The 464,477-nt window shown below is 37.7% G+C and overlaps 61 protein-coding genes, 1 long non-coding RNA gene, 4 other non-coding genes and 2 pseudogenes across 110 annotated transcripts in view; 38 read left to right on the forward strand and 30 right to left on the reverse strand.

Moving 5' to 3' along the window:
- The window catches only part of LOC135644821 (protein disulfide-isomerase-like), an 11,450-nt gene extending 2,142 nt beyond the window's left edge, over positions 1–9,308 (forward strand). The window contains exons 6-11 of the mRNA XM_065162768.1: positions 1,202–1,339; positions 1,434–1,553; positions 2,207–2,324; positions 4,561–4,673; positions 7,365–7,564; positions 9,038–9,308. Coding sequence (XP_065018840.1) covers positions 1,202–1,339; positions 1,434–1,553; positions 2,207–2,324; positions 4,561–4,673; positions 7,365–7,559 — 684 coding nt within the window. The 3' untranslated portion in view covers positions 7,560–7,564; positions 9,038–9,308. The remainder of the gene's footprint in view (positions 1–1,201; positions 1,340–1,433; positions 1,554–2,206; positions 2,325–4,560; positions 4,674–7,364; positions 7,565–9,037) is intronic.
- A 463-nt stretch (positions 9,309–9,771) lies between these two features.
- LOC135644886 (photosystem II 22 kDa protein, chloroplastic-like) lies at positions 9,772–11,004 on the reverse strand. Of its 2 annotated transcripts, XM_065162917.1 has the most exons (4): positions 10,741–11,003; positions 10,533–10,646; positions 10,223–10,466; positions 9,772–10,112 (listed from the first exon to the last, which is right to left on the reverse strand). In XM_065162917.1, exons 1-4 carry the CDS (start codon positions 10,957–10,959, stop codon positions 9,868–9,870), a joined length of 822 nt encoding a protein of 273 aa, XP_065018989.1. In that variant the 5' UTR covers positions 10,960–11,003; the 3' UTR covers positions 9,772–9,867. The 2 variants fall into 2 exon arrangements, with proteins under 2 accessions (XP_065018989.1, XP_065018932.1); XM_065162860.1 differs by having other exon boundaries at positions 10,223–10,646; positions 10,741–11,004.
- A 3,415-nt stretch (positions 11,005–14,419) lies between these two features.
- On the reverse strand, positions 14,420–17,260 carry LOC135644973 (small ribosomal subunit protein eS10z-like). Its single transcript, XM_065163007.1, has 5 exons — positions 17,166–17,260; positions 17,017–17,065; positions 16,650–16,932; positions 16,422–16,560; positions 14,420–14,687 (listed from the first exon to the last, which is right to left on the reverse strand). Exons 1-5 carry the CDS (start codon positions 17,166–17,168, stop codon positions 14,610–14,612), a joined length of 552 nt encoding a protein of 183 aa, XP_065019079.1. The 5' UTR covers positions 17,169–17,260; the 3' UTR covers positions 14,420–14,609.
- A 522-nt stretch (positions 17,261–17,782) lies between these two features.
- On the reverse strand, positions 17,783–18,785 carry LOC103989162 (uncharacterized). The gene has a single exon (XM_018818495.2). The coding sequence runs from the start codon at positions 18,580–18,582 to the stop codon at positions 17,938–17,940; it is 645 nt and encodes a 214-aa protein (XP_018674040.2). The 5' UTR covers positions 18,583–18,785; the 3' UTR covers positions 17,783–17,937.
- A 152-nt stretch (positions 18,786–18,937) lies between these two features.
- LOC103983641 (fructose-1,6-bisphosphatase, cytosolic-like) lies at positions 18,938–21,465 on the reverse strand. The gene is made up of 12 exons (XM_009400897.3): positions 21,241–21,465; positions 21,112–21,159; positions 20,955–21,029; positions 20,813–20,874; positions 20,667–20,733; positions 20,455–20,568; positions 20,283–20,369; positions 20,136–20,206; positions 19,990–20,055; positions 19,832–19,918; positions 19,478–19,553; positions 18,938–19,364 (listed from the first exon to the last, which is right to left on the reverse strand). The coding sequence occupies exons 1-12, from the start codon at positions 21,397–21,399 to the stop codon at positions 19,251–19,253; spliced, it is 1,026 nt and encodes a 341-aa protein (XP_009399172.2). The 5' UTR covers positions 21,400–21,465; the 3' UTR covers positions 18,938–19,250.
- Positions 21,466–31,935: 10,470 nt separating this feature from the next.
- On the forward strand, positions 31,936–33,128 carry LOC135680372 (momilactone A synthase-like). The gene is made up of 2 exons (XM_065194255.1): positions 31,936–32,090; positions 32,165–33,128. The coding sequence occupies exons 1-2, from the start codon at positions 32,053–32,055 to the stop codon at positions 32,922–32,924; spliced, it is 798 nt and encodes a 265-aa protein (XP_065050327.1). The 5' UTR covers positions 31,936–32,052; the 3' UTR covers positions 32,925–33,128.
- A 14,708-nt stretch (positions 33,129–47,836) lies between these two features.
- LOC135645127 (nuclear pore complex protein NUP50B-like) lies at positions 47,837–51,544 on the reverse strand. 3 transcript variants are annotated; one of them, XM_065163367.1, is made up of 2 exons: positions 51,383–51,544; positions 47,837–49,437 (listed from the first exon to the last, which is right to left on the reverse strand). In XM_065163367.1, the coding sequence occupies exon 2, from the start codon at positions 49,411–49,413 to the stop codon at positions 48,037–48,039; it is 1,377 nt and encodes a 458-aa protein (XP_065019439.1). In that variant the 5' UTR covers positions 49,414–49,437; positions 51,383–51,544; the 3' UTR covers positions 47,837–48,036. The 3 variants fall into 3 exon arrangements, with proteins under 3 accessions (XP_065019439.1, XP_065019313.1, XP_065019376.1); XM_065163241.1 differs by having other exon boundaries at positions 47,837–49,455; XM_065163304.1 differs by having other exon boundaries at positions 47,837–49,462.
- A 694-nt stretch (positions 51,545–52,238) lies between these two features.
- Positions 52,239–58,353, reverse strand: LOC103983599 (monodehydroascorbate reductase 3, cytosolic). The gene is made up of 10 exons (XM_009400842.3): positions 58,224–58,353; positions 57,853–57,924; positions 55,305–55,356; positions 54,864–54,944; positions 54,257–54,375; positions 53,935–54,154; positions 53,597–53,715; positions 53,377–53,502; positions 52,868–53,008; positions 52,239–52,728 (listed from the first exon to the last, which is right to left on the reverse strand). Exons 1-10 carry the CDS (start codon positions 58,272–58,274, stop codon positions 52,405–52,407), a joined length of 1,305 nt encoding a protein of 434 aa, XP_009399117.2. The 5' UTR covers positions 58,275–58,353; the 3' UTR covers positions 52,239–52,404.
- A 921-nt stretch (positions 58,354–59,274) lies between these two features.
- LOC103983568 (peptidyl-prolyl cis-trans isomerase CYP71) lies at positions 59,275–68,399 on the reverse strand. Of its 2 annotated transcripts, XM_009400804.3 has the most exons (14): positions 68,151–68,399; positions 67,961–68,046; positions 66,064–66,152; positions 65,582–65,821; positions 65,359–65,480; positions 65,064–65,139; positions 64,614–64,721; positions 64,357–64,533; positions 63,685–63,902; positions 63,244–63,376; positions 62,783–63,006; positions 60,114–60,267; positions 59,924–60,033; positions 59,275–59,608 (listed from the first exon to the last, which is right to left on the reverse strand). In XM_009400804.3, exons 1-13 carry the CDS (start codon positions 68,318–68,320, stop codon positions 59,950–59,952), a joined length of 1,881 nt encoding a protein of 626 aa, XP_009399079.1. In that variant the 5' UTR covers positions 68,321–68,399; the 3' UTR covers positions 59,275–59,608; positions 59,924–59,949. The 2 variants fall into 2 exon arrangements, with proteins under 2 accessions (XP_009399079.1, XP_009399087.1); XM_009400812.3 differs by lacking the exon at positions 68,151–68,399 and having other exon boundaries at positions 59,397–59,608; positions 65,582–65,829; positions 67,961–67,987.
- Positions 68,400–69,136: 737 nt separating this feature from the next.
- Positions 69,137–70,012, reverse strand: LOC103989043 (uncharacterized). The gene has a single exon (XM_009407782.2). The coding sequence runs from the start codon at positions 70,010–70,012 to the stop codon at positions 69,137–69,139; it is 876 nt and encodes a 291-aa protein (XP_009406057.2).
- Positions 70,013–73,136: 3,124 nt separating this feature from the next.
- On the forward strand, positions 73,137–77,189 carry LOC135645405 (protein VERNALIZATION 3-like). 6 transcript variants are annotated; one of them, XR_010498783.1, is made up of 5 exons: positions 73,144–73,516; positions 73,903–73,964; positions 74,337–74,377; positions 75,494–75,645; positions 75,735–75,987. XR_010498783.1 is itself a non-coding variant. In XM_065163875.1 (4 exons), exons 1-4 carry the CDS (start codon positions 73,319–73,321, stop codon positions 75,045–75,047), a joined length of 318 nt encoding a protein of 105 aa, XP_065019947.1. In that variant the 5' UTR covers positions 73,137–73,318; the 3' UTR covers positions 75,048–75,987. The 6 variants fall into 6 exon arrangements, 2 of the variants coding, with proteins under 2 accessions (XP_065019947.1, XP_065019847.1); XM_065163875.1 differs by having other exon boundaries at positions 73,137–73,516; positions 75,031–75,987; XM_065163775.1 differs by having other exon boundaries at positions 73,158–73,516; positions 75,494–75,987.
- An 82-nt stretch (positions 77,190–77,271) lies between these two features.
- Positions 77,272–78,198, reverse strand: LOC135645354 (small heat shock protein, chloroplastic-like). Its single transcript, XM_065163690.1, has 2 exons — positions 77,941–78,198; positions 77,272–77,856 (listed from the first exon to the last, which is right to left on the reverse strand). The coding sequence occupies exons 1-2, from the start codon at positions 78,137–78,139 to the stop codon at positions 77,396–77,398; spliced, it is 660 nt and encodes a 219-aa protein (XP_065019762.1). The 5' UTR covers positions 78,140–78,198; the 3' UTR covers positions 77,272–77,395.
- A 2,624-nt stretch (positions 78,199–80,822) lies between these two features.
- Positions 80,823–81,353, forward strand: LOC135645586 (putative lipid-transfer protein DIR1). The gene has a single exon (XM_065164147.1). The coding sequence runs from the start codon at positions 80,879–80,881 to the stop codon at positions 81,188–81,190; it is 312 nt and encodes a 103-aa protein (XP_065020219.1). The 5' UTR covers positions 80,823–80,878; the 3' UTR covers positions 81,191–81,353.
- A 1,159-nt stretch (positions 81,354–82,512) lies between these two features.
- LOC135645538 (probable UDP-N-acetylglucosamine--peptide N-acetylglucosaminyltransferase SEC) lies at positions 82,513–98,397 on the reverse strand. The gene is made up of 28 exons (XM_065164055.1): positions 97,944–98,397; positions 97,533–97,678; positions 97,308–97,406; positions 97,104–97,154; positions 95,634–95,750; positions 95,499–95,555; positions 91,886–92,005; positions 91,317–91,379; positions 91,147–91,225; positions 89,727–89,836; positions 89,569–89,622; positions 89,417–89,484; positions 89,228–89,330; positions 88,875–89,077; positions 88,676–88,772; positions 87,661–87,732; positions 87,491–87,567; positions 87,262–87,378; positions 87,104–87,188; positions 86,862–87,029; positions 85,206–85,316; positions 85,021–85,107; positions 84,812–84,939; positions 84,556–84,638; positions 83,687–83,792; positions 83,449–83,595; positions 83,244–83,364; positions 82,513–83,036 (listed from the first exon to the last, which is right to left on the reverse strand). Exons 1-28 carry the CDS (start codon positions 98,158–98,160, stop codon positions 82,923–82,925), a joined length of 3,000 nt encoding a protein of 999 aa, XP_065020127.1. The 5' UTR covers positions 98,161–98,397; the 3' UTR covers positions 82,513–82,922.
- A 1,943-nt stretch (positions 98,398–100,340) lies between these two features.
- On the reverse strand, positions 100,341–102,929 carry LOC135645629 (wound-induced basic protein). Its single transcript, XM_065164251.1, has 2 exons — positions 102,801–102,929; positions 100,341–100,663 (listed from the first exon to the last, which is right to left on the reverse strand). Exons 1-2 carry the CDS (start codon positions 102,872–102,874, stop codon positions 100,591–100,593), a joined length of 147 nt encoding a protein of 48 aa, XP_065020323.1. The 5' UTR covers positions 102,875–102,929; the 3' UTR covers positions 100,341–100,590.
- Positions 102,930–103,463: 534 nt separating this feature from the next.
- On the forward strand, positions 103,464–114,850 carry LOC135645682 (probable magnesium transporter NIPA6). The gene is made up of 9 exons (XM_065164348.1): positions 103,464–103,823; positions 103,915–103,971; positions 104,323–104,413; positions 104,516–104,676; positions 104,785–104,912; positions 105,028–105,165; positions 112,647–112,739; positions 114,398–114,515; positions 114,621–114,850. The coding sequence occupies exons 1-9, from the start codon at positions 103,694–103,696 to the stop codon at positions 114,749–114,751; spliced, it is 1,047 nt and encodes a 348-aa protein (XP_065020420.1). The 5' UTR covers positions 103,464–103,693; the 3' UTR covers positions 114,752–114,850.
- A 1,867-nt stretch (positions 114,851–116,717) lies between these two features.
- On the forward strand, positions 116,718–124,624 carry LOC135645743 (protein LNK2-like). Of its 2 annotated transcripts, none has more exons than XM_065164425.1 (11): positions 116,718–116,948; positions 120,030–120,414; positions 120,496–120,616; positions 120,687–120,792; positions 120,919–121,014; positions 121,096–121,161; positions 121,271–121,999; positions 122,093–122,250; positions 123,842–123,981; positions 124,128–124,205; positions 124,313–124,624. In XM_065164425.1, exons 1-10 carry the CDS (start codon positions 116,922–116,924, stop codon positions 124,202–124,204), a joined length of 1,905 nt encoding a protein of 634 aa, XP_065020497.1. In that variant the 5' UTR covers positions 116,718–116,921; the 3' UTR covers position 124,205; positions 124,313–124,624. The 2 variants fall into 2 exon arrangements, with proteins under 2 accessions (XP_065020497.1, XP_065020564.1); XM_065164492.1 differs by having other exon boundaries at positions 121,280–121,999.
- Positions 124,625–126,247: 1,623 nt separating this feature from the next.
- LOC135645799 (pentatricopeptide repeat-containing protein At4g02820, mitochondrial-like) lies at positions 126,248–130,546 on the reverse strand. 2 transcript variants are annotated; one of them, XM_065164574.1, is made up of 2 exons: positions 130,147–130,546; positions 126,248–127,623 (listed from the first exon to the last, which is right to left on the reverse strand). In XM_065164574.1, exons 1-2 carry the CDS (start codon positions 130,456–130,458, stop codon positions 126,367–126,369), a joined length of 1,569 nt encoding a protein of 522 aa, XP_065020646.1. In that variant the 5' UTR covers positions 130,459–130,546; the 3' UTR covers positions 126,248–126,366. The 2 variants fall into 2 exon arrangements, with proteins under 2 accessions (XP_065020646.1, XP_065020711.1); XM_065164639.1 differs by lacking the exon at positions 130,147–130,546 and adding an exon at positions 127,736–128,340.
- A 3,934-nt stretch (positions 130,547–134,480) lies between these two features.
- On the forward strand, positions 134,481–143,168 carry LOC135645864 (protein ALTERED PHOSPHATE STARVATION RESPONSE 1-like). The gene is made up of 4 exons (XM_065164741.1): positions 134,481–135,529; positions 137,779–137,951; positions 139,635–139,858; positions 142,226–143,168. Exons 1-4 carry the CDS (start codon positions 134,551–134,553, stop codon positions 143,028–143,030), a joined length of 2,181 nt encoding a protein of 726 aa, XP_065020813.1. The 5' UTR covers positions 134,481–134,550; the 3' UTR covers positions 143,031–143,168.
- An 825-nt stretch (positions 143,169–143,993) lies between these two features.
- Positions 143,994–144,404, reverse strand: LOC135607180 (E3 ubiquitin-protein ligase RHA2A-like). The gene has a single exon (XM_065099078.1). The coding sequence runs from the start codon at positions 144,402–144,404 to the stop codon at positions 143,994–143,996; it is 411 nt and encodes a 136-aa protein (XP_064955150.1).
- Positions 144,405–148,674: 4,270 nt separating this feature from the next.
- On the forward strand, positions 148,675–154,902 carry LOC135645911 (transcription factor GAMYB-like). 2 transcript variants are annotated; one of them, XM_065164833.1, is made up of 4 exons: positions 148,675–148,855; positions 149,573–149,948; positions 153,242–154,244; positions 154,376–154,902. In XM_065164833.1, exons 2-4 carry the CDS (start codon positions 149,583–149,585, stop codon positions 154,675–154,677), a joined length of 1,671 nt encoding a protein of 556 aa, XP_065020905.1. In that variant the 5' UTR covers positions 148,675–148,855; positions 149,573–149,582; the 3' UTR covers positions 154,678–154,902. The 2 variants fall into 2 exon arrangements, with proteins under 2 accessions (XP_065020905.1, XP_065020976.1); XM_065164904.1 differs by having other exon boundaries at positions 154,385–154,902.
- Positions 154,903–155,688: 786 nt separating this feature from the next.
- Positions 155,689–158,338, reverse strand: LOC103983452 (probable WRKY transcription factor 3). Of its 2 annotated transcripts, none has more exons than XM_009400667.3 (6): positions 157,795–158,338; positions 157,349–157,660; positions 157,160–157,264; positions 156,508–157,079; positions 156,271–156,435; positions 155,689–156,176 (listed from the first exon to the last, which is right to left on the reverse strand). In XM_009400667.3, exons 2-6 carry the CDS (start codon positions 157,553–157,555, stop codon positions 155,990–155,992), a joined length of 1,236 nt encoding a protein of 411 aa, XP_009398942.2. In that variant the 5' UTR covers positions 157,556–157,660; positions 157,795–158,338; the 3' UTR covers positions 155,689–155,989. The 2 variants fall into 2 exon arrangements, with proteins under 2 accessions (XP_009398942.2, XP_018679159.2); XM_018823614.2 differs by having other exon boundaries at positions 157,349–157,663.
- A 1,988-nt stretch (positions 158,339–160,326) lies between these two features.
- On the forward strand, positions 160,327–164,632 carry LOC135646042 (small ribosomal subunit protein uS8-like; annotated as a pseudogene).
- Positions 164,633–165,408: 776 nt separating this feature from the next.
- On the forward strand, positions 165,409–166,198 carry LOC135646082 (metallothionein-like protein 2A). The gene is made up of 3 exons (XM_065165244.1): positions 165,409–165,562; positions 165,718–165,795; positions 165,884–166,198. The coding sequence occupies exons 1-3, from the start codon at positions 165,507–165,509 to the stop codon at positions 165,972–165,974; spliced, it is 225 nt and encodes a 74-aa protein (XP_065021316.1). The 5' UTR covers positions 165,409–165,506; the 3' UTR covers positions 165,975–166,198.
- Positions 166,199–167,727: 1,529 nt separating this feature from the next.
- LOC135680382 (metallothionein-like protein 2A) lies at positions 167,728–168,521 on the reverse strand. Its single transcript, XM_065194266.1, has 3 exons — positions 168,373–168,521; positions 168,147–168,224; positions 167,728–168,025 (listed from the first exon to the last, which is right to left on the reverse strand). The coding sequence occupies exons 1-3, from the start codon at positions 168,423–168,425 to the stop codon at positions 167,932–167,934; spliced, it is 225 nt and encodes a 74-aa protein (XP_065050338.1). The 5' UTR covers positions 168,426–168,521; the 3' UTR covers positions 167,728–167,931.
- A 1,325-nt stretch (positions 168,522–169,846) lies between these two features.
- Positions 169,847–180,132, forward strand: LOC103983391 (U-box domain-containing protein 62). 5 transcript variants are annotated; one of them, XR_671570.3, is made up of 10 exons: positions 169,847–170,456; positions 170,549–170,825; positions 172,443–172,524; positions 173,926–173,983; positions 178,094–178,182; positions 178,294–178,389; positions 178,471–178,541; positions 179,353–179,490; positions 179,570–179,614; positions 179,709–180,132. XR_671570.3 is itself a non-coding variant. In XM_009400610.3 (9 exons), the coding sequence occupies exons 1-8, from the start codon at positions 170,015–170,017 to the stop codon at positions 179,477–179,479; spliced, it is 1,242 nt and encodes a 413-aa protein (XP_009398885.2). In that variant the 5' UTR covers positions 169,847–170,014; the 3' UTR covers positions 179,480–179,490; positions 179,570–180,132. The 5 variants fall into 5 exon arrangements, 3 of the variants coding, with proteins under 3 accessions (XP_009398885.2, XP_009398901.2, XP_065021507.1); XR_671571.3 differs by having other exon boundaries at positions 179,340–179,490; positions 179,570–180,132; XM_009400610.3 differs by having other exon boundaries at positions 179,570–180,132.
- A 7,184-nt stretch (positions 180,133–187,316) lies between these two features.
- On the forward strand, positions 187,317–188,564 carry LOC135646235 (non-specific lipid-transfer protein 1-like). The gene is made up of 2 exons (XM_065165598.1): positions 187,317–187,731; positions 188,335–188,564. Exons 1-2 carry the CDS (start codon positions 187,388–187,390, stop codon positions 188,342–188,344), a joined length of 354 nt encoding a protein of 117 aa, XP_065021670.1. The 5' UTR covers positions 187,317–187,387; the 3' UTR covers positions 188,345–188,564.
- A 2,886-nt stretch (positions 188,565–191,450) lies between these two features.
- LOC135607660 (alanine--glyoxylate aminotransferase 2 homolog 2, mitochondrial-like) lies at positions 191,451–192,665 on the forward strand (annotated as a pseudogene).
- A 416-nt stretch (positions 192,666–193,081) lies between these two features.
- Positions 193,082–193,730, forward strand: LOC103983369 (uncharacterized). Its single transcript, XM_009400593.3, has one exon. The coding sequence runs from the start codon at positions 193,193–193,195 to the stop codon at positions 193,487–193,489; it is 297 nt and encodes a 98-aa protein (XP_009398868.2). The 5' UTR covers positions 193,082–193,192; the 3' UTR covers positions 193,490–193,730.
- Positions 193,731–198,190: 4,460 nt separating this feature from the next.
- LOC135646318 (uncharacterized) lies at positions 198,191–205,166 on the forward strand. Its single transcript, XM_065165640.1, has 5 exons — positions 198,191–198,655; positions 199,063–199,178; positions 202,886–203,129; positions 203,431–204,600; positions 204,703–205,166. Exons 1-5 carry the CDS (start codon positions 198,329–198,331, stop codon positions 204,910–204,912), a joined length of 2,067 nt encoding a protein of 688 aa, XP_065021712.1. The 5' UTR covers positions 198,191–198,328; the 3' UTR covers positions 204,913–205,166.
- Positions 205,167–206,760: 1,594 nt separating this feature from the next.
- LOC135646476 (protein OCTOPUS-like) lies at positions 206,761–211,605 on the forward strand. Of its 6 annotated transcripts, none has more exons than XM_065165657.1 (4): positions 206,761–208,764; positions 210,048–210,128; positions 210,553–210,939; positions 211,019–211,605. In XM_065165657.1, exon 1 carries the CDS (start codon positions 206,947–206,949, stop codon positions 208,741–208,743), a length of 1,797 nt encoding a protein of 598 aa, XP_065021729.1. In that variant the 5' UTR covers positions 206,761–206,946; the 3' UTR covers positions 208,744–208,764; positions 210,048–210,128; positions 210,553–210,939; positions 211,019–211,605. The 6 variants fall into 6 exon arrangements, with proteins under 6 accessions (XP_065021729.1, XP_065021749.1, XP_065021726.1 ...); XM_065165677.1 differs by having other exon boundaries at positions 206,761–208,690; XM_065165654.1 differs by having other exon boundaries at positions 210,048–210,939.
- Positions 211,606–211,759: 154 nt separating this feature from the next.
- Positions 211,760–214,516, reverse strand: LOC103983330 (sedoheptulose-1,7-bisphosphatase, chloroplastic). Its single transcript, XM_009400556.3, has 8 exons — positions 214,320–214,516; positions 214,110–214,229; positions 213,844–214,029; positions 213,650–213,731; positions 212,643–212,864; positions 212,466–212,566; positions 212,324–212,395; positions 211,760–212,240 (listed from the first exon to the last, which is right to left on the reverse strand). Exons 1-8 carry the CDS (start codon positions 214,434–214,436, stop codon positions 211,956–211,958), a joined length of 1,185 nt encoding a protein of 394 aa, XP_009398831.1. The 5' UTR covers positions 214,437–214,516; the 3' UTR covers positions 211,760–211,955.
- Positions 214,517–215,425: 909 nt separating this feature from the next.
- On the reverse strand, positions 215,426–216,186 carry LOC135647559 (uncharacterized). The gene is made up of 2 exons (XR_010500345.1): positions 216,049–216,186; positions 215,426–215,966 (listed from the first exon to the last, which is right to left on the reverse strand). It is a non-coding gene; the product is annotated as an uncharacterized LOC135647559 (long non-coding RNA).
- A 241-nt stretch (positions 216,187–216,427) lies between these two features.
- LOC135647150 (calmodulin-binding receptor-like cytoplasmic kinase 1) lies at positions 216,428–219,836 on the forward strand. Of its 2 annotated transcripts, none has more exons than XM_065165687.1 (6): positions 216,428–216,731; positions 217,608–217,840; positions 218,020–218,188; positions 218,340–218,429; positions 219,221–219,519; positions 219,612–219,836. In XM_065165687.1, the coding sequence occupies exons 1-6, from the start codon at positions 216,428–216,430 to the stop codon at positions 219,834–219,836; spliced, it is 1,320 nt and encodes a 439-aa protein (XP_065021759.1). The 2 variants fall into 2 exon arrangements, with proteins under 2 accessions (XP_065021759.1, XP_065021765.1); XM_065165693.1 differs by having other exon boundaries at positions 217,611–217,840.
- A 2,946-nt stretch (positions 219,837–222,782) lies between these two features.
- LOC135592727 (small nucleolar RNA snoR27) lies at positions 222,783–222,876 on the forward strand. Its single transcript, XR_010479212.1, has one exon. It is a non-coding gene; the product is annotated as a small nucleolar RNA snoR27 (small nucleolar RNA).
- A 240-nt stretch (positions 222,877–223,116) lies between these two features.
- On the forward strand, positions 223,117–223,208 carry LOC135592720 (small nucleolar RNA snoR26). The gene has a single exon (XR_010479206.1). It is a non-coding gene; the product is annotated as a small nucleolar RNA snoR26 (small nucleolar RNA).
- Positions 223,209–223,617: 409 nt separating this feature from the next.
- LOC135592723 (small nucleolar RNA snoR27) lies at positions 223,618–223,711 on the forward strand. Its single transcript, XR_010479207.1, has one exon. It is a non-coding gene; the product is annotated as a small nucleolar RNA snoR27 (small nucleolar RNA).
- Positions 223,712–226,038: 2,327 nt separating this feature from the next.
- Positions 226,039–227,883, forward strand: LOC135647662 (tubulin beta chain-like). The gene is made up of 3 exons (XM_065165717.1): positions 226,039–226,518; positions 226,604–226,873; positions 226,968–227,883. Exons 1-3 carry the CDS (start codon positions 226,125–226,127, stop codon positions 227,645–227,647), a joined length of 1,344 nt encoding a protein of 447 aa, XP_065021789.1. The 5' UTR covers positions 226,039–226,124; the 3' UTR covers positions 227,648–227,883.
- A 3,577-nt stretch (positions 227,884–231,460) lies between these two features.
- On the reverse strand, positions 231,461–231,580 carry LOC135592644 (U5 spliceosomal RNA). The gene has a single exon (XR_010479171.1). It is a non-coding gene; the product is annotated as a U5 spliceosomal RNA (small nuclear RNA).
- Positions 231,581–234,349: 2,769 nt separating this feature from the next.
- LOC135584060 (PRA1 family protein A1-like) lies at positions 234,350–239,548 on the forward strand. 2 transcript variants are annotated; one of them, XM_065165727.1, is made up of 8 exons: positions 234,350–234,746; positions 235,046–235,086; positions 235,206–235,284; positions 237,367–237,453; positions 237,544–237,632; positions 237,727–237,798; positions 237,892–238,019; positions 238,930–239,259. In XM_065165727.1, the coding sequence occupies exons 1-7, from the start codon at positions 234,589–234,591 to the stop codon at positions 237,993–237,995; spliced, it is 630 nt and encodes a 209-aa protein (XP_065021799.1). In that variant the 5' UTR covers positions 234,350–234,588; the 3' UTR covers positions 237,996–238,019; positions 238,930–239,259. The 2 variants fall into 2 exon arrangements, with proteins under 2 accessions (XP_065021799.1, XP_065021795.1); XM_065165723.1 differs by lacking the exon at positions 238,930–239,259 and adding an exon at positions 239,337–239,548 and having other exon boundaries at positions 234,351–234,746.
- A 1,406-nt stretch (positions 239,549–240,954) lies between these two features.
- Positions 240,955–245,443, forward strand: LOC103983285 (CASP-like protein 5B3). The gene is made up of 3 exons (XM_009400518.3): positions 240,955–241,404; positions 243,244–243,376; positions 245,133–245,443. Exons 1-3 carry the CDS (start codon positions 241,274–241,276, stop codon positions 245,331–245,333), a joined length of 465 nt encoding a protein of 154 aa, XP_009398793.1. The 5' UTR covers positions 240,955–241,273; the 3' UTR covers positions 245,334–245,443.
- Positions 245,444–252,320: 6,877 nt separating this feature from the next.
- LOC135648227 (oxysterol-binding protein-related protein 3A-like) lies at positions 252,321–262,318 on the forward strand. The gene is made up of 11 exons (XM_065165752.1): positions 252,321–252,528; positions 252,615–252,737; positions 254,532–254,625; positions 256,394–256,510; positions 258,336–258,408; positions 258,492–258,610; positions 258,824–258,945; positions 259,145–259,321; positions 259,724–259,868; positions 261,513–261,691; positions 261,897–262,318. The coding sequence occupies exons 2-11, from the start codon at positions 252,625–252,627 to the stop codon at positions 262,141–262,143; spliced, it is 1,386 nt and encodes a 461-aa protein (XP_065021824.1). The 5' UTR covers positions 252,321–252,528; positions 252,615–252,624; the 3' UTR covers positions 262,144–262,318.
- Positions 262,319–262,947: 629 nt separating this feature from the next.
- LOC135648296 (serine/arginine-rich SC35-like splicing factor SCL30) lies at positions 262,948–270,290 on the forward strand. Of its 3 annotated transcripts, XM_065165848.1 has the most exons (10): positions 262,953–263,084; positions 263,542–263,781; positions 265,958–266,107; positions 266,257–266,334; positions 267,218–267,382; positions 267,478–267,518; positions 269,150–269,222; positions 269,292–269,474; positions 269,917–270,043; positions 270,113–270,290. In XM_065165848.1, exons 3-9 carry the CDS (start codon positions 265,965–265,967, stop codon positions 270,038–270,040), a joined length of 807 nt encoding a protein of 268 aa, XP_065021920.1. In that variant the 5' UTR covers positions 262,953–263,084; positions 263,542–263,781; positions 265,958–265,964; the 3' UTR covers positions 270,041–270,043; positions 270,113–270,290. The 3 variants fall into 3 exon arrangements, with proteins under 3 accessions (XP_065022051.1, XP_065021920.1, XP_065021986.1); XM_065165979.1 differs by having other exon boundaries at positions 262,948–263,084; positions 269,920–270,290; XM_065165914.1 differs by lacking the exons at positions 262,953–263,084; positions 263,542–263,781 and adding an exon at positions 263,977–264,136 and having other exon boundaries at positions 269,917–270,290.
- A 261-nt stretch (positions 270,291–270,551) lies between these two features.
- LOC135648384 (uncharacterized) lies at positions 270,552–271,416 on the reverse strand. The gene has a single exon (XM_065166063.1). The coding sequence runs from the start codon at positions 271,309–271,311 to the stop codon at positions 270,634–270,636; it is 678 nt and encodes a 225-aa protein (XP_065022135.1). The 5' UTR covers positions 271,312–271,416; the 3' UTR covers positions 270,552–270,633.
- A 1,212-nt stretch (positions 271,417–272,628) lies between these two features.
- LOC135608089 (cyclin-dependent protein kinase inhibitor SMR1-like) lies at positions 272,629–272,967 on the reverse strand. The gene has a single exon (XM_065100860.1). The coding sequence runs from the start codon at positions 272,965–272,967 to the stop codon at positions 272,629–272,631; it is 339 nt and encodes a 112-aa protein (XP_064956932.1).
- A 959-nt stretch (positions 272,968–273,926) lies between these two features.
- LOC103983224 (RING-H2 finger protein ATL1-like) lies at positions 273,927–275,160 on the forward strand. Its single transcript, XM_065101752.1, has 2 exons — positions 273,927–274,861; positions 274,974–275,160. The coding sequence occupies exon 1, from the start codon at positions 273,927–273,929 to the stop codon at positions 274,824–274,826; it is 900 nt and encodes a 299-aa protein (XP_064957824.1). The 3' UTR covers positions 274,827–274,861; positions 274,974–275,160.
- LOC135584066 (uncharacterized) lies at positions 275,093–282,405 on the reverse strand. Of its 3 annotated transcripts, XM_065166222.1 has the most exons (10): positions 281,208–282,405; positions 279,468–279,592; positions 277,540–278,169; positions 277,139–277,442; positions 276,523–276,691; positions 276,179–276,281; positions 275,833–276,083; positions 275,525–275,722; positions 275,373–275,424; positions 275,093–275,240 (listed from the first exon to the last, which is right to left on the reverse strand). In XM_065166222.1, exons 1-7 carry the CDS (start codon positions 282,207–282,209, stop codon positions 275,966–275,968), a joined length of 2,451 nt encoding a protein of 816 aa, XP_065022294.1. In that variant the 5' UTR covers positions 282,210–282,405; the 3' UTR covers positions 275,093–275,240; positions 275,373–275,424; positions 275,525–275,722; positions 275,833–275,965. The 3 variants fall into 3 exon arrangements, with proteins under 3 accessions (XP_065022294.1, XP_065022229.1, XP_065022353.1); XM_065166157.1 differs by having other exon boundaries at positions 275,093–275,424; XM_065166281.1 differs by having other exon boundaries at positions 275,093–275,424; positions 276,523–276,688; positions 281,208–282,404.
- A 1,141-nt stretch (positions 282,406–283,546) lies between these two features.
- Positions 283,547–288,887, reverse strand: LOC135648561 (V-type proton ATPase subunit D-like). Its single transcript, XM_065166378.1, has 3 exons — positions 288,729–288,887; positions 287,768–288,640; positions 283,547–283,881 (listed from the first exon to the last, which is right to left on the reverse strand). The coding sequence occupies exon 2, from the start codon at positions 288,583–288,585 to the stop codon at positions 287,794–287,796; it is 792 nt and encodes a 263-aa protein (XP_065022450.1). The 5' UTR covers positions 288,586–288,640; positions 288,729–288,887; the 3' UTR covers positions 283,547–283,881; positions 287,768–287,793.
- Positions 288,888–289,730: 843 nt separating this feature from the next.
- Positions 289,731–297,037, reverse strand: LOC135648604 (U-box domain-containing protein 33-like). Of its 2 annotated transcripts, XM_065166459.1 has the most exons (10): positions 296,617–297,035; positions 295,893–296,017; positions 295,553–295,674; positions 295,319–295,423; positions 294,156–294,265; positions 293,818–294,068; positions 293,120–293,260; positions 291,206–291,736; positions 290,346–291,086; positions 289,731–289,866 (listed from the first exon to the last, which is right to left on the reverse strand). In XM_065166459.1, exons 1-9 carry the CDS (start codon positions 296,897–296,899, stop codon positions 290,379–290,381), a joined length of 2,376 nt encoding a protein of 791 aa, XP_065022531.1. In that variant the 5' UTR covers positions 296,900–297,035; the 3' UTR covers positions 289,731–289,866; positions 290,346–290,378. The 2 variants fall into 2 exon arrangements, with proteins under 2 accessions (XP_065022531.1, XP_065022589.1); XM_065166517.1 differs by having other exon boundaries at positions 293,818–294,265; positions 296,617–297,037.
- A 10,404-nt stretch (positions 297,038–307,441) lies between these two features.
- Positions 307,442–312,221, forward strand: LOC103983183 (signal peptide peptidase-like 1). 5 transcript variants are annotated; one of them, XM_065166752.1, is made up of 5 exons: positions 307,454–307,745; positions 307,909–307,976; positions 308,080–308,924; positions 311,605–311,805; positions 311,950–312,221. In XM_065166752.1, the coding sequence occupies exons 3-5, from the start codon at positions 308,124–308,126 to the stop codon at positions 312,064–312,066; spliced, it is 1,119 nt and encodes a 372-aa protein (XP_065022824.1). In that variant the 5' UTR covers positions 307,454–307,745; positions 307,909–307,976; positions 308,080–308,123; the 3' UTR covers positions 312,067–312,221. The 5 variants fall into 5 exon arrangements, with proteins under 5 accessions (XP_065022720.1, XP_009398668.1, XP_009398653.1 ...); XM_065166648.1 differs by having other exon boundaries at positions 307,442–307,745; positions 307,909–308,924; XM_009400393.3 differs by having other exon boundaries at positions 307,442–307,745; positions 307,937–308,924.
- A 2,749-nt stretch (positions 312,222–314,970) lies between these two features.
- Positions 314,971–321,028, forward strand: LOC135648954 (uncharacterized). Its single transcript, XM_065167023.1, has 5 exons — positions 314,971–315,921; positions 318,395–318,453; positions 319,008–319,136; positions 320,222–320,357; positions 320,471–321,028. Exons 1-5 carry the CDS (start codon positions 315,217–315,219, stop codon positions 320,786–320,788), a joined length of 1,347 nt encoding a protein of 448 aa, XP_065023095.1. The 5' UTR covers positions 314,971–315,216; the 3' UTR covers positions 320,789–321,028.
- Positions 321,029–321,489: 461 nt separating this feature from the next.
- On the reverse strand, positions 321,490–331,098 carry LOC135648866 (beta-amylase 2, chloroplastic-like). 2 transcript variants are annotated; one of them, XM_065166880.1, is made up of 10 exons: positions 330,061–331,098; positions 329,200–329,490; positions 329,037–329,114; positions 328,720–328,923; positions 327,385–327,579; positions 326,588–326,752; positions 326,109–326,369; positions 325,346–325,564; positions 323,235–323,454; positions 321,490–321,912 (listed from the first exon to the last, which is right to left on the reverse strand). In XM_065166880.1, the coding sequence occupies exons 1-10, from the start codon at positions 330,508–330,510 to the stop codon at positions 321,887–321,889; spliced, it is 2,109 nt and encodes a 702-aa protein (XP_065022952.1). In that variant the 5' UTR covers positions 330,511–331,098; the 3' UTR covers positions 321,490–321,886. The 2 variants fall into 2 exon arrangements, with proteins under 2 accessions (XP_065022952.1, XP_065023007.1); XM_065166935.1 differs by lacking the exon at positions 330,061–331,098 and adding an exon at positions 329,587–330,001.
- A 5,510-nt stretch (positions 331,099–336,608) lies between these two features.
- On the reverse strand, positions 336,609–339,123 carry LOC103983152 (5-amino-6-(5-phospho-D-ribitylamino)uracil phosphatase, chloroplastic). 2 transcript variants are annotated; one of them, XM_018828115.2, is made up of 3 exons: positions 338,968–339,123; positions 338,461–338,764; positions 336,609–338,112 (listed from the first exon to the last, which is right to left on the reverse strand). In XM_018828115.2, the coding sequence occupies exon 3, from the start codon at positions 337,975–337,977 to the stop codon at positions 336,820–336,822; it is 1,158 nt and encodes a 385-aa protein (XP_018683660.2). In that variant the 5' UTR covers positions 337,978–338,112; positions 338,461–338,764; positions 338,968–339,123; the 3' UTR covers positions 336,609–336,819. The 2 variants fall into 2 exon arrangements, with proteins under 2 accessions (XP_018683660.2, XP_009398610.2); XM_009400335.3 differs by having other exon boundaries at positions 336,609–337,993; positions 338,968–339,122.
- A 5,248-nt stretch (positions 339,124–344,371) lies between these two features.
- On the forward strand, positions 344,372–352,601 carry LOC135649122 (protein REPRESSOR OF VERNALIZATION 1-like). The gene is made up of 8 exons (XM_065167259.1): positions 344,372–344,833; positions 344,922–344,984; positions 346,751–347,506; positions 348,121–348,255; positions 350,535–350,618; positions 351,056–351,115; positions 351,367–351,456; positions 352,117–352,601. Exons 1-8 carry the CDS (start codon positions 344,465–344,467, stop codon positions 352,402–352,404), a joined length of 1,845 nt encoding a protein of 614 aa, XP_065023331.1. The 5' UTR covers positions 344,372–344,464; the 3' UTR covers positions 352,405–352,601.
- A 441-nt stretch (positions 352,602–353,042) lies between these two features.
- Positions 353,043–354,161, reverse strand: LOC135680403 (uncharacterized). Its single transcript, XM_065194286.1, has 2 exons — positions 353,884–354,161; positions 353,043–353,815 (listed from the first exon to the last, which is right to left on the reverse strand). Exons 1-2 carry the CDS (start codon positions 354,136–354,138, stop codon positions 353,423–353,425), a joined length of 648 nt encoding a protein of 215 aa, XP_065050358.1. The 5' UTR covers positions 354,139–354,161; the 3' UTR covers positions 353,043–353,422.
- Positions 354,162–354,823: 662 nt separating this feature from the next.
- On the reverse strand, positions 354,824–356,403 carry LOC135680411 (transcription factor LAF1-like). Of its 2 annotated transcripts, XM_065194302.1 has the most exons (4): positions 356,042–356,403; positions 355,838–355,967; positions 355,329–355,546; positions 355,021–355,233 (listed from the first exon to the last, which is right to left on the reverse strand). In XM_065194302.1, the coding sequence occupies exons 1-4, from the start codon at positions 356,343–356,345 to the stop codon at positions 355,166–355,168; spliced, it is 720 nt and encodes a 239-aa protein (XP_065050374.1). In that variant the 5' UTR covers positions 356,346–356,403; the 3' UTR covers positions 355,021–355,165. The 2 variants fall into 2 exon arrangements, with proteins under 2 accessions (XP_065050366.1, XP_065050374.1); XM_065194294.1 differs by having other exon boundaries at positions 354,824–355,546; positions 356,042–356,402.
- Positions 356,404–361,184: 4,781 nt separating this feature from the next.
- Positions 361,185–365,553, forward strand: LOC103983126 (pre-mRNA cleavage factor Im 25 kDa subunit 2). Its single transcript, XM_009400298.3, has 7 exons — positions 361,185–361,463; positions 362,273–362,318; positions 363,485–363,578; positions 363,652–363,725; positions 364,331–364,417; positions 364,511–364,621; positions 365,005–365,553. Exons 1-7 carry the CDS (start codon positions 361,345–361,347, stop codon positions 365,074–365,076), a joined length of 603 nt encoding a protein of 200 aa, XP_009398573.1. The 5' UTR covers positions 361,185–361,344; the 3' UTR covers positions 365,077–365,553.
- A 400-nt stretch (positions 365,554–365,953) lies between these two features.
- Positions 365,954–371,203, forward strand: LOC103983116 (V-type proton ATPase subunit F). Its single transcript, XM_009400288.3, has 6 exons — positions 365,954–366,076; positions 366,230–366,395; positions 367,689–367,774; positions 368,628–368,709; positions 370,501–370,583; positions 370,801–371,203. The coding sequence occupies exons 3-6, from the start codon at positions 367,760–367,762 to the stop codon at positions 370,963–370,965; spliced, it is 345 nt and encodes a 114-aa protein (XP_009398563.2). The 5' UTR covers positions 365,954–366,076; positions 366,230–366,395; positions 367,689–367,759; the 3' UTR covers positions 370,966–371,203.
- A 314-nt stretch (positions 371,204–371,517) lies between these two features.
- On the forward strand, positions 371,518–384,144 carry LOC135649282 (uncharacterized). The gene is made up of 14 exons (XM_065167518.1): positions 371,518–371,937; positions 372,472–373,246; positions 373,321–373,444; positions 373,833–373,950; positions 374,143–374,241; positions 374,327–374,620; positions 374,713–374,820; positions 376,158–376,229; positions 376,323–376,409; positions 380,834–380,905; positions 380,996–381,085; positions 382,110–382,217; positions 382,363–382,431; positions 383,878–384,144. The coding sequence occupies exons 1-14, from the start codon at positions 371,722–371,724 to the stop codon at positions 383,947–383,949; spliced, it is 2,304 nt and encodes a 767-aa protein (XP_065023590.1). The 5' UTR covers positions 371,518–371,721; the 3' UTR covers positions 383,950–384,144.
- A 168-nt stretch (positions 384,145–384,312) lies between these two features.
- On the reverse strand, positions 384,313–395,049 carry LOC135649435 (putative threonine aspartase). 2 transcript variants are annotated; one of them, XM_065167800.1, is made up of 11 exons: positions 394,836–395,049; positions 394,151–394,201; positions 393,065–393,182; positions 392,839–392,923; positions 391,743–391,824; positions 391,456–391,594; positions 389,786–389,955; positions 388,069–388,232; positions 386,878–386,998; positions 386,704–386,808; positions 384,313–384,716 (listed from the first exon to the last, which is right to left on the reverse strand). In XM_065167800.1, exons 1-11 carry the CDS (start codon positions 394,977–394,979, stop codon positions 384,633–384,635), a joined length of 1,263 nt encoding a protein of 420 aa, XP_065023872.1. In that variant the 5' UTR covers positions 394,980–395,049; the 3' UTR covers positions 384,313–384,632. The 2 variants fall into 2 exon arrangements, with proteins under 2 accessions (XP_065023872.1, XP_065023943.1); XM_065167871.1 differs by having other exon boundaries at positions 393,065–393,160; positions 394,836–394,975.
- Positions 395,050–395,154: 105 nt separating this feature from the next.
- LOC135649331 (splicing factor-like protein 1) lies at positions 395,155–399,058 on the forward strand. The gene is made up of 2 exons (XM_065167620.1): positions 395,155–395,476; positions 396,550–399,058. Exon 2 carries the CDS (start codon positions 396,605–396,607, stop codon positions 398,840–398,842), a length of 2,238 nt encoding a protein of 745 aa, XP_065023692.1. The 5' UTR covers positions 395,155–395,476; positions 396,550–396,604; the 3' UTR covers positions 398,843–399,058.
- A 438-nt stretch (positions 399,059–399,496) lies between these two features.
- Positions 399,497–402,208, reverse strand: LOC135649389 (catalase isozyme A-like). Its single transcript, XM_065167713.1, has 8 exons — positions 402,055–402,208; positions 401,556–401,652; positions 401,206–401,483; positions 400,349–401,125; positions 400,168–400,257; positions 400,015–400,082; positions 399,830–399,923; positions 399,497–399,745 (listed from the first exon to the last, which is right to left on the reverse strand). Exons 1-8 carry the CDS (start codon positions 402,067–402,069, stop codon positions 399,686–399,688), a joined length of 1,479 nt encoding a protein of 492 aa, XP_065023785.1. The 5' UTR covers positions 402,070–402,208; the 3' UTR covers positions 399,497–399,685.
- Positions 402,209–411,262: 9,054 nt separating this feature from the next.
- On the forward strand, positions 411,263–412,126 carry LOC135609176 (F-box/LRR-repeat protein At3g48880-like). The gene is made up of 2 exons (XM_065102516.1): positions 411,263–411,465; positions 411,550–412,126. The coding sequence occupies exons 1-2, from the start codon at positions 411,263–411,265 to the stop codon at positions 412,124–412,126; spliced, it is 780 nt and encodes a 259-aa protein (XP_064958588.1).
- Positions 412,127–421,961: 9,835 nt separating this feature from the next.
- LOC103983066 (ABC transporter F family member 3) lies at positions 421,962–440,036 on the reverse strand. Its single transcript, XM_009400221.2, has 18 exons — positions 439,758–440,036; positions 437,803–438,018; positions 437,344–437,536; positions 435,416–435,624; positions 435,152–435,310; positions 434,157–434,285; positions 433,984–434,085; positions 433,712–433,858; positions 432,935–432,997; positions 432,650–432,696; positions 432,478–432,537; positions 427,413–427,495; positions 426,372–426,466; positions 424,147–424,233; positions 423,120–423,207; positions 422,827–422,912; positions 422,330–422,392; positions 421,962–422,246 (listed from the first exon to the last, which is right to left on the reverse strand). Exons 1-18 carry the CDS (start codon positions 439,959–439,961, stop codon positions 422,118–422,120), a joined length of 2,160 nt encoding a protein of 719 aa, XP_009398496.2. The 5' UTR covers positions 439,962–440,036; the 3' UTR covers positions 421,962–422,117.
- Positions 440,037–443,854: 3,818 nt separating this feature from the next.
- On the forward strand, positions 443,855–450,420 carry LOC135649548 (cysteine protease ATG4B-like). Of its 2 annotated transcripts, XM_065168049.1 has the most exons (9): positions 443,855–444,151; positions 444,816–445,281; positions 445,430–445,515; positions 445,613–445,663; positions 445,801–446,186; positions 447,541–447,679; positions 449,653–449,708; positions 449,828–449,898; positions 449,994–450,420. In XM_065168049.1, exons 2-9 carry the CDS (start codon positions 444,819–444,821, stop codon positions 450,218–450,220), a joined length of 1,479 nt encoding a protein of 492 aa, XP_065024121.1. In that variant the 5' UTR covers positions 443,855–444,151; positions 444,816–444,818; the 3' UTR covers positions 450,221–450,420. The 2 variants fall into 2 exon arrangements, 1 of the variants encoding a protein (XP_065024121.1); XR_010501341.1 differs by lacking the exons at positions 449,828–449,898; positions 449,994–450,420 and having other exon boundaries at positions 444,019–444,151; positions 447,560–447,679.
- A 1,342-nt stretch (positions 450,421–451,762) lies between these two features.
- On the forward strand, positions 451,763–458,775 carry LOC135649610 (uncharacterized). Of its 7 annotated transcripts, none has more exons than XM_065168566.1 (10): positions 451,763–452,536; positions 452,619–452,712; positions 452,802–452,910; positions 452,987–453,068; positions 454,598–454,659; positions 455,133–455,277; positions 455,542–455,716; positions 456,968–457,303; positions 457,391–457,565; positions 457,652–458,775. In XM_065168566.1, the coding sequence occupies exon 10, from the start codon at positions 457,659–457,661 to the stop codon at positions 458,556–458,558; it is 900 nt and encodes a 299-aa protein (XP_065024638.1). In that variant the 5' UTR covers positions 451,763–452,536; positions 452,619–452,712; positions 452,802–452,910; positions 452,987–453,068; positions 454,598–454,659; positions 455,133–455,277; positions 455,542–455,716; positions 456,968–457,303; positions 457,391–457,565; positions 457,652–457,658; the 3' UTR covers positions 458,559–458,775. The 7 variants fall into 7 exon arrangements, with proteins under 7 accessions (XP_065024638.1, XP_065024374.1, XP_065024310.1 ...); XM_065168302.1 differs by having other exon boundaries at positions 451,764–452,219; positions 452,443–452,536; positions 457,391–458,775; XM_065168238.1 differs by having other exon boundaries at positions 451,764–452,536; positions 455,133–455,302; positions 457,391–458,775.
- On the forward strand, positions 452,668–455,641 carry LOC135610058 (uncharacterized). The gene is made up of 6 exons (XM_065104329.1): positions 452,668–452,712; positions 452,802–452,910; positions 452,987–453,068; positions 453,277–453,331; positions 454,598–454,659; positions 455,542–455,641. The coding sequence occupies exons 1-6, from the start codon at positions 452,668–452,670 to the stop codon at positions 455,639–455,641; spliced, it is 453 nt and encodes a 150-aa protein (XP_064960401.1).
- Positions 458,776–461,294: 2,519 nt separating the features above from the next.
- Positions 461,295–462,364, forward strand: LOC135610423 (F-box/LRR-repeat protein At3g48880-like). The gene is made up of 2 exons (XM_065105193.1): positions 461,295–461,464; positions 461,566–462,364. The coding sequence occupies exons 1-2, from the start codon at positions 461,295–461,297 to the stop codon at positions 462,362–462,364; spliced, it is 969 nt and encodes a 322-aa protein (XP_064961265.1).
- Positions 462,365–464,477: the final 2,113 nt, after the last annotated feature.

A 464,477-nucleotide genomic window follows, 5' to 3' on the forward strand; every position in this document is an offset into this window, starting at 1 on the left:
TTTACTCCATTTTTACTACCTGTATTCATACCAAGGATTCAAGTTCCTGTCTCAGACCATACCTGTCTTTGGTCGCATAGGTATGGGACTGGTAAATACCAACACAGTGGCACATGGTACACTAGCATACCAATCAGCACGGACCAAAGAGAGAGGGAGAAAAGGAGTGGAGGAGAGAAGAAGGTCAGGGGCAGTGGAGAGGAGAGGACTATTGTTGACAGTCAATAGTCCTCTTGGAAGCTGTTTTGGCTGTCAACAGCAGCACTTCTGACAGGCTGTCCAGCTTAAAAATAGTTAAAAGAATTTGACAAAAACCAGTTTGACAGCCAGGAGATGTCAATAGGCTATCTAGATTTTTTAAAAAAAATAAAAAAGACCAGTTTTGAACTGTGTGAAATTGTCTGGTCCGCGTATCAATTCTTAGTCGGAATGGTAAATACTGGTTGGTATGTACCGATCCAACTAGTTTTTTGAAGCTTGATTCAAGAAACATTCAAAATGATACTTTGAACAACCATATTCCTGCCCTATGCAAGCAATAAACATATTATATTGATGAAGAAAAATTAAAAGCATTAGGATGATAATGGTATATTAAATATTGCATATCATGTTCTTTTTTCCTAATTCATTTTGGTTCTTGATTTTCTTGGCATCTTTGTCATTTTAGATGTATAAAAATAGTGTTGAATATTTGTGTATTGTGAAATTTTACATCCATAAGTCCTATGGGCATGCTACTGCAGTTAAATTGTTCCCGCATGCATGTGGAAATTGCAGCCAACTCCACGTGTGTTTCTTGGTTTTTCTGTTTGGAAGGACAGGGCTTTTTTTCTATTTGCCTATGTTGAAGTTGTGATAACTATGATCCCTATGCTGCATAACATGCTTATTTAGTATTTGTTATTTTTCTTCAATATGACAGCAGTGTTCCATCAAATTCTCTCTGATAATTAGAGGTAGCTGCTTATAATTCTCTATAATAGTTGTCACCATTAACCATCTAGATGCAGTTGGAGAATTCACATTTTCTGACTGAGGGGGTGGTTTTACAATGTTCTTTTAGAAAGCACTTAACTGTAGTATGTTGCTTTATTCATGTATTCAGATTCCTTCTTTGTTGGATATTGTAGCTCAAAAATTTTAACATTATTTTCTCCTTTGGATATTTTCTTACTTCTATTGGTATATCACAATCCAGGCTATGCTTTTTATGAACTTCAGTGGTGAAAATTTTGATGCATTCAAGTCTAAGTTACATGAGACTGCTGAGAATTGCAAGGGGAAAAACATAAACTTCTTAATTGGTGACCTTGATGCCAGTCAAGGTGCCTTCCAGGTTTGTTCTGGTGGACATTTTTGTCTTTATCTTCTTTTGGCATCTCCTTATTATTCCTATTAATTATGTCTTCCACATGATATAAACTCAACAGTATTTCGGCCTAAAGGAAGAACAGGTGCCTCTCATTATCATTCAAGAAAATGATGGCAAGAAGTATCTTCAACCAAAAGTCAGCCCTGATCAGATTGCTACATGGGTGAAGGACTACATAGTATGTTACAGATTGTCCTTTTGCTTGATATTTGCAATGATACATGGGTGAACTAAGCATCTTCTGATATCATTTTATCATTGTAGATCTCGTCTTATCTAGGTTGTCTATGCTCGTAGAGGTTGACATCTTTATGTGTAGTAGTGTCATAACCATGATGCAAGTATGCAGTTATATGTTTGGTTCATGCACCTTGGAATTAGAGCTGAAATGACAATATGTCTGTTTCATAAACCCTAGTGCTGATCAAGATTAAAATAGGGTACAACAAGAATATTGAATTTTCCCATGAGAGTATTTTTTTTTAATATTATAGTTACTTTTAAACATATGATATATCTGAAGGTAATAATGAACAAATCCCCTCAAAAGAGAATTTATAATCCTTCAAAATGAAATTTCAAATCCCATTTGTTCAAACAAAAACTAGGAATGATAATCACTCACTACCATTCCTTTCCGGTTTCCAAATCCAAGAACCAAACTTCATGTAAGTTGATAACAAGGTAGGGGATTTTGGTTATACGATAAGTTATGATTCTGTTTCTGGATACAATAACAAAATTGCCACCTGAATGAAATTTTAGGGACTAGACTATTTGAAATGTTTTGACTATCCAATGATGGCATTTGATTTTGCTGCATGTATGCAGGATGGTAACTTAAAGCCTTACAGAAAATCAGAGCCAATACCTGAAGTTAACAATGAGCCTGTCAAAATTGTGGTGGCTGATACTCTCCAAGAAGTAGTTTTTGGCTCTGGAAAGAATGGTTCGTTCTTATCCTAAACTCACACCTTTAATTAGCTTGAATTGTTGGACTTGTTGATTTATAATTTAGTTGGCCTAGCTATTTGATGTTAAAAATTCTTTTGTTGTTGCATATTTTCTAACTGATTCTAGAATCATAGAACCATTGGTGAAGCTTCTATTTTCCTTGCAAAAGTAGTTGCAATAATTTGTGGTGGATGATTTTGGGAAAGTGACTGAGGTCAGAAGGTTGTCATATTAGATTACCAAGGAACATATTATGGTTGTAATTATTTATGACCTGCAGAACTGGTAACTTATTAAGTTTGAATTTGTTGTCTTAATTGGCTGGCCTCAAGATTTAGATACTTCTTAGATCGATGTTGGGCACAGTTATTAGTAAGGAAAATTAGTGAATTGATTGAAGATTTTTGAAGTTGTAATTATGGAGTATAGTCCTTGAAAAATTTTCACATAGTATAATAATTTTACCATAAGGTGCTTGCTTCAAATCTTAACATAGTCATAATAATTTTACCACAAGATGCTTCATGGTCTAGCATAGATTGGCAAAAAATGTAGCTTAGATTCATGCAGACCTAGCTTAGATCTGCAAGGAACAATTAGATATGTGAAAATCTAGCCTAGATCCATGCATATCTAGCCTACTTTGGTAAAAGTCAAGCATAGGTCCATTTATATATAGCCTAGATTCATTCAGATCTAGCATAGATATTCATGGATCATGACTTGAATCTTGCAGATTTAGGCTTCACTTTTGTATATCTAAGTTAGATCCTCCAAAATCAAGGCTTAATCCATGTGGATTTGGAGTCTGGACTAGGTCTAAATGGACATAGGCTAGATTTTCATGGATTGAAGTTAGCTCCACATGGATGCTGCTTAGATTTTTGCTGATCTAATCTAGATCCGCGAAGATCTGATCCTTGTAGATCTAGGCTCAAGTCATGATCCTCATGGATCTAGCGTAGATTTGCATGATTCAAGTCTTGATTCTTTCAGATCTTGTTTCGATCTGCAAGTTTCAAGATGATCCTTATGGATCTAGTCTCAATCCATTAAAGAAAACACCTAGATCCTAATCGAGATTCGTGAAATAATCGTTTTACGAGATAAGAAATCTATTCCTAACAAACTAGGAAGTTATTAAATTTGAAAGATAAGGTTCGGGTACAAGATAAGAAATCTATTCCTGTACTTCTTGCAACGAACTAAAAAGTGATTAAATTGAAAGATAAGGTTCGGGTTTACCTATTTTTGGAGAAACCTTGGTTCGGACCTCAAGATTGAGGCTTTAATTTGTTGAGATTGACTAATTTTGAGAAATCTGCTATTTGGGTGGATACTGTAATTTGGGTGGGAATTTGAGAGGGATTGAAGAGGAATGAAAGAGGAGAGGATAGAGGGGAAATGGCAGGTTAAAAAGGTTACATTATTCAAAAAATATTTTTATTGACAAAATTATCGCACTCACAAGGGCAACAAAATGAACACTTGGAGGCCTTTGCTTTTTATGTCCTTTGATTTGTAGATGTCCTTTTCATAGAATGAATAATATATTTGATTACAATAAGGCATCTTATTGCTATATAAGGTCATGATTTTGCACACCTGGATATGATTTCTAGATGTATTATAACCTTTCTTCATAAAAGACCTTTAAATTTGATCAGGTTTCATTTCCCTGAAGAACATGTCCGATTTAAGTCCATATCTTTAGGGAATAATTTCTTTTGGTGTGACCGATACACATACATGATTTGTTTTGTGGAAGAAGAATAAGACACACACACACACGCGCGCACACACACACACACACACACACTATATATATATATATATATATATATATATATATATATCAGTCCCAAACATTTTAATTCACTATGCTAGAATATATATCTAAGCCATTGGATCATGTTTTTAGATTAAGCAAACATAGAGCTACTTGAAGTGTGTTATATAGCCTTGTGTCTTTCAATTAGACAAATTTTGTTGAAGCTGCTATTTACAGAGTATCATATGCAATAGTTGTTTAGGAAGATGCTATTCTATAAAATAAACTTTATTTTTATCAAAAGATATGTCACAAAAAATGTTTGCCTCTACAACGCCCACCCTTGAACTGAACAATATGATTTATAATTAATTCATAAACTCTTTAAATCAGATGTTTATTATGATTCTTTGCACAATTTCTGATGTTTTCTTAATCCCTGATATTATTTGTCTTGCAGTTCTGCTTGAATTTTATGCACCTTGGTGTGGGCATTGCAAGAAATTAGCACCTATTTTAGATGAAGTGGCCATCTCATTTGAAAATAATGCAGATGTGATCATTGCAAAGATGGTAACCTTATTTATATTATGCTTCTGATTTGGGATGTTGTGCTTTCTTTTAAAGATATTGTTTTGATAGTTGGTGCAATGCCTACTTCTTAAGTTCCTTCCAATTATTTGTGATATGACAACTACTTACAAATCTTCATTATTTATATATTTTTCTTATCCTTATTTTTGTTTCTCATATGAAACATCATAGACAGTGTTACGATCCACAATCAATAAGGTTACATTGTCATAATGAATTAGAATTTGAACTAACTTCATTGTGGTAGCCTAACCAAGGTTTTCAATAAACAGTCTTACCCCGGTAAGCATTAGGATATGTTTCATTGCATGAGGGGCAACAAATATATGACAAGGATATTAATATATTATTGACATATATCTGAATGGATTTTAGGATAAAAAGATCTAGAATTGCGAGGATAATGCAGTGTAAAGTTTCAAGGCATATTATTGTGCTAAGGTCTCTTGGAGTTGAAGTGTTGGGTGCTAGACTGATTGCATGCACTGTTGAAGCAAGGGACAAAAGCTTAGTAACATATTAAATAATTTTAAAATTAGCAAATCTACAATTAGATATAATATCATTACTAATATCTAAACAGTCAAAAAATATTTGGCTCATTAGCTTAAGCTTCATACGGTAACATGGATGGTGAAAAAAGAAGAAGAAAATAGCAGTGAGACAACATATTAGTAAATTACGAAACAGATGCAAATAAGAAAGAAATGAAGAATGGAAAAGATGAAGACAATGAATTAATATTTCAAAACTTGATAATTTGATCTATCTTACCTTTTTCAATAAAGTAAGGAATTCTTTATTGCGTAGCCTTCTTTTTTCAAAGAGCTGATTTTTTTCTCTGTGCTGAACTTTTAGTCATTTAAGAAATAGAAAAACTGATATGATATCCAGCATCGCATAGATAATATAGCAGTGAGACAACATATTAGTAAATTACGAAACAGATGCAAATAAGAAAGAAATGAAGAATGGAAAAGATGAGGACAATGAATTAATATTTCAAAACTTGATAATTTGATCTATCTTACCTTTTTCAATAAAGTAAGGAATTCTTTATTGCGTAGCCTTCTTTTTTCAAAGAGCTGATTTTTTTTCTCTGTGCTGAACTTTTAGTCATTTAAGAAATAGAAAAACTGATATGATATCCAGCATCGCATAGATAATATAGCATGAGTTTTGGGGTTTTGACTTTTGTAGCTGGTGGCTGCCGAATTTTGACTTTTCCACACTTCCAATACTTCCCCACATTCCAACAAGTCCTAGACTTCCTCGTGACATCATCCATAAATGTGGAAACCTACCTTTTCTGCACATCTCAGTTAATTGGATTCACAACCTGGGTAGCTCGAACTTGTTATTGTTTTTCTAATATAAATCAGATTTCTTTAACAGGTATTGTGGTATAGAATCAGAATATAATCCACTGGATTAGGAGGGATTTTTTGAAATAAAAATCAATTGGTGATGTTTTGATCGTGTATATGGGTTGCTTGTTAATTCATATATACTAAATTACTTTGCAATTCCATGCAGCCATAAATATGAAACGTTTTTCTGTAGCGCCACTGTATTTTTTATGTTGAAACCTCCCAACACCCTTGCATTTTTCACTCACCTGGTATGAAGGACTTGGGCCATCCATGTTTGCACCAACTTTTTGTTGATGGAACCATGGTCCTTCCCTCACCTCGTCTCCGGCCTCTGGTCTATTGTCTTGAAATTATTTTTTAACTTAAATGATATGTAGGAAACAGACAATTAAAAATTCGAGACAATAGACCAGAGGCCGGAGACGAGGTGAGGGAAGGAACATGGTTCCATCAAGAAAAAGACAACTTGGTAATCTTATGAGCATTTTGTGTCTTCAAGCTCCCGCAAAAATTAACACCATCAAAAGCTACCTTGTCTAGTGTTACGAATGTAGGAATATGGGTCAGTTACACCATCAAAAGTTGATCCAGTCGTCTAGATTTTGGAAATATAATGGCCATGAATAATAGCATATGGGGCATTGCTGAGGGCACAAGCTTAAGAAAAAGACAACATGGTAATCTTATGAGCATTTTGTGTCTTCAAGATCCCGCAAAAATTAACACCATCAAAAGCTACCTTGGCTAGTGTTACGAATGTAGGAATATGGGTCAGTTAACACCATCAAAAGCTGATCCAGTCATCTAGATTTTGGAAATATAATGGCCATGAATAATAGCATACCAAATCCCGAAAAAAAAAATATTTTCAACAAGTATTTTGAGAAAAACAACCTAAATTCACCAAATGAATCATTAACAAAGATGGTCAGTTACACCACAAAAAGGGGTCTTGCAATGGGGCATTGCTGAGGGCATAAGCTTAAGAAAAAGACAACTTGGTAATCTTATGAGCATTTTATGTCTTCAAGATCCCGCAAAAATTAACACCATCAAAAGCTACCTTGAAATTATTTTTTAACTTCAACGATATGTAGGAAACAGACAATTAAAAATTCAAGTTGGGATATTCTGCTCCTAGTGTTTATGCTTACATAATGCTATTGTTTCCACTTATCAGATTCTTTACATGTAGTTCTGTTTGCCTATTCTTATTTCTCACTGTGATGTGTTTCTGATAAGTGCAGTAACTGAAACATTTTTAACTCCTTTCTTTCTCTTTGTCATCGACATGTAGGACGCAACAGCAAACGATGTTACAAATGAATTTGATGTTCAGGGTTACCCAACACTCTACTTTTCATCTGCAAGTGGCAAGCTTTCACAGTATGATGGAGACAGGACAGCAGAGGCTATCATTAACTTTGTGAAAACAAATAGTGATGCAACCAGTCAGCCTGACTCACCTCATTCTGCAAAAGATGAACTTTAATCACGGTGTGTTCTGGGACCTAATTTTCCATCATATTTGGCATGATATTACTGAAATTGGTTGACTTGTGTTTTCTTATTGTAAGACACTTTAGCTTTTCTAACTTTGGATCTACCATTATACTTTATGCCGCATAAAAGCCAGATATATTTCTTTCTGCTATGATATCTTGATTTCTAGCTAAAGCTGTGGAATTTTCTGGGCATTCAGGATTTTGTTTCTTCAATAAAGGTCATTGAATTATAAGGTTGAGGTTGTGGAATAAATTAGAATCAGGTCACACCATTTTGTCTTGTTAAGGTTATAGCTTGGAAATTGGCAGAAGAAAAAGCCCGTAGCTTGTAGGTCAACTCATCGACAAAAATAAGCCATGCCTTTGTTCAAAAATCATATGCAGTTCTGCATCAACCCATGGAGACTGGTGTAGAGTGTGTATTGACCTGCATAGTCAGCATGATTTCATGCTTTCCTGGCCTTGTAATGATTTGCCAGTACCATGACATCAGGACAGGTATGCTTGACTGATTCTCTTAATCATTGAATATAGGTGATGTTAACAAAAGTTTTTGCTACTTAGTACCTTTTCAGATACCAAAGTTTGGTATTAAGTTTTGGATAAGTTGTAGTGGGATTAGGCTAGAGGGTGAATCAGTCATCAATGTTTATGATGATGAAAATATCTAATGTCGGGGGTGAAACAGCTGTTGGAAATTTATACAGAGTTGATGATGGGCTTCTTGGAATATTGCCAACACCCTATCATGAAATATCAGTGTACTTTGAAATTCTCATTTTAATCATATAACATACACATACAATCTGATTTTTGCAGATCATGATTTAACATATCAGTCTGATAACTTGACTAATGACCGGATTGGATGAATTAGAATGTATCATCAGCCTTCATTTGTTCCATTTTTTGGCCTGATCAGATTAAATATATAATATATTACCACTCTTTAAATTTTGTTTAATTTTGTATCTATGATTATATATGAATTCAGAATTTGTTTCAATGGTGGGTTAGATGGGAAGCAAATGAATAATTCTGAGCTATAGTTGAATGGGGGCTCCAATTCTTAATCCAAACACGGATTCTTGGACTGGTCAAAATTTTTAGGACTTGGATAGACACATTAGAATTTGACACATTTACTCCACTAAAGCTGCAGGAATCACCTCACGGGAATAGGGATACATGAAATGACTTGTGGTTTAGATAAATGAAAAAAAAAAAGACCTGGTTGGCAAACTTTTATTTCTGTAATGCTCTCTTAGAACATTCGTCGTTCTGTACTCTGATTTTGTTAGTGGTTTGAATTGTTGGTAGTGGTTTTGTATGAATTCAACCTCCCCTTTGCATGAACCAAAGAAACGTAACCAAGTGCTATGATATTGTATTTGCTAGATTAGTTGCTTGGCTATTATTGACAATGCCATCGGGAACCGCCTGCTGATGGTTCTTCTAACTGCAGGAGTCATCTTGTTAGCCGTAGAGGGAGAGGAAGACAACTGTTTCATGGAGCTACAAGATCAGCAGAAACTATGCTACTATGCCTTAATCCAAATAGCCTAGTAATAAAAGGCATTTCTTTATGCCTGATTTTGGGTTTTATGGCAGTAAGTATGGTTAGAGAACTGTTCTATATTTAGAGGATGATGTAATTTCATGTTTTATGGCAGTAAGCATCAAACTTGTTGAGAATTTCTCGTCGCTTAACTTACCAATCTATCATTTTGCTGACACATCTACTGTTGCTTTCTTGCTAGCCTGTTGTTTCCGAGATCTTGGTGGTGTTGTGTTGCGATTGCCTACTGTGGGACATGACTACATTAATTTACATTGAAGGGCTTCAAGTTTTACGTTTTTACTGCATGCATGCCACTTTGATCCATTTTTTGGCGTAAAAAGTTATTTTTATCGAATATTTAAAATGGCCATCAAAAGAAAGGTTTTATTATTATTATTATTATTATCTTTATCTGAACACCTTGATTGAATTTAATATCAGAAGTAGATAAAATTTTGGATTGATTTATAGGGTTTGATGAGTTTATTATCATCCAACTTGATTTAAATAATTTTGATGAATAGGTCTAGTTCATTAAATCAATAGATGTGTTATTCTGTCGGATCGTGATTGTGGCCATCTTCCTCTTCTTTCTCATTGAATGAGATGTCAAGTGGAGTGGAGCCTGGACAAGAGTGTTGACCATCCCAAGCATTTCGGATCACTGAACTACAATAACTATTGACTACACAAATGAACAAGAAGAATTCGCGCTGCATCCTAATTTGCTTTCCTCATTCTTCGACTTCGTCGGTCACAAATTTCCCAGTTCCTGGATTCAATGCAGCGAAGAAGAAGAAGGCAACGTTGAATAGTACCAGCGGTTCGAGTTCACTGACCGGCACTCCGGTCTCGATGTTTAGCTGCGCCAACGCACCCTTTCCTGTGATTATTTCCCCGATAATGGAGAACGCAATGCCCAGCTGCGCTAATCTTCCAACAAAGAGCTCGTTCGCTTTCGTGAATCCGAAGAGGGGCCCTTCGAGATAGGACACGGATCACAAATCAGTAGCTGAATCCAAGTGTTGTCTTGACAACGGAAGAAGAAGATGGAAGAAGGCGCAGCTGAGAGCTTGTGGTTTACTTTACCTCCTTCCTCGAGTCCCAGAGCAGCTCGGAAGCCCTTCCCCGGGGGGATGACAGCCTTCCCGAGCCCGGTGGGAGAATCATCAACAAACTGTCCTCGGTCACCGAGCGCTCCTATTGCTCCGAGGAGGGTGAAGAGGATGAAGAAGAGGAGGAGCGGCTCGGCCTCGTAGATCGGTATGCCGGTTTCCAAGTTCAATTGTGCTAGGATTCCTTTCCCTGTGATGCCTTCTCCTAGCAGAGAAGCCTGCGGATATGATCGAGTTGAGTACGAGAGGTTGGAATGAGAAGGGAAAGGACGCAGAATACTCACTGCAAACCCCAGCATGGCGACGCGGCCAACGAAGAGCTCGTTCTGCTTGGTGAACCCAATCCCCCCGGAGGTGCCAAAGATGCCATCCTCAACCTTCGGCTTCTTCGTCTCCACCTGCGGCAACAGCATCAACAACCGTGATCAGTGCGGATATCCTCCTCAACAACTAGTCCCATTAAAAGGTCTAATGTGACGTCAAGTCGCAGACCTTCGCTGGAGGAGCTTTGGTTTTAGCCTTGAACAAAGCAAGAGTTGGGAAGAAGGAAGAAGAAGAAGTGGAAGGCAGGTGTCTGCGAGGAGTCCGAGGAAGGAGGAGGTCGGAGAACCGCGTCGGCCGGAGCCGGTGAATCTGTCCCTGGAGCAATGGCTCCATGGTGGAGCTCAACGATCGGCCTCCAGTGCTGGCCAATAGCACGGATTGAGCCATGGCTCTGTCTCGTACGGTGCACTTGGTTTCTGCTTGCCTTCAAACTCAGAGTGAGTGCCATATATATAGATCAAGTAGAGACGATATTTCACGTGAGATCTCAAGGCAACGAAGAGACCACGTCGTCGCTCCTCTTTCTGTGGCTTTGGAGCTCCTCAAGCTCACCCCTCAAAGCTTGTGATCTGAGACAACTCCACGCGTACAGGGGAGTCCACGGCAGCATGAAGAAGACGACATTTTGTGGCGATCTTTCGTTGTCCAGTTTGATAGTAGCAATGAAGAGCCCGTCATGTTCATTTCATTTCATGGCAGCAGTCACTCGGATTCTTTGGCTCAAATAAATTTTAATTTTTTATATTATAATATAACTATTTACATATGTAATAAAAGAAAACGCAACCAACTCTTCGCTCCGTCCTCCTCCGTCGCCTCCCAAGAAATCAGGGATTTCAAATTGTAGGGTTTACTGAACTCAGCCGGCCATGTCAACCTTCTGCGGATTCTTCGGGGCCGCCGTGGCCTTCGTCTTCTCCTGTAATCCCCCCTTCGATCGAATCCCAGGCCTCCCGCGATCCGGAATATGGCTTTGATGGTTCGTTTTCGTCTCCTTGTGGGGGCATCGGGGGCGGCGTGCGGGTCGAACTTGATTGGCGTGATACGACGACCGGAGCTCGGGAGAAGTCGATCGTGTGCGTCGTCTTGGCCGGAGTGCTCGGGATGCGGGCGGTGGCCATCGCCGTTATGTTCAGCAATAATATTATAGACCCTAAGGCCACCTCGTACTACCTTCTCGAAGGCTGCACCCACCTCTCGTTAGGGCTGGCATGTGGCCTCGGTGGGCTCTCTGCGGGGGTGGCGAGAGGGCTCGATCGGGATGCCGGTGTCAGGTATCTCTTCTCCGTCCTGATCTGCTTTCCCTGTTCGTTGGAATGCTTTACATTGGCGTTTTTGATTTGACTTCGCTGAATGGCACTTCTTTCATATTTATAACCCATGGCTGATGACCTGCCAATAATGAGGATGATTAAATGTTTGGCTTCTGCTTTTAAGCTTATTGTGATTCAGCTGTCGGAATGTGTTAGCAGGAGATGTGCTTAACTAGTACTAATCACAGCTTATGTGCTTGAACGACTTTGATAGATTCCATTGTTCCAAATCTTAAATATTGTTTGCGGTTTTTAATCTTGAATTGTATATGCTTTGGTTCTTTTTCCTAAGGATGATTTGTACTTGGTTATCTTCCAGCACCACTAAGCTTTGACCTTGTATCTTGAAATCGTTGTTGTCTTCTAAAATTTCTAACTTGTTTTCTTTTTCCCGACAGAGTATCTCCTTTTTTTTTTTTTTCCCATAGAATATCCCTTATTTTTTTCAAAAAAAATGATATCACTCTTGACTTTTATTCTTTGGATTGCTACCACCACCCTTTGTCTGTCGTTTCGATCGCTCCCTCTCATCTGTCACCTCCACCCCTCGGTTGTCGCGTTCGTCATGCCCTCATCTATTGCCTCCACTTTTGTCCTATCGTCTCTTGTTCGTCATTGTTATCGCGATGGTTGAGGTGGACGATCTCTTAAGAGGGTGACTAGCATCAATGAAGCTTTTACCATTGGTGAGGGATGCAGCGTCAACTACAACAGAGGAAGAGATGGGAAGTCGATGAACTACTAGGGTTTTAGGAAGTGGTCGTGGGAGTGGTACGTTGTGGGGATTCGAGACCCAACCAAGTGGGCGTAACATCCTCCAATCCTAATGTCAGCATTAGGGGTATTCGAATTGGTTCAAACCAAACTGTGAAGGGTCGAGTCGAACCAGATTATTATTTTGATTCGGTTTGATTAAAATAAGATAGTTTGAATTGGAACCGATTTTGATTTACCTAAATGAATCGATTCAAGTCCAATTAATCGATTAATTGATTTATAATTTTAAGTAATATAAAAATATTTTTTTAAAAATAAATCGATTCAATTTAATTGAATTGAACTAGAATCTTGATCTAATTGGATGATATGATAATATCTATAAAATTGAGCCCACTAAAATTAAGCATTTTGGTCCGTTTGATTAATCAATTTGAATCAGGGGTAGTGAATTCAATAAGATTGATATCTTTTAAATTAAAATCGATTCGAATCAATTAACTGAAGCATCGGTGAGTCGGTTTGGATCAGGTTCGATGTAATTTTTTAGTTTAATTTGAACATCCCTAGTCAGCACTATCAAGTGTTCCACCCCACCTAAGAGGCTTGTCGAGAGATCGCTTAAGGCGATGAGGTGAGGGTGAGGATGGCGATGTACGAAGCTAAGGGTTGAGGCAGTGGGCGAGGGTTGACGTAACGGAGGAGGGGTAAAGGCAATTATGGACGAGGTAAAGGCTATGCTAAGATAAATAAATAAGGATCGTCCTATTAGAAAAAGTGTGTCTAACATTCCTCTTTAATTGGGTCGGGATAGTTAGCAAGAATATATTATCCCGAACACAGCCCTGGGGAGTTCATTCTGTCTATAACCACTTAAATGTTTCTTGCACCTAATCAACTAGCTATAGCTAGCAGTAAAGATCTTGATAACTAGCACCTAATTTAGCGTTCACTTATCGTTTGCATCAAAGAAAAAAATCTCCATAATAATTATTTTCTTCCTACTTATATGGATAAAGCTGAAACCAATCACGAATCATGCTTGCGCTGAATGAATTATCGCTCGGGAAAAAGCTTTATTCAAATCATAGGGCACCCATTTTTCACCGCCCAGAAACTCTCCACCTCGGTGAACCTTCTTTTTTCTCGCTTCTAAAGGCATGATTTATGAAGTTCCAAGTCTGTAGCTGTGTCGTATTCAAGAGCTTGGTTGCTCGATGATGAGCCAGGATTCATATCAAAAGGACGCGGATTAAATTGCTTGTTTAATCCGCAGACGAATACGACACTTATAGCTCGTCCTTATTTGATGGCTACCTGAAACTACCACAGGTTAACGAACTAAAAACATACCACACTATGATGCTTATCTTGTTTATTTATAATTCAGATTGAGATGTCCACTAATAAACTCATAAAATGTCGATAGACAACAGGACAAACATAGGTTAAGGATAAGCCAAAACAAAATTAAAAAAAAATACTGAAAACATCAAATTTCCAATTTCCATACCTCTCTACGTTGTCCATTGGTGACAGCTTCAAACCCACCCATCTAATCACTTCGACATGTCACACATCTACAAAATAATATATCTACATTTTTTCACGCAATGTATGAAAACTGAACAAAGCTATCCATTGTTTGAAAGAAAGGGGGCCGAGAATGTAAAAAACCTAATTCTGCATGCCTAAAGTTAGATTTTAAATTTCAAATGAACATAGATCTAGAAAATCCTTAGTAAAAAATTATAACATTAACATTGATATATCATAAAATGGAAAATAATGCTGCTATAATTGGAGAACAAAGAAGCTTCAACCCAAAGCAAACAAACCATGGAATTTAAAGACATGTCCCGGTTTCTATAAGAATTATGCATCTAATCAGCAAGTTTTACAAATTCTAACAAAGCCAACAATGAATCTGATTCAAAAGCAAAAAATGATTCATCTAAATGCTTAATTTCATATAATAGGGAAGCTTCTGAAGGGTAGAGCCACAATCTACTGAAAAGAAGCAGACGCAGGGCCAGCTCCATATCCTCCACCTCCGCGGCCAAATCCAGGTCTACCACCAGTGCCCTGCACGATTTCAAAAGTTAGGATGGATATACCACTCCATGCAGATTTAATTGCAGAACCACAATCAGGAAAACCATGAAAATACTCTCATTTCAAATAACCTTTATAAGGCACAGAAGAACATCACTGAATTGGGTCATAACTAAACATTGCAAAAATACTCTCATTTCAGATAACCTTTACAAGACACATGAGAACATCATTGAATTTAGGGGATAACTAAACATTACAACAAACACATTAAAAATATTAAAATATTTCATTCCTATGGTCACATGGAAAAAAATATAATGAGTACCTAATTAAGAATTATAAGCAACAGCATGCTTGATAATTTGTCTAAGATAGTACAGACAAAAATATGACACAAAATAATATCAAACACCATCAAATGAAAAGCCTCCTGAATAAGTTTAACCAGCTCAATGTGTCTCAAATGACTGTTATGAGATACAAAAGGACTGTATTGATTACTTTTCCTTTGGGTCTGAAAAAGTAATGGATGCAAGTTCTTCTAATATATATATATATACATATATACATATATACATATATATACTATACATATATACATATATACATATATATACTATACATATATATACATATATACATATATATATATACATATATATACATATATATACATATATATATATACATATATATACATATATATATATATATATATATATATGCATACATACATACACATATATATACATACATATATATAGGGTTCGCTGTACTGCAACAGACCACTCGATACAGGTGGTACATACCAATCCAATAGGGAATTGGTATGGATGGAATATACCAATATATTGGTACGCCCCGTTGTATCATGTGTCGGTATAGCTCGGTGCATACCGAGCCAACAATCAACTAGTACATCCGTATAGACCGATAAACAAACCATGTACATAAATATACATAAATATACATATATATATATACACACACACACACATATATATATATATATATATATATGGTTGTGTATGTTATTGTTGTATATTTTGAGATAGAAGTCAAAATCCATGGCACATAAAAAGAAGCAAAAATTATTGAACAGGACTATTTGCAGTAAGAATATGGCTTATCTTTCTGCACAGCAATCAACTCCAACTTAAAAACTCACTTATAGTACCAATAACTTTCTTTTTGAAAAATGTAAATAAACCATACGACATTCCACAGTTGAAATTTATGAATTAACAATGAAGGCAGGAAAAACCTGCAAATTGGCATTATGATTATAATCATGGATATACTTATGAACCTTCTGGCGCCCCATATGAAATTCCAACTGAGCAAGAATTAAGACTTATAAAATTTTAAAATCTTAAACATTTACATATCTTCCTTCACTTGCCCATTTTGGAGACCAGATAGTTCCACCATCTGTCATATGGATGTCTATGATAGTATGATACTACTGAAATATTTAACACTAAATAATTTTTTCTTTCAACTCTAGCAATCCACCCTACAGAATAAAATTAGTCAGTATGGCCAAAGAATGCTTATATCTAACTAAGAAATAAAGTAACAATTCTCTGTGACCAGATCACACAATTCTCAAAAGCAGTCTCTGCCATCAATGCATTAGCAACAAGAAAGTGCCCCAAAATTGATCTCTATCAAGTTTCGCCATAAATGCTTTCTTTACTAATTTTGATAAGAAAAATAAAGGCTAATGGATATGGATATCAAAACTGAGCTGATGCATACCCTGAAAGATGGCTGGAATTCAGGTGGTGCACCGCCCTTGTCACCAGCATCACCTGGAGGACCCCCAGGACGAGGACCTCCCCTATATCCATCCCTATCCCCAAATCTCGGTCTATCTCCCTCGAATCGGGGTGGCCCCCTGCCAAAACAACACACCAAAGTGAATCCAATCTCTTCACGAGGGAAGAGCAGAAATGGAGCAACGGATCGGAGAAACTATAGCCGCACCTGGGGCGGTCACCAGGAGGGCCGGAGCCAAACGGGCGAGCCGGTGGCCTCGCGGACTTCTTCAGGGTTGCGGGGACTATCTCCGAAGGAAGGTTAAGGTAAGTTCTAAGGTACTCAATCCCATCGTTGGTCAGGTACCAGTAGTAGTGCTGCCACGCGAAGGTCTCCCTCACGTACTCCCTCGACTTGAAGCTCTGCATCAGCTTGATCACCTGCAGATTGGGCACGTCGATCTCTGGGTGCTTGGCGAGGTTGTAATCCTTCTTCGCGTAGAGCACCCCCTCTGCACCCACAAAGAAAAGCATCAACTCAAATCCAAGAGAGTAAAAGAAAATCCCATTAAGCATTAGAAACCCTAGAGGCGCACCCTGAAAGAGGTACTTGCAGATCTCATGGCGGTTCTTCTTGGGGATGATCTGAGATAGAAGCGCAAGGGAGATTAGGGAAGAAGCAATTGAGAGCGAGGGAAGACGAACGCGAACAGCATAAGAGGTTCGAGATCGTAGGGTTTCTCACCATGGTAATGAGGGAGAGATCGCAGCCTTCGCAGGAGACTCGTGGGAGAGCCGACCAAGGGAAGCGCAAAGCAAACCCTAGTTTTTTCCCTCTTCTTATAGTGGCGTTGATGGGGTGGGTTGGGCCGAACGATGGCCCATCTAACGGCCCAAATTGATTTGTTAAGGCTATAGAAATGTCGAAAATATTAGGTTTTATTATTATACACACATATATTATATATATATATATATAATAGTTTCACTCTTTCGAATATTTTGAATAATAATTTTTATCTAAATATAAATTGGATAAATTTTTTTTTTAAGTATTATATCAAGTGGCATAGATTATGCTCACATGTGGGTTTAGAACATGAGAATTACCACTTATACAAATAATTTACTAACCAACTGAAATAAATTCCATGATTTGTTAAGAAAAAATCCTTAATTTTTAGGAAAAAAAAATAATTTAAGAATATTTGAACCTCACCTTATAATTATTGGACAAAAGTACACCTCAAAAAATTTGAAGTTATATGATTATGGACTAACAAACGAAATATTTTTATTTAATGAAAAATATACATAATCTTTTTTTTTCTTCCAAAATAATTCCTTATTTTTGCACAAATTTACATGTCTCTACAGCATGATAAAATAAAGAACAAATGAAATTAAAAGTGCTGAAATATTTATGCCTAGAAAAGAAATAGAGAAAAATTTTAATCCATAAACTAGGAGATCCCATCTAGAGCCTTTCAGAAGCTTCTCGAAGAGTAGAACCTATTCTAGAAGCAGAGGACGACTACGGTACAGGAGACCATGAAGCCGAAGGTACATATCAGGAAGCCGACGTGTACAGCCCAGCTCCTGTTGAACTTGCGCTGGTAACTCTCCGGCGGCTTCTGGTAGTGGATCTCCAACTCCCCCGGAAGCAGCGCCGGCGCAGGGCCCGCGGCGGCGGAGCAGCGGGTCGTGAGGAGCTTGAGGCGGTCGGTGGCGAGGGCGAGGGTGAGCTTGTGGCAGCGGCGCTGGTACTTGCTGCCGTGGATGCAGCGAAGGGTCTGGGCGGCGGCGGCGGAGAAGGCGAGGTGGCCGAGGGCGAGGAGGGCGATGGGGACCCAGCAGTGGCGGCACTGGAGGCGGTCCTGCGACGCCCCCAGCTGGGCCGCGAACAACACCGCCAGGAAGAGGAAGAAGAGCTGGAAGAGGCGCCACATCTCCTTTTTCTGCGCGTCCACCGCCCGTTTCTTCTCCATGGTCTTCTCCAAGTGGAGCTCCACGGCGGTGTTCAGAGCCCGAATTGCGGCCGCCTCTCCAACCACCGCCCTCGCCTCCTCCTCTTCCGTTTCCCCTGCGCAGGCGCACGCCACCTCTGCCGCCATCCCCTCCCGCTCTCCTCGATGCCAGCGATGACATGCTAAATACTTCATGTAGTGCTTACCTCGTCCGTCGTATAACGATGGTTGATCATTGAACGTCGGATCAACATCCAATGGCAGGATGAAGAAACAAGTTGGAGATGCGAGAAACACATGTTCACAGTAGAAGACAGCGGCCACGTGAATGGCTGCAGAAGCTGTCTTAAGGTAGACAAGTTTCCTTCGTCTTCTTCCAGCGGTGAGAACTCTCGCAACTCTCCCGAGCGCAGTTAAAGTGAAGACCACAAGGCGCAAGAAACTGTAAAGGAATCAACACTTCGAGTGTTGACGAAGAACTCCCAGCCAAACGTAGCAATGTGGTCATCACCAGGAGCAGCAGCAGCAGCTTCTGTGAGAATCATAGAAGTCATGTAATGCTTCTTTATCTTCTGGTCCTTGAAATATACCTCAGCTACACGTACATTTACAGCGAGAAGTTTCAGATATCTGTGCGCCCTCTCAATCATCACGTTGAAAGCAGGGATGCTGCCCAGGTGAGGCAACCGATACACGCTTCTAAGCACATACACATCCTTAGCATCTCAGGATCAATAGTGGAGACACCATTTTTGTGGGAGAAGAGCATCTTGTATACAGGGAATACAAGTTCAACACCATAGTTCTGTGTGAGAGGACTATGAGCAGGGAATACAAGCATGATGGAGTTTGATGTGTGTTGATCATGCTTTCTTCTCTTCGGCAGCATAGAGAGCTTTAATTTCCTCAACATCATCATAGCTGCCAAGAAATACTGGAGACCTCTGATGAATCTTGGTGGGAACCAAATCAAGGGCCTGCAAAGTAAATGATTCATGGATCATATCACGTTTGCCAATCATGATAAATCTGCAAGGTTTCCTCTGCAGCTTGTGTTGAAGCATAGAGAACAGGGATTGATGCAGTATACCCGTTGTTCTCCTGTGAATGCTTGACCTCCTGCTTGTTCCATCAAGAATGACATTGGAAAGACCTCATACAGAACACTGTTGTACAAAGCAGAAGAACCTCTGTTAACATATAGGGAACCGGAAAATCATAATTTAAAATAAAATAAAATCATTAAGTGTTTTTCTAAATCATGAACTGTCAATTCTGGATTCTAAAAATCAGGAATCGTAATCGAACCATCCAAGTCCATTTGCAGTTCGATTTGAAATTGGCAAACCGCTAGGCTGGTTCGGTTTCGATTCCGACCCGGTTTGATTCCGATTCACATCGAACCGTGAAATTGATTTTACTCGAATAATGAGGTTGTGTATACCGTAGTTTTCCATTAGGACTTTGCTTATCTGCAGGGTACAAAAAGATGCCTCCATACAGCAGTGTTCGATGGACATCAGCAACCATACTGTCAGATGAGCAATACACTAATCAAAGCCTAAGAACACAGGAAAACTGAGAGGTTTAAGCAGTACGTACCTTCCAATGTATCTCAGAGATTTTGGTGATGAACCATCCTTTGGGAACTTGCATTTCTCCACAAACCTAAGGACCAATGAGTGATGAAGAGAATTCAGCTCGGAAAACCTAACAAGGGAATTCAGCTCAGGTTGGATCATACACACTTTGCTGTAGGAGTATCCCAGTTCTTGGCATTTCCTTCATTCACTGAGTACAATTTGCCTCTCTTGGGTATCTGCAATGAAGGGCACAATGCTGCATAAGGACAGCCCATCCCACTGAGCTTTTAGAGGATCAACTTCAAGCACAACCTTAATGTCCGGATGGGTGAGTATGAACTCTCCAAGAGATGGATCGAGAGTGAAACCATTGACACCGTTCCCGGTGCTTAACACAAGCTGCATGCATCATGCAGAGATCGAGATGAGTATCTTCTGAGCAGGAGAAAGAAATGATAATAGAGAGGAACTTAACTGAACTCACAGTGCAAGGACTGCCGTACATGCAGTAGCCAGCTGCTACCATATGCTTCCCTGGTTGCAACACATCATCAAGGCTCACATTATCCTTATCTTTAACCATGTAAATGCCAAAAATCTGTCCAAAAATAGGTCTAAATGTCCGAATCGGTACGAAGGCAAACAGAGAATAGAGTTTTGAGGGCGATAAAATTCATGGAAACAGAGGACCCATACCGTTCCAATGGAGACGCCACAGTCAATGTTAGAGGAACCGTCCAGGGGATCGAAGACGACGCAGTACCTGCACGTCCGATTGGGGGAAACGCTGCACATCATTAAGATTTGAGGATGAGATTTAGCATGTCGCAAAATTTACGAACTTTCCACGCAATGATGGATCCACGAAGGTGGCTTCCTCATCCTCTTCTGACACAAGAACACACTGTGGGAGAAGATGATTAGCCGAACATGCTTTAAGATCGGTGCTATACGTACACAGAATCAGATGCCGTGAGGACTTACTGTGCGACCGCTGCTGATCAAAGCCTTGACGAAGACTTGGTTGGAGAGCACGTCTAGCTTCTTCTGTTCTTCACCCTGAATCAACGAAAGCAGAGTGAACGGACGTCTCTTCAGGTCAGGAAGTTTGATTTTTTGCCATGGGGAGAGGAATGCTTGCCTGGACGTTCGTCTCTCCTGCGAGTCCTATGAGTTTGGCGAGGCCAGCCTGTGAGAACAAACAAGGTGGAATCGAAGTTGAGATAGCAATAGGAGACGCAATGGTGGAGGGGAAGAGGAAGAGGAGGACCTTGTTGACGGCGGAGCAGACGAACTTGCAGCCGAGGACGATGTGGGAGAGGAGGATGGTGAAGTCGCCCTTCGACTCGGGGTGCTTCGACTGTTCGTTCAGCACGTGCCTGGTGATCGTCATCAAGTCCGTCCGGTGCGCGTCGGCCGCGTGATCCATCGTCCTAAGCTCGTAGAGAGAGAAGAGGGACGAGGCTTGATGTGTTGGAACCTCAGCTACTGCTGCAGCTTACACTGTAACAGTATATATATAGAGAGAGAGGAGGGGAAAGAGAGGCGGAGGAAGAGATGGTGGCATCTGCGGATGACAAAACGTTGCATGTCCACATGCGGCACGCAAGTGAATTTAGTGGAGAGAGTGAAATGCTTTACAAGTGGGCCACTTACTGCAAGTAGATGTATAGATGGTCCATTTATACGCAACACTTGTTTTACTGGTGATGGAATCAGATACCAGCATTGAAACGATCTTAATTGGGTTGCAAGCATCAGATGCCACGACAACTCTTTCGATTGGTTGGAAATCAGAATCACTTTACGCCAACACTTGATGATCCACAACCCACATGGTGTGATGCATGTCGATCCTGTTGGAAGCTATCGAACCTTTTTATATGAATGATCGAGTCTGGAGTCAAATTTGCTACGAGTAACATACAACATGTTACATAGTCAAATTTGTTGATGTCTAATCCTGATCATCGTCTAATTTATAATTCTTAATATGGTATGTAAACAAACATTTTAAAAATAAACGAGTCAAAAAAAATTATAAAAACATTAGTAGTTTATGGGGAAAGATATCAATTATGTCTAAATCGAGTTAATTCGGTTTTATATACATGAAAAGTTTGATAGGGTTGGTCGAGAGTCATAGACGTAAGTTGGATAGTTGATTTGCATGAAGATTGAAGTTAAGTGTGGTGTTTAACAATGTCCCTTCAATACTCTTGTTAATTTCAAGGTAAAAAATTTGAAATTCAAGTAAAAAATAATTAACTTTTATTATGATGGTTTAATATACATTTATGATAGGCTTAGCCAACGAGGGTATGAGCAAAATATTCTTGTTAAATTTTACAATGTATCAATACTTATGTTGCTACATTGATGATCAGGGTTCACTCTGTGTGTGACCATATGTTGAATCGTAATAATATTATCTTCATTATTAATCAATTAAAATAAAATATATATATGTCAAATTATACTATGATATACCCTTCCAAATAAAAATGAAAATTATTAAGTGAGATGAATATTAAAAGAGAGCTAAGAGGATACATATTATTAAGTATTGAAATGAAAGAGTTAGATGACCTACATCTTATTAAACTTGAGATTTTATGTTGAATTGATGTTTATGTGTACTAAGCTTGACCAATTTGAATTAAACTTATGATTATCTAATTTATAATTCTCAACCCTAAGATTATCTCTTTCAATATATTTTTATTTTTTTAGTATTATGTTGTCCTTGTATATGTTTATCTTATTTAAATGCCAATCTTAGACCACTTAATATTTAGTTTTAGTTTTATATAGTAATTTATGTTGTCAATGTATTTCTTTTATATATATATATATATATATATATATATATATATATATAAAATCAACATTTATATAGTATCACACTTCTACAACAAGTCTGATCCAACTTATGTGAGAAATGTTGAGAAGAAACCTGTTAAAGCGGAATATTCTTTTCCCTCTTTGTGTATCAAAATGGGTTCCTCATCAAAATACTAACTTAGTATTCAAATGAAAATATTAACCAGCACAGCATAAATAGTAGAGCAAAAATCAATCACACAGTGAGACTAAATCTTTTAACGTGAAAAACCTAATGTGGGAAAAACCACGGGACCGTAGTCCACCTCAAACTTCCACTATCAATAATACTGATAACAGGTTTACAGTATGTCTTCTCTAGAATAACTAGAGGATCAGAATAACATCAAGAATATAGATCTTGGCTCAAAAATAACATATCTTCATCACATAGGTGGATCTCTAGAGAGTTAAACTGTAGATCAACACCGTTAGGATTATAGAGTTTACTGCAAGGATTCTCCACATAAAATTTGGGCCAAAACTGATAACGTTTGACCACCGATCATCAAGCAGAAAACTCAGAAAACCTTACTTTCTCTCTCTATTTCTCTCTCCTCTTTTCTCTGCAAGCCGCCGCACGTTGCACGCTGCAATCTCTGATCTATTTTCCTCACCTTCTCTCTCCTCTTTTTAATTTCTTTCATTTGCTGATTTGGGCTCAATAGGCCCAATTGTCCAAGCCCACATATGGGCTGGACCCAATAATTCTCCCCCTCCAGCTCATTTGGTGGGTTGTTCCAAGCCCGCTTTTCGCCTACATGCTTCAAGCTTCTCCTTAGGCAAATACTTTGTCGAACATATATGAACCATTCTCATTGGTATGCACCTTTTCCAACTATAATTCTTTCAACTCAAGCATATCACGAATTCAGATATCTCACATCATTATGCTTGGATTTAGAATGGTATGTTGAATTCTTGGAGAGGTGAATGGCGCTCTGACTGTCACAGTAAACAGTATACACTTCCTGTTTCAAGCCCAATTCCTATAGAAACTTTTTCATCCATAAAGTTTCCTTACAGGCTTCAGTAACTGTTATGTATTCTGCTTCTGTGGTTGATAGAGCAACACACTTCTGTAACTTAGACTGCCAAGAGACTGCTCCCCCTGCAAATGTCATCAAGAATCCCGAAGTGGACTTCCTGGAATCAGTATCACCTGCCATGTCTGCATTTGTGTAACCTTCTAACACAGGTTCATCACTACCAAAACATAAACACAACCAGGAAGTACCTCTTAGATATCTTAATATCCATTTCACTGCTGCCCAATGATCCTTTCCAGGATTTGAGAGAAATCGACTAACAACTCCAACTGCCTACTGTAGATGAGTAAGGCACTCTGGACATTTCTTCTTTTTCTTTCTCACTTGTAGGACATTGTTTCGAACTCAGCTTAAAATGACCTGCAAGTGGGGAACAAACTGTTTTGGCTTTACTCATGTTGAATCTTTCAAGAACCTTTTCAATATAAGTCTCCTGAGATAACCAAATCTTCTTTTTCTTCCTATCACGAAGAATCTTCATGCCAAGTATTTGTTTCACCGATCCCAAGTCTTTCATGGCAAAAGACTTACTTAGCTCTCTTTTAAGCTTTCCAATTTTTCCAACATCATGGCCAACAATCAGTATATCATCAACATATTTCAGTAAAATAATAAAATCATCATCTGAAAATTTCTTCATAAACACACAATGATCAGATGTGGTTCTATCATACCCTTGGCTCATCATAAAGGAATCAAACTTCTTGTACCATTGTCTAGGTGTCTGTTTGAGTCCATATAAGCTTTTCTTAAGCTTACACACCATATTTTCTTTTCCCTTGACTTTGAAACCTTCTGGTTGCTCCATGTAAATTTCTTCTTCTAAGTCACCATGAAGAAATACTGTTTTTACATTAAGTTGTTTAACTTCTAAATTCAAGCGGACAGCCAAACCAAGAACAACTCGGATAGAGGACATTTTTATAACCGGAGAAAATATTTCTTCAAAGTCAATACCTTTCTTCTGACTGAATCCTTTCACAACTAGTCGTGCCTTGTATCTCTGTTGTGAGCTATTGCTTTCAGTCTTCAATTTGTAAACTCACTTATTCTTGAGAGCTTTATTCTCTTTAGGCAACTTTACCAAGTCATAGGTGTAGTTCTCAAGCAAGGATCTCATCTCTTCTTGCATGGCTTTAACCCACTCACTCATATTCTCATGTAGAATAGCTTCTTGGTAAGTTTCTGGCTCTCCCCCGTCAGTAAGCATAACATACTCATGTGGAGGATATCCGGTAGAGGGTTGTCGCTCTCTAGTGGATCTTCTAAATGGAATATCAACTGATGGTGGAGGTACCTGTTCAGTTAGTTCAGCATCATCAACTGTAGATGTATCATCACTAGTATTCTCACCACAATCTTCTTGTTCATCTCCCCCATGATCATCATAAACTACAGGTGAAGGAACTGGACCCAAACTCCAAGGAATATAAACAGAGGTTTCTGGCTTCTCAACATTATCACCATCATCAAACAATTGGTCTTCAAGAAACACAACATCTCTGCTTCTAACAATCTTCTTGTTCACTGGATCTCATAATCTGTACCCAAACTATTCATGACAATATCCCAAGAAGATACATGCTTTTGTTTTACTATCAAGCTTGGACCTCTCATCTTTAGGAATATGAACAAATGTTTTACACCCAAAGACTCTTAAATGATTATAAGATATATCTTTTCCTCTCCATACTCTCTTTGGAACATCACCTTGCAGAGGAACTGATGGAGAAAGATTTATTAGGTCAATTGTAGTTCTCATAGCCTCCCCCCAAAATGACTTCGGTAACTTGGCGTGAGAAAGCATACACCTAATCCTTTCTTCAATGGTTCTGTTCATCCTTTCTGCCACACCGTTCTGCTGAGGAGTTTTAGGAACTGTTTTCTCAAGCCTGATACCATGAAACCTGCAATAATTCTCAAAAGGACCCATGTACTCGCCACCATTATCTGATCGAACACAATTTAGCTTCCTACCAGTTTCTCTTTCAACACTAACATGAAACTCCTTGAAAGCATCGAGTACCTGGTCTTTATATTTCAAAGCAAAAGCCCACACTTTTCTAGAATGGTCATCAATAAAAGTAACAAAATAAAGAGCACCTCCAAGAGTTCTAGTTTACATAGTACAAACATCAGTATGAACTAAATCAATAACATCTGATCTTCTAGATGATGGATATGTCTGAAATGCAACTCTATGTGTTTTTTCAGCTAAGCAATGATCACAAGATTTAAGAGATGTACCTTGCAACTCTGGTAAGAACTGCTTTCTAGCAAGAGTTTGAAGTCCCTTCTCGCTGATATGTCCAAGCCTCTTATGCCAAAGATCTATACTTTCATCTTTTCGAATTGCATTAATCTCTCCTTTGTGTAGCTTAGCTTCCATGACATAAAAAGAATTAATCTTCTTTACTTTTGCCACAATTAGAGAACCTTTAGTGAGTTTCCATTTATTTTCACCAAAATAATGTGCAAAGCCCTCATCATCAAGTCTACTTGTAGATATCAAGTTAAGACGAATATCTAGAACATGTCTTACATCTTTGAGTATCAATTTGCTCCCAATACTGGTCTCCAAGCAAATATCTCTAATACCCACAATCTTAGATGTACCATTGTTTCCCATTCTGACATTACCAAAATCACCAGCAATGTAAGATCTAAAGAAATCACCATGAGAAGTGACATGAAATGAAGCACCAGAGTCAATTACCCAGCTACTGTCCTGAGCTACAAGGCTAACACAACCTTCATCACAAACAATAGTGATATTACCTTCAGCAGCAACTGTATTGGTCTCTTTCTCATTTTTCTTCATTTCATTTTGTTCTCGCTTCCAAAACCTACACTCTTTCTTCATGTGACCTGGCCTATTACAATGAAAATATTTGATATCTCTTCTAGACTTGGATCTTCCTCTATAACCATATGGATTTCTGCTATGACTTCTTCCACGTCTTTCTTGTTTTTCAGTAACAAATGCACCAGAAGAAGATTCACCCTGTTCTTTCCTTCTGGCATCTTCATTTAGCAAACTGTCTTTAACCATATCTATGGTTATAGTCCCCTCTGGCATGGAGTTACAAATAGTCACCACATACGTTTCCCAACTTTCTGGTAAAGAGCTGAGAAATAATAATCCCTGCATCTCATCATCTATATTCATTTTCATAGCAACCAACTTGTTTGCAAGACTCTGAAATAGGCTTATGTGCTCAACAATGTTACTACCATCTTTATACTTCAAATTTACAAGCCTTCTGAGGAGAGAAATTCTATTTCCCACTGTCTTTTTCGCAAAGAGGTTTTCTAACCTTTGCCAAACAACATCAGCTCTGGTTTCATCTGAAATATGCTCATGCAAGTTTATATCCATCCATCTTCTAATATAGGCAATAGCTTTTCTATGTTGAACTTCCCATTCTTCATCGTCCATAGTAAAAGGTTTATTTTTAACCTTGATAGGCTTATACAAATCTTTGTAATAGAGCAAATCTTCAATCAGACACCTCTAAGTGGAATAATTTGATGAGTTCAATTTAAACATACCATCTGAATGCTCCATTTCAATCACACAAGAAAACTAGCACCAAACAACCTGACGCTCTGATACCACTTGTTGGGAAGAAACCTGTTAAAGCGGAATATTCTTTTCCCTCTTTGTGTATCAAAATAGGTTCCTCATCAAAATACTAACTTGGTATTCAAATGAAAATATTAACTAGCACAGCATAAATAGCAGAGCAAAAATCAATCACACAGTGAGACCAAATCTTTTAACGTGGAAAACCCAATGTGGGAAAAACCACGATCTTGACCGTAGTCCACCTCAAACTTCCACTATTAATAATACTGATAACAGGTTTACAGTAGGTCTTCTTTAGAATAACTAGAGGATCAGAATAACATCAAGAACATAGATCTTGACTCAAGAATAACATATCTTCATCACATAGGTGGATCTCTAAAGAGGGTAAACTATAGATCAACACCGTTAGGATTATAGAGTTTGCTGCAAGGATTCTTCACATAAAATTTGGGCCAAAACTGACAATATTTGGCCACCGATCGTCAAGTAGAAAACTCAGAAAACTTTACTTTCTTTCTCTATTTCTCTCTCCTCTTTTCTCTGCAAGCCGCCGCACGCTGCACGCTGCAATTTCTGATCTAGTTTCCTCACCTTCTCTCTCCTTTTTTTAATTTCTTTCATTTACTGATTTGAGCTCAATAGGCCCAATTGTCCAAGCCCACATATGGGCTGGAGCCAACAAGAAATTATGTTAGACTTTAAATATAATGATTTTTTTGTTATAAATAACTTAATTTTAAGATTTATGATAATCTGATCAAAATATTTATCATCATATCAAATTATGTCCAAAACCTATAAATAGCCCTCTTCATCTCATATGATATTTAATTAATATTTATATAATATTTTTTCTCTATTCAACTTGCACCATACATTTAGCTTTGGGTTCCACTGTCAAATCTAATCTAGTTTTTAGGATTAATGGACATCCAATTCAATATCTTTGTCACAAAATATGAATAACCTAAATTATAACCAGTGAGATGCGCCCATGGCCGACTTATATTCCACATGCCAATTAATTGCACATTGTGGAAGGTGTCTTCTTCCCAATCACCAAATTTGCCATCATTTGCTTCATTATAGTGTGTCGTTAATGTGGTTTTTACTGAGACATTCGATTGATTAGTGTGTTAGGGTATGAATGATAGCGGTCCACATGTGAGTGTGATATACATTATTTAGTGTAATAATTCTTTTATTATTTTAAATATTTGCTTAATGTCGTACAGATCCAAACTGTATCAAACTCGTGAATGTCCAAATCTGATTTAAATTGGTTGACTCAAGAATCATAATAGACAATACGATAATTTGATTGGATCTAAGTCTTCCAACGTGTGCTCTACTCCCACCGCGTTCCAAATTGGACTTAGAATTATTATTAGAATAATAAAACATTGATGATGTCTCTGTATTTAGTTTTTACTAAGGATATTACTATTTACAACCCTTATTTTACTATTTATAATCTCATTTTAATAATTTTTAATATATCTAAATTGATTATCTGTTTGTAAATGTACAAAAATATCATCCTCTTATTCCTCGTCCTTTTCTTTTCAATCTTCCTCCTCATCATCATCTTCTTCTTCTCGTAGGCAACAAAGTTGGTGATAGTGATGTCATAGAAGATCCACGATAGATAAGCAGTTTAGGGCCAACGATCAACGATAGCGATTCCCTTCTTTTTTATAGCTAGTAGAGCAGACGACGTTGTTAGCAAAAGATTAGTGACAAGTGAGCATGCTATGGCTGGTGATCCATGATGATGGCTTCCTCCTCTTCTGCAGCTAGCAGAGTCAACGATAGCGTCAATGGAAGATTGACGATAAGCAGGCAAGCTAGGGTCATTGATCGACGATAACGAATTCTTCCTCTTCCGTAGCCAACAAAACTTACGATGATAACGTCAATGGAAGATCAACGACATGTCGTAAGCTGAGGCTAGAAATCGATAGCAACGAGTAGTGGATAGCCATAGCAACAACTGTGGGGGTTAGTAGGATACGCGGAGTGGGAGGAGGAGGAAGCTCTTTGGTTTCTTTATGATAAATTATATTAACTTTTTATTTATGATAAATTTAAAATAAATTTATGTAAAAATAAATATATTTTTAATAGATGTCGTGAGTATAATTTGAATATAACTTGAGTGTCGGTTGAATATAAGAGATTCGATCCTATCCGAAAGGATTTGATCCGATTCTATACTAAGACATCGATTGAGTCGAATCGGCCCACGGGTTGATTGGGTTTAAAATAATTTAATTTCAAGATATTATTAAGATTTTTTTAAAAAATATTTCTCGATAAAAATAAAATATAGAGGTCGCATTCCAAAAAAACCCATTAAAGACCTTTTTTTTCGATAAATTGCCCGATCCGATTTTTGTGGGTCAAATGCTTCAAGACATCGTCACTGTTACGATAAGTGGAGAGGACTGCAACCGATGTTTGACTTCGAGTCCTTTTCTAATGGCCACATCTATTTGACTTGTCTCCCATCAGACAAACTCGTCCACATGATCACTTCTCAGCCACCAAAGCAAGGCGACGCGCTGATATATGACTGGGAGCCCGAGGGTAGGACCCGTGGGTCCCACAGATGCTCGCCAATTGGACTCATGCAATAACTCTCCTGATCGCTGACGAAGACGGTCGATTGCGGTCAATTCATGCAGCGGTGGCACCCGATACTGAGCCAGCTACTGTCGGGGCCCGCCGAGAGAAGTATATATATATATATATATATATATATATATATATATATATATATATATATATATATATATATCCATCCATGGGCGATTTTTCCTCAAAATATTTTTTTATTTTTTTACAAAAGACATCTCCTATTTTGATTTTTTTTTTCAAATGGTGGTATCTAATTCGCATAATACCCAAAATATCCTTTACTAACCTCAATAATACTTTTTTTAATCAATTTTTCATAAGTTTGTGATCGTTATAGTATTTTTATTTTACTCATTTATAGTTTTTTAATAATATTATAATATTTTATTAAATATTTAATAGTATAAAATTATTTAAAAAATATTATAAGAGATAACATGTTATGTTTTTTTTTGTTGTGATTGCTTGTAAACCATTATAATAGAGGTGTTCAAATTGAATCGTAAAATCAAACTATGGTTTTGATTAGGGGTAGTCTTTTTTTTGTTTGGTTAACAATCGAATTGAACTGATTTTAATTTAAAAAATATCAATTTGACTGAATTTATTATCCTAAGTCATTAACCAATTCAAACTGATTATTTTAACTAGTCTAAAGACTCAATTTTACAAAGGATACGGGCACAATTTCATAAATCTTATCGTATCGACCCAATTGTACTAAGATTATGATCCAGTCCAATTGAATTGAACCGATTTTATTTAATATATATTTAAATTACTTAAAATTATAATTTGATTAATCAGTTAATTGAACCGTATTAACTAGTTTTGAATCGATTTGGTTAGGTAGGTTTAAATTGATTCTTATTTGAACTATCTTATTGATTGAATAAAAAAAAATCAAAGTTCGATTTGAACACCCATATATTATAATATTAAATTATTTATTTTTCTAATTGGTTTAGTTGAAGTTATGAGTTTGTTTAGGTCATTTATAATGTTTTCAAGTAGGTTTTATAATATTTTTATTATAATGACCAAAACACTATAATAGCATAACTTTTTATCCCTATGTGAGTGATGTTGTTCTTAAACTATTATATATTATAGATATCTGTCCTGGTATAATATATTAAATAGTTTATAATCTGTTTTGATTTATTTGACTCACTTATAATATTTTCCAATAACATTCTATTGTTTTGATTAAAATATTAAAAACATTATATAAGTGATATATTTGGTTATCATAGACCATTACAAAATCAAATTTTTAGGTTTTGAGTTGGTTGGATTGAATTTAAGTTCATTTATTAATGATTTCAAGTAAGCTTTATAATTTTTTCTTTACGATGGCTATAAATGATGAAAAAAAAAACCAATGGGATTAGTGAGAGGTATTTTAGATATTATCGAAACAGGAGAACTATTTGAAAAAAAGGAAAACATGGGACACTTTTTGGGGAAAAAAATAAAAAATGGAGTTTTTTTTTTAATGGAAATCTCTCTATATCCATATAAATATCTAAATCTTATATATACATATATATATATATATATATTCCAATTTGGAGGGATATATATACATATAATACCAGTATTATTGTTAAAGAATTTTCAACGTGACAGAAATTAAATAACATAAAATATCAATATGTTCCCAAAGTTTTGCAGTATATTATATTATTATATATATATATATATATATATATATATATATATATGTTATAAACCTCATTTTATAATGGTAAATATGGAAGAAATGTGCCAAACGAAACGAACAACCAAAAAAAGAGGAGCGTCGACGTTTTTAAGGGAGGAGACCAAACGATTAATATATGCAAACTTCTCCTTATGCTCATTTGCGTCGATCACAACTAAACTTGGGTCAAACGGCAAGCCGAAATCTGAGGACATGGGAAGCGCTTCCATTCTCTCATCGGTGGCACGAAGGTGTTTGTTTGTGATGGGATCTTTTCATTGGAATTAGCAGCATAATACATCTGCTTCTTGTTATTGTTCCTCAGGCTTGAAGGCAAAGTGGCGTTGATCACCGGCGGGGCCAGCGGCATCGGCGAGTGCACGGCCAAGCTGTTCGCACGGCACGGCGCCCGAGTCATCGTCGCAGACATCCAGGACGACAAGGGCCGCGCCCTCTGTGCCGCCCTCGGCCCCGCCTCCTACGTCCACTGCGACGTCACAGACGAGGCCGACGTGGAGCGCGCGGTCGACACCGCCGTCGCCCTCCACGGGAAGCTGGACGTCATGTTCAACAACGCGGGCGTCATGGACCCGCCCGTCAACGGCTTCCTCGCCAGCGACAGGGCGGCATTCGAGCGGGTGATGGCCACCAACGCGCTGGGGGCATTCCTGGGGACGAAGCACGCGGCGCGGGTCATGGTGCCGGCGCGCGCCGGCAGCATCGTGTCGACGGCGAGCCTGGTGTCAGCGGTGGGCGGGGTGGCGTCGGCGGCGTACACGTGCTCGAAGCACGCGGTGGTGGGGCTGATGCGGAGCGCCGCGGCGGAGCTGGGGCGGTTCGGGGTGCGGGCCAATTGCGTGTCGCCGTACGGGGTGGCGACGCCGCTGGCGATGGCGGGGATGCAGTTGACCACGGAGGAGATGGAGGCGGCGATGGAGGCGATGGGCAACCTCAAGGGGGTGAGGCTGAAGGCGGCGGACGTGGCGGAGGCGGTGCTCTACCTGGCCAGCGACGAGTCCAGGTACGTGAGCGGCCTCAACCTGACGGTGGACGGAGGCCTCAGCGTCACCAAATCCCTGCAGTAGCACTCATCCACCGCATAACGATGGGACCTTTTCTATCGCAGTAACCATACTATTGCCTATCACACAATGATTTCAGCATATCATGAAAAGTATTTTTGATTAGATCTATTGCAGTAATAACCCACATCGCATCTGTGTTTCTTATCAGACAGTGATTTGAGCATATCATAATGCATCAAAAATAAAATATTTTGATTAGGTGATAATAATTCCAAGGATGTCGTATGAGTATCGACTAAACGTATCAGACATTTTACCTACGGGTTGCAAAGCACAAGAACACCCCATGTTCCATGTTCCATCTGGGGCCGCCGCAGCAGCACGCTGCTTCAAGCGGAGTCTTGGCTATGCTCATCCACTCCTCTTCTTCGCCGGCCTATTGCTCGCTCTCCTCCTCTCCATCGGCGAACAGTAGATGCAACGGCGGTGTCTTCCTTGCTTAACAGCTGCTGCTACGTCTTCCTCATTTGTCGTCGCAGCCTCTAAAATCCCAAGGACACTGCGACATCTTCCCGCTTCCCGCCCTGCAGCAGTCGTCGCTTCCTGAAGAAATGATTGCCTCATGGAGTTGAGGAAATCTCATTTGCTATGCAGTTGAGGAAATCTCTCTATTATCATGCCCCCGCAAGATCGAGCTTCTGTCAAGTATACCGATCTTGGACCAATGCAACAAAAATAGTTTGCGGGCTAGAGGCTTCGTGAGTGAGTCTGCTAGTTGATTAGTCGTATGGACATGAGAGACACGAAGTTGATGTCTGACAACTTGATCTCGCACGAAGTGAAAGTCGATGGCAATGTGTTTCACGCGTGAGTGGAACACTGGATTGACACATAAGTAGGTAGATTCAACATTGTCACAATATATTGTAGGAGTATGGGTAGAGCTGACTTTGAGTTCCTTGAGGAGATTTATGACCCAATTGAGTTCAGCAGCGGCGGTAGTAATAGCACGATATTCAGCTTCAGTTGTAGACTGGGCCACTGTCTTTTACTTTTTAGAACCCCAACTGATTGGATTAGACCCAACAAAGACGACATACCCTGACGCGGAGGTTCTATCATCAAAGTTTCCCGCCCAATCAGCATCAGCAATGGTATGGAGATGAAATTGAGTGGTTTTGCAGAGAAAGAGATCATGATTAAGGGTTCCTTTAAGATACCGTAAAATTTGTTTAACCGCAGACCAATGCATAGCAGAAGGCTGGTGCATGTATTGAGATAATTTATTGACTGCAAATGAGATATCTGGACGGGTGAGAGCCAAGTACTGTAAGGAGCCAAGTACTTATCGGTATTGAGTTGAGTCCGTGGTAGGGCTGCCATCATATAATTTTGAGTGATTCACTAGTAGAGAGAGGAGTATCAACTTCTTTCGCATCCTGCATATTTGTCTTTGATAATAAGTCTTGAATATACTTTCTCTGTGAGAGGAGGAGACCTGAGGATGTAAATGTTGCTTCCATTCCCAGAAAGTAGCTCAAGGGTCCTAAATCTTTTAGGGAGAATCGAGCAGCCAATTGCTTTAAAAATATCTGAATCTCCAAGGGATCATTACTTGTAACAATAATATCATCTACATATACTAGAAGATAGATATATTGTATTTCTATGTTGCTGTCGTAGGAATAAAGAGGTATCAGACTTGGAGTTGATGAAGCCAATTGATATCACAAACGATCCAAGTTCAGTATACCAAGCTCTTGAAGCTTGACGGAGTCCATAAATAACTTTTTGTAATTTGCAGACATGTCTCGGATACTGGTGATGAACAAAGCCAAGGGGTTGTTGCATAAAGACATCTTCAGTTAGAGTCCCCTGTAAAAAGGCATTGTTAACGTCCAGTTGTCGTAAGTGCCAGCCTCTAGAGATAGCCAAACTTAGAATAAGCCGAATTATTATGGGTTTAACTACAGGACAAAAAGTCTCTGTGAAGTTAACTCCAGGTCGTTGATGAAACCATTTGGCTACTAATTGTGCTTTATATCGAGCAACAGACCCGTCGAGGTTCCGCTTAATTCGGAAGACCCATTTACACCCGATGATGTTTTGTGTAGGATGAAAAGGTACAAGAGTCTATGTGGAGTTATGGAGAAGAGCATCATATTCTTCACACATGGCTTTACGCCAGTGAGGAGATTTTTGGGTTTGAGTAATTGTGGTGGGTTCACTAGTCTCGGAAGAGGATTTGGTGATAGCATGCAGGTCGAGAACCTGACATAGTTTAAAGATACCTCTTTTTGAGCATGTTGTCATTGGATGTCTAGGAACTGGAAGTTGTGTTATTGGTATGAGTGGTGGAGAGGCATCGACAGGGGTCGGGATAGGTTAAGATACATCAGTGGTACTAAGTAAAGAAGGTTGTTGTGATTCTAAGGATATTACGTTAGTAGTAGGGGAGGCTTGTGAAGAAGGAAGATGAGAAGGAATGGAGGGAGTGGGAAGCTGTTGAACCGGGAGAACAAAGGAGTGTGGATCTTTAAGAAAAGGACTGGATGGTGTGGGAAGAGTTTCGTTTGAGGGGATCGATGGTATACTCCAGTTATGTATATTTGTTAGAGTGGCCGGCATGATAGGAGACTCGTGGTTTTGAAATGGAAAGGCAGACTCCACAAAAACAACATGACGTGAAATAAAGACTTTTTGAGTTTTTGGTTCGTAGCATCGAAAGACATTATGTTCAAGAGAATATTCTATGAAGATGCAAGGTTTAGATCTTGGCGCTATCTTATGTGGGGCATAGGGACATAGCCATAGATAATATAAACAACCAAATATTTTGAGTTTTTGAAGGTTTGGGGATTTAGAAAATAGTTTTTCAAATGGAGACTATTATTGGAGAATTGGAGTGGGCAGACAATTAATAAGATAGACAGCAGTTTGAAAGGCTACGTACCAAAAGGTTGCTGGCATGGAGGCTTGATGTAGAAGCATGAGACTAGTTTCTACAATATGTCGATGTTTGCGTTCAGTAGAGCCAACTAGTTGAGTGTGTGAGGGTGACTTAAGGTGTTGGATACCACAGGTTGAAAGGTAGGATGTGAGAGCTTGATATTCATCCCCACCATCAGAGTAGACTGTTTTAATTGTAGACTGAAAGAAGTTTTCGACCAGCTTTTTAAAGTTGGTAAAAACTATTGAAACTTCTGACTTATGACAGAGAGGATAAATCCATGTGTACTTAGTAAAATAGTCTACAAAAATGACATAAAATCTAAACTTGTCAAAGGAAGTGACGGGAGCAGGACCCCAAATATCAGTATAAATAATTTCAAATAGTGTAGAACATAATATGGAGGAAGAACCAAAAGGGAGTCTATGACTTTTATTATTGAGACAAGCATCACAATAAAAGCTATTATTTGTAGGAGTAGAAAGAGAACAATGAGAAAGTAATTTATTTTAGATAGAGAGGGAGGGTTGACCGAGACGACGTTGCCACACATCGATTGGAGTTGCCACTGAGGAGTAAACAGTGGGCTGTTTGAGTTGTGGAACAGACGATCATTCATAAACATTGTCCTTACTCTGACCTTGGACAAAGGATGCCCCCGTGTTCAAATCCTTGACAAGAAAAGAGTTAGGAAAGAATTCAATAGAGGTATTATTTTGTTTGCAAAATTGAGAAACAAAAATAAGATTGTGTTTAATGTGAGGTGCACACAAAACATCATCGAGTGCAGAAGTTGTGATAGGTGAATTAAGCATTGTGGAACTAGTATGAGTAATAAGAAGTCCTTTACCATCACCGATGATGATGTCATCATGTCCATTATAGTTGTTGTGGATCGACAAGTTCTGTAGATCAGAGGTAATGTGGTGGGATGCGCCAGAGTCCACGATCCAATTATGATCAGTAGTGTTTGGAGTAGTCGTGAGATTTGCCTGAAGCCAATGTGATTGTGCAGGAAGTCGGGGTCGAGATCGACAGACCTTTGCAGAGTGACCAACTTTATCACATAATTGGCAGACAACTCTTCGTTGATTTGTGTGTTGAGGGCGCCATGACTGCATAGCAGATGAGATTTCCTCTGATAACAGAGAGATTTCCTCAACTGCATAGCAAATGAGATTTCCTCAACTGCATGACACAATCTCTCTGCTCGGTTAAAGAAATCTTATCTTTCATCATGTATAAATAGACTTCATATGATACTAATTGCAAATGCTTTTCTTCATTATCTCATTTCTTCATGGTATCAGAGCAGAAATTGTGAGGAGCCATCGGTGCTATTGCAGCACCCCTATCACACCACTGCCAAATTTCTCCTCGTCTGTGGCAGTCCCCCCTTTCCAGATCTTAGGCTGATCTGCACCCCCCCCCCCCCAGCACTTCTCCGACGGCCACCGACACCCAGACAGCCTTGCCCTACGTCTGCTCCATCGCGGCCCGCGCAGGATTCGCTGTCGACATCGCTGCTTCTGATCTGAAGCCCATTGCCGAGGAGACAACGCTTTCGATTTCTGCCGCAGAATCGATCGAAGGTCCTGTCAGCTCTGATACCATGAAGAAAAATGAGATAGTAAAGAAAAGCACTTGCAATTAGTATCATATGAAGTCTATTTATACATGGTGAAAGATAATATTTCTTTAACTGAGCAAAGAGATTGCCTCATGCAGTTGAGGAAATCTCTCTGTTATCAGAGGAAATCTCTCTGTTATCTCTTCCCTCTACAGAAGCAGCAGTAGCCGCTTCCCTCTACCGCAGCCGCTGCATCTTGCTTCCTCTATCGCAGCAGGTTTCATTGCCGCTTCCCTCTGCATTGAGGCCGACAGAGCTCTTCCACTATATGCCTAATCGCTGCATATTTCTTTAGAATCGATGCAGCATCATTGCAGCTTCCTCATCTACAGCAGCTTCCGCCGCAACCATAGTCATAGCCGTAGCCGCAGCCACAACATCGCTGCAGCTTCCTCCTGTGCTTCCTCATCTGCAGCAGTCTTCAGTAGCTACAGCAGCTTTTGCAGTTGTAGCAACCACAACAACTGTAGTTGTAGCAATCTGTAGTAGCTGTAGCAGCAGCAGTGATCTGCAGCAGCTTCAGCTGCCACAGAGATCTGTAGCAGCTGTAGTAGCAGCTACTCTTCTCACTCATTTCCTCCATCTTCCGTGAAGTTCTATTGTAAAAAAAAAAAAGAAAAAAAAGAAAGAAAGAAAGACACGCTAATCCCTTTCAAGTTATCAAAGGGTGGCAAATATGCGTCCTAGCGAGCTTAATTTTCTAATCTCTTATTTGGATACGACTTGCTAGGCTACATTGACGGATCTTTCAGTTTTCTGCCAACCATGCTCAACATCCCCGGAGAACCTAATCCAGTACCTAATCCAGCTCACAAATTGTGGCTACATCAAGATCATCTCATCCTTCAAGCTATTCAAGCCTCAATTGCTGGATCTATCGGTCCATTGATTTATGCATGTGTGACTATTGCCGATATGTGGTCTAAATTGCAAACAACCTTGGTGAATCATTCGCATACTCGCAAGCTCAGTCTTCTATCCAAGCTGATGATGACTAAACAAGAGGGAAGTACTTATCACTGATTATCTACAAAATATCAAAGTTATCATTGATGACTTGGCTTTGATATGTCATTCCCTATGTGACAAGGAGATCATCATCCATATCCTAAATGGTCTTGGAGATGACTACAAGGAATTGACGACTGCAATTTGGGCATGTGACTCGCTAGTCTCCTTTGAAGAATTCTATGACAAGTTGATTGACTATGAGATGTATTTGAAGCGTGCGGACAAACTGCCCGGACCATCTATCACAGCTCAAGTCAGTCATAAGTCTAAGAGGAAGAACACTCGATACCCTCCAAACATCACCAAAGGTATTCTTGATACTATGGGTCCCATGCAACACCCCCCTTATCCTCCTAATCATAACTTCTCGCAAAGTAGCAACTCTAATACTCATCCGCCTTGGCATCCTACCCCTTCAAGCTAACAACGACGGGTCGTCTGCCGGCTGTGTGATAAAATCAGACACTCCGCTAAAGTTTGTCGGTCTTGATCCCGCCTTCCTGCTCCGTCACACTGGCCTCAGACAAATATCCTCACTACTCCGACGACTAGCCAGCCCAACTAGATTGTGGACTCTAGCGCCTCCCATCACATCACCTCTGATCTTCAGAATTTATCTCTCCACAATCCCTATGGTGGCGATGAAGATATCATCATCGGTGACGGTAAAGGCCTTCCTATAACTTATACTGGTTCCACAACGCTTACTTATGATACTATCACATTTACACTCGATGATGTTTTATGTGCCCCTAATATTAAACACAACCTCATTTCTGTTTCTCAATTTTGCAAAAATAACAATACTTCAATTGAATTCTTTCCTGATTCCTTTCTTGTTAAGGACTTGAGCATAGGGGCATCCTTGGTCCAGAGCCCAAATAGAGGCAACATTTACGAATGACCGTCAGTTCCACAAATAACCCAGCCCGCTGTTCATTCTTCCGTTGCGGCTCCAGTCAATATGTGGCATCATCGTCTTGGTCATCCCTCATCTCTTATTCTGCAGAAATTACTTTCTTGTTTCTCTCTTCCTATTTTTAAATCGCATAGTTCTATAACACATTGTGATGCATGTCTTAGTAATAAAATTCATCGATAACCCTTTGACTTATCTTTCATTTCTACCTCTAAACCATTTGAAATTATTTATACAGATGTTTGGGGCCTTGCCCCAATCCTGTATTTTGATAAATTCAGATTTTATATCATTTTTGTAGATCACTTCACTAGGTACACATGATTATATCCTCTTCACCATAAATTTGACGTTTCGATCATCTTTCCCACTTTTCGAAAGTTGGTCAAAAACCACTTTCAGTCTACCATCAAAACGGTTTACTTTGATGGTGGCGGTGAATATCAAGCCCTGGCATCTTATCTCTCAGTTTGTGGTATCCAACATCTCAAGTCTCCCCCGCATACTCCTCAACTTGTTATCTCCGCCGAATGCAAACATTGACATATAATAGAAACTGGGTTTACACTTCTCCATCAGGCCTCCATGCCTTTAAACTTTTGGACAACAACCTTTCAAACTGCCGTCTACCTTATTAATAGAATGCTTACGCCAGTCCTACAATACCAATCCCCCTTTAACACACTATGTTATCCATGGTTGCATCCCTATGCCTCTCATAAGTTAACATCACGATCTAATCCTTGCATTTTTATAGGTTACTCTCTTGAACATAGTGCTTTCCGCTATTATAATCTCTACACTCACAAAATTTTTATATCACGTCACGTTATTTTTGTTGAGTTTGTCTTTCCTTTTCAAAACCATACCTCTCCTACCATGCAAAACACTTCATTAACCATTCTTCATTGGAGTATATCTCTGATCCAACCGGATGAGCCTCCCATGACATCGTCTAGTTCCTCCTCTCGTGATCCGCACTATTCCACTTCTCCGGTTTAGCAATTGCCCATTCCCTCCATTCCTACTCCACTTCTTTCTTCTCCGACTATTGGGGTACTTGGTTCAGGATCACAATCGTTATCTTTATCTCCTTGGCTAAGTGACCCTAACGACCTCCACCTGACCCGACTTTTGTCAATGATTCTCAACCGCTTCTTCCAACAACACAACCTCACGGTCCCATAGTCTCCAACCATTTTATGACCACATGCTCTAAGAGTGGTATTTTCAAATTGTGTCAGGTCCTTGATCTTCATGCTATCATGGATTCCTCATCCACCACCGTTGAACCCACTACCTTCACTCAAGCCCAAAAATCTCTACATTGGCGTATCGCCATGTGTGAGGAATATAATGCCCTCCTCCATAACTCAATATGGGATCTAGTACCCTTTCATCATACACAAAATATTATCGGGTGTAAGTGGGTTTTTCGAGTTAAGCGGAACCCCGATGGCTCTATTGCCCATTATAAGGCATGCCTCGTCGCCAAAGGGTTTCATCAAAGATTTATAGTTGATTTCACTGAAATATTTAGTCATGTTGTTAATCCCACTACATTCAAACTTATCCTGAGTCTGACCACCACTAAGGGTTGGCATTTACGCCAATTGGATGTTAATAATGCCTTTTTATATGGGACTCTAACTGAAGATATTTTTATGCAACAACCTCCTGGTTTCACTCTTCCTCAGTATCCAAGGCATGTCTACAAACTTCGAAAAGCTATTTATGGACTTCGTCAGGCTCCAAGAGCTTGGTACACTGAACTTGGCTCTTTTTTTACTTCAGTTGGCTTTCTTAACTCCAAATATGATTCCTCGTTATTTTTATGACAACACCATAGCGACACAATATATATTCTGGTATATGTGGATGACATTATTGTCACAAGCAACAACCCCGTAAAAATTCAAGCGTTCATCAAACAGTTAGCAGATCGATTCTCGCTCAAAGATCTAGGACCCCTGAACTACTTTCTGGGTGTATAGGCTACATTCACATCTTCCGATCTCTTTCTGTCACAATGAAAGTACATTCAAGATTTATTATCCAAAGCAAACATGCAGGATACAAATGTGGTTACAACTCCTCTATCTGCTAGTGGCTCTCTCAAATTATCTGATTGAAGTCATACTACGGAACCCACTCAATACCAATAAGTCATTGGTTCCCTATAGTACTTAGTTCTTACCCATCCTGACATCTCATTTGCAATCAACAAATTATCACAGTTTATGCAGAGGCCGTCTACTATGCATTGGTCTGCGATCAAACAAATCTTACGATATCTTAAGGGGACCCTCAATCATGGTCTCTTTCTTCGTAAACACTCTCCACTTTAGCTTCATGCCTTTACCGATGCTGATTGGGCAGGCAACTTTGATGATAGAACATCCACATCGGGGTATATTGTCTTCCTTGGTGCTAATCCAATCAATTGGAGTTCTAAGAAGCAAAAGACAATTGCACGATCTACAACTGAAGTTGAATACCGTGCTATCGCCATTGCCACTGCTGAACTCAATTGAGTCACAAATCTGCTAAAGGAACTCAACATCAACTCCACTCCTATAATATATTGTGATAATGTCGGAGCTACCTATCTGTGCGCTAATCCGGTGTTCCACTCTCATATGAAACATATTGCTATCAACTTCCATTTTGTGCGAGATCAAGTTGTATGCTGTCAACTACGAGTTTTTCATGTCCATTCGGCTGATCAGTTAGCCGACTCACTCACGAAGCCTCTCGCTCGTCAATTTTTTTTGCATTATATCGATCCAAGATTGATATCCTTGATAGGAGCATCATCTTGCGGAGCATGACAGCAGATAAGATTTTCCTAACTATATGAGGAAATCTAGAAATCCTCTAATCTGTTGAAAAAAAATTTTCCTCCTAACCTATATATAAATAGAAGAAGGATATATTAATGTAAATCAACTTATTATGTAATTTCTTTCTCTATCCTTCTTCTGACATAGATGACAAAACGGAGATGAGAAGGTGACCTTAAAACTCGAGAGTGCATGAAAGGAAGTAGTGGGAGGGAGATGACGGGACCAAGGAAATAAAGTGGGTGTCGAGGATGAGGGAAGAAGAGAGAGGAGCACTGTGTATCGGCATGACACCAATGTCCTCTGTTAGGATGTACACAGTGATTTCAACGTCACCTTTTAGGATGTACACATCAGACTAGAGAAAATTCTTTCAAATGCCTTTTGACCGTCCGTCGTCGAATCCAAGTTTTCATGTTGGGGAGGCGGAAACCTCGAAGCATGAGTGCGAGAGATAGAGAGAGAGAGAGAGAGCGAGAGAGAGAGAGAGCTTCACATAGGAGTCGACGTTCTTGGCTTGTTTTGTATCTTTGAGGCCTCCCGAGTCATGCAAGCTGTAGTTGAAGTTCTCAATGCTAGAAAAAGCAGTGCAGAGTGATTGGGGTTTCCCGACCTCAATCCAAATGTTTGAGCTTTGTGTCAATGGTGCAAGATCCACATCATTCGTTCTCTTACGACGGTATAGTATTATAATATTAAAATAGATTATGACGGATAATTTGAGTTTCAACATGTTATAAGTTTGGTTTCGGGAGATGATTAGATTCAGTAGAGGATTCTGTATAATCTAAATTGAGGAGCGTGTGTGAGAAAAGCTACTCCGATACTTACGAGTCTGGAAAATAATTATGAAATTATAGTTTTCCAATCAAATCTTTTATTAGGATACTCTAATAACTATCATGATTGAATCATGAGAATGGTTGAATAGTCTCATCGGATGTTACTACGAGGAAAAGAGTTGTCTAAACCATCAAACATTATAGTTCATTGAAATTAATGATTGATGAGTCCAATTAATGAGACATTGAATATGTGTTGGAATGATAACGACATGATATTTGGATTTCGACATGTCAAATCTTTTATCGGTACATATTCTTGTAAAACTCAACAACTTGTAATTTATCATTGAAATTAATCTTCATCATTAGTATCATAACATTTGAAACCACAGTTGAAAATTTATATATCTTCACAAATATTACATATATATATTGAAAATTTACATACCTTCACAAACATTACATATTTATATTCTCTTAAATCAGTATTTTTCATATTTGTCTCTATATACTCAAATAATAGACTCTACTTTACCGATATCGCAAAAAGATATCAAATAACAAAAGATAATTACATATTACTCCTTATAGTTAAATATCCTGCTCTCTATACTTTAAAAAATTAATATTATAATTTTTATAGTTATAAAAATAAAATAATTAACCCTATTTACCCTAACACTATTGGTTTTACCAACGGAAGATGCAGCAACACATGACAACATGTGTAAGAATGACAAGAATATGATGGAAAAAAAGATAATTTTAATATCCTAGTTACATTTTCATTCTTCTTAGTACTAGTGGTACGCGACATCATTGTTGGGGTCGTAGGTGGTTGTTGTTGTTATGATCATTGAGAACGATGCAACGATTAGTGAGAATGATATGGGGATGTCCTTAGAGACAAGCAAGGTGGAATCCTAGAAGTGGAGTTAAGGAACTTCTATGGCTTCTTATGAGGAGAGGAGGAGAAAAATAAAGATGAGAGGAAGCGATGACGAGAGGTAAGGTAAAGAGAGAGGAGGAAGAAGACAACGCAGATGTCGATACATTGCATCGACATCGCTCGGTATCTGCGTTAGTATCGACGTAGATCCAGAGCATTGAAACAGCCGCTCGACATCTGCATCAGTGTTGACACAAATGTAGAGCGACAAAAAGGAGAAGAAGGATGAGGGATCGAGGAAGGGGAGAAGAAGAGGGAGGAAGAGAAAAAGGAGGGAGAGTGATGATGAGAGGTAAGACAAAAGGAGAGACAAAAGAGGATAACGCAGTTGCCGACACTTTGTGTTTGTGTCGAAGCCGACACAGATGTAGAGCATCGATATATATGTCGTCCTCTTCCTCCTCACATTACAAGAAGTCATAAAGTCTCTCAGCTTCACCTCTAGAACTATGCTCGACTTGTCTCTACGAACATTCCCACATCGCTCTTGTCGGCCATTGCATCGTTCTTACTAATCACAACTACAATAGCTACCCATGGCCTCCAGCGATGCCATCGTTCGCTACCATCACTAAGAAAAAAATATATAATTAACATATTAAAATTACCTTCTTGCCCATCATTTTCTTATCAATTTTACATATGTTATCGCATACTGCATCATCCATCAATAAAATCGATAATATTATGATAAATAAGATTAATTATTTTATTTTTATAATTATAGAAATCTCAATATAAATTTTTTTAGTTTACCAATCGGAATGATCTAACTACTAATGATAATATGTAATTAGTCCCAAATAACAATAAATAAGACTAGTTGGGACATTAAACAATATAAAATGGGCTTCTACTTCAGCATTTTATCAAAACAAAAGTCTAAATAATAACTTTTTATTGTAAAAGAATCTTGAAAGCATATTTGAAAAAAATAAAAATGGCAAACTCATCTCTCTCTCTCTCTCTCTCTTTCTTGCACTTAATAACAAAGAAATATATATCATTATATAATTAATTTAAGCCATGGTCACATCATACTTTTTTTATAAATTTCATATATATATATATATATATATATATATATATATATAAAGCCTTTGTTTTTTTATGAGAGTGGTGGAGGAAACGAGGAAGTCCGACTGTTTCGTTCTTCCGTTCATTACGCCGTTGTCTGCGGTCTCTCTCTCTCTCTCTCTCTTCCCCCACTTGGTAGGAGAAAGCGAGGAGCAATCTCAGAACGCAACCCAAGCGCAATACCACTCGCGGAAGGTGGAGAGAGAGAGAGAAGACCGATGGCAAGCACGAAGGCGAAGGCCGGCGACGATCGAGCTTTCCCTCCGGCCAACCCCGCACAGGAGCTGAACCGCGAGAAGCCTGACGAGTTCCCCGTCGATCCCATCTCCACCGACGTCTCAACCGCCAAGCAGTGCAAGGTGGTACTGTTACGTACTCTAATACACTCGAATCCTTGTTCTTCTTCTTCTCTGACATAGTGTATGTGGGAAGGAGGAGGCTGAGGCGAGGCCGAGATCAGGAGCAGCAGCGGAGGCTGAGAAGAGCGATCTCGGCAGCAGACTAATGTCCGTTCTCATGATATCGGGCGTGGTCATCGCTGCCGCAGGGGTGGCATTCTTGGTTACCAAGAAGCTAAAGCAAACATAGAGAGACAGACAGACATCAGCTGAGGATCCTTGTGATGGAGATGGAAAATGAGGCTACAGTGTTTTCTCTGCTCCTGTATTTGTTTTTGTTTCTGGTTTGGAAGCCAAGTATTACCTGCTGATGAAGATTTTACCTTTTTCATGTACTGTTTCAGTGATAAGTTTGCATTCTACATCCGATATGTAACTTATTTGGCTGCTGGTACGAGTTCAGTATGAACATTAGTCTTCCATTACGTACCTGAGATCTGTGGCATGGGATTCATGGAACCTGATAGGGGAAATAATGACGACATGACGTGTCACGACGACGGCCCCACCTGGGCGCCACTCTGCCCGATGAGGAAAGCAATAACGCTGACTCGACTCGCGCTAACGTCACCCGCTATCAGGCAACGACTTCCAACCCCGCACGCCTGACCATGGTAGGGCAGGACGACTACCGACCCTCGCCCATACCCTGCGACGATCCGGTTCTCCACACAACGTCAATAACGGTGTCAGACGCCATCAGAGGTACGACCCTGCCTCACACAGGCGGGAACATCAGGTAACGGTAAGCTTCCCTATAAATACCCTTGCACTCTAAACAGACAGGGGGGAAAGAGGACAGTTCCCTACCACTTCTCCTAACTTGATCGTCGGAGGGGTCGGGTCGAGCTCCCGACCCGACCTGTGTGCAGGAACAAGGGCAAGGTCATACCTTCCCGACGCCACGCCAAGGCTTCACCTCCCACGCCACGTCCCCTCCGGACTGTCGCGACCGGTCACCCCAGCTGTCCCAAGGAGCACCGTGCCAGATCCCCCAACATTCGGACCCGAACCAAGCCGCGTCGGTCCCAAGGCCACGGCTAAAAAAGTTGTTTACACCAACGGAACCAACTCTTCCGATGCTAATCACGTAAGAGAAGGGGTGTGTACCAATTGAGCGATCTTGAGGGCGTCGTCTTCTTCTTCTTCTTCTTGTGCAGTTATTACCTTCCATCTTTTTACATACTTATTAAGGTCACGAGTTCCAATCATGCATCTGTCCCTCTTTATTTCACCTAATATTTAATTAATAAATAATTATGCAATACCAGAATAGAATAGAATAGAATCTCTATCGGTATCTCATCTTCGTATATCTATGTCATGGTTACTGTGGTGCTCTTATGTTTAGGCAGCAGCATCTAATACACACGTCACGAAATCTATTCTAAAGGTAATTAATTTACTGAAATCTGCCTAACCCATTTAATAACGTAAAAATCACCTTTAATTTATTGATTTTTATTTTTAATCTCCTAATTACTTCAGATGACACTTGCTACAACATCTCGTTCGTTGATATTGAAAGCTAGACATCGACTTTGCTTCTTCTTATCTCTATAATGTTCTTTGATCAAATTATGCGTTTGATTATTTTCTGCTTAGTGATGCTCACATACTTATTTTTTTCAAGTGCGTTTGATTGAGGAAAATTCCAGGGGAAATTGTTTCCCATGGAAAACTTTTCCCATAATTGTTTGTTAGAAAAACCAGAAAAAAAAAGTTTTTAACTGTTCTTTTCCGATTTTTTTTCAAATAAAAAAAAGACACTCCTTAAGAATTTTATTTCACCAGCCATGATAGGGCGATTAACATTAACAGGCAAAAAAAAGTGCTTTTTTTTATGATGATAATGATGATGATTAGCTTATTCATGACGGATTAGCAAGCGGGGTGGGAGGTCAATACACAGTTGGGGGCATCAGAAGGTTAAGAAGGATTCTAGTTGACATTATAAAAAAAGATAAAAGAAATCTGATCACTGATTGTTATAGAAGACACCCCTATATCAAAGTCTAAACATTGAGATCATTTGTTCATTTTATGTCAATGCCTACCTAAAGCCTACAAAGAATTGTTTCTCTCAGACATCTGACTCATATTCTGTATATTAAGAAATAAATCCTACAGAGAATTCCTAATCTTTACCATATATGCAATCTTGGCTGTTTAAAAAGCCAACAAATCAATTCCTAGACAAGGCAACTCCAGGAAGACTCAAACCTGTTTCTCTATGTTAAAGAAGCAAGCTGAGCTCTTAAATTGATAACAAAGTATTTCAGAAGAGGAATCATGTTCTGATGTTATGCAACAACCAGTGGAAAACGGCATGGCATAACATTCGAATGAACCAGCAGATAACTTGCGGATATGATGTAATCGAAATTGTGAGTTTGTGTGTCTCGTAAAGTTCGTAAAACGTTGAGGTGTTTGCTCATAATACTAAAATTAACAAAACAAGTTGACACTTGTGAATGGCCAAAAGTTTACAACTCAAACAGCTTAAGAAATCATGTTTAAGCGAGACCATTAACGGAAATATCAAAAGAGAGATTGAGCCGTTACCATGTTCATTCAGAAAGTTTGAACCAATATGGCAGATTTACCAAATCAATCATCAGACTCCTTGGATGATTCGTTAGGTTCCGAAATAGGCGCTTTCTGGCCTTTATGTGCCACAACTGATTCACGAAACTCTTGCACAATGCTGCTGTCCTTGAACTTGAGAGCAACAGTAGTCAGGCCATCCTTTCCTTCTCCGGTGCTATTAATGCAAGCAAAAGTAATGCCTCTCTTGTCCATGTCGGTGAGGGACATGTCTGGGTAAAGGTTTGCATTCAAGATCAGCCTATAATTACCCTTAGATCGCATAACAAGCCTTGCCTTTTCCACATCTGATGCTGAGATATTTATCTTAAGCTCTCCCTTGCCCCTCTCCTTCCACCCTCCATCCAAATACTCATACATTATGGCATCAGCAGTAAAAACTGCTCTCTCGTTCTCTTCGCCTGTCTCAACAGGCACCTCCGAGAGTTTCACACTCTTAGAGGCATCTGGTGCAGCCCCCAGCGATGGCAAGGAAGAGTCCCCATTATTAGCACTCCCGGTACCGAAGGAAAATAATGAACTTTCACTCTTGAATGCAAAAGGAGATGCAAAACTTGTTCCAAACTTGGATCCTTCCTTGGCAAAGCTTCCAAAGGCAAAAGAAGAAGTTGAGAATCCAGTTCCTGCAAGCCCTGAAAAGGCATTTTGGCTACTTGATAATTGCTGAAATGAATTCAGAGGTGCATCAGGTTCAGCAGGATCTTTTTGATCATTTTCCTCCACTTCTTTCTCACTTTCCTTTTCTTCATTCTCAGTTTTATCTCCAGCTTCTTCTGTCGTTTCTTTAGCTTCCTTCTCAGTTTCTTTGAGGTCAACCCCATTTGTTTCATCTATACCTCCACTATCAGTTTTTACCCCACCTTCTTTGGCATCTTTACTGGCGTCCACAGGTTGGGGTTTCTCTTCGATTTCATCATTTTTCACCTTATCATCACCCGGTGCTGATGATGGTTTAGGTTTCACATCCAATTTCTCGCTACTCTCTTTCCTTTTCTCAATTTCGTTAATAGAATCACTAATTTCACTTCCTTTACCCGCATCAGTAATTAAGCTGTCCTCATTAGTATCATTTTGTTCTCCTACAGGTTTTGTACAACCACCAGTTTCAGGTTGCTCAACTGCATTAGTTGCTTCCGCACTGGAGTCCACTGGAGCCACTAAACGAATTCCAGCAAAAGGATTTGAAGCAGCAGCTGCTGGTGGCTGATTGCGCCGAACCTTCAGTATTCTTCTAGTAGCCATTACTTCCTCACTGGCTTTTTTGAAAGTACCCATCTCTGCCTCAGGAGCATCTTCATCAAGATCAGGGTCATCCTTTGATAGTTGTCTTCCAGCGACCCTCTTCTTGGATGCAGGTAAGGCACTTTCTGCATCCCCCATTTGAACAAACCTAAGCTTGACACTCTGACTTCCCAACGAAACCTGAAAACTTAAATTAGTAACAAAGGAAAATATTATTGTTCCTGAAGTGATATAACAACAGAACATTTTCTACAATTTTTGGCAAATGATGATTAAATGCAGCAGCTAAAAAAGCAAAAGACATAGTGCACATATACCATCATATTAGAAATAAATTCTAGCGATGACTATATGAAAGAATGAAAACGTAGTAGTCTCTCATGAAATCAAAAAAGACATACCTGATTACCATTATCAGGAAACGAACTAGAAGGCTAGAATTTAGGTTTCACTCAACTGAATAGGAAGGCAATCTTCATGAACAGTATGATGCATGAGACCCAATAAACAGACTTGTATTGAAAACTTTCTGAAATGTCTAGGGGCTTAGAAGATGATGTAATTTCAAGACATTTTATTTCTAAACCATGTAATAGCAAGATGATCAGTAAGTGTTTTATCCCAACATCATCCTCCTCTAAAAGGCTAATGCAATAACAGAGAAGATGATGAAGCAAACTCTTCTTTGTTCATAAGGTCTTGTAATCTGTTCTTCCTCACTAGTTGTTTCAAACTTCATAATGAATCCCAGAATCTTAACACCACACAAGTCATTTTCTTCAATTGGGGAAAAGCAAAAGAAGATATTTCAGTCCCTGCCTTCGAATAAATAAATGCCCACTATCCTATTCCAGCAAACGTAGCAATTTGCAAATGGTCTATCCAGAAATGCAACCAAAGATGCATATGGTCGCTAATCACTAACTAGATTAACAACATATGAACAATATAACTTCCAAACTACTTTGAAAAAGTTATTATGTAAGCCTTCATGGAGAAATGAAAAACGGAAACAGAAGAACATCAACTGGATTCATAACTTAAAACAACTAAAATTGTGCACAAATTTTAATTCGATTTCAATACCTTAATCATACTCTACTAAGATTCCACGAAACAAGAAATCTTGCTACAGCAGTCATATAGGCAAATAATGCATGTCATAAAGCATAATTGACAGACAAAAAATTCATTCCTTTTATGAGAAAACAGATAATAGGTTACTCACAGGTCTAACATAACTCATTCAGAGTGGAAAAAAAGTGCCAAGAGAGCAGTATCACACAAATAATCCTCAAGTGGCCTTTCTTATGTCTATGCAGTGATCAAGTAAAATACAGTGGCTTAGCACGAAAGCTGGGATGTCCAACATGTGCAGTCTTGTGCTACGCGGCCATTTAGGTCGCAAAATAACAACCCTCCCATGGAACAAAAGTTTGCCCTCTCTTATGCATTAATATTTAATCATGCCAACAAAAATAAGAAAACTAAAAACGACTACTCTAGATCATAGATTCAAGTATCAATCAGTCTTCATATCCCTTCAACTACTATTTCCATTGGCCTCCATGTCTAATCAAAATCATTCGTTCATGGTAAAAGGAGTGACGAGAATATCACACATATAATCCTAAAATGGCCTTTCTCTGGTCTAATATACAGCGGCTTAGCAGACAAATCCCCTACTGAAGTGCGCACAAAAGATAAAAATATTCTTCAGATGATAAACATGTATCCATTATAACCGCAAGGCAGCACACAGCCACTAGCCACCATCCGTCAACAAGCGAACAAGCCAGCAGTACAACATCGACTCTTTATGTGAACATCTACACAACTATGCAAGTGGAGAAAAGACCTAACTACGGAAATGCGATCTTTGCTCGTGGAATCGATCAAAAGTAAAATCCTATATATCAAACCTCAATATTACAAGCTAAAGCCCTAAAGAAAGTGCCTCATGTAAGATCCCAATCCAGATCGTGAGTTCGCCCCTCGACACATCAAGACTAGGGTTCGCTTCCGAGATCAGGGAAAGAAAACAAGGGGAAATTAATCACAAGACCGAGAAATCAGGAAGACGAGAGAAAGGAGGAAGGCATAGTACCCTCGAGAATCGCAACTGAGTTGGGTGGATGACGGATTTCGCGTTCTTCCCCCCTCCCGGAGCGACTGAGACGAGGGCAGGTGATGCCCTCCTCCCCAAATCAGCGATGAACACGGATACGCGTGGTTTTGCCCTAGCTTATCCTGACCGTCGATGATTACCTAACGGCGCATGGGAGCTTATAAAGAGTTCTCCTACTGTCCCCTATGTAATTTGGGCCGGCCTGCTCACGCGCACACACACAACCCAAAAACCTAATGGTTTCGTCTTATCTCTGTTTATGGGTTCGGCTAACTATGTAGTATTGGAAGATAAATCCAAAAAATAGATACCTTCTTACCCGATGATGACATATGTGACATTTGGTGGTTGGTTTTACTTGGCTTCTTGCAGTTGTTATAGGACTCGAGGAAAACGGATGCATGAACGTACCGTGTTATCGTAACACACAAACACCGGAATCGCACAAGCCAAATAGAACAACAAACAATTTATTGGGGCTATAGAAAGATTCCTCCCAATTATCTGATTTCAATGGAAAATTATGATTTACTATCATGTCATATAATATTTGAATGGTAACAAATAAGGTATATCACATGTACTTTGTTTGAACTTTGCCAAATTTTTTTTTATTGATCCAATGATTGTTTGTACAGTTTGATGATCGAGAAGTAATCGTTAAGAGGGTTTTCTACGAAATGTTGGGACAATTTGGAAGATCCTGAATTATGGTCAGGTCAGGACCCATATGATCTTCTCACGCTCAAACCTTGGTCGAGTCCTAATGAGTAATCCAATAATTAAGTCTTGCCAGTTATGTTGTCATAACGTAGCATAATTATCTGCAGACGAATAAAGAAAATCTAATGCCATGGTCATAACATTCATACATAAATGTAATGCAATCGAGTGCGTCAGACCAATCGAGTTCATTAATATTCAACCTCATGAAGGAAACATCAGTTACCTTCTGAGGTTAACAAAGACCATCTATAAGCCGATGGAACAATTTTATCAACTCAAATCTTGGAAGCAAATGAGAGGCCTTCCTTTGCAAGTTGTTCGAGGTCTGTGACTTGGGGTTGCAGCCTTGCTAACTTGGCTATTGTCTTGGTCTCATCTGGTGATCCACCTTCCAGGAAAGCCCCCAGCAGCTTTCCATCTTTGATCCAGTAGGAGCCAAATTTTGGTTTAGCTGATGCAGGGTCGTTGTCACCGAACATAACTGTTTCTCCCACATTGTCTCCATAGAATTGCCATGACAGATCAAAAGAGCGGGAATAGAAGTAAGGAAGATAATCATATTCATCGATTACTTTACCTTCCTCACTTGCCTTGATTGCCTGATTCAAGTTAAAAGAAAAGGCTCAAAGACCATCCAGCTTATGACCGATAGATACTAAGTGCAGGCGTGTAAAACATTCTCTAAAGAGAAAAGGAGAAAACAAAAAAAAAAGTGGAATTGACAAGATTACTAGTAACCTTGACAGCCTGCTCTGCTGATTTTCTGGCATGATCGACGTGCTCGACTCTCCTTATATCATTGTATAGCTTCATGGGGAAGGTAGCTACGTCGCCCACAGCATACACCCCAGGAACACTTGTTTGGAAGAACCCGTCAGTCTGCAACACAAAGAATATTGTAGAACTTTTTGAATAAAATATATCATAAATACAAAGACAAATAAACATGCAGGTAGATTACAATTGAAATTTAGAGGCACAAAGCGCAAACAATATCTTAAACTCAGGATATGAAGAAAAATGCAAAAATAACATCTTTTCCAATGCACAACCGGAAGATGAAAAGGGCATGATAAAGATACTCAGAAAGTATCAAGTTGTAAGTATTCAGTTGCAAATTGAAACTGGTAGGTGAATATTCAGTATGCTAAATAGTCAGAACAAAGCTAGATGGTTAAGGTCAATTGCAAATAATGACTAACACCTATTCCTGTGATATTTAAAGGGGACAACAAAGTTGACTTAACCTTGATTCCACCTTTCTCCTCTTCGACTTGGGCTTTGAACAGTTTTGTAAGGGGTCTACCACCAACACCAACTACTACAATGTCTGCTTCAAGTACTCTTCCATCTTTCAACTTCACTGATGTTACCTGATAATTGAAACTACTAATCAACTACTGCCTGAGAAGAAAAAAGTAACCTTGAATGTTGTCTGTACGGTATCAATAGTGCTTTAAAACTTACATCTCCATTGGCATCAGAATCAAATCCAACAACAAGCGTCCCTTTATCTATTTTTACTCCCTTATTTGCATAATAACCTTCATAGAAAGCAGCAATGTCTGAAGTAAAAAGCCGAGGCACTGCAAGAAAAAATAAACTATGTTAGGACTTTATTGTATTCAAGAATCTAACTCCATGTATATGAAATGGATCTCTCAGGATTAACAGTCAGAAATTTGATGAGAAGGTAAGCCTAAGTTGATCAAATATTACTACCTTTAAGCATATACTTAGTTTCTATAAATCTTATTTTGGTCAAATAACAAAAAAATATATGATGTAGGTTATAAGGAACATACTGCACCAGGGCTCAGGGTACACCATAGTGACATCGAAGTTGTTCATTTTCATAACAGCACTAAGTTCAAGACCAATGTATCCTCCTCCAACAATGACAACTTTTCCATTCTTCTTCGTCTCTATTGCTGCCACAAGCTTATCAGCATCATCAATTTCCCTTAGATAAAATATGTTGTTAGCATTTGCTCCAGGAGTACCAAAATCAGAGAGATTTATAACCTGCATATAAGGCATGTGAAAAACAATATTAAGTTGGATCACTTTTAAACTCAATGTGATCCAGATATTGTAAGATTGGCTAAGTTCATCCAACTGACTTACAGTAGAACCAGTGGCAATAATCAGAATATCATATGTGAAGGTTGCACCAGCTGCACTGGTTAGAGTCTTGGAAGCCAAATCTGCTTTTACGATTTCAGTGCTGAGAATCAGTTCTATTCCTGTAGCCACAAACAGATGTGTAAAGCATGTAAAATAACATTTAAATATATGAAATAATATAAAGGATAACACAGATTAATACATAAAAAAACAAGAATACAATTTAATGTATATATAAAAGTATAATATAAAAAGTAGATACACAGTAAAAATGATATGAGCACCATTTACATTATAAAATATGAAATAAAGAAAAAGAAAAAATACATACTATATAAATAAAATTACAGCAAATTAATATATATAGTTATTGTAACCAGTTTAAATTTTGATTCTAATTCTGAAATTTGTAAACCAACAATGTAAAAGACTCAAGTCATTCCAATTCCAATCTCACAGTATGCAAAACAATCAATGTGAGAGGATAGTCTTATTCTGATTTCACAAAAGTTTCCATTTTAATGCCAATTCTGATTCCAATGTGACACATGTTTCCTTGTGCTGCACACCAAAATACCACAAAAAAGTATTTAATATGAATACTGACCGTTTTCTGAATACCACTCTGGAAGTAGTCTTTCTCCCCCACTCCCTACACAAACATGAAAGCCTGGGAGCCTTGCAGCGCCTGTGAATTCAGAATATATAATTTAAATAAATACATCGATGAAGAAAGCATTTCAATGGATCAATTAAAGATGCATGCAACTTGTCATGTGTGCAACATACAGGGATTATGACTCAGGTTGCACGAGTCTACTGAAGCAAATACAGCTTTTTGCAGATACACCAATTAAATAATGGAAAAGTCAATTGGTACATTACCCAGTTGAGGAGGTATTGATTCACAAAAACTGATTAAAATAAGGCATCAGGTTTTGAATATTAGAAAAACTTAATAGGAGATACCATAAGGAAACACACATCCATTGGAAAACCAATAAAAAACAACAACATAATCAACTAATAATGACAACTTTTGACCTACCCTGAGGGAAGAGGTATCCCTTGCTAAGTGCTGGTCGTTCATAAGGAGCCACCTGAAAGATACTATCTTGTTAAAAGTCAATGTGCCAAAGAAATGTGCTTCAAGGAATGTGATAAAAATAGTAGATATAAGAAATAATCAACAATGCCATGGTTATAACAGAAATGATTTACTAGCAGTGACATTCACGATATTTAACAACGACGTATGTTGGCTGCTTTTCAGCAATAAGATAACTTACAGGTTCTATTTCTTGGTGTGCTAAGATATGCTGAGATAAGGAATAGCATCAATATGACGAGAATCTTAAAAAAATTCATGATTCATAGACCTCTAGAGATTATAACCTTTCGATGACCAGTAGATCATGATAGAGTCCTTACAAAAGATAATTTGGTCAAGAGAAGATTTGGTAGAAGGGTTGCTAATTATTCAAGAGGTGTATCTACTAATTATATTGATGTGGTGGAATTACTAGGAAAGATAGGAAAAATAATAATTTTATTCATGAATAACTGTATATCGTTTTGCTAGAGGATAAGATGAGAGAAAATCATTTAGGATAATATGAGCATGTCATTAGGAGATCTCTGGATGCGATAATCAAAAGAGATAAAATCATAATGATAGTGGTATGAGAAGAGAAAAAGGAAGACCTAAAAGGATTTTGATATAATCTATAAATAAAGATTTAAGTATCTTGACTTACAATTTCTAAATCTCAATGGTGACAAAAGATCAATGTAACCAACCCCAAAGAACTGAGACTTACAGTTTTGTTGTTGTTATTATTGTTGTTGCTGAATATTTTAGATAATCTATCTTTTGGGGAGAACTTCACAAAAAGGCAGAATTTCTAGGAAACAAAGGATTGTGATGAATTAGTGCAACTGCTCTTCAAAATTTGAAAAGAAAGAACAAGCTTATTTCTATGGTAAATATTAAACATTGTTTTCGATCTCAAGCAAGGGCTTCTTTTCAGAATCCACTTAGTTTTTCTCAGATAGATGTTGTTTTTCAGTCGCTGGCTCAGTGACTATAGTTCAAAATCTAGGGAAAAAACCTTCTTTAAGAAACCTTTCAATATACAATCTCAAAACAATTAGATTGTGGTCAATTACCACCATACCACAAACTTTGTTCTATAAAAAGCACAATATCTCATTTGAATTATAAAATTTTCAACAATATCTGAACCCACAACAACACCATTATGACTAGGAAGACAAATGGAATACCTCATATGTTCAACAAAATGCTACTATATATGTGAAGTAAAGCAAAATAAGATATGCCAAAGGCTCAGCATAATTATTAGAACCGAAGCAATCAATGACCTGGTCAAGTTTCCATTCACTGATCACTGGTTGGACTGGTGGTTCAATTGGTTCACCCACAAATTCAGTAGAACACACTATAAACATGCTGCTTATCAATGCAAATAGCTAGAGATATCCAAAGAATTAAGTGTGAACTTCAGTCGTAACTGGGGCAATTGCTTAAAAACTCAGCTGAGTCAGGCTCAAAAATGCAGAACTCAGGTTAGAATGAAGAGAACTCATTGAACCCAAGCAAGTTGCTTATTACTTGGACTGATCTCAATGACAATCAGATTGGGATGCCAAAATGATCACTAGTCTTGAAAGTTCTACGCTAGTTATAACTTAAGATACTCATGAAAATAATAGTAAGAGAAAAAAAAGGGTGTAGTTATCAAGTAACATATGAAACAGGAAAATCATAGGGTTGTTTAATTCCTGACCCTCTTAAATTCCATGAGGCAGATGAAGGATTTGAGGCACTCCTCCTAAAAAGAAATAGCCTTATCTCCATCGTGCCAGAAAAGATCACCTTTTCCTCCCTTCAAATCACCATTAGTGTTGACCATCCCCAACTGCATCACACCCCGATTCCTGCTCCTATAATAATATTTTACACCCAAATCTCGAAAGAAAGGATAAATTCCAAACCATAGCAACTCACCATCTACACATTCTCCTCTCTTCATCTCTACCTTCTCTAGGGCTCAAAAGGTTGAGACCACAACCAGACTCGGTCTCTGTTTGTGATAAAAGGCAAGATTGAGATATGCTATCCACTCCCAGTGATTCTGATCAGTCATTTTCCCTTTAGTGGGGAAGAATATGTTTAATTCATGTCTATGACGACTGACATTTAGGTTGTAGAAGATTTCAATTTTCTAATGATTTTGTTCAGAATTGGGAGTTTGATTTGCTTTTCACCCCTTGGAGATATATCAATAAAAGATCTAGATATCAGAAGCAAAGAAAGCAACAGGCATCAATGTCATGCATATGTATCTTTTTTTGTTTCTGAACAAATTTACGTTGAGTCAGTGAGACCACACATAGTAGTGTTATCCACTCCGTCCGTAAAAATTTACCACGACTATAAGTCTACAACCTAGAAAGAAGGAGTGCTAGTATGGATACAACAACATCTCAATTTGTCGACTGTAACACCAAAAAAGCCAATAATTTATTGAAAAAGTGTGAAGAGAAATTTATCAAAAGGTAGAGCACAACACCGCCTCTTTTGATATGATTGCCAATTCTCCTGGATTGAGGCCATGCTTCGCAAACTCTCTAGCCGCATATCCCTGCAAAATCAAAGTGAAAAACCCTGATATTGTTGCAACAACTGCAATTGGGGAAAATGAAAAAGGAAGAAGAATGCAATGACAGCAGCTATCATCACACACTGAATCGTTAGTATCTCTGATAATGGAAGATTATTGTAGTACCCGATCATATATTTAGAGTACGTGGAGAGAAACTTAAACGAAAAACATCACTATTCCCAGCCAGATCAAAAGGATCTGGGAAATTCTACGGACCCAAACTGGAAAAGGAGTGTGAAGACGAGGGAAGACCAGGGAAAAGGCGATCAGAGACTCACCGCTGCGACGCCGCCGCCGAGGATCACGTACTTGAAGTGCTTCTCCGCCATGATCTCTGTAAGGGGTGAAGAACTAGCTGTTGACACAGGCTGCTGCCGATTAATTGGCTTCAATTTATAGGGGAGGGGCCGCAAGGATTGGTCGGGGAACGCCGCAGTTGCTTCGAGACACGTGGCGGATCCTGGTACGCTTATCGCTAACAAACCACGCCCTCGCCACGACAGCCTGCCCCAATATGGACTGTCGTTGCGACGGTCGCGGCCCGCAATCACGGACGCCCTCTGATTAGTGAAGGATTTCGCGATCACAGATCGCACCCGTTCATTCAGAGGTCCCTGTGTGAACGCTCCGAGATTCTTTCGTTAGAAATAACATATGGGCTTGCCGGTGCGAAATACTAAAATGACAGACTTGCTATCCAGGCCTCGATGGCTTTACTAAATGTGAGCCACAGGCCCAACCGATGCAACGAAAATTATTCACTTCGCATGCGTTCCAAGATTTAGATCCACCTTGATAAATCCAGAGGGATCCAGAGAGTGGTGTCTGATAGATAATAATGCTAGCCGAGACAGTGGGTCAAACTTGTCAAATCACTAGAAATTATGTCATTTACTTTTGGACACGGTTCGGTTCAGTGCAGTGCATGGCAACTCTTTAAGTGTTTAAGAGTAACAAACCGAGGTTATTGGGGGCAATTAAAAAATTCCTCTCTTTCATGTTAAACCGAGAGTATACTTGTGTTTCCAAGGAAAAGACATCTCACATTTAGCACGATCAATTCTTTGAAATCTAAATTATGTTGTGTCAACACACATTGGCACTAAGATATCAACATGCAACGGTAACAGGTCTTAAATATCAACATGTTCATCAATTGCTTTGAGAATTGAGGAGAGACTGAATCACTAAGATGAAAATATAAGAGGGCGATGATCACCTTGATGGGTAGGTTCCTTTCTAAAGAACAGACACGTTAATTACCAAACAGTGGCATGAAAGTCACAAATTAACATGTTAATCACAAGCAGCATAACTTACGACTTCAAGTTGCAGAAACAACAGACGTTAAATTATCAACAACAGAAACCAGCACTAAGCCTTTACATCCACAGCAACCAAATAGTTTTACTATTCGTCAGCGGAATCTTTTGTACCTAAAACCAGTGGAGTAACAAAAATGGGTAGCACTCACTGCATTTCACGAGCTTGAGAGCTTTAATAAGGCTCTCCACTTGTACAGTTAAAGAAAGCCAATTTAATTCCAACTTAATAAACAACATCAAATATAAATGACATCCAGATTTTCTGATCGTCCAAGCGGACCAACAGGACAGCAGTAGAATCTTTCCTTTAGTGCGTCGTCCACTTTATCACCGATTTCCTACAATCAAGATAAAAACATGATACACAATATATATATACAGTACTTTTATTTAAGTTTGTAGTAAGGCTTTCTAAATTTGTAAGAATTCTAAAGAAGGTTAATACAAAATGCCAGTCTGGCTTGGATTTTATGCCATATGGGTATGCTATAGTAACATGGCATACTTCATTGAGTCATAATTTAAGGTGTAGGAATTACTAAAAGTGTAGTCAGGACACAAGGTACAGGCATATATTGGGATCAGGCCAACAAATAACAGTTGGTAAAGGTTTGATATTTTAGGTCGTGATTTCATGCATCAAATGAACATACCCTTGCTACAATGAACAGTTCAAAATCTACAATTTAGGAACTGTAACATTCAATATCTTCACGTCCTGATAAGGCTTGTCACTCTTATCTGTCTTAACCTTCTCTATTCCCTGCTCAAATACCATCAGAGGGAAGAAAGTCAATATGTAACTAATAACCTGATAACAACAAAGTTTGCAAGCTATTGTACCTGAACAACGTCCATCCCCTTGACAACTCTGCCAAAAACAGTATGCTTATTATCCAGCCATGGGGTAGCCACTGTGGTAATAAAGAACTGAGAACCATTGGTATTTGGCCCAGCATTTGCCATTGATAATGTGAAAGGTCTGTCATGTCGTAAGCTGCAAGCATGCAGATAACAATAATTCCAATCAGATGCATTATAATAGTCAAGAATTTATTGTAAGAACTAATTTAAGTGTATTGTCCAAATCGGAGGCACTGGATTTTTTTTTAACAACTCTAATAATATATATATATATATATATATATATATATATATATATATATATATATATATATATATATATATATATATATATATATATATCAAGCTCTTGATTGCATTTCTTCAATGAAACAATATAAGCCTACATCAACTCCTGTCCAAAGTTCACTCCTATTGAATGGAGACAATGATGCCCTCAGATTAACAATTCCTCAATCGTCAATATAGTAAAGTCAGAATTATCTTCAGAGTTGAAATTTTGCTTGATGTGCAAGTATATACGACTCCAACAAGAACAATGTCCTTTGGCATATTCAGGCTCTAAAATTTAAAACTATGATTAATCAGTACCCTAATGCTGAAAAATGTCTTCCAATGGTTGTCAAAACTTATTCTCAATTCTATGCATAATAATTATTTGAAAATAGAATTTTTACTACCTAGCTTGGTAACATGCAAGTTAATTTTCCGAACTGATTTTATCAAAGAAAATCACATACACATTGTAACAAGAAAAACTTTTTTTTGGAGAAAAAAAGATAACCATGAGTTAACCCTAAGTTGAATCAGCACTCGATCACTAAATTAAAACATCTTTTTCATTGTGTAAAGTAAATACTCCCTAGAATCTAATTTTTGTCTCATTTACAGGTCATATTTGTAAAACTGATGAATTCCATATGGTGACCCTTCATGGTACTACAGTGTGCAATAAGATAACTTAGGACTACTAAACCAGAAACTTGAGTTTTCTACTGCAAAGTGCTTTCTAACACCTTGATGTTTCCTAATTCTAGATTCATACCAGGTCTTGTTTTTACAACAGAAAATTTTTTCTCTAGGCACATTTTAAACTGCACAATTTTGAATTGAACAACACAGAATGACCAATATGAAATGTTGACACAAAAAAAGTATATCAACTAACTGTCCCAAACTCAGTGATATCTTGTTTTGCGTAGATTGTGATGATTCTTTCTTATCTAATGTATCTGTACTCTATGCTCATCAATCAAATGCCATCCTTTGTATAAAGAAAATAAGGTAGCCCAGTGCATGAGACTCCAACCACTGTAGGTCTTGGGAAGATTAATGTAACATGGTCTTTCCCCTACAAGCAAAGAATATTTCTGTGACTCTAATTCTAGTCACCCAAGTTCACAAACCTTACCATAAGCCTACAGTAGCCTTTCATCAACCAAGAGTACTGTTAAAGAAGCGCAGTTCTCTTTTGAGTTGGTAAAGATTATCACTGGTTAAAGTATAGTTAGTTTGGGATACCTAGAGAAAGTACCTTCACTGCCTAAAACATGCCGACGGCCGACCTCTATTTTTTCAAACTGAGACCCAAAGGACTCAAAACTACACGGGAAAAAGTGGCCTTGCTAGAAAGCAATGAGGCTATATTCTAATATAATAGTTACTTTAGGAAAATGATTAATTTAATTATGTAGGAGCTTATAAGGTTAAGAAAGCTGGTCTTTACATAATTTTAGTGAAGTAATATTCTATCCTTCTTGAGGATTCCTCTACCTCTCTCCGACTAACTCTATTCTTCTCTTGCTTTCTGCTTTCTGTAAATGATTTTTGCAGTAGAGTACTCACAGTATATCATTCCACACTCATGTAATTTTTGCATTAACTACTGAAAATGAAAACAAGAAGAACTGTGCTAAGCAGTTGAAAACTAGCACAGAACATCGTCATATCTTATGAGAATGGATCCATCTGGCGACCTCAAGTGGTTGTAATTACAGCTTCTTGTAGGAGCAGTAAAACTAAAACCAGAAGAGAAACTTTAGAAGATATCAAAACACCTAAATTGAATATAAAAAGTGCAACCTCACAAATACCAGGGGAAGAAATGAATAAATTGTCAAAAACTGCAGACCAAGAAACTTCTATCACATAGATCTCCTATGCAACCAGGAAAGCTTAAAGAAGATACATTGCAAGTGATTGCCCACATGAGGAACTAATGCCCTGTAACTGTTTAGATTAGAAGTGATACCATACAGATTAGATGTAAGGTCAAAAATGAAATTATTGGATTCTGAAGAAAGAAGGCAAAACCAAGCAAGGTGAATCATCCAAAGATGGTTTAAGCATGTCCAGATAGATATGTACATACATTTTCAAGCAGGATAATCAATTGTGATTGAAGCTGCAAAGTGCGCAAGCGGGCACAAGAGAGAGAGAGAAGTTATTATTAGGAAGCATATATCGACTGCAGGGTTATCTAGTACCATTGCACCGGATTTTGAAATAGCAAGTTAGTAGATACTACAGTATAAGGGAACAATAAAGCTTAAATGACATATCTATTGCACTGGAAACTAAAATAGAAAGTCCATACAAAAACAAATTTTATGAAACAAATTTGTCAGTAGGTTTGGATGGAAGTGCACCTTTTATGAAACTCATCTTCAAATTCCCTTCCCCATATAGATTGTCCACCAGTGCCATCACCCAAGGGATCCCCTGTCTGTATCATGAATCCTTTTATTACACGATGGAAGATGAGATTATCATAATAACCATTTTTACAATGAGTTGTGAAATTCTCCACAGTTTTTGGGCACTCTTCAGGATACAATCTCAAGTGAATATCACCAAGTGATGTGTGCAGCACCTGACAATACAATGAACCCATTCAGGAGATTAATTCAGGTCATTAATCATTTCTTCATCATATTCATGCAAACCAAATTAATATTGTTTCCTACCTAAATTCAGCAACAAATTAAAACACTAAATGAAAGCAAACAACTGAAATATGAAAATCAAATGAACCAATGACAAATGGTACAAAGAGGTTTTATGGCATAATAAAATACAAAGCATTCTATTGGAAAACAAAAAACACTACCACATTATCAGGAAGGGATGATGTAACAGCTTTTCCTAGGTCCGATACAGCTAAAAGCTCTTCAGGAGGTGGTTTTTCATTAAAAACATCCCGTCCCTTTGTTGCATCTTCAGGTTCTTCAGGTTCTCTACGGCTATTCACAGCAAAACAAGAATGTTCAATACAATGCAAAAGCAACTTAAACCAGGTGATTACACCGTTGATAATGACAAATTGTATGCTCAACATATGCAATGTGATATAATGTTATAATCAACACAAGCAACACTCTAATACAGAGAATATTATGACAAAAAATTGCATCATAACTAGTTGTCAACAACCATTTAGTTGCAAAGCACACGATTAGATAAGGTTAATTCATGATCAATTCCAGTTCAACCTACCATGATCTATGAGTGATATGAGGCAAGAAAATTGACTGCATATTGAACCATATACCTGAACAAATAAATTCTATGTTTCTTAAAAGCACAGCAAAGAAGTGTAGGATCCGTCAAGGGCTCTTTGCTCTCATTAGCATTTGCAGCTGCTGCAGGAATCTTCCTAACCTTTTTGTTACTCTTGTCACCTTGGTACAAAGCAATTCTTAAAAATCTATCATTGTTCTCCACTTTTCCAAGTATCCGTGCAACTTTATTTGTATGCAAATTGACAATCTGTAGTAGGAAAGAAAATTAAAAAAATTAAATTAGAGTGATATGGAACAAACTATTGTGGGAATTTCGCTATTTATGTCTTTCCACAGCATTTAATATAGATTTGCAACCAGTACATTGAATGTTTGCATAGTTTAAACTACAAAGAGAATACAATCAAGACAGTCACCACAACTTCTAAGCTACTACTACTTCATAGGTAATGTGAAATGCAAAAATATAGCCAGTAAATATGCAATTTAAAGATATGCAACAAATTAACTTGAACATACAGGTTCATGTATCAAAGAAAAGAAATGAGAAAAAAAGAAGGATGGGACTTCCAAAGTAACTTTAGAATGCAATCCATGTATAAAATGCTAGACGAACTATGAGTGCAAGTTTCACAAAAATAGAAATCAAAGCATGGTAGAATTGTTCAAGTTGTCAGCACAGGCAAAAAAGCAAGGCTTACTTTTATTCCCAAGAGAGTAGCATAAATAAGAAAGTTAGAGCTCTCGTCAAAGATAGCATTTGGTTGTGGAGCATTTTCTGTCTTCTCTATTTCCTTCTCAACAGCCATTCTTCGCCCAAAATCAATAGCCTCAAGGCGATATAAAGGAGCATCACTTCTTTGCAGATCTTGGGCCACCTGATCAGCAATTATAACAAATTCCAGGATCCTGACAATGAATCATATTCAATGACAGCTTTCAGATAGGAATGTGTTACCTCAAGAGACTCATCATATACACGTCTTAGTTTACCCGTTTTGAACCAAAAAACACGGATCCGGCGATCTGGAGATGTTATAGCAAACTGACTACCATTTGGGCTTACCTAAACAAACAAAAACCATCAAAAAATTGAACAATTTACTAAAAATCATTTTGTTTGTTGTCCCCTTTGGAATTTAAACAGTATGAACTGCCAAAATATTGAGGTAACAGGCATTAGAAAAGAAAACACACAACGCAACAAAGTTATCTTCAAAATTGGACAAATTATCAACCATTATTTTTTTCTGCTATACAGTGAACTTACATAAAAAGACATGCATGACAGTACACCTGGTAATAACTAGAGATAAAAGTCCTAAGTTGCTACACAAAATGAACTTAACAAAAGCCGAAGAGAAGGATAAAAAGAAAGAGAAAAGCATGATGTAAATGAGTACAGTACCTCAATTGCTGATACAGTTGTCTTGCACTTAGCAATGTCAAATAGGTTCGTGTCAGTTTTGTATTTGAAACTCACACTGCACAAAAACAAGGAAAACATATAATTATTCAATACTCATTTTCTAATGTATGAATTCCTCAAATCAGCCTGCTCATTAGAAAATTAGCTCATGAAGTTTGATCATTCATATTTATGTGGATAAACATTTGCAATCAAATAACAATGACTATTTATCTAAGGTAAGAATTATCTAATTTTTTTATAATGCTACAATAGTACAAGAAATAGTACCAACCCATTTTCTGGAAACTGGAGATTATCCGGACACCAGTATTCAATGACACCTTTGGCATCAGCTGATATCACAACATCATGTATGTGGTTGTACTTCATTACTCGTATGGGGCCCATGTGAATCTGCAGAAGAAAGAAAATTAGACAATATATGCAACAACAAGTGTCGAAAACAGACTGATTTTGCTTTAAGGCTTCAAATAAAAAAGGATAACCACATCAACCTCCTTGGAGATGATTGGTTCATTTGAACCAGCGCGCACATCATATATGCCAACAAAAGCTGAATGTCGGTCACTAATTGCAAGCTTAGCTTTGACATCCCCCTGCCTGTAGACCCATTCAACCGCACCGGGAACAAATGGGAGACGCATCATAAACATCATGTCATAGTTAACAACATCATAAATCTTTACAGACCGGTCATTAGAGATTGTACAACACAATAAGCCATCAACACTGACCTGCATTACTGAACAACACCATGATCAACAGCAGCTAAACTAACACATTTTTTTAACTTTGAAACATTTAGCAAGGACAAGAACATCAACATATTCAAAAAACAACTACTACTCCTGGCAAACACCTATCATATAATGAACTACTCCTGGCAAGTTATCTTAGCTAAGCATAAGATCAAACACCTATCATATAATGAACTGGTCCTGGCAAGGAAGATTATAATCACTAGGAAAGTACTCACAGCCAAGTCTTCTATAGGGCCAAGGTGAGATCTGAAATGTTTAGCAAACTCAATTCCTAGAGGTTTCTTCTTCCAAAATTTTAAGTGCCCTGCAAGAAATGAACATCATGGAAGAAGATGACATCAATAAACTGCAACGAAGGCACAAAACTAGAGCATAAAGATAAATAAAGCGACCAAAAACTCCCCATTTAATCTGATTTCGGAAGATTTTTTACATGGAAAAGTCATGTTATCTAAAATATAATATAACATTATACTCAATCACCATATATGTTGAAGCACACGTTGGTCATCAGCTCAGACTTGCAATGTATTATCCCCTTCAGGTCATGGCCCACACAGTTATGTCCTTCAATATTAGGCCCACAATGTGCCTCAAGGAGAGGAAGCTTGGAGGCTCTTATTAAGGCCTTGGCGCTCCAACTATATAAACAATGTGGGACTAATATGGCATCATCAAGACCCCCAATTGATAAGCCACAAGTCTTTCTAGACCTACCCTTATGATGCCACATTATTCCCACATTGGTTAGGAAGTTGGAGAGCCAATATCTTATAAGAGCCTCTCCAAGCCTCCTCTCTTTAAGGTGCCCTTTGGGGATCATCTCAGAAGGATAAAAACATGCTGGGTCCTTCCAGAGCAAACAATACCTCAGGGACCACTGAGTCTGAGGCAATGACCGACATGTGCTTCATCAAATGGCAGCCTGCTAATTGACCTCATTACCCCACAAATTGTTAAAAGTGTTAAATTTGGAACCCTAGCTAGAATAGCCTAATGTATAGATAATTGAGTTAAATTGATATACAAAACTAAACTAGTATACAACTAATAACTTGGGCTGAAGCATTCTTGGCTGCATGGTTTAAGGTCTGCTTTCTCCATGTTGTTGGGCCAAATGAACCTATCTAATCGATCCGTACCAATTGGTTATAGAGCAAATCTATGGGTCCTACAGAATGGGCTAATACATGTTAAGATGGGAGTTACCTGATACACACCAATATGGGGCTTCCTAGGTTCAGATCCACAAAGAAACCACAGAAAAGACATTTTGGTCATACATATTGGCCTCGACAAAGACATCAAAGGAAAACAGGGAAGAACTACGACTAAACTGGCCTGCTACTTTAAGCATTTTGGGGCATGTACTTTAAGTTCCATTTCATTTAAGTTAATGGGCCAATGAGTCTATTGGGTCTGCTTGTGACATCAAAACAAGTGCAGTTAGCTGATGGCTACTAATTAGTTCAATAGTATTGTTTAATAGGTTAGTCTAAATTCAAAACTACAATATCTGTCAGCATGTTCTAACTCCTACAACTGCTCAATGTCATTGTCAGCAATAAAGCAGTGGGAAGAGAATCAAAGCACAGTCCAATAAGCATCATTATATCTCCAAGGAGCAAGAACATACAGGCATTAGAAATAGGAGCAGCTATATGTGCATCAGCATTGCCTTAATTCATATTTTAAAAAAATAGAGAAACCATAGGAAAGCAAACTGCAATGGAGATGCCCAACAAGAAGCACGGTTTTCATATATGATCATGGCACAGCTATCTAATACATTTAGAAGTGAATTCTTCTAATCAGGTTAAACATGATAAAGAATACAAAATTTGATGCATAATGCAGCCTTTCAAATATACCTCAACCATTGTCTAGTGCCAAAAGAGAACAATTACCATCATGAACAAGATAGTGATGCAAAATTAACCAACAGTATGCAACTAGTAAACAGCGTAAGATTTAGTTTCATTTAACAACCTTGACGGAACATGATCAAAAGCCTAGAATAAACAGATTCCTCGCAAACCGCACTAAGCTAAAAAGAAAAATCAAACGCAAGAACAAGTCACACAGAAAGGAACAGTGAGAGAGAGGGAACACCATCAACGCTTCCAGTGATAAAGAAATCGGCAGTCGACACGGCCACGTGCGTGACGACATCTCTGTGCATGTAACTTTTCTCGTACCTGCAGAATGCCATGCCTCGCGTCAGGGGAAGACCACAGGCAGAGAGCGATGACGCTATGAACTGAAGCTAAAACTAAGATCTCGTAAGAGAACCGATTATTACATGTGGGCGCAAGGAAGGACGTCGAGATAGGCATGCTCGAACTGGAGAGGGCGCTTGGATCGCGCGCGAAGGGCGGGCCCGGGCCCTATCATCGTCTCCTCCTCTCCGTCCTCCGCCGGCGTTGGTGGTGGCGGGTCGGACGAGGGATTCCCGTTCCCGCGCTCCTCCATCGTCCAGAGCGAGATCAATAGAGAAGGCGGGTGTGAGGGAAGAGACGCAGAGAAAACCAAGATTTAGGGTTCCGGTTATGGGGTTTCGGCTTTAGAGGAGAGTCGAGATTTATAACGGGCCGGGCTGGACCGTTAATTCTCCATATAAAGGCCCGTTGCGACCACAAAAGTCCACGTGTACGCCGTGATGAGATTAAATATTTCATTCAATAAAGATGTTTATTCATTATTAAATAATATTAAAGATGGAAATATATTATTTAGAGGATTATTTTATTAAAGTAAATATATTACGTAATCTGCTTCGAAGACTGAACTAATACTTTTTTTCCTTCGTATACTTAGGGAGCCTATGGAAATGAGAGAATATATTGTAATTGGATTATTAATCAAAGAATGAATTAAATAAAAGTTGCACTCTATACTCTTAAATATATATTTCATGCCAGCTAAAGAGGGATTCTGACATCATCCATCTAATATTGTAACAGTTTGGGCAGTCCAATAATCACAAAATTGATCACCAAAACTCCAAGACAAATAAAGAATTAATCATGACAAGAGGGTAAAAATAGCTAGTTAATCGTCACATTAATATATATATATATATATACATATATATATATATAGAGAGAGAGAGAGAGAGAGAGAGAGAGAGAGAGAGAGAGAGAGAGAATGGGTCTTGTCACCAGTTTTGTGACAGGCTTCAATGATTACTTTGTCCAGAATCGAACACTTGCCTGCAATTAGAACTCCGCACTAGGTTGGATGTCGATGAAACAAGGAAGAAGCCAGTGATCAAAACAGTCGCCAGCTTCACTTTCTCTTGAAAGCTTGGATCAACAGAGTGAACTGAGACGCCCTCTTCGCCAACTCCTCCTCCGACCACGGCCTGCTCGCGAGCGCGCTCCTCGCCCGGAACATGAAGGTGGCGCTGCTTGGTGACCCGCGGAACCACCAGTCGTGCACGTCCCACAGCACGTCGATCGCTGATCCGTCCACCAATATGGTCTGATTCCCGCGGAAGTTCCACATCACGCGCTTCACATGGAGCAGCCTCTTCCTGTCGACGCAGACGTAGAGCTCGGCGTCCTTGGCGTCGGTCTCGTCTCCCTTGCATCTTACCATGATCCCGTGATCCTTGCCGCCGTCGCGAAACTGAGCCTTGGTGGAGTAGAGCGTGGCGCCGAACACTTGCTCCCTCCTGCTGTACATGGAGGACGCGGCGACCAACACCTTGTCTTCGAACTTCTTGATGAATTCTCTCCACATATCACCTAGCAATAGCACGAACACCTTGTCGGCCATCATGACGAGGTAGAAGTCCCGCGTGGGCTCAGCTCCTGCGCCATACGTCGCGGCGGAGATGTCCCAGTGGAGAGCAGACTCGGAGTTCCCGATGGCGAAGGACTGGCTTCCCTTCTTCCTCATCAAGAGCTGGCAGGTGGTTCCGCGGGGATCCGAGACACCAGAACCGGGGTTCTCTTCGATCACGACCAAGACCGACGTATCGCGGTTGTTCTTGTGCCAGGTGACCTTGATGAGCAACTCATTATGGGTGGACAGAGCGGCTCTGTAGCAGCAGGAGACGGTGCTCTGTGGCGGCCGTTCCGAGGAGATGCTGCTCCCGGAGCATGCGGATCCGGCGACCCTGACGGCGTGATGGCCGAGGCATGGGACGAAGTCTCTCATCGTCGGAGGAAGAAGCAGCAAAGAGTTGGCGATATGACTCCTCCCAGAAGTATATTATCATGCAGTTGTTTCCTATATCCTTCACTATGAAGGATTATGGTGGAATTAGTTTTTGTATTCTATTTATTTATATTGTATAGAATTTATAGCAGGATTGGTTTGAGGGATTTAGTAGAAGAAAGTAAGATGATAACTTCTTTAGCATTCTACCTTTCAAAATATTGAATATATTAAAAATTAAAAAGACTAGTAAATGTAAATACAACCTTTACATCCAAAAATAATCAAGTGACGAATCGATCCAATAATTGTTTAAGAAAGTGATTGATATCAATAAAGTTATTGCCTATAACCATAATTTCATCCACACAAACTAATAAATATATAAAATAATTTTTTTATTACTGTATATATAAAAAGTTATCAGATTTGAAATTAACATTGACATCAAGAGCCAAGTTCATTGTACCATGCTCGTGGAGCTTAGTGAAATTATATATAAGTTTTCAGAATTTACATACAAAGTTAGGATGTTAAGGATAAAAAAAACACTATATTAAGACATCATTAATTTAAGTCTCCTAGAAAAAAGATATTGTTAATATTCGATTATCACAGTTGTCAAACGTTGAGTGATAGTCAAATTCAGGATAAATCGAATTATCATATATTTGATAACAAGATTGAATGCTTCTATAAAGTCAATGATCTTTGCTAAAATCTTTTAGCTACCAAATATGCTTTGTATCTTATAATGGATCCATTCAATGTCATTCAAAAAATTCATTTACATAAAGCTTTTTGTACGAGATTAGATATAGGGTCCATATGGCATTACAAAGAGTGTTATCGATCGCTAGCTCCGTTGTAAACTAAATAAAGCTTATATTGTATTCTTTTATGACTCATTTATTATAAAAATTTAAACGCGGAAGCATCCTTAGTTCGAGATCGGAAGGTCGGAATAAATACATTAGGGAAAGAAAAGGGTGATCAGGGTTCTCGCAAGAGTGCCACCAAGAAAATGGTGCCAATAATTGAATGATGGCATGGTTTTAGTCTTAAGACATAGAGCTGAATGGGGAATTAACTTTTCTTCTGGTAGTTTCATGCCTGAAGCAAGTTTGAAGAAATCAGTTGGGTTTTAGCAAAAGCTGCTTTACCAAGCAGTAAGAAAAAGTTAATGTTCCAGTTGAGGCAAGACATGAACATTTACTTGGAAATCAAAAGAAAGAATTTGTTTGACATGGAAATGGTAAATATTCTTTTACACCATAAGTATTAATTGCTTCATACATCCAAAAGAAATGCTTTTTGTTTTGATTTGCCCCATCATTCAATTAGTTGGTCGTAGTGTCAATCCACTCTGCTGTTTACTTCAAATTTCTCTTTACAGCACGAGAGAACTTTCAACTTGTTGATTCATTGAAGATTGGTGCTATTCAGGCTGAGAAGAATGAGCTTCACGATGAGAAACAGAGGCTAAAGGCAGACAAGGAAAGTCTGGAGCAGCAGATAGAACCTCTGAATGCTAGATCCAGCTACTTGCCGCACCCACCTGTTATACAGGCTCCCTTCACAGTCCAAAGTCAAGCTGCTGGGAACAAGCTAATGATAAATGCCCTCCTGTTGCATAAGCCTATTGTTGATCAAGCCAAATCACAGTCAGCTCGAGCTTATTCTAGCCTGATTTCATCATTAGTCTCTAAAGACAACACCGCTTATCTTTTTCCGTCTACAGCCGAAGGCTGTTTTGAGAAACAGAATTAAGATTCTCATGGATGTGTACCTTCCTGGTAAATGCCTCTTGTATTTGAAATTATTGGTAATGCATAAATAATTTAATAACCAATATAATATTATATATGTCTCCAACACTCTCAACTCTATTATTTTTGTTTTTTTTTTTTTTTTCTGTTGACATCCTCTCTTATTCTCCATCATCGACTCACTTACCTTTTACTTTTTCTCGTAATTTGGCTATTGTCCTCTTCACACTTTTAGGATCATTCTTTTTCTTCCCCTTCTTTTATTACAATATTTGTAATTTATTTTTCTTTTACTACGAAAAAGACCCTTTATTCCCTTGGCATAAAAAAGGACAAGAAGAAAACAGTGGCTGTTCCATGCAACAAAGTGAGAAAGAAGTAGCACTTTTATCTCGAGAAGATAAAGCAAAAGATGGAAGAAAGGAACCGTCACATTCATATGGAGGAGGGCATGCAGGTTAGAACAAAGTCATGCGTTGGACGTAGAAATGGCGGCATCCTCACCTCACATTTGTTTGTGATAAAAGGATTCGCGACAGATATTCTTCCTGCACTTTGTCTTCGCGTGTATGGATTTCTCTCCCAATTATTTTGGTGCCACCTCTTCGCCATCGTCACTCCCCTCGTCACTTCCCTCTTGTGTTCCCTTGCTTTACTGGCACCGATATGCTTCTGTAGCTTGGAAGCTATCCCATGTCCAAATGCTTCGATAGGTGCAGAGGATCCTAACCCTAATGGTGAGAGTGATTATCGACGATGCTTCTATCAATCCGATTCCATTCCGGATCATATGTGCAGAAGTTCGAAATTGATTGAGAGGGTGACTCAGGTGCTCGCCTGATGACTGACCTACCAAGAAGCTCAGAATCGGATGAGATGTCCGATCTGATCCCTTCGACACTCTATAAAGTTAGGATTGATGGCCGTGCATCATGTACAAGCAAGTGCAGTGCATACTGATCGCTCTCCTCCACACCTCTTTTCCGTGATGTTGATGAGCGTGGAATCTTCGTCCCACATAGTGCTCGCCAGCCCGGGCTGGCCGTGACTTGGCACCTCCGATTCGCGGCGGCAGATGAGCAACGTCGGCCCGTGTCTCTACCTGGCCGGGCGCCATTCAGGGAAGGTGATGGCTCAAAGCTCTCTGTGCATGCTCTCCCTGCAAGTTATATATATATATATATATATATATATATATATATATATATATATATATATATATATATATATATATATATATATATATTCATTAATCAGAAATCTGTCACCAGCTTTGGCTGTGTGTTGACTGAAAGGCTGAAAGGTGGGGGGATGCTGCACCTATCTAGAAAGAAGAACAAGATAAAGTAGATTCCAACAATCGTGCAGATAAAGTGGATGCCTCGAGCTGCAGTATAAATGATTGTGCTCCCTCGTCTTTGAATTCCCACCACAACACCTAATTTGAATTGCCATTTCTTCCTGTTCCTGTTCTTTGTTTGTGTGCATCCATCCATACATAGTTTCTTCTCTTTTACAGCGCACTAGCAGGCAGCCAATGTCACGAGGAAGGGATCCTTTGGTGTTAGGGCAGATTGTTGGGGATGTGTTGGATCCTTTCACTAGATCTGCTACTATGAGAATTATGTACAACAATAGGGAAATCTCGAATGGGAGTAGGCTAAGGCAATCGGCTGTGGCGGATAAGCCACAGGTTCAAATTGAAGGGAATGATCCAAGGAAGCTCTATACACTTGTAAGTTCGATGTCATAGCTAGACGAGTGTTTTCATGGTCTTGTTGCTGTGTCAACTTGGAACACATGCCTGCAGCCTCTTAACCACATATCAAAGCCTGCATACATAAACCAGTAAATCGATTAATGAATAGGATTATCGATATCGGCTGTAAATTATAAGATATATTGTTAAAAATGATTACTTAAGCAGGTTTACTACTAATTTGGTAAAGCTATTTTCGTATTAGATATTAAGTTGAAAAAGAAATAATACTTTAATCTGCAATTAACCATATAGATATCAACTGACTAATTGTTATTATTTTGGATCTTTATGATTCTACTATCATACTTTTGACTTGATAAGGTTTTTGACACTGGACAATCTTAATTTGTTGACATAAGGTGATGGTGGATCCTGATGCACCAAGTCCAAACAATCCAACTGATAGAGAGTATCTGCACTGGTAAGCTAAAAATTATTTATCCAAAAATAATATCATATATATATATATATATATATATATATATATATATGATTTTTGTTTGATTTATTCTTTTCAAGAAAAATGTACTGATAAATGATGTTTATATATTGAAACAGAGAAATATAATCCCCACAAAATATTTTTACCAAGACTACCTTCTTTATTTCATCTCTCTGGTTTAAGAAGCTAGCGGACATGAAATCTAGTTTTATATTAAATTACTAAAATCTTATGCACCATATATTGACACTCTTTAACCCATTCTTATTATCTTAGGCATGTCTATCAATCCACCAAAACAAAGTTCTTCTCAATCAAGTAACTCATTGGTCTCTTGGTAATACTTTTTAGGTTGGTGACAGACATCCCAGAAACTCTTGATGCAAGTCATGGTGGGTAAAACTTACTCTACTAATCTCTTCCTAAATGCATAGTACTATGACATTCTCAAATGACATAAATTTGGTTTTTGATGTGTTTTTTATATGTATAGTCCTCCACTCTTATTTTCTAATCACCCCAAAATAATGATAAGGACAGTAACATATAAACTATACAAAATTCTGTAAGTAAATTGGAACCAAACACTATTTGAGTCATTAAGTTACTTTGGCAATAAGACCAAACTGGCATAATTGCTAACATCTAGAATTTGTCATGTCATTGTTGATTCTGCACAGGTTTCTTCAGACTAAAGGGAAAAATAAAAGAAACATAATACATGAATTGACCATACCAGAATTCTCTTAGCTAATATCAACTATTTCTTTTCTAATCCTAATTAATTATTGGAGAAATATAACTCATCGATTTTACCTAGAATGTGGAGTTCTACCACAATTTCTTATGACAACATGTATGCTTCAGTTATTCAGAAATTTGAACTATCTAGAAAGTGGTTTCTATGTTCCATTTGCTTTTATGTTCGAGCAAATTAAATAATATGCTTATGTGAATCCAAGAAAAAAAAACATTTGGCCTACACAAATATTCTCATTCTTGTTCAGGAACAAGTGGATAATACTGTCCTGTGTTATTTATGTAGGCCAGAAGAACACATGATGTTTGAAGTAAATGGGTTTTTGTTTACCCCTTTCAGTGCTCCATAGTTCTGCAGGAGGAGATGCATATGTCATGTGTGTTCAATCCATTTGCAGCAAACATGATGTGCAATATATATATGAATATATTGGATACTTGGAGCATATATACATGCATAACTGGAGAAAGAAATGAGGTTGCCATGCTCCTTTACAAAGAGGAGATTGCACCTCATTCTTCTTCCTACAAGTGGTAGCACAAATACGTATGCTGCACACGTACTCGTGTACTGTTGTGCAAGCTACAGTGCTTCTTAGAAAGCCTGGTCAAGCTCTCTGCACGCATGCACGAGTACGTCGACTCAAATGGCATCGATATACTGCTGCTGCTACTACTACGTAGTGGACAAGAGAGAAGGGCGGGTGATGGCCCCACCTCCAACAAGTGTTCTTTCTTTTCTCCTGCAGGCCCCACTTCCCTGCGTCAGTCGGCGTGGCAAGGCTCCGACCGGAAATCGAGCTCGATGGACGGCTGTTATCCTCCCCCCCCCACCAGCTCCCGGTGATCAACGCTTGACTTGACGCCTTTGTGGTTTGTGCGGGCCCACAAGAGAACCATGGTCGGCCTCTATTTTCATGATCTTTCCATCAAGCACTCACACACCTAAATGTTCTTTTGACTAAGATGAAGCAGCAATATTATATACAGGCAGGCATGCAGGCACGTCGAGGAGACACTTCAAATGCACTTGAGATGGCTGTTGATACATATATATATATATGCGAATGTTCTCTCTTCTCATGCAAACTAGATCATAGTGATGTTAGGAAACTTAGTCACTCATGTTATCTGCAAATTGAATTTTTCTATATTTTGCCTCTCATAGCAACATATATACACAATTGCATCACCAAATTCTTCCATGCATGGAAATATATGACTGTGTTAACTTTCTCTATCATATTAGTGAAGCTACTGTATACTATTGGAAATGAAATTTTGGTCCTCTCAGTAGCTAACATCTGAGATATACACATATATATACATCTGATACTGGGAGGGGGATTCCCAGGATCAGTTCACTGGGTCATGATGCCTGTATAATTGTAATCATCCTTTGACGCATGTCATTTAATATTGTGATATAGTATATGAAATCTTGGTTCTCTGCCATGTGCTACTGGGAGAAGGATTCCCAGGATTGAATTGACTGTGGAGAACTCAGAAGTGGATCAACATCCTCCTCCATCAATGGATTCAATTCCCTAAAGGTGCATGTGAAGTTGAATGCATAAAATCTGACAAGAAACCGGGAACGTTGTTTCAGGAAACGAGATAGTGAGCTATGAAAGCCCACGGCCACAAGCCGGAATTCACCGTATCGCACTTGTCCTCTTCCGTCAGCAAGTCCAGCAGACTGTGCATGCGCCTGGGTGGCGTCAAAACTTCAGCACGAGAGACTTCTCTGCCTTCCATAACCTTGGACTCCCTGCTGCTGCTACCTTCTTTAATTGCCAACGAGAGACTGGTTGTGGAGGAAGAAGGTAGTAAATAACACACTAAGAACTCCATCATCTAGGTCATGATTCATGCATCCATCCATATTTAGTGTCAGGTGAAGGCGATCAACGAGGTGTTGGATCCATGTGAAGAGTGTCTTTTAGGTTTGTCCATGAAGCAATTAAGAGTTTCGTTAAGTAAATAAAGAACAATATGTTGCATGTGATGTGATACTTTATAGCTGGGTTTTGACACTACTAAGATGTATGTAGATGAGATTAGCTTATTTTGAATTTAAGATTCAAGCAAGAATAATATATATATATATATATATATATATATATATATATATATATATATTCCATGTATAAAATGTTTTGAGTGATTTTTAAAGGACTCATGTAATTTTTCTTCTGATGAAAGGTTCTAAGGAAGGGGTTAACAATTTCTTGAGCAAAGGGAGTTCTCAACTATGCATGCAGGCTATCATAGATGGAAGCTTGAAGACTCTCCAATCTACATCTAATTGAACTTTTGTTAGATAAATTTGTCATAGTTTCTTTTACCTTATTTATGATGCCTCAATCTTGAAGATTCCATTTGGGGTCTTTAGTATGTTTTTCTTTGCTATATAATAAATAATTAAACTATATGGTTTCAATGTATCCAATCTTATGTCCTCTTAATATGAGAGGGTAATTTATGAGAGAGTGAGAGGTTTGGCCGTATGGGGTTGAGAGGAGAGTTGACAATGTGTTGTGTGTTATGTCACAAAGTTACTGCATGGTGTAGTCACATTACATTTAGTCTCAATTTCTATCATTTACAGAGCAGAGGAGACACCTTTCAGCTCTCAGCTTGACATATGATTACCGCACATCAATATCCAAAACCTTTGTGGAAGTCGAAGCCTTTGGTATGGTAATATACAGCACGCCATCCTTCACCTCTGCCTTGATCTGCTCCACCAGCACATTGTCCGGCAATGCAATCCTACTGCTGTATCTCCCATAGCTCGTGGCTGACCAATCCTCGGCTTCTCCTTCCTTCGCCGGTAGCTTCTCGGCCTCGATGACCAGCATCCTCTCCTCCACCCACACCTTGACGTCCTTCTTGGTCGTGCCCGGCATATCGAACCTCATCCTGTACTCCCCCGCTCCTTCCTTGATCTCCCACGGCGTCCTCCGCCTTCTGTAGCTTCCCACGCTGTCCTCGCCGCTCAGGGAAGGCAGGGAAGCACCGCCGTAAGCGAGAGGATCCTCCATAACTCTCTCCATCGTGTCCATCATCTGCTGGATTGTCCTCGCCGTGGGGAACCTGTCCCAAAGCCCTGAAGAAACAGCTCACAAATAAGTGATTGCTTAGCAGCCGTACATGCAGTGGTGTCTCAGACTAATTGGCTTTGCGAGCTTACCGATGGGGGAAGATGGAGCTGCTCTCCTTTTGAGCAGGGGTTGGCTTTGTTGTGGCTTGCTGGCTCTCTGCATGTGATCCAAGTTGTCTCTGCTCTGAGCACCCATGGCCGTGATGTGCCACCTCCCGCAGTTGATCGTACCTCTCCTGGTCGAGAGGAGGACTGAGGAGGGGCCGAAGCTGGAGAGAGCCAGTGACATCTTCTTGCCACTGTTGGTGACTCGATCGGGAGATGGGATTCGGAGAACACACGAAACAGGTTGAGGATGACGGGCACTTAAAAAGGAGTGGAGGACTGCTCCGGATGTTTCCGGAGATGTGCTCGCTTTGATTCCCGTGTCTTCTGACGCTTTCTAGATCACGCCGGAACCTGGACCCACAGTGAGTTGGGTCCACTGTCGATTTGAGATGTGGGACGCATCGTTGTCAGCGGTCGATAGAGCCACCCGTTCCTGAACCGGATCAAACAGTTAGCGGTCGATCTAGCCCTGAACCGGTTGCTTCCCTTCCTTCGAATTTTGAATCGGAATCGTTTTTTATTCCGATTTTGAACTGATACGGTCTATTTTAATTTATTATTATTATTTTTTAGAAAAAAATATCTCTCTTAGTTGTCGTTTCTGTGAGTTATTGAAAGAGACATATTAAGGGAATTTAATCATTTATGTTTTTTTTTTATTTTTTTTACATGTTTGGAATCGAATTGAAATCCTCAATTTTAGTTGTGGTTCTGGAAGATTCTAAGAACCGAACCGCTAGAACTTCATTGTGGTTCAACTAGTATCCACCGAACCGTTGACCTTCTTCGATTTTGATTCAAATCGAATTATGATCAAATCCATATATATAGTATTTATCGTTGCATGAAAATAAATAAATTATTAAATAAGTAATTTGCTCCTACTATCTTTTTGAAAGATGCTTCACTTTCAAGTAATAATTAATAAAGTAACTATTACTTTTTCTTTTTTTTGTATAATACTATCTTTTTTGTCTTTTCTCTATAGGTACCTTTTCAAGTTTCTCATTGGAGATTATTATTTATAACTCTATTTTTATTATTTATAATCCAGCATAGGATGAGATCGACGATGATAGAGGGGGAGAATCGACAACAAAAAGTGTAGGCTAGGGGCGACAAGTGATAGAGAGAGTTTGCATGGTACGTATGAGGGCAAGCTGGGAGTAATAATTGACGACAAAAAATAGTGTCGAGCACTTTGTGGACAATAATCAATGCAAGCGAGCTATGAGAGTCGGTAGCAATGATATAGGCAAGTAGTAAAAGTGACGAGGAACAAGCTAGGGGCAACAATCGATGACAAGGAGTGGTGGGGGTAGGACGTAAGCAATAATCAGTAACAACAAGCCATAGGGACAATCTACGATAATAATGTAAACAATAGCATGAGACAATAGAGGACGGATTAGGATAGTGATCAACGACAATTAACGGTGGGGGCAGTCGATGGTAAGAAACAATGGGGGATATGCTAGGGGTGACGATCGACAACATAGAACTATGGGGGCAAGCTAGGGGTGATGATCAATAGTAATGACTGATGGGAAGAGTCGATAGTAGTAAGGTGCGCAGGCCAGCGCTACACAGAATATAAAAAAAAGATAAAAGTATAATTAGAGGGGCTATGAATATAATAACATTATTTTACTAATTTTTTAAGAGGTTGTAAATAATAAGAAGGGGCTCTGAATAGTAAGCTTGTTCTCATTTGGTGTCTATATTTTTTTCTAAAAACTTAAACGTCCATTGTCGTCATTCGCTACCCGTCGCCTTCATCCCATCCCATTGTCTTTCCCTACTACGAGGCCCCACCTCTTTCACACTACTATTTCTACCCTCACACTGTCACCTTTGTGTGTTTGCCTCCACCCTATCGCGAGACGTCATCACCACCGTTGCCTTCTCCTCTTCACTCTTAGATTGTTCTTCCCTTCTTTTCTTTTTACACTGATCATATAGAAGCGATGAGACCTTGCAACATAGCAGATGTAGTTATGATGGGACAAAGGTGACGAGCGACAACGACAGATATTTCGAATATTAGGAGAAAGAGACAATAAATAAAAAAATAAAAACTAACGGCACCTTATGAGAAAAACATAAACAGAACTTTTTAAAAAAAGCATCCCTTTTTATCCATTGTGTGTGTCTCTTTTGGGTACATATTTGTTAAGAAATTATTCAAATTAATTTACCTAATGAGTTTGTATTGTTTTGGTTAGTTAACACATGTTAAATTATCAAAATACAGTAATTCATTAATGACAAGCCATATGATAAAAATAAAAATTATTAGTGGCTATGTTTAAGCTTGAGAACACTTGTAGATATATTTGAGATTTGGTGACTTAAAACTTGATGTTATTTATTATTTTATTCTTTTTAGTTCTATCATTTGTCTTTCAAATTGCTCATGAATTCCATTTTTGTATAGATATAACGTCCAATGAGCATGGTCTACAGGGGATGAGCTTATGGAATATACTAAGCATATGTCACTTGGAATCTTTTAAACCACAATGTAGATCCAATGGCATGCAACCTAAGCGTTCACTGTGTATACAATAGTCGGAAGCTTTGTTCATATTTGGCAGACATCACAAACCAAACCATTTGCTTTCTTCTTTCTGCCGTCTTCTTCACGTGGATTCCTCTACACATGCAGTCTGTTGGTTATACTCAACACAAATCTGCAAGCAAACAAAGCAGCGATAAGTTTATCCACTAAGGGAACACCAGTACGAAGCACCCCACCATTATCTCGTGGCCTTCAAAGCGTCCCCGTGACCGTCCAATCCGGACAACCCCGGGTCACGGGCTCCGTATCCCACCGCTATATGTATGGGCACCGATGCCTCTCCCAGTGAGCTAACAGAACCAGAGAGAGAGAGAGAGAGAGAGAGAGAGAGTGACAGCGATGGAGTGGAAGCTTAGGAGCGTGGCGTTGGCCATGGCGGTGGTCCTGGCGGTGGCGTGCACCATGGAGGTGGCGGCCCAGAGCTTGTGCAAGATGAGCCAGGAGGGGCTGGATGCATGCAGGCCGTGCATCAGCACGGTGAAGCCGGCGGAGCAGCCCAGCGACGCCTGCTGCGCGGCGCTCAAGCAAGCCGACCTGCCCTGCCTCTGCTCCTACAAGAACTCCGTCCTGCTGCCGTACATCGGCATCGACCCCAAGCGCGCCATGCAACTCCCGGCCAAGTGCAGCATGGCTGCTCCCCAGCAGTGCTGATGAGATGCTGCAGCCCCATTGCTTTGCTCGGTGCTTCTTTTAGGTCTGTGGTGTTTAGGGTTATTGTCTTCAGGGCTTGGAATGTGTTCGTCTTGTGTACCATGTCACCGTCGTAGAAGTGCATCGTTTCTTCCTTCGGCTGAGAACTACATGTTGCTGATCAGGTTATGAGTACGTACCGGTCGAACAAATGCATAAAATGAATCATAACCAAACGACTAATTTAAAGAAGTTGCTCAGTCATAAAACGAAATAGCTTTGCAACCATTCGTGTTGATGTAATCACTCAAAGTATGGTAAAATGAATGTGAAACTGGATGGCCAAAAAAGATAGTGTAACAAAACCAACTCTTTTTAGAGTGTAATCTAATGTTAAAGAGTATAAGCTTTGATACCATAAACGGGTTATAAATTGACTCACACTAAGCTTATTTCTAGACTCATGACAAAATCTGACTTGTAGACTTATGGCTTATTTTGAGACTATTTTTAAAATACATATTTTTAAATGATTCAAATTTGTTTTTTTAATTAAATAATGTTAATTTGTTTTGGCATTAAAGATTGGTAATTTTGTTCTCACATTTGGCAAAAACATGAAAGAGTTCATATCACCCACCTCAAGCACTTTGGATAGATTGGACGCTACTTGGCACTGATCACTGATGCGAGTCTCATAAACCCCCTCACTTTTGCTAGGAATATGACATAGTAGGGGGTGGTGGAGAAGAAGAAGGCCCATTAAAGAGTAGTACTTTTTTGAGCTGAGATCCGTCCATGCACCTCCACAGTTATTGCCGCCTCCTGGAAAGCCCTACCAGAAGACAATTAAGCATGAGCAGAAATAAGACGTTTGACACAATGCCCGTACCTGCTTGCTAGCCCCCCACGGATCCCTAATTCTGTCAGATGAGCTTCCAGGACAGGTGATTTCCGGGGTGGATGGAACACGGGGATAGGAGGTTAATCTCCACTGTCCTGGATTTTTTCTTTTTGAGCAGATCAAGATGATGTGAGATACTAAGCATGTAAACACCGAACTCATAATCCAACAAGAAAAGTCGATCATATCATACCACATCTACTTTAGAGATTCCAATAGCTTCAGTATACATTGCCATAAAGTCACAATGGTCACCTGGGTTGGGTTGCAGGCTCTTCATACATCTGACAATAAACCTGCCCATTGGAGGAAGGGGAAGCTCCAGCTCCAGCTACAGCCCCAGCATTATGTTTTCAAGTTCAGGTTTGACGATTTCAACCAGGTGGTAATGCAACTAAATGAAGATAGATCACCCCAAGCACAACTGAACAGCATCATGTGCAGTATCAATAAAGGATCTCGATTAATTGTTTCGTCGTGAAACTCAGGAGGGGGCTATTTGCCTAATCTCAGGATACATTGCGTACACATCTTTAAGTTACGGTCAGATTGTAGACTAAATACATACATACACACACACACACACACACACACATATATATATATATATATATGGTTCACTAAAACCACAGCAAGAAATCTAGGTCTACAAACACACCAGGATATCTTTTCACGAAATATAATGGGCCTCCCCAAATAGCAAACCTGCCTCTTCATAATGCAATCTGCTAGCTGTATCACCATGGGGTATATTAATAAATTCTAGAGCATGATTTGTTGAATCAATGCCTTGTGTATATTGTGGCGGCATTATGAAACTCTTCAACTATCAAGGTAGCCTCCTGTTCCTCATGTGTCATATGGAAACTCGTTATCATTTTCCATCACTTTGAATGGCTGCGGATGATTACCAGAGCAGTACAAGTACCACATCTTGAAGTATGCCCTCTCCAGATTAAGAACCTGCAACAGTTTTGATTAGTAGAACTTACAAATAACAACCCTTCAGCAAGATGTGTGCACTTAAAATGCATGTATCTCTGTTATATACGGCCGTCACTGTGGTTGAGCATAAACATAGACCACTGGAAGTAGAAAGATTCTTCCTGGCAGAAGGAAAAATAATGAAAATGGAAAGAAAAAAAGAAGATTGACTGGCATTTAACTTACCCATCTCTTGGTGTCAAACAGTGGGCAGGTCATCCTTACAGCCTTTAGCCTATTCGTAAGTGCCTGAAGCTTTGAAGGATTTTCTGCCAAAGCTACGGCCCTTTCTTCATATTCTTTCAAGCTAATAAGAAAAAAAAACCAAATAATGATATTATAATCAATTGTTATCTTTAAAAACAAGCAAGCTAGGACTAAGAATAATCACCTATTTACAATCATCTCATCACCAAGTCCAGTGGCTAGACACAGGGAACCAGCCACCCTGGTAGCCATTTTCTCTAAAGGAAGTGTTATTATTGGCAAACCAGCCCATAACACATCTGTGCCAGTTGTGTGACCATTACAAAGAGGCCTGCACAATTAGAAATGTATCTTAAAAACAATGGCAAAACTACACTTAAAAGTGGACGTAAAGCAGAAAAATATAAAAGAAGAATACAGACGTGTCAAGGAACAGGTCAGCTAAAGCACTGCGCCTTATGTGCTCATTCTTCACAGCAACATCTGTGAATATGATTTGATCAGGCTTCACTCCCTGAGCAGCAGCATCTGCACATGCAAATCTGTGTAACAACTAGAAGTACATATACATAGGCATATGCATGTGTGTGAAAGGGTGTACTTGCATAAATGTCAATGTCTTTCGTCTGTATCTCAAATAAAGATCTATCAAGAGATCATCTAGGCTTCGATGTCAGTAAAACTGATCATTATATTAGCCCAAGATGAATAACAAGATGGATTGGCTAGGTAGTATACCCACCTGACAAGTCCTCATTAAGCATATTACCAACCAAAGGTAACCTGGGTATATATATATATATATACTTAATCATTCCTTTTAGCTCAAACAGCAAGGCATCCAAGACCATTGATGCCTCCAGCTCTTTAAATTCCTCTGTGGCTTCTTACAGGTGTATATGTCACAGGAAATGACAAATAGGCCCAATGATTCAAGTAAACCAAACTTAATAAGAGTGAAAGATTGATATTTCATTCAATTATTTCATTTAGTCGATATAACTCCCATTACGGAATAAAGATGTCTAGGATCAAAATCTATATTCTTCAAATTGCATTGACACAGAAAAAATGACCATATCTGAGGCAACATGACTGATTAACAGTCATCGACATGAGTTCACAAAATTCAGGTTGGTGGATCTAAAAGTTGAAAGGTATTAGGTTGATCTGTATAGGGTTGGGGTGAACAATTTCAGAACTTATGCTGGAGTTAGTGAAAATAGTTATAATCTAATCTAATCTACAGGAGATGCACCCTTACAACAAACTATATAATGAAGATACTCACATGCACGCAGCCTTGTCTCACCAGCTGCCGGAAATCTCAGCAGCCACAGTGCGCTATTTGGAACACGCTTGAGAATATTGCACCTATTCAATTAAATGGTCAGCAGGAAACACAACCTTGGAGCATAAATAGAAAGAATATTGTGCAGTGCAAAGATGCAAACAAGAAGACACCATGATAGATTAATGACAATCAAACACAACTTTAATCCTAAAGAACCAACAAACGGAAGATTAACCACATGTGATAAAAGTACCAGGTATTGAATATATCTGGGTCCATCTTGTACAGTTGGTTGAAACATGCGAAAATAAATTTATCTTCTGGTAAACCATAATCTGCTCGCTTATGCCGACATACAGGATTCAGAACATCACGATTTTTCTGTTATGTAAGATTTATACAGAGCATAATTAACAGGCTTAACTAACATAAAGCATTAGACAGATGGATTTGAAACTTAACCTGTTTATAGTCATTCACAAAATAACAATGAGGAAGATGGACTAGCTTCTCCGAGTAGATTTGTGACAAATGTGTAGGAGAAACAAACTGCAAGAAAAAAGAAATAAGGATATAACATAGTAACACATCATGAAGTAGAATAAGTAGTTAGATTAGGAAAGGTTGGAAGAAAGTATCTGTTGTACCTCATCAGTGACTAAGTAGTCAATGTAACTTGCACCTGTGGTCCCTGGAAAACCCATGTAAGAAACCTGGATCGGTGCTGGTTGCATTGCGAAAATTTCATTCCTTGCACCCTAAATAATCACATTATGTTAACACAAATCAGATGACATAATGCACTTAATCGTAAGACTAAAAATGATGTTGAGTGATCCATAAGTGCAGATGGGTTGCTTGATGAATTAGCTGGATTAGACTCTAGCATATTCCCTTCATACAAATTGCCCTTCTAAAATTTAGATATAAGCTTGTATGAACTAACATTTGAAGACCTGTTCCCCATTCTTTTATGTGCCCTATTCATGACTAACTTTCCTCTCGCAGCACTGAAAGCCTCTCTGCTCTCTCATTCCACTGATTGTCAGCTGTCTACAACAGCATCAACCACAATGAAAGCAACAACCAAGTCATTTTCCATCCACCATCATATCCACAGCAACAACCTGACATCACCACCGTCTTTACTGCTTCCCAGCCCAGATGGGGGTCAACCTCCATGTGATGTCCCTTTCCACACCCAAGATGACTATTTTGGACCTCAACTGCTCCCTATTTGCCATCACTCAAGAATTGCAACAAATTTATCCTTTCTTTTTTATTTTCTAGTGGGGGTTTTTGATAAAAATTCATTTAATTACCATCATGTTTACTATATTGTATTTGTCTTTTTGACTAGGGACAATCTCAACACTATTCAGCCCTGTTCGAACAAGCAAAGCCCAAGCCCAAGAAACAACAGCCTTCTCACCACAATCCAATTCCTAATAGGACACGGATAAGGGCAGCCCTCATACAAATAGGGGCAGCCACCAAGCAAGAAGGGTACAACAACCCGACAAGAGAATTCTAAGTGCTGCATCCCAAAAAGAAGACCCTAAAAAAGAGAATCCTAATTGTTGTGCCCCACAAGGAAAGTCCTTAAGCCTTAAGGACTTAGGGCACCCCTCACCCTATAAAACAAGGGGTGCGCCCCCATAAAGAAGAAACCAAGGAAGCCCTCAGCAAGGAGCCAGTTGGCCCTAATTTTGCAATCTCAAAGCAATGAAGAGCAACAAAGAGAAGAGAGGGAAGAATTCTGCGCCGCAACAGCCAACTTCTTTCGGCCGCAGCCTTCCTCCTCGCGTTCCAGCAGCCCAAAGCTTCGCCCCAAAGCTTTGTCTAGCTGCTGCAAGAATTCCTCAATGCCTACTGCCTGCTGTCCAACCCTCAAGAGGAGTTCCAACAGTGAAGAGAGGAGACCGAGGACCAACAACAACCACAACTTGCCGAGAACACCGACGTGCTACCCAAAGACAACCTGCATTTTCACACACCCATAAGCTTTCTATCACGCTTGTAATTCCGTTGTTTTAAATATTGTTGTTAGCATTTTAACTTTACTAGTAATAAAGGTTATTTTCTTTTGGTTTTATGCTTGGTATTTCTGCAATAGTTCTCCCCTCCGTCAAAACTTCCATCCGATATGGTATCGTTGACGGATCGTTGAACCTGACCCCCAAGCAGATCACTTTTGTAGGCTTTGTAGCAAATTTACAATATATAATTTTTTTTGTGAATGCCCAATGATAACATACATGAGTAATGTCCAAAGCCATTAACCAAAATGTATAAGCATATACCTTGGTGTAGCCATTAAGATTAACTAGGATGTGTATCTTATCTTCATTGATCTTTCGAGCAATCATGTCAGATGACATTGAACAGACATCAATGAAATGTTCTGCTTCAGACTGGATCCGCTGCCTCCACTCAGTCCCATCGTTTTGACTCAATGCATAACAAAATACCTGGACAAAGCATGTTTAGTAAGGAGATACAAAATGAAGAAAAATACCAGAAAAGTTCAAAAAGGCAAATGAACCTCCACAGTCTCTCGATTGTGCATCCCAAACACTGAGCCCATAAGATGCGACAGTGGGTGATTACCGAAATCACTGCTCACATATCTGCAAAGTTGTCAAGACTTGATGAGTAAATAAACATGGGTACTGCATGCACAGATGATACGGTGGTACCTACCCCAACCTTAGTCTCCCATTTTTACCCTCAGACTTGACAGGTACACGAGGTGGATGAGTGAATGCTGGAAGCACATAACGTGAAGCAATTAAAGAGCAGTGTGCTGCATACTTTCGGCTACAAGGAAATAAAAAAAATAAGAATCAACTTCAGGAAATATGTTATTTGAAGAACAGCACCTTAAGCGAAGAAGGTAGAAAAGTTATTATTACATTCAATTGATAGTCACCTTATCTCTAGTGCAAGCATAGGATCAATTGGGTATGCAATAGCATGAAATGGTTGCACACTTGGAAGAACTGACATCTGAATGTATAAATAGTATTAGAGCCTTTCCAACTCTTACAGATTTGCAATTAACAGATAAATAAATAAAATAAAACTATTCTAATTGGATACCTTTATCTGCCTTCTAATGATGGCCTCAACTTCCGCAAACCTCTTCTCCCTGTCATCCCAGTCACACACACACTGTAAAATGAAAATAAGAGAAAAAAATTAAGGAGCAACAAAAGATGAGGATAAAAAAATTCACCTTAACAAAATATATTTGCTCCATAATATCTGTGTATACTTTAAACCAATGTTTTTAAAACCGTACCGCCCGGTCCACTAGCAGATCGGTACGTGGACCGTCTGCTACTGGGCGGTATCAATGATATAGCCCCACATTGGACGATACGAGATTGTATCGGATGATAACAGTCGAAACCAACCGTTACCAGCTGTAACAGTACTTGAACGGTCAATTTGACCGTTGGAGCTCTCCTCAAGAGTTTTTAAACCCTTTCCTCTCTCCTATTTCAATCCATTTCACTGTCTCACTCTCTTGAACTCTCTCACTCTCTTGCACAAGGCTACTCTTTAAAGCCCAAAAAAGATGTGACACTATTCTTACGTAATTTACATTAGGCTTGCTAAAACTATAGTAAATGTATATTTGTTTCTAACTTAAAAACCCTATCCTAACTTTTTCTTTTTCTGTTTTTCAAGTATTTTCGAAGGGTTTGATATGTATTTTAACCATACCACTCAGTACGCCATATCGAGCAAAACTTGGTACAACGGTACGATACAGTATTCAGAACCTTGATTTAAACTGAACTAACAACATAGAAGTTGCACAAGAAAAGTTGCATAGTTTCAACTGAAGCTGGGTTGGAGCAAGATGGACCACTGATGACATACTATGACAAACAATAGCATATACTTAATTTCAATATGCTACATGTATACAGACGAATATTTTCAACTAAATCATTTTCCAGGGATAATACAGACAAATTAGAAAGAAAATGATAAACGAGTAAAAAAAAGTCACCAAAATATTTTCTCAGGAACAAAACAAACAGACAAAACAAGGCACAAATAAGCACAGAAAGATATATGATGCTTAAAAGCCTGCAGTTTTTACCTGTAAAGTATGTAGAAGATTACAAGTTGCTTCAGGAAAATCTGGACGTAGCATCAATGCCTGTCTATAACTTTTAATAGCTAATTCCACAAGTCCACTGCAAATATTTCATTCCCAAGAGAATCAGTACGTGTAGATAATGTAAGGATGCAACATAATCAAACATGAGGATAAATTCAAAGATTAAAAATAAATAAACCTGTCTTTATAAGCTGAAGCCAAATTTGCATGGGCTTCGGCCATATTTGGTCTGATACTCACAGCTCGTACATAATCCTGAATTGCTTCAGTAACTCTACCAATCTCCTTAAATGTATTTCCCCTATTAACAAGCCCATCAGCAGCTGAAGGATCAATGCGAAGAACTTCGTTGTAGCAGGCTATAGCATCTGCATAATTTCCCTGTAGTACACAGAGATGCATCATTAATTTGAGAACTAGCAGGGAAGCTAATATTTAAAATGAGAAGGTGAGAGACTTTTGAGTCCTTCCATTAGAAAGCATCAGAAAATATGAAGTAATTGAAAACAGGAAGAACATAAATGTAGCAACCTGTTGCTTGTAAATTATAGCTAAATTGCTGAAAGGAGCAGATAGCCCTGTTGTAACTGATAAAGTTGCCTTATAGCACGAAGCAGCATAGCTCATCATGTTGCTGATATGACAAGAGAGATATCTTTTAGGGAAGAATAATATAATTATCCAAATAACAATATTAATCAAACATTTCGTCGAGCTTACCACTCCATGTAAATATTGCCAAGGTTTGTCAAAGCTTGTGGGTGATTAGGTTGGAAAGCAAGGCATGACTTTGAACATGATACAGACAATCTCAGATGATAAGGAAAAAACAATACTAAAATAAAAATCAAGCATTTAAAAATAATAGTTACCCTGTAGCAGCTGATAGCCTCTTCCACTCGTCCAGCATCTTTGAGAGCATTTCCCTTTGAGTTGCAGTGACAAAGTTAAGCACATCATATTACTTTGGAAAATATATAATTTTTTTATAATAAAAATAGCATCATAACACAAAAGACCGTCACTATACCAGATTATTATAAGCTTCAATGAAAGTCGAATCACAATTGATAGCTTCCTTATAATGTAGAATTGCCAAATCAAGGTGACCTTGTTCATAATAGATGCCAGCAAGACTCCCTGCACCCAGTATATCCACTTAAATTTAGAAGAGATCTAGTCCCACACCATACAAATTGAGGAAATATTATACAACATACTATGATATCATCATCATATTTCAATGGACCTCTGTGTGATGCATCTGTGTCTGGCATCAATAAAAAACAGTTTTCTGTTGCACAGAATGCCCTAGTGTAATAATATGTATGGTCAGCTAAAACTACAACTAAAACGAACTCTATCTAGCTTATTGCTAAGTTGCCATGCTCTTGGCACATTATTACATAAAGTGCTAAGTGCCTGTATGAGGAATAGCTTGGCCTAACTCTAGATGAGTAAAACATAAAGTCTTTATCCAAATCACCACAAGTTGAAAAAAATAAGTACCATCAGGAGAGAAATCACTCATTAAATTTTCCAATAACAAAAAGTTCTAGAAAAAGTGAAGCAGGGATGAGAAGTTCACCCCATAAAAAAGTTCAAGTAAAAGATCAGTGGCCAAAATCATCCAAAATCCCCTTGCCAAAACAAGGATTGAAGAAGCTCTCATGTAGCAATACTAGGAACACACAAAGCTATTATTATATCTCCTTGTTGATGCACACCCCCAGCAGATCAGATCACCTTGATAACAAGCATAACCTCAACTTGAACCATATAGTTCAGATATTAATTAAGAGATTACCAACTGATGAACAAAAGAATAACTTACCAGAAATCTCAAGGACTACTATTTATTTTTCCCATGAAGAATATTTCTTCAATTGTTTGTTCCACAGTGAAAACAATTTTTCCATCACATAAGATTTGGAAAAAAAGGAAAAGATCGATTGGCAATATTCTCTCTTCAAGATTCAAATAATGTCAGAACCATACATACCAACTGGTATTTACTGGTCCAACCAAGGGCAAATACTGAACCATATAGGTTGGTGCTGGCTGATACTTAAGTTATTATTCTTTTTTAAAGATACCAGACGTCATAGATTGGCATACCACCTGGTATGTTCTTAACATACCAGTCCAATCGATTACTCAGACCACTAATGGACTGGTATTTGAAAACTTCTCAATTCAACATGAGAAATGGCTTTTAATCTTCTTTCATCCTAATAAACTGAAAATTATCCACAAATCCCTTTGCAACAAACATAAGAATCTACTTTTCCTTTCTAATCTCTTATCTCAGTGAAAATATATTTTCCTAATTTCCACTGCAAACAATCATGCCACAAGCAAATGAACAGAAGAATAAAGTACTAAATGACAGCAAATAAACAAAACATAACGCAACCAAATATATTTTGGAGCTTAAGAACAATACTAACCATACGCCATTGTGCAACTTGGACGTGCCTGTATAGCATGCTGATAGCACATGATGGCCTCTTGCGGCATTCGCAGTGCCTGGAAAAAGCCAAAAGAAGGATCCATTTTGCACCAGAAACTAGCTCCAACAGTTGCATAGATATTTTGTAGACAATTTAGGAAATCTTACCTTGTACACATTCCCTAAATTCAAGTAAGCATCTGCAAATGCTGGCTTAAGTTTAACTGCTTCCTGAAAATGAACAGAACTATAAGAAGTCTAGATATATACAACAATCTGTCAGTATTGCTTTCAATCACATAATACAAGAATAAAATCATAAAACAAATTAGCAAGTTGTCAGCATAGATTTAAGATAAACAGGAAAACTTCAAAGGTCAAGGAAAGTTTGATGTTTCTCATACACCACTGAGTGCTACTGTATTACTGAAGTCAAATTACCAATTACAGGTTCACATCTCTAAAAATATGTATTATGAGCTTTCATTATTCAGCACATCACAAATTGGTATGTGTTGGTTGGTGTTTATCTGTGCAAATGTGATCCAGACAGAGACCGCCCTTTGTCCAGGTGCAGTACAGGACTCACCATACAGTAAGCCTCGACTGGGCCTACCATCTGGTCCAAGGCTATTACTGGTTCCTTTAGTTGTTGTTTTTTATTGTTGTAAATCCATACTAGGTAGAATTTAAAAAAATTTAAATGACATCAATTGAAAACTGGATAGGTTATCCACCTTGTAGTACAGAAGCGCCCTGTTAAGATCTCCCGACTCCATAAAAAGCCCAGCAAGGTTGGACCAAGCAATTGCAAATGTAGGTTGTATTCGTAAGGCCTCCACATAGCAATTATAAGCCTGTAGCAAGAAAAAAGAAATATGCATCATGTAAAAACCGCAGGAACAAAGATGATTTAACATCATAATACAACAAAGAAAAAGTTTAATTAATCAAGAACTTTTAGATTTTTATTTTCATAACTAGTATATGGATGGGATTATAGCATAGATATCATGGTCTTTGAATCTTACATCCACAAAGATACCAGTGTGACATGACTTCTGCCCATTAAGCTGACAAACAATCTATGCAGCTGCATATGCCTATGTTGGTGGCCATACAATTATGCAGTGAACAATGTCACTTCCTTGTTGCAATCAATTCTACTAGTATATTATTTATAAAATTATGAACATGTCAACGATAAGACAATTTTAGTTGATTACAGATTTCTAAATTTCTTACAATGTATCACTTGCAGAACATCTTAGAGTTGAAATATCATTCCATAAGTATAAGATTCAGCCATCACATGCATTTATCTTTTTTAATTTATTTTGCATTTCTATATTATAAGAATCTTTTATATGCTTTAATATGAACCATTATGCACCCAAATATAAATCATGAAGGTACCAGGAGCACACAAACATGAACATACCAATTGTTTTTAGCCTCCACCATTAAAGATTTGTGTTCATAGAAAGTTCCATATAGCATTAATTTGTTTCTATAGAATGTCAATGTTTCCTCTATATTTTCAGAATCATAGTCCCATGCAAATGTTCCACAGCCACATTGGAATCTAACATTCAAGCATATGAGGTTTAGAGGTTCTAGTTTAGTTATGTTATCTTCAGGTGTTCTTATATAAATATTGCTTTATTGGTTATGTTGTCTAAATGGCCCAATAAGAACCCTATTGCGGGTTTTATTCTAAGTGTAGTTTAGCAAAAGAAAGCCACCATCTATTAGGTCGTTCGGATTTGTTGTTTCATAAATTTAATGCCTTTTTCAAGAGAGCATTTGAAAGGATTTCAAGTTTACAGGAAATAAAGACTTGTTGCATAAGTTTTAATTAGGAAACTGCCTTTTTACCTGTTTTGTGCCTCACTAAACGTGATTAAAGCAAGCAACTGAAAAGTAAAGGAAGAAGAGAGGGAGCCACTAATTTGTCTAGCAGAAGCCTCTCCATTCAAATTACCTGCCTCACCCATGGGCAAAGCAAGGAAAGTTCAAAGAATACGTTTAACTTGGTGTTGTTAGAAATCATAGATGGATCAGTAAGGAACCTCATCAAATTAGTTACAAGGAATATAAAAAACGAATTTTTATTTTCAAAAAACCACAGCCAAATCCTTATATATAACCTGATGACTTGTATCAAGGAACATAAACCAAATCCTTTATAATTGACAGATATAGTGACAAGGGATATTCTTTGAATATTTACTCTTCTTTTGGAGGTTGAAGGTACATTAAAATTGTAATGGCTAAAATACCACCATTTTATGAAGCAGGCAGCACTATAGATCAATCAAGAAACTAATTTAGTTCAGTAACCATCATGAGTATTTTAGTTGTTGCAATCAACTAAATCCACTATGGCTTAAATGGATTCAATCAATTAGACACAATTCAATCGAAAATCACTGATCTTATTGGATCCAGGTCAAGCACGGACCAAAGTTATCAAGGGCTTGAGATGCATTAAAGGGCTAAAGTCTCTTAAAGCTGGAGCCCATGTCTATGGCAAGAACCTTTTTAATGGAAAACTCACTGGGAATAATAATTAATAAGAATATGATCCAAAAATGACACGCAAGTAACCAAATCATAATTTTTGCTTATGAGCTCAAATGCAATAACTTGTTTTCATTGCAAAATGCATGAAACTGAAGATAATATTCACATCTTGAAAGAAGAATGCACCAATACAGTCACCAATACATAAAAAGATAACAGCAGTACTGCAACAACAAAAAAAGCATAACTAAAAATACAGATAATTAAAACAACAAAACAGTCCCTATAAATAACACAAAGTCAGCGGGTTGGGTAAACAAATTAAAATTTAGCATAATATAATACAAAAGAGTAAAAAAAAACAGAAGATAGAAAAAGGGACAACAAAGAAGCAATGTCACGAGATCAGTTTATTCTTACCTTCTCATTGATACACGGGGAACGATAATTGTCCATTTGTTAGTTACTCGTATTCCCAATCATGAAAATCGTGGTAGAATATATGATACAGTGACTTATCTGATTGTCTTGGTTTGTGAATGAAATCCAATCGTGACATAAGGTGTGTCTTCCGTGAAAATCACCAAGGCAACTAGGCACATGTCGAAGGAACACTTAACTGAAGTCACCCTATCTTACCAATCAAATGACCGCTATTGAGTGACTTCTGAATATTTATGATTCTTTTTGACATGCCAACTTTTTCTCATAATAGGACAAGATGTCACACAAGTCAAACTACTTAGAGAAACACAAATCAAATATTTGCAATTAGGGTCAAGATGGCTCTTCATCCTTGAATAGTTAGCTCAGAAATGGTACTTAATTTACGTACTTAATTTACCCCATAAACCAATGTTCTCATCAGTAATAAATGGGCTTCCTAGGTACATGGCCCAAGCCATTTAGCCATCTCCGCCGCCTAGAAGTCTAGAGCTTTCAGGTTTCAGGCCAAATAATAACATGAACACCTAGATGGAGCTTGCCAAGCTACAAAGTCCCCAATCGCCAGCTTTACAACTGGTTTCTTTCACAAATAATCATGGATAAAGAGTAATAGGAGAATACTAAAAAATGAAATTAAGAATACATTTTTTTTCCAAAAGTTACAAGAAAATGTAAATTGTTTTATGTACTTATATAATAAACAATAAGAATAATACATACGTTTGCTTGTTAAATATTTTTTTGTTATGCTGTTTTTTGTCATTGTATCTTAAATGTTACAATATGCCTTTTCTTTTGTTTTCTTCTTCTATTTATATTAGCATTTTAAGTAGTATCTTCCATCAAAACACATGTAAAAGAGATATAGAAACAAACACTCAACAGGTCTTAGGACTATCATTGGCATATCCACCATGCAACAGTGGATGTTAAAAAGTCCATCTTATGTGATCTCTGTTAAATCAGGAGAACTGCGTATCTGTCATCAAATTTTTTGAGAGCTTTAGAATTATTAGAAATGTTTCCAATTATTTAATGTACACATATGTGAAAATTTTATGCTATGATTTCCTAAGCACTCGCCTAGCGCATAAGCCTTTAAACTAATATCATCACTCATTATTTGAGCATTCCTAAATGAATTCAGAAAACAGATGTTCTTCCTTTGAACAACTAGCACTAGGACCAATAGACAAAAAAACTGCCCATAGCCAGCATATGGTGCAATGCAAAATACATGAAAGTTTGGTTGCCATCTCCAAAAAACTATTCGGGAAATTTGCTACTTCATAAGCATAATATAATTTCTAAAAGAGCAAGAAAACACTTAGAGGAGAAATAAGTAAAACATGTTATTTATATTTTATAGTAACTTACATCTTGGATTAAGCCTTGTGCCTTCATCAGATTCCCAAGATTGCTATGAGCATCAACCTAACTTTTAAAAATTAGTACATGTCCACATTATTTAATGTAAGATTAAAAAAACAGAAACTTAGAAATATCATTTACCAAACGAGGATTTAGTGCAAGGGCGTTCCGACAACATTGAGCTGCATCGGTCAGTCTACCTATTCTGGTGTATGCACTAGCTAAATTTGACCATGCATCAGAAAAGTTCGGCCGGAGCTGCAAATGAAAATTCAGAGTAAAAGAGTAAAAAAGCAAGTTTAACTAAAGAAACATGAACAAAAGACGATCAATTAATGGACCAAAGAACAATAAGTTTTTAAATCTTTGTAGTTGAAAAGTTTTTTCAAGTTGTTGGAAGATAGCCAATCGCCTATAGCATAGACCTTTAGTGTGTTGAAATAACTAAGATTATATCATTCTGCAATAAACCTTCAAGTACAGCAGTAAAAAACTGAAATTGCTTAACATAAATATGAACCATCGGTCTGACAGGTTCAAAATAGCAACAAATACGTTTTCATAGCAGACTCAGAAAACTTATACAATTAGGAATATGACAGGAAAAGAAGTAGACAACCATTCGATACTACAAAAGATATAGATAGGCCAGCTGCCAAATGGAATTCTGTGCCTAATTTTCACTACAAAAATTTGACTATGTTAGTTATTCCCCTTTCACAACATATGCACTTAACTATCCCTAAAAGGGACTCTTATGCCATATCAAGGAATGAATATCTCTTGATCGGTAGCTGCATATAATCTATCTAACAATAGCCATAGAGATTGGAACTTAAGATAACAAAAAACCAGATATAGACATATTATTGAAAGATTTAAAGGTAGTTAATTTGGTTTCCAGATAGAATGAGTTGACTTCGAATCGGAAAAGGAATCAAATCCTTTCATTATGCCTGACATAGCCATGGATCCAATCAGACAGGTAGATGACCATACATGAAGATTAAATAAAGCAGTTTTATGTCCAGCAAGCTTTTAAGTCATAGTGTGTTAGAATTACTTATGCAACCATTTCAAAAGATAGCCACCTATAAACATGTTCATGGACTTTGCTTCATAGGAAATAAAGAGTGATAAATAGGTACATAGGGTCAATGACAGTAGACTATCATATAATGGCTACTTAAACCAAGCATCTTCAGTAACAAAGTCTAAGTTTGAGTGACAAAGATCATAGTCTAATCACTGACGGTAAGGTGTCGTTAACACCACCTGCCAAGGAAACTATGTAATCTCCTTTATAAACCAAGTGAAATGAAAATTGCATAGAAAAGAAAGCAGAAGAAATAAAAACCTAACAAGTAGAAGCAAGAGGAAGAATCACTAAGAAATCCTAAGTTTACCATCAGAATCTGTTACAATGTCAATATTGCAACGGTAGCCTCTCGAAGAAGAAAATTTGCAACCTAATGAATCCCCAACTTACATTTTAAAGTAGAAAATATTAGGAATAGAGTATCGTAGGTAAAACAAGCATAGAATGAGAAAACAAATAGATAAGTACAAAGGTAGAAGTCTGTTAGACAGATGCACAGTAAGTATAACTACCTTGATGGCAGCTTGATAAAGTTGTATAGCAAGATCAATGTCACCCTTTTCCTGTACCAAGAACATCTGAGTTATAATTATTTGGAAATAATTTACCATGTCATAGATTAGGATCAACAAAGTTCATATAGCTACTGCAACATAGACAAACAAACCTCACTAAACGTCAAGAATGTGTCTTCTTAACCAATACCGATTTCTTACCTTCCAAGCATTTGCCATGTTACCATAACACTCTGCAAAATGTGGATCAATTGCAAGAGCCTCTTGGTTCTTTGCAATACACATGTCAAAATCATGTAACTGAAATGCCAGAAACATAAATAGAAGTCAGAGACTGCAATGTTCAAAGATAAGGTAATAACTCCAAAACAAATTAGATCATGATGTAAAAGGTATAGGAACATATAAAGTAAAACAATGTATGACCTGATAGTAAATAGCACCAAGGAGGAGGAGATTGTCTGTTCTTTTGGGGTTTTTCCTATAAATGGCATTGCTGTGATCCAATGCTTGATTATAGTTTCCAGCTTTGTAATTCTGGTGAGCAAGGGCCAAGTGCATGTCTTCATCACCTAAACCATTCGAATGTATCATCACAAAAAGAACCAATTCGGTAAGAGACAATAATCCAACACCCCAGAAGGAAACCTTTAAAAAAAAGAAAGATCTTTTCTTAAACAAGAATTCAAACTCTTCTGCTAGTTCCACTTAGAAAAGAACCCTCACTTATCCAAATAAAAGGCCATTCTTTTGGCATCATACATCACGTATTCCCACAGCAAGAAACAGCACGAAACATGGAATCCACAAAACAAACACAAAAGAACGCAAAGGAACCTTCAGTCGGCTTCGCAATCAAGGGCTTGATGTCTGCGGAGCCATCAAGCAACTGCAGGGCGAAGGGTATTTCCTCCACATCGGCCCCCGCTGGGTGTAATCCTAACCCGCCGGCCACGTTCGCCCCGAACAGCGGCTGCTGCTGCTGCTGCAGCAGCTGCGGCGGCTGCGGCTGCTGGGGCTGGTGCTGCCGCGCGTCGGCCTGCAGCGAGAGCATGATCGGCGCCGGCACGAACCCTAGAATCCACCGTAAGATCGAGGGAGGGAGACGCCCAGCGACGGGATCCGCGATCGATCGGATCCCTGGGAGGATCGAAGAAGGGAAAGTTCGATCGGATTCCGGCAGATTTGGACCACCCGAGCGCCAGATTCTTCGCTCTCGTGTTCCGCTGTGGCTTCGGTTTTACCGCTGCTTTCCCCTTCCTCGTTCCTTCCCCTCGCCTTCAATTCCCGTCGGCAGCTAAAAAGGGTGAACACCGAGGCGTTCTAAGCTTCAGGTTGATCGCATTAGCAATGTTATGCGCGTACATGATCTGCCGTCCATTTGGGCCGCTGTGATTCACCGGAGCGTAAATGAAGAAGGGTTGAGATCGCCTGTGGAGATGGACGAGTTTGCCCTTGACTCACCGTATTTATTTATATATTTATTTATTTATTTTATTTTAGTAAGTGGATCCTTTAAAGCTAAAAGATTATGGCTGACTTATGTTAAATTTCAAATTGATATTAATACCCAATAAATGATATTTGATATTTTTTATTTAATAACAAAAAGGATTAACAGTTATTAAGTTGAGTTTATTATATATATATATATATGAAAGATTTAAATATTTGGGAATATATATTTTAAGTTTGAGGAGCAAATATGCTATTTTCTAAATTTAAAATAATATATGTTAATACCCCCTGTCAAAATTTATGTGTGCTAATATAATCTCAAGCTCTTGCACTGTTTTCAATATCAGAAAAAAATGTTTCCTCATGTTTTGTAATATAAATTTTGGTTGGTGAATTATGCTAATTAAGATAAATGTTGGTGATACGTCTTATCAAACATAATTCGACAAAAAATATGATCACCAAAGACTGATGTAATGTGGCCTTTAATGACAATAACTCGTATTGATTGCCCAATTCAAAAGTTCATTTTTCTTTAAGATTTAGACAAATGTTGGATGTTGAGTTCTCTTAACGTGAATCAACACTTGTCGATGAGCAAACACCAAAATAGGTGTTGCTATTATTGCTTTCAATGATAACTAAGACCTTTCTTTCTTAATTGCCAATTAACATACATCTATGATTAGTATTACAAAGCCCTATGGAGAACAAGCTGAAGTAAATGCTAATAAAGTCCATATACAATGAGAATTATGCATTGGTAATATGATTCATTTACCTTCAATCAGGAAGATGAGCATTGTTGTGTTTATCACTGATCCCATATGTGAAAAAGAATCTGTCAGGAATGTAATAAATATATAGATAATGTCTAATAAATTGGTTTAAAGATATAAAAAAAGAAAATCATAGATCCTGTTAAAGATTTATAAAAGTAAAATATTATCGATCAATTTCACATTTTATGCTATCATCCTATGTAAGATGGATGGATGATCTTAAACCTCGAATAATAGATCCATTATGGCAAATTTTTTGTTGAGCACAAACACTTTGAGTAAGTTTGGGCACTTGAATTAATTATTATTGATGAATGCATCACATGTAGGGTTAGACTAAATAGTTATACAAGTGAAATAAAACAGTTTAGAAGTTTCATTAGACCCCCTCACATTCTTTATTTAGTCCTTCAAACAGAATGTAAATTAACTTTCATTAGTCATCAAATATGACTTGTGATCCGCTATACGACTGGTATCGCCTTGTTCTTCAAATTAACTAACTTGAGAAGCAACGACAAGACCATTGTTGTCACCTTGTTCTTCAAAGAAGTGTGCTTGCTTCTCTGCACAAGAAGATAGACATTTAGCAAAGAGAGCCTTAATTTAGACATGATCTCGATGGACTCCAAAAGAGGATTTTGAATTGGGTTCCATGTTTTTCTAATATTTTCTAGATAATCATATATGGATTTCTATTTCTACTTTTGAGATTAATAAGGGTATACCAAAGGCATGTCTTTCACTTGAAACAATTCAACAAACCCTAATTAAGTTGTAAATCTTCTAGTTATTTTTCTAGTCACTCCAAAAATGTCTTGGGTATACCAAAGACATGCCATTTACTTGAACCAATTAAACAAACCCTAATTTACTTCTAAATCTTCTATATATTTTTCTAATTACTCCAAAAATGTCTTTGTTTGAGAGAAAAAAAACAACACAGAGGCAACAAAACACTAGCAAATAATATCCAAATAAATATACCCATACATCAGCTACAACCACCACAAAGCGATAACAATTTTAATTAATCTTTCACAAATATAAGGAAAAGCACCCAAAGCTAAGCTTTGATGCATATGTATCATTTAACAAAGGTTCAGTCATTCAGCAAAACAAGCATTCAATCAAGAGTTCAAACTTTTTAAGATCATCAAACCATCTGAGGTGATGTAACTTGTTACGTATCACAATTTCAGTGAGCATTCCAAAATGTATCCTCATGATGAACTGCTATCTGATCATTCTGTCATCACGGGCTTGTTCTCATTTGCCTTAGGTTTGTGCTCCTTTGGTTTCTGCTCTTCAGATTTCCTATTTTAGGCAAAACAAATGTATTCCATCATTTGAAAGGAAACAAGAAAATTTGACATGCAGAAAACTTACAGTAATAGGAACAGAAGACTAGTCGTTTGGGTAAATTTATAAACCTAAATCAACATGCAACAACCTTTATGAGGCGAGGCCTACTTAGAATGATCTTTGAAGATCAGATGGTTACAGTCTCTGTACCTTAGTATGCAATTATTAATATATATAAAAAACACAAAGTACTTCTAGCATTTTTTTCATTTACAAGAACTTACAAGCAGCGGTATTACAATGAGATCTCATACAATCCAGAGTGCTGTTTAAGTCAGTGGTACTTTGATGCAGATCTACCAGATCATAAAAAGGACAAAAAAAAGAAAAGAACACTTCTATTCTATATTCTACACTGCTAGAGAATCATCCCAAACAACCACTTGCAAGTCCTTAGAATTGAATCACAACATCAAGCAAGACACTAGGAATCTGTAAGTTCCCCTTTGTAAGTTCCATTTCCTATCTAGGATCACCAAGTGTAAGCTACCACAACGTAAGACTTTTATTAAAGCTTAACTGCAATTCAGTATAGTAACCATTTTTATGAAAGAAATATAATGAAAAGACATACTAATTTTCTAGCAGGGAAGGCGGCATTCTACATGAACTTGCCAACCTCCTTATCTCTAATTGCACTTAAAACCGTTTTCCCATACTGACTTCCCAATGAACATTTGATTGTATTAAATGTATGTAGCATTTTTTTTTTGTCCTCTGGCTGAGAAAATGTAAATAGTTTAGATGACATTTCCCCACTCAAACAGTAAAGCTCTTAATAAAATATAATCATTTTTCCTCAAAGAGAAATAAAAAAGCAAAAAAGGACTAACCAAGCTCATAACCACGTAGTGTCATTGTCAATTGTATTACTCATGAGAAGAAAACTATCACAGAAGAGAGGCATCTTTACTATTTTATGTTCTTATTACTTCACATGTTATCTATGATAGTCTTAGAATAGCTTCCACATACAGCACACCGATTCATTAACAGACACTATGCCCAATTTTTTTTTATTAGCAAAACTGGTTGATTCTCTAACCCTGTGTACCCAGAATGCATTTGCCAATTTAACCATTTTATGCTAAATATAAGAGGATATCTAAATCAAATATTATTGTTCCACAGTCTATTCACACTATAATTGTATGCCAATGATGATACGAAAATTTAATGCAACTTAGTCATTTCTTTTAATTCTGTCATAGCCCAAGAAATCTCATTGGGTTGATTGATAATCAATTCATCGAATAGTGAATATAACAAGTCTCACAACTACCGAGCAGTTTTCTGATTCCTAAATTGTGAACATTTGGCTCAAAGTCACGTAGATCAAGGTTCACACAAGAAACCACAAAGTTTCACACTAGACTGATAACAGACTGATGGATAATACAACACAAACCCAGTCCCACATAATTTTTTATTCGATGCTTCAAGCTCCTTTTCGATTACCTTCTCCACGGAAGGGAAAAAAAAAAAACGAAGAGGTTTCTATAGTTTAATTGATCTTGAGACTTAACCTATTATCAAGCTATGACGCAAAGGTTCTCTTGAACTAACTGTTTGAACTTTGCCTTTATCGTTGTCTTCTATTCGCTATTGCTAACTGTTTCTTTTACCTTTTCTTTGGAAAAAAGAAGGCAAATTTCTCACTTATGTTAATTCCAACTATTTGACAAGAAACCTCCATCTCGAAATTGAGACACATCAGGAGTGAATCTGTTGTCTTAGTTCTGCTTTAGGAGAACATAAACCACTTCTTCAGAAGCATAAAGTCCATGAATTACTATAGAATAACACTTTATTCCCTTAAATAGTCACAAACCTAATCAAGACAAGATTCTAAAGTTCTCGACTACCCTGTCATCGCTGCAACAAATCCAAGATTGCTCAAGCAGCAAAAGATCAAAACTTTTCACATCAAAAATACAAGCTTTCACCCATCGATCGACGAAACCGTGTTCAAACAAGAACCATGACGATACATGGAAGAATCGGAAGTCAACCCAACAGGGCTCATTGACAACCAAAGAACAAGTAGGGAACCGAGCAGAGGTACCGACAGGGAAGGGAAGAATCGTACCGCTTGTCGCCGGAGCTTCCGCCCTTCTGGCTGAGGAAGGAACGGAAAAGAGGTGAATTGACGTCGTAGATCATGTCGCTAGGGTTAGGGTTTCTTTCCTGCCGGCCCGCCGTTACAGAGACGAGAAGAAACTCTGCAAGGGCGGTGTCTAAAAACAAATGTATACTGCTGTAAACCACGTGAATTGCACGTGAGAAAGTCAGTTTGGGATAATTGGGCCTCCATGGGCCTACACAAATCGTTGCTGAATTAAGATCGTCATTTCATTCTTATCAATATAAATTATACTCTCAACATCAATAATATTTCTTGCTGGGAATACAATCGCATAATTAGCTGGATTACAAGAGACTAATTGGGATATGGATCGATCCTGTTCTCTATAAAAGCCTGACACGGGAAGAGACTCGTCCAATTTTGGGCTGTAGGGATTCGGTACACATGAGACATAACTGTACAGGTGAGACTTCAGTGCGGGGGACGCGATGAACAACCAGTTTCTTAAACAAATTGGTAATACGAGGCCCACTTCTGCACCGCGATTGTGATTTGATTTCATATTTGGGTCCCGCAACTGTAAGCGGGAGAGAACTTTGAGGTCGTAGAGGAACCGAGAGGCTCCAACTGCAATAATTGCTTGGAGTTTTCTCCGAACAAAATGGCGATTTTGGCCCTGCGTCTTATTCTCGTCTCTTCCGTTCTTGTTGTCTGCTGATTGGATCCAAATCTTCCGTCTGACTGGTAAAACCCCATCGATCAATTCCTCTTTCTTTCTCCAATCCGTTTGAGGAACATGTCAGCCGGAAACGAGGCGTGTAAATAGAGAAAAAAAAGGCAATCTTTGAGATTTTGGTTTCCGGTATATAGAGCGAGAGGGTAGATTTTGTGGTAAGATGGGATCCTCCACGGACAATCTGAAGGGATTCGTGCTGGCTCTGCTATCCAGCAGATTCGTCGGAGCCAGTTTCATCATCAAGAAGAAGGGCCTCAGAAGGGCGGCTGCTGCTTCTGGAGTCCGAGCAGGTCAGCTCATCATCAACTCTTCTTCCTCTTGTTGATAATTGTTTCTTTCAACACTGATACTAGTAGATGGTATTCGACCCATAAAACGTAGGGGTTGGTGGATACTCCTACCTCTTGGAGCCCCTCTGGTGGACTGGTATGATCACAAGTAAGCCCCTTTTTGCCTTCCTCTCTGTCTATGCAATTCTTAGTTGGTCTATCTTTATTCTAAATGAAAATACAGGGATTCAATTCTTTTGTTTTGGTATTGGCTTGTTGGTGGATGCCAAGTTGTGTGTTCGGCTTGGGGTTTCACTATGGTTATCTATCTTTTCTCATGAGATAAAGCAATCTCACATGAAGAAGTTAGATGTAGGTTATATTCCTTCTTGTGACTTGTGACTAATTACTAAAGCATATTATGCTGTTTAAAGATAAGATTTTTATTTCTCTGTGATTGTTCTTATGAGTTATTACTGTAGCATGTTATGTTGTTAAAGGTACGATTTCTAATTCTCAGTGATTGTTGGAGAGGTGGCCAATTTTGTAGCTTATGCATTCGCCCCTGCAGTCCTTGTCACTCCATTGGGTGCTCTAAGCATAATTGTTAGGTAACTCTCTGTTTGTATCTATTGAATTTACTTGACCTATGGAGAGAGGATCATCTTTCCATATCTTCTTTGGTCCTGATAGCATGTCAAATATATTTGTAGTGCTGTTCTAGCTCACTTTATTTTACAAGAGAAATTGCATGCTCTTGGGATTTTGGGCTGTGTTATGTGCATTGCTGGTTCAGTTGTAATTGTCATTCATGCACCACAAGAGAGAGCAATTACCTCGGTCCAAGAGATATGGAATATGGCAACTCAAACTGGTATGCCTGAGTTTATATATATTTTTGCTTCTTCCCTTCCCTCTTGGTGTACATCTATTAGAATGACCACCTACTTATCATGTTACTGTTGACTTGGTTATTCTTCAGCATTCTTACTGTACGTGGCTTCAGTTATTGTCATAGTCTTCGTTCTTGTTTTCCATTTTGCTCCACTATATGGAAACTCAAATGTCTTGATCTTCACTGGCATTTGCTCTTTGATGGGCTCCCTCTCGGTAATGTTTCTTTCATCTATCATGCTTCAGCTCATGCTAGCAATGATAAAATTTGAATGGACTGTGTTGATAGAGTTTTCTGTTATTTGGAACTCAATACTTAGCTAAATTACAGGTAATGAGTGTTAAAGCACTAGGGACATCTTTGAAGTTGACTTTTGAGGGCACGAATCAGTTAATTTATCCACAGACATGGTATTTTATGCTGGTAGTGGTCACATGTGTGATAACGCAAATGAATTATCTTAACAAGGTTAGCATGGTTTTCTTTGCATCTCATTTGTTGATATTACAGCTCAAGAATGATGTTGAATGTTTGTTTATCAGAATTTTGTTTTGTTCCTAAAGATCATATGTGGGTGCAATAGTCTACATATTACCTAAAATATTCATCATCTATTTGCTGAACCATTTAGTTGAGGAACAGCCTTCATATCTCATTTTGTTAATTTTACAGCTCAAAAGAATGTTTGTTTATAAAAAAATATTTTGGTTAAATCCTAAATATCATATATGTAGGCATATTACTCTACATATCACATAAAGTATTCATAATCTTTTTGCTGAACTGTTTAATTGAGGCATAGGTTCCATTTGTTAATTAAATGAATGTTCTGGCCTTCTGGGAATAGACAGCACAAGCAATGTGCTGAATCCTACTGTAGTTTTACACAAGGTTCGCAATACCGTATCGTACCGGAGTTTCGACCTGGGCTCGGTACCGGTACAGTACGGTATACCGCTCTGTCACGACCTTAGCTGGTTTTGCCTAAGGCGTGCGGCACCCTCGCGCGTCCGTCCGCAAAGGTCAGCCTCCCCGAAGCCTCCCATCGTCCCTTAGGACCAACAAAAGAGAGAACGGGTTAAAGAGAACGCCTCAATCGGGATCCACAAGCAAACATGTCCGAAAAACACTTCATAGACAATGCAAATTACAAACAGACTTTACAAGCTCTGAATAGTTGCACAACAAAGGGTAAAATGGTCCATTACAGACCGAAAAGCTCTCGCACGTGTCCACATGACACAACCTTTATTTACAAGCCTAAAGAGGCTACCAACCCAACTAAAATGGGACTTATAAGCCTTCGGCCGCCCCTCTACCTGCTGTACAAGGCATGAACATGCCAAAAGACAACGGACAGACATAAGCATTACATCCAACATCTTGTTTAGAAGTTTGTCCGTTACATTCTCCCCCACTTATCCCTTCGACGTCCTCGTCGAAGCCTTTGTGAACACTGCAACTCTTCGCCTTTGCTGAGTCTTCAATCTTCCACTCCAGCTGCAATGCGCCTCCTGGCTCCCAGCTGCTCTATGCTGCTGTTTTTGAGTAGTCGACCCTTTAATCCGCCATGCTGCTACAACTCACCAATGACTCTGACTCTGTTGGGGGGGTTGGCCGAGTTGTGTTGATCCTTGTTGATTCCTGCGGATCCGCCAGATGAAGGAAAAGACCATCCTTACTGCGCCAGTCTCTTAAAAATTCAACATGCTGCTTGAACTGGGTGGATGCTTGTTGGAGCTTTAACGAGCATCGTCTCGCAAACTTCTGAAGTTTTGGGTCCTTCCTCCACAAAATCTGCTCATTGACTCTTCTTTCAGTTAGTTGTCACATCCAAGTAGGTTCGCATCACTTCCGCTTTCGATTGGCATTTCGTTGGGAAATGAAGCGGACAATCTACTCTCAGTAGCACTGATCACCGTTGGTGAGGATTTGACAACTATTGTCTTCCATTATCTTCGAAGGGTCTTTGAACTTGTGCAGAGCTCCTCTGTTTGATAGATAAGAGAACTGGGGTACTCGATTTCGCCCATTCTCTTAAGAGTTGAGAAGGCAAAGGTTACTTTGACTTCGCCCGCCTCCTCGAGGTTGTACTTCATGCATCGAGCTGGTTACTAGTCTTCGCCTGCTCTTTGCTCACACTTCTGAAGCACTTGAAGTGTTTGCACTCCTTGCGTTGAGTTGGCTACTGTGATTCACCTTCTCAATGCCATCGAACTTCTGGAATGCGGGAAGTTTTCACCCCAACTTGGAGTAATTCTCTGATAGATGAGGTCGCCTTTGGGATTGTACCATCTTCTCCATCAACCCTGCCGCCTACTCCACTGAGTAGCAAAGGTACAGCACCGCGTACTGCCTGCTTCGTTCCTTGGTCGTGCACTCTTGCATGACCCGAAGTCCTTCACTTACGGCTATCTTGATGAGAAACTTGTTGACACCGGTCTTACGAAGTTTCTTGGCCTCTGCCCTTCAGCCTTGTCTCGGTACTTGGAGATTGCCTCTGCATGCTCCACCTCCTCGGCCCCTTTCACGACCAAGCGCTCTCCCTCCATGAGAGCAAGGGATCAATGACTTGCACGGAAGTCCCGCCTCTGCGGTACCATGGCGCTGGCATGCCCATGGCCCTACTATCCGTCGCCTCGCTTCTGTATCCCTTTTCTGCATGATCAGTAGAAATGTCTCTGTGGCACTCCTCTGAGTCCACCTCCATTCTGACTGATGCTTGATTTTGGGTAGCTAAGTCCCTCTGGACTCGTCGTCGCTTCCTCGCCCCTTTCGACCCCCTGCTTCAACACCACTGTGTTCTCCAAGCAGTCCGTTTGGTCGATGGAAAGACAAACTGCAACTCCCAAGCATGGCCTCTGCCATCACGTTGTAGAGTTAGCACCGATTCTGTTCTCCTTAGCTTCCTTGGTAGCAACGTTCGCTTACTCGACCTTGTCCTCTGACTTGTCGGGCTCCCTTAAGCGAATATGAGCTCTGGAGCAGTCCAACTCTCCAGCTGCTTCGATCATACTTCTGTATGATCAAGTCCCTCCCATGGAACTCACTGGTACTTGCATTCGAACTTTTCCCTTGGTGGAACACAGCCCCCATATGCTGATGACCAAGGTTTTCATCCGATGCAAAATTCGGTGCACGCCGGGAAGACCCGCCTTTGCGGTACCATGGCCTTCACTCCTTGAATCCATAGCCCTTCTTGTCGTCGTGTTGTTCACCAAAGCGGAGCTCCCAGTAGCTCCCGATCATACCTCCATATGATCTCATCCCTCACGGGACAATGCCGTGTGTGTCGCATTGCCACGAACTGTTCCACCACGATCCGCTGCACCATGTCATCTCCTGGTGACATCTCCATTGCATTCTGATCCTTGTGGAATAAACTCGAATTGTGAACCCTCCATGTGTGGCCTCTGCCAATACATCGCAGGGTCCCTTCCACCTTCGATTTTGTTCGCTCCTCTGGCAATCGATCTTCATCCACCCACTCCTGGGTCACACCTAGATGAAGCACCACTCTAGGACAGTCCGTCGCCTAGTAGCTCCCGAAGTCCTCCGACTTCACTATAACTTGTGCACAATTGTCTGGATCCTGGGCCTCTGCCCCTACCAGCACAATCTCCGCTGCGCACTGCTTCCTTCATGGCAACTTGAATGGCAACACCGTGGCATATTCTTCGAGAGTACCCGCCTCTGCGTCCTCTTGCCCCGTGCTAAGGCCTTCTGAACCCAACTTCGCCTCCGCAAATTGAGTCGCCTTAGTTCCTCTATCAAATGCTCCTCCGAGATAAGGTGCATGTGCCCAAAAGCTCCCTTCGTCTTTGGCACCATGCAAGATGAGTCCGCTCCGTCAGAATGAAGGACCCATGGAACAACATGATCCTACCCTTGCCTCTGCAAGAGTTCATGTCTTTGACCTCTGTCTAAGGAAAGCACTGTGCTTCTGCTCCATGTTCCAACTTCACTGCTGGCTCCCTTCATGCGGCTTGGGTACTTCGCCAAGTTACACCCAAGTTGATCCGCTCCTCGTTTTTGCATTGAGTCGATGGTGGCCCTCGCGCCCACCATTCCACGGGTCAGCCCTCCCTTGAGTCCGATCTCCATATCGACTCTAAGTGTGCCTTCATTTAAGTTGCTTCAGGTCGCTCCCCCCCACTTGATCTCGCAATGCATCCACCAATGCATTCTCTCGAGCGAGATCAAGCGACAACTCCTCGCCGCTTGCTCGGTCCATCGAGCTTCGTGAAGTTGTTGTTTGTGAGGTACTCCTCCTCAACATGTGAAGTCCGTCTCACATGATTCTCCCTCTGGAGTGCCGAGACTTATCCCTCCTGAATAACTGTCCCGTTGGAGCAACATCTCTCTTCGTTTTGGAGACCACCATCCCCTTGGACTACTCCGATCTGCTGAACAAACTGTGCATTGTTCTGCCTCCAGCAGACGCACTTGCTAGATTGCGCCTCCACGTCAATACAACCACCGCTGCACCCCTCAAGGTCTAGCAACATGCTGAACTCGTTGCACACTTCAGCCTCCTCCGAACGTATCCTTCGCATGCCGAAGAGAAAGTTTCAATGCTCCATGGCGCCGAGTCTCGGTCGCCTTGGGATGGCCACGAACATTCCATCGTCCGCATACAAGCCCATGCATGAGTACCAAATTCTTCGAGTTAGCAATTCCCCTCACCTCTGTGAGCTTTGCATAACTCTTTTGGTCGTTGAGCAACTAATTCCACCTTGGATGGTCTCATTCTTGCCAAGCGCCTCGCTTGCCTAGAGCACCATCAAGTATAGTTGTCAACGTTGAGCCGTAGCTCAAACTCAGCCATCCCAACCTTTGTGCGCTCCGAATTCTTCCAAGCTTACCTGTTCTCGTGGTGCCTCTTGCGCGAAGGGTTGGTCATTCCACTGAATGCCAATGTTAGATGCCCGCTCCTCTGAGCGACTCTTTTCCCTACATCTCAATGCCCGTTTTTCCCTCAAACGGTCGCGCGTTGCTGATTGCCCTCAACGCAGCCCCGCTAGGTCCCCCACGTTTGCATGTCAAGTGTTTCTATGAGTGCTTGTCCCGCTCTGATACCATAATGTCACGAACTTAGCTGGTTTTGCCTAAGGCGTGCGGCACCCTCGCGCGTCCGTCCGCAAAGGTCAGCCTCCCCGAAGCCTCCCATCGTCCCTTAGGACCAACAAAAGAGAGAACGGGTTAAAGAGAACGCCTCAATCGGGATCCACAAGCAAACATGTCCGAAAAACACTTCATAGACAATGCAAATTACAAACAGACTTTACAAGCTCTGAATAGTTGCACAACAAAGGGTAAAATGGTCCATTACAGACCGAAAAGCTCTCGCACGTGTCCACGTGACACAACCTTTATTTACAAGCCTAAAGAGGCCACCAACCCAACTAAAATGGGACTTATAAGCTTTCGGCCGCCCCTCTACCTGCTGTACAAGGCATGAACATGCCAAAAGACAACGGACAGACATAAGCATTACATCCAACATCTTGTTTAGAAGTTTGTCCGTTACAGCTCGGTACACCCAGGTGTACCGAGCGGTATATTCAGGCGTGCCGAGCACTGTAGCAATGCTACAGTCCTACTACAGTACCGGACCGGTAATAGGCGGTCCGCATACCAGAAGCCTGTCGGACCGGTACTGCAAACCATGGTTTTACATGACTAGATAGCATATTGTTCCTATTATTGATTTGCAGCACTGGCCTTCTGGGAATAGACAGTACAAGCAATGTGCTGAATCCTACTGTAGTTTTACATGACTAGATAGCATATTGTTCCTACTATTGATTTACAGCACTGTTGCGCAGAATGAATTCATTGTTGTGTTTCTAAGATTTTTTTATGTTGACAATCTTATGCTTATGACAGTCAGAATGATCGTTAATCCATTGCTTCTCTCTTCATGTATATCTAAAGATGGAAAAAGGATTGGCCTTATGAAGTTCATGGATATATTATTTAATTCTGTATCCTTTGGCTCTCTTTTGAAGAGGTTCCTAATGAATTTCTTGCCATTGCAACCATCCATACCATTGTATTTGGATGACATATTGATGATTATGTGTGGTAGATTTTGTTGATTTAGTTGGAAGTATGTTGTTAACCAAATTTACCTCTGATAAAATCATATCAGCAGTAAGAAGTTTTATGTTGGTTGTTGAGGAAATTGGAGGTATTAGGATTCAAGAGTATGTTCTTTCAAAGAAGGGTGATTTCTTTAGAAAACACCCACATTTTGGGTATGTCCCAATCGGTACCCCCCATTTTGTTTTTCCCCCTAATTTGAAAAATACACAAACTGCCTCTTCAAATTTTTTTTGCCTGTTATAGTTTCTTAACCTGTTACAGTGTTTTTTGGCCTATTATAGTGTTTTAACCACCACAACAAAAACACTGTAAACGTACTTGAAAACACTATAAATAAACCAAATGGAATCAAAATACACTAGAAATCATTTGATATATCATTATCATACTATTATTCAAATAGGTATTTGTAATAGTTTAGAAATAACATCACCAAAAATAAAAATCAAAAATTGATTTGTTATAGTGTTTTAGCCACCACAATAAAAACATTGTAAAATCTACTCAAAAATACTGTAAATGATTCAAATGGACTCCCAACCTCAACCAAACCAGCTACAAGCCTAAATATATGGTGCCATAATGGTCTATGAGCAATACCAACAAGAGAGACACAATATAATGTCACTTACAGTTTTTTTCAAGAGCATTTACAGTGTTTTCAATACCTTAATAAAAACACTATAAATATTAAATACTATTGAAAAACCCTGTAAACGAGCCAAATGAAAACACTATAACAGTCTACAATTGGTGAAAAAATGGGTGAGAATATTTGCCAAGAAAATTTCGAGGGGTATACTAAAGAATTTTCAAATTAGGGTATTGTTTGGGAAAAAACAAAAGAGGGGTACCGATTGCGAAATACCCTAAATGTGGGTATTTTCTAGAGAAATCCCCCTAGAAAGAAAGACACTGAGGCATAAGCAACATGCAAATGACAATATCCAACATACGAACTTTGACTTTATTCGAGGGATTATTTCTACTTTGTAACGTTGTTACAACTTACTGGTAATGGGAATATTCTACTGGGAGAAACTAAACTATTCTGGATTTGTTAAAAACTGAGATGAGTCTCTTAATGTCTTGCTATGGATTCATTACACTAGAAGTGATATGCGTGTTTATTTTCATGTTAACTACTGTTTAATGAGAAAACACTTAGCTATTGTCAGAGTGATTGGTATTAACTACTGTAACGATTTATAAAAGAAAATTACAGGAATATTTTGACAAAGATACAATGGCCGAGGAGAAGATATGTCTAAGATATGCTTAAAAAGTTAAAATAGTATTGATTGACAATGACAAATAGAGATGTAAAGTGCCTTATGATTTATTTGAACCATTTGTTCATTTTGTCCAAGATTTTAATTTTTAAGAATCTACAACCTGCATCATCTTATATTATGGAAAAGCATTCATTCTTAAGCCTAAAAGAGATAGATGAGATACAAAAAAATCAAAATTGTTAATGGTATGAATATTATTGTCTAAGCATTGTGTTTTTAACTGTATATGTTGCTTATGCTGCAAAATGGCTACTTACCACTTTGAAAGATCTGCAAAGAACAAAAAAAATCTACAGAACACCATGTTCATATCTTCATGACTTGACTGAGATTCTGATGCCCCTACATTTTCTTGGAATTTTCTCCTCTTTTCTTGTCTCTTCTTTCATAAAAATAGGCAGTGGTTATCTCATTGTTCTATTATGTAGATGATATCTCACTTGTGGAACCTAACACTACTACTATTTCTTTCAAGTATATTATACTTAACATTTTCAAATTTTATGTGCTGTTCATGTTGAGCTGGTTTTCTTTTATATTTTTCAGGCTCTTGATACCTTCAATACAGCCATTGTGTCTCCAATATACTATGTGATGTTTACTACACTTACAATTGTAGCAAGTGTTATAATGTTCAAGGTATGCTTATAACTAGACAGTGAATATCTCTCTTCTTATAACAGTAATTATTCTATTAGGTCTTGACAGTAGCCAAACCAAATAGTAGCTAGCTTGTGTTGGTTTCACCTTTGGAATCTGCAGATCTTTGTTGTTAGCCTTTTGTTTCACAATAACTTTGCACCAGCAACTTGACGCTTGTAATACACATTAAAAAATGTGATTGTTCAAGTAAGCTTATTGACTATGAATGATTGCTCTAAATTTTAACAAATAATTATATTTGAAAGAAAAAGATATTGGCCAGCAGATAACAAATAATTGGGACATCATTATGAAAAGAATGGAAAGAAGTTTGAAAGACTTATTGGAGGCAGATCAGTTACGGCATTAATTATGTTTATAAAAAAGATACCATAAACTATCTTTAAAATTGATAGGAGGATATAGCCGATTTTTTCATACTACAAATTATTTTTTGAAGAACAAATGGAGAATATGATGTAAATTATTAATAAAATCCAAATCAAGTTCTCTCTGACTCTGAACTTGTACATTTGCTTCTTTTTTTTTTCCATCAAAGCAACAATTCTGCTATTTTGTTTCATTAAGAAGATGAAACAAGTACAGATATAGAAAGCAAACATAAAAAGGAAAAAAAATGAAATGGAAATAACTACAATTCTCCGATCTACGAGTGACAATAATCAGATATGTACCATTTAAGGCTGATGAACATCATTAAAATTTGTTTGAAATTAAACCATCGGCAAAACTTTGCCATTTTGGAGGAAGCAATCCACCTTCCATGAGTTCCAAATTTTACCAATGGAAGAGGGTAGGGGAACAATAGTCTAATAGCGCCTAAGAGGTTTCCATATGGCTATGGTTAACAAGGAATCCAAGAGGAGGTAAGAGGCAATACTGGATCAAATTTAAAACATAGTTTTAAGGTTGATTCTATTTTTTGAGGAAAGACATACACATTATTTTGCTTTTGGAATGCATGTGGAGCTCAAGATATGCATGGAGATGAGATAGAAAATGACTCCCAAGATGAGGAATCTATAAAGGAAGAAACAAAACTACATGACAAGATCAAACTATCAAGTTCTCTTCAATTTGAAGAGGAGAAAGAGCCTTCCAGTAGAGAACAAGAGGAAAGAAGGGAAACGTTTAACAAACAAAATTACATAATAAGCTTCCAAGCGTGTTCTTCAGGCCTTTAAAGTTTTTGTATGTATATGCCAAGAAAAGCTAATCTTGTTAACTTATAGAATTCTTACAAAAGAGGATTCTAGAGCTCTCAAAATTTATATTCTAATAATAAGGTAACCTACCTAAGCTATATGATTATCTGGTCAAAAGGATTCCTAGTCAAAGCTGACCCTTTTGGGCCTCACCAGGCCAGTACACTGTGTATAGGTTAAAATTTCAGTTGCCAAAATGGCTACTAGGGCACCGTTTGGTAGCTAAGATTTCTACCCTTGTCTTGCTGCTAAGTAGTGTGTGTCAATATTTGCTGAAACTTAAAAGCAAAAATTTTTGAAGCCAGCTCAAACCTAAGCTTTCTGAATATAAAAACTTGCCAGAACTTTTGGTTTGTCTAAGCAGTATTTTCCTTGAGTGGGTCAAATTTGGTGTTAAAAGCATCTCATGAAATTAATGAATATTTGCAGGATTGGGACGGACAAGGTCTTGGAAGCATCATATCTGAGATTTGTGGCTTCGTTGTTGTTCTCTCAGGGACTATTTTATTGCACGTGACAAAAGATTTTGATAGGAATGCCTCAAGAAGTGCGCAATATAGTTTACTTGTCTCGCAAATATTTATCTTTCTATGATTTTTGCTATGAAACCATTGTTTGCTGCAAAATTCAAATAACTTGAGAGTTCATGCAGGTCTATATGCTCCATTATCCCCAACCTTAACCACTCGACTTTGTTCTGGAAATGGGGAAATGCTGAAGCATGTTGTGGAGGATGCGGCATATCCAGAAGATGCATGCTTAAGAAGGCAGGGGCTCTACTAGCAAATAAGGAGATGAGTCTGTCCGAACATTATTTGGAATGTCAAGATCCCTCTGCTGAAATCATAATATAAATTATTTTTAACACAAATCGACATCCCACTGCAGAGTGTCCGACCTTGGTGCTATCTGTGAGTGCCGTTTTGAGGCTTTTAAACACCTTTTGTGTTCATTACTGGTGCTAGAAGAAATCATGGATCTGGAATGCAGCTGCACTTTCTAATGAGTTCTAAAAAACGGCCCAGAGCTTGCCAGATTGATGGTGATCCTGCCCAGCCACCATGCACATGTTTGATATAAGTATAGATTCTTTCTGTGAATACAGGGATTTGTGATGACTGTGAAAATGTGAGTGCAAAAATAATCTGTCTGCAGAATTTGTGAAGAACAATGTAGCTCATCACGCATGCTTATGCATTGTTAAATTTGTACAAAAATCAAGAAGTAATTCTGTCTGCAAGTTAAGGTGATACCTTAACTGAATGCGACAATTTCAGATGGTCTCTTAGCTATGAACTATTAAAACAATTGTAATGGAAATTTGTGTTGCAGTACAAGGTTAATTAATAATTCTTGTTTGTGAATTGGCAATCCTTTAGGTCTGTTGGCTGCTATTTAGAAGTGCTCCAGTAGTATGAATGTAACACTACTAGATTGAGCTGATAAGCCATATTCCTATTCTGCTCAGTCTTCAAGCTTCTATTTGTCTAAGTAGAACAATTTGCAGATCAAACAGTCTCTTTGTTGTTGAATGGGGTTTTTCATCGACTCAAATCTTCCATCACTTATATCTTTAACTTGTTATGCCATCAAAATTCGCACTCATATAGCATAATTAATTTGATTAACATAAAATTTCTCTGATGTTTGACATTTTATGAATATTGGAAGGCGTCAATATACAAATTATTTAAAAATGAATAACACTTTTATCAAGCACAAAATAAAATAGTTGTATTTGTATGTAAATCCTTCGTTTTAGGTCGTTTATAGATCAAACTGTGTCCTATCAACATCTACATCTGATATCACTATTTATTATTATCACAATGCAAATATTTGATGAAACTGATCTTTTCTCTATAATTTTACAATATGAAAAATATATTAAAAGATTGGAAAAATTGATCTATGAGATGATATATGTTTTAAAATTTAGTAGTAATGTGAATTCACAAGTTCGATTAGAATCCAAGAATTAGCCAGTGAATGTAAATGGTCTAATCCGAAATATAATATCACATAAAATTATATATATATATATATATATATAATATTTATATTATATTATATTATATTATAAGAAGATGAGAACGCAGCTCGTGAGGCCAAACCGCGATATAGACAGCCCATCCGATTCCCACCACAACTAGAAAGCTTAGCCAATTGATAACCATATTGCCCCATAGCCAGTAGATAATAATACTTTCCTTCAGAAACAAATGCATATAAATATACAATTAGTATTTGTTATATTTATCCCACTAAATTTAAGTTTAGCATATACTTTCCTACAAAATCCAAAATATTATTTAAATATCACTAGTTATAGTTTATTTTCGTTTATTGACGAAACTTCAAATATTTTTTTTGCCCTTCGAAACTATTATTGCATATATTTCCATAAATTAATTTCTTTATTTTCCCTCTTTATACTTAATATTTTAATAACAGGATATTTTAAGTATTTTTAAAGCCAACGGCAGTGACATATATGAGGGTTAAAATATTTTATATGATATATATTATTTAGGAGGGGTTGGGTATATATATATATATGCGTGTGTGTGTGTGTGTGGTGTGTGTGTGTGTGTAGCCTCCGTGAAATGAAACCCAAATCCGGTAGGAAATGATGATCAAACACGGCGCTGGCCAATGGGGAGGGAGCATTTGATCGACGCCGCTCAGCCACAAGCGGAGATGCGGAGGGACACGTGGCGCTGCACCAACCCAACACTAAGCTACCCGTGGTCGGTCAGAACAAACAGACCGCCGTGAGTCCTACAGCACCCTGCTCACCGTGGGAAGTCGAAAGAAGAGGAGTAGAACGGCGGCGGCGGCCCTTTGGTTCGGTTCCTCGGCGACGGATCCGGTGGATCTGCGATGTTAGCGTCGGATTTCGAGCTATCGGAAGGTTTGGGTTTGGGGTTCGAGATTTCTTGCTTCTCGGAGGATGTTTGATTGGGACGACCAGCATCAGGTCCCTCACGACTTTCCCCTTTCCTTTTATCTTCCCTTTTGTGCTAGCTTGATTTTTTGTTCTAATTTTGAATATGGCTTCTTGAAATTGGATCGTGGAGCGAAATCGACTCGTTTAATAATCCACTTCAAATCGAACATATTGCTGGATTGATAACTTTTTTCTTCTGGAAACGAGAAAAACATCAACTTTTAGCATTTCTTGAACTCTTAATGTAGTATGTGCTTGTAGATGAGTTTTGCAGCTGTTCTTAGGGTTTTAAATAACTCTAGATCTGCTTCTTGTAGTTGGAAACCGGGTCATGGTTAGATGATTATGTGGCAGCCAGAAGCAGATAAAATGTGAAGACGAAGTGAAAAAAACATGCTTGGGTAAACAAATAAACATATATATATATATATATATATATATATATATATATATATATATTCAGTTATACGCTTTGAAAACATAGTCAATTAACCAACAATACATCCATAGCATATTCAATAAATTCCATTACATCTTCAAGGTTTCATAACATTTCAATACAAGTAACATTTATGCAGAACAAATCTCATTTGGAAAAATCCTAAACATATATAATTGTTTTCCCAAATATATTCATATTAGGAGTTATTCTTTGAATTGAAAAATCAAGACATGAACATATGAACAAACCACGACTTATTAAACATCAAGGCTTGCTACTAGCAAAATTAGATCCAAAATCAAAATTTTGCTCAAAACTTTTAATATTTTATTTTTTGCATTCAGTGCCTTTCTTTGGAATACACAAGAACATCTAATCTTTCTTAGTGTTTTTTAACAAAAAGATCATAACATAGACTTTATATACTCTATAGATTATAAACTTGTTAAATAATACATATGGCAAAAATATTTTTTCAAAGGAACGGAAAATCTGAATATATGTTCACAAATATAAAAATAATTAAGATTACATATCATAATTTTCAAATATACGTAAGTGTAGTAAGAATATACATCTAGTAGAAGTATAGTAGTACTAACGGGTACAACCATGCTATATCATCACGACAAGTAACGTAACCATGTCTAACCCTTATGCTATTATGGTATATCAAGTAGAACCTTTTGTTGAATTTTTAAGTTTTGTTTTGGCATGTAAAATCACTAACCTAACTTCTATTGATAGGCAAAATTATATTCCATGAAAATTCCAAATTGTCTAATTTTGGAGGAGCATCCCCTGAACAAAGATGTGCCTTTTCTATGGACTGAGATGAGGAGACTGAGATTTATTATTTTTCAGTCTTCTTCTTGGATGTCTAGGACATAACTTTATCTGACTATTTCATCATTTTATTTGAATTAACTCTGGGACAATGCTACATTGATCTGCTCGGCTATATGTTCATGTATTGGATGTTTGTTGGAGTAGATGCTAGATGTTTTGACCAGTAATCTTGCTATATTATGTTCTAGGTTGATCTTATTACACCTCATGTAATCAACATTCTTGAAATGAAAAAGTGTCTCACATTGGTTTGTAAAAGCATATAAAGCTATTAGTTGTTTCAAATAACTAAGCTGAGCTTATGATCATCAAGCTAAGCTTCAATAATAACTTTGGATGTGGTTAGCTATTATTGATATTTTTAATTTGTTAATTAGGTTCTACAAAGTGGTTTTTATCCACAAATTGTTTTGCAAGGGGAGACATGCTCCCTTCTTCCATGGCAAATCTTCCAGTTGAAATACTTACTATGGTTATCATGATTGTAAAAAATCCTGAGATAGGACTATTATGGTAAACAGAATTTGCTGCATCTGAGAATCGTATTATTTTTGTCTTAAATAATTATGATCAAGTTATTGTGTAAAAATTGTTTCTCTACTACTCTGAACATATTTTGTCCTTTAAATTTGCATCTTCAATTCGGAGACATGTCTCTCTTGGTAATGGGCCAGTAATTTGGTTTTCCATGCTTCAAAGTTCAAGGTTCAAACTATATCTGATGTTGTCCTTCGACACTCATGGGTCTATATCTTAATCCAGCATGCATGCTTTAGTGAATGTATAACCTTTGACAAAGCATCATGTCAGGGGATTATGGCCTATCAAAATCATTTCATCTTTTAGAGTCCACCTCCTGGACCTATTGAATCTACAACTTATTGATAATGATAATCAAGCCAAAGATACACTCAGTGGAAGGTACCACTAAATTAAGGCCAAACCTATCCTCCTAAGAATGGAAACTTAGTATCATTGAAGTTTTGAACATAGAAAGACTGAAACCAAGAAAAAGAAAATAGAAAATAATAAGAAAAAAATATACTCTAGGACGGAAAAGAAATACTATATCACTGAACACTCGGTCCAATAAGAATATCAGCCAGGACATTTTTGTATCATATGCAACCTCACTGAGAATTTTGTTGTTCCCCCCTTCCTCCCACTGCCGTCTCCCACCCACCTCCCCCCAAAAATAAAATTCTGTGGAAGAGGAGAATTATTAGGCCATCTCTAAAATGATCACCTTCACCAGGGCCATGAGTAAGAGTGAAAGACTTACATTTGTAATAGGCAAAATAATTATCCATATTTTGTTTAAAAATCTGAAGAATTCAAGCTTATGGGCTTTCGTCCTTAAAGATGTTTCATTTTCTTTCTTCTTTGTATGTATTATGTTTCTGATGCCTTATATGTAATATTTTTCCTTAACCTAGTGCTACTTATCTAGTTTCACTATTATCTTTTATGTCATAAGCAGAGACTCTTGTTACAGTCCAAATAATTTGTCAAACCTCATCTCTGTACTTTTGGATAGTTTAATATGATTTAATGTTCCCTTTATAATCTAGTGTTGTCAGCAAAACTTTTGGATGTATCACTTCTAAATTGAGGCAAGAATTGCATCTTAGCCTACAATCTCCAAACAAAGCAGTCAGATCTATGTGCATGTCATTTTAACTATATAAGAAGAAATTCATTTGCTTGACTTCTGTTAAATTTAAACTGAAAAAAATATTCATGTGTTTCAGTATCCATTTCTTTTTTAATCTAACAACATCTGTATGCTGACTTTTGCTATTCTTATTGGGAATTTTTAGGTAGGGGAGTCTATATGGGCTGAATTTCCTGAGAATGAGAATGATATTGTCCCTTTTCCTAAGGGTGCCGAAGAGAGTACATTATCTATTTTGGGGAATTATGGCAGGAAACAGAGAAATGAAGAAGCAAGCATTGGCTTAAGGTCCAATGAACAGAGTTCAGGATCCAAAAATAATTTTCTGGAGAGTAATCAGGACAATAATTCTACTTTTATTACAAATGAAGAACTTTCTGCTGCACAACTTGATGCAGATTCATGGCCTGATTTGCCTTCTTTAAGCACTGCACTTGATAGAGAATACAATGATCCTCGTAATAGAGGGTCTTTGGGAACACATCTGATGCTTGATATCAGTGAAGCAACAAACCTTGACAAAATGAGAGGTAAATCCGTGTCACTCTAGTGGTGTTCTGTCACATGAATGTGACATGATGAAATAAAATTTATTTTTTGAGCATGTACAGTGCAGCTAGATGGTCCATCTGAAATGTTTGGTAATGACAAAGATGAGAAAGATAATGAGAGTTACCTTGATTGTGACTGGGCTCATATTGGAGATATTGAAGATCTTGACAAAATATTCAGGTATCTCCTTTAACCATGTTTACTCATTTAGTTTATCAACAAAAAATGTCATTCTTATCCTTGCGTGCAGTGGAAATGACTCCATATTTGGACATGAAATGGTTGGCAATGCAGCAGAGTTTCTGTCAGCATCTTCTGATGTGGTTAATAGCACTATACAGTCAATTCCTCTGCCCGTAAGTTTGTCTCTTGTTTTAACAAATCACTAAAGCAAACTTATCAATAGCTTACAATTTGTGTTTTTGTTATGGCTTCTTACTTTAGAAAGATGGAAAATTGACCCTGATTTATTATGACAACAGGATATGCCATTAAGCAAGGACCAACATTTTGGCCTGGATCCTTCCTCTTTGCATCTTGATGAACTTTCTTCTGGGAAAGAAATTCCAGAAGATAAGGTACATATATGAAGATTTGATTGTTCTTTAAATTCCTTAGCAGGTATTCCAGTTGGCTACATATCTTATTTACTTCAACAGACAGCAGATAATACTCTCAGAACTGGAAGCAAATACTGTGAAGCACAAAATCTGTTTTCAGATAAGGTAAATTTTTCTTGACTTCCTCTAAGAATATTTTCCATTTTACATCTGTAGTTCAACATTTCATGTGGACATGGTTAGTGCTTTCAACATGACATGTTCTCACTATTAGCATTTGCAGTCTAATAGCCAAAAGAGACCTCTGATGTCAGATAAAAAAGCTGAAGAAAAAGAGAAGACTAAACACTTAAAAAACATTAGTGCCACATGGTCCTGCAACACAAACGAAAGCCAGCAACTTCCAAGCTCTACCATGAGTACTTGCTCTGAAACTCCAACAAAAACTTTTCAGACAACAGTACAAAGGCAAGTCAGAGCTCCTGCTAACAATGGACAGCTAGACTCCCCAAATCTGTTTATGTTTTGTGGCGATGGATATGCAGCATATCCTTTCCAACATGTTTATATGAAAAGGAACCAAGAAAAACCACTTTCTTTTGGTCATAAGCCTTTAATGTATTTCTCAAAGAGTTCAAATGCATTAGATAGCCCATCTGATATGGCTTCAAGACAACCGAAAATGACGCCCCAAGAAAAGATAGAAAAGCTGAGAAGGCGTCAGCAAATACAGGCAATGCTTGCCATTCAGCAGCAACAGCAACAATTTGCTCATCCAAATACCACTATTGATTCATTGGTTCCCCAAGCGTGCTCATCTAGGAAACAGACTCAGGAATCTATGACTACCTCATCTGCAGTCGATGGTAGTGCAAATAAGCTTACATCACCAGAACAGAACATACTATTTGATCAAGAAGAGTCCTGGAGGGTCTCCACCATAAATGAGGATCACTCTCTAGAAGAAATGATATATTATCAGCTTCAAGATGCTCTCGAGCAGGCAGGATTCTCTTTCATGTAGTATTTTTTTCTCATTTGCTTTAAGATCCAAGCAATTTGATCTAATGCAAAAATAGTTGTCTTCTTTACCCAGTTGGACATTAGAATCCGGCTTTGTATTCGAGATAGTTTGTTTCGTCTAGCACGAAGTGCTATGGAAAGACAAAGTGCTAGTGACACAAGTAGTTCGAACAAAAATAGTAGGGATGAAGAAGAGCTTCCGGCATATGATGAGACAAAGAGGCTATGTAGGTGAGTTTACCTAAATAGGGCTTAGTCTAATGTTTTTTCATGATTGGTAATCTGTATTTGCATTAGCTTTCTTGAAAGTCAGTTCTTTTTAGCCATTAATATACAAGTTAACACTTCTTTATCAAACTTTAAATACTTTTACTTGTTCCTTCAAAGAAATTACCATCTACTAACTTATAATCTCATGGATGTTCACAACCTAGGTTTATTCTTTATATGTTTTTTTAATCCTATTCTAAGTATCTTCTCTAATTGGTAGTTCCTTCTCAAAGTTTGATTGCTTTACAATGATATTGTAATTTTCCATGAGTAATCTTACGCCTTTTTTCTCCTAAATCAATTACGGTAAAACCTCCTTCTCAAGCTTTGTAGTTTCTTTACTTTGTTAGACAAGTTTAGTGCCTCTTATTCTCTGGCCCAGTTAGGTATGTATTTTATATCTCATTCTCTAAATGCCTTAAAAAATTTTGTTGTGGATTTCCGCGCTTTATATCCTATAGCCAATGGCAATTTAGCCATTGTAGCATATCAAAGCACAATTGTGTTTATACCCTTCATTTTCTTCAAATCTGTATTGCTTGTGCTTAACCTCTCTATAAGTCTTATATTAATCCATCAAATTTATAAAGATTTAATGTGCAAGATAACCTTTTCTCCATCCCCTTGTATTTTCTAAAATTGAGTTACAAGGAGAATGGTTGGACATGCTAAGAAAAAGAACATGCCTACTATCTTGAATTAAGTAATAGTATTGATAGTACACGTTTACCATCATCTCATCTTTAAAAACAAATAGAAAGGTCCAAATTTTGCTTTTTGGATATCCACCTTTAAAAAAAAAAACATATTTTCTTTATTAATTCATTGTGATGATGTTTGTCAATTGGCCAAACACCAACTTGCTTCCCTTTCATTGGGCAACAAAAAATTACCTCATTCTTTTACATTTATTCATATTGATGTTCGGGTTCTCGCATGAATCTCATACATTGCTTGAGTTCATTAGTTTGTTTCTTCCATTGATGATTGTTCTCGAGTGACATGGATTGATCTTTAAAAATAAAAATGATATCAATCTTGTGTTCATTACATTTAATAAAATGATATGGACCTGGATTGGTGTTCATATTAGAAGTCGTGGATTACATAATAGAAGAGAGTACACAAACGTAGTAAATGGATACTCAATGATAGAATTGTGTTATAGCAAGAATCATCATCATCTTGAGGTAACACATGCCTTATTGTTAAAAAAGAGGTCCTAAAGCATACTGGGGAGAAGCATTATGGCTGCTACTTGTTTAATAAATCAGGTACCCTCTAGATTTTCCAAAAATAAAGTTCCAACCATTGTTCACTCTTGGTTTTTTTTTCTCAACTTTCATAGATTTAGTCACTTCCTGCCTAGGATTTCTGTTGTATGGTGCTCTTATGCTTATCATTTCCTCATCTTAACTTATGGTAAATTTTGGTCAAATGTGTTGAGCTTCATTCTTGCACGTTTATTGCATTGATCGCATTAGTTGCAAATCTCTCTCTCATGCGCATGCACAAATATAACTCATGCTAATTCAGTTTCTATTCTTAGCAGAAGATCAGTGTTGTCGGAGGCAGAAACACATACAAATCCCATCGACCGGACTGTGGCTCACCTGCTTTTTAAGCCTTCAGAACTATTCACAAGACCTGTCAAAGAGGAACTACCACAGTCACCTGTTGCATATGACCCTGGTAATGTGTTATTCTAACTCGGCACAGAAGGATGGTTACTCCTTCCATATTTTCTTTTTGATGCTTTTCTTAGAGAGAGATAAACTTCTTTCTTCTTAGAAACACAGAAAATGATTAACTACTACATGCTGTGATTTTTGGCTCAGTTCCAAACGCATCTATACACGCTCAAGAAGATTATCCTGAGAACACTGGAGAAATGGAAATGCAACCTTCAGCCTAAAGTAAGATTCATTAAGTTGAAGTTCTTACCAATTACATTCGCAATCGTCGCCTTTTCTTGCCTGTGGAACTTGTTTCTGATAATGAGCACCTTTTTCTCTTTCCGTAGTGAATCAGTAGAATGGCGGCGGATGAATGGTCAGAACCATTCAAACATATCAGGATGTGCTTTTGGAGTTCCTAGTTTAATTGTGAACTACTTCAATGAATTTGGTTTCTCGATCTCCATTGTGTTGTTTCCAGATAACTAAAATGGAGCATCAAAGTCCAACCTTGAATGTTCGTCGCAAATTGTCGTGTCAGATTGCTACTAATGTACTTGTGTATCTAATCTGTCATCTTCAATAATGGCTGCTGCTGGTAGATGATTCCTTCTAAACTAATAACTTAAATCTGACTTCTCGTGAGACGTTATTGATAACCTTTTCCTTCTCCTGGAATATGTTAATCACACTAAATGATCGAGATGGTGTTTCTTTTTCTCATAGATCCGCTTTACATATATCTAGGGCTGTTCATCGTTTAATTCAAATTAAAACTGAATTGGTCCAACACTAGATTCTTATAATTATGAATCTAGTGTTTCGATCTCCTTAGTATTTCGATCTTTACATTTAAAAAATTTATTTTAAAATTTTTATAATTATGAAAATAAAATATTTAATCATATTTATTCTAACGTTATCAGTTTTGCCAATGAAAGATATAGTACGTAATATCAGGTGCATGAGTGGCATAAAAATAATGGGCAAAAAGATAATTTTAACGATGGCAGTAAGTTAATTATAGATTATCACTTATAATTAGATTTCTTTAGTATCTCGGTCTTTAGACTTCAAAATTTTATATTGAAATTTCTATAGTTATGAAAAGGAAACTCTTAGTCTTAGTTATCCTAACGTCGTTAGTTTTACTAGCAGAAGATATAGCACATGAAAGCACATACATGAATGACGTCGTATCGTTCTACCACACTTGGCTCCTTTTCCTCCTCCATTCTTATCATCGGTGATATAGATGCTTCACTTGTCTCCTCTTCCTCCTCTCGCGTCGATACAGATGCAGAGCGACGTCAAAGGAAGAAGATGAGGCAAAGCGGTGCGACGCCAACGTAGATGACTCACCTCCCTTCACTTCCTCTTCTAGTATCAACGTACATGCCTCACCACTCTGTCTCATCTTTCTCCTCGTCGTCGATATTCAAATCGACATCGACAAGACTGAGCACCATCATAACAACCACTCATGATACCATCATCCGCCACCATCATTGAAATTACCTTTTTACCTATTATTTTTATGCCATTCATGCACGTACTATCACGTGCTATATCTTCCATCGGTAGGATCGACGTTAGGGTAAACGAGGTTAAATGTTTCACTTTCATAACTATGATGATTTTAGTATAAATTCTTTAAGTTTAAGGATTGGGATGTTAAAGAGATTTTACTACAATGAGTAATATGTAATTAGCCTACCACCACCACCATTGAAATTATCTTCTTGTCGATCGTTTTCGTCTTATTCACACAGGTGCTATCACATGTTATCACATGTTATATCTTCCATAAAAAAAATCGATAATATTACAAAAAATAAAACTAAATATTTCACTTTAATAATTATAAATATTTTAATATAATTTTTTTAAATATAGATACCAAGATACTAAAGATGTCTAACTATGAAGAATAGCTTTAACGTAGCATGCATTTCCCTTTTCACTTATTCTTCCTAGAGCAAATATCTAGGGCTGATCACCATTTAATTGAGTTAGAATCGAATTGGTCCAAAACTGAAATCAAACAGGGTCAGCATATTGACAGTTCCAAATCGATCGAACCAGATACGAGACCACACGATTTGGTTCCAAAATCAATTGTTACAAATCAATTAAATATAAAAAGAGTAAAAAAAACTTAGAAAAATAATAATCTAGATTCAAATCTTAATGAAATATTTTAATTTTTTGTTAATAAAAACCGATGGATTGAATCAGAATCAAAATCCAATGGTTTCAATTCTGGTATCGGAGCCCAAGGGTTCGACGGTTCTGAAATGATGATCACTCTTGCACATATTACAGTATGTCACAGATGATTTGCAATGCCTGTCATAATCATATACTTGGTGCTACAATTTTTTCCGAATTAAAGAACTTATCAAGAAATCAATGGTGAAACTTCACTTATGCAAAATTTACGCGTAACCGTCAGCAAATGAAGAGTCTCCTCGTCCATTTTGACATTATCTTTCTTCATGCGTTCCGCAACTATCAAAGGCATCTTACCAGCTTTCACATACGTTCTAAGCAACAAATTGTAGATCTCGGTTGTCACGTACCCTGCGTCACGAAGAATTACCAAGAAATTCTCCGCGTCTTCCACATTACCCATTGCTTCAAGCTCGGTAAACACTGCTTTAACTAGTCCAACATTGGGGTCCCATTTCTCCAAGGTTGATAAAGCTTTCTTCAAGCAATCCAACACTTTGTCCATCCTGTTCTTGTGCAAGTTACCCGAGGCTAACAGCTCCCATGTAGTGTAGCTAGGCTTTACTCCTGTTTCAACTATATGCATAAGAAACTTCTCTGCCTTCTCCAACATATCATTCTTGACATAGAAAGCAAGGAGGATGTTTGGAAGCCTCGAATCTTGTGTGCCGGATACCGACTCCCACTCTTTGTAGATGCTCTCAGCTTCTTCAATATCACCCAATTTTGTTAAAGATGAGAGCATGCACTTAAATTCCATGTCGCTCATCTTCCTGAATGTGGCTTTCAGTTTATTCCACGTTCTGTAAACATTGTCTTTGTCCAATAGGCCTGCATGAAGACTGATGAGAGAGCAATATGCAACTCGGTCTTTTTTGAAGACCCTTCTCTCCATCTCGACCAAGGCTTCTTTTGCTTTATCATGACATGCTGCTTTGATGTACATGTTGGCTAATATGCTGTAAGTGACCCAATCAGCAGTCACATTATCCTTCCCCATCTGATGGAGAACCTTTTCTGCTCCAATCACATCATTTTTCTTGGCAAAAACACTTAACCATAGGTTATAGGTGATTTCATCAGGCGATGCATTCCTTTTCAGGTCTCTCAACAAATCTGGAATCTTATTCAGCTCCCCGTTTGATATGTACAGTGTCAGCATATGGTTATATGGAAGAGAGCATCTGAGCAAACCTTGAGCTGACATTTCTTCCATCAGAGACTCAGCCTTATCAGTCAACTTGCACTGCACATAAGTATGAAGAAGGGCAGTGCAGGTAGATGGGCCCTTCATCCTAACTGGTAGGTCTTCAAAGAACTTCTGTGCGCTAGCCAGACCACAAACCTTTGCAACTAAGTCTAAGTGGACAGCATAATCTCCAGGAAGCAGCTTGATGTGTGATTGAGTGGTCATCCATTCACATATCTGCATTAGTCAATGAAAAGCAATGTCCGCAAAGCAATATGTCACGTAACCAACATGCAAATAATTGATCAACTAGTAAAAAAAGAAACATAATTGAAGCCAGAAGACCTACAGGTTTCCAGGTCACAGACAAGTGAATATGACTGACGATCTTAAAAGAAGCTAAATCTCCAACTGACGATAGCATTAGATATCAAAAATAATATGATGGCAGATTGGTACTCTGGAAATAAAGTACAAGAAAAAGTCAATAAAAGAGCATGTGATAAAAGCAAACAAATGCTGAGGTATTAAATATTGAAGATGTTCAAGTTGTGATACATCTGTGAACATATAGTTCATGAAAGCAAGGACCAAGGTTTGCAATACCGAATAATACTGCCCAAACCAGGCAGTACATACAGGTCTGCCAGTTGATCGGCACGCGGACCGCCTGCTACCGAGCGGTATCAGACCGATTGCAGCGAGGCGAGGCGAGGAAGAAGAGGCGTTCGAAGAAGAGGGAGAAAGAGGGAGAAGCTTCGAGAAATAATACCCAACGTCGCCTCCTCCTCCTCCTCCTCCTTCTTTGTCGTCTTCTTCTTTGCTGCGGCACTCGTTGCCATCGCTCCCTCGACGCTGCAGCACTTCTACGCCCACTGCCATCGTTCTCTCGACACTGAAGAAGATTGTTCTTCTTCCACTCCTTCGCTGCGGTGCTCACTGTCATCCCTCGACGCCGCAGCTATTCGCCTAGGGTTCAGGCGCTGCTAAGTTATATATTTTTTATATATTTAATATTGTTTTAAGCGCACCATCGTTAGCTATTTTATATTTCTGCGATTATATATATATATATATATATATATATATATATATATATATATATATATATATATATATATATTAAAATTAATTTTAATATTTTTTAAGCATACCGTTCAGTACACTCTAGCGTACCGCTCGATATACCCATACCATACCATATCGAACAAAGCACGAAACTCCGGTATGATACAAAATTTCAATCCTTGACAAGGACTAAGGTTTCTGTTAGACCAGTCCATATTGGTCATGAAAGCAAGAAAAGGCCCGACTTCTCTATATTGCACGTTTCCATAACTTGAAATCTGAATATTGTTATACATAAGTATATCAGTTTCAATATGATTACTACTTGCCTCAACAAGTTTTCTTTAATAATGGCATAAATGGTTAGAAGACTGCAATTTAAGCTTAACATGATTACTCAAGCTAAAATATACCTTAGGGAAAAAAAAATGTGAAAACCAATCTTGTCTTCAAATACGTTCTACTCTGTCACCTTCTCTGTATCATATTTATAGGATGACACTAAACAATTTCTCATAATATACATGATTAAGGTACATAGGTTCACAAAAAAGATAAACAAATCTCAGCATAATAATACGATTTCTCAATTAAGGATCATTTATTCATAAAAAAAAGCCTAACAACAACTACAATTGCAAAAGGGCATTATGTACTAAGCTGAGGCTAAAGTTATCCATAACCAACATGAGAGTTCTCTTTAGTTAGAGATTCCAAACAGTCATTTAAATTTCCCATCTTCACATAATATCTTTATGGATATCATACCATAAGGGCACCAAGATACGATAACAACAAAAAACCATAATGTCCCAACTATTAGGGCTAAATGGAATTCTTTCCCCTTCATTGTGCATTCTGTAAGGAATTACCCTTATTTAAATTAAGAGAATTCAGATATCTTTTATCATTAATCCTAATTAGTTCACTTTATCTAACCACGACACTTGTGAGTCTTCTTTAAATATGTCCAAACCATCTTAGACAGTCTCTTCATTTTATCATCGATCGGGGATACACCAAACTGTTTGTAAATGAAAATTTGCTTTAAATATCTTTTCTAGTAACCTCATGCATCAGCCACAACATTCTCATCTCATGTACACTAATCTTTTATGTATATATTTTTAAATGGTCCAAAATTCTGGTCCATAAGACATAGCTGGCCCTATAACCATATTATTAAAATTTCTCTTTGATCTAAGGGGCAGAGGATGGCGACAAAAAAAGCTTCAATGCGCCCCTTCTCTTCAATCAACCTGTTTGCTACTATGTGAACAATGTTCTCATCAATCTTTCCATCCTATTAAATAGTAAATCCATGATACTTAAAACTTTTACTTACAAAATCTATTTGTTTATCCATCTTAAGTAAACCCTCAATTATTCCCAAGCATCTATCACGCACCAATTACACAAAAGATCACCACCACTCCAAAAAGGTCCAGATAATGGTTAAATATTTTATTACGGTAGAAGTTAGCATAGGTCAAATTGTCATTAGCCTTAAACTACCTGTAAGCTCCTCTTAGATGTGAGGGAGACCTTATGAAACTCTCAATCCTATTCAATGTGCATGATCATACAATTGACAGGGTTCTAAACGATCTAAACACGAGCATAGCATTACCAGTGGGAATCGATGGTGAAGAAGCAATTGAGGAGGAGGGGTAAAGGTGGGACGGGACATACCTCGAGGGCGTGCTTGTAGCGCTTGTACTTGCGTAGCTCTCGGACGACGCGGTTGAGTTGGTACTTCTGGATGGGCTTGTCCTCCTCCGCCCACTTGCGGAGGACCACCACGGCGCTGCGCTTCGGGTAGATAAGGCTGAGGAGCCGCCTTCCGAGAGTGTCCCGGCAGCCGCCGCTGCCGCCTCTCCTTCCCGTCGTCGTCCCCGCGCCGGCTGCCGCTCGGGGGACGAGGGCGTCGGGCAGCGAAGAGGTGGGCCGCACCGGCGCGTAAGCGGAGCCCAGAAGGAGACGCAACCGTCGGGCCGACAGCATGTCGCGAGGACTCGACCTTTCGTTCGACGATGCCGGAGTGGGCGGTTACCTGAAAAGCTAAACCCTCGCAATGTTTGCACGAAGATTGGCGTTGATCGAACCGTCAATTGTCGAGCCTTGTGGTCTGCCTTGACGACAGAGCTGGATGAATGGGTCCCTGCTGCCGTATTACCCTAAAGTTAAACCCGGGCAATGTTTGCACGAAGATTGGCGTCGATCGAACCGTTAATTGTCGAGCCTTGTGGTCTGGGTTGACGACCGAGCTGGATGTATGGGTCCCTGCTGCGGTATTACCTACCCTAAAGCTAAAACCCCGGCAATGTTTGCACGAAGATTGGCGCCGATCGAACCGTCAATTGTCGAGTCTTGTGGTCTGGGTTGACTCATCGCTGAGTCAACCCAGACCACATGGCATTCTCGAGTCACATATCTACATGGAAATAACTTAATTGAGTCAGAACAATACAATCAATGATATCTAACAGAGTCAAATTTACACTGTAATCCAGCGTGTATTAAGGATCGAAGATTCAATATATTTACACTGTAATTCAACTTGTAAAGATATCAAGTAATTAATGAAGAGATCGATAAATTTAGAAAATATCAGATAAATAACAGGCAAAAATCTCCAATGGTGATGGGGTGATGGTGGAATTGGTTTTAAATGATGGAGGTAGTGGAAAAGGTAATTTAAAATTTAAGAATAATAATAATAATAATATTTTATTTAAAAAATAATATTTTGATGGCTTGTATTGTTTTCTCTTTGTGGGGGCACATCCCAAGACATGGCACCAAAAGGCCTCCGACTTCCAACAATACATGGCTTATATTTCTCCCATCCCAACATTAACCTCTTAATTGCATTATATAGGTGATACTTTTGATATCACATGATTTATGTTTTGATATCATATGATCGATATTTTGATACTATAGGATCAATATATCACCACGTTGTGTCATCTCTCGGATGTTACAATCGCGTGTATGATAATATCATATCCTTTCTATTCAAAATCAATCATCTTTTAAAACCCCAATCATGGAGGAGGAGAATGAATTAGAAGATGAGAGAAGAAAATAAAGGGTTTTTCGAAAAAATCTAGAATGTTGAATACTCCAAAAGCATGAAGCAAGCGAATGAGTCTAGTTTGCTATATATAAGGGCTAAATGACCCTTGGGCTGCACCCAACAAACTGTTTAGTTTCTTGTTAATTTGATTGGATCGATGAGGTGGCAACATCGAGAATTATGCAGGGCTATTATTATGATATTTCTTAATCTCAGATGGTTGAATGTATCAACACATGGAGCTCATTGAGATAATCACATGAGTTTCAAATAATAATTGATGTAACTATGAAAATGATAGCTTTAAGAAAGTTAAGATAAAACTCATCAAACGATCTATCATGTGGCCCAAACTACCCTGACAATAAAGAGAATCCTCGAATGACATACCATAGTCTAATACCTTAAACTGACGATGCTCGTTTTGATGATTGAAACGATATGAAACGTTACTTTTGACGATAGTATGATTGAAATAGTTAAAAACACTCCATTCGATAATAGTGTAATCAAAATTATCTAAAGTACTCCTTTCGATGACATTATAATTGAAATAAGCCGAAACACTTCATTTGATGACAACGCTATGGAAATGACCTGAATCACTCATTTCGATGATATCACGATCAAAAATAACTTGAAGTGCTTCTTTCAATAACAATGCGATTGACAACGACCTAAAGTGCTACACTTGACAACAATGTGATCAAAATGACTTAAAGTATCATTCGATGACAGTGCGGATAAAATGACTTAATTCGCTCATCTTGACATCAACGTGACTGAAAAAATTCGAAAGCATTTCTTCGACGATAACATAGTTGTAACAACTTAACATACTCCTTATAATGACGATTGTTGAATAATCATTTTTTATATTAACACTCTAAGCAGAAATTCCATCATTCTATTACACTGATCGAGACACAAAGTAGGGGGCAAATGATATAGGAATAATTACATGATCAAATCTCAACACCATGTGACTAATGCCTTAATGTGGCTGACACATTAGCATCTCATCTCATGTTATCTCTCATATGTTAGAACTTGACGACGCAATTATATCTGATACTGAGAAATATGCATAATTGCCTTCAACACAAGTCACATTCTCACAGTATAGTGGCCCTATAACCCAAATTTAAAAGATCCTTTGGGTGCATTCCTCCTCCTCCTCTCTCTCTCTCTCTCTCTCTCTCTCTCTTTCTCTCTCTCAAGCTTTGAGAGTACGAGAGAGAGATAACCACAGAACAAGTTGTCCATTGATTCCATGCTGACACGGAGTCAGACAACGAGAATCTGCTTTAAACATTTAACCTCTTAGTTGCTCACACTTTATGGTCATTCATTCATAATTTCCTTTTATTTATATGGTATTCACTTACGTGTTTGGATTCGGTTGCACGTATAAACCAGCTTAAATATCTCAAATTGGATCAAATCTCCAAACTTTATCATCGATTAAATTTCTTTAAAGAATTGTGAGTTTGAATCATGTGATTTGTCTTTCTCACTAGTTGATTACACCGTGATTCGAGATCAGATTCACATATCGAGCTTAATCTAATTTTCACGTGAGATCGAATATTAATTTCCATCAATCCCTTTCTAAAAGCTTCAAACTTTTGGGATCACTTACGATCTAAGCAAAATCTTTATCATTTTTCACACGTTTAACCGACAAAACTTTTGGGATTACCAACAATTAAAGTTTTATACTGTTAATTTTGCTATCGATCTTTACCAATTAAATTAATTGACATCAAAAAAAATTTAAATCATTAACCTTTGTATATGACAGATTCGTAGTGAGTTCATGTTGTTAAGAATGAGTTGGCATTAGAGGGGTAAATTAGTACAATAGTAAAAATATCGATTTCATAAAATCTTTATACGATAAAACCGATTTCATAAATGTAAAACAATTAATGAGAAAAAAGTTTGTAGTTAAAGTAAATTACTCAAAAGAAATACAAATCAGATTTTTATAGCGGTTCGATCGTTATGACCTACATCCACTCCTGATTCCTTCTCCGTTGAAGCCACCGACATCCACTATCAGTTTTCATTTTGCTTTATGTCTTGCTATCATAATTAATCCTGCATACAAAATCTATTTTAATTTAGACAATTAATACTAAGCTTATTAGATGTTATCCGACACGTCATTGGTTCATCAATGTTTCGTCCAATTGTTTGACGCATCGTCCTCTCTTGTGGCTTATTGTCCGATCGACCAGTTGACCTCTGCAACTTCGATTTCCTTGACGTAATATCCGCTTTTCTTGGCCTAATGTCCGAACTCATGACCCGAAGCTTTCTGTCAATACGTGTCGACCGATCATTCGGCTTGACATCCAATCTTCTAATATATTTTTATCCGGCTTAGTATAATTTTTCATGCTTTAATTATCTCTCCCGAAGCATCGTACGTCATCCAAAATACAATTAAATCATAAATATTATCAATTGATTTTATCATCAAAATTCGAGATTCAACATAATATTTAATAGTAAAAAAATGAAGATATTATAAAATCAATATAAAATCATTTAGTGTATATATATATATTATTTAATAATTATAAATATATATAAATAAATTAGGAAACGCACTTCGATCGATCAGATGATCAAATCACGTTATATTTAATTGCTTGTTCCAATTACAGCAGTATGCGTACGTGGAATGACCACCTACTTCGTTGGACTGTACATATCTTCCGGGCTTTCTATTCCCCAGTCGCCCTCTTCCAACTGACCGTCCGTGGATCCTCTCCAACCATACTAGTATCAGTAATTTCCAGTCCAACATTCTCTGACCGTTTACGTGATCTCACATCGGAGCGCTGACAGGAACGACGAATGATGAGTCTTGTAAATAGAATGGTTGGAGAGGATCCGATTTCGTAAGGGCAGAAGAAAAGATTTATATATCTCTCTCTTAATCGTGAAGGAAAAGCCAACCCAACCACCGCGTTGGGGCGCTCGGCAGCGGCGGAGAGACCGCGATGGGGTGCGCGCAGTCGAAGATCGAGAACGAGGAGTCGGTGGTGCGGTGTAAGAATCGGAAGCTGTTCATGCGGGACGCCGTCGCATCCCGCAACGCCTTCGCAGCCGCCCAGGCCGCCTACGCTGTCGCCCTCAAGAACACCGGCGCTGCACTCTCCGAGTTCGGCCAGAGCGAGCTCCATGACCACGGTCAGTCTCATGCCTCCGCCGCAGCCGCTTCTTCCTCCTCGTCCTCCTCCTCCGTCGCCGTTGGGATGAAGCCATCACTCCCTCCGCCTCCCCCTCCTCCCCCTTCCGACTCATCCACCTCCCCTGCCGCCCCCATCCAGCGCTCCGCCAGCATGCCTGCTGACTTCGCGATCTCCAAATCCAAGAAGAAATCCCTCGGCAAAATCCCCGCCGATGCCTCGATCCGAGAGGAGGATGAAGCGGAACACGCCGATGACGATCATTCCGCTGCCAGGAGCTCCTCCCCTGCTCCGCCGCCTCAGCCTCAGCCTCAACCTCAACCTCAACCCGCTCCGCCGCCCTCCTCCGAAACCTGGGCCTATTTTTTTGGGTCAAACGATCACATGATACCGCCCAACCTTAGCCAGCCGGAAGAGACCACATGGAGGGAGACGATAGAGAAAGAGCAGGAGAAAAGGGCGCCTCCATCTCCTGTGAGAACCGATGGAGCTCCTGGTGATGAAACACAAGCGACGCCTACAAAGGTTGTCGATGAACCTTCTCCTCCGCCACCGTCAAAGCAAGTCAAGAAGGTTAAGCATGGCGGTTCAGCGGACCACCAGCATGCTGCGTCTGCTGGAGCATCTGAAACGAAGAGGAGCAAAACTCCGGCTCCTAGTGTCAATCTGATTCAGATTTTGAATGAGCTGGATGACCATTTCCTGAAGGCATCGGAGAGCGCTCACGAGGTTTCGAAGATGCTCGAGGCCACTCGGATGCATTATCACTCGAATTTTGCCGACAACAGAGGCAAGCCTCTCTGACCTTTTGAATTTTGCTATTTTTAATTTATTGATATCTGCCTGGTGAGATTGATCCTGTTTCTTCTCTTTGAGGTTACTTTGACAAAAAAATGAATTCTCTAACATGAGCTTGTAGAACTTTATCATCCACACAATTTTGCAATTTACTCCAAACCTCTATCTTTCTCATATATGATTAAGTATGTCTTAAACGTTCATCGTTGTGCCCCATTTTCAGGATAGTTGCTTACTGTTGAACATTTTTAGACATTTAAAAAATATATCGCAGAAAGTCAAAACATTGGACGAAATTAATCCTTGGCAACTAACTGTCTTGAATTATTGTTTCTTGCTTCTGTCTGTGCCATTTTTCTACTTTGCCTTTCAACAAGAACACATTTTGGTCTTTCTTCTCACTTTGAATGTACTTATAGAGTAACTACGTTTTGAAGCCTGGTTATCGTGTACCATGAATCATTGTCATTTGCTATTCACCCTTTTGCTTAAGAATCACAAATCCTTGTATAATAAGAAAGGAGAAATGGAAGATCATATAAAGGAAGCCTCAATAATAGTTAGTTGTGTTGATAACTCGGATGCAACCTATTGAATATTTAATTTTTTTTCTCCTCAAGTTGCTTACTTGTATATTATAATAATGCATAATCTGTGTTGATGTCTAAACCGTCATTGTTTTAAGGTAGGAAGCTTTTGTAGGTTGTTTGGTTTTATAATGCAGCTAAAATAAATTTGCATGCATTTTTAAGAACATTAAGAAGTTTTATGGTGATTCTCATAGTTTTTTGAGTCTTATAATTTAAATTAGGAGTTTAACTAGGGTTTTCTAGGATGCCAAAATAACTTGGGCTATTCTATCAAAATAACAGCTGCTAATGTCCTTCTTACAAAGACCCTAGGAAGAAGGGAACCAAAATGAATTCTGGTGATGGAGTTCAAAAAACTTCCTGTGTCTATCCTACCTGTAAAAAGAAGACAGGCCACCCAAAATCCTTTTGGGTTCATGGTCAATCTGGATTGGACTTTAATTGAATAAGTTTATTTAATTTACTCTAGTTAATTTTTTCTTTTCATGGGAATCTTTTTAATATTTTAGACGAGGTTTTTTGTAAAAAAAAAAAAAACATAAGTTGCCACATGACAATACCTCTTACCCTTTTTTTTAACTTTAGCTTTGTGGATTGCTCAAAGAGAATATAAAAGAAGACAATGAGGAAAAATGGCAGAAACTAAAATTTCATTTGATTGAAGATCACAAATCTTAATTGAGAATTCCATCACAGGAATATTACATCATTCTATTAATATGGAAGCCAAGATATATTATTACAAAGGAAGATTATCTTTCAAAAGAATCTGAAAAATTATCTTCCCTGAAGAAGGAAAGAATAAACGGTTGATTTGTATTGATGCATTTTTTAAATTATATTCTTTCCAAAATTTTGTTCTTTTCCTTTTTGCTTGTACTTAAGGGTCTACAAAAAAAAAATGGAAAGGGAGTGTAACTGGGACTTCAATAAATAAATGAATTTTTCTTCAATAGTATACACGGCCGTTGAAACTAGTACAGGACATATAATCAAATCTTGTTATGATGAACTAATAAGAATATAAGTATGCATCATCATCACCCATTTTTCTTTCCTTGGTCCTCAATAATCATCAAGAAATGGAAGATTAATCATTGGGAACTAGATGATGGTAGATGGTAGTGCATTTGTGATGTAAACATATACTCCAGCCAATTGCAGAGGATGTCCTTGAAGAGGTGCCATTTGACAGCATGGTGTTTTTGAGGAGGCTGTAGAAGAGAGCCTTGTCATAGATAAACTTCTCCTGCATGTTGGGTGGGATCATTGCCGGACACATACCATATTTCTCATGCTGCATGTATCTTAAACATGAGTAATGACTAATGACAATACTTGATGATTCTAGAATATTATAATTGGAATTGTTTGTGTTGCACACAGCCAATTATCATGCTAGTGTTAATTTTTGTTTGCAGTTCTTATGGAGTTCATGTTCCCTTTAGCTACACTTAGTGCATTATATTCCTCTTGTACATTTCTTTGTTCATAATGCTTTATGTTGACTTCACATATGAAATGAGTTGTTTTAGTCAGCCCATTCCAAATATCTGGTCATTGATGGCACTTGTTCCTGAGTAGGCATTGAGTCATTTACCATTTAGCATTCGTGTGATAATTTTTACTCATTCAGTCATTCTATATTCAGGACACATTGATCATTCAGCAATACTCATGCGAGTTATTACATGGAATCGTTCAATAAAAGGCCTGTCTCAAGATGTTGTTAAGGATGATTTTGATAATGATGAATGGGAAACTCATGCAGCCATTCTGGATAAGATGCTTGCATGGGAGAAAAAGCTTTATGATGAAGTTAAGGTAAACCTGCTGTACATATTTGCTTCTTTTTAAAGTTTTTTTTTTGGATTTTGTTGGATGCTATTGCTCTTGCAGCTTGTGCTGGATGATTTCCAGCTTTACAATAGACCTTCACTTTTCTAGTTGAAGTTAACAACAAATCTTTATTAAATGTAGCTAGCAAGGACATTCCCTTTTGTTTGGCTTTTATTCTTCATTTCTCGCCTTAATTTAAAGCATTAAACTAGTTCATTAAAGTATATAAGCCAATTCTTGATGCGTAGGATTGTGAACTTAGATTCTCTAACCATGATAGTCAATTTTATGCATTTTATTGATTAATTTTGGTTAATCATAATATAATTATCATAATATTATAACAAAATTTCATAATAAGAAACCTTTTTATATTTGCTTTTATAAATTAAATAAGCTGACATTAGACTGTTGCTTGACTTATAGCCTTGTAGGATTAACACACGTGTCAGTGTTATGTGATAACACAAAAGTTACAAAATTGAATTTTCGCACTATAATTGATCATTGGGATTGAAATTGTTGTTTTCCTCTGTCAGAAAACGTCATCCAGAACCTGACAAAGACTATTCTGTGACAACACAGAAGTTAAAAGTTGAGCTTCCGCACCATGGATTAAAATCTAAGTCAAGTGTACTGGCAGGTGGCCAGATTACTCGCACTAGAGAGGAAGAGAGAGAAAGAGAAATGAGGGAAGGAAGAAGAAGAGGATGTTAAGGCGGAAGATGAGGTGGAGGTGGAGGCATAGTGGTAGGAGAAGATAGTAGCACCAGTGGAGTGGGGAGAAGGTGATGGCTAGGCAGTGCAGTGGAGGAGGCAGAGGAGGGGAGAGAGATACTAATAGAAAGGGAGTGAGTAGAAGAAAGAGAAAACAAAACACAACAATTGTGACATCTATCAAAAATGAAAAAAATCATCTTATTGACATAAAAGAACCACCGTAAGAAACTTCACTTAGCCTATTACTGCCTCCAACTTGCAATGATTCCTTTATCTTATCTTTCAAGTGACATTTCTGATGATTTTATTATAGTTTTTCTAGGTATACCAGCGTTTTAGATTTGCTATTTCCTTCATGTTTGATTTTCCAAGTGACAAAGAATGCTAGTCTTTGATTGCATTTTAACACTCATAATATGGATTGCCACTTATTGACTCGACTTTAAAATTTCTATTTATGTTTATAAACTCGTGATTGATGGAATTATCATTGTAATACTTTTATAAAATCCCAAATAAGATTTTGTTTTGGCTTGTAACATTATATTCTGATGATTCTTATGTTTCAGCTTGTTAATGACATATGCTTGTTTGCATCATCAAGATAGACAAGTTACCAATTTATTTTTAGTTTTGAGAGTGTGCTTCAGGATTCATTAACACCATTTTCCTTTTTTTGAAAAAGAAAACTTCTATATTAGCTCAAAATGCAAGTACAACTGGCACCAAGCTCCTCGGAGCTCAAAACTGAAATAAAAAAATGGAGGCCCGTTGGTCCTCTGAACCTGTTGTACACCATTTTCCTTCTGACCTGTTCCTATGTTACTTAAGTTTTTATAAAGAAACAATTTCCAAACCACATTTATAGAAAGTAATATAATTTGCTGTAAATCCTTTTTTAGTTTTGTTTATTGTTGAATCTCATAATCAATTGAACTCTTGATACAGGCTGGTGAACTTATGAAAATTGATTATCAAAAAAAGCTAGCTTTGCTGAATAAGCAAAAGAAACATGGGGCAAATTCGATGGCATTGGAAAAAATCAAATCAGTTGTAAGCCATCTGCATACGAGATACATAGTTGATATGCAGTCCATGGATTCAACAGTTTCAGAAATTAACCGTCTTCGTGATGATCAACTATATCCAAGGCTAAAAGAACTTGTTAATGGGTAAGTTGCTCTCCCATGGGACATGCTCATCATGTAATGTTTTGTGGTCTGCTTGATTGTGTGTTGTTCTGTAATCTGCTTGATGTATAGGATTTTTCCAGTAATTATTATGATCTTATTATCCTAAGCATGATGAACAATTTTTATCCCTTACCCATCACATGCTTATTTGTGATCTTTCTTCCCTGTTTTGTTTTGTTAAGCTGGACACCCATTAGTATGACAACCATATTTAGATCTAGTCTCAATTATACATGAAGCAGTCCCCATTTTCTTTGGGATCATTCCAGATAAAATTTCAAAATCCCATTAATGAAAGTAATATTGTATATCTCATTTTGTAGTGTTCACCTCCCTGGTATCTAAATCAGCTGTAGACATAATCTGCTCCATTCATGTTTATGCCTTTGATGTACTTATTTTTTGTCCTTTGTTCATTTTGCAACATATTTATTCTTCAACCATTTGTTCTGCAATATGTTTACTTTGTGTCTTGCTATATAAATAGACTCGGTCACTAATCCGGCAAGGTGAGCTTATATTTGTTTCACCAATTCTCTCACTAAGCCCAAAGAGACACAAACTTGCAATAGGGAATCACGTTGATAATGGATGAACTTCCTATATAGAAAATAGAGGTATTTTATTAGAGATAATATTATTTTAGTTGATAAAAGTTCAAATAAAATTAATTCTAAAGTTGAGTTATGGAGACAAATAATTGAAAATTAAATATTTTAAATTAAGTAGAGCTAAGACTAGATATATGAGATGCAATCTTAGTAATACAATATAGTTAAGTTTGATTGGAAAAAATATCAATAAGTCAAAATTTTAGATATCTTGATTCTTGGATCAAATTTTCAATATGATGAAGATATTGATGAAAATATTATTCATGAAGGAAATCTATCAAAGTACGTATAATTTCTGGAAGCTTAAATAATAAGAGAAACTTCTCTTGCTCCCATAATAAGAATATTTCTTCATAATTGGTCCTAAGCATGTTTATCATGTGTTCTTATTGTTCTTCTCCATGACTTACATATTGGACCATGCAAGTCGAATGTTATTTACATTTCTCCCATTATTAGGTAATAATCACATGTTGTTCTCAAGGTACTTATGAGATCCCTACCATTTCTTAGTACTATGCAATTCAATTTTTAGTGTGTTCCATACAAGCAACACATTGGTGTTGTTTTCCATCAGATTAAGAGCTTTTGAATCATTTTGGTGTATATATGTTAAATTAGCCATAGCATCTTAGAAAATTGCCTGCTTCATACCACTTCTTTCATTCTGCAGTTACCAATAAAATTTCTGAGGTTGTAGTATTCTAGTTAAATATGTTTAAATTGGATTACTATAGACGTAACTGATCTTGACAACTTAGAAAACACTTATTCAAATTCACCGTTAGAACTAGCCATATAAGATTCTTAAGTTTCTCCCTTTGGTAGCTAACACAAGTAAAATGTTATGATTTTGCTGGTTGTCAATGCTTCCTTCCCTCTTGACTGTTGGAGGTCAATGGGCTCTTTGTTTATCTATCTCCATGCTTTATTCCTTATGTATCTTCTCCTGCTTTAAAGTTACTTGTAATATACAAAGATATTGGCTGCTAGAATTTTTTTTTCTATATCTGTCGGTTAAAATCATATTCCTGTTTTCATTCACATCATATAACTGGAAGTAATTGAGCTATCTAGTATCTTCACTTTATTTTCTTCTTTTGATATGGCATTATTTCATAGAAAGGAAAAATATGAATAATTTCATATACAACAAATACGAAGTTTCCTTTACACTTCCAATGGCTGACCCTGCTATGTTATCCTAAGTTCAGAGTCATATGATGTAGATGTTCAAAGATGGGTAATTCATGAAGAAGCCTACACTGGGAGCCTGGCAAAGTTTCTGGCTTAAGCATGAGTTATGTTTTGACCATGGTTTTAGCTACAACAATAGTAACATTTTGGGTTCATATGTTTGACTAGGTCATGACATGGCATTGCCGCTGGCATATTTTGGTTTAAAAAAATGAGAAAAGGACTTTATACCATATTATCTGTTGTTTTTGAGATGTGATATTTTGTTCATCTTTGTCGTTTCAATAAAGAGAAAATACACACGGTTTTGGGTCTGGTGATTTTGGGTCATTTAATGCTGCATAGACTACTTTAGTTGCATCACAATGTTCTCACAGAAACACAGCGAGATATCATCTTTTTTGTGAAAAGTGCTGCCTCGTAGTCATGTTAGATTGATGTACACAAAGCATGACATGTTTCTTTAGTCGTATCTGGAGCTTGACTTCAAATGTTTCTCATGTGCCAAATCAATATAATGTTGCCTCTTTGTCAGGATGGCTAAGATGTGGGAGACCATGCGCTTCCATCATGGCAGCCAGCTTAAGATAATAAAGGAAATCAGAGGTCTTGACATTCCACTTGCTCCCAGGGAGACAAGTAAACAACATCATAATCGAACTGTTCAGCTTTGGAAAATGGTTGGAGAGTGGGATTCACAGTTCGACAAACTCATGAGTAATCAGAAAGACTATATCAAAGCCCTAAACAGGTGGTTGAATTTGAACGTTGTTCCAATTGAGCGCAGCAGCAGGAAGGACGCATCATCTCCACCGGAGCAAGCCGATCCTCTGATCAAGACCCTGCTGCATGCATGGCATGACCAGTTAGAGAATCTTCCAGTTGATCGGGCCAAGAGCAGCCTAAGTACCTTCTCAGGAGCAGTGCAGGCCATCATGCTGTGTCAAGTCGAAGAGCTAAACTTGAAGTTGAAGTGGGACGATGCCCACAGGGATTGTGAGCGGAAGAAACATGAGTTTGACGTGTGGCATCACAAGTACACGGAGAGGATCACGGCAACATCCTCTGATGAGGTTAATCCCGAGACAGTCGAAGGAGCAACACAACAGGATCTAGTGTCAGAGAAGAAGGCAGTTGTGGACAATGCAGAGAGTAAGCTGAGGGCGTCGGAAGAATCATATAGGAAGCAATGCAAGATCGTGAGGGACAAGTCACTAACCAGCCTCAAAACACACCTACCGGAGCTCTTCCGGGCCATGTTAGATTTTGCCAGCTCGGGTGCAGAGATGTACAAGAGACTGAGTTCCATCAGAGAATCACAAAGCCTGGTGAACGATTAGGGAGTTGTGTATTGCGATTTTTTTTTTACTTGTTTTGTTTTTTGTTTATATCCATTTCATCAGAGATATGTATTGTGATATTTTGTGTTCAATTCTTGTTTGTAAGTAACCGTGAGCGTGACATTAAATTCTTGTTCATTTCTTGTTTGTGGATGGGTGATTAGAGAGTAACTGCGGCAGCTGTCTACCTTCTTCGGTTAAAGCAGAAACGATGTCCAAAGTCATCGAAATCGAGGGGTGGTCTACAGGTGTTCGTATTTTTGTACAAATTGAATGGTATATATATATATATATATATATATGATCTGTAATCTTCTCTCTGCTGATTGTTGTGTTACTCTTTTCTCATGATTGAAGAACTGTATTGGAACTTTGTCCAAGAAACTTGTAATCGTGGCAATAACAATAGCAATAATTGCAACAACAGTAATTGTTTGTCTTCATTCAAATAATTGTCGATGAAAAAAAACAGAAAAAAGAGGTAGAAGACAAGAGGATAATAGTACGAAGAAGAGATGAAGGAGATGAGATCTGATGAGCTCAAATTATAATTCCAACAACACAAACAACAATTCCAAGGCAATGATTCTGAAGAAGAAAAAGAAGAAACAAAGTCTCAAGGAGTAGAAGAGGAAGAAGAATCTAAAGTAGCAGTCGATGAAGAAGAATCTGAAGAAGGCATCATATACTCGTGAGCTCAAGCCTTCATGACTGATTACAACACCATGAGCTTCGTAAGTATCACAAGCAAGAAGATGAAGAAGAAGTCATAACAGCTTCGTAAGCTTCATAATTCCCACACGTTAACATGATGAAGTAGGCTACAGATTCCAAGGCTAAGTACCTGAAATAACTCTGAGGAATCTGAATCCGTCACGTCAAGTTCCACAACTGCTCAGCAACCCATAATTCTAAGATACACACACACACACTGCTCGTACCCAAACGGACTCCGACCACACCCTACCTTATCCACCACGCATCACTGCGGAAGTCCTCCTCCTCCCAGGGAAAGAAGACGATGACGCCACCATCCCGCAGCTCAGCTCTTTTCCTGCTCTCTGACGCCTTCTCACCTGCACCAGCATCCTCCCGACAAACCGGACAACACCTCCCCGGTTGCTCCAGCCACTTGTCGAGGCAGGACTTGTGGAACGGATGTCGGCATCTGAGCTCTCGCGTCTCCTCACCACGCTCCATCCTGCAAAGGCAAATCGCACAGTCCGAGGAGCCGATCGAAGCTGTGCCGCCGGAGAAGGGCAACAGCCATCGGGCGAAGAGCTTGATGGGGAGGGCCAGGCGAGCCATCCTGTTCGACGAAATGCCGGGCTCATGAAACTTTATAGAGCTTGATCCGGGAAGGCTTCTTCCCATTTCGCGGATGCGATTTGGCGTTCCCACGAAGTTCTCATGGCGATGTGGTATGCTTCTATGAAACAGCGTTCCTGTGGCATCACATCATACGACAATGACGGGCTTGTTTTCTCCCATGGAAATGAGGACAACATATGCGTTTACACGTTGTAGAAATGCTCCAAGGGCAATGGAGGTTAGCTTCTTAACCATCGTTATCTTTTTCTTCCAAGGAAATGAGGAGACAATATATGTTTTGCACGTTGAAGAGATGTTGAAAAGACGATGATAATTATTATTGATCTTCGACGAGCAATTATTTGGTTTGGACGAATCTTTGAGGATGGATATGACTCTGACGCTTATTATAAGACATTGATTTTTTTTTTGTTCTGACTAATTTGGATTAGTTTTGAGGGTATAAATATTTTTGTGCTTACAGGACTAATTTCCTTAATTAAATTTAGACTAAATACATCTCAATCTTATCTTTAAGATAAAAAAAAATAATTAAAGAATATTCAATATTATGTATCACGAGATTTACATAAATCAATGGATATAAAATCTCTCTTTATATTGCAAGATTAAGATTATCTTCAATATCATTATTGTAATAAGTCAAACGATCATAACTGTAAGCAGAGACGTGTGGAGAAATAAAAGGAACGGAGGGAGAGAGAGAAGCAAAAAACCTAAATGATAAGAGATATATATATATATATATATATATATATATATATATATATCATCACAAAAAACCTAAATGATAAGAGAAGAGGTCATGTCACTGATGGTGATGGGAGCCTCACTGGGTTGGGGGTGATATTGACATTTCACATGTAAATTTTATTTTTTTAAAGGATAAATATTGAAGACAGGATTTAATCTCAAATCGATTAATATTTATATTATTTTAGTTGTTTCGTGAATAATATTTAAATTATGAAGATAATTCACATGGTCGATCAAGTGATTGAAGTACCAAGTTGTTGTTCTTCCGAGACATAACTATTCTTGAGATCATAATCGAAGTAAAGAGAAAGAGAAAGCTTAACCGAGGAATATACCTAACAAGAGAGCATGTAGCGGCCACACTTCTTTTTTGCCTAGTGATGATCGATGTGGCTTGCTCGCATTAGCGAGTCGCTTTAGATGGGATGACTTCAAGATGTTGAAGTGCACCACAAGTGGTGTTATTGGGTAGAACATGAAAGGGCGATGCATTTAGAAGACAATTTGAGGGTTTCATGGTGGCCCCTAACTTGTGATGGGTGAAGAAAGAGAGAGATTCTAGTATCGGAAGAATAATTATGATAGTTCCTATTTAATAAAAGCAAAAAAAAATCAAATTAGTTGGGATCGACATATATGAGGTTGAATATTAATAAAATTTTAAAAAATAAAATTATTAAATTATGATCAATATTTATATTTGACTCTCGATTCTTATCTCGTATAACTGGGATAACTGGGATTGCTTAAGATGTGTGACACCCAAGCAATATCCGTATGTCAACCTAGATTTTGACTTGCATAGTAAGAAAAATATTAGAAATACGAACATTCAAAATGTCATTGTTAGAAAAAAAAAATAAGATAACTTAAATCATAAATAACATAAAATAATCACGGAAGACTCTCGAAAATACTCTGCACATAAATGGAGGTTCCAAGATGCACATCTAATATTCACATAATACTTTCGTTGAATAAAAAAAGGCACACCGAAGATATTCCTATGCCACCCAATGGGTTCCAAAGTGCTAAACGTTTTGTAAGATAAGATTGTCAACCCAAAATTAACATGTGATACACGAGAACAGGGTTGTTTTAGGTTACTTTTCCCTTTATGAAATAATGTATAACCAAAAATATTTTTTAAATTTTATATGATGAAAATATAAAATAAAAAAACTATCAACAAATAAAAATGGGGTAAATTCTGCACCATACATACTACCCATGAGAAAAATACTCAAAAATATTAAAAAAAATAACAAAATATAATAATAATAAACCATCATGGACAACCATTTCCTTTCTCTTTTCATTGAAATGTATGTCCAAGATATATATAGAACTCGATCGGGATTACATCAGATCGTAATATGTTTATGTATTTATGAGTATCATATCAATTTACATTATATTAAAAACAACAAGAGAAGATATCTTTTTGGATTCACCTTTAGATGATCCAAAGGAGACTAGAAAATTGCCTTCTACACACATTTTCTCATCTTAGAAGAAAGATTATTCACTATTTTTAATATGATAATATCAACATATGTATCCTACATGCATTTACTCACTCTTTCAAATGAAGAGTATACTAATTGAAATGGTCATAGAAAAAAAAGAAGGTGAGTTAAAAATAAGCATGTAGACATTTTATTTCCCCCCATAAGTTTGACAATGTCTTAGGTTACATTTAGCTTGTATCTAGATAGTATTAGGTGTTGGAATACACCCACCATCACTCACTCTAATGATACAAGAATAGGAAGTAGTTTCCTTTCTTGTGAGGCTTAAGATACAAAAATAAGAAATAGTTTCTTCTTTTTTTGACCCACAAAGGGAGAGTAGACCATATTATTCTAATACAAGCTTAGTCCTCGTAAAAAAACCATTGGACATCTTGTTCGATTGCTACATTTTTGGCACATCAAATTGGAATTAGTTCTTTAACACCACAGTGAAAATTTAGTTTATTTTCTACGGTGAAGATAAAAAGAGTTTACTTATTCAATTAGAATAAAAAGAAAAGTCTTGAAATATCCGAGTTGATTAATGTATTGTTGGACAACTAATATATCTCATGTATGTATGTAATAAAAATTTCTTTACAAATCTGAAGAAGAAGTCCTCTGTGTGCAAATTATTAGTCAAGTTTTCAATGGAATTGTGCATGTATTATTTAACAGGGATATAAATGTAAAAAATCAATACAATACTAATGTTTAAAGGGGTAAATATGGTATTTAAAAATTATTAGCCATAACATAAGGATATTACTATTTTATAACTTTTTTTACTGTTTACAATCTTATTTTTTTAAAAAATATTTTTAAACTATTATCTTATTTTTCTCCTCTTCTTTTTTTTTTTTTTCCAAAATGACATAAAGGAGGTGACGAGTAGGGTAAGATAGTGTCGAGCGATGACGACGATGAGCAACAAGTGACAATAATATTATAATTATAAATAATAAAATAATATTTTATTACTCATAAAAAAGGTTATCAATAATAAGGAGGTTGTCAATAATAAAATACATACTATGAATAGTAAGCTTCAACTTAATAAAGCTTGCTATTGGCATCCCCATTTTATTATTGATAATTTTTTTTATTATTGATAACCCCTAAATCACTAATAAAACATAATTTTATTATTTACAATCCCTTATTATCTATCTTCCCTTTTCTTTTTTTTTTTTCTCTTATGGTCCACAACCTCAATCCCCTTCCATCCCCCTCCTCTTCTATTCTCTCTCTCTTCTGCCTTCCCAAGAGAACAAAAATGTTTCTATAACACAGCTAATGACGGGATTGAAAGAGACTAAACCATGACTATCAACCTACCTTAGGTCTTTTTTAGAATTGTCGTCCCATAGCAAATCATCTTGAATGAGCAATAAGTATCGATTTGATAGGAGATTGGTACGAATGATACATACCAATATATCTGTATGTCTCACTGTATCGTAGTACATCGATATGTCTCGACACGTACATACCGACGATCAATTTATATATTAGTACAAATCATTGAGTCAATCGAGGGCTATTGTTGAACGATGAAAAATTAAAACAAAAAATATTTTTATTTATTTACATAAATTTTTAAAATATTAAAAGTTTTTAAAATAATATTATAAATATAAAAAAATTATTATTTATAATATATTTTTATTTATTTTATTTTATTTTTTTTAAAAAATTAATATGTATAAATTATCTCTTTTTTTTTTTTTCGTTCTTCCCCCTTTTCTCCTTTTTTTTTCTCGACCTCTACGTCAAAGGATTATGTTAGATGAAATGATGAGTGCGGGGGAGCATCGACATCAACACGAAGTAAGGGACATGATTGACAATGATATCAGGAATACGACTATGATAAAAAAAAAAAGAAATTATTGGAATTATAAATAATAAAATAATATATATTATTTTATTTTATTTTTTAAAAAATATTAATAAGAAAAAGAGACAGTGAATAGTAAACTGAGAGGGATGCCAATACAAATATCCTAACATAATTTGTCTCAACCCCAATTACATATCCTAACACCCCAAGCCAGCGAGTGTGAGCTGAGTGAGCTTTGATCGGGTCCAATCCCATGCCCCCGTGACCCTCTTTTTCGTCTTCCCAGAAGAGACGCTGGGTGCGCGTCGGAGAGAGAGAGAGAGAGAGAGATCAGATCTGTTCGATTGCATCTCTCACTCACACATCTCGGGCGGATTTGGGTGAGTCGCCACTCCTTCTCTCCTCCTCCTCGGCGCGAATTCTTCGGATCCCTGGAGAATTGGGGTTCCGAGTTTGGAATTCGGAGTGCTCCTCCGGCTCCCTCTCTTTCTCACGCATTTGACGGAGCTTTTTGGCCGATTTCTTCTTCTTCTTCTTCTTCTTCTTTTTTAGGTGAATGTTCTGTAAGGGTTTTCCGATCTGCTTGCTGTCAGGTTGAATTTCCGTTTCCCAAATTTTCTTGGGGAGGCGCACTGTCTTTCTGAATTCTGTGCCATTGGGGAGTCGATTAGGTCGGGTTTCAGCTTGTTTTCTTTCTGTCGATAGGCGCAACTTCGTGAGTGATTAGTAATTAGCGATGCAGCTCAGTCTGAGATGTTTTGGTTGAGGATAGGTTATTTGTACTAACCCCCCTTTTTGATGGTTATGCTTGCTAGGATCTAAATCTTGTTGTCATTTCTATAAGGTTTGATTCTAGAATATTCGCATGTTAATTTAATAATCTGTGTGGTTCCGTCTACTTTTCTACTCTTCTGATTTCTGAGATGCCAATTAGGTTTCAGTTAGCAGTTAAATAAGCGCTCTCTTTGATGGTTTTGATTCACCGTGTTTGAATTTATCATGGGGATTTTGAGTTTTTTTGTTTTTTTTTTATTGTTCACCCTTTGTGTCCTTTTATTTATATTGTTGCTGATTTTATAAGATTTTTGTGAATTTAGGTTCTGGGTAATGAATGGTATGCCACATGAGAGTGACAGGAGAATGGTACCCAAGGACGAGATTGACTCCACATCGATTGAAGAAGATAGCAGCGGGGGATCATTGAATGGAGGAAATCAGGTTTTGAAGAAGGGACCCTGGACGTCCGCAGAGGATGCAATTCTGATTGATTATGTCAAGAAACATGGAGAGGGAAACTGGAATGCTGTTCAGAAGCACACGGGGCTCTCTCGATGTGGCAAAAGCTGTCGTCTACGGTGGGCAAATCACCTCAGGCCGAATTTGAAAAAAGGTGCTTTTACACCAGAAGAGGAGCAGTTGATCATCGAACTCCATGCTAAGATGGGTAACAAGTGGGCTCGGATGGCTGCACATGTAAGTCTATAGATTCTTTTTGATATGACATGGTCTCTTCACAGTTTATGCTTTGGCTGAGGAAAACCTTTTTCTTAAATGTTCTCCTGATAAATTCCCTTCCCATAACCTTATTTTAATGCAGTTCTACTTTTTTCTTGCTGAAACAGGCACTATATGAAACACTAACATTGGGAAAAACATAGCAAAGACCAAATATAATCTTAGTTTTCTTTATGTTGTTTCAATTGCCATCTTGCTTGCTATTTAACATCATCTCTGAGAAATTTCTAGCTTGTTATATTTTGCAGATGATTTTCTTGACCCACAGCATCTGACCATATACGACTCATGCTTTCAATAGGCGATAAAATTTAATGTCCATGTAAAGCCATATTGCATTCTCATTCCTACTTTCTGCTCTTGCTACGGAGTTCTTTTGGTCTTTTGCAAGGTAAACTGATCAGTAGAGCAGCATAACATTTGCTTCAATCATGGATTTAGTCATGGAACTAGTCATGTTAATTTCTTGCTGACATATATGTAATTTATGAATAACCCTTATATGGAAATGCTTCAAACTATTAACGGCAGTAGAGTTGGTTCCATGGGTAATCCTTTAGCTAAAACTGGAAATGTTCCACCGAACACAATCATTTTTGAGGTTTAGAATAGCAAATATTCTGGTTTTTCTTGGAATTAAAGGATCCACAATTATGCAAATCGCTACAAGACCATCTCTAAGAATAAAGTATATTATATTTATTATGCAAAGTTAGTAAAGCATGTCTTGTTCTTCTATCATTGGCATTAGTGGGTATAGGTTGATGGCTATATGTTACATAGTGTCCCATGAAGTCGATGATAAACCTGTCATGTGACGGTGCTTCCCTGTTCCAGCTACTGTGCGACACCTTTTCAGGGGTGTGCCAAAGTCTGGCAATTGTACTAGGCACATGCTCATTAGTACAGTTGTGCCCTGAGATATTCTACAGCACATAAATTGCCAGTATGAGACTAGCATGGATACTCTCACTACAAGTAGAACTTTGGTACATTACACTATTTCTTCAAAATCATATGTGATGATCCAACACATCTTGTTCACATACATATGGTAATCTTGTACTTATGGGACTTTAATATCAGAAATCATGCTCTTGATTGTGATAGTCATGGATATGATGTGTATGCTAGCTGCAGTGATTGATAATAAGTGATTAAATCCTACTTAATCCAAATATAAGCTTGCCAGTCTTGACTTTCAACTTTCTCATACACTGATTTTGAGGTGTTCTATATATTAGTTTCTGAAAACAAGAGGATTCATGTGTCTGTAACATAAACTCCTGCTCTGTCCTTTGTGATTGTATTGAACACCCAGTCAAGTTAGTTTCAAAGAATGGTCTACCTATTTCCCTGCCACCTATATACTTGTGACCGCATTTCTTAGAGTTGCGAGCTAAATATGCTACATGTCGGTTAGTATGTCCTTTCTTGTATCAATCTGTAGGTAGCATCAGTTTTGTCGGTCATAGATCTACTTGGTGTCTTAGTATTGTTGTCCAGGTCTGCTTGTCTTTGTATATTGATGGTACTTTATAATCAATTAATCAAATATTGTATACTAGCCTTTCCTTCTCTTCTTTCAACACTAGAGGTGTTTATGATATGATTAATTGACCTTTCACCCATAGTGTTACATTGAGTGGTTGGTAGAAGTTGCTTCATAGGAGCACTCATATTTTTTGATATCAATAAATATGACATTGCAAGCACATAAACTAAAACATAGATGATGATTATATGAAGAAGAATCACAACAATTGACATGATTCTACCAAATTTTTTAAATTGGTAACTCACTTTTAGAATTATGTGAACAAGGATCGCAATAGTCAACAAGATTCCAAATGTCAACTCTAACTTGGGCTGCTTTTTTCAGTTATAATGTAAAATTTAGTAATTCCCTTTTTGTAAATGAAGTTTATGCACAAAGCAAAGAAAAATGTCGTAAGAACAAAATAAAAGAATGCTAAAAATTAGAGATTGAGAAGAAAAATGGTAAAAGAATTGTGAAAAGAGGGATTGGACAAAGAAAGATTCAAGGAGAAATAGACCGATTATGATGGAAGAGACGAGAGTAATTAGCATATGAAAAGGGTACAAATATGAGTCCTTAGTACAATATACTTCCAAAAGAATTGCAGTAGGGATGTACGAATTAGCAACCATGTATTGTCACTTTTTTTAATCATTCTAGTCCTAGATAACTAAGGTGGTCGCTATGGTTCATTGGATCACTGATCTCTGTCCAATCCAGTAAATGCAACTACTCTGGGAGTCTGGGTTTGGAACACTAAGTCCTGATAGATTTCTTACCCATATTAGATTTTGGTGGATTTTTTAATATTCTAGTTGGATGAGGATAGACTGGATAGAGTCATCTGGTTTTGACGAAATATCTCTGTTGGGATCTTTTCAGTCATTGGATAAATTTTGGTTTCACAGTTTCAACTAGATTGACTATAATGTCTCCAAGTGTAGCCCATTGAGATCTGTGGTAAGTTCTCTAGCAATTGACCAAGTTAATAGGCCACTGTTATTTTTTTAAAAGACAAAACGATGGTATCATACTCAAGACAATAACAAATGGTCCCAAAACTTTCTATGTCTGCAATGATTGCTTGACAGCCAGCTAAAGCTGAAGGATCCTGCAGATGCTAGTATATTGTTGCATTTTTCAAGAACTCAATCCACTCTCTTGCTATGGTACATGACCAATCATGTTTTGAATGCATATGTACCACACCATATTTTGAGTTAGCTTCACTTGTGTCCCACCACATGGGATCCCCTAGGTGCTGGACAGATGATCCTTCCACGTAGTGGTCGGGCATGGACAAGAATAATAAAGAGGGTTGCTTCGCATGTGGATTTCTTGATGACCATTAATCCGTTCCCCCCTTTTGTTGGGCTTCATTTATTGGTTTTTTTACAAGTATGTGTCCACCATGGGGATGTTGAGTTGGATTGTCGTAAGAGCAGATTAATTTGGTAACCTGGTCATAATTGTTTTTACATAAGATGCATAATCTTTTGTCTACATGTTGGGTTTCTTTTAAATAGGATTCTCTAACAACTAATTTATAACTAAATTCTACATATTGCTACTTTGAATACTTGTTCTAGTTTAACCAATATACCGTACATTGTTTTCGGCATTTTTATTTTTCCTATAATAGTTTTTGCGATCAAGTTTACCTTTTTTTTGTTCCTTTTATGATTCTGTAATTCATTTCAATTTATTTCAGTTACCTGGGCGCACTGACAATGAGATAAAGAACTATTGGAATACACGAATAAAAAGGCGCCAGCGTGCTGGTTTGCCTCTTTACCCTCCTAATATAAACTTTCAAGTTTCTGATGAAAATCAGCAAAGCAAGAATGTGAATGAGTACAGTTACAGCGATAAACAGCCTAATGAGCTTATGCAGGGAAGCAACTTCGACATTCCTGATATTACATTTGAGAACTTTAATGCTAATTATGGGTCTTTATCCTATGCACCACCATTTCCGGATATAGCAGCTAGTAACATGCTAAATCAAAGGATTGGATCCCTTCACTATCCCTTCACAAATCCAATGAGTTGTGTCAAGCGTCTTAGAGACTCCGAAAATTTAATTCCAGACTTACATGGCACTGACTCGGATGGGCTTCCCACGTACGAACATTTTTTGTTCAAGCCTTCAGGAAAGATAAAACAGACTTTTGGACTAGGTTATCCATACGACCCTGATCCCAGTGGCGAGAGCCTGACACCTTTGGAAAGTGCAGTTCCTGGCAGCCATGCCCTTCTAAATGGCACCTTCTCTGCTTCTAGTCCCATTGATGGGACTGTGAAGTTGGAGCTCCCTTCACTCCAATATACAGAAACTGATGGTAATAGTTGGCTTGCATGTTCATCAACACCTCTTGAGGCAGCTGATACATATATTGAGTCTCCCCCAACAACAGTTTCGTTGCAATCTGAATGCATTTCACCACGAAATAGTGGTCTCTTAGAAGCATTGCTTCATGAGGCACAGACACTAGGCTCTGCAAAGAAAAAACCATCTGACAAGAGCTCCAGTTCTACTATTACACCCGGTAATGTGGCAGAATGTTCAGGGGTAAGTATCTCTGAGAAGTTGGAAGAATACAATGATCCAATATCTCCCTTGGGTCGTTCTGCTTCTTCTGTCTTCAACGAGTACACCCCTCCCATCAGTGGCAGTTCATTAGACGAGTTTCCACATTCAATGGCTCCTTCAAGTAAGTATACTTCACAACGTCATTAATCTTCTCTTTACTCTTTTCTTTTCCATATTCTTGTTGTATTAGTAAAGAAAGTTATTGCTCATGTTTTTCTTTCTTTGATCATCTAGAAAATTTATTTTCATCAGTCTCTGCAGCTTCAGACAATATCTTGGTGACTGCCGAACATGTTTCCAGCCCTAATGTTGTGGATAAAGGCATATCACCCTGCAGGCCTGATGCTTTACTTGGATCAGTTTGGCTTGACGATGGTTCTCAAAGTGCAAAAGATCAGTCTGTCTTCAATGATGCGATAGCAATACTTTTGGGTCAAGATTTGTGCAACGAGTATAAACATCTACCTTCTGAACCACCATCTATGCTTGTGCAAGGATTTGGGCTCGACTCTGATCCATGGAATAATATGCCGAGTGCATGTCAAATGCCTTAACTTCCTTGAGGTATTCTGCAGCACATGTTTCGGACTTTGTTTATGATTATTCACATTTAGGAGTCTTTCTTCCTGGAAGAATCGCCAGGGAGGAGATTTACAGAATTGAAACTTGTTAGCATGACTGATCAAGGAACACGTTGCTTGTTAGATCAGATGATTTGTTGCTGCAAGAAAGCCTTTTGTTATAATTTAATGAAGACATGGTCTGTGATTTGGTAGTCATTAGGGTGTCTCGTTGATGGTTTAGGTTTCATGTTGTCTTTCTTTGCTGAGGATTATTGGGTCATGAGAATTCTGGTTTGTTTCAAATTGGCTTGCATTCTGTTTCTTATGACTTGTCGGTCTAAATTTTGCCCTAGTTTTCATGTTGCTTAAATTTATCGATATGTTGGTAATATTTTGATACTACGATATGACTTGTAAGCAGTTTATTTAGGTTGTGGCTTTTTGTACAATGGGTTCGACAATATCGTAAACCCGTGAATTTGTCTTTCGTTAATTATACATCACAAATAACTGCAACAGAGTTATAACCTATTCATTATATTGTACGTGATACAAAGACAGATGATGATCATTCAATTTGTGCTACTCTCCTTGGGATCACTGTCATTCGCATATTGAGGTTTGTTTATTCATCCTTTCATGTTTTTATTACATCTTGTCATCAAGGATGTTTTTCATCTTCCTTGGGTCACATTGAATTATTTCTTCTATAAATTATTGTCGTAAAAATTGAAAAAATATGTTACATGCTGAATATGTAATCGAATCTTTGGTTTCTAATACTATCTTGTAGAGATGTGAAGACTTGAATTTTTTGATAGCGCCATCACCGTATCATGGGAGTCAGACTCGTAAGTAGTTTATTGCGGTTGTGGTTTTTCTTACAATGGTGGTTTTTTTGACAATCTTCTAAATGGTGAATTTGCGAGTTTTTGTCTCGCCAACAACGGAATTATTGTCGGTAATATTATAATATCTTATGTGATACAAAGATGAATGACCTTTATACAAATGACCCAAAATTTGTAATCAGAATCCATCACAAATAAATATTCAAGCAACATTAAGGGACATATCCCCACAGAATCTGAACAATGAACTACATACATTGAGCAAGACACCTATGTGAGCCCTATTTGGATCCTATAAAGATCTTCTAACTCTGTAAACCAGTCATGGATTGCAGGAGTGAAATGAACAATTGAAGAGGACCGAAGGTAATCGATTGAAGTGCCTGTGACCATGTAAGTGATCCCAAGATTTGAATCGTACTCGGTTCTTCCTTTCCCTTCAGGTGTTGAAGTTACAATTGGAGGCCATCAGGAGCTGCTGCTGTCTCAGGGTCAGAAGCAGCACGGCTCGCTCTTCTTACTGGCATCTCATGGTTGTGCCTTCCCTCGTACGTTGTGACGAGATGTGCCGAATCCTCTGACGCCCTCTCCACATACTTGCGCACGGGACACTTCGGGTTGGTGCATCTGTAGTAGCTTCTGCAACAACAGGTTCGTTATTCCATCGGGCCATGTTCCAGAGAGAAGATGTTCTGACAATGTTCATGGCATTGTCAGAGAGAGACAGAGGTACCTTGGAAAAGTATTGCCCTTCACCACCTTTTGTCCATACTTTCTCCAGTGATAGCCATCCCCAGAGATGTCAGATCCCACGGAGGAGGAGGCTTGCATCACGGAGTGGGGCTCTGCAGCACCTTCTCCAACACTGTTCCCTCCACTCGCTCGGTCGTCGTTCTTCCTGAGACGCTTAAAGAGTTCATGCATCACAACAGTTTTCCACAGTACTTTCGTGAAGGTTATGAATTCGTACCTTCTCTTGCAATCAAGCTTGTCATGATCCACAGCAGCTGCTCTGCCTCCAACCTTGACAACTCGAGTGCTTGAATCATCAGCGGTAGCGAGAACATGATCGTGGGAAAAATGATAGGTGGGAATCACTCCATCGTGGTTATCCAGAGAATTACTCCATGGGGGATTACCAGTCTCTCTTCCATGCTCATCGGCGACCTGTGAACCTGACGAGGGCCGCTTGGGAGGCTGAGGCTTGGGGTGGTTGTGCTCGCCCTTGTACACGATCTCAGCTATCTGCCCGTCAAGTGATCTCTCCACCTTCTTCTTTACAGGGCAAGTGGGATGTGTGCACTTGTAGTAGCTTCTCGGGTACTCACTTCCTTTTACTTGCTTCTGTCCATATTTTCTCCAGTTGTAGCCGTCATAAGACGGCCGATCTGCCGATTGCTGGTTCCTCGTATCAAGCTCGCCGGCCGTCACTGACTTGGAAGGATCATATGCCTGGTTCGGTTCAGATTGTGAAGCTGATGCTGAATTCTGAGGTCGGCTGTTTGATGTTTTTACTTGGTCAAGAACTTGATCGAAGTTTCCCTGTTCGAAATAAGCAGAATGGAGTTAATATCTAAGGAGATCGCACCATTTGACTCATAGGCAAGGAAAAGCACGCTGACCAGATTAAGGGTTCTTGAAACAAGCTTTGCAGTAGGTTTGTAGATGAAGCTTGACACGGAATCCGATCCCATGGTTGCCACGGATCTCTTCTCGGATGCATCATCCTGCAGGAGATTTCACTGATCACAGAGGGAGAAAAGGCATGCACACAGAAACCATGGAAACTACATAATCTTGATTGAACTCACAGGCGGTGGAACAGCTTCAGCTGCAGAATCGTACGACGAGGATTTGAATCTCATAGTCCTCGGCTTGATGGCGACTGTTCTCTCAGCAGAAGAAGGCGTCGGAGAGGAACTGGTCGCTCTCGCGAGGAGCTCAGGAAGTGGCCTGAAACTGGCGAAAGGTCTCGACGCCACAGGTTTGGCAATCTCAATCTTCTTTGCATCTTGCATCTTCCGCCGATCAACTAATCGACAACGCCGAACACCATTTAGCTTCGGTAAGCCAGTGGAATCCGTCCACCAACAGACTTCCGCAACGCGAGAGCTGATGGCGTACTGCTGCATGTATGGGAAAGCCAACATCAGAAGGAACAGATACATATCTAACTTATGTTGCTCCAGCAAGAAAGGAAGGAGAATGGAACGTCAAGCAGATAAAACAAGAGTGATCTGCAAAGCGGTTCTCAGACCTTTTCCTCGGAGAGCTTAAGAGACAGCAGCCTCAGAGCTTTAAGACGACAAAGAGAACTGAGGAGTTGCAGAAAGGGTCGGAGAGCAGGAGACGACCAAAACACATGTCGACTGCTTTGCAATGGAGAAAAGGGACGCAGAAAAGGAGTGAAGAGGGAGGAGTGAGGGGGTATAAAGTGGGAGGGGGAGGGGGCGGAGACTGGTAGTGGTGGCGGGGGTGGAAGACCGCCGACGAGAGAAACAGGCGGAGAAAGAGACAAGCGACGAGTCCTGTAGATCTCTCTGCATGAAAGACTTTGGGACGATCAAGCGAGGAAGAAGACCGTTAGGTTTGAAACAAGAGAAGTAACATTGAATGTAGCAGATTGGGCACGACATCATTTCTGATAGGAGCGTCAGGCCGGCCATCCATGTTCCCCGTCATCTTTCTCCGTAGAACTTCTACACGTACTGGTCGCAGTTAAAAGGAGCTTTTTGACGCCATCTTTTAGAGAGAGAGAGAGAGAGAGAGAGAGAGTAAAAAGAGATGGTGGCCCGAGGGACTAGATCGAGCTTGGATTCTCCATGGGGACAGACGGGGACATCGATGTAATTGGACCACGGCCGCCACGGAGTTAGGTGAGAAAGTTTGGTGGAGGAAGCAGCTCGTGACAGGCGAGGAAGAAGAAGAAGGCGCAGAGGAGCAGCGGCAGCTGGCCTACACCTAAAGGTGGGGCCCATATTCGCGTACGCGAAGGACGAGTGACTGCGTTGCGCCCGGGGGTAAAGTAGGACACCGTATTTCTCGGTCGCGTGGACTGGCAGGTGGATGGCGGGGTCTGCTGGCACGTGCCACTCGAGATTCGAATTCTGGATCATAAAGCAAATGATAAAAGGGAAGGCTAAACTATATGATATTACTCCTACTACAACTCTACCTGAAAGTTCAAATTAAAACTCAAATTTAAATTATTTTATATCAAACTTGAATAATGTCCATATCATTAATAGATCCAAGTCATTCGATGAATCCTTTACGATTTTATACTTTCGACATAATAATCAAAATACTTTCTACTATTAAACATTGATTTTTTTAACTTTCAATCTATGTCGATCTTATTACTTATTTATTGGCTTGAATCTATTGTGTTATGTATCGATCAATCTTTATTGGCCAATGAGACTTTGATGTATAATAATAAAAAAAAATTATTTACTTGTCAAATTAACAAAAGAAATATATAAATAAAATTTTGTATCCTACTAAACCTGCAATTATATATATATATATATATATATATATATATATATATATTAATTATATGTGTTGTTAGGATCAAATCAACGAAAAGAAAAGAAAGAGCTGAACTGATAATGGGATTTGCCATCATTCCGTCGTCAATAATAGTGAATGATTAAAGTGTACGATTGTCATGACAAGTTTTGTTTTGTGTATTTCTTTTGTTACTGAAATCATGGAACTATTTTGAAGTAATTGCTTCCCCTCCACTTTGGCCCTTCCTATTCTTTTGTTCTGCTCCGTACAGTCCAAGTATTAAATGATTAAACAATGGAAACACAGCGAATATTAGATGATCAAAGAAAGCTTGGTTCGTGCATCCATCCATCCATCCATCATAATTAACGAGCATATGGTTGTCATTGATTCCAAACATTATCACCTAAAATATTCGTCTTCCTCGGGAGTCATTCTGCACCTCGGCATGCCTTCCCAAGACTGCATGCACCGATAGTAAGATAATTTCACTTGCGAAGAGTAAAACGATCAAAGAAGAGAGAAAAGTTATATTAAACATATCTAACATAATTTTCAGATCACTTATGTTTTATTGGACTATTAGGAACAGTATATAGAGAAAAGTTTATGTTGTTAAGATAATCAATTTTAGATGGAAAGATTAAAAAACATATATTTTGTTTTTATAAAAAATTTAGATTTAATCTCAATAAAAAATCATCTAAAATGGTATAAACATGTTCTAAAGAGATATTATCGTTGGAAGAACTGAGATGTTTAGCATTAATAGTAGGAGAGATATAGGGATTTAATATAATTTTATTTAAAAATATGGATGAATAATATATAATCCAAACATCACCACTGATTAAGTTTGATAGTAATTGTCCTTAAGAATGTTGAGGATGAATGAGTTTATTTCACGTAAAACAAAGCATTTACAGGGTTTAATATTTGCTGTAATAGTTAAAGTTTATTTTTATTCTATGGAAAAGAAAATAGTTAATTTTAAAGAATAAAAATTATTTATTGGCTTTTGTAAAACATAATTGGGCATTATATATATATATATATATATATATATATATATATATATATATATATATATATATATATATATATATATATATATATATATAAGAAATGAAAGTAAATATAACAAACAAAACGGAGATACGTGTCCTTATTGGAATTGTGGATTCACGCTGTATCCTGTTTCGAAGACCATTGGAGAACAAAGGCTAGGGCAAGAACGAAGGCTCATTCTCCTCACGCCCGTACCGTCGTTTGATCGGAATCTGACGGCCTTAGAAACTCCAGATCTGGTCTCTTGGAATCGATCCCGAAGCCTTTTCAAGTCGCGTCCGTCTCCTCTCTCAGAGATTTAGGGTTTTCCCGCCTCGTCGACTCAGGTGCGATCTCTTTCCCTCCGCCTCTTCCGTGCGATCTCTATCGGTCGGCTATGTTGGTTTGACCTGTTTTTAATTCGTTAACGAAAATTTACCAGTTCTTACTGTTGATGAAAGAAGTTGTTTGCTCCTTCCTTGTTATCTAACGTTGTGGATCAACTGACTTGTACGAGCTTGTAATGTGCTAATGTGATACCGTAACCAAAGCTTTGATGCTCATAAATGCGTTTTCTGTCGTCTTGGCATATTTGTCTTTTAATTGCTTCAGTGTGATTGTGGTCTCACTTGTCCATTAAATATTGATGTGTATGTTTGCTTATATTGTTTGCTATTAATTCAGTGTCTATCGAATTTTATTTTTGTGTGTCATTAGCTTGGTGCTTAATGGAAATATTCCCTCTGTATATGGGGTAATACTGCATATATCAACCCTCCAGAGGAGACTCTGCATTGATGGGAGCCTCGTGCACTGGCTTCTTCCTTTTCTAATGTAGCTTGGTGCTGTCAGTATGCACATGAATTGTTACGGGAATTCAATGCTAACACGCATGTTGTTAGGAATGAATACATCCTTGGGTGCGGTTTCTTTGTAACAAAAAGATGTTGAAATCTAACAAAATGCTTTCGCAGCTTGTGATGTGCATATTCCTCGGCGTTTCTTGATTTATGTTATTGTGCTGTGTCATGAGTTTCATATTGTCTAAGGTTTGATTCGTTGATCGTCTGCCGTACAGCAAATAAATGTGTCCCCTGAAAGTGAATCTTCAGTCGGAAACCATGAGGTCAGTCATGTTTACAGGTTGAAAGTTCTTGTTTGCAAACAATATGTTATACCAAGTGTGTGATGTAAGTGGTGGAATAACCTTATTATAAAATTTTAGTTTAATTTGATTTTAAAATTAAATCAATCGTAGCCTTTCTATAGAGGAGGAGATGATCTGTTTCACTTTATATTTTGCAAGATTGGTATCAAAATTGGGATTAGCTATGGATGACAAAATCAAGATTGGCAGGACACGAATCTGTACGAGAGAAAAAGATAATAAATCACAAAAATGTAAGAAAATAATATAAATAAATCCTTTTATATGTAAATTAATTGATTTTCTAACAGAAATAAAATCAAACTGTAAAATATCAAAAACTTTATAAAAAGATAACAGTAAAAGTAATCAAAAATATTTTATAGTTAAAATTATTCATTTTATTAAAATAATTATTCACCATACTGAACAAGAATATTAATGTGATGAATGACTATTCAGATGCCAAAAATAAAAAATTTTAAATTATTAATTATTTTTCCTTTTATTTATAAATGATTTGATGTGTTTTTAAATCAAAGAAATAACATTCTGTAGGTCCTTTGGCCTATCTGCCTTCCTTTTTTCTATGTGATGATGCTTCTTTGTCTTCTTACTCCGATCTACACTCTCTGAAATCCATCTTATTTCATTCTCTTTTTGGCTTAATATCTATATTTATAGTCTTGATTTAGTTACTTGTTGTTTTAGTTTATTATTTTAGACTGGTGAGGTTTGCTATATTAGATTATAGCATGAGTTGCACTTCCACTTCTCTCCAACTTTGCTTTTTTTCCTTGATTTTTCATGATTATTATGCTAATGTTATTGACACAAGGATTGGAAGAAACTCAATTATTTAGGTGCGATGTATCAAGTATGAAATGTAGAATTATTGAACAATATCAACAAGAAAACATCAATTGATAGCAACTCTTGCATCATATTTTTAGCTGGTAGGTTTCACTGAACATCTGCAATTTTTCCTCTAGGATTTTGCATTATTTCTCTTGTTATTTTTATAAAAAAAAAGCAAATGTTCATTAGGATTAATGTGCAGTAATTGATAGCTATTCTTGGACTCTGTAAGAAGCTTTCATAGTGATAATAATTATCGAAATTTCGTTGATATTTATTTATTTATCATAATGCCATCTGAATTGGATGATGTACCATCATCTTCTTTTGCAGCCACACTGTAACACTTCTAGGGTAACATGTAACATTCTTAGCTTTTGTCTTTTTTGTTGGCTATTCTTAACCAATAATTGACAAAAGCGTTGGGTGGCATTTAGAACCTGTTGTATAGAACTAATATGGGAATGTGCAGTACTTTATTTTTGAAGCTCCCCAGTTTGTAATAATTAGCCTGGACAAAGATCAGCCTTTGCTAGTGTGAAGTTGGAATTTGACTTGTGGAACTAGCTTTCATGTCCTTCATGAATCTTTAATCTTTCTACTTGTGTTTGTTTCCATTTGACTTTGATTTTTGAGCTGCCTGTCTTTGTTAAATATCTGGTTAGGTAAGTGTCATTTTGTATCAAGGATTAAATATCGGTCTGATATCGGTTTAGGTAATCTATTGGACCAACATGGCATTGGTATATCAAATGAAATGCTGACTTGTACCACCCATTGTCATTAACTGAAAACTACAAAAATAAAAATAAAACATATGAAACATTGTCGATCTATGCATTTCAAGAGCAGCATTTGGTTGGACTAGTAAATACCTGGTTGGTAGGTATTTAAATCTTTGTGCTGAAATATGTTTCTTCATAATGTCTCATCAGTTATGAGAGCTGCTAACTAGAATTTGTGCTATCGACATGCTATTCACTTCACATGCCACACTTTTTTTCCCTCGTCCTAGATTGTTAGCAAGTTTGGTGGAATTTTGAAGGTCTGCTTGTTTTTACTTGAGCTTAAAATACAGTCAGTTAGAGCTCTCTATCTGCTAACTAGCCTTTTATGTTAGTTTCCGAGTGATTTCTTGCCTGATTTTTACATTGTTGATGATTAATTATTACCTCTGGAGGGAGTTTTTGGTCAGGCTGACAGTTCGAGGGTTATGGTCAAATCTTCACTATGATGTAGTTGTCTGTCTTAGACGGTCAATCCTTTATGATTAATTTGATGATCATTATTAGCTTGCTAGTATGAGTAATCTTTGAAAGGTGAAGTTGCTTTTGCATGATGTTTGGGCACAGCGTCATTTGACTTTACAGCTACTATTGAGATATATTTAGGACTAAAAGCTACTGTCTTTTTTTAAACCTGGTGTTCTTTGTAATATTTGTCTGGATTACATTGCATATTTTAATTGACTAAATTTTTTAATTGCATATTTGTTCTGATTTTTTTTTAAGTTCCTCATAACCAGTTTTGATCAATATCATCTTTAGGGTCTTCATGCACTGTGATATACTTTTTAACCACAAGCTTTAAGTTACTCTGTGACTCTCCATATTTGAATTTATATCTCTGCTGCTTCTGTAGTTTTAGCTGAATGATAATAGCAAACTACAACAGCTCACCTTATTGTGTTTGGTCATTGGAGATTTTGTAGCTGTATTGTGAGTTTCAAACTCAATTATCTACTGTCGTTTTGCTTTTTTGCAGGCTTGATAAGGATGGTGAGAGTCAGTGTCTTGAATGATGCTCTCAAGAGCATGTACAATGCTGACAAGCATGGGAAGCAGCAGGTCATGATTCGGCCATCATCGAAAGTTATAATCAAGTTCCTTCTTGTCATGCAGAAGCATGGTTAATTCACAATCTGTTTGTCTTTTATATGACAAGGTTTAGGTCTTGCTAATTTGTCCAAATGTGATGTTTTATAGGTTATATCGGTGCATTTGAATACGTGGATGATCACAGAGCTGGTAAGATTGTGGTCTAGTTGAACGGGAGATTGAACAAATGTGGTGTTATTAGCCCACGCTCCGATGTTGGCATCAAAGAAATTCAGCCTTGGACCGCCAGACTGCTCCCATCACGTCAGGTAAGTTGGTTTTTGTTTCTAACACTCAACCAGCTGAGAATTTTGCTACAATTGGCTCTTTAGTGTTCTGCCATATCAGATGAAGAATAACAGTGCTTCTTTCTGCAGTTTGGTTATATTGTTCTGACCACATCTGCTGGCATAATGGACCACGAAGAAGCAAGGAGAAAGAATGTTGGTGGTAAAGTGCTTGGTTTTTTCTACTAAACGTGATTTTTTTCCCCCTTGGAGGGATGTTTTTGAGTAACATTTGAGAAATTTTGGTAGAACATTATTATTATTTTTTTGGAGTCACCAGTGGTATCTGTTAAATTTAGTGATCGACTTGTAATGTGGAACTTTGTATACTGCAGTTAAAATCTTCAGTATCTTTTTATTTTATTGATTGCATCGTCTTTTCTTAACCTCTAGAAATATAAATGATGTTACGTTTTGCCGGCTTCACGATTTAATTTACTGTTAGAATGAATGAGACATGATCCATTTCGTTACTTAAGCATCCACTCCCGAGGCTCTCTCAGCTGCAGGGTTTCCTCTGCCTTGTTATTGGCAACCAAGGCATCTTAGTTAACCCGGCGTTTTGGTCCCATCAGCTTAAGAAACAAGAGCTCAACTTATGCTGCGCGTATAGTTGAATCTAATAGAAATGTGTTATAGTCATTTGTCTGAACATTAGGTTTTAACGCTAGAGAAGAGTAGGCATCATCGATAGTCACATAATAATAATTAACGTCAAATCGGATGCATTTATTTATATTTGGAGCTGGCGACTGCCATATAAGAAAACAATTGATCAAAAAAAACAATGTTATCCTATCGTACCAAATCAAAAGTCGACAACCAAACCACAAAACACAAAGGATTCCCACCAACATATACAAAGTCGATGGCGTGCTTATCCAGATAGCTATTGTGATGCGGGCTTGCATCACAAAATATATAAATAAAATGGGAGACATTATTTGGTCTCACACATCACCTAAATACGTGCACTATAAAATTATAATTCTAGACATGGCTGATGAGAAGACTGCGATGTTATTATTATTATTATTATTATTATTATGATTACGTGGGGGAGAGGAAGTTGACAATCACAATGGCAGGTTTCGTGAGGACGGTGGATACTGCATCATTCTTGGCCGAGCCTTCTTTCTCTTTCTCTATATATAGTGGCATTTGACACGATGGATGGTGTGCAATACATCTTCGCAGTTAATATTCTTAGTAGCATCTCAAGAGGAGGAGAAGAAAGATGTCTTCCTGTGGAGGAAACTGCAATTGTGGATCCGGCTGCAGCTGCGGCGGGGGGTATTACAACTCTCTATCTCCGCGTCACTGAATTCCTGTTCTTGCTCACCATGTTCTTCCTCTTCTTTCGAAGATCTTACTGTGTTTTACAGTCGGTATGATTCAAAGGGTTTTCACAAGGAGCATCTCATCTTTTGTGTCTTCCTTTGGTGTAGGTGCAAGAAGTACGCTGATTTGGACGAGAAGATGGTCAACTCTGAGACCATGATCCTTGGGGTTGCACCTGAGAAGGAGTATGTTGGCATAACATGATTGTTTCTTTTGGATACATCTTGTTTGTTTCATTTGCCATGAGATAGTGAGATCGGTTGAACATTGCAGACACGTCGAAGGACCAGAGATGGCTGCTGCATCAGAGAATGAAGGTTGCAAGTGTGGATCTAGCTGCTCCTGCAACCCCTGCAACTGCTAAGTGTGATGTCTCATCAAAGAATAAAACCCTAGGTGGACTGTGATGTGTGGGTGTGGTGTTTTACCTGTGTGATGTCTTCTTAGGTCTGAGTGCAATAAAACAAAGGCCATAGTGGCATATATTACATGAAATGATCTCCCTGTATCAGTTGCTCCCATGGCTGTTGAATGTTCTACCTGTACTTATATGTGATGGTTATGAACTATGTTGATTGCTTGTGTGAAGGTTCCAATACCATTACTATTTTTAATAATTCGATTTCAATGTTGACTTAACAATCGAACTTTTTTGCTGTTGGTCTGAGATGATCTATAAAAGAAACAAATAAATAAATCTAAATTCATGTAGAAAAGCTACAACAAAATGAATTGGATTTCCAGTAGAGTCACCCAAAAAACAAAGGTATCTGAATTGATTAATTTACTGAGGGTTTAAATTCTTATATTGATTTTTTAGAGGTTAATATTAATTTAGTTGGTAGAAATCTTGGGTTTGAAAACCCTCTTTCATGCCTTCACCACTTTTTTTTTTTTTTGTGTGTGATTCTGAATAACAAAATAAAAAGAATAATAAAGATAATCAGTTCATTCGAAAAAGAAGCCCAATTATAAATACATGACTTTTGAATCATCAAAAGAGAAGAACCACCAAACAAATATGATAATAATTTGGTACCAAATCAAGGCTGATACAATTAAAAAATCTTAGTATATCAAAATGTCAATGAAGATGGAAGCTTAAATGGAGGACTTGAAAAGGGACAATGATGAAAATGATGGTGCAGCTAACAACTGAATAATTAATGAGATTTATTTTGAGTGTGATTTAACAGCAGCTTCAACTATCAGAATTTTCACCTAAAGAAATAAAAGAGAAATTCAAATGAATTCGATCGAATCAAAGAACGAATGATCCAACCTTGTCGTTCCGATGACTAGGTTAGTCCTATGGCTCTGCTGGGGGCTTTCCACCCTAGAGGTGGATGGATTAAAACCAGTCGAAGATCAAAAGCAGTAGCTAAATCTATCTGATCAATCTAATTATTTTGTTCCACCATGTGCTTGAAAGACCACTGATGCATCAGTTCATGTATGACAAGTCAACTGAGCTGAGTTTAACATCATTGTCTCTCCACCACTCAATTAATCTACATAGTGCATGCACTTACTGATCAAAGAAGCACTAACCATGAAAAAGATCTTTCCATATGGCTTTTACAGCCAAAATTGGAACCAATAAAGACAGGATGGTGGTCCTAATCCTCTTCCATCTTAAAGTGGAAGCATCAAATAAGTAGATCTAATTAACCAACATTTTGACCTAAAAAGTCCTGGTTTCACATTAATGAAAATAAAATGGTGAATAGCTTTGTCCAATATTGTTTACTCGAGGAGTCCGAATTTATCGAAATTTGATTTTAACGGGAAAGAAAATTATATATAGAAATTTTCAAGCTCGCCCTTGATTTACAAATTTATTTTCATGTGGATATAAACATAAACAAGAGATGATTGTGATACATGTTTCATTTGTGATCTTGCCTTAGCCTTACTAGAGTATATGCATTATTATTTGAATTGTTCTGATGTATGTTACTTCCTATGCTGCTTATTGCAAGGTATATCATATATCTGATACAAAACCATGTCTTCTCAACTTTCCAAGAAGAATGTTCATTGATCTGAGCCCATAAGAAGATTATTTTGGATGTGTTAGGATCTAATTCCAAGTAAGATTGAGAGGAAGACATGTCTAGTAATAACCTGCAAAGATAAACACCATATATAGTAGGAATGCAGGTACAAGAAGACCTTCCAAATGGCCACACATAGAAGTCACCATGGCCTTTATTTGTAGCACTCAGACACATCACACAGGTAACACTCCATGCATACCCACACACTGTCCTTGTAGGACTTCGTTATTGTTTGACAAGCCATCCCCTTCCTTGGATCACTTAGCAGTTGCAGGGATCACAGTTGCAGCCACCACCACACTTGCATCCTCCATTCTCAGTACTCCCAGTAGCCATCTGAAACCCTTCAAAGTGGCTGCACAGTTCAGACAATCTTGGTGAATGGTTCCTTATAGGGGGAGCTTTGCCTTTGTCTTCTTTTCTCAAGCTCATCTACGAGTAAAGAGTACTGATAGAGTACAAGTCAGTTAACATACCCGTTCTCAGGTGCAACCCCAAGGATCACGGTCGCCATAGTGGTCTTCTTCTCTTCCAGGTCAGGATACATCTTGCATCTACTCCCAGAACAAGAAACAATAGTAGTCATTTACACATAAGAAATTATCAAGACCACAATCTTCTGCTACTTGTCATGGCTGAAATGAACCAAAGAAAGAGCCAAGAAAAAGAGAACATATATAGCAAGTTCCAGTCGACGAGTACCCTCCACCGCAGTTGCAGCTGGAACCACAGGTGCAGTTTCCTCCGCAAGACATCTTTCTCCTTCTCTTCTTGACTGTGAAGAACGTGTTGGATCGACTAAGATATGAGCACGGAGAATGTCTCGGCCAACGCTGCTATTTATAGAGCTCTCGGCGAACAACGACATGGTCTCCACAGAATAATGATCTCATCATGTCCATGGCAAACATGTTGTGGAAATGCCACAAGATTCAGGATGTAAAGTCTTAGTTTTCTACCTCAAACTCGATCCCGGAATAAGCAATCCAGTTGACTTTACATAATCTGTGGCAATTGCTCGTTAGATAATGTTAGAAAATCTTGTGGCTTTGCATACGAATTGTGTTGAATATAATGGGATAACATTGTTTTCTTGGATTAGTTTTCTTACACGACAAGTGGAATATATGAAATCAGTATTGAATGGACCCTTACAAGTGATGTGTATGCATTAGCGGTCTAAGTTATTAGGACACATATAGCATCTCTATTTAATTGGGAATCTTCAGGATGTCATTCCCTTCCCATCTGCTGTTTCATTATCATCATCACCAACCTCAAAACCCAAAGTTTTCCACCAAATCAATATATACAGATATATGTATACATCACCAAACTTAATCATCTTCTTCTTGTGTCAAAACTATAGAGCTTTTGCATACCAAATTGGATGTGGCATCCACGTCTGCTGAGGATATTTATACCTATAACATTTATTCCATGTCATCCAGCTTATGATACTTGAAAAATAATTTAGAAATCAATATTACATCTAAGTATAAATTGTCTCAAATGACGGCATCAACTAGTTTAGCTGATAAAGATCTTAACGTATTCGTCACTTACCCTTTAAAAAAAAAGAAAAAAATCTCAAATTACATAAAGTCAACTAAATTATTTATAAAAATAAGATTAGTCGAGTATTTTTAGAAATCTAATTAGATTCAGACTACTTGACATTAAGAAATCAACTATAACAAGAATATTTTAAAAATTATGATTTATTTATTCTATAAATATTGCGTCCTATCGAGTTTTATTTTATAGAGTGAAAAATTATATAACAAATATTAACCTCTAGTTAAGGTTAGGGTTATATGTAAATGAATAATTCGATCTTCTTGATTGACGAAGGTAAAAATATCAAATCTCTTAAATCTTATATCCACTTTGCGATTTATATTTGATTGTTGATCTTTTTGACATGGAGATCTTCTCCTCTCTACAATAGTTTAATATTCTCTTCTTAGTTTTGGAAGAAAGAATCGTGAGTTTTTCCAATTAAATCGGTTCGAATTAGGTTTATGGGATGAACCGGTTCAAAATGCGTGTTTACGCACTCCCTGAACCGGCCATTTACCTATCGAAATACCGTAAAATAAGTGTAAATGATTCTCCCTCATAAACGGTCATGATCTTTTTGTGCGAATATTAAGGCACCTATGACGACGACTGCCGCCGCTTTCGATCCCCAACAGTGGAACAACCCTTCATCCAATCCGCTGCAATGTTCGGTTCTTCCCCTAAACGCTCGTTCCCGATCCCAAATCCTCTCCCAGGGCGCGATTTTTCGATGGATTCTTGATGGGATCCGATGTGCTGTAGCTAGGGTTTCCCACCCCCCATGGCGTCTGAGAACGGCATCGCCTCCGGGATGGTCTTCCAGGGCGAGTCCTTCCCTTTCTCCCGCGGCGACGGGGAGCCGTCGGGTCAGCGGACCGTGAGGCCTGCCGGTTTCCCCGGCGTAGACGGCGATGAGATTTTCTCCGGCGAGCGCGACGCTCGATTTTACCGTGACCTACACCGCCCCCCTCCGCCGGGTCAGAGCTGGGGCGGCTTGGTGGACGGCGGGTCGCATAGCGGCGACGGGCCCCACGGCGAGGATGAAGAGGACGACGAGGAAGATGGCGATGATGACGACGAGGATGTTGATGACGGAGATGGCTTGGTGTCCTTGGAAGAAGGTAACAATAAGGTTAACTACAATAGTAGCGGTAGTGTACAGAGTAGCTCGGAGAAGATCTGCGATGAGCGGGCCATTTCGCAGGAGCATCACTCGTCTTTTGGTAAAGCGCAAAAGAAAATCCCCACTTTTTTTTTTTTAATCAAATCTTCGTGTTATGTTCCCATTCTTAATTGTGGATGAGTTGGTGTCTAGGATCTAGTAGAGGAGTCTTGCTTAAGGATGGACTTGGAGGGAGAGGGGGCTTGGTGGAGCAACAATACCAGGAGGGCCGGATGGATGGCTGCGAGAATGCTGTTGTGGTCATGGAACCTGAGCCATATTTCACTCATGTTTTACATGGGGCAGATGAATCCTCTCATCATAAGGAGGTCAGAGGGGAGAATGGTTGTGGGTTCAATGGAAGAAGGGAGGTCGGGTTAGCTGCTGGGTACTGGGAGACTTTGAGGACACAGCTATCAGATCCTATAACGTGAGTCTATAGTTTCTTTCTCTTTTTGTCAAATCTCAATTTTCCATTAGTTTCTTGGTTTTGTTCCTAATGCCTCTGTTCTTCAAAGTGCTTTTATTGTTCTGCTACGATAATCAGCTAGTCTATGGGCTTACTCCCAAATCGTGATTTTTGCACTTTTTCAAATTGTTTGTTGCTTTTTGGTTTATGTAAACTTGCTGACCAAAGGTTACACTGGACAAACTTATTAAAACTTGTTTATAACTCACTGGCCAACGAAACCAAGAAACTAATGGAAAATTGAGCCTCACAATGAGCAAATCACCATATTTTTTTAATTCATTAATTTAAGCTCCTTATTGGCCATTAAACCCTTAACAAACAATCATAGAAAATTATCAAAAAAAATTTGACATTGACACAAGGCCGTTTTTATTTAGGAGTTGAAACATAAAGCTAAATTAACTATTTTGATTGTGGCAGTGCTTAAATTTGACTCTTTTTTTTTCGAGGATGGACTATGCTATATAGGTGGACCAGACTACCCCTGAAAATTGTTAAGGTTGATGTCATCTTTCATAGATTGGGTGAGTGGGGCCTATGTATGTAGACAGACAAATAAGGTATGTGAGAGACCGCATCAATCTTGAAAAATTCAGAGTGATTCGGCCCATCTAAGTAGCGCTTTTATACATTATAGTTAACTGAAGACCCTGCCATTGCTTTTGTAATAAATCTAAGTGACCCCACATTGCAATATGAGAGATACTTTAGATTCCATCAATGGAACAATCATGTATTAATTACGATAAAATGAGTTCAGTTTGGTTCTTGAACTGCATACTGTGCAGTCTAGCCATAATTTGATTGTTAGTTAATTCAGTAATTTGCGTGATTAATTGGTGAAATAGACTAGATCATGTATTCACTTCCCAACATGTTATATGCCTGGCACCTCCTGCAACATGGGGCTTTGCCGGCCAGTATATCTTGGACATTGTCACCTATATATGCTGCCTTTGTAACGTGGTGTGGGGCAGCATGGTTGGCATGGTAGATATGTTATCTAGACAACACTCCTTTTTTTGTTTCTTCTCTCTATTCTATTAAAAGGCATAACAGATGAATAGAACTTCACCAGCCAATGATTCATTTTTTCTTCTCAGATCTCACTAGAATTCTTTTACCAGACTTATCAAAAAGAATAAAAGCTTATTAAAACTTCACTCGCCAACAGTTCACTTTGCCTCCTTAAATTCAACTAGAACTCACCAGCCTTATCAGATCCATTTGGGTTTCTGCTGTGAATTTTTCTCGTGTTCACTGCATGATTCGATAAAGTTGGTGGTCTATATTAATATCTTTTGGCAATTTGACTAACATATCTAGATATTAAGAAAAATATAGGCATGGTTTTTTGTGTTTTCACCCTTACACAGAAGAAGTGTTACTTTATTTCTAGATGTACTGTACCAAAGGACTTTTTAGAAAACCTTCTGTTTAAGTATTTAGACATATGCTAAAAATATTGTAATGTTGTCATGAGTAATTTATTGTGCATCAGCTAGCAAATGTGTACGCTACCAAGAATGGTTGCTACCTTTTGTTTTATTCATTTATTTTTTCTGCTGCCTGTAGGGGAACTCTCATGGATGATGCAATGATACTGTCATGTGGGCATTCTTTTGGAAGTAGTGGAATGCAACATGTTTATAAAATGGTAAGTTCAGGATCACTTTATCGTTGTATATACTACCACCATAACTGTTTGTTTGTGGAGAAAATGTGAATTTTTTTCCATTTTTCAGCAAGCTGGTTTCTTTTCGTATTTGTCTTAATGGTTGGGCCTAGATAATTTGACCAAATTTAGGTTGTGATCCATACATTTGTTACTAGAAGGACATTCCTTCAATATTCATGAAGGCCTAGATGTTTACTCATTCACAAAACTTATATTTCTCAATGCTCCCTTGGGCCATCCCAAGCTTGAATGGTTTGATGCAAGCTCCGTCATCCATGCATAGGCCTCAATGGTCGGGCTCATCCCTGATTCGATGCACATGTGAACCTAATGCCCACTTGCACGCTCGAGCCTAGCCCAACTTGCCGCTTGCTAAACCTACTAAAACTCAAAATACACCTTAGCACACGGTCAGACTTGATGCGCGAACAAACCCTAATGTGCCTAAGAACCTGATGCGTGCACCTTGCGTTTGGCCTGAAACACACCTAGGCACGTTGTCAGGCTCGATTTTGATGTGCCTGTGAGCCTAATGTATCAACCATGATGGTATGGACATGTGTTAATGTGTTACGGAGGTCAATAGATGTGGTAGTTAGAAGAGGTGACACATTAGTACTAGTGGTGTTGCGAGAGGTAAGAGGGAGACTTAAGAAGACTTTATTAGAAACTATAAAATATAAATAAAGATTTAAGAGCTCTTAATTTAATTATTGATATTGCCTTTTGCAAAACTAAATGGCACCATTATGGCATGATGTTGTTGGTAGTTCTTTCTGTGAATTGTAAGCAGCTGGAAAACATTTTGATATAACTCCATTTCTGAGAAATTTGCACAAAAAACTGAATCCTGCCATTAAACTAAATCATTACTATTTTTTAAAATTATGTTCCTGAATTCTTGAAGACTTGAACTATTGGTGTCTTGAGAATTTTGTACTTAAAATACTGAATTCTACTCGTAATCTAGAGTAACTATTATCCTTCCTAAACTATCTTAATAGTATAGGAATACAAATACTTTCTTTGTGGATCTTTTGATATTTCAACTTTTGAGTCTGAGTTGGCAATGGCAAGAAATTGGGCATTCATGTGCATAGAGAATCTTAAATTATTTTATGCTGTACCATAGGTTTTTGAAACTGTTAAAGACAATTTTTGGCAATTTATTTTTTTTAAAATTATCTAATTAGTTGAGCACCACAATTTGATACTTTACCTAGCTACTTTTGCAGATTTTTGTGTAATGTTTAATGTGATAATAAGAGAGTACTCTGCATCATTTTGGTCCTATTATAAGCTAATACTATAAAGTTCATGTTAGTTGTTTGTGAAAAATGATTATTATTTTAAAAGCTTTTTCCTTGATTCTATATGCAGAAAGCTTGTTACACATGTACTCAGCCTATATCAGAATACTCTGTCCGACCAAACTTGAGTAAGATTCTAATTGATGCTTTATATTAAGAAATATTAACCAAAGGAAATGCTGATTCTTATGCTTTTGTCACATTTATTGTGTTCATGTTTTTTTATTTTGAGCTATACTTACATGTCATATATTTCCTTTATATGTTGTTGCAATATGCATGGGGCGTTACAATTTGTCAATCATTACTTGCATCTATGACAATATATGACATTGTTTCCTGTTTCTGTTTCCATTGGTAGTGCAACTTTTCTATATCATATATTTATTAAATTTAATATGAAGCCGGAATTAGTTATGGCCATAGTTACAATTCGAATGTTAGAATTCGGTCGGTACAACCCACCTTGATAAGCCATTAATGCACAAGTTTCAGCTCAATTGAACTTTATTAAATGTAACCAACAATAGATGGAACATGGAACCTGGGACCAGTGATTTCAATAGGCGCTTGGACGCTTGCCTAGGCGCTCGGACGAGGCGAGGCGAGGCCCGAGTGCCTCGCTTCATTTCTAGGCAGTGCGCTTCAAAGAGGCGTTGTGCGCTTCGGGCGAGCGCCTGGGTTAAACCAGGTGATCGAACCAGCGTTTTAGGTCTGGTTTGGTCTTCGGTGCTTTAGTTGGTTCAATCGAACCAACTAAAGCACCGATATCAGCCTTCCTCTTGCGACTTCCCAACCCTAACCCCGCTCGTCGCTGCCACTGTCGTCGTCGCCGTTGCTCGTTGCTACCGTTGTCGCCACTCCCGTTGCTCCTTGCTACCGCTGTCACCGCTCCCGCTGCTACCGTTGCCACTATTGTCGCTCGCTGCTTCCGCTCCCGCTGTCGCTGCTGCAGCCACTATCATCGCTCGTCACTCCCACTGCTCGCTGCTGCCGCTGTCATTGTCGTCGCTCGCCGCTCTCGTTGTTGCTGCCGTTGCCACTTCTCGCTGCTACCGCTGCCACTGTCGCCCTCGCCTCTCCCGCTCCCACTCCTGTTGCCGTTGCTCGTTGCTACCTCTTCTCACATCGACTCGATAGTATACTATTAACAGTATATTAACAGTATACTGTTAACTGTATACTAATAACAATATTTTTTATTTATTAGATTAATAATATATTATTTTGATTTTAATATTACTAATTTTTATTTAACTAATTATATTTATTAATTATATTATATACTTTTATATTTTAGCGCCTCGCTTCGCTCGAGCGAGCGCCTAGCGCCTCAGGCGTTTTTGGACCTTGGTGCCTTTTGGCGCCTAACGTTTTTTAAATCACTGTCTGGGACTAGTATTTTGAGCTAGCTTTAGTATCATATCTGGTTTTGACATTATCAATTTAAGGATAATAGTTTTATCACTAATTCATAGGATTTTCCTCCTATGGACGATCTTTTTTCGTCAAGGGAAGAAAGATCCCTTCAAGCGAAATTAGAGAAGGATGGATGAGAGACAGAGAAGGTCTCTTAAGAAATATAGAGAGGTAGCATTGAAATATCAACTGTCATTGATTCTAGGGACTAACGATGTCATGTATAAACACTTCCTTGTCCCTCTCCTATTTTAAACCAACTAGGATTATTTCTTTAAAACAACTAGAGCTAGTTTTAGTATATGTTGGATTAGTTTTGCTAATTACACTAGGAAAAGTGTAAGCTCCTTCTCCTACTATGATTCCAAAGGTCTCTTAATGGTACTAGGAAATCCCCAGGCAGGTAGGCTAACAGGGACTTGATTGGGTCTTCACTCATCTAGTTTGATCTTTGTTTCACGTGGTCTACACAGTGGGACCTATAAACGGATCCATTCAAGTGCTCTGTGGCCTGGAAAAGTGACTAGTGTAAATTTGTGCAGGATGTTCTAAACTATGGCTGGAACTAGAGAAGATGATTTCTGACCAAAGGAAGGGTCTTTTGTCAGCTGAATTTTTGCATTGTAACTCCTGTATGTTTCATTATTTCTTCACTTGATTCATGCACAAGGAAACTTCGTATGACTGAACTTTGGCTTTCAATCTTATTTTCTTTTGTATTTGTAACTTGAGCAATTTCCTTCCTGACAAGGGAGTACTTTTAAGCTATGTGGAAGATTACTTGAGAATAAAACTGAAGAGTTAACTTTCTTTAGGCCCTAGATTATTTGGCTAATTTTTGTAGAAGGCACCATGATGTCACATATCTATTGACCTTTTCAATATGAACAATTGGTGGCTGAAAATTAGGCTTATAATAGCAAATATTATTAATTTTCATAAGCATATCTTTTACCGAGCTTACCATTTTCTGGGGCTTGTTTGAGTGTAATTTCATACGGCTGCTATAACTTGGCTAATTTCATCCTGCAAAAGAGTAATTGGATTTTTCGAATACCTACAGAAATTGATCCACAAATTTTTGTTTTTTTATGCTGTGTTTTTCAATACCACAAGATATCAATCATATCCTACCACTCTGTTATAGTACCAGTGTACCATCTGACCATCTGGACCAATATATATGAAACACTTTTTGAGTATATTTCCTATTGGTGTACGGAGGAGGCATCTTGTACCATCAGTGTGAATTGGTCCAATAAGGTTCCAGTAAGTATACCATTTCTGATATTAAAAACCTTAGTTGATATACATTAACAGAAGATAGAGCTCTGATACACATTGTCTTTAAATGAAAATTAAACAAACAATTCATGCCAAATTGTCGGTGGACCATACCAGGAAATTTCATGGTCAACTTATGCAGCACTTCATTTATTTTCCATTATTCTTAAATGGAAATAAGACAAATAATTTATGCTGTAATGCAGGTGGACCATATGCCTTGTTGAACATTTGTTCCACAAAATTTCATGGGCAACTTATGCGACACTTCATTTTTTTTATTGGGAAACCTATGCAATTGATACCATACTTGGTGAGATTGTTGGAAAGTTGTATTCCACTCAGTCTGTACCCACAAAATCTTGTCCAACCCGTCTAAATTTGAACATGTATCTTTAAAAGTGAGTAGGTGGTCAGAAAGGATTTGTGTACCCAACCCTCAACAGTGCAGCTTAAAGTTTTCTTGTTCTTTCTATTGTGTTTATGAAACACTTTGTCATACTTACCTTTCCTTTTAATAACAATAAAATGTTTCGCATTTTCTAGGACAAATATAAGCTATTGGCACCACTGTGGTTATCTAATAACTATTTGTGCCCCTTTGTTCATGCCAGACATCTGCTTTAACGAGTAACATATTATGGATGGCAGAAATTAATGAAATTATTTATTAGAAAAGAGTAAGCCAATGCTAGTGCAGAGGGGGAACTTTTAAAAGTGGTAAATTTTGTTTGTTTACTGCAGTATATTTGCATTTGTAACCACTTTCTCTTTGTATTAGAACACAACTAAGCAAACATTACAATAACAAGTGTAGCATGAAGAAACTGTTGAGTTACTATGGAAAAGAGTAGTTAGGAACTAAAATGAAACTAAGGTGGTAAGTTATTTTTTCTAAAATTTTATTCACTGTAATGTACTTTCTTCTTGTGATAACGTAATGAAGAAATCAGTATAATCCAAAGTCCAACTTTCTACATACCTAGGGATGAGTGTTTTTTTATCTCTCTTGAAAGATAGAAAACCTTCCAACCTGCTAGTGTTCATCGCTGATATGGGCTTAACAGATGAGCTACATTAGGATTAATACATAGAAAACAATAAGCCAAGAAGTTATTTGATAATTCAGTGCATTCACACCAGATATGGCAGGTTCACTTGATCTTAAATCTCATGGGTACTTGTTTCAGCTACAGAACTTTCCATTGTAAATATGAACAGATATTGGTGATCCACTGCTTATGTGATTGTTTCTTTTTCCCAAAATTGAGGTCTTGGATGTTTCCTGCTTTTGTGTGCATTCCAACCAAAATATTTATTGCATACAGATTTATATTATGTGCTAGAATTGTTGGTGAGCTCACTGAACAATTACAAGGGTATCTGTAACATTTTTCCTGACAGAGTACTGCCAGTAATTTCTTCATATTGGTGTTCGTTTCTAGATTTGATTAGATGCAGTTCGATATGTGCACATTGTGTTTGCTTCTTGCTAATTCGTGCAACATTCTCTCATTTCTTATTTCACTTCTCAGCTCTTCGTGCCACTGTTCAGGCATTCCGCAGGGAAGATGAATTGCATTTGTTTAAAGCAACCAAGAGAAAAAGAGAGAGGTTTGAGCAGGTGGGCATTTTTGTTTGGTACAGTGGTGCATCTTATATGATTTAGATTGTATTTCACATAGCGTGATGTTCTGTCCTCCTTTTAAGATATTTTCTTCTATTGATTATGAAGGAAAAGTGCAATCACAATGATTCTTTTTCCATGGATCTTTCTCGTGGTAAAGGTGTTCAATTTCCATTTGCTGTATCTGACAAGGTTATTATCAAGGTGAGATGATGAGGAGTTTCATGAGTTGGTTTGTCGGGCTCCATTATTTTCATATTTTTGACGTAAAAGGAATTTCTTCAGGGGAACAAGAGGACTCCACAAAGGTTTGTTGGTCGTGTAGCAGTTGTGACAACGCAGTGCTTGAATGGATGGTCAGTTATCTTAGAAGTTATCTTTGTTTTTGTAGATCATAATATATTATTTGTGATCTATGATTATCTTTCTGGTGACTATCAATGATAATGATCTATACTTTTAACTGTTTTTCATGCTGATCAAAACCATGTTGCTGATAGAGGGAGAGAGGAGGATACTCAGAAGACGACCTACACATAGGTGTTAGGCTTTTCTTTGTTGCTATTCTTAGTTTTAGAAATTTTAGGATTTGTCACATATTTTGAAACCTTTCCTAGGAAGCAAGACTAATCATGAGTTTCTGGTGAAAACTGGTTTACACTAGCTACACAGATGTGAAAGCTAAGCCTTTTGCTCTTCTCATGTTTTCCTTTGTTAGAATACATAAAATTCTGATCTGAGTTAATCTTCATCCTTTTTATAGTGTGTATTATGTTGATTGGTGGTGAACATGTAGTTCATCTAGAAGGATATGAACGAAATAATTTACATATAATATGAATTGTAACTCTTCAATGGACATGCTTATCATAGACTTGAACAAATTGATTAGACTCTTCAAATGCTTGATAATAATTGAAGTGACTATATTTATTAACTTTAATTGTAGAGTGCTAGTATAGTCCCTTCCGGGGAGTATTAATTCTGACTTAGAAAATAAAAGGTACAATAATCAATTCATGGCACAAGCCTTTTTTACAAATGATCCAAGGATCTTTTTTCTTTATCTTCAGTTACTGCTTGGTACGGGTGAGAGTGCCTACTTCAAATAATGAAGTGCTTATAATGATGGGTGAAATTGATACCCATTTAAGTTGTCATATACAGGTATGTCGTGAAGACATTGGACAATGCTGAGAGTGTCAAATTGCAGTATCGGTCGTTAGAAAAGCTTGTGGATGATCAAGGTCCCCATATTATCTCGGACAAAGCTCAGACCCCAAACTGGCTGTAAAAGGCTATAAGGTGCTTCAGAGAGAAGTATTTTTCTGATTTTGCTGGTCAACTCTATTGAATATAAAATATTTTGTATGGTGTACTCCAGTACACTGGATAAGCTTTCTTGCAGGCTTAGCAAGTGTTTTCTGAGGTTGGGCTCCATAACTCAAGTAATTATTTCTGCCAGAGGAATCCCACAGGAAGCCTTTACAACAAGCTCACATATTATGTATCTGACTGATTAGGTGATTGAGTTCTGCAATTGGGTAGACATCATCCAATTTGGTCAGAAGCATCTCTATGATGGGTTTTACTGCATCGCTGCTCATGAATCTTTTTGTAGCTACATTTTAACGTGAGACAAGAATACATGATTCGCCAACACTGCAGTGGCTCAAGAAGCTGTTATACCAAGAGAATTGTGTACTTTGGAATGTAAATGTATGAAGTTCTGTGATCTGTTAGAATTTCTGTTTCTACCGCCCTACAACCATCTTGTATTTGGTGGGTTGTAACGTTGTAATTTCAATGAACTCATGTGTTGGTTATTCCTCGAGTTTGGGTGGCACATTTTCTTAGTTTATGAGTTTTGTATGGTGAAGATCATAGACTTGTTGTATCAACCTCAATTTGAGCTATAAGAAGCAAATATAGAAACTTGTTCATGCTTATCCTTTCTAATATGCAATTGAGAGTATATGCCTCGTAGTATGGTAGCCTCCCATAAGCAGATTTGACATCATAATTGTGGATATCTGTTAAATCCAGGAAGTATGTACCTATTTTCAGTTGTTTAAAATCCTGCAAGCATTTGCCTTTCTAATATAGGGTGATGTACATCTGCAAAAATTTATTTCATGTAAATTACATGTGTCCCTAAAAGCTATTGATTTTTGCACTTATCCTCTTAAGTTCAAGTGGTGTGTATATAGATATTCCTACCAAAAAATTGCATGCCATTATAGCTTAATTCTGCTAGCTACATTTAGTTAAAATTTTGATGCTACCAATAACCTTGAAGTATTAATTATGATGTTAAAACATTAAAGATATTTTTTATTTTAAAAATATATTAATGTTAATCACAGTTAAAAGTGGTTAATATGCGTTTCCTGAATGGATGTTCATGATAATGATACATGAACGTGTATGTATTATATTAAACTTCAAATGTTAATCAAGGAATGTAGTCGGACATAGGTGGGCTAATTATATAATATCTCATATACGTGGGCTAATTATATAATATCCCATATAGTTAGATCTCATTAGTATTATGTTCTTTAAATTTAAAAATTTTATATTAGAATTCTTATAGTTATAAAAGTGAAACATCTATCTCCATTTTTTCTAACGTCATTTTTATCGATAAAAGCATGAAAACGATAGGTAAAAATATAATTTCAATGTTCCAATTACGTTATGGACGATAACGCCACTAGGGACCACAACAACTGTGTTGGCGTCGAGACAAATGCAGAGCAACCTCGCTCCGCATCTGCATCGGCATTAACACAAATGCAGAACGGTAAAAAGCGACAGTTTGCTACAAGCCAGATGCGACCTTCCTTTATTGGGCCTACGAAGCGTTTGTCCACAACACCAACTTCCTTATGGCTCGCCAAGTCACCTATGCCGCTTGCTACTCCCCCAACGTTGGTTGTCACATCTCCAATACAGGTCCGTAGCGGGTTCGGCCCTTTACGCTTCTTGCAATCCTAATCCTACTACCTCTCCTTTGTACTCCATGGCCTTCTCACCCTCTAGGTCCTGCCTCTCCACCTTCAAGACCACGACATGCCTTAGGCAAAGAAGCTTGTAAATCCTCAGTGGACGGCCACAAAGTGGCAACGCGAGGTGGCGGCCACAAAGCGACCACTACGGGTTCGCACTCGGTGACTTGGGTGATCCACGATATGGCGATGACAATTAGCCTCACAGGCACTCTAGAGCATGCCTCTATTGTTGGAGCGCCGCCCAACTGCCCCTTTCCATTGTTGCATCCTGCTCCTGCGACTTGATGGCAAACTACAATGCGGTAGTGAGGGCCACCAATAGTGGCAAGGTCGTAGTTGTTTCCTAGTGTGAGCCAACCATGCAAGCCGTTGCTTCCACACATCATCATCCACTTTGAAACCCATCCTTTGGCTCAACCACCCTGCGTCGTTGCTTCGTGGTCGTTTGTTGAGGATTTGTAGGCTTCTTTGCCTGAGGCACCACCATGGACTCAAAGGTGGAGAGGTAAGATCTAGAGGATGAGAAGGTTATGGAGTAACAAGTGAAAGTAGTAGGATCAGAGTCGTGGGAAGCATAGAGGGGGTGGCGCCATCGGGGACCTACACTAGAGATGCGACAACCAGTGTCGAGGGAGTGCAAGTGGCACAAGTGACCTAGCGGACACGGCGAGCCATGAGGAAGTTGGCATCATGGATGGATACGTCACAAGCTCAATAAAAGAAGATTGTGTCCAACTTGTAGTAGACCTTCGCTCTTTAACCACTATGCATCTTCATCGACACCAATGTAGTTGTCGTGGCTCCCAACGACATTATCGTTCGCCATCATCGAAAATATAATTGGAACAATTAAATTATCTTTTTGTCCATTATTTTCATGCTTTCATCGGTGAAACCAACGATGTTATGAGAAATAGAGTTAGATATTTCACTTTTATAACTATAGGGATTCTAATATAAATTTTTTAAGTTTAGAGATCGAGATGTTAAAGAGATATAACTACATACAGTAATCTATAATTAGCCCAATATATGTCTATCCATGTTGGGTTGGTATAGAATCAGTCTAAGCATTGATGTTATCACGTATAATTATTCCTATGATACGAAAAGAAGAAGAAAGAGAAAGAAAGAAAAGGATGTGAAAGTTGATGTTACATATGGTCGATGTACGCCTTCAATAACTTGAAGAGATTGTTCTTCCGTTAATCACTTTTATATTGTTATACAATTGTTTGGTTCTGTGTTTTGTTTAGTTTTCATATATTTTTCCTTAGCTTTTGTAAGCCAAGATAGTCTCCAAGGTTGCACAACGATGACTCGTTGAACAGAGCCAAAACAACTTCTTCTTTTTTTCCTTTGTCTCTTTGATTGATTTATTCAAGCCAATGATATAGCTAAAGCATGAGCTATCTCAAACCTCTAGAACTCCTTGGGTGATACAAGGTCGGATAGAGCTTTGAAATAGAATTGGCGATCGGTTTGGAACTCTTAATCTTGGTTATAGAGCATGCGTAGACTTGCCGAGCAATCCGACACCCACAGTTAAGTGACTCTTGTTCTTTTATTCGTCTTGTCTTTCAAATGTTTATTGAATTGCTTATGTACTGTATTTTTGTTTTAGATGTTGACTTGTTCGTCACTTGATTTAGAAACTAATCTATTTTACTACACGAGGTGGCACTTAGGTTGACCCCTCACACGATATCGCAAATGTATCTATCGATTTAGATAAATTTAATTAAATTTTTGACAATGAGATAATAGAGGTGATGAGAACGAGATAGAAGGTTGTGAATGCGGAGGCAATAGACGAAAAACAAATACATGAGCTTCTAGAAGATAACTTCTCGAAGACTCATGATCTAGGAGGAAGAGGTGAAGGAGACAATACACAGGAGCACTTTGTGCACCGTTTAGATGGAGAATATAGCTTTTCTTGCAAGAAGACCATCCAAAATGACGACGAATTGTATTCTAATTTATGGTCAAACGCATATACACTGATTAATATGAATCAATCTAGATGAAATTAGAAACTATGATAATAATGATATATATATATATATATATATATATATATTAGAGAAACAAATGAAAAAAATGAAAGAAAGCATTCGAGAAAGCAATTCAAATAATTGATAGCAACTTGATAAACCACCTTCATAACGGTATTGTTATACTGCTAAAAAGTTTGTTCCAAAAGTTCAAATTATATTACTTCAAAAACTATTTACTAATCAAACTATGTTTCTTAAAGTAAGATACCAAAATTATAATATGGTTGTCGATAGTTCATCCCCATATGATCGATATATCATGACCTAATCGATAGATACCTTATCATTTACGAGCCAACATGTCACTATCCTTTCGTTGACACATTACCATCACCTAGTTGACACATCAACCTCATTCAATCAATATGTCAATTTACGTAATGCCAAGTAAGAGGCTAACCCGGAAGAATTAATCACATCATCAAAATAGGAAGCTAACTCAATTAGTCGTTAACCCACACCTTTCGAGTTTGGGCGATATATGATTGATTTTATGATTAGAGTATTAGACAACAGATATGTCGTGGTTGGTGAGTCAGCACAGCTAGGTCCACGGGCCGATGTCGAAAACTTTCTACAGGGTGACTTGGATGATGAGGTACCCGAACTCTCGAGAAGGAGTGCTGGTTGGCGTTGGTTGGGATCAGGGCTGATTGGTGACTCCTTTGTGACAAGCGGATCGCACTCCCGTGCTGAGTCCCTCACCGTCGATGAGTGATTGCCCTCCTGCAAAAATAGCCTCCGTCGAGTGATACCCGGTCGTAGCCCCTCCGACGAGCAAGTTAGTAACGAGAGGGATTGCTTTTTGCTTCTTTTTTCTTGCCTCGGCCGGAGGCCAACTAGGGGTTTTATACTGTGGCACGAGTGATGATGGTACGTCGATTCGACATCGCTGCTGCTGATCCCCGAGAGATGGGATGGCCCTTCTGACCATCCGTCGTTCCGGGACGCACAGAGTAGCATCAGACGACACCACCCGAAACTCCTGAGACAGGACGTGTGGCATATCTTCTTGGTACGAGCTCCTAGGATGGGACGGATAGCGTAGGGCTCCGATTTGACGTGCGGTGTCAGCGATGATGTGTCCAGGCCGCCAAAATATATCATATCATGGAGTAAGAGTGTAATCATTTTTAACATTTAACCATAACCTCAAATATAATAGTTTAGTACAATACCATACACTTTGAATATTTTTTTGTAACTTTGTATCTATGTAGATTTGGTACTCACTGAATTCTTTATATAACACACTAACTTAAATTTTGAAAGAGTTTTATTGGGACAAATAATCAAATAATCTTAAAGTCCGACAAACATAAACAATGATCTCAATTGAATCCGAATCAAATAATCAAAATCTTACAAAAAGGAACACAACTCTAAATAAATACAGCCAGTAAATCTAGAGGTTTAAGCATGTTTTATTAACATTAATTTTGAAACAAAACAGGAATTTAATTACTTAATCAAGCGAGTAAAAAAGAATTCTCAGCATGTGAGGATAACATATTACAAAATTCGAAATGAAAGCTTCCATTTCAGCTGATGATGATAGTCACGCAATGGTCGGTCACGCATCAATAACAAGAACAATAGTTTTGTGCGTAATCTTACAAATTTTGATCGACAAATTTGGGTCTCACATCTTTTGGAACATTTATTTTTTATCGAGTAATTTCATGTCACATCAATGTACGATTCGTCTACCCCACCCATTGTAACAATTAATTGCTTGTGGCTTGACTTGAGATACATGGCATTCAGATGTCCCTATCACATTAATTCATATGCATGGCCATAAATTAATGCGACCAAGTTGGTGGATGAAATCTACCTGCCCTCTCAACATCCTTTATGGACCAGATTTTAAGATAGAACCTTATTACATTATCTTGTATATGTTAATGATCGAGCCCATAGTAAACAGGAGCTATACATACTATACATACTAAACGCGAGCGAAAGTACATAGAAAAGCTTCCCATCTCCCAAAACCTACTGAAATCATGGAAGTCAATATGTTCCATCACTTTTGGCCCAAAGTCTTCCCTAGCAATTATTTTATTTTCTGATAACAACATATATCATTGAATTCTATTATTGTATTTTTAATATTTTATGATAACAACTTCAATTTGATAAGATCAAATATACTTGAGGATATCTCCCTTTATGACGAAATAACGATGATCAAACGGTCCAGAAGGTTCGCTTCGGTTCATGAAATTTTGAATTCATGTTTTTGGTCTCTTTTATTGTGTTTGCAATTCCACTTCTATATATATATATATATATATATGGGATCGGTGAGCGGTTGTACACCCGAAAGGTTACCTCTGGGCCCCACCTTTTTAATGGTTCGGTTTCGCAATAGAGCAGCAGAATGGGATCGGTGAGCGGTCGCCGGACCACGATGGACCCAACGTGTACCTCTGGGCCCCACCTTCTCGATGGGACGGATTGGCTGAACCACACATCTCACGTGGTCCAACGGTGCTGATCGCGTCCTGGACGGCGGGGCCCGCGCGGTCTCCACCATGCGACCTCCTCACTGTTAAGACGCGGGTGGGTCCCACGTGGTGCCATGCAGGTCCCGTCCTTGGTAACGCGGTCTGGCCCGGCGCATTTATGGAACGGGCGCGTACAGGTGGCGGGGATACGTTGCACCTCTCTCTCTCTCTCTCTCTCTCTCTCTCTCTCTCTCTCTCTCTCCATTTAATTCCTTCGTCTCGGGTTAGATGCAACGCTTCTCCCCACTCGTTATGCATTCACTCTCTCTACCGCTGCAAAGGGAGCCCAACGCACACGTCTTCTGTAATCCTAATGAATGCATTACTATTGGTTTCGACAATGGGATTTGACATGCTCAACACCGACAGTCCTAATTTTCACGCATCTTAATGCATCTATTTCATCGTCATCTATGTTTCGATTTTTTTTACACGATAAAATAGCAAGGCAAATTTTGATCCGACAAAGTTTTTACCAGATAAGCTATCAATATCAAGTTTTTATTTAAATGATTAATATCTAAAAGAAAAAGTAAGCATTAATTAAAAAAAAAGAGAAGAAAATGATGTCTGAAGTGGTAATCCAAGAAATAAGAGTGTCAAAAATCCGCTATGAGAGAAGATTGATTTTCTTTTTGAGAATTTATGAGAGAATTTTCTCATAAAAGAATGACAAGCGATTGATTTTCTTTTGTTGAAATTATGGGAAAATATGAATTTTAATTAGCAATGGATAGTGCTCTGAATGGTTTTAGCATGCTGATAAATTCATAGCTGCAGCTTTAATTGAAGACCATACCCTGCTCTAAATCTAAGACATTTTAAGAGTTGACACATCAACTAAGTGTTATTAATGTTGTATGTGTGTTTAAGATTATTCACATAGTTACCATTAGCTGTTTCAAACTACTTGAGAATGCAATATTATGACAGCAAAAACTCTACTCCTTTGGTGCTTTCTTTATGTCATTGAATTGATCACTGTTTGTTTAACTTTCTTTTGTCATCTTCATATGAAAATATAGCTGCTAATGTTTGTTTAAAGTATCTCTATTTAGAATCCTCTCTTAGCCTAACATTCACTAAACATAATATTTCAAGCATGATACTTCCAAATCATGTGATTTGCAATCATGTCTATGGTAATGACATCATTCCTACCTTGAGGTTTTCTCCTTAAGATGTTAATGACAGCAACTGTGAACCACTATTCAACTAAATCATCCGACACTCATGTGAGAGAGTCACCACTCTACCATCTATCTTGCATGTGAAACATGAACAGTGACTGCGCATCATTTATGCTGTCATAATGTTTGCAGCTTGCAGGATCTAAACCTTGGAAACCAGAAAGATATTGCAAGTGACACAGCTTGCTGTGCATGCAATTTAACACAGTCCATCTCCTCGATGTCAGAATGTGGTACATGCACTGCACTTTGTTTTAATCCCTGTAGATCTGCATGCGATGAACTCAACTCCCAACCACTCTCACTGCACACAAACCCCCACCCTCGAGCCTCTATATAAACCCACCCACGGCGGCCATTCCTCCACACAGCAGTTCACCCAATCTTCCTCGTAGGTGTGTCTGTCCTAGTGTTTGCATTTGGTAATGGCGCGCTCCGGTGCTCTTGTGGTGCTCGCGCTGGCCGTCGTCCTCGTCGCGGCGGCGCCACGTGCCACGGAGGCGCTCACCTGCGGGCAGGTGGTGTCCTTCCTGCAGTCGTGCATCCCCTACGCCCGCGGGCAGGGTTCGCTCACCAGTTCGTGCTGCAGCGGGGTGAGGAGTCTCAACAACGCCGCCAAGACCACGCCGGACCGCCAGACCGCTTGCAGCTGCCTCAAGTCCACGGTTGCCGGTCTCAAGGGCATCCAGTCCGGTACTGTTGCCGGCATCCCGGGCAAGTGCGGCGTCAGCGTCCCCTACCCCATCAGCACCTCCGTCGACTGCTCCAAGTGAGTCTCTGCGCTAGTGCTGCTTTGGCTTCCTCCTCACCTTCTGTCTTTGTTTCAGGGCTAAACTTGGCGTCTGATGCAGGAGGATCAAATCAAATTCTTGCTGCTTTTCATACCTCACTAGCTGTTTGGCATTATATACTACATGCAACTACACATATATAGTCAAAAGATTGCTCATAATCAACTTAAAATGAGTGGTAAAAGATTAAACTTGCAAAGATTTCTAATCTCAAGTAGAATAATGAGAGAAACAAGTATGACTTCCGAAGAGCAAAACCGATAAAATACAAGAGAAAAGAGTTTTTAGTCATACTAGCTTGATCTCCCTTGACAGTCATCTTCTTCTACAGAAGATGTGAGTAGAATATTTTGACCAAATAATACTCATCTTTCAGTATTTTGCTCTTCCCTTAGAATTAGTCAGGAGAACAGCATAATATCTAGAAAGAGAAAGCCCCCTCTTTAAATGATTTGACTCTGACAGTGTCTTTCACTTAAGTTTCTCCATCGCTTGACTCTCATATAGCAATCACACTTAAGATCTCTGTCTTCTTCCATGTTCTTCTTACTCTTTATCTTACACATGTTCTTCTTGTTCAGGGTGAAGTGAGGCTCTCTTTGGAGAATATGGATCGATACTGAGCTTTACATACAATAAGGTTGGAGCTGCCACCCACTGTGCTCTCAGTGTGGTGAGCACTCGTCGTGACCACCGCAGCGTTTCCCTTGTGTGTTGTTGTTCTGTGGCTTCACTGGTGTTGTGGAGTGGACTCTGTAACAGTAGTGTTATGTCATCCATCAATACCATACACCTTTCGTTTCCTCGTAAACTTCTCATGTGCTTGCCTTCTTCATTTAATCTAAGATGGATTGATCGAAATCCAATCTTATTCAGCAGTAAATGTTTTATTTCATCGACCAGAATCAAACCAGAAGAGAGTACATCAATGAAACATCAATAAGAACGCAAATTCCAAACCAAAAGATCACTGCTTCTCCACTTCCAAAATCGACACCAAAAAGAGGCCAGGCAAGTATCATGCATGCAGCTTTAGAGTTTTCCTCTATCAACAACAATTGGGATAGGGATAAAAGAATGACAAAGGATTGATTGGATCTGATTTGCAATATCAAAATTGAACCAAAAGACATGTACAAAAAATTGTAGATATCAGATATGTTCAATTTTAGATATGGTCTGTCTATTCACCAAAACAAAATACAGGGTACAAAAAAATATCTAAAGATTTGATTGTCCTTTTGGAAGAATGATATGAGGCCCTTTCTCCTCTTGGATGAATGCCAAGGCAAAGGTCTCTGGATCATTGTCACATTCATCGTAGCAATCCCTCTTCGGTTTAACCTTCTCTCTAAAGTGAAATGTCTTTAGGATCTTCGAGTTTGTAACATTGCACGTTGACCTTTATTTGATCTGAATTTTCTCGAGGTTTGATATGGGGGCATGACATGTATGTGGTCATCAACACATCACATCCATTTGATAGACACATGAGATAAGATTCGATCATAAAAGATTGGTGACATATTGTCGAATGTCGACTCAACTCCGTAAAGTCAACTACGCAACGATAAAAAGAAAGTTAAATCAGCAAAATTGTTATTCCATAATTGTAGCTCTAACAATTCGGTATATGATGTCATAATCCATTGATAATCATATGACGTGCATAATCATTCATGATATATTTACCATAACCTCAATCTAATAATCATTTCTCACACTATTAAAGACTCCAAAGTACGTTCTCAATCCGCTTCAAGTATATGAGGGGTCTTATCGAACATGTTGCTAATGTACTTTTTATAGGATCTCAACTCAAATCACCAACGTTGTAAGATGATGGACTCGAAGATGGCATTCGATCGGCTCCAACCAACTCATGCGTTAAACAATCAAAATCTATTGTACTAATAAGATCAACATATAGAATTATTTTAAAAACATGTGAATGTTATTCCAGAAGGCATATTCTAGTACCACCCATATGACAACGATCAATAGCCGCATTAGCGCCAATGAGGAGTATCAGGATTGACATAGTGCACTACGTTGACATGATATCTTGCACTCGAATGGGATAGTTGTACACTCCCATGTTGTTTGGGGTCATATAAGACGGCATCGCATAGTACAGAGCCAACCGCTTGAGAAGTCAACTATCATTAATAGATCATGTATGATCGACCTTAATTTGTTAGTATACAAGTCGACCTTTTGACTAGCATCAAGGAGCGACTTCGAACAATTCAACTCCCCTCAATCCTATTCAACACTGATTAAAGCTTCAAATGGACTGAGTCAAAAAATCATCCCTCCTCCTCGCTTAAGTCTTTATATAGGGATTCGGTGGAGAAGAAGTAATAACCCGTCAAGGGAGAGACCATACTCGGAGACGAAGCTTAGATCCGACCCGACGTTGACTTCTCATATTCAAGCATCCGTATATAGTGCTGACACATCGACCACGGCATAAGGTTCTCCAACAATAAAAATTTTTGGGTCAGAAAAATACGCCAAAGATGTCTAAGAAATAATAGACTTGAGGACTTGCAAGCGAGTCACGGGTTTCATTTCGGAATCGTTCCAAGTATGCAAGTCTTGATGGATATATCCCTCACACATAATGTAACCAACGTTGAGTGTTCATGCTATGTTGGATATCATCGTTCACCTGTTTTGAACTGGTGTTCGGATCTCTTTCTTGGATGAGAGGGAGTGGCTGGAATTGGCATCGGAATACTCGCCTGCGGTGTACAACACCTTAAAGGAAGCTGGAAGGCTGTGCATTGCCGACGAGGTACGAGCGGGATTTGCACGCACAAGAAGCCATTTCTGGGGGTTCGAAGCCCATGGCATTGTGCCAGACATCGTTTAATTCCTTGTACATGGCCTCCTCTCCGATGAGTGTTCTTTTTTGAAGATTCGTGAATGAGATAAAAATAGATAGATTGAGAAGATAATTCTATATGATTAAAGATTGAATGACCCATAACATAAAGGCTTAAACTTTTGGGTTGAAATTATAGGTGACATAATATATGTTAACCCTAATCAAATCGATTCAAATTCATCATTACAAGATTACTAATGTGCTAATCCTGACCAAATTGATTTAGATTCATCATTATAATATCACTGACACAGTATTTAGGTGAACAAAATTTGATCTAAATAAATTAAAAAATCAATAAAAAAAAGGCTAGTCAAATTGTGATTGACTTGAGTAGAAGTGGATGAGTTAATCCCTCGTAGTGTTCCCATACATGAACAGTGAAAAGATGTTGAAAATATAGATAAACAGAGATGAATAGGAAAAAATATTAAAAATATGAATAAAAATAGAAACTAAGAAGATAGTCTCATATGGTTAAAAGAATACTACATATACTATGTAAAGATTTAACCTACTATTTTAAACCTTGAGCTACATGATGGGGATATAAAGAGGAATAACCTTTGTATATGAACAAATACTAGAAGACCATAATATGCAGCGGAATTAAATAGAAACACAATCAAACAAAACACCAAGATATACGTGGAAAACCCGTGGCTCACTAGATCTGCCTCGTTGCTGTCTTTTTATAGTCTTTTTCTGCTTCTAAAACGCAGCCACCACACCCGCTAATCTTAATTAGGGTTAGATTAAGAGGGGTTGTAGGCTGTGGACTGCCCTAACCCACATGGGCTGAATATGGACTATCAGCCCAACACTACATCTGTTAACTATAGCCACCATCGTCATCGCAAGATTACTGACATTCTTGGTAAGGTTACAAGTTCACATCAGGCATCCTTTTGTGCTACGTTTCATTTATAGTCGAGTGGTTTTTAGTGCATCCTATACAGGGAATTGGAAACGGGATCCTCATCGGTGCAGTGGTCACAATTCCTGAGATTGCCCGAGTCTTCGCTCGCCGAAGCTACTTTAGCACCTTCGGTGGCAATCCTGTGTCCATGGCTGGTGGTCATGCTGTCCTCAGAGCGCTGGAGAATGAAAAGCTTTAAGAAAAGCATCGCTTGTGGGATCTTACTTGAAAGATCACCTCAAAGGCACTCAACTCAAACAAAAGCATCACAGTAACTCGCGCTTGTCATAGTTCTATTTATGTATGAATCCAAGGAAAGAGAACAGAGAGAAGAGAGAATAACACAAGATGTAGTCTCTTCTTTTAGTATCAAGTTGATGACAAGGTCTTCTTCTCATCATTATTCAAGGAGTCGCACCACAGCAACACCAATTTCCAGTTTTGCATCGCCCGATTACTGTTTGCAGATGACGTGCAGAAACGTGTTAAATCGAAGCAGCTTAACCTTTTGGTTATAGTGACTAAATGATCATCTTCTCTGTTGCTTGCTTTGACTGTTGTAGTCATTGGAGATGTGAGGGGTAGAGGTCTGATGCTTGGAGTTGAGTTGGTCACCGACCGCCGACAAAAGACTCCTGCCAAAGCTCAAGTCCTGCGTGCCATGGAGATGATGAAAGGTAAGCTTTCAGTTGCAGATGAGTTCTTGTTTCTTTCCCCGCTGTCAACAAATGGTTCTCTGATGATGAGCTGTTGCATGCTTGATGAAGCGGACATGGGTGTGCTGGTTGGGCAGGGTGGCTTCTATGACAATGTTCTCAGGAAAACTCCTCCTCTCTGCTTCTCCAAGGATGATTCTGGTATGCCATTCTTCTGCTGCAGCATTTGAATCCCAACCAATATATCATTTGGATGATTCCAATGGCATCTCTTCTTTGCTGCAGATTTCCTCGTGCGTGTGATGGACGCTGCATTGTCGAAGCTCTGAAGTGGCGACCATAAATGTAATAACAGCAGCTGCGTTGCGACAAGGAGACATCACCTCGTTTTCTCTCTCCCTCACTTTCTGAATCCGTGCGTGTAGTAGTAGCGTCTTCGTTGTGCTCTCAGTTCAGTAAATAAAGATGCAGTGACCGCATGAACAACATTAGATGTTGTCATTGATTTCTGCCTATTTTCTAAACTTTATTTCTAAGCATAAATTGGCATTATATACGTTCTGATCTAAGTTTTAGAAGTCTTGATTTATTTATTAATTAACATAACACTGGTTTTCTTTTTGTAAGATCGAGCTCGGTCATTGGGCTCATGAAGGAGCGACTGGTGCCGAACCTCTGGCAAACCCAAGACTGTAAAAGTACTGAGCATTTATTTCCTGCTGCTACAGCCGCAAAGGCACAGTGGAGGACGAAGTATCGGCAACTTGGCCAACGCTACACCTCAATCTTGTGCTCAGGCTGACGAGAATGGCTTTGCTGTGACCACAGATTATAAAGCGATTCAAACCCTCCCTTCTTCGGATAAGACGGCTGTGGATGACCCATATCCCACAACATCCCGGGATTAATCCCATGTATATGTGTAGGTGGTGAGAGGTGGAGGAGAGTAGTGAGCGGAAGAAGAGAAAGAGATGGCGGCGATGACCTTGGCAATGGGCGCGGCAGCCGCCGGCGGGCGGGTGTTCGCGGCGACGGCGGCGGCGAAGGGCGCAGGGAGCAGCGGAGAGGAGAAAGGGCTGCTGGACTGGATACTGGGAGGGCTGCAGAAGGAGGACCAGCTGCTGGAGACTGATCCCATCCTCAAGAAGGTGGAGGAGAGCAACGGCCGCGGCCGCACCACCGGGTCCAGGAAGTCGACCACCACCTCCGTCTCGGTTCCCAACAAGAGGAAGTCCGGCGGCTTCGGAGGCCTCTTCGCTAAGAAATGATGTTACTGCCCATGCACGTCGTCTTCATCTGTTACTACTACATAGATGGTCACACACTCTCCCTGCCATGAACTGTTCCTGTGTGCTTCGGGGAGAGGTGTGTTGTTCCTTTTCTTATGCTCGCTTGGGCTCCGTCTCTGATATGATTTGGCCTGAAACGACTGGGAAGCTTCACAAACATGGCCACCGATGAATGTTGTGATTCTGTTTTGCATAACATATCTAAGCTTAGGTTGAAATATGTGAGTTAGCACTTTAGATTGGTTTCATCAGTTAGTGAACCTTTACGTCGTGGCTGAGGAGTCAGCACGGTTCGATCTGATCCCAGATGTGCAAGGTCGCCGACATGGAGACTCGAGAAGCGGAAATATATGTCAAGTCGGGTTGAGCTATGAGTCTTGTTGCTTACTTCTTCATCGTCAGCCCCTGCACACAAGTCAAGGTCGGAAAGAAGATTTTCTAACTCGCCCCATCCGAAGCTTAAGTTAGCGTTGAGTGAAATAAGAATGAGTTCAATATGCGAAAAGTCCTCCCCTTCCTGATTAAGGAGGGTTAGCTTTTATACTTGCGAGGATGAGCTGGTCGTACGTGGTCAATTAACTGCGACCGGCTTGAGCTTTTGTGTGAGTGCTAACCGACCTGCACAGATAGAGCTTTCCGGGATGGCTGTACCGTGATTATGTTGTACGTACGGAGGGGGCGACAAGCGGCTGCCTGCCACGTGTGTGTTGCGTGCCACATCATACTTGAAGTTCCACATTTACATCGTCGTGTCTGCTTGCTTGGGTCCACGTGGGTGATACCAAAATATACTCTATCATTCTCTCCAGCCCCAAAGAGGTGTGCCTCGGGTTCCTTGTGGTGGGGCTCAAGGCATGGCTTAGTGCCTTTTGTTAGCTGGGTTGGCTATCATGCTGGGATTGGTGGTTTGATTGTCGGTTGATCGGGAGCTTCTATTAAGGAGTTGGACTGGTCGAGCGACATAACTCAGGGACTGGGCTGGCCGAGCAACCCTACTTGGACGCTGGACTGGCCGAGCTACACTGCTCAGGCACAAGACTGGCCGAGATATAACTCAGACATTGGACTGGCCGCAAGGGGTGGCTCGGGCATCGAATTGGCCATGAGGTATGGTTCGAGCATTGAACTGGCCGTGAGGCAAGGCTCAAGCATTGGATTGGTGGAGACGTGACTCAAACATTGGACTGGCCGAGATGTGACTCAAACATTGGACTGGCTGCAAGGTGTGGCTCATGCATTGGACTGGCCGAGACGTGACTCCAACATTGGATTGGCCGCAAGGCGTGGCTCATGCATTGGACTAGCCGAGATGTGACTCGAACATTGGATTGGCCGCAAGGCATGGCTCGAACATTGGACTGGCCGCGAGGGGTGTCTCGGGCATTGGCTTGATCGAGCAGCACTACTTAGGCCCATGTTTGGCCGAGCAGCTGCTCGGACATTGGCTGAACTGAGCAGCAACTGATTGCCCATGACTGGCCAAGTAACATTGCTCGGGCACTGGGGACTGAATTGGCCAAACAACGTAGCTCGAGTATTGGCTTGGTCGAGCAACACTATTTGGCCTCATATTTGGTCGAGTAACTGCTCGGACATTAACTGAACTGAGCAGTGACTAATTGCATATGACTGGCCGAGCAACACCATTCGAGCACTAGGGACTGGATTGGCCGAGTAACGTAGCTCGAGCATTGGCTTGGTCGAGTAATACTACTCGGGCTGATGTTTGGCCGAGCAGCTTCTCAGACATTGAATGAATAGAGCAACGATTGATTGCACATGACTGGCCGAGCAACACTGCTCGGGCACTAGGGATTGGACTGGCTGAGTAATGTAGCTCGAGTATTGGCTTGGTCGAGCAACACTACTTGGGCCCATGTTTGACCGAGCAACTGCTCGAACATTGAATGAACGGAGCAGCGACTGATTACATGTGACTGACCGAGCAACACTACTCGGGCATTAGGGACTAGACTTAGGGACTAGACTAGTTGAGCAACATAGCTCGGGTATTGTCTTGGCCGAGCAACACTACTCAGGCCAATGTTTAGTCGAATAGCTGCTCAGACAGCGACTTGCCCATGACTGGCTGAGCAGCACTGCTCGGGCACTAGGGACTGGACTGGCCGAGCAATGTAGCTCGAGCATTGGTTTGGTCGAGCAACACTACTCGAGCCCATGTTTGGCCGAGCAACTGCTCGGACATTGACTGAACATCTAGGGTAACACCTCTTTTTTTATATATTTGCACATCTTGGACTCATCTTCTTCCGGCCTCGCCATGGCGGACATTCTTCTTTCCCTGATTTGCTCACACTAGTAGCTTTTGGCGGGGCCTCTTATGCGACTTCTCGCATTTTCTTGCCACTAGTGCCTCTGCAGCAACATATTGGTTGGCCCGTTGGAGGATCTCGGGAATGGTCGCTGGTGGTCTTTCGACCAGCAACCAAAAGAATTTTGAAGAGTGTAGGCCCATCAAAAATGCCTGCATAACCAAAGAGGGGTGGGCATATGAAACCCCTCGAATCTCAGTAGCAAAGCGGGTGATGAAGAGGGAGAGGGATTCATCCTCCTTCTGCCTTAGCCCGAGGAGCATGGTTGTGGACAATTTAGGTCGTGCGCTGGCCAAGAAGTGAAGCTCGAGTTCCCTTGCAAGATGATCAAAAGATGAGACCGAGGACGACCTCAATTTGCTGTACCACATCTAAGCCAAGCCTCGGAGGGTGGTAGGAAATGCTCAATGCATCAGGGTATCGGAAGGGCCGTATAGGGCCATCTGGGCCTGGAAGTGTAATATCCCATTAGTCCCACATCGGAAGTGGGCAATATGTATGATTAGCTTATAAGGGTCTGATGAGTGTACTACATTAACTCCGGAGTTATTGGCCAGTTGGCTCATCAGACTCGGGTCATGACATTTGGTATCAGAGCTGACCTAGCATTTAGGCAGGGTGAGAGGGCTCGAGTAGGAAAGGGCTACCCGTGGATGGAGTCAAGAACTCATCACGGCGTGAGGTAGAAGTTGAGGGGGATAGGCTTGACTTGAATTTCTTGGGCAAAGGGGGACCCAACCGAGGTACTTTCCCCGAGCTCCTCCGCAATTAGGCTCAGAACGATTTGTTCTCCAAGTCAGACGATAGGGTGTTGACTTCGGGGAAGGTCGAGGTAGCGATGAGCGTACTATTGGGATATGAGGGGTGAGATGGTCATCCCAACTAACGTTTGTGCCTGGCTCGCAGCCGAGGTATTCCATTCTAGGCTTGAAGGAAGTGGGAGTTGCCCTCTAAACTCGAAGGTAGGGTGAGTCGGGGGTGGCTCTTCTCCGGGGCACTCTCCCGGGTTGCTCGGTTGGGGGTACTCTTGCGACATCAGGCTCTCTTTTTAGCGCCAAAATATTGATGAACCTTCATTGCCAGCCCCTGCACACAGGTCGAGGTCGGGAGGGGGATTTCCCGACTTGATCCCTCCGAAGCTTAAGTTATCATTGAGTGGAATAAGAGTGAGTTGAATGTGCGAAAAGTCCTCCCCCTCTTGATTAAGGAGGGTTAGCTTTTATACATGCGAGGATGAGTTAGTCGTACGGGGTTAATTAATTACGATCGACTCCTCCGGCAGTGGGCTTGAGTTTTTGTGCAAGTGCCGACCGACTTACATGGATCGATACAGCGTGGTGCCGCCCTAAGCTTTCCGGGACGATTGTACTGTGATGATATCGTTCGTACGAATGGGGCGACCACTAGCTACCATCCACGTGTGTGTTTCGCGCCACATTGTACTTGAAGTTCCACATCTATATCATCGTGTCTGCTTGCCTAGATCCACATAGGTAATACCAAAATATATCCCATCATCATCCATATTATAAAGAATTTGCATCATAAAATTCTTCTTATATGCTAACAAATAAAGCCCACGAATATAAAGAAAGAACTGAGAACTGCCCAAAATTTATATTAATAGTATTAGAATTATCAATCATGAATACTTCATTGATGGAGACATCGTAGTTTTAATTACCCTTTACCTTAAAACATAGCATTAGCTTGAAAAGTAGAGAGCATTACTGATTAAAAATATAATCATTTTTATTACTGGATTAAAGTCCTATAATTTTATTTCAAAATACTACAATTGAATCAAGTTAGCATTAGACGAGATTGATTGAATAACAGATTCAGACCGACTTCATTTCCACCATAAGAAAACAACGGGTTTGATTTGAGAAAAATAATAATCATTAAAAAAAAAGCTGAAATCACTCAGAGAGTTCCATGATTTGTGGAGGGTATAAATGTGAATAAACTTGTATTCTGTCCCTACGAAACTCCATTTAATTTCCATCTTTATCTAACGCACCTCTTCGTCTTTTACCTGTCTCATGAGCAGCCGAAATTATTGGGTCCCACACATTGGTCCAACCCAATTGTTGCCCAATCAAAATATCGGTAGGTGAATTGTTGTACGCTCTGTTGCGGCGACCTTTGTGGCGGATGGTTCGGTGGCGTCGTGTGGCTCGGGATCCAACACGACGCCACGTCATTGACCCCACCCTACCTCTCATCTTCTGCAGGCAGTGGCCGATGACGCGCGCGGACCGGAACTCCCCATAAAACTCCGATTCATAACACCGCCTCAAATCCGCCCTCCCCCTATATATATATATCCTCCCCCTTCTCCATCCTCCAATCGACCATTTTACCATTCTTGCTATCTCTTCTCTAACCGCTCATCCGCCGCCCACATCTCGTCGATCTCTGCTTAAGGGAGCGACAAGGAGAAGGAAGCAAAGGGTTTCGTTTCGTCGATCGAAGGCCAGCGATGGTGCCTCCGAGAAAAGAGGAGGGCTCGGATCGGTCGTCGGATGGAGACGCTGGCGAGGGATTTAGGGCGAACAACGGATCTGAATCCACCCACGGCGGCGGCGTCGCTGAAAGGCTGAGAGAGAACCTCCGTGGCGAATCGGACGACGATCTCTCCCACGAGGCAAGCGGCGGCGCCGGGGACGACCGGGTGCTGCCGTGGCTTCAGGCGTTGGATCTACAGGTTCTTGGCGCCTGCCGTGCGGACGAGAGGTCGAAGCCTCTGCTCAAGCTCAACGTCTCCAGCGGCCCCTCCGAGGACAAGCTGCTAGCGCAGCTGAGCCAGGTTCTCGTTTTTCCTCCTCCCCGTTTCTTGTGTTTTTTATTGCTCGTAAGATGGATTTACTATGCAATATGTGGCTTTCGCCTAATTGCTATCCTTTTTCATTTCCGCGATCATAGTCAAAATTTACTTCTTCAAAGACTATATGTCTAGGTGTAGCAACTCGAATTCTAGTTCAGAAAATTTTCGCCTGCTAAGCCATGCCCGTAGAGATCTGATGTCTAATACTTGTTGAATTAACGCAACTAATTAGTTGCATTTTATGATTTGTATGCTTTCTTATTGTATAAAAATGTGGAAGCTAGATGGTGATATGTTATGCTTGGTCAAATTTTGCTTTATTATCTTTCCTACCCTTCTCATTTATTTTATTTTTAACTTTGTTGTTTATTGTTCCTAAATATGGCCAGCATTTTGAAGCATCGGAAGTAGGGATGTTGGCAAGGTGCCTGTGTGTTCCTCTTGTTTCTGTTCGTGTAGGGAAAGTCAAGAAGCTAGGGAACATCTTATGCCCGACTGCTACAAGGTAATTCATAAACTTGATACTGATTATTTAATGTGCTTATAGAGTGATCGGGTTACTATATATCTACATTGATTGGTTTAAGTGGCTGGATATGGTCATTTTTTTCCCTGGTACTCTTTTTCTTTTACTGTCGATCTATGAATTAATCTATTATGTTGGCCCAAAATTTTATTTGCTTAATGTGACATGCACCCATATTTTGCTTTTGTTCTTTAACCGGTTGGTTTATTTTTATAAATATCTACGTAGGAAAGACTTGTTGCTGTAAATTAGATATAAAACATGTTGCCTGAAACAAATTGCATATATGTCACCTGAAACAGATTGCATATATGGATGATTTTTAATGTGAGAGGCAAGAAAATAAGTTCTCCAATAAATTATTGAGTCTATGACACTTCTCCCCTTTCTTGCAGTGGTTCAATATCAATGCAGGTCAGTTCCTGTTTTCATTGCATTATTAGTAAAACATCATAATACCTTTTTTAGCATTGTACTATCTAGAATATAGCTTCAATGTGGAGGGTATCTCTTGTGTTCTTTTCCATGATCTTGGAGCTAAACAAGATGTATTCAGGCAATATGTATCTTAAAGTTTGAAGATACACTTCTCATATTCTAGTGGAAAAAAAAAATCCACAAAGTTTGCTGTTAGTTCAATGTAGAGCACTGAAATTTGCAACAATTTGAGATGTGATTGTTTTAGACCACAGTTGATGTTTTCTGCAGCCTGTAGGATAGATGCATTGCAAATACATAATGGCCAGGCAAAAAAAATCACCATTTAAAGCGTACATTCATGAACCAGGAAAAATGAAGAGAAAATTGAAAAAGAAGGGGAAAAAGGCTCAAGAACACCCTTTCAACTTGTGTTACTATTTTGTTTTTCAACTCGGGTTCATATTGATTGTTTCAAAAATAAAAGAAAGAGTAATTGATTATTTTGAGCCAATATCCTGACATCCTTAGAACAGGTGAAGTTAACATATTGTCCCTGCTGCTGAAGTTTGTAATCATCATATATTTGGTTATAGTTTAGGAACCTAAGGAAAAGAAAAATATCTTGTTTTTTTTCTTTCAAATTGACATTACTTCTAAATCAGCATGCATGACTTCTGGAACTTTTATGATATAGCATGACTAACAAAATTATGTAGAATGATAGTCTTTGGGAGCTATGATATACAACTCTAAGGAATACTTAAAGTTGATATTTCAAGAAAATTAATGCAGTTAGGTACTGACTAATTTCTCTTATTTGTAAACTTGTGATATATGATAAGGAGTAATCTCATTCAACACTTCTTTCTCATGATGACTTACAAGTTCTTATTCATATTCATCTTCTTGTATTCATCAACCACACATTTATTTGATGCATCTGATCTTAAAAATATATAACAAGAAGGGTTAAGATAAAGTTTTAGATGTGAGATAGCTGAGAAAAGAGATGTGAGGGAATTGAGATCTGCTTAGCTTTTGATAACATGATATATTGATGGTAGGTATATTGTGACGTTGTAGCACGCTGGAGTTTGGTGCTATGTTGTTAGGTTCAATGAATTGTTCAATTAATGACACATTGAAGATGATTTATCATACTCCTGCTTTGGTTTTTTTTCTTTATGTAGTACTGTGGATTTAACCTCTGAGCTGTTCTACTACTTGGGATATGAGAGTTGGTTAACACATTGTATCTTGATTTTAAGTTGTACCCATTTCAACTGGCTGGAAAATATACGATATTTGTAGTTGTTTATGAATGATTGCAGGATTCTATGTCTCAGCTTATTAGTGATGGCATTGTTCATCATTCCAAGTAAAGAATGTCTTTTGATTTGTAGGTAAAGTGGGCGTTTGTGATGTTCTGTTAAGATCTCTGATTTATGAGCAAAAGAAGGTAGTTTCTTACATAGACTTATGGTATATTGAATTTGTATGATCATTATCCTATCCCAGTTGGATTCCAGCAATAGGATCCTTTATTATCGGAGCACATATTTGCTATTATTTTTATATGTTTGTCTTTTAGCAGAGTTTTATAGGATTATGATCTATAATGCATTTTAAGTACATAATCTGACAAATTTATCCTATGATAATGAATATTTTATCATTGTTATGAATTATTCACTGCTTAAAAGTTGCTTTATGCACTATGTTAGCCAATTCAAATTGTCTAATTCCTTGCCTTAATGGGATTCTTTATAGATTTTTATTATTAATCTTCTCTGTGAATGCACTATGCAAAAAAGATGTTACTTCTATTTTGTGATTTTGGTTCGTCATATTTTGCTCCTAGTTAGAAGTTTGGTCATTTGATGCTAAGTTGGAATAGTATTAGTGTAAAATTTTACATTTTGAGGAGAGGCTAGGCATCCTCTGATGTTCATCCCACTTCTGATCTTACATTTCAAGAGAACATGATATTACTTGCTTACAGAAAACTGGCCAAGATGTTCAATTTCTGCTTTACATTATTGGTCTTTCTGTCATGCCATTACATGCAGAAGCAAATATTTAAATTGCTTCTTCCATTTAAAATTGTATTAAATTCACTTGTCTTTTTATGAAACATTGAATTTTCCTTTGAAAAAGCATTTTTTTGTTTTAATAACATGACATTAATGTTTAAATGGTCTAATAATTAGCGACTGAATCTTTTACACTTCATCTGTTTATTTTGCTAGTATATATTTTTGAAAAAATAAAGTTTTTCACTTCCTTTTTTTGTGTCCTTGACTAGTATGATTTTTTGTACCCACTGTGAGATATTTGTATGACACCATCATCTACTTGTGACAATTCTACATGCTATGCTCTTCTATTCCATATGAAGTTTACTTTCAGATTTAAAAATGCTGCTTTGTGTCATCGTTTTTTTATTACTGCATATGCTTTAAGCTCTAACTAGTGTCTATAAAGTTCTACTTGGATAACTCCATTTTGCTTGTTGAAGCCTTGATTCTTTTTAATGCTTGAAAAACTAGTTTTCTCATTCATAAACTTTTTTTTTTTTGTCTTTCTCTGAAGTTCAACAATGGAAGCCTTCAACCTATCCTTGCTAAATTGTGAATTTTGTCTATATTGAATTTTTTTGACATAATTTGTCTAAATTGAAAGTAATTTTCTTCTAGAAAAATATCTAACCTGGAGGGATTTTCAAACACGTGTTACCTTGATGAAAATAATATTCTACTTAGAGAACCTGACTGAGCACTAGAATGGAGAGTACAAATGGATTGTGAAATCACTTCAATGCCCTTTGTTTGTCTTGGTCACATTGGAAACTCTATGCCCTTCAAGGTTGGTTTGGGAATTAGAAGCAGACTGTGATATCACCATGCTGCCCTTCTCTTATAGCAATGAGCTAGTTCCTGATGTCAACTCCATATGGCTTAAATCAGTGTCTGTACTATCTGACTTCTGTGGCCATGTGCCTAAGTAATTACTTTGCTTAACCTTTTACACTCATTTGCTAAGATGCACAAATTTATATAGATATTTGAATAATCTAAAATTTGTTTTTTATATTATTTCGCTTTAAATGCTTGCTTTTGGTTTGGCATAACTGGTGTTAGATTATAGTAGTTTATGGTCAAGTATCACCTTCAGTAAATTTTTTTCCCTTTTAGTTGCATTATTTTTCTGTTTTTGTTGAATGTTTCTTGATATTTTGTTTTAACCCTTGTCTTCTCATTGTGTAGGGGACAATTGAATCTCAATCTTTTGCCTTCATCTAATATGCACATTTCATTCATTGGGGACAACGGCTGTGCCGAGAGTTTGGCTGTTTTGAGCAATGACTTTGATAGCTTTGATGCGATTCTTGAGGAAATATCAGCAGATACTTCTGGACGTTCCTTCTTGCTAAAGCTCCCAGGACCTCGAGTCTTGTACTATTGGTGTTCCGAGAAGTCAAAGGTCCATGGCCTCGAGTTGCTTGCTAAGGTGCTTTTTCTGTTCTTACCTAAATTTTGCAATAATTTGATCATGCTCTAGGATAAGCCTGTCATGAACAAGCATTAAGGTTGCTTGTACATGTATGATTGCTATTTCCAATGTTTTTTTTAAATCCACCACTCAGGTAGGGCCATGGTGCTTTATCAGTGGATCAAACCTTAAACATCCTTTGAGTATAGTGATGTTTTTACTCACTGGGTTACAGGCAGATAATCAAGTACATGCAGATGTAGGCCTTTGTTTTCAGAAAATTCTTAATATTCTATTGATTATCTTATGTATGCAACAGATGAAAGATCTACTACAAAGGAAGCCCTCCTTATCCCGTCTTACTGGAATCTCTGAGGCACGCCTTGATTCATTTGCAACTCATCTTGGGACATATCTTCTTGGGTGCACAAACACTGCAGAAGCTAATTCAGCTGCTTCATCACATGGTTTACATGGTGGTTCAACTCCTGATGAAACTGATTGTCAGTTCGCATCTGCGGTTTCCCAATCACGTTCACGCACTGTAGAAGTGCATTTAGGACAGGTGCATTCTGTCTGTCAAGGTGGTCTGAACCCAAGATTAAGTATTTTCAAGGATGAAATGCAAAGAACAGTAACATCTACAAGAAGTGGATCTAGGGAGGAATTAAAACAGCATGGAGATTTCCATCCAAGCACATTGACAAAAAGATCTGAACCAGTGGCGTCAGTTTCTGTTTCATGTACAGTCAGTGCTCCATGTACCAGTAAATGCGAGGATGACAATTCAAGGAACATCGAACCAAGTTTGATTCGTTCCTGTGGTTTGCCTGAAATACCATCCTTACCTTCTCTCCCTTCATTCAATCCCATGTCGATTCACCTTTCTCCATCACAGACAACCAGATCAAGTTCCTTGTTTTCTCCTTACTACTGCTGGTGTCCCCCTTGCCCATCTTCACTGCAGTATAAAGCAACCTCTTCACATCTGTCATCCATCTCCGAACACATTCCTCTGCCACCTCTATCTTCATTGTTGCCTGCTGCTGCACCCACAGTTGCATCTGTGCCAGCTAAGCTGCCTATTGATGTTTCTGAGCTTGGAGCCATGACACTTCCAACTCTTCTCCCTGATGCATTAGTTCCTGCATCATTTTCTGTGTCATCACTTACCTTGCCATGCTCGCAACAAATTCCAATGTTTACGCCTTTTATATCAGATCCCATCGTCCACATTCCAGTAATTGATTTTTGTTCTTCTGGTCCGGGTTATCTTGTCAGTGCCGGACCTGCTATATCTTCGGTCCTCTCACCTCTGCTTCCAGGCCTTGTAAGTCCTCTAATACCAAAGGTAGAGTCAGCAATAGAAAAGAATGCCAGAGAAACACTTAAGATGCTTATGGCGTCATCACCCACAGCATCAAGCCCACAGTTGAATGTTCTGCCTGCTGTTTTCAACAATTTGGATGAAAGTTTTTCTTGTGCCAAGGTGAGTTAATGCAATAATTCTTGTCCTCACTTGTGACCATTTTATTAGTTTGTGTCATTAGTTTTGTTGTTGGTACTGAATTGTTAATATGTTTTGTCTCAGATGGTGAACAACCATTCTGCTGTAGTTGCTACCAGCAGTCAGCTACTCTGTGGTGGTACAGTGGATGTAGATAATGTCTCATCAGACTTATCTTGCATAGGTTTATGTTCCTTGGGAGAAGGGGTTGTTCATGAACTTTACCATACCATGAACTGCAACCCAGAGGAGGATAACTGCAGTGATGACTATGATGACCTGAAAGAGGGTTGACCTTTTGGAAGAATGGAGTAGATCACTTGGTAATCTGACTTGAAGGATATGTGAGCATGTGTAGAATTTACAAGGGCTAGATGTAGAGCATGCAGTGCACTGGATGTATTACTTGTGCAGCTATTTTCCTTTCTAGGCCGTGAGAAGTGGCTTATGTGAGCAAATTTTAACAAATGGGACGCATTACTTGTGCAGCTATTGTTGTTCTTGGAAACTATTTGTAGTTCAATTAAAAGTAGCTGGTAATTTTGTAAGATGCTGAGACTGGTAGTCTACTTCTCGACAGTGTTCTTTTGTTAAACTCCTCCATGGTGATATACACTGCTGGAAAAGCTCAGTAGGGCTTGCTTGCAGTCGAGTTAACCATAACACTATTTTGTTTTGTTCTTACACTTGGGTTCTGCCGGTAACGATTAATGGTCTACTCTACTCTTTCCGCTTACCAAAATGTAGAGAAACATACAGAAGAACACAGAGAAATAAATTGCTATATCACTACATATCATGTCAAAAAGATAAATGCGTTTTGTTGTTTTGTGTTGATAAGCTGTGTCGTCTTCTATATATGTAACGCTGAAATAGAAACATAAATATACGTCTTTATTATTTAACCAATCTCCATCAACCGACTGTTCCATTATTAGAACAGCGATGTTCCATTATTAGAACTGTTAGCATTAATATTCTTTAAGATTCCATCTTAAAACATTAATGTTATCTTAGATACTATTTATATTTTCAATTTAGGTTTGATATTAGTAACCACGATTAATAGCTGTTAACCAAAGTTGTCTTTTTTATGGATGTAAAGAAAAGGATAGGCTTTAGGTATTAAAATTTGTATGACATATCCCTTATTTCCTACTATAGTTTTTTTTTTTTTTATTTTAGTAATTTCCTACCTAAGTCTAGAACCAGTGGGTCGTCGATTGAATTGATGAATCAAATAATTTGAGTGATAGGTGTAATATTTGAACATGGGAGAGATCATATCGAGAAACCCATTGACTAGAGCTCAAATGTAAATGCATCACCTAAGGCAACCTCATGCATTTTGGGCGAGACTAAAGCTCATAATGTAAATCGAGTTTGAATCAGGCTAAATAACCATGGTAAATTTATTATTAATATGATGTTAATAAATAATAACATAAACTTTATATTTTAAACATAAAAATAAATAAAATTATAAAAAATATAATATAATAAATTAAGATGATAGAAACTAGATCATTTTTAGAGAGTTAATTTCAAATTACCTCATATAATTACTCGATATTTGTATCATCCTTTTTCTTCTCCTTCTTTACCTCATCTTTCATCGTTGTTCTCTCTCCTCATCCATTACAATCATCGAAAACCGGGTGATCCCTAGCTGATGCGATCCAGCCGAGATGGCGGATCAACCGGATCTTTCATTCCATGCCTTATCTTTGGCTCGCAACGGTACTATCAATTCATCTTAAATAAAAAGATAATTAGAATATTAAAATTATCTATTTGTCTATCGTTTTCATGTTTTCGATTTACAAGATTAAGATAAATAAAATTAGATATTTTACTTTCATAACTATAAAAATTTTAATATAAGTTTTTTAAATTTAAAGATGGAGATGCTAAAGAGAAAATAAGCCAATAGTATTATCAGATCCGATCGTTAGATGTTTTCGTGGACGAATGAAATCTGATTAAATAGGAAAAGAAAGTAATCAAACAATTAAATAAATAGATAGTCCAAAAGTAATAGATAGTCCCAAAGTGCACGGACGAGGCTCGATTACTTTTGTTTTTGCTCCCATCCGATTTCTTTTCTTTCTTTTATTTTAGCCCACAATGATAACTATACCCTTCTTTGATTCCCACACACGCCACCCCCCGCTTTTGGCTTCACGCTCTCATCATCTAAATCCTTTTGTCTCTTACGCACGCCACGCTTCACTTCTTCATCATTGAGCATATGCTGTTCGATGAAATGATTGATCGTCTAACTTGCTAAGTAGAGAGTGAGAGGAGGCACCGCCGCAACCGCATTCCATGGCTCTCGAGATCGTAGCGCCGCCGCCATTCTACCTTTCGGTCTCCACCTGCGACCTCCACCCCGACCAGACCGTCACGGGCTTCTGCGCTTCCTGCCTTCGTGAGCGCCTCGCCAGCCTCGACGTTACCCCTGGCTGCCTCTCCACGTCCTCCGTCTCCGCCTTCAGGTCCGTCTTCCCCAGGGCCTCCGCGTCCAATCCCCCCTCCTTCCTCCGCCCCGAACTCCGCCGCTGCAAATCGTTCTCCTCCGCCCGTTGCGCCTCCGGCTTCGAGACCGAGCGGAAGTCCTGCGACGCCCGCGGCCGCTACACCCTCTGGTCCCTCTTCTGCGAGGACGAATTGGATCGCGGCCATCAGCCCTTGGCTCCCTCGGCATCTGCATCGGTGGAGGGCGGAGGGACCGAGGCCCAGTTCCGGAACCTCTGGTTCGCCCCTTCTTCCTCTGGTGCGGCCCCTCCGCTCAAAACCTTCGGTGAGGAGGACGACGCGGATGAGATCAGGGCGGCGGATCCCGTGATCCATGTGGGATCGTCATTGGAGATGGACGGGGGGGAGCGGCTTGAGGAGACAGAGGTGAAGCCGATGAAGGACCACATAGACCACGAGTTTCAAGCGAAGAAGCCTCCTCACAAAGACCCCAAGAATATCGCCGACAGCTTCTGGCTCGCCGCCTCCGGATTGAGCAAGAAGCTTCAGAAGTGGCGGAGGAAGCACAAGGACAAGAAGCAAGGCGGCATAGCTGCCGCGGTAGCTACGCCGGCTGAGAAGCCGCCCAAATCCTCCCATCGGCTACGCAACACGCAGTCGGAGGCGGCCGTGGACGCGTTTAGCCGGAGATCCTGTGACACCGACCCGAGGTTCTCCCTAGACACTGGTCGGATGTCCTTAGACGACCCGAGATTCTCGTTGGACGAGTCGAGGGCCTCGTGGGACGGCTACTTGACCGGAGGCCGATCAGGGTTCGCTCGGCTGCCTCCCATGTTTGCCGTCGTTGAAGACGCCACCGCCGCTGCGATCCTCCGACCGGATAGCCTGATCCCCGTGGAGGAGGATGCTGTCGCCCCTGGCGGGTCTGCACAAACTCGGGACTACTATTTGGACTCCTCATCCAGCCGTCGCCGGCGAAGCCTTGACCGGTCCAATTCCAACTCCATCCGAGAGCAGCCTTTTGAGGTGAAGCCTGTTTCCATTGCGCGAGTCTCCCCTGCTGGTAGCGCCGAGTTTTACCATTTCCACCATGCCAATGTACTTGAAGACCGGGAATTAAGAGATTTGAGCTCAAAGTCTCTCAGGAATGAGTGTTTTGGGAGATTAGATGCACCTTCTGGAGACCTTCATGAGGGTTCTGCCACAAAGAAGCCCAGGAAATGGAGCAAAGCATGGAACATTTGGGGGCTTATACAGCGAAGAAGAAGCAGCACCAGAGGTAGGGCAGACATGGTGGAGAGATCCTTATCTGAGTCCTGGCCGACACTAAGGTCTCATCCGGGTTATAATGGCAGAATTTTACAGAGCAACAGCAGTGTAGGCTTCAGGAGATCTTTTAGTGGTAGTTTTGGCTATGGGGGTGTGAGCCGGAGCAGTCTGGAGAGTAACAGGCACAGTAACAAAAGGAGGGAGGAGCTTGTGCTGGAGAGGAATCGAAGTGCTAGGTACTCTCCGAACTGTGTTGACAATGGTATGCTGCGGTTTTACTTGACACCAGTGCGGAACAGCCGGAAGCATGGAGGGTCAGGGAAGGGTAGGGTTATTAATTCACACTATTTTATAAGGAACATGCTAGGATTGTATTGAGCTAGTAATTTGCTCCACAAGGTACTAGTTCTTCATTAACTTCATTTTTTTTATTTTGTTAGTGCATGTGATACTTGTCATCGATTGCCCAATTTTTTAAGCTCTATAAAAAAAACAGTAGTTCCTGTCTCTCCTCATCAGTTGCACAGCTGCAAACTGATATCAGATTGCAGAGGATAAGTAACACCAGAAATTTTAATAAACGTGGTCATTTTTTTTTCTTATATTAATCTTAGTATTTATACAGTTAGGAGTTTTAACTGCTAAACAGTTGCCTTTTGACAAATCTATCGTCTTCTTACTGGTACTGATAAACTTCGCAGAGGAGCTAGTGATAAATTTCTGATGATTATAGCAGTTATTAGAAAATATATTACACTTTAAATTCTCATAGAGGAGGCTGTTGTAATACCTTTTCGGTCACCATTATTTCATTGCATTTGGTAGAAGGTGCTATTCATTACAAACTAGCCACACTTGCAAACATTGCAATAATGGTCATCATGGTTGTCACAACAGCTATTATGTTGACTTTGGAGGGTCCATTATTTTATATACATGCAATAACATCAATTTAAAAAAGAACATCCAAAACAACCCATTTTGACATTGTATCAAGAAAATGCTGTTATCTTCCTTTATGAAGACCATTATATATTAGGAATAACAGTTGTATAAATTTTTTTCACTATATATCATATACAAATTACATGTATATGACATGTAAAGTGTTTTAACATTAATGTAAAGTGTTTTAACATTAATCATATCATTAATGTTGACATGTAAAGTGTTTTATCATATCAATTTAATTATGACATGTAAAGTGTTTTAACATTAATGTCGTCCATAGCAATCACTATTTTCTATCTTTCCCAACATTCCTATTTGTTATATGAAGCCAGATCTTCCTTTTCCTTCAATATAATAGTTAGCTATTCTGATGAATGCACGTATCATTCAAAACAATCAAGAAAGTGGGTTGGGAAACTTAAATTCTCTGTAGTAACCATCTGTCATTTAGTAACTTATAATGTCATTTGATCAACTGTTGTACTCGCAATATCAAGTCTTTAAAACCTAGCTTCCTAACTTAAAATTGCCTTGCAACATCAGTCGACAGTCACCTTCTTCTGTTTCCTTTATATCTTTGGTATGAGCTTATGTTATATCCTAAAAGGTCTAGGTGCCATCCAGTTATATGTCACTACAATTGCTGGCTTTGAGAGCTCAGCAAATCAGAGTGCATTATGTAGACTGCGACTATGATAAGCTGACAACTTTTGATCCTTCATGTTCTACAGGGACTCCACTTTCTTAGTTCAGATCATAAAACTTGATCTGTCAGGGGCCCTTCCATCGGAAAAGAAAATGAGGAATAGCAGGTCAAGTTTCAGGAACAATAGAAATTTGTGACATATAGAGATTGGTTTGTAGTATTGTACCAAATTATTCTATTTTTGGATTTATTACATTAGGTCAAATGGATATACTTCTTCAATTAAATGATGTACCAATGGGTAACCTATTCGAGCAAAATGTTCAAATAACTTTTTCTTTTCATTTATGACATTAGTTTTCTGATTGAAGGTTAAAAATAAATGAACTCTCATATTCTCTCTCAAGCTTAAGGCATAAGTTTAATTTATTGTCTTGCACTTAATCAGAGAATAACTTCGTATACACACTTGAAAGCAAACTTGATTATTGTACACCCCATTTTCTTGTCCAGCTATTCATTTCAAGCTAAAAATTTTAGGTATTGATGTTTTTTTTCCTGCAAATTAACTTACTAATTTATGCTTTCAGGTGAGATCACAAAACTTCAGTCCAGTTATGCTTAGGTCTTCAGGTTGTGTTATCTACCATGACTAAACACATAAAGATTATATGAAAAACCTACATATATCATGGTTGTCTGCATCTTCTATTCAGCAATTTGTGTTCCAGTCATGGTTACTCATCCAAATGTTGGACTGGATATATAAAGTCAGAATGTGAAATGGTTTGGATGCCTGATACTGCTGATTTTAGTAGAATGGATTACCTTTGAAGATTCTCGAGGTCTCAGAATAATGGAGCATCAATCCTCTATGTTGGCATTTATGTCACGGGACATATCTTTACCAGTTCATCCGAAGCAAATAACCTTCTGTTGTCAGATGTCAGAAATCTGCCTAATTTTTCATCTTAAAGGTCAGACTCATTTTTATCATTGCCGAAAGTATTGATGTTAACATCTTTTGATCATGTCTACATTTTTTTGTCACCGCAGATGATGTCATCTGGAAGAGAATCTGTTGTTGGCATTGAGAGGAACAATCTTGTTCTTCCATTGTTTGCTTGCCATCTCTGCAAAATTGTAAAGACTTCCATCCGAAGTGTCTGATCTAGCTTGTGCTTAAGAAATGCATGTCATCTTGGCGACCGATATTGACAAGAAGCTGCTTTGGAACATGCTAAAAGGCAATGGTCAAAGATCAACCGTGATTCACGGTAATGCACTCATTGTCTATTCGGATTGGACGCAGGAGTTGAGGATTTTCTCCTTGCATCCGGCTGAAAATGTTTCCATTTTAATTTGTACTGGGGTTGAGTCCCATCAAGAAAAACCAGATCTGAGAGGTTGGAGTTAAAGATGCAATCTGAGATGTCACTGCTTACTTTCTTTGTCTAAATCTGTTATGAAATGTTGCACCAAAACATGAAAGCTGTTGGGCTTTGTTCTGGATGTAAAATCTAATTGTTGTGTCAACTACATAGTGATAGATAGGAATTGTACTTGTATGTGTTGTGGAAAGTAATCTTGTTTTCTTGGGTTGAATAAACAGGACATGATCAATAAACTTTGCTCTTAACTCACTCTTTGCATTTATAATTAGATGTAATTAGTCACAGTTCCATATTGCCACTTAAAAATCTTCTTTCAAGTCCATAAGCTGTCAAGTGGTCTGGATTGGTTCAAGTTAGGAATAATATCAGAAAAAAGATGAGGAATAAGACTATAAACAATTAATTGCCATAATACTTGCATTTTTTCTTTTCTCTTTCATAGCTCAAAAGAAAATGTTCCAAACAAGTAGAAGATGACATGAAAAAGAATAGAATTGATATGAAGTCTGTCATCTCTTGTTCTTTTCAACTCATGAATCAGACTTGTGACTCGATTTGTGTCGATTGATGGTGAAGGCAGTGCTGTTGATGAGAGAGAGTTAGGCAGCAGCTCCAACAGGCGCACCTGCCTTGTTGAGCCTTGAAGAGCCATAAAGAGTCTCTTCGAATCGGATGATCTCGTTCTTGGACCCATAAGCCACTTGAGTTCGGTCGTCCAGGTTCTCGATCACCTTGTCCAGCACCGACCGGGTGCCGTCGCTGCTGTACCCTCCTGCTTTCTCGATGAGGAACCCGAGAGGCGCCACCTCGAACAGCAGCCTCAGCTTGGCCTTGGAACTCGGAGACGTCACGTTGGTGAAGATGCCCTTCTCCTTCACGATGATCTACACATGCACACAAGGTGCTTGATCATATGCCTCGGTAATATCTTGAGCCCTTCTTGTGGTTTCGGTGTGCATCACATTACCTGGTTGACATCAGGCACCATTCCTCCGGTGTACCGCAGCGTGTACTTCTCCCTCACGTAGTAGTTGATCAACTGCAGGCACACATACTTCGAGTTCAACACTGTTCTTACACGATCTCAGAGAAGCAAAAGCGATGATGACCTTATCATAGTCAGGGTTGTCGAAGGTAGCTCTAAGGTTGCCTGGAGAGAAGATCTTGCCTTCACCGATCGATGTCGTGTCCTTCACGTGCTGCCACTTCCCTGAAGCCGTGGTGCAAAGTGAGATGCAATCTGTTGGGCATTAAAACCAGGGAGATTGAGGCGAAGGAGAACCAACCTTCATCGAGGAGAAGGAATTCATGGGTTCCAGGGCAGTCTTTGAGAGCAATGATGTAGGTGGTGCGAGGTCCGTAGATGCCCATGGCGGCGGCGACTTGGTCTCTGCCAGTCACGCCGGTGAGCTTGTCGCCGGGCCATACGCCGAAGATGGTGCCCACTGTGAAGTTGGTGTCGACGATGCTGGAGCCGTCGAGGGGATCGAAGGCCACACTGAACCCACCTGAGTTCCACAAGTAGCAGACAGGTTTGATTAGATTGTGTCCTTTGTTTTATTTTTGCGCCTCACAAAGTTTTTTTTTTCTTTTTTTTGGAGTCATTTGATCTTTTTAGCATTTGGATTCCTAAACTTAAAAAATTAATATTAAAATTTTTATAATTATGAAAGTAAAATATTTAACTTCATTTATTCTGACGTCGTTGGTTTTATTGACGAAAGATACAGTACATGACAGCATGAGCATGAATGACACAAAAACAATATACAAAAAAGATAATTTCAATGATGATAGTAGACGAGAACGATGCGATGGTCGACCTTGTCGATATCGATCTGAACATCAACGATGAAGAGGAAGAGGAGGCAGAGTAGTGACGCATTTGTATTAGTGCTTGAGAAGGAAGAGGAGGGAGGTGAGGTATTTGCATTGATGTCGCGTTGCTCTACATCTGCTTTGGCGCTAGAGGAGAAAGAGAATGCAGATGAGGCATCTGTGTCACTAACAACGAGGAGGAGGGAGGAGGAAGAGGAGGCAGGTGAGCTAGAGCAATACTACGTCGAAGGAGATAGAGGAGGTAGGTGAGGCATGTGTCGGTGTCGCACTCTATCTTCTCTTCGTTCTCAAGCACCCGCATTGATTGGAGCCTTTGGGTGTGTTGCTCTTTTGTTTCATATTATTAATGCACTAAGACACATGAATCATGCTGTTTGAGTTCAGCATCTTCACATTGCTATAGCGTGTGGGAAGATAAATCAAAGGACAGAAGAGAATCATCAGTCATATTTACCTTCCACTGGTCCTCCCATATCTTGCAACTCGGGGACTTCTTCGGAGCACGCGTACTTGCAAACATGCGAGTATTGCAGAGCCTGAAGTGAGAGGCACACGAGATCAACAAATCATATTGATCCTTGTGTTGATGATTATAATAGAGGATAAAGCATGACAGTGTCTCTTCTTGAATCGACTGCCTTGACTTACCTCGAAGAGAAGGTTGTTGGCGAGCAGATCCACGGCTAGCTGCTCGTCGCCGAAGGAGTTGACGCAGGCAGTCCCACCACATGATGCAGTCCTCACCTTGAAGGAGATGGTCCTCAGAGCCTCCCCCATGGCCATCAGCAACCTTATCAGGTTCTTATCCGGTGTTGCCTTGGTCAAGAACTCCTCCTACGATTCCAATACATGAGTTTAGTGCCTTCGGTTTTGGAGCAAGTAACGATCTATCTTTCTCATTCCGTAGAGGTTACCAAGCTATCCCCTATCTCACACTTGGTGGCGAGGGACGAACTGCCCACTGCCCTGCAAGCTCTCGACTTGGGCGGCGTCAGCCTGAGGGAGTCGCCGAAGATGGAGCTCGACTTGAGGCCCTGCGAGAAGAAGGCAGAAGCAGAGGTGAAGTACTACTACTCAAGGAGATCGTGGAGTGCAGTCAAAAACAGGCAAGCGAGCGTTCGTACGCTGTGCCTGTGAGACCGCGGGAGGGAGGGAGCAGAGGATGGCACGGCCAAGCGCGACTGATACAGCACGCTGTGGGCGATGACGCCGCGTGCGCAGGTCGCTGCTCCCGTCTCCATTTCGTCGAGCTCGTACGTAGGGGAAGCCGCTCACCACGAAGGGTGGATTAGGCTCAAGCGGGCATCGGATGATTGAAGAGGAGAGGGAGTGGCGGGGAGGAGATAAGTAGTCTGTGGTGCGGCAAATGCTCATCATTCGTTGTGGCGTGTGGTGGCGGTGGAGCGCCCGGTGCTTTAAGATTCCAAATCTCTGGTGCGTCAAAGTCAGCAGCCACATCGGATCTTAGCTGCCTCGAAGTTTTTATTGTTGGATACTGACGTCTACGTGGCATAGTTAACGAGACACTTTTGATTCGATTCACTAGTTAAATTATCTAATTATTAAAAGATTAAATTGCGCTTAATATGTTTGGATAATTTAAAAAAAATTAAAAATTTTATTTTCTCAAAATACATTCTCTTTTTATCTTATTCCTACATAATGTTTTTATTTCTCAAAAAATAAAATTACTGTGATATTCACCTCATCGTGGTTGCTTCTGCTCTTCGTTTATCGCCTCCACTCTTGTCCTTATTTGTTATCATCGGCACATCCTCATCCATCGCCTCCATTGCCACCATCGTCATCATCGCACTCATTCTCGGTCCTCTCATTCGTCTCTTCACGCTCATCCTCAATCCTCTCCTCAGCCTCCTGGATTCCAAGATTTGACCCTTCATTTGTTTGCCTCCACAAGTGATGTGGCTGCTTTGGCCACGTCATCATCCCTTTGTTCCTTACCCTATCAATTGTCAAGTGTCCACTTGTCAATTGCAACGCAATTTACGAGTGTGATATTTAACATTTCAAATCATAGGGAACAAAGTAATTTAATCATATGACACTTGCAACTTGCTGCAAATCTAACATCAATTTCCTAGTTATCACACACACAGTCCTGACCAGATGAAAAAAGGTTGAGTTGTGACAATAACAATTGTCAGAGTACTGTCATAAAATGGATTTCAAACATCAATTTCACATATTTCTATTTAACTTTACCCAAATATGACAGAATTTTTTTTATTTTCTTGATAGCAATACATCACTGTGTATACTTCTCGGCATTCAACAGTGCACAGAATGTGCAAAAACATGTTCTTCATTTCTTACCTCTCAAAGCTGGGTAGCTTTCTTCACCTTGGCATGATTCAACTCCACCAAAATAATCTAAAACTTCTCCTTCGGTTCAAAAAAAAGGTGAATTGAAGGACAAGTTGGAAAAGATTTCGTGAAGGAAATGAAGCCACAGCTACCATAAAGCTATTCATGTAATCTTTATCTATTCTGTAAGTGGAGCAGTTGGTTGCTTTGGGGACAGCAGCACTTGCTTAGCAGAACCAATCAATAGATTTGTCTTGGAATCAGCTACCGCAACAGATAATCCTACAGCTTCCAGCATTCATTGACAATCTCTCATGGTTGACTTTGAAATATCATGATCCATTTGTTTAAAAGGAAGAGCAACAAATCTGCCCACACATGTCAACTCCGATTTTGCAATGAAGAAGATGATAATCCTTGAAAGAAAAAAGGGCAAAGACTATGACCTGTTCAAACACGAATAATAATTTTATCATCTGATATGGTCTCCAGAAAACTCGCAAGTAGAAGTTTGCAGAGTGGGTATACCAGATTCCTCAAATTGATGAAGGCAACCAAGTTGAACAATTCATCTAGTAGGGTGGAGGACCAGTAAATGGCTTGATCAGAACCAATCCTATTATGTTCTTCAAATAAAAGAAAAGATGAGAACCATCCAGCTGTGCTGCATTGCTGTTGGCACGAACAATTCACCCATGTTTGACCCAGCAGCTTGATGCTGGACAATGTCTGAAGCATGATATTCAAAAATAATTTCATTGACTTGCTCTGCCTGCATCTCCTGGCAGACTACCTTCCCTGGATATATACCACAGCAACCTTGAAAAAGTCTTCAAACAGCATTAGCAACCGGAAGGGAAATCAGGAAAAGGAGTGTAGCAACAGAACTTAATCTCCAGCTTCCCGTATGCAGAAATCAGATCATTATACCAGCAGCTTTGGCGATGAGAAAGAGGACTCTGACATCAGTCACAGGCTCCCACGAGATCCTGATATCTCACAGGCTTCATCATATGGCAGTGCTCGCTCCATTTCTCTCACTCATTCTCTCAGTCAGACAACGCTCCGGAGTTCAAACTCGTTCAGAGTTAAAGCTCAGGAATTTGCCGCAGGATTTGTCACTTGCTTCATCCCTCATCGCCATGCAACTTGTGAAGGAGCAGAACATGAAGATGGCTCGAGGGATGTCTCCGATTTTTCCACTACTTCGAGTATGCCCTGATTCATCCCTAACTGATAGACTCTTTAACTTTCTTTATTTGAATGCCGAAATTTTTGTTCCTATGCAATTTTATCAAACAAGAAGACCAAATTTCCAAACAAATTGGAGGCTGAAGATTGAAAGTTGCAATATGTGAATTTACCAGTTTGTTACTTTTAGTTTACATGGAGAAATAAAAGGGATGGATTTCCCACTTATGGTCATACAAATTGATTCTCTTTGCAGATTTGTAGCTGCCAAACAAATACTGAAAAGTAAAATTATAAAACAAACAAAGGATGACACTAATAAATGAAAATATATAGGTTAAAGAAAAGCAAAGTATTCATAAGATTACTGAGCCATCTCTTAGCTTCTATTAATTTTTCAAAAATTCGATCCTGAAGTTTACGAACAATTTACCATCAAATAATTCGTAATACCCATCTGATATATCCGGGAAACTGTTAAAACTGAAGCAACATCTATATATGCATACTACAAGAACCACTTTTGCATGAATAAATTCTGTGTGCCTGCCAGCATACTGTACCCCTCCATCTTAAATCTTCTCAGTATCATAAATTTTTTGATCTTATTCATTTTCTTTATTACATCCCCTTAGATTACTTTTTCTTTTTGTCAAGCAAGCAAAATCCATCTAAGGACATTATAAAAACGCTCGAGCCTGGATCACTCACATCTTATCCTAAATTCTGTATGTTCTGTCAGAAATCTAGAGGATACTGTCTCAATCAAATACTGATACAGAGAAGTGAAACTAATATATCATCCTTCAAAATTTAAGCTCCTTATTTGGTTTCATGGTATTTCCTTTGATGAAGCATTAGAGCTAAAATATTTATCTAAATCTGATGCGATGCAGCAGGTTCAAAGATGTCAACTATGAGTAGCGGGAGCAATTATAGATTCAGAACCCATGGTTCTTACAGCAAAAAGGAAACACAGCAAGAAACAATAAGGTTCTCCATAGAAGAGATCAACAAAGCCACTTCAAATTTTGCATCAGAAAATAGAATTGGGCAAGGAGGCTTTGGGGCGATCTACAAGGGGAAACTCAAGGATGGAACTCTAATTGCAGTAAAACGAGCCAGAAAGGTGAGTAGCCATTTACTTACTCTATTGGCTAAGATACACATTAGTAGCAGCAATGACTCGGTTCACTCTTCTCTGTTGTTGCTTTCCTTACCCTCAAGGAATAGTTATGCTTAATACAGGATGTGTACGGAAGTTCTTTATACTTCTAAATGACTAATACTGACTGATTAATATGGCAGAATATGTATGATGTGCACTTAAGCGTAGAATTCAAGAGTGAAATCGAAACTCTGTCGAAGGTAGAGCATTTGAACTTAGTGCGATTTCTTGGATGTCTGGAGACTGATAATGAACGTCTAATTCTGGTTGAGTATGTTAGCAATGGCAATCTACGCGAACACTTGGATGGTAGGTAATTTATTTTCATACATTTTAAAACAAAATTGATTCAGTAAGCATATTGAGATCATAAAAGTACTGGATAAAGATTCTTACAGTCTCTGACACTTGAGACCAATTTTATGAATGGAAATTTGAAAGAAAACGTAATGCAATGCAGGAACACGTGGAAATGGTCTAGAGATCGGACAACGGCTCAACATTGCCATTGATGTAGCTCATGCTGTTGCCTATCTGCACACATATGCAGGTTATTCCTTGAGCTTCAGTTTTGATATCATAGATTCAAAATTCAAAGCCTCCAAAATATATGCCTCTAATTTTTAAAGGAAACAAAAAATCAACCATTCAGGGAAGGAAGATTTGGAGTAGAACATGTTAAATAACTTCTGCACACAATTGAAAGAGAACACTGCATCAAACTTAACTTCAATATCAGTGATATCAACCTCCATCTTGTAATCTTATCATCACTTCCACTAGGACATCAATCTTGCATAGGAGTAATATTGGGAACTATTAGCTTGGCATGTATACATATATGAAATTGCTGCTTATCCTGTAACTAACTATAAAGATGATTGATCGGAAACAGAGTTGAATACCGATTCAAAGAAATAAACCCTAAAAATCTGTAAAAAATTGCTGAACCAATAATAGGGCATACAGTGATATGTTATCAGCACAGAGTCTCTAATCAAACTATATCATAGATAATGTTCCCAAATGTTCATTATGAACATGATATAAAAATATGTACACAAGCACATTCATGATGCATGTAAGACATCTGATTAATCATCTTCTAGATACAAGTAATTTACATTCCTAAGATAATTATTGAGAAGATATTAGAAATCCAGTTTTGTTTTCAGACTAAACTTCATTGAAAGCATTCTAAAATTTCAACAATTAGCATATCCAAATTGCTCGTACCAAATACCTAATGAAACTGGGACTCACCTTCAAGTAGCACAATACCTTGATGCATTGTGATTAATGCAGATAAAGTTCACTCTCTTGATTTCTTTGGCCTGACAGATCACCCAATCATCCACAGAGACATCAAGGCCTCCAACATCCTGCTGACGGACAAGCTCCGGGCAAAGGTGGCGGATTTCGGGTTCGCGCGGCTGGCGGCGGAGGATCCGGAGGCGACGCACGTCTCCACCCAGATCAAGGGCACGGCGGGGTACCTCGACCCGGAGTACCTCCGGACCTACCAGCTCACGGAGAAGAGCGACGTGTACTCCTTCGGGGTCCTCCTCGTGGAGATCGTCACGGGAAGGCGCCCCATCGAGCGCAACCGCGACAACAGGGAACGCGTCACCACGCGATGGGTACGTACACGCCCGTGCGGCACAGCACATCCACTTCTTCCCTTCTTCTCATTCTGTGTCGCGTGCGGCGCGATGACGTTGGATCAGAGCAGGCGATACGGAGGTTCAAGGAAGGTGACGCGGTGATGGCGATGGACCCGCGGTTGCGGCGGAGCCCAGCGGCGGTGGGCGCGACGCAGAGGGTGCTGGGGCTGGCGGAGCGGTGCATGGAGAAGGATAGGAGGTCGCGGCCGTCGATGAGGGAGTGCGCGGAGGTGCTGTGGGGGATCAGGAGGGACTCCCAGAGCATGCTGCAGTCGTCGTCGACGACACGGTGATAGATGTCGACGGCCACCAGGTGTTCGATACTATCGCAATTACAGGAGCAACGCGATGCCATCTGTCGTATGGTAAGTAGGCAGAGTGTCTTTGATGGTACAGTGTGCACTACTGCATTGTGTATGTGTATGTGTGTGTATGAAGCCAAATTGGGATTGAAAGGAAAGCAAGAAAAGAAACAGTCATGTCCATGTTATCGATTCAATTCAGTTATGGGAGATTATTTTTGTTGGTGGGTAATTGGAAAAGGATTTATGAATGTGTCTATGTAATGAAGTTGGGAGTGTAAATAGCAAGATTTGATTTAGTAGCAATACATTTCTTAGGGAATAATTATGTTTAGGTCTACATTGTGAATCTAAGAAATTAGTCACAGTTATTCTCATATTTCCATAGGATTTATATTTTTTAAGATTGTTTATAGGAACAAGAGCAAGAAGTATATTATCACCATATATATGGTGAAAAAGTTCGTAGATTGCATTACAATATTAAGCTAATTCTCTTATGTCTCACAATATCTATTTTATAAGTCAATTTTAATCTTTGATAATCAAATCTTAATCGAGTGCATATGAGACCTAATGGTGCATATGAAGCTTGACCTAATGGGGATTATTGATCGATAGGGTCGAAAAATATGGGCTAATTATATCTTACTCTATATAGTTGGACCTATTTAGCATCCCAATCCCTAGACTTTAAAATAATTTATCGAAGTTCTTATAATTATGAAAGTAAAATATCTAGTTTTATTTACTTTAACGCTGTTTATTTTATTGATGAAACCATGAAAACAAGGTTCAAAAAGATAATTTTAATATTTCAATTGGTAGTGATGGATGGCACTAGTAGTGGCGGATGACGACGACGTTGGGGGTCATGAGTGACTATTGTGGATGAGAAGGGAGAGCGACAATAAGAGATGAGGGCCCCTTTGCATCTATATCGGCATCAACGTAATTACTAAGCGACATGTCAACGTAGTTACTGAGCAACCGTTTCGTCGCTCTACATTTACGTCGGCGTCAATACAGTTACCGAGCAATGAAAGTGTTGCTCGATCAATGCAGATATCGAGTGATATTTTCATCGTCACTTAACAACTATGTCGATGTCAGCGGTAAAAGGGCTACTAGACAACTATATCAATATGCTATTCAACAATTATGTCAACGCTAACACATATGCAGAGCGACAAAAAGGCCATTCGACAACTGCTTTGGCGTAGACAAAGATGTAAAGCGAATATCGCCTCTCATCGTCACTCTCTTTCCTCATCGACAATAGCCACTTGCGACCCTCAATGATGTCATAGTCTACAACGACCAATGTCGTCTATCATTACTATTAAAATTTATAATTAGCCTAGGAAGGTACATTGTTATTTTCTAGTTAAATTTCTCTTAATGTCCTAATATTTTTTTATATCTTAATGCTAGATATGTTATGATATTAATTGTCATGATCAAATATGATAAGATAATTAATCCGTTGACTTGAATAGTTTAAAATATTTAAATCTAAATTAATAATAACACAACTATTAGACCTTTAAAAGTCGATATTAATATTTATTTACTTACGAGCCAATTTATCCTCTTATGACGTATCGCGAGACTCAATCAAACTATGTGACCAAATTTTTGGTTATTAATCCAACAAGCAAGTCCATCTTCACCGTCACTCTTAATTATCTCCTCCAAGTCCATCATATGACTCAAGCAAGAGAATAAGAATACGTGATTTAGCACCATCCCCATTTGTGTATGACCAAATCAAACCATGCATGACTTCAGCTCTAAGTTAAAGAAATGAGAAGGAATGTCCGTGAATATGTTTTCAAATCGTCATTCAAGAAATATTTTATACAAGGGATTCGAAAATTCACAAGATAAATATAATAGTCACTATTTTCACTCGTACCAAAATTTGAGCTGACCATTTATTTATTTACTTGAGCTTGAAAATGAGCCCAAATACAGTTTAAATCAATTTCTCTATTGTTGTCATTTAATAATAAAATTGGTACAATATACTTGGATGATTTTCCTAAAAAATACTCATATTTTAGATCAATATCTCTTATTTTATTTTTTTTTTAAATAGTATCTCTAATTAATCAAATACTTAAATTCCCTTTCAAAATTACCTCTTATTGTGTTTTGGCATGGTATATTATTTTTATCTTGTAATATTTAGAATACCGTAATAAAAATACTATAAGACCTACTCGAAACATTATAAATAATTTAAATACATTCTCAATCTAAACCAAACTAATATGGTATAATGACAATCAAGAAGACATAATATGATATTACTTATAATATTTTTTTTATATTTATAGTCTTTTTAACACCACAATGAAACATTGAAAATGCTATTAAAAAATAATATATATAAATTAAAAATTAGTAAAAAATGAGGAAATTTTTTTTGAGGAGTAGTTTTAAATTAAAGTTACTATTTAATAAAAAAAAATGCTTCTAAAAAAAATCAAAATATAAATATTTTATAGGAAAATCGCCCAATATACTTTTTAAATGAGTTCCACTGTTGTTATTCTTTTGCTGATGCAGGTGATGAACAACTTCATTCAGATCAATTGGACCCGATCGCAATCGAGATTGGGGTTCCAGTCAAGCTCGCTCCTCGTCATCGGCTTTAACCTGATCTGGGCGTCGCGTCCACGGCCAGGTGAATCCCTAACATGCTTCACCCACTGTGGATCACGAAATCGGAAACCAATCGGGAATTAGGGTTCCATCGCAAGCAAGTCTCCTTAGCCGGCGTCTATAAAATCTTAGGGTTCTCCCCCTTCCGGCTCATTCCACCGCCGCCCAATCAGCATCCTCTTCTTGTTTCCTTTCTGTCCCCTGATGTCGATCTTTTAACCGCTGTGGGTTGATCTTTTTGATCACTCTGCTGGTTCATAGTTGGTCTTTCGATCAGTGATGCGAACATAAATCTGCGTTATCTTTCTGTAACTCGCTCGTTTTGGGTGGTGAAGATGGCTATAGTGCACTGAGATCAGATCAACTTACTATGTCTTTGCGGGATTCTTCATGATGGATTTCCTTGTGGCTTTCCTCAGTTCGTTAAGCGTGTTTCCTTCATTTCATATTATTTCTTGTTCTTGGTAAATATTGGATTCCTGATTTAGAATTTTTAGCTGTTCGCTTCCCCGACTCAATTTGTTCAATCTATTACGTTTGTGTTTGTTTATTTTTTATTTGGGTACCAAATAAATTTATCGTTTCTTTGATTGCTAGAGAGACGGCATCGTTGATGTAAAAAAAACTCTTTTGTTATCCTTGCACTTTGATATCCCATGAAGAAAGTTTGGGGAATTTTTGTCTGAGATGCCATTCAACTCTCTCTATTGCTCCTTAATTTGATGTTTTCACTATTTCTTGGTGTTAAAAATAGTGTTGTTTTGTTTCTGTGAAGGATCATGATCCTTTTCAATTTAAATGGACTTGATCAGGATCATGTTTCTGTGAGGATCTAGTGTTTGTAATGGCAGTGGTGTTGATATGCCCCTCACTATGATTTGGTGGGTTTTTGTCAATGCTTGCAGGGAATTTAGTACCAGTTTTAAAAGAAAAGCAAAATGTTATTAGATTTTACTTTTTGTATTTAAATAATTAAAAGAAAACTAGGAACTTGGATGATTTTGCTTGATTGAATTAGAGATAGCCTGTAGTTTTTGAGGCCCTTATTCAAGAGCTCCATGTTGTGATCTTCTTAGGTATTTGTCAGATTGCTTGATTGAATATTTGATTAGTGATGTGATTTGTACATAATCTGCGTTATCTTTCTGCAACTCCTTTCAAGGAATTGAAGATGACTGTGATACACTGAGATTAATATTGTTTTTGTTCTTTGTAAAACATTTAAGCACAAAGTTCTTTATGGCCTTATTTTGCTCACCAGAGTTGTTTTTTTTTTCTTTTCCATTCAATTTATCGATTATAAATGGCATCTCTTTTTTCAGTGAATAGTCAATGACATCAGAGGGATTTTAAACGAATATGATTGGGATCTAGATGGAATATAATGAAATAAAGTCACTTCTAAGGTTTCCTATGAAATGAGTCATGGAAGGGCTTCTGTTCATTTGTTGAGAACATATTGTTCATTGGCTAGGAGTTGAACTCTGGCAGTATGTGGATCTTAAATGTTTTCTTTTTCTTTCCATGGTTATTACTCTTATTTTTTGAACCATGCATTTTTTGTCTCATTTTGCAATATTTTGGATTTTTTAATTATTTATTTTAGTTGTAGATATCATGTTACAATGGTTTTCTTTTTGGGCATTTTTCTAAAAAATATTTATATTTTGGGTGTTTTTCAAAAGATAATCCTCTCTTTTATTTTTTTTATAATATTTTTTAATTTAAAAAATAGTTAAAATATTCCTCAAAAAGTTTATTTGTCAAACTTTTTTGCTTGTTTTTTTGCCAATGTTTAAATTATTGTAGTGTTTTTTAATAACATTTACAGTGTAGTGTTTAGATAATTCATAATGTTTATAAGTAGGATTTACAATATTTTTGTTGAGGTGGTTAAAACATTGTAATAGGTTAAAAATACTATAAGGGAAAACTTTTAGGGCAGTTTGAATATTTTTTAAATAAAAAATACTGTTTGGAAAAAAGAGAGAGTAAAATGTGGAGTTTCGATTGAAAAAAAAAGGAATATTTTTCAAGAAATTTATCCATCCTTTCTAATGGATGGTTTGTGTGTGCGGTTGTAATTTTGCCTTATTAGCTCTTGTAAAACAATAATAATAATAATAATGTCATTGCTCATGAAGGATTGCATTTCTGTTGTCAGCTGTTATGATATGTTTGCTATACAATTGAAGGGTTACATTCCTCACTAGGGATTACTTCACTAAACCATTGAGAATTGCAGTTATCCTTGATGAGTTAACCATCAGTTCATCTATCAAAGATGATTGATGTTGGTTTTCCTTAGTTGCATGCACATGAATGTAATGCATTGGTAAATGTAATGCAGAGTCAGACAGTTCGACATTGTATTTTTTTTCTATATAATGTTAATTTGTAGTCAGCCTTTTTCGCCTCCTAAGAAATAAAATGCTTAGTAGTAATTGCTTGCAGTATTCTCTCAATGCACGCAAGTGCTGTGGTCAGAATAAGTCATTAAACTTGTACACTCCAAAATTTCCATCGTCTACCAAGTAATCTAAAAACTAGAATTTTGATGTTATAATGGTACTCAATATATTGTCGAATAGTCTCTTTTTTTTATTTCGACCTTCCTTCCTTAATATATTGTAGAAGAATTATACCGAAATATGGAAACGATTAGAAGAATACGTTCATTTTGGATTAAAAATAAATATCACAGATTTTTAATTGATCTGGTGCATGGACACGAGTGGAGTCAAAATCAAATTGCATATCTTTCTTTAGTCGGCCTTAAACACCAATTTCATTCAATTACGTAAATAATAAATCGTATCTGTCCCTCGCTATTGACGCGAAGAATTAAAGTTATCAAATAAGATTACTCCATTCCTTATGGAGAAGGAAGGAGTAAGTAAGGGCGCGTTCAAATCATTGGAATTGTAAAGTGTCGGGTCAAATTAAAAAATAGTTTAGTTTAAGGTATTTCGAATTAACATTATTTAAGATATAGTTAATTAATTTTAAATTTTATGTAATTTAAAATATATATGAATTTTATGTAATTTAAGATTTGATTCGATGAATTGATTCAGTTAATCGAATCAAATTAGATTTTTGATGTGATTGGATTGACATTCTGTTAGTTTGGTTCAGGTCCAGTTTGATTTTTTTATTTAATTTAAATACTCTTAATAAGAAGAAATTAAAATAATAAAAAATCATTATTAAATATACTAATAAATAAATAAATTATTATTATTATTAATATTATTGTTATTATTATTATTATAAAGAGGCTCTCTATGGAGCAGTAGCCAAGCATGAGAAACCCGCTCCCTCGTCTTGTCGCCTGCAAGATGCTACTTGGCCGTTTGAAATTTGAAATCCCCATCACCGACCCTCGCTTTCCTCTCCGTTCGAAAAGTAGCCGTTGCAGTTCGGCGACAGCTCTTCCATAACGACCCCCCATAACTAGCCGTTACCCCTCCACCCCTCTGGTTCCTCCTCTTCCTCTATATATGTGAAACGCCCATTCGCGTCTTTGCCTTCCCTCATCACCGCCACAGCATCAAATCGTTCGGCAACGAAGAAAAGCGAGAGAGAGAAGAGGAGCGAGATAAGAAGATGAGGGAGATTCTTCACGTCCAGGGGGGCCAATGCGGCAACCAGATTGGGGCCAAGTTCTGGGAGGTGGTGTGCGCGGAGCACGGGATCGACGCCACTGGTCGCTACTGCGGCGACTCGGAACTGCAGCTGGAGAGGGTGAACGTGTACTACAACGAGGCCAGCTGCGGCCGCTTCGTCCCTCGCGCCGTGCTCATGGACCTCGAACCCGGCACCATGGACAGCGTCCGGTCCGGCCACTACGGTCAGATCTTCCGTCCCGACAACTTCGTTTTCGGCCAGTCCGGCGCCGGCAACAACTGGGCCAAGGGCCACTATACCGAGGGCGCCGAGCTCATTGACTCCGTCCTTGACGTCGTCCGCAAGGAGGCCGAGAACTGTGACTGTCTCCAAGGTATTTGTTCTTTGTTCTCCGACAAACTCCGGGTGCTATCTGTTCTGGAGAGCACCTGTTTGATCAATTGTTCTACTTGGGGCAGGGTTCCAGGTTTGTCACTCGTTGGGTGGAGGGACGGGGTCGGGTATGGGGACGCTGCTGATATCCAAGATCAGGGAGGAGTACCCTGACCGGATGATGCTCACCTTCTCCGTCTTCCCCTCGCCAAAGGTCTCCGACACGGTCGTGGAACCTTACAACGCCACGCTCTCCGTGCACCAGCTCGTCGAGAACGCCGATGAATGCATGGTTCTTGACAACGAAGCTCTCTACGACATCTGCTTCAGAACCCTCAAGCTCACCACTCCCAGCTGTAATGAGTCTTCTCCCCCTCCCCCCGCTGCCACGCAACTGCTATTCTACTGTCGGATGATACTGACGATTTCTTTGGTTATTTCTGCGAGAAGTTGGTGACTTGAACCACTTGATCTCTGCAACCATGTCGGGGGTGACGTGCTGCCTGAGGTTCCCAGGGCAACTCAATTCAGACCTCCGGAAGCTGGCCGTCAACCTCATCCCCTTCCCCCGCCTCCACTTCTTCATGGTGGGCTTCGCCCCCCTGACCTCGCGCGGCTCGCAGCAGTACCGCGCCCTGACGGTGCCGGAGCTGACCCAGCAGATGTGGGACGCCAAGAACATGATGTGCGCCGCCGACCCTCGCCACGGGCGGTACCTCACGGCCTCGGCCATGTTCCGCGGCAAGATGAGCACCAAGGAGGTGGACGAGCAGATGATCAACGTGCAGAACAAGAACTCGTCCTACTTCGTGGAGTGGATCCCCAACAACGTGAAGTCGTCAGTGTGCGACATCCCGCCGACGGGCCTCAAAATGGCGTCGACGTTCATCGGGAACTCTACGTCGATCCAGGAGATGTTCCGGCGGGTGAGCGAGCAGTTCACGGCCATGTTCAGGCGGAAGGCCTTCTTGCACTGGTATACAGGGGAAGGGATGGACGAGATGGAGTTCACGGAGGCGGAGAGCAATATGAACGACCTGGTGGCGGAGTATCAGCAGTATCAGGACGCGACGGCGGATGTGGAGGAGGATTACGAGGAAGAGGAAGAGGAAGAGGAGGAGGAGGCCTGATGCTGATGCTGCCATGGGGTGTTAGCCCGCTGCAACTTCCGGTTGCCAGTCATGTTGAATTGGTTCCTCATTCGTACTTGACGGGTATAATTAGAAGCAAGCAAAATTCTAGGAGTAGTTAGTTTCTTCTTTTCAGGTTTAGGAAGCCATAGTTATTATAGGTGATAGGGAAGACCTTCCTATAAGCTGGTTTTGACTCCTAATTATTATCTAAAATTTATATTGGCATTGCCATACGAATGGGTCTTCAGTTTTGACTCTCGACCATCAGACTGTGTATTTGATTAGATTGGCTCAGACTCGAATGCCCAAAAATATTTTAACATGGTAAGAATAATAAATTATTTGGCTGTAATCAGAACATAGGAGAGATTTGAAATAGGCACCGAAGGTCAAAATAGGAATTGAAGGAAATTGTAGGAAAATTTAGATAACATGAGGAAATTATTTATATTTTTTTCTAATTATAGATGAGGCTTTCTCATCCATGCTCGACTTTGATCATGAACATAGGCAATGTTGTCTCTTATTTACTAATATTGATCCTTGATGGTCAAATCATTATAATTTTATTTAGAAGAAATATTTTTATTATTATTATTATTATTATTATTATTATATCAAAATTTTAATTTTTAATCAACTTGTAATAATAATTGGGTAATTTATCCCTAAAAAAACCCTAATTGGCACCTCATTTTTTATATTTAGCAAGGGCATCTTTTTTTTTTTTTTTTTGCATAGTAGGATCAAAATGCCCTCGATAATTTAAAAATGCTCTCATTTTTTATTTTTACCAAATGCGTCCTTTGACCTTAGGTTGATTTGATTTTCTAGCTTGAACGGACGTAATGGACTGAATTGGATTAAATTTATTGAACTAGACAGATTTAGTATAACTCTAGTATTAAATATATTTTTTATTTTTATGGCCTAATAAATAACAACATCGTCGTCATTATCATTTTCGACATCATTTTTATCCTTTGCAAGCCCTAGTTATTAGGTTGGGATTCTTACTAATAAGCATTAGGCATCGATGGTAGCACCATCACTGTCGAGTCCTAGTTGCATTGTCACTATCAAATCCTAGTGGCATCATCATCGTCGGGTCCTACCAAGAGGAGAGGAAGGGGTCAATCGTCATTCGCAACAGGACACATGAACAAAAGTACATTGACCTTCTTGGTATTCATCATTATCATGGCCATTAGTTAAGCATTAAGCTTCGTGTAGCCTTAATGATTAATGATTTATTATCGTATTGACATGTAGCCTTTTGCACAGAAGTTGAATCGCTAAAGGACTTAACATAGTATTTGTGAAAACCCTCAACATTGGCCTTCATAGTGTCACTGAAGCGCCTTGGCAATGTCATTAAAGCATTAATTGCATTGGCTTATTTCGTTGTAAGCATAAAAAATATATAGTGTTAAGTGATTACGTAGTTTAGTATTATTAATTTTGAACATCATTTAAGTATTTGCTACTTATTACAAAATTATTATTATTTAAATAAAATATCTAACTTTCTAGATGAGATGGACAATTTCAACAAAACAGTACATTTGTCAATACTAGAATTAAAAATAATTTTGGGAAGTATTGATATGATACTAGGCCAAGTTAAATGATCACCTCTGTACAACTTCAACCATCCAACTTTGTTTTAGCAAGCGATCATAAGTTAGAGGAGCAAATTGAATGATCTTCTGCACAACCTCAACTTAGAATTTTGATTTGAATGAGAAATTTGTAATTGATGATAATAAAAAGAGTTATGAGATGACTTTAAATTAAATTGATGATAATAGCAGAAGAAGTAAAAAAAAGGAGCATATCGTTAAAACATTTGATGCATATAAAATTATTGGTGAGTTGATCAATTTCAATTAAAACTTCTTAGAGGATGACTTTAACCTTAATGCATTAACTTCATATCTAGATGAAGATGAACTTATGACCTATATATATTAGACAGGTAATAATTTGCTACTATTTATATTACAATATAAAATATAAAGATTTATTGTGATATTTAATACTGAGTCCTTCATGTATTGTAGGTAATTAAAGATGTTTTGGAGTTTAGTGATAGCTAAAGAATGATAGGAGGGAGCGAAGGAGGAATGGGTTTTTGAAGCTTCTTACACTTATTCAACTTTAAACCTAAAAAGAAAATTCAATTAGTTGTAGATAGCTTAATAATAATTAATATAATTCTTTAAGTTATGATATATATTATATGTATTAATGACTTCTGTCTTCCTTTCACCAAGTCAAAATGATCTACAATGACATCATTCTTTATACACCAGCAAAATTAAATGTTATAAATATGACATTATATCCAAGGTTTATGATTAAAAAAAGATAAATTCAAACATTAATATATCACAAAATGTATTAGAGAGTTTAGCACCCTTATATTCTAATCAAATAATATGCATAACTAATTAAATCAAAATCAAATATGTGATCGAGTGTAACTCTAGTGTGATCCAAGCGTAACCCTAATAACATAAGTGTAAATAGAAAAATTATCTCTAAAGCTATCCAAACTTCTCAAAAACTATCATACCGTAATTCTAAAATATTTGGTATCTTATATATTTTTTTAAAATTTTGAGTCATTAATTGATGAAATAAGAGATTCCTACATTGAATATATGTTCCTCAAACCTAACTAAGCTTCTTCAAACTATAATAACATGTTTCTAACTGCTATTATATATATATTTTTTAGTTATTAATTGGCAAAATAGAGGATTTGTGATCTAGACTCAAGTATAAATATTTTTAATTATCCCAGACCTGTTTAAACCTTTTCAAAATTATAATAACATATTTCTAACCATTATTATATTATTTTTATTTTTTTCTTATTTTTTGGATCATTAATTGGTAAAATAGAAAATTCTTACAATGAATCTATGATGTAACTCAAGTTTGAATATCTTTGAGTATCCCCAAATCTACATAGATTTCTCGAAAACTATAATATCATATTCTAACATGTTTTATATTATTTTTTATATTTTTATATTATTTTAGAGTCAATAAATGGTCAAATAATTTTTTTTTCAAAAGTACATGACTCTTTTTCTTGTTATTCAATTTTTTTATAGCTATTATGTCATTTCTTTTGGATTGTTGGAAATCTTATCGCATCTCCACCAAATATCGATCCATCTATCGTAGTTGGATATATAGGGAATCTTCAGTTGAATCCGTCAATTAAGTCTTGAATTCAGGCATAGTAGAACAGTGGTATGGTCTGTTGAATTCCACAATTAGAAAGCAAAGTACCACCTCGATAGGTGGTTCAATAAGTCAAGTGTTCTTGGAATATCGACACCATATTGGGTGAGGGAACCTCGATGGGTATCCACGCCGGAGATGATTGAGCTAGTGATAGTGGCTTATTAGATCCTAAGTTTCCATACATATAATATTTCTAAAGGTATTAAATGCATAATTAAAAATCAATTATTTTAAATCATATAACATGATATATAATAGTGTTTTATGTATATCAATTATTGGATCCTCTTCTACCTCTAGTTTAATTGATTCAATCATTTGATCAGTTTTCCCATGAGCTGGCAGGTTGTCCTATTTGGGGTTATTAAAACTTTGAGAAAATTTTCCATGTAAAAGAATTTTCATATTATTTTATAGATTGTTTTAAAAATTTTAAAAATAAAACTTTTGATAGACATAAATTTAAAACTTCTGTAACCCTCACTTCATGGGTGATTGTACTCTTCCACGTAAGGGAGAAACAAATATTGGCTGTTGAGTTGTTAGGGCCCCCTTTAACGGGAGAAGAGCCCTCAAAAAATTGGCGTATGCTGCTTTTTATGTGGCGAGCACACGGTATTCTTTAGTAAAAGGCGAAAGAATAGTTCGCTTTGTGCTCACCACGCAGCTGCGTGACTTCTCTCAAGCGAGGCCAACCTCTTCATATACCATATTGGCTCCATCTACGGGGGGTACTCAAGCCATGTGGGACTAAAGTACTTCTTCCCTCTTCTTCCAACTCACACTCATCCGTGCACCAAATCAGCATCTCCTTCCCACTCATTTGCAAACCCAAACTCCCGAAATTTTTTTACATATTATATTATGAGTAAATTCTAAAAAATCTTAATTTAAAAAAAAATCTATTGTAGCATCTTTTCTTTCATAAAAGATGATTTTATATATGTGTCTTCATCCTCATTCACCCTTGGTCACTTTCGACTATACCTTTAACAACCTTCACGTGTGGGTCCCTCACTTTCTGCTCCTCATCTCTATCACCATTGTTATTGTCCTAGGCCAAAGGGATTATAGTTGAAGAAGATAATGATGATAGAGAAAGAGAGAAGAAGAAGCTAGGATGACGGTGCAAAGTGAAAGCGACTATACATAGAGGGTGAGAGGGTCGCGTGAGGAGGTGACCAGGGACCCACGTATGGTGGCAGCCAATGGCATACATGTAGAGGCATAGGCGACTAGGTGCGAAGGTAGTTCTTGACGGTCTTCCTTCTCCCTATTTGATTGTTGCGGACATAATAACCAGAAAAGGAAGCTTGAATGCCCTCTTTATCAATGACACCATCACATCGGGACTAGATTGGAGCATGTTACCAAACAGAGGAGAGGAGGCAAGGGTAATGGTGTGGGACGGAGGTGGTGGTTGACGCAACATGAGGGTTAGTGGGGCAAAGGTAGAAGCTAACATAGTTAGAGGGGATGAGGGTTGTGAGCGAATGATAAGGATAAAATATACGGAAGCAACCAAGAGTGGAGGCCAAGGGTAAGACTAATAGTTAGTATGACAAAGATAAAAGCAAAATCATCTTTTATATGAAAAAAATAGATGTTGTACCAAAACTTTTGAAAATAGGAGTGCCTTGTAATATTTTTTTTAAAATTAAAGGTTTTTTTTCAAGAATTTAAGTTAAAAGTACTATAAAAAAATAAAGATGATTACTATAATTTTTTTGGACTATCGAAAATACCAGACTCCAACGAGAAGAGATTTTATTCTTTACCTTTATGACTTTTTTAATGTATCTCTCTAAATTTTGGCATTTCGTCCTCTCTATAATTTAGTTTATTATATTCATCATTTTTAAACTTGGATACTTGGCATATATGCTATTGCAAAATTATCTTCTTTAGTTGACTGCTGAAATAGAAATATTTAAAATCAGATTGACATCAAATTTCCTTCAATTAGTCATGATAGTGAAAACTATTAAGCGCATATTATAGCATTTTTAAAATATTTATAGTTTCACTTAAATTAAATATTATTAATTATAATTAATAGTTATGCATGTATGTCACAAGCCATAGAATCGAGGTTATTCAACAAGATATACTAAAAATTTTGTTTACAATTTATTTTTCTGCTTAAGTTAGGGTGTAAATAGGAGCATTCCATATATATGATACCACTTGAGAATCATAAGTAGGAAACTTTTTATAATTGAGTCTTTGATAAGGCGCTTAGCCAACACCTTTGAGAGTAAGTGGTGTCGATATACAAGTTCATTATAAATTACTAATTATTAATTAGTTTTGGGGAGACTCGTTAAATTAGTAGACACTATAGTTACTACTCGGATGGTTTACTTAAATGGTGTGAGAAGCTCGATTGATGTGTTGGGGCGATCGGGTGCTTAAGGTTGTATCGAGTCACATTGATATGAGTGTGATGCTTGATCGACTTATTGGACTAATATGGAACTCAATCAAATATGATGTGACACTAAATCATCTACATGTTACACCTCCTTAACAAGCTAATATCTTCAATAATTATATTAAGATTTTAAACACTCCTCTAATAAATTGATCGCTATATATATATATATAGAGAGAGAGAGGATGAGCAAATTCTTGAAAAAACATTTATCTTTAAGAAATTCTTATAAAGCATCTCAACTTTCAAAAATTTTCATAAAGTATTTTTTATAAACAATAATTTTATCTGGCCACCATTGAATCTATCGTCTCATCCTTGTCGTCCTTATTATTATTATTATCATTTATAATCCTTGCAAAGGGAAGAAGGGGTGCAAGGGCCATTGTCCTTGCTTTTGTCGTATTCACTTGTGGCCCTCATGTGAGGAAGGAGGGGGAACAAAGATGGGTTGCGGAGGCAATGATGACCCTCGTGCGATGGCCGCAAGCGAGGACGACAAAGGTCGTTGTCGCCTTCACATCTTCTCCTTCCTCATGCGAGGGTGAGACAAGCAGAATCAAGTCTGACATGGGTCGATATGCTCTACAAAAGTGATAATAGTTCAGATGGGACAAAAGAAAGGAGAGGCAACATAAGGGTGATACAAATGGAAGTACGTCCGGTGAGGGCCAAGGGCATAATTATCTATTTCACACAGCAAAAAATGTTGTATAGGAATTTATCCAATATAAGAATTTTTAAAAAAATTCACCCGCTTAATATTTATAAGGTTACTTATATATATATATATATGTATATATATATATATGTATATATATATATATGTATATATATATATATGTATATATATATATATGTATATATATATATATATATGTATATATACATATATATATACATATGTATATATATATATATATATTATATAACGAGGGTAATCTTCGTAAATTGTCATAAATAATGTGGCCGGTGGACGAAGGCCCAAAGCCACCTGACTACCGCAAACGCAAAAGCCGACACGCCAAGCCGACTCCTTTCCATAAACCAAATTCCCCGAACATCAATTTCCTCTCCTCTCCTCTCCTCTTTCTCTCTCTCTCTCTCTCGGGGAGGAAAAATCGTTACCCAAAACCTCGGCGTCCCCGAGATCGATCCTTCTCCTTCTGCTTTTTGCCTTCCCTGGGTCGGTTTTCTAGGGTTCCGATCGAACCACAGGCGTCGTCCTGTAAGTCGTCGAACGATGGATTGGGGCAACGTCACGACGGAGGATCTGATCGACGCCCTCCGAGAGGTGGACTGGTCCTCGCCGCCCCGCCCTGTCTCCGAGTTCTTCTCCCGCTTCACCCTCCCCCGATCCTACTCGAAATGGAACAGCCGCCTTAAGTGCAACCTGTACTAGTAAGATCTCAGCCGTTTCACGGTCGATCTCCCCTTTCTTGTTGAGTTCATACGATGAATTGGATCCCTTGTGATAGAGTTTCTTTAGTTTCCATAGATGCTTATGTCTTGTACCCGATTGCAATTTGGATATACTTGAATTAGAAAAGATATAGTATGTGCTTTCTTCTCCATCCTTCATTCTGTCCTTCTGGAGGCCCTTGCATTATGTAACAAATCGTCTCATCTTTTGAATTTGAATTTTCGTGTTATTATAGAGGATGATGGTACTTGTTTCTGTTTAATTTGTTCTTTTGCAGCTACCGGACAAATTACTTCCTTTTGATCATCTTCGTCCTAGGTAAGAACTTCTGATGCAGTCAATTGTGATATATTGATGTATTATATTTGCTTTAAGTCTTTTTTATACTTTGTTTTTCTAATAATTATATTGTTCTCATTTTTTTGGCTTGACCGCAGGGTTGGGATTTCTTAGGAAACCTCTTGCAATTATTGCTGCTTTTCTGACAGGCCTAAGCATTGCTTTCCTAAATGATAGGTAAGCAGATTCCTGTTTCTAGAAAAAAATCCTGATCAGTAAATATTATTAAGGTGCTATTTGCCGAGTGAAAATTTGTTATTTCTGATTCATGTATCTGATGCTGTTGATGCTATGAATATTAGAAAACTTGTATTCCTTCCTAGTGTTTGAATTATTTTTGTTTTTGGATGATTGTTGTAGAAACAAGAGAGTTAGGGAACAGTTTGACTGTTTATAATATGGCCTACTGAAGAGCAACTAATTAGCCATTTTTATGTTATCATTGTTGGTTCATGGGACAGGTTTACAGTGTCAATGGTATATCACTTGAATTTCCTGATTCGATTGACAACGCTCAAATAAAAAAAGAAAATTTAATGAATTTGCGGAACACGTTAGATGTTCTTTTCCATGTTCATGTACAAGTAGGTAGGAAATAAAGTGCACAAAGGGGTTAGCGACAAATTATTGATGAATTTCCTATTTATTTCTGGGGAATGACATTGAATGAATTGAGTGTTGAAGTATCATGTGTTTTCTTATTGTCTTTTATGCAAAATAAATAGAAAATTTGAGTTATCAAGATATGTCATGTTGAATCTTTTGGGATTAGAGTCAAATTACCAAGGCATTCCCTATCTATTTCTCTTATTAAGATCTTAATAAGAATTTAATTTTTAATGTCCCTTTTGAAATCAAGTGCATGAAGAAATGTTGTATGGCATCAAGAACACATCCTATAGATATGCAGGGCATGGTAAGCAGCCTAGTACACCGAGCATACTAATAAGGTAAACTAAACTATTTGACTAAATCAAGTATCAAGAACAATACCACCCTTGAATCTTGCAAGTCACACCAAGCTCTGGATCTGGAAATTTTGAAAGATGACAGAATGAGTATATACCCACTAATTAAACTAGTCATTAGCATGGGTTAGGCATGAATCTTATTGAATACACATAATACTAGAATATTCAGGTTACAGTTTAACACATACTGCTAAATGTTATTTGTATCGAAGAAAGTGGACCGAAAAAAATTAATTTAAAATATTTTTATATATCACAATAACAGATTTTTCAGAATAAAGTGATCTAACTGATGAACAAAACCTTATATTACTCTATGTAATATCACATACTGTTTCTTTTAGGATTACAAATATCAAAAGATATCAGAGAGCATAGAACCAAAAGTATACTACTCATAGATACAAATTATTAAAAATAGGTCTTAGGTATTGACTATGACATAAATTAAACACAGTGGTATAGGTTAGACCAACTCATAGATAATGTTACACTTCACTCCGGTGATCTGGCTCAGATAACAGATATGCCACTTGCTCACCTCTGCAATCTGCATTATGTTGGAACTAGTACCTTAGGGTTGTAGCTAGCATGTCAACATGGCTAATGTTTAATCCCGTTGGCAGGGCAAGACCGTAACCTTAACCCCAAGAAGACATTACATCAGATAATCCTTTTTTTTATTTTAAAACATATTGGATTTATAAAATAACCCTTGAAGTTGTACATTTTCCAAATCCAGACAAAGAACCAAGGTCACACAATTTTTTCACATATGTTACTTTTTTTCCGAATCTATTATTGGATTTGACCTGAGATCAATTATTATAATCCAATTGACACTACAAATGAGTTATCGTTGTTCAAGTCACTTTTTTTTAGTTGAGGTAATTCTTCCACATTTTGCTAAAACTGTCCTACCAAGAGGGTTTTAAACTGGAATTGGTGCAATTTAATTCCAGGGTAAGAACTCTGAATTTAACCTAGTCTTACAATTTTGTGAACTAATTTAGGTGGGGAATGATCTTCTGCGTATAGTGCATGTGGCACTACTATATTTGTATAGCTAACTTAATTGTATCCAATGGGTTATTCCTTCATTCATTGGTTAAGAGTAATCCATCAATCACAATTTTGTTGAGCTTATGTTATTACTTGATATATTTAATATGAGCTGCACCAATTGATTTCACAGTAATTGCAATGCCCTTTCTCTGTTAGCTACATTCAGGATGAAGCTGACTGACCTTTGTGATACTAAATATCTGCTTATGGTCTGAATTTACAGCTTTGCAGTTTGTTTCAATGAGAAAGTGACAAGGACTGTTAGGCAGTTCTCTCCACATCTGGCTGCAAAGTTGAGGCCACCTATGACGTGAGTCTTTTCTTAAGTTTCGGAGTGATTCTTACTTTCTTTTTATTAATTAGCCAAGTCTATGTATGGCATTTGAATCTGTACATCTAGGCCTGTTCTTCGTGCACGGTCATCTGCAAAAAGGGCAATTCATATATGTGGATGTCGTCGCTGGGTGTTTGTCTTAATATTCTCAGCAGGTGTTATCCTAGATCTTTTTTCATTGATTTCATATGTTCTTTGAATACTGTTGCTTGTTTCATTGTCAACTAATGAAACAAGCTCTTGTTACAGCTAGTTGCATCCTCTGGTTGACCTCCTGCAACCTCCTCACAATTCTTTGGGCACTTGTCATTGGACTGCTTGGTATAAGAAAAAACAAATCAATTTCAGTTTTGCTTATGTTGTAATCTTGAATGTTCTGAATTTTGATAAAATCTTATGGTGTTGTACCTTCAGCAATACTGCTTCATGCAAGCTTCCGAACACCTAATTTAAAAGCACGTCTTAACACATTCCGCGAGGAGTTCCGTGCAGTATGGCGCAATTATAGTGAGCTGTAACCAGTCTTGTGGAGATTAGTTCATGTGAGTGGTTTACAAGTTTAGTGTCTTGTATTCTGTCAACAGTTAATGTTTTTTTCAAAATGGAATGAAAATTTTACATATGCAATATCAATTGAAGTTAATTTCCAAGTCAATGCATTTTTTCATTTTGGAATTTACATTTCATGAAATATTTTAGAACTGGTTGCTAGCCACGCTGTATTCCAATTTGCAAACATTTCTGCGTAATACTATAAGAAAGTTCTGGCTGGCACAAGTGTGTGTGTGCGTACGCACACACACACACAATGATGCTGGATCTTCTACTGATATGCTTAGGAAATGTGTAAAAGGGCTTCGTGTCTTAAATATGGATCTACAATGGGACATCCAACGATGATGCTAAGTACTCTATCTTCATATCTTAGAAAATGTGTAATAGGACTTCATGTATTTAGTTAAATATGAATATAAAGTTGTTGATTACAAAAATTCAAAAGTTCATGAAGATTTTTTTTGCAATTTACAATTTGGTAATCAGGACTGAATTATTTGTCAATGTCCATCGCAATCTCTTTGAAGCTTTTTTTAAGCTGGTATTCTATAATTATTTTGGAAATACTTTTTCTCAAGAATGCCAACTTCATTGATTATAAAAATTCAAAAGTTCATGAAGATTTTCTTTGCACTTTGCAATTTGGTAATCAGAACTGAATCATTTGTCAATGTCCATTGCAATCTCTTTGAAGCTTTTTTAAAGCTGGTATTCTATTAATTATTTTGGAAATTCTTTTTCTCTAGAAAGCCAACTAGGAGAATAAAGAAATTTGGTTGGTATAAAGCTTTGATTTGGTCAGAGAAAAACAGAAAAATCTGAAATTTTTGGTAAGAAACAGTACCGTGATTGGTGTATTTTCTTTCCAAAATGATCTTAACAAAATACACATGACAGGAAAATTGCATTTTGGATTTGGGATGGGATTGATGTCTGTTCATGCTGGATCTACATGAAGATCAACCATGCCATATCTGAATTGAGTTTGCCTTGTATTGGTTATGAAGTGAGAAGACCATAATTTAGAGATTAAGTCATAATTTTAATTCATCCCAGGCATATGTTTGGTGAATTAACATTATAACACAAATTTTGAGGCCTTGTATCCCTTTTTATCTACTCGTATCCTTCTGATATGCTTCATGCTTTCATTATGTATAATTTTACCTGGAATGAGAAAGAACAGAGTTAATATAATGGTGGCCATGTGGCTGCAGCTATTCCTGAGCTAGTTTTGTACTGATGATGATTTTTAAGCTATTTTCTTGTGTATATCAAGATGAATATTATTTTAATTGTTGCAGGGTTTGGCAATCAAAGTAGTGGAAGTCATCTTTCTTTGATGGATGATAGTATGCTGAAACTTGTAAGATTTTAATGCCTTCGTTTCTCTCGAATCTTTTCAGATCCCACTAATGAAAGAATTCTAGATATGTAAACAGTAATCTATCTTCATTATAATGTACCTCATTGTTCGAATTTGTATTATTTTAATGAAGTCTCTTTCAAACGCTGAGATGATATCAAGCCATCAGTTGATCCTTCCTTGTCATTCATTTAGTTGTGGCATTCTTGACGAATGCATCGGCTGTCACTAATTGCTGCTTTACCTGGGAAGAACATGTCTTGCATGAATAGCAAGCAGGATTTTATCTCTGGCTTTCTGAAATCAATAGTATTGAGCTATAATAATTTCAATCTTGATTTCAGGTCTTGGATTCAGTCAATGAGTAGCTCATTAGATTTGTAGGTCTTTCTTAGCTGGGTACTTGTTAACATCCAGCAGACTGTCCAATTGCTCGGCTCCAACCCTTCTAATATGATGTAATTATGTCACTGTAACTCTTCAATTGTCTTCTAATATTTAATGTCTCTTAAAAAAAATGATTCTCTTCCAAGATTTAATCATGCAGTGGAAGTTAGCCGCTGATAATTACATCTAGAAGATTTAAATATTTGAAATAATATATATTTTCTACTAATATTTATAGGGTTTAACACACGATTTGTATACTTTAGAAGAATAGATATGTAAAAAAAAATCCTTTTTAATTATCCTACAACACAAGTGGACTCTCTCTCTCTCTCTCTCTCTCTCTCTCTCTCTCTCTCTCTCTATGTGTGCCAACTTTAGAAGAATGTGTGTATGTGTATATATATAAACATTTGATTGGCCCAGTGCCAGCCTACAAATCTACTTGGTGCACCTCGGCTCCATCGAACAAGGAGGCAACTAAAGAAAAATCCATTAAAATGGAAAGAATGTTCGTTAGAATATTCCAATGCTGCGATTCTTCAAACTCTTGTTCTTCCCGTCGAATTTATTGGCCATTTGATCTCTCGTTGTCCGTTCCAAGGAAAAGGAGTTTATGTTATGTTTATTATTTCAAAGTCTAAAACTAATCTATTTGCCAATAATATTTTAGATATAATATATATATATATATATATATATATTAATTGGAGTTCAAAGAGAGATTGGATTTTACATGAATGTATATGCTAAACTTAATTCACAGCGACTTTGTTACGTTTTGATCAGATACTTTTCGCCATATCAAATTCAGGATCAAAATTGAACATATCAAAATAAATATAAAATCATTGATATCATAAGGTAATATAATTTCTTTTGAATAATTGATATCGAATTAAAGATCCAAATTAAATATACCAATTGTTTTTGAAGATATCAGTTAGTTTAATTTATAAAATATTGACAATTTATTATAAGGTCCTGAGCTTAAATTTAACTTTTATCACTTATGTTATATATATATATATATAATTTTAAATTAAAAATATATTAGATCATATATAATTTGGTTTAAATAAAGATGATGTACATTTTCCACCACATTAAAAAGGAAACCTCGCCAAACACACGTCATTATCCAAGCAAAGGCTGGACATGGGAGCCGTGACGCGCACGCACACACCAAAAAAACACTTCTGTTGCTTAATGGTTGTCCGGTAAACCAATCAAGCGTAGAATAATAGAAAGAGGCCTCTCAACCAAATGCCCCTCCTCCTTTCGGCGTGGGAATTGAATTCTCCCTCTCCTCCATCGCTCCTCGTTTTGGGAGATCCTTATCCAATAATTTCACCCCTTCGATCTAGAAATTGCCAGTTCGGGTCTTGAATTCGCTGCTATTGGCCGAGAAAGGCGGGAATTCTGTTGGGAGATCCAGCACCAGGAAGCCATTCTGGATCGGACTGGCTAGGGTTCTGTGAGGCGGAGATGAAGGTGGTCTTTGGGAGCCCGGGGACGTGGAGCGGGCTGCTGCTGAGGACTGGGCAGTGGGTTTTCGCCGGGGCTTCCATCGGGGTGATGCTCTCCGCCTTCGGCTTCTCCAATTACACCGCTTTCTGGTACTGATTGCTGAGCTCTTTCTTATTTCGAGCTAAGGAAGTGTCATTTGTTGTTCCCTTTGTTCTCAATTTGAGTGATCTGAGTCGGTTTTCCTTAATTCTGTCGTTGTCGGGCTCTTTGATTTGGTATATGCGTAACTGCTTTAGATAACATTTTGTGTTTATGATCTTATGTTGGCACTACTGCTTTATTTAGTTCTTAGCACACATGCGCAGCGCAGATATTGAGATAAATTCTAAGAGGCGATGACTGGAAATTTTAGATATGATTGGCCTGTAAGAATTGTTCTGAAAGAAAACAGAACATTTGATGTTTTCAGAAAGATGGTGTTCCTCATCTGTGTGGTAGAATTTGTTTGATTCCAATTTGAATCGTTATCACTAAGGTCTCTGAATTAGTTGGGATGTGCTGCCTGTTGATATTCTAGGAGATGATGATTGGCTTTTACTGTATCTAGGTACATTGATCGATGTTTGGAAGTTGTTGCTCAAAAATTGAAATAGATAACTGGGAGCAACTCAGATGACTTTGATTTATATTAATATGACACTTTTATGAAAACCCTTGATCGCTAATGTGATTATTTTCATTGGGTGCTACTTTCCAACGAAAGGTCCACAACAGAGATCATGGGAGTGAGTCTTGGGAGATTATTACAAGCAAAATAATTACAGAATTTATGGAAGTGTTGCTTCTCATTTATCGCTTGGTAGTTATCATCGACTCTTTTCATTTCTGGTACTTCCCATCTGTCATCTCAAGAGTATTTATGAGAATGTTGTTCTCATTTATTGCTTGGTAATTAGCATTGACCCTTATCATTGCTGGTACTTCAACATTATCGTTCTGATTCGTCATGGTTGGACTAACAAGAGCAGAGCACTTCAAAGAGGTAAGTGGATATCCATGTTCAAGCACATAAATCGAAGTCTGCAAGGTTCATGTGAAACCTACTATCAAATTGTCTAATTTGATGATTCTGTGGTAGTTAATTAGTTGATGCTCCATCTCTTTTATTGGTATACTTGGTTGTAACATTCAATAATTTGATGCCCAAGATGGTAACATAATCAGCATTTTCTTTTCTCAGACATCTTGAGTTCCACAGGCATGTTAACGACCATCAATCAATGTAGCTGCTTGAACACCATGAAATGATATGCAGTATACATAGATATTCAGATTAGAAATCATTTAAAGACACCTGCTTGTCATTCTCTGTTTTCAATTTATTCTTGATGTCGGTCTTTAGGTTTTATCACGTGTTTTGTTGAAGGATTTGTCATTCACCAATGAACCTCTGTCGGTGGTTCCCTATTTTTTCCAATTTATATATTCTACTTTGATTCCAGAACCTGTTGATATAATACGAATCACTACACTATTGTCAAATCATGCCTAAGCCGTTTATAGATACATCATCATTGATAGTACGAGTAAAAGAACATTTTAGAGCATAAAATAGATGGCCGTCTTTTACATCCAGATCTTCTTACTAGTTGACATTTTCTTTGGTTGATGAGATTATTCAGAACCTCAAACTCTTGAATTGACACTATGTGGATTCAAGAGTAAATGGTACTGACATTTCACACTATGATAAGCATTTTCTTTATTTCTGTTTTATTAACATAGCTAAATTTATCAGCATGGGATTAAAAGTAATAAAGTTCAATAGCTCTATGTCACTATGTTGAACGATATTTTAAGATGTGACAAATGCATTTCAAATATAATATTTTGAGAATATTCTTTTGAACTCTTGTTTGAAACATCAGATACTGTCGAAGTTGTTTTCTTCATATATATACATCTTGACGATGCTATTTTTCATTCAGCTACTTGATTGCTTCTATGGGACTACAAGCTCTATGGAGTTTGGGTCTTGCATGCCTAGATATCTATGCTCTAAAGGTGAAAAGAGATTTGCACAACCCTTTGCTAGTAAGTTTGTTCGTGGTGGGTGATTGGGTAAGTATGTTCTTATTTTTAACTTGATTATCAGTAACTGTGTGCATTTAGGTGGCTTTCTTGGAAGTCTATCTATCATAATGTGTTATCATGATTAAAGTTATACATAAATATTCATTGATGGACTTGTTTGTCATCTCATTTTCTGTTTACATATATCTATACATACAGATATACATATACATGTACTACATGTATGTGTGTGTATGTGTTTTGTACTACATGTATGTGTATGTGTTTGAGCTAGAAACCTATCAGATGGATTGAGGCCTTAACCTTGTCAACTCAAATGAATCAGTCATCCTGGTAGGATTTAAGCTCAAGTATCTTACCTTACATATATCCATATGTGTTTGTGTTTAGTGGACCTGTTATCATACATTAGTCAAATGGACCTTTAATCTATATCATGAGACAATTTCCAAAGCTAAAATCAGTATATCTTTAATCTTCTACTACAACACTTCTTATGATCATGGTAACAAAAAATCAATATGACTTGTCTCACTGCTTTTATAATTCTGCTCCTGAAAATGCTTCATACTTGTATCCTCATAAGGCCAGTTTGCTACCCAACAACATTGATTTTCCAATATTGAAATGGCTGCTTTCATGTATTTGATAGAAGTATTTTGGACTTCAAAGTAGTCTCCTGGATAACTACTTAAAGGTTTGTCATGTTACATTTATGCTTGTTTGAACCATTGTCCAAAGACTTTTTGTTTGTAACATTTGTGAGAGAGGTCCAGTAGTGGCTTTGTTTGAAATTCTGCTCAGTGCCATAATGTCATAGTTTTTTCTTGCAATGTTGAAAGTTTAGAGTACTCAGTGACTTTGATTTTGGCATCTTTCATGAAGTGCTCCTACATTCAGATGATGAGTATGCTACTCAAGATTGAAAATCTTGTGAGCAATTGATGTAGTGCTGCCTGATAGCTTCTGTTAATACTGTAGCATTACAATGGACCAGTTGACCCAATCTGAATAAAGTGACATTTTTGGTGTGTCTGTGGTATAGAAGCATGAACCTTGCATAGAGCTTGAAAATAATGACATATCACAAAGTTTAACTCAAAAATCTGTTTATGGTGGAAACAAATTAAGTGAGCTGATTAAGTTGGAGAACTAATAAATGAATACTAGTACAACAAAACCATTTGCAATTAGAAACATAGATATATTTTTTAGCAAGAAGTAATGCTACGTAAGTTTGGAATAACTCACACATGAAAGCATGAGGCATTTGTTGGAAATTAAATTCAACTCTATATTTAGGTAAGAAGTTTATTAAACATGGATAGTTACCGTGAACCTTATAACACAGCTTTCAAAGTTTCCAATAAATCATTGCATGTGGTGACTACAACTGTAGATATGACATTGAGTTTTCTAGATTTTCATATTATTATTTTTCCAAAAGTTTAATTTAGGAATGATGTTGGAAACTAAATCAATATATATATATATATATATATAGATATAGATAAGAAATCAGTTTTGAGTCCTAATAGAATAAGGAGTCCTATTAACTTAGGTTAGAGCATAGTATTTATGTATAGATCTTATAACATGAGAGATCAAGACAGAGAGATTATGACTTTTAAGGCTTGTGAAATTAAGAAATATTGATGAATAAAAAAAAAAGAATGTATGCCTTCTCCACAATTATCGAATGCTACCATCCTATTGAGAAATTTTCAGCAGCATTCCCTTTAGCTTATGTGGCACTCAAACTAACATTTGTAAGCTAATACAGGTAACGGCAGCTCTGTCACTTGCGGCGGCATGCTCGTCGGCAGGTGTGACGGTTTTGTTCGTGAGGGACACAGATTTCTGCAAAGCATATCCTCAGTTCTCATGTGGCAGATACCAAATTTCCACTACCATGGCATTCATCACATGGCTGTTAGTTGCAACATCTTCCCTAGTCATGTTTTGGATCTTGACATCTGCTTAAGTTTACATGTACATTGTATTTTTTTTCTTTTTTTCTTGTAGCATCAGTCTCTGTAAAGAAACAAAAAAAAAATATTGTAATTTGAATATCGCCTTTGCACGTAGCATGAATTTTGGATACAATTAGTGAAGAATGTTTTGACATAATAATGGTATCTTTCAAATCGGTATGTGGTTGCTCATCTTGGCTCGAACATAATATTTTTGAACCTTCAATTAAACATTTGGTTGCCATGGTCTTAGCGTTAAATCAGCTTGCAATTACTTAGAAATATCATGATCCTGCAATTTGCTGTTGTTCTTCCCCTGGATTATGGTTTTACAGCTGTGTTTTGATACATCAAGTTATTCTTGAATTAGTAAGGTTAGAGTTTAAAAGTAGTAGGTTAAGAGATTAATGATACATGACACACTTCACTGGAAAAAAGTGCTATTTTTTTATTTGAAGTATAAAATATTTTGGTACTAAGAATCATTGCAGATTATTGATTCCTGATCACACAATCCTGTTCCATAACATGAGCATACTTAAGCCACGTTAAGTAAATAGAAGTTTCAAGTAAATGTTATAGGGTTAAAGTCTATTTTAGCTCCTATGATTTTAGCTATGGGCTTTTTAAGTCATTACGATTTACTCGTGTTTAAAATAATCCATGCTAAGTTTCTTTCGTCAAGTCTAAATTAACAGACGTTAGAGTCTATTTATTTGGCATGCTGATTCACAATAAATCATTAATATAATAATATTTATAATTTAATTTTTTTTAAAAAAAATTGAGATCATCATGAATGGCAAGAGGAGGTGTCATCGTGGAAGCAACCACTAGTAGCAGCACCAAGCCGCTACTGCCTAGTAGGGTGTCGTATGCACGCATCCTCTTTCATGTTGACAACGAGCTCAAGAGCTTGGTCCTACCTCAGGTGGATGTGTGTTAACCAATCCGATGTTAGGCACGCAGTGATCTCTTGGTCCCTCTTTCTCCTCTTGGGCATCTTTGTCCCTATCGCCTCCCACTTCGTCCTCTCCTGCACCCTCACTCGTGCGCTTATGACGTGATGGTCCAACTCTCCCTCACTTCCGCCTTTGGCCTCTCCTACTTCTGCCTCTCCACCTTCATCCATCGCTATGGCCTTTGTCGCTTCCTCTTCCTCGACAAGCTGGTTGAGGAGAGCGAACAAGTGCGAGCGGGCTATATAGACCAGCTCAACTGCTCCTTTCGTCTACTCTCTGTCTTCGTGATGTCATGTTTCACGGGGGAGGTGGCTTACAAGGTATAGTGGTACTCGTCGAGATCGGAGCGGGTGTCGTTCACGATGATAGCACCGTGGTGGGCGACGTGGTGGCATACGCCGTGGAGTTGACGAGTTAGATTTACTAGATGACACTCGCCAACTCCAGGGTGCATGCCACCACAGCGTTGCCCGCCACCGCAAACGACACTCACTTTGATCTCGACGAGTTTCACCATATCTTGTAAGTCATCTCCCATGTGAAGAGACAAAGGTAGGAGAGGTCAGAGGTGGAGGTAAAGGAGAGCTAGACCACCATATTGTATGCGCGACTAGTGGGGGCGTAGGAGAGGATGAAGTGGGAGGTGGTGAGGATGAAGACGCCAAGGAGGAGGAAGAGGGACCAAGAGACCACTATATACCTAGTGTCAGACTAGTCAACGAACATCTACCTAAAGCAGGACTGGAAACTCTTGAGCTCGTCGTCATCGTGAGAGAGGTTGTTTGCGTATAACACCCTGCTATGAGTGTTTCTACTGGTCGTCGCTTCCACGACGACGCCATTTCCCGCTATTGATGGTGATCTCAGTTTTTTTTTTAAATTTAAATTATTATCATTATATCAATAATTTATTATGAGTCAGTATGCCATGGAAGTAATATTTGTTGGCTTAGACTTGATTGGAGGGGCTTATATGTTACGTTTTTAAAATTATAATGATTATTTTAGACACAAGTAAACCATAAGAACTTAAGATATCTATGTCGAAAATCACATGAGCTAAAATGAACCTAATCCAATGTTATATAATTAAAAACATGAACTGCATCATTGTTTGAGCCCAAACTATTAATAAAATCAATCACAAACTTAAGAAATATAATGAATATAAGATTTTCCTGATGCAACCACCCTTATTTATATCCATGAAGAAGAATTCGAATTAAATATAAGAAAGACCGATCTTTCTTGAGTTAACATAAACTCCAAATCCAAAAGCTCAACCCAAATCATAGCCGAAGGCTCCATCTACAGGTATCCCAAAAGCTTCTGTGGGGCTCATCAAGACGTTGACTTAATTTTCGATCATATCACAAGACGAAGGTGATGTTCAAAATTAAGATCGAAAAAGAGAATATAAAAAAAATTAATGATATAATTAAATAAACTCGAGAAATAGAAGACTTTATTCATAAAATAAAATATCAATAAAATAAATCTAGTTATAGTCGCTTTACCACAATTTTGAGGGGGCCCCTACTGTTTATCAAATTAAACGTATCGAAGAAGAAATCCTTCATGTAAAACCTTCTCCTTGATTTAGATTGAGAAAATAGTACGGATATTATGAAATCATGAGTGACGACTTGACTCTATTATCAATCCTATTTTTGATAAATGATAATTAATTTTTTTTGTTATTTTACTATTCATAAAGACTATACTTCTATTTATATAGACCCGAGAGACTGATTTAACGGTTTATTGATTTTAAATCGAATCAAAATTGGAATAGATAGATTAAACTCGTTTGAGTATGAGCCTCGAATCAAATGATGCTCAAGTATATATTATCAATTGAATGAAAAATAAAAATAAAAGATTATCCATAAGACAACGAATATTTGTTTGACTTTTCGATCGAAACTATGATCGTGATGATAATTTTATCAATTTTTATATCATTAAGACTCCTTACATATATCGAAACATATCAACTTTTCAAAGTAGTAGTATGAACAAAATTTAAAAATAAAATTATATATATTTTTTGATATTTTAAATTATTTTTAATAAAAAATAAGAAGTAAAGAAAGACTCGTCAATTTCAAAATCCAAATCGAAACCAACCGTGTGATTCGATTTTGATTTCTAAAAGCTAAGAACCAAAGCCGTCCATTCTAGAATCGACGTCTAAAGAGGACAGCTTACAACTCATCCTAATTCCATGTTATTTAAACTAAGATGATTAGCATTCAAGACACCTTTAATCTCCGACCCCGCACCGGCGGGCCCATAAAAGCTGGAACGTGAAGCGGCGGCGCTGACCACGACCACATGCCGTCCTCCACCAGCCAATGGCCGCCGACCTCCAGCTACAAAGAAGATGGCGCGACGCCTGTGCCACCACCACTCTCCCCTATTCAATTCCTTCCATCTGCATCCATCCTCTTGGTTGTCCCCTGTAACATTGGATTCTCGGGCGGGCGGCTGATTTGTTCCAGGCTGTGAATCGGTGGCGACGCCAACTTTACGTTAATCTACCCCACACAACAATTCTTCTTCTTCTTCTTCCTTCTTCCAAGCTGGATGTTGACATCCCTTCGTAAAATGGAGACTCCGCCAGCCTTCGCCGCTAAGATAACGAGAACATAATTTGATGACGTCCATCACTAACGATCCACTGTACGAGCAATAAATCGACGGCCGTTATCTCATCAACCGTCGATATTTCGAACTTGACGGTAGGAATAAAGGGGTCCACCTTCCTGCAATCCCTACGCGTAGTAGTACGAAATATCGCCGCCGCCTCGCTCGCTCGCGGACGCGTCGGGTTCGAAAGCGCCGTTGTCGTTGTTCTCCTCGCCACCTAAATTTACATTACTGCCCATGAGAAGGAGGGACTTGCAGTTGTATTATTGCATATTTGCCCCTGAAAGGGATGGAATTGCAACTTAATCCCAATATAATTTTCCTTCTGCCTAAGGATTAATGAGATAAGAGATTAATATTTTAAATATAAAAAATTAAATTCTCAGTCACTAGCACTTAACTGTTAGATCAATATGTTAGATATTTCTAATATAATAATTTATGTTGTTGGGTGAGTTATTTATTTTTATTTTTTACAAATAAAGATCTCACCAAAAAATAATTTGTTCATAAAATTTGGATATAATTAATAGTTGATGTAGAAAATCTTGGAATCTTATTATTATTTTTTTACATTAAGATAGTGCCTTACTTTTCTAGCATCAACAACTACTCTTATAATAATAATAATCCATCATGAATAGCACAAAATTCTACTACTGTGAATGGAGAATTAACATCGTGAATGAATAATAGCTCAACGTGCTTCAAAATTAAAAGAAGTATTTATCAGATTACAAGTTTAAATTAGTATCATTTTAAAAATTTAAAAGTTATATTAAGTTGCTTTTAGACTTAATTCTACTAATCTAAAGATTGATCAAACAACAATGAACCTCTAATTTTTTAACGAGTTGTTTCAAGATTTGGTGTTGCATTTGATAGATCTTTATATCCACCAATGGGAAATTCTATGCCCTTTCAAATAAAAAGGATTGGTTTATTTTTTTTGGCCAAATGTAATATATCATATTATGAATGTCCTCAATCAAAATCAATCTCTCTCTCTCTCTCTCTCTCTCTCTCTCTCTCTCTCTCTCTCTATATATATATATATATATATATATATATATATATATATATATATAAAATAAAACTTTACCTCGTAATACAATCACAACGGAATAACTTGAGATTTTTTATATAATTGTTTAGTATTCCTGAAGTACTTAATGATTAAAAAAAATCCAACGTTTATAAAAGATTGTTGGAGATATAATTTTTGAAAATATTCTCTCTAAATGATGCTTTAGAGAGAAAATTGTATTGTAGGAGATATAAGAGCCTCAAAAGATTTCATTAAAGATTCCAAATATGATATTTAGTAATTGAATCATATTTGTTGGGAAAGAAAAAATTAAACTTAATTATGTTAATACGAAGGTTAATGAAAGTACAATAGGCGTCCAAGACATTTTTCTCGAGTAATTATTAAAATATCATCAATAAATAAGAGTTTAAATTTATTTTAATTTAAAAATATTAAATTTTTATCAGACATTCCCAAAAGGATTAATATATGGACGAGAATCAAAAGATTTGAAGTCACTTAATTGAAGACTTATTGGGTGGGCTACCATCAAAATATAAGTCATTATTCAACAAAAGAACAATCGTAATGAATTCGGCAAAATTCAAATTTGAGAAGAATTCGAAAACCCTTACCATTGGATTCGCAAAAGATATGAAGTATCTTTTGCTAACTTATTATAATGGTGGTATTATAATTAATATTTTTATTAAAAGAGAAAATATATTGTTCTAGCTGATAAGAGCCTCGAACAAAAACTCAATTTTATTTATTGCAATATGTCAAAAATTTGCAGCATAGTTGGTTTTCGTTATGGCTTATCGTAAGCTTGGTGTTGAAAGCTGATTAAGTCTAGCGATGTATGCTATAAGAACTCCACAAAAGACATGCTTGATAAAGGCTCATTTGATGCATAAACGAGTGTCTTGTACCAAAAATGATGTATGATTCAGTGGGTTCAAAGAGTTTTTCTTAGATTAACATATATGAGGTTATTTATTAAGAGCTTATAGATACGATTAAAGAACACATGTGAAATGTGATATAATGCATATTTCAAATGTGAATTAGTGTCTAATAAATTTTGTTCAAATCACATTTAGTTTAGATGGTGTATTTCAAATGCTTAAATGTTGATGTTATCTTATTATCACAGACAAAGTTTTAAATAAGATATTTGATGTAGTACTTATGTATGTCCGTGTTTTGTTCATGCTTTGCACAGCAGAACGATCGAAGGCTTAACAACCTCATTTTAGTTGTGTTTGGTGGCCTTCTTAGGCTTGTAAATAAACAACGTATCATGTAAACACTTGTGAGAGATATTCGATCTGTAGTGGACCATGTTGACCATTTATTGTGCAATTGTTCAGAGCTTGTAAAGTCTATTTGTAATTTGTATTATTATGAAATGTTTCCTGGAATGTTTGCTTGTGAATCCCTAGTGAGACGTTTTTTCTTACCTGTTTTATCTTTTGTAGACCCTAAGAAACCACAAGAGGTTTCGGAAAGGCTAACATTTGCGAACGGACACGCAAGGGTGCTGCATGACTTAGGCAAAATCAACTAAGTTTGTGACATTACAACATTAATATTTGAGTATTTATAAGATATTAATATATTTTTTAAAATTTTTAAGATAACTTATGATACATTCTAAAATCACAAGACTATCAATATAATTTAGTGAGAAACCAACATGATTTATATCATCTATAAGTTGAAATTTTATTTATTTATTTTCAAAGGTTATTATTTATTTATTTATATAAGTATATTTTGTATTTGATATATATCTAGACCATACAAAGTTTTTTGTAATTATATATATATATATAATACGTATTCATTTTTGAATAAATATTAAAATGTTAGAAAGGTAAACTTTATTCAGTAGACTTTTGAATTATAATTTTACTAAACAATACTTACGTTAATGTATATTTAAAATATAATTTTTATTTATCGTTTATCAAACACATATAGTATTCAATAAATACATATTTACTCAAATCTCTTTCTCTAAATACATATTAAAATATAAATATGTTCCCAAAATTATTATTAAAAATAAACGAGGAGATAATTCATGAGAATAATTTCATGATATCGTTGGGCATTACTCCAATATTAAAAGTATATGTATTCAACCAATATATCAATCAATGTGTTGTATCCCTTAGAATTAGCTTTAATTAATTTTAGTTCTAATTTTTTCTTATTGTATCTTAATTTTTTTCTCCTATCTATTTATTTTTTTGTTATTACGTTTAAAAACATATATATATATATATATATATATATATATATATATATATATATATATATATATATATATATATATATAATATGGACTAAAGTGAACACTTAATTGCGAAACCGGAAGCGCCTCATCATGTTCTTTGGGAGATGATTGCGATTTGTGACTACATGAGGGATAGACATGTAAAATCGCCCAATTTATTTAGCCCCTCTTTCCTCTCATTTCCACCACCGTCTCCGTTTCAATCTCCGAATTCGATACCGATTACTCACCAAATATTTAGGGTTCTTTGGTTCGAGGTTCGCAATTCGTATCTCCAACCTTCTCTTGATCTATACTCTTTTTCTTTTTGTCGATTTTTTGGTGATCTTCTTCGACTTGCTAGGGTTTCGGAGATGGATTCCGGAGATCAGAAGCCGGCTTCTAGTGCTGCTGGCGGCGGTTTCTTTTCCGCGATCGCTTCAAGCGTTCGGAATTGGGGCAGTGCGATGCAGAAGTCTGTTAATGGGTACGGAGGAGCGGCCGATCTATCATTTTTCTTTCTTGTTTCTCTTTCGAATAGGATTCTTGGATGATTCTGAGAGAGAAGCCTTGCTCTATCTTTCCTTTGTTCTTATTCTGCTTGTTTCGGTGCCGGAACATAAACCGGATACAAACTTTCCATTGATAATTTGCTCGATGGAAGAATCGTTTCTTCGTTTTTCCGTTAGCTGTGGACAGAATTATCTACGAACTTTTAGATCCTGCAAATGCATACCTCGCTTTCTCTTTCTTTCATCTTCAGACTGGTAGCCTTTTTTTATTTCTCCTATCTCGATTTATAGTATCATAATTAATTGGTGTTTTTATTGCAGCAATTATTTTCCCTCCTACATAATATCTCAGATATATTTTTTAGTAGACTTTCTTTAACATGTCAATGTATGACATGATAATGCAGGGACTTGCTTATGGCTCATGCCGTACTTATGTGTTTACTTCACCTTTCTGTTTCCTGATTTTTTCACTGGACCAAAATTTTATAGTTTTTATGTAAATCATGCGTCTTGATGTAAAATGGTTATTTTGTAGGAAATTGCTTAAAATTTTGTTTACATGTGCTGTAGAAAAGATTAAAGGAATAAGACATGTCTGATGGAATTAGACCTGGATGGATGAGGCTTTATTGTGCTTGTGCAGCTAGTATAAACGTCTATGACATATCTTATTAGATGATATGCTATTATTCTCTATGCCTATGGTTCTGTCTGAAAAAGAATGTTTTTTGTTTCTCTAGTCCTATGGTTATTGTCAGGTTGTGATGCATAAGAAATCTAAATGATATTATTATTCTATAGGAATGATGCACTTTTAAATGATATATTATAAACTCAAAATAAACTTATAGGGACAAAAATGTCCTGGGGTTGATAATGGGAATTGGAGTTTTTCTTTTCATGGAAATCTTGGTTTCCAGTATATGCATGTTTGATAACAATCACTGTAAATATGTCTTTCATTTATTAATAATGTAGAGTTGGCTTTTCTAGCATGGCATAAGTTACTTACTCATTACCATACAAAATATTTGGTATTTTTACGGTTGCTTACTTGCAATTATATATATAGTTGTTATCAAGGATTTAAATATTGGTTTTGGTAATCCATCGGACCCGTATGATAGCAATATACCACCACTAGTGCCACACCACCTATGCCACTCGGTATCATTGAATAAATGATAAAAAATATTAAATGAATGGTATAATACTGCTTTTGAGTTATATGCTTTGGTACCAATATTTGGTCGGTTAGGAAAATACCAGTTAGTATGAGATGGTCCTATAGGTGTTTAAATCCTTTGTTATTTTTTATTAGAGTGAACTACTTATAAAGGTCAAAGGTGTCTATGAAAATTATGTTTGCCTTTACCTACTTGAGGGTGCTGTTTTCAGTTATGACTCGTTCTTGATATGCTGCCATTTTAACATCTTAATTTCATATTATTCTACATTGTTGTTCATTTCACCAAAAAAAGAAAAGGCCAAGGATTGTTGAAAACCTGGACTGTAGTGCACTCATAATCTTTTGATGAAGAGTTTTGACACTGCCTTTTATTATCTTCACCAGAAGAGTTGTACAATGGTTTGAGTTCTCTGTACTTTGAAACATTTTCTGGTTCTTTTTGTTTGCCATGAATCAGTAAATGATCAAAATGAGCTATACTTTGATTTTCTTTTTACTGGAAAAGGGCTTGTCATCGTATTCAACTTTATTTAATGAATACTATATGACATAACTCCATTAATGGTTAATATGCCAGGCTATTGGGCTATGAAGGACTAGAAGTGATAAACCCAGAAGGAGGCACAGATGATGCTGAGGCTGAAGCTCAACGAGGAAGATGGAAGCAAGAGGTGGTACTTTTGACCATTACTATTCTGTACTATCCTAGAATCATATGTATTCAATTTCCTGCAGACTTCATGAATAGTTGTTTATCTTACATGAAATCTCTCTCCTATGACTGATTTATTGATGGCTTGATTTGCTTACTTTTGTTTCTGTGTTGCTTTTTTTATTTTCCTGATGGTTGTGACTCATTCTTTTGTAGGCTATTATTATTTACTGTACTTTTAGATATGATATGTTGTTCTTTCTCAAACTATGTAAACTGAGTATACACCGAGGAAGTCGAGGTAGGGTTTTACACTAAAGATGTCAAATCTGGCATAAGGATTATGAACTAAATTACTAGATAATTCTTTTTCTTACATTCCTCTAGCAAGATTTTTGTGTAATACCCCAGTCTGATCAGTCTCACATTTGCTATATGTGAGGCTTTGATTAGTATCTGAGTTACAAACCACCCTAATTTTTGAGTACCTATTTGAGGATGGAGCCCAAACAATTTTGGGCTCAAATTGTAGTAAATATGGTTTTAGAGTGACAACCATTCATAACATACAAGCCATAAGCCAGCTGATCATTACATCCTTGCTGATGATTGATGGTGCACTAGCATTATTGTATGTCTTTCTAATTCGCTAGTTTCTATTGGATGTTCATCTTAACTCTTTATGGAAGACAGTCACTCGGTTAGTTTTCCAAGATTACATCTCATTTGGAATAAAGTGCAAGTGAAGCTCTGTTACAAGTCCTAAACTATTTTCCATTTTGACTTTTTCCTGTTTCGTGGTCCAATAAGAAAATGTAATAGTTACTTTTTTATCATAATGATGTCTCACTCTTTCTGTCTGGATGAACTTTCAATCCATGGCCTTTCCTTAGGACCTTGTTGTAGATAAGAAATCTGTGTTCAAATTTTCGACTCCAGAAGTATATCCAGTCTCATAAATGAGTGTTATGGTACATTTTCACTCTTGTTTTGATGTGATTGAAGACATTCTTGTGGAACCTATAGTGCAAAACACATTCGGATTTATTTTTGCCTTATAAATATGTAGGTTTAAGGTCTTTTTGCTTATTAGCCTTAAATTTTTCTTTATTTGACATTATTCAGAGACTTCTACTACTAGAATATCTGACAGAACGTATATCAAGTAGTTAAAGACATTCTTGATAATGTAAGGTGGAGTATGTAATATATTAAAAAAGGACTAACTATAAATCACAAGAAAATAAACGGTTCAACTATAAATTGCAACAAAGTGCAGTTTTCTGCCATGGTGGTGTAATGGGCACCTAGCATCCATTTTTACAAGGACATTTTGGATCAAGCGAACAATGTTGATAGCCTCATTACTTAAAGAACCACTTCTGATGGATATTGTTCCTATATTTTATTTGCAAACTATCATATCTAATCTAATTTACTCAAGTTGTTATGCATATTATTGAAACTTATAATTTTTTTTTGGATACTTCAAAATGCATGTTGTCTTTTGAGGAGAAATTGAACAAGGGATGAATACATGAATTTTTTTAATTGTTTCTTAACATAATTTACCATTACCTTTTGTGACTTTACCTTCATTTGCTTGATAGATAATTATATTTGACTTTTAATAGAATACCTTCTTGTTACCCACTTTTTCTTTGATTAGCTCTGATCCTGTTAAAGAAGAAACAACATCAACTTCATAACTGATTGTTTCCTCCTCACTTTACCTACCCTATATGGTACCTGATAAGTACATTGATCTCATATATTTTTGTTTACAGGACCGAGATGGTTACTGGAAGATGATGCACAAGTATATAGGATCAGATGTTACATCGATGGTGACGCTCCCGGTCATCATTTTTGAACCAATGACAATGCTTCAGAAAATGGCAGAGGTATGCGTTTAATAGGATAATCAATATGTGTGTGTTATAATAGATGCCTCTTGTCAAGTGCCTTCTTTCTTTAATGGTAGGAGGTAACCGCCAAGTTAGACTAAAGAAAGATTGAGAGGAGAAAGAGAGAGAGTGTGTGCGGATGGCTTTACCAAGAAAAAACTATTTCAACTTTTGCTTTAGGCTTACACAATTCATATTTATTGATTATATCATAATTTATGTTTTGATATCGTCTTTAGCCACTAGTCTCATGAAGAGAAGCCAATGTTTCAAAACCTCAATGTTGTAGCTTTAACTGGCTTTCTATGCACCTGCTAAGTGATATTTAATGACTCCGTATATGTCCATCCAATTAAGGAAGATAACATTGTTATGTTTGACAAGGATGTTAATTTTCCAGATGGTTACAAAATTAACATTAATTTAGGTGGGAAAAGTAATGGGAGGACAGATGTAGAGAGAGTAGGGAGCACATGCCTTATCGGTCCAGAAAAAAAATAGTACAACTCTTTTATCCTTTACAAGAAACTCCTTGGTTGTCGTCATTGTTTTATTTTTATACATTTGGAGAGCATGCTACTGAGTGAGATTTGTTAAAGAAAAAAAGTATGTATTTATTTGTATCAGCAGCAATCACAACTCACCATGAAATATATATGAAGAGATAGAAACAGCGTTCTTGTCATGTTCAAAATAATTACAATTGTGTTCTCTTTATTTATGAATCAAAACTATCTTGACTAACCTTTTCGGTTGCAGTTTTAGGGCTGTACCAGGCTACCAGCATGAAGCATGTTACACTAATACCTCACACTAAAAGTTAAGGATAAACAAATTGAGAGTTATTTGATGTTACACTAAGACCTCGATCCATGAAAATCAAGTGTAGATCCACAAGGATCAAACCTTTATCTTCATGGATTTAGGTTAGATCAGCAAGGATCAGGGCTTGATCATTGTAGATCAAGCTCCAAATTGGGTATTAATGTAAAAGATCTAGGCTAAAATTAGCCTAAATCAGGTATAAACAGAAGAGATTTAGGCTAAGATTGAAAGTTATGACATCAATTGTAATCTAATTGCATGAAATTTGAGGAGTTAAGCTTATAAATTAGGTCTGAATTTATCTAATTTTGGTGAGAAATTAGACCGAATGTGCAACTTCAACCTTCTCGAGAAATTAGTCCTCCCCTTGAAGTATAGACTAACTTTTGAGAGAGTTTTGAGAGAAATTTGAATGACATTGGAGTGGGTGAGAGAGGATTCTGAGAAAGAAGATTGTTTAGCCACTTTGATGGAGCCAAAGTGACCTCAATGAATCTCTTGGCTTGGGTAACCATTATGTGGACTTATCATCTAGTACAGGCCAGGTAACGGGAGAAATCGGGCGGTAAGCCTGATTCACGGGACTTACTGGGTGGTAAACCTCATACCACCCTTGAACCACCTGGTTTGGGGTGGTCCATGTCCCAACAGTCACTCGGTTCGAGCTGTTGACGTACTGCTCTCGTTTCCTTTTCTTTTATTTGTCAAGTTTATCAGCTTTATTGACTTTCTTTATTCTTTTACATGAGAAAAGAATGTACATTCACACAATTATCTGTATAAATATGACTAGTAGAATTTTTTTTGGTAAATATCTAACCAAGGGCTTTTTGCTATTGTTGGGACATTATGGCTTGTTGTTGTTCTATATATATTATAATTGAAAGGGCTACTCTTTTGTTTATTATTTTCCCATCTGTCAGTTGCACTTAGCCTCTTTCTATCATTCTGCTTATCTCGTATAAAGTTTTTCTCATCCTTATGGTTGTTGTCACAGTTAATGGAGTACTCTTACTTGTTAGATATGGCAGATGATTGTGAAGATCCTTATATGCGGTTGGTCTATACTTGTAAGTGTATATTTCTACTTTTGGTTAGTATATGCAGTGAGCGTTCAGTAAAAATGATTTCTGAAACTGACTATATGATGCAGCTTCTTGGGCGATATCTGTTTACTATGCTTATCAGCGAACATGGAAGCCTTTTAATCCCATCCTTGGTGAAACATATGAAATGGCCAATCACGGCGGCATTACATTTATTGCGGAGCAGGTCTATTAACTTTTCCTTGCCACCAGTTCTGTGGTGGTACCTGTGTAGTTGTGTTTGATTTGTTAAAAAAGTCAATAGGACATTGAGACACATGCTAAATCACCTATTTGTCCTTCTGATCATGCTTTTTTGCTACAATATACTTGATGTTTTTCTCTTTTCTGAGGAATTCTGTGAATGACATACTTGATCAAGATTTGTGTACTGTTTCAGGTAAGCCATCATCCTCCTATGAGTGCAGCTCATGCTGAGAATGAGCATTTTATTTATGACATTACTTCTAAATTAAAGACCAAGTTTTTAGGAAATTCTGTAGAAGTGTATCCTGTTGGAAGGTGAGATATGTACATTGATATTTAATACTATTCTACCAGTATTTGTGTTTGAAAATCGGTCAGTGTCGTTTGTTCCAGATTTTTTTAACATGTAGGAGATGTTGACCTGTACATACAAAACTATTGTCCAGTGCAGAGAGCTCTAGTAATGATGTTTGCATATAACATTTGCTAATATGTATTAATCATTGAAATGCAGGACGAGAGTGACCCTAAAGAAATCTGGTGTAGTCGTAGATTTGGTTCCTCCTCCCACAAAGGTTAATAACCTTATATTTGGGCGAACATGGGTTGACTCACCTGGGGAGATGATCATGACAAATTTGACAACTGGAGACAAAGTAGTGTTGTATTTTCAACCGTGCGGCTGGTTCGGGTATGGCTTCTTGCTTCGATTGCATCATAAATAGACTGATATTGGATGAAGTTAAAATTTGATGAATAGTTGATAGAGAATTTGTTGTCAACTGGGATATCCTTCTGGAATGTTTATGGAGCTATGTGTGGCAGTCTTTAATCTATCCTTTGACTCAATCTATCGTCATATTGAATCTAATTTACCTTTCTAATTCTCTGTTTGGTCAATAGATGGTAATGGAAAGCAAGTTTTGCTAACATCAATTCATGCACTTGTTTCATGTGATACATACTTTGTACATGTTTAGATCTCTTTTCTTAAAAATATATTTGTTATATTAAGCCCCCTTGCTTTTTCTTTTTTTGTCCATATGTTTTACATTTCACATCATATCTTATTGATGGTGGTCAATTGTGTCAGTGCTGGTCGATACGAAGTAGATGGATATGTATATGATGCAGCAGAAGAGCCTAAAATATTGATCACTGGAAAATGGAATGAATCAATGAGTTGTCAACCATGTGATAAGGAAGGAGAGCCTCTTTCTGGCACTGAATTGAAAGAGGTATGCTGTGTTTCTCATTCCTGTTTGTTGAAATTCTTTACTCTAGTTACTGGTTTACCTCACAGATCATCTTTAACTTGTCCTTGCATGCTGTGCTCAGTCCATGGCATTCTGTTGAGTGTTGATTACCTTTTGTAGCTTCACATGGACGTGTTATGTCAAACAATATTCCCTAGAAGCATTTACAATTTTGTAATTCGAAATGGTTCTAAAAGATTAATCATAATTTTTTTTCTGTGGTTCGTATAGAGAGGTTAGAAAATATTGTTTCTGTTTTGTAGAATCCAAATGATCAAAGGAAACAAACATTTGGGCATGCACTTGCATTTCAAATCTTTCAAATAAGGTACTGAAAGAAAGATATAAGAGTTTAGTTTCCAAAGAATTAAGCTTTGCCCAAATCAGAATTCTATATAAAATGTTATAGTTAAAACAAGACAGATTGGTCAGAATTCTCAAAAATTCTAAATTAGTAAATCTGTAGCTCAAATGAGGTTGGTACTATTAGCAAGAGCAAAACTTTACAAAGTACTCATAATCAAGAAGAAATCAAGGATATAAATTTGTGTAGGATGGGTTAGAACACTTGCTAATGATATCATTCTCATTTGAACTATAAATTTGTTAATCCAAAATTTTTGAGAATTCTGACCTCTCTGCCTTGTTTTAACTATAACATTTTGTATAGAATTCTGATTTGGGCAAACCTTAATTCTCTGGAAATTAGATTTTTATATCTTTTTTTAAGTACCTTGAAAGATTTGAAATGCAAATGCCTGCCCAAATGTTTGTTATCTAGAGTTCAAGGTGCCCCTATTTTGAGATGGATCACCACAAATGACTTTTAACATCTGATAGTTACTGAAAAGCTATCCAGTTTTTGCATTTCTTGGAATATTAATGTATTTTATAGTTGACTAAACAAAGAGAAGGTGCACAACATATTCTGCATCAGGAGATAGTACCAGGTGGCAGGTACATCAAGATGTATGTTTCACAGGCTACTGAAGATGGACACTAACAAAGGGACACAAAATGTCAATTAAGTAGTCGGTGTTAGAAAAATATGGTGAAATATTTCTTCAAGGAAGACGTAGATTGGATAGAAGCCTCCATGACCACTGTATAGAATTAGAAAGTACTCATCAAGGACAAACAGTGCTGGATCTGGGTTGGAGGAGCCTAATTTATTTTTACGTACTATCTCATGCTGCTAGGTCTGAATTAGGAAACTACTATTGTTGAGTTTCATTTATGAAATTTCTATGTTCCTTTTTCCATTAAAATTTTCTTGTATAGTATTTGTGGATTTCTTGCAAACCATCCATAATTAGATAGTATTTTAATATCATGTAACATATATCTGTGTTTAAAAACTATTAGAAGTTTGATCTGTATATCGATCATAGTAAATGACTTTTCTTTGTTCCGTTTCACCAACTATTCAGGTTGAAATAATAACCGGAAATGAGAGGTCATGGTCTCATCATTTATAACTTTTTCTTGAAATAACAAATGAAATACTTTAATTGCTTCAGTTGCTTTAGCTATTCACTATGGTACATCTTGCCTAGTTGTAGTGACTTCTGCCTTTTGCCCAAGTAGCTCTGTTATTTGTATCACCCTTGATATGCTTTAATTCAGGTCTGGAGAGTTGCTGCTACTCCTGTGAATGACAAGTACCAATACACATATTTTGCCCATAAGATTAACAGCTTTGAGACAGCTCCTAAGAATCTATTGGCATCAGATTCTCGATTGCGCCCTGACAGATATGCACTTGAGAAAGGTGACATGTCCAAGTCTGGTGCAGAAAAGGGCAGGTACTGCATACTCTTTGTTACATATTCTCCTTGATTATTATTAAGACCTAAAAGATTACATGTTGAAGTGAATTGCATGTGGCATGTACTTAGTAATCAAGAAAGAATTGGCCATAACAAAGTCTGAAGTTTGTTGTTTAATACAATCAGAACTGTCACTTCAAGCATGATTTACATTTAGCATAATGCATGTTTGGTTTCACAGTCTGGAGGAGAAGCAGAGAGAAGAAAAAAGAATCAGAGAAGCCAATGGGCACAAATTCACTCCACGATGGTTCAACTTGAGTAGTGAAATTACTCCAACACCTTGGGGGGACTTGGAAATATATGAATACAACGGTAAATATGCTGAACATAGGGCCAAAGTTGATGACTCTGATTCCATTGAAGAGGTTGACAGCAAAACTATTGAATTCAACCCATGGCAGTACAGCGATTTGTCTGCTGAATGAAGTATCAAAATTGGGTTCTAGCTCAGTTTTCCATCCATGTGCCAACTTAAAGAGACAAAAGGGTAATCCATGTTGTTGATGTAAAATGCTAAAAATTTCAATGTATTATTAGCTGCTTTTTTACATCAGGATGTGTAATTTTCATAGAATAAATAGTATGCTGATCTGTTGACTATTCTCTGTTGAAGACGTCCCATTTTTCCTGCCTCAAAACCTTTTGGTTTCTTATTTGCTCATCAATTGTGTAGAAACTCTAACAACTACCAGAGAAAAAGGAAATTATCCTTGTAGAAGGTAAATTATTGCTGAATTTTGCTCCACATGATTCTCCGAGCAAGTTTGATGCATGAGGTGGTGTGTGTTCATGAACCAGTACGTATATCAAATATTGTTTTTGACTTGAACTGGCACCCAGCATAGAACAAAAGTCTCGTTTCATTCCTCATGATGCCCCTTTTGGCTTTTCAATTAGGTGGGTACTGGTTCCTGTTTGATTCATGTACAATTAAATGGTCCAAATTTCCAATTTATTTGAGATTGGAACTGCTTATCCAGACTCCACTCGGGACTGTGCATTTGGTTTATCATCAGAATTTGAATAGAAAATTCATTTAAATGGGAATCATAATGATTGAATTTTTTTCTTCATATATTTAGTTTTTTTTAATTCTGAAATCGAAACTGTACTCAGATCATGCAATAATTACAATTATCATGGAAGTCTTTCTTTCGTTGGTCAGGTTGATTGTTCGGTTGGTCTACATCAGTGGGTACTCCAGCTTCAATCCAATGAGATCATATCTAGTAGTCCTATCGATTTAGATTGGCAGAACCGACTTGACTCTTTTTGCTGACATAGAGATAAAGCTCGACACCGTGGCGCCAAGCTGACTCGAGGTGAACCAACGTAGCCCGAGTCTAAGTCGTTGTGCTTCTTTCAGGTATATATATATATATATATATATATATTGTGTATATATAACAAATATGCTCACCGAAATCTCTTCGAGTTAGGATACAGTTCAAGTAAAAAAAATAATCTATATAAATCATTTAAGCCCAAAATAGAAAAGAAAAGGAAATTACTTATCAGGAAAGATTCCAGTTGAGATTAGGCATGACTTTAGTGACATATTTTCTCCATATCAGGTATGACTTTAAATTTATTCTGAATTCTTGCAAGAGTAAAATTCCATTTCTTTTTATTTATGTAACAAAATATGAGTACAAGTTGCGATTCCATTGTTCAAATCCTGCAATATTTCAAACGCTGCTGATTCCGCCAAATCCTACCGGCGGGCAAACCTACCTGTTTGTATGACATCCGCTCTGTCATCTGCTGTGGTTTGAGGCGGTGTGGATTCGCCCGTTTCATTTACCAGACATTTGATTTGACAGATAATGCCCCATATGTGGGGTCCGCGGCCTCTCCATGGCAGGCAGGAGATCGACTAAATCTGGACAGAAATCACGCGCGCGGCCTCGTATTTAGGGATTGGGTTTTCACTTTACGGAGATCGGTCGCCTCCCCTCGTTCGACGGCTTACATTTGCCCCCTTCTCTCACCCAGATTTCAGAGATTTTTGCTCCTCCCTGAGGTTCCCCGTCGATTCCGTCAGTTTTACTGTCGAGTCGGAGGTATGCCATCTTTTTTCTTTTTTTTTTACTTCCTTTTATGCCCAAAGCTAGCATAAGGTTCTCAGGGGCCCCTGGTTTTAGTTCTGATCTCTTCTTGTTTTCGGGATTACGATGTTCTAAGGTCCTTTTTTTTTTTGTTATTTTTGCTTGGAAATGACTGCTCGAGAAGCCGATGGGGGTGTAATTGTCTGTAACAAGGTTCCATTCCCCGTCTTTATGCTTATCCGGGAAATGCAGGATCTCTTGTTGGCCAAAATTTGTTTTTTGTGAGGCTTGCTGATCTCTTTGGCAACTCAACGTTGGAGAGTAGGCTTACCCATACGATCGAGAGGAAAAAAAGAGTGATTTTATACGGGTTAGTGCCTGCCGCGTTGCACGGAAATTATTTTCTTTTTCAGTGTTCGTTTTGGATGTTCATTAAGGTATGCTTAGGGACGCCTTTAGGGACCATGACTTTCATTGATCTTTAACAACAATGGTTGTTTCGGTGGCATTGGTTGGGGTCTAGCATCTTCTGTCAGCAGAAGGTCGTTGACTTAGTCGAGATCTGAAAATTTGATAGACATCTGAAGTCTTCTTGTTGGTTTCTTTTGATTACTTAAAAGTGAACATAAGTTACTGTTCATCTTTTTGGTGAAGTAGAACGAACGAAGATGAAATTTAATTGAGGGAGGAAGCTGTCGGATTTTAAGTATATATGATAATACGGCACTTGAAAGGCACTTCAAAATGCATCAAACACAGCCATGACTTGGATTATTTTGGAAGTGGATACTTAAATGGAGGACCGTGTCCATACTTCAAGTGAATGATATGATAAGATAGAAAAATAAGAGGGTAGATATCTCAATTATATGCATTGATATATCCTCAATCACATGAATCTTGACTAATTTACACAACCATATTGAGACAGCTTCAGTTTCTGCTCCATGTGGTCATCATCCAATGGTAGAAACCCAAGCAACATTCTTGAGCTATGATGTAAGAATTCACATGAATAGAAGCCCTCAGAATGCACATTGCAGTCTCCAATACCCTCATGAACAAAAACTCTCATAAATCACTCTTTCCTTCATTTTAACACTATTTGAGCTGCTGCAGTGCCCCTGATTGAGGCTCCCCTTGGGCATCATGAGCTTGGTCAGCCAATCCTAGGGGGATGTGCCATATCCAAAGTCTGGCCAACCCCCCATGTGGCATGGGTTGGTTGGCCCACTGCGACTCCAAAAATTGGACCCAATTTTACTATTATCTTCTTTAACAAGTTCCACTTCCCACTATATTAGACGGCGTTAGTGACTTTGAATTAATTAGGCTCCATATAAGAAATGTCAAACATGACTGATTTTGCTCCAATCTTAATCAAAGTCAAACATGGACCAAGGCCGATCAATCTCCCATACTTGTTGGAGTGGATGTCGATGTTCATGTGTGATGGATTCACTAACATGGCATCATAGGTCTTTCCCCGAACTGTCGTGGCCCATTGTTTAGCTCAGTCTCCACCAACTCTGGTGATGGGGCCAGTTTCGGTCCCCAAATTGGTTTTCCGGATCTATCTTGTCGCCAGTCTTGAGCAGGTCACTGTGAAGCCATCTGATGATAACATTGATGATCTGGTGGTTAAGAATAAGTGCATGATAAGACTTCAAGCATTAGGGAATTTCTATTATAACAAGTCATCTCCAAGTTTCCTTGTTGCATCTTTTTCAATTTGATACTTCATCAAACATTACCACTTCTGTTTATATTCTCGTGTTGAATGACCATTATAATTTCTTTAGAATCTTTAGTAAATGCCGTTGACCTTTGGTTAATTTGGATGGTAGTATAAGTGTAGCATCTAGCTCTTCTTCATATGTTTTCAACTCAAGAAACATGGAGCATACACTGGCAACTAATTGAAGCACCATCAATACCACTTCTTTGACAAACAAATAACATAGTGGTTTGAATGTCGTTCAAAGATAAAGTATGAATCATGTGAAAAGTGTCAGGGATTCTAGAAGACTATGATACTTGCTTGACACCATGAATGTATTAATCTTATTGTTACCTTGATATTTTCATTATTGCTCTTTTATATAGGCTGTTTCTGTTATGCTCTTGATTTCTGGCCATCATCATTGACTCTCAATGTTGGATAATAAGTTTTGCCAATCTACTATTTCAGGTTTTTTATGAGGAGGTACAGTCCACCTTATTATAGTCCTCCTAGGAGGGGCTACGGTGGTAGAGGGCGAAATCCACCTAGGAGAGGATATGGTGGGAAGGAGCAGAGTACTGGGAGCCTTTTGGTTCGAAATATTCCCCTGAATTTTCGGTAATGGTTTCTCTACAGGATTTTCAGGCTTTGTCAGTGTCAGTTTTAGCTAGCCTGTCCATTTCTTCAAGGAGAGTGCATTTGTTGTTACAAATAAATGTTCTGATGGATAGTTGGTGATTATCTTAGATTTTTTCATTGACCTGCAGACCTGAGGATCTTCGAGTTCCGTTTGAAAGATTTGGTCCTGTACGAGATGTTTATCTTCCAAAAGACTACTATACCGGGTGAGACTTTTTGTGCTATTGCTGCTAGGATAATTGTGTTCATTATGTTATCTTGCCTGTTGTTGATTATGACACGAGCTATGGGTAAGATGACCTCTTTCATATACATTGTATAGATTTTTCAAAACTTTCATTTGTTGAATGCTGTTGGTAGATACTGTAGGCTTTGACTGTTTAATTATAATTGCCTGATCAACCACTTAATCCTAATATGTTGGTTAGATTTTTGTTGTACACTCAAATTATTACTTCAATTTTGAGCTTCTACTTATGAATAATATTCTCCCTTTTCTTTGCCATGATGTGCTTCTACTTGTCTATTTTGCTTTCAATATGAGTTAATTCTTTAAATGGTTCTCAGGGGTGTATTGGTTTGAAGTAAATACAAGCCCTGCATTTGTTGAAGAACACTCTATATCATTGCATTAGGTCATTTTGTTGAGGATTAGTCTTGTTCGAATCAAGAGGTTCATGTTTGAAGGGAAAACATAGTTCCTCATCAAATTTATTGTGAAGTAAAGATATAATGCTGACCTTTTGAAGTGGGTTTCTTGAGAAGATAACTGAAGCGTTATTGATCATACTAATACTTTCCAAGTGAAGAATTTGACACATGCAACTGATGGAAGTGATTGTAGAAGATATGTGAAGATATTAGAGCCTGCATTGCTAAATGCTTTTGTGACACAAGTACCCTTTTGATGGAGTGTTAGTTGTCATTGTCTTTGCTCCTTCAAGAACTATAGAAGACCTGTTAAGTGGTGTCTCGATGATGGTAAACTTAGCAAGCACAGTGGACTTCCAACCTTTTCCTACTGCCTTGGATAAAATGAGTTGCTCATTTTCTTGTTTGTTTTCATAATATTTGATACTTGTGATGCAGGGAGCCCCGTGGTTTTGCATTTGTGGAGTTTGTTGACCCGTTTGATGCTTCAGAAGCTCAATATCACATGAATAGACAACTACTTGGAGGCAGGGAGATAACTGTAGTTCTTGCTGCTGAATCACGAAAAAGGCCTGAAGACATGTGTAAAAGAGCTAGAGTTAGGTACTGCAAGAACCTTCATGTTTCCTGTTTTAAATCTTCTGATCATGGTATAGCATGAAACTAAAATGCCCTTGCAATTCTCCACCTTTTACCAGAGGGCCCTCCGGTAATGATCGCCGGCATTCTTCTTATTATGGTATTCCCTTGTGGCAATATTTACTATATGAATTTCTCTTACACTAGCATTTTTGAAGTGGTAGTTATCACATGCGATTGTACGTGTTTGTTTATTGATTATGCATTGTCATGGTGATTTTAGGTATTATGTTATGCTCGTAATTGATTCTTGCAGTGGAAAGCTATGTTTTTGTTTCTGTTCAAACTGAAATATAACATTTTTATGTTAAATCCAACATTCAAATAAATAAGCTGTCTTTAAAAACCAATACTACATCTTTCTTTCTTGTTTTGGATTTACTTATAAGACACACACATCAAACTTCTTTTGTTGCCTTGTTCATGGTTTGATGTTTCTGGTGCTGGACCTATGCCAGTCACCAGTTGGACCAGTACAGGTTTAGTACGTGCCGACATAAAAACACATGGTATGCCAGCATGTGCCATGGAGCATTTTCTTAAATCTAAGTATACATGGTATTGTGAGGCACGTGCCCTGGTCCACGCCGCCAACCTGATAGGGCAAAAGATTAATACATGCTGCCTTATTGGTCCAAGTGAAATATAGAATCATGGTCTTGTAATTGGCTTTCTTCATCTGGAAATGATGTAAAAGTACGAAGAATAACAGGTCACGGTATATCTTAGGCTGGTATTGAAAAAAATGACTTGATCAAAGTGTCTAACATTTGACCACCAGCAATCCTTCTTCTTTGATATATTTTTTCTTTGTTTGCTTGTCACTGTTAAACCGTACAGGGCTTGGGTACTTCTAAGGTCTTTCAAAATATTTGGGCAAGCTTTATGTTCCTGGATGGCAATGCACAATTGACTTGACAATTGCTAGAATGCTTTTGCCTGTTATCCCACTTAATCTTTTGCTCTCAATGACCAAACAAATAGAATATACCATATCTGGACTCCTGTCTTCTTTTTCTGTGCCTATTCTTTTTTTTGTGTAAGCGGAGGTGGGGCCTTGCACCCATTCTAAGGTTTCCAATTTAGATGAGTTCTCTTATATCTTCCTCATGGTTTCTAGTGGTTCTGAAAAATTTTAGTGTTAGTCTGTATTCTTTTGAAGTAGAGACTGGCGTTGTGTTTCTGTATTTTTTGTTTTCACAGAGTTCGCTGAATAATCATTTGCTTCAAGAAGAAATCGAATTTTTTTTTGGGAATCCTACAAGATCAATTCGTTCTTTTATTCTCTGACAGAAGTTGGAACTTCATCTGATTCGAATCCTATTGAGAGATCCACTAGATATCAGAATTTTTTGATGCAAAAATAAGATATTTCTTTTGTTCTTCTAGGTGATCGGAAAATTAAAAAATGATTGATATGTTTAAGATAATTATGTACTTGCAAAGGATTGGTAAAGGATTCTCTTTGGATGACTCGTTCTTAAGCTTAAGAAGAATGTAGTAACTATTGATGATCTTGAATTCTGGAGGATTTGTTTTGTGGCTAAAGGATCGGTAACTAAAACATATGTTCTTGAACATTGGTTCTTTTCATGGTAGTTCTGTATGGACGCAATTGTTTCATTATAATTTGGAGATAATCTTTTCTACAGAAACAAAGAAGATATTTCTTTTAAGCGACATAAGGCAATATTTGTGCCGAAGTTTCATATTTGATAGCGATTCTTACAGGACGCTTACGTTCTTGTTCAAGGTCACCCTCACCGTCTCCCCATTATTCTTCAAGGTCCAGACACCGCTCGCGGTAAGCTTTGGTGACTTTTCTATGCTTATCAGTCTTGTCAGTTTAAATATGTGGATCACTGTTAAACAGATCTTACTCTCCTGCACCGAAGTCCTGCAGTGACCACGCTTCTTCCCCACGAAAAAAGCAATCTAGTCATGCAAGATCTCCCAGAAATCATTCAAAGGAGCACAATGAGGATGTAAATCGCAGATCACATTCTCCAAGCTACAGTGATGCTAATCGAAATGAAGATGTTAATCATCATGATAAGTAAGTTAAATGATGCACCTTTATACTATTATGTTTTTTCATTGACCGTAAGAAATGTTGGCATTCTCCAAATTTTCTTGCTTCAGCTCCCTATGCAGAGCATCCTCTTCATAGTTCCTAAACAATATATGTTCTCTCAAATTCGTAAGGTGTATATGGTACATGATGGTGTGACTATCTTACTCTATAGATGTGTCATAAGATGTGATCCAGACCTCTGTTTGTCTATTTATCATGGCTTATGGTTACCATGATTCTGATGATCGAGTATAGCTCGTATTAAAGCTTATCATGCATTATTTATTTAGTTCTTTAAAATGGACTATTATAACATCATGCTACACACAAAAAGCATTCACACTGAAACATCCAAGACATTTGCTTTTGGCATAGTTATAAATGCAGTTGGTCATTATATGGTATTATTGTGGTGCATGTACAGTAGGCCTCCGCATGATGCTGAGGGATCACGGTCCCATTGGAGATCACCAAGGCACTCGTCAGCTTCGCTGCCAGGATCGCGATCAAGATCTGCTGATTTGAGCCCCAGACGCAGCAGTGAATGAGAGGTATGCATTTTTCTTTCAGGTGCAACAGTGAATGATCATGACGTGCTATGTTTCTTTCATGTTAAGCAGATGATCAACTCTCTTAGTTTGCTGAGTTACAGTCGACTCGAGTGTTTTAAAGAGGACAGGACAAAGTGATGAGTTTTTATAGCTAACTTAATTTGGACATATGAATAAGTACTTATGATTCTCTTGTTCTGCTAGCTGATGGTCGAAGAAAATGCTTGCCAGCATCAGATTTCTTTCATCTGTTCCATAGTGCAGATAATTTTCTGAGGCTTGCTTTATTTGTGCTGCTTATATACTGTTTGAACCACCATGATTGGATCTATCTGTGTTCATCATGCTGTTTTAGTCTATTTCTTGAAAGAGGGTTTTTGAGCAGGCTGTGCAAAAATAAGTTTCCTTTCAATAAGTAATCCATTCGAGAATTGAATTGTGAAAGGGTCTTTGTAGTTATGGATCAGTTAAATTGTTGATCAACCATAGGTGGTGGAGTTCAGCACCAAGTAGAATCATAAAGTATCCATACGTTGAACATACTATTTATACAGGCGATCGTATATGTATCATCACAGAAAACAAATCCCTCACGTCGCCATGGCAACCGCGTCGAAGGAGGTGATACGTGGGTGGGTCGGCAAAGCGAGCACCGTAGCGAGGTCGACGAAGTCCTTGAGAGCCGCAATCGCCTCAAGAATCCTTCTCAGATCGTCGACGCAGCCAAACCCTCCAACTCCTGCTCGCCGGACCGCAAACACGTAGAACGTCAGGCTCCCTTTACGGAGCTTGAACCTCGCCAACTCGCAACTGGCGAGCCCTCGGACCAGTTGCTTGTTCACGTTCCCCAGCGGGATCACGGCCGGCCACAGCCGGTCGACGGCGGACTTCATGGCCTCGGACTCGAAAATGAAGACCACGAGCTTGGACTTGTGCGCGCCGAGCCCGAGCGTGAGGGTGCGCCATGCGCGCTGCGCCAGGACGGTGAAGTTGGTGGGCACGTACGTGGTCGTGGAGGGGAAAGGGTGGCTCCGGCGAGGGCTCAGCTCGCGCGGCGGCGCATTGACGAGCCGCGGCAGCTCGATCGGGGAGGCCCGCCGCACGGCGAAGGCCTTCACCACCACCTGGCCGCCGAATCGGATTCCTTTGACGTCGCTGCTCGGCTTGAAACGGAGGTCTGTGTTTGACTTCGGATTTGGAGGTTGATGCTGCGGATTTAGATTCCTTTGTTTCTTTCTCTTCTTCTCCTGCTCCTCCAACTCCTCCATGTTGAAACTTCGGTTTTAGGGTCGAAAAGCAACCAAATAGGCAATTGATCAAACCAACTTAATCCCTTGTACTTCATGTTTATTGGTTGTGAAGCAGTAGTTTACATTTAAGTAAAATAAAAGACTTTATCCTGTGAGATCACAGGAGAGGAACCACACCTATGGATGAATATATTAACTTCATTGACCTGTGACTTGGAAGCACTATATATATATATACATTATATCTAATCGTATGAAGATAATGGTTTTAATTTTCTCTCTTTGGGATGGCACCGTGGGATCGTTCGGCTGCTGGTGGTGGAGTGTAATCACCGGATGCGAAGGGGTGATAGCACATAGAGGAGGAGACCGGCGTGGGTCTACTAAAGCACTGCTTAAGCCCCCAGCCTCCGACCTTTAACGTAAAGCCCCCACTCGATTCGCCCGTAGACCGCGCGCTTTATTAGCGAGCAGCAGCTGTATCCCAACTCGTGAGCGATAAGCTTGAGCTGCGATGCGATCTCGGATGCCGGCGGCTTTCGTCTCCATGAAGCCTCACGTACGTCGCGAGTGGTGTTGTCGCAGCAGCAACAGGCAACAGGCAACTATGGGCCCGCTGGTCTAACTGGGAGGAACATGAAGCACCTGCTTTATTAACCCCTCCTGTTTCGTTCCATCTCCAAACAACGCGAGTTAATCTACCCTCATCTTTACGAAACGCTACACCTATCGCCGACACATATTTCCAACACAACAAGTGTTAAGGTTGTTTCTGGTTGTCCCATATGATAAAAAAGTTACTTCGGGATCTCAGTTGAACAGCTTAAAATTATAATCTCATTTAAGTTAGAATCGATAATCATATTTTTATAAGTCAATTTTATTGGTAATGTATGTATAATATGTGTTGTTTCTATCTCTACTTGGCTGCTTTGATTTGGAGCTAACCGGTGCACGTGAATATGACGCGATACATTTATTATAAGAGACTCGATCTCACCAACTGCAGCCGTCCACACCTACTGAGTTACAGAAAATCTCACTCTATATTTGTTGTCACTCGATTGATTCCAAGCTACCATTAGAAGAGACTGTAAAAAATGTTGTGTATGATTCTCCAATCCAATCTATTATATGTGGTAAGGTGGGATAAAAAAGACAAGGAAATTAAACACAAGGACGAGAAGACAGATAAGGACTTCACCACCTTCACTTTGGATCGATCACAAGCGATCTACCAACCAACCCCTATCGACCTCTTTTCCATACATGTAAGAAACTAACCCACGCAACTGTAAACCCTATCAGATCTGACAGACTGACTGCACCTCGATCTCACATGTCGTCGTCCGGGGTGTGACGCCTTTGCCTCTTGGCACGTCGCGGTGGTGGCTCCTCTCTCCGCTGAAACAACTGCTCCATTTCTTTGGCTCCCACCACGATGAGCTCTACCTGCGGCTGCCACCGCGGCCGCCGCCGCCTGCAGACGGCGACCCACCTGCGCTTCCTCGGCGCAGGCGGGCAGTTCAAGGGAAGCGACGGTAGCTTACTCTCCTCCGACGTCGGAGTTCGGCACTCCTCTTCATCGCCATGATCACCACCACCCTCTTCTGATCTTACTGTCTCGACGGGCCTCAACGTCGCCGCACTGGTTAGCTCCGGCGAAGCTGACATCTTTGTTAGCAAGCAGGAGGCTTGCAAGAGAAGGTAGGGTGTCGGAGAAGAGTCGTTCCTTGGCCTCTTGCTCATATGATCGGTACGAGTAACACAACCATATATGTATATATATATTGTCTTCTTTTCCCTTCTCTCTCTCTCTCTCTCTCTCATATTCATACAGTACTTTTTACGTTACAGGTTCTTCTGGGGATGCTTAGTTCCAAGATGATCTCCTCACCTTTTTACTTTTGCTGCATGGGGGGGCCCTTTGGAAGGTATCTTATCTTCGATTCGCTCTGGAACAGAGGGCAATGTGATGGGGTTGGATGCTGTCACCAGAGAACGATCATCTTACCGGTCAAAAGGAGGAAGCGTGGGTAGGATGAGAGGTAGAGGAACCTAAGACGCGGTATTGGCACCCGAGGGGACTAAACCCCTTTATCATAGGATACCTTCTTGGGTTAAGGAGCATGTAGACGGGGGTGGGTGGTGCTGTGGGACCAGGCCGGTAGAACAACCCGCATTGGATGCTGTATAGGCTGGTAAATGCCGTGCGTGACCCGACCAAGGTAAGGAATTCACTGGGTTCAAATAAATTGCCACGCATGCAGTGGCCAGAGGAGAAACAACCAATCATAGCCATCCACCTAAATCCAATTTGGATGTTTCTTTTGCTTTTCTAACCCGTGTCAGAGTTATGAGGGCTTGCGGTTGGGCCGTTCGATTCGGCCCGTAAAGGAGGTGCTTGACATCATGCTTACGTCATTTAATCATATACTAAACATGCGTAACTATAAATTTCACTGTGGACACATTCGAGTACAATCAACCCTACGCACGTACTTCCCAACTTCATTTTCAAAGCTAAATGGAGGAATATATCGCAGCTGGGGGGGTGGGCTCCGATTCATGATCGCCCGGCTGAGCTCATCTCTTGCGTACATGATGGGCTTCGTGGCTTCCAAAACCGACCAATGGAAATGCATCCATCAACGGCGTCACATCTCTCTCTCACACTCGGGTATCTGCCCTACCTCGAAAACCTGCTGCTGCTGTTGCCGGTGTCTCCATCTCCGTTCTCTACGAATGCCAACCAAAACAGGCATCGTCCCCCCGCCCTTATCCCTTTACGTGTATGTGTCTATATAGGCAATATTGACCACCCAAAGCAGCAAGATCAACCCAGACGAAACCCAAAAACCCCAGCCATGAAACCCGGCAACCGCAGACTGCTTCCGAACGGCAGCAGCCCCACCCCACCACCTCTCCCGGCAGTACCGGGCAAAGCCGCCGCCCAGCTCTACTCGTCCTCCAATTCCATGGCAGTGACGGCGCTCATAATCCTCCTCGCACTCTTCTTCTTCGGCTTCTTCTCCGTCTACGCCCACCGCTTCGTCTCCGGCCTCCGCCGCTCCGAAGCCCGTCGCTGGCGCGCGCGTCAGCAGGCGGCCCGCCGGCAGAGGGGAAGTCGCTTCGAGGCCGCCTGCGGCCTCGACCCCTCCGCGGTACTCGCTCTGCCGGTTCTGCGCTACGTCGGCGCGGGAGAGGGGGTAGGGAAGGAAGGGTGCGTGGTCTGCCTCGGCGAGTTCGAGGAGAAGGAGTGGGTGAAGGTGATTCCCCGGTGCGGCCACGTGTTCCACCCGAGCTGCATCGATGCGTGGCTGGTGTCCCGTGGGTCGTGCCCGATCTGCCGCTGCTCCGACGTGTTCGCCTCCTGCTCGACCTCCATTGTCCTCGGGGTGGAGGCAGAAGGAGCGGCAGCAAAGGAGGCAGGTTTAGGGAATAGGAGCTGCAGCTGCCGCTGGAGGGGAGATCAGGGAGCGGAGAAGGATAAGAAGGCGGAAGTGTACCTGCGGCGCACCTGCAGCTCGTGACGGAGAGAAGTACGTGTGTTGGCAGACCATGTAAGGTGAGTGACACGTGTGTGCTTCAAAAGCAACGATCTTTCTGTCTTGCAGTGCTGTTGTTTCTGCTGCTTTGGCGGTGCTGGTGGTCTTCTAAACATCTTCCGATGACAGCAGAATCAATCATCATTTGCAGGCGTTGCTATCGGAAGCAATCACCCGCACTCTGCAACGTGTGCAATTTACGCCCGATGTGGACTAGTTATTTCTAAACCTTTGGGTCAAGACAAAACAGCTATGATAAACATCATCATGTTTGTAATCGTTATCATTCATCAGTTTCATCATCATCAAGTTCAGTTCAGGCGAAGAAACCTTCCTCGCCACCACAATCGTCGCGGTGGGCCACCTGCAGTCCTCTTCTCACAGGATATTTGTGAGAACCTGTGAAGTGTTCCATCGGCAATTTATTAGCCGACGCCAACCACAATATACTAATGGGAGGGTATTGCACACCAGCGCATGGTCCATAGTAGTAGGATATGTCGGCCAACGACGACGAGATGAAGTTTATACCTGGGAATGTCGGCCATGGACGACCGTCTTCCGTACGTATGAAGAGATGGGCCTGCAGGAGACCACGCGAAACGAGTCAGTTGATCTCAGCATTGAAACAATTCGTCATACATTTCAACTGCACTTATAGCAGGACAAATTAAGCCTCTTACATTACACATTCTGCAACCTTATCAGGGCTATGGCCCAGAGATGATTCTGCTCTCCCAGCTTTTATTGGAGGATTTCCGGTTCCAAAGTCGTTGACCCAACTATTTCCAGATCATGATATATCAAAGGAATAAAAGAAAGGTTAGATAAATCACAAGAATTGCCGGTCATGTTAGCCTGCTCGATGACAGCTTCCCCTACTGCAAACAAAAGGAATCGGAAACAAGCATTAGTTATTACAGTCATCACAGGTAAAATTAAGAATTATATCAGAGTGCACTGAACATAGATTCCACTTGAAACATTTTACCTCTCCCACAAACCTCAAGGCACAAAAAAGGATGGAATTGTCAGATTGCTGCCAGTTGACATTCAAAATACTCAGGTCGTCAGCAACTCATTCTTTTCTTTTTTCTTTTGTCTGACGATCAGTTTCGTGTGGTTTACAGTACTGAATAGGCTCGGACTGCCTCGATGATGGGTGCACGGCACAATGGACACTTGCCTCCACTTCGAACTAATTCATTTGCACATTTCAAACAAGTGCACATGTGCCCACATCTGACAAAAAGATAAAAAGCCTGATAAGGAGCAAATTGAGATGCATTTATTTTGTGTTCCTTATCGTGCATCTACTCAAAAAATTGCACACAGACCTGTACAGAAGGGAATCTATGTGACTATCACAGCAGATACAGCAGGTGCCCTTCCTCACTTGACTCCATTTGGATCCATCATCGGATGACTCCTCATTCACACCTGTAAACAGACTCATTTCAATCCTCAACCGATCAGAAATGCACCAAAAAAACTCTCATTTAAACCAGTACAAACTATTAAACAAATGCTAAAAGAAGAGACTGTATTTTCACAATAATGGCCTGAATTTGGTACTTGGAAAAAGAAATATATCAGCTCTGACCAACTTCTTGAAGCAACTGACTAAAGAGTTGGCAGTTAAAAATGCAAACAATATTTTCAATTAAAAAGTGACACTGACCTTGTCTTCCAACAGCACGATTCAAAGCAGCAGAAACTTCCTGTCTGACTGAACGCTGCAACTCTAGTTGCATGTCCATGCAAGCCTCCAACATTCTCTGCATGTTATTCATCCCTTCTTGTAGTCTAGCCATGTCAGCCCTCAAATCATTGATAGCATCCCACTGCTGCTATCAATATAAAGAATAAGAGTAAAAATGTGTGGACAATCAAAGCCCAAATACATGAAAAAACAAAACAAAGTACTTCAAGATACAATGAAAAGACAATTAGCAAACAGTTCAATAGCTACAGAAAATAATGGTGTGCTGACAAATTATATGGTTGCCGATCTCAAGAGATTCTATAAGAAAAAAGATATACCTAGTGCACAAGGCTCCTGCCAATGCGGGGTGGAACAATGTACACAACCGTAGGATTTCTAATATGGGGAGGGTCTAGGGAGATTCTATACTTAAATAAAGAAAAGAAAAGACAATCTAGTAAAAAGCACAATGATTTCTAAAGTTACTTTTAAACAAGCCCATGTATCAAGCTTCATCTTTTGACATAAATGGAATTTGAATGAAAACGAAATTTGGTTGATGAATCTAAACATTACGAGCAAGATAGCTCACAGTTTCTGGTCGATGCATGTTTTGTCTGGCCCAGTTGTGATGTAGGCCCGAGTGCCATATAGGTTGTTGAGGTGGCAATGGTGGAGGTGGAAACACACTTTGAGGTCTGACTACAGCATCCTGAATATCCTCATCAAGATTATCCCCTTCGTCATCTTGATCTTCTTCTGGTGGATTTGGAATAGGCAAAGGTCTTTGCAGATCCCAGCCGTCGGGAGTTCTGCCTTGCCGTTCAACATAGGACTGTACCAGTCGGTCTAGACTTTCACGAAAACCACTATGAAGAAGATTAGAAACACTTCTCCTGCAAAGTAGCAAAACTTGCTTAGCAAATCATAACCAAGTAGAAAAACAGCATTAGCATGAAATGAAGCTCAAACATTTAAGACAAAAAAATCTACCTGCTTAGTAGTTCCCTGAGTTCCATACTATACACATTTCCATCATCACGCAGAATAAATCCATCAAGTCTTCTACCTGGTCTTGATCTTGAATCTCTTAAGCCATCAGATTGTTCATTATGCCAGGTCTCTTCAGTATCATGTGATTCATCCTCACGCCATTCCTCGTGCAATCCAGGGAGATGGGCATCCTCTCCATCTCTGTTTTCTGATGTTTCCTGTGGCCAGTCTTCTACTATATTTTCATGCCAGTTTCTATCAAATTCTTCTCCAGCTTCTGCATGCCAATCACTGAAAGCATCATCGTTACTTGGTTCCTGATCTCCTCTCTCTTGGGCTGCTTCTTCCTGTAAACCAGCTACCTGAGTAACAGATTCCTCCATGTCGATAGTATTATTGGTGATTTCACTCTCCAATTCAGTTGTTGCATGTGTCTCAATCACTTGGTGAACACTGATGGTCTCAATGCTAGATTGGTTCTGATCCTCATCATCATTAGATAGTTCCAGGGCAATGCCTTCTTGAGAATGATCAGTTCCAACATTACCCATGCTCTGACTAGCCAAAAAATCATTATGGTTGTTTGCTTGACCACGGACAATGTTCTCCAATCTGAATCGAAAACCCTCGCTAGACACAAAAAATTATTATCTTTTACTATTTTCACAATTCAAGATAGATATCTCTAACAAGTGTGAAACATTCACAAAAGAATTGTTTAAAATTTGTTTAGTTCAGAAGATACATAAAAACAGAACTCAATAATAAAAATATTAGATTTGTGCAATATTAGATTTGTGGCCTTATAGATTTGTTCATATATTGTAAATTGTAATCTGGCTCTAACTTGGATTTTAGAACATGTGGTCCATTGTAAAATCAATAATAATATTACAAATTTCAGGGGTCAGGATCTCAATGAGAAATTCAGATAAAAGATGACAATCAAGTAAGAAAATAATATAAGATGTTATGTTTTCTTTGCAAGAAAATAATACAAAATCCCTGCCACTGATACATAGTTCTCTCTCTAGATCCATCTGTATGCTCTCTCACCAGATACCTGATTCAGAAATAGCTTGTGTTGTTAAATTTTTGGAACAGAAGTTGTAAAGGGAAAGATTTAATTTTTAATTTCAAGATGTCAAAGTTTCCATTCACTTTGATGAAGTTTAGTAAAGGCGATTGAGACTTTTTTGCCTAATAAATTCTATACAAGTGATGATTGTAACTATTGCAGACTAAATGGCCTTTTGTCCTAGTATCTGCAGATAATCCTGTATGAGCTTACTTCCATTTGCCTAGAGGCTAGTTCAGCATCTCAATCCATGAGCACTACAATCAATTGGACACTACAAAACATTAAATCATGAAACCTCCATCCTTTCATACAACACTAACATGTACTCTTGATTAATATGGCAAGGCAAAAAACCCTGACACCCTGCTCCATGTAGGTTGGTTCTGTAAATGATACACATATTTCAATAATAGTACCATTCACATTTGATAGATGAAAATTATTGGAATAAGATTCAAACAATGTAAAGAAAATTCACATTGAAAGTCACATTTTTTTTTTACTTATATCAGAGGTCTCAACTATTAAGTTCAATGGTTCCTCTCATGCACATATTAGATATACAATTGGAGTCAAATAGGCACACCTTCAATGACAACTCTTCTAGATACATCATATTTCTGTGCTTTAAAGAAGGCAGCCATTGCATTTTTTTTACTTAGCTTACTCCACCTATTCTATTTTAGTGTGTTGTCACCAGCATACCTACAGTTATTTTCGTGTATACAAGTAATATTCGAGGAAATGCTATTTAGTACAGAAAGAATAAACAAATGGACAAGAAAACAGTCCTCTATTCGCTGTGGCATCAAAATAATTGTCATTCAACAGGTAAAATAACACATACCTTAGACCAGATACGCGACGATGTTGTCTGAGCTGAACAATTTCTCTTGCCGCTGCTGAAAGTGGCCTCTCTTCGTCATCCTCACTTGGTCTTCTGTCTCTCAAGAATCTACCTCTGAGTAGTGACTGGAGGGAATAAAGAAAAAACAGATTTCAAGACTTCCATACGATTGTCATTAAAAAGTATTTGTCATTCATCAAATGACATTGAACAAATGCAACTACATTTTTCTTGAAAAATAATTCACCTAAGTAAATTTAAAGAAGTTAAACACAAAAAATGCTAGAAGTAACACAGATGAGAGGGAAGAAATGATTAGGAACATTTCCAAAAGGGTTTAAAATTGACTGTAATAGATGAAAAATTAAGTTCCACCACATGAATTATTCTTTCTAATTCAAACATACACTAAAAATAATCTTCCCCTTCTAGTTTGAAATGATTTTCACTTTCTTTTAGTGTTTAAGCCCCATGGTTAAAATCCATCCATGAAGAAGAAGAGACCGTCTTTGTCCGAATTGTTAATTGCTCAAGGCATTAGCGTTGTGATGGCCTTGACATATACTCAAATGGCACCCATGTGAAAGGAAATAGAAGTAGCAGAGGGCAGAATGTGTAGGAAACAGTTACTCTGTAAAATAAAGGCTGGAAGTGTACAAAGAAGTTGGTACCAGTGTAGGCCATGGGGAACATGCCAAGCTATGTGGTAATCTTAGATGGAAATTGTGAGTATATTTTTCATTGATGTCTGAACAGCCTAGAAGTTACATGCCCCTTGTAAGCTGTATTGAAAATTAAAAAAAAAAATCCTAGAAATCAGAAACAGATTTGCCAAACTAGAACAAGAGGTCCTATACAGAATACCATCAACATTGAGGGAAGACGGGAAACTGGAAACATATGTGCTACACTTGAGTTTTGAGTAATAAAAGGAAATAAAGAGTGCCTTGATAAAATTTACACAACATGCCAAAAAGAATATATGCAGACCCTAATACAGCAAGAACATTCTTCTTATTTTTCTTTTATACCATCGATTTCATTCATGCTTTTATCGCTTCACAATTGACTTGCCTCCGAAGTACATAAAACTTCAAAGCTTGGATAGATGTTGTTTTACCTGGAGTACATATAATGATGAAGGCACAAAACAGCAACTGCAGGATATTTTTTGTTATTAGTAACTTCTTAGACTTCATTAGATGAATTGAATTAAAACTAACAAACACTATGCAAGAAAAAATAGATCTCTAACAGAGGTGAAATGAATCACATGAAACTTGTAACCTTGATGAAGTCAAGTAAGAAAAAAACAAAGGCATAAAGTACTTCAAACTCCAAAGTATTATCTACGAATATAACATCACACCTAAATTGGCAAGATAGACATCACTGCTTTGTACTAGCGATATCATAGTTTCAACATGAATTGCTCTTATGATCATAGTGCCTTGTTCACATCCTTCTCTAGGCCATCTACCAAACATTTGCTATAATTAGTGCAAATTCTATAAGGAAGTTAATTGCATTATGTCTGAAATTTTTACTGTTGAACAGTAAATGAAGTCATGCATGGAATCCTATTATCTGACCTTGGATACCCAACACCATAAGAGGATTAAAAGTAAAAGTTAAGAATAACCGAGTAAATTTCCAGTGAAAAAGAGGTGAATTCAGCTTCATGTATCTGCTAAAGCTACAGAAAATCCTTTATGGTGGCCAGCAATTTCGGCTGCTCACTTGAATTCGATTACGATGGACGAACTCCGAGACTGCATGCTGTTGTGACAATCTCTGAAGCTCCCTCTGCCTCTCCGTCACCATCCTCATGATCAGCTCAAGGTGAGCTTGCCGCCCTCGTAACCTCAGTAACTCTCTGTGGACATGCTGGGGCTGGCCATCTTCATGATCCATGATTGATCCATCACGTTCCCTCATCCTCTCGCTCTCCCTCCTGCTAAGCCGAGCGTCTCTATGCTGTTGGCTGGCCATCTGTACCCACTGCCTCACCAGCCTCACTCTCTCCCTCTCAATCTCCCCAAGCCACTCTGCCCTCTGGGTGTCATTCCTCGGTGAGATTCTTGATTCGGTGTCCGATACTCCGCTATCAGTCATCCATCCACGAACAATCTGCCTCACTCCCCTCTCGCTATCCCCGAGCTCAGGAGATTGCTCCCTGCTCGACCTCTGATTGTCCTCCTCCTCACCTGACCGTCGCGATAAATCGACATCCCCGTGAGACCACTGGTCGTAATCGTTGTAGTCGCTCTCGCTCGCAGCCACCGAACTGCCATCTATTCGACGGCCCTCGGCACGGCTCCGGTCGCCCTGCACGGACTCTGCCGCGCTGCTCCTACGCCCCCTTGCGGCGGCCGTCACGTGCTCCAGCTCCCGCCACATCTGGAGGATGGCCGACGCGCGGGCAGCCGCCGGCCTCTCCACCGGCGATGACGAGGTGGACCGCCCTGACTCCCGGAGGAAGGAGGAATCGAGCGCGGAGACGGTGTGGAGACCGGCAAGCGCCATCAGCTCGGTCTCGCGGTTTCTCCGCTCGATGGTTGTGATCATCTCCTCAGCCTGGCGAGCGGCCCAGCGGCTGAGGATCCGGGAGTGCCGGCGCGAGGCCGCGGAGGACTCTGCCAGCTCGTCGCCCTCGTGGTCGGAGCAGCGACGGCGGCGGTCCAGCTGCTCGTCGTAACAGGAGGAGGATGACGAAGAAGCGACGGCGGCGGCGGCGGCCATGCATCCGTCGAGGCGTTCCAGGACAATCTCCTCCAGGAGGTGGGAGTCCAATCCCGCCGTTGCCGACAAGAAAACAAGAAAAATTACAAGGACCAGACCCTAGACGGTAATCATCGAAACAGGCGACGAGGGTTTCTAATGGCGTGAGAGAGGGAGGGGGGAAGAACAGGACGATCACGAAGAAACCTTATAAGATGTGTGTATCTTTGTACCTTTATTCGATTAAGCTCTGTGTGACGATTTGATATTGGTACTCCGCGTTGGCTTGATCACGCACCGCATCGTTCGACGCGTGGTGACTTGTTCACGGTCAATGCAGGGTGGGCGTCTCATCATGAAATGGTGGTGGGTGAGAGTAGCCGAGGGTTGATGGCTGCCACGTTATATAACTGGAGGAGACACGGCAGGAAGCCACGTGTGCTTGTCTGTTTCCTCTCGCCAGTTGGCTGACGTGGCAAAATGTAGGGAACGTGGAGTGGTGAGATGGAATGGGTAATGCAGAAACGGGTGGCGACTGTCACACCACTGTGTGAATTGAAGGTGAGTATATAATGAAATGATAACGGAAACGAGGCATTAGAGAGACTGAAATGTTTGGTTGGCATGGCATGTCACGGAGTACTCTAACCAATGAGATGAGGCAGTGCCATATAAGTGGATGAAAACCAACCAAGAAGTCCGTAGCACAAGCTTTGTACAAACCATACACGTATAATCATGGGATCCATTCGTTTAATGCAAGGTTTTTGATACTTGATGATCAATCAACCAAGTGAGTTTGATGACAAAAGAGTTTATGTGACAATGATCGGAGTCAATTGAATCCATTGTATATATATACGATTTTAATTCATCCAAGATAAACCACTCATCATCTTTACCTTCTTCCATTAGTGTTGTCCTCTCTTTTTATCTCCTATTTTATTTTTTTTTGAGGCGAGATATTCAACGAATCTAATTCTTTCTTCATCTTGTGATTCTATCAGCTCGATTGAATCATTTTGAGTTTTGTTAAAACTAGATTTTGATTGAGATACAGTATATTCAGAATGATTATTATTGAAAATGACAATGCTTCTATAATTACCTTTTAATTGATATTATGAATTAAACAGAAGGAGAATCAAAATATTGCAAGAATAAACAGCTGGTCAAATCTAATTATCAAATAATGTCACAATCAAAAAATATTTTTCCTCGAGAAAAAAATACCCTCCGATAGAGAAAATTAGGCAACATAATCTCAAGAATAGGTTGCGAGTGAACGCTTCTTTAAATGATTAAGATTTCTTTGATTTAACATGAACTAAGAGCAATCTAAGCAGCAACAATGAAAGTAGAAGAGCGAAAAGGAGTCATTTAGGCAATGTCCATTATGGAAAAGTAAGCTTCAAATTGAACAACATGAACTGAGCAAAGAACAAAAACAACCTTTGCAAGAACAATTTCTGCAAACTTTAGCAAAGAAGTATGGTAAATCAAACATAGGTCGAGAAAGTACAATGATTTATTATCATATTTGATGAGTTCCTCGAATGTTGAATGTAGATGGTTATTGTAATGAATTCACACCCATCTTACTTAAGAGGACCTTACGTCAGCCGTAAATTGTAGAGGGAGGCCTCCATCGAAACCACTGCTCTCAACCACCTTCTCGGTTCACAATTAGACGCTGCAAATAAAATGCAAAAGAAAATTGCATCAGATTACTTGATTGAATGATTTGAAGTATACTGTCATACAAAAAAACTGAGCCAAGATAAATGAACGTGGCAACTCCAATTGGGAGAATAAGCATGCAAGTGTGACCGACTGATGTGAAAAATCCGAAAGTAGATCCTGGTTAACTTGTGTTCTTAAATTTCAATATTGTTGGCAGGATAATTCAAGTTCTTTTCAATTGCTTGTGTTGTGCCTCCTGACTTGACAAACTTTGTCATTAAGGAGGCACAAATTGTCTACTTATGCAATCTCCAGCAGTTTCTTAGTGGAAGAATTGCAAATTCTTCCTTCAACATGCCTGACAGTCGATTCCACAGGGCAGCAATCTAAACATCCTCATCTGCCCACTTCACTAATAATGATTTTGTTCTACTAATCCTCGCTAAAATGACCATACATTTTAAGATTCAGATGAATGGAACTATATTGGAATTAAAAATGACAGGATTAACTACTACGTTATTGAAGATATATGCTTGCTAAAGGTTAATGGACAGAACAGACAATTAGAATTTCACAACTTCCTAAGACCTTATGGAAGTATATAAAACATGTAACAAAAAAGTAACATTTTAAATCTAAACTTCAATGTGGAACAGGAAAGGAAAGTAGAAGACAATTAGATTAATTTCCTTGTTTGTGTAAACCACAACAACCAATCAAATAAGCAAAGCTACTACAAAAAAGGAATACTAGAGGATGTTATTCCTACAAATGGGTTACTTTAGCGTCCATTATATTGGAAGATTAGAGATAATGAGATACTACTAAATTCAAAAGCTAATAACTAGTTCATATTCACAAACATCTAAATGCTAATAGTTATTACATCTTCATTAATAGCATTCATCAACTATATAAATACAAAAAAGTCAAGCAGAGATGCCTAAGCTGACTTAATGAAATTGGTATTAGAGCCTTGATATCAATGTCTTGCACCCTAGAAAGTGCCTTTTAGACAATCTTCATATATATACAAAAAATTCAAGCAGAGAAGACCAGGCTGAGTTGATGGAATTGACATTAGACTCTAAGTATCAGTGTCTTGCATCCTAGAAAGTATGCTGCACTCTCTTCATTGGATAACCTAAAAAACAGTCTTCTCATTTCAGTTATTCATGGCTAGTGACAGCACCATGGTTAATGCTGTAATAAACATTGTTTTCTCTAAGTTTGTAGAAAAAATATTTAATTTTCAAAATGCAAATTCTACCAGCAACCTAGGTGCAATCTTTACATACATGAGGTTCGAACAGTTCATTCAGCATTTCTTGGTTCAAAGGAATCAACATTTGCACGAGACCATTCCATCCTTATGGTTTAATACAAGACCGATGAGTTGGTGCTGAGCAATCAACTAAGAAAAAATATATTAAATATGCCCAGAGTCACTAATCAATGTCCTTTAAATTCTAAAGTACATATCTATTAATTAGCTACACAACTGATAATTTGGAAAAGGGGAACAACCATAGACATATCTGATACATGATTGTTGCAAAAGGCCTTGCTACAGCAGTCAGCCAATTCATAGAATGAGAATGTAGTTGTCTTCATATGCTTCAAGTTTGAAGTCTAGATATTTAAATCTCATGACAACCATTACTATGAGCTCTAAAAACTTATCCAGTTACTTAACATGCTGCTGCTCATTGAACCAAGATCACAAACTTAAAATGATTTATACATTTTTGCTACATATTTATTTATCATGGTTTATAATTCAAAAAATTAAAAAAGGACAGTGTGCAAATAATTCCTGCTGGAGTAATTAGCATCAGCTTTGCCAAAAGAGGGGCCTGCAACCAGAGTTGTAATATGCCTAAACGAGTGACCTAAGCTTATCATAGTTCACATCTTAATACTGGCATATTCTACATGATCAACCAACAAGCATGAAGGTAAAAGTAATTTCGGATAACCCACTCTGGAAGATAAAAACTTGATATACAGTGTACCCCTGCATTGGAAGACTCGGGGTCCACAAGGATATAACACAATTAAATTCCTCTTTCCTTTCTGAAGGCAAAAGCATGAAAACAGAGACATAACACATTTTGCTAGCACCTGCTTCTACTATTTTCATGGAAACATTTACAACTAATTGTTTGGTATGAAAGGAAAGAAAATACCAGTAAACATTTACCAAGAAAGAAGACTCGTGACCACCCTACTTGACACCATTGAGATCAAAAACCTCTTCGGATCCAAAACAAATAAGCACATGTAACTGCTTCTTATAAAACACAACCCTCCTCACCACTCCCAACCATCAAAAAAGAAAACCTCACATCCTGCTAATGCCTTGGGTTGGAGAATTATTGAAATTTAAAATGTTGTTTTAAAGTTAAAGGATCTTGGTTTGTACAAACATGAAAACCTCACATCCTTCAAATTAAAACAAGTAGACTTTTGTTCTCAATTACTTGAGATCCATTGCTATTTAATTTTGTTAAGTGAGAAGTTCTCAAAGACCATAAAAGAGCAAACACAAGATTCTTTTTTACTCAATCTCTTTTGCTTCCTAATAACTGAAAATATAACTTGAATTTACAAGCTCTTTCAAGTTCCAACAATGAAACTTGTTAGATTTATCTGAACTATATAATTATCCAACATCTGATCCTTGGAACAGGCAAGCCAAAGTAGGTGCAACTTGAAAAGAGTGATTTTTGTCTGACCTAATTCCACAAATGATTTTAAATGAGATCAAATAATATTTGTTTTATATGCTTAGAGTGAATCAATGCCTTATGAATAGTTAGAACTGTAATTTTTCTGCTGTTATACATTAGTGACAATATGATGCTCCAACACATGGTTATCTTTAATGAAAAATGCACTTACCAGAAAGTCATGTTTGACCTGAACATCTATTTAGCAAATGATGTGAAACTATACATATATAAGCCATTCATCCCTATGTTTCCTCCATGAATCAAATTTTAGGTCCGACCTTTATGCTCTTTGTTATCCTCTAAGTCTAAGTCATCTAATACTGAACCTATTAATCCGATTATATTTGTTTGATAATCACAATTTGCCATTCAGTTAAGCAGAATAATGAACGGTAACCTACTATGATATATATTTCAAATTTGAAACATTCTTCATTCGAACATCATGATTCAACAGAGAACCAAGTCCTTCAAATTTCCCCAATACCTATAAAAAATTCAGTAGTATCTTTGGTGTTGTGCTTAATTCTCACATTCTCCATGATAGAATATAAAAAAATATACTCCATCCTCGATTATCCACAAAAATTCAGTAGTCTTTTTGACATTGTGTTAATTTATAAGAGGACCATATGACATGCTCACTGCTTCATCTTAATCATTCTTGTGCACACTATATGGTTTCATGCATGAATTTCAGTTTTGACCAAGAAAGCAACATCAGGCAATGTTTAGTGTTTTGACAAAGGAATGACATTCAAACTTCTCTCTCTTACATATTTTTGTAGCAATGAGCAAGCCAAGAGCGTCATGCTCAGGTCAATATGACCAAATTTCGTTTACCATATCTAAGAGATTATTAAGGGCCTCTTTGATGTGCTTTTTTCATGTCTTCAATTTTTCATGTGATGCCTCTTGGCTACAGAATGATGTAACCCAGGTTCACTGGAAAAGGTAGAAGGATGTATGTAAAACTGTCCAGATCTATATTTATGAAGATAACTACATTCTATGTAAATTGCTAAAAACGTCAACCCAAAAGTTATTGGCAGACCACCAAAGAAATATCGCAATATAAACTTGTTATGCAAAAGATAGATAGCTAAACATAAGAGGAAATTAGAAATATTATCTGAAATAGCAGTTCATGACACTAACCAAAGTATGTGAAAATTTCTATGGCATCAAAAGATTATATCAGCATCCTTCTCAGCTCCAACAACGAGCAAGTTATGAGCTGAATTGATTGACATTCCCCTCTTCAGTGAGATATCTGCATACTGCTCGTCCACAAAATTCTTTGCAGCCTGTTGCTGCCTCTCAATCTCCCGCTTCTTATACCCCTGGATCTTCTTAAGACGGAAGAAATCCTCTCGCTCAAGTTCATCAAGCTCCCCTTTAATGTAGTTAATGGTGTTCTCAAGCCGTGGCTTGACAACATTCTCAAGTGCATTGACCCTCCTGTTAGTAGTTTTAATGGCCTCGTCGAGCGTAAGGAATGAGGTCTGAAGGGAAGCAAGCTCAACAAGGACCTCAATTGCCTTCACATATGCAGTACGACAAGCCTGAACCTGTTGGCCACCGCGTGCCAGACCAGTTAGGTCAGACTTGACATCCCCGGCCCCATGGTCCACGAAGTGCTCGAAGCGTGGCAGCTTGACGCCAGCAACATTCTCCTGCCGCGACCGGACGCGGAGGGATGCGGATTTGACGGACTCGAGCACCACATGCTTGATATTGTCACCGGCGACGTACTTGGCCTCCGTGAGGGCGAAGGAAGAGTTGCGCATGATCTCGCCCATGGACTCCTTAGTGGAGACGATCTTCTTCAGGATGGTGCGGAATTGCACCGTGAGGGCGTCACTCTTCTTCTTGAGAAGGGCGTGGCCTCGAGTGGCGCCAACGAGCCGGGCCTTCATCACCCCGAGCATCGTCACCGTCGGGACCACAGTCAAACGCTGACCTTGGCCGGACATCCTTCCTCCCCTTTGCCTAGGGTTCTTCCAAGACAGAGGATCAAGAGTCTATCCTCTGCAAGCGATTCAAAGGAAAATTTCAATGTCATAACTTTCTTAGATCCAAAAGAATCAGCAGAAACATCGGTGATGTTGATCAATACCAGGAGATCGACTTCCAATGATTGCGATCTGAGAAGCCTGAAACTCAAGTCTGTCCCTTTTCTCCTCCTTGGATCTCCCTTCCTCGCTCGCGCTTCCGGGAGGCAAAAAGAGTCCGATCGCGAGCACGAAGAGGAAAGGAAATTGGGATCCGGATCATATGTTGCATCCTCGCACAAGTTAGTTTGAGGGCGTGACGTTGACCGTCTGCAAGATTTGCCACGTTGCATCTCAACCGTCAGCGTGACACCGCACCGAAAGCGGAACGATCCGATTGGGTTTCGATGCGTGTGGTTAGGAGCGAACTCAACACCTGATCCCCGCTCGACATGACGAGAGCTGGAAGCGTGACACACGTGGGCGTTGATCGGACCCAGCCGAGCCATGTGCCATGGCGATGAGCCCGAACCCAGACCAGCGTCACGTGCGGCGCATTCCCATCCGTTATCGAATGGTTTCACGAGATGATTGATTCATTAATTTTATTAAATTTAAATTAAAAATAATTAAACATCAAATCCTTATTAGTTCATTCATTTTTTTTACATTTAATATGAAACTAAATCATCATAGTAAAACTTCTAAATTTCTTGCCTTGAGTTCCTTGGCTGAAAGTAATGATTGTTATGCATTAGATTGATATGATCAACCACAAAAAGTAAATAGACATTTCTTAGATAGAGCATCTAAAACTAAATTATATAATGCAGTATATATAAATACACACACACACGAGAGAGAGAGAGAGAGAGAGAGAGAAGGAAGAACAATGGAGAAAAATGCTTCAGCAATTTGCAAAAACGTAAGTGCTCTGTATGTTATTTTGGTTTCAATTCAACACTACAATATTTATGTGCATCTCAAGATACAGATGCACAAACATACAATTTGTTCGTGATAGCATTGATCACAAATCAGATGCATGCTCATTGACAGCAATTACATAATAAACCACATTTTAGACAAAGAAAGATGAACACAATGGAGAAAAGCCAACTCGCTTGCTCCAAAGCCATTGTCGAGAATAATCTTGAAACAGTGAAGCCCACGATACATGTTGTTATGCCATTGCAAGCACATCAGTTTCAATCCTCTTTGCATGTTATCCAACTATTTGTCCCACAAGCCTCTCATATTCTCCTGCAATTTCATACACATATATGGAAAAAAAATGTAATAAGATGCAATAGGCACTAATTGCTGCCATGCAAACGAAGACGACAAACCAAATCTATCTAATTAGAACAAGTTGATGGTGGATGATGTGTTTTGCAACTGTCATGAAACTTCCAGAAAGAAAATTCAACAGCGCTACAAGATGACAATTACTGCAGATGAGTAATGAGTCCACTATAGCAGAGTCAAGGGGTAATACTAGTTCAGAGACGAGTATTGGAGAACAATTCAGGATAGCAAATAAATGGGTCAGTGATCAAAGGAGTTTATGACTAAGACAAGGGGCTTAGAGTTTTTGTTGAAAAAGGAAGATTTTAGAAGAAGATTCTGAAGAACTTTGAATCTGAAAAGGCTAACAGGCGTTAGTACGAGTGCTATATTAATACTGCCACGAAAACTAGGAAGATAAAATTGCAGACAGTGTATTAGGTACCGCAATTTACCTAGTGTATTTGATAGATGGAGGAAGAATGCAACTATGGTGATGACTTCAATGACAACTCCGGTAATGATACAGACTTCACCAAGGGCTCAAGCAAATTCCAGGCCTCTCCAGCATCTGGACGGCTTCTTCTTGTGATCTCACAGCACCTCAAACCCAAGCATGCCAGCTGCTTGGCCTCCGCATAAGGCCAGTTTCCTGCTGAAGCATCTAGTATATCAGACAAGCATCCCTTATTTAATGCTTGTTGAACTGCTCTGTTAATTCCAAATGGAGATCTCCCTGTCAAAAGGCGTAGAAGAATGATGCCAAAGGAATAAATATCTGAGAGTGGTGTGATTTCTCCAGAAGCAAGGAATTCAGGATCCATGTACACAAAAGTTCCCATGGCATGAGTGCAGCGATAGAGAGTGGTATTGTTGTTGGACTGGACAAGACGACAGATGCCAAAGTCACCAAGCTTGCTAACAAAATTTGCATCAAGGAGAATGTTAGCAGGCTTAAGATCTCCATGGACTACACTGAGATGCTTGTTAGAGTGGAGGAAATTCAGAGCGGAGCAGATCTCAGCAGCGACTCTGATGCGGATTTGCCAAGTGAGAGGTGGTGTATTGTCCTTGCAAGTTAGTCGATCTTCCAAGCTTCCATTGGGAAAAAAAGCATAAACCAGAGCCCAGGCTTCTACACATGTTCCGATGAGGTTGACAAGGTTTGGATGCCTCAGCTTACTGAGAACATTTATCTGTGTCGAAAAAGTAATGAGAGGCATAAAGTATAGAACAAAAAGATCAATCTTGTCCAAGAATTTTTGATAAGACAAAGTAAATAACTTCATATTATCCGATACATGCTAATATTTACCTCTTTATGAAACTCCTTTTGTCCTTGCATGCCTTCAGAATTCAACTTCTTTATGGCCACTGTCTTCTGGCCAAGTGTTCCCTTATATACACTTCCATATCCACCTTCTCCGATCTTTAATGAATCATCAAAGCTGTTAGTTGCTTTCTCCAACTCTGAGTAGGAGAACTCGAAGAAGCTCTCTTCACCTTGAATGCTTGTAGCCATCTCTTCTAACTTCTGATGCAACTCTTCAGCTTTTTTAACTGCATCATCTCGCTCCCTCCGCAATTCAACATACTCGCTTTGAAGAGAAATGAGGAGATAATGAGCATCTGATAGTTTATTTTCTAGGTCCCTGATGATGCGGTTGGAATCCATAACTTGTTGTTCCAATGTGGCTTTTTGCTTGTCTGCCTTTTGGAGTGCTTCAAACATCTCATTCTGTTGTTTCCTAAGCTCTTCCATTTCTCTCTTTTCTTTAGAAAGCCTTTCCTCTATTTCTTTCCTCTGCTTCTTCTCTGTGGTATATAAATCTTCAGCTGTTTTCACCTATAGGGAAGTATAATAAACTGCATCACTGACATGACAAGAAAAAAATCATGGTCCTCTTTCATTTATACGCTCATAGACATACACCTAAACAAATATTTATATGCTCATTTTTCTTAATACTAAATATGTTCCAAAATATTCACACACATCTAAAAGCCTCTGTATGAAACATCAAAACCTTGCAAATATACTGATTTGACAAGATACTTTACCGTGTAGTTCTTTTTCTCTCAATCATATTAATGAGCTTTCAAAGGAAAACAACAGTAAGCTGACTAAAAAATGGATCAGCAACTACCAAGTAGGACAAATACTAGAAAAAGTGACAAAACTTAAGTAGATATCAACCATATTAATGCACTCTTTTACATACATCCCAACCAGAAAAAAAAAAAAAGAAAAAGGAATCAAAATGATTATAGCACACTTTGTCACTTTTATTAAATGTGCACAAGATTTGTACTCTGATGCCGAAAATATGCTCGTGAACTGCCCACCACGAGTGCCTATGTGTGGATCTCCAAAACCTAATAAATGTACATATTCTCTAACTAGATACTTTACCAAGTAGTTCTTTTTCTCTCTTCAACGCCATCAAGAATGACTTTCTGCACTGCCATGGATCACTTATGGCACCACAAAAGATGATAGAATTTTATGATGGATTGTTCACCTACTTAAACCCTCTATGGTTGGTTCAGAAGTCCTAGCCAAGAAAATTTTTGAAAAATTAAAGATTTCCACAAACTAAAACCATTACCAGGCAGGTAAGGAAAATCTGTTCTTGTGATTGCAACTGAACTATCTAGACTTATGCAATCAATAATTAACTATTTGAATTACAATAAAAAATAGAAGAGTCAAGAAAAAAAGAAAGGACCATGAGCATTATTCATCTGAAGGAAAAAGATGCCAACATTCCCATCCCAAACTAAGGTGAAAGCAGATAAATAATAGAAATGGGCATTTACTTAAGTAGATGGATCAAAGATTGGAACCACCTGCATTAAATGGTATGACAATCATTACTGGATTAACTAATTCTTAGAAAGGGTTGCACAGAGCATGAAGCTCCTACCAATACAAAATTTAAGGTTTATGCCTTGTGGCAAAATTGTTTTAGTGACTTAAAAACTCTTGACATCCAAGTTACAATGGAGCAACTATTTCATGGCTTCTAGGCTCACCCACTAATGTGTATTCCAACTTCAAAATTCATTGTAGGAAAAAGTTGCCTATTGCAGTTTGGTTTAATTACTATGGTAATTGTGCTGATTTAACTCAGTCTGCCACATAACTAGGTTAGTGTGATATACAATAATAAAAAATTGTTAAACCAAGAAACCATATCAAATAGACAAACATGCAATAAGGTATTACCTTTTGAGCAGCATCATGCAAATCTCTTTCAGCTTTTCGACGCCTAAGAGCCTCTTCATAAGCTTCACGAGTTAAGTTATTTGCCTCTTTGACAGCATGCTGCAGATCTTTGTACAATTCATCATCTAAGCCAGCATCTTCCTGGGGAAAAAAAAAAGAGGAATTGTATGTAACCTTTTAAATGCTTCTCCTTAAGTCTGAATATACCGGTAAGGACTCCACCAGCTTTGTTTTGATCATAGCTTATAGCTGCAGTTGGCAGTACAAAGAGTTATCCTATACTAAAACAGACAGTTAATCTTCAGGTTTAAAGAATATCATATTTTAGTTAGAAAAGAAAAATACAAAGGCATATTTGTTGCGGAGCATCCATTGGAACTTCTAACTCAATAAACAATGTCTATCCTGATCTAATATCAGAATTTGGTATAGGATGTCATCCAAAGATTGTCTTCAAAAAGCAAAAAAAGATAGAGATCTGTATACATTCATCCCATCATTCCATGCAGCCAAAAAAAAAAGTCTGAAATAACGATTTATGTCTAAGTTGTCAAAGAAAAAGATCCATGTAGCCAACGCCAAATAGTTGAGACTTACGGCTTTATTGTTGTTGTTGTCATCGTCATCATCTAAGTTATCAAATCTTCCTCAATTTTCATAGGTAAAAGAAAAGGAAAAAAATAATAAATTCTACCCACCATATTATGATTTAGAGTCGAAGATTGATGCCTATCTTCAGAATCATGCGAAGATGGCAAAACCAATGTTCCTCCATTTATCTCATCCCTTACAACTTGCATTGAACTTGTGCTGCTCAGCACCTCATCATTCACTGAATGCATCGAGTATGCTGAACTCTGAGAACTCCTTGAAATCCCATCCCAAAGATCAATGACAATCCCCTCTCTGCTCCCTGAACTTGACTCACCAGAGCCTCCATGAGATAAATCTGGCATTGACAAACCAGAAGTAGCAGATACTGACTGATGCCTGAATTTTTCTTGGGAAGTGTTTGGGAAGAAATTAAATAACTGACCCAGGAAACTAGGTGGGGTTTTTGAATTCGATCTTTCAGATTGTGCAGTTACAGCTCTTGGGATGACTCTGGTTGTCTGCATTTTACCAGTTCCAGTGGAACTAGCTTCCCTGTTGATGGTAGAATCTCCAAACAATAAGAAATTAAAAAAAATAACTAAAATTCAAACTGCAACACTTAAATTTTAAGACCTGAAGCAATACGGGACAAGGTTGCCTAAAAAGAAAAGCAGATTTTAGAATCGTGGCTAAAAAGGATATTTAGTTTTAGAAAAAGAGCCAGGGATGCCACTGAATTAGCAATATAGAGCTAAGCTTGACTAATAATAATAAACACATGACGTATCACGAATTCATAAAATCATGTTTGCTTAAAGAAGAGTAAATTTTAAAATTATGGATAAAAGGATATCAAGTTTTAGAAGAAGGAACAAGGGAATACAATTGAATCAGCAAATTAGAACTAACTTCAAATGACAATAATTGGTTATGATCAATCTCTTGTAAGGATCACTAGGGAATAACCTCCAGTTTTATAGAAAAAACAAAAGAAAAGAACGTAATCACTAAGTGGTAGTTGTGCAGGAATAATATGGATTGTCATCTTAAAGCTCACAAAAAGTTAGTCATATAATAAGAAATAAAAAGATATTTCAAGTTGAAGTTACAGACACCTTATAAGTAACTCGAGAATATGAGGAAGTATCACTTATTACATCTAAAAATACATTTCATTTCAAAAGAAATAATGCATACTATTGAGCAATCAAATTACACATAAGTTAGAAAACATTGTAGATGAAGAGATGTGAGATGAATAATTGAACAAATATATCTGAATTAGGGGATTCTTTTTTCTGTAAAGGGGATGAGAGCAGGACTCAAGACAATGCAATGACTTCACCAGATTTATTCCTCTGATCATATTCATTCTAAATAGTAATCAACAATGTGAATCTCAAGGCCAGCAGGTTTATACTAAGCATATTCGTATTTGGTTACAAAGGTGCAGTTCTTGATTTGTTTATACAGTGTGAATCAGTATGGTCTCACATTCAATCTGTTTTATTAGAGGATGATATATTAAAAATCTATTAATCAACTCAGCAGATACACCAACAATGATCCAAATATTGAGATGCTTTTATAGAACTTTGGGTATACCTTGTGCAAATCAGGTTCCCTTTGCAAACAAACCAGAGATTACATGATGGATCAGCCTGCTCTTGCACAAGGAGCGCTTTCTTTGACATTGGCTCCTTCATTTTCCTGTCATTGAAACCTCAAATCAACTTGGAATTATAAAAAGTGCCAGTGGAGCTCAGCAGAAATCTAAAGAGGAGTTTATTTTTCTCTGTTTTTATGATGCCATAATTTACATAGATATAATTTGTATACTTCGAAAATTTTTTGTCTGCTGCTGCTCCCATAACAAGGTTGGTAATCTTATGCTGAGCAATGAGTTGTACTAGCCCTTGACAGACATCATCTGCCTCGATCACTAGCTTTTCAGCTTGCACCTGTGAAAGTTGTCTTTTAGATGAGTTATACCATCATTAGAATCTCATTTTTGTTTGTTCATTAACAATTAATCCAGACAATTATAGGATGAGTTAATTTAGTTGATTTGATCAATTGAACAAATGCTCACAACTCTTGGTGGTAGTAAAATTCTAAGAAAAAAGCAAAACAAAAGGATAAAGAGATAAAGGTGACATTGGGAAGCAGAAAGATTGACCTCCTTTATGATCGAACATCTTTTAACATATTCATTCGCTGCTTTTTCCATCTTTGCCTTCTCAATCTGCCGATATGCACTTACCTCCTGTGACTTCAATTGATCTGCCGGAAACCATGCTCCCACTGGAATAATGTTGACATCAATGATTAGTGTTACACCATAACAGGGTCCATTGTGATAAAGCAAGTAAAAGATGAATCCAATTTCTCATTAACCCATGAAATTGTCATGTACACTTGAAAAACCCCCATTATTGCATCAAAGAACTACATACATTGCTCAATTAGAGAATCTCAGGTCATCTATGTTGAATACTAGGTACATGCACTTATACTACTGTAAATTATCAAACCAAACCTTCGTTGAGAGAAGTTGGTGTAAAGAAATTAGTTTTCTTGATTGCTTTTACTCTCTTTTATTTCATTTTCCTAACACCTTCCAAATAAGCTAGAAATCATTACCAAACATGGCTTCGTATCGAATCAAACGGAAACAATAGCGGACCCTAAAATTCTCGTTCCTTCTACTGCACTAAAAAACAAAATAAAAAGAAACAATCTTTCACTATATTTCGGTGGGATTGAAAGCCAATATATATTTAAAGAAAAAAGAAATGAAAGTAACTCGTATCTCCGTCATTCAGTGACTCACAAATCACTTCCACTAAGGGATGAGAAACACAAAAGGGCTGCGGATAAGGGGTAAATGGCGACGAGCTTACACATGGGGATCATTTGGGCGGGGACATGGACGTGGACGATGACGATCTTCTTCGTCCTGGGGGTGTTCTTGAGCACCCAGACAAGGTTAGCCTTGCTCAGCTTAAAGTCCTTTTCGACCGCAACGTGAATCTTGTCGTCCTCGCCGTTTTCCCCCTCCTTCTTCGAGGGCGCGGTCTCCGGCGTCTGCGGGTCCTCCTCGATCTCCCTGAGGCTACTCCGGCTGCTCCCTGTGGAGAAGAAGCTGGAACTGTCCACAGAACTCACGCTCGACTTCATGTCCATCGGTTGAAAATCAGGAGCCGGCGAGGTCGCGAAGGTCGAAGCTTTTAGTACCGCTTCCTTCTCTGCTCCTTTTCTTCCCCCGCGGAAGACCTTCGCAGCTCCCTTCGCGCCAGGTAGAGGGAGACCACAAACTTCAGACTGCCTTCACAATTTAAATATAAATATATATATATATATATATATATATATATCCTTATAAATTTTAATTTTGATACAATATTTACATCCTCCATTTGACATTCGTCTGATGATAAATTAATTATTTTTAGACATAATTGTCAATAAATGATTTTAGTGAAAAAAAATACCTCTTTTGTAACACTTCAAAGTTAATGGGATAAAATTTAAATTGTTCTATGGGGGTATGAACCATTGATTTAAACATAAGTATATCAAACAAATGAACCAAGTTAATGAGTTAACTATCTAATCAAACTAGAACATGACAAATAATATTGAAATTATTCTAATGTTAGATATAATAAATGCCTCGAGTAGCAAGGATCTAGCATAGATAGATCTAGAGCCTATCATAACATAGAATTACTATTGGGTTATGTTCTATGTGTAGGCGGAGAAGAATTGTAATACTCTCAAGTTTAATTCTATATCGAAAGTGATAAAAAAAAAAAAAAAAAAGATAAATATATAAAGATTTGATAAATATACTATTAATAATTTAAGTTTACTCATTTTTATCATTTCTATATATCTGAGACACGAACACATTCAACGGGTATATAAGTGGCGTTTATAATTTTAATGGCATGTATTTTGCTGCTTTTAATAGTGGCCATATTAGTATATTTCCAACAGCACTTCATGCATGGCACTTTCATGAGAATAAGTTTCAAACTGGGAGTATATACGTACACTGAACTTGGCAGGGACCCTAAACCTGTATTCAGTATCAAATTCTTGTACTGTAACTTCTATTCATCTCTGACCCTTCTTGTGTCCTTACGTCTTAGTTATTCCATAGCCTTTAGACCCAATTATAAAACCCACAAAAGAAAAATTAGAGTCACTTTCTAATGCTATTAGAAGAAGAAGAGTAGGAACAAAGTTGTGCATCTCCTGCTACCGTTCGAGGACCTATAAATTATGCAGCAGTGTGTTAATAAGACCAGATACATGCACCTGCGCCATTGACCTGATAAGATAATATTTAAAATGGGTCAGCAATGTATCACAGTTCTCAACCATTTAGAAGCTAAGCACTCAATTTATATAAAAGTGTTTGATCAGAAATTTTTTTTTTTATTTATGCTTTGACGAAAATAAAGAGGCATTATATGTTGGGCAATTTTAAGCTATAGTAGGCATTGACCATTAATTGTTTATATGTTGTGTTGTTGGTTGTCTTTTTGAGCTCCAAAGGATAAAAGGATAAGTGATATATTTGATTCCAAGACCCTGCTGCTTATCAAGGGTCAAAATGTTTTATCAACTAAGTAGTTGACAACTTTTAAGATTTATCAGATATTTTACATCCTCAATATTTAATAAGTCAATCCTCAAACTTTGGTAAGTAAGTTTATTCTTTATAAAATTTTCAACCTTCAATTTTAATTTATAGCAAGTTTAGTATCCAATCATCATGTTTTGATTCTTGATGTCTCTCTTGTAACCTATTCATGATATTACATGCAGTTGTGGTTACTTATATATGTCCTCATGTATAATTCATGCTTGCAAAGATTTGACATCATATGGTAGATTAAGCACTCAATTTTAAACACTGGATATTGGATTTGACCTAGCCTGGATCAACTTTCTCAGATGTAAAAATTTAGGTAAGATCATAATAGTCGATAAACACTGCCGATCAAGTTCAAGAAGAAGAAGGATCATAAACCAAGGTAATGAAGTGAAACATTGTAGATAAAAGATAATTCGACTGATCAAGCAAAAAAAGAAAAAGAGATGTCCAGAAATGCAAGATAATTTCCAGGGAGAATTTCTAAGATTCAAAATGTGAAGGGGAAAAAAAACTATAATGATAATTAATTTGCGATCAAATAAAATGCACCTCACTACGCGATTTAAACCTGACAATATTACAAAGTCATTTTCTCTTCTTGGTAGACTGCAAATATGTTGTTGGAGGCATTAGTTTCTTCTTCACGAAAGCACTTGTTCTGCTCTCTGGTTCATTCTCATCATCATCGCTTGCTGCATTCTCTGACTGGGCTAGCTTTCTCTATGTTATCATAAGACAGTTTCTTCTTTGAGTTCAACTTCCCAAGCAATTTCTGTTCAACTGGATCACTTGAAACTGCCACTTTCATTTTTGGTGTGACTTTAGCTCCCAGACCCAACCTATACGAGCATTAATCAACCAAATATTGAGGCCCCAAAGAATATATTGTCTAAAATAAGATAATCTCATATGCATATAACATAGTAGATGCCTTGAAGGTTGACCCTCAAATTCCAATTCACTCTGCTCATTAGTTGCTGATGTGCTCATATTATTAACCCAAGCTTCAGCCTGAAAACCATGCTTTCATTAAAACATGATATTTAAATTGTTCAATGCAGCAATATGGTTTCTAAAGCATATTGTGTTTTATAACAATCTCCAAGCCATACTGGCTTTACAACTCATCCTCTCAGTTTGAAAGACTGACAGAAATCCAAGACAAGTCCAAAGATAGATGAGATGAGCTGCACAGTTCAAATGCAAGTCCATAACACCACACAAATAAGAGGACACAAGTTTATGGACCATAAAGATCTTTTTCTTTCTACCAAGCGCAGGCAATGAAGATAAGATTTGATTTGATCGTTGGACTTTATTATCATCAATCAAAAATCTTTACCAAGTAAGCTAGTTTATCGAATGAGGTTACAAATTCTCAATCTTTAGTGAGTGGGCCTGGTACATCACTACCAGACTAATATTTTAGGTATAATATTTGTTAGATGAGGTTTTAATCCCTTAACCAGTAGTAAGTGGATATGATACATCGCCACAAAATTAATGTTAGGTGTTTCTATTGCAACATTATCCAAATGATTATCTTATGAGGCAATAGAAGCAGTCCTAGACTTCTACAATAGCAACAATGAATTATTTAGTACCGAGGACTAAGTAACTCTAATTTTCGATTCTGTCAAAAACAATGCTTAATATTGCAGGAAGGTTATTCACTTTAAGCTCAAGTGCACCTAAATGTAAGGACCTTCTTAAGAGGTTCCGACCATCAAGAGTTCCTATAGCTTCTCATGGCACAACTACTAAGAACTTTTTTATTACTTAGCAGATAACAAGTTTTGGCTCCACCACTTACTCTTATCAATTACCATTATAAGCAGTATGGCAAACTTCATACACCAATATGCTGCAGAATTCCAATTTCCAAAAGATTTCATTGAAGATGGTGATAGATTATCCACTAAAAGGTGCCAACATTTACCAAATTAATTAGAAACCTCAGAGAAATCAAGCATCTAGACACAGAAAATAACGACAGGTGATTCAAAAAATTGAGTAATCAACCAAAAACGAAGGAGAGATCAAAGGCTTCTTACTAATTTCAGCGCCTTGTCAAGCTTCACGACTTTAGGTGGCGCTTTGGCTTTAGATTCGCTGCCCATCGACTTTGAGCCTTGGTTTCGACTACAAGACCCAGGAAAATCGAATGAAGCATGGAGGAGACGAGATCAAACCCTTATCTTATGCATCTACATAGAAGCCCCCAAGTCCTGTTCGATTACGGCATCGAAGGCTCTGTCGATCAACTCGGGTTTATCCCAATTCCTGTTTGTGCCCAAATGCAACTCGGGCAGTTCGAGCCAGAAGTCAGTGCGTTATGGGAGACGGAGAGCGGCGACCTGCGGCCGGCGCGCTCCTAAGGCAGAGAGCAGTGACGGAAGGCGGATGAGGTTCTCGCCGATCCGAAGAGCGCCAGAGAGGAAATGCGGAGATGAGCCAACCCGCATGTTAGTTCGGCAAGTCTCATTGTCCCACGTCGACAAAATCAGACTTTTGTCTCGTCTTGGTACTATAAATAAGGGCTTGAGCTTTGAAGTCAGATGCATCACAAGAAAAACCTAAGTGTTTGCTTTGGTTTAAGTCATACTCATTTAAATAGTTTGAACTTATAGTTTGATTTTTCTTGTTTAGTATTTTCGGGTGATTTATGGCCTAGGAACATCTTCCTAAGGCATTTATAATTGTCCCTCTTTTACAGTAGTAATTTGCTCCTTTTTTATCCGTGGATGTAGGTTAAAGTCAATTGACCGAACCACGTATATCTGGTATTCTGGTGTTCTTGTCTTCCTTTTATTCTTTCCGTTTTATTGTCTTGTTGGATTGTCAAAATTATCTTGTGGTAAATTTCCTAGGGCTAGCTCTAACAAACTGGTATCAAAGCTTGGTTTTGGAATTTTTTGGCAACGATGACAATAACAAAGATTGTTGTCGAGAAATTCGACAGAAATGTCAACTTCGGCTTGTGGCAACTCAAGATGGAGGCCATTCTGGTTCAAGACGGAGTTGATTTGGTACTACAGGGAGCCGAGAGCATTCCAGATAATATGTCAAAAGAAGAGCTTGCGGGTATAGATAAGAAGGCCCGATCAAGCATCATTCTAAATCTATACTCTCGCATCTTGATAAGTTTGATTCTTTGGTTATGGATTTGGAGAATATAGATGCAAAAATTGATGATGAGGATAAGGCTTTGTTACTCTTGTGTTCTCTTCCCCAATCTTTTAAGCATTTCCGTGATACTTTGATTTATGGAAAAGAAACAGTTTCGTATCAAGAAATTAAATCTGCACTGAAATCTAAGGAGCAGATAGACAGGAATATCACTGGGGAAAGTAGAGAAAATCAGGCTGAGGGTCTGGTTGTTAAGGGGAGAATGGATAAAAGAGAATTTGACAGTAGTAGATCTAAATCTAGATCTAAATCCAAACATAGAAATTTGGAATGCAGATATTGTCATAAAATGGGGCACATTAAATCTGATTGCTTTAAATTGAAAAATAAATTAAAGCAAAAGGAAAATTTTGTTGAAAAAACTACTGAATCTGCTGAAGTTAGTGTAGCAACTGATGAGATTGTTGGAAATATTTTTTCTACTATTGATGACAGGACGAGGTCTAAAAATGAATGGATTTTAGATTCAGGTTATTCTTATCACATGTGTCTCAATAGGGATTTGTTTTCCACATATGAATCTTATAATGGTGGAATTGTTTTGATGAGCAATAATGCCGCGTGTGATGTTGTTGGTAGAGATACAATCCGAATTAAAATGCATGATGGTATTGTGAGGACGCTCATTAATGTTAGACATGTTCCTGATTTAAAAAAGAATCTCATCTCTTTAGGCACCCTAGAGGCCTTTGGGTGTAAATACACAGCTGAAGGTGGAGTTATAAAAGTTTCTAGAAGTGCTCTTGTTGTTATGAAAGCTTGTAGGTCTGGTAGCTTGTATATTTTGCAGGGAACTACTGTCACAGGTTCGGTTGCAGTTTCGTCATCATCATTGTCTGATTCTGACATCACCAAATTATGGCATATGCGTTTGGGTCATATGAGCGAAAAATGTTTGAGCATATTGAGCAAAAAGAGTCTACTTTGTGGACAGAGTACTGGGCCACTTGATTTTTGTGAACACTGCATTTTTGGAAAGCAGAAAAGAGTCAGCTTCACTTCTCCGGTAGTTCACAAAACGAAATGTACTCTTGACTATATTCATTCAGACCTTTGGGGTCCAGCTCATGTTCAATCTAAGGGTGGTGTCAGGTATATGTTGACTTTCATTGACGATTATTCCAGGAAAGTTTGGGTTTATTTTCTGAAGCATAAAAATGATGTTTTTCTAACCTTTAAACAATGGAAGACTTTGATTGAGAAGCAAACAGGTAAACAAATTAAGCGGCTTCGAACAGATAATGGCATGAAATTTTGTGAAGGTGATTTTGAAGAATTCTGCAAAAATGAAGGAATCGTTCGGCATCGCACTATTAGGATGACGCCTCAGCAAAATGGTGTGGCCGAATGTATGAACAGAACACTCTTGGAGAGAGCGAGGTGTATGATCTCAAATGCAGGGTTGACAAAGGACTTTTGGGCAGAGGCGATTAATATGGCCTGTTACGTTGTCAACCGCGCTCCTTCTGCAACACTTAACTTTAAAACTCCGGAGGAAGTTTGGTCAGGTACTCCTGCTGATTATTCTGATTTAAAAATTTTTGGGTATCCAGCATACATGCATGTAAATGAAGGAAAATTAGAGCCTCGGGCTAAAAAGTACATTTTCCTTGGGTATGCTTCTGGGGTGAAAGGATACAGATTATGGTGTTCTGATCCCAAATCCCCAAAATTTATAATCAGTAGAGATGTTACTTTTGATGAATTATTTATGTTATCTTCCAAAGAGGATTCTACTAGTTGTACAAATGATAGTGCGCAGAAGCAGGTGGAGCTTGAGATTGGTAGTTCAGATTCTTTTAAGTTGAACTCTTCTACTCAAAGAATGCCAATAGGTGGTTCCGAGTCTACTGACGCAGATGATCTAGAGGAAGAGCAATATTCCATAGCCAAGAATAGACCACGGAGAGATATTCGACCACCACAAAGATATGCAAATTTGGTTGCATATGCTTTGTCTGTTGCAGAAGAGACAAGTGAAGTTGGTGAGCCTACTTCCTACTCAGATGCAGTTTCTTGTGATAATTCCGCTAAGTGGTTGATTGCAATGAATGAAGAAATTGAGTCTCTCCATCGTAATAGAACTTGAGATCTTGTGAAGCCGCCTTCTGGTAAGAAAATTGTTGGATGCAAATGGGTCTTCAAAAGGAAGGAAGGTATTCCAGGGGTTGAAGATGCAAGGTACAAAGCACGATTGGTTGCAAAGGGTTATAGTCAGGTACATGGTGTTGATTTTAATGACATATTCTCACCTGTTGTTAAACATAGCTTTATTTGTGTTTTGCTTGCTTTAGTTGCCATGTATGATTTGGAATTGGAGCAACTTGATGTCAAGACAGCTTTCTTACATGGTGAACTTGAAGAACAAATTTATATGGAGCAACCTCATGGATTTGAAGTTGATGGTATGGAAGACCATGTTTGCTTGTTAAAGAAATCCTTGTATGGTTTGAAGCAGTCTCCAAGACAATGGTTAAGAGGTTTGTTCAGCGAATTATGTCTGCATCAAAGTGTTACTACAATTTACTGTGATAGTCAAAGTGCTATTCATTTGACTAAAGATCAGATGTATCGTGAGAGGACAAAACACATCGATGTGAAGTTTCATTTTATTCGAGATATCATTGCTGAGGGAAAAGTCTTTGTTCAGAAAATTCATACGAAGGACAATCCAGTTGATATGCTTACGAAGTCTCTTCCGGTTTACAAGTTCAAGCAGTGCTTGGACTTGGTTGGTGTTCATTGTTGATGATTGCCCGTTGGGGCTTTTTAAGGTGGAGCAAGTTTTGTTGGGACATGCCAAGGTAGAGATTTGTTAGTTTGGCAAGTCCCATAGTCCCACATCGGGAAAATCAGACTTGTTGTCTCGTCTTGGAACTATAAATAAGGGCTTGAGCTTTGAAGTCAGATGCACCATAAGAAAAACCTAAGTGTTTGCTTTGGTTTAAGTTCATACTCATTTAAATAGTTTGGACTTATAGTTTGGTTTTTCTTGTTTAGTATTTTCGGGTGATTTATGGCCTAGGAACATCTTCCTAAGGCATTTGTAATTGTCCCTCTTTTGCAGTAGTAATTTGCTCCTCTTTCGTCCGTGGATGTAGGTTAAAGTCAATTGACCGAACCACGTATATCTGATGTTCTGGTGTTCTTGTCTCGCTTTTATTCTTTCCGTTTTATTGTCTTGTTGGGTTGCCAAAATTACCTTGTGGTAAATTTCCTGTGGCTAGCTCTAACACTGCATGTACGTCAAAGAAGGTCTAAAAACAACCGTAACAGAATTAGAATACATTCATATTATTCGATCAAAACACTTAACTCTCGAATAATCCCAAATAAAATAGTTTATTTAAGAGTGTAGCGCTCCAACACTTTGAAATTCCCGAACAGCATTGCTGGTCCGAAATAATTATTTTATGTGTTTATTTATCAAAACAATTATTGTTTTTTTCTCTCGTTATCCCCGTTACCATCCATACACCTTTATCGCTACACCTTTATCGAATTCAAGAGTCATTATACACGACAAGGAATGCGATCGACAAGGCCAATCCCACACGTAAAGGTGTAGACAACTAAGGGAGGAGAGGGGGAGCAAGTGATGAGGCTAACTGTGCACAAATGGACAAACAACCAAGGAAGAGGAGAGGGGTTGACTAACAAGATTAGCCCATGCGTTAAGGTGCAAGCGACTAGGAGAAAGGATGAGGGGAAGCCAATGAGACCAGTTTGCATGCACAAAAGAGGGTAATAGTTGAAACCAACATTTGTGTAGAGGCATAGGCAACCAAGGCAACCAAGAGATGCGAGGGAGAGAACCAACAAGGTCAACCCACACATAAAGGCACAAAGTGGCTAAGAGAGAAGCAAGACGGCCAGTAAGGCTTATCCTCACATGCGCAAAAACATAAGCAATTAGGGAAAAGGAGGAGGGCAGTTGGCGAGATCAACCTACGTGAATGTGAATGGACAAGTGATTAGGAGAGAGATGGCCAACGGGTGAAGGGTGATGTTCAACAAGGGTAGACGATCATTTTGAAAAGAAATAAAAAAATTTAAGATTGGGGTAATCCATGGAAAATTTCTAAACTTAAAAGTCTTTTTCAAAAAATCACTTGTTAATATATTAAAAATATTTTTCATGTTTTCTCTATTAATAATAAAATAAATAAATTTATTTAACATAATTTTAACCCTCCAACCAAATATTTTACCCAAATTTATATCATTAAATTCATTGATATCTCTAGATTTCTATAGTTCTGAAAGTAAAATAAATAATCTCATTTGCTGTCATCAATTGTATTAACGAAAAACATAATATATAATATCGATATAAAAGTGGTGGAAAAAAATAGTTTTAATTTTTTTATTTTAATAAATTATCTTTTAATCGGTAAAGTTGTTAGAAACATAATAAAATTATCTTTTTACTCATCATTTTTATCTGACGTATTATACAATCGACGATGTTAGGACAAATCAACAATTAGCCCCGTGTAATTACTGTAATTAACCCCGTGTTGTGAGATGCGCCCTCGCCCTGTTATGCGCTCCCGCCACGCACAACCCAATGCTTCCGTCGACTCCACCGCGTACGACGAAGGCGTTGCAGGCGGTTCCACGTAACTCGGTATGGATTCTAAGAACTAGGCATCTTTTCGTGTATTTGTAGCTTCCAAAGCAGAGCATGTAACGCATGGATGCTGATACAGGAAAGAGTTGAAGCTCTTGGATTGGTCTTTTATGGACCACAGCATGGATGGGAAGGCTCAAAGTAGTGGAAAGAAGCTGTCTCCCTGTGACGTCGAAGCACTGAAGAAATGCTTGGAGGAGAACAAAGGGGACTACGTCAAGTGCCAAGCGCAGATCGAAGCGTTCAAGTCATCCTGCTCTTTGAAGAAGCCTCCTCCATCCCCTCGGATCTCCTCTTAGATTGCTCCCGTGTCTTCCTCCAAGGTTTGCTTATTACCTGTTTGATGAAATTCCCCACCGACTACTGCACCCATAATATGCAGTAACTGCTCATAATGACTTCTCTTATTGATCGATGTATAAACAGTGGCTACTAATAATGATTTCTCGGTAGAGTTCATGGAGTTTCTCTTGTGTCGTAGCGCCCAAAAACAAGAAAAGAGTACTTGATGTATAGCTGGAGTGCCAAGAACATTATCAAGTAGTCAAGGATTTAAGACAACACAGCTGACACCAAGTAGACACATGCTTCTTCTTTTAATCTCAATTGTTTATTAGATACAGTGAAATCAAATTTTGTATATTTAATTATATTATATTTTAAAATTAGGTTAAATTATTTGTTTATATTTCGTTCGAAGAGCAACTGCTCATTATTCACAAGTGTTTCTATGATATTGGAGTTTGTATCTTATCTTTATTTTATTTTTGGTTTATTTAAAATAATCATAGTATGGACTTGAAGCCGATTCATTCCATTGAGCTCCACAGTATACTTATTAGCAAGAATTCTTGAGGGTTCAAAATTATATTTGATAAAATTTATATCTAAAATATTGATTGAATGATGATATATTATATCATTTAATCAAAGATTAAGGATTAAGAACTGCATTCAATAAATTTTAACCCGTAAAATATTGATTCAATCATGATATGTCAGATCTAATCTCAACATAAAACCTCAATCGAATCCCATTCTTTGGAAAGAAATTGACGATCCATGAAGTTATATAGTTTATTGTTCTTCATTAAAAATCTGATTTCACTTACTGACGAGTATTTGATCCCGTACAGCGTCATGGCACAGTTTCCTGGTTTGTATTTGCACACCTGCGAGTACTCCCAAGTAGAGTAATCTTAAGACCTGAAAGCACCAAATAAAGAAAGAAAAAGGGAAATGTCGCGTAGTGGGGTGGGCACAGTCGGGTAGGCATGTCGGTAACTCGTCCGTCCCCGATGCCAAGTCAATCCCAATTCAGTAATTGGTCATCGCGACTCCGCCTCGCGAGACCTCTTCCGAGGCGGAAGCGCTTCCAAACCTGATCGATCGGAGTCCAAATCCGTTCGGTGCCCTAAACTTCCTATCTCGTTCACAAACCCTAACATCTTATCTTCGTTCCTCGTCTCCGCGGTCCCTCTTGGATCGTCTTGTTTTCGTGGAAGAGGAGGCGACCGATTACTTCTTTCGCAGATCTACAGGTGAGTTCTGCTGGATCCCTCTCAATTCCATCTAAAATGGTATCTCGATTTCTTTTTTGTTTTTTTTCCTTCATTAAGATGCATGAATCATGATGAAGACTGTCTTAATTTTCCGTGAATTCTTCGATTCTCATATAATGAATGGCCGAATGTGGGAATAAAGTTTCAATCTGATGCAACGGTGCTTGTAGCATAACAGCGGCGCTACTTGATCTGTCCAGGTTCTTTCAGGTGTACCCACCAAGTAATTCGGAGTATTTGTACCTGAAAACATGAGATAGAGCTTTCTACTCTTAGTCACTGATTCTTAGATGTTCGGTTGATGTCTCTTTAGTGTGAAAGCGGATAAAGAGGGGATCTTGTGGCACTGTTTCTCTTATGGAGTCCCTATGGAAGCTTGCTTACTTGCTTGAACCAGCATCCCTCACTCTCGTCGTAACTGCAATCTTTGTGACTTTTTCTTCGGCTTCACGAGCTCTGGATCATGGCAGGGAAATGGAAAGGAACCTGGATTTTTCAGAGGCATCGATCACATTAGACCGGTCCCAGGCACTTATGATCCCCCTTGCTAGTTCTTGTAGCCTTCTTTTGATGTTCTATCTCTTCTCATCAGTATCCCAACTTATAACCGCCTTCACTGCTGTCGCTTCAGCATCTGCTCTCTACTTCTGTCTCTCACCATACATGGCCTACATCAGATCACGGTTTGGTTTAATGGACCCTCTGGTTTCTAGGTGCTGTTCCAAGTCATTCACTCGGACGCAAGGAATTTTGCTGTTGTTTTGCATAGGAACTGTGGCAGCTTGGCTAGTTACTGGGCATTGGATTCTGAACAACATCCTGGGGATTTGCATCTGTATAGCTTTTGTCAGCCATGTGCGACTACCTAATATCAAAATCTGCGCATTGCTTCTCGTTTGCTTGTTTCTCTATGATATTTTCTGGGTCTTCTTCTCGGAGAGATTCTTTGGAGCAAATGTTATGGTCTCAGTTGCAACACAGAAGGCATCTAACCCAGTTCACAAGGTGGCAACCAGCTTGAGCCTTCCAGGATTACAGCTAATTACAAAGAAGTTGGAGCTACCTGTCAAGCTCATCTTCCCAAGAAATTTGATGGGCGGTCAGGTAATTACTGGAGCCAGTGGTGGGGAGTACATGATGCTGGGACTAGGAGACATGGTATGCTACAATTTGCTTGCAATTTGATGGCAGCTGAGTCTTCAATTTATATCATTCTATATTTAAAATGATATTCCAGTCACATCAAACATTCATGGTTGTCTTCTTTAATTTTTTCTTAACGAATATCAAATGTTGTAATAATTGACATTGTGCATCTGAAATTAAGACTTGGAAAAGAAAAAACCTTATAATGCTGAACCTTCAGGTGATTTAGGGTTGCAGTAGAATTGTTTCAATCCTCCCATAGGGTTGTTCAACTCTAAAATCAGATATTGGATAAGTGCTGCAAGCAAGTTTGGCATTTCAGGATTGGTTGATGAAAGTCAAATAATCTTGAGATAGCAGACTGGATGTCTGTGCTTTTTGAAATCATTGAAAGCAAAAATGATGGCTCAATTGCCATGGAATAGGTAAGTTATCTGCTTTTCGAGAAAATGATGATGATGACTCATGGAATGAGAATCAGTTGCTTGATATAAAGGAGGACTCAAAGTGAAGAAGGCTTGAATGCAAATGAGACCAGACCAAAAACCTAATTGTTTCAGTCAAAGCCTAGGTCGTATCTCATAACAGCAACAATAAGTCATAACGTCCTAACTATTTGGGGTTCGGCACATAGATTTTCACTATTGAGTATTGCACAAAGTTATTAGATAAATCAGGAACAGGTGTTTTACTGGGCTAAGAAAAGTTTGTCATGAACTTGTTGGTATTAAAATCTGAAACACCCATTTCTTTCCTTAAGGGTGTTGTCAGCTAGACAGTGGAATTATCTGTCTGAATATATATGTTTTAGACTCAGGCGTGTTGTCCAATATGTTGCGTTTGAAGGCAATAGTTATATGTGTTTTGTTTGAAGAAACTTTACAAGTCAATTGTGGAAGCTTTTCTTCTATATTCTTTCTCCTAACCTTTTCTCGCCCTACTTCACATGTCTTCTCTGTTAAATCTGATATCTTCATGCTACTATCATGTACCTACTATATACTTGGAGCATCTTCTTGATATTGAATTGCTATTATCTTATTTCTGATGAGAAATTATCAGATTTATCTTCGCTAGGTCCTAGTACTTTACTAATATGAGGCCCTATTATGCTGAGGCCATTTCTTAATCAATCTTGCGTCACATTATTCTTATGTTTATTTATGAAAAATAGCTGCAGGTTGGAGAGGTTTGACACCTCATTTGCTTTATCAACTGAAAATTTGAAATTGTCAGATGAGCGAATTATATGACAAGTAAGCTTTAGCAAAACAATGATATTGTAGGAACAGCTGGACAATGTCATTATCATGTTTCTTGTGATTCATGGGGTTATCAACCTACTTATTGCATGCAATCAGTTGATTTTTGGGCCCTATATGTTGATGTAATCATGGATTACCATGCTCGTGCATGCCAACAAGCACTTATGGGGACATCAGCTGATGATACAATAGATGATTGTGTGCCTGTACACTGTGTATCCCTAGCCATGGTTTTTCCTTTATAGTCTAACTTAGCGAGAGAGTGGTGGTATATGATGATTGATGACATAAGGTACAATAGTAGACTGGCGACCCTCTGTTTCGTGCATGGTTGCTATTGCCTCGATTCTTTAATGTAGTAAACATATTTATGCACTCTACATGCCTTTCTGCTTTGAATTTCAGTTAACATTTCAAGTCATGCTTTCAGAAACTTCTTGAGTTTTGGATCTAAAAATTGGCCATGATCATTGTTGCTACTTTTATGTAGAGAAGGACATTTTCTTTACCAAGTATGTGGTGTGATCATGGTTCTGGGTTTTGATGTTACAGCATCTACTTTGGTTCAAATCCCATGCAATCTTCTTGTTGGAAATAATGGCATGTAATTCTACCAACATTCTTACTGAAACACAAGTTTTAAACAGAATCACTTTATTGGTCTTCTTTTATTTACTAACACATTTCCCCTCTAGGAATTTTAGATGACCCGGATATTCACAAACCTTAATATCTTTACAGACCACACTTTATCTTCCCCCTCTCTTTTTATGAGCTCTAGGGCTTGATTTCCTCTACATTTGATGACTGTTTTTTCTTCCGTTACCATCTACAGCATTATATGAGGGGCGCAGAAGGTGGTAAAGTGGAGGTGGTTCTGAAGATGGTAAATGAAATGCATGCAAGTATATAGAGAAAAATTTCTTTGTGACAGTTTATCCAGGATTAAGGCCATTATATGTTGGAATTTATTCTTAGAAACACACAAACTTTGTGTAGGAACATGAAATGATTGATGATGAATGGTGTGACTTTCATAAGCAAGATTGTCTTTAATTTTCTGCATCTAACTGTTGGAATGAGCTAATGACCAATCTTTCCTTTGTTACAGGAAAAGGTAATGTTTGTTTAACTTAAGATTGTAACACCATATTTGTAGCTTATGAAGAACCTAAATCACCTTCTCCTTTGTCCAAAGCAAATAATCATTGTCAATCACTTTGATGCAGAAGAACTCTGCAGCTCATAGTCATTGCCATATATGTAACATTTGTATGCTTGCAAAATAATCTTTGTCACCATGCTAACCTTGTATTACTTAGATATCAAATCATTCCACGTCAAAATTGAGCTAGTGAATCATATTAGTTGAAAATGATGATTGCAATGCCTGTGACATCACCTATCACTGTTTGTTGTTACTGTAGGCTATTCCTGGCATGCTTGTAGCTTTGGTCCTCTGTTTTGACCATAGGAAGACTAGAGATATGGGTATCCCCTCAGAAAAATCCTCCTCAAAAGAGAACAAATATCTGTGGTGTTCACTCTCTGGATATGCAATTGGCTTGATTAGTGCCTTGGCTGCTGGGATTTTGACTCAATCACCTCAACCCGCTCTTCTTTATCTGGTAAGTTTGAACTTCATACCAAGTCACATTGGATCAAATTCTAGTGCAAATTAAATGTTCATTTTCTGAATTCTGATCAATCAAAAGGAATGACTGTCAGATCACATAGATTATTTGCATTCTTACTAAGCGGTGTTACTGCAGGTGCCATCTACCTTAGGACCTGTTATTTTCCTTTCTTGGAGAAGAAATGAACTAAGAGAGCTGTGGGATGGAGCTTGCCCAGTTTCAAGCGAAAAGGCTCACTCAATGGAGGTCTAAATCCAATTAGGTCCTTTTCATATTGCCAAACTTCTGTAATTTAATTTAGCACAACAAAAAAGCAATGCTTATGCTTGAAAGCTGTTTATGAAATTCCAGTATATTTCTGCCAAGTTTTCTGGTTACAGAAATGAATTAGCTCGTAGTTAGTGACCTCTTCTTTCTCTTCTAATTGCTGCATCATTCGTTTTATATTCCTTATATTTGATAATCTTGTGATATAGAATTGAGTTACAACTGCAAACTGACTTGTAATTTGAAGTGGTTAGAGGAGGTGCATAAGAAGCATGCTCCATATATGAAGAAACTGGTTGTTCTTTTGTCACGGAGGACTCCAGTTTGTTCCTCATGCACTTTGGCATGGATGAGAAATTGATGTAGACAGGCCACAGCAAGGCACAGTTCCATCGTTCTTCTTTCATTTGCTATCTTGTCTTCTCATGCTAATATTTTCCTGTTGTCTTTTTTTCTACCATTTTAATTTATCTTTTATTTGAATAAGTTTGATTAGCTTACAGATATTTCATGTCATAGGTCTTATGATACGTGCTTTTGTCAATTCAGTTTCCTAAACTATTCAAGGTGAAAAAAAAGTTTATTTGTTTTGATGTAATTATATTTATATTTATATTTATATTTTTATGAACTTGGGGTCTGAAAAAAAGATAAAAGAATAATAATGAATGAATCAATTTATTGAAAATTTCTTTCCAAGATCATATAATTTTATATGATTTATAAAATTTTATGGTTTTATAGTTTTATCATCTAATTATATAGTTTTATTGTTCATGATATAACGAGATCTTCATCTAATTGTCTCTTTATATTATCATTTTCTAGTATTATTATTAAGTCGTTTTTATATCCTTTTCTTGCTTTATTATCATAAAGAAAAAAATTCTCTTCCTTGTGATCATGTTCTACATCATATCTTTTAACATTGTATCATCTGACTTGACTTCCGGGGTTTGGAATTTGACTTTTCCCCCCTCTTTTGTTTCTGTGTTATGGCACTGGAAATCTGATACTGTGATCACTAGTTAGAAGAAAGAAAGGTCATCTTATTATGCCAAATTAATTGACAGTATGATTGATCAAGTTGTCCTAATAATTCATACTTGATGTGATTTCATGACAACTATGCTTCAATAATTTCTAAGATCAAATTGATCAGAAGTGATGTTTACTTGTCACATCAGTAGTAGAACTTTGACTTCAATCATTTGATCATTTGGGAATATATTTATATTTTTAATATATGTTGATAAAATAATTGAAGTGTTTTACAAATAATAGATAAATCTTGTATTTTAAATATAAATTGACATAAGCATTGTTTGATAAATTAATATTTTAAAATTTATTGAATATTATGTGATAAATTTGACTGTCTAATATTTAAAATATTTTTTCAAAAACATATAAATATTTATTTGTTTACATTAATAGATAAATGAATGTATATGATCTTTAAAAAAAATTGGTATGGTCCAATGTATAATAAATATAAAATATAACCATATAAATTAATTTTTAAAAACAAATAAATAAAATTTTAGATTTGTGAGAAAAAAAAAATGATACAAAAATAGAGAGAATTGATGAGAAAATGAGGGTTAGTGTTTCTATTATATAGTGGAAATCTTGTGATTTAGATAATTTCATAATATATTTTTAAAATTTAAAAACTATATTAATGTCATGCAAATTATTGAAATGCTGATGCTAACTGTAAAGTAGTATCATCATTCGAACATGTTTAATATAGCATCCTAATTAAATATGATTTTTTTAAAAAAAATATTAATTCATATTTAAAATATGTATTAGATCCTTAATCCACAAGCGAAATATGTTCGTAAATACAATTTTTAAGTGACATCACCCATCATCTCAACTCTTTCTTTTTTGTCTTTTTTGAAAATTAACGAGATTGGACCACAAGTGCAAGCATCTGATTGATTGCTGGTTGTGTAGTGAGAAAATGGATCTTTCAATCATTGCATTGCATGAAGACACAAATCCTAACTTTCATGAAACACATGCCTTCTTTTCTTTAATTGATATTTGGATCTATTCAATCCGCTGAATTTGTGTTTGAGCTATTCCTTGACTATTCAAATCTATGAATAAAGATTTTATATTTTTTTACTATTAAAATCTATTATTATATTACATAGTTGATAGAATTCATGTTCAAGTTTATGTGAGAACTAAATAAAAATTATTTTTTAAAAATATACTATACTCAAAATTAGTTTAGTATCTCTTAATGAATTTGGATTAAAAAAGATAAAATTCACACTATATAATCTATTTTATATTTCAATTCTTATTGTTTAATATTATCAATCTTCGTTATTAAAGCATTCCGAAATTTTTAATTCCTCGTATGAAATTCGATCGAATATTCGTTAGTTATCTTTAATATTTTGATTCTTATATTTTTTAAAATTATATTATGATCATTATATTTATAAAAATATCATATTTAATCTCGTTTCTCTTCGTATCATTGACTTTGTTAATGAAAATATCGTAGGTCTTACCATAGCACGGACTCTATCAACTTCGATTTACCATTCAACATATACAGTATTTTCATGATAGGAGAGAAATGAGATTAAATATTTAATATTTATAATTATAAAAATTATAATATAATTTTTAAAAATATAAGGATTGAGATACTAAATATAATTAATTATAAGAGATAATATATATAATAAACCGGTTTAGTGTGTTTTGGATGGTGTTTCTGTTAAACAATGGATTATAGGGTCATTGAATGAAAATAATGCGTTGGATGCCTCAAGTAGGAAATAAACGAAATATAGGGGCATTTTCATAAATTTACCCCTAGGAGACACGAAATGGGACTAGTTTTCTTCGTTGCTTCGCCACGGAATTGTGCTCCCTTCCTCTCTCTCTCTCTCTCTCTCTCCTCTCTCTCTCCAGTTCCAAGATCCAAACTTTGACCCCTGCAGAAGATCCAAATCTCATCTTTTTTGATCCCCAGTCGAATCCAAATCCATCCCACGTCGGAAAGATCCTGCCTTTATCAGTGTTTCCGGGTCAAAATCTCACCTTTATCGGGAAATTGCTGCCGCGACGACGGCGATGCTCGGTAGGTAGGCACTCCCGCCGATGTCGATCGTCTGCGGCATCCCCCTCCTCGAGTGCGTCTACTGCCTGGCGTGCGCCCGCTGGGCGTGGAAGCGCTGCCTCCACAGCGCTGGCCACGACAGCGAGACCTGGGGCCTCGCCTCTGCCGACGAGTTCGAACCCGTGCCCCGCCTCTGCCGCTACATCCTCGCCAACTACGAGGACGACCTCGACAACCCCCGCCACGCGCTGCCGGGACTGGAGGCCGTGAACCCCCGATGGGTGGTGCGCAAGAAGTCGTATCGGGACACTCACCGCCGCGCACCGCCTTACCTGATCTACCTCGATCACGATCATTGCGACATAGTCGTCGCAGTGAGAGGCCTAAACTTGGCCAAGGAGAGCGACTACGCCGTCCTGTTGGATAATAGCCTGGGGAAGAGGAAGTTCGATGGAGGGTATGTGCACAATGGCCTGCTGAAGGCGGCGGGGTGGGTATTGGACGCCGAGTGTGATATCCTGAGAGAACTGGTGGAGAAGCATTCAAACTACACGCTTACTTTTGCGGGGCATTCTCTGGGGTCGGGAGTGGCCGCAATGTTAGCCATGGTGGTCGTCCAAAACAGAGACAAGTTGGGAAATGTGGAGAGGAAGAGGATTAGGTGCTTTGCGATTGCGCCCGCAAGGTGTATGTCGTTAAACCTGGCTGTCAGATATGCAGATATAATTAACTCTGTTGTACTTCAGGCAAGAACTCTTCTGCTGAAATTTTTATGCCCTCAATTCTTGTTGTTGAATGTTCTCTTCTTTTATTTGGTTTGATAAAGTGTCACTGAAAATATTTTTACTTTTTTTCTAGCCTGTTAAGATCATCTTTTTCTTTTCTCACAGCATGCATCCATTTGGATACTACTTAACTTGCTGATGGACTCCACATGACTTAATCAACTCTTGCAGTGGATAGTGACAAACTCCATGTCAATTCTATTTTTGTTGCAAAATCCAGTTGAATGACTTTTGAATTTTGTCATGGTACATTATTAGTCTCATGGAATTTATTGAATGATGGACCAACAATATGTGACTTCTCCTTGTGTATATGAACAATCATCTGTTTATGTTGTATTTCCATGTAGATTTACTGCAACAGACATTGTATCTAAGAGAAAACTCCTTTAAATAGAAAGAGAGAAATAAACAAATCAAATAATGCTTAAAGGATTAATGATTTTATATCATCTGAAAAGATGGATGAATTCCATGACACCATTCTCAATGTTTCTAAAACCATCATATGTGAAGATACTAGTTTAGCTTGAAGTTGACAATTCTTAGCTCAAATTCCTGATATATCTCTTGATATCCAACAAAAGAGATTTATTTTGATCTTGAAGTCATTTAAAATAATCGGAAATACTTAAAAACCAAAATATAAATTATGAAAGTTTTCTAGTAACTTATTCGTTATGAAGAACAGACTGAGCAGTGTCAAGAAATGATACTGCTCCATGATGTATGAACTTTGAAGACAGAAGATATTGATCTAAGCAACTTAAGATGTACTATGAGAACATTTTGACTATTTTGGATATTTTGTAGAGTAAATTAACATATGAGCTAAACTGTAGAATGCAAATCATTTTGCTGTTAAAATCTTCATTTAGGTTCTCACTATTAGATATTTAGGCTATTACTAGACATCTGGTTTCACTCATGTGCGGTGAGCTTTCTTTCAGTAAATTTATGCATTACTGCATTATGCATAAGTATAGGACTGTCCTTTGCTGAACCCTCAAGGTAAGCAGCAACAGAAAGTTCCTAAGGTGATACCAAGAAGGCAAGCTACCAAGTTTTCAAAGAATTATAGAATTTTAAATGTTGTCTTTTTTATTATTTTAAGTGTTGCCTTCTTTACTCTCCTGCAGTATAGCACTTACGGTCATACCGATAGCATGCTTTATTCAACAGATACCACTGCATGGTTGTTCGACTTTTCGTGCAAGAATTAATGTCCTACACATATTTGATCCTGTACTTTTGGTCATAATCCATGCTCTGATTGCTAAGGACTTTAGCATCATTGTGAAGATCATGGATATCCTGTATTCGGATGAATCACTCACATTTTAATTGTCCATGATGATAATTGTTGTATTTTTAACATATTACAAGAAAAATGTGCATATCTCTGTTCCAACTAATTCAGGAGGAGTTCCATAGGATAAAATAATTACCAAGATGTAAGTTATTAAATTTGACCACAAGATGTGCTTTACTTCTAAGTTTCACTACCACTATATGTACTAGCTTATGATTTTCAGAAATGTTTCTTTGAGATAAGTTATACAACATCATGAAGAACTACTTGATGGTTGTAAGGTATTGAGCTTTTGTTGAGACATTAGGGCACAAGTTCAGTCTAAGAAAATTACATTAATTTATGGAAACCCACTAGTTCTGGACAAGTTAAGAGACACCAAATTTGCATAGCATCTTAAAGCCTTGTGACTAACGCATGGCTTAAAAAATAGTATTGTGACTGGAGTGTCATGACTGGCCATGGTAAATTTTTCAAGAAGCTTAATCTTTGTGGCCATCTCGAAAAAAGTTGTCTCGTTGGTAACATTGCTGTTGAATTGTGTAGTTTGATAAATATGGCAAGATCACTTCTGCTTCTATGGGGATGTTGACTTTTATAAACCTGCACGATAGTGGGAAGATTGCTTCTTTTATGATTTCAATCATTTGATAAATTCATTAAAGAAAAAAATTGATAAATTGGTACTAGCATGAGTCTATGACTTAGACCATTATGACATTAGTTTCAAAATTAAAATTAATTGAATAACATTGTCTAATTTGTTGCTTGCCCTTGAATAATTTTCGTTTAAGGTTTGTAATGGCAATAATATTTTAGGTTGATAGTCACAGTTGGAGGCACCCAAAATGAGATCTTGTTTTGCTGGTTAGAGTCCCTTTAGTTGTTGGGCTAAGTGATATGATCTAGTTTTGAACCAAAGAAAAATATAATTAATGACATCACATTTTTATTATATAACTTGTATTGGCTTAACTAGTTTCTTGCATGCTGCTTTTTGGTACTTTGTTGATCTCTTTAGTGTAGAAATTTTTATGGATATTGAAACTTTTTTCCTGGATATATAGTCCTCATTCACTTTTCTCTATATATCAACCTTGACTATGAGTGTTCTGATGCCAGGATGATTTCTTACCTAGAACAGCTACTCCATTGGAAGACATTTTCAAGTCTCTCTTCTGGTAAATGCAATGCAGTAGTGTCTCTAGTCAGTTTTTCTTAATACTCTTATTTATCAAACAATATCTCTAGAAACACCTATAAAACATTGTTCACTGTTTTTCTTAATACTTCACCAAGCAGCTTTATGGTATCTCCAAAACTACTTGTATGATGAAAAGTTTGGTAAAACATTGAAGAACTAGTATTTAAAGCTTGTTGTTCATCTTTTGAACTTGAGAATTCCTTACTCTTTTCAGGTTTGCATTTCATTATTATTTATTCTTTAGATTAGCCCAGTGTTAAGCCAAAGATAGGTTTATCTGAAGATTGATACATAGTTACATACAAATTACAATTAGTTAAAATTTCTTTAAACATGTATGACAGCTTAGATTAGTTACATACAAATTACCATTTAATTTAGTTAATGGTGTCGACTGCAGAAAAGTTGTGATTGATTGCTAAGTAGAGTTTGTTCTGGTTTTCAAGTTTTGTTCTGTTCTTATGAGATTATTTATAGGACTTATGGAGTTAAATTTATTTAAGATAGATTGCATGGTCTTTTCATCAACAGCTTGCCTTGTCTGCTATGCCTAAGATGCATGAGGGACACATGTATTCCTGAAGATGTGAAGTTAAAAGATCCAAGAAGGCTTTATGCACCCGGTCGGCTTTATCACATTGTCGAAAGAAAACCATTCAGGTGTGGTTTTTTATAAAGATTGCTGGTCATCTTATATTGAATTTGACACTGGCCATCTAAGCAGAACAAATGTGTTTTTCGCCTCTTTTAGTGTTTAAAAACTTTATTTTGTTTTTGTAAACAGAACTAGCAACTGATATCTTAACTTGGGAATCAGCATTATTATGCATCATTAACAATATCTTTTGACATCCATATGTAACATGGCATCAGTACTTCAGTTAATTCTTTTGGCATTCAGTCTCTTGAACTTTGCCACCTTTATTTTTATTATCATTCTGGTGAGTGGCACTCTGTTTATTTACAATGTGTGTGTGTGTGTGTGTGTGTATATATATACACACACATTCAATTTTTCTCTTCATTAGTAGTAAGCAGCCAGTCTAAGAAAACATTATTTCTCAGTCCTATGCTTCAGTTAGTATACTACCATTCTCTTGCCTTTATTTTATCTGCATCGGTTATTTGTTCTGGACCATATCTATTTTACTTCATTGTTGAACAGGCGCTTGCATGATAGCTTTATATGGAATTAGCTGTATCATATCCAGATAGAGTTGTGATTTAGCATATCCATCCCATTGCCAGCCACTTGTGTATCAGCTTGCATAATTTGAGAACCTCCTGTGATTTTATTGTACACCATATCCATCTGACTAGTCTGTTGGATCTGTCCCATCCATGTTTTCCTTAGTTTTTCTTTTCTATTTTTTTTCCAATTTTTTCTTTTCTATTTAGTGTCTCTTTGTGAGTCACTGGATTAATATCTGTTAACTAAAGAAAGATATGATCAAGAACCTTTTTCGGTCCGTGTTGGTTTTCATAATTAATATCAGTGTCTCTTTGTGAGTCACTGGATTAATATTTATTATGTTTTAATTGCATTATAACAATTATATCCTTGTCATTGAGATGGCAGAAAGAGGAACATCCATCATTGATTAAGTATGATTAATGCCGAAGCATATAGGTGCTAAGATTTACAATTTCACGATTAAAGAAGTTAATAATCTGATGATGATGTTATTAGACAGAGTTATGGTATAATAATATAGCTTGACATTATGCTTCTCAATTTGATAAAGGTTTGGAAGATATCCACCGGTTGTACGAACAGCAGTACCAGTCGATGGGAGATTCGAGCATATCGTTCTTTCCTGCAATGCCACATCTGATCATGCTATAATTTGGATAGAGAAAGAAGCGCAGAGGGCCTTAGATGTAAGTTCTGTTCATTCATGTCCTTGCACTCTTTTTATCCGAGTGTTCCATAACGTGTTTGTCAGATTTCAATTGAATCAACCATGCTACAAACCCTAATATATCAAATGCAGATGATATTTCATAAGGAACAGACCATGGACATTCCAGCAAAGCAGAGGATGGAGAGGCAGGAAACACTAGCCAAAGAACACAGAGAGGAGCACAAGGCAGCCCTAAGAAGGGCCGTTACATTGTCTGTTCCAGATGCCTTTTCGCCAACAGCCTATGGCACATTTGATGAGAAAACTAGTGAGGCGGAAGATGATGATTCGCAGGCCTCCTCTACCAGGAGCCGGCAAAGGATGAGTTGGAATGAGCTGATCGAGCGAATTTTTGAGAAGGATGAATCCGGACATATGGTGCTTCGCAAATCGACATCAAACGGTTGAAACTTCTTTTTGTCAACGCATGGTTGGCATTTGCCAGTTTTTCATGTGCTCAACAACTTGTGGACATCTTTGTTTCTCTTTTTCTTTGCTGTCAATAAGTCATCTATTTTTCATATTCTTGATGCATGTATGAGCGAGTAAAAGAAGATAAAGATGATGTCTCAAACTTTCTGTTGGTTCTATATTATTTCAGTTGATGTGTAATAACATTGACGCTTAATGCAACTCATCTTCCGTCTATTTCTTCAACTCATTTTTGGGGGTTGAAGGAAAACTTTTGGTTCCCACAAAAGTTGAACTACGACCAGATAAGAAGAGTTAGCCATGATTACTGTGTGATTGAAGTAATTTGCTTCTCATGTTGCACATTCTTTGCCCAAAATGAAGAATGTAATGCATGCATTAAGAGCCTATTCTTGCACTAACTCATCACAAGTTTGACTGAAACATTTAGCTTCTTAGAGAAAGTCACCTTAGAAACTACAGATTAATCGCTGCACCAACCAACACTTCCAACCAGTAATCCATAGGTCAAATGTTCTTGATTCATTAACTTTAATATGATGAAATCATCATAAATCAACAGGCGAATCCAAAGAAACAGGTAATCACAAAATGGCCTGCTCAGAATCTCTTAATGCACTTAAAAGAAGGTTGGATTTATAAACAAAGAAGAATTAAACTTTTGTGCAACAAGAATCTAACATCTTTCGGAATCAATTATATATGCTTGTTTCATTGAGTATGAACAAAGATGACCCCAGAGAGTCACCAGTTTAACTAGGTTAGATTGCAGGATGAAGTTGTGGACTCGTAAGACTTTGTTGACATTTCCTGGAAATTAAGACATACAATGAATTTACAGAACTGGAGCTCCCCATTTCCTTCCAAGTAAATACAGCACCTCTTTCATAGATATCAAAGGAATTGCAATATGGCTCCATCATGACATTGCTTATAAAAATTATTTTCATGATCTGGAAAGAGTCTCCTTAAGCTACTACAGCGAATGAACAAAGGTGTCCTACATCTGTCAAGAAGTATATTACCTTCGGGGAGGGATGAAGCTGATAACAAGTTAGGGCTTCAACCCCCTCGTCATCTACACATTGGAACACTCTCGCCTGCATGAGAATAATAGCAATGTTACACAACAAATACGAATGTGGATGAACAAATGATTAAAGATAACTGCCACTTCAATAGATTCCATTAGCCAACTTTTATAACGAACATCATAGTTGCAATTAAGTCTTATGGGTTATGAAAAGAGAGCACAAACATCTTCGCTTCAATCAGAGGATTTTGCTAGTGAGCACCATCCAAGTTAGAAGTGTGTAAAAGACTTAAAAAGACTTTTGCCCTATTAGCGCAAACCACTTCACGAATTTTTCTTGTGGCACTTCATTCTCTACACGTAATTCAGAAGTGCCATATGATCTCCACACTCCTCAATCAGCTGTCCAAGTTTTGATTTATTCTCTAGCATTTAATATCTCCCTAACAATCTAATGGCTTTAGATTTTTTCTTTTTGTTTTCTTTTTTTTCCACATCCTTCATTACCATCCTAATCTCTTTTGGTATCCTCCTCTTAGAACTAACCGTTATCCTAGACGATAGTCCTTAAGCAAATAGTTCAGGACTCCTTACCAAAAGAAATATTTCATGAAATAAAATAAGAGATCAACAAATTTAGTAATAAGAAATATAAACTAGCTATTTACAGTAACCTCATGATTCATAGAAATATATAAATAAACATCATATCCATGAGAATCCTAACTCCATGTGAGGGGAAAGAAGAGTGGTGGATAGGTGGGCAGGGGTGGGTGTTTTTCGTTTTTTGGCAGGGTGACTGAGGGTTCCAAAACACAGCCTCAAGACAACTCTTCAAGACAATCCAAATCTAAGATTTTGAAAAATGGATATGATAATGCAATTTGTAAAGCATAAGACGAATGAAAATGAAAATTTTCCACACATCCAATTCCTATATTGTACCTTAATTATCATGGGAAGACTTCATTTCTGTATGAGAGAAGTATTGTCTCTAAGGCACATAACAAAGAAAAAGTGATAAATATTAGTCTATTTGCCAAATTTGATTCATGGACCATTACAAAATATTTTATATAATGCATCCGATAGCTAGTTGTAGCAGGTTTATAGGTAAAGAATTTGATGGGCAATGTGAAGACTAAAAGAGCTTTAAAACACTAGTTTTATCTAGTTATGAAATAAGGCATATGCAGCATAAAATTTTATTCTTGGGATCAAAGCATGATTGACCATGATGCATTATACAGATTAGGCACCCAACAGGGGCATAGGAAACTTCTTTAGAAAAACTATCATCAGAGTTGGAATGATTTAGACTTCCAGAAAAGATACTTGTTTGTTTGTAAAAATTCTCCAAATACAGTATAAAAAAGTTGCTGTGTTTACCATGCATTTGTTTGACAAAGCGCTCGAACTCTAATAAGTTGTGGTTTTGCATGAGAACTGGGCTTAGCCTAAGAAAGGTGAAAGATGACAAGTGCCGTCCATCAGGATCATTCAGTGGCTTGGCACTTTCCAATATCTTATTGTAACTGTCTCTGTCATAGCAGGGGAGAGCATTTTCGCTTGCCACAGGTATACCAACATCCCAGGCAGCATTCAGTACCTGACAGTAGCAACAAAGTCAGTAACAAGTCAATGTGAGTAGTACAGAATATAATTAATACGCATGCAATAACAGAACTTTGACAATAGTTCCACATCCCCAGCTTTAGTAGTGATTATGAAGAGTAGACAAGAAGGATAAGTTATGTAAAGCCATGAAATGGAAGTCAGACGCCAATAAGGAGGATAGTTCAAGACAACAGAATCAAGAATTTAATTACGTATCCTACATCAGAGCTCATTTTATCTATCTTAACTGAGTTCATTTTAGTTGTCTCTGTCATAGAAGCAAAGAGCATTTCCCTAGCCACAACAGGTATACCATTGTCCATGCAACTTGTAGCAACAAATTAGTAGAGAGACAATGTACGTCAATGGGTAGTACAACACCATACCAGCATGCATATGCATACTAATAACATACCACTAGTTAAAAATGTGATACAAGAGACCACACACAAGACCGAGACATGATCTAAATCCATGTAATGCAAGTCAGATGCCTACAACTGACAACAAGTTTGAAACAACAGAGATAACTGAATATTAATTATTTATTCTAAATTAGAGTTCTTTTGTAGTATTTTATTCTATGAAATTACAGTGCCATGTAAATTACAAAAAAAGAAGATAAGCTGATTTTAATACTATACATCATGCAAGAACCCTTAGATACCATCACTAGCTCATGAGTCAAGTCTATTGTCTATATCTCTATCATTCCCAAAAGTTTCATATAAACAATAGCATCACTGCTGTGTATATATGACAGCAGATTTAGAGACACTCCTAAAGAAGCCAGTCAAAACCTGAAGCAACTTAAAACATCCAAAGAGTAGCGATATCATATATTAATTATTCAAATACATTTCATTTGGGTCAATTGAAGACCCTATGGAAAAGAAACCATCGTATCTCCATGCATTCTTCCCAAAGCCAACGGCAGCAACCATCGGTGGCTTCCTTCATGTCACTTTGCTCCTCCCTGTGATATTCACTGTCAATCATAAAATAATCACTTCATTCTCTACCTCCAGCCGGCGCCCTAGATAATGCCACTTTCAATTCCAAGAGCACTAATTCCCCTTGTTTAACTCTACCTCTATGCTCTTTACCAGGCGCCAAAAATAGAATCTAGAAAAAACAACCACCTTTTTAAACCCTAAAGGCTTCTTTATTACTTAGTTTTGGTTTGCCCGTCCCAATTTGTCCTTGTGATTTGGATTATCTTGAAAGGATGAATTGATCAAAGAACTCAAAAGTAAATCATTGAGCATGTTATGCTTACAGAAAACAATGGGCTATGTTTGTTGTCTGATATGCTGATGTCAAATATCAATGGTGTTAGGAGTATGGCAATATGACAAACTCTTGTTGTGTGTGCCTCCCGTACATGTACTTGGTTATACAAATTATGAGCACAAGTGAATGTTAATTGGATCAGAAGCACTATAATTCTCAAAATTTATGAGAACCCTTAGGTTAGACTTTTAACATGATTACCAGGAAGATGCATGCAGATAGAAAGGGAAAGACTTAAAGTGAAATGGCAAGCTTTAAATTGTTGAATTAACTGTCCCAACTAATGAATATTTTAGGAGGTGAAGGATTTGAAGTGGTCATTTGAATACAATAATGAGGAATAAACATGTAGATAAGAAAATAAGCAGTAACCAGAATCTTGGTTCTATATACACTTGAGACCAAGTCATTCTTCGTACCAAGATGTAGCATTTGCCAAAAAAAAAAATGTTTCTACAAGTTGAGTTTTCTCACAAGGATTGCTGTCCTAGATCATAAACATATTAAAACCAAATATTAACATGTGCTGCTCATGGGGGACAAATATGCTTTGAAAGAAACTATAAATGTTAGCCTTTGGGACTTTCTACCTGCCAGACCAAACCTTCAGGATCCGCCATTGCCTCTGGAAAGTCCTCATAGTGATCCAATGTGTGCAATTCAGTACAAGTGAAGTTCAAAGCTGCACCATGCTTCTTTAACATTGATGCTATTGGAGCATAGCCATCACGATTACATGGGTTGTAAAAACCAGCAGTCAATTCAGCAGCATGACTCGCTGTTTTATACCACCAGTGGATACCAGATATCTGTTTCAATCAGAAAAGGTAATATTAAACTAATGAATTAGAAACAAGGTTATTTCTTCAAAATAGATAAACAAGAACTGCACAGATACAAACATGAAACTCCAACATATTGGATAAGACCATGACATTAAGTAGTGAAACAAATTATATTAACATGGATTAATGAAAATAAACTAAATTCTACGGAATCCAGGAAAAACTACATGGTTCTCTGTTTTATTAAGAAACAAAGTAGCTGCAAGTAAACAATGAAGACGTTGAGGACAAGCATTTTTCTTCAGACTAACCCATCTTTACAAACACCAGGTTCACTTGACAAAATTGTTTAGTCCAGACATCTAGACAAACTTTCCTAGGTTAGGGAAGAAACCTAGAATTCAAAGTAAAATCATTCCAGCCAAGTCCACATGAATATGTGAAGCAGTTACTTGTTGGTTTAATCATTAAAAAAACTAATGCCATTACAAGTAAAGTTGCTTTCTATATATGTTTATGAAGGACAAATGAGAAAGCGTTTTTTCATAAACCAACAATTGAAACTGACCTTAACAGCAATGGATGAGCCATCAAAGGCCAATTTAGCCAGAAATAATACACTGTCACCATGTTCCACCAACACTTGCGAGTACCAACCAAGAAAGAATCTACCATATTGACTATTATATTCTCCTCCATCACATAAGAATCCGGTTTCATGAGGTTGGGAGTTATAGGAACCTGCATTGTGTGGTCCTCTTGCCCATACAGAGTGGCCCCTAGCGTCTGCTGCTTTTTTCAAACTTTTCTGCAAGAACGAATCATAACACTGGAAAAGAGAACTATCATCAATAAATATCAGAGATGATCCACATTAAAGATGTTTAGTGGCTTAAACAGTAACCAACAGGAGTGCAAAGTATATTGACATGAAAGTTGAGACAACAATGGGAAGAGAACAAAAATTCAACTCTCTGTAATTACCTGCGGCTGTCAGAAGATTCATTGTACAACTTAAGGGAGGAGAAAATTTGGGATAGCGCCTACCTGAAATTCTCCGATGCCAGGATATCTCCATCCATGCCTCACAGGATAAGATGGGTAACGTAACTCTCCATAAGGACCTAACCCAATCTCAATCTCACAGATAGTACCATCCTCAAAGAATTCATCAAATTCTACCCTGAAGCTCCTCATGAAGTCAAAATAGACCTACAAGAAATTTTAATAAGAATTAAAAGATTAATGTCCAAACTTCAGTCATTTGGCATATTATAAAACAGTGACCTCTGTCCATCCAAAAAAGAGACCTGTGAATAAACCAAAATAAATTCAGAATAAAGTGAAATACAAGTCAGCCATTACTTTAGTGTGCAAAGCTCATTTAACTATAAAAAATAAATAGCAACTAAGCATATTTAACTTTGACTTACCATAAAAAAATCCAATGAAATTTCCACACATCTTTTAGATTTTAGTTCATTTTCCCGAGTCCCATTCTTTCTAGTTATGCAAGAAACATCAAAGGTCAAAACACTTTATCCTCTGTACATAACCAAAAATCCTTCCATTGATTATGTATTCTTGAATTTAAATTGTAGTGAAAATAGAGACTATGGTTAGTCTTTGAAACTTTTCCCCTTCTGGACCATATACAAACTAAAACCTTCTTATGATAATACAAAAGGAAGAATGGATATATCCATATATGATGAATGAAAACGAAGTACAAAGATAATGCTGGCACAGGTTTGGCCTACCAGTACTTCTAAGAGTCAATAAATTCTCTTAGTTCTCTTAACTAATATAGAGAACACAATGATGTTCATTTTGAAGATGAATACCTCAAGTGCTGTTCGGCCTAGTAAGACTCTTTCCTTGTCCACACCCCAAGAAAGACATTCTGGGTTGCATCTTCCTTCTGAATCTGTGAAATAAATGTTTGGATTGCTTCTGCCAATTTCTGCCACCCATTGAGGCAGAGGAATACATATATCATCTCCAACCTTACCTCCACATTCATGAAATGACATGACAACCTTGAAAGAACAAAAGAATCTAATTATCAGATCAAGCACACCAGGTGGTTTGCATTATCTGCAAAGAGTATATGGATGCTACAAACTTTTGGTGTAAAAGGGAAAATCAAGAAATTAGAGACAATTAAGATTAAGTAAATATATAAACACAAGTTGCTATTGAACTGATATGATAATTAATCAGTATTCAGGTTACCCAGAAGAAGTCCTAAAAAAAATCCTTACCAGCCACAGCTTGTCTTAATTACCCAATATTGTCACCCCAAATAACCCACCTCAACATTTAAGCCACATTTAAATTTAGCCTAGAAAACATGCTTAGACAATCAGTTCCTTCCATTTTCAAAGAAAAGCCTCTATATGTAGCTCTACAAGTACAAGATTATAAGTACATCTCCAATGTAAGAACATATTGTACTGTTCAACGTAATAGAAGCATATTTAAGATGGAAGAGAGAAACTTTAGGTCAGATTTAAGAAGTCCCCTGATCTTACAAATCATATACTTCACAAAATCTTTGTATGAATTACAGGGGGCTAATATCTTTTTGAGAGGTTAGCAAAAGAATAATCAACATTTGTTTACATACAGAAACTCCAAGATAGCTCTGCCACTACTGGAAATTAAGGTTCACAATTTGGCAGACCAGTTTGGTTCTCATGTCTGATAAAACAGATGGAGTTTTACAGGTCATGCCTGTTGAAGATGAGGGCCCATTGCTGAACAATTAAGACACCATACAAATTTCAGCTTGAACCTCACCTGGAGCTTATTAAGAGAGTATATGTATTGCACATTTGCACATATTATATAAATCTATAACAAAAGTTGTCTAGTTAGGTACCATAACAAAATTGTAGTTCTAGTAATGGAATCTTCATCATAGCTAGTGGAAAAGACCAGCAAAAGTGTCCACCTTCTATCTCCAACTTCACTAGAATGCACAGTTGCATACATAGACAGATTCTCTCAGATGCTCATGTGAGAGGTGATAAACAAATGAAGCAATCACATGTTGCATTAAACTACAAAAGTTTTGGCCAAGAGTAACAGCATTTGTTTTGCCAAAAAAATTAATAGCCATGCACTGAGAGTCCATAACTCTGCAAATGAAATAACAAGAAAACAAAAAAGTTTACCTGCAACTTGAGCTTTGTATCTCGCACAATCTGGAAAAGGTGCATGTAACCCTTCCAATTGTACTGCTGCGGGATATGGGCCTCAACTATCCCCCACCAGCAGTCTACCATCACACCATCGACCCCTATGGATTTCAATTTCTTCAGCTGCTCCATTAGACCGTCCGGATCAACCAGCTCACAATACGTATTGACTACACCCAGCTATCATCACAATAGACAAAAACAAATATGCAAAAAAAAAATCACTAGGATTAAGTTAAAAAGTCATAGTAATCTTATCTAATCAGATAAAAATCACAGCTACAAGAACATACAGGAAGCATAACATAAACCGGGACATAAGGGGAGCCTGCAAAGTCCCGATCCGGCATCCTGGGGATTAGATCCATCAACTACATTTCAAACACTACGATCAGTAAATGCAGCAAAATCGATGAATGCCAAGTCAATAACAGGGCCAAGAACAAATTTTGCTACCTGCTTGTCGTTGCCGGAGTCGGTGCTGCTGCCGATAAGAGGGGAGCTGTCGGCGACCTTTTCTCCAGCTCGGCTGGCTCCTGCCACGGGGACGACGCTGCGGCAGTGGCCGTCGTAAGCGGAGATGGGAGGGGTGAAGACGCCCTTAAGACGGCCAGAGGGGTGGTCCAGCGTGCGGAGGGCGCCGGCGGGGGCGATGCCCCTGAAGGGCGGAGTAGGGGACGGCGGGGCGGCTGTGGCAGTGGGCGTAGCTGGGATGGCGACGGCGGCGGCGGCGGCGGGCCTCCCGACCTGCAAGACGGCGGCGCAGAATAAGCCCATGGGCGGAAGTAACGTCAGCATGTCTCCCATCTCAAGAAGAGAAATAATTATAGTATCATCGACTACTTTGGGAAGTGGAATTGCGAGACACAGATGGCTGTCGAGCCGCAATTGGCACGGAAAGGTTACTGTTTTGCCAAAGCGTAGATCCATCAAGATCACTGTTTGCTACTCTTTTCTTGATTCCTATGTTACTGGCGGAGAAATGGCAGCAAGCATATGCTTCACTATGAGCATGTGGAGAGCTTCGAGGGGGGTGGCGTGTGGTGTAATGGATCGCTTGGGTGGCACATGGAAGGAAGCGAGAGTGCATGTGATGTGGTGGATGGGGTTTATAGGCAAAGTAAGACGTCAAGAAACGCCAAATGACCAAAAGCCACCAATAAGCATCCCCAGAATTCTCTTCCTCGCGTTTACTTCTCATAAACAGATGAGGCAAAAAAAAGGGGGCAAAGAAACGAAAACGAAAACAGAAAACAAAAGCAAAAGAGGGGGAGGAAGAGAGAGAGAGAGAGAGAGAGAGAGAGAGAGAGAGGAGACCTGGGAAGAAGGGAAGGTGGTGCCGTCGGGGAGGACGACCCAGCCGGCCTCGCGGGCGAGGGCGGCGATGACCTCGTTGATGTCGGCGCGGACGCGGAGGTTGTAGTTGCCGTGGCGGCGGAGGCCCGCAAGGATCCGGCCGGTGATCGCGCGCCGGTGCCGCTCCCGCAGCTTGGTACGCTCCTTCTCCTCCGCCGGCCTGCTCCGCCGTGATCCCGATCCCGATCCCGACGCCGACGCAGGAGCGTCCGCCCGGTCCCCAGACTCCTGCGGCAGGTCCGGCAAGGCGAGGAAGTACCGGCCGCCGCCGCCGATCTCCACGGCTCCGGCCACCATCGCCCGGATCCTTCCGTCCTCGTCCTCGTCATCCTCTTCCTTCACGTCCATGTCCATCCCCTCCTCCTCTTCCTCCTCGCTCGTCCCTCCCAACTTCTCCATCGCTTGCGCCATCTCTTGCTAAATTTACTATCTTTATCTGCTTCTGCTCCTTCCCTGAGCTTCAAAGATCTAGCAAACGACGCCCCTTACATTTTGGGCGGATCTAAGCTTGGACAACATGGGCACAACCGTACCACGAAATCAAAAAGAGCGAATTTGCCAAAATATTTCGCCATCTCCCACGTGGATTTGAGTTCTTCTGCGGACTCTTGCGACTGGATCTCGGTTAACCAAGCCAAAGTGACGAAATTCAGCGGAACAAATCAGAAAAGACAGTCCTTTTCTTGATACATCGAATCGGTGAGAGGGAGACGAATCGGAGGTGTTGAGAGCTCGTTCCCCACTACCGGATCCTTCTGCTGGAGGTCCTCCTCCACTCCGGCAGAGGACGAGACCAGATTTCCCCGGCGGGGCTCCGAGGCGGCTCCGGCCTCTAGCGATTGGGCTCGGATGATCGCGGGCCGCGGGCGATCCCTCGACACGCTCCGCCAGCGGGGCCTCGGGCAGCGTCGGCGGCGGGCAGACGGGTGCCGGCGGCGGCCGGAGGCGGGGGGTATCGTGGGAGGGCGGTATGGGGGGAAACTAGGGTTTCGCTCGTGTGCGGCCGCGTGTTTGGGTTTATGATTGGCACGGACGCCTTCGCATGAGTCGCGAGGGACTGAGGATCCGACGGCTCCGACAGCGACACGTGCAGTAACGCAGATGGCATGGATGATAGCGCGCCGATGGCATGAGGGCCAGCGGCAGTGAGGCACGCTTGAGCGCGACTTTCGTGGTAGCTTCTTTTGCACTTAACGCCCCCTACCCGTGTTGTGATAGTGTGTGTTAAATGGATAGCCCCAATATAGGACTAAATGACATTATAATTGAGATTATTAGGAAATCTCTAATACCCTATAAAATTTTTAATAAAGATGATGGATGAAATGTTTACACTAATTCTTACTTTTCAATTTGATGAGATACAAAAGTTATGCTCAAATTTATTGTAATTATCTTCTTCCTCAAAATTAGCTCGATAATTCTTAATTTAATTATCGTCTTCTAAATCTTTAATTACTAGCCGAGTAAAATCTTTTATATATGGAGGTAAAACCACTTTTATGTTTCTAATTAAATTAAAATCATCTACTTTAAGAAAATTAATATTATCTAAGTCATAGTCTAAATCTTGTTTAATCCTAATATCTTTAATTGAGATATTTTCATTGTCTTCAAATTCTATGTTATACAATTTTTCTAATTTATCTTCATGAAAGGATATATACCTCTTTTATAAATATCTTCTAATATCAACCAAGTTTCTTTTCATGTTTTAGAGATTCATGAAATAATACTTTCATCTAGTATTGATTGAGAGAAAAGTTTCAATGCTTTTTTTTATTTTCTTCTTAGTTAAAAATAAACTTTTCTTTCTATTCTTCAAAGAATAACTTAAAATCTGTATTGCTTATCACATCTTTAAAACTATTCAAGATAATTGCTTTTAAACATTCTGACCAAAGAAAAAAATTTATCATATTTTTTATCTTTAATATTTTTCCCATTAAATCTAGGTGATAAGATTCAAAATAAATCATCATCCATGCTTTCAATCTTTTTTTTTTAAGTACTCAAATTTAAAATATGTTGATCTTTCTCTGCCAATTAATCAATGTTATAGTGATCTAGTAATTTCTCTCTTAAGAATTTTCTCTCTCCTTAGATTTTCTCTTTAGAGTCTCTCTCTCTCTCTTCTAATTTTCTTTCTCTATGACTCTCTCTAACATCAAGGTTTCTCTCTCTAAAATGGTCATATTTCTCTCTCTATAGTTTTATTTCTCTTTAAATAGTGTTATTTCTCTCTCTATAAATCTATTTCTCTCTCTAAGAGGATCTAATCAAAGCTTTGATACCATGTTAGAAATCAAAAATCTTTAATATCATAATAGGAAATCTCTAGTAAGGGTGGTGGGCATTAACAAATCATATAGGAGTATTTAAGCATATGCTCTAGATGAATATAAAAATACTTCAAAAATCAAAAAATCTTATTGAACATAAAACTTCAAATCTTTCATTCAAACTCTAGATATATAAGCATAAGCTCTACTTAATCTTTCCACCCAAATTGTATGCCTAAAGCATGCAGGAGCTCTTTACTTATAGAGGAGAGACTCAAAATTTTTACTTCAACTATGGTAAGGATTCCTAGTTTACCTAAGACTCTTAAACCAAAAATCTTGTCTAATCACAAAGTTTGATTTATACTCCAACATCTATATATTCAATCATTTTTTTATTTTTGAAGATTTTCTATTCTCCTCGATACTTTTTTTTATTTTTTTGATACCTCTCATCTTGCTAAGATATTTTTTAACATGGTATCAGAGCCTCTTCGTTTCTAACACATACCTCTTTTAAACTCTTTTTTGTATTTTCTTAGAGAAAATACAAAACAAAAAAAATGATAGTTAAAAAAAATACACTCTTCAAACCCCCTTTACACAGAGTTTAATCTATTTCTAAAGTAATATTTATAGGATTTTTTTTGACAAAAGTGAGTGGTGAAGACGAAATTTGATTGAATCGAAATGTCAAAGGGGAAAGTGTAAGTATATCAATGAGGATCTCAATTCAGGAAAAGTTACATGATCATCGTAGATGCAATCTTATTGCACCAGCTATGGAATAGGAAGTAGATATCAGAATAGAAATCTAAAAGACAAACAAAGGAATCTGCTTCACATAATTAGTAATTGCATGGTAGTCTCTACGAGCTAAAACTTCTGATACATTAGATGTAGTTCCTACCAAACTTCATTGGCCTAATTAACAGTCATTTAGCATTAAAGAACAATCAATTACTACATTGTTATTGTACGAATCCCCAGTCATCTGAGAATGATTTAATGGGCAATTTTGTTCACGGGAATAACACAATTCATTAACTCATTATTTATCTCTTCACATCTTCAACAAACTTCATGTTTTTATCCCAAGATGAGTGGATTCAGATCAGTGGAGTCCAGCAATGTGATCTGTCTTTTCGCCCTATGTTCTAAGCATGTCAAAACAAAAGGAAAAAGATTTCACTATATATATATATATATAAGAAGAAAGGGAACGAGATTAGATGTGCTAAAACGTTGGATGAAATGATTGTGTTTGTTAGTGTGAGGGAAAAATATCATTAACATTGACGATGTATACTTGGAGTCATCCAAAATGACGACACTTAAGTTAGTACAGAGATTTATTTTTTTTTTTTTTCCCATAAAAGTTTAGGGTGTGTTTTTATACTTGATCTTAAAAAAAAATTAAATATCTGATAAAAATTTTATAAGAAAGATGGTTTATAATCAACCCGAGTTATCCCCTAAACTCTCGAAAATATTTTTATGAATATTCTACAATAGATAATTCATAACTGAATTGAGCTATCCCTAGGCTTTCGAGAATATTCGTGTAAATATTTCACATGGGAGAGAGTTCGTAACTGATCCAAGCTGAACTTTCAAAAATATTCCCATAAAAATTTCGTAAGGAAGATAATTTGGTAACCGACCTGAAGTATTTCTTAGATTAGACTCGTGTCAACGTGGGTGTCATATTGTCTAAGTTTTTTTCTCCAATCGGCTTTGTATAGTATTGACATGACAAGATATATATCTGATTATATATTTATTATTAGTTAAAAAAAATTGCATGAGTTTTTACATAAAAGACCTCAGCCTAAAAAGAAAAAAAAAAAAAGTGGTAGGCCAACACGTGGCAAAATGGATATGGTTTAGGCCCACCAGAAGATAAATAAAATCTCTTATATGAACTACCGTATTATCCACGCTAAGGGTTCCTTGTGTGCTCAGCAACCTGTCTTATCCAGGAAAATAAAGACAACACACTTTTAATGATTCAGATACCACTTTACCCTTTCTCATCGATCATCAAGAAAAGTGTCATACTACCAAATTCAACTTGCACTGCCAACCACTGGGGAAAGCAGCAATTAATAGGGGAAAAAAGAAAAAGGAATGACAGCACAAAATTATAATTAACGAGGATGACTCATTCATTAGTACTGGTTTAATTGTAGGAACTCTGGTTCTTGGACAAACTTCTTATTTTGTTGGACATGGACAAATTTGACCGCTACCATAGCAGCAACATAAACAATGCAACGAAGAAATCCACACCTATTCCTAATTATGCTGCCCTTCGATACTCGGGGGCAACTATGTACATTCTCTAAATTATATTCATATGCAAAGAGTTAACTTCTTATCGAAGATGAATTAAAAAAATATTCAACAAGTAACTGATACACAATGTAAATTATAAATATAGACTTCATAAGTTTTTAATGTGATGAAGGGTCCAAGGTAGTTTATCATAATCAAAAGTTCTCATAAGTACTTACATGATACTATTGTAGAATAAAATAATTGACCAGCCCTAGACAGTATCTCAAAAGCTCATCCAACATGTGTCACCTGAGTAACTCTAGATTGTTGTATTGGCTAATACTTTGTTTTACATTGACAATTGCACATAATATGTGTTTACATGATTAAGATGCCCACAAAAACTAACAAAAATGAGATTGTCAAGACTACTCAAGATTACTACAAGCCCTCTATATGCTATGTAAAGGATGAAATTGAAGAACACAGATATACACAAACATTATATTGAATACCCTTTGTCTAGATTTATTTATGACATTCTCCTCTATTTATTCTATCGACGTCCTCATCGATGTCTTTGCGAATGCTGCATCTCTTCACATTTATTGAATCTTCAATCTTCTGCTTTAGCTACAACTCACCTCCCTTAGCTTCCAACTGCTCTCCGTTAATGTCATTGAGTAGTCAAACTTTGATCTGTCATTGTTACTTCAACTCGCCACAAACTCTAACTCAAGTGTGGAGTTAATCGAGTTATGTTGATTTTTGTTGGTTCTCATGGTGCGCGTGAAGAGGAGGTTTGTGCAATGATTTAAGAAGTGTCTTCGTAACCCCTGTCGTGTGGATCACCGCTAAAGAGGAGGACAGTTGACCTCCTTCATCCTCTCCCATAGATTTGTAGGATTTTAAGGACATACGATCTCCCTAGGTAAAACACATCCCTTAACATGCACGGTTTTTTTGTTTTACAAGTTTTTACATATCAATCTTCGCGCGATGACAAGAAAATATTTTCTGTGGAAATATGAGATTTTTATTTTTGTTATTCCGCTGCGCATATGATGTCGTCCCGAGTTTCTCAACACATTCATGAATGTTAATCTCAGATGCCCGTTCTTTTAAGCGATTCTTTTTCCTATGTCTCTATGTCTGTTTTCCTCAAACGATCACACGTGCTAACTGCCCTCAATGTAATCCTGTTAGGCCTCTCATATTTGCATGCCAAGTGTTTTTAAGTATGCTTGTCCAGCTCTAATATTATTTATCACGAACTTAATTGATTTTGCCTGAGTCGTGCAACATGCTTGCATGTCCGTTCGGAAAAGATCAATCTCTCCAAAACCTTTTATGGTCCATTAAGAACTTTTAAAAGAGAAGACATGTTAAAAGAAACGTTTAACTCAGGATCCCATAAGTAGATATTTTAATAAATACTTCATAGACAATGCAAATTATAAACATATACTTTATCAGCTTCGAACGATTATATGATAAAGAGCCCAAGGTGATCCACCGAGGCCAAAAATTCTCACAAATGCCTACATTATATTGCTACAGAACAATGCAACGAACCAACCTTGGACACCACCCTAAGGCTCATCCAGTCATGTGTCATCGGGGTAACTTGAAGATGTTGTGATGGATGATACTTTGCACCAGTGAAGTTAAAAAAACTCAAAATGATTATTATATAATTTATTTTTAAATATTTTTACTTCTGATCACACATAACCTAAAATTACAGGTCTAAGACGACTATAAAGGTAATCAAAATGAAACCGTACCTATTACAAACAGTCTATATACTATACAAAAACATGAAAAAAAAAAAAAAGTATCAACATACACAATATCACATCAAACATACTTTATATAGATTTATTCGTGACAAAATATTGATCATCTTTTAATAATCCAGTATTGCAAGTCTCAAAATACCATATATTTCAGCGAACGGTGAACCCAAATGAAGGCCACCCAGCAACCGATTTATCTTCCTTATTTGCTTTAGTATGTACAATGTCTAAAGGAAGCACTGACATGATATTTAGCTTCTAAAGTTAAGAGACAAGACCCCAGTTTCCTGCTTTATGTCAGGATCATGTACTTGCTAGTCGCAGGAACGGAAAACAATAAGCTGTACATACGAATGACTTTACCAGAAGAAATCATCAACGCCCACCGAAGACGATGGAGATGGATCATCTTCCTCTTCCATCTCCACCTCTGGTTCTGATGCAAACTCCGGAGAATCAATGTCAGAAAGGTTCTTTAAGTCGACGACTGATATCTCATCCAGGCGCCTCACCAAAAGGTCAGCTGCACGGAGTTCATAAACCGGGTGTTTACTTGCTACTGCCACACACTTCATACGGGCATCATGCGCTGCCTCCACAGTTGAATTAGAATTTCCAAACACGATGCACCGCTCCGGTATAAAATTAAGGAGCTGTGCAGCATAAACAAACATCTCCGGATCAGGTTTTCCTCTATACACATCCTCCGCTGCCACCATCACTTCAAAGAAGCTTCGCACACCGACAGCCTCAATTGCCTCCTGGAGGATCTTCCACGGTCGTGTGGACACCACAGCAAGTGGAATCTTGTGATTTGCAAGAGTAGTCATGAACTCCCGAGACCCACATCGGAGCTGATAGCATCCACCATTTCTTAGGCTTTGATGTATTTCCTCCTTCCGTGAGGCCAATCGTCTAAGCTCCGTAGAGTCTCGTGACCAGCAAAGAACCTCAGAGATTGCTTGCTCGTTCTTCATTCCTTCAATTCTCTTCAAGACAAAGGCCAGGGGTGGCGATCTTCCCTCTTCTCGAGATAACACCACCCAGGCTTGCTTCTCCAACTCAGGGTCATCTTCCACAATCACTCCTTCCAATTCAAGGATCACAGTGAACCACCCACAACCCATTCTTTTTTGACGGAGCAGCGGGTTGTGAATCATCGGGTCATCAGCCTTGTTCGCAGGAGGCCACAATCTACCAGGGCTTAGGCCTGTTGCATCAGTTGTGTAATCGAGATCATGAGCAATCCTCCGCCAGTATTCTTTTGAAGGGTTCTTTTCCTTTGTCAGCTCCATCGCCAATGACCTGATGGTCGAACCAATTAACCGGTTGCATCGTTGCCTGGGAGTCGCAATGGAAGTAGAAGGGCCGATCGACAACCGCTGCCCCATAAATTCTGTGACGAGCAGGCTGCAGAAGTCGATCCGCCGCTTAAAGTTAACTTCTTTGGGAAAGGGCCTTCGGTCGAACAGGTGGTGACCGACAAGGGATGTGCTCACGCCGATGGTATCAACCATTGTGAAAAATTGGATTCTGCAAATGTAGCGAGATTAACCCTTTTGCTCCAAATAGTCCAGAAAAAAACAAGCAGCTTTTGGGACTAAAAGCCAAGCAACTTTTAGGGCCGAAACCGAACTCTGATCCGAAATAATCTGCAAGAAAGTTGCTTTATGCTTCAAATACTTCGATATATCTTAAATTCCTATAATGGCCTTCTTTCTCAATGAACTATCAAATCGAAGCGCACGGTTTGCCGAATTAACGAAAAGATAAAAAGAAGAAAAATGGAACAATAAGGGAATTTTGGATAACAGCAAAACTAACGATATATAATAAAAATCCAGAAAGCATTCGGGAATTACAGCAAGACAATCCCCGAAAGTAAATGTAAATCGCCCCCAAGAACATCAAGCAATTGTGCAACAGAAACGAAAGCAGATCCTCGATTCTTCCGATCTACTTATTCGATCCGAATGGAACGATGAGGAGAAGGAGATTACCTGAAGAGGGACCGGGAACTTCGATGAGGGTCGGACGCCGGCGAGCGGGGGACGATCACCGGGGAGAAGAGCCGAAGAAGAAGGAAGCGGAGATCGGGGAGTTCCGTGCCGTCCTCGAGTTATTATTCGGCTCCTGCACGCACGTGGGAAGTCACACTGCTGCGTCGGTCGTCGCGGCTGACCCGAACGGACACGCGTCCGGAAAGACAAGGTGTGAGACGGGGTCGTATCTCATCAGCTTTTGTGGAGTTGCAGCTTTGCAACGTGCTGCTCATTCGTTAGGTTCTACGAAACATAGAAAATTCTATGTTTTTGGCAAAAAAATAAATATGTAATTGATAAGATAATAATCATATTAAATACAAATTGTCTCCCTATATATATATATATATATATATATATATATATATATATATATATATATATATATATATATATATATATATATATATATACTGGTTTAGCTGGATTGGAACTTTCATACATGCATGGCAAAAGACAACCAACCTTGTAGTGTTGATGAACCTGTTAGGTTCATTCGGACATTTAAGGCAAGAACACAACTCTTCGCTGAGAGAGAAATGATAAGACGGAGGAACGGATTCATACTCTCTCTTGGCTGCTTCAGTCGCCAGATTCGACTTCCCATCGTTGTGGTCTCACTTCAGCGTCCGTGCTCCGATCTCAACCACGAACACAGCTCCAAACGTCCTGAGAACCAGAGAAGCTTTTGGATCGAGTCTCAGTCATGATGAGCATATGGTTGGTCCTCCGCGGCGACTAGCGTATGAGGAAGCGTGTCGGCATGAACTGCTCGATGACCGAAGAGCTGCAACGCCAGCCATTCAACACTTTCGGGTGTTTGATTCCTGCACGCGTTTCACAATGGCAAATCATCCTGCCATCTCAAAACACCTTAACAGATGTAGTACATGCATTACAACGAGAAGAATACAAATCAATGATCACAAACAGTGTACAAAAAAGCATTCTTCTTTCGTGCCATTGCCAACTACATTTGGGAGCTTGACATTATAAGGACTTACTACCTTCAGTTCTGTCACATTACTACCTTCAGTTCCTGTCCCAACTATTTGAGATCAATTTAGATTATGAGTATTTGTTTCTACTTAGGTCGTTCTCTCTCTTATCAGACCACAAATAATAATTGCTTAACATCTTTAGACTGCAAGCATATATCTATACCTCATCTTATCCTCATACAATTTATATTTCCTTTCATGAAAAAATATATTTCTTTCATTCGTTTATTAGAAATGATAACTCTATCATGCTCTTAAATACTATTTGCATTTGAGGAAGAAAACATTCAACATTGAGCATGTGAAAAACATCACAAATACAAGAACTGATGATATTGTAGTACGAGGGACTAAACAAGATAATGCAGCAACAATACTGAAGAAAGAATTTAAGTTTATTATAGGTCTATTCTTGAGGGACATACCAACGAACCCTAATTTTAGTAAACAGAAAACAAGGGACTTGCATGGTCATGAAGTTTGAAAGTCATGAAAGATATGATTGAGACATGATGTTGTCATACATGGATCCAAATCCTTTTTGATATAATATCTAATTGTTTAATCAAGTAATTATTATATGGTGTGTCACACATCTTTCCGATAAAAGAATATGATTATGATTTAGCAGGAGTTGAGTATCTAAAATGATGCTAAATAAATGGCTCATTTGAGTAGCTATCCGTTTTGGATGATGGGCGTATTTATACGATTTTATCCTTTTGAAATATGCAAACTTCAAAAAGCATCTATGAAGATAAAGGAGATTCGATGAAATTATATGTTTTTGGTTTTCATAAATCTCAACTAATACGAGACTAAATGGTCTTATCAGAAAGCTCCTCGTATCATGAGAAGAATGAAACGAATAAGGTCGCTAGACCAAAGATTTACTAGTATTCCTATCTAAAGAAAAAGAAGAAGAAGTTTATTATAGGTTTATTCTTGAGAAGGACATACCAATAAACCCTAATTTTAGTGAATAGAAAACAAAGGACTTCCATGAAGTTTGCATTAAGGTGTGACTTTACGACCAATATGACTAAGACATGATGTTGCCATAAATGCTACATTGGGATCCAAATCCTTTTTGCTATAATATCTAATCGTTTGACCAAGTAATTCTTAAGTGGTGTGTCACACATCTTTCCGAAAGAGGAATACGATTATAATTTAGTAGGAGTTGCATAGCTAAAATGATGCTGAATAAATGGCTCCTTTGAGTAACTATCCGTTTTGGACGATGAGCGTACTTATACGGTTTTATCCTTTTGAAATATGTAAGCTTTAAAAAATATATACGAAGACAAGGGAGATCAGATAAAATTATGAGTCTTTGGTTTCCATACATCTCAATTAATAAGGGACTAAATGGTTTTATAAGAAAGCTCCTCTATCTAAAGAAGAAGAGGATGTAGAATTTACAAGGTCAGATGAACTAACCAACCTATTGGTAATAAAACAGATGACTTCAGTGCTGATGAACACACACCGTCACTGGAAGTTGATGTGGTGCGCAAGGGGCTATAAATAGCCTGGACGAGGTTCTTCGATCAGTTTGGAGACTCACTCCCGCTCTTTTCCCGCCCACCCAGCGTCAGCGATGAAGCCCTCCGTCCCCAAAACCCCGAGATGACCTTCGAGCCCAGCGAGCCATGGGGGCGGCCCAAGGAAACTTCTCGTCCTCTAAGCGATTCCTTGCTTCACCCGGTCTCCTCTTTCCCTTCTCTCGCTGTTCGTCCCGAAGTGATTGAGCTTTGTCTTCTCAGCCGTTCTGGGGAAGATGATTCCCACCGATTCTCAAGATCTGATCCATTCCTCGCCGGAGGCAAGTAGCATCGTCGAAGATCCACCGGTTGTGAGATCGAGATCATAATCTTTGTTCGGTTATTCAATGCTAAGCAGAGAACTCCGATCTCGCCGCCCTTGCCGCTTCCTTGAGGTGGAGGAACACGGATAACACAGATCCGACGAGATCTCCTGAAGAAGGCAGCGGCACAGGAGGAGGAGGAGGAGACCAATCAATTTGGTGGATCGGCTACGAGAGGCTCTTCTCGACGTGAGGAAGCCGACGGTTGCGAGTGAGTTGGGGATCGGGGATGTTGGCGATGATCCGTGTGACGAAAATGGACGGCAGGATTCGACACTTCTGGCCGAGAGTACGGATCGTGATCGTTCGTTTCCTGATCGTGCTGGTGCCGCTCACGGAGCTCGGCGGTGTTGATCCGATTTCTGCGGCCTGCCTTCCCCTACTTGAAGTTGAAGGTAACCTAGCACGTCGTCTCCACCGTATGATGTACGTACATACTTCCTCTACTTTCGTATGCTGTACTCTAGTCTAGTCTACGATGTACATGTTTCCGTTTTCTTCTTTCTTGGATCAGTCTCCATAACGGAAGCACCAAGTAGTTTCGGACTAAGACTTTCCTCTTCCGTTATGCTTGCAGTTATAGGAGTGAAGACCTTTAAGCTGCGTTGCAGACTTGCTGCTGGTAATGCGGTACATGAATGCAACGAGACGAGGTAATACTGTGGACTTAATATATGTGGCATTCGCCGAAAACGTTGTGATATTGGGATTTTAATGGAACTACCGATGCTTATCGGTGGTCGCATTTGTCCCAAAAATATTACGTGGTACAATAACATAAAATCATGGTACAATTATGGATTTTTTTTAATTAATCGTCTTAAAATCTTAGAATCGAATCCCATCTTAATCATTTATTTTTTAAAAAAATACTTAAATTGCTCAAACTTTATCTTATATGAACAAAATGTTATGAGAATCAAGTGATGATTTCTTAAAAAATGAATAAGAAGATAGAGGCCTCTTGATAAATATAAGAAATATATTTGATAGTGATGTACAAAGGTTAAGAATTTAAAATATCATTCAATAAATTTTAAAAATATCAATCGGCTTAATTAGTAAGAAGTTTGATGGTGGATAGTAAGATATTGAGATCAAGTATATCATTGTAACATTCTATCATTTTTTTAAAAAAAATAAGATTTTAAGAATGATATGCATGATTTGGGAATTCTATGTAAAAGATTGAAGCACATGATAAGAACAACAACAAAAATACATGATATAACATATTTTTTTCTCTTGGATTTAAGCTATACATGTGGAATTAGTAACTTCGAAACATTGCGCCATACAAGAAAAAACACGATAGAGATGAGCTCATAACCACATCAGCATCAAATCTTAACGGTTTGATCCTTTGAATAGGTCTGATCTAGAGAATGTTCTCCCCAATAAAATATGGATAAAGAAACATGTATAAATAGATATTATTAAATTTAAACTCACTTTAAATTTTTTTGATTAACTTGAGCATTGAATAAGTCTTATCTTAAGTGGTTACTATTTAAACCTCTTTTTATTATTCATAACTCCTTTACCATTTATTTTTTAAAACAATAAAAATAATAATTTATTATTCACAACACTTTTATTTTCATTTTTATCCTCTTCTTTCCTTTTTTTTTTCTTCCCTACAGCCCTCGCCTGTTGCCAACACTCCTCACTCAAAAGATGATATATTCTAGGCTTTTTCAAATCATCCTGAAAAATATCATTTTCTGAATATTTAACAATGCTAAGAGGATACTCTAAACAATTTGCAAAAGTAATATTCATGACATCCTTTACGTTAATATAACTAATCCAAAAAATGATGTCTTCTAAGTTATTATAGAATATATAACTTTAAAAATGTAATATACATTATGGAATGAACATTTATATAATTATTTTTTACTAACACATGAATAAAAGAAAATAGTTAATATTATACTTTTAGATATTAAAAACTAGAATATTTAAAATATTGATTCGAACATTCTATAATTGTCCGGAAGATGATATATTTGGTATTTTCAAATCGCCAAAGAAGAGGCCATATTTATAGTATTTTATAAATTCCTATAAGATAATACTCTTATGGGCCAATCTCTTATAATCTCTTATGGGCCAATCTTACTAATCGAAAAGGTGATATTTTTGAGTTATTATAAATCTATATTATTGTAAAAATATTAAATCATATAAATAAATATAAAAAATATTTCTTGCCTCCTCCTTTTTTATTTTTAGATCATCTTATTTTACCATTTAGTTTTCCTATTATTTTACGTCACTTCCAACGACTGGGAAGAGAAGTAAGAGAGGAGGAGAAGAAAAAATGAGAAGAAAGAAAAAGAGAGAAAAAAAAGGTTAGGAAGGAGTGAAAAAAAATTATTAATATTAGTATTAAATCATATATATATATATATATATTTGGAAAGAGATAAATTTAAAAATATTTAAAGTTCAGGAAGCTCCCTTTTATATATATATATATATATATAAGAGGGAATCAGAGGTCTCCCTAGGCAACTATTCGAAGAGTTTAACTTGATATATTTCAGTTCACATCTAATATTCGGATTTTGGATACTATAAGATTAAAAAAAAAACTTCAGGTCAGCTAAAAATATATTTATGTTTGAAGATAAATTCAACATAATAATAGGAGCATGGGCATATTAAAGGCTTATTAGTTAAATCATTCTTATTTGGACCCTGTTCCTTCTTTGTATTTAGACAGAAGGGTACTGCCCAGTGGCATTTTCGTGAATCATGGTCACCGACTCGCGCCGGTTCAGTCAACTCGTGCACCGCCCGAGTTCGTCATACTTTTCACGCTTAAGGCACACTCGCAATAAGACCCACTCGTTCACCCATAAGGGTCGTCGCAGATGCAGTATCGTCCGTGTGGTTGCAGGTGTGAGGTGCGGAAGCTTTACCACGGCAAATTCAGGTACGTTTACCAAATAAAAAAAAGCTTGCGACTTGTATGTACGTAATATTTGTAACATTTGGGCCTTTTCCCTTTAATCGTCCCTTTCCCCACATCGCCGGTTCCCCGCCCAAAGCTCACGTTTCCCGTTCAGTAGCGGTCATCGGAATGGGGAAGCGCCGGGTCGCGCAGGTCTCAGACGACGACGAGGAAGAGCCACGGCGCCGAGAAGATGCGGACCGGGACGGCGACCGGAAGAGCAAGAGGAAGAAGAAGCTCCGAGTGGACGAGGAAGACGAGGAGGAGGGCCAGAGCAGCAGCCAGTCAAAGAAGGGCGGCGTCGGCGGCCGTAGCAGCAGAGGGGGCAAAGGCCGCGTCGAAGAAAGGGAGGACGAGGAAGAGGAGGAGGAGGCGGCGGCGGTGGAGGTCCAGGAGGATGCGAAGCCGATTGGGGACGTGGTTAGGGTTTCCGGGAAGGGGCGTAGGAAGAAGACGCATTACTCCTCTTTTGAGTACGATGGCAACGTCTTCGAGCTCGTAAGCTTTTCGATTATTTCATCTATTTGCGAGGCCTCGGTTTTGTTGTTCCTAATTATAGATTGGGGTTCTTTGATACCGCATGCAGGAGGATCCTGTTTTGCTAACACCCGAAGATAACAAGACAAAGCCTTATGTCGCCATCATCAAGGTGATTTATACTTTTTTTGGTTTTGAAACTGAATGAATCACTATGTGAAGTGAGATTATATGTGGAAACACAAATCCTAACACATGAGAAATTGAGAATTGAATCCAGGCATTCTCCTACTTGTAGGGCTACGATGAAAAGTCTCAGTGATTGCCGTTTGTTATTGCATTATTTGTAATTTTTGCCTGCAATGTTAAGATATTAAAATCGACTCTGGTGTAACTTACATATGGATCTTTTTAACCTCTTTCTACCAAGTGCTGTTATCTGGCACTTCTTTTTTCTTCTTGTTATCTGATATGCCACGGCCTCTTTTTTTTTTTCTTGGACAAACTTGGAAATAGAATGGTTGAGCACCAAGTTTTATTTACTAAAATAGATAATTGTCTTACTGTGAATTTATTAGTATTCGATACAATAAAAGAAGATGGAAACAAAGGAGAGGAGAGGATTATTGTTGGAGATCATTTTGGAGTCTGAAGAGGAGCCAACCAACTTGTGCCGCTCAAGGCAAGGTGTGGTTAGCCCTTGGATGGACCATTCTTCTCTCTTGGTGACCGACCAAATCCCTTGGAATGTTGGTCAAGGGCAGGGAAACAACCCTAGTAATTAGTTAATAGATATGATTGTAGTCTTGGTCCCTAATTGGATTATTTTTAATCTAGCCATTTATAGATATGATGATTGCAACTCATTGGCTTATGTATTGATTGCTATTCAACAATACGCCTCTTGAAATTCTCTTTAATATCTTCCTTTTTTCATCCCCTTACCCTTCTTCTTTATCCCTTGAAGTATATGTTCTTATGTTAAAGAAAGAAGACACTCGAGAAGAGATGGTAACCAAATCATTTGGGTAAAGTAATAAAATAGTACTTTTTACAAGCATGATTCCTGAATGTTGTGTAAATTGTCTACATCAGTATGCCTTTTGTGTCTTCTATTTGCATCTCTTTGTGTCCTTTCTTTCAATATTTTATAAAGATGGAAGAAAATGTTAAATCTTGATTAAATGCTGACACTAACCAGGGTTTCATAATATTAAAGTTCCTTTTTGGGATTATGTTGACACCCTTTTATTCTAAAAATAGAAAAAAAGGGCAACTCAAATGGTTGTTAAAAAAACGTAAAGAACCTTTTAGTTTGTCACAGTGGTTGAGTCTTGGCATCTCGTGAAGGCTGCTCTTTTTCCACATGACTAGTGTTTGAGTCATAGTAATAATCTCTTTGCTTACAGAGGTAATAATGCATATATTGATTTTTCCTAAACTCCACATTAGTAAGATCCTTGTGCACTAGGTTCCAGTTTTCCTTTAATTTGCCAAATGTGATCTGCATTGTTTTTATTTTGGGAAAGCGCTGTGCTAGTTGTTAATTGTTATTGAGGCACTTACAATTCATTTTTGCCATCATGTTCTTGATTCTGGCTATGTTGTATCACTGGATTGTTTTTTGAGGTCATGTACACCTAATACACCTATAACTGCTAGGTCGGAGTGGTACTGTTGGTTTTCTGGATTTGACTCTTTTGTCATGTATATGGCAGCACCATTTGATCACAACTCGGAGACACACACACAAGATGAAGTGTATTTTACTGTTATACACGAATCCTCTTTTTTTAATCGAAAAGCATCAGCCTGCATCTGTTATATTGTTGTCAGTTCTGCATTTTTTTTTTCCTTCTCAAGTTACCTGAGAATCTTTTGGTTGAGGTCATGGTAGTCAACTTTAATTTTCTTTTAACTGATAGTATTATGTAGCAGGACATTACACAAGATGTAGATGGTAATGTGTGGGTTACGGGGCAATGGTTTTACCGTCCTGAAGAAGCGGAGAAAAAGGGAGGTGGAAACTGGGAAGCACGGGATACCAGACAACTCTTTTACAGTTTCCACCTTGATGAAGTGCCGGCTGAATCAGTGATGCACAAGTGTGTTGTCCATTTTGTTCCCTTAAGCAAGAAGCTGCCACTTCGTCAACAGTTTCCAGGTTTTATTGTGCAAAATGTTTATGACACTGTTGAGAAAAAGCTTTGGAAGTTAACTGACAAAGATTACGAGGACACAAAACAACATGAGATAGATCTTCTTGTTCAGAAGACACGAGAACGTTTAGGAGAACTCCAAGATATTGAATCTGAAGAAGTGCCTCCTGATAATTCTGATCAGTCGGCAAATAGACGGTGTCTCAGAAGGAAGGGTGTGAACCCTATTGATGTCTCAAAATCTGATGATGCAACAAAAATTGAACATCAGATGAAAGCAGAGACACCAGGAAGTTGTACAAGTTATGATTCAGAGTACAAAACCATTTTAGCAAAATTCAAAGCATTGACCGGTGATTCATATCGTGATAGGTGGTTGGACAAACTTTTACAAGGAATCAAAGTAGCATGTGTCTCAAAAGATTCTGTGTCGTCTGATGATAAGAAAATGGAAGCTTCTGTTAATTTGGATAAAAACATGAATGGTAACAATGAAACAGGAACTTCTACAGAACCCAAAGAAAACATCCCTGATGTAAGTGTTCTTAGTTTCTGCTAATCCTAGTTCTTTTGATAAGCATAACTCGCATTTTTGATATATGGTTGATCATCATGTATAGATTTTGTGGAAGGTTCCATTAGTAATATTATATATTTAGTTAAGTTTGAGATTTTTTTTACAATTATGACATTATGTTAAAGTTATCATTATCAACAGTTAGATTAATTTTTGAGATTTATGATAAACAGTTGAACTGTTACTGTAGTATAGAACTCCAATATATGAATATATTGTAGTCATGTATCCTTTGCTGTTGGTCGTAAAGGTTGTACATAGGAATGGTACCTTTTCTGTCAAATACATAACATGACATTTTGATTTATCACATATTTCACAAATATTGTAATCTCCTATTTTTGTCATTATGCTGTTTTGTGCAATGCTGGCAAACGATGCATTTAGCCAACCCAAAATAATTGAAACATTATGGCTTGTTGATGTTATTGCTGCTGTTCTTTTTTTCTGGATTTTTGAGTTATTTCCATTTTTTTTCTGAAACTAGAGTCATGCATAACATTATATTGTCGAGGTTTTCTAATAAAAAGTTTCTAATTCAGTTTTCCTCTTATCTAATTATTGTTTTGTAGGCTGGAGAAAGCATTTGTTGGCCAGATGCAGCTGTCCAGGCTATAACTGCTCTTGAGAGAGCTACGCATGAGACCCTTGGTTCTGATTTCCAGAAATATAATCAGAAAATGAGACAGTTAGATTTCAATCTGAAGGTATAGAAAGTCTCATCTTATTTTGCTGTTGCTTTTACTATTGTCCTGATGTTACAAAAGTATTGAAGATATGCTGCATGGCTGATATGCTATGGCATAATAGCATAACAAATAATGTGTTTTTGTTGCTTTGGGTCCATTTAGTTTGTAGAAGTGGGTTTAAGTTGTCAAATAAGTTTTTGTGTACTAATGGTACCTTGTTTATGTTGCTTTTCTTGGAGCTATTCAATTGTTAAGATTTAGAAGTTTGGGGTTGAGATTAATTGGACCGGGCAATCAGAAGTGAGGTTTCAGTTGCAAATGAGATGGAAAAGAATAAATAATTAGAAAAATGCGTAACAATATCTTGAGCTTGAAAACAGATCATGTCCCTGCAGTATTGTAGGGGACCTAGGGCACCTATGGCTAGTTTCATTTTGGACTAGCTGATTTCTAGAACCTTCTATGTTATACTGTACTAAACAGTAGTATGCTATGTAGTTTGGAAATTATTACACATTTACATATTGTATTTGAGCAATTGCTGTTCTGTCACAGTTGTTATTTAATTACATTTTTTGTTACATCCTTTTATAGCTAGCTGATATGAAAAGAGGTGAACTTGATCTTATAAAAAAAGCTAGATGTGATACAACATTTGATTTTCTTCGTGTCAAAAAGGTTGAATACAATGCATGATGCTCTCGTAAATGTAAGATTTTGGGTGAGAATCAATGAACACATTCTTTCTCTTACAAATCAAGATATTGTTTTTGTGTGTCATACCCTAGTCATCCAAGCTTTAAAGGAGAAACCTTAGTGTTGTATTAAAGGCACACCCTCATTTGATTTCCTTTTTAACTCTTGCATAACTATTTTTTTAGTTTTAGTATTAAAAATCAAGGAAGAGCCTGAATCAGGCAACATGACATGGGAATTGGTAATATGAGAAAACATTAGACATTCCTCTTATATAACTTGCTTCCAATTTAATTTTCTTTTTTTTCATAATATAACATTCTAGAACTACAAAATTTAGACTTACCTCTTTCATCTTGAAATATCATTCATATTCATCAAAGAAGCAGGTTCAAGTATGTTCCTGCAGCTGCCTTCAATTTTCTTTTTTTCTTTAAAGCTTACAGAAGCGAGTCATTGAGTTACATTAGAATGATATTGATGGTCTTGTGACTCTTGTCAACCTGGACAAATGTTTATGATATTTTTAGCGTTGAATGTTTACATTATAATAGGAGGTTTTAGACACATATAATGAGTTTATGTCAGACCATATATTTACCAGTTCATGTAGTCATTTAAAGCTTCAAAGTGCTTTGAAAAATTTTAGAAGACCTAGGACTCCTGGCTACAGTAAAAGATGAAGGCATATCATTTGAATTAGAAGAGAGAGAAGATAGGAGTTTCATATTTCTGCCTGCCTTTCTATTCTTTTGGTGTCACATTGAAGTATTCTGTACCTGTTTATCCAAGACTTAATTTTGCTTGATCTGTAATTGCTTAGAATAATTTAAGGAAAGACCAATTGTGAAGAGCTAAAGCTATTAGACATTTCAATCTTTCTTCTATTTCATTACTTTTCTTCTCTCTGTCACTTTTTTCTTTCTGCTTTTATCCTTTTTCTATATCCCCCATCTTCCAATTTTGTCACTTATTTTCTTTACAATTATAATTGGACCTTTAATTTTTGTATGCACCGAACATCAATTTGCCTGCGAGTTTGAAGAAAGAATTACCCTGCTATTGAATTAACCAGAAGGGAGTACAATTTATAGGTGGTCATAGTTTTTGGTCTTGTTTGAAGTGAAGTTGCCAAACATTTCATCAGAATTGGTGTTTGCTAGTACCAAACTGAAATTTGATGTATTTAAAGCAACTTCTCATAATTTCAGATGATTTCAGGTTGATTTGCAGAAGTCAACCCATTCTTGGTGGACTTTATATTAAGATGTCATGATCCAAGCTTGGTGCATGTTACTGAAATATAACAATATTCAGACTCTTGAATTGATGAAAAATTGTTAAGAAGGCACTTGACCTGATTACACATACTTTACATCACTCGTCAGGAGTATTATTTAGTTAATTTTGTATCATTATCTTTTTTTTATCTCTATGTGTGTATTTTTTTTTCTTGCTTATGATGTATAATGTTGGATTTTTTTCTGCTATTTAATTTTAAATTCTATTTTTTCTATGATTTTGTGCAATGTGAATTCTGATAGGTTGTTGTAATCTTTGGTTTGAGAAATAGGTTTATACATCCTAATCTGATTGTGCAGAATGGTGCTGTATTAGCTAGACGTTTGCTGAATAAAGAGTTGGACCCTGTGACGGTTTTATCCATGTCTCCCAATGAGCTAAAGGTCTGTCTCCTATTCCAGACAGTTGTTTTAGATTTCTTTGGTAGTTGATATTCTTCTGCCTATGCAATATTCCTATTTCTAAGTATCACTTGTGCCTTTTAGGCCGATGAAGACTTAGATTGAGTATGTATACATTTTTCATGTGAAGTTTGCATGTTTGAACATTTATATATATGGCAACCAATTATTAATTTTGTCGAGGCAAAATTGTTAGTGATTTTTCTTAACAAAGAATGATGAAATTGTTCCATTAGATCAACATGATGCATCTGTAAAGCATGGAGTGTGAATTTAATGTCCATTAGTGAAATTGAAGAATTTATATCTATTAAATATTTGCTGGTCAATTGTCTTGCTTTTTCCCACCAGCCGTTGGTCTTGTTATTGTGGTCCATGTATGTGAAGTTTGTTAACCGACTGATTCTTGAGCATTTCAGGATGGTTTGACTGCACAAGAAAAAGCACCAAAAGAACCTGAAGAGTCAAAACAGTTGCAGGTAAAACTTTATTCTCTCTCTTTCTATCTCTTTGGCATGCAAAGTGATCAGTGATGATGCTGATACAAAATTGATCTATATCAGAAGAGATATGTATATAGCATAATAAAAGATTTCCGATTCAAGTTAATGTGAGGTTATGGGCTATTATTAACAGTTGAGGTACCACAAGAAGTCCTTGGGCCATGAGTTGGTAAAAGAACCATTCCTTCTATTTGTTCAATATGTGCTTACTTCATTTGCCCCACCAGATGACTGATGCACGATGTTCAAGATGCACTGAGAAGAAAGTAGGTGTTGCAGACATTATTCAAGCTGGTGGTCACGGGGATCGATATCAGGTCGGTGAGCATATATTGTATCTGTTTTTACTTGGGTTGTTCTTTCTGCTTTTGACTTATACTCGAAGTAAACTAGGAGAACCAGCAATCAGTTTGATCCAAAAATAAAATTTAGGCTGCTGAATAATTTGCTTATGTAGGTTGATAGCCAGCATGAAATATTTTGGTTGATCTTTGTTTCTTTAGAGTTAAGAATGATAAGAATATGTTATTTGATGAGTCTACAATATACTTGATGCTGATGTTTAAGGGATGGAATATCTAAGTTTGTTATGATAGTAAACTCCGTGGTAAAGTAATTGATGCGAAACTGTTTGCGGTAGTTAGACACTGTGAAAGCAAATCCTGAAGAAGTGTTTTGAGTAGTAAGACACAGAAAGACACTTTAAAACCACATGTCTAGTTTGTTATATAACTACTGAAATGTCACCGAGGGGAGTGTCAGAAATTGTTCACCCAGCAGACTTTTGAGTTAAGAGGATTTTAGTTCATGGTAATAAGCTATAAGCTTCACCTCTGGTGTGGTTTGGGTGCCAAAGGTTTACCGAGTTCACTGACACCATCATACTAAGCATAAGTCATGTTCCTGAACTCTTGTTTTATATGCATATTCTAGTTGTGAAATGTGTTCTTCTAATCTCTTATGCTAAAATAAACCAGCTGGAGTGTATTGCCTGTGGGTATACGTGGTATGCATCTCGAGATGCCATCTCATCACTCACCATTGATGCTCCAAGTGTAGCTGGAAATGTGGGTGCTGCCCCTTGGGCCACTGCCAAATTCGATGCTGTCGAGAAGTCATTGGTGAGCCCCCGGGAATCTGAAAAGCCTGCCAGCGATCTATTTCAGAAGTCTACTGCAGCTTATATGCCTGTGCTCGAAACCCAGAGATCATTCAACAGATCAAAGACTGAAGATGCTTCTGCCCCTGCAGGTCACCGTGAGTAGACTATACGAGGAACTCTAGTGCTAAGTTACGTTTTCCTTTTTTGTTCAAAGGTCAAAGTTTCATCGATGGTTGGTAGGATTTTTTGTAAAGTTTTCTGTTAATTAAATTAATAGGATTTATTGTTATCTTGTTTGGCTATCTTTGTTTTTACTAATATATCAAATGATCAACGCCGTCAATTTCGCTGGTTGTTTCATTATAGGCAGTCATCAGATGGAGAGCCTTTTTTTTTTTTGGATCTGACAAAAGTTGCAAGAAAATCATTAAAGCTATCACTGTTATCTATTTGTCAAAAGTACCATCAAGATCTATGAATAAAAAAAATATAAATGAAGGAAATAAGCCAAAATATTTCATATTAAAAGTACAATTATAACAACAAATGAAGAAAATATTGTAATTGAAAGATAAATATGCTTGTTGGCTTAAATATTTCATATTAAAAGTACAATTATAATCTTTGTTATTGTTGGCTTAAATATGCTTCTGACATGATGAATTTTAATGCTGCGCTTGCAAAACTTAGTTATTCGGTCAAAAGATAAATCATTCAGCTAAATTTAGTTACAAGGCCAAATCCAAATGAAACCTGACCCCATCATATTCTCTTCTCAAGTGGCTGTCACCACTCAGAAGAGAAATGGCATGCTTTAATTTGTTTTCCTGATTCACGTAGACGATTGATTGATGTTACTAAAGAGGGTTTTAAGAATAGTTCAAGACAAGTAAAGCAATGTTTTGATTGAGTTCCAGCGCCAACCATCCAAGTTCACCCTTAACACTTAATTCTCAGTTGTGTTTGTCATGCGTCTCCATCTACAGGCTTCGCAAAGCACAACGTAAGTGCAAGCACTCACTCCCTAATTCTGTCATTAATTGGTTCTAATAGCGAGCCTTATTAGCTGTCACGTCAACGTAATGGATCGAGCCCACTCCATTACCATCGCAACATCACTACCCGTCGCCTCCTCCGCGAGCAACAGAGTACTTTCACGGATGATATGGTAGAGATTCCCTTCAAGTAGGAGGAGGCAGGCCGGAGAAATCCCTTCCTTCGCCACCGATCGGGACCGTCGAGATCGCCAGGAGGTCCATCAGCGCCACCAGCAGAATCAGGAAACCAAGGATCCCGATCCGTACCTTTGCCCAGAATGCCGAATCCCAACGTCCATTTTCCTCACGCGGATCACCGCCCGTGTCTCCCATCGCCACCTCCACCAGAGCAGCCAGAAGCTTCTTGGATCCAGCGCTCACGTCCGTCGACTTCCTCACCTCGAGCATAGCCTCTCGTAGCCGATCCACCGCAGCTACCTTCTCCTCCTCCGTTGCCTTCTTCACGTCGATCTCGATGGATTCTTGTAATCCGTGCTCCAGTGCTACAGGTAATGGAGATGGCGGGACCGGGGTCCTCTGCGTACGGGAAGCAGAGAGATCGGCCCGCATGAAATCTTCGAAAGCAACTAGGGTTTCGAACTCACCTCCGCTGGATCTTCGACGGTGCTACTCGCCTCTGGCGACGACTCGATCAGATCGTGGGATTCGAGAGGGACATCCTCCGGAACGGCGGAGAAGTCGGAGCTCGGGCATAGGAGATCGGGGAGCAAGGAAGGGATTAAGGCTCTCGGGAGAACCTTCGGGTTGTGCTTCGAAGGAGGAGGGGTTTCCTTGGGTCGCCCCCCATGGCTCGCCGGGCTCGGAGTTCGTCTCGGGGTTTGAAGAAGGCCGGGTTTCATCGCTGCCGGCTTGGCGAGCGGGAACAGAGAAAGGAGAGCGTCCAAACTCTGTAGGAAAGCTATTTATAGCTGTCGCGAGACCACACAGCAAAGGACTCCAATGACCTTTACACTTGAATATTAATCCGTATCAGATCCATCCAAATATAAAAGTGATATTCCTCATAATTATTTCTATTTGGATGTTTTTATTTATCGATTAGGATAAAAATACTTTATGTTAGAAAAAAATATTATTGACATCGGTATGAAAACGTTATGACCTGATCCATATGTAAGGAGCCATCTAAGATAGATCGAGTCTCTTCTGTCTTGTTCTTGCAAGACCAAAATTAAGGAGGATTTTTCAAATCAATCTTTTATAAATATTCTACGGGGGAGTAGATTTGTAATTGATTCGAACTACCTTTTGATCTATTATAAATATTCCTACGAATATTCGATAAGGAGTCGATTCATAATCGATCCGATTTTCTGAAAATATTCTTACAAATATTTCTACGAGGAGATAACTCGACAACTCGATAACTGACTCGAGCTATCTTCATAGATATAAAGATATTGGCCTATGACATCAGCGTGTCGAATGATGACTAACTAATTTTATATTTCTTATCACTTTCACTTTTAGGTTAAATGATATAAAAATCATGATAAAATTATTTTCTGTTAAATCCATATGGTATGATTAAATAGAACCATACATTATTATCCCTTACACTCTACCAAAAAAAATTAGCCAGACTTTTGGTATGTGGACAATACATTGCATCAGTATGTGACAAAATGAACAACAGGGACTGCACAAGAACAAATTGGAATTATTGCAGATGTTACACAAACCAAAGTATTCCTCCTACCTCCCAACCCTAACTAAAACTCCCTGTCACAGAAGTCCATTCCATCATAGACCAAGCCAGGGAATAAGATATCAAAGAATCCATTTTCTTGATTCTGGAGCAAAGCTTCGGGTTGTGCTTGCATCTCCCCATTCATGCAAGCACCAGCATATCCATTTGTGGTGCCATCAGTAGCTTGCCCAGACGCCTCTCCATGTGGATTGGTGTTGTGCCATGGGTTGGTCATCACCTCCCCCTGGTCATGCAAGCTATCACCACCATTAGCCTGGAGACAATCTCCAAACAGAACCCTAGGCAAGCGATTTAAAGCAGTCAACTTTGGAGAGAAACCTCCAATGTCCACATGCGTTGCAGGTGAAATCATCTGGCTATTTGGTTCTTCTTCATGTTTGACCGGACCTTGGTTGGTGCAGTCCGAGGAGGAGGTTGCAGAGGCATGAGGATCTGAATTCTGAGCCTTGGTAACTCTCTTTTTGAGATATGAATTCCAGTAGTTCTTGACTTCATTATCAGTTCTTCCAGGGAGATGCATTGCTATTTGTGACCACCTGAAAGATCAAACTCATGAGCAATTCATTTGGGTCTCCTGCTGGAACTACAGAAACAAGTCCAAGAAAAGAAGGACTCGTTTCAGAACTAATCAAACAGTTCTGGAAGAGTTAAAGCATCATAAGGTTCGGTCTGAGGAATTCTTTGTTAGCAACATACTGTTCTTTTCTTTTTTTTTTGCTTCCTCAGGTAACTCACTGCCTTTCTTCATCAGATAATCTCCTACTTAATCTAAACAGATTCACGTCGGCAGAAGCATATGTCACTGACAAAATGCATCGAACACTCACCTGTTCCCCAACTTGGCTTGAAGGTTGATGACTGTTTCCTCCTCTTCTGGAGAAAAGTTCCCACGCTTCAAGCCTGGCCGCAGGTAATTGATCCACCTCAGTCTGCAGCTCTTCCCATTTCGTTGCAGGCCTATGGATCAAGCAAGTTGTCATATGCAAGCAGGGAAAAGGTTGCAGCAGTTGACACGGCTGCTAGGGGTTTACCGGCGCTGCCAGGAACTGCACTCCAGCAGCTGAGACCATGCTTGAGGATGTAGTCTCTCAGTCTTCGATCCTCGTCAGGCGACCACAGGCCTTTCTTATAGTTCATCTTTGGCTTCTCGCAGGTCCTACACCCCGTGCCTTTGCCTCGCCTCGCAAAGCCTGCAGCCCTCACGCGGTGCTTCAAAAACTCTCTGACCTGGTGAGATGATGGACAAGAACATGTACTGATACTTAAAGGGACTTTCGACGCGTACCTCGATTTGTTTATGGTTTGCGCATACAATAAAAGGATGTGGCAGCACATGCGATTAAACTATGAGAGAACCTTTTGATGCACCCACTGTTTCTTTCTCTGTCTCTGTCTCTCTCTCTCTCTCTCTCTTCCAGGTTGGTTTGCTGCATGTTTCTTCTTCACGAAAGAAACTATCATTAATGCATCATAAAAATGCAGTGCCCGAGCTGCAGTTATCCTCTAATTATAATTTGCTGGCACTGGGATGCTTGCTCCAATCACGGTCGGCTTGCTTTCTCCGACACAAAGAATGAGCTGTTTGGTCTCTCAAAACCAATGATGAGGATAGTAGGAGAGTTGTTCTTTCTTTCTCTCTCTCTCTCTCTCTCTTTGGAATTCTTCTTCAATCATTGTGGAAGTACATGGCTAGTTTGGTAACCACGTTAAACAAAAAAAGAGTTGAAGGCTTTGGAATAATGTTTTTTACAAGGTTTTGTCTCTTTCTCTCTTTGTCAAAGGAGTGGTAAGAATGGCATTGGAGAGACACAAGCTGTGGCAAATTGTATGATTGTGTAAAGAAAAGGACCAACATGCACCATCCCTTATTTGATGATCACTTCTTCTGACACTTTAAGTGCTACAACAACTAATTAAGAGGTAAATTGTATGATTGTAACAATCATGGGCTAAGAAGGGTGCTCAAGCTGCAACTGGGGACTGCTGATTGACCAAGAGGATGATGTGTTCACTTAAAAATGAAATGTTTACTGTGGATGTGTTGGGGGAAGAAAGAGAAGGGTTTTCAAAATTAAAAGAAATTGAGGAATCTAAAATTAACATGGTTTGATAATTTTTATTATATTTGTTAAAAAATTCAAATTTTTATCATGTGATATTAATACACTACCTCCGAGTCGGTTCTAAAGAATTTATATATTTTCTCTCATCATCTCTAGATATCTTAGAATAATATTTAGGAATACCAAAAATATTTCTCATATCTTGCTCTACTCTATTAAGACTTAAAGATATATTAGATATTTAAATAAGAATCAAACCTTAATTATCAGATTTTTTTTTTACGAGGGCTCTTTTTCTATAAGAATTTCTTGTTCTACCAAAATTCTGACTCAAAGAATATGAAAATAATTGAAGTGTCAAGCAAAATCTTCTACAATTTATCTACAGAAGAAAGTGGATAGAGTTCATGCAGCAGTCTCTCAAATTTCAGAATATATATATATATATATATATATATTCGACACATGTGGGTGGTAGATGATTCCACCTAACACGGAATTGGAATCAATCGGCATGACCTTTCACTTCGACAACCATTTTAAATTTTGGTCAATGCAATTGCTTCCAAAAGTATAAACCTATGAATAAGACATTATCTACACATTTATATTCTCATTTCTTAATACATACTGTTTATTTACATATGTACTTACTTGCCTGGGCAAAGAGAGGCTCTCAAATTTTGTGTTTTTTTTTTTCTCTTTATGTTTTTTTTCTTAAGATAGCAAATTATTCAAACTCAAAACTGCATGTATATAAATTGAATTGAGTCACTCTCCTCATATCATTTTGAATCTTATTATTTTATTTAAAAGTTTAAAAAGTATCCTTGTGTCTATCCTTTTGGTGTCACCTATGAATTACTATGCTAATTTTGAAATAGAATTTATAATTTTTTTTATCTTACAATAAGTAAAGGATTAATTGAAGATATACTAAAAAGACGGTAAGTATGAAAATCATAATATGTTATTATTTAATGAAAGAATTTTAATATCAAATTTTAAAATCAAATAATCATATATTTCAATGTTGCTTAGAAAATCATTATCTGATCCGTAAGTACATCGTCCTCAGATCGAAGATCTATAGTATTATCGATTTACAAAAAAAATTAGACTTATCTTCTCCTCTCGTAATGAATGACAAGGAGTTTTATGCCTCCGTTAGCTATGTATTAGTATGCTCTTAGGGCATAGTTTTGAAATAAAATTTACAAGCTTCGTAAGTAGAGGATTAATTAAAAAATATACTAGAAAGGACAACTAGCAAATGTATATTTATTATATGGAGTCAAGACTAACCTGAAGGGCATGAGATGTTTTATGTAAAATTCTTAAAAGTAATTTAGGTTTTATTTGTTGGGAAGAAAATACTAATCCATTTAAGAGTCTTCTTTTTGAAGTCTTTTATCTCCTTGACCATGAGTTTACATAAAGAAAAGAATGAAGGCATCTTTTCTCAAAGCCCTTCTTTACCATGTTGTTTGTAATGAATGACATGCAACTAACTTGCATGTAAATATAATTAGGGCTGTACAAGCTTATACAAAAATTATTGTCCTTCAAAGTACAAAGATTACTATCTTTTATCATTAAAAGAAGAATATAAATGCAAGTTTGAACCACTAATTTGACTTAGGCATGAATGGAAGCATCCATTGGCTCTTATAAGAAATCTTGCCATGTACTTCTTTTTATATTGTCTCTCTCTCCTCTTTACTTACTTTTAGTTTTGTTTTGTGATCTAAATCTTAATTAAATTATTCATTTTTCCTCACTCTTTTTCATAATATATCAAGTCCACAAGTTAAAATATTCAAAAAAATTTAGATTATTAAAGAAACAGAATAATCCATGAGATCACGATAATAAGAGATTTCTTATTCTTCGTAAGAAGGTGGGCATTGTTATTTAGAGATTGATATTTAAAAAATAAAAAAATAATAAATTTTTTTATGACCTCTATCATTAAGTACAAATTGATGCCTTAAGAAAGGATTCTTGAAGTTGGTGAGGTTTTTTATTTTCCTTTAATTCTTTTACCCTTGAAGTGGGTGATTATCAAGTTAGCAGTACTTAATCAAGTTGACAGTGACATGAACCCTTAAAGAAAGCATTGGGTGAGATTGAGATAGTGCAGTAAATAAGGAGACATATCAAGCTATAGTTTAATGTTTCAGTGTTGGGAATGATTTATATTCTTTTTATAAGTAAGACATTGTAAATGAGGATTCAAACACTTAATAATATAGGATAAATGAGTTAGATATGATATGATATCATCATATTAATATTTTATATATTAAAAATTATAGATTGAGAATTTCTGAGAAAAATAAGTCAAATGCTATAATGTCTTGGTTATAATTCTGAGCTCGACCTAAGGGATATGGGTGAGATATAACCCCATCCTATTAGCTATTCAAATAAGTTAAGTATAACATGATCAGACTAACACTATAGGTGTAAAATTTATGGGATTGATTTATGTTACTCGATCACACAAAAAATCAAAGCTGAGATGATTTCTAGTTATTTTATACTAATTAAGTTAATATAAGATCGATGAATACAAATATATATATTTATTATTAAATTATGGAAAAGACTTATTATTGTTTGTTATTTTTTCATTTGTAGGTTTTCGGGTAGGAGTTAATCTTAATTTGAAGCTCCTTTTTTTTTTGGATTATTATACATGACTCTTAATACTAAGAAATTCATGATTAATTAACTATATATTCATTATCCATGACATTATTTTCGCAACTAATAAAAGAAAAATAAAATCTAATTAACTAATAAATGTCATGTGGTGAAAAAATAACCATATGTGCATTAACCTGACTATAACACCACACTCATCGTTGAGAGGTGTGAAAAGCATTTTTAGTGTGATTAATTTATGAAAATAAATAAATAATCTCAATACCATAAATAACATATTGGTCTATATTTTGGGCTATCAGAGTATTATTGTGTCTTCAAAAAGTGGAGTAGTTACTTATTACCTCTTATAATTATTATTTTTTAGTATTTTCGTTCTTATATTTTTAGAAATTATATTCAGATCCTTATATTTATTAAAGTGAAATATTTGATCTTATTTTTTCTTATATTATTGATTATATTGATGAAAATATTATAAGGTTTATAAGATATGCTGACTTTACTTCACTTTGGTTTATCACTTAGGTATTTTCGTTAACCGAATCAACGACGTGAGGAAAAATATGATTAAATATTTTATTTTTTATAAATATAAGAATTTTAATATAATTTTTAAAAGTATAAAAATCGGGATGATAAAAATAGCTAATTATAAAGTGTAATATATAATTAGCCCTAATTAGCTTGGCCTATAATATTGCATATGTAACGAGAGCCTTTTAGCTTGTTTAGAGTTGCATAGGGTAGAAACGTTGTTCTCTAATTAAACAATGTGCTTAGAGAAAAACAAATCAAGTTGTTTTATTCCTTAACTACGTAATGATCATGGTAAATTACATATAATCAAGGGAATAAACAAGAAAATTACATACTTGTATTTTTATGCATTGATCGATGTTGTTCTTTGTTAATTATCAATATTATTTTAAATCGATAAGCATCGGAATGTAAGTCATTTTACACTAATGGTACGATATGTGAGTATAAAATCGTTCAAATCAATTAGCTTATTTATCAAGTCAACATCAAACACGAACTACATATTATTCATTTTAAAATTTTAGATATAAAAAAATTTTGGTTAGGACTTTATCATCGTAAACAAAGGATGAGATATTATTAGTCCTCTAAGTTAACTCATCCGAATTAAGTTAAGCTATTTTCTAATAGCTTAGAAAATAGTTTTAATTTGTTATATCCTAATCATTAGCTTCCATCAAATTATATATATATATATATATATATATATATATATATATATATATATATATATATATATATATATATATATATATATTGGGTTTGGGTCTGGTTCGATCAAGTGTACATTGGATTCGGATGGAGATACAAGAGGAACACAGGGATATTTTTGTCTTTATATGCATATCATGATCATCATGTCAGTGGCATGTGGAAGAGGCACATCAACTCCGGATGGATCCAAGTTGAACTCAACAGGGACGTGTTACCTATTACGCTGCAATTTATCGGATTCTTTCAGACGCTGCCGGCGGCCGATCACCTGAGAGACCCAGCGGAGGCGAGGAGGGAGAAAAGGGGAGGGGAGAAGAGGAGAGGAGAGGAGAGGAGAGAGAGAGATGGTAAACTCATCGGTGGTGAACATGTACCCACTATCGAACTACACGTTCGGCACGAAGGAGGCGAAGATGGAGAAGGACACGTCCGTCGCTGATCGCTTGGCCCGGATGAAGGTCAAGTAAGTCCTCCGTCTTCACCTCGGAAATCCTAGGTTCCGATATCTCTTGTTTTAACTCCTATTCTTGTATCCACGTATCGTCGTCGATGGGTGAAACCCTCATCAAAAAGAGTTTTTCCCCTTTATTCGAGGCTTTTCTGTTGTTCCTGTTCCCTCGATAATGACTTATTTTCCCAGTTTGATGATTGATAAAGATTGGATCTTGACCGATTATATGTATAGTTGCTTTGAGATGATGATCGCGGCCAAAAACGCCTGTTTTGTGTGAGGAAATAGTAACCGCCTTCTTTTCGGTTTTATCTTGACATTACGCTTGGTACTTTGAAGTTGTTTGGAGTTAGGAGTTGGTTTCGTCTCTTGTTGGGGACATCGCTTGATGCATCCGGTGCTTAGTTATTTGAAGTCGTTCTAATCTGGGTTGTATACAGAACAGCAACGAAGGTGGCGAAGATAAAGGGGAAATTTATGATTGAACTTAATAAGACCTACAGTGCGAACCTCTTGTAGTGACATTCCACAATCTGCAAGCTTTGGTTTTTCCAAATCTCAATCGAGTGCCTCAAGTACTGATTGATGACTTTTTTCCTTGAAATTATTCATTAGTAAAAGAGCCAATGCTTATGATGAATTTTGATGCATCTGATGTTGTATGTTTCTTTTAGAGAATTTTAAAGTTTGCTCTGGTGAAAGGCTTCCATGTGTTGGTTTTTCTCACTCTGATCTACACATTTCTGCTTCTTATTTATGAGAGTTTATTACAACTTATATCTTGATTGGCTTGTTTTTCTTTTCCTTCCTTTTTTGTTCAGCTATATGAAGGAAGGAATGCGGACAAGTGTTGAGGGTATTCTACTGGTAACAATCCACACGTAGCACATTTACTTATTGTTAACATTTAAAAAAAAAAATTCCCCAGGACAATAGTTTTTATCGTTTATTTACTTTGTTTGATAACTAAGCTGAATGCCCGAGATCCCATGATGCTCAGATAGTAGCTTGTGTTAAGAGTAAAGACTATGATACCTGTATCTGAAAAGAATTTTTGGATTCTGAATTCAGCTCCTGGAATCCTGATCTCCCTTCTTTTGATGATGATATGCCTATTGAACATTTGATAATTAAAAAATAATGCCACAACTATCATAGCCATCAAACTTCTTCCATCTTTGGCCATCTGTTTTAGGTGCAAAAATGAATAAGTCGAGTAGATGTCATTTCAGTATCTACTTAGATCTAAATTATATGAAGCTATTTTTGTAGCCAATTGGTAGTTAGAGTTACAATCTCAAATGGAATTAGTAAATTCATGTTACAAATTCCTTACAAGGTTGAAGGCTTTAAGAATGCACGAAGGTCATTTTCAGCCCCTGAACACAATTCTATTTTAAACATGTTTTATTGAGTTTGACATTGATTTTACTCTCTTGCTGACACCACATCGATAAGAGAATCCATGGATCTGAATGATGCAGGCAAATGATTTTGTTCTTTATGTTTCACTTGTGTCCCTGCTTTTCTATTGAATTTTGTTGTCCGTTGCTGATTTTACCTATGCTTTTGTGAGAAACATTTTTAGAACGTTGACATTAATAAAAAAAATTCTTTCCAGAAATGAGAATCTTACACTAGTACTGAACTAGTGTTGTAGCTACTAGCATAGTAGTTGTTTGACCTTTGTGGTAGTCTATAGAATGAAGTTTTTTCTATTCTAGGAATTTACTTCACCAGTATTTTTAACTCATTGATCACAGAGTATGTGATTTTTAAAAATAGTCCTATCTTGTCCCACAAAAAGCTTTCCCAATCCACCACAAGATGGTAATGTTAATTACTAAGATATCAAATAACATAAAAAGTCAGGTTAGATCTTTAATGAACATATTGACATCTATAAGCTTTAACTCCCTCAAAACCAATCTGACACCAACCTGAAAGATTCTAGATCTGCACTCCCACCGATAATCTTGAATCTGGCCAACTTATTGGTAATAGGTTTGGATGTAACTGTGGTCATCATGCAGGTTCAGGAGCACAATCATCCCCATATACTGTTACTGCAAATAGGAAATACATTTTGTAAGCTCCCTGGTGGACGTTTAAAGCCTGGAGAGAACGGTATGTTCTTGTGTATCTGAAAATGATTTGAATCCATCAGCTTATTCACTTGTGTGTCTGGCTAAATTGACAGAGATTGAAGGTCTGAGGCGAAAGCTTTGTAGCAAACTTGCTGCAAATTCACCTTCATTTCAACCGAACTGGCAGGTATTTCACTGGATTTAGCTTCTTTTTATGTCCATTGCTTGCTACTTTCTGTACTTAATGTGTTATATGCTTGAAATAGTTTTAAAATATGAGCAAATTTGCACAATTTATTGTGTAGCATTACCCTACATACCTAATCATAGCAACAGGAAAGAAGGATGCAGGAAAATACACCATGTGATCTGCTGTATGTTTTGACCTCTACCTTGCACCGATCTCAACTTATTCCATATTGTTAGAGATGTTTATATAGTTACAGTGCATCATCTCATTTATCTCTGAAAAAATGAAACATGTTGGACAATTATTTGTACATCTTTTGTGATATGTAATTAGTTCCACTTGCCTTGTCCATTTGTTAATATATATTTATATTGTAGTATCATCTCTGATATTTTATGTGATCTGAATCATAAAGCTTTTTGGAAATCCATACTCCAATGCTTCGAATTGTTTCATATCTTTCGACCAATATAATTGTGATGAGATTACCCCTTCCATTACATTATCTTTATTGTTGTTGAATCATTCTGAATTACACATTTGATTATGTACCATATGATGAAAGGGGTGTGATCCAGGTCCTATTTTATACTAACTTGCAGATTGGTGAGTGTGTTGCCATTTGGTGGAGACCCAATTTTGAAACTGTTATGTATCCATATTGTCCTCCTCATATTACCAAGCCCAAGGTCAGTTGCTTTATAGTCTAAAAAGCTCAAATGATATTTTTAGATGATGATGACTTTCTCTTTCTGTTTTTCTAAAATAATTTTCTGACACAGGAGTGTAAGAAGCTTTTCCTTGTTCATCTGTCAGAAAGAGAATATTTTGCTGTTCCAAAAAATTTGAAGTTGCTTGCTGTTCCCTTATTTGAACTCTATGACAATGTTCAGGTATCAGCAGTTCCATTTGCAGTTTAAATTGTGTGCGTTTGGGAGAAGTGGTTAAAAGCTGGCATTTTGGCATTTACCGACTCATTGTTGTCCATTATGAAATCTTTTAATTCCTACATATGATTGTATGTTTGTACATTTTGTTATGTTAGCTTTTTAGTGTTATTTCCTTCAAGAATCATATGATTCTGAGCTACTAAACTTAAACCAAAACAGTTACCAGTCCCAAGTTGTGATCTTCAGAACATAACCTTTTGTTTTATTAATGTTTTTTACTTCTACGTGGTGGAAAATCTCAGTCATATTTGCTTTTGTTTTGTTATTAGTGATTTGAATTTGTTAAACATGAATCTGTATAAACATTACTTTTGAAATTCATGCAGAGATATGGTCCTGTTATCTCGACCATCCCACAACAGTTGTCGAGATTCCAGTTCAACATGGTCTCCTCATGAAGCTGATGCGAACAAATTATGAAACATAATTCTTCAGCAATGGAATCAAATTGATGTTAATGCAGTCGCAAAATTCTGAAGTGAATCCATCCCGACCCTGCCCTTTACATAAGACTCTGAATCGTCATGTATATTTGACATTTACTCATATGAACACGAAACACAAGTCGTCTATAATTAACTTCTAACTCATGTTTTCTGTATTGATGTCCTGAGGCTTGGTACAAGTGGGAGAAAACAAGAGGTTTTATTTGAATGCTGAGAAAATTGTACATGTTGGAATGGAGCTGCTTGATCATGATCCTGGTGCTCATCTCAAAAACAAGCATGCAATGATCTGAATGAATCAGAGACAGCCATATTCCATGTTGAGATTATGGATTTCTGCTCATACTACCGGGGGTGGATGATTGTACTTGCCTTGGTTTGTATCGCAGTTGTCTCATTTTGAGTAAATTTGGTCTTTCACTCTGTCAATCGTCGTGTTTTATGGAGATGCTGAGTTATTGATTACTTAGGCTAAACACAACCTTGATTAAAAGTCTTCTGTTCTGGGATTGCCAACAGGTGATCGTGATTTCAGAACCATCGATTTCGATTTTATATATTTCGGTGATTCCGATTTTGATTTTATAAAATTGATAATTGAAATCGAACTGATTTAGGTGGTTCCGATTTCATAATTGGAACCAGCGGTTAATATTCATTCAGGTTTGATTCAATTTATCGATTTCAATTGATAAAAAAATTATCTCCTCGAGATGAGATTCAAACCCATGTCGTTACACTTCATGTTTGGAGTATTAACCACTACATCATACCATCAATTTATATTTTAATTTTCTATTTTTCATATTTAGTCAATCAGAAACTATTAATTGGTTCGGTTTTGATTCCCGATCGCCCTTCGTCTTCTCCTCCTTCCTCGTCGTCTCCCCCTTCCCTTCCCTTCCCTCATGGATGACGGGTGGATGATGGACGACAACGGGCGACGGTGGAGGTGGGCACCCCTCCGAAAGAGCAACGAGCGACATAGACAAGAATATTCATTTTTAGAAAAAAAAAAGATTCTGTTTAATATTTTTTTAAGTTGAAGCGTTATTCGAAATTCTTTTGAAAAGTAACAAGAATTTTTAACCGAAATTCGCCCCAGAAACAAACCCGTGCTGAGAAAGTAAAAGAAGACGACGTGCCGCTTTTGCGTTCTCTCTCCCTCCTTCGCTCCTTCAGAATTCGTCGTCCCGGCACCGCCAACGAACGGCCAACCGGAGAGGCGGCAACCAAAGAGCAGCGATTTGCTGTAGGGGTCGGCGGCGCGGGTAATGTTCTTCTTCTTTGATCGCTGGAGGGAATCCGTTGGATCTCTCGGATCTAATTTCCGGCCGATCGTAGCCAAGCGCTTCATGGAAACAAGATCGGAACCCGCTGATTCGGATCCGGATCTGCGTTGGGCCGCGATCGTCCCATCTGGCGAATTCTGGGCACGATCTTGTATTATTAGCGATTGATTAAAAGTAGATGACGTCTTTTTTTATTTAATTTCAAGATCACTCTGAATAGTTGTAAGTTTTGTTGCTTAGGGTTTCGCAGGGTGGTTTGGTTCGTATTCACCCATCATAATTTGGTAGGCTTTTTGTGGTTGTGATGCGAATGTGTGTTTGAAAGTTCGTCAGTAGGATCTCTCGGGTCTAATTTCCTGCCGATCGTAGCCAAGCGCTTCATGGAAACAAGATCGGAACCCGCTGATTCGGATCCGGATCTGCGTTGGGCCGCGATCGTCCCATCTGGCGAATTCTGGGCACGATCTTGTATTATTAGCGATTGATTAAAAGTAGATGACGTCTTTTTTTATTTAATTTCAAGATCACTCTGAATAGTTGTAAGTTTTGTTGCTTAGGGTTTCGCAGGGTGGTTTGGTTCGTATTCACCCATCATAATTTGGTAGGCTTTTTGTGGTTGTGATGCGAATGTGTGTTTGAAAGTTCGTCAGTAGGATCTCTCGGGTCTAATTTCCTGCCGATCGTAGCCAAGCGCTTCATGGAAACAAGATCGGAACCCGCTGATTCGGATCTGGATCTGAGTTGGGCCGCGATCGTCCGATCTGGCGAATTCTGGGCACGATCTTGTATTATTAGCGATTGATTAAAAGTAGATGACGTCTTTTTTTTATTTAATTTCAAGATCACTCTGAATAGTTGTAAGTTTTGTTGCTTAGGGTTTCGCAGGGTGGTTTGGTTCGTATTCAGCCATTATAATTTGGTAGGCTTTTTGTTGGTTGTGATGCGAATGTGTGTTTGAAAGTTCGTCAGTTATATAAATTTGATGGATTCCTGAAAAGGAGCCAAAAGATTTTATATGGATGCGATTTAATTCTTTTCAATAGTTCCTCTTCGTTCGATGTATAGGATAGTTGCTCTGGAGATTTGACTTTGATTCCAAAAATCTGACACTAGATAGTAGATTGTTAGATTTGATTTCTATCTCAATTCCAAGCATTTTATTTTTTATATTGGTTAGAGGTGTAATCGATTGATAATTGTTGGCTCTAAGTTTTATTACACGTTAAGAAGCTCCTTGATTACTGATCCTTTGTTGTTTCTAATATCGGGCAGGTCTTCACTAGGAGTTGCTTGTGACGGCAGGGAGAGCTCAGATCCCGACCAAGAACTCTGCCCTTATAGCTATGATTGCTGATGAGGTAAACATAGTTTTGTTGTTTCATAAATATATGATACGCAACACTTTGCTAATGCCATATTATTTTGATGTTTTTAAATGAGAAAACGAAGACAATTAATTGTGAAATTCAGAAAGGGGATGGCTAAGATTAGTTAGTAGGATTCCAAAACATCTAGTTACTTGTTGACAGAGACGAATTGCAGATTGGGAACCAAGTTATTGAACTTAGTTTTGAATAAATTTTCCTATATATTCATCTTGAAAATTTTGAATGTATTAGCATGAGTGCATTCAGACAGTTTATTTCTGACTTCTGAGCATCATAGGTTTGTTGTCTTGTACTACAAAGTAAAAAAGAGAAGGTTTCTTCGGTATGCCATAGAATGAGGCATGTATTTTTATCATATTAATGCGTTTAAAATTTCCAAGTTGATCACACCATGCTTAGCAGTGGGCCATTATTTTCTTGCATGAACCAGTCAGTAAGCCCCATCTCGGGTAATTGTGTGATTTCACTTGGTAATATCTTCCATGCAGAATTATATGATGGTGTTAAAAGGATGACAAGTTGCTAATTTATTTGTAATCATCATACAAACTGTTCATGGTACCATTGTGTCAAGTAGCTGACCAGTATTGGACCATATGGTTTGGTACTGCTCATTATTTTATTTTGATTTTCGGGTGATCCTGGGTGGTACATGGCAGCATACTTCCTGATCTACTAGTATTATACAGGGTTGTATACTGTCCAGTAATATTACTAAGATCAGTACTGGACTGAGATTTAAATCCTTCGTAATACTATATATTTTATACACATTTGCAAATATAAAGCTAATCAGATGCTATCTGATGCTTTGTGGTACAAGGACACTGTTACTGGCTTTTTGCTGGCTGGAGTTGGCAATGTTGATTTACGGAGAAAGACAAATTACCTTATCGTGGACTCAAGTATGTTTATGAATTCAGTAGATTAGATTTGCTTTTCTGATCATTTTTTTTTATGACTACATGGAACACTGTAATGCTAGAATTTGTACTTCAGATGACTTTTTCATATGGTCATATTTTTATTACTGACCATTTTTTGATTTAAGACTCTATAAAAAGCACTTTATGAATAGTTGAATATAGCTAGTTGATCTTTGGTTGTAAAAAAAAACTAAAAGAGTCTTAAAACATGCTGTCCATACTCTATATTAGGGGATATTTTACCAATCCAAAAACAAAATGACAAACATGGCAGGACAAAGCCGTCCCATGAACTAAATTTCTTTCTGCCTGACCTTTCATACTCGAGAATGAGCTAATCCTGGTTCCAGCTCCTTTGTCTTCACATCTTTAGGCCTGTGGGGACCCCTACAAACATCAACATGGGCCCATCCAGTCCAAGTTTTTGGCTTCTCTTAATCAGGCCCTTAATGATAAGACTACCTAAAAAATTGAACTGTAGCCGAGACTTTGGGACTTGGTTTGGTTCAACTTTTATGTGTAATTGGCTCGTTGACACCTTACAAGTATAAATTGACATGGTGATGGATATTGTCTCTGGTCTGTATTCCAAGGACTTCGTGGGTGATATCATATCAATCAGCTGAACACAAACATACTTTTTAGAGAGTTGTTTCAGTTTGATGAGTGGTAGAGTTTTCTGATAAGGTGAATGAAGATGCCTAAGGTGTCATGTGATGAACAGATTCATCTGTTATGTGAGTATTAATGCCATAAGTGACTTATTAAAAGGCTACCAGAAGTTGATGACATTGAATATGATGTGACAGTGTGTCGAGAATTTTATTCTAAACAAGTGGTATCCATGACAATTAACAACACAATGGTGGAACATTTACTAGTATGCAGGGCTTGTGGAACAAGATCTGGGATCTATTCTTTTAGCAGATGAGAAGCATTGATTTTTCACTTGAGTCAGGAAAAAATAATTTTGATTTGTTTCATTTGGAACAATTACAGATAATGTCCTGGACTATTAGTTGCAAGTGACTGATGAAGTTAGTTCTAAATAGTCGAAAAAGGCTTGTCGGTTACATACATCTTTACCTTTCGATATGTCGATAGCAAGTAATAAAAATGTACCATACGCTGTCAGTGCATTGTAGATATGTAGTGCATATGGTATAACTAAACATAGCAATGATTCATTTATTGACCACAAATATACTGTTTGTTTCTGTAATTACCATACGTTGTTTGTCACAAGAGATACACAGTTTGAATCAACAGCACTTGCAGAATGCCACTGGCATCAGAAATGATCATTATACATTGTTATTGATGGACATATTGCGTACCTGATTGTTTAATGGATGATAATGTTGCTGACTTGTACAAATTACAAGTTCTGGATTTGTTGTGGAAGAGTGTCTGAGCGAGCATGCTATACTTATCTGACTTAGTAGATACTAGATAGTATAATCTTTGTCAGTTTTCTTCTTGGCATCTTGATGTTTTTGTCTCAGATGTTAATTTTCTTGGCCATTGCTAGGATGAAATTCTTTTTCTCTATCAAATTTGTGAGTGTTTCTTCTTGGATAACTGAATTAGTCCTTTTTTTCCTAATACTTAATTCTTTATTTCGTTTTGCATTCTAAGGTAAGTAAATGATTATTTTGCTTCTTGGCTCTTGTAATTTTTGTGTTGTTTAACTCCATTTTATAGTTGATATCCCTATTTCTTTGATTCTTTCTTAAAGTAATGCTCGTGTGTTTATTGTTATTCATCCAGAAACAACAGTAAAAGCTATAGAAGATGCATTCAAAGAGTTCACCGCAAGGGAGGATATTGCTGTTGTGCTGATTAGCCAATACGTAAGTGATTTGAATGGTTCCTTTCTTTGGTTAGTTCATATGTGCTTAAATATTGCTATTAGTCTATTCTAGGACTTCGGGCAATATATATATATAATATTCTGTCACATGGTTATCTCTGTTATCTGTTAAAAGGGAAAAATGTTTGTGGACACATAGTAAAAATGTTCTCTGTTTATTGACCACTAATTGACATGCACTTTATTGCCCCATTCAGATTGCAAGCATGATACGGTTTCTAGTTGATAGCTACAACAAGCCTGTGCCTGCGATCTTGGAGATTCCTTCCAAGGATCATCCGTATGACCCTGCTCATGATTCGGTTCTATCTCGAGTGAGGTACCTTTTCTCTGCAGAATCAGTTGCCTCAGGAAGGCGCTGAAATGTTTGCTTGAACCACGCAACTAATCGATCTGTACTTCTCAATGGCCTGTCGTTTTTGTTCTTTGTTTTAATGTGTATAAGCTTCCATTCATTTCGGAGGAACAATTACTCTTTTGACTTTTGGAAGCATCACTATAACTGTATTGTCTCGAATATATGATGTCAACTTGGACATGAGCGGATTGATGTATAAAAGACCTCGATAAATAATCACATTTCCATAGTATATTAATTTATGTGGACATTTGTAACTACTAAATATTCTGGCCTGGTGGTGAGACATGTTGGCTGCAATGGAAGATGTTCATTGTTCTTGGACTTGCGTATGCATTGATCTTTTTTATCAGAATAATAAAAAATAAGAATAGCAGAAAAAGGAAAAAGAAATTTATCGAAAAGGTTTTGACTTATAGGAATGATTTTATTCGTAACAAAAAAAATGAATTAGATAAAAACATCGAAATTCCATCAACGAAGATATAGAAATTCCACCAACCATATGACATTGTGTATAGGTGGGGGGGCCTTATTCGTAAATATAGCTCGATGGCATCGGATAAAATCCTGGTCTCTTCTTCCACTCCATCCCATCTCACGCTCCTTATCGCGCGCGAATCGTCTTCCCTTGGCGCACGAACCCTTCTTCTACGCGACGCGATGCGATGACCGTAGCTACCTTGGCGTGAGCAGCAGCGCAGGGGACCCCTGCCCTGGGCTCCGCGGCATCGACTTCTCGCAACGTCGCCCGTCAAAGATGGAAGCCGCCCGCTCTGTCTGCAGCGTTATTGGCGGCGGTTTTTTCCTCCCTTTCCCTTTCCCTCCTCGGCGGAGGAGCGTCGGGCGCCGCCCCGGCCTCCTCCCCGTCTTCCGCACCTCATCTAAAGACGGGCCGGAGCTCGACAAGTGGGACCAAATGGAGCTCAAGTTTGGGCGCCTTCTCGGCGAGGACCCTAAGCTTACCCTAGCTAAGGTAAAAAATCGATCAACATATAGGTGGTGCCGTTCGTTCTTCAATCTTGCTTGGGGTAGCATAGAAAACGGTTAGGGAATCTTGTAGGGTAATACAGTACTTATTTGGTTTGTTTTCTTGGATGCTATAGGGAAAACCTTTTGCCTAGGAGCGAGTTATCACTTGTAAATCATGACTCATGATCAAAAGGAATTCAGAATATTGACTGAGTAACGTTATTTGTAGTGTTTAGTAGTGAACCCATTGAAGAAATTTATGTGCGCAGGGAAAAAAAACAAGCAAATAGTTTTTGGCTTTTGAAAGTGAAAGTGGGAAGAAATTGTGCATCATTGTTTTTGCATCTTGATATTTTTTTTAGTCATCTTTCCTTTCTGTTAGGTGATGATTTCTTTGTTCCATATTATTATTTCCTTTTCATTTACCTTTCCCAGACAAAGGTTTTATGTTTGAATGCTTGAATGTTTCTTTATTTTATTGCAATTTTCCTTTTTCCTTTTTGCTTGAGATAAATGAAACTTGTGCACCTGCCTGCAGATAATGGCAAGAAAGTCAAACCCTGATGTCTCTTATCTTGAAGTTGAAAAATCATTTAGAAGAAATAAAGGTAAGCTAGATGATTACATGATCAATGTTCCAGAAGACATGAGAGTGAAGCAACCACCTTCTGTTTCATCAAAAAAGGAAGATACATCAAACAAGAAAAATGCCCGAAATGTTACAGTGGAAGGACAAGTAAATCTTTCCCGTCCAACCATGAATAGAGGAATAAGAGCTATGAGACCCCCTGAACAACCCACATCAATTCAGTCACAGCCAAACCAAATCCTAGGAGATACTGAAGACAGAAGCACAGATCCCAACATTTCTTTGCGAAAGCCCTCTATCACTCAAGATGATGATATTGAAATGAATTCAAAGTTCAAATTTAAACCAAACCTAGTCTTGAAAATGAGAAAAAATACTAGTGAAAACATAAGTAATGTATCCCTTCTAAAGAAGCCGGAAGTTGTTAAAGTACCCTTAGGTTCTGAACAAGAGAGTGTGTCTTCTGGAAATTCTTCTCAGTCAAGTCTCACTGAAATGAGGGCCCCAGATAAGGATGTGAAGATCTTACATGAGGGAAATATGTCAATGAATAATACAGACTTGGTCACAACAGCAGCAAACTTGGATGAACTTCAAGTAACCGGCTTGGATGCATCTTCAAGCTCCAGTATGCCACTGGAAAATGATGTTATTGAAGGACGTTTAGATGACAAGGATGCTGACATTTCAGATTCATCCAATCTTGATGATGGTGTGGTTGCAGGTAATATGCTAGCTTGCCTACTCATGTGCTCTGTATTAAGTTATGAATATTTATATTGCATTCAACTTTTCAAGGATTGCAGCCACCTAATCAAAGTGCTGCTGAAGCTAATGTGGCTGAAGCTTCATCTACACGTTTGGACAATGACTCTGCCGATGCTATTTCTATGCAAGCTGCCCTGCTAGGAAAGCCTCAGAGGTGGTTCACTGACTTGAACTTTCTGTTGTCCATTTCAATCATGACAGGCTTCTGACATGCTTTTTGTGGTATTATCATGGATAGTGTCTTGTATGCTGTTCTATCCAAATTGGTATCTCTGTCATGACAGTATCCCACTTGGTACTCTCATTGGCGTATGTAACTTTATTTGAATTTTATGAAACATTATTTCCTTGTGCCTTCATGCATGATTTTACATTTTTTTGGCTGGTGTCATATATGGACGTGCAACGATCATCTATTTACAGTCATATAAGCTACAGATACACTTCTGAGTACTTGAATTTTTTGGATAAAGTTTTTTTTGTTTTCTTTTGTCTTATTGCAAATCCATATATTTGTTAACTGTGAAGTTAACAATCTTTAGGCTGGACTCGCCCTTAAAAGAAATGTCCCGTCCATTTAGAGAGGAGAAGATTGCTTTGCAGCATGATGGCCATGTTTCCACTTCTGGAACTGAGCCTGTTATATCAGCAGATCAAGAGGTAAATTGTTGCACATTGATTTTTCTTCATTTTGACTAAAGCATCCTTGCATACTTTTGGTTAAGAAAAGATCACATTAATAAATGTGATATGATGAAGCTACAATAGTTGATGGAAAGAAATTTGATGTACAAACTCCTTTGAAACTTGTGTAAAAGAGTTGGCTTAGATTTTGGAGATAGGAAATTGCAGGAAATTGAAGAAAGTGACTGGGAAAAGGCAGGGCATCTGCTGCATACAGGAGAGAAAGCTGAAGTGGAACTGATTAGTTGTAGCAGCAGAGGTTTTGTTGTGAGTTTGCCTAGTCTTTGTGAATTCATATATCTTTAATTTGTTCCCAAAATACTTTTCTAATTTTTATCATTTTTATTATCAGGTATCATTTGGGTCTTTGATAGGTTTCTTACCTTACCGAAATCTTGGTGCCAAATGGAAATTCTTAGCATTTGAGTCATGGTTAAGAAAAAAAGGGGTGGATCCCTCCTTATACAGGCAGAATCTGAGCATTCTAGGAAGCTATGATGCTAGAAGTAAGGATCTTGGACTGGAGTCTACATCAGGAAAAGAAAATCAGAACAGTGAAGTGTCACCAACAAAAGTGAAATTTGAAGATCTTTATGAGGCATATGACCAAGAAAAAAACAAATTTCTATCATCATTCATTGGTCAGGTTTGAAGAACATGCTTAATTCATCAGATTTTAGTGCATTTAATTCATTGTTGTAATTTTTTTATTGCAATGGCTTACATCTGAAATTGCAGAGACTTAAAGTTTCTGTGATTCTGGCTGATAAAAACTCCAGAAAGTTAATGTTCTCTGGGAGGCCAAAAGAAAAGGAAGAGGTGGTTGAGAAAAAGAGAAGTCTTATGGTATGTAGCAACGTGATAAATCAATCGCTACTTATTTGTAGTTTCTCTTTGGTTAAGAAGCATGGATCAAATTTAGTTGTCTGGGAACCTGGATCAAAGCTTTCCAGATTCCAGCTCACAAACTAGTCCAAAACATTGTTTCTATTATCAGGGTTGATCTTGTGCTTGCTAAACTCATGGTAGGAGAGAACCTATTCATAATTTTATAGGCCTGAAATGTGAGGCGTATTGTGAACCAAAGGATTTAAAGAATGGATACCAGGTACCAACAACCAACTACCAGCACAGCATATCACAGTATAGGATGAGGGCAAAGGTGAAAAGAAATTATATATATATATATATATATATTTATATAGAAAAGGGTAAAGGAAGTGTGTTTATTGTTATCATTATTTGGGCAAAGGGATTGGGATCAGTCCAAAGGCAGGATCATTTTAGATTGTTATGAGATTTTTTTGAGATTGCAAAAAATCACTTACCAAGATGGTGTCTCATGGTTTTTCCTATAAATAATTCTTTTGGTCATTTATTTTGGTAACCTAGGTCTTTCTAAATATCCACAAGATGATAAGCTGTAATAAAGCTTAGTTTTGTGAGTTCTCCTCTGTTTAAGTCACTGTTTTGGTTTCTCTTGCTTTCTAATACTTTGTTACTTAGGCCTAATTTCAAGTTCCCCTGGCAAATGTAGTTTTGGGCTTTTGATATATTCAGCCCAGCAAACTGTTCAACCTTTGTACATGTGGTCAGTGTCCTGATCTACTTGATAAAATGAAAATAAGAAGATAAACATTCTAGTTATCTTTTCATCAGTACCTATGGTTTTACTTGGATATCATGAATTCATGGCTGTAAAGATGACAAATCTCAGTGATATATTATGTATCACACACATACATACATATATATTGTCTAATCCAGTAGGAATTATATGTAAAGATTGGCTAAACTAACCAGCATTTTAGGTTCATCTCTAAATTTCAAGACATGATAAAACTCGACTTATTATGTTGAACATCATGAATTAATCCTTTTCTTTCTGCTTTTAAGAGTCAATGCCAATAGGATCCTTTGTTTACTATTTTTATGAAAGTGTTTGATGGTTTAGCTTTCTTTACCAGTAAGTAGGCTCCATGTTCTTATGTTTATAAATGGACTCTTGATATTCACTGCTGCTTTGTTTCTTGATTATTTGTCTCAGAAGACATTTGTTTTAATGCTTTGTCTTTTCTTGGTTGAACAGATCATGAATTATATTATACTAACTCCACTTGTTCATATTCAAATTTGACTCAAGTTTGGTATTGATAATCTATTCTCTATGAGTCTTTGTGCAGGCTAGACTTAGTATTGGGGATGTTGTGAAATGCTGTATCAAGAAAATTACATACTTTGGCATATTTGTGGAGGTAATAATTGTTCATGATTCTTTTGTTTAACCATAGTCCAGTAGTTTCTGGTAGGACATGAGAAGCTGATTATTCCTGATTATTAATTAATAGGTTGAAGGAGTAACTGCACTTATTCACCAGTCAGAAGTTCCATGGGATGCAACTTTGGATCCAACATCGTACTTTAAAGTTGGGCAGGTATAAAATAAGTAATTTTGTAATTACTTTCCTTGGGAGGTTGTGGGAAAACCTTTTGATGATAAATGGTTGTTAACCCAGACTAGGAAGCCACTTGACTGTGCTCTTGATCACAGATTTTGACTTGGAATTAATTAAGCCTACCATGATAGTGCAAAATTCTAGAAGGTGGTGTTCATGCTTATTTAAGTAAAAAGTCTCCTACTATCGAATGAGCTAAGCTAAGAAAACAACCATTTGTCAAACAACCCTTTGTCTAGATGTAACATACATGTTACTTAAAAAACAATGTAGAAATTATATTCACCTGAAAAAGTGGATATTGGTGATTTTATTCAGCATTGAACTAAATATATGTAGGTTTGCTTAAATACACAATAGTATAGTAATTCAAGGATAGACAAGTCATGGTACATATCAGTGATTTAAAAAATATTACACACCAAAAGGTGCCAAGGTCCTAAAATGCTGAGCCGCTAGGCAAGCGCCTAGGCTTATGCGCCCATCCGAGCGAAAGCGAAATGAGGCGCCCTAAAATATTAAAATATAAAAAATATATAATATAATTGATAAATATGATTATATAAATAAAAATATGACATTAAGTTGAAAAGATTTAAAGTACAAAGTTACATTATCCATCTTCTAATAATAAAAATGTTAAAAGACTCAAAACAATAAAGCTTTACATTAAAGTCAATTATCATCATAATCAACATCGTCATTCTTAACCATATTATCATTTTTCATTTCCTCTTGTCCATCTTCATTAAAATATGTTTTCTCTTCAACAATGGCGGGAGATGAACTTGAGGCTTTTGCACTCATTTTTGCTTTCATCATTTGTTTTATATATGTTTGTAATTCTCTAACACTTGAGACTCTTATCACATCTCCCCATGCCAAGCCGTCCATCTGCAAATATAAGTTCATCTTCGGCATCTTGCAAGTTCGCACATATTTCCCTCACTAATCACTCATTTAAATCATCAATATCTTGTAATGAGATTGGATCAATATCATTTCATAAATCATAACGAGCCTTTTATGCTTGATTATACTTTTTATATAAACCAGATCATGCAATCATTGATGCTCTAACCAATTTTTTCTTTTTGTATGAATATGTCATGTCATATAATTTAAAAATATATTAATACATCTATCTAAAAAAAAAAGATTAATTACAATAAAAATATTATGTGATCCTTACATGTTAAAAGACACTCCAGTTTCATTTACAACATACAGCATTACAAGTCAAACTAAGAATTTTAATAGTCAATTGCTGCAAGTTCGGGGTGAAATTTTTAAATATACTCTACTATTCAGTTGTAAAATTTACTTTATTATTAACAATAATATACTATATATGAAATTAATTATATAAATTTATAAATACCTGGGGATTTAGTTGTTCTAGATCGAATTGTCATTGGAATTCCAAAAAGACCATTAACATTCTCTTATAAAGATAATTCATATATGATTTTATCTTACGCCTCAAGGCTTGGAACCAATCTTGCAATGTACTTATATAACCTAATTACAACTTCTGCATCAAACTCAATGAGCGTGTTCTTATAAAAGAATTCTGGATTCAAATAATATCTTGCTGCATGTAATGGACGATGAAGTTAACAATTTCATTTTTCGTTAATGATTGCAAATATGTTCTTATACTTTTCTTCATTTTCATCAAAAGACTTTTGAATTATTTTCTTTTCTCTATCCATAACCTCATAAATATATCATATTGCATGATTCTTTTCATTATCTGCCAACCAAAGGACTCGAGCAAGAGAGTCTATTACCTTTAATGTATAAACTATAAGATTCAAAAATGACGACATTAAGATGATATCACCAGTCCTTTTGCCTTTCGCTTCTTTTGCTCATTTATTTGTCACCCATTTCTCTGAGGTAAATATGTTTCTTACGTTATATTTTTTACGGTGCACGCTCTGTAATGTCAAGAAGTAAGTAGCAAATTGGGTGACACCATATGTCACAAATTCCTTTTATCTGTGAATTCTCTCATCATATTTAAAGCCCCAATATAATTATAGAGAAATCCAACGACAATGATTGCCCTTTCTAAAGTCTTCTTGATGTTAGAGATCTTTCTAATATCTTCTAACATTAAATCAATGCAATGTGCCATACATGAAATCCAATATATGTGTTGTCTTTTTGCTCCAAGTAATTTACCTAAGACAAAGGATAATAAATTTGATAAGACTTAGGAGTCACATAGTTTTTCATTCAAATTGGAGACACGGTAATTAAAAATTTAAAAATTCAAAAGATAAATCTTACTGACTAACACATAGTTATTTCTATTGTCGGTTATAACTTGGACGATATATTGTTCATCAATTTCTTCTCCAAATTTTTTCTCCAAATTTCATAAAAGATGATGCATTTATTAACTTCACAAACATGATTCCTAAAGAATAGTTGATTATAAAATTAATTATACTCCTATGTCTCCTGTCGATTCAAGCATCTGATACAATAGAACAACCATGCTTTACTCATGATTCTTTGTGGTCCTTTAATAAGTCATTTGTATAATCCAATTCTTTTTTCAGTAATGGAACTAGCAACTCATAATAATTTGGAGGTTTTAATCCCCCATCATATCTTCCAATAGCTTTAATCATCTGTTTAAAATTATCTAAACAACAAATACTAAGGGGAAGGCCAGTCTGATAGAAGAAGCGAGCAATGTGTTATATCGCTTTTCCCCTTATTTCCTTATCACAAGCATCACTTATATTTGTTTGTCTTAATTTTGCTCTTGCTTGATCTTGTTGTTACTATGATCCTTGATACATATATAAGTCCATCGGTCTCTTTTTACCCTTCTTAACAATCATAACTTCTTTTCTTTTCCTATCACATACTATTTTCCCATTAGCATTGATACTTTTTGAATAATCTTCTTCTTCATCATCTCTAATATGTTGAGCATTATCCTCGGATAAATTTCCAGAAGATTTATTCCATTACATCCTTTTTCAGTCAGATAAGCCAACAACTCTTCTTTTACATTAGGTGGACACTTTTTGCATATTGATACATTCTTGAAGTTCCTTACTTGATACTGCTTTGCATGAAAAATATCACTTCTATTAGTTTTATCACAGAAGATACAAGTAATTGTATTAGGATCTTTGGGATCCTTTAGATAATTGTATTTCCAAGTAGGATCCTTTCTTGAATTTTATGATGAATCTTCTGAATTGCTTTGTACATTTGCTATTAATCTTGAAGCCCTAATAACAGTTCTAAATAAATAAAGAGATTAGCAATGCTAAAATCTAAATATGAACTATTATATGGTAATAATAGTTAACAATCTACTGTTAACAATATTTAATCCATTATTAATAGTAGTTAGAGGGAAAAAAAGTCACCGACGATGGAAAGTGGGGAAGGAGAGGGTGGCGATGATGGAGGAACTTTCGGACAACAACGGTGGCGATGGAGGTAGCTGCAAACGACAACAATGACGGCGGAGGAAGTTGCGGACGATAGCAGCAGCGATGGAGAAAGCTTCGAATGATGATGTTGCGGGCGGAAGAAGCTTTAGATGTGTTCGTTGGTGGCAGAGGAAGCTGCGGTCCTCTCTCTCAATGGTGGAAGGAGCTACACATGGAAGCAACGACGATGGAGGGAATTGCGCATGAAAGCTAGACCTTCGGAGCCGTCCATCAATGACAGAGGAAGTGAGGTGACTTAGCATATAAGTTGTTGCTCTGGTTTAGAAAAGCAACTTTTGTGTGCCCTTTTAGCAGGAAGCACTATGTGATTTGAGCTTGGATCACAACAAACTACACAATTTACACGTCTGTCAACCTTAATGAAGAAAAGCAGAACTCCACAAAACGTAGTAGTTTCCATAGGTATCATCATAAAGATGTCTTAAATATATGTTTAAAGAACAGATGCAGCAAATGAAGATTTGGGCATGTACCTGCCAATCTGATAAGTAGCCTTGGTGCGATAATATGTGTCTGGCATGGATTGAACAAGCATTTGATGAAGCTTCGTTTTCTAGTCTCCCTAGTGGATAAATCATGGGGATATTAAATGATAGATCAGTACCCTGATTTTAGAAGAGGATATGATCTTTTTGTATACATTTGCTATGTTTCATCAATTAATAAAACAAGAATTTTTGCACTTGCTTCAGACATGGATGACCATATCAAATTCATACTAGTAGGTGTGTATGATATGCACCGGTACTTGTTGACTGATACTTTCTGGAGATGTTTCCAAAGCCTATTCTTACTATAACTAAAGCAGGTGTCATGTTTTGCTAGCAGTCTTTCCTTTTTAATTCTTGATACCATGTTGCATTCTCCATTTTCTTTGAAGCTCTCGAAGTTCATAAGCTTATTTTCTTGTTTCAGATTGTCGAGGCAAAAGTTCATCAACTGGATTATACTCTTGAACGGATCATGTTATCATTGAAAGATATAATGGTATTCTGACATACTATTTATCGTGAGTTTCATGGAGTAAGATAAGTCTGAACATAATGCTTCAACCTGTGGTCATGAATTTACTTTCAGCCAGACCCATTAATAGAGGCCTTGGAGTCTGTTGTTGGAGATCATGCATCTTTGGGTGGAAGACTAGAAGCGACACAATCTGATGCTGAGGTGTTAACCTTTTTTCAACTTTATTACTCGATCTATGTTTTAAATATTTCATTTTTGTATAAATGCACTTACAGAATTAGTAATTTAACTTTAAATAGTTGAATTTAAAGTTGTATTGACCAATAATGAATTTTCTTTTGTTTAAAGGATTAAAAATGAAGACAAATAACTGAAGTGATGATAGTAAAGCAAAATTGTGGGCTACATGAATCCCACTTTAAATAGTTGATCTTAGAAGCTTTGTTGCTACCATTCATGTTCAATACTTTTAGTGCATGTAAGTTAGGAAATAGGAAACCTTTCTGTTGATAAACTTCCCTTTTCTGAGAACATATCTACAAAATAATACAAGTCCTTGGAACCTTAGGCCAATGACAAAATATATCCTTTCTGGATCCTAAATCAAGATTTGTAGCTTTTTTTCCTTCTGTTTATCAGTGACCTTAATGTGCAAAAAGACCCCCTAGCTGTCGGATCCTTGTTTTAAAATACCCCTAATGTAATAGGTGATATGGCTAGTAGCTTATGGTCCAAACTGCATATGATGTGGTGCAGGTCCCGTTTTGACATGTTTGATTTTTTCTTTTAGCTTTTTTTCGGGTCACGTGGTTACCGGTTCAAACAAGTTTGGTATAGACACCACTGCCAGTTTTTTAAACCTTGAATTTGATCATTATGATACTTTTGTACCAATTATGAGAATACAATAATAATGACTAAGCATTATGGACTTTTCCACCTTTGTGATCCTAGTTCAGTACTCTCTTTGTTTTCGAGTCTCCAATTATATTATCATATTGTTCATCAGTTGTTTCAACTCTAGGTACATCATGACATCATGTTGTGATATATCTTACCAGTATCCCTGAGATGCCTTGAATGATTCAAAAGCAATTCTAGATAATAGGAAATGATTATAGATATTTTGAAGAAAGGTCTTTTGTTACTGTGCCACCAACTTAGCTTTACAGATCAAGGCCTCACAGTATTCTGACCAATAAAGTGTTTAAACTTTTCCTATCAGTGGGCTGATGTGGACTCACTCATCCAAGAGCTGCAGAAAATTGATGGAATTAGCGGTGTTTCTAAAGGTCGTTTCTTTATAAGCCTGGGTTTAGCTCCAACATTTCAGGTTAATGATCACAGTTGTTTTTCCTGTATTCATTAAGATGCTTTTCGTTTTCATGCTATAACTAATTGGTAACTTGTATTCCATATATGCTGCACTTTTCAAGTAAAAATTGCTCAATTTGGTGTTCAAAATTTTCTATATTCAGGTGTATATGGCTTCTATGTTTGACAACAAGTACAAGTTGCTTGCTCGTTATGAGAACATGGTCCAAGAGGTATGACTTTTTCTGAGTGGATATAACTGTTTCGATAAAGCACAAATTACTAAAATGCCCAGATGTTCTCACTTTAACAGTTGATAACTTTAAATTGGAAATTTCACTCTCTCAACAAAGACCAAATTTCCCCTTCCAATGCCAAATCTCTTAGCTGTGACTAATTAAGGAAATTTGGAAAATAAATTTGATTTCTTCATCTGCTTCAGCTAAAAAGAATCATCTTAAACTTCTCCAGGAAGCATGAAAATCATTTTTTGATATGTTAGTGTTTCAAAGAGTCATATCAAGTTGCATGTCTAGTTGATGACATTGTCTGGTCTCTTTCTCTGTACAACTTTAAGAATAAAAAAATGCCTTCTAAAAGACAGATCCTGGCTGCCACGTGTGGTTGTCAACATCGAAGATTTGTGGCATTAGGGCGATGCTATTTATCTTTCTGGAATATTATGGTACAATAAGGTGTTGTTGGCAAGCACAGGCTAAAAATTGGAACAGCCATGTGTCAACATGAGTGACAATGTTCAGCAAGTGCCATCTAGTACCAATCAATAATACAATCCTTTGTTATAAGTCTGCAACTCACAGCTACTTTTTAACTATCTGAGTATGGATCCCTTTTTCTTGCCATCTCACCTGGTACTCAGGCTCCAGTAATTTACATCTAAAAGTTCTAGTTATTTGTTGCTTTGTTTCATAATTTATCTGTTGAGCTCACAGCCTATATTAAAAATGTTTAGCATCCTAAGAAGACTTCAATTTGATGTCTCAAAACCTTGGACTTGTTTTGTTTTCCGTTCTGTCTTGTGAGACGGCAATAGACAAGGCTATTGGAACTCTCAGCTTCTTATTGTTGCTGAGTTATGGAATCTTGTGCCTTGTTGTGTGTGCACAACATGCATCTTTTGTAGGCACAAAAAATGTTTCACTATGAAGAGTATCCTTTTTTCGGTTGACTATCATTTAGGCTTCTCGATGTAGACTGTTTCTTAGACATTCTTGGTTTTACTATCATTTAGGCTTCTCGATGTAGACTGTTTCTTAGACATTCTTGGTTTTACTATCATTTAGGCTTCTCAATGTAGACTGTTTCTTAGACATTCTTGGTTCTCTCAAGTGTCCCAGAAATAATGGCAACTGCTCTTAGTTGTCTTCTGCTCTCAAAGACAGGGCAAACTTAATTATTGTGGAGTACACAATCAATTCAACTTTTTTTAGCAGGTAGTAAGTGCTAGCTGGCTTATTGAATGAAGGCAGTCATATTAGATTTGGAGACAATGGACATACCTTAGGAAGTTTCTTGATCCATGCTGTTGAAATAGTCGGATGTGTGAACATAATTTCTCAATTGCCGATGTCAGACATCTCTTCATCGTCCGTGTAACAAACTTTCCATATGTTTCATTTAGTTCTTGCAGATGATTTTTCCTTGCTCTCCTTGTGCAGGTTGTGGTGGAATCATCCTTGGACAAGGAACAGATGAAAGCTGCGATATTAACATGTATTAATAGGGTTTAGTCGGAGTTTGGCGAGCAATAGCTCTCGTGGTAAAAATCTACATCCGACATGCATTTCAAATGTCGCGAGTGCTGCATTGTTATAGGTCTTGGTAGATAGTCAACCTAGAGATTAATTCTTTAACACAGATGAGAGTAAATGTTGTTTCTGTAAGTTTCCTCCCAATAACATTTCGACTGACCCTTCTTATTTTGAGATTTAGAATATGTTGTACATCCAAATTACATATGGAAATTTTGCAAACGAATATTTGAAAAGAAAAAGGCATAAATAAAAATCCTAGAGGTTCGGTGTACGGAAGCCCTGCAGCCACTAGCATCTATACACTTTATATAGTATATATATATAGCTTCACACGAAACCTTCGGAAAAAGTAATGTGCTGTGAATAATATTAATCTTAAAATCAGAATGTCACCGTTAATCCAAAAGCATTACCATCCTCTTCTCAGCATTCACAAAGACACAGCTGCGCTCTACTTGTAGTACCAGACAACAAATAAGAAAAGCACAAATGACAGAGCGCGATGATGACACATATCAGGGCCGACAAAACACCAATCATCTCGTTCAGACTTGTTCTTCCTATCTATCTTGGACGAATTAGAGAATCTGGCTGGGCAGGGATTCATTGCTGAAAATATCATGACCTAACATGTAGCAGACCATGCCATGCGACTTCCATCATAAAGCATCAAAATTAATTCGTGTTGCAAATTGGCTGACTTTGCTGCTGTCACGTGGTTCCGCAGCTCTAAGTACTGACACCTATAAGAATCACAAGACAACAAATATATCAGAAGACAGACAGATAGCTATCTATCTCATTCCGTTTGTTCTACTCCCTTCAATCAAACCATATCTCTCGTTGTTAATCCAGAAAAGCTAATCAACGATGCATTTTATGCTCCACAAAACAAACTGACAAACACCTAAAAACATCACATTGCGAAACAATGCAATAAACTGCATTCTCATACTGAGCTGATGATGACCGTTTTTACCCAGCACTCTCCTACTAAACCATTTCTTTAAGTATGTCATATGTGAGCCTCGGAACATGACAGAAAAGCATTTTCCATGAAAAGATAAATAGCATCCTTTTGTAGTCAAATAGCATCACCTACAGTCAATTTGCTTCAGCAAGAAGCACAATATTTGCAATCTTATGATACCATTGAATTATTACAACTAAGACAAGAAAGTTTTTTTTTTCCCAACAAATTATAAGCCTTCGAAAACAAAAATGTCACAATATTAATTATTCTACTCTCTTTTGGCTGCATTTTTGCAGTCGTCCTCTCTGACAAGTAGATAGACAAACAAGATGATGCATGAACAACTAGTACTAGCTATCTTTTTTTTCTTTTGATAATCTATTAGCTTCCAAATTAATATAAGATGGGAACATCTTGAACATTTCTGGTGAGCATAGGCACCTCAAACAAAGAGCACATTTCTTTCTGAAACAATACTATGTACAAAAATGAAGAAAATAAAATCAAGACAGTAAATCTAATCACACAATAATCAAAACCCTTGCTCAGATAAATAACATTATGTAGAAATTGAACTAAACAAAAGCATAGTTCAAGAGAAAAACAGATAGTATTTCTGAAATTTGTATATGTAATAGTTTGCCACAATGTACATAACATACAAGTCTGACACCAATTCAGACTGGTATGATGCCTCAGACATCAAGATGTGTGCCAACCTGGATCCCCATTATAATTGGAGGAAACAATAAAGCACGGTAGCATGTTGTATGGTCCATTATCAATGCTTTTTTGGACAAGTAAACACCATTCAGGATGGCACGTCCAATATTTTAAACCACGGTCTGCCATTCAAAAAAAAGGCCATAATGCACAACTCTTTGGGTCAACTACATGGATCACTACCTTTAGCTATTTGATGGACAAAGATGACAGTTGATCCATTAATTAAAGAAGATGAAAGCTGGTTTCAGTCTTAATAAAAAATCTCTAGATAATTTGTTCTCATCTACCATCAAAATTGAATGAACCTTATTAAGATCAAGAGACAGAGCAGATTTATAATTAAGTTTTACAAATTACAGGGAAATTCCAATATAACTTGGTATTCATATGATCCAAAATTTAAATCTGCCTCCCAAAAGGGTTAGATACAGATACTGAATGAAAGAAAGCAAAAGAAGCTCAAAGAATTCTCTGCTGCATATTGTCAAATTTCAATATGCTTCTGAAAAAAAAAGGCATAAGATCAATGTTTTATCTGCCAGGTCAGAAACTAAAATGTTGTACAGAGACCACAATTATGTTTCTAATACATTGTCCAAAGGTTTAAGAAAAAGGAACTAGTAACCCTACCAGACCCTAATCAGATTGGCAATTGATACGGTGCCAGACTGCTTGGACTGAACCATAAATAATAATAACACATCAAATGTCTATTAGAACTTTAAGTGTAGCCATGATAAACCAGTGTCCTTGACCTAACTCAGACCTTAGCATACCCAATATACCAGACGATACACCAAGGTACTCAAAACCATGTGCTGTCCTCCCTGATTCAGATAGCCAATAACAATTTTAACCCAGGAAAAGGTGAATGTTTAAAAATTAAATAGAAGTATCCGTGAAAATAATTCGAGTTTGATTCTGAAAGCCTCAAATATGACAAGCTAATCAAAACAAATTTCCAATTACAAAGTTCTAAGACAGTATAGACAACATTTCAAACAGATACTGGACTAAACTGGGATGGATACCTTTGGACGATCCATGAAGCTTCCAAAATAGCCTACCCCGAAGGATGATGAGGAATAGGCAGCTACAACCTCGACTGCTTTCAAAGAAGATAAATTTTCTGCAATCTGCAGAAAAAAAATCATGGATCTTGCCATATAATGTGATAAAGAAAAACAATATAATTGGATACACACCTTCACAGTATCAGCCTGCAGTAGCAACACACCACCACCTGTATCATGGGATTTTTGACTGCTACTGTGGATAAGAGAACGAAGGATTTTCATACAGGCAGATACAGGACCTGACTGTGACCTAAACATAGGACAGACACCGATACTGTAAGCATTAAAATACAACGACCATTTTAAACAATTACTTAAATGCATATATAACACCTACAAATATAACCATAATAAGTGATGAGATTTATGGTACCCCAGTCTGTTGGATGATTAATGACACTCAGTTAACCACCACAGATAGGTGATACAACTCAGTAGACTTATGAGATTGAATCTCACTTGAATCCTCCACAGATCTCACATAAACTTTAAGGGTGACTTGAATTTTCCACTTTATTCAAACTAATAACTGAAATGCATATAGCATCTACAAATAATCAAATATAACCATAATAAGCAATAAGAATTATATTTACCCGAGTCTGTTGGGCTGCTTAATGACACTGCCAGTTAGCCACCTCAAATGGGCAACAGAACTCACTCGACTTATGAGGGCGAATTTCACTTGCATGCATACTCCAGAGATCTCACTTCAATTTTTAAAGGTTGGATTTTCTACTTAAGATTTTACTGAAGTGGAGGACAGGTGAAATAAGGAAATTAAAGTCTATAGGCCTTAAATCCAAACATTTATAAGAGAGTTATCACCTATCTGTTTAAGAGAAAAATGCATACTCATACTAAAACTAGATCCAGTCATGTGCGGTCCAAAGAGAGACCTCACAGAAACAAAACCACAAACTGTTCATATCACTGACTCCTTTTCTTGCGTTACGGGAGTATAGATATAGGTAATAGTTCACCTAAATAGCCATAAGGGTACCCCTCTAAAGTCACGATCCAAATGAATCAATGCATGTACATCCTATAGGAAAGCTTTAATACATGTGTGGAGAATACACAAGTATATCATATAGGAAACCTAGCAGAAGATCAAAACGCTGACATGTTCACCAGTGAAAGCATTATAAACATGTTCATCAATGAAGCACAATAAACTTGATAAATTTCTGATCATTGAAAATGAAATTTTGTAATAATGACAAAAACGATACTGCCCATTAAAACGAACTTACACATTAGACATATATATCTAATCTTAATATGACATAACAAATGGCATTAAGTCATAGAACATACAATGATGATGACACACAACATTCACGTGCTGCAAACCCTTTAATCAAACACTCTCCAACACCAGTTGCACAGCATCCAACAACAAATGGAGAGCCAAAGGGATCTTTCACTGAAGCCCAGCATCCTGAACCATACATTGCTGCCAATCCAACCCGCCCATCAACCTAAAAGCCCGTCTAATATTTTAACATGTGTGGGATCAACTAGAAGCAAAAAGAGTATATTATAGTCATGCATTACAACAGACACAATTCCAGTCCAAGCAGATTAGTTAGTAATATAAGCTAAAATTTCAAAAAAAAATTTGTTACTAGTTTTTAATCAGAATCAAGCACTTAAAAGATTATGGCTATGGAAATCAAAGGCATGAGTGGGTTGGATTTAGCATATAACACAATCTTCCAGCATAGCATCTTCTTATGTGCAATAAAAAGAAACTATTATCAGGAACATACTAATTTTATGCAATTTAGTAATAATCACATCTGGTAAGCATCAATGTTACAATCGTTTTACTCCATCGCTTTCAACTGTCAAGCAGAAATCATTAGCCTTCCACTATGCAAATAACTGTATTAACACCGACACCATATTAATATGTTAAAGACAAAGTAATCATCACAAACTGAAAAAAGGATAATAGGCACTAAAATCGAGAGAATAACTTGCCTAAACTGTAATATGTTCTAGTAGCCATAGTAAGGGTAGCATTCCATGTTCCAAATATAAAGTAAGCAGCCATTTAAAGTCCTAGTCCACAACACATAAGAACATTATAGGTAGATATAAAAAGCTTGGCCGTAACTGATACAAATAGGCCACAGGGCAAACTTGCATTGTTAATCATAATTGCCAGAACGAATATATTTAAATGGATAAATCCATAGTATCCATCATTCTATCATGGAATTAAAGATTATAGAAAATGGACCACCATTAGGTGTGGTTTACAGTTGGTTGATTTGCACCAGAGAGTTAACTTCTACATAAAAAGACCAATGGAATAGGTATCATGTCATAAAGGAAGTCAAATGAATTGAGTATAAAAAAATAGAAAGAACAGGATTAACATTGAAAAGCAGAAGAATTTCTGTAAGAAAAATTAACTTTGAGAAGAAAGCTGCCATAGGATCATGTTATACACCAACCTGATTAACATTCACGTTCAGAATCAAATTTTCAGATAAAGTTGCTGACAGAGTTTAGATCCAGAAACTATTGTCAAGTTAAGAGAGCTTGCATTCGATTTTACATCCAGAACTCTTATAGATCCCACCCGTTAGAAAGTACAGGTGAAATGTGTGTTGTGTCTATTTAGTTGTATCAACCATATCCATCTTTCTTTTCATCCTTAGATAAAAATATTCATTGTTCTTGTAGAAAAAGAGGATGTAAAACAAACCTTTTTTTTTAATTCATTTATGGGATTGAATGCATCATTCAATAAATTTTTTGATCTAATCCGCAGGACTCAAGAAAAGGCAGATTGAACATAAAACACCAGATCCAGCTTGGTTATTGACTGAGTAAATAGATATGTCATTTCTTGATATCTCTCTTATTCAAAATTGTTGTGTGATGTGCATCCCCTATGTCCTATCACGAAATAGATAAAATATATAAAAGAAGTAAACTTTTGTTCAAGATCAAAATCTTGTTGGAACAGTTCATAAGAGACAGAGAACTTAAAAATAAATTATTAAACCACAATCACTACCTTTAATGCAATGCCACCACTAGATGCCCCTGATGCTACATGTCCATTGCTGTCAATACATACAGCCCCCACTGTATCCATAACAAAATCCTCTTTGTCATTGTTTTTCATAAATGAATGACCATCCAATTCCTTATTTTGCCCAACTATTGAAGATTGTGATTCATCCACTGTTCATAAGGTAAATTCAACTTGGTGTTAGTTCTGCTATAGTTTTATGTAACCAAATATGCACAGAAAAGAAACAATCAAACAACCGGCACAAACCATGACTATCTAGAATAAAAGGAATACACTTACAAGGACATAATTATTCATGTCTGTGTGTCTAAACAAGAATAGGCAAAGTGGTAGGATGATACCAAATAGATCTAGTAATTGTGGATTGTTTCCTATTGGTTGACTTTAAGATGGTGCAGAACATATAATTTCATCCCACTTCCCCTAGCTTGGGGAATGTTGACATGTTGTTCCTTGGTTGGACAAACCTAAACTATAACATTTTCTAACTAACTTCTTGGACTGAAGATAAATCTCATTCTCACCAATATATGCCTCAGCTAGAACTCCAGAACAAACTTTTACTGATGGCATAGTTTAGCAATCAAATGAATAAAGTCCTATCAAAAAATTTATTGTGCCTTTTCAAATTTGAATTGTGCTCTAAAGCTAACCATCATGGGAAATAACTGCTATTTCTATATAAGTCTTATATTATACCTTTATCAATCCTCTAATGATATTAAATTAATATCTTAAAAAGCTAATAAGAATATATTAATACCTTGCATTACCAGGTGGTATGATTGCCAACCATGTAAGATTCAAGTTGCAATAGAACACTTAAGAGTTCTCGTGGAGCTAAGTGCAAGGAAAGGCACATGCTCATTAAAGCAAAGCAAAGTCTGATTACAATTAATGCTAATAAGATTTAGAAATAAAATGAAATTACAAAACAGTATTCAACTACTATTCACTAGTGGCTAACTAAAATGTTAATTTTGGCCTATTAGTTAATAAAAAAGGGTTAATATTCTTAATTTAATTCTAAAATGATAACAAGAGACAAGCAATTTAGCCACAAACAACAAGAAGCTGTAATATCCCTACTGTTCAGGGTCAGCTATATTCAACCACAAACAATAAATTATAAATTTAACTAATGCAACAATGACAGAGTACTTAGTTACAACAGCTTATTTATAGAAAGATGTTCAAGAAGTCAGAATTAAGTACCAAAAGTTGGTGTTGCTTATATATATAAAATAAGGATGTCATATGGTATCTTACTTCTCTACACTGTCCAACACAAATAGTGTAGAATCTATACATGGTACACCCAAATGGTTAATGAAAAACACAAATATAAAAGATTTCTTATTCTTCAACCAAATCTTTTTTTTTTAATGCAAAGGGCCAGTGGTGAAGGTCCAGAAACCTGTGGTGATCTATCAGTCCACATACTAGCTAAGCTTACTAGGATCTTCAACTAAGTCAAATTGACTGACAAATGTGTTACAAGAACATTTAGTAGGAAAGAAACTTGAAGATATATAACATTTTACTAGCCTGTAAAATATTGTAAAAGTCAAATGTCATCTAACTTATATACTATGCAGCTAATATTTTGAAATTGTTAGGTATGCAGCTAGTAAGATTTCAAAAACCACCTTCTGTGTCTGTAGGCAATGATGCAGTCCTACATGCTAAGGTAGGCACTTCCGTAGAGCATTCACTCTTTTTCTTGGCATCGGCAAGCATTGCTTTGTACTTCATCCACTGTGACTTTGCCTTTTCTGTCACCAGCCACTGTTCAGAATCAACAAGGAACTAGCAGGTAAGCCCAACAGAAAAAAATGCAACAACACTTCAATCAAGAAATAAGTTAAACACAACAAAATTTTGCCATTAACAGAATGGAAAAAATGGAAAGACAAATAGACGAAGAAGATATTACAGAATCTTCTTCTAAAATACTTGAAGGTATGGTTAAGCCCTTTGACTTTCCCCATTCACGTGCTCCTTCACCAACCAAGAACCTGGAGAACAAAAAGAAAAAAAAAAAGAAGATGATAGCACTTCAAGTACAGTAGAGAGATAGAAAGAAAATTAAACTTAATAAAAAGCAAAAAATATATTTCACCACAGATAAAGTAGTGGTATAGAACAATGTCATATATCATGCGGTCCAACCACATCTGAGCACCAACAATTTTGCATAAAAATCTGAACATTTGTTGACTCACGTGTAGCTGTTTTAGGAAAACTCAAAATCAAGATCCGAATAGGTCCGGTAAAATTGTAAAGCCATCTAACTTCATGGATCAGTTTAAAAACAGATGGAATGGACACAAGGTATGAATCCACCAATGCAACACAATCTGTCTTTTCCATTGCAAGTTGAACAAATAAAATTCACATCGAATGAGCAATCACGGCTTTTGTCAACACTTAAAGATGACCATAGTTTGACATCAATGTGTGCTGGATTCTTTCTCAACAAATTCTAGTTATGTATAAGAAATAGCATGACTAAATAACATGTTTTAAAGAAAAATAAAAAATGCACAGTTGCATGTAAATAAGGACTTAGTGATTGTTAATTAAAGATATTAACAGTTTAAGAAAGATAGAAAAAACAGGTTCTGTTTCTATTGCAGACTGTCTATTCAGTATAAAATCCTAGATTAGCACAGAAAAGTGTCGAATATTCAACTGAAAAAAAGGATCAACCTTAGAAAGGTCAAGTACTTGTATACTCTAATTTAAACAAAAACTCAACTGTCCAAATTTATATGTTTTCCAGGTAACACAACAATAGACAGATCAACAAGTTCAAATTTCTGCAGAGGCCATAACTACATAATATACACTATTAACACTAATCCTGGCACAAAAGCTTCATATTTGTTTGTGAAATTAAGTTGTTAGATTTGTTTGGTTAGAAAATCATGAAATAAACAGGCACTTCCAAAACATTAAGGATGACCATGAAATACAAAATCTACTGAGAAATATGCATTTCATTTTTGTCGAAAGAAGTCACATATTACATTGGAGGTATTCGACCAAGCAAGGACGACCCAGTTGTCTGTTCTTTAGCCAAGCAAGTGGCAATTTGAATGGCATTTCGTACACCTGGTCTATGAGAATAAAAGGTTCAGTACCTCATAGTTATGTTGCACAACAAAATCTGAAATTTATGTCCCATAAATATGATGTAAATTCCAATAACCTATATTTGGTGTCTTGCTACAGATGAGTATCCATTAGAAATACCTCTTACAGCTCCAACTGCTCCAAATGCTCCAGAACCATCCATGATACTTGCATCACATTCTACATGACCTTTCTCTGTCAAATTTGAACCCCGGCCTGCATTTGTGGTCGGATCATCCTATGGAAATATATACACATTATATTTATATAACAAGCATGCAAGTATCTCATCCCTCCAGTGTAGTAGCAAAATAACCTGGAGTCTTTATTACTGGTCTGCATCTCATCTATTCCAAGAAATGGTCTAGAATTGTCCAGTAAGAAGCATCAATATTTCATAGCACAAGATACATGCAAAAGATATCAACAGCACCCACAAGCGCTATTCCTAAAATATCATTAGTTTCATTTTATCTCATATCATCACTCTATCCCCTGTCTTTGACTTTACAAATATACTTGGCCTTAAACTGAATACTCCTAATACAATAACATTAGGATAGTTGTTTGTTGTCCAATCTTTGCCCACAACATGGGCCAAAGATGCTTATAAAATATTTCTTCATATCGAACAAAAAGGTCCAAGAACCAGAAAAACAAAAAAACATATTAATTTCATTAACTTCATGAAAACTTGATCACCATGCACTACCCAAAAAGTATGTTACAGAAATGATGCAGGTGATGTGCCAATCTTGTAGATCGCTTAATATTCAATCAAGAAGCAAACAGTCCAAACTCTTCCTCTCTATATTCTTATTTGTCGTAGCATGACTAAAAATTTCCAGGTTGTCTATTTTTCTATCTTCTTCTCACACTAATATGATGAACACTTTCCGAGGACCCAGATTATGTACTTTCTGCACTCGTAATTGTTAATGCTATCCCATAATTCCATATCTAGTGACTCTAACCCAAATAATTTTACTAGCACCTCTAGCAATAACAGATATTATTATAATTTTCCTTTAAAAAAATATAGCAAATACATTGTTTAGCTGCCATGAGATATGAGAAAATGCTTGTTGGCAGCAGGCATATTCTATGTTAACAAGATAATTCATATTGATCTTTTGGCTAAAACCTGGCTTAAATAAACCCATTACTAGAAAGCCAAAAAAAGAAAACAAGAAAGTGATTACAGACCTCCAACACTTGAATAGCAGCTGAAACAGCATCTAAACATCCACCATCACCCTAGAAACAATAGAAAACATCAGCTAATACAATGAATAATTAGTGCACAACACATTACCAAGTGCTTCACCACAATACAAGAAGCATTACATACCAAGAAATAACTTCAGAGGTAGATAATTATTACCTAGCACAAAATGAGAATAAAAGAAATACTAGTTTCGTGATCACCTAATAATCCATCACCAGAGTATATATTCGATCATTGGAGTATAATCATGTAACACAGAAAGGCTGTGAAACCCTAGTGAAGACATACACAACCTATGTCCAAATGAATGGGATACCAAAACAAAACAGAACATACACTTACAATCGAATAGTCCTGTAAAAGGATCTGATGGACCAAAGAGAGAGATTTGAACAGCTTCAGGACCATAATGAAAAGTCTAATGTGGCCTTAGAGTTTTCTTTCAATATTGTCTTCTAGATAAAAACGGAAGGCCCAATTTGTTAGTGACAATAACATGTATAGCGCTAGTCGTTGCTTCAATCGATCAGCTATCACCACCTTCCTCAAGGATCATCGATCGACACCATCGCGAAGCAAATCCCGGAACCAAGAACTTAGAAGTGAAAAAGACGCAAACCCCAGGAAAAGAGAACAAACTCCGTGGGACCGGTCGAAGACTACCTTGCGAAGAACGGCGGCGGCGGCATGGCAGGCGCGCTTCATGGCTCCCCTGTAGGCCTTCTCGTTGGCTGGTGAGTGGAAGCCAGCGCCCACATGGACCGCCACGAAGAACAGATTAGGGTTTCCTTCGCCCTCGCCCGCCATTTTTCGTCGCTCGCCACTGCGGAGGAAGGAGAGAATAGAACCTTATGTTCGTGGACAAGTGGGGGAAAGTACTCCCCATACGTCTTGTCTAGTTATACGTTGTATACGTTTCGTATAGAAGCTGTCCAACAAGTACAATACAAGACGAAGTTTCCAAGCCGACCTTGATATGCATCCGTATGCATCTCTTTATATGATCCGAATCCGATAACTATCACCTGAAGAGTCCTTATAGGATCCGGATCTATGCGAATATCTCCCAATAAAAAATGATTTAGGAATAATGCCACATTTTTTTCAAAATAATGAAAATTTAACACTCGATAATCCTCCAAAACAGATCTCAATGCGAATTGGTTGCCTTCTCAGAAGAAAGCATTGCGTGGTGATCGCTAATCACGTCAAGGTTTCGCAATTGTCCTCGTCTTCCTCAGCTCCGCGACTCTTCGATCGAATATCCGAGGCTTCAATCTTCTTTTCCTGTCGATTCTCCAAAGGTTTGACGCCGCGCGCTTGTTTCTTTCTGCTGCTCCCTTGATTTCTAGGGTTTATTGGACCGATTGAAGATCTCGTTCGCCCTTTTCTGATCACTTGTTTATGCTTTCTTGAATTTACCTTCGCCGGATAATAATTGTTGTTTTCACATCTGTAGTTCTTGCGTTCAGTTATATTGATATTTTATGTTGTTAGATTTGCCGAAATTTGGAAATATAAACCCCGAATTTTCCTGTTTCGCTGTTTGTCTTCTTGGGAATTTCAATGTTTGGCTTCTTGGACACAAAAGATGCAATCTTTCTTATACACCTTCTCTTACTTTGTCTAATTTCTTTCCAAGAAACTGTAAATGAACGTGTCAGCGAAGAATTTTTGGTCTTTTTTGTGGCGTATCCGGATAAATAACTGGGAACCGTGAGGCGAAATCCAAGAATTATTTGAGATTAGCTGATTGTGGTGTATCCCGTTCTTGGTTTGAGAACTGCAAGATGAAAACCAATAACAGGATACACCACAATCAGCTAATCTCAAATAATTATTGGTTTTCACCTTACAGTTCTCAGTTATCTATCCAGGCATGCACGTTCATTTATTGTTTCTTGGAAAGAAATTAGACCAAGTAAGAGAACATGTATACGAAATGTTCTGACTCGAATTAAATTTTGGCGGATTTGTAGTTCTATAAGTTGTTTTCTTTTTTCTTTTTTTACTTCTGATGTCAATATTCTGAATGTTGATGTATTTGCACTTGATTCGATGTCAAACACCATTCAGTTGGATATCTTTCTTTCGTATTAGAGATGTTGGCACAAAATGTTAAGCTTTCATCAACTCAGCCAAGAATTTGGAGAATTGTGAATGGTGTAATTGTTGTAACTTGGCCAAACTTAGATGTTTAGAAGTAGTAAGTCACACATTGTTTACAATAATCATCATAATTGATTGATTCATATGGTGCATCGATCCATGAACTCTGATATCTATTCTCGGTGAATCTAATTTGGTCTTCATAGTGAATTGAGTTGTTGTTGCATAGTGAATGAGTCATATTCATTGTGATGTGCTTGTTTGATAGGAAACCAGCTGCGATATTTGGAACCAGCATAAGTATTAGAAAGCCGAAAAATACAATGGATTGTAACTTGCACATTGAAACTGATCATGACAAAGAGACTCCTAATTGTGAACACAAAAACCATAGCGAGCCAGAATATGGTACTCAAGAGAGCAACTATGAAGAAGAATCCAATGGTGAAGAAATTGCTGAAGAAGAAGATCCTGATGGAGAGGCTAAACCATGTGAGAGAGAAGTTATTGAAGGACTATATTGGACAGAGGCTACCGAAGAAGATCCACAGGAACAAGTGCTAGATGAGGAATCAATTGGAGTGCACGATCAGGAAGATGTATCAGAAGGATTCAGAAGTCAGTCATCTTCCAATGGTGACGACGAAGAATGTGAATTGGGCTCTAAACCATCCAGTTCAGATAAGAAAAGAAGATCAGCTGATGAATCCCAAGGCAATATGCAAAAGAGGCAGAAGCAGGATGACTCCAAGCTAGAGATATATTCTTATGCGACCGGCGTGATCTTCAAGGACAAAGCTAGGAGCTCGAGTTGTGATGAAAACATTGCAGACAAGGAAAATACTGGAAGTTCTGGTAAGAGAAAACGCAGTAGAAGCAATATGGAGCCTGAAACTTACAAGGTAGAAGTTGATATCGATCTGGCTACTAAAAAGAGGAAAACCAGATCGGTTAATAATGATGCCAAATTGAAATTGTTGGGTCCTTTAAAGCTTCCAGATTTTGACAAGATTCCTGTCGGTGGCACTTCTGTTGATCCGGTAATAGAGAAATTGAACTCGCAGCTCTTTGAGGTAAATCGGATGCTGAGTGCTCACGTACTTGTTGATGACCAACCAAAGGTACATGAGTCGGATATCCATATAAATTCAAGAGTGGCCAGACTCCGTGCCAGACTCATAAAGCATCGGCAAAAGATCATTTTAGAGCTGATTAAGAGGAACCCCACTTTTGATCCTCCTGATATCAAGCCCCCAAAGCTGTCCAAGAAGCTTTATATTCCAGTAAAAGAATATCCCAGTTACAATTTTATTGGCCTTATAATTGGTCCTCGTGGAAACACACAAAAGAGAATGGAGATGGAAACAGGCGCCAAGATATCACTGCGAGGTAAAGGTTCTATTAGAAAAGGAAGAGTCCTGACATATAAAGATTCCAGATGCGAGTCATCTGAAGATGATGACTTGCATGTCTACATTAAGGCAGATACTCAGAATTCTCTTGATTCTGCAGTGCAAATGGTGGAAAAACTGCTGGTTCCCGTGGAAGAAGAAATGAACGAACACAAGCGAGCTCAGCTGAGGGAGCTTGCTGTGTTGAATGGAAAACTTGGCAAAGATTCAAGTGAAGTCCAGAAGACAACACCAAGACCCAGTTCTTCATGCGACATCTGTGGAATAGCGTTTCATCATAGCGTTGCTTGTCCTTTGATTGCATCAAACACTGGAATCGGCAAGAGTGATAAATTCTTTGTTCAGTTGGGAAGTAGTGGAGTTGGTCCCTTCAACTATCCACCACTGGCTAGGTCCATATCAAACTTGATGTCCAATCAACAATTCCATGCTCCAGCATCATCCAACAGCAAACCTTTGAAAGAGATTGATGAAGCTAAACTATACGTGTGCTATCTTCCCCTATCCGTGAATGATGACAAGCTACTGGAACTCTTTTCGCCCTTCGGATGCATCTCCGAAGCTATAGTGATCAGAGACAAGACCACAGGTTTAAGCAAAGGATATGGTTTTGTTAAGTACAGGGATCCCGCCTTTGCTGCTGAGGCTGCGGCAAGCATGAATGGGTGCAGGATCGAGGGAAAGATGCTATCAGTTCAGGTCGCAAATCAGCCTTCATCTGCATCCAAGACTTGCACTTTTCCATGGTTGCTCAACAACTGCAACAAGCTACCACCTTATCCAACTACAGCCATTTCTCAAGGAAAACCCGGTGTTATGACCTGGCCTGGTCATCCAGGATCTATGATTTCCGAGACTCGTGCTTCTATTCCCAAGAAAAGCAGCTTTATCTCGCATGCTGGTTTTATCCGTGGACCTCCATTCTTTTTGGGTGCCTCAAATCAAAATTCGGTACCCCCTTTGATTCCAGATGCTGTCACATCATTCAAGGAGCCTGAACAGTTTCCTGGTTATCCGAACAACATTGAATTCCAGGATCAGTCGTACTGCTCGAGATATTATTACAGAGCGCCATCAAAGTATGTTCATCCAACTCAGACTCATGATAGCTATCGAGCATCGTTTGCTCATCAAATGCCTCCACCTTGAAGCCAATGGCAGTACAATGTTTGCTACCGTTTGTGCTCTGTTATAGCATATGTACAGAAATTAGCAATGGAATTTTTGCATGAAGATGATGCTTACTAGCCATGTTAGTAGGTTTAGAGGGCCTACTTTTTTCACCCTTTCACGGCGAGCGAGGCCCCCGTAATCCTATTCGATCTTCGGGAGCAGAGTTGTAGAAGTGTTTGAGCTCTTTTTCTTTTTCTCATGCCCGCAGAACTACAGAAGCAATACCCCTAGTGTTTTGTGTTCCTGGTACTGTCCTGGTGGACACCATTACCAACACGAAGACCAAATCTGTATCTCGTTCCTCTCACTCGACCATATGCTCTTCTCTGACATGATTGACGCCTGGTCATTCAAACAGAAGTCTTCTGAACGACAAACTCTTTTTATGTGTTGAGCATCTTTTGCTGCTTTCTGAGCCATCAACTCCTCTGAGTCTCTATTTTAAACTTGGAATCGGGTGATCTACTCAGCTTTATATTAGTGCACTGGTAGCATTAGTTTTTAATATTAAAATGTGGTTTAAAGGATCATTGCTGTAAGGTAGGGGAGGTTGCAACGATTTGCTTGGACTATCAATTTTGGCCTACAGATAAATTCAATTTGGTCGCAGGATGCGGCAAGAAAAGCACGAGGGCGAAGATACATATATTTATCATCTGTTTCCTTTATGATTACAAAGAGAACCGAGCAAGTTCTTAAACGTCCCATTTAGATGATAACATGCCGCGGACTTGACATGGTTTATTTACGACATAAACAACCAGATCGGAACGACTCTGTGTACGCATATACTGCAGGCTTTTACATGCATACTCCTTATCAGATGTTTGCTCTCATGTTGAGGCGATTCGCCACCTTCTGTCCCAGCGATGTGTCGCACTGCAACCATTCCCCCACAAGCCCACGATCAGCACACTAACTCTAATCAGCGTTCTATCAGGCAGAGAGAAAGAGGAGCTTTACCTTCGACAGGAACGAGATCCAGATGCTGCGGAGCTCATAGCTGACCTTTGGGTGTGCTAATTGCTCGGCCCAACGGCGGACGAAACGCTCTTGCCTGAGGAGCAGATGTCTCTCTCGTTGAAACGCCAAGCAGAACAAAAAGATCTTCGACGTAAAGATTGAATAGAGAATAACAAAGGCGATACCTATCAGGTGCCCAGGAACGGTAACGCTCTCCGGGTTGCTTGAAATCGTTTTGCTTGGGAATCACATTCTGCGCTTATCGAAGGAGCACTTCATCAGAAACCTGAAAGATTTGATGTGGATTTATAAGAGGATTAATCCCACAAGAATCTCACCTTCTCACGCTTGCCAGTGACGATACGATTTGGAATGGGGAACCTCTCTGCATGACGGAGGGAAGCATGCCTTGAAGGGAAGTAATCGACCTTGAGAAACAGATCCAGTGGTAGATCATCAGAGGCAAGATTCAAAAACAAGAACTAGTGATTGCTTGCTAGCTCGGAACATATAGATTACCTCCTCGTCCCTGTGCATGACGTTCATCAGTCCATCGTAGTGATTGTTGTGGTGAGCGCACTTGGGGGCGTTCACCGGGAGCGTCAGGTAGTTCGGGCCGAGCCGGTACCGCTGCGTGTCGCCATAGGCGAACACCCTGCACTGAAGCATCTTGTCGTCGGAGTAGTAGATGCCGGGCACCACCAGACCCGGGCCGAACGCTAGCTGCTCGTTCTCCGAGAAGAAGTTGTCGATGTTGCGGTTCAAGACCAGCCTTCCCACCGGCTGCAGCGGCAGAAGGTCTTCGGGCCATGTCTTGGTGTCATCGAGCGGGTCGAAGTCGTAGCGGTCCTCGGTATCCGGATCCATGACTTGAACGAAGAGCTTCCACTCCGGGTAGTTTCCGGCGGCAATGGAGTCGTACAGATCCTGGGTGGCGTGGCTGTGGTTCTTGCCGCCCACCACGATCGCTTCGTCTTCCAGCAAGCACTTGACTCCACACGTGGGCTTCCAGTGGAACTTCACGTAGTTGACCTTCCCTTCCTTGTTGACGAAGGTGTAGGTGTTGACGCCGAAGCCTTCCATGTGGCGGTAGTCGGACGGGACGCCCACGTCGTCGAAGAGGAAGAAGAAGGTGTGGAGGCTCTCGGGGTGGTGCGAGAGGAAGTCGAACACCCTCCAGTACTCCTGGACGTGGGACTTGGGGTTTGGCTTGAAGGCGTGGATCACGTCCGGGAACTTGATGCCGTCGCGGATGAAGAACACGGGGAAGTTGTTCCCCAGGAGATCCCAGTTGCCCTGACGCCATGAGACAATCGGTGAGACCTTGGGGAGACGAGCACGAGTAATTCGGCGCAAGGGTGGATCACAGTACGTACCTCTCGGGTGTAGAACTTGACGGCGAACCCGCGGGGGTCTCTGATGGTTTCAGGGCTGCCACGCTCGTGGATGACGGTGGAGAAGCGGAGGATGATCGGCGTCTGGACGCCGGGCGCCCGGAGGAAGTCGGCGCAGGTGAGGTGAGTGACATCATGGGTGCACTCGAAGAAGCCCTTGGCGCTCGCGCCTCGGGCGTGGACGACGCGCTCCGGTATGCGCTCCCGGGCGAAGTGAGCGATCTTTTCGACCAGATGGTAGTCCTCAAGGAGGATGGGTCCTGAGAGCAATGATAAGCTTTCAGCAGCTCACATGATTAAGGATGGCTTTCTCTTCGACACCATTCCCATACCTCTGGATCCCACGGTGAGGGCCTGGTCATCGTTCCATACGGGCGCACCAGCGTTGGTGGTGGTAAAGTTGGTGTCGAAGGAGCTCGAGGGACGGAACTATAAACAATAAAAAGAGAATATAAATCAGAGTTCGGAATACATATACATACTTAAAGCGTTTCGATATCGCGTTAGATCTCCGGCAGATTTCCTCCCGAGGGTACGGCTTAGCTGTCTCCACCGGCGCAGCGAGCTACATGGATGGTGCAGCCATTGGTTCAAACAAGAGGGACCCACAATCCGCTCCGGCTATCTGCTTTCAGTGTGATTGTGGGGCCCCTGTTTGGACCAACGAGCTGCAGGATCGGAGCAACATCCTGCCTCGGTGGATACAGCTGCGCTACACCATCACATGAGATCTACCGATAACTACGTGCAACATGAGTTAATACGTATGAGCAGAGAAGTGCTGCCACGGACTGCGAATGGCTGCAGGAGCGAAGGAAGAGAGCTTCATACCTTGTAAGGATCCATGACCTCTGAGGAGGAGAGGGAAGTACGAGAGAGCAGATTGGGGGTGCTTATTGCTGCTCTCACCCCCTCTCCAAGGTCTCTTAAATAGAGAGAGAGTTGCTTCTCCTCACCTCCCCGGTCAGACCACTCGCCTGGGTCTTGCCAGCGCAGCTGGGACACAACCGGTGATGTCGATCCAGACTTATCAGGAGTTCGATCTTTCCCCTCCAATCGTACTTTTAATTAGAATCCTACAATTCCCATCCGACGAGAGGTAACGGTGGTTAAGAAGAGTTGAAGGTGGGCTTAGAGAGAGAGAGAAGAAGAAGAGATGTTTAGAAAATATTATGAATGAGAATTGATCAGGATAGTAATTATGATAAGACTCGGCCGACGTCAGCCGATGCCTCACGCCTCGATCAGTGCGACTGCACTCAGTCAACCGAATCGGAACACCGGCTGAGGCGTATTAACGCCTACTCAGGCGCGGTTCTTCACGCCACGCTAGTGCCCATGTCAAACGCTATCAGTTTGCCTCCTGCAGGCGAGGCACATCAAACAACAGTAAGCTTCCCTATAAATACCCTCTCGTTCATCATAGAAAAAAGGGGGAGTGACAATACAAACACTTCTTCTCCTGAAACCCCCTCCACATCTTCTAACTTGATCATCGGAGGGGTCGGGTCGAGCGTCCCGGCCCGACCTTTGTGCAGGTGCGAAGCCGATGGTCCCCGCCGGACGCGCGGACGAGGAGTTCTCGCCCGGAGGACACGGCGACCTCGTCCCGATCGGACCATCGCACCGGACCGATCCCGCAGGCTCGAGGCACGCCCCAGGGAGATCCCCGTCGTCCGGACCCGAACCGAGCTGCGTTAGCCCCGAGGCCACGGCTCCATGCTGTTTCCCACGACAAGAATAAACGGGAAAAAAAAAGGTCTAATGTAACTAACAATAAAACGAATATAATCAGATATATTAACAAAAATATATGAAGTTATTAAACCGAACAAGTAGACAGTCGCCATAAATAGTGTGGATCGGTGATCTGAAGCCCCATAAAGATAGGAACGAGCAGTGTGTCTGACACAGGTCCAGCAGCCCTACAAAGGATAAGATAGAGAGAGAATGCATCGTCGTTCCACTCGTCAGCATGCATTGCAGTGCCGTGGGTGGAGTCCTCCTGTGGCTCCAAATGTTGACAGCGAAGTTACTGGGAGGTGAGGACAAAGGAGAGAATTGTTGACGTATGAATGCAGGGAACATGGACTGGATGTTGAAATTTTCAACGCCCTACCACTGTTTCTAAGATCATTTTCTAGAAATGGGACGAGCAAAAAGTAATTTATTATTAGAATAAAAATACGACCATTGTTTCTAGAAATGGTGGTAGGACTGAGCTTGATTTGATCTCACACCCACCCCATCACCCACCGGAAATAAGACAGCTTGTCATCGTTGCTATTCGATTTTTTTTAGATAATTAAAAAAAAAATGAAGATAAGTAATATCTTATAATAAATTATTAATTTTTATTAATTAAATTAATTAATATTATTAAAAATATATCGAATGAGATTTCGAATCAGTAAGTGAAATTTCGACGGATGTATTAAAAATATCATAATTTAAAATTAAAAAAGGTTTAATTTTAGTTGGGTGGTATGTCATGATCTCATTATATGCAAGTTATTTATTTAATTATTATAAGTTTATTTGAGTCTTCTCCTACTTGATAAATAAGATTAAATCGAAACGCTATAATACTCTTATATTCTTAAGGATTCGTTAAAGATCAAACTTTAGTATCGTGCACATAAAATCAAATCTAATAATGATTTATATCATGACATAAAAATAAATTGATTAAACTATTTTACCTTAACGATAATAGACTCATTCAAATTTTAATATCATTGTTTTCAGGTTTCAATCTTTTTAAGTCATTCTGATAGGATATTAAGATCTTTTTTTATCGAAATTAAAAAGAAAGAGGCAGAACCAATAAAATTTAATCTTTTCGATTCATCACTGAAATTAAATATCACATTCAAAAAACAAATTTATCCAACTCTTAAAAAATCTTACGTGATAATATTACATCCCATTTATCATTGATAGAGTGCATAGATTCTGTTGATATTTGGATTATACATAAGTTTAACTTTTATTTCCTAAATAAATAAATAATAAATGATAAAGCCAATCTACACAACCAATCAAGCAAGCAAGCAAGCTGTATAGTGTCTCGTGAGCCCAAGTGGGGCCCTCGCGTATCTTTCTCTTATCGCCACGAGATTGCGTTGTCGGTAATGTCTCATCTCAATTATTGGGGTTCAGCTGTGCCATATTGGAGGAGGACAGAGTGTCGAGATGTTACATGTAATGCATGTCCTTCACCGTGGTAGATTGCATCAAAATCTACCTTGGCGTGCGAAGATAAAACGATAAGGACAATTCTCCGGCTTTCGTTCTCTGACAAGAGTAGATAAGCTAAATCACTCTCCTCAAACCACACAACGCCAAGTATGCGTCTCTAGATGTGCTTCTTTTTTCTTCCAAGAAATCAAGCGTCGATCCATCTTGCAAGAACCAACTTTTGGCGTTTCCAATGACTTTTCAAAAGCATGATAGCTTAACTTCCACTGTGTGTTCTATAAAATAAAGGAGGAATCTTCCATCACATCATCATGATAATTCATCAAACAGATTAATTATATATTATCTTACATAATTCATTATCTTTATATTTTAATTTTTCTATTTTCAAAATTAGTAAAACATTAAAATTCGTTTAAAATATAATTTTATATAATTAAAAAAAAAACTAGATTAAATACTTTATTTTTATAAATATAAGAATCTTAATAGTATAAGTAATATGTGATTTGATAGTATTCTTAGAAGCCCATTTAAACCTTTTTCTTATATTAAAATTAAATCAGGATTTTCCAAATGGCAAAAAAATTATATAACATATAATTTCTTCTTGCAATTTCTTCTTGCAATCCCTTATTCGCTATGAGATATTTTGGGGAAATCATGATGTAGTTCTGATCCGTGGAAGCTCGACAACAACGTAGACATCATGCACAGTGGGAATCATGTAGCATGACACCAACCTCCACTTGTATGGACCAACCTAACATTTTGCAGCAAATAAATTATGAGAATCATAATGCATGGGGCAGATATTTTTCTAGTGAGCTAACGAAAGACTCACTCAGACATCATAAATTAATCTTCACGAAATATTAGCCTGATTTGATGTGATGTATCTGTCTCATCTTCGCTTCAAAGTCGAAAAATCTGATCATACAATTTTGTTTTCTTCTTTGTTTTAAAACGAATAACAGTAATAATAAGTTTTATTATCTCAACTATGTTTATGATTAGCTAACATAAATTCTCAAAATTTATGAAATTTTTGGGCCCTATAGGTTTCGCTTGTTTACCTAAATAAATTTTTAATCACAAAACTTCATCCAACACTTGAAACTGTCTTATAAAATTAATAAGGCTTATAGTTATATGTTGATAACACAAAATTCTCGATGATCATTTTCATTTTAATCATACAATATATATTCTATTAATAATATCTTTATTAGTTATTCTATCTACCTTATTAAATTACTGATTTAAAGTATATAAAACTTTTAATTATTAAAATTATATGTTTATCTGATTTGATTACATCCTCATTCATATTAATTTTTTAAAATATTTGAATTGATTAATATATTATTACACAAGTGATAGGTCTCGAATTCATTCGAATCATATGTAAACATCATGTATGATATTTGACGTAATAAAAAATTTTAATTAAAAAAATTATTCGCATCAAACGTGTAGGGGATATCCTCTTAGGAAGATGGTCAAGTGCAATAATCTCATCCTTATCTTGGCATCTGTTATTGTGTCAATCACGAGTTCGTTGGCGAGTGAGTTCACTCTCCAGTCTCTTTCACCTTTCCTCTTCTCTCATTGGTGCTGCAGACGAACGTATGCACCTATCCAAATCTAATGCAGTGCATGGAAAATTAGAGCGGCATTTGCTCCTTGGTCGTTGCATGCTATTGTCTATTCTGTCTCGATCCAGATGTGGACAGCAGTTTCATTTGAGTCTTCTTCGGTTTGCTCATCTCGTGCTTAAGGAGGACACGACTTAACCTTTTAATTTTTAGATTGTCTTAATCTTTGATCTATATATATATATATATATATAGACACGGATGAGTAAACTATCCATAAGATAAAAAGATTAGAATAAAGAGAAAATAAACTTTAAAGTCTTAATAATAAAAAAATAAAATAAAATTTATTTCATATTATTAAGGATTAAAAGAACCCAATAATAACATGTCTTAGAATTAATAATTACGTTGCGACGAGTCAACTGTGATGGGATTGTATAGAGAGTGAAAAGATCAATGGTGAGAAAAGTATGGATGGAGAACGATTTCTGTAGATCTTAGTATCCCGAGGCCAAACGTTTCCCAATGGCTACAAGAGTTAGGGTGGAAAAACAAGGGAGAAGCTTCCAAGAACTAATGCCATCATTCTAATCAACCAAATAATGGAAAACGAATGGCAACTACAAATGTCTCCCTGTCGCCATCTAAAAGCTATCATCTGACCATTTCCACCTTCCTAATTATTGATGATGACATTTAGATTCATGTAAGGTTGTGTTATTTATAAAGTTCAAATATGTCCAAATCTTAACTATTTGTATCATATACGAGTAATTTTTATATTTAAAATGTTAATTTAATGATGATATATTAGATTCATTTTATACCGATCAAAAGTTTAAAATATTATTTAATAATTTTTTTAACATAAAATATTTTTCTAATAATGATGTATCAAACCCACCCACTTGATATATTGGTACACCTAAAATATTGATATAATAGTAAAAGGTTAAAACCTCATTTGAAAAATTTTCAAGATGTCAATTAGTTTAGTTAATAAAAACTTTGACTATATAATAATTTATTAACATCATATTTTATTTTCATTATTTATCTTTTATAATAAAAAATACTATAATTGATCTTAATAAATACACATGTGTGTGAATAGATATTATTAAAACCAACATATGTGCTTAAATATTTCGATACATACCTTCATCATAGTAAAAGAATATTTAATATATATATATATATATATATATATATATATATATATTAAATATTTTGAGGTAAGTTTGAATCATCACTTTGCGACGTGTGCTCCGATTGTCTTTATGACAATTCACATGTCACTTCTCCAAGATCCAACTCATGATAACACAAAAGGCAAGTTTAAGATATCATTTACTAATTCTCGGTCTGTAGGGAATCACCGATAGATCATCTCAAATTAGCTGTCTGCATTAACTTTATGTCCCATCCCATCCCTTCACTTCCCTTTGATTGAGAGATCTATACAGCGAGAAGGTGTTCAGTCGTTAGCTGATGCGACTGCATTAATCAGTACTGCAAACATTTATAAGCAATGAAATGAGACGAAGAAGAAGACAATTCATTACAAATCCACAAGGAACTCTTAAACTGAGCTAATCCATCCGCTAATCTATTGCCGGAGACTTCGTTGTTTAATCTGCTTTTATTTTTAGGTTCTATAATTAAACCATCCATACAATGACTGGATTACTAAGAATTTAGAGCCTTGATTCTGAAGGGTATTGTAATAATTCAACTTAATTTCCTATCGAGAGTGGATTAAGTCTTAAATAGATTTACAAAAGATCGATCGATGGATGTAAGACTACTGTTAATTTTGAATATGAGTATTTTGAGCTCATGATTTAGTCTTAGTAATATTTTAGATGTTGTTGGTACACACAAAGATCATCGACGGGTGAGTCAATCCGATTGATTTATTATCAAACGCACATGTCCTTCTTAATGACTCCTTGTTACTGATTAGAGGAGCTAATATAGTAAGCCGATGTATAAGGAGCCCATTAGGGAGGTGATTCATTGGGAGCGACTTGACGTTGGTATGGGGAAGCTGGGTTGGAGAGCTGGATTCTCCTAGTTGCTGAGTCATCTCTTGGTCATGTCTTTAGATGGTGCAAGGATCCTACACAACTAGTTTACGCTGGAGGTGTCCCGGTTCGATCCCTCCGATGCTTAAGTTAACGAAAGACAAAGAGAGAGAAAGACAATAGTATGAGCAGTGTAAATGAGAGAATAGAGAATTTTTGCTTGTGCCTACTCGTCTTGATCTAAGGCTTAACTTTTATACCTAGGCATTGAGCAGTTTGGACATGTGTTACTAAGCCTCTCTTACCTATGGTGGAGGCATTAATGAGGGCGACTAACTTATGTGTGTCCTCTGGCATCTTGGGCAGACCGTTGGGACGCTTTTGCATCGACTTTCTTACCGCTTTGGGTTAGATAGGGAATGGTCCCTCTATCGGCTATCCGAAAGGGAAGACTGGTGAAGCTTAACCATGTTGTCAATCATTAATGCGAAGGCATAGCTTCTACTGAGATGTCAGCCGGTGACTAGGGAAGCTAAGGCATATTGTCAATCATTAATGCGGGGCATGATTTCTTTAGCTATGGTATCAATATAGAATATGTCTTACGTGCTCACCTTAGAAAGTAAGAACAAGTATGGTAGATCCCTGTTGGCGACTGAAGGGAGCTGATAGTACCAAGCTTTTTCCTATTATATATTGATTATTAATTTTTAATACCCATGACATCGAATGATTCTCTTTAAGTAATAAATTATTTTTAGAAAAATAATAAGATAATTTAGTTGGGGTTCGCATTACAAAGTTCGTTTGAAATGTAAATCAACCCAAGAGTCATGTTATCTTTGGAAAAGTATTGTTGAGAGGAAAAAGAGAGAGTTAAATATGTTGTTTTGGATATTATCGACTTACTCGAAAACAAGATATATATCACTTCAATCATGCAATTGTTGATAAGGAATAAAACTAGGAAAGATGTAAATGTAATTAATTTTTGTCATGTTAATGGAAATGCCAGCTTTTGTGTATGAATTATTTAACCTCTAGAAAAGGATAATAATTTATACAAATTTTCTTGTCTAAAAATATATATAATTTATTATTTATTATAAAATATGAAACTTTTTATAGTTTTAAACCAGGATCATCGTTTCAAGTATTAGACTCGTTTCGATGGTCTAATTAGACCAATATATCGGTCAATATTGATGTACCATGTATCGATATAATAGTACATATCGATATTTCGAAGAGAATAAGAAAAGAATGGATAAGAGGAATGGTGGGTGGAGGAATAGGAAGAAGAAATAACGAAGAAGAGGAAGATTAAGATGGAAGAAAAGAAAAGAGAGTGGTGTAGGAGAAAAAAAAGGAAGAGAAGGAGGGGAATAGGTGGGAGTGCAAGCAGGAAGAAGAAGGAACACGATGACATTAGTATCTTGAAGGAATATGTGGTGGCAGTGGCATCACCAAAGGGCAACAACGTTAAATGCAAGAAGAGGGCTTACTTCTATTTTAGGTTTTTTTTTTTTTTAATATTGAGTTGGATGAGTCTCATTGCTATTTTAAGTTTTTTTTCTATTCTTTTAAGTTGGATCGGGCTATCCAAAATGATGATGATCCACATATCAGTTACATTCAGATGAGTATATACCGTTCGTTTCATACCGTTTTAGACGGTACGATACTTTAGTATACAAAAGAAATATACATAATTAGATTAAAATTGAGAGATAATTAATAATAATCTAATATTGTTAAGAATTGAAAGGGTCATATATGTATTGGATTTGGTCCAAATTAAGTTTTTGGATTGCATTAATATCCAATCCTATGTAAAATATTTCTTAAATATAATACAATTTATGGCTACAAAATATTGCATGTTTAGGAGACGTGATGTAAAGAGGGCATCTTAATGCCAAAAACCAAGAAATCAATTAAAAATTTTCCAAGAGGTATAAATTTAGAGAGACACACCAAATTAATAACATTCATCTTACAAATTTATCTCTAAACAGTGTTTTTAGAGACACTTATGTATATCCTTCTTTAACTTGTATTCCTATGAAGTCAGTGATTTTTCATATGTATGCCTTTGTGCAAAAAATAACAAAAAAAGTACAGATATTTATTGTAATTAATATTCATCAATTGCTGGTTACTATGGCTATTAGTTGAGCTCTAACATTAGTATCCTTTAAAACTTATAATGACATGAATGTTACTATTCTTTATGGCAACAACGTAATATCAAATTGCTAATAAATTGAGTGTTGCAAGGACTAAAGATTCATAGAATTTGGACTTTGTTAAGAATTGGTAAAAAGAAATCGCTTTATAGTGTTGAGGAAGATGAATCCAACTTGATGTCCTCCGCAGTATCCTGTTGGCCATGTTTATAAATTAGAGAGAGAGAGAGAGAGAAAAAAAAAAATCTTGCATGAACAAAAGGTTAAAATTTTTTTTTGGTGGATAAGGTTAAATTCTATTTATTCTATTAGATTTTTTTACATGTTTATTTTGGTCCCTCACGGTGGGTATTGAATTTTTTTCTTTTATTTTTTAATCAGGTTTTTCATGACTAATAGACAATCGGAAGGATTTCTCATAAATATGATATCTCATGAACTTTGATATATTGACTTGAATTTTTTTTAGATGGATTACAACAATTCATGTGTGATATAAAAAAAATATTTTCACATTCTTAAGTACGAAAAGAGTCATGTAACATATGTCTAATCTCAATCGTATTTAGGTTGATAAAATTTGATACGATAAAACAATATACCTTCAAGTTCTTTAGTAAATTTTTTTTTAATCTATTTTTCCAATTGTTCTTCTTACATATTATTGACATATGAATTGTTTTCTTTTCTCCTCTTTTGATTATTGGGTATATATTCTCAAACAAGTGATATTCGAGCATCCATATCCTTATTCACATATCATGATCGATTTTTTCTTGTTTGGTGACTCGAAGCATCACTCTTCCAAAAGCATTAACATTTTCTTGATGATGTACTTACTTTTTCTTTTCTAGTGTCATCTTTTTTGGCCGCACCATAAACCAAGAACATGACAGACAATACTATTATTCATGAACAAGCAAGATGGGATTGTTTACGCATTGACATTCTTTTGGAGATATTTGAAACCCTGAATATGATCGATCGGTGTATGGTAGCTCAAGTTTCTCACTCATGGCGAATGACTTGTTTCGATTCATCACTCTGGAGAACGATCGATCTCCGGATTCTATGGTCCGACCTTCTTATAAGGGTGGACACTGAGCTCAGGTTGTCACAAGCACTGATGACTATAGTAGCTTATGGTCATGGAAACATCACCAGCATTGTGTTCCATCCCAACTTACCTACAAAGGATGAGCACTTGAACATCATCAGTCGAGGGTAAATTACACATTCATATTAGCATCTTCTTCTTCTTCTTCTCTACCTTATTCCCTTATAATCTGATGGGTTATACGTATATAGATGCCCTCATCTTAAAAGGCTCGTCATGCCGTGTTGGGATTCCATCAGCGTAACTGCAATGAGTGATGCCATAAATAACTGGGGAGAATTGGAATCGATAACCATGCCTAGCCTTACTCCTTCCTTCCGAACCATGCTGACCATTGATGGATCTTGCGAGGGGCTCTCTCAGCTAAAGGTCGTCGGTGTCGTTCATGATGGATTTCTATCATCGCCTTTTGGAAACTTCCCCTTCGAGCTGAAGGTGTTGAGCTTGCAATGTTGCTTGGTGCCCTTGGGAGGTCTACTGACAATAATGGACATGCATCTTCATCTCGAGGTGCTTAATCTGTCACACGTACTATTGCATCTTGATGAACGTATGAATCCCATACCACTGATGAAATTGTTCGACAACCCAGTAGGGATGTTGATTCTTGAGAAAGCTTTCAGGTTGAGTAGCTTCTTCTACTGCGAGGACTACGCATCATGCAATGAATGCCGGAGGATGATAGATGGTCGCACGAGGCACAGTGATGGTTGGTGGAGGCCGGACGAGGTGGCCTCTTTGAATTTGAGAGAGTCCGATGATATATAGTTTTGAGTTTTGATATTTTTGAATTGATGTCTCACATGATATATTTTCTGATATTTTCTTTGATCAATGCATTATATTTGATAATAGATAAGATTTCTAATTATACGAGGAAATCTCTTTATTCTGTTGAGGAAAATCTTCTATTCTATTGAGAGAAATCCTTACTCCTAATTTGTATAAATATGAGAAGGACATGTTAATGTAAGCTTCTTCAATAATTCTTCGCTTCTTCAATAATTCTTCTTATCTTCTATTCTTTCCAACAATATTAACCTGACTATAATCATTAATCATAAAGTTTGATTTAATATTTTTTTCTCAAAGATTTAAACGATCTGAGAAAAGTACGGATAGAAAATGATTTGATGGGATTCCTATTGATTAGTATTCGGAGGCCAAATGTTTCCTATGCTTACCAGAGGAAGGGTGGAAAAATAAGGAAGAAACTTCCAAGAACTAATCCCATCATTCTAATCGACCAAACAATGGAAAACGAATGAGCAACGACAAATGTGTCTCCCCCATCGCCTTCTCAAACCTACATATTTTAGATTCCTCCCCCTATGTCACCATCTAAAAGCTATTATCTGACCATTTCTACCTTCCTAATTATCGATGTTGACATTTAGATTTATGTAAGGTTGCATTATTTGTAAAGTTTTAATATGTCAGAATCTTAATTATTTGTATCATAAAAAAGTAATTTTGTATACTTAAGATATTAGTCTGATGATGATATATTAGATCCATTTTATATCTATCAAAAGTTTAAAATATCATTTAATAAAAATTTTAACATAAAATATTTTCCTAATAATGATGTATCAAATCCATTTAATACAATGATACATATAAAATATTGATGTAATGATAATATATTTGACCCACGTATGTATGATATTTTTAGTTATCATCGAAATTAAGAGTTCGAAACCCCATTCGAATAATTTTTAGATGTCAATTAGTTTACCTAATAAATTTTTTGACTATATAGTAAGATGTTGACTTCAATTTCATTTTCATTACTTATTCTTTATAACAAAAAATAAAAATATAATTGATCTTAATAAATACACACATGCGTGAATAGATATTTTATATATATATATATATATATATATATATATATATATATATATATATATATATATATATATATATATGATTGAGAGATCTCTACAGCTCGAAGGTGTTCATTCATTAGTTGATGCGACTGCATTAATCACTGCAAACATTTATAAGCAGTGAAATGAGAAGAAGAAGAAGAAGAAGAAGACGTCAAGCAACTCTTAAACTGGACGAATCCATCCATCTATTGCCGGAGACTTTATTGTTTAATCTGCTTTTATTTTTAGGTTCTATAATTAAACCACCCGTATAATGACAAGATTACTCAGAATTTAGAGCCTTCATGCTGAAGGATATTGTAATAATTCGATTCAATTCGAGAGTGGATTAAGTCAAACAGATGATTTAATACTATTATTTATTTGAGCTTATGTATTTTGAGCTAATGATTTAGTTTTAATAAGATTTTAGATGTATTGTTTTTTAATACCTTAGAAAGAGTCATGCTATCTTAGAAAGAGTACTCTTGAGAGCAAAAAGTGAGAGATATCACTTATGCCAACTTACTCAAAGACAAGATATACATTCCTTCAATCCTGCAATTGCTGATAAGGAATACACGTAGGAAGGATATGTAAATGTGATTAATTTTTCTTATGTCAATAGACATGCCAACTTTTGTGTATGAATTATATATCCTCTACAAAAGGATAATAATTTATATAGTTTTTTTTGTCTAAGAAAAAATAATATAATTTGTAATTTTATTGAAATATATAAAACTTTTCATAGTTTTGAGCAGCGATCATTGTTTCGAGTATCAAACCCATTTTGATGATTTGATTAGACTAGTATATTGGTTAATACCAGTAAATCATATTTCGATACAATGGTACATATTGATATTTTGAAGAAGAAGAGAAATAAGGATAAGAGGAAGGGCGAGCGGAGGAAGAAAGATCGAGGAAGAGAAAAAATAAAAAGAAAGAAAAAAAAAAGCCATAGAGAAGAAAAAAAAAAGAAAGAAATAGTAAAGGAGAATAGATGAAAGTGTAACGAAGAAGAAGAAACACAACAACAATAGCATCACGAAGGTAGTGGCATCCCGAATGATGGTGGCAACAATGTTGAATAGCTTACTTTTATTTTATTTTTAATATCAAGTTGCATGAGCCTCACTACTATTTTAAGTTTTTTTCTTATTTTCTTAAGTTGGATCGGGCTGTTCAAAATAGGGATGGGCCACTTATTAGTGTATGTTTGGATCGGTATGTACCGCTCCTTTCATACCATTTTAGATGGTATGATAATCCTTGGCTTGAGTATAAAACAGAAATATACATAATTAAATTAACATTGAGAAATAATTAAAAATAACCTAATATTGTTAAGAATTGATAGGGTCATCATATATGTATTGGATTTGGTCCATAACATGAAAAATTAAGTTTTTAGATTGCATTAATACCCAATCCCATGTAAAATACTTCTTAAATATGATATAATTTATGTCTAAAAAATATTAATATTGCCTGCAATGTTTAAGAGATGTGATATAAATAAGGCATCTTAATGTGAAAGACCAAGAAATTAAATAAGGCATCCATATCCTCATTCACTTTATTAAGGCAATAAGGCTTCACTCTTCCAAAAGCATTAACATTCTCTTGATGATATATTTATTCTTTCTCTAGTGTCATCTTCTTTGGCTACACAATAAACTAAGAACATGACAGGCAACATTGCGCCTGAACTAGCAGGATAGGGCGGACACAGAATCTGATCGATCGATGTACTATAGCTCAAGTTTCTCACTCATGGCGACTGGTTTCTTTGGATTCATCACTCTGGAGAACGATCGATCTCCTGATTCTATGGTCCGACCTTATAAGGGTGGACACAGAGCTTAGGTCGTCACAAGCATTGAGGACTATGGTCGCATATGGTCATGGAAACATCTTGTGCATTGCCTTCCATCCCAACTTACCTATGAAGGATGAGCACATGAACATCATCGGTCGAAGGTAAACTGCAATAAATTGTTCAGTACCTTTGAAGCAATTATCCATCTTTCTCTGGAACACAGCAGGGGCATTCTTGAGACCGAATGGCATTGCAAGCCATTCGTATAATCCTTCAGGGACCCAGAATGCGGTCCATTCAATGGAGTCGGGGTGCATAGCAACTTGATGAAAACCGGATTTTAAGTCAAATTTTGAGTAGATTTTACTATTGCTGACCTTTTTGAGGATGGTATTGATGCCGGGCAGGCTGTATTGATCCTTTTCGGTGATGTCATTAAGCCTCTTGTAGTTGAAAACCATCCTTTCCTTCCCTTTCTTCTCAGCTCCTGTTATAGGATCAACAGTAGTTCCTGAATTAACAATTATAGCAGTGGTTCGGTGCTTACTCTTGCTTGGTCTGATAACCCCGATGTCCAGTAGTGCTTTTACATGTTTGGAAAAGGCTTCCTTTGCTTGTGGTGTTAAATGTCTTAGGGGTTTGTCTTCTACCACGAAATCTTGGTTTTTGATTTCCAATTTGCAGGTTATCTTGTTTTTTTTCCAATGTTTAAGGGGATCTTCTCCAATGTAGCCTTGGGCCTTCAGCTGATCTAACAGGCTTCCGAACTTGGCCTTTATATTTCTGTCACTTTGCTGTGCTTCTGCTGAATAGAGTACTGCCTCTTGGATTTGGATATAATCTTCTTCTTCTAAATCTAATTCCTCTATGGCTGCGGCTGTTGAGATGTAGGGCAAGGTATTGATGGTCGTTAAGTTTTTGTAGAATGTAACCATATTACCTTCAATTCTGACTCCTCCTTGCATTGCCCTTATAAAATTACATCCGATGATCATTTGGATGTCATCCCCAAGTTTCATTGTGAACGCATAAGTGTAGGGGATTCTGAAAGTATTATTCCCAATAGTCATTTTTCCTCCCTTTAATTTTTTGTTCGCTGTCGTCTTGGAGGTAATCCCACTGAAATGTACTATGTAAGGGTTTTCTTCCATTGCAGCGCTTGGAACAGCCCTTTCATCTATGCAGCAAGTAGTGGCGCCTGTGTCTAGGATAGCGTTAACCTCAAAAGTGGGAATATTCAAAATTTCCATATGTACCTTTAAGTTGAAGAGCATATTCTTGGCCCTTCTCGTTCCCCCTATTTCCTTTGTTTCCATTGACAGGATTTTCTGAGTTTATTCTTCTAGGAGGACAAGGGCTTCCTCACTTTCTTCCTCCTCACTTTCTTCAGTCTTCCTCTTTCCTAGCCTTTGTATTTCTCTTAGGAGATCAGCCTTTTCTAGTCTTAGCTGATCCACTTCTAGTATTTCTTCTTTCAACTTGTCATATTTTGCTTTTAGCTCTTCCACCTCGTTCTTTAGACGGAGATTTTCTTGGGCTATGGCTATAGACTGGACATGCATTTCTTCCAGCTCCCTAGCCTTTTGTTGCTCGGATTCCACCGTTCCTTTTAGCCTTCTTATCTCTGCTTCACAATGGTTAATAAAATCTTGTTGTTGTTGAAGCAAATTTCTAGGTTCATACCTTGGAGGTACCTTATTCTCTTATGATTTGATGGTTATAAGTACACAGATGCTCTCAGCTTAAAAGACTAGTCATGCCATGCTGGGGTTCTATTAGCATAACTGCAATGAGTGACACCAAAAATAAGTGGGACGAATTGGAATCAATGACCATGCCTAGCTTCACTCCTTCCTTCCGAACCATGCTGACTATTGATGGATCTTGCAAGAGGCTCTCTCAGCTAAAGATCGTTGGTGACGTTCATTATAAATTTATATTGTCGCCTTTTGCAGTCATCCCTATTCATTATTTATATATTTATATATATATATATATATATATATATATATATATATATATAAAGACGATAATGTATTTCACTCTGTATTGTGTATGAGAGGCAAATGTGTGTGTAAATGTAATAATTAGACACATAATATCGGGGATCAAACAAATGCATGACACATGTATCGATGATAAATTACTACTATGAGATCACATAAACATTTACCCCTTTTGTTTATGACAAAAATCCTCATATTATAGCTTAGGAGATGTTAATTGGCATAATTGTTAAAGTCTTTGACGGTGGATAGCAAGAATTTAAAATCAAATACCGTGTTTACCATTTACAATCTGATCGTTGATAGTAAGGTTGGAGAGGTGCACTAAACGAATCCTAATTTGAATGTGAAATGAACGTAGATAGGAACAAGATGAGGCATGAGGCCAATCTAGGCCTGACCTCCATTCACTAGAACAAATAGGGCATGCACCCTATTTTGAAGGTTTTTCTTTTTAAGAAGACACTTTAGTAGAATAAGAGAGTTGCTTATGCCTAAAGAGGGGTGTTTTTTTCAGCCCTGTTGTCCAATAGAGAGATGATCCTTTACCACTCCACCATATATTCACTTATCAACAACATAAATATATAAGATGTCTCTTTGTTCCCAATATCACTGACGCAATTCAAAATATCCCTTTTGTGCAAGATCAAATAAATATAGTAAGTGCTTGATGTATAGTTATAATATCCCTCTTGCATGCATCTGTCGAGACAAAATGCCTCCTAAGCATTTGACATCGGCTGTGTGACAAAAAGATAACTGATGCATCCATTAAGACAATAATTATTACAAGTGTCTTACATGATTGACTTGGCCAAAGCGTTCATCATACATCTACTCAAAAAAAAAAAAAAAAAACCATCCAAAGAGGGAATGCAATATTATTGATATTTAAGGTTTTTTTTTATTTTATTTATTATTTTTAAATGATTGATATTTAAGTTTTTTTTGTCTTCCTTTTTATTCGGCCCATATTGACAGCAAGTGACTTGATAAAAATATTCTTCTTACAATTGATGCATCAGGATAAAAAAAATCCAAAGCACCCAATGTGATCAAGAAGAGATGCATATTATTGATTTTTTTTTTTTTTTTGTTAAATTAGTAATATTTAAGGTTTTTTATTTTTTTTATTTTATTCTGTCCATATTGATAGCAAGGGATTTTGCCTATTGATATCCTTTTCAAGATATTTCAAGATATTTAAAGAACTGATAGCCTGAGTTTCTATGCTCCAATTTTGCAAGGGTGAACACTGGGTTTAGGTCATCTCACAAGGACCAAAGGAATGTGGTGGCTTGTTGTCATGGACAGACACATCAGTGCATTATATTCCACCACTGACCTACCTGAAAAGGCTGAAATTTTTTATGCAAAAAATCATCATCAAACATCGAATTAACTGATCTAAAATTTAGCAAAAAAGCATATAAAGTTGGGAGCATATAGCTGAAATCAATGCTCCTATATCTGTTGCTTCATGCATGTTTGACAATAAAATGTTTAACTGCATTTCATCAATAACATATATTATCTTCCTACAGAACTTGGCTAAAAGTATTGGGCAAATAGGTAGAGAGAGATCCTGTTGGCATCACAGAGAAACTAACAGCAGTTCAACATAAATAGTTGAGCATCTGCTATAAAAAGAACTTGTTGCACAATTAAATATGCCCTCCATGAATGAAATACCAATGATATCTGAGTAAAAAAGCATTGCCAGATTCCTACACAAAATTATAATTAGACCAAATAGAATCCAATATTAACATCTTCTATTTTCTGCTTAAATATTTAATTGCTCACAAATTATTTCAGCTGAACACCAACAAACCTGTGCTCCAAAAATTGGCTCATTGTAATTATATTCTGCACTGGTAACAAAAACATAAGCCAAATTCACATGGGACATTGCAAAATGTATAATCAGAGTCGATAACTAACCTCGGTGTGGGCTCTTGATGTTCTTAGTAAAATAACGTGAGGTTTCAAACCCACTTTAGTTGAAACAGACTAAAAACTGTTGAACCATAATTTGAGATTGGTCTGAATAATTGCCTTGAAAATGTCAAACCCACTGTGACATGGAACTTCGAAAAGAATGAACTTGAGCAAATAAAATTGACTGCAACTTCAATTTGACAATAGATAGAAAACATTGTATTGCCAATGAAATATGTATATCAATTTTATATTTGTGCCTAACACTTCTGAAACTCATTTATAGAATATTTGGTACGCATTAGAAGTTTAATATCGGAAGCTAATATCATCTACATTTTGTAAGATTCAGTTCTCTCTATAGTTTTTTTTTTGTTTTATTGACATGACAACTATTGGTTGTTGAATAAATAATGTATGGCCCTACAAGATTCTAATTAACCCATTAGAGTTTCTTGCCAATAGCCGATTACAAAAGCCATTGTAGCTCTCATGTAAACTCTGCTTGGTCATTCATCAAAAGACTAATTGATATCAAGTTCAGCCCCAAAGAAACACACAAGAATACGTGGCACAAAGTATCTTAGTTGTTACAATGCCTAGAGTCAGAAATTTAGCATTTAAATATGCATAGGTTGATTCTAGGAAATGTTAGCTCCAGAATCAATCTCTCAGGCAAAACGTCCAAGTCACATTGGAAAATAAAAATAACACGTTATTCACTTTTTGGTCAAAATTCTAATAGCAACAGTGTTGCTTTTTTTGGTTTTGAACCATGAAATGAATGAACATTACTGCATAACTTCATCATTTTGCTTCCACTGCAAGCATACTAGAAAACGAGTGTTAATAGCAGTGATCAGATTATCTACTGAGAGCAGTTTCACAAACGAAAAAAAAACCCCTGTATCCCGCTGCAACTTGGTAATAACTAGATATTGATTGGAAAAAGATCATGGAAATCAAAATAGAAATGTCATTAGTTAATCGACACTATAGAAAACATTAACTAGCTATGCATTCAATGATCCAAGACATAATATGCAAGATTCCAGAGGTAAAAACCAATAACTTCACACTCGACAGATTTTTCTTATACCCACCTGCCCTAACGGGATACAACTAGGTGAAGAGATAAACCAAAACACTCGAATTACCTCAATATTCTTCCTTCACCGCATACATGGTAGAAAAAGAACGACAACAGCAGCGATCAGGTTGGCCACTGAGAGCAGGTTATTATGCAAAAACCCACGGATAAAACCTCTTATCCTTTCACTTAAAAACCGGACATCCCAGTGTAGTATACTGATAAGTAGAGAAGGATTACAAAGAATTTATGGCAACACAAAATAGCATGCATAGTTGATACTCAATTGATATATAAAGACCACAAGCATTACGTACAGATTTCATATACTTCAAATCTGTTGTGTCCAACCATAGAAGAATACATAACATAACATCGCACACCTTGAGAAACTTAAAACTAATGCAAGATTCAAACTTGTATATAAACACATAACTATATATTCACACCATCCCCTTACCTCATACAAGTTGATAACTACAGGACGCTAATTTCGTCCGAGCATGCAAGCAGGAAGCGTAGTAACTAGTTTCGATTACCGAATGGTGCACCGATGATGCAAGGATCAGGAACTAGACAGGGGGCAGCTTGTCAACGACGCTAGGGTTGGTGGAAACAGCAGGGGAGGTGGCGTCGTCGGGGCCGTCGATGGCAACCGGCTTGGTGAGCATCAGAGGGCGGTCCTTAGCCTCCTCCTCCACCTCGTCGTCGTTGTCGGTGGTGCTGAGAGTGATGCATGAGCAGCGCTCGAGGGAGGCGAAGAACGCTGAGGAGACGCTCGCCCCGACCCAATTCACAACGCGGTCCAGCTTGTCGCAGGACAGGAAGCTCGAGCTCTCCATCGCCATAGGTGAGACCGAGATCGAGGAGTGGAGAATTGAAGACTTATTTCCGTTTCGTCTTTTAAGAGCGGAACCCTAGAAGAAAGACACACAGGAAACAGAAGGCCGGCAGAGTTTTAATTGGGAGAAGGACACGAGAGGGTGTTTTGGCCGCTGTATCATGTCTTGGCCTGCGGTCGGTCGGTCGGTCAAGCAAATGGATGCGTGCGGGCAATGGCGACCGACTGAAGAGTTGTTACGAGTTGTGCGAATAAACCGACCAAACCGGGAAAACGACCAAATTGGTGCATTTATTTCCTCTCTCTGGTTTGATTTGAAAAGTTGATTTCTGAATGTCCTATTTTTGGTTGTAAAAATCTATTGGTAATTTTTCTTTACTTTTACTATTTATATTTATATTTAAATTTTTTTTAATATCCTAAAAATATCACTATACAAAATGAACGAAATACATTTATGAGTAGGGGAGGCAAAGGGGGGAGAAGTAGATTTTTATTTATTTATTATTAATAAAAATAAAATTTAAAGTTAAAATAGTATATTTATATTTTTATTATTTTAAAAATTATTACCAATAATAAAGGAATATCAATAGCAACGAGAGGGTTCCTAATAACAAATTTCTTTTTAGTTATCATATTTAATGTTTTTTTTAATATTCTAAATATCCCTAGTCGCATAATCATATGCCTCTATCGAAAAACATTTAAAATATTAAAAAAATAAAATATCATATAAAAAAATTAAAATAGAAGGCATCAACCAAAGAAACCCTAAAAATGACTTACAAGGAAATCACCCTTCAAGAAAACCCATCCAATTAAACCGAATCAGACAGTGAAATAACAAGTAAAAGAATTAAGTTCAGAAATATATAATTTCTGATAAAATTTATCTTTATTAATATAATAAATATATAAATTAACATAACACGTAATATAATGCCCTAAAATATAAAAACTAATATTGGTTTGATGCAGTATGTTTCTTTTAATGTTAACTGATTTGGTTTACTTCAAACATTTTTGTAAACCAAAAATTTTATATTGTTCACAAGAATCTTCGACACAGCCCAAAATCACAATACATCGGATGTCCTATGTGAAACAACAAAATTTATGGGAAAAAACAATTTTACTTTATGGGCTACGGGATGGCACATTTAGTTGGTTAATGACCTAAATTCCAGAAGCCTTGAGCTTCTTCTTGTAATCCTGGAATGTCCCCGAGAAAGGTGCCACCCTGCCCTCCGCAACCACCCACAGCTCGCCCACACTCCCAGATATCAAATGTTCATCATGACTCACCTGCACAAAACACATGTTGAGACAAAGGCGCATGCATCTACTATTGAACTAACTATTTAGAAGGTTGTGGCAAGATATTATACCATTAGAACCCCTCCTTGGAAGATCACAAGACCCTGGATGAGTGCTTCAACCGCATCCAAGTCCTGGAAAACATCAATTACATGTCTCAGCAATGACCAATTCCTTGTAATGTAAGCTTGCAACACATCAATCAAGGATGGAATCAAACATGTGCCACAGTTTAATCTTCGGCCTTATGGAATAGTACGTTTTCCATGAATTGATACAAGATAAAGGTGGTGGTTACAAAAAAGCACAATGTTTCAGGACCATAGGTAAGAAAGATGGAGAGTCAGAATGTTCACAGCACCAAGAGGTAGGGAAGGTTTTGCAATACAAAAATATATATAGGTCAGATTATTCAGGAATATACTAAAGTTAATATTTTTAAACATCTAGTATTTATTTAATCCGGTGGTCCTGATGTTCTGCATTTGTCATAAATGAAATGCTAAATACTAAATGTATAACATGAAGGAAGGTATGAAACTACTACTCTTTACTCTGATCTACTTACTAGATGGTTGGATGGCTCATCAAGCAGAACTATATGTGGCTTCTTGAAAGTGATCTTTGCAAATGCCACCCTGCTCTTCTGACCACCTGAATAAAAGGGGAAGAATTTGGAGCTCAAAACTGTGGACAATATAGTTAAATAAGCCTGAATTTGAGTAGATTCAGTAAGTTCTTAGAAATCCAGAAACACAATAGGCATGAACACAGTAAAAAATCGTAAAGCAGCATATTTTAAGACAACTGACCAACAATTTGCCAAGTTTCATCAATAGACAAAACCAGTTTAACAGTTACCTGATAGTGTGTACATTGGCTGAAGTGCAAGATTGCCAGTCACGCCAAACGAACCCAAATGAGCCCTAAGTTTCTGTTCAGGTACTCCCTGCAATGTATGAAAATACCAATTACAAATATGGCAATACACCAATTGAAGGCAGTGAATGTTCACATCTATAGTGTAATCAATAGTTTGTCTACTAATCGTTCCAAGACTCTGGGTTTTAAATACCTATCAGAGATTTTCCAAGTCAATAATCAGCATCAAGTTGAATTGTGCTTCAGAAAGCGCCCAAAAAACCACAGTTTTGCACAATCTAAAACAAACTTAAACACTCAATATCAAGTACCTCTTATGCATTGAGAGGTAAATGGACTTGTCACTCAATTTGCCCATCAAACCAGCGAAAATAGCTTTGACATTACTTCAATTGGATAGTCATACATCTGTAGATCACAGATGTTCCAGTTTGTCACTCAATTGTCCAACTATTTTTAACCACCAACTAGAAGCTCTTTGCTGTTCCACTAACCATTCCCTCTAGTTAAAACTATAACAATGTACAGTTGTATATCCATTTTAACAAAGATCTATAAAATCCAAAAGGCCAGCATCATGATATCATCATGCAATCTGACTTAACATGTAAAACACAAAAAACATAGCTTCAGCAATCAAAGAAGCATTTAAAGCTAAGAACTATATAGGCTTTCTTAAGTCTAATGGTCGAAGTTTTTCGCACAAATCTAGAGAAAAAATAAGTTGTTTCACAAGTTGATGCAATACTATGTAACTCTAATATTCTTAAGATACTTATGACACAACTTTTCATGAAACACTAAAGGTTCCGTAAGAAATCCAAAATCCCAAGTAAGATACCCATGGCACCTGATGGTATCTAGTAGAGGAACTAAAACAAAAGATTCCATTTCATCAAGATCATTTTGCAGTCCTTGTGTCTGGGTCCATTTCAAGGTTGGTTGTTGGTCAGTATGTTTTTTTATATGAAGCAACAAGCCAAGACAAATTACGAGTAGTCCTTACCGGATAGCATCGCATCATGTAGAGTAAGGGATTTGAAGATAAGTCAAGCCCATCTACGTGGTGCTGACTAAATACAGCCATGCGAACCTGTGGAAACAAATTTAAATTGTCAAAGCAATGGTCCAAGAACATCATAATTTGCACAAATAGAGATAGATATTCAATTGCTCACATATAATACAATCCTAATGCAAATTAGAGAAGAGTCAACCTCAATATCAGGTTGCCAACTGAAGCACAAAGAAATAAACAGCTCAAGGGCTCACACCCACAGAAAGAAATGCATATTGATTGCTATGTTTTGCATGCCTCTCCTCAGCATGGAAGCCACCCAATCATCAGAAAGCAAGGGAGAGTAAGAAGAAATTGAATAATGCAATAAGAAGCCATGTTGTACAAATTTCTGTTTTTATATATGGCAAAACCCTATAGCAACCACGTTGAAACCCCTAATAGCAAAACCCTTGATTACACTCAAATTAACGTGTAAAAAGTGTGTACTGATATCTGCACACTGGCCTTTGCCACGGAAACCTACCTTTTGCATCGTGTTATTCAGATAGCCATGGAAACCTACCCTTACCATCATACAATTCAGGTCTTCTTGATTACCGACCCTACACCCTAGGTTAAAATTTTGTTCAAGCACATTTAATTTTGCCACTGTCCCATAGCTTATCTCCACCATCACTCTAGTTTGGGACCACAAGGTGGCAAGCCGCAGCAGATTATAAAAAAAGAACAGAAATTTCTACCAAGCAGAAACATAACCACAAATCAAAGTTATTTTTTAACACTAACTTACCTTTATACTTACAAATTCTGATTAACATATTTTATGTAGGAACTTTAAAATGATGATGCAAAATGATGCTAAGTTTTGCATTGGCAAACCAAAAAAAAACATATGCCCTATTCCAGACCATCAGTAACTGAAGGGTTGATAAGCCAAATAATAAATAAAGACAAACTATGGAAAAAAACAAATCTATAGCCAGCTAGTTTCACAAGCTTTTGTCAAAGCAGGACATAAGCATCAGTTGTACATTGTAAGAGTCTTCATGACCCACGATAGCATGGTTAGAATTAAGCAACCTCGTCTATTATTTAAATTTTAATAAACCATATGATGTTCTCAATAATACTCCACTCAGATCCTATAGTCATACTGGCAAGTCACATGGCACATCTGCCTCTTTATTCCTCCCATTACCAATCTGTCACACACAAAAAAAATATATCACAATTTTGAACATCCTTTTCTATTCCTCAATTAATAAATTGCATGCAAAGAGAGTACAACCATCAAATTGTCTCCCATTACCCAGAATTCCATAGAAACCTTCCCACCTTATTCCTTTCCCCGTCACTGTTTTATTTTGGACTCTCTCTCTCTTCCTTTTTTATCTGAGACACTTTTTCTCTACCAAGCTTTTGTTGATCTCGTGTTCTTACTGTCATTTCCTTTGTCAAAGGGTGTCCACACTGTCATTCCTTTGTCAAAGGGTCAAGAGGTGTCCTGACCAAAGTGCACAAAAGACGACATTAATTGAGGGCAAAGCAAATATCTTATACACACCATCACAACTCTAGTGACCTCCAAAAAGCCCAACACATTTCTATTCATCCAGCTGCAACAAAGAGGACATGGCTACTCAATGTATATGTGGATTGTGTAACACCAGATCAACAAAGCCAGGGAAGAACCGAGATTTTCCACTATTTTTCATTTATATTTTGTTATAGAAACCTGAAGGTTCAAAACAAACCAGAAAATTTGGTCAAACTCAATTGCAGTATCTGCTTTTTGTCCATTTTGCCTTCTCTTAATGTAGTGAAAACAAATGTATTTGATTGTACAAAAGTTTGTCCATAAATAAGCCAGATCAAAGGTGGTGCAGTTTTTCTTTATCTATCATTTTTCCCTCCCCTTCCCTTGGTTGTTTTTTTTTCTTCTTACAACCACAATTCAGCACAACAATACATCATGGAAATTAAATACTTGGTAAGGCAGAAGCACTTAAAATCAAGAAATTTCCTATATCAAATGCTCAATCCACATCAATCAAATGCACTTTGCATATGTATCCAGGGAAGAAAACCATAGTAGGAATATGTTTAGTTCAGATTCCCACCAGAGCTCCACTATGATCCCGCAAAAATAAATTAAAAAGAGAGCTCCACCTGGAAAGACAATATAATCAAGGGATTGAATAGCACAGTACCTTTGCAGAACGAAACATTGTTCCGGAAGTTGGTTGAAGTTCTCCGGATATTAATTTGAGTATGGTTGACTTGCCAATACCATTTGGACCAACCACTGAATTCAATTAAGATATCTTGTTAGGGGAAAAGAAAATAAACTGACAGGAAGTAATAGAAAAAATTCCAACAATAAACAAAATTTCTATTTTATAAATACAAGACATATTGACTAGAAGTAATATGAACCAAACTACCAAGAAGCAAAGTAAAATGGCATTGACAGGCTAACTTATCTAGATAAATCCTTCATTGTTTGGGTGCCACATCAAATTGGTTCTTTTTTTAAGTGGTCCTGGTACTATTAGTACCATAGCAATCAAATCCTTCAGTCACTTGTGAAGTCACAAGTAACTTTGTATTTTTTCTGACTTGGAATTAACCATCCAAATAGTGTACAGTCAGCAATAGATCAATGGAAAAATTAAAATCAAACATTGAAGATTTTGGAATTAAGATCATAAACTTAGGTTTTCAGATTAGTTTAAGCATTAAACTAGTGATTGATATCACATGGATGCCATGTGCATTTTTTAAACGATGTTGGCAAAAAATTAAGCTGATTGTGAATATAACTCATCTTTCCATCAGTAACATTGTCAATAAAAAAATGAAGGATATGATTTCTATGGATCAATAGTTCAAGTATCCCTTTTCACAGAAAAAATATAATCTAAGAACTAATTCAGAACAACATCCAAAGTTGAAGAACTGTCATGATAATTTAGACCATGACACCATATGAAAATGATATTCATATAAAATAAGACAATGGGATTTATTATAGCTTTGACAAGAAAATGACCATCAACAAACAGCTACAAAGCTGTCATTTTCACCTCCCTGAGACCTAATGCAAGTTCACATCATACAAATAGTCATGATAAACTATACCTTCACAATAATAGAGAAACATACCAACAACAGAGAAGTAATAATTTTATTAAAGAGATCTAAGTATATATTTTGGCTGCACATCAGAATCATAATGAGTAAGTTCTTACTTGCTATGCGGCTGTCAAGATCAATTCCAAAATTCAAATTCTTAAACAAAAGAGGCCCTCCTGGATAACCAAATGATACATCACTGCAACCACATACAAGATTGTAAACTTCTCGATAAAACTCAGATCATAAAGTTGGAAAAACATAGTTCAAAGTTTTGGTAATAAAAAAAACCAATGTAGAAAGCAAACACTGATAAAACAATTATATTTTATAAAAAAATCATAACTACTAATAGAACAGAAACAAATGATAAGAACAAAAATGCCATATACCTTAAACCAAGATTTCAAATCTCGAGCATTCTAGTGCCATTCTAGTTGGCACGGACAGGTATTTACAAGTCCAACCAAGTGCTAGTATGGTAACATATAGCTCAATATCAGTATAATACGACTCATTATCAGGGATTGTTGCACCGCCCGAAATAGTATGGTTTTAGAGGTATGTACCGGTCCGGGTGTGGACCAATAAGCGAACCACCCCGTTTCGGGCAGTCTGCATTAAAATAATAAAAAAACAAAAAGTGGTGACCCCAATCCATTTCAATGTTAAAAAATAAATAAATTAGGGCTCTTCTCGCATACGAAGCTGTGACATTGCCTCTTCGCCGCTTTACCGCTGCAGCAACGCTACCTCTTTGCTGATTCACCATGGCGATGCTGCAACGATGCTGTCTCTTCGCCACTGCGATGCTGTAGCGACACTACCTCTTCACCGCTGCAATGCTGCAGCGACACCGCCACTTCGTCGCGGTAATGATACTGCTTCCCTTCAACGCTGCCGCTGCTACCGCTGCTTCCCAGGTATCGCTGCACTTCTTCTCCTCCTTTTCTTTCTTCTTCTTCTTCCTTCTTCCTTTCTCCTTCTTCCTCTTCTATTCCTCTACTGGACTTTCCTCTTCGACCTCTTTTTCTTCCTCGTCGAAACATCAGTATGCACCGACATACCATGTGTCGATATACCAGTACGGAGTGGCATGTGTTGTGCCGCTGACCAGCTGGCACACCGGTGATAAGACCCTAAGGTCTTATCGTGAAAGAAATGGGAGAAAAGGGAATGATAATGATCGCTTCGAGGGGATCGGCCCTCCTTGATCTCTTCGAGGGGATCGGCCCTCCTTGATCGCTTCGAGGGGATCGGCTCTCCTTGATCGCTTCGAGGGGATCGGCCTCCTAGGGTTTGTCCAAAGACATAATAGTATTTTTCATAGATTACTGAAAAGAAGCAGTTACATCCCTATTTATAGAGTTCCACCCAGAGTCCATCAGGATTTGAACTCTAATAATAAATAAATATTAAATAAACCTCTACCTGACTCTAACCGAACCAAACCGATTCAATAAACAATTGGACTAAACAGACTCAATAAACATTATTCAAAAGCTCATAAAAAGGTTCCTAACAGTTCCTCCCTCTTCAAATCAGCCTTGTCCTCAAGGCTGAGCAGCATCAATCTCAGGGAGCTTCTCTTCGGCACTTTAACCATAGACTATCTGCAACGCATCACAACCCGTTGATCAAGTAAGTATGGTCTCCACTTTTTGAGAGTGTAAGCAACAGGTTGATTTTTCAGTGTAGTAATCGTTGCATGAAACTTCTGGCCCTGTATAATCAATTTTATCTTTGAACCTTTGCTATCACAAATGAAAATCCGTCCATCAATAATCTTTACTTTGAATCTGTCACAGTCTTCAATGTGATGGGCCAATCGGTCAACAGTCTCACTGTCCATAGAATTGTTAGTGCTACCAGTATCAATCAAAACTATAACAGGCTGATGTTCCAGAGTTTCGCCAACTTTCATAGTTTGCGGGTTAGAGTAGTCGGCTAATGCATGCATTGTATGTATGGTAGGTCCAACCTCTGCATTAGAATTTATACCTTCATGATCGAGGTCCACATTCTTAGCTTTCGGTTCCTCTCCAATTGGTTCAATCATCAGAAGTTGCCCTTGTTTACATCGATGCTCCATACTCCATTTTTCATCATAATACAAACTCTTTGCCAATCTTTCATTGAGTTCTTCTTGGGTTAGTCTTCGGGTGTCAAGGCTTTGGTTGGGAATAGATAGGGCTGGTGGCTTACTGATCATCTGGTTGTTGTCACTTCTGTTTCCATGATTTTCTCTGTTGATTTTTTTCTCATATAGATGTGCAAATGAGATCGCAGCTATCATAGTGCGGGGTTGACGAGCCTTAACTTCACACCGAATTTCTGGAATAAGACCTTCAATGAATGTATCCAGAAGTTGTCGTTCCGACCAATCTCTAGCTTGATTTGATAATCTTTCAAACCTACTCTGATATTCCAACACTGTAGAAGTCTGACAAATTTTTGAGAGCTGTCCATCCACCTTCATGTCTGAGTAGATTGTGTCACAATCTTGGGGCCCTTTTCTAGTATTTCCAGATCTATGCAATGTAGAACTTGAGCTCCCACCTTGTTGAAATTTACTAAGGCTCCCTAGTAAGTCCTTTTTGAAATCATTAAGTACTTCTTGTAATCGGTTCTCAATTCTAATTTCCAATGCTTCCATTTGTGCTTTCATTGAGTTATTGGTGGCCATTTCGTAAGACTGCAAATCTGTAATCTCAACTCCTATTTTTGGTGTCGGTTAAGGGCATCAACACTGTCGATGCGAAGTTGCCAAGGAGGTGGACGCCAAGGATAGTGTTGCGGTCGCTGCGTTGGAGGAAGAGTAGCTGCCTTGTTTTTATCGCTGCGTGAGGTGAGAGCGCCGGGGTTGGAAGGCGATTGCGTTGATGTGGCTGTAGCTGCTGCGACCCAAGGGGCGATCACCGAGCAACGGGGTTGAGGCTGCGGTGATAGCAACCTGTGGTTGTGGCAGAATATGCTAAGCAAGGGGGAGGCGGCGTTGATGCGGCCGAGGTTGAGAAGAGGAATCGATGTTGCGTGTGCTGCTGGGGTTGAGGCAAGGCAGCGTACTTGCTGTTGTTGCTGCGTTCGCTGTTGGAGGGCGACTGCTGCAGAACGAGGGGTTGGTCGTTGGCCGGGAGCGACGACGGTGGTTACAATCGACGGCTACGGCAGCAGAGGGTGCCACTGTTTTTGTTGCTGCGTGGTGAGAAGGCTGCGGTGGCTGGCAGCACCGGTGGTCACTGGCCGGAGCGCAGCATTGGCAGCGGAGAAAAAGGCAGCGAGCGTCGTCGCTGGCCGGGAAGTTGCGATGCTGGAGATGGGAAACAGGGTGCTCTGTTTCTATCGCACCACAGCCGGAGCCGCTGGCGATGCTGGCAACGGCGGCGCGGCGGTGATCGTGCGGCCGAGAAGCAGCGGCAGCGGTGGAGAAGGAGGAGTCGGCGATGTCACGGTTGGGAACAAGGGCAACCGGTGAGTTGCCCTGTTTCTGGCACTACGGATGCAGAGCAAGGAGGATCGGCTGCTGGGAGGCGTGCGGCGGTCGTCGCACGGTGGCCCGCAGCGGTGATGGGTTGGCTGGTCGGCGATGGCGCTGGAGGGGAAGAGGAGTGCTGGAGGCGGTGCGGCTGGTGGAGGCGCGGCTGCGATCGATGAGGGGCTGCGGCAACAGAGGAACTCTGTTTCTGCAACCGTTGCAACGAGGGGCTGCGGCAACAGGCGGCTGCGGCTGCGACCCAAGGGGGGGGCACGGCTAGGGTTGCAGTGGAGAGGCAGCGGTGTTGGCGCGGCTGGGAGCAGCGTCACCAACGATCGCCGAGGAGAAGAGTCGAGCGGCTGCGCTGCGACGCAAGGGGAGGCGGGCGGCGGCAGTAGGGCTGGGATGGACGCTGGCAGTGTCGTCTCCTGGCCGGGGAACAGCGGCGGTGGTGGTCGCCGGCCGGGAACCGGGGCGATGGTGGGCGCTGGACGGAGAGAAGCGACGGCCGGCGGGTGGGCTGGCCGGACGCAGGGGAAGCAGGGGTGCTTCTTCTTCTCTCTTTCTTTCTTTCTTTCTTTCTTTCTTTCTTTCTTTCTCTCTTTCTTCGTATCTTCTTTTTTTTTTTTTTTTTTTTTTTGATAGCTTCGTTGCAACGAGAACGCGAAGGATCGCTGCTCTGATACCAAATGATAAGACCCTAAAGGTCTTATCGTAGGCTCTGATACCAAATGATAAGACCCTAAAGTCTTATCGTAGGCTCTGATACCAAATGATAAGACCCTAAGGTCTTATCGTGAAAGAAATGGGAGAAAAGGGAATGATAATGATCGCTTCGAGGGGATCGGCCCTCCTTGATCTCTTCGAGGGGATCGGCCCTCCTTGATCACTTCGAGGGGATCGGCCCTCCTTGATCGCTTCGAGGGGATCGGCCTCCTAGGGTTTGTCCAAAGACAGAATAGTATTTTTCATAGATTACTGAAAAGAAGCAGTTACATCCCTATTTATAGAGTTCCACCCAGAGTCCATCAGGACTTGAACTCTAATAATAAATAAATATTAAATAAACCTCTACCTGACTCTAACTGAACCAAACCGATTCAATAAACAACTGGACTAAACAGACTCAATAAACATTATTAAAAAGCTCATAAAAAGGTTCCTAACAACCGGCTAGGACCGGTAAGTCAAACCTTGCTCATTATTATAAAATTATTTTACTAAATAATTGATATAACTCAAAATCAAGTGTTACGGGTTGGTATATCGATATCCTCTCAGCCTGGCGCGTTACCAAAACCACTATTGGACTGAGATTTAAATTCTTATGTCAAAACATTTTTTCTATTACTTCACCTACCCCTACACTAATAAAGTAGTAGTTTCTCCCATTTGTCAAATTTTGACAAAGAAACTGTTTTACATGGTAATCCTAGACAATAAGATGAGGAGGAATAGCAGGCTCAGAGCAAACTAAAAACAGTAAATAGGGGCCATATTACAAAAGGGTTAGCTAAATTATAAAAGAAACACACTAATTGGGTTCCTAGACTAACTGATTTTTCGCATAATACCGTTAAGCATATGAAAGCCAAAGACTTCAACAGAAGACATTATTACTTCATAATGGAAATGTATAGATTATAAGTGTTCCTCCCTCCATGCATAAAGAAGATGATAATCATCGTTCATATACAAAATAATACCTGAAACTTATGATTGGAGGCCCTGGTCTATCATCGGGAGTTGGGAAATCAAATTTGTAGCTGAAAAAGAATAGAAAATTTCAGCTTAAGTAATATATAAGTAACTTGAATAAGCAAAAAAGATTATGTCAGTGTGCAAATAAATCATCTTTATTATGAAAAGAGGCAATACTCTGGATCATTAATAACTGCATCTACAGTACCCATTCGGTCAAGTGCCTGGATAATTTACAATTTCAATCATCAGTAATAGCATTGCAGAGGTAGCAAATGACTAAAAATTAAAAAACACTTCATACTAGGATGAACAAAATCCACATATTAGATGACAAAGGCAATTGAAACAGCATTTGAGGATCGCAATCATCTTCTAACACACGTCTGACAGAAGTTACAATAATTTTAGACTTAAAGTTATCAAAGTTTTGATATCCTAATGGAATGTGTCGATAAGCACCTTGATTCTTGACTGAACAAGAGATGCCCGCTTGGCATTGTACCGGAACTTATCAATAAAAGCCTGCATAAAGAAAGATAAATTTATATTATGAATCATTTGCAAGAAAAAAAATTATAACAATTATCAATGTTTAATTTCAAAATAGTCTGATTTACAGAAAAAAAAAATCATACTGTTCTATGAAAAAAAAAATCATGCAATAGGTTCATACATAAAAGAATATATTAGTTCAAAATGTATGCAGCTTGGGATCATCTTTTTTAGTCTGCTTTAATTCATATGAAAGCTATATTGACAAAAACAACTATAAAAAAAAGGCTATTAAACAGAATATGGTATTTTCAATTAATAATGATCCAGATGCATCTTATACACAAGTCAAGCATTTCTTTGCCATAATTTTAGAGTTATTCACATCTTGATAACTGCAAAACAATACAAAAATTTTCTTTTGCTATCATGAGGCAAGATTTGATTTTACTGCTGAATCATTTCAAAAAAGGCTGAAAATAATGCAGCTAAAATTCATCCCCAAAATAGTTCCTGGTCTAACATCATAACAATTTTCGGTGTTTTCATATCGTTTCTTCCAAGCCATCACAAACGACAAATGGCTAACACAAGGAAACCCACATATCAGACAGTTGTTTCGTGTAGCCTGAAAGGTTGTTATTAGAACACCAAACTCTAATAACTTAAATAGTAAATCATGAATAAGTCTCTAGAGGATCTGCACTGCCATAGAAATAACAATTTGCATGGAAAAAGGCACACCTGCATGTGTGCTCTAGCCTTCTCACTTGATTCGAAGGCCTTTTGTTGGTTTTGGAGCTGCTCAGCTTTTGTCCTCTCAAACGTATCATAGTCCCCTTTGTAAGCAGTAAGCTTTTTTCCATGTAAGTGTAAAATATCTGTAACTACCTGCAATATGTTAACTTGGTCATTACGGGATAAGAATATGATTTCCCCTCTTCATACAAGATTTTGCAGAACACAAACAACTTTATGGAACTTTTTTTTTTTTGAGAACGTGAATAGATAGCTACCGTATTCAAAAACTCTCTTGCATGAGAAACTACAATAAACGTCTTTGGCCACTTCACTAGGTAGGATTCCAACCACAATACAGCATGAAGATCAAGATGATTCTGCAGAGTCACATCTTCATTAAATTCAACCATGAAGAATAAAGAAAAGGTATACAACCATAGTAAATTACCGTAGGTTCATCAAGCAATAGAAGATCAGGCTCAATAAATAGTGCACGTGCTAGAGCTATACGCATACGCCATCCACCAGAAAATGCTTTCGTAGGCCTTTTCTGCATCTCGGGAGTGAAACTAAGACCCTGAAAACATTCATGAACATGCAATTATATGCAGCTGTCATTAATATGAACAATTAGAAGAAAGCTGTGGATAATCAAACAAAATAATAAATAGACTTAAATACTTAATCCTTCTTTCTTTTCAAAGATTGGCTATGGATATAGTAAGTAGCACATGTAGCAGCAGTTATGGAAAATTTCATGGATGTCAACATAAATTCATAACCATATTAACATTTTGCAGTGCGTGAAGCATATCCCTGTGACATTTTTTTTAGAATAGAAGGATCATATTGGCCACAACCAGCATGTTAATGGGGTTTCTCTCATGCAAGTAGAAGTTTTTTAAGAGGCTAATGGATCAAGAGCCATGAAAGATCACTTGGTCCCCAAATTTCTAAATAGGTGTTTCTTTCTTTTTGGCAGAAGAAACCAGGCAGCTGAGAGTGGACTAGGTGGGGTCCAGTTGCACCGAGTGCCAGGGACCGGGCCCAAGCATCACATTAGAGGAGAAAATGTTGCTACCAATTGGCTAACCAATGGGACAGGTTTTTCTTTTAAATAATGGATTGTATTAATTCAACTCCAAAAACTCAAATATACAAGGAAAATCAGTCTACAAATTCCTGTATCTTATTCCTTGATTATATCTTCCTACTCAAGAAAGGTTACAGGATCCAGCAACTTGTTATCTGAGTAATGCAGGTTATAGCAACTTATAATCTAACAAAGGATCCTTCTTGGCATTAAAACAAAAACTGCTTCCAATAAACCTAAGAAATAACATCGTTTCATCACAAAACAGATGTAGCAGAAATAAATTTTAGTTCAATATAAAAAAGAAAACTTGTTTAGTAACCAATAATTGGATAGGTTTTAGGACTGACCGCCAGAATTGATGAGCCACGTGACTCTGCAGAATCTGCATCAATGAACTCAAGCCTTTTGTATACCTCCTCAAGCCTCTTTGAAATTGCATCTTTATTCATCCCGCCATTAACTTTACCATTACTCTTTCCTGTTTCTTCCTCATATTCTAGTTCTCTCTTCAGGGAATAGTAATTATACCAAATTAGTAATAGAGTAAGAAATCAGCAAAAAAAATGAAAATACAGTTGAAAAGCAGAGAAAGCGAATAGAACAGCAATAACCTGCTGAGAAAGTAAATGAGCTTCTTCTTCCAAGAGCCTCATCCTCTCAACATCGGAGTTTAGGACACATTGCAGAGCTGTTGTATCATCTCCAGCAACTTCTTGTTCCACATGTAATATTTGACAGTTTTTAGGAATACCATCAATAGCATGCATGGCCATATGTCTCAGAAAAGATGTTTTCCCAGTACCATTTCTCCCAACAAGACCTGATTCAGGAAAAGCATGAAAAAAATAATCATGTGAAACAATTAATCTCAATCATATGATCCTTACATACACATGATATCACAAAAGCAAAGGTAACCGAACATATATGACAAGTATGGAATTCCTTATCTTCAGAATAAATGTAATTCCTTATCTTCAGTTTAAAACTAAGTAACAACAAAGTACAATTTCAACATTCAGTTTAAAATTAAATTACAAGTATGGAATTCTTTATCTTCAGAATAAATGTAACAGTCGTACCTGTACCTTAGGTATATTATTGGTCGCCTCATATAAATTTGGGAAATGCTGAACATATATGACAAAAAGATGGAAAAGGGGCCAGGCGATAATTGTGAGAAACTCTTCAACCCTGAAATTTTCCAATATTCTCAACCTCACTTACAGAATTTTGTTAAACTCAAATACACCAATCATCAGCAGCTCTACTGTTAAACTCAGTATATTAATGATCAGCAACTCTTTCCATTTAGACACAACAAGTACACCAAAATCATGTATCCAAAAATTTGATTAAGATCCCCTTTGAAATAAAAGTATACTTGCATGGCTACTTTAGATATGTAAATGTACACTTTTTCTCCATTTTATTTTGAAAATATTTGACAAATTATTAGTGCAACCTACAGTCACATTGTCTAATGCACAAAGAATCCTGTCAAAAGATGTCCCCATGTTGATAACATCAAGCAAGTTAGCTATCCGCCTGATACAAATTACTAAAGATAAGTAATCCCAAGTGTTCCACTCTTTTAACACTAGAACCAATGCTTCCCTTCCAAGATCCTTATGGCAATCCTCTTCACCAATCCCAATATTACAAACACAGTAATTCAACAAAACTAGAAGATCTACATTGTTGATCCTTACCTCTCAGGGGCAATCTCACTGAACGAGACAAAATATACAGAAAGAAGAACTAAAGGCAAGGTGAAAAAAGAAGAGAAGACAAGTGTCTGATATGATAATGTAACTCATAGAGATGGCAACGAAACCTTCAAGCAGTCTTTCTCTAGTCAAACATTCATAACACATACTGAGTACATCAATATATGTGAGCATACAAGACCTATAATATATTGTGTTTCTTTACATATTGCGCATGTCATAGCCGTGTTATATTATGTTGTCTTATTCTTTAATTCCTTTTCATCACAACACTAACCAGATAAATTTGACTTCCTGGAAAGAAAGAACACTAGCATAGGTCCTAGACATATCCAAGTATAAATCCAACATAATTGCAAACTAGTCATTATTCACTGAGATACAAGTCACATATTACTTTGGTTGAGACTTCAACTATGAACAGCAATGATGAGTTAATTAGGAAATAGGATTTTCATCTTTCCGTCAATATGCCAAGAATACATAAGAGAAGTCGGTTCTTTTTTCACTAGCATTTGATGATACCAGCAACAGGTCACACTCAAATGAACCAACATTACAGCAACTTAGGTTTAATGCTGCAAGTTTTTTTAAAGAAAATGAATGTAATATTTCAGAGATGAATACAGGGAAGTTTTCATCCACAACAAAATGCAAAGATGAAAGTCAACATGAGTGATTCAACTTTCCTAAGAAAGTGGACTTGCCAATATAGGTACACCTGACCATATTTTGCTCACTGCACGATTATAGTTTAGACCAAAAGTTTAAACTTAAAAAATTAAATCTCATCATGATCAGGAACTAACCATAGTGCCTTCCAAATGTGAGGGTCACTGAAGCATCTTGAATGAGATCCCGACCACCGACTGAAACTGTAAAGTTCTCCATGTGGATGTCCCTGACAGCTGGACCATTATTGCTTCCATCATGATTTACAAGCACAACTGGCATCCCAGCTTTTACAGCCTCCATTTCAGCCAAATGCACTTGGTATTGAGCCTGAGGAACAACAAATTATTGATCAGCACAAGAAAAATTGACAATCTGAGTATTTAATCAAATAAACCTAACTAAATAAGTGCATGGTGAGTAGAAGCTGCCGGAATCCAGGTGGCAAAGTTGATAAACTAGCTTACTTTGATATATGATCAAGCTACTTCAGACATGGAATACAGAATCAAATGCTACAAGTAGCAAGACAAAATAATGATCAATGCAACTTTACTTATCCTAAGGATATCAAGACAAGCTAATTGAACTTTTACCTCTCTTTGTCGCTCCTCCTTCCTCTTTTTCCTTTCTAGCTTCGCTTTATCACGTTCAGATAGCATTGGACCATCAAGCACTTCCTGCTGTTTCTTTGGTGTTTCATCTGCATCCATCCCATCATTCATTCGCAAAGGTGTTGCTAAACTTCGAACAGCCAGTTTAGGTTTCACCAAACCATGTTTTCCAAATCTTTCTGAAAGCTTGCTGCAAACCTGTATTTTCAGAATGAACAATCAAAGACATGTCACCAAGGTAAAAGCAAAATTCATCATTCATACTCTTGAGAGTATAAGCTCTCAGTACAGAGTTTTATTATCAGAACCATCTCGTCCATAATAACTGAATAACTAGGGTTTTTCTTTTAGTGAAAGCATAAACAACAGTTTGCTTATGTCTATGGATAAAACTATGGATTTATGTTCTGGCAAAAACTCATAAATGAGGGATCGACAGTGTTAAGTTCAAAGTGCAGCCCAAGAAAAGAAACTAAATAGAATTCCTAGTGACTATTCTTGCTTATCCTTTTTATTCAGTTATACTAATATTGAGAAAAAAAATTCCCAATTGCATGACAGTATAAACGCGGAGATTAAAACCCAAAGTTGTCAGCATAATCATTGAAATTCATGACTCAAATCTCATATTAAGTAATTCATACTTTCCATAAGACAGTTAGAACATTATCATCAAACATGACAAACCCTATATCTCAATCATTATTTCAAATCACAATAAAGTTATGGTGAAACTCATGTCCTTCACTTCTAAATCATGCTTCCAATTTCTTTGATTCTTTTGGCAATTATATTTTTTCAGTATTTTGGGTGAACTCCAAAAGTAGACTTACAGAGAAATCATGGATGTCAAACTTCAGTGTAAGATAAGACATTGTTAAAATGAAGATTAAATAAATAAACGCAAGTAATAGGCAGCTTTAGCCACTTTGTAAACTAATTAGAAGTTCTTTATCAACCTTAGAATTCCAGGATTGCAAACTTAAGCATAATGAAGAAGATGATAACTACAACTACTCTAGAAGTTCCCATAAAATACCCTTCTTCTGGTGAGATATAAATGGAACAACACGGAACGTTCGGATACTGTTAGAGACTTTATTAAATAATACCTTGGTCCATAAGGCCATGTCTAATGAGAACATTTTGCTCGTTGCTTTATCGAAAAGAAACCAAATTTACAGCCTTCTTTATAAGCAAGAGTTCAAGAACCTTTTGCACAAAAATGGTAATTCACAACCTTACAAGCATCTCCTTCCAAGTGGATGGTGGTCAAAAAAAGGCTTTATGTATCTATTTGGCTCAGTATTCCATGGACGAACCTAAACTAAAAATGGGTTGAACTTTAAGCCAAATCTAACTCTACTCCATCTCAATGTAATTATCAGAAACTTCAACTCAAATCTAAGATAATAGTTGTCAAATATGGGCCAATTAGCCATCTTCATGAGATGAAAATAGATATATATAATATATAGTGATATTCAAGATGTGTCACATTCTTATCTGACGAAAGACAGAAGGTCATCAAACCATATTCTGCCAATATTCATCCAAAAGAGTAAGACCATGTTCATTCTGTTAACTTTGTGCCATTGACGATCCAGTAGCATGGATATTATGGGTTTTGCGATCATAAGCGACAGGGCAGAATAATCTGATCAAATCTACCACTAATAATCTGAATAACCACCAGAACTATCAAAGATTCCTTGCAATAAGACCCCATGAACCCGATACAATAAAGAAAATGGATCTCCACAAAAACAAACCCAAATGTCCACACAATCTAAAGTAGCAGCAAATCACGATTCCTGTTTCTTTCAAAGAATTGGATGATGATCGATTTACGAACTCGGAAGCTATTCAAAATTCCGCCACAAATCTCTGTAGGGGGTTAGACGGAATTTCTTCAACGATAGCTGGCAGAGACTTACAGATCGGCACTCGGCATAGTCCTGTACGCATCCTGAGTCGACGAGGAGCTCGCCAACAGCATCAAAGGCGCCGTCACCGTCGGCCCCGAAGTCGAAGTCGTCGTCGGCGAGGACGTTGATGATGTAGTTGATTATGGACGCGTCCACGTCCTCCACCCTCCGCCCCAGCACCTCGTGCACCACCCTGCTCGCCACTTCCGCCATCGCCACCTCTCGCTTCGCTTGGCTTCCTTTCCTCTATCGGCCCCGACCGAGGTTACACTATGAGGCGACCGTAACGGTGCCTCCATTACTCGTGGGTTTAAATAGGGCCCAAGAATGGCGGTCCGGAGCGCCTCGGGTCGAGCCCATGCACTTCACTTTCTTGCGTTGTATAGACCGAGCCCGATACTGTGGATTGCATTATTGGGTAATGACAATGTAAGCATAAGGGTTACAACGGAAAGCGGTCCGACCCACTGTTACACCCGACCGCTACAGAAATCAATGGTCTATGTTTTTTCTTGAACTAAGACTCGACATGAATAAATTATAATAATATAATATTATAAATAAATAAAATAAATCTAATATACGAAGCTTCCGTCAATTCCCGTCTGACTCGAGCTCTAAGAGAGTCAAAAAGTATCGACTCGTCATCTTTAATTATATTATATTATATTAATTAATATATATCAATAGTTTTTAAATTTGATAAAAATTCATTTTAGTACGAGTTAAACGTGGTTGATCGAGATAGATGAGTTGGTGCAGCATGATCTCTGGTTGAAATCGTCATTCCAACAAATACCCATGTATATATGAGATTTTTTATGATTTACATAAGCATTATATTTTTATTGGAATTTTTAATGTAGTATATATGCCCCTTATAATGTTAAGATCTTCTTCTCAATAAATTCAAATTAGCTTATTTTAATCATAATTAATTTTAATTATTTTATTGAGATACCTGAATTAATTAGTGTACTGTTGCATATAATAAAAAATATTTTAATTTAAATTTTAAAATTGATTTAAAAAAATAATATATAAATTAAATTTATTTTTAAATATTTTATCTGATGACACCGCTAATTAATTTTTATCTGGAGACTTTTTTTTTTCGTTGAATAGATGAAAATACCTCTCCACTAGCCATCCACCGCGAGCGGCGTCGACGACCGCCTCTGTCCATCGCCTCCGCCACCTACTACCACCGCGAGCGACGCCGCACCCACTACCGTCGCCCCTCCTTGCTACTGTCGCCAGCATCATCGCCGCCTTGTCCGGCTCCCTCCTCGACCTTCCAGCGCCGTCGTCGCCACCCCACCTTCCAGCATCACCGCCGCCCCCTTCGCCATATAGTGTTGCCGCCACCCCACCCCTTCTCACTGGCGGCAGAGGGGGCTTCCTCCTCGCCATTGTCGCAGGGCGAGGAAGAGGGATTGAAGCGCTCCTCGCTGGCGACAGTGTCGCCTCCTTCATTGATCGCGAGGAAGAGGGATTGAAAATCTCCGTCCACGAGAATCATGGAGCGGTTCAGGGTAGCGCGCGGCAGGCGATGAGGAAAGGGAAGCGGCGGAGGGCGGGGCGGGCGACGCCGAGGCTGCAGTTGTGGTTGGAAGGGCGGGGGCCCCATGAGCAGGCGACCTGGAGAGCAGCGGCGGTGAGGAGGAAGGGCCACTTGCCGCCAGTGAGAAGGGGTTGGGTGGAGTGGCACTGGAAGGCAAAGGGGACGCCTGGTGGAGGACGGGGTGGTGGCAGTTCTGTTAGAAGACGAAGGGGTAAACAAAAGAGGTGGCTAAAAATCAATTACGGGGGTATTTGAAATAAAAACTCAATATTAAAATTTTTTTAGTTTAAAAAACAGTTTTTTTTTATCGAGAAGATATATCGAAGTTTTTTTTATGTTTGAGAGAGACAACAAACTTAAACTCATGAAAGGTATTTTCATTGATGCGATAAAAAAAATCTCTAAGTAAAATCAATTATGAGACTATCATCGAATAAAAACTCAATATTAAAAGTTTTCTAGATTTAAAATATATCTTATATTTTTTTATTATCGAGAGGATACATCTTAAACTTATTTAAAAAATACGTTTGATAGAGGATATTCTGGTACCATCAAACTAGCACTCACCTTAGATCACACGTGACACTACTTCAATCGAAATCACGCACGTCTCAAAATAGTACAAAACGATACAGCTCGACTCAGAAACGATTATATCATAAAGCGACACAAAGCAGAATCCATGCCCCTTGAAAATCACACGAAGCGACACCTTAAAGTGAGTAGACAGCCTTGCATAATACGAGATCAGAACAATCACCTTATTATAAACGAATCGCTCACCTGAAATATCGATGGATGCTAATAACCTACAGCAAATGACGGGGGCGGCCAAGTAAGCAATAGCCTCTCTATTCTCTCATTTACATAGTTAATACCGGTGTCTTCCTCCCCCTCCATTTTTCATTGATTTAAGTGTCGAATGGGTCAAACCGAGAAACTTACAACACAGATCTATTGTGTAGAACCACCGACGGTAAGAAGACAAAACTCTACTACCAAAACGTAGCCTCGTAACCACGAGATAACCCTTTGATCAGAAGATAACCCATCCGTCCAAAAGAGATGACATCACAATTGAGCAAATCTTGATTCCTCTACCCGATCTCACTACTCCAAAGACAAATCGACCCCACGTGAATCGCCTCCCTTGTGGACCTCCTACGTTGGTTTGTCATGTCAACACTCCCATATTGGGACGGAGGAGAACATAACCTTTGACAGTGAACCAACCGTGCTGACTTACCAGTCAACAATACTCATGATCTATCAAAAACTTAATATTAATTTTTTAAAATTTTTATAAAAATATCTTATATTTTTTTATTATCAAGAAATATTTTGAAGTCTTTGTATTGCATGCTGGAAGGAGACAACAAACTTAAACTCATAGTTAAGAGAGACAAAGGTGTTAGAAATGTTTAATACCTTAACTGACAAAAGACATCGACTATGGATAATGATATAATTTTTTTTGAAATATAAAGCTTAGTCACAAGAGAAAACCAAAGAATCAATGATATAACATAAATAAAAAAATATTAACATAATATTTGCATAGATTGACACTTCGGATATAAATTCATGAAAAAAATTAAATCATTTATTATAGGAGATCAAATCGCAAATACACATAAATTAATTTTAACCTAATCACACGTCCCCTTTTATTAGTACACAAATCCCAATTTTGTTTTTAATCTTTTCTCATACTCTCTCTACAAAAAAAACTGAAAGTTATTCTCTCGTCTACTTACTCATCAGAGACAAACCATACATAAGTTTTATATAGATAACCAAACTATAATTTTGGGGTTTATTTCGTTACAAACAAATATTTCTATAAATGAAAAACTCAAATCCCAAAAAATTCTTTAATCTTTTCTTACTCTCTTTCTATATCTATGAAACACTCATGCGAACTAAAGATATTCTCTCACATACTTATTAACAATATATATATATATATATCGAAACTATGGTTTTTAGACTTTTTTTCGTTTACAAACAAAAATTTGTTTATAAACAAGTTTTTAGTATTCATTTTGTTTATAAACAAAAAAATCTATAAATAGATTACGTGTCCTTTAAGGGTTTTAACAATTTATTCCATTTATATTTGTCAATCAAATAAGATTCGGTGGGATCTTAAATTACAAAAATAATATGCCACGCGTAATTGAATGTCTATAAAATGGCATACTTTTGCTATTGATTTTGACTAAGAATCGTAAATGGAATGCTTCTCGATGACAACTCGCATTACGTCTATTGCCGTGCCAATCATTTGGTTCACCCAACAACTCTTCTTCTATTCCAATGGTGACCGTCCTTTTCACAATAATCATCAAAACGATTTCAACGGCTGATAACGATCCATCACAATCATAAACATTCCGGTTTATGCTCGTCCGCGTCTCCGTCGCATACGTTACGAGCATTTATAACATTTCGTATCGGTTGCCGAGACGATACGGAGATAAATCGTCTATTATTCCCCGTTACGATGGCATACTTGCGGGTCTGGACTTCTTTTCCTTCCCATCGCAATTTGGATGCGCCTTCAACGATACTGCTCTCTTCTTCCTCCCGCACGAAACCCGTTCTTCGAAAGGAACCGCGAAATCGCTCAATCCTTGCTTTCTGTGATCGGAGGTAGATCGCGCGCCGAGGAGAAAGCAGCAATCTTGTCGATTTGGGGATTCTTTGGCGTTGTATCTGTCAATCGAATCGGGGACTGAGATCACCTGTGGATTTGGGTCGACCTGGTGAGGAAGAAGATCTCTTTCAGAAGGCTTCTGACCTCGCCGCCCGACCAATTCCAACTATTCTTCTGGTATCTGCTCCTAATTCTTCGAGAAAGTTCGGATTTGTATTTGTTGGAGGCGAACAAGATCGAATTTTTCTTCTTTGGCACGGTTCCAAGTTTGGCAATTTCTATGTGTCATCTATCATTAGGAAATTTTTGTTTAGTTTTTGCTCTGTTAGAATCGACATGTTCAATTTTGCTGTGACTGGTGTCGTGTAACCCGATTTCGTCATAAAATGAAACCTCAAGACAACAGAAAACGACGAATTTATTTCAAGCACTACGATTTAGATAACCATGAATACAGGTTATGATTTTGTGGTGGTTATTTCGAGGAAATTTTGTCTTGGTGCAGTCCGTTGTGCACAGGAAACTTCTTTTTTTGTTTGCATGATTCGGGATATTTTAACCAGGAAAATTTGGATTAACTAGAAGGAAGTGCATGTTTGTGAATTTGTAAGACAGGTACTTTTAATATAGTTTGTGGTATACAAGTGTACATATGTACGATGCTATTATTATTTTATTATTTTTATAAATTGAGGGCAACTCTATATGCAACTTTGGTCAATGCCATCAGAAAATGATGGGTCTTTGAGCTTCCTTTCAGCTTTTTCACTTGGAGTTTCAATGTTTCAATAAGATAATTCCTTTTAAGCAATTTGTTTATGATATTTACTTGCTTGTCTAGGTAATGAGGGACTTGCCTGAGAGAGCCTTAGATTCAGAAAACCCTGCAGGAAACTCAGATGATTCAAGAGACAAAGACCCCATAGCCATTGTATCAGAAGAAAAGTCTGCTGACACAAAGTCTTCAAAGGCTTCTATTTTGGCAAGTTTTCTTTCATCCACTTTGGCTATGTTTGAAACACGCATGGAGTCTTCTTCTGATGACTGTAAAGCGACCAAACCCACAAGCTATGGCTTGAGTACAGCAGTTTCAAATGTCATGATTAGTGGCCCAATTAGGAGGCTTCAGGAGCGTATACTGGGAACTACTAGAATGGAAGCACTGAGCTCAACCAGTGAAATTTGGCTTCTTGGGAAGTGTTATAATGCATCAGCAGAGGAGTCGTCTGGTGGTGAAGATCCTGGTAATAGCTATGCTGAATTTTTAGAGGACTTCTTATCGAGAATTTGGATCACATACAGGAAAGGTTTGTTCGCAGAAGGTTTCTGTCTTTTGTATCACCAGCTGTCTAACATTACCCTTGCTTTCAGTATAGAGTTCTCTTATTTGTTTATACAAAAGTTAGCAGATAATGAAACATAGAAGCTAGGCCCTGAGTAGTGGATTTTCCACAGGTTTTGAACCCATTGGTGACACAAAATTTACAAGTGATGTCAACTGGGGCTGCATGATAAGAAGCAGTCAGATGCTTGTCGCCCAGGTATCTGTGTAACCTGTCAAAATATCGATCTAGACCTAAAATTGTGCTTGAAGGATTAATCAAATGAAATTTTCTTGTTTGTTAAAATTTCAAACAGGCATTGCTTTCTCATCATCTGGGGAGATCTTGGAGGAAGCCCTCTCAGAAGGTGACATGAATGATTACTGTCGGCCGACAAAAAAATTCTTCCATGGAAAATGCTTAAGTTTGTATAGAGAGAGTGATGGAAGCTTTTTTAACTTGCAATGTAGGATTGCTTATGATGGTCCCCTGTTGGTTATGCAGCCATATGATCCCAAATATATCGAGATATTACAACTTTTTGGTGACTCGGAGGCATGTGCTTTTTCTGTGCACAATCTGCTCCGAGCTGGAAGGCATTATGGCTTGGCCGCTGGATCATGGTTGGGTCCTTATGCCATGTGCCGGACATGGGAAACCATCACACGTGCCAATAGGGAGCAAGCTAACCTTGATAAAGGCAAAGAAAGCTTGCCCATGGTTGTGTATATTGTTTCTGGTGATGAAGATGGGGAACAAGGTGGAGCTCCTGTTGTCTGCACTGATGTAGTTGCAAGACTCTGTTCATCTTTTAATATGGCTCTACATGCCTGGGCACCTATTCTCTTGTTAGTTCCATTGGTTCTTGGTTTAGAAAGAATCAATCCCAGGTAAATGATTGTCCTTCTAAAGACATCTTAATGAAGTCATGACTTCCCATTTCCTTTAACATTATTATGGTGAACTTTAAGTTTGAAGTAAAAGGTTCATTCTTTCATAACATGCTATTAGTACCTTGTAGTTCTTATAGCTTGCGTATCTTTCTAAGATGTCAGCAACTAACAAAGACTACTAAACATGATAGGTCTTTTACTGACTTAAAACCCAGAAGAGGTAACTTTGTTAATTTATGCAAAAAGGAGCTATCACGTGTCTATATCAAATGGGCTTGGGAACTAATTAGTTACGATAGTATGTTGAAGCATGAGGTTTTTCCATTTGTTTTCATATAGAGATGCATACTCAAGGTAGTACCCATGTTATGTTGTGTCAGCATGCTTACTTCAGGAAATCCTAAGGGGTCGAGTAATGTTGGTGGCTTGAGCAAGAAGTTCTGATGCCTAAGCATTGTCCATCATTGGATACTGGCCCTGGCATACTAAGATGACATCAAGAGGATGAAATGTCTTCCGCATCTCTTTATCCTCCTCTCTCTGTCTCTATCTCTCTCCTATGAAAATTGTAGCAAAATTTTGTTACTACGGACTCCAGGAAATAAAGTGGTGGAAATAATGTGGGTATTAGATTGTTGCATAGTTGCAAGAATAGATCAAATCTTTTTTTTTTCTGCAAGCTACACATTTTTTTGCCTGTTGGCTCCTTTGGTGTTTAATCAATTCAGATGTGCTTGATATCTTTTTTAGCTTAACTATAAAACAAAAATTTTCAGTATAGTAGTTATGTATTGTAGTAGTAGATAGCAGGTTTAGTTCAGTGATACCTCATCAGTTGATTAGAATAACCTTCATATGAGAGTAAGCTTGTACTATATTTTAATTGCACACGCACTCATACAGTGAAGAACTGTTGTTGGCAGTTTAAATAAGAATAAGAAACTAAATGTTCATAGACTGAAATATTGTAAGCTAGAGAAACTTTTTTAATACTACTTTTTGTTTTTAATGTTTACTTATTATGATCACTAAGAAATAGGTGCCTTAATGTTTTTGCTTTATAAGCAGTGGTCCTCTGATATGTGATTGGACTTCTAAAATTTGTGAATTACTTGATTTTTTCAAACTTTAGTTATATTTCCTGAAACCTTATTTCACAAGGTTGTACTTGAGGTCTATATTTGGTAAATCACTAGCAAATGAGTGTTTTAACTTTTTCAATCTTCTATAATGTATCGGTTTTATATATGATGAAATTCGTAAAAATTTGTCATTTGCATGACATTTTCCAGCTTTGTTTCTTTTCTTTGGTATTCCCTTATCTGGTACTTATGGTGCCACATCATTTTAGATACATCCCATTGCTACAGGAGACATTTTCATTCCCACAAAGTCTGGGCATTTTAGGTGGAAAACCTGGTGCCTCAACTTACATTGTTGGGGTACAAGAAGACAAGGCACTGTATCTGGATCCTCATGAAGTCCAACAGGTATGCTTGTCAAATATAGAACAAGAACTGTATTTGTTTAGAAATTGTCATTTGTTTGTGCTTCTATGTAATTGGTCACTTCCAAATGATTGCTGTATTTTATTGTTATTATATTTGATGTATTGATCTGTGCCACTGGTATAACTAGTTGACCACTTTATTTTGTTTAGAAGATTGAGTTTATCTTGTTAAAATTTTTTGAAACTTGCATCATTGTGTACACCTTTCTAGTTATAGTAAATAACATTTTATATTAAATGTACATGATAGTGAACATCAAAATATACACCTTGCTCCGATGTCTTGTAAAGTTACTTTGTATCAAGGATTGCTACGTTGTTGAATAGGGGGCATGCCAATAATTTTTTGAAATGGAACGTTACCATGTCATGCCAGTCGACATTCCCCTGTTTTTATATTGTAATTGGTCTAGAAATCATATATACACCTTTTGCATTGGTCAGCAAGGAACATGCCAACATACCACAAAATGTTCCCGACCACATTATATGGGTGTTACAAGACAATCGGACCATAACATGCTGATCAGAATGGCAATACTTGCTATGGATCAACTCTTAGTTTATATTCTTGGAATGAGCACAGCATATGAAAGAACCAATGTACAATTTTAAAGTCGAAAGAAAATCAATTGTATAATAAGGAAACTCATCCCGAATAACTATTGACTTTAGGGAGGATAATATCTTTCCAATTTTTTTGTTCTTATCATTCTATATCATCCCACATCTTAGATGTCCTATGTGTTCTATGTTCTTTTCAATGTCACCTTGAATATGATCTCTAAAATATGTGCAAATTTAACTCCTTATGAAAAAAGGAACAAAAAACTTGGAAGCTCTTGATGTAGACCTAGGCACAAGGGAAAGAGGTTATAGAATTTTGTTTTTTCTATTATCTGAAGTTGAATTACTTATGGGAATTTATAATTTGTTCTGCTGGTGGTATTAACCTAAGATGTAGGTAGATTTTCAAAGCTTTGTAATGCTCAACTACTGTGCCTTATGCCAATTCCAACTGTGGTTCTTATGTCTAATTTTGTTATACTCATCGAGTATGCAAAAAATTGACATATTATATTACGAACAATTAGATCACCTATTTCTTTTCTGTATGAAGAAAATATTCACAACTGGTTCATTTATATACATTTTTGTGACCTCTTTCCCCTTTCCACCTTTTTGCTGCTTCTTTTGGTTGAAACATAAAACTCAGTCCATAACTGCAAGCTTTATCGTATTATGGGTAATCTCAAGTGGATGCAGTGATTTCCTGAAGCATCAGTCAAATTCCTTCCCATGGGCCTTTTGGACCACTCTCTGTCCATTCTATCTGTGCAATCTGCCAAGTGGAATGTGCCAGTGGGAAACAAAACCTCAGCAAGAGAAGATTCAATTTGGTTAGGTTCACTCGTATGAACCAGTTTCCTTTAGGTCATCAAGCTTCATTCAAAGCCCGAAAGAGAGTATGCAATAAGGTCATATGGAATAGTAGGCATTGTCAAGAAAGAAAAGGGATGCAAACCCGATATACATGCATGCATACATACATACATATCAATTCCTCCTTTTGCCATGGTCTTGGCTTTCAGAGAATGACAGGGTTCGTTGTTATCATGTTAGGAACAATAAATATTCTACTTTTTCTGTATGAATAAAATATGCACAATTAGTTCACATATAACACATTTATATCAGTCCTTTCCCCCTTCCACCTTCTTGCTGCCTGTTTTGGTTGAAACAAGCTCAGTCCAAAACTGCTGCAAGTCTGCAAACATAAACCTAGCAGCCCAAAAAAGGCCAAATATTAATTCCTTCTTTCACGATGGTCTACCTGGCTTTCAGATAATGACATATGCACTTTCATTGTTTTCTGTTCTCTTATCTACAATGGCAAATTCTTCTCATACAAGCCTTTTGGAGCCACTGAGTTATTGACAATGTATGAAACAGGCTGTCGATCTCAAGAGTGATAGCTCAGAAGCCGATTATATTTCGTATCACTGCAGGTATGCTGTGTCAACCTACACTTTGACCACATTAGTATCTATAGTGTTTTTTCCATCACAAGTGGCTGTCTTCTCTAACCATTTCTTCTCCCTTGCCATCTGGTGATTAACGGTTCCAGAACTGTCCGACATGTGCCATTTGACCTGATAGATCCTTCTTTGGCCATCGGATTCCATTGCCGAGATAAAGGTCAGCTGATTTTTGATAGATTATTTTTTCTTTTCAAATAAGAATTCTATGCATCCATAAGCTTTCGCCCGCTTGATTTTGTTTAACCGTTGCAGATGATTTCGAAGATTTCTGCTCCCGTGCTTCTCAGCTTGGGGACAAGTCCAATGGAGCACCACTTTTTACCGTGACCCAGTTTCCTCAACCTTCAAAAACAGTTCCTTATTGTGATGGAGATAATGAAGGCAATTCTCGCAACTGCATGATGGATAACACCTTTGATGTGGAGAACTTTGGTGATAATGATGCCCAACCCGGTGAAGATGAATGGCAAATCTTATAAAGCGCTATGCGTGTCTGAAGCTATGTTTGGTCAATGATAGCTCATGTCATCTCCCTGCACTCATCAACTTAGTGCGAGAATTATTTGGTCGAAGAATCTGATCTGCACTATGCTGGATTTCATATCCTTCATACATTCTTTGTAATATATTTGGATTGGTATTGTACAAGTAAAAGAGTTATTTTCTGTTCCTTGTTGCATTCTTGCCGTCTGTTATTAGTGTTTGTGTTCGGCTGTTGCTTGTCGGGTGTGTTGGAAGGGATCCGGGTTTGTAATTTGAGTGACGAGGATCCCTAACCCATCTTTCACGGTGTTTGAGTACCTTGTGGGGGCCAATAGTTCTACCAATTGGGAGTTCTCCTTTGCTTAAACCCTGCCTGGAGCAAAACTGGAGCGACAATTCTTCACCCTTAGGTGGTGGAGGGTCCTGTTTGCATCCGAACCCAATAAGAGAGCGACAAAGCCCTCGTCTTCTTAAATTTAAGGTCTCGAATCTTAAAACATCCTATCTTAAAGAGTCATTAAGTTGCTGTAACTTATACATAATGATGAAGTACAAGTCCAAGGCTTTCAAAAAATTTAAAGAATATAAGAATGAGATAAAAAATTAGACTAGAAAGAGTATCAAGTGCATATGTCCATACATAAAGAAATTATCACTCCATCAAGTGCATATGTCTATACATAAAGAAATTATCAATTAATGTAATGAAGTAAGAATAACCTTCTATGGCCTAAGTAGATATGGGATCATATACATCATTATGTATAAGTTACAGCAACTTAATGACTCTTTATCTAATTTCACTAAATGGAGAGTTCAATTTTTCATAAAGGCAAGACTCGCAAGTTGCATATGGCTCATAGTCAAATGGATCTAGGTATCTATCCTTCAACAACTTTTAAATTATTCCTTCGTTGATGTGACTTTGCCTACAATGCTACATATACATAATATTCATCTCATCTTGTTTCCTCTTGGATATACTTATATTTATGATATGTTATAATATTTAGCATAAATAAGTCATTATACAATGTTCCTCTAGTGATTCTTATCACCTCAATATAAATGAACAACTATTATTCTTAAAAACTAATTTATATCCACAAATATCAAATATAAAATAGAAATAATATTTTTGATAAAAGAATGAATGAAATAATATGCATTTAATGCAATAATTTTTTTTGATAAAAAAATATTAACCATGAATCTTGGTATTTTTTATTTTATCACTTTTCTTTTTGTTTACTAATCACATTTTGAAGCTTATTTAGAAAATATTATAAATATAGTTAAATAAAAAAATATTATTATAATATCATAATATAAATATACAGTGGAATATGAGTAGAATACTTATCACATTTAAACCGAGGGCCTTTTGGTATGAAGAATAAGGATTGAAGGAGTCATATTTAAAATTAAAGATTTAAAGGACTATATAGAAAAGAAAGCATAATATTTTAGGAGAATTCTCGAAAAAAGCCTTCAAATTTTGATAGAACGTCCCCTTTGTTTTAGTAAATAATAAATTAACCCTCGGCCCCCCCCGGACCCGCCACCGCCACCCCTCCCCTCTGCCTCGTTTGACTTGCCGTCGCCTCCGCCGCATCACCCTCGTCGTCCTCGCTTGCTGCACAGGCGGCTAGCGTCATCGTCCGCAGCCCTCACGCGAGGAAGGAGAGGACCCCGCCGGACCCTCCCCTGCGCGCCTCGCGCTGGAGGCCCTTGCGTGAGGAAGGAGGGGCGCGGAGGCGACGACGGGTCCGAGAGGGGCTAATGGGGTTGGCGGAGGTGACGACGATCTTCGTGCAAGTGTTGCGGGCGGGGACGGCGAGGGCTGCCATCGCCTCCGCGCCCCCTTCTTCCTCGTGCGAGGGCGAGGCGGGCAGGGGCAGGTCTACGAAGACAACGATTGGTCAGACAGGACAGAGGGGAGGGGAGGGGAGGTGGTGGTGGAGGCGGCGCAAGGGCGGTGCAAGACGGAGGCAGGTTTGGTGGGGGCTAAGGGCAAAATTATTTTTCACATAATAAGGGCGAGAATTTTTAAATGTTAAGTTGGAATGCTCTGAGATTTTTTTGAAAGTTGGATGCTCAGCTTGAATTTCCGAACGATATGTGGCTTTCCCTTCCTTCCTCTCCGATCTTTCGCTTTTTGTTGTTTTGGGTTCTTCTTCCTTCTGATACATTAAAGATAGGTTTCTGATGTTGGTAGAAGCGGTTTGGCCTGCGATCCATCTATTCATCACGACAACGAGAACTTACCTGGAAACCCATCATCGTTCTTCAACCCTCGCAATCATTAGCCGGTAATGCAAGCATGGGCTTCCCCGTTTTCCTGAGCCTCATTTATTTCCTATTCCACTGATTTGGTACTATTCGCCGCCGCAGCAAAGGCAACATCCAGATCACAAGAAGTCGTTGATTGTAAACATCAACGATGGGTTATGCACATCCGGTGATCCGACCTGCCGGAATCCGCAAGGTAATGAATTCTTTTATTTTCTGGTGCTCAAATCATGCCCGTCTTCTCCGTCGATCGTTGATTCCTTTGCCTTTTCTTTTATTCGGCAGTCGACTTACTGCTCTAGCTTGTACCAACATTGCGAGACTACGAGAAGGACTGTGCATATAGTGAACCTAGATCCAGCGGCTGAACATTTCGACTATCCTGCCGCTGTGGGTGTGTGTTCCTCTATTGCTTCTTTATGTTCTTTAGCTTAACTGATTGTTTGTGATGCATTGTTGTCTTATTGCAGATATTAGAGAGCTCATATGTCTGGATGACCTCATGGAGAAACTTGGCTTGGGCCAAAATGGGGGGCTCATTTATTGCAAGAAGTATGGTTTTACTTCATTTTCTTTTCTTCTAGTGATGTGTGCCCTTATTTTATTCAAAGCATCTCAAAATTGGAATTCATAACCTGAACGACTATAATTGAATGATAATAGTTCGTTGGAAATTTGGAATAGTAGAGAACTATGTTGAATATTTTAGTGGAAGATGGAATAATGTCTGGTAAGCATGACTATCTGCAAACATTAAAAGGATCAAAGATTATCAGGACATTGTCCAGACATTTCGTTTGGAAAAACAAATCCTGGTAACCTGGTTTAGACTTCTCTGCGACAGTATATGTAATTCATCTTTCATTGTATTTCATCAAGCTTTCTGCTTGTTGAAGTCTATTGAGGATCGAAGCACATTTTGGGGGTCATGATCTCAACTACGGAAAATAGTGACTGGCTGGTGAGACATCTGAATCATGTGCTTAATGAGTGACGAGAAAGTATGGAGCAGTTGACAAAAAAAACCTCAACTTTCATATTATGGACTCCTTTACAATAGCAAGTCCATAGCTTCCCCATATTCCAACTGAAGAACTTGTCCTTGATTTGTCATCTATCAGCTATATTTCCAAATTGTTGCACTTTCTGAATTTCCTTTGGTGCTCGTTACGGTTTGTAGAGTCCTCTTGCTACATGAGTCGAGTGACTTAAATCCTTGATCATTTGATTCTAGTTACTTAAATCCAGAGGCAAGGATTCTGCTGTCAGAGTTGAATCAGCATATGGCACTGCAGTTTGCAAAGCTGAATAATGCTTTCAGTTATTTTGAGCATATATAGTTATTTTGCATATAACTCCTCCATATGTGATGGGGCTGCTTTCAGTTAATTTTTCTTATGACATTTACTTCTATTTTCTATTGCGAGAAAAAAAAAAATACAGGGCCCAGTTTATAGTAACTCTGTTGATTTCTTAAGTTGGTGAAAGATTGTCAAAAGCTGCAAACATGTTCAAACCTATGGCAAGACAATCCATCATGTTTGGATGTTCACATGACAAATTAAGACAATCTACATCCAGCTGGGTGGCTCACTCTAGGATTGGTTAAGTTGATATTGTGTTTGTGTGTATTTGATGGTAAATCCCTTGTATATATATATATGTATGTGTATATATATATATATATATATATATATATATATATATATATATATATATATACATATGAGGATCAAACATTCATGTTGAGCTGATAATGATCAGCTTATCTTTCTGAGATGTATTGCTTCTTGCTAATAACCACATTAAGAGAAAATGATGCAGCTTGTTTGATAGAAGACTTTGCAGTGACTTGATACATCAGTCCTTGGCTATAGACTGAATTCTGAGCCATGAAGAGTGTTTGAAAAACCTATGACTTGTATTATATCTATTTTTTTTATTATAATAACTAGTTGCTAGCTCTCATGGTAGAAACAAACTTATAATGTCTACTTTGGTACTGAAATTGTTACTTCAGTTTACACTAGTTATGCTATTAATCATGCAATTGATTGTTGTAATCTTTGTTCTATGTTTAGGTTGATGATTTTAGCATGGTCAACTTTCTAGTTTATACCACTCGACTTGAGAAGGAGAGCAGGTAACCCACATCCTAGGAAAGACCTTGTGCCTTGAGGCTATTTAAATAGTTTCTTACGATTGATGTTTTATTCAATTTTCATTGGTTCCAAATCAGTAAGTATATAACTATATTTTGCTTCATCACAAATATAGACAGACAAGCAGACATACATGCAAATTGAATTAAATAGAAAACTCAGGAATTATTCTATAAGGAGATTCTTTTCTGTACTTCTGTATCCTTCGTTTGGTGTAAATATATGTATAGACCATACTACCTTTCAAACATGCAAATGCAACTGGTTCTTCATGGTTGATATTTGGTCTCATGGTCCTTAGATTTTAATTTACAAAAATAAAGACACCATGATGAAAGAAAAAAAGAAGAGATGGATTTTCTTTTGTTTTGTATGTTTTTTGTGTGTCTGTGTGTCTGTTTGTGTGATCTTGGATCAAACAAAAAATCACCAAAGTAGATTCTTGTAATTGCAGGAAGATATTGCATCTGTCGTTGTTCTATCATTGGCCCTCATCATCGACTTCATGCACTGACCTACTTGATTACGACTACCAAGGGGGCATGGCTAATCTCGTTGAGACATGTTGCGGTTTTATCCATCCATAATTGATATTTGAGGTTCTTCTTTATGACTGTCTTGCAGGTTCTTTTGCTGCTTAATAACCATCCATATCATTTGGAAAATGATCATATATTTAAACTTTACTAATCAAGGAAAATGATTTTTTTATTTCTTGCATCTATGCTTTCCAAGGTTACCAATTATTTGTATCCCATGGGCAGCTACTCTTGCCCATGGCCAAAGTGGATAGATAAGTCATGCATATACCTTCAACATTTGAAGAGTATCACTTACAACCTTACATTGTTCTCTTAATGCAGCATACAGTATGTGCTATCATGCATCGACAACTGCATCCAGTTTGGTGAAGATGATGCTGATGTGAAGATCAAAGATTTTGATCCTGTTGAAGATGAATAATTTTGCGTCTTTAGTTGAGAATGTGTATAATAATTCAAGGGAGACATGAAGGAACTGAGGTCAGATATTGACCAGGTTAGACAGTTACAATACTCTTGTTTTGTGAAGCACTTTATCAGGCTGTTTATTTAATCATCAGAACTTAGATAAGCTTTTTCTGTACTTGGATGTTGTCCAGATTGGGCAATTAAGTCTTCTCATTTTGGCGTTTTAATATGTGTTTCAACAATTAATACATCCCAGGCCCATTAAAATCACCATTTTTGCATAAAGAAGATACGAAATTCATAAAATTTGCAGAATGAAAGCTGGTACAAGATTTATATAGTTTGTCGCTTTCTGTAAAAGTCTAGTTCTTCATCACATATCATGTGAAACAAATTATGTCTTCTCATATAAATCATTAAGAATTTTAGTTTATTTTTTTCTAACAGAGAATTTTCTTTTTTCTTATTCTCACTAGATCAATAAAAGAGAAATCCAAGAGTTAAGAGCACTTCAAGTATTTTATCCTCCCCTTATAAAAAATTAGAAATACATGAGGAATCTATAGAACAATCAAACTATTTTTTTTTCACGTAAAAGCCTTTCCATAGTAGGATTTCTTTTCATCCCCTTCATAACATGGAAGTTATTTATGGACTCAAAGTAGTATCAAATCAATGATAAATTTAATGTTCCAAAGAAAATAAATGTGGAGAATATGGACTCATAAAAGGTATGTGAAGATTTGGTAAATCTCATTTATAGCATATGTGATTTATCCTTAATATTTGCAATCATAGTAAGATAGTGAATCAGACATGGAGAGGAAGACTAGTTTGACTTTTATCTCCTCTAGCTCCTCTATTCTCCCTTATAAATGAGAGAGAGAGACAAACTGACATGTCTCCAGGGCTATCTTTTGGTGGTCTCTGTGGATCCGGTAAAATTAAATTTATTTTAGAATATTTTTTTGCATGTTTATTCTGATTTCTTAATCTAATGATTTTATTTTTTTTTAACCATATATTAGTTTCTTACTGCAATTGGAAGTATTTCTCACATATTAGATATCTCTTAGGTTTAAATGGTTCTTCTACTGTGATATGACTATTTGTGTCTTTAGAATATTTCATATAATGTCTGTAATATGAAAGGAGATGAATTAAAAGAATATTTTGACTAGGTTTTTAGATGGATTAACAATGATCAATAATTTAACATGGAAAATGAGCTAAAATATTTATGTGAACCATATATTTACTCTACTACAAGCATTGATATTCTTTTGATCAACACACCTAACTGTTGTCTAATATGCTTTTCCTATTTCATCTTTCACAGCATCACTTTTTGATTGCACCTTAAACCAGGAAAAATGAAATGGGAGGATTTGCCCATCAATCTCCTTCTACAGATTTTTAAAGAACTAAATCCAATCGATCATGGTGCGGTAGCCCGAGTCTGTCACTTATGGCGAATGACTTATTTGGATTCATCACTTTGGAGAATAGTCGATCTCGGGTCTCTACGATCCAACTCTATATGGGTAAACACAAGGATTAGGTTGTCACAAGCACTGAGGACTATGGTGACTTATGGTCGTGTAAACATCAGGTGCATTATATTTCATCCCCAATTGCTTATCAAGGATGAACACTTGAACCTCATTGCTCAAGGGTAAAATATTGGTTTCTTCTGTGTCTTGATTGGTAATCTGATGGTTATCTATATATATTCATTTACATAATTTGTTGGTTTGTACAGATGTCCTCATCTTAAAAGACTTGTCGTGCTACGTTGGGAAGTCATGAATAAAAATGCAATGTGCAATGCCATAAAGAACTTCAGAGATTTGGAATCGATGATCGTGCCCGGGAACACTTCACTACATATAATGAAGATGATGAGTATGTCCTGTAAGAGCTTCTCTGAGTTGAAGGTCATAGGCTGCTTTCCCAAGAGATTCGGCATAAGAGCTACATTATATCTACCTGGGTTGAAGGTATTGAGCTTGCGGTGTTGCAGGACATCCATGGTAGCTATCGAGATGATATTGGGAGGCATGAACCATCTTGAGGTGCTTAATCTATCGCATGCCCTGGTGCAACTCGAGGTGGGATCAGAAGTCATGCCAATAGCAAAATGGTTTAAGGAGATGACATGCAAATTTGTGCTCGAAACGGCTTCCACATTGAGGAGCTTCTTGTACTGTCAGGACTATGTATCATGTAGTGAATGCAAGACGATGATGGATGGTGGCTTGGGGCATGACAATGGATTTTGGCGACACGATGAGGTGGTGTCTTTAGACTTGCGCAAAGACACTCACCATAATGTTGACGATGGTGTTTATGATTATTATCGTGGTGATGATGAAGACCTCGATGATGATGATCATGCTGATGATGATGATGATGATAATGATTATGATTATGTTAGTGATGCCGAAGAAGACGATGATGATGATGACTATGATGATGATGATGATAATGTTGTGGATGACACAAATGAAGACGACGACGACGACGAGGATGATGATGATGATGTTGTGGATGACACAAATGAAGACGACGATGATGATGATGATGATGATGACGACGATGACAACAATGATGATGATGTCAATGATGATGATGATGACAACGATGATAATGATGATGACAACGATGATGATGATGATGATGATGATGATGATGATGATGATGACGACGATGACAACGATGATGATGATGTCAATGATGATGATGATGACAACGATGATAATGATGATGACAACGATGATGATGATGATGATTACAACGATGATGATGATGTCAATGATGGTGATGATGATGATGATGATGATGATGATGATTACAACGTTGATGATGATGTCGACGATGATGATGATGATGATGATTACAACGATGATGATGATGATGCGAGGAGATGATTTCCTTCTGCCAAAGAGCAATTAGACTTTATTTCCTTCCACCAACAGCTCTTGTGATGCGAGAAGAAGAAGCAGCAGCGATCAATTTATTTCCCTAGTGTCAAAATAATAATAATTTCATTCCCCTTTTAAAACTAATGTTTTAAGTCACTCGGTGTAAAATACTTAAGGATTTCTACGTGCCTATTCTATTTATTGCAAGTATTGTATTTGTGCATGACTATTGCTGATTAATAATTTATTATTGTTATTATTATTATTATTTATATTATTATTATTATTATCTTTATTATATCCCTTATGGCTTTCCTCCCTCACTCTCCCCTTCTCTTTGCCCTCCGCTCCTCTCTTTCTGGCTCTCCTCGGTGATGTTCCACCAGTCTTAGCTGCTATGGGCATGGGCTCCCCAGTGCAAGAAATGAGCTCCACCATTACCGATAGGTTCCTGGTCTCCTCCCAAGCCCGACGAGGTAGACATGAGCTCCCCTACCCGAGAAACCAGCTCCGTTGACGCTGCTGTCGGGTTTTGGCCTTGTCCTCGGACCGACGACCTACCTCGCCGATACAGTACTTGACGGGCTACTCGTCTCATCCCAACACTCCAATCGCCACCATCACAAGAACCTGTCACTAGCACCGGCTCTAGGATATCAAGAACGTCGGCATCATCATCATCATCAAGAAACCAATGCAATGATGTCGACGATGACGAAGATATAAATGATATATAGTTGAAATGTTTAACCGTTGGATCTAAGTTCACTAGATGCATCGTCTTTCTCATAGTCTCGCAACGTTGGTACGACAGTAAGTCGACTGCCGTATCAAAGACAAGGCGACGTACAGTGTGAATCGGCTACCGGCAGAGAGCGCAGATGAGGCATGATTTTAGCATTACAAGAGGAAAAGAATTAATTGGTGCCTTACAAGAATTGGAAGCGAGCTGCCTATTAATCGGTGCTTGTAACGCAACCAAATTTGTTTGCCGACCAAAAAATGTAGGTAGGGGGAACAAACAGGGTGCCCACAAAGCACTAGTGTTTTCCAGGCACAGAAATTATCCTTGTTGTTAGGTCCAGCATTCACGCAGCACAGGCTGCAGAACCTCGGATGACGATCAAAGGCTTCGAGGCATTCGACTATCTTTGGAGGAGCTCAAAAACCAATTCATGCACTCCACTCCGGCTAAGAACCAGATGGAACCGTGTCAAGAATCAAACAGATGATCACCACTGCCCATGGAGAGTGATTAAGTTCCGGTAGGCACGAAGATGGAGCTTCTCTTGCGAGCAAATTATCTGACTCCACATCAAGCACATCTTCGAACAGGCCCTTCTCTTGCTGTAGAAGTTTTGGTTTCTGTCCTCTATTGTTTCGTCGCAAATTAGATCGCTATCATAACTCTATCTAATTAAACAAAGTTCAATTACGATAGTATTCCTTAAAAGATGATCGATAGACTCTCTTAATTATTTATTCTAGATCTTCTGCTCTCGCATATAAATAGATAAGACGTCTTATAATTATATAAATATGCGGATATATGAATACAAATTATTTCTCTGTCTCTAGTCATTCACTCATAGAAGATTAGTTCAGTTCTCTTTGTAGATCAGCATTATTATAATTTTTGGATCCGACGATAGTGTAGCTGTAGATCAAATAAAAACTTTCAGAATGACATCGAAAAGTACATGTCGTAAAATTGATCTATTGTTATTTGATTTCAGGTTTTGACATTAAAATCTTTCACATAATAATAATATAAGGATGGTTTTTATGCTTACACCTCTTATCGAAAATTATATATACATGAGGTACTAGATTTTTTTTTAAAATTTTTTTATCATTTAAAAGTCTTTCCATAGTAGGATTTCTTTTCAATCGCATCAAAAACATGAAGGTTATTTATGGATCCAAGTTAATGATGAATTTAATGTTCTAGAGAAAATAAATTAAAATAATATGGACTTATGCAAGGTATGGGAAGATTTGGTAAATCTCCTTTATAACATATATGATTTGTTGTTACTATTTACAATCATATTAAGAGAGAGAATTGGACATGGAGAGAAAGACAAGTAACTTCATCCTTTTTTTACCTCCTCTATTCTTCCATATAAATAAGAGAGGATAGGCAAACTGACATACTTCCAGGGTTCATTTTTGATGATCTATCCGAAGGTTCCTTTTGGTTATGCCCATAGATCCAGTAAAATTTATATGACTTTTATAATTTTTTTCATGTTTATTTTGATTTCTTAATTTGATGATTTAATTTTTTTTTTTAATCTTTAATCAGATACTAGTTTCTCGCTGTCGATAGATCATCGAAAGCATTCCTCATATATTAGATATCTCTTAGGTTTATATGATTCTTCTACTTTGATACGACTATTTTCTGTCTTGAGAATATTTCATGTATTGACTTAACGATTAATTTGTGTGATAGAGATGAATTTAACATAGAAAATAAGCTTATATATATATATATATATATATATATATATATATATATATCATTGACTTACCAAATTGTTGTCTAATATGCTTTTCAATGCAGCTGAAACCAGGACAATGACACACATCATTGCCTCTGAACCAAAAGCATGGGGGGTTTTGTCCATGGATATCCTTCTAGAGATGGTTAAAGAACTAAATCCAATCGATCGGGGTTCGGTAGGCCGAGTCTGTCACTCATGGCGAAAGGCTTGTCGGGATTCGTCAGTCTGGAGAATGGTCGATCTCCGGTCTCTACGGTCCAACCTTGTCTGGGTAGACACAAATCTTAGGCTGTCACAAGCACTGAGGAGTATGGAGATTTATGGTCATGTAAACATCCGGTGCATTATACTTCATCCCCACCTGCACGTCAAGGATGAACACTTCAACCTCATTGCTCGAGGGTAAAAAATATTGATCTCTCTTCTCTGTCTCGATTCATAATCTGATGGTCATTTATAGACATATATATTCCTTCATTTACATGATTTGTTGGTTTGTGCAGATGTCCTCGTCTTAAAAGGCTGGTCGTGCCACGTTGGGAAGTCATCAGTAAGAATGGAATGTGCAATGCCATGAAGAACTGCAGAGATTTGGAGTCGTTGACCATGCCTGGGAACGCTTGTTCGCTACGTATGATGAAGACGATGAGTGTGTCCTGCAAGAGCTTCTCTGAGTTGAAGGTCATAGGCTGCTTTCCCAGGAGATTTGGCATGACAGTTGCATTGTATCTACCCGGCTTGAAGGTCTTGAGCTTGCGGTGTTGCAGGACGTCCATGGTAGCAATCGAGATGATTCTGGGAAGCATGGACCATCTTGAAGTGCTTAATCTGTCGCATGCGATGGTGCAACTCGAGGTGGGATCGGAAGTCATGCCACTAGCGAAAGGGTTTGAGGAGATGGCAGGCAAATTTGTGCTCGAAAAGGCTTCTTCCATGTTGAGTAGCTTCTGGTACTGTGAGAACTATGTATCGTGTGGTGGCTGCAGGAGGATGATGGATCGTCGCCTGAGGCACGAGAATGGATTCTGGTGGCACGATGAGGTGGTCTCTCTAGACTTGGGCAAAGAGGCTCATGATGATGATGATGACGCTGATGATGTTGAAGAAGAAGAAGAAGAAGAAGAAGAAGAAGAAGATGATGATGATGATGATGATATACAACAAGATGACCATGACGACGATGATGATTATTATTTTGATTATGATGATAAAGATTATTACTATTATGATTATGATGATGATGATAATACTTCTGATGCACGAAGAAGAAGAAGAGATTTCATTTGCCAGTACCTACCATGAGTTGTATATATAAGAAGAAGAAGAAGAAGAAGAAGAAGAAGAAGAAGAAGAAGAAGAAGAAGAAGAAGAAGAAGAAGAAGAAGAAGTAGTGATCAATTTGTTTTGCTGGTGTCAAAATAATAGTAATTCTATACCCCTTTTTAAAGCTAAAATGTGTAGAGGGATTTCTACGTGGGTAATCTATTTATTGCAAGTATTGTATTTGTACTGGATTATTGCTGCTATTGATCTTTATGAAAACTGGTTAATTTCAGTCTTAGTCCGATCTCTCGATTCATAATTTATTATTGTCACTATTATTATTATTATTATATATTTTATTATTGTCACTATTAATAATTTATTATTGTCACTGTTAATGAGACTTTTACACGGACGGACATCTTTCGCCTTTCAACCGAAGTTTTCACCTTCCAACCGAAGTGAGATATAGGATATAAAATATAGATGTTTTGCATCTTAGGAAAAATATGTCCCTTGTCTATGTTTTTAATATCCAATGACCTTTATATTTCGTCAAATTGATGATCAAATTCGAACATATTAGATTGGCACTTGCACGGCCACTTGGTCAAACTTTTTTGGGATCTTGTGTTAATGTCATCGAGACATGTGTTTATTGTTTTTACAATTGTTAAGATAGGATGTTTTAAGATGTTTTAGATACTTTATATGTGTTTTTTCGTTGCGGATATCATATACAAATGAGATATTCTAAGATGTATCAAATAATTTAAATATTTTTAATATCTTAGACAAATATAATGAAATGTTGAGGGTTTAAAAAAAAAAAATTTTCTTTTGATGATTCTTATTGGATCTCATCCGATCAAATAATTCAGGAATTTTTTAGATATTCAATACAATAGAGGTTTCAACGGATATCTCATATCTTAATCTTTACTCATCGTAATATTTACTATATGTGTCTAACACTTTAAGTTAAATTTCGAACTGACGATGAGTCATATCGATCAGAATTTTTTTTGATTCAGTGAATTACTATCTCCATAATAATTCACTCTTCTTCTGGTCATTTAATCTTCACATCATCAATTTTTTTATCCTTCATCTTTCAAGATTTTATATGCGCTTTTCAAACTTTTCTCCGACTTGATAGAATGGCCATGTTCTAACACTTGATCTCATTCTCTAATACTGCTCAAATAACTCCTCTTATTGGATCAACCTTAGATGACTTATGATTGATTAGCTAACATCAGATTAATTTGTCAGAACAGCAATTTTAAATATTTAGTTCAAGTCAAATCAATTTTAACTGATCAAACGAGGTCTACTCAATTTGAGTAAATTTTGATCGACTAGCTCAAGTTAGGTCAATTTTGATCAATCAACATAGGTGGAGTCAATTTTGGTCGACTCAATTTTGACCAAAGCACCCTCCATTTCTTGCAAGCAAACAAAAAAAGGACATTCATAATCACTCTTCGACTTAGAATTGTCTAAAAGTCCTTACCACCACAAATGTACACAATATAAGTATTTATGTCAAAACACACAACACAAATATACACAAGTTGCTTTTGTGCTTATGACATTGATACTATTAAATAAATTATTGGGATGATAAGTTCGCCTAATTAAATAAATTATTGAAGCACTGATACTATCAACGCATCGCTTTACGCTACACAAGATGCATTTGGTTAACACAAAAAGTATATCTAAAACACCCAAGACCAAAGCCCATTTGTAGGTTTCCATTAAAGGAAATAAAAACCCTAAACCCCAATGTAACCCTAAGCATTATATTCATTGCTTAGGATAAAAATAAATAAATCACTTATTTGTGTGAAATGCATATAGGTAGAAACCAATCAAAATTGGATAAGTAGAAACCAATCGATACCTACCGAGCATGCTATACTGATTAGAGATACGAAAGAAAATTTGTTTGACATGTGATATCGATATATTATCTAAACGATATAATTTCTTTCTTAATCCAATGATTATATTATGAACGACACTATATAAAGGTATCTATGGATTTTAAAGATACATACTAACTTAATTATCGAAGGAATTTTATTAGATAAATCATTGATATAGTTTTTTTAGGAAATTAGATGTCAAATAAAGGACGTAAGAT

This window comes from Musa acuminata, chromosome BXJ1-1, assembly GCF_036884655.1.
Source record: "Musa acuminata AAA Group cultivar baxijiao chromosome BXJ1-1, Cavendish_Baxijiao_AAA, whole genome shotgun sequence".
Classification (NCBI taxonomy): Eukaryota; Viridiplantae; Streptophyta; class Magnoliopsida; order Zingiberales; family Musaceae; genus Musa; species Musa acuminata.

Bases quoted from the DNA above. Each gene is read 5' to 3' on its own strand.
- LOC135645127 (XM_065163367.1), bottom strand. From the start codon at position 49,413: ATGGGGGATGCAGAAAGTGCCTTACCTGCATCCAAGAAGAGGGTCGCT.
- LOC103983183 (XM_065166648.1), top strand. From the start codon at position 308,124: ATGGAGTCCCTATGGAAGCTTGCTTACTTGCTTGAACCAGCATCCCTC. The intron at 308,925-311,604 runs GTATGCTACAAT...TTGTTACTGTAG, and splicing joins TGCTGGGACTAGGAGACATG to GCTATTCCTGGCATGCTTGT. The intron at 311,806-311,949 runs GTAAGTTTGAAC...GTGTTACTGCAG, and splicing joins AACCCGCTCTTCTTTATCTG to GTGCCATCTACCTTAGGACC.
- LOC103983066 (XM_009400221.2), bottom strand. From the start codon at position 439,961: ATGGCGGAAGTGGCGAGCAGGGTGGTGCACGAGGTGCTGGGGCGGAGG. The intron at 432,697-432,934 runs GTGCTTATCGAC...TAAATTATCCAG, and splicing joins TTGTTCAGTCAAGAATCAAG to GCACTTGACCGAATGGGTAC. The intron at 423,208-424,146 runs GTAAGGACTACT...CATACATTGCAG, and splicing joins ACATGATGCGATGCTATCCG to GGAGTACCTGAACAGAAACT.
- LOC135610423 (XM_065105193.1), top strand. From the start codon at position 461,295: ATGGTCGATCTCCGGTCTCTACGGTCCAACCTTGTCTGGGTAGACACA. The intron at 461,465-461,565 runs GTAAAAAATATT...TGGTTTGTGCAG, and splicing joins TTCAACCTCATTGCTCGAGG to ATGTCCTCGTCTTAAAAGGC.
- LOC135648604 (XM_065166517.1), bottom strand. From the start codon at position 296,899: ATGGACATGAAGTCGAGCGTGAGTTCTGTGGACAGTTCCAGCTTCTTC. The intron at 295,424-295,552 runs GTATACAAATTA...TTTCAATGACAG, and splicing joins GCAGACAAAAAATTTTCGAA to GAAAATGAAGGAGCCAATGT. The intron at 293,261-293,817 runs GTGGGTAGAATT...TTTTTTCCCCAG, and splicing joins CGACTCTAAATCATAATATG to GAAGATGCTGGCTTAGATGA.
- LOC135609176 (XM_065102516.1), top strand. From the start codon at position 411,263: ATGACTTGTTTCGATTCATCACTCTGGAGAACGATCGATCTCCGGATT. The intron at 411,466-411,549 runs GTAAATTACACA...ATACGTATATAG, and splicing joins TTGAACATCATCAGTCGAGG to ATGCCCTCATCTTAAAAGGC.
- LOC103989162 (XM_018818495.2), bottom strand. From the start codon at position 18,582: ATGAAGTATTTAGCATGTCATCGCTGGCATCGAGGAGAGCGGGAGGGG.
- LOC135646235 (XM_065165598.1), top strand. From the start codon at position 187,388: ATGGCGCGCTCCGGTGCTCTTGTGGTGCTCGCGCTGGCCGTCGTCCTC.
- LOC135648561 (XM_065166378.1), bottom strand. From the start codon at position 288,585: ATGTCCGGCCAAGGTCAGCGTTTGACTGTGGTCCCGACGGTGACGATG.
- LOC135645538 (XM_065164055.1), bottom strand. From the start codon at position 98,160: ATGCTCTCGCTGCAGGCCGACGCGCGGCAGCACCAGCCCCAGCAGCCG. The intron at 85,317-86,861 runs GTATATGCTTAT...GTGATTATTTAG, and splicing joins ATCTTAATGGCTACACCAAG to GGTGCAAGGAATGAAATTTT. The intron at 84,639-84,811 runs GTACTTTTATCA...TTAATTGAATAG, and splicing joins CCAGATATATTCAATACCTG to GTGCAATATTCTCAAGCGTG.
- LOC135647150 (XM_065165687.1), top strand. From the start codon at position 216,428: ATGCAGAAATCAGATCATTATACCAGCAGCTTTGGCGATGAGAAAGAG. The intron at 218,189-218,339 runs GTAGGTAATTTA...AATGCAATGCAG, and splicing joins TCTACGCGAACACTTGGATG to GAACACGTGGAAATGGTCTA. The intron at 218,430-219,220 runs GTTATTCCTTGA...TTGGCCTGACAG, and splicing joins CTATCTGCACACATATGCAG to ATCACCCAATCATCCACAGA.
- LOC135649122 (XM_065167259.1), top strand. From the start codon at position 344,465: ATGGGGAAGCGCCGGGTCGCGCAGGTCTCAGACGACGACGAGGAAGAG. The intron at 347,507-348,120 runs GTAAGTGTTCTT...ATTGTTTTGTAG, and splicing joins CCAAAGAAAACATCCCTGAT to GCTGGAGAAAGCATTTGTTG. The intron at 351,457-352,116 runs GTCGGTGAGCAT...AAAATAAACCAG, and splicing joins GTCACGGGGATCGATATCAG to CTGGAGTGTATTGCCTGTGG.
- LOC103983330 (XM_009400556.3), bottom strand. From the start codon at position 214,436: ATGGAGACGGGAGCAGCGACCTGCGCACGCGGCGTCATCGCCCACAGC. The intron at 214,030-214,109 runs GTAACCTCTACG...TTGGAATCGTAG, and splicing joins GTGAGATAGGGGATAGCTTG to GAGGAGTTCTTGACCAAGGC. The intron at 212,567-212,642 runs GTTGGTTCTCCT...CCACGGCTTCAG, and splicing joins ATTCCTTCTCCTCGATGAAG to GGAAGTGGCAGCACGTGAAG.
- LOC135645586 (XM_065164147.1), top strand. From the start codon at position 80,879: ATGGAGTGGAAGCTTAGGAGCGTGGCGTTGGCCATGGCGGTGGTCCTG.
- LOC135645682 (XM_065164348.1), top strand. From the start codon at position 103,694: ATGGGATCCTCCACGGACAATCTGAAGGGATTCGTGCTGGCTCTGCTA. The intron at 104,677-104,784 runs GTATGCCTGAGT...GTTATTCTTCAG, and splicing joins GAATATGGCAACTCAAACTG to CATTCTTACTGTACGTGGCT. The intron at 112,740-114,397 runs GTATGCTTATAA...GAATATTTGCAG, and splicing joins CAAGTGTTATAATGTTCAAG to GATTGGGACGGACAAGGTCT.
- LOC103983452 (XM_009400667.3), bottom strand. From the start codon at position 157,555: ATGCAAGATGCAAAGAAGATTGAGATTGCCAAACCTGTGGCGTCGAGA. The intron at 157,080-157,159 runs GTCAGCGTGCTT...TATTTCGAACAG, and splicing joins TTTCAAGAACCCTTAATCTG to GGAAACTTCGATCAAGTTCT. The intron at 156,177-156,270 runs GTACCTCTGTCT...CTGTTGTTGCAG, and splicing joins AAGGGCAATACTTTTCCAAG to AAGCTACTACAGATGCACCA.
- LOC135610058 (XM_065104329.1), top strand. From the start codon at position 452,668: ATGGGTTATGCACATCCGGTGATCCGACCTGCCGGAATCCGCAAG. The intron at 453,069-453,276 runs GTATGGTTTTAC...AAACATTAAAAG, and splicing joins GGGCTCATTTATTGCAAGAA to GATCAAAGATTATCAGGACA. The intron at 453,332-454,597 runs GTAACCTGGTTT...TTCTATGTTTAG, and splicing joins GTTTGGAAAAACAAATCCTG to GTTGATGATTTTAGCATGGT.
- LOC135646476 (XM_065165654.1), top strand. From the start codon at position 206,947: ATGGCTCTCGAGATCGTAGCGCCGCCGCCATTCTACCTTTCGGTCTCC.
- LOC103983391 (XM_009400610.3), top strand. From the start codon at position 170,015: ATGGCGTCTGAGAACGGCATCGCCTCCGGGATGGTCTTCCAGGGCGAG. The intron at 170,826-172,442 runs GTGAGTCTATAG...TGCTGCCTGTAG, and splicing joins CAGCTATCAGATCCTATAAC to GGGAACTCTCATGGATGATG. The intron at 173,984-178,093 runs GTAAGATTCTAA...TTCACTTCTCAG, and splicing joins CTCTGTCCGACCAAACTTGA to CTCTTCGTGCCACTGTTCAG.
- LOC135646318 (XM_065165640.1), top strand. From the start codon at position 198,329: ATGGTGCCTCCGAGAAAAGAGGAGGGCTCGGATCGGTCGTCGGATGGA. The intron at 199,179-202,885 runs GTAATTCATAAA...CTCATTGTGTAG, and splicing joins TTATGCCCGACTGCTACAAG to GGGACAATTGAATCTCAATC. The intron at 204,601-204,702 runs GTGAGTTAATGC...GTTTTGTCTCAG, and splicing joins AAAGTTTTTCTTGTGCCAAG to ATGGTGAACAACCATTCTGC.
- LOC103983116 (XM_009400288.3), top strand. The intron at 368,710-370,500 runs GTATGTTTATGA...TTATTCATCCAG, and splicing joins TTACCTTATCGTGGACTCAA to AAACAACAGTAAAAGCTATA. The intron at 370,584-370,800 runs GTAAGTGATTTG...TGCCCCATTCAG, and splicing joins TTGTGCTGATTAGCCAATAC to ATTGCAAGCATGATACGGTT.
- LOC135584060 (XM_065165727.1), top strand. From the start codon at position 234,589: ATGGATTGGGGCAACGTCACGACGGAGGATCTGATCGACGCCCTCCGA. The intron at 237,633-237,726 runs GTGTTATCCTAG...CTCTTGTTACAG, and splicing joins TGTCTTAATATTCTCAGCAG to CTAGTTGCATCCTCTGGTTG. The intron at 237,799-237,891 runs GTATAAGAAAAA...TTGTACCTTCAG, and splicing joins ACTTGTCATTGGACTGCTTG to CAATACTGCTTCATGCAAGC.
- LOC135648954 (XM_065167023.1), top strand. From the start codon at position 315,217: ATGTCGATCGTCTGCGGCATCCCCCTCCTCGAGTGCGTCTACTGCCTG. The intron at 315,922-318,394 runs GCAAGAACTCTT...TTCTGATGCCAG, and splicing joins TTAACTCTGTTGTACTTCAG to GATGATTTCTTACCTAGAAC. The intron at 320,358-320,470 runs GTAAGTTCTGTT...TATCAAATGCAG, and splicing joins AAGCGCAGAGGGCCTTAGAT to ATGATATTTCATAAGGAACA.
- LOC135649282 (XM_065167518.1), top strand. From the start codon at position 371,722: ATGGAAGCCGCCCGCTCTGTCTGCAGCGTTATTGGCGGCGGTTTTTTC. The intron at 373,445-373,832 runs GTGGTTCACTGA...AACAATCTTTAG, and splicing joins CTGCTAGGAAAGCCTCAGAG to GCTGGACTCGCCCTTAAAAG. The intron at 381,086-382,109 runs GTGTTAACCTTT...TTTTCCTATCAG, and splicing joins CGACACAATCTGATGCTGAG to TGGGCTGATGTGGACTCACT.
- LOC135680411 (XM_065194294.1), bottom strand. From the start codon at position 356,345: ATGTGCTGCCACATCCTTTTATTGTATGCGCAAACCATAAACAAATCG. The intron at 355,968-356,041 runs GTAAACCCCTAG...CTTGATCCATAG, and splicing joins TGCAGTTCCTGGCAGCGCCG to GCCTGCAACGAAATGGGAAG. The intron at 355,547-355,837 runs GTGAGTGTTCGA...TTGATCTTTCAG, and splicing joins CAAGCCAAGTTGGGGAACAG to GTGGTCACAAATAGCAATGC.
- LOC135649548 (XM_065168049.1), top strand. From the start codon at position 444,819: ATGAGGGACTTGCCTGAGAGAGCCTTAGATTCAGAAAACCCTGCAGGA. The intron at 445,282-445,429 runs GTTTGTTCGCAG...GATTTTCCACAG, and splicing joins TTGGATCACATACAGGAAAG to GTTTTGAACCCATTGGTGAC. The intron at 447,680-449,652 runs GTATGCTTGTCA...TGTATGAAACAG, and splicing joins ATCCTCATGAAGTCCAACAG to GCTGTCGATCTCAAGAGTGA.
- LOC135645743 (XM_065164425.1), top strand. From the start codon at position 116,922: ATGTTTGATTGGGACGACCAGCATCAG. The intron at 120,415-120,495 runs GTAAATCCGTGT...GAGCATGTACAG, and splicing joins AAACCTTGACAAAATGAGAG to TGCAGCTAGATGGTCCATCT. The intron at 121,162-121,270 runs GTAAATTTTTCT...TCTCACTATTAG, and splicing joins AAAATCTGTTTTCAGATAAG to CATTTGCAGTCTAATAGCCA.
- LOC135644886 (XM_065162860.1), bottom strand. From the start codon at position 10,959: ATGGCTCAATCCGTGCTATTGGCCAGCACTGGAGGCCGATCGTTGAGC. The intron at 10,647-10,740 runs GTCTGCGACTTG...CTGTTGCCGCAG, and splicing joins CCAAAGCTCCTCCAGCGAAG to GTGGAGACGAAGAAGCCGAA. The intron at 10,113-10,222 runs GTAAAGTAAACC...CCTATCTCGAAG, and splicing joins TCTGGGACTCGAGGAAGGAG to GGCCCCTCTTCGGATTCACG.
- LOC103983126 (XM_009400298.3), top strand. From the start codon at position 361,345: ATGGTAAACTCATCGGTGGTGAACATGTACCCACTATCGAACTACACG. The intron at 363,579-363,651 runs GTATGTTCTTGT...CTAAATTGACAG, and splicing joins TTTAAAGCCTGGAGAGAACG to AGATTGAAGGTCTGAGGCGA. The intron at 363,726-364,330 runs GTATTTCACTGG...ACTAACTTGCAG, and splicing joins CATTTCAACCGAACTGGCAG to ATTGGTGAGTGTGTTGCCAT.
- LOC103983224 (XM_065101752.1), top strand. From the start codon at position 273,927: ATGGAAATGCATCCATCAACGGCGTCACATCTCTCTCTCACACTCGGG.
- LOC103989043 (XM_009407782.2), bottom strand. From the start codon at position 70,012: ATGAGAGACTTCGTCCCATGCCTCGGCCATCACGCCGTCAGGGTCGCC.
- LOC135680382 (XM_065194266.1), bottom strand. From the start codon at position 168,425: ATGTCTTGCGGAGGAAACTGCACCTGTGGTTCCAGCTGCAACTGCGGT. The intron at 168,225-168,372 runs GTACTCGTCGAC...TTCTGGGAGTAG, and splicing joins AGCTGCAACTGCGGTGGAGG to ATGCAAGATGTATCCTGACC. The intron at 168,026-168,146 runs GTATGTTAACTG...TGAACTGTGCAG, and splicing joins GGGGTTGCACCTGAGAACGG to CCACTTTGAAGGGTTTCAGA.
- LOC135608089 (XM_065100860.1), bottom strand. From the start codon at position 272,967: ATGTCAGCTTCGCCGGAGCTAACCAGTGCGGCGACGTTGAGGCCCGTC.
- LOC135645629 (XM_065164251.1), bottom strand. From the start codon at position 102,874: ATGATCTACGACGTCAATTCACCTCTTTTCCGTTCCTTCCTCAGCCAG. The intron at 100,664-102,800 runs GTACGATTCTTC...TGCCTAAAATAG, and splicing joins GGAAGCTCCGGCGACAAGCG to GAAATCTGAAGAGCAGAAAC.
- LOC135680403 (XM_065194286.1), bottom strand. From the start codon at position 354,138: ATGAAACCCGGCCTTCTTCAAACCCCGAGACGAACTCCGAGCCCGGCG. The intron at 353,816-353,883 runs GTGAGTTCGAAA...TCCCGTACGCAG, and splicing joins CCGTCGAAGATCCAGCGGAG to AGGACCCCGGTCCCGCCATC.
- LOC103983285 (XM_009400518.3), top strand. From the start codon at position 241,274: ATGAAGGTGGTCTTTGGGAGCCCGGGGACGTGGAGCGGGCTGCTGCTG. The intron at 241,405-243,243 runs GTACTGATTGCT...TTTTTCATTCAG, and splicing joins TCCAATTACACCGCTTTCTG to CTACTTGATTGCTTCTATGG. The intron at 243,377-245,132 runs GTAAGTATGTTC...AAGCTAATACAG, and splicing joins TGTTCGTGGTGGGTGATTGG to GTAACGGCAGCTCTGTCACT.
- LOC135647662 (XM_065165717.1), top strand. From the start codon at position 226,125: ATGAGGGAGATTCTTCACGTCCAGGGGGGCCAATGCGGCAACCAGATT. The intron at 226,519-226,603 runs GTATTTGTTCTT...TACTTGGGGCAG, and splicing joins GAACTGTGACTGTCTCCAAG to GGTTCCAGGTTTGTCACTCG. The intron at 226,874-226,967 runs GTAATGAGTCTT...TTCTGCGAGAAG, and splicing joins CAAGCTCACCACTCCCAGCT to TTGGTGACTTGAACCACTTG.
- LOC135607180 (XM_065099078.1), bottom strand. From the start codon at position 144,404: ATGGGAAGAAGCCTTCCCGGATCAAGCTCTATAAAGTTTCATGAGCCC.
- LOC103983369 (XM_009400593.3), top strand. From the start codon at position 193,193: ATGGCGGCGATGACCTTGGCAATGGGCGCGGCAGCCGCCGGCGGGCGG.
- LOC135680372 (XM_065194255.1), top strand. From the start codon at position 32,053: ATGGGAAGCGCTTCCATTCTCTCATCGGTGGCACGAAG. The intron at 32,091-32,164 runs GTGTTTGTTTGT...ATTGTTCCTCAG, and splicing joins CTCTCATCGGTGGCACGAAG to GCTTGAAGGCAAAGTGGCGT.
- LOC135649389 (XM_065167713.1), bottom strand. The intron at 399,924-400,014 runs GTATCGCCTTTG...TCTGCTCCTCAG, and splicing joins CGTTCCTGGGCACCTGATAG to GCAAGAGCGTTTCGTCCGCC. The intron at 399,746-399,829 runs GTAAAGCTCCTC...GAATGGTTGCAG, and splicing joins GGATCTCGTTCCTGTCGAAG to TGCGACACATCGCTGGGACA.
- LOC135649610 (XM_065168238.1), top strand. From the start codon at position 457,002: ATGAAATGGGAGGATTTGCCCATCAATCTCCTTCTACAGATTTTTAAA. The intron at 457,304-457,390 runs GTAAAATATTGG...TGGTTTGTACAG, and splicing joins TTGAACCTCATTGCTCAAGG to ATGTCCTCATCTTAAAAGAC.
- LOC103983641 (XM_009400897.3), bottom strand. From the start codon at position 21,399: ATGGATCACGCGGCCGACGCGCACCGGACGGACTTGATGACGATCACC. The intron at 21,030-21,111 runs GCAAGCATTCCT...TCGTTGATTCAG, and splicing joins CAGGAGAGACGAACGTCCAG to GGTGAAGAACAGAAGAAGCT. The intron at 20,734-20,812 runs GTTCGTAAATTT...TCGGACGTGCAG, and splicing joins GATCCATCATTGCGTGGAAA to GTACTGCGTCGTCTTCGATC.
- LOC135648384 (XM_065166063.1), bottom strand. From the start codon at position 271,311: ATGGAGGAGTTGGAGGAGCAGGAGAAGAAGAGAAAGAAACAAAGGAAT.
- LOC135648296 (XM_065165848.1), top strand. From the start codon at position 265,965: ATGAGGAGGTACAGTCCACCTTATTATAGTCCTCCTAGGAGGGGCTAC. The intron at 267,383-267,477 runs GTACTGCAAGAA...ACCTTTTACCAG, and splicing joins TGTAAAAGAGCTAGAGTTAG to AGGGCCCTCCGGTAATGATC. The intron at 269,475-269,916 runs GTAAGTTAAATG...GTGCATGTACAG, and splicing joins GATGTTAATCATCATGATAA to TAGGCCTCCGCATGATGCTG.
- LOC135648866 (XM_065166880.1), bottom strand. From the start codon at position 330,510: ATGGCGCAAGCGATGGAGAAGTTGGGAGGGACGAGCGAGGAGGAAGAG. The intron at 323,455-325,345 runs GTAGAAAGTCCC...TGCTACTGTCAG, and splicing joins CTGAAGGTTTGGTCTGGCAG to GTACTGAATGCTGCCTGGGA. The intron at 321,913-323,234 runs GTAAACACAGCA...ATTCTCATGCAG, and splicing joins CTTTGTCAAACAAATGCATG to GCGAGAGTGTTCCAATGTGT.
- LOC135646082 (XM_065165244.1), top strand. From the start codon at position 165,507: ATGTCTTCCTGTGGAGGAAACTGCAATTGTGGATCCGGCTGCAGCTGC. The intron at 165,563-165,717 runs GTATTACAACTC...CCTTTGGTGTAG, and splicing joins GGCTGCAGCTGCGGCGGGGG to GTGCAAGAAGTACGCTGATT. The intron at 165,796-165,883 runs GTATGTTGGCAT...TGAACATTGCAG, and splicing joins GGGGTTGCACCTGAGAAGGA to ACACGTCGAAGGACCAGAGA.
- LOC103983152 (XM_018828115.2), bottom strand. From the start codon at position 337,977: ATGGTTGATACCATCGGCGTGAGCACATCCCTTGTCGGTCACCACCTG.
- LOC103983599 (XM_009400842.3), bottom strand. From the start codon at position 58,274: ATGGCGGAGAAGCACTTCAAGTACGTGATCCTCGGCGGCGGCGTCGCA. The intron at 57,925-58,223 runs GTGAGTCTCTGA...TTGATTTTGCAG, and splicing joins TCGGCGGCGGCGTCGCAGCG to GGATATGCGGCTAGAGAGTT. The intron at 54,155-54,256 runs GTAAGTCAGTTG...CCTTATATGCAG, and splicing joins TTATTGCCACTGGTTCTACT to GTTATAAATCTCTCTGATTT.
- LOC135645405 (XM_065163775.1), top strand. From the start codon at position 73,319: ATGTCACGAGGAAGGGATCCTTTGGTGTTAGGGCAGATTGTTGGGGAT. The intron at 73,517-73,902 runs GTAAGTTCGATG...TGTTGACATAAG, and splicing joins CAAGGAAGCTCTATACACTT to GTGATGGTGGATCCTGATGC. The intron at 73,965-74,336 runs GTAAGCTAAAAA...AATACTTTTTAG, and splicing joins GATAGAGAGTATCTGCACTG to GTTGGTGACAGACATCCCAG.
- LOC135649435 (XM_065167800.1), bottom strand. From the start codon at position 394,979: ATGGCGGGCGAGGGCGAAGGAAACCCTAATCTGTTCTTCGTGGCGGTC. The intron at 391,595-391,742 runs GTAATATCTTCT...GATTCTGAACAG, and splicing joins GTATTTTAGAAGAAGATTCT to TGGCTGGTGACAGAAAAGGC. The intron at 386,999-388,068 runs GTATGTTCTATG...TCCTATGTTTAG, and splicing joins TGTTGTGTGTCATCATCATT to GTCACAGTCAGGTCCTGTAT.
- LOC135584066 (XM_065166222.1), bottom strand. From the start codon at position 282,209: ATGGCCGCCGCCGCCGCCGTCGCTTCTTCGTCATCCTCCTCCTGTTAC. The intron at 279,593-281,207 runs GTGAGCAGCCGA...TATTCCCTCCAG, and splicing joins TCCATCGTAATCGAATTCAA to TCACTACTCAGAGGTAGATT. The intron at 276,692-277,138 runs GTGAGCTATCTT...TTATATTGATAG, and splicing joins ACATGCATCGACCAGAAACT to CAGCAGTGGGATGCTATCAA.
- LOC135645911 (XM_065164833.1), top strand. From the start codon at position 149,583: ATGAATGGTATGCCACATGAGAGTGACAGGAGAATGGTACCCAAGGAC. The intron at 149,949-153,241 runs GTAAGTCTATAG...AATTTATTTCAG, and splicing joins GGGCTCGGATGGCTGCACAT to TTACCTGGGCGCACTGACAA. The intron at 154,245-154,375 runs GTAAGTATACTT...TATTTTCATCAG, and splicing joins ACATTCAATGGCTCCTTCAA to TCTCTGCAGCTTCAGACAAT.
- LOC135645354 (XM_065163690.1), bottom strand. From the start codon at position 78,139: ATGTCACTGGCTCTCTCCAGCTTCGGCCCCTCCTCAGTCCTCCTCTCG. The intron at 77,857-77,940 runs GTAAGCTCGCAA...CTGTTTCTTCAG, and splicing joins AGCTCCATCTTCCCCCATCG to GGCTTTGGGACAGGTTCCCC.
- LOC135645864 (XM_065164741.1), top strand. From the start codon at position 134,551: ATGGGGTGCGCGCAGTCGAAGATCGAGAACGAGGAGTCGGTGGTGCGG. The intron at 135,530-137,778 runs GCAAGCCTCTCT...TTCTATATTCAG, and splicing joins GAATTTTGCCGACAACAGAG to GACACATTGATCATTCAGCA. The intron at 137,952-139,634 runs GTAAACCTGCTG...CTCTTGATACAG, and splicing joins AGCTTTATGATGAAGTTAAG to GCTGGTGAACTTATGAAAAT.
- LOC103983568 (XM_009400804.3), bottom strand. From the start codon at position 68,320: ATGGAGGAGCGCGGGAACGGGAATCCCTCGTCCGACCCGCCACCACCA. The intron at 64,534-64,613 runs GTAACACATTCC...ATTGCTGATCAG, and splicing joins TATATGATGAGTCTCTTGAG to GTGGCCCAAGATCTGCAAAG. The intron at 63,007-63,243 runs GTAGTGTTTTTT...TTGTATTGTCAG, and splicing joins CATCCCTTCCTGATAATGTG to GTGCTGCACACATCACTTGG.
- LOC135645799 (XM_065164574.1), bottom strand. From the start codon at position 130,458: ATGCTGTCGGCCCGACGGTTGCGTCTCCTTCTGGGCTCCGCTTACGCG. The intron at 127,624-130,146 runs GTATGTCCCGTC...TGACTAATGCAG, and splicing joins GCTACAAGCACGCCCTCGAG to ATATGTGAATGGATGACCAC.
- LOC135649331 (XM_065167620.1), top strand. From the start codon at position 396,605: ATGGATTGTAACTTGCACATTGAAACTGATCATGACAAAGAGACTCCT.
- LOC135648227 (XM_065165752.1), top strand. From the start codon at position 252,625: ATGGATTCCGGAGATCAGAAGCCGGCTTCTAGTGCTGCTGGCGGCGGT. The intron at 252,738-254,531 runs GTACGGAGGAGC...TTAATATGCCAG, and splicing joins ATGCAGAAGTCTGTTAATGG to GCTATTGGGCTATGAAGGAC. The intron at 256,511-258,335 runs GTATGCGTTTAA...TTGTTGTCACAG, and splicing joins TGCTTCAGAAAATGGCAGAG to TTAATGGAGTACTCTTACTT.
- LOC135644973 (XM_065163007.1), bottom strand. The intron at 16,561-16,649 runs GTGCGGCTATAG...TTGTTTTGGCAG, and splicing joins CCTCCTGGTGACCGCCCCAG to GGGGCCACCCCGATTCGAGG. The intron at 14,688-16,421 runs GTATGCATCAGC...GAAATCGTGCAG, and splicing joins AATTCCAGCCATCTTTCAGG to GGCACTGGTGGTAGACCTGG.